The 570,008-nt window shown below is 40.0% G+C and overlaps 1 protein-coding gene and 1 pseudogene across 1 annotated transcript; one reads left to right on the top strand and one right to left on the bottom strand.

Moving 5' to 3' along the window:
* Nucleotides 1–7,451: 7,451 nt before the first annotated feature.
* thsd7aa (thrombospondin, type I, domain containing 7Aa) lies at nt 7,452–422,109 on the bottom strand. Its single transcript, XM_069913740.1, has 28 exons — nt 421,520–422,109; nt 238,192–238,990; nt 204,918–205,166; nt 179,869–180,050; nt 173,840–173,995; nt 171,521–171,724; nt 124,261–124,452; nt 121,576–121,810; nt 109,762–109,877; nt 103,175–103,307; nt 80,942–81,045; nt 70,753–70,947; nt 68,572–68,835; nt 63,775–63,953; nt 58,555–58,560; nt 54,170–54,303; nt 53,008–53,161; nt 52,487–52,628; nt 50,429–50,544; nt 45,137–45,254; nt 42,267–42,412; nt 37,791–37,965; nt 32,166–32,339; nt 18,099–18,194; nt 16,937–17,019; nt 16,557–16,770; nt 12,642–12,729; nt 7,452–10,039 (listed from the first exon to the last, which is right to left on the bottom strand). Exons 1-28 carry the CDS (start codon nt 421,671–421,673, stop codon nt 9,955–9,957), a joined length of 4,893 nt encoding a protein of 1,630 aa, XP_069769841.1. The 5' UTR covers nt 421,674–422,109; the 3' UTR covers nt 7,452–9,954.
* LOC138754188 (type III intermediate filament-like) lies at nt 267,832–295,483 on the top strand (annotated as a pseudogene).
* Nucleotides 422,110–570,008: the final 147,899 nt, after the last annotated feature.

Here is a 570,008-nt window from a genome sequence, read left to right on the forward strand (position 1 = left end):
ATGGTAACAAAGGTTCAGAAGTAACAATAGCGTGGCTAAGTACTATAATGTGGAGAGATTCCAAATAGTACTGTGAGAGAAATTCTGTCTCCAAAGTATCATGAGATCCAGAAATTTAAAAAAAATGAATAACTAAAATATGGAGATAGCATAATTTCACAGGAGTTTCCCAGTTGATCTAGATTTTAGATCCTATTGTATTCTTCGACTACCTCCTTTGCTCTCTATTATACCACAATTTTTAGTGTGAATTGCAGACTAAATAATCCTACATTCTCATCCAAATAGTTAATTATATCTCAAACAAGTGAGGACCCAGCACCAATCCTTGTGGCTCGTTACTGGTCACAGGTATCCAATTCAACAGTCTATCCACCAAGCTGAGTTTGTATCTAATTGGCTTGTTCCTCCTGTATCTCATGAGAACCAACCTTCTGCACTAGCCTACCATGCAGGACTGTGGTAAAAATAGTAAAAACTAGTGTATGATGACCATTTAAAACCAAGCTGAATTTAAAACTGCTGATCCTAGTTGAGAGTGGTCTTGAGTGATAAGTGTTGTGCCAAGGGTCTCTGGGAACTATTAACCATTGCAGCAGTTTTGAGTATCCTATGGGCATGGACCCCAAGATCTTTCAGTTCATCCACAGTACTCAGAATTCTCCCATTAATATTTTATTTTGCTTTCAAATTTTCCCCACTGAAATTAGCCACCCCACTTAAACTCCATCTGCCACTTCTCAGCCCAGCTCTGCAACCCATCAATGTCCCTTTGTTGCCTTTGCCAACCCTCCAAACTATCCACAACACTATCTACTTTCATGTCATCTGCAAAATTACTAACCCACCCTTCCACTTCCTCATCCAGGTTACTTATAAAAATCAGAAAGGAGAGGTGTCCCAGAAAATTACCTTGAGTTCAACTCAAAAAAAGAATAGTAGTTTTTATTTCATTGACGGCCAGACAAGCAATTTTGATAAGATGGAAAGACAGTGTAGCACCAACTAGTACGCAATGGTTAGAGGATGTTATTTCTTGCTTGAGTTTGGAGAAAATCAGAAATAATGTTCAAGAATTTGACAAGATAAGGGGGTCATTCATAGACTATTATCATAAATTGATAACTTAGGCAGGGGTGCTCTGCAGATTTTGATGTCGATGTCCGAGAGCTGATACTCAATTCTTTAAAATTTATTTTCTGGTGACCATGTTTAGTGGGAGGGGCTGTTTAGTATGTTTTTTTTCTTTTGTTCTTATTTTTGGTTTTTTTTTATAAATATAACTAGAAGTGATTGGTCTATTTAGATAATCACAATGTATACCTCAATATTAGAACATGTGGTGAAATTCTCATCAGTATATTTCACTTTTTTTTGAGAATTATATAAGACAATATATAATTGATATGTGACTCAAATTCTATTATATAAAAGTTATATAATTAATTAATATCTAAATGTTTACATGCAATATTTCTCTCTATCAAATTAATAAAGATTTTTTAGAAAGGAAAAAATATAAAATTTACATGGATTATGTTGCATTTAACAAACTAGAACAGAGGTACAGGGCAAGAAAGAATCAAAAAGTGCATACTTACCTTGTTAGTTAGTGTCCCAGGGTTCGTAGGCTGGGCATGGCTTTCATTATTCCTGTGCGCATGTGCAAGTCATTGGTTGGCGCATTTGGTGGGTACTCATATTGGAGTTCAATTGGCATTGCACGAGAGTTAAAGGTGCAAATTCAATATCTTTAGGGTAATTAACTCTCGTGCATGCATCAACTGAAGACTTATTCATGCGCACATGAATCAAAATGGTCACACTTAGGTTACAAACCCCAGGTTGCCAACCAACAAGATAAGCATGGACCAGAATATGGAAAGATTTGTCAAGGTTGAATGAAAAAAAATCAGGAAACTTTAAGTTGTTATTATCAAATCAACGATGAAAAAAAAAGAGTTGATTAAAAAATTTTCTTTAAGACTTCAGCACTCCACCCATGTGGGCAAAATTCTGACTTACATCCATTTTGAGATATGACCGATCCTTCAGTCCCAACTATGGTCAAAAGTTGGGGAGTACGGTATTAAGTGCAGTTTTGGTCACCTATCTACAGGAAAGACATCACAAAGATGGAGAGTGCAGAGAAGATTTACTAGGATGTTGCCTGGAGTTTAGGAATTGAGTTACAGGGAAAGGTTAAACAGGTTAGGACTTTATTCCCTGGAGCAAAGAAGAATGAGGGGAGATTTGATGGAAGTATTTAAAATTATGAGGGAGATAGAATAAATGCTTTTTCCATTGAGGGTAGGTGAGATACAAACCAGAGGACATGGGTTAAGGATAAAAAGTGAAAAGCTTAGGGGGAGCACGGGTGGGGGTGGGGGTTGGAAGGAACTTCTTCACACAGGGAGTAGTCCAAATTGGTGGTGTGGGAGCAGCCCCCAGTGGCCTCTTTGGATCTGGTGCTACTGTAACTCTTTAAGGAAGGCATTGTGGATGATTTGTAATTGGAAAGAGATGGACAGTAGAGCACCGTAAGACAATTGCTGCAATATGGAAATCTCCAAGCAACAAACCTTCGAGAAGAAGCTGCGAATGTTGTGTGGCCTCAACTGCTGTGAGATTGAGCCTTTGCTGTGGGGACCGAGCCTCCAGTTTTTGGCATCATTGTGCAGACCGAGCCTCTGCTGTGGGGATGAGGCCTCCAATCTTCAGCATCGCTTGTTGCCAGTAGCCGAGATGGGGACATCATGGAGCATTCTGAGGAAGGTGTGCCATGATGTCAGTAGCTGTAGTGTTGTGTGGTTGGTTCTGGGGTCCTGGAGGTTGTGCCGCCTTGGATCACGGAGCCCTGTATTGGAGGATGTTGAGCCTTTTGTGCTCTTATGGATTGTGAGCTGTGTGGCAGTTTCTTCATTAAGCTATCAGACTTTTAAAATCTAGAGTCTAGTAGGATTCCTGCAAGCTCGGTCCAAGATGGCAGCATGGCAGCATCCCGCTGTGGCCTCTTCGGTCCTGGTGGCTGTTTCTTTTATTCAAGTTAACAGACTTTTAATATCCTGAGCTATTGTATTGTAGATTGTTTCTACTCTGCCCATGGTCTAGTTTTCTTGTTAATTACTGTATTGTTGGACTGTTTTTATTATTCACATTATGTAACTTTGCTTTGGATTCAAATAGTGTTATTTTGTGTTGTCTAATGTTGTTTTGTGTCGTTTTGTTTAAATGTAGTACCGTGGTATTTGGAGGAATGTCATCTTGTTTTTTAACTGCAGTTTTAAAATGACAAATAAAGGTGAACTTGATTTGGTGGGATTGTGCAACGAGCTTTTAGCTGAAGCGGTAAATGCAGGCTCATTTTTAACATTTAAGAAGAATTTGGACAGATACATGGATGAGAGAGGCTATGGGCTGGGTGCAGGTCAGTAGGACTAGAAAAAAAAAATGGCTCGCCACAGACGAGAGGGACCGAGGTGCCTGTTTCTGTGCTGTGATTGTTCTATGGTTCTATATTAAAAGTGTTTCTGTGGTAATTATCTGCAGTGAGTTTTATTAATTTTAACAGCTGAAGTACCCAATTTATTGAAACTGCAAAGGAGCTTTCTGCAAATTTTATTTTTTATATAATGCTGTCACAACTCATTTCAGTTTCACACCAGAAATTGCTAGGTTCTCCATACAAGTAGGAATGACACACACACAATAATTTGATTTTTATTTCCCAGAATGATTTTGTTTGTTTTCCTAATCCATCATTTTAACAGTTTAATGAGTTAAATATTCTGTGATTTCTTTTGAGAAAACTGCTCAAACATGTCCATAAAGTCTATTGTGAGGGAAAAAAGTTCCTTTTGTGTTCATGGAATGTTGCCCTAGCCTCTCATACCTCTCCCTCTTGTATTCATCTCTCATTCCCTCATTCCCTGGTGGGTGTAGCACAGGCTGGATTAGCAAAATGCTAATTAAGTATTGTCAGACGAGCTGCATCAGAATCACCATTTGTTGCCTGAACTCAATGGAAATACTTTGATTTAAGTATTTTAATATAAAGTTGAAATGATTATTTTCTTGACCTTTTTTAAAAAAAAATCCCATTTTGATTTTCATCATTTTCTACTTAAAAATATAATTTTGCTCAGGTTTCTGGTACTTTTTTTACATGCTGTTTGGTTGTGTGATCGGTTACAACAATTTTGGAAAGATATTCAATCTGTATTTAATAATCTATATAATCTTCATATTGTATTAGACCCTGATATATTTTTATTAGGGAATATGCAACCATTGATTGATTTAGAATTAGATAATTACCAGATCTCTTTTATTTACTTAGCGCTGGCAGTGGCCAAAAAATGTGTAGCGATTACTTGGAAGAATAGAAATGTATTGTCTTTAGATAGGTGGTATTCAGAGATGAAGTTTTGTTTGGTTATGGAAAGAATATCTTTTTCTATACAAGATAAGATGTCTTCTTATGAGTTAAAGTGGACCCCATTTATTGATTATATACAATTTAAATAAGTTTGAATTAATCATTTTTTTATTATATATTTTTTCTATATATGTTTTCTTTTTTTTTCTTTCTTTTTTTAAGTTTTTTTATTAGTTGGTTTTTTTCATTTAAGTTCTTTTTGTTTTTTCATATTTTTATATAATAAAATTTTTTTGGATTAATAATTAATACTTAATTAATATTTTTTTTGTTTTTTATATATATCGATTTTTTAAAGATATATATTTTTAAATTTTTAAAATTATAATAATAGTATTAATTCTTCACTCTTTATCATGGGGGTGGGGAGGGGGGGCTTAGGGGTTAAAAATAGTTACTTTTTAGTCTTAGTTTTTAGTTGTTAGGGGGAGATGCCGAGATTAGTATTGTATTAACTATGTTACTTTGTACTTGCATTACTTTATTTTGTATTTTTTCTGTACGTGAATTACTTACTTTCTTCATATCTTAAAATTAATAAATAAAGTTTCGAAAAAAAAAAAAAAAAATTTTGCTGCTTTGAACAGGATTGAGTGAAAATTGAACCGTTAAGGAACAGGCTATTCAGCTCATGATGATATTGCTGATCTTAATGCCAATTTAAGATAATCCCACTGCCTGCATCTTCACATGGTCTACGTTCCACATCTCTACCTGTTCACATTCCTAAATGCTTCAGAAATGTTGTCACTGTAACAGCCTCGACTGCCTTCCTTCGCACCACTTTCCAGGCAGCTACCATGTAAAATAACTTGCTTCATTAATCTCCTTTAAGCCCTGCCTTACTTTGATACCCTCTAGTATATGACATTTCCACCCTGGGGAAAAGAAATTACCCACCTATGCCCCACATAACTTTACAATGTTTTAACAGGTTGCATCTCAGCTTCTGACACTTAGAGAAAACAATCCAAGTTTATCCAGCATCTTGTATCTCAATACTCTAAACCAGGCAATATCCTGGTGAAGACAAGAGACTGCAGAAAGACCATAGACGCATTATCGTTCCATCCTCTTCATGTTTATGTGTCCATCTGCAAACCTCTTAAATGCTGCTATACTATTTTCTTCCTCCACTATGCCTGGCAACTCATTCCAGGCGCTGTTAGGTCTGCTTTGTTCATGAATGAGTGAGACAAACACCAGGCTGAGTCGAAATCAGGGTTCTTTGTTCTTTATTACCGGATTGTAACACTTGCGACCAACCATGTTAGTCGGAGAATGCATTCTGCCGTTATCAGCAAAATGGTGATTTTTTATACCCTTGGATATGTGCTTAGAACATCATCATATCATTACTTGTCCAATGACTAAAACTGTTGCTATCCTTTCCCTGCTAGCTTCCTGCCTCTCAATCCATCAATGTCTCTCTTATCTTGTAAGTACAAGGATGCATTCACATCTTGTTACAGCCCTGTACATTCCCATCTCATGATGTTTTACCTAACAGGAGTACAAGGACACCTCCCCTTCTTGTTACAGCTCTGTACAGGGTAACTCCCTACACATTCCCATCTCATGATGTTTTACCTTACAGCGCCCACCACTCACCATGTAAAATATTGGCCCAGCACATCTCCCTTAAATGCCTCTCCTTCATCTTAACCAAATGTCCTCTAGTGTGTGATGATTTTGCTCTGGGGTGAAGATTCTGACTGTCCACCCTAACAATGTTTCTGAATATTTCATACACCTCTCTCAGATTACCCTCAGCCTCCTATGCTCCAGAGAAAATTATACAAATTTGCCGAATCTCTCCAAAGCAGGCAACATCCTGGTAAACCTTTTCTGTGCCCTTTCCAAATTCTCTATGTCCTTCCTGTAATAGGACAACCAGAATTTCATATAGTATTCCAAATGTGGGCAACCAAAATTTTACACAGCTGCAACTCGAACACTGCACTTTTATTAATAATTCCCCACCCAATAAATTCAAGCATGCCATACCCTAATCCATAGGCATGACCTCTTTCAATGAACAATGGATCTGGATCACCAGTCTCTCCAGACATTAATACTTTCAAGGGCCCTATCATTAACTGTATACATTCCCCCTTTGACTTTTCAAGGTGCAACACGTCATGTATCTGGATTGAATTCCATTGGCCATGTCTCTGCTCTGACATGTAACTGATCTTACTAGTCCCTATTTCACTCCTATCATTATCACCTTTACTTTAGCAGTTTTCCTTCTTCACTGTCAACCGTGATGCAGGGTCTTGACCCAAAACATCATCATTCCTGAGTTCCTCCATCAGTTAGTATTTATTCTTTTACAGCCACTCCATCTCCTTTGTATGCTGTGGTGGCCAGAATAGTACGCAATTGGCTGAACAAAGGTTTTATGCAGTTGGAATGTGACTTCCCAAATGTTATGCCCACTGAAGAACATAAACAAGCCGTATGCCTTTTTAAATCAGTCAATGATTTACCACTTTCAGAGATCTATGGACTTGCATTCCAAGATCCATCTGTACATCTAACAGGCAAGCCAATTTTGAATCCAATCTCCGAAGTATCCATGCATCTACTGTGGCTTAATCTTCTGGAACAACTTAGACTTGACTTCCATTTGGCAGATGTATTAAAAAATGCTATCTACCAAACTTCTTTTGAAGACTTCCAAATGATCTGACGTTTTAACTCCTAAATTAGTACCTTGCTCTCTAATTCTCATGAATTCATTAGTAGTTCTGTCAGTGACACACGGTAATGCCTAATGATCAATAAAAGAATATAATACTGAGAAATTTTCTCAAATATTCTGTAGATATACCAGGAAAATAGGTTCGTAGGTTATTTAGCCCGGTTCTTTGAAGCTTCTAATAGTTTTGCTGCGAGATCCTAAAATTCAGGAGATTTTGAATTGATGACGTCTGTCCTGTGGTAAGACATTTTGATTTTTTTTAAAAATTAACATTTTGGATAGAATAAATGTTATCAGACACTAACCTCCAATAAAGCACGTGCCACACTTTTATTTTAAATAGAGTTGTTACTCAATAAAATTTGGGCTATATTTTCCTCCACAAAGTTTTGGAGCATTTACATAAACATTGCCCTCATATTTGTTAAAAAAAGAAAGTGTACATCATTTTTTTTCCAAAAAAAAAGGCATATCTTCAAATAAACAGGCAACACAATGGAATGAAAGAGAAGTACCTTTTTTAGTAGCTGCTCCCTTCAGTCAGAACATGCAAATAAACAAATAATCTGTGGTAATTTCCCTGACTTCCAATTTTGAAAAAAAGCTGAGAGATGTCAACTACCTACTTGTAAAATACATCTTTAGTTTTGCCCTTTGTAACAGAACTCGTGCTCCTTTGAACTTAACATTTGTAAACATTAAGTCAATCGATCCACACCCATATACCATGATTTAATAGTAGCTTAAAATAAATGCAAAATGCCATTATTTTTGTTGTTATCTTGGTAATTCAATTTATCAGTTTCTCAGCAAAGTACACTTTCTGATTTCTGTGAACAAGAATATTCAAGACATAATAAATATTGTGCATCTTGACATGATCAAATGTTCATAATTTCCTGTAGATAATGTTAAAAAAAACATCTGAAGACAGGAAATTGTCATGTTGTTCAGATCAATGATTTTTTAACTTTCTCCCATGCTTAATATTAATTCCTGTATTTCCTTCAGAAAAATGATTCCTGCTTAATTTGTTTTAGACTATCAAAATAAATTAGTTTCATACAAAGAGGAATGCTTATAAATTAATGGTAAATTTGTGTTTATTGCCTACAAATGTTTCAGTTTTCTAAAATAATTTAGGTGGAAAAAAAATTAAATTTTGTGGCAATTTTAATTTTGCTACAGGTTGGCTCTCTCTCTGGAATTTCAGATTTTTAGTTTGCTAACTGCAGTCTGTCTTCTTCCTCTCATTCAGTAATGATAGTAAAATAACCAAAACATGTTGCTCTTCAGCAAAGATGCAACAGCAAAACTGTATAAAGAAGATGACACGAGCAAAAGCAGGGGTGCAGTGCTGCCGGAGCTCACCGGAGCGTCACTCTGGCACGTCATGGGCACCTCCTTGTCGCCATGTTTGGTGAGCCCCAGCACCTGAAGAAACGAGCACTGAACCCCTGAGCAAAAGGGACTGTCGGCACAACATAACCACATGAGATCAGAACGATTACATATTTCAGAAAAATCAGCTAGCAATATCAATACTGCAACTATAATGACCACTGATACATTTTACAAACTAGCTGCTGTGACTTTAGACACACATTTATATATGTACACACACTGAACAAAATACTTTGATTTCATTTTGCCCAAGTTCGACTTTGTAAAGAAAGAGTAAACAACATTAGTTTGCTCCCTTTCAAACTATCCATTTAGTATTATGAATGTGAGACACTTCAAAGAAAGGAAACAGAGGCTAATTCTATAGGTAAGTGCATATCATGTAGCACTAATATAGTGCAAAAATGTGCCTCATTCTAACAAGTGTTGCAGAACATAGTCCATTTGCCATTTTAAGAGAGCATTTAATTAGTTGGAATATCCAGTGTTACTGTCAGGAACATTTATAGGTCCAAGCATTTTCAACAGCAATAATTACTGGTGTAACTGGTTAAATTGTTGGAATTACTGTATATAAGTGTGTGTGTGTGTGTGTGTGTGGTGTGTGTTTAAATATATAAGATTTTATATGTTAGAAAGAAAGGCTTTAAACTGTTAATATATGAGCAGTTGAATGCTTTAATTGTATACTATTATAATTTGCATTTTTGATGATCATGTGCAAAATCATTTCATAATTCATCTACTGCTTTCGCTTTAAATGTTAACCTGTTATCACGCACCTAAATATTATTCCGTGTTGCTGCATCTATAATCAATTGCAATAAGCAGTCGACAGGATGACAAATTTTCATTCTTTCAGTATGAACACCAGCAAGAAGAGATTTTGAAATTCTCTGGGGTTTGTTTTTAACTTCTCAATTCTTCCTAGCAAGTGTGCAACATGTCTGAACATGGGTCAGTTTTTCCAGTTGTTCCTTTTCATTTTTGTTGATCTATCTCGCACAGGCAGCATTTTTATATTTGATATATTGTTATTGAGCCAAAGGCAGTTTTGAAAATCCTTGTTTAATTTTCAGTTCTCGTGTAATTTGCATTCACTGTTGTTCAGGTAAAAGTAAGGTTTGTTTTTGGTGCAATGTTGGGCAGTTCTTTAGCATTGCACCAAAGATTTAATTTGTGATAAAGAGGCACCTGTATCATTTGATATCCTGAATTATACTGAGATTGACAACTTGCACCACATTTTTCTAACCCCCTTCCAGTAAAACTGTCACAGTGCAATAGAATCTGGCACACAGCACAGAATTCTGTAAAGGACTGTAGTCTGTACATACAGAATTGCATGTTACATCTTATATTAATGAGAAAGATCAGGAGAATGTTCATCAAGCAATAAGGGAGTTTACATGTCAGCATCTCCATCATAGGCCAAGGTCAAAGGTTTCAGCTTGTTATTTTGTTTTCTCTGAGGTTTCTTGGGCTTTTTGCTACAAAGAAGAGAGTGCAAAAACAAGTTACTGTTGTTATATGAATACATTTTGCAACTTATTTTAAAGCAATATTGCACACTAGAATTTATTATCTTTAATTCTGCTGATCACAACTGGTACAATGCTGGAGGTATTTTAAAAGGACTTACTTTCCCTGAGTTGGATTGGACAATAAATAACAAATGTTTACAGCTTCAGATTTATATACAAATATTCATGTCAACTTTGTGTGAGAGCACTGCCAAAGTTCACAATTTAAATTGACAAGAGTTATCAACGCTCTGAAAAATGGGGGTGTGATCTTCAGTCGGGGAAGAGTCAGCCTCTTCAGGTGTTGAAAGTTAAAGTTGAAAAGATATTGTTACAAAGATGCACAGCACACAGGATCTTCACCTGCCATTCCAATCAAAGGGCAAAGTCCAAACCAATCTCTATTTGTAATTTAAAGTGGCATGGCACATTGATATCTGCAGGATTTCCTTACAGCAGTCACATCAATTTGAATAAAATCTTGCTCTGAGAAGACACCGATGGTCATCATAAGGGTAGGGCAGTGGATGTGGTCTATATGGATTTTAGCAAGGCATTTAACAAGGTCCCCTATGAGAGACTTGTTCAGAAAGTCAAGGCATGGGATCCATGGAACCTTGGTTGCATGGATTAAAAAAAAGGCTTGCAGGTAGAAAACAGAGAATAGTAGTGGAAGGAAAGTATTCTGCTTCGAGGTCAGTGATTAGTGGAGTACCACAAGGATCTGTTCTAGGACCCATGCTATTTGTGATTTTTATAATTGAATGGGATGAAGAGATGGAAGGATGGGTCAGTAAGTTTGCAGATGATACAAAGGTTGGAGAAGTTATGGATGGAGCTGAAGGGTACAAGAGGATATAGATAGGATGCAGAGTTGGACAGAAAAAATGGCAGATAGCATTCAATCCAGATAAGTGTGAGGTGATTGATGCACTTTTGAAGGACAAACCAGAAGCCTGAGAACAGGGTTAATGATCGGCTACTTGAGTGTGGATGAACAGAGGGACCTTGGGGTTCAAATCCATACCTCCCTCAAGGACACCACACAGGTTGATAGGATAGTTAAGAAGGCCCATGGGATGCTATTCATTAATAGGGCGATTAAGTTCAAGAGAGGTCTTGTTGCAACTCTACAAATTTCTTGTGAGATCACATTTAGAGTATTGTGTTCAGTTTCAGTCACCTCATTATAGGAAGGATGTGGAAGCTATGGAGAGGGTGCAGAGGAGACTTACCAGGATGTTGCCTTAATGGGAAAATAATTCATAAGAGGCAAGATTAGCAGAGTTGGGACTTTTCTCTTTGGAGTGCTGAAGGATGAGAGGAGACTTAATAGGGGTATACAAGATTATGAGAGGCATAGATAGGGTGGGCAGCCAGCACCTGTTCCCAAGGGTATGAAAAGCAAACACCAGAGGACATATGTTCAAAGTGAAAGGAGGAAAGTTTATGGGAGATATAAGGGATAAATTTAAAAAAAAAACACAGACAGTTGTGGGTGCCTGGAATGTTTTGGCAGGGTTAGTGGTGGAGGCTGAAACATTACAGGCATTAAAGAGACTCAGACAGGCACATGGATGGAAGAAAAATAGAGGGTTATGGGGTAGGGATGGTTTAGTACATTTTTAAAGGAATATATGGGTTGGCACAACATTGAGGGATGAAGGGCCTGTACTATGCTGTAGTGTTCTTTGTTCTATGTTCTAAATACTAATACTACCCAAGAAGCATTGGCACCTATTCAGTAAGAAGAATAAGATTCTTACTGTGCAAAATTTAGGATCTTAATTTGACCAGATCCATTCTTGGCTTGATGTGTTCAAAAACAGATCAGTGAAGAAGATATTTTGATCATTCTATGCTTACCATGTGAACAGATTTAAAAAGTCTACACTGAAAGGTGGAATTTGGAATTGGAATTCACATCAGTTCTTGTGCTATGGAACTATAATATTGATGCTTGTCCAAACAACGATGAGTTCAATTTGCAATTAAAACTGAGCTCTGCCTTAATGTCAGTCAGAAATTAGTGAAAGTCATGTTAATTAGGTATTAACACATGCAAATGAACAAAGATTAAGGAAATTATATCATATCTGCCTGGAGCTAATTTCTGAAGCTCTTTTTGATTGAAGTACAATTAAGCCACATTCCTTGCAGCACAACAAGAATGTACAATCTTTGCCTGGATTACTGTGTGTGTGTGTGTGTGTGTGTGTGTGTGTGTGTGTGTGTGTGTGTGTGTGTGTGTGTGTGTGTGTGTGTGTGTGTGGGCATGAGCACACATGGTCATAATTGTGTGAACAGAGTTACAAATATAGATAAAGTGCATGGAAAGCTTTTGCATTTTTATTAATAACTCCATATTATGAAATATTTACTTTGCAGACTACCCTTCATCTGCAAGTTTCAGATGATTTTCAAATAAGGAAAGCTTCTTTGAATAGAATGCAAACATTTCTGTTGCGCGCGCACACACATCGCATACAGACTCAACTTTTCTTACTTCTACAGCATAATTTCTCTATCTGTATTATTTCTAGTTCATGGGACATCACCACAAACTTACCAGGCTAGATAGATCATCGAGGCAATGAAGATTATTAAGACAAAACCTCCTGCTGCCACACCATAAACCCATGTTTTCAGCTTCCCATCTATAAAGCAAAGATACCTTGTTAACTCTTTAACAATGATGGAGACATGCTCTAATCGACTACTAAGTGTGGGCCGTAACCTGGACAGGTAAAATGACCTTGAAGCAATTTATTTTCGCAATGAGATACCACCTTTGTATTATTCGTTTTTTTTGTTGCCATAACTCCTGCCTTATTTTACACTACTTCAAAGAAGAAACTGAGGTGTCCAAATATTTGATGACATCATAAACAAACCGCTGAAGGAATTCAGCAGGTCAAACAGCATCTATTGAGTTAAACAAACACTAGACATTTTTGGGTCAAGACTCTGCTTTAACCAAAATGTTGACTTTTTATTTCTCTCCAGTGATGCAGGCTGACCCACTGATTCCAGGATCCAAATTCCAGCATCCATAGCCTCCTGTGTCTCCACCTGTCAGTCTGTTCTTTGATGGACTATTACTAATGTTTTAAAGAATACATGGTTTGAGCATTGCCTCTTCAACACCGCAATATTTCACTTGGTACAAAATCCGTTTTGTGATACTGTACAACTAGTAAATTTACTTTTTCATATTAGGAATACTTCCATAATACAAACATTGTGTGATGTATTAACATTAATTAGTGTTCTAAATGCCTATTTTAGGGTCGGAGCACTAATAAAGTAGTACTTTATTACTATCTATAAACTAAATTCTAAATATATAATCAATGAAATGAGTTAGTCTGAAAAAGCTTTTAAACTTTCATAAGTAACATGAATGAACTTACTAGCGATTGAATTTTCCTCTAACCTATTAATTTTCCTTCTGGGTGTACAATAGCATCTAACAATGCCTTGGGTAGCTAATTTTCTTCCAGTACATTTTAATTCTTGCATATTTGTTTTTCTTTCAGAAATAGCTGATCAAAATATGTTAAAATTTGCTTAACGGATTATAGTTTTGTACCTGATGCAAATCAAAATCATTTGCTAATTATAATCAAACATGGCCTTTAAGACAATAAAAGCATCAAAATTTAATTAAGATTATAAACAACTTTTACTGCATGAGATTTGTTTCGATTCTGATTTTATTACAGACTATAATCTCTCACTAATTTAAAGTGGCGTCATTGAATAGCACTTACTTTTAATCACTAAAAATTAACGATGAAGCTTATATGTCCGAGTTTTTGTAACAAGAAAGCAATTATCAATGGATATAGCAAAGATAAATATGCAGTGAAATATCAGTGAGAGAAATTGTTTGAGAAATATCAATAGCCATTTCATCACTGATTGTGGGTACCTGTAGCAAATCAATGCTTACATTTGTTTAAGTTGTCACGGTTGCTTAAGCAGGGGATTCAAATGGGCAGGATAAAGGAACAGAGTGTTAAATCCATTCTAACTTTCAACAGATTGCAATAAACCTGAAAAATAAGCACGTTTCTGGGACTGGCAGAAAAGTTAGGGGATGGGTCCTGGTTGACAGTATCCATTATCTTATAACTCAGAGCTTGAATAAAAAGAGCATTTATTGATGCTCTGCATTAGAATATTAAAAATATCACTTATTTGCTTATAAATTATGAAAATTATAAACAATAGTTCCAAAGTTTCTTGAAGAAACTCTTGAAATCCTGTATTCTAATATGAAATATTTCCATTCAAGGATTGCCATCTTACATTTTTGAATACAATTGTAGAGATATGTTCTATGACACAAAATGGCAGATAATTGAACGTTCAGGCACATATTTTGAAAATAAATATGTTGATACTTATAGCAATGATAGATTGTTTCTAATTTTTAAGTTTATATAAATCACCAAAATCTTAATTGTTTTCCATTAACCTGGATTTTCAAGTTGTAATGTCAGTCATAATTACACCACACCCTGAAATTGCATAAACTACATGTAAGGTTTTAATGGACCCTCACTCCATTATCGCTGTTTAAAACATTAACTGGTCTAAAAAGCATAATTTTATAAATTATTATAATTCAAAATTTTATACTTCTCGTATTTCAAAAATATTGCTTAAATTAATGAAGATGTATTTAAGAATTCATGAAATATTAACTTTTCTTACTATTAATTGTAGAAAGGAAATACATTTTCCTGTTCTATGTGAAATCAAGGTCAGTTAAGTGTGAAATATCCTAGAATTAAACAAATGACTAGGCTCACATTTAAAATGGCTAAGATATGACAGAGAGGATTTTATTCATAGAACCACATGACACCATGAGCCGAGAGGAGTAAAACATGAAAGTCCGTAGACACAGTGATTGAAGTAAAAAGACAATGCTGGAGAAATTTCGCAGGTCAAACAGTGCCCTTTATAGTGCAAAGATAAAGATACATAAACAAAGATTTGGGCTTGAGCCATTCATCAAGGTATCATACTTTAAAGAAGGGTTCAAGCCCAAGTGGTTGATTATGCATATTTATCTTTGCTATATTAAGTACACTGTGACCTGCTGAGTTTCTCCGGCATTGTGTTTTTACTTACACCATGAGTCAATACTCTTAAATGCATCTGGAAGCAAAGAAAAGAAATTGGATTGTTCGAATGGAAAAAAAAATGGAAATACTTTATGTGGACTCTCTCAATCATCAATTCATCTCCTTCATTTGATGTGGGTACCTCAAGTACAGAGTGTGTAGAATAAGAATACATTAAACTCTAATTTCCCATAGTTCTAACTGCAATATAAGCAATGCACTTACTAATGGGATATGAATTGAATATGTGCCATACACCCAGTTAGTAACTGCAGACCTCTGTTAACGATAAAATCACTTGTATTCACATTGTCATGCATACCCACACACCACAGATACACAAATAAGCAGGCAGATACGAGACAAATGTAATGGCATGTATGATTTGAAAATTATGCACTTACATGCAAACACACAGCACCCACTGACAAACATTCAAGTGGCACTGCAGTCTTTTATGCAACCTGTAGACAAACTACAGCCCATGCTTAAAAAGTTACTCTGTATAGATAAATCAATAATAAGTATAAAAATACAGAGATAAACAAGAATTTTTTTCCATTAACGTATTAAGTATTAACTCTACAAAGCAAAAGATTTCAGTTGTAAAAGCAGTAGTGCAGGAAATACTCAGCAGTCCAACATCTATGAAAAGAGAATTAGAGTTAATATTTCAGATCAAGGCTGTTCATGAGAACAAGGAAAGGCTAGAAATCAAAGAGAATAAAATTTCAGAGAAGGTAAAGAATTGGAGAGAACAAAGGAATGTCTATGATAGGGTAAACACACAAGGGACGAGCTGACACTATTGGTAGTGGTGTTTGAGAGAGGTGGGGAAGTCTTAATTCTCATAGAAATTGCGTCTGCAGGAGATTTGAGTAAGAAATTTCATAACTGTCCTTTCTTATGGAGTACTGTTGTTCCCTAATTCTATGTTGATAACCATGAATTCCATCAACATTTGACAAATTATTTTTAGCAGAAAAGGGCAGTTAATATTCCAAAAGCTGATGAGTTTAGCATTCTGCACTATAAAGAAAACATTAATCATAGTGTTAGTAGTGGGATGAGAATATATGTTCTTGTTAAGAGAGCATTTAAAAGATTCTTGTTTAATATGTAGTAGTTTTATTATTCCTTAGCATTTCTATTCTTCAATTCAGTTTGCAGAGTGAAAAAGTAACTCTGAGTCACATAGAAAATGCAGAGTAATATTTACTTTAAAAAAAAAAGTAATACTGTACCATACTCTGAATAATGATTAATGTTCTACATTAGTCTCTTAGGCTCAAGTAGAAAGATTTATTTAAATTATCTATGAAATTGACTCTGGATTTTTGCCTGACCTGCTTCAAAAGGTTGCAAGAACCATGTGTGTCCTGAGTGTCCTTGTTTACCATCAGTCGTTTGGGTTGGGTTGGTGGCTCGGCTTGTCTTCACATCTGCATTTTTCTCCTCCACTGAAGGGATCTCCAGTACTGGGATCATAGTACATTGATCCAGCAAATTGTCTGATGTCACCACCTCTGTGTAACCTTCTTCACAAGCGCACACTGCAGACTAAATGGGATATATTAATGTTTTGCCTTTTGGACATTCAAACCAGGTGAAAATATTACTTTAGTTATCCAATGTTGCACAGGAATTACTGACATTCTAATGTTGGCAATGATAGAGGAGCCGTTAAGATCAGGGATTCTTTACAGCTGTAGCAACGAACACTTACCTCAGTGCAGTATGTGTGAGGTTTAGTGCATGGTGGATTACAGGATCTGTCAGCATATGGTTGATTTAATGCAGAGCAGCCACCTGCACACAAACAGTTATATTAGTAACATTAAATAATAAGCTTGAAAGGTTATTCTCTTATTTTGGTTCCCACACAATGCCTACATACTTGATCATACAGTCAAAGAGCATCATATTCATAGTTGACCTAAAAATTATGTAATTATGCATAATTAGCACCCAGTTACAACAGCCTGATTTAAAAAAAAAGAATATTGGAATGGTGGATTTTTGATGCAGGAATTTAGTTTACAGAACCTTGAAGCAAGGATTTAGGTCTTCATCATTTATAAAACTATTCTGGTTGTCAACCCTAAATATTGTTGATTATCAACTAAACAGCTAAGGTTCAAGATTGCAGGTAAAAGAGATTTTTGAATTGACTGAAATTAAAAATGAAAATAGTTCAGAATGCTTATAAAAAGTTATTTTATAGTGATAAGCAGAAAATATTGCATGTACATTTAATAGCTATATGGAATGGCAATGAAAATTGATTACACTACTGGATGTTTAGATTGAATTTATTCAAAAAATGATTACCTTATGTTCCCTGTAGTAATTTTTCATTCTACAATTTACCTTTACCAGGGCAGTATGGTTAGTGAAGCAGTTAGTGTAGCGGTTAGTGAAGCTCTATTACAACACCAGCTATTTGTGGGGAGTTTGTATGTTCTTCCTGTGTCTGCGTAGGTTTCTTCCAGATGCCCCAGCTACCTCCCACTCTTCAAGACATACAGGAGTTGTAGGTTAATTGGTATATTTGGGGGGCATGGGCTCGTGAGCAGGAAGAGCCTGTTACTGTGGTCTATGTCTAAATAAATAAATCAGATTGCATAACTAATCATTATTATTCTAGTTGTAAAAATCTCAGGATGCTTTCTTCTGGATTGTTTTTGCTTCTGCTTTTCTTTCTGAAAAGAACCTTCTCCATGGCTCTAAAATTGCTTGTATCACTTAATCTCCATGCATGCCACTGAGTATGGAAAATGCAGGTCAGAAAATGAAAGGAAATAATTCACAGAAATTCTTCAGAAAGGTATTGATAACCATATCCATGTATTAATTGTGCGGAAAATTTTTTAAAATGCTTTCGGTACCTGTGACATTTATTCCATCAGACCTCTGACACCACACCTCTCGGTATGATCCAGTCCAAACACCAGCAAACCAAATGTATTCATAACAGTGACCCCCTGTAAGAAACAATTGAAAGGAATAAACTGAGTATATTACATCTCTGAGGGCAGTGAATGGCACAGAATGATTACAGCGGAGTCTCCTTTTGAAATTAGTAGGTCAGTTTGTCTTCCAGCCACTGAAGGTCACTGAAAGATTTTCTGTAGGAACACATCCTAATCATGTTCTTGTTTTCTGTCATAACTATAGGCTCAATATCATTCACACTACCTCAAGTCTGTTTGCTCCAGTTCAATCACACTTCTGAAGCTTTCAGAAGCACCAAGATCTGTGCCAAGAGGAGGTATGGTGAGAGAATGTGTTTACTTAGTTTTATAAAGTTCATCAGCAATTATTAAGGAATTTTAAAGCATAAATATAACAAACCAATGGCATCATGAAGAAAGCCTCTACTTCCTCAGGAGTTTGCGGAGGAGCTAGTGGAGTTGTTCAAGTGAACCGGTACGGACTTGAAGGGCCGACATGGCCTGTTTCCGTGCTGTAAATGGTTATATGGTTAAATGGAAACAACTATTCAAAATTCAAGAAGGAATAGCTATGTTCCAAATAGGACTAGAAATTTATTTTTTTCTTGTTGTAGTCCTGTTTTCCAATTTTGTTAATGTGAATATTATTTTGCTTCTTTATATCATCAATGTGGAGGGAAATAGTCCAACCAAGATATTAACTAACACAATTTTCCATTTGCTTGACACTTAAAGCAGCTATGTCATCAGTACTTGATAGAACACATCATAAGAATATAAGGGAAGTGCAGGAGAAATCACGAGGGCACGCTCCACAATCTTTTAATTTTCTTTATCTGTGAAAGTGGAATCAGAGAACTTACAAGCTGAAATTTGCTCTCTTGTTCAAGAGAAGGAGTTAACAATAAGCTTAGGCAATTACAGGCCAGTGAGTGAATAGTGATGATCCGTAATGATCAGAGTTGGCGTCTTTCCTTTCTGATCCATATGGGACGCAATCTACAATTTCTAAATTTGTGGATGACAGAAAATTTGGCAGAATGTTGACATGAATGGAGGATAGCCAATGTGATAGAACAGAATACTATCACCAATGGAGGACAGAAGAACAGACTACTGGAATGGACAGATGCATAATGAGTGAAGTTTAATGTGGAAAAATGTGAGATGATGATTTTAGTGAGAAGGCGAGGAGAATAATGGATATTGTTCTAAAAGGGATGAAAAGCACAAGGCACTGGAAGTGCACATGGGGAAGTGGAAGTAGGTTTCTGAGCATTATTAAGAGAAGCATAGAATATGATATCGGGGAAGTTATGCTGGACTTTATAAAACACTAGTCTGTCCTCAATTACAGAAGTGTGTTCATTTCCATTCCACTTATTAAAGGAAAGATGGTAAAGGCATTGGAAAGGGTCCAGAAAAGTACATAAAATCATGAGAGTGAAAGGCCATGTGTATAAATTGGAATTAATATTGACCTGACAAATTATGTGTTGGAATCTGGAAGCATTGTCTGCAAATGTGGGAAAAGCTGGTTGCATCATGGCCTGCAAGAAAGTATTGAGTAAAAATATGGTGAGAAAAAGAAGATTACAGTGCAATAGAAAAGGGATTGGCTGATTAACTTGTGGAAAGGCATTTGTATGGACACTTCCTGTGCTGCAACCATTCTAATATTCAATGAAACTACTAAACTAGTTTTAACTACCAAGAAATTAAGCATGGAAAAATATACTGCAAGTTCACCTCAATGAGTGGACCTTGATTCTGAGATAATTCATATTCATGCAGCATTTAAAAAACAAGCTTACAGCATTCAATACAGAGAAAGACACTGGCCTTAAGAGGAGGAAAGATTAAAACAAGAGGAGATGAGTTAAGAATTAAGGGGCAGAGGTTTAGAGGTAACATGAGGGGGAACTTCTTTACTCAGAGAGTGGTAGCTGTGTGGAATCATCTTCCGGGAGAAATAGTGGCGGCGGAGTCAATTGTATTATTTAAGAAAAGGTTGGACAGGTATATGGATGAGAAGAAGATGGAGGGTTATGGGCATTGTGCAGGGAGGTGGGACTAGAAAGGGGTGTTTGGTTCGGTGCGGACTAGAAGGGCCTAATGGCCTGTTTCCGTGCTGTAATTGTTATGTTATGTTTATGTTATTAACAAAGCTTTATGAAATACTGCTAAACGTGTATGCTCCAAAGCTAGCACTAGCTTTTACAAAGTTGTTTCAATACAATTATGTAGTTTGCATCTACTAGACCAGGAGAAAGTTATCAATTTTCTCCCATTTAGCCTTCTCTTTATATATATTGAATTAGTCAGTTGTCATCATCTCGTCTGCAACTTGTACAGAATGCTGCAGCCAGGCTCCTGACAAAAACCAAGAAGATGGACCATATCACTCCTGTTCTTGCCTCCTTTCCCTGGCTGCCAGTATGACTCAGAATAGATTTTAAAGTTTGTTTACAAAGCCATTAATGGACTAGCACCCTCTTCCATCACCAATCTTCTAAAACCTTACTCAACTTCAAGATCCCTCAGATTGGCCAATTCAGGATGCTTGATTGTTCCACGCTGAAATTATAAACTTCGCTATTTCAGCACTTCCTCCATCAAATCAATCCCTTCTTTTAAATCCAGGTTGAAGTTGTATTTTTACTCACGTATTTTGAGGTGATTGTCGATTACTACCATGTTGTTATTGTGACGGATTATGTTATATTTTATATTGCATATAGATATGTTTAAAAAGAGATAAATTGTGGCAGGTTTTAAGTGTTAGGTCACATACAAACACTTCAAAACAGATCTCATTTAAAATGCCAGAGCTCCGCTCAAGCCAGACAGTCCAGGCTCCGAGTGCCTTGGCACAAACTTTGAAGGATGCCTGAAAGGACTTCATTAAGTAGGTGTTAATTGGACATGCTGTGGAGTAATGGATTATCATTTTGAAAAGCAACAGATGATCAAACTCAGAAGATTAGGTCTGGAGCCACATTCTCTCTGAGTGCAGTTGGCTGTTCTAAGAGGATTATGTGGTTTTCTTTGAGAGGGAGAGAGGGAGAGAGGGAGAGAGGGAGAGAGGGAGAGAGGGAGAGAGGGAGAGAGGGAGAGAGGGAGAGAGGGAGAGAGGGAGAGAGGGAGAGAGGGAGAGAGGGAGAGAGGGAGAGAGGGAGAGAGAATGAATGAATTCATTTCTACAGGTCAGCAGCAGCTGCTGGGACTGGAACATGACAAGCTGGCAAACTTGTGGAAAAACCCCATTTTGAAGACAGGTTGTGAGTTCTTAGTTCAGCCTGGTTAAATCCCTTGTGGTTCATACAAGAGGAGAGGATTGGCTGCATAATGTTTCACTTAAAATAAGGGAAACTGAAAAGGAACTCTGCGGTGACCTGAAAGAAAGAGGTTATCATCTGGAAAACTCTGATGGAGCAAGTTTTTTCGACAAGACATTGAAGAGGCTGATCTAAAGTAATTAGTTGTGGTGTACAATGAGCAACAAATCTCTCTTTGAAAATCAACAAGAACCTTCCTGAGGAGTAACCATTTATCTTTCAAGCACCAAAACCTGGAGGACTTTATAAATGTTAAATTCTGTGCACAAGAATTGCCTGAAACCAGTGAACTGGGAGGAGTGAGAAGTGAGATTGGACTGTGAATCAAAGTATTTTTTTGAACTTTACATACACGTGAGCTTAGAATTAGAAGGGGGTTAAGTTAATAGTAATAAGTTAAAGTTTGATCCTGTTTTGATGTTTAAAGATAATTAAAAGCAACTTTTATTTAAGTCATCATTTGTCTTTGTGAATTTGTTGCTCTTGGGTTTTAGGGTCCTCTGGGCTTGTAACATTATGCATAATTCTGAACCTCAAGTACTCGTTTTATACTGCACTTTAAACAGCTGCTTAAGTTAAGATGTAATTTATGATCTGTATAGCACTTTGGTCAACATGAGTTGTTTTAAATATGCTATAGAAATAAAGTAAACTAAACTTGACAAAGTGAAAAATTCTCAAGACATATTTCAAACACAAAAAAGCCAGACAAATCCAATTTAGGCAATTCTTGCCCCGTGATCTGTATACAATTATGATGGGAAGTGTCACTGTAAGTTGAATCAAGAAGCACTTGCTCAGCAAAGCTCAATTTGTGATCTGCCAGGAACACTCAACTTCAAACCAAATTACATTCTTGGTTCATAAGTTAATTTCTGGAGACAAAATGAGAAATAAGGGGAAAATACGACTCACTCTCGTGAAAAGGAAATTTAATGCAATTGCATTCGATGGAAATCATGAAACCAGCAAGAAAGTAGAATCATCCAATGTAAAGTAGTTGTACATTACCTTGACTTGCAGTATATCACTGTTGCATTGTCACTGGATCAAATCCTGAAACCTATTTAAATTACCGTGAGAAAACATTCATGACAATGACAGGAGCTATTTGAAAAAGGCACTCATACGTATTATGGATGAGCACCGAGTAAGGCTTGAAAATTATCAGATGTTTAATTCACACAATGCAAATGTTAAATATTTTTCCCATGATTAATTAAACTGATGATTAGATATTAAGTTCAGTAATTTTACCCAGTAAGTAGCTGAATAATATGGTATGAATGTCTTGACTTTCTAATTTAACAAAAAAAAATTAAATGTAGACATATGTAAGAGACTCATCAGGTCCATGAGTCTGTGCCACCCAAATACCCTCCAACCCCCGTCCATTTTAAAGGGTGGGAAGAAACCAAAGCACCAAGAGGAAAGCGACGCAGACACGAAGAGAACATACAAACTCCTTAAAGACAGCCCCAGATACGAACACTGGTCATTGGCGCTCTAATATAATTGGCTAACCGCTATGCTAATTGCTAATCCCTAGTTTTATAAGAATTTAGTTGATTGCGTAGTTCAGCCACTAATGAAGGATTTCTATGTATAGACTTCAAGATTTCACAATATTGACCCCACACCCAACTCTATTATCAAAGGACAGAATGGTGTAAGTCATTTCGAAATAGAGGGACAGAGTTAATGTTTCAAGTTCATGATTTTTCATCGGAACTAAGCTATATGATCAATTGAATATAATGCACAGAAATTGACAATTAATTCCAGATAGACTCTGCTGTGGTTTATTTTCCACACAACTTTCCTCCTTTCTGACTTCAAGTAACTCCATCAGATTATCACTCTTCTTTTCATACTCATATTTATCCGAAGGAAAAATCATACAGTAATTTTTTGAAGAGATCACATGTATGATAGTCAGGGGAGATGCAGTGGATATTGTGTATTTCGACTTCGACAAGGTGCCACACATGAGGCTGCTTAACAAGATGAGAGCCCATGGAATTACAGGAAGGATACTAGCATGGGTATAGCATTGACTGATAGGCAAGAAATAAAGGGAAGAGCAGGGGTTAGTGTTGGGGCCGCTTCTTTATACATTGTACGTAAATGATTTGGATTACGGAATAGATAGCTTTGTGGCTAAATTTGCAGATGACATCAAAATAGTTGGTAGTGCGGGTGATTCTGAGGATACAGAAAGGCTGCAGAGAGACTTGGGTAGATTAGGAGAATGGGCAGATGAGGCAGATGAAATACAATGTTGGAAAATGTCCAGTCGTACACTTTGGTAGAAGAAGTAGATGGGCAGACTACTATTTCAATGGGGAGAAAATTCAAAATTTGGAGGTGCAAAGGAACTTGGGAGCAGGTACCCTAAAGTTGAGTTGGTGGTGAAGAAGGTGAATGTAATACTGGTATTCATTTCCAGAAGTATAGCATAAAAGAGCAGAGGGCATTGGTGAGAGCTCACTTGGAGTACTGTATACAGTTTGGGGTGTCTTATTTGAGAAAGGATGTGCTGGAATTGGAGAAGGTTCAGAGAAAAAGTACTAGAATGAAAGGATTATCATATGAGGAACATTTGTCGGATCTTGGATTGTACTCATTGAAGTACAGAAAGATGAAGTGCTACCACATAGAAGCATTTTGAATGATGAAAGGCCTGCATTTATGCTTATATGTTAAACATAATAAAAATATTTTAAAAAGAAAGAAAAATAAGTCTTGTAACTTTATGAGAGGGAAGTTGACCAAAATATTTGAAAATCAAAGGAGTATTGATTTAAGTTGTGAGGAAGGAATTTTAATGAGGATCTAAGGGGAATGTTTTTTTTTGCACAGAATAGTTGATATCAGTAATACCCTGGGAGAAGACATGGTAGAATCAGATGTAATGTTTAACAGCATTTAGACAGACACTTACATTGCAAAGGCATAGCATGACAATGTGGGAAAATAGGATTGATATAAATTGGCAAATACAATATAGCCATCATGGAGCCATTAGACCAATGGGCCTTTCATCTTGCTGTACTACTTTATTAATCTATGACTCTTGTCTTGCAAAATATTATCAGACTGCTGAAGGATTTAATCGAACAAAAATGTGGTGCTAAATCCATAGGAAGATACAAATTGATTTGCGATACTTCATGAACAACAATAAAAGAAAAAAACATCTGAGTAAGAGCTCCAAATTATAGAATTCATATTGCAACTGCCATCAGCAGTTACATTATCGATGATGATAAATGCACCAGTACCTGTGGCAGCCACACATGACCAGGCCATACACACCCACCACCATGTTTCACACGTGAGGAGGTATGCTTTGGATCTTGGGAAGTTCCTTAAGATCTCCACACTTTGCATTCGCCATCACTCTGATACAGGTTAATCATGATCTCATCTATCCACAAGACCCTTTTCCAGAATTCTGCGGGCTCTTTTAAATACTTCTAATCTGGCCATCCTGTTTCTGTGGCTGACTAGTGGCTTGCATCTTGCAGTGTAGCTTCCGTATTTCTGTTCATGAAGTCTTTTGCAGACAGTTGTCATTGACAACTGAAGAGTGTTTCTGATCTGGCGGACAAGCATTTGGGGATTTTTCTTCATTATGATGAGAATTCTTTTGTCATCAGCGATGGAGGTTTGGCCAACCAGTCTCTTTGCGACTACTGAACTCACTAGTACCCTCTTTATTCTTATTGATGTTCAAAACAGTTGATTTTGGTAATCATAAAGTTTGGGTGTGATGCTGTAATGGGGGTGGGCATATTATACTGCCTACTTGCTATTGGCTATGGCTGAGGAGATACTCTACCCTACTGGCTAGTTTTGTGGTGGTCATAAACTGTTAATAAAAGCCCAGTATTAATATAACACTTGTCTGGTCCATATCTATGTCTCTGACAGTTTTACTCTTGTTTTTTTCAGCCTCATAATGGTTTCTTTGACTTTCATTGGGCACAACTCTGGTCCTCGTGTTGAAAAGTGGCAACTACACACTCCAAAGATATAATTCTTCAGATATATTTAATTGCATCATTGGTGCAGGTGTAAGAGAGTTAGGCTTGCTTCTAAGTGTTTGATCTAACACCTATGAAGCCAAATGTCCCAAACATTATGGTGCCCTGAAATGGAGGAACTATGTATGAAAAGTGCCGTACTTTCTACATGGTCAAAACAAAATGTATACAAATAACCTTAAATAAAATCTGAAATGTGCAATTTAATCACATGTGAATTGCTTGATTACAAATGTAAAACTGTGGAGTACAGGGGAAAAGTTAGGAAAAAAAAAATGTCTGTCACAAACATGGAGGGTACTGTATGTAGAGCATGTATAAAAATATACACACACAAAAACACAATATTTTAAAGCTTGGCTTACAAAAAGCTGGCTCTTCAGACCATTGCCATTAGAAAAATGTGAATAGCATTCATTGTTTTTTTGCTGTCAACATTCCATGGAGATGAAATATATTCATGTACTTCCACATACAACCAGGAGATGGGAGTGTTTCTTCACAAACTGCAGCAGTGAAATCAAGGTAGACACGGTGGAAAGCAGGGCAGGATTGGCTATTCAACATTTCAGGGTCTAGAATCCTCAGCGATGATTGGGGTGTGGGATTGCCGGGAATGTCAAGGTGATTGCAATATTGATGTCGAATCAATTATTCCACACATGAGAAAAGATATCCTTAGAATGCTCTCAAATTAAATAACGTGGATAGTCTTTCTTTTTTCTCTTTGGCTTGGCTTCGCGGACGAAGATTTATGGAGGGGATTTATGGACGTGGATAGTACTTAGGAACAAAAAGCGTGCAGTCATTTTGCTGAGGATTTATGACAGTGAGCAGGAGAAAGAGGGACAGATGTGTAGAAAGAGTTATAGTGGAACAGTAGGAGAGGATTTCAATTTCCCCAGAATTCACTGGGATCATTTTAGAGTGAAAGGCATCAAGGGTGTGGAAATTTTAAAGTGAGCCAGCACCTCAATTATCCACTGGGATTCCCTGATCTTAGAGAATGTAGTTAAACAGGGTGGTTGAAGTGTGTTGGGAGAGCATTTTGGAGGAAGTGACTAACTCAGAAAGTTTCAAGGTAGCAATGAAAGGAGGTAAAGATAGTCCAGAAATTAAGGTCGATAGGATCAATAATTAGATAAGATAAATTAAGGCACAAGATGGTGACGGTAAACTGATGGAGAATGACACAGACTTGGCTCCTGCAGCAGGCCTGTGGCATCGCTCAGCTCTCCCACTGTGGCTATCTTGGGGACACTAATAGAGAGGGAGGTGGTTACATTGGGAGTAGTTCACCAGAAAAGTAATCAGGAGAAAGCAACCATGACAGAGGCAGAGCCAGAATAGGTTCATTCAGGGAGGCAGTCATGGCTACAGTGAGGAGAGGAGGGAAGGCCCCAGAGGTCAGTGGAGGTGATCTACAGAAATCACCACTATCTTGTGCTCAGCAGTCTACAAACTAAAGGTAAAGGTTCCATTAATGTTACATAACACTACGTTTAGAATGTAACATACATGAAATTCTTCAACTTTTTCTCCCGTAAGGAAGACAGAGAGTCACTACTTTATCCAGCATGCCTCACAGAAATGAGGTCCCAGCAAGGAACAAGCTTGTGACCCCTAGCTTACAAGGCTAGTACTCTAACCATTGAGTTATCCAACCTTCGCTACAGATGCCAATGGCTTTCAACGTCTTTGGAGAATTGGGACCGGGGGCTCAAGCATGGAATAAAGAGGGTGTGGATGACAGTGAAGGGGTGGGATGATCTCCAGCCACTTGAATTTCTGAAGAGACTTTCTTCCTTATATTTGCAAAACAATACCAGAGCATGCTGATTCTTTGCTAGGCTTTGCAGGTGCAAAAGCTATTACTGTACCTCGGTACATGTTACGATATTAAATAGATCTAATCTAATAAAGGTTAATCTAATATGGTAAAGAAGGCATGCAAGACACTTGCCTTCATCAACTTGGGCATAAAAGGATAGGGAGATTATTTTGTGAATTTATAAAGCATTGGTTTGTCAGGTCACTTGGCATAGTTCTGGCTTCCAGAATATGATGTGATTGCGCAGAAGAGGGCACTGAAAAGGGTCAAATTGGAAAATAAGCCAAATAACTTTTTGAAAATTTTTAAAATATTTAAAATTTGAAGGAACATCACTTAAAAGTGTTAGTAAAGCTGCTTTGCTGTAATTATCATTTGCTGGAGTGAAATTGACAAGTGCTGTCATTTAGTGGTGAGCTTAGCACACAGCTATCGAACAAATACAGTACTTCACCCCATTTAACATATCTGAAAGGGGAGGTAAATTCCGAAAAGCCATTTTTGCACATTATACAGATTACATCTAAAATAGCAATTTTTTTTTCTTTATTTGGGTACATCAATTCTCCTTAAATTGGTGATAGTCTCATTTTTTATCATTGCAGTAAATTCTGGGTCCAGAAAATTTAATGTTAAACTTTTAATTCATGTGGAGGGTAAGGGAGAGTAATACATATCTGGTCTTGATTTGTTACTACAACAATGTAAAAGGAACATGTTCAAAAGGAATTTGGGCATAGCATTGTTGGGTAAGCAGATGGAGGCTGGAAGGGGAATAGTGAAAAGAACTCAAGGTTGCTGTGTTTCATAATATGCCTTCTCTGAAATATTCTCGTTCCGGAGGTTTTACGATTCGATAGTCCGAAAAAATTGCAACAAAATTTCCCTCTATGCAATTCTAGAAACATTAACTAATTTATTTGAATGTTATGTAAGCATTTTTATTAACATAGTGGAGAGGAATTTGCAAGTCATCTAATTCCTCAAATGTTTAATAAAACTCCAAAATATCCATGATAATAACGTTCTATTATGTATATTGAAGTTACAACTGAATTGAACTGCAGCTTAATGCTGAAATGAGAACTGAGATTGAATAAGAAATGGGGAAAATGATTTGCTTGCTACATAGAACAATACAGCACAGTACAGGCCCTTTGGCCCATGATATTGTGCCAACCCATATCTTCTTTGGCTTGGCTTCGCGGACGAAGATTTATGGAGGGGGTAAAAAGTCCACGTCAGCTGCAGGCTCGTTTGTGGCTGACAAGTCCGATGCGGGACAGGCAGACACGATTGCAGCGGTTGCAGGGGAAAATTGGTTGGTTGGGGTTGGGTGTTGGGTTTTTCCTCCTTTGCCTTTTGTCAGTGAGGTTGGCTCTGCGGTCTTCTTCAAAGGAGGTTGCTGCCCGCCAAACTGTGAGGCGCCAAGATGCACGGTTTGAGGCGTTATCAGCCCACTGGCGGTGGTCAATGTGGCAGGCACCAAGAGATTTCTTTAGGCAGTCCTTGTACCTTTTCTTTGGTGCACCTCTGTCACGGTGGCCAGTGGAGAGCTCGCCATATAACACGATCTTGGGAAGGCGATGGTCCTCCATTCTGGAGACGTGACCCATCCAGCGCAGCTGGATCTTCAGCAGCGTGGACTCGATGCTGTCGACCTCTGCCATCTCGAGTACTTCGACGTTAGGGATGTAAGCGCTCCAATGGATGTTGAGGATGGAGCGGAGACAACGCTGGTGGAAGCGTTCTAGGAGCCGTAGGTGGTGCCGGTAGAGGACCCATGATTCGGAGCCGAACAGGAGTGTGGGTATGACAACGGCTCTGTATACGCTTATCTTTGTGAGGTTTTTCAGTTGGTTGTTTTTCCAGACTCTTTTGTGTAGTCTTCCAAAGGCGCTATTTGCCTTGGCGAGTCTGTTGTCTATCTCATTGTCGATCCTTGCATCTGATGAAATGGTGCAGCCGAGATAGGTAAACTGGTTGACCGTTTTGAGTTTTGTGTGCCCGATGGAGATGTGGGGGGGCTGGTAGTCATGGTGGGGAGCTGGCTGATGGAGGACCAACCCATATATTCCTTCCTAAAATAGCACTAAACCCTCCCTACCCCATAACCCTCTATTTTTCTTTTATCCATGTGTCTGTCTAAGAGTCTCTTAAATGCTCCAGATATTTCAGCTTCTTCCACCATCCCCAGCAAGGCATTTCATGCACCCACAAAACTTGGTGTAAAAAAAAACTTACCTGTAATGTCTCCCATAAACTTCCTTCCCTTCACTTTGTACATATGTCCTCTGGTGTTTGCTGACCCTGCCCTGGGAAACAGATGCTGGCTGTCCACCCTATCCTATCTATTCCTCTCATAATCTTGTAGACCTCAATCAAGTCTCCTCTCATCCTTCTATGCTCTAAAGAGGAAAGTCCCAGCTCTGCTAACCTTGACTTAGTTCCCAATCCAGACAACATCCTGGAAAATGTCCTCTGCACCTTCTCTATAGATTTCACACCCTTCCTATAACATGGTGACCAGAAATGAACACAATAAGTGTGGTGTTATCTGAGATTTGTAGAGTTGCAATACTCCTGAACTCAATCCCCCTATTAATGAAGACCAGCATCCCAATGGCCTTCTTAACTATCCTATCAATCTGTGCAGTGAAGGATGTATGAATTTGCACTGCAAGATCACTCTGTTCATCCACACTCTTAATTAACTGACCATTAACCCTATACTCCGCCTTCTGGTTAGTCCTTCCAATGTGCATCACCTCACATTTATCCAGATTGAAATCCATCTGCCGCTTTTCTGCCCAACTCTGCATCCTGTCTATATCCTCTTGTAACCTTTGACAACCTTCAGCTCATCCGCAACCTTACTGACCCATTCTTCCACCTCTTCATCCAGGTCATTTATAAAAATCACAAAGACCAGGGGTCCCAGAACAGATAATGTGGTACTCCACTAGTTAACGACCTCCGGGCAGAAAAATTCCTTCCACTACTATTCTCTGTTTTCTTCCTACAAGCCAATTATTTTATCTTCATATTCAAGGTTCCACTTATCCCGTGTCTCATGAGTTTCTGGATGAGTCTCTCGTGGGGGATTTCATCAAATGCCTTGCTAATATCCATGTAGATCACATCTACCACCCTACCCTCATCAATTTCTTTTGTTACCTCCTCAAAAATAACAATTAGACTTGTGAGACATGACCTTCCCTTTACAAAGCCATGTTGACTTTCCTTGAGTAGACTGTACTTCTCCAAATCCTCATAGATCCTATCCTTAGGAATCCTCTCTCTATTACTTTATTTAAACAAGGGGACTACATTTGCCATTCTCCAATCCTCCAGCACCTCTCCTTCCAACCAAAGAGGATTCAAAGATCATCGTCTCGGTCCCAGCTATCTCTTCTCTCATTTCCCACAGCAGCCTGGGGGACTTAACAATCTTGATGTCTTTAAGAAGATCCACCACTTCCACTTCCACTTCCTTAATTGCCACATTGTCCAGCACACAGGCCTGTTCAATTTCAACCTCACTGTTATAAAGGTCCTTTTCTTTTGTGAATACGGACACAAAGTATTTATTTAGGACCTCACCAACCTCCACTGCCTCCAGGCACATATTGCCTCCTTTATCATTCAGTGGCTCCCCCTTCATTCTCGTCATCCTTCTGTTCTTCACATACACATAGAACACCTTGGGGTTCTCTTTAATTCTACATGCCAAGGCATTCTCATGCCCTCTGAGCTCTCCTAAGCCCTTTCTGGCTACAGATACTTCTCACAAGCCCTTCCTGTTTCCTGCTTCCTATATATAACACATATTTCCTTCTTCCTCTTGACTATTTTCCTCACCTGTTTCATCAGCCATGGTTCTCTTTTCCCCCATCTTTTTTTTAATCCCAATGGGACAAACCTATCTTGAACCCTGCACAAGTGGTCCCTAAACTTCCTCCACATTAGTTCTGTGTTTTCACCCTTAAATATCTGCTTCCAATTTATTCTCACTGGTTCGTGTCTCTTTCCTTCACAATTAACCCTTCACAGTTAAGCTCTCTCCCATTTTATCTGTTTTTATCCTTTTCCATAGCTATGTTAAAGCTAAGGGAGTTGTGGTCACTCTCACCAAAATGTTCCCTCACCAAGAGGTCTGCCACTTGACCCAGATCTAGTATGGCCTCTCCTTTAATTAGCCAGTCCATATACTGTGTCAGGAATCTTTCTTGTGCACACCTGACAAATTCAGCCCCATCTATCCCTTTTGTAGTCAGTAGGTGCCAGTCAATGTTAGGAAAGTTGAAATCGCCTTGTATTTTCTGCACCATTCCAAAATCAGTCTGCTTCTCTGCTCCTCGGTATCCAAAGGGCTATTTGGGGGCCAATAGATTACTCCCAGCACCGTGACAGCTCCCTTCCGATTTCTGACTTCCTCCCACACCAACTCAGTTGACACTCCCTTTACGGTGTCCTCCCTCTCTAGAGAGGTGATATTATCTCTACTAATCATACTGCACAAAATGCAATTAGATGAAATTTGCTTTGATAAAAATTAGCATAATTTTAGTTTGGGAATGAAATGCTTCAATGGAGGCCCAGAGGAGGTGATAATGAACCATCTACCAGGTGCATACCCAGATTGTCTTTTCATACTCATCCGTTTTCTTTCAGATCCATAGATTTGGAATCAGTGGCAACTGTGTTCAGAAAAATTCACTGCCAGCATCAATAGTGAATTTGTTTGTCTTCATCAGTCGCATGGTGAAACAATTATACTCACCTGAACATGAACGAGTTTCCAACATCTGCTCTGGGCACAGGTGTTCATTTTCCATTGCTTGGATGATCACTGCCTTAGTCCGGACCTGTACACCACCATAACCGAGATCTTGGTTATTCACACAGGTTAATTGACAAGAACTCCACACAGACCATTCTGTCAGGTAACAGTCACCTGAAAAAGAATTAAGCAAAATGCTTCAATCAACAGGAACCTGTATTTTATGTAGCAGATACCATGCATGGAATATTGTACTATAAAGTATATCATTACAAATCCAAACTAAATACATCACAGGATATCATGGCAGCCCCAAGAATGTTGCATGACAAGATGGTTACATGCTGCTATTAAGAACATGATTTAATCCCCACCCAACTGGATTTATGGACCTACTCAATTGTGCACACCAAGAGGATTCTATAAAAAGAAGAAATTTAAAAAAATCTTCTATTAGGTATATTAATTAAGAAATTCAGTTAAATTGAACATATTAGTGCTAAATGATTGAAAATGCATCTTTTGTGAAATGAAATGTGAAGAACTATCATTTTGGAGTTGCTCTGCATTAGTCTTGATATTCATCTGGTAACTGGTCACTTGTTGGATCAAGAATATTGCTGGGACATTAATTGACATTACTCTGCAGCAACCATTGTCTTTCCATTGCACAATGTCTACAAGGGACCCCGTGGTATTAAATTCCTAATTTTCCTTCTGCCCTTTGGTACTGTCTACCCACATCCCATAAATAGACCGTGTTTTGACCAACTGATCCCCTTAGGTTTGGAATGCTTCACTAAATTGACTCTCCTGTCCTTCAATGGTTCACCCACCTCTGATAGTGTCCATCTTTTTATTTGACCCATACCACCACCTACCTCCATTCTGATTACTTATGCAACATATCACTTCCCCTGGCTAACCTCACCCCCATCCCTGACTGGATTTGAAATAGACCTCTTTTGACCAGCCTTCTCTTCCCGCAGGTTTGGACCTAGATATATATTTCCTCTTCTTCTGCGATGACAAAGTTTGTAGTGGTAAGCCATGATTATTGGCATCTGAACCAATTGTACATTCAACTGCGCATCACAATATCCAGATATTCTTCTGAGAAGCTATCAATCTATCGAGACCTCTGATGTACTTTTTTCCTCTTAAAATTTCTTTTTGATAATCTGAGAATGATCTCGTAATCCACAAGCTCTGACTTGCTCCATGTGGCTGCAGAAATCCTGCTGTGATCCTGGCTTGGACCATAATAGCCCAAAAACAAAAGTGTGTTAGGAATGATACAGAGTAGGAATGATGGATGGATTCTGAAGTGAGGTCACTTATTATTCTTTAAAGCACGGAACTTTATTTATTTTGAATCACTACACAAAAATAACTTGTAAGAAAGCAACCAAGTGATCATCAGGGTTTTGTGCAATTTTTAATTTTTTTTTGCAACACAGTAGAAGCTGCTTCTGGTCATTGCGACCCATGCTGCTTAATTACACCCAATTAACCTACAGCCACATATGTTTTTTGGACGGTTGGTGAAAATCGGAGAACTCAGAGAAACCCATTCAGGTCGCAGGGAATGTACAAACTCTTCACAGAGGTGGATTCAAAGCGGAGCTTCTGGCACTGTTATTAGTATCGTGCTGACCATTAAGCAAACCGTGTTGTAATATACAATGGGCAGCAGGTTACATGAAAATAGTTTTCGTCACCTACTATTAATTTAATTGAGAGTGAAGGAAATAAATTTGTAAAGGACTAAACAATTCAATTCCAATAACTAGGAAATGCTCTCATCACATCCTGATTAAGTTGTTATATAAATAGACTACAGTGTACAACAATAAAACATTTGGCTTCTCACTTCTAAACACAAAAAAATGGCAAACTGAAATTCAGAATATTCAAATTTTCTCCTTATCAAAGTGTGGCATAGTGTGCAGATCTGCCAACAGGGTATGATTAAGACTGACTGCTTGGGTTTATGTATGGACAACACTTTGCTCTATTCTCACTCCTTAAATCTACCTGCAGTGAGAGAAAAGCAGCAGTAGCCAGAAAGTATGATGTAAGACATCGTTGCCATGAATGCAAGCATGAATTAGCCTTCAAACTGTTCAATGTAACAAACAGTCATTGGTCTTGAATTTGCAAAGTCACCCGCATAAGCAGACACAGCACTGGCTGTGTCGAGCGCAGGTTCCGAGTTCACAATTGGAAGTCACTTAAACCTTTTGGTTTGAAAACTAAAGTGACCACTGCACGTTCTTGGATGCACTGGCCAATTGTACAGACAATAGATTCTGTGCAATGGCTTACATCAAACCAGACATCAGACATCCACTTGCAACGGAGATCAAGGAAGGTTTCAGATGTTTACTTCGCCACCTAATGGACTCAAACATGATCATAAACATGTGTGTTTAAGCAATCAATTCTTTGGCTGTTTTGTACTCAGAGTTATAGTGTGATTAAATAAGTATATTTTAAGTGTTTGACATGCTTATCCTCAGAAGCTTTTAGAACATTGATATGAATAACTGCCTTAAATTAATTGGTCTAGTCAGTTAAGATATGCCCCCATTTCAAATATGTAATTCTCTGCAACTATTGGTCCATGCTCTAACTATTGGAATAGTTAGAGTAGTTACATTAAATCACCTACTGCTATCGTTGATTTTTTAAAAAATCCATATACTTTGAATTCAAGGAGGTTTTATACATGAGTCCCCCACCAGTTATGTCCGTTAGTGCTGACTGGGGATCTAGGCATCTCCTGCTCTGTTTTCTGTACAGCATATTCACAACTCTTACCACCTGCAATACCCACTTGCTTGTCATCCCTGACCTCCTGTACCTAACATTAATAAGTTCTTCAAATACATTTATTTGATTAAAAAAAAGTGAATTATTTTTAAAATAGAAAAAATAAATTTCATTATAGGTGTTGCATTAACAAAAAAAATTAAAAATGTTCAAATCAATGTGATTTTCATTTGTATGTTAGTCCCTGTAATAGAGTAGAGGGATGAATGTTATGTACATCCAGACTATCTCTTCAGGATGTCACTGTTCAGCTTTTGAACTCTTTAGGTGAGTCCAGAAATCTGACCTTCAGCCCTTGGGAATTTTTTTCTCTTTTCACCTTGATTGAATTGAAGTCCTGGATGTGTTGAGGTTTGAATGGCTGGTAGCCTGTTACTCCCTTTTGAATGGATAACGATTGGTCAACATGATTTGGATCATTATTGTAATACTTTAACAGTAATTAAGAGTTAAAAGACTGGCAGTCAAGATCAAGAAATTGCATTTTCTCCATTTGTGAATATTTAACTCACAGTTGAATATTATCTGAACCACACTCTCTAGCCATCAGAAAAATAGTCATGCATATTTGTATCAATATGGTGTCACAAGGGATCATAAAAACAGTGCAATATCTGAACAGAAAATAGCACAAATATACACTTTGAATGCAGTAATATGTATACATAATAAATATTTAACTTTGGTTCTACCAACAAGTAAAGCATTGTACACTAAAGAGACATAAAAATACATTGTACATGACTTCAATAAAGAATCAATGAAACTCGAATCAAAGCACTGTGACATTTGAACAGTTTCTACTCAGAGCAAAAAATGAAATTAAACTGCTTGTGGTTTCTCTTTCTTTCACGTGTGCTTATTTTCTTTTCAACAAGATTTGAAAAATTATGCTTTGCATCATCTATTTAATAAGGTTCCACATTCAAATACTGAATGGTCCAATACAACACGAGAGCTGCTTAACTTCATTACCAAGTGTTTAACATTCCCTGTCTACTTCTGGGTACACTAGCTAATGAACATGTATTGAGTTTCAGTTTGTTCTACATTAACAAAATACCCATGTGTGAAACTATTTAAAAATAACTATTAATGATTGAATTTTAAAAGTTTTGTTGACCAAAGTTTAATACAAAGCAAAAATCAATTAACTGGAGGGAAAAAAGGAGGTATTTGATGAAGGGTTATGACCTGAAATTCCAACCATTCTTTTTCTCCTACTGATGTTGCAGACCCACTGAATTCCTCCAGAAGATTGTTTTATTGCTCCAGGTTTTAGCAACCGCAAATCTCTCACGTCTCTAAAATGCTAGGGGAACTCAACAGATCAGGCTCCATCTGTGGAGACGGAGCGATGGTCAACTTTTCAGGTTAAAACCCTGCTTCAGGACTGCATTAATATCAATGAGACACAAAGGACCTAAGGAGCTGGAATCTGGAGTGTAAAAAAAAAACCCAGAACAGATGGAAACAATGAGTCAAGCAGCATCAGTGGAGACAAAACGATGGTTGCTATTTCAGTTCAGGACTGATGCTGACCAGTAGTTGATTTTTTTTTTGTTTTATATATGTGAATTAGTTAGTGAATTAACAATAGAATGGAGAAAATTAAAACCCCAAACACATTCCAGTATTGCCGACATTATGTGATGTTACACAAAGCCAAACTTGATAATAAAAAGACTCAATAGTTTTATTCCACTCCCTCTGTGTCTCCTGCATCCACTCCTCCCTTCCCACCAATTGCCCCCATGTCACCAACCCCTGTGACCACAGGAGGTGTTATACTTGTGCCCACAGCTCCTCCCTCATCACCATTCAGATCCTGAATAGTCCTTCCAAGTGAAGCAACACTTCACGTGAATCTACTGCATTCAGTGCTCCTCAATATCAGAAAGACTGGATACAGACTAGGGATCACTTCATTCAGCACTTCGGCTTTGTCCGCCACACTACCAGGGATCTCCCAGCGGCCACCCATTTTAATGCCCCACCCCCATTCTGTTGCCGACATACATGTCATACATTGCCAGAATGAGACCACCTGCAAATTGAAGGAACAACACCTCAAATTCAGTCTGGGCACCATCCAGCTAGATGGCATAACGTTAGCCACCTACTCACCAACCCCTCAGCCGCCCTGTAGCTCTGCCACTCTCTTTCCCTCTGTCTCCTTTACCACAGCTCTGCATTAACAGAGCCAAACCACACAACCCCCCCCCCCCAACATTTTCAATTATCTTTCCTTTCTCTTGGCCTCTTCTCCAGATCCAATTTTCAATTTTTGCCTGTTGGTCTGTACTCCTCCTCCTGCCATCTCTTTTATTCTGGCATTGCCTCCTTTTTCTCATCCCTTGAAGAGGGGTTAGGCCTGAAATGTTGATAATATATCTTTGCTTTCTATGAATGCTGCAAGACCTGCTGAGTTCCTCCAACATTTCTATGATTTTACTACAATCACAGTGTCCGCAGACTTTTGCAATCTGGAATAAAAAAAATAAATTCAACTGTGGATAAATGATATTTGTCCTGAAGTGTGATCATTATATGAGTATTGGGTACTCCCTGATAAGGGTGAATAAACTGCTTTGTGTCTCAGAATGTAAAGAAGATTTTAAATAGTTCCACTCTCAGCAAATTTGAGAATTTTGGGCACATAAATACACTCCCAACCAATGAATCTTTCAGCCAGCGATGCAAGTTACACCATGTACTTCCACTTTTCTAACTTTCAGCATTTTATCATTTTTGTCAGGGGTATAAAAGCAGTTTCAGAAGTTACAGTACCTGGGCATGGAACTGCACAGGATGTTTGCAGAATGATTTGTTTGTCTCCATTCACTACAGGTTCCAGGTCACCACATAATTCGTCATCCACAAGCTTGACAGTATCTTCACTGGATCCATCAAACACAATGCATGACACGTTTCGAAATTTCATCCCATTTCCACACTGAGCATCCTTTAACAAATAAGTAAATGATTGTAATGTTACTGAAAGTTAGTGACAAAATCTGGCTATTCATTACTTTATGAAGGTTATTTTTAATTCATTTAAATGAAGAGTATGTAAAGTACATAAACATTGGCTGGTAAAACCTACAAGGGCAAAGATATTCTTGAGAATCTGAGGAAACTGGCACTGAAATCAGTCAGAGTGCAAGCTAACATTTTTGATGCAGTATAGTGGGGAGACAGTCAACTGGCTTTTCAGCAAGAGGCAGACCTAACTCCAGATTTCCCATATTGTCAGGGAGAAGTGAACTATTTGCAAATATGGGTACCCCTGAGTTCTATCTGCCAGCTTCCAAAGTGAAGATTGTGTTGGAATTTCAGCCAACATTTCTGATCTTAATTTCCAAGGGTGGATTTTAAACATGGAAACTCTGCTCTTAAAATGAGGGTGGTACCACTTGATGGATTTAAAAAAATGCAAGAGAAGGAAGAGATAGGATCATCAATAAATATACCTTTTTTTGTTTGGAATGAATCTTTGAAGCTGCTTGTAAGCATAGGCAACAATCCCTTTCTCATTTCTGGAAAGGACAAGCTTCCATCTAAATTATTCCGCATCTCCCTAAAATGAACACCAGTGCTTCTCATTATACTCCAAATCCATCATAGTGCACTCCTCATCCTGACGTACAGAATGGTTCAACTACATATGTGCATAATTACAGGAACAGCTGCTACCCCTCCACTATCAGACTCCTCAACAGCAACTCGATCAGGGACTCATTTAAGGACTCTTACTTAAGCACTTTATTGAATTTTTTTCTCTCTGTATTGCAGTTTGTATAAATTTTTTGATTTGTTTACACGTGTACATTGAGAACAGTTTTCTTTTTGCACTACCAAGAAGTGGTAATTCTACCTCACTTGCAGGAAAAAGAATCTCAAGGTTGGGTGTGATGTTATGTAGTTACTTTGACAATAAATCTGAAATCTGAATCTGAATTTATTACTCATACCCGTCATTATTGTGCACTGTTTTAACAGATATTTTTTTTTCCTCTGTAACTTGATGCCATGAACTTTTTATTTTTATTTTTGTAAACAACGAAGCACAAAAATCTGCAGACACTGAGGTAAAAACACAATGCTGGAGAATCTCAGCAGGTCAAAGATATCACAAAGATAAAGAAACATAAGCAATGTTTCAGACTTGAGTCCTTCATATGGAAAAATGTCAGCAGGCATCTGAACGAAAAGGTAATGGGGGGGAGGAGCACAGTCTCAAAGGCAGGAGGAAATAGGTGGAGAAGGGAGGGAGGGCACAGCAGCAAGCAGGGGAGGAGGGATGACTCTGTGAATAGAGAGGGAAATGTGTATAGAGCTGAGGGAAAGAAGACCAGGGGAAGGGAAGGAAGGGAGAATGGAGAGTAGGTTAACAGAAACCAGAGAAGTCAGCTGGAAAATCAAGTGCAATTCCTCCAATTTATGGGTGGTCTTGGTAGGAGAGTACGAGGCCATGGACAGACATGTGCATATGGGAGTGGGAAGCAGAACTGAAATGGTTGGCCACTGGGAGATCCCTGTCACTGATGTGGACATATTGAATTTGCTTAGCAAAGTAATCTCCCGGTCTGCCCCCAGTCTCTCTGATGTAGAGAAGGCCACAAAAGGAGCACCGGATGCAGTAGATCACTCCTGCGGATAGACAGTGAAGGGTTGCTTCACTTGAAAGGCTTATTTGGGTCTAAAAAGTGTAGTGAAGGAGGAGGTGTGGGTGCAAGAGTTGCACTTTCTGTGGCCACAGAAAGGTGCCAGAGGGGCTATTGGTGGAGAGGGATAAGTGCACAAGGGTGTCACAGAGGGAGTGGTCCCTATGGGAGGCAGAGAGAGGAAGATGTGTTTGGTTGTGGGATCACGTTCTAAGTGCCGGAAATTACGGAGGATAATGTTTTGTATGCAGAGGCTGGTGGGGTGGAGGGAGGGACAAGGGGAATTTTGTGTTTGTTGCATCTGGGGGGGGAAGAAGGGGAACAGGGAAGATTTGCAGGAAATGGAGGACATGTGAGTGAGGGCTGAGTTGATGGTGGTGGAGGGGAATATGATGTTTCTTTTATTGCAATAAAAAAATAAGTTCTTTTATAACAACTATACTTCATTTCCTAAGTACTCACTCATGATCTCTTGGACACATCCATTTTGAATCTGCTCCTAGCAGACCAACTCATCTGTGACTCCCTCTAGTGGCCAGGATTATCACTAGCACTCTATCATTACATTCCCTTTTCTTGATATGTTTAATCTAACAACATGACACACTAATACAATATTAATTTCAATTTAAAGTTCAACATAAACATCAGCAGCACAAACTTTTTAAATGTGCAGTTCTTTTTCTTTTAGAGATTCAGTCTGTCAGGTGCTTTTAAAACAATTGTGGATCTTGCTAACACAATTGCTTGTGTCAGCTCTGCTGGTCCACTACTGACTAGCATTAGTGATGTTTCCTCTGTTTCTGTGCAGGTTAGATCCTCTGCTTTTGTCTGTTCCTGCATTGTCTCATGTGTTTTCAGCAGGCTCTTTTGATTCCTCCTCAGTATTTGACCATCCTTTGTTTTGACAGTGTAGGAACTTGGATTAACTTTCTCCAGAACAGTAGACATTTTGTCCCAAGTGTTGAAATTTCTGAGTCTCGCTGTGTCATGTGTGCCAGTGGCCCTAAGCTTCTTGCTGATTTGTCATAGTTTGCTTTTGTTCTGTTTGACATCTCTAATTTTGTTTCGGTCTGCAGAGTAGGGAAATGTGGGGCATAGATTACGTTCCATCAGAAGCTCAGTGGGTGACATGCCATGTATAAATGGTGAAGGTCCGTAATTCAATGGAAGGATCTTAGCCACTGTCCTATGCTTTCTTGAGCAACTGTTTAACTATGTGAACTCCTTTCCCTGCTTTAATATTTGACTGTGGATGCAGAGGATTTGAAGTCACATGCAAAAATTATACTCTTCTGCAAAGTTCTGGAATTCTCTACACCTGTAGCATAGTCCATTGTCACTGTAGATAATTTGAGGAATTCCAGGTCATGCGAACACATTAGGAAGCAGCCCAATCTCTGGATAGTTCAACAGATAGTCAATAACTACCAAGTAATTATTTCCATCCATGTGAAACAGTTCAATCCCAACTTTCTCCCATGGTTTTTCTGGTAAGTCAGTTGCGATTATAGGTTATTTTGTTTGCTTTGTGTGATGTTTCAAATAGATCTCACAGCTTGAAAGCATTCTGTTGATGTCAGCATTTATCTCTGGCCAATAAACAGCATTTATGACCCTCCCCTTACATTTCTCCATTCAAAGGTGCCCTCATGCACCCTTTTCAGCATCTCTTGTTGCAGTGATTCTGCTCTGTCTGAGTAGAAGGCCATTGACTAACACTCAGCTCAGCTCTGATGTCATAGTATGGCTGACATTCACCTCTAGGCCATCCTTTCATTCAGATTTTTGATGACCTGTGCCCTTTTCTGTTTCTGCTGTGATCTGCTTGGATTTCATGACATATACAGGAAGAGATTCAGTGATCAGGTTCATGTGGAGATTCATATCTGTTTCTGTGGAACTCTCATTGTGTGCTTCACTCTGTGTTGTTGCCCTGGATAATGCATTAGCTAACTCAATAATTTTTCCTGGTGTGTACACCAATTCAAAGTCATAATGTTGCAGCTTCATCATCAGTCTTTTGATTCACGACAACATTTCACTGAGATTTTTTTGATTATTGCTAAAAATGGCTTGTCTGTGCCATGAATGTTGGTAGGCCATACATTTAACAGTGGAATTTCTTGAATCCATAGACCAAACCTAGACACTCTTCATTGATCTGTGCATATCAACATTCAGATGTTGTCGTTGTCCTTGATGTTTATGCTACTGGCCTCAAATCTTCCCCATTCTTTCTCAACCCCCATTCATAACTAAAGATTCACACTGTGGTGCTCAATTATCCCATATAATTTCTAATTCCACCTTTCAAGATGTAAGAAGAATGAAAACAGCAGAAAGCTACAGTGCATAGTCAGGTTTATAGAGCAGAAAAATCAAAGGGAAGAGTGAAAATAAAATGGAAGTACTGACCATAACTCCAGTAAGAAGAGGATAGATTATTCCAACTTCTTCAACCATCACAAAAATGAGGGATGAGTTCATCCAAAAACAACAATAATTATGTTTATTTATCCCAGAAAACAGGAAACAAAAGCCATTTACAAAGATTGGCTTGATTGAGATAAGACTGTGTAGATCTGGCTAATAATACCTCCACTGTACATTGGCTCCATTCACTGTACTGCCAGCGGTAGCAAGGCCGGATTAGGCATGGTTTGGACTGTTCCAACTGCATTATGCATGGCCTCCCATCTCCCTGGAATGGCTGAATCAATGTCCTCTTTCGTATCATTATCCCTAAATAACGAAGATACAGATATCACACTTTCTTGATTTTAGGAACTTACTTTTCTTCTTCTTCTTCTTCTTCTTCATATTTCTATTAAACATGCAGTTAAAAGGATGAAATAAAATTAAATTCTTAACTATATTTCAGCAACATTGATTCTTCTCTGTAATAAATAATGATTTAAATATATGGATTTTTAGCTACTATATATATCACAATGTTCTTGTTCCATTTTACATTTAAAGAATTTCTTCCTTAGCACAGACATAAGTATCTGGAAGCAATGAACAGAATGCACTTTTCAACTATTTAATTGTGTAAGCAATGTTTGTCAAATTATAAGCATGGATCCCTTATGAATAAATTAAGTCCTTAAAATCACTTCAGAATATTTGCAATGTATACTTTTTCTTAAATTTACAGCACAGTAGAAGCTGATTCTAGCCATTTAGAATGCCACCCAATTGCACCCCATAGGTTTTGGAGCACAAGAGAAAAATCCACGCAGGCACTGGGACAATGAACAAACCCCTCACAGACAGTGCCGGATTCAAACCCAGGTCACTGGCACTGTAATAGCATCGTTCTCACCACTACACTAACCATGCTGCCAATATATGATTAAAATATATATTTATGTGTATGCACATATAATGCAAATAAATGTACCAGATATATAATCACACCTTTACATTATAAATATGTAAGGGCACTAGAATCTCCTGGATTTATCTTACTGCATGGAAAAATCCTCTAGGGCTTGTAAAGATGTGGATTGTATGTACTCATTGGCCGGTAAAGGCTCGGGCTGGCTGACCCCCTGATGACACTCTCCCCTGGACTCCTCCCTTGGGACCTAGGCCATAAAGTTCGGGCCACCTCTCCCTTCCCTGCACTTCCCTAGCTTGGATCCAGGCCAACTCAAGTCTATGTACAATAAAGCCTATCGTTCCCATCAGTCTTTGTCCTTGTGATTATTGGGGAAAATGGTAGACCCCAACAGGGCTGAAGATGGCTCTCTGAACCCCTAAATAAGAGCCATCTTGGAGACAAAGGTGGGAATTTGATTTAGGTATCAAAATTGATCCATTTTGCTGGTCCGTCAGCATGATTAACACATGTCGCAATGACGCTGATTGACCTATAACATTAGGTTTATCACTTACTAAAAGTCCGCATTATAAACACACGCTATGAGAAGAGGAAACTTTTATTCACTTTAATATTGGCCCCACTTCTTGGCAATCTCCAATTAGAATTTAGGTTATAAATGTTTATCCTCTTCGTATTCTCTGTTTCTTTTCTTTTTATTCTCCCTTTCTATTTTTTTTTTCTCTATTTCTTTTTTCTTTCACAAGGGTTTTGGTAGGGGGAGGGGAGGGAGGTGGAGGGGTTAGGTAGAGGGGATTTTCTTTTTTCTTTTTATATATACAAATTTCAAATTTATATAATGCAATTCATATTGTCATTTAAAATGTATAAAATCTTCAGAAAAAAAGGTTTGAGATCTTGCAGATCTCTACTTCTTCAGAGAAGAGGAAGTAAAAAAAAAAAACTTGAGTTACCACTTTGACTCAATGACCTGCAGTGGCAGCTTACATTGATGACCAGTGCAATCGCACAAGGATACATGGTGTGCAGTTGTCCCATCAGGATGATGCTGGCCAGAATTTTCTCAACGCAAGAATATACACCAAGGGACAAAATGAAGCTATGAGGAGAGACCACTGTATGGGTCTTCCCATACTGGACACTGTGGGGTAGGGTCCTGTTTAGAAATGAAACACAATTGATATGACACAATGTAAATGTTGCAGGCAAATATATTGAACTGAATGGTAAAGTGAGTGAAGATAATCCCATGTCCTCATTGTCTAACTATATATTTTATGTAAAGCATATTTTTTGGAAAGAAAATGGTTGTGTGTTTGCCAGGGAGATGCATCTATGCAATACAGGCCTTTTGTCTTCCAGGCACGTTCCTAGGAATTCATACTTAGACAAATGTTGTCCTGAAAGATTATCAACTTGTTGAAAAATACACTTTGGTCTACCTGAAATTTGTTGGTCTTCCAGTGCAAGCAGCTCTCCACAACCGAATGTCACTGACTGATAGATTCTAAGGTGCAGGACTACATGCTGAGGGACACACCGAGGGACTCAACATTACTTGCTGAGTTTCTCCAACATATTTGTGGATTATGGAAGGAATCTGAAACTCTTTTTATGCTGGTGACAAATGATGCTTGGTTAATTATTAACTTTAAATTGAAGATTGATAGATTTTTGATGTGCCAGATGTATGGATCAACACAATTTCATTGAATGGAGAAACAGGTCCAAAGGACATAACTGGCCTACTCCTATTCTTAAGTTTCTCAGGAGTTCAGTTTTCTCTTCTTCTGCAGCTACTGCTGTTTGGCTGATTATGAACGTTGGAATATATCATGCATTATTGATAAAATGTGAATTTAAATTCTTACAGAAAAGAAACAAAATGCTAGAAACATTCAGCAGGTCGGACATCATCTGGAAAGAGACAGAATTCATTGACCCAAATGCAAATTCAGTTTTTTTTTTTAAAAATCCCATAAATGCTTCCTGATGAGCAGAATGCTTCCTGTGTTTTTTGCTTTTATTTCAGATATTTGTTTCCAAATTATTTTTGTATTTTCATTTCTTGAACACTTCTGTGCTGAGTTGAAGTGAATTACTTTAATATCAATACATACCTCCAAGCCCACATGACTGAGAACAATCAGACCAGGGTGACCAGTCAGAAAAAAGACAATTCACTGGACATTCCACAGTACATGATGCATTCATCTGCCATAACTTTTCCAAACCCAGCTGTCAACGGAAGCAAACGATACTTTCAATTAGTAATTGTTATTCGGCTGTTGTGAATCTTAGGACTGATAAAAATACACCATAACAGGAGAATAAGATTTTTGAATTTTTTTGAAATTTCCATACCAGAACTGTACTTTGTATTTGCAAAATGATCACCAAGGCAAAACTAACCTCACAAATCTGGTCAGGTTACAAAGTTAACCAAACTAGTTTTATATTCTTATTGATAAAATTAGGCAAGTTCTTTTTAAGGCTGGTTCTTCCACCTGCCTGAATTTACACTGTTTACAATTGCCCTCACATTCTGTTAATAAGCATGGCACATGCCAAGAAGCAATGATGGAGTGCAAGTCATTGCCTTGAACTTAGCTTTTCACCAAATGGGAGAATTCCTGCTGGCAGTTTACATGCTTCATTGAGCAGCATTTTAGCACAGGAAGTCCACAATACAAAAAAAGTACTCTGATCTTTTAGAAATAATTATTCAGTCTTAATTCACAAATTTATCTTTACCACTCTGCATCATAAGAAAACAATGAATTTGTACCATTAATTGTAACATTAACCTTTTACTGACAAGGATTCAGATTGAAAACTTGGGAGCATAAGTTAGTATGAGTGAAACATGCAAGTCTTCAGACACTATGACTGTAGTAAAAACATACCAAAATTCTGGAGGAACTCAGCCAGTCTTTTCAGTGTCTAGAGAAGACAATGTTTATTTCTTGAAGAAGGGCTCAGGCCTGAAATGTTGGCAATATATCTTTGTCTCCTATTGACGCTGAAAAGACCGGCTGAGTTCCTGCAGCATTTCTGTGTTTTTATTAGCGGAAGTTAGTATTCCCTGTGAGATATTTTTATGAATTAAACTGGATGCATTTGTTTGCTGGAGAATGTTACTCAAACCATCATAAAAAGACATAGAAGTAATGAAAGCAATGTAGATAAATTTTAGTGGTGATGGACAAGCAACATCTGAATATCTGAACTACTGGGTGTTATTAATATTCCAATTATCCTTTACTCAGAAAGTCACTTATTAAGTGAAACAACTTTTGGTGCAATGCAATTAGTCTGAGGGAAAGGTATTTGCAATCTCATAAGTATATCTTTTAGTGGCAGGTTAAAGAGCAGAATTGGCAAGGTATTTGGGCTAACTATTGTCAAAACTCATGCTTAGGGATTGAGAAAATGCCACATGAATGTACAAATAGAAAAACAAACAAAGCAATTTTCATCTTGTTATTTCAAATAGTGTGTGGGAATAGGAAAATTAAACCAATTCCTTCAACAGCTGTTAAAGGTAGTAAATTACAATCATCAAAATCCATCCTGCAATAGCTTTCGATTAACAGCACCAAGAAAAGACATTGAAGGGTTGACATTTGTCACTTTGTGTATCTATCGATTGGTTTCTTTTCACAACTGTTTAGTGGAGTGAATGCAGGGAAAGTGGAGATATCATAAAGCTTGATCAGTAAAGCTGATGACATTTGTTGTGTGAGTGCAGAGATTAGGGCAGAAGTACAAAAGCATGATGCCATGTGCTCTGAGTTGGTGAGGAAGGACAGGTCGGGGGCAAAACATAAATGTAGCCAGTTAGAGAGGTTGAATTGTGTCTATTTCAACATTAGGAGTTTTAGGATTAAAGGGAAAACTTAGAATATAGATCAGTACGTGGAACTACAATGTTGTGGCTGTTACAGAAAAGTGGCTGGAGGAAGGGCAGAATTGGCTGATGCAGGGTTTAGGGGTTTTAAAAGGAATAGAATGGGAGGTGGGGGGGTAGCATTACTGATCAGGGCTAGTATCACGTGTATAGAAAGGGAGGATGCTGCAGAGGGAGTGTCCATTGAGTAAGTGTGGGTGGAAATCAGAAATAGAATGGGAACTATCACTGTGGTGGAAGTAGTCAAGAGGCCCCCAGATAGCCCTCACAACACTGAAGAGCAAAAAAGCAGGCAGATTTTGGATGGTACAGGAAATACAGGGTTGTAGTTATGGGTGATTTCAACTTCCCTAATATTGACTAGCACCTCCTTACTACAAGAGTGATGGATAGGGCTGAAGTTGTCAGCTGTGTTCAAGAAGGATTCCTGATGCAGTATGTGGACTGGCCGATGAGAGAAGAGGCCAGACTGGATACAGTTCTGGATCAATCTGGTCAGGTGGCAGACCTCTTGTTGGGGAAGCATTTTGGTGAGAGTGATCACAACTCCCTTAACTTCAGTGTAGCTATGGAAAAAGATAGAAACAGACAAAATGGGAAAGTGCTTAATTGGAGAAGGGCTAATTATGAAGGGATGAGGCAGAAACTAGCAAGAGTAATCTGGAAACAGATGTTCAAGGATGAAACCACGAAGTAATGTGGAGGAAGTATAGGGACCACTTGTGATGGGTTCAAGATAGGTTTGTCCCAGTGGGGCAAGGAAAGGATGGCTGGAAAAGGGAACCATGGTTGATGAAGAAAGAGGTGAGGCAGCTAGTCAAAAGAAAGAAGGAAGCAAAGGTTAGAGATAGGAAGCAGGAAGGGTTCATGAGAAGTATATAGTAGCTAAGAAGGAGCTTAAGAAATTACTTAGGAGAGCACGAAGGGAGCATGAAAAGCCCTTGGCCTGTAGAATTAAGGAGAACACCAAGGCATTCTATGCATATGTGAAGAAAAGAAGGATGAGAAGAATGAAGGTGGGGCCGCTAAAGGAAGAGGTTGGGGAGGCCTATGGGATGCTGGGCTTCATCAATAGGGGAATTGAGTTCAAGAGTAGAGAGGTCATGTTGCAATTCTACAAATCTCTGGTGAGACCACATTTAGATCAATGTGTTCAGTTCTGGTCACCTCATTATAGAAAGGATGTGGAAGCTTTGGAGAGGTTGCAGAGGAAATTTACCAGGCTGTTTTACCTGGATTAGTAGAGCTGAGACTTTTCTCTTTGGAGTGTAGAAGGATGAGAAGAGACTTGCTGGAGGTCTACAAGATTATGAGGAGGCATAGATAGAATGGACAGCCAGTCTCTGTTTCCCAGGGGAGGTATAGCAGAGGACATGTGTACAAAGTGAAGGAAGGAAAATTTAGGGAAGACATTAGGAGTATGTTTTTATTTATTTATTATTATTTTTTTTTAATGCAGAGAGTTGTGAGTTGCCGGGAATGCCTTGCCAGGGATGGTGATGGAGGCTGAAACATTAGGGGCATTAAAGAGGTTCTTGGATTGGCACATGGATGGAAGTTGAAGGGTTATAAAGTAGGGAGGGTTTAGTATATTTTTTTTTAGGAATATATGGGTAAGCACAACATTGAGGGCTGAAGGGCCTGTACTGTTCTATGTTATTTAAGAGTTAATTCAAATTCTGTGATTCTTAATGTTAACTAATCATATTTCTTCAAAATAGTATTCAACAATATGAATATAAAAACGTCAAAGTTGGAATATTCACAAACCAATTGAAAAGTGTGTGTCCTCCACTATATCTCCAGATTAAACCAGGAAAAACTCAATTCATCTTTTTTTAAATTGCCAAATGAATGCTATTAGTGTCCTTGAAGAATGAAATGTTAAGAATATTCTATATCATGTTTAACAGCTTAACAAGATCAGAATTTGTTATTCAAAATTTTAAAACATGCCTATCTTTTCTTTACATTGAAGTTTCAAATGATTTCTATTCAGTCAAGTTCTGCACATCTAATCTCCAATTTATATTTTACATTGGCCTGCATTAAGCATTAAGCAATCTGGACTGTTTCTTTTATATGATGATCAAAGAATACATTGGTGTTCTCATAGGCATGCAGATAATAAGTGGCAAGGGGAATAGGGTTGGTGAAGGTACGTAGAATAATATTAACACACACATTCACTCGATAGTCAATATAAGAAATATATTTCATTCTGTTGATGGCTTTCTCAGTATTTTATATAACTGCCACCCCCACCCTATCCCACATTGAAGCGATTGCTATTAACTACATAATGTTAGTCAATCTTCATTTTTAGAGACAAATGAGCAGGTGGTAGTATAGCAATCTGACAAGCACTGATCCACTGTTACTTCAAGCCATCCTAGGAATCAATTTTCATTTCATTCACTTCATAGATGAAAACCTGAGTGAGATGTTGAATGCAAGTTCATTTAGCTCCAAATTTGATCCTCCACCACACGAATTATTGACCCTTCACCTGAGAAGATCTCTATGTACTTCTTGTTATTAGAAAGGCATGCACAGAGGATTTTGTCTATGGCACATTTAATCAGTAGCTTAAGCTTTTCTTTGGAACAGCCTAATTTTCATTTTTAATTGCACTCTCTATCACTCCATCTCATCCAATCCCTGGATTTGCTCATTTTCTTTGAAGATACTGCTTATATCTTGAGCTCAACATACAGCAGCTGGGAAACCAGCAGCACAAGAAATGTTTAAGCCATACCATTTTCTGAAAATGATTTAAATATTCTCACTGTTCTCTGGCTGGAGGCCAGTCTGATTGAGAGGGCATTGTGCAGAAAGGCCACAGGTTATATTCTGTGGAGATTGAGAGAAAAATGTTGGGTTTGGAGAGTTAAGGCATTGTGGATCGGGCTGGATGCATTTGCAGAAGTGACATTTGGGGGAGTTGGAAGGGATGAGGTGGATCAGGGAAATACGAGAACCATTGAAGCACAGGAATAGGCCCTTTGGCCTTTCTAGTCTGTGCTGAACTATTTCTCATGTCTAACAAGCTTTTCCCATTTCCTTTCACAACATGACTTTTGAATCTTGAGAAACTCAGCCTATAGCTGCTAAATTAAAATATTACAGAGTCTCTTAACAATGCAAATAACATGTTCCGATTGAACCTGCACATTCCCACCCTTCTTTACTGATCAAAATCTCATTCAGATATATCATTTGTTTGAGACAAGTAGCATGCAAACTGAGTTTTAGGATACCCTTCCCATTCAGTATGAACAATTGACATTTTCTTCTATCTCTGCATTAGTAAGAAAGGCAAATCAAATGATATAAAGTCACAAGAGATTGACTGGAGCTTGATAAAAGTAATTTTTAATAGCTGGGAAATGATTGGGAAAAAAGCAACAGGGTTAGGTGAGTTAATGAAGCATGACGCTGAACAAAGCAATTAGCTTGCAGCTTTCTCTGGTGGCACCACTTATACCATAGACATACATACCTCTTCACAATACTTGAGATCAACTGACTTGCCATCACTGCGAACACAGTCCAGCATTCTTGTTTTAATTCCATTCCCACAAACTGCCTTTTCACTCAACTGACAAGTGCTCCAATCTGGAAAATGGAAGGTAATTAACAGCTTTACAAAGTATGTTTAACATATCTTTCTTTGGCTTGGCTTCGCGGACGAAGATTTATGGAGGGGTAATGTCCACGTCAGCTGCAGGCTCGTTTGTGGCTGACAAGTCCGATGCGGGACAGGCAGACACGGTTGCAGCGGTTGCAAGGGAAAATTGGTTGGTTGGGGTTGGGTGTTGGGTTTTTCCTCCTTTGCCTTTTGTCAGTGAGGTGGGCTCTGCGGTCTTCTTCAAAGGAGGTTGCTGCCCGCCGAACTGTGAGGCGCCAAGATGCACGGTTTGAGGCGATATCAGCCCACTGGCGGTGGTCAATGTGGCAGGCACAGCATCGAGTCCACGTTTAACATATAAAGCAAAATAAAAGCACTTTATCCTGCTGCCGAAACCACTTAAGCAGTTTTAACACTTTCATGCATGTAGATTTGTCTCGGGAAGAAATTTATTGTAAAAGGCGAATGAGATATCTCTCTTGAGGATTCATCATGTTCATTACCGTTATCAGGAAATTAACATAGAACAGTGCAGCATATGTCAGACCTATTGGCTCACGCTGTTATGCTAACCTATATAAATCTCATCAATTCTATCCTCCCATATCACAGCCATAACTCTCCATTATTCTTGTGTTGTAATAAGAAGAGAGATTCAGCAGAATGGGACTAAACTATCTTAAGTTTAAAAGATAGTGAGAGGACCTCATTGAAATATATTTTATGGGCTTAAATACAGTGGTTGCAAGGCTAAAATTTATAAAAATGCTGGAAGAAGTCAGCTGACCATGTAGTACCTGTGGGGCAAAGGTAGGGTCAGGGTCTTGGGTGAAGTGCCCTGATGCAGGTTTACTTTTTCCTCCAGATTCCAACATAAGCAGTCCTTTGTATCTCTGACTACAGGAGAGATGTTTATCCTGGCTGAAGTGCCTTGAACCAGAGGTCAGCGTCACACAATAAGGTGTTGGTTATTCAGGACAGTGAAGAAAGGACATTTCTTCATTCCGATGAGAGTCAATCTTTTGAATATCCCTACACATCAGGGCTAAGGATAAAGTGTATTCAAGGCAGAGATACACAGTAGGATAGTAAGGGATATGAGATTAGCGAAGGAAAGTGGTATGTATTCATGTGAAAAGTCTGCAATTAATTTAATGAACGGTGAAGCAGGCACAAGGGGCCAAAAGCTTTACTCTTGCTTCAACTTCAAATGTTGTTGTTCCTACTGTTTCCTCCTGGTAGGTTGAAGACATTGCTGGCAAAGTTAGCATTTATTGTCCATCCCAAATTGCTTTATCTGAGGGGATAAATGTCAACCACATTAATCATCTTTAGGTCAGATCTTAGAAGCTTGGCAAACTTCAGATTAACTTCTATAATCATCCAAGGGTTTCATGATTTTTGTTTCTAATTCCAGATTGATAAAATGATTTAAATTTGAAGCTGCCTTGAACTCAAGTCATTTGATACCTTTTCAGGAAGGCAGCCTCTACCTATGCAGACAACCAACTTTTTAACCATAACCAGCCTTAGCCTTTAGCTCAGTACAAGGTTGTGAAAATTCCTTTTGGTCCATTGGAGCAAATAGTGTGCATTGAATGTAGCAGCCCTAAAGCTTGTCCAGTCAGTTCTCAAACCACATTAGCACATGGTAAGTGAGTTGAGGCAATAAATTGTCCCACAAAGATAAGGTTGTGCTGGTAGCTTCCTCGCAGAGTACTGTGAAAGAGTATCTGAACCAAGATCTATCCAAAACAAGGAAAGGGCAGGAACAGAAAAAAAATCACTTCTACTGATTCATTTCCACTGATTACCTAAAGATTAACAAAAGTGATTGTGAAAATGATTTAGGGGGTTAAATTTAAATGATGGTCATTTTAACAACATTAATTGGTTTAGGGGAAAAAAGATACAGAAAGTTACAATTACCTGTAACATTGTATATGTAGTGAAAGCAGTTCTTGTTCAGATGACATGGCTCAGTCTCTGTTTCAGCTAGACAGGGTTTTCCTTCCCCGGGCTGCCTTAATGAAAAAGCAGACCGCTCTCGAGTGGTGCTACTGTTACAAGGCTGAAATACAATACATACTTTTTTTTTGCACAATGAATGATGAGATCTACTTGTATCAAACTTGAGTGTCCTCTGTTGCAGTATGTGAATGGAATTTATACATTACATCAATAGAAAAAGGAGGGATGACATTTTTGTTTTGCATTAGCTAATTTACAAAATTGTATACAGTTATACTTTCCCTTTAATCAAGGTAAACCACAGAAAGACTCCAATTATGGTTTTTAGTTAAAGAGGGATCCTCAAGGATCTTATCATGCTGTGTTATTACAGAAATTAATTATAATGTATTGTTTGCTATTGATAATAATTAAGAAAACCAAGTTAGTGCATCTATTGTTAATACAATATTCACTGCAACCTGCCACTATGTGCTTACCAGAAAACATCTGCTCCATGAAGTCCATTCAGACATAACACAGTCATCAGGGCATGGCAACTTGCACTGCCTGGAACCTAATGGCATTTCTTCTGGGTCACAGAGGTAGTCTTCAACAAATTCAATGGGACCATCCACTGTATTCTGCATACATCTATTTTCAGAATAAGTTGTTTTATTTAATATCTGCATTTGAATAGAAGAATATTCTCCTTTGTTTCACACAAACTCTGATCATTACAATCCAAAACATGAAATGAGGTTATACGATAACTCAACTGGAAAATGATTCTGAAATACACAAACAAGCTGGAGAACCTCAGCAGGTTATACAGCACAGGAGAAACTCAGCATGTCACAAGCATGTTTGTGTACTGCACTTAACCCCAGCATTCGCAGTCTTTCTTGTTTAAGTAGAAAATTATTCTGTTACTTAGAAATTCCACTGCTTGTTTACATTTTATCAACAAATTCAAAAATGTTACCTCGACTTATCCTCGAGAAGTTTTTTTTGGGACTTCTCATCTTCATAACAGAACATCCACATTTATCCCCTTTGAACCTCAGTGCTAACATGTTCAATTGTACCAAGATCAATCATCACTTATTCTACTGAAGTACAAATTCTCTTGACAAATATGTTATTGTGGATATGAAGAACAATTCTCCTTAAATGCTGTGATAAAATAACAGATAAAGATCTGAAACAAGATGCTAACTGAGATCCCAGTGGCATCCCATGGTGCAGTTGGTACAGTAGCACCCTTGCTATAGCCAGAGGGGCTTGCATTTGTGATGTATTTCAGATATTTAAACAATAATGATAGCAAAATACAAAAGATAGGGAATCATTAAAAAAAACACACAAGATACCCAGAGGCCCAATCAAGTACAGCTGTTTAGCAAGAGAGAAGGAAAGGGACTGGAGCAGAAACTTTGGATGTGTTTTCCCTTCCCAAATCCAGGAGTAATGAAAACCACTGTGTGTTCTAAACATGGATCTAGCTGGGATCAGCTACAAAAGGGAAGAACAATTATTAGAATTGGGCCTTTGATCTAATTTACCTCTTAAACTATGAAGGCTGCAGATTTTTTTTTCTATATGTGAATGAATATCACATTATATTTTTAAACTTAACATTTAAAAAAAGATAAAACTTACCTCACTTTACGAGTCTGTACCCCTTCACCACAGTCATCATTTAGGTTCACAGTGCTCACTTTGCATACACTCCATGGCTCTGCTATCCACACGTACTGACTGCAGTCACTGTGGCAGGGAACCACTTCGTACACCTATGATAATAATGCACTTCATATTGATTTCAATATATATTAATTGATTCACATATCAAACCTTGGATTCTTCCTTCATGCTAAGCATAACTAGAACTGCATTGGTATTCCAATAATTGCTGTCTCAATGTGTTTTTTTTTTGTAATTGCAGAATGGATTCACAGCCAAAGGATGACATTCAATGTCCCTTTACTCCTTCTGGCAACTTGATGGATGGGATCATTGTTGCAGCATTGCAGGATTTGATATGAGAGGCCTGCCTTTAGTTAAAGCCCAAGAGGAATACCAAAGATCAAAGGTGAGATAAAATAGAGGATGACCTTGATGGATAGACTGAGACATCTGGCTACAATTATTGTCATAAAGAAAAAAATAATGGCAGTTCAAGTCCCAGAATTAATGACAGTCTTGACTGAAAACAATACTGTGCAAAACCAAAGTAATCTCTGGCACATTGAATGTAATGGAATCACACATATGGATTGGAGAGGGTGGTGGTGGTGGGGTGGTAAGCTCAATCAGCAATAGAATAGCCGGCTGGCACCCTTGCATGTATCTCACAAGATGAAAGTATTTTCCTCAAAGTTAAATAACAGGCTTTTAAATAGATGTGGTGCAAATAATTGAAGCAATTTGTCATTTATTTTCAAGAACATTGAACAAAATTTTCTCTGTGAAAAAATGAATTATTCGTTTCAGCAAAGCATTTGTTGCAAATAATAGAAACGAATATAGCTGAGTATATATTGCAACTATTTGTCTCTGTGCAATATACAATCCAGCTGCACACTATTATTTACTACTATTTTACACCAGTGGTTCTCTCTCCAAGATGCTGCCTGACCTGCTGAGTATTTCCAGTACTTTATGTTTCTATTTCCTATTAGCACGACTAGGCTCCTATAGGATTAGAACATCATCTTCCGGTTAGGATTAATTTTCCCACAATTATTGACTCAGACATCTGCTGAGATTGTTTTCCAGAAGTTAAAATTTACATACTTTAAAAAAAATTGAAGAAGGCTTAATTTAATTTTCAGTAAATAAAATTAGTGCCAAGCTCTAGTTAAATTCCATATTCAAAATGTTCAAAGCTTGAGTCTAATAGAAAATAGTGATGATTTTCTTTTCCTCATTTTAGTAATTAATGAATTGATGAGTCATTTTTAAATGCAAATCTGTAGGGATATAATGTGGAGAGTCATGTGGGACTGTGGATTGTGAGAATAATGTGGCCTCTCTATCTGGAATCTGGTGGGAATGTGGATTGTGAAGAGTCAGGTGACCTCTCTGGCTGGAGCCAAGTCGGAAATCATCTCACCTGCCAATCAAGAGCTAGATCTGCCCACAGGTGAGGGTGATTTATGATTAGTTCTTGCAGGCCATGTGGACAGGTCTTGCATTGAAAAAGTTGAGGATATGTAGTCTCTGCTTTCTCTTTGTTTGCTGCTGCTACTACATGGAGACTATCATTGAACTCCAGGCTGCAGGCCACAGGGAGTTCCAAAGGGCTGAATGCAATGGGCTGGTCCTGGATCCCAAGCTGTGGGCAATACTGGAGACCAGGTTCATTTGATATACTTGTGAATTGTAATTAATTTACTGTTTGTTAGGATGCTGTACCTGCTCTAGGTAGAGAGGGTTGATGGTATTGTGTTTAACCCTTGTGTTTCTATTTGAGAGTTGAGAATGTTTAGCAGTGATTGATTTGGATCTGATGTATAGTCATTTGTGGCTGTGAGCCATGGGTAGCACCTGAGGGCTGATTCTGGATTCTGAGCAGTGGTGACACTGGAGATCAGATTCACATGTATATATTTAGTAGTTACACGGTATACCATGCCTTTAGGGGGTGGGTATTGAAGCACCTGAGGGCTGGATTCTGAGCAGTGGTGACACTGGAGATCAGATTCACATGTATATATTTAGTAGTTACACGGTATACCATGCCTTTAGGGGGTGGGTATTGAAGATGTTAAATCTTTGGTTCTGGGTATACTGTGGGTGGTGGGTGCTGAAGAAAAAAAATCCTCAATTCCCAGTATACTGTGTGTTGTGTACATTGGTCTGTGTGAGTGTGTGTCCTTTTGTGAATTCCTCTGTGAGTATATTATTACAGGGACTCACTGGATTGCAAATAAGCCAACATGGAAATCTAGTTGTGCATCCCCCCCATCCATTTTTAAAGAGTTTTTCAAGATGATAATATTATTAATGTTTCACGGTGGTCAATAAAGACTGGATACAATATGTATTCCACTAGTTTAATTATCAGTAGTGTAAGGATTAATATTCAATGAAATGGAAGAATAAAAACAAGTGTGTGTAGGAGTCATGATAAATAACAGACTTCTCAGAGAGAAATCCACTTTTGACAATTCTCAGGAGGAGAATCTTTTCTTAACCCCAGTGGCTGCTTTTTATCTGTACAAATCCCTTGTAATTAGTAATATTATTTTTTCACAATGTGTTTTTTTTTCTTTTGATGGGGAGGAATGAAAACCAGTAAGAGTTGATAACTGAAAATGAAAATCCTGTTTATGCTGGAAATCTCCAAAGCAGAAAATGCTGATTATAACCAGCAGGTCAAGCAATGTAGAAAGAAACAGAGTTGATGTTTTGGGTCAATAACAATCAAAACAGATGAAGATCATTAACCCAAAACATTAGCTCTCCACATATGTATCCCCACTTGCTGATTATTGGATAATCTGCTGGTCTGGAATTGTGATCTGTTATGGAGGTGTCAATGTTAGTATTCTTAATTATTGTACCATGCAACAGAATGGACAACACAACCACAGTTAATTATGGAATCTCAGGCATCGCCAATATGTGCTGCTGCAGCCTGGAATCGGATTTAGGTGCCCTTATTACATAGAGCTAAAGAAAAAAAGATTTATTTTCCTTGGAATTTAGAAAAATGATGACTGATCTGATGGAAAGAGATAAGATCCAAGGAGGATAGGACAGGGGACATAGAAGATTAAGATCAGTAATTTTAAAACTGCAGTGCATAGGAACTAGAATTCTCTACACTGAAGATTTGTGAAAATGAGAATGTTAGATGTATTTTAAGGGGAGGCCAAATTTATTTTATTTTTTTTTGGTAAAGAACTGGAAATTGAGGGATGTGAGGGAACTGGCACAAAAGTGATGAAGAAGATCCACCATGATTATAATGAACGGCAGATAAGTCTTGATGGACTGAGTAATACATTTCTGCTCCTATTTCCTCTGTATTTGTGGAAATCACCCAATGCATTAGAATGATATTATCACATACAAACTTGTCTAACTGTTAAGTTTTGTTTTGTGCTATTACATACAAGTGAATGTTTAATGCTTGAATAATATTTGAATATTTGCTGGATAGTAATCAAGTCTTTCAAGTAATTTAAAGCTGCAAAGAATGTTTTTATTTGTAACATTTCAGCTTTTACCAAATCTTATATCCTACTGCATCTGAATTTTTGTAAAATAATAAAAAAACTTAATTAAAAAAGCCAATTTACATTTTGATCTGTTCTCAATGAGAAATTTTCAAACAATGGGCAGTTCAGATAATTCAGACATTATAATCATCTTAAATCACTGTTGCCCTCAAACTGACTCTGGAAAGGGGATAAACAAGCCATTTGATATTGGTAATTATTTGCGAGAAATTATTTTGATGGTGGTAGTGAACAACATCACCTTGCTATTGACCACAGAATCTTGAAGGAGTCGGCTAACACTAAAGTAGCTTATTTTTCTAATATTTGCTTTGTAAGGTTCAGAACCTCTGCTTTAATGAATATCACAGTTATATCAACTGAATAAGAGAATATTTCAGTGGGCCAATCACCATCTGAGCATGGAAAAGATGAAAGTTGATGGTTCAGATCAAACCAAATCCAGAAAATGGTTTCCCTTAACAAATGGGTGTATTAAAATGCGATTACTATACTGTAATGCTATAACATTTATCAGGTAACATAGTTATTCATGTCAGCTTCAGGTTAATAATGCATACCAACTTATGTACAAACATAGTTCCTGTCAACTGCAGCTAAATAGATTTACATTTTCAATTACAACAATATCAAACATCTTATTAATCAAAGATAGTTACATGAAAATCACACACACACTTACTTTAATTCAAACAAGAGACATTGATAATGTGAATACATAATTAAACATGAAGGTAGACAAATTGGAAAGTTGAATGATTACACAAGACTTTATAATGGATCATTGAGGCTTACCTGAGCCTGGTTTGAGTGTGCAAGTTGTCAAAGAAGTGGCACAAAAAAGATATAAAGAAATATCATTATTCAGTTTAGTGATTCATTCTTCCAAGTGAAATAGCAGAAACCATCATTTCTAATACATTTTTAAAAAATCCAATGTATCTTTGTGTTGTTACATCATGGAATTTTTAGCCCTGTAATTCAAATATGATCAATTTTAATATCTTGATTTCTGCCAACTATGATTAATATCAAAGTCAAAATTCTATAACCCTTCCACAGCAACTGCAGTTCTGGGTGCAACAGAGCAGCTAGGACTTAAAGCAAAATGGAGCCAGTTCTATTGGCATTGGCTAAAATATGCATTGTGCTTGTGTTGTCTCTAATCGGCCATTACAAGGTGAAAGGTGCAGAATCAGTGTCAGGAACACCCTAGGTTAATTGCTGTAACAGCAGCACTGTCACTGATGTGGACCAGGGAGAGCGAGGAGCAGAAACACAGCGCTGCTCCACAGGGTCCTACAGCCCAGTTATGATTCTGACAGCTCAGCATAGGTTTTAAACAACTTGTTAAAAGAGCCAACAATGTTTTAAATTAAAATCCTGTAACTCTGTAGGTCTGTGCCCAGGATGGGCACAAGGGACTGTAGAATCCAGGGGAGCAGTGGAAATGGGGAAAACACCCCCACCCTTCTTCAAGAAGGGAGACAACTCTACAGGACAATAGCCATGTGGTGGACCAGCAGCTGAAGGTCCCACAAAGCCTTTGGGTGGTTGCTGACTTGCGCTCCCTCGCAGGAACCATACAGGCTGTGGGCTGCTGGAGATTGGCTCATGGCAACCAGGTAGTAGAATTGCAATTCAAGGGGGTGCTGAGGGCAAGACAGGCCTCAGGTACTAAAGGCTTCCTGACTGTCTCAGAGGTATGGAACTGGAACAGTTGCTGATGGATAGAATGGGGGGATTAGTGCAGCTGCAGAGGCTGTGGGAGTGCCAGAAGTGAATCCACTGACAATGCTTCGGAAGAGACTCTTTTGCTTCTCTTCCTCTCTCACTGTAAGAGGCACAGGATAATACTAATGGTGACTCTTTGTCTACCCTATGGGAGGCAGAAGGTAATTTTGTGTAATATTACTTGTTCAATACAATTACATGACAATAAAGTGATTTTGAAAATAAATAAAACAAGATTTTCTAAATCACATTCTTTATTTAATAAACTGCATTTTACCCCCCATTAAGTAAAGCTCCTTTTGTTTTGTTTTTTTAAACTTTATTTATTTGTTCAAAAAACAAATAATATATGACATATACAACAATTAACCATAAACATGAATGTTATTTTTTATATTAAAAAAAAGAGAAAAGAAAAGAACCCCCCCCCCCAACTTCAGCCAACTCTCCTAAGGAGAGCCAATAAAGCTCCTTTTGGAGGTGTTCACCCTTAAAGGATGGTAAACTGTTCACCTAATGTTAATTTATTTGGGCATTCCATTGAAGGGTTATGATGAATCTATTTCAGACCATTGGAACTGTGTAATTCACTTCCTGTTCCACTGCCTTCTTTCTTTATTGGACTAACAATTAAGGATTATTCAGAAGTCATGGTATTCTGTGGATAACGGGTTTTATTATAAATGACTACCAGTCTTTGATAAAACTGTTCACAAATTTAATTTTCACTGATACTTGAAACCAATGATGGGATGTGGGACATTCTGTACTATTGTAACTATGCAGGGGAAGATGATAATAAATGATCATTTTAATTAGTCCTCATTAAAACACTCACGATGAGATCAGTGAAGGCATTAAGTTACTTGCTCATACCATGAGCACCTCATTAAAGACCTACCTTTGCCATTTAATGCAAGGTTCAGGGCACTTCTACTTTATCATTTGATATTCTGCTTGTTTGTATATCCATGAAGTCATCCCTCGATATAACACAATTAGTATATTTTGGAGAAAATCAGCGGGTCAGGCAGCATCCACGGGTAGAAATGGTCAGTCAACATTTTGGTTTGGATGCTTTATTCTCCAATAGCTCATTGTTTGCTCAAGATTGCATCATTTGCAGTATTTGTGTTTCTCCAGTATATTTTGGGCATCTGGTGTTTTGTGCTCAGAACACTTGGATCTACCACCAGTATTTGAAATTTCAAAGGACTGTGCTCCCACTGTACATACGTAATTATGCAAATATTGTTTATAATCAAAATATTGAAGCTAAGTGGGTAATTCTCACCACTGAAAGAGTTGTTAATCATTTATTGTTGTCTTTGTTTTAAAAAAAGTACAACACATTTCATTTATTATTACATTACATTTTGGAAAGGCAAATCTAAATAGGTCATATGCATTAAATGGTAGGCTATTGAGATGTACAGAGCAACAAAGGGATTTAGGAGTACCCTAAATAGTACCCTGAAGGCTGATATTCAGGTAAATGGTATGGTGAAGAAGGCATTTGGAATGTTGGCCTTCATAAATCGGAGTATTGAATTCAAGAGTAGGGAGGTTATGATGAAATTGTACAAGGCATTGGTGAGGCCAAATTTGGAGTACTGTATACAGTTTTGGTCACCAAATTATAGGAAAGATATAAACAAAATAGAGAGAGTGCAGAGAAGGTTCATGAGAATGTTGACTGGATTTCAAGGTTTGAGTTACAGGGAAAGGTTGTGCAGACTGGGGCTTTTTTCTCTGGAGCGTAGAAGATTGAGGGGGGACTTGATAGAGGTGTTTAAGATTTTACAAGGGGCAGACAGTAAATGTGGATAGCCTTTTTCAATTAAGAGTGGGGGAGATTCAAACTAGAGGGCATGGTTTAAGATTGAAGGGGGAAAATTACAAGGGGAAATTTCTTTACACAAAGGGTGGTAGGGATGTGGAATGAGCTTCCGGCAGATGTGGTCGAGGCGGAATCATTGGTTACATTTAAGGAAAGACTGGATAGTTACATGGAGAGGAGAGGACTGGAGGGGTACGGACCAGGTGCTGGTCAGTGGGACTAGGAGGGTGGGGATTTGTTACGGCATGGACAAGTAGGGCCGAATTGGCCTGTTCTGTGCTGTAAGTGGTTCTATGGTTATATACATTGCTGTAGTGTTGAGTGTCAGAAAGGTGAAACAGATTATCCAGAAAAATGCTCATGGTAATAAAGACCTTTAATATCTATCATCTTCACATCCCCCTTAACTCAGTCACAACATGAACTGGCTTTTCCCACTCAGATCAGCAGTTGAAATATTTAAGTCTGAATTTTTGATTGAGACTTCGTATTGGACTCTCATCAGAAATCCAGTGAACACTTTTTTTGTGTCCTTTGGAAAGAAATTATGTTGTTTTATTTTTTTGCCAACTGCTTTAATAAAAATGAATTTGTTTGCATTGTTTGAAAGTTTTTCTTTTAAAACTAAGGCAATATTTGGCAGTTTTACTTAAATTAGCAGATGACAGTTTTTGTTACATTGAACTCTCCACATGACAAATATCTTAGTAACTATTTTAAAACTGCTATTTCATGGTTTGCCTATTACAAAATATGGAATAAAATAATTTAACCTCTTAACTTTCATAATATCTGTACCTACTTAAAAAAATAAAATAAAGATGTGTAAATGTTCTAGAGAATTGAAATAGCATGTTTTGGTGGGGAAGAAAAGTGCGTATTTTATATTTTGTTTCTATCTCTTTGTGTGAATTTACTATTTGATGCTTAAATCCAGAAGACTTGTCACAGGTTGACAATTTCAGATTTATTTTTTCTCCCAGTGTCAACTCAGACAGGAAATCAGCCTGTTCTCTTTTTTTTCCCCCATTGCTCCTAATATTTGTTTCCCAGCTGCCTATTTTCATACGAGGCTTGGTCAAACACATTGTCTAATGAGTCTCCAAGGGACAAAACTAGATTAGACTAAGGAGAGAGGTTGGTCTGACTTCATAGAAAAAATCCCACACCATGCAGTCTTTTATTGTTTTTTCGCTCTACTGACGCATGGCCTTTGAATGGAAAAACAAATTGACATCAAATCCCTGGTGAAGTATGTTTTAACTGACTGGTTTCATTGATTTTTCTGATAGTCACACACACCATATAACCATATAACAATTGCAGCATGGAAACAGGCCAATTTGGCCCTTCTAGTCTGCACTGATCCAAGTACCCTCCTCTAATCCCACTTCCAAGCACTCTGCCCCTTATCCCTCCATCCCCCTCCCATCCATATTCTTATCTACCTATTTCTTAAATGACAAAATTGACCCTGCCTCCACCACCTTTCCTGGAAGCCCATTCCACACAGTAACCACTCTCTGTTTAAAGAAGTTCCCCCTCATGTTACTCCTAAACCTTTACCCATCAACTCTCTACCCGTGACTCTTGTATCCAACTCTCAATGAGAAAAGCCTTTCCACATCAACTCTATCTTAAACACCTCTATCAAATCCCCTCTCAGCCTTCTACGTTCCAAGGAATAAATACCTAATTTGCTCAATCTCTCTTTGTATTCCAGATGCTGAAACCCAGGCAACATTTTTGTAAATCTTCCCTGCACTCTCTCTATCTTGTTAATATCCTTCCTATAAATCTGTGATCAGAACTGCACACAGTACTCTAAACTTGGCAGTCTTGATCCGTCTGCAGCCAATTGAGTGATCAGCACATTGGCCATTAATGGAATCAAAATCAAAACTGGAATATTAAACAAAATGGAAATTTGAATTTATGAACATTCTGGGATATTTGGATACAATTCTTTACCTCTGTCTGTATACTTTATATTCATCAGTGCAAGGTGGATGATGGGGAAAAAGGAGGGATGCAGAGCCTGCTTCCAACTTAACACCACAACTTCCTTGAATTACCTTCCATAAAGCACAAGGGAATGCTTATCCTTGGTAATTAAGTGTCCCTTTTCAATGAAGTTTTAACTGGAAGGAGGATCGAGTGAGTGTTGCATTTAAATATCTTCCCAAGCCCTGCTCCTACCACTAAGTTACATTGCGGGGTTAAACTTATTCTGAACTTGGCTTTTGAGTCAGGTGTAGAGTGAAATTTCTGATCTGATTAAGTTGCACTGCCATATCTATGATATTAGGAAATGTTTAGCTATTGATGCAACAGTTGTTGTGGGTCACAAAAAAAAACTTGTCATTTCAAGAGTTAAATCAATCAAAGGTTTGACAAATAATTCAACAAAATATAAATTCAAGAATTCTGCTTATAATTACCTGGTTGGTATGATCAAGCTTTGGACAAGGTCGTCCCCCATTGTATGGCTTCTCACGTAACCACTTGGATCTGACCTTCACTCCACTGCCGCATGATTTGCTACAGCGAGACCAATTAGACCACTCACTAAGCTTGCAGTCTGAAGGACAAGGGATGACACAGGCTTCTTCTATATATGCTGATATCAGAGAAAATAATTGAGGCAATTATAAATGTCTGATAGTGACACATATGGTAATTACATTCCCATGAAACAGCTCAGTTAATACGTATATGCATAATGTAAGTGACAGCTTATTATAAAAGGAGAATACAAAGGATAATAAAGGTACCCTCTACTCTGTCACACAATACAGGAGTCAAGGTTAGATATTACACTATGTAACCTGCTGTTCCATTTACTGAGGCTCTTTACTTTAGAAGGTGCTCTCCAAAGGCACAAGGCACATTTTCAATAGAGTTAGGAATATTGGGCAGAGTTGTCTATTATTACATGACAATGAAAGACACCTTAGATGCAGATGCTGGGCCTCTACCTTGCATCACACCATGAAATAAACATTGTGTTATTTTGTATTGATAATCAAATATAATTGATAGTTGGTACAATCTCCCTTTGGACTGTTAAAATATTTTCAGTTTCCAAGTGTTATCTTGAGAGATTCAGTTCAACAATATTGAACTGAATCTTATACCTGTATATGGAGATGAAGAGGGTAACATAATTCCTATCATGTCATCAGACACATCAGAACTCTATCACCCTCTATCTCTTTTCTCTCCATCTGTTTCAAACAAGATGCAAATATTGGAGGTTCTGTAATAACTGCAATATTTAAACTTATTTCATTATTATTCTTAAATAAAATAGCTGAAGTAAAGACAGCTTCATAGAATATCTATGACGTTTATTTTTATGCCAGATACATTTACCTAGCAAGTAATCAAATAATTGTTATATTTAAGCCTGACACAGAGTTTATGGAACATAGAATTAATTAGTAAGAAACAATCAGCCTATCTATTTTACTAATGTTACAGGATACCAAACAAATCAAAAATGGAGGGAGTCAATAGAAATAACTTATCCATGAAAATTGAATCAAACAGGGAAATCTAGGTATGGAAATTATTTTTAACTGATTAACTGAAATGAATGGAGATCCATTGAACTGAGATACTAATGGTTAATATAATTAGGGAAAACAATATCCAAAAATGTCAGTTAAAAGGTTTGAGCTAAGCAAATTTTAGAAGGTTTGACCTTCTCCTACAATTCTCCTACAATATTTGTGATCATTTGTGTGGTGCGCTGTTAGACAGAATCAGACACACACAAGGTAAAGACTGTACAACGCTTTAATCCACAAATACTTCCACAGAGTCAAGCTGGCTGTGGCTGCAGCAACTCTGTGTGAGGCCTCGGGAGGCCGGTATAGGCTCATATCCCGGAGGGTGATTGACACCTGACCGGGTGGGGCTTGATCCAATCAGGTTGACTGATTGACAGCCGGCCAGGTGTTGTCCTGTCCCCTTGCACTCCTGCAGGTACAGAGGTTTCCCCTTGCAGTAGGCTGGTGGTGTACCACCACAATCTGCACCAACTAATCCTGGAGAAAAATATGAATACAGAATTCATGAAAAAAAAATTGAAGAAAAATTTCCTTTATATGAACAGAATTTTGCAGAAAATTATACATTTGAAAAATTAGTCCTATTTTCTTGCGTGGCATTTAATTTCATTAGTATTTCTGGAGACTTCAAATGAAGCTGGGGGTGGGATAAAAATTTTTGAAGGAGAGGCTTTGCCAAAAGCAAGCTTAAGCCTATAACATAAATGCAATATGGAGAAAGAAAATTATTTCTGGATTACTGTCTGATATTTCTAGGAATGGGAGTGGAAAAAATAATATTTAGCATGCTATGTGCGATACATGATATGTCTGATTTGTTACAGATAATGTTAGGTTTCCTGAGTATTGTGAGACAAGCTGAATATTCCAAAATGTTCCTCACTTCTGCTTTGTAGATTGTGGAAAATTGTTGTGGTGTCAAACAAGGAGTCATTTGCTCTAGGATCCTGGTCCAGTTGAGACAATTGGGGGACTTGGCAATGGATTTGATATTTAATGTTAAAGTGGGCCTTGTCTGTTAATGGATATACTCAATGTCTACTCTTTGTAGCACAAATGCTCTCTTTAGTCCTTGTGTGAATGTTGTCTATAAGTTTTACTGCTTGCATTTGCTGAAGAATTGTTAATGAAATTGTACTTTCCTGTGTGAAGTCTAGAAACAATTTTGTCTTAAGAATAAAGGATTGTATGGAAGATTGTTATGAAGGAAGAAACTTAATGTAATTTGAACAATTAAAAAATAAATATGGGATACAAAATAATACAGGTTTTTGTTATTATTAATTATGGGCTTATTTAAGAGATAAATTGGGTCCAACAATGCTGTTACCAAAACATCATGATATAGAAATATTGATATGCAGTAGATACCTCAAGAAATTTATTTCAGCTATGTATTGTGACAGAATATAGATATGTTTTGGAAGATAAATTAGGGCAGTTTTTTTTTAGTGTAGGTCACATACAAACACTTTAAAACAGTTCTTATTTAAAATACTGGAGCTGTGCACCAAGAGCCTTTGCAAAAGGTTTGGAGAATTCCCAAGAGACATCACTAATGGATTGTTGTTTACAGATAGGCAACAGATAAAAGAACTCATCAGAGCCATAGGCTGTCTGGAGTGGAACTTATTATTCTAAGAGGGTCATGTGGTTTTGAAAGCAGAGAGAGTAAAACAGGCTTTCTCTCAGAGTGAGAGAGAGAGAGAAAAAAATATCAGTTCTGCAGTTTTACAATTTGTAGCAGCAGCTTTGACTGGATCAGGACAAGCTGGAAAGCTTGTGGAAAACCCCATTTGAAAGACTGGTTGTGACTGCTTAGTTCAGCCTGGTCAAAGACCTTGTTGTTTATGCAAGAGGAGAGGACTGGCTACCTAATGTTTCACTTGAAATAAGGGAAACAAAAAAGAACTCTGTGGTGACCTGAAAGAAAGAGGTTATCACCTGGAAAACCCTGATTGGACAAGTTTCTTTGGCAAGACACTGAAGTGGCTGGTTATAAGGAATCAGTTGTGGTGTCCAGCGAACAACAAATCTCTCTCTGAAAACTGACAAGAACCTTCCTGAGCGGTAACCATTTACCTTTCAAGCACCAAAGCCTGGTGAACTTTATAATTGTTAAATTCTGTGCACAGTTTAAGAATTGTCTGCATCCAGTAAACTTGGAGGAATGAGAAGTGAGGTCGGACTGTGAATCAAAGAACTTCTCTAAACTTACACACACATTACATTCACGTGTGCTTAGAATTAGGAGTTAAGTTAGTTAAGTTAATAGTAATAAGTTAAAGTTTGATCCTGTTCTCATGTTAAAAGATAATTAAAAGCAACTTTTGTTTAAGTCACCATTTGTCTTGGTGAATATCTATTTCTGCTGGGTTTTGGGGTCCTCTGGGCTCGTAATAGTATGCAAAAGGGGATGTTTAATCAGGGGATACACATCCAGATAACACTGGGAAACAGATCTAAAATATTAATATTTTTGAGATAAATTGTTCAAATCTGTGCCGAGATAGTATGACAAATACTATAAATGTTATATATAGATTAGTTCAACATATTTTTACATCATTTATACCTTACATCACAGAAGTTAAATAAATTGAAGTCCGATCAATCAGATGTGGACAAGAGATAGTGACTTTTATTTACATTCTACTTGGTCTTGCCAAAATGAAATCTTTTTGGTCAGATTTGGCGATTTATTTAGAATGGGCTCTAGAAATTATGTTTCCACAAAATCCAGTGTTATTTTTATTAGGTAATATTGAAGGGATAAGACCCAAATAGAAATTATCTATATATCAAAAAGAATTTCTAAAGATTGCCTTAGCAGTAGCAAGAAAATGTATAGCAGTAACATGGAAATCAGTCACCCACCTGGGTATGGAGTAATGGAACATGGAGATGTATCACTGTGTTCCTTTGGAGAAATTTACTTATAATCTGAGAAATAAGTATGATGTAGTTTTGAAAAATTGGCACCCGTATTTACAAATTGAGGGAATTGATTTATAGACCTTTTCCTTAAGCTTAAACCTCGTTAACCTCCTTGGACATATTAAAATATACAAATGACTAATGTCATGTGATGAGAGGGACCCTCCAGCCACAGGTCTCTATTCTTGTTTCCTACTTTTCTTTCCTCTATTATTTTTCTATGCTTTTTCTTGATTCAATTCTTTTTTCCTCTTTCACTCTTGGGGTTTGTTTAGGGGGAGGGAGATTGGGGTTTACATCATCATGTAATGAATCTGACATTAATATTTGATTATTATATTTTATATTTGGCTATGATTCCATGTATGGAAAACTTAAAAAAAAAAATCAGTCAAGGACTCGAGTGACATATCTTTGTTCAGAGGATTATAAATCTATGTCACTAATTGTTGAAGATTCAGTATATTGATGTTGATAAATAAAACGGTGTGATCAACACATTGTTTTGGCACTGAGGCGTTTTTTAGTAATAAGACAGCAAAATGTAGTCAATGTTAAGGATAAACTATTATTTAGTTGAATCATGTCAGACTTGAAGGAATGTGAAATTGAAGGTTTTACAATTGGAATATTTTTTTCTTTAGAGAAATAGCATTCTGGTAAATAATCTTTTCAATGTTATACACTAAGATAAAAAAAAACATCCATAAGTACTGTTCTGCTAACCGTGTCTGTTGCATCGTCCTGATTCCACAAGTCTATCAGTCTGATCTCGACAGGCTAACGCCTGATAGCGATACCCCCGTCCACACTCCTTAATATCTCCTTGGACTTTCATGCCAGACATGGTCTCCATCTTTCCTTCAGGCAGAATGCAGTCCGACCAGTTGCCAAGGGGCTGGGCTGTGTATTTGTTGCAGGGACAGAACTGGGTTTCTATTAGAGGGAAAAGTTGAGTGTTCCTGCACCGTTCTCTCTTCTTGCTCTTACCTAGATGTAATAATGAAATATATGCATCAATCAAGGAAGGTATTAGAATACATCCAACTCTTAAATGTCAACAAAAATATTGCAGTATTTCGCCAAAGCAGGACAATCTGGAAGGAATCTTTGCATCTTCAGTTCTTATGTTGATTTACTTCAATGTATTACATTTAGAGTCCCATTTAGATGACTTTCAGGTACTCCTGCAATATTATATTAGGCCATGTTACCATTAGATCCAGATATAATATAAACTTTACAAAGTTCCTAATCTTAGGCATGTAATAAAGTGCTTTAGGAAAACCAAACACAACACGAAAAGTATTATCTAGTAGTTTTGCTTGCTTTGAGAGAAATAAAATTAATTTTGGGGAATTACATTGTGGATGTCTGCCTGACTACTTTATTAATAGTCTCTGCTTTAGGATTGAGGGAGCAATTTTCCTCTTCAATATCATGCCAACCATCCTTCGTTCACAATGAATATTCATCAATGATTTTACCATCTCTAAACCCAATTATTCCACCACTTATTTCTTGATTTCCCATTCTCTACACTCCATAAACTGAAGAATCTGCAGTTATAAAGTGAGAAAACTATTCAAAGAAACATGTCACTAAAGCAGGCATTGTAGATTAAAAGAAAATTCACTCATGGAAATAAAACCAATATTATTAAAACAGATCTTTAATATGATGAAAATATTTGCAGGGTATATTTTTGCTGAAGCTTTCATTTCTGAATCTACCTGGATGTCGAGATTAAGCATTTTATTTTCAACCATATTCTGATTAATTTAGAGAAAGTATTTTGAGAGAAATTCATCTCAAAGGTTCTGGTCAGTACATTTTTTTTAAGACAGATTTCTTCAAACCATGAATTGTTCCTTGATAAAAGCACATAATTTAATTATAAGTTGATAAGTACCTTCAAAATGATGCATCACAGTATTAGTGTTGCTAAGAGTGAAAACCAGTAGTCAAACAGATCGAAGAATATTTGAACATTAATATTAGAGCAGGGTGATGAGGCTAATTTGAGAAAGGTGTGGGGTGGGGTTGGTGCCATTTAAAAACACTCTGCTTGAAGTTATCTACCTTTGGGCTGTTAGTTGCAAAGAAAAAAATCTGACCAACCAGACTTCGAGAGAAGGAGCCAGTGAAAATGGCTGAGAGTTGAAAGGTTGAAGGACCTGTTTTGCATTTTTTTTTAAAAGTTGCTTTGAAGTTGGAGTGTTCAATTTAATGCTTAGCTGGAAAAGATGGCTCAGAAATGGTAGAACCCTTAAAGAGCAACTAGAAGTCTCTTCCCAGATACTAAAGGAACATTACAATTAAATGTAACAAATTGAGATGAATAACCCTTGAAAGAAACAAATCCTTAATTCTTTGTCTATCAAAATATAACTAAAGAATCCACTATCAATCAAAAAATAACTAGTTATAGATCCTTACAATAAATATTCAGTACCTTCATAGTCAATTCATATTTTAGCTGAATATAATTTCATTAAATATATACAGTGATATTAAAAGGGATGTGATGGCACAGATTCCTATAAAACTATTTAGTAATACAGATTTCATAAAAGTTTTGCCTGTAATATTGCTTTTGTTGTGTATTGTAGTCATGAAATGACTGAAAACGTATCAAGAACAGCAACATTTTCTACACAATGTGTTGCGATAATCCACGATTAAAATTATCACCTTAAGAAATGGGGAAAAAATAAAAATGAGTTTATTTTTACATTATGAAATCCTGTCATAAACAACTGTCAATTTTATATTAATATTAATTGTCTTATTCTGAGTCATGAAAGAATATTTAAATATATGAACAGAATGGAACATATCAGATCATGCACCTTTACTTTGTGGCATTACTTTAAGATGGGCTGGTCATACAGTAAAGTTACCTACCAGCAATTGTTCTTCTTCTGGTTTGTACTGTACCACAGTCACCAGTACAGGAAGAAAACTTAGACCAGCTGGTGAACTGGCAGTCATTCTGGCATGGCAACTGACAATGTTGAGTCAACGCTGGCATTGCACCTGCCCACTTCAGGCAATTGCTCATGTCCACTTGAGCACCATCTTGTTTGCGACATGATAATGCTAAAAGAAAAGAAAGACTTGGAGCGATGGAGCAATTTTCACACCTCAAGAATTTTAATTTATAGCAATGATTAAAAGTATACTTATTTTAGAGTTGTAGATGTAGAACATTTGCTTGATCTGTTATGATTGTTTTGAGGCCAAAGCCAAGGTCTTTGAGGGGAAAGTAGATTAGAAGGGTGAAATGTTCCACTCTTACACCAATTTTAAAGCTTCTGTGACATTTAAATCAACACAGACTTTGCACAAGCATTGAGAGAGCAGGCATGCATCAAAAGGCCCACATTGGCGATGGAGAAATACAATAGTTGAACTGCATAGTGGCAAGGGATTCAAATTGAACCTGTGGAAAAACTGTGAAGAAATGAATCTTAGTTGAAATTATCCACAAGATGGATGCAAATTAATGGAGAAGCAGAAAATCTTTAACCTTGCAATTCCTTTCCTAGTAGGTGGACTATAGGTGTCTGTGAAATGTTCAATTTTTTTCCTTGCTAAAATAGTGATTATGTACTTTGAGGCAATTGTGTCAAGAACTTGCTTGATATTCAAGTGGCTTAGTAATAGTAACCTTCAGCGCAAGGATAAAAATAGGATTGAGTAAGATTTGGAATAGCCATCCTTCTTCAAGGCCGAGGTTGAAAGAAAATAGATTTATGAGGTTATTTAGAGGGAAAGGATTATGTAAGTGAAGTTTTAGCTGTAATTGCCATTCTGCATAGATACAGAAATAATCAGGGCTTCTCATCAAATGGTGACAGGAGGAGGATGTCTGCTTTTCACAAGAATGTTGGTATTGTATGCCAAGCATGAACTTGAGAGATAAAGCCATCTGTTCAGTTATCAAATATTTTTTTCCTTTTAGTCTTTTTCAGCAGTAAACAATTTTAATTTTTTACTGCTCAGGATAGCTTTCACTATTTAAACACTTTTTTATAAGGTTCCTCATTTGTCACAACTATAAGAATTAAAAGCAACCACAGAAAGGAGTTACAGTGAGACTGAACCAATGAGGGCCACAAAAAGGGATTTGCTTATCCAGGTACATTGATCATGTCACATCATGCCTTAGTGCCTAAGCCTCTGTCTTTGGCACATGTAAACCTTAGATTTTTGTTTCTCAAATCAAATGAAGCAAAAGAAAATCTGTCAACAAATCACACTTCCAACAATGTATGGCTCTGCACTGGAGTATTAGCATAGAGTTTGAAATGAACTCACTGGACACAGTCCCTATGCTAGAACACTATCTGAAGTTGAATCAGGCCATTCCTCTTCATGAGGTGATAAAATGGTGAGTTTTTAAATCAAATACCTGGATCTGTTGTGTCGATAAAACTATGTTCCCTGGTGCATAACATTGTTCAGTCCCCATTTATGCCTGTAACTCTTGACGATAATTTTTTTTTAAACTGTCTGTTTTCAAGATTTTCAGTCCTGTACAAACTGATGCACATGCATAACTCTGTCCCATGGTCTCACTCACTTTAAGACTGCACATGCAGACGTATACATTATCAGTTCCTGCTTTGATTGTCACAATTTAAAAAATTAAAAACCTTTTTTAAGAATCACTGAAACATTCAGTCTGTCCAACACTGCAACATTTTCCAGACTTGCAATGTTTCTGAACCTCTATGGAGGTATTTTACTATATTACTGCTTCCATACAAATGCAAACTTTTTTTGCAATTCAAATTAAAAAAAATTATTTAATCAATGTTTACAAGACCAAATAATTGACAATAATATAGCAAAATAATAAAAGAATGTTAACAAATATATGTTGAAAGTATATACAAGAAAAAAAATGAAAATCTAAAAACTTTAAATAAAAACTACCTACTACAAATAAAAACTAAAACCCCTATTGACCCACCCTCTCCCCTAAACCTATTCTAATCCCAAACTAAAACAGACAATTTTTCATTATAAAATGATTACAATTGATTAATCCGGATTGCATCAGTTGACACTCAGAGACCTCAAAGACATCATAAAATAATTATTCTTTCAGGGAAAACTTCACTGATCAGGAAAAATAAAGAAAAATCGTATAATTTTAATTTCATATTCTAGCACATGGATCCCAAATTTGCAATGCAATTCAAATTTGTGGAATGAGACTTAAACTCACAATGTTTTGGTTCATAAATGAAATTGCAGAGGAAATAAATTGCATAAAATTATGTAGTCTGTTTAAAATATGAATCTTGGATGAAAAATTTCCATTTGTACTCTAATATAGCTATTCTCTCCCAGGGGAGGCAAAATTAGCATATAGATTATCGCAACAGTGACCTGGGTTAGAATCCGGTGCTGTCTGCAAGGAGTTTTCATGTTCTTCCTGTTACCCGTGTGGGATTTCACTGGATGCCCTGGTTTCTTTTCACCTTTCAAAAATGAATGAGTTTGGTAGGTTAATTGGATGTAACTGGGCCACACAGGTTTCGTGGGGCAGGAGGGCCTTCTCTTATTTTGTATTGTTAAAATTAATTTATAATTAAATTAAAAATAACAGTTGTGCAAATACAAAATAGTATATGGAACTGAAGGAAAGAAATAGATATCATTTGAGAGATGGTATGAATGTGGGAAAAGTTTAGAGTTTTCTACAACAGGAACAGATGTTTGAATTTGTAACCTATACATTGCATTTCATTGCTGCAAACTCAAACCGTTTTCTCAGTGGAATTAGTCATGACTGCCATAGGAAAAACATGATTAAAGGTTGTTCTGGATGAGAGAACCCCAAGAACTATGAGAATCTAAAATATAAATCATAGGAAAGCAGAAATGTCACAAAGGTGTGGATGATTTAACTGTTGAAGGAGATGTCTAATTTGAAACAATTATGAATGGCATTTGCTCTCTTGCTATGCCGAATAGGTCAGCCAAGATCAATTTTACACTTTTCAGATCCAGAATAGCTGGGTCAATGCTGAATCCTTGGTCAATGCTGAACTATAAGAAGGGTGATGCAGAGGGGGAAAAAACCAGAAGAGAGTGAAATGGGATTGACAGGGATTTGAAGGCGAGAAAACCAAAATTATGGCGGCATATTGTGATTTCAGATAAGCTCCTGGTCATACATTTTTCATTGCAACTACCCTTTTTCTTTTCATAACAGTGTGACTGATATTAGAAGCACATAGATAATGGAATACATCATATTTTTCATTAATATTTTGTGTGGAAATTGATCGATATAAATATTTTTTCCAAAATAGACTTCACCTTTGAATTCTGGCTCCTGATGATGAAGAATTTCTCTGGAAGATGAATAGCCTTATCAAATGCTTTAATTTCACTCATTATTTCTCCAAAGCACAACGAAACATTACAGGAAAATTTAAATTACTGATTTTGACTGTCAGAATTCCCTTTGGACACTATTCTGAATTGTATTTTTTAAAAAAATAATGGTATGCATATTTTTTTTCTCTTTGCAATTCAATTAAGACATTAAAAACAGCAGAAGAAAGCCATAAAGCCACAACCTCAGTCTAAAAAAAAAAGTAATCTATAAACAGTCTGGCTTTAATAATTCTTGCAATGGTGTTAAAAGCATTTGCCATGTAACAGATTCTTGAGAATCCAAAAGCTTGAGAGTATAGGAAGTTTAATGGTAAATCCATCCTGTGTGTAACTAACCAGGAACTACACATTTTTGGGAGATGCATTAATTCTCAGATAAATTGCTCCTTAGCAATCCTAGAGAATGCAGTTGCTTAGAAAATAGCTTCCCATTTCGTGCATAATGACAGACACATTTTAAAGCTTTAAAATGTTTCTCTTTGCTTCAGATTTCTCATGAGAAATATGATTTTTATGTCTATCTGCTTTGATGTGTTAAATCAAACTAACTTTATTTTTTCCTTTCCAATTTTCTTCTTTCTTTCCTTGGTTTGATGTTCCACAGATATTTTTATGTTTAGAAGATTAGCTGACTTGTAGAAGGCCAAGGATGGGAATAAAGGGGTCATTTTCTGGAAGGCTCCCGGGGACTAGAGGTGTTTACAGGGTCTGCTGCTTTTACATTACATGTTAATGATTTGAATGGAAGAATTGATGGTCTTGAGCTGAATTTGTTGATGATACAAAAATAGACGAGAGGCAAGTAGTGTTTAGGAAGCACTGAGCTTCAAGAATGACATGGACAAGTTGGGGAAAATGGTAAATAAGAGGCAGATTCGATACAGCATAGGCAAGTGTATGATTATGCACTTTGGTAGAAGGAATAAAGAGATTAGGCATCCTAGTACAGGATTCCCTAAAGGTTAGCATGCAGATTGAATGAGTCAACAGTGAGAAAAGCAAATATGTAATATTATTTTTGCATTTTATTCAATAATGTTATATTTCTAGAATCAATAAATTAATTATTTAAGTCATCTGCATAACAAAGAAACCTTATGAGTTACTCCATCTCTGACAATCCCTTGAACCTTATGAGAGTTCTAAGGTCTATTGCAGAGGTTCTAAATCTAGATCAAATAGCAAGGGGCTATGGAGATATCCATATAACCAAATAACCATTTACGGAGCGGAAACAGGCCATGTTGGCCTTTCAAGTCCGCACCGGTTCACTGATTTTGTGCGCCCCTGTCTAGTTCCACTGAACAACCTAAGTGAGGAGGATTGGCTATTATTAGTTGCCACCATATACCTAAGGGGATACTATGGATCAATTTAATCCATGATATTAAGCCCATACTAAAATTAAATCTCCTTAATGTTTCAAATAAAGAGTTCCACTCCACTCTGTCAAAAGCCTTTCAGCATTTGTATCTAAATGGGAATAAATAACATTTATTAATCTACAGATGTTAAAATGTAGATAGCAAATTTTAATAAATCCAGTCTGATCTTTAGATATAAGAGGGAAGAATATATTCCAACCTGCCAGCTAGAATCTTAGAAAGAACTTTAAAATCTACATTTAGCAAATAAATTGGACTATAAGTACAGTTTAATGGCATTCTTAGTCATTCAAATATCCAAGATTTGCACACTCCCCACATCATGTGACCCTCAGAAATGACATGGCTCCCAGAAGCCTTAGCGTCATTAGTCCCTGGGAAACTCTCGGGCCCATGGAGACCCATGATTCTCAAGCTCAGGTGAGGTAAGTAGTGGTGTAGTCTGCCACATGATTTCCCCCCCTCCCCCCCTCAAGAACTGGAACGAAGAGATGATGCCTCAATCCTGTTATCATGAATAGCATTTGTTGGTGGGCACCCCCTGCGCTGGGGGAATGCCACCTGTAGTGGCTGATCTAAGTCCATATGTGCTGGCTTAAGGCAATCTACTGAAAGTTTGTTGCCTGCCACCAATGTCTATAACAAATGTGGAGCTGTCATTCCATAGCACCTTGAAAGGACCTTTATTTGGCCATTGCAAAGGCATCCTATGCATATCCCTGTGCAGGAATACATAAAGGCAGTCCTTGAGTTCAGGCAGAATGTATGAAGTCATAGATCCATGCTGGGAGGTTAGGGTAGACATCAGTGTACCTACCTTCTCCCTGAAATGTATGAGTACCAAAGGGGGAGATTCCTGTTGCCCATGTACTGCTGGAATGAAATTTCCTGGGACCATTAGGGGGGCTCCGTACACCAATTCTGTGGAGGACATAGCCAGATCCTCCTTTGGCATGGTATGGATACTTAAAAGTATTCAAGGCAGTTCATCTATCTAATTTGGTCCCTTAAGTCATGCCATGAGAGCCATTTTCATATGACAGTGAAAACATTCCACTAACCCTTTGGACTAGGGATGACAGGCCATCGACTGAGGCAGCTGCGTGACCAGCAACTGTGCGATTGTGGACTATAACCCGGATGTAAACTGAGGAGGAGATATGTATGCATAGTCCAAAACACACTATCCAATTGGCGATGAGGGCTCTCGAACAAGCTGAGGCAGAGATGTCGGAGAGTGGGACAACTTCTGACCATCTTGTGAATCTTTCTACTACCATGAAGAGGTAAGTAGCCCCCCAGACGGGGGTAACAGGCTGATGCTATCCATGTGGATGTGATCAACCCTGCACTGTGTGGCGCTTTGGTGTGGTGCTGAACTTTCGAGGTCTGGCATTGGATGCATGTCCTTGCAAAAGCACCAACTTGCTTGCGCAGGCCGTGCCACATGAATTTGTCCGCCACGAGTCTTGTTGTCGTGCTAATCAAAGGGTGAGCCAAACTATGTATGGTGTCGAACACCCAACGTTGCCACACAGCAGGTACAATGGGCTTTGATTGGTCAGTGGCTATGTCACAAAGTAGGGAGGAATTTGCTGGACCAAAACATATATCATCCAATTTCAGTCCTGAGATGGCAGTGAGATACACGACCATCTCCTCATCTTCCTACTGAGCTGCTGCCAAAGCCGTGTCGTCTATTCCAGGAGCAGATGAATGGAGGGAAGTACAGGATAGTGCATTGGTGACAAGATTGCTCTTCCCCGTAATGTGCTTTCGAGAGTTGTCATTGTTGTCATGTCACCCATGGATCTGACTTCTTGGTGAAGGTGAAAGTTGATGGCTTTGATCCATATAGTCTATGAACTCTCTATCCTCTAGGAAACAGACAAAAAGCCGTATGGCACTGTACTGTTGCCCCAGTGATGCCAGGGATTTCCAGGTGCTGTTGATAAGCTGCTCCAGGACCCCACCTACTGCAGTGCCTGACACTTCCACCATCAGGGTCATTGCCACATTTACCACGGGTGCTCGAGTGGTTTTCACTAGTGCTCCTTTGGGAGTCTCGAATGCGGCCATGGCCTTGTCATCCTATTTCAGTTCCTTGGGATGACCGGACAAGAGTTTGAAAAGTGCCTGCAACTTTGGCTGTAGCTGGCACGAATGGCCAGGTTGATCACTAACCTGTGGTCATCTTGCCGCTGACATAGTTGACGGAGATGGGCCCGGTGCTGCTGCCATGAGTGACTGGTGATAAAGACGTCGGCCAAACGAATATAAAATCCAGGCCTTAGTCATTGTGTCTATTAGCCATTGAAATGTCTGAGTCGTGCTTTTTAAACCAAAGGGCGTAAGGAGGAATTCAAAAAGCCCAAAAGGTATAATTAAGGCAGTCTTAGGAATCTCATCCAGGTGAACTGAAATCTGATGGGACTAGGTTGATTTTAGAGAAAATCCTAGTGCCGTGAAAGATGGCAGAGAAATCCTGTATATGGGGAACTTGGAAGCGATCTCCTGTAGTGATGTTGTTTAGATGCCATTAGTCCCCACAAGGTCTCCACCCCCCAGAAGCCTTGGGTACCATATGCAGCGACGATGTCCAAGGGCTGTTGGAGCAGCAAACAATCCCCATTTCCTCCATACGTCAGAATTCATCTTTAGCCAAATGCAGTTTGTCTGGAGGCAGCCTGCGCGCTCATGAATGCAGGGGTCTTCCACCAGTCAGAATGTGATGCTATACTCCATGTTTTGGTTAGGCCGCCGGAACTGTGGAATAATAATGCTGGGGAGTTCTGCTAGGATTCTGGTGTATTCGTTGTCCGAGAGCATCACCAAATTGAGGTGATGTGCGGGCAATGCTGCGGGTTTAGGGTGAGGGACTCTAAAGTCTTTAAATTAAATAGTTGGCAACCTTTGAGATTTACTGAAAGTCAGTGTGCTCACAAAAAAATAGGCTCCCAGGAATGGCCGTGATACATCAGCAATGGTTAAGGACCAGCTCAACCACGACAAGCTAAAATTGAGTGGAATTGTCCATGACCCATATGTTTCGGATGCTGCTGTTGTTGGCGGCTGCGAGGAGAGGGCCCCTCTTTCCTGAACGTGTATCTGGGTTGGGGGGAGGCACACTAACCTCCATGCCAGTGTCAACCAAGAAGTGACGGCCTGAGTGCTGATCCCAGAGGGGAAGGAGGTTGTCCTTGTGCTGGCTGTCGTGGTCACTACCATTGGCCAGCCTTGGTGATTCCTAAATGTTTACAGGGGGAATGGCAGCAGTGGGTGGCAGCTCCCCATCTTTGATAGCAATAGCACCACTGTTCTCTGTCTGTGCTGTGTACGGCCGAGTCTGACGCCGCACCACTATCCCGAGTGGGTAAGATTTGGGCTTTTTGCCGAGGCATCACTACGAGCTCAACCCAAAGTCCTCCAAGCTATTTAACATGCCACAACTAATCAGCACGGTTGCTAGACAACGGGGGTTGTTAAAGTCATTGTCTACAAACAGATGTCTTCTGACATTTGGTCAAAAAAAAAAAGCTGCTCGAAAAGCAGACAGGGCCTGTGTCCATCCATGTGCTTCAGGCTCTCGTTCATTAGTTCAGAAGGAGTGTGGTCACCCAGGTACATTTAGAGAAGTCGTGCTGCCCTGTTACATCAAGAAAGTCCAAAAGTTTGTATGAGCAGGTCTTTGATGGCTTCATACCTGTCATTGGCTGGAGGCCAGTACACCCCATGGTATCTTAGTCCAGCAATGGAATGGCATAGTAGTATTTTGTTGAGTCAATGGTAATCTGGCCTCCACCTGCTCAAACCAGACCTGTGGCTGTGAGGTCCAAAATACTGGAAGTTTGAATGCAACGGCATTCTATGCATCTGTAGTGAGGTCCAAAATATCATTTAGACCATCAGGGTCACCAATGTAGCAGGCCACCACTGTAGAAAATGGTGAAGCAACAAAGAACACAAGAGATGCTATGAGTTGGTGAGCTGACCAGTTTAATGGTGTTCTTACAGTCGGTAAATTATCTGATATTCATGTGCTTCCTGTGTTAAGCAAATCCTGGAAATGATGCAGCTCCCAGAAGCCCTAGCGTCATTTGCTCCAGGGAAATCCCGGGCCTGCAGAGACCCGTGACGCCGAAGCTGCGGTGAGGTTAGTCGTGTAGCAGTCTGCCACAATACACAAATTCAAATGTGATCACATTGTTAAATGATTAAGATTCAAAATTGATATCTCTTTCTCATATGGAGTCAAGAAGATGATAGAATCTTGTTTGATAATTTGGAATAGTTTACTAAAGCCTCAAGTATGCTTGGAAAAGTAGTCTGACTGGAATAAATTCAAATTGGCATGGATCTGCCTTGATATAACTTCACAAAAACACAGTCAGTTCAACAATTTATAAAACCCAGATAAATATGCAAGAAATGTACCTGTGAATATTACCAGAACAAACTTGTTAGAAAATAGATTCTGTTTAACAGGAAAATTACAAAAAACAATTTAGTGTGACTTCCTTAATGGAAAAAAAATGAAAGTTTTAAACTACAGTATGTTTCAAATTTGTTGATGCTTGGACTCATTTCAATGTTTAAAATGCACATGATGGGATTGAATACTAATATAAAAAGCATTTTTGATTATTTATTCTGTGATTGTGTTGTTGGATTTATAAATTGTAAATGCTCTTGTCAGTCTCGTGTATGTACGCCTACAGGTTTGGTGATCTGGCACAATTGTAATAGTTTTGAGAAATGTGCTTTGCATGAAATTTCTCCACATGGGCATTTTTCCATTATTGAGTGTAACTTTGCCATGAACTAACACGAATGGGTAAGCCTTTAAAATGATAAATATGCAAGCTCTATTAATCTTGGTAAAAACACATCACAAAAAAATCACATTTTTTGTCAGTCTCTAATTCCACATCTATTTTAAGTGACAGAAAATGACTTTCTAAATATCATAATGATTTATTGGTTGTAGTTTTAGTAGGCTAGAGATCAATTCTTAGTAAATTAATTAACAAAATATTGGTGTTATTGCATCAAACAAAACACTTTGAGGAAAACTATCAAGGCCTGGAAAGTGGGGGCAATTTACATTACTGAAAACAGAAACTACATTGTCCTAGGTGCATTGGTCAGTGCTAACTTCTGGCACAACTGAACTTCATTTTGTTCTTAGCCTTTTGCAGAGGTTATGTCAAATTTAGATAAACAGGAAAATTGTGGAAATTCCTTTCTACTATATTTAATGTGATATGATGGCCATAGACAAGGAAACTAACCTCTGGTTTGAAGTCCTGGACCGCAGGTTTCATGTGCTCCAGGGCTGTCTTGACGGACATACCAAGGTACCAACTGACAGCGTCGCCATTTGTGTGTTTTCCACCTATTAGAAAGAATACAGCATTAAGATATTCCACAGAAGTGTACTTAATTCCACATGGAGCGTGTGAGTAAGAGCTGCAATTGACCCAAGGAGGTGAAACATTTCCCGATTGCGGATCTCTAACTCACTCCAGTCCTTTCCTTTAACACCAGAGTCTCAAATCTGCAGATACTGGAATTTTGATTAAAAGTAATCAGCTTCTGGAAGCACTTGATGGGACAGACAATATCCATGCATAGTCATGGTCAGTCAACATTTTGGGACAGGACTCTTAATCGAGACTAAAGCAAAAAAGGAGTGATAATTACAGATATGTAGGAGGAAAGAAGCCAGGGACAAGAAAGAGCCAATAGAAGGTGTGAAATTTGCAGACATAGAGGAAGAATGGGGGGGGGGGGGGAAGAGTTAGAGTGTAGGGAAAGTTGAGATGGAAACCTTGGGAGGTGAGGGTTATCTTAAAAGAAAAAAAACTAATATTCATGCCATTAAATTTAAGGCTGTCCTGGAGGAATGCAATATATGGTTCCTCAAGTTGATATTTAGCCTTATCCTGAAAATGGATGAGTTAAAGGACACATATTTGTATAGGAGAGGTACGGGAAGTTGAAATGGCTAACTACAGAAAGTTCAAGATTAGACCCATAGACCAAGCGTTGGATTCAATAAATCAGTCACCCAAACTGTCTTTAGTCTTACCAATGTCGAGGAGAGCGCACCAAGAGCAGTATATTAAGTGGGAAGTTGTTCATGTATAGCTCTGCCTCACCTGGAAGGGTTTTTTTGTGGTGCTGGATGGAGGTGGCGATGTAGGGTTAAGAAAGTCCAAACACTTGTTGAGTATGTTAAAGAAGTATTTGGCAATGCGCAGATATACAGTACAGTAATGGAATTAGTTTGCAGCTTTGCAGGGCAATCGTATTAAGGATCATCACTGATAAGCTGTCACCTTTGCCTGTGGTCTACAGGACAAGATAACAAGATCCATTGGCAGAAGATGAATAAGGTGCTGGGAATGGTTAACATTAACAACTTAAAATTATGTTTAGCACATTAATGGAAAAAATGCTAATGTCAGTGTGGAATGATTTGTCAGCCATTGCATATCTGTAATTGGAATAAGAGGTAGGGATGGGTTTCTATGGACATCATATTTATGAACTTGGTAAACCACACTGAGCATACTTGGTACTGAACTCTGAAATCAAAATAAGGTGGTTTCATAACTTTTGGTAAAGTCATTCTATAAATATAAATGATCCTCTTAACTACCACAAATATTGTTAATTATAATTATTAGAATCACAGAGATGTATAACACGTAAAAAGCTCTGTAGTGACAATTTTCACTTATAATCATTTGGAGGATATTATAATTTTTGTTTTCTTTAACTCATTCAAACAAATCTGTATTAAAGTTGAGTTTTAGAGTCTTATTAAACATTGTTAACATTATTAACAGTTGCCTATTGTTACTACAAACCATTAAAACTTTGTTAAATGGTCAATAAAATTGTCGGAACAAAACTAATTCCATTTCGTAAAATAAGGAAACTAAACTATGTAATCTCTAACAAACCACAAGACCTTGGCTCAAAGATTCAAAAGAACATGTAAACAATTGCTTGCAACTTGTAATTCATTTTCATGTCTAAGAAAATAATAATTACCAATACAAAGAAAAAAAAATCAAACACGTAATACACAGTAGTATATATCGGTTAAATTTTAAAAGAAATTGGAAGTCTATTATCAAAGCTTTCTGCTTCTTATAAAAGACAGATTTTTGTAATTGGTTTGTTCAGAAAGCCACTTTTAGTCTTGATCCGAACTTGACATACAAGTCCTCTATTATCCTGGACAGTATCAATAATCTTCCCAATTACCCAGGAATTTTGATGCGCTGAATGGTCCATAATGATCATGATATCCTCAGCTGTGAAATTGCGTCTGATCTTAAATCATTTCTGTCACTCTTGCAACAGTAGAAGATATTCTTTCATCTGTAGTGTGTGCACCCTACACCAAGTGTGGACTAAGACCAATACACACATAGTCGAGTTGAGATAGAAGACTGATTTATTGCTCTGCCAGCTCTATTTATATTCACTCCCTGTCTCTGATGACAGGAGTGATGTCATTGCAGTGCTGGCCTCCATCTGGCCAGCGTTCCCGCCATTGTCCACTGTTTTCCACCATTCAGGACCCTTTGGGCCCTCGCAATCACTACGTTCATTGGCCATTTTGTTAGCTGGGTCATGATTTGGTTCGCAGGCCAATCACCCCCCCCCCCCCTGCAGAACCGGCGATCGGAATGTCCATTGCAACTTTGCAGAAGAGCATCTGGTTGCCGGGGTGATGATGACATCCTCCAGCCCCAGCCCAGAAAGTGCCGTCCTGTACACCAGGATCTTGCGGTTGTTATGTTGTGCCCTACCTAGGGATAAATAGTCTATGCCTTGGGATAGGGCATGGACAGATTCAATGGTAGGATGGGAGAGTGCATTGGCCACCACGTTGCTCTTGCCATGGTGAATGCAGACACATAGGAAAGGTGCCTCTGCTGCCTGGCCAAGCACGGGTCAGACACTTTGTGGAAGGCAAAATTCAGTGGCTTGTGGTCTGTGAAGACCTTGAATTGTCTTCCATCCAGAAAATATCAAAAGTGCCTGATCACCAGGTACAGTGCCAATAACGTCTGGTCAAGTGTGCTATATTCAACTTCAGGTGGCTGGAGGTACCCATTTAAAAAAGGCCATGGGTTGCCATTGCCCATTGATTAGCTGTTCAAAGGCCCCTCTGACTGCTGTGCTTGAGGCATCCATCATGAGGGTGGTCAGCACCTCTGGCCTGGGGCGAACCAGAAGGATGGCATTGGCCAGAATGTCTTTTGCCTTCTGGAATGCCTCCGAAGCCTCCCCATCCTAGGCATTGTCTTTATTTTACCCCGCCATGAGCATGAAAAGGGGGTGCATTGATCTGAGCTGCTGCCAGTATGAATCGGTGGTGTAAGTTAATCATAGTGACAAACTCTTAGAGCCCCTTCATGGTGCAAGGTTTTGTGAACTACCCAACAGCCTCCAACTTCTCAGGCAGTGGTTTCACCCTGTACCTATCGGTGTGATGCTCCAGGAAGTCAAATGTGTCCTGCCTGAAATGACACTTGGCAGAGTTGTCTGAGGTGGACCATGTGCTTTGAATGGTTGAGCTGGCAATAAGGTAGATGAAGGTGAATATATGTCCAGGCCCACCGCATCCATCAGCCGCTGTAAAGTCTGAGCAGTGTTCTTATGAACTTGAACAGGCCGAAGGAGGTGATTATGGAAGTTTTAGGTATGTCCTTGAGGTGCACTGTGATTTGATGATAACCACTGATTAAATTGATTCAACTAAACACCCATGCACCTTGTAAGTTGGCGGTAAAGTCTTGAATATGGGGCACGGGATATCTGTCCAGTGTGTTGGCTTTGTTTAGACATTGGTAATCACCACACAGCCTCCACCCTCCTGCTGCCTCCATGTCTAGGGGGGAAGACCCAGGGGCTGTCCGACTGCTGCTGTCCAACTCCTCCATTTTCTTAAATTCCTCTTTGGCGAGGGCAAGTTTTTTTTGGGGGGAAGGTAGTGTGCCCTGGAGTGGGGCAGGGACCCTTGGTGAGGATGTGGTTCCTTACTCCATGTTTTGATTCTGCGGAGAAGAATTGTGATGTCATGATTGCAGGTAAATTGCCAGGATGTATGTGTACATTGTCAGACAGTGTGACGGAGTCGAGGTGGGGGGGCCAAAGGTTTTGCTTCCCCCAGGGGCATTGTTTGAAAAGTTCTGGCTTGCACCAAATGCTGACCTTTTTTAGTCTACCTGCAGGCTGTGGGTGCGCAGGAAATCTGCTCCCAGGAGCAGTTGCGGCACTGCCACTACAGTAAAAGTTCACTTAAATTGGTGCCCAGTAAATCATAGGGGGATGGTGCAGATGCCGTAAGTTTATAAGGTGGTGCTGTTCAATGCCCTCAGTGCCAGGCCCGGCATGGTGTTCCGGGTGTTGTAGGCCATGGGGGGGGAAAAGACACTTATTTCACCACTGGTGTCCATGACGAACCACCTTCCCGACTGAAAGTCCCATATTGGCCAACCACTGCAGCAATTAAGGGTGGTTGGCCATGGCAATTCCTGGAAACACGCAGGGTGTGCAAATCGATGGGCCACGGCACCCTATCATTGATGATAATAGCAATATGCTTGGGTAGGGGGGTGTCCACTTACCTCTCCATCTGCTGTGGCCTTTTTTCCCATCTGTTGACAATCTGTTCCATTGAAGCACTGCTTTCCTTCTTTGCTCTCCAGAGCATGTCCGCCCAGCCTGCGACTTTCCTCTGGTCACTGAAGCCTTGGTTGGTGAGCAAGAGTCAGATATCCATGGGCAGCTGCTCCAAGAAAATATGCTCAAAGAGTAGGCAAGGCTTGTGCCCCTTGGCAAGTGCGAGCATCTCGCTCATGAGGGGAGATGGGGCCATGTCCCCCAAACCGTCCAAACGCAGGAAATGGGTGGAGCGCTCATGCCGTGACCGCCTGAAAGTGTAGGTTTGTAGCTCTTTGAGAGCATTGTATTTGCCTTGCTCTGGAGGCTACTGTAGATCGATGACCCTCGCTGCTGTGTCCTGGTCGAGCGAGATCACTATGTAATAATAGTGGGTGTCATCGGCGGTGATCTTTCAAAGGTGGAACTGCGCCTTGGGCTGTTTGAATCACACGTGTGGCTATGATGCCCATAATATTGGCAGCTTTACAGAGACTGCATGGAGAGCTGCTTTGTCCATCATCTTCAGGTCCAACTGCCAGTTGGATCTGTCAGGGTCACCAATGTAACATGTGTGCTTTGCAAAGTGGAGAGTAAGAACAGCACACACACAGTCAAGTCAAGGTTAAAGACTGATTTATTGCTTGGCCAGCTCTGTTTATATTCACTCCTTGCTTCTGACAATAGGAGTAACATAATTGCAGTGCTGGCTGTCATTCCTGCTGTTGCCCAGTGTTTCCCGCCATGCAGGAGGTCACACAGGATGACAGCTGTTGGTCCCTGCAGGACCCTCAAGATTACCAGCCATTTTGTTACCCTGGTCATGACTCGGTTCGCGGGCCGCTGCACATCCATAATTTCCAGAACAAATCCAATATAAATTGCACCTGCTTCCATATATGTCTACCTTATGTAACTATCCTGGTGACAACAAAGTTTACCTTTAGCATATTAATTCTTTTTTTCAGACTTGAAATTTCATCTGCAAATCTCTTCCTCTGGCAAAAGCAGATGACCTCCAATTCAGCATTAATGAATTCTTTATCTGTGAGAACTCTCCTTTTTCTTGAGTCTTAAGATCACCTGTGTTTTTTGTGTGGTAGATCTCCTTGCAGGATGTTATCCAATTAAAATTGAGCAGGAACATCGCTTGTTTTTTTTGTTCTTTCTGCTGAGATTCAGAAACCATCTTTTAAATCTGATCATCAATGCTGTTGCCTTTTCAAACGATTCCAGGTAGTAATGAATTAAGCGAGTGTAGAGCACGTTGAAAGTATCAAAGGCTTGTTGATCCAAACCAAGGCTTTTATTAACTAGAAGACCGGAGCGTATTACATGTAGATCGACCAGTCCAGAATGACCTGGTCTGGCTAGGAGCAACCCTTTAAGACCTGCCAGTAGGCGTGGCTATGCTCTCAGCCAATCATAGTCATCCGACACTACAATCTGTACATATACACATTGGTGATAGAATCTGTATTATCACAGTGGGTAACTGTATCAGACATGATCTGAACAGCATTTGCAGTTCGTTTTCCTGATTTCAAGGTCCTCTGGTAAAACTTCTTTTCATTTATCAGGATTTTGAGGCCACTCCTTTTGAGGCTGTAGAAGAAATCGAGGCCTAAACACTCACATTTCTTTCAGTCTGACTTGTATTTCAATCTGCAGGAAGCCAGAGTGGCAGGATTGTTAACTGCGTTAACATATCTCCACTCTATTAGATGCGAGACTTTGTCAATTTCTGTAATTCTATTAGCCACAAAAGTTCAAAACCTTGTAGTTTTATTGCTGTCGTATTTTGAGCACAGAAGTGCTATCAGTCCCAAATATAGAATTTATTAGTTTCATCTGCAACTTTCTTCTCAACATTGTGTCCTTCCTGCTTGCCATGGTAGCAGCCGTCAACTCCATTTATAGGATTGTGAATGATTTCAATGCCTTTCCCATTGCAAATCCACAATGTAGCTGATCCTTGTTATCATGCAGTAACAGGTAACTAACAAGTTCCATAAACATCTTCACATGTATCAGCAAAATGATGCAAATGAGTAGATGTCACAGTTCCAAAATTTTTGTGTTTGAAGCATCTGTCAATTTTGAAGTCTTCCAGCTTATGATAAACCTGTATCCACATGTCCTTTGTTGTACATTGGATTCTGATTTCTCATCATCCCAATCAATCTTTTTTCCTATACAAAGCTTGCAGGATCCTCTCGGCAGTCAGGAAAACTGGTGCTAATATTCCTAGAGGATCGTATATTGAACTGACTATTGATAGAAGCCCCCTTATTGAGAGAGGTCGGTCTTTCAAAATGATTTTGAACTTAAAATCGTCACACTAAATCACCATTATACACTTCACACCCTCTCCACAGGAAGGTTGTCGTGGTCTAAGTCCAAATTCTTCATTAATTTTGCCCTCTCTCTTTCAGGTAAGGCAGCCAATACCTGGTGACTATTACTTGTCCATTTGGTAAGAAGAAAACCTCCTTTGTTGGAGATATCTCTGGACTCATGATAAAGAGCAATTGCTTTGTTTACTGTAGCTGCAGAAGTGAGACAGTCATCCAAATAGAAGTTATTCCTGATGGTTCTTATAGCTTGAGAGCTAAATTGTTCCATATTGTCCTCAGCACACTTCCTAAGTCTCTCCAATTGGAGGCCTTGTCATTCTGTATTCTACCATGTTATGACCATAGTCTCCATCAGGTCACAGTCTTCATTTGGTACATTCATCTGATGGAACATTGCTTGTAATAGTGACAGGATCTTTACAGAATCTAGTTAAGACTCCTATTAATGAACTGAACAAATCTGGACCCTGTAAGAGTTGAGAATTTAGTGAAGCCCCCCCAAACGGTCGCTCCACTATCAAACATCACTCGAAGATTTGTCTTCTTTGGATGCAAAAGCCCATGGTGCGGTGAGTCCTATTTTTTTTGCCATCACCAAGTTCCAAGGTATTATTTGGTACTTTCCCTGCATAACCTTTAAATATCATGTCAGACACATTTGATATAGTCTGAATGAAAGGAAAAATTCTTGAATCTTCTCTTTAAATTCAGTGTATGTTGCTCAATAACACCAATTATCAGGCATGCCTATTTCACTTTTCTTTAAAGGTAATCCAATGCAATAATGATCATTATCCAGCTTCGCAGATTTTGATACTGATTCCAAGAACTGCTGGTCTTCCTGTGAAGGGTCTTGGTTGTCTCTGAGACACACAGGAGAGTCAATCTTGAACTGTTGCTCCCACAGCCTATCAAGGTTAACAATCGATATCTTGTTGACACTTATAGCTGTCTGCTTTTGAACCTAATTTCTTCCTCCTAATATCCAACCAAGCATAGTTTTAACAGTGTAAAGTCCATCTCCCACATTACTTGACATATCTAGTTGTTCCAGAGCTTTTGGTTCATCTGAACCAATCAGCAACTCAATCTCAGAGTTGATTTTGCGTAAACAAACATTTTTCCAAATATATCCATGGTTCAATGTCGTTTTGATGTGGGATGTTTCCTTTACGCACAGGTCTTCTGAGTGTATACGCCTGCGAGTTCACAAAAATTGTTACTATCCAGTCCAGCGATATCTCAGCCTAAAACAACATTGGGTTCAATATGTTTAATTCTCAATAGAATTTTTGATCTTTTTCCTTGAAGATTGAATTTATTCATTAGCCCCACGGTGCAAAATGACGCAATAATTTCTGGGTCAAGAAACTATTGCACTTCCTCTATTGGCCTAGACTTATACAGGTACTATTAAAAGTTTGCAGATGTTCTCACCGGCCCTGGTAAGACAACTTGTCAATACCCGAGGCTTCAGCACTGTTTCATTTGCTTCTTTTCTTGTCATTTGTTCCTTTTCTGTATCCTATTCCTGGAAGATGTGTACCATTTTAGGATGCTTTTGGCTACACATGTCACAGCTGAGTCACTTTTTGCAGATTTTGTGGATGTGTCCTTTGCGCCAACAATCAAAATGAGCTCCCATTTTCCTTTTTAAAAAAAAAAGTGATTTTCTCACTTTTCATCTTCTTTTCCATCTATACACGCTTTTCCAAAGCTTGCTTGTCATTATAGAACAAACATTTGTTGACAACAGGCAAACATTTATTTTCCTTAATTTCTTTGTCCAGCACTGCCAGCGAGATGGCAAATGTACTTTTTAAAATTTTGCTTGAGGATATGTTTTGGACCTCTTAACGTCTACTTACCGATTGAGTGCCTTTGATATTTCCATGCACTGGATCTGTGACAACGTCCACTTGTCCTTCAATGAACTTCATCAAATCCTTAAGTAGCCATTTTATTGCATCTTTTCTGGTATTCAACAACTGAACCTCTCCATAGTTCTCTCATCCGGTAGGGTAATTTATTTAAAATGATTATCTAATTGGTATATATTGCAAGCTCTCGTAGATGGCCAATCTCTGTCATGACATTGCAACATCCTCTTGGAAAGAGGGCATAACTCTGTAAAGCCTTTGTGTCATCCAGTTTTATTGATGACCCCAAAAGAGCCTTAAGTTACAGCAATTTTATATTTGTTGCCAAAATGCTTCTTTAGTAAAAATTTAGTCTTTTTGAATCCTTCGTTCAGAGCCATATGATGACAACTCTTTACAAATTCATGTGGCTGTCCACTCGTGAAGGGTTTCAAATAATATAGACAATCCTCTGAGCTTTGGGTCTTAATTTCAATCCTCTGTTCCAAGTTTTTCGTAAATGCTTGGAATTGAAGTGGATCACCATCAAAAACTGGAATCTTTCCTTTGGGCAGAGAAGAGAGAGGTTGTAACTGAATTAACAATGCAGCCATTTCATTTTTCCTTCTCATTCCTGGGCATAAGTTACTTTGTTCACATGGATTTCTGTTACCTGTTGGGACTGGGTAGTATTCAGCTTCATAAGATGTTATTAGGCTCGGATCTCTATTCATAGGGTTCGTTATTGGGGTTTGAGATTTGGCACCACTCTCCAGGACAAAACATTTCTCATGACCATGGCACTGGCTCAGCCTTGATTTTAATTTTTTTTTCTCTGTTGTCCTTCCTCAAAACATTAGACGGTTTAGATAATTTACTTCAAGCACCAGATACCTCAGAGCCTTCTCACACCCTCGCCTTTGACTCATTAACAGCTATTTTTTTTCTCCGTTCCAGTTGCTCCTTTTGCCTCCTTAGCTATTCCTCTTTCTTTCTTTGCTGTTCCTGTTCCATATAAACCAAATAACATATAACAATTTATTGGCATAAAAACAGGCCATCTCAGCCCTTTAAGTCCATGCCAGTTCACTCAAACAACTCCACTAGATTCCACCCCCCCGCCTATTCTCCGTCCTTAACCCTCCAACCCCCTCCTATCCATGTATATATTCAGCCTCCTCTTAAATGAAAGAATTAACTCTGCCTCAATTATATCCTCCAGAAGATTATTCCATTCAGCCACCACTCTCTCAGTGAAGAAGTATCCTCTAATGTTTCTCCTAAAATTTTGCCCTCTTACCTTCAACTTGTGTCCTCTTGTTTCAACCTCCCCTGATCTCAGGGGGAAGAGTCTACTTGCATCTAGTCTATCTATTCCCTTCATAATTTTAAACACCTCTATCAAATCCCCTCTCGACCATCTACATTCCAATGAATAAAGTCCTAACCTCTTCAATCTTTCTCTGTACTCTAGGTATTTTAAGCCACGCAACATCCTTGCAAATTTTCTCTGCACCCTCTCCACCTTATCTATATCCTACCTATAATTTGGAGACCAGAACTGAACACAATACTCCAAACCTGGCCTCACCAATGCTTTAAACAGTCACAGCATCACTTCCCAGCTCCTATACTCTATGCTATAATTTATAAAGGCTAATATACCAAATGCCTCCTTAACCACTGTCAACATGGGAATCCACCTTCATGGAACACTGCACCATAACTCCAAGATCTCTTTGTTCTTGTGCATTCCCCAATGTCCTCCCCTTTACGACATATGTCCTATTTTGATTATTTTTTCCGAAATGAAGCAGCTCACACTTCTCTACATTAATTCCATTTCTCATCTTTCAGCCCAATTTTCCAGACAAACCAAATTCTTCTGTAATCCCTGAAAACCTTCCTCGCTATCCACCACTCCCTCTATTTTCATATCGTCTGTGTATTTACTTACCTAGTTAACCACCCCATCATCCAAATCATTAATATTAATTATGAACAACAGGGGACCTAGCACCGATCCTGGAGGCACACCGCTCATCGCAGGCTTCCATCCTGACAGACAGTTGTCCACCATGACCCCAATCCTGCAGCACCACACCCTTCTCCAGTGATTGTTGAAAAATCACTGACCTCCCTTTGTAGCTGTTCCTTCTGCTCTTCCGTTAGTTCTCCTAAGGCATATTCATCCTTGAGCCATTCTTGTTCTGTTTCAAGAGCGGCCTTTTCAGTCTTAACTTTGACACACGTAGGTGCAGTACTTGAAACACTGGAGTTTGTGCTAGACCTCCACTTGCTTTTTCTGATTCCAGTATTTGACACACTATTTTCTTGTCACACATCATCCTGTATGTCAGATATTGTCTTAATATCTGACTTTAGTCTCACTTTTGGATTGTCCATCCTCCACACCACCATCTTGTGGCATACCTTCAAATACTTCTAAATGGCTGATCATAGATTCTGTAAATGGTTTTTGCCTTACTTCTGTGGGATTTATATTCCCAGCAGCAGAAACCTTCTCTCTTTCTATTGCCCCATTCAATCTTGCTTGAAGAATAGTTTTATTTCCACTTGTATCTAATCGTCACTTTTGCAATTCTTCTTTAAGATCTGTGACCTTCATCTTCTCAACAGGTAGCTCCTCAGATGCTGCAGCTTCAGAGCCAGCTGCTATATTATCCATTCAGATGCACTCATACATCAAACATGCACAATAATAGCTCCAAAACAAAAACAATCCTCAAACGACAAGTGGCACTTTCTTCAAACTGTGTTCTAACATACAATAAACACACGGAAAGAATCCTTTAGTAAGGCTTATACTTCTTCAATAGCCTTAGTGATGCTGTTGACGATCGTACCTCCTGGTTTTAAAAGACTCTAAACAGAGTCCAGTCAATCCCGTTTGAATTTCATATCCAATTTCAAACATTCTATTGTCTTAAATTCCATTTTTTATTGACTATTTTCCTTTATAATTGCTTGGAGGATATTAGAATGTTGTGGTTGTCTATGACTCATTCAAACAAATCCACACTAAAGTTGAGTTTTTCAGAGATAATGAAATATTGTTGATGTTATTATCAGTTGCTAACTGTTGTTACAAGCCATTTAAAAATTGTTATACAGTGCTAAAATTTGTTAAACAATCAATAAATTGTTGGAACAAAACTAATTCCTATTTCATAGAACAAAGTTTATTTAACTAATATGTGTAACCCCTAACGAACTATAAGACCTTGGCTTGAAGACGTTGCTAGCTGTCACTCAAAAGAACATGTAAACAATCACTACTCACAGACTGCTTGCAACTTTCAATTCACTTTAACCATTACAGGGCCCTTTCAATCTAGCTCCATGCCAAACATGATGACTATCCCATTTGGCTGCATCAGACCCACATCCCTATGTCCCTTTCCTATCTAAGTTCTTGCCTTTTAAATGATGTAAACTTTTCTGCACCTACCACCTCCTCTGGCATCTCATTCCATACAACTAGCACAATCTGTGTGAAAAACCTACCCCTCAGATCTGCTTTGAATTTCTCCACTCTCATCTAAACCTATGCCCTTCTAAACTCTCCTGCATTAGGAGAAAGACAGACGACCCATCCTATCTACACTCCTCATAATCTTATAAACCTCTGCAATGTCACAACTCGGCTTCCCACATTTCAATGAGAATAAAACCAATCTCTTTTTAAAACTGGCATTCCAAGCAACATCCTGATGAATCTCTTTTACACTCACTCTATTGCAAATACATAGAGAGGAGACCAAAACTGTACTTGATTCTCCAAGTGAGAAAGAACCAATGTTTTATACAGCTACAACGTGATGTTATAACTCAGTTCCAATGTCTTGGCCTTTGAAGACAAGCTGAAAATCTTCTTGACCCAACAATCTGTATCACTACTTTCAGTAAACCTTTCATGTGGAACCCGAGACCCTTTTGTATATCAACATTCCTAAATGTACTGCCATTTACTGTATACATTCCACCAAAATTTGACTCCCCAAAGTATTGGTGCACATTTGTGTGCATTAAATTCCATCAGGGGTCCTGCCTGATGTTGTCCATGGGAAATTGTAGCTCACAAATCAGATTGAGTTTTTGAAGGTGACCAAGGTGGTAATGAGGGAGGGCAATTGGGATGATCTACATGGCCTTTGATGAGGTCCTCCATGGTTAGATTGTCTGGAAGCTTGGACCAAAGGGATCCAAAATTAGTTAGCCAATGCGTGACTGGAAAGTCTGCAGATCACAGTAAAATTGGCACCAGGCGGATATCAAGGAAAGTTATCTAAAGTTACAATAGGATCTAGATCAACTAGGAATGTGGGTAAAGTGAAGTAATGCAGTTTAGAAAATTAAACCAAGACCAGATCTGTATAGTAAGCAGCTGAACCCTTGAAGCATTGATGAACAGAGAGATCGAGGGATACAATTTCATAGTTCCCTGAATATGATGGACAGTAGACAAGGTAGTAAAGAAGGTGTATGGCATGGTTTTCTTCATTGGTGGTGGTGCTGAATACAAGAATTAAGCCATCATATTATAGCTTTTAGGTGACCGTATATTGCAAGAAAGATACAATTAAATGAGAGGGTGCAGAAAAGATTTATAAAGATGGTACCAGGACTGGAGAATTTGAGTTACAAGGAGAAACTGGATGAATGAGGACTGTTTTTCCTGCCAATATGTTTCCAAAATCATAAGGGGTTGAGGTAAGGTGAACTGTCACATCCTTTTTTCCAGGGTGGGGAAGTGAAACTAAAAGGCATAGCTTAAGTGAGAGGGGAAATATTTAAAGGGGACCTGTGAGACAACCTTTTCTAACAGTGGTGGTGGGTAGAAGGAATGAGCTACCAGAGGAAGTGGTATATGACAACATGTAAAAGATATTTGGATAGATATATTAATTCTCAACAGTGATTCTCAAACTTTTTCATTCCATTCACATGCCACTTTAAGTATTCCCCATGCCATAGGTGGTCTGTGAATAGTAAGGGATTGCTTAAGGTGGTATGTGGGTGGAAAGAAAAACTTTGAAAACCATAGTTTTTAATCGTACCCAATTGATTCGTTATGTGCACGGTTTCATAACTCCAAAGGAAATGGGCCAATGACAATTTTTCTCAAGCAAAATATTTCAGTAACAATTGGGTCTAGAGCAGTGGTTCTCAACCCTCCCTTCCCACTCACCTACCACCTTATGCAATCTCTTACTAATCACAGAGCACTGATGGCATAGGGATTACTTAAGCCCCTTTCACACTTGCCAGTGATCCCAGGAATGGAACACCAATCAGCCTTTAAAGTGGCAAGTGTGAAAGCAAAATCTGCTCAATGCCGGCATCAGATTATGTTATCTCACGCCAGAGATTGCTGGACCCCTAGTACAATCCCCGGCATTTGCAGATGCTGGTGTTGAGATCATACAATTGTGAAACAGGCACTTCCTATTAAAGGTAGAACAGACCAAACACTGGGGATAATCTTTCCAAGTGTGAAAGCGTTCAGTGTCCCAGTTAGGAGTGGTCTAGTGTGAAAGGCCAAACTTTCATTCCTATCCTGGGACACTGAATAGCCAATTTACTCCATTGCATGTGTGAAAGGGGCTTTAAAGTGGAATGTGAGTGGAAAGAAAAAGATTGAGAACAACTGGTTTAGAGGGAAATGGGCCAAATACAGGCAAATGTGACTCTCTCGGGTAGACCCCCTGGTCAGCACAGACTCGTGGGGCTAAAAGGTTGTTCCATGCCATTTCACTCTCTGACCTCTGAATTGCCTTTTACAGAATAATCCCCTATTCACTGAATGTGAATACCAGTTAAATATTGAAGACTAAAAGTTGAAGTGTAAAAGATGAAGAGAGTTTATTTTGGCCTGAATCAAGCTAACTAGACTTTCCCCTCATTCTCTTCCTAAAATTAAAACAACTACTTAAAAGACTTGTTCCACATATCATTTGAGCCTTGAGTTTTTGCCCTCCTCCATGATGGTCACCAAATACCTCACACAAATCATACATTTTTCATGCCTGCATTCAGGTAGCCCTATCCTGACTTCTTCTGACTGCCACAGTCATTTTGAAGACAATAACCACATAACTGGAAATGAACTTCTAAGGGGAGATTTTAATCCTGGACAAACATTTTAGGATATCTGTTTGTGCTCTAACAGTTGAAACTGCCTTGGCAGATATTTAATCCTACCAATACACTCTCATTTGTATGTTTAGGTTATTGTTTTTTAATTATTTTTTTAGTGCTGTACTATTGCACAAAAATAGGGAGAGATGAGCTCATATGGCTTATATTCTTTGCTGGCTGAATGTCGAGATTAGTTTTTGAGGAAGGTTGGCTCCCTTTCTTAGAACCTTGATTTTTAACCCAACCTCCTCAGTAATAGTTTTACATGAAATATTGCTGTAGCAAACTGACAAGGATTAAGTCACTTGGTGATTTTTACACTTACATTTGTAAAATTCTCAAATGGTGTAAGATCTGCTGTGAGCATAGCAAAACCCATCTCTTTTCAGGTGTTACAGTACCGATGGTTTCAGTGCCTTCATGAAAACAGCAAGTTTTGTAGTGGGATAAGTTTTATCTGTGTAATAATGTAAATTTAAATTTACATTTCATTGAGATATTCAAAAGTGAAAGTGATATCAATTGCCCATTTGCTATCCTTTGATTCGCAAGCCCTTAACAACCTTTCTGTTTATTGAACATGGTAATAAATCTAACCCCAGTGAGATTTCATTGCTGTCACCATCCTGCAGCCCAGCAAGATCATTGTGATCAATCAAAAAGAAAAATATTTCACTAATCCAATGTAAGATTATTATTAATACAGAATTTTTTTTCTCTATTAATGGCCTAGATTCCCTGTGATCTGGATGTCATTTATTAATAATTTTCAAAGAATTAAATCAAAATCTGTAATTTGCATAATAGATATGTCTTGACATTTCTGATCAAACTCTTTTGTAATCAAAGTGTTATAGATCATTTCAGTGTAAAATGTGGCCATTTTGGCCTATTGTAAATGTAATTTTCTTTGGAAAAAAACTTATCAATCCCTTTGCCCTATCCTTTTGCATCAATTTTGTGATTTGTTTTCTTTTTGAGAACTTTCTTAATTCTATTTTGAAGTTGGATTTGCTATTGTTATGACTTAACCAGCAGCAATAGAAATTCAACAAGACAATGGTATCTTCAAAACAATAATTTTCATCAACACCGATTAAATAATATAAAATCTTACTTAACTCTAAACATAACCCCACTATGCGCAAACTTGTATTATATGTGTGTGTGGCAAAACCCAAACTGTTATAGTTCAGGTAAATTTCTGAAGAGATTATTTTAAAGTTCAGTCTCAGAAAGCTTTTGTGTTGAAACTTAGTCTTTAAAACTGCCGTTTGAAACTTCTCAAACTCACAAATTCCTGTAGTTTTGTTTCCGAGAAATGTTTATTCATATGAATTATTTTCCACAAATTCCCTTCTCTTGCATGGAGGCTCTGGAATCTGTTTCACATGAAGATTTCACAAAACCAGCAAGGGTTAAATGAAGTGACCATTACAAAGGGACATGGTAGAACTGCTCTCTTTTGGCAAAAAAGACAGTGAAGGGCTCTTCTTCATTGCCACTGATTTTGTGCATCCCACACACAATAGGACCTCTCTCAGGCTTCAGATGAAGCGGATACAATATCAAATGTGTCCCCTTGAAGTGTCTTTAAACACACGACATGACATCACTACTGATTTTGTTTGAAGTCTCATCCCTTCCAGAAGTATGAGCTGATGGATCTGATTTGTTTGCTCAGGTCATAAGCAGATAGATTTGTGTGTACACAAATCATTGAAGCAAAAGCCAGCTTGTTTGAACAGATGCTGTCTCTCAACAAACACCACTGTCTTCAGTTTCCATGAAGAATCACTTCAGTTTTATGACTGTTTTTGCACCTTCAACCAAACAATGGATTAACTGACCTTTCAACTTCCAAAATTTTGTCTGTGTCTGTCTGTCTAACCCACAAAATAACTTCACTAAAATAACATTTTGACTTTTCCTAAAGATTAATAAAAGCACAATTCTATCACACTATCATTTCATGTTATACATTCGGTGGTGGTACACCACCGGCCTACTGCAGGGGGCAACCTCTGTACCTGCAGGAGTGTAAGGGGACAGGACAACACCTGGCCGGCTGTCAATCACCCTCCAGGATGTAAGCCTGCACCGGCCTCCCGAATCTCATTCAGGGTTACTTCAGCTACAGCCAACCTGGCTCTATGGAAGTCTTTGTGGATTAAAGCCTGTTGAACCGTCTTTACCTTGTGTCTGATTCTGGCTAACAGCGCACCACACATTCCTAATGACAATAACACACTGGATCAAAAAATCTTTCTTTGCTCTGCCACTCACTTTGAATCTGTGACTTCTATTTACCAAGCCTATCAAATCTATCTCCCCTCATTTTTCTCCCCTCCAGAGAGTAAAATCCTAATTAGCAAGCCCATGCAGTTAAACTTCTTGTTCTCTATCTACTGTCATAAAAGCTACTTGTCATTTTGAACAACTTCATCCAAATACTTCACCATGCTAAGGACATTTTTCCATCTAATTGAATTTCCTCATTCCTGGCATTGTAGAAAAGCTCATATTTACACTCTTCAAGGTACTGGTCCCCTAAATAAAGTTTGGTGCCTCAAACTGAAGTCACTATTCCAGCTTTGGCGGAATCACTGACTTATAAATGTTTGGTACAAAAACAAGTATGATGTAATTACTCATCTACGTAGGTAAGTTTCAAATGCTTATTATTTTTCTGATTCATTTGCTCAGTTACTTTCAAAAATTTGTTCACATACAGTCATGTGTGTCTCTTTTTATTTCCTTAAAATATGATAGATTATAATGATTTATAGTTTGTGTGCGTGTGCCTACCATCAGGAAAGAGGTATAGGTGCCACAAGACTAGCACTACCATGTACAGGAAGAGCTACTACCCCTCCCCCATCAGACTCCACAACATCAAACTCACTCAGAGACTCATTTAAAGACTTTTGCACTTTTTCTCTCTCTCTGTATTGCACAGGTTTTTTTTACATTTCTTTATTTGTTGAGCTGTGTAGTTCTGGTGCACCACCAATAAAACAATTCGAATTTGATTGGGAATATGTTGCAGATGTGAACAAAATCTGCATGTTGAACAGATTCGGGCAGCACGATTCATGCAGCAGTAATTGCAATGACAGTACCAATGACGAGGGTTTGAACCCGGCGCTGTCTGTAAGCAGCGTATACGTTTTTCTCGTGACCTGCGTTAATTTTTTCCAGGTGCTCTGGTTCCTTCTCACCCTCCAAAACATACAGGTTAATTGGGTGTAATTGCTCAGCATAGATTTCATGTGCCCCAAGGGTTTTCTACTGTGCTGTATTGTTAAAGTTACAAATATTACATCATAAATTTATTAGACTCTGAAGCATATCTTGAGATAAATGCTAGATATAAACAATTCAATTAGATTCATCTTGTGCAACTACCAGTACCATATTTAAGATCTGGTACATGAGATTATGAGGGTCTTGGATAGGGTGGATAGCCAACACAATTTTCTTGGGACAAAAATAGCAAATACCGGAGGCCATCTATTTAAAGTGAGTGGAGGAAAGTTTAGGGGAGATATCCAAGGTAATTTTATACTCCGAGAGAGGTGGCTGCTGGAATGTATTGCTGGGGGTGGTGAGGGAGACTGGTACAATAAGGTAATTCAAAAGACTCTCAGATAGGCACGTAGATGTAAGAAAAATGGAAGGTTGCGTGTGAGGTAGAGAAAAATTAGAGAGTAATGAAGTATGTTTACATAGGTCGGCAAAATATCAAGGGCTGAAGGCCCTGAACAGTGTTATAATTTTACATATTCTATTTCTGCTCCATGTATATTTAATTATCCCTTAGACAACCAACTGAAAAACCTCACAAAGATAAGCGTATACAGAGCCGTTGTCATACCCACACTCCTGTTCGGCTCCGAATCATGGGTCCTCTACCGGCACCACCTACGGCTCCTAGAACGCTTCCACCAGCGTTGTCTCCGCTCCATCCTCAACATCCATTGGAGCGCTCACACCCCTAACGTCGAGGTACTCGAGATGGCAGAGGTCGACAGCATCGAGTCCACGCTGCTGAAGATCCAGCTGCGCTGGATGGGTCACGTCTCCAGAATGGAAGACCATCGCCTTCCCAAGATCGTATTATATGGCGAGCTCTCCACTGGCCACCGTGACAGAGGTGCACCAAAGAAAAGGTACAAGGACTGCCTAAAGAAATCTCTTGGTGCCTGCCACATTGACCACCGCCAGTGGGCTGATAACGCCTCAAACCGTGCATCTTGGCGCCTCACAGTTTGGCGGGCAGCAGCCTCCTTTGAAGAAGACCGCAGAGCCCACCTCACTGACAAAAGGCAAAGGAGGAAAAACCCAACACCCAACCCCAACCAACCAATTTTCCCTTGCAACCGCTGCAATCGTGTCTGCCTGTCCCGCATCGGACTGGTCAGCCACAAACGAGCCTGCAGCTGACGTGGACTTTTTACCCCCTCCATAAATCTTCGTCCGCGAAGCCAAGCCAAAGAAAAAGAAGTCAGGAAATAGAATAGATTTTTCATTTGGTTAAGTAACTTAATTCAAAAAAAAATCTCTGGTTCATCATCTACGTGATCATTTTCATTCCACAAACAAGGCAAATGGATTTGTGTTTGTACAGGAAATCACCAAGGTGATTTGTCTTTTTTGTGGTACATATATTTAAATGATATGGATTTGTGTTCTACAAACTGAAACAGAATTGAAAGTCAAATGAGGTGCTGAGCTTAAACTAATGAATATACATGGATTCATTCATCATTGCAGGAGGGTGGGGGGGCTAAATCCTTTAGTCATATATTAGTCAGACCACAGTGCCCCAGCTATCTCAAGCAGATGGAATTAAAAGTGGCCAGTCTTTCTACAAATGATTGGTAGCTTGATTACTGAAAGTTTCTGCTAACAACTTGCCAATGTATTCACAGATATCTTCAACATCTCACTTTGGCAATTCGTGGTATCCAGTTGTTTCAAAAAGGCCTCAATCCTAGTAGTCCCCAAGAAGCCTGCCTAAATGACTACAAGCCAGTGGCACTCATATCCACAGGGATGAAATGTTTTGAGAGACTGGTGTTGAAGATTATCACCTCCTGCCTGAGCAGTGACATGGACCCATTACAATTTGCTAGTGCGGATGTCATCTGATTGGATCTATACAAAATCCTAGAACACCTGGATAGCAAAGCCAAATACATCAGGATGTTCTTTATCAGCTACAGTTCAGCATTCAACATCACCATCCTCTCAAAAGTGATAAGTAAACTCCAAGACCTGGGCATCAATACTCAACTGTGTAATTGGATCCTGGATTTCCTCACCTCTAGACCCCAATCAATGAGGATTGGTAAGAAGATCTCCTCCACAATCTCCATTAGTACTGCAGCACCACAGGTACTGAGCCCCCTGTTCAACACACTTTGCATCTATGACTGTGTGGCTCAGTACGAAATCAACATCTACAAATTTGCTGATGATGTCACAGCAATGGGTTGTTAAAAAAGGGCAATGCACCAGCATCCACAAGAGAGATTGAAAGCATTGCTGAATGATTACTAACAACAAACTTGCTCTCAATGTCACCAAAACCAAAGAGCTAATTGTAGACTTTAGGAAGAGAAAACCAGAGGTGTACGATCCAGTGATCATTGGGGGATCAGAGGTGGAGAGGGTAAGCAAATTTAAATTCCTGGGAGTCACTATCTCAGAGGATCTTTCTTGGACCAACACAACTAATGTCATCGTGAAGAAACCACATCAGTGCCTCTACTTCCTCAGGAGTTTGCGGATGTTCACTATGTCAATGAAAACTTCTACAGATGTGCAGTGGAAAGGGTGCTGACCAACGGCATCATGGCCTGGTATGGGGCACCTATACCTTTTGAGCGGAAAACCCTGCAAAGGTAATGGTCACAGTCCAGTACTTCACACGCAATATGCTCTACACCATCAAGAGAAGAGAACACTGCCATCAATCATCAAAGACACCACCCAGGACATGCTCTGTTCTCGCTGATGCCTTCAGGAAAGAGGTACACAAAGCTCGTACCACCAAGTTCAGGAACTGTTGCTACCTCACCACCATCAGTCTCTGAGACAACAAACTCAGTCAGAGATTTATTTAAGGACTTTGACTAATTGCAGTCAGGTTGTTTACTTTTCTTTCTTTGTTTACATTTCACTCATTTGGATACCTCTCTTTTGTGGAGTACAGTTCATTGCACTACTGATATGTAGAAATTCTACCTGGCCCAGAGGAAAAACTCTCAGGGTTGCATGTGATGTCATGTACTATATGCTCTCTGACAATAAACCTGAACTTTGAACTTTAACCTCTCATCTTGTTCACAGTGCTAATTCAGAATATTAACTCTGTGCTTTTTCATAAAATTCTGATGCACAAGTCCCACTGTCTGTTTTAAGAGATTGAAGTGATAGAGCTGGAAGTAGTTTTCATTCACTATCCATTTATAAACATCTTTCAGGAAAGCTTTTAACACATGACTGTAATCAAGAAGCAGACAGCAGGTCGAGTGAGAGGGAACATGACGATTGGCAGAGAGACTATAGTTTTTGTGCAGATGGGGCGGGCAGATGGTCACTCAAGAGGAATGATCGCGGAGAAGAGCAGCAAGAAAGGAACTGTAGTGGTGGATGGGACCAGAGCTTGTTGATAGAATGGCCTGCTGGAAGCAGATGGCCTTTGTTTCAACAGATGGAAATGTTGTATTCTTCTTGACCCACATCAGTGCAATAAATGCATTCATTGTGTGTCTTCTTATCCTTCATTACCTGCTCTTGTATGGTTCCAGCCTGAAAGTAATACCATTCAAGCCAGAACATTGTACAACCGATCTTTAACTTCAAGAATACCAATATGTTTGTCCTCTGACAGAAATCAATATATTTTCAACTGGAAGATGTTATCATGATCAACTTCATTTGAAGGACCAAATTGATTGTATGGATTTATTTTTGAAATTAAGCTAACACTCTTGAACTGGGCATATAATATATCCATGCAGCTACCAGCTTTACAGTGAATATAGCTTTGGCACCCAAATGACAATTTAAGTGGTTCAAGGGTTACAAATTCACCATAATGCAGGCTATAAAATTCTGTCAAACTATTTTGTCAAACAGCAGAGTTCAAAATATTCCCAATTCTATATTATGTAAGAAAAAAACAATTGCAATGAGAAATCAAAAACCTTGCCATGTGTTCCCCTGCTATATTTCTGAGCAAGTAATGGCTGTCTGCTTCAGCTGAGGTCAGCTGACTTGAAGACTATAAGCTGAAAACAAGGCACTTTTTATTATTTAGTACCTTTTTAACATAAAGAATGAAGATGCTTGGAACATTTGTAAAATATTAACTATATAACAATTTGTATAAATTCAGCACAAGTTGAATTTGACGTCAGATAATATTCCACCTGATGAAAATTGTTACCTGTAGTTATTGCAGATATGAGAGGATTCACAGTCCTTCTCTTCAAAGAGTGTATCAGGACAATCATGACCTCCATTTGATGGTAATTGAATGATGATGCGATGGCGAGATTGTTTTGCTATAGTATCATCTCCTGTGAATAATGAAATATCACAATGGTTCATGAATGAGGCTTAGATTCTTTGCAGTGTTCAAAGTTTAATGAAAAATTTAACTTGGAGATTGCCACCTTCTACCTACAGTTCAGGAATCAATACTTTTGTTCCAATCCAATGTTCAATAAGAGCTCATGTGCACAGTTTTGATTAAGTAGATAAGGAAATATTGTTTTCGTTGGTCAATAATCAAAGAAAAAAGGTTGAAGCAGGTCAGGTGACTGTCCTTGCATCTGAACAGACCATTCTGACAAAGCTGGTAAACAGGTTGTGGAATTCAAAAGTGAGTCCAAATGCCTAGAAGGACATTATAGTGCTGTTTTTGAGTTTGCACTGTTTCTTAAGAACATTGGAGGAGACCAACAGCAGATGGGTCAGAGTGGGAGTGGATGTAGAATGAATATGACTGACTGGAAACTTTGCACTGCTTTTATGGCCTGATCATGTTTTTTTTTAAATGAAGTTTTTTTTGTGAATATTTTATTTAAATTTTTGTACATGTATTAATATCCAAATACACAAATATTCAAATCAGTTGTACATGCTACAAATTATACCCCAATAAACCACACCAACCTCCTCCCCCAAATTATAATCCCCAAAAGAGGAAAAAAATGGAAAGAAAAAAGATAGAAACTAAAGAACAGAATAGTTAGAAAAATTAAGAAAAAAAAATCCTGGTTACCAAAATATCTCACCATTCACACAACTTTGCCTTCTCAATATCATCATTTATTTATCCCAAGGAGATAGCAAGGTTTCATGATGTTCAGGGAAAGCTCTTTATAAATTCATACCTACTGCAAGTATGAGCATCAAATTATCAGAAAGATATATTTATTCCTTAAATTATATATAATTTTCTCGAGGTATATAATTGTATATTTCTGCATCCCATCTTTGCATTCCGAAAAGGGAATCTGATTTATATGTCACTGCTATACATTTTCTTATTTTTTTATGAAGTTGTCTGTAAATCTACATTGGGTTTCTCTGATGTAGCAAGACAACACTGTATAGAATACATGAGATTGAAAGAACACATTTATTTCAGATTCTGACTTGCTGAATGTTTCCAGCATTTAAAGTTTAATTTAATGTCAGCCATCTTAACTCTCTCTTTCTCCCTACATATGCTTAATTTTTTTTCTCTTTTGCTTTGTATTTTCAGCAATTTCTGTGCTCTACCTCTCTTTATTCCAGCATGCTCTTTTAGTTTTTATTAACTACAAATTGATCTCATTTGATTATACAACTTTGGTTTCCCTCATCACAGACATTCCCTCTTTTTTCTCTGCTGTTCTTCTCTGCAATTAAAAATAAAATGTTTTCTTACTTCTGTAGTTCTAATGAAGGGTTATTAATGTGAAATATTAACTATTTCTCTCTCCACAGAATGCAGCCTGATGTGTTGAATATTTCCATTATTTCTGGTGTTTTTTTTTTTAAATCAGCTTTAGTCTTTGCTTCTGCTTTGATTTTAAAAAGTTGAAATTTTTAATGGATCTTTTAAATAGCAAGCTGTTAGGAAATTATACTGTGGTAGCAATGATATTCAGCAAGTGGTTGAATATTAATGCAAGTATTGCAGTAGGCAAATGCAACACTAAAATGTAGTGCATAATAATATTCCTTTTCAAAAGCCACATAAGAAAAACCCAGATTTTTTTATGGTGGTACCTGATGAATGGACAATTGGATATGATTCATTAAAGAGAACAATATCTGGATTTATGAATCTGATCTTGCTGACAAATATATTTAGATTTATATGTACAGGATGATAATGCCCTTCTGGCCAACGAGCCTGTGCTGCCCAGTTACATCCAAATAACCTACAACCTCAGTACGTTTTGAAGGGTCGGAGGAAACGGAGACACCCAGAGAAAACCCACGGGAACACAGGGAAAATGTACAAACTCCTTATGGACAATGCGGGATTAGAATTCCTGTCCATGGTACTGTAACAGTGGTGCATCAACTGAATCGTGAACCACGCCATCCCCAATCTCTGCTAGGACTCATAGTTTTCTTATTTGTTTCTTAATTCTTTTGTAATCAATCTTTATGAATTTCACCTCTATGAACTCTGGTTCAATTAATATTATTCTCAGTTTTGATTCTGTAATTTGTCAGTTCAAGTCCCACTCCAAGAATGTCACGTTGTCACCAATAAAACACTGCTCTGTCACATTCACTGCTCTACAAGCTAAAGAGTATTTTATTCTGACAGAATGTGTTCAGCCAGTGAATGAAATTTCATTTGGGCTTGCTTTAATTTTTATTTCTGAAAAATGTATTGCCACATTTTGACATATGTAATTTGTGCTTTCCATTTGAATGGGACATGACCACACCATTACACAGCTGCATCTAGATACGCAAAACATTCGCCACTCTTGTGACATTCAGTCAAGCATGTGCAGTTGGTGGATAGTGTAAACCATGAGTACAGAAGCAGGCCTTCTCAGTGAATGTGAGGCTGAGACCTAACGAGCCTGATTAGGCACATAATCGTGGAGTCAGGCACTTGACATGAGCTGCAGATTGACCCTTCAGATTTTTAAGCATCAACTCCTAGCCAGGTGCTCAGATTCCTCATCTCCATTGCTTAGCCTTGATTTCACCAGTAGCTTATGATCTCACCTACCTCCCTACTAATCCATTGATTTCATTCTTGACATTTTGACCTTCTTCTCTGCCCTTGCAAAGCTAGATGATATGGAATTATATGAGAAAAGGACTTCATGCACATACAGACAGGAATCACCTTGGGTCTCATATGCAGGCCCATTAATAAACCACATGCTAGGCTACCATACATTATATATCCAGCTTGGAAAAACTGCTTGCCCCTAAAATCTTTAATATATGTAAGAAAGAAATACAGATGAGTTTAAAAACCATTGATCCCAGTGGAGAAAAGCTCTAAAGGAAGAGCATCTTGCAATATCTTGAGATGCATCCCATGATATCTGCCTATAATTTAATAATATTAATGGAAGGAAAATCATGGCTGCCAGTTTGTGATTTCCCAACAGACATTCCTTCCAGGCATCATATTATTGAATTACCGCAAATGTAACTTGATTCTTTTCATCACAATCCAAATAATCTGTGCACTTAACCCACCTTTGGATTTTCTGATGATTTTTTATTACCACTAGAGGGTCATCTCTGATGAAAATCTGTGTTTGTTTTTGGGAAAACTGGTCTCTAGGATTGTGCTTAACTCACACTTGTTTCTAATTTTGGGAGTGGGGGGGGCGAAGCATGTGTACGTGTGCCACGTAGATGCCACATAAACTGAAAAAGGAAATATCGCTGCTGAAAAACAAAAACTCAATGGGTTAGCTCTCTAATTCTTTTCTTCCCCCTATGAGACTAAATCTTGCTTAGCCCTCTGTCTCTTCCTTCTTTTGCCTCATATCCTCTTAGTATTTATTCCATTCCACCCCCCACATCACCTGTATTCACTTATCACTTGCGAACCTGTGCTCCTCCACACCCTTTTCATTCAGGTGCCTGCCCGTTTCTTGCTATTCCTCATCAAGGATTTTGGGCCGAAACATTTACTTTCTACTGGCTTCTGTGGACGCTGCCTGACCTGCTGATTTTCTCCAGAATTTTGTGTTTTACTAGGTAGATGCTGATCACTTTCTCTTGATACAATTTGATTCCCCAATTCTACTGTAATTAATGGAATGAAAGTCAGAGGAATTTAAAAACTGGATCTACTCACCCATTTTTCCAGCCAGGTAGTAAATACATTTGTTCTGGGACATGGAAACAGAGTGTGTATAATTTGAGTCCATTACAACAGGGTCCCAAAATTGGTGTTCAGACCAAATTTGTTCAATTTGAGCTTAGGTTTGTGAGATATTTTCAAATATAAATGTATGTGTGGCAAAGGTTGAGAGCAAGTTGTGGATGTAATGGGATGTGGAATGGTGTCAAAGCGTATTCTTGATGCTCTTGGTTTCACAACAGTGATTTTGGATGAATAAAGCATAAACCCATTAAAAAGCCTAAGTTAACCTAGAATTTTTTTTTAATTGTCATTTAACAAAAGGGGCCCATGTTTGAGTAGATGGCTGCTAATAATGCCAGAAAAATTCAGTCCATGCCTGATATAGTTATCTGGGCTGGCTGTTGGTTGGTTACACACTTTTTACACTATTAAAGCAGAATCAAACAAGACCAAGGTTTTCCAAATGTTTGAAATATTATCAGGTAAATACAATTAAAATGGATAGAAAAAAAAAATGGGATGGCAAAAGTACTGCATGAAAGAATGGTCAAGATGAGGATGCTATCCAATTTGAAAAATGTGAGCATCAAATCACCTTGTGTTATATAGTCAGGATAATGTGAACTATTTTTTAACCATGTAAGAATACACACTTCTCCCTGTAGTAACACTAGTGCACCACTGTGGGGAATATGTATATGAGAGTGTGTGAACAGTTTCCTGAGATGGTGGAAGACATCAGTAAGTAAAGTCTCTACTGTTTTTTGAATTTTGCATCTCTCAGTTATTTAAGAAGCCTCCAAAGTAACACGGAGACATAACACCTTTCTGCTTTTGGAAGATGATTTTGTTGCTGAAGCCTTTCATGATAAAGTTAGAAATGATTTGTGATTCATCGAGCATCAGCTTTCAATTGTAAATTTGATCACGTACTGTTTGCAAAATATGTGGAACGTGTATGATGTTTGTACCAAATGGACTCAAAACCAGCTTAGTTAAATTTGCAGCTGAAACTAAAATGATTTATTGGAATTATGCCTTGATTATAGAGTCAGGCAGCTTGGAACTGGCCATTTGATCCAACACATACATACTGACCAAGTTGGCATTTTGAGTTAGTCCCATTTCCCTGTATTTGGTCTTTTTCAACCCTTCTGATCAATACACTGATTCAATGTAATCCATACAAGTCTCACCAACACCTTGTATAACTGTATCATGGGATCCCAACATTGTCCTCAATATCTCACCCAATAAAGGCAATCATGACAAATGCTTCCTTCTCCACCTGTGAGACTAAGAGAATTATGTTCCTACACTCCTAGATTTCCTTTCTACAATGCTCTCCAAGTCTTGCTCTCTCACATTTATTACTCCTTGGCCATTTATTACTCCTTGGCCTACCCACCCAACTAAATTTAGGTATCCTTTTTCACTGTCCACTACACCATCAGAAGCTCGTGGAGAAGCTGCTATCACTGGGATTCAACATTTCTCTCTGTAACTGGATTCTGGACTTTCAAACAGAAAGAGCAGTCTGTCTGGGTTGGCAGCAGGACATTGAACACCATCACTATGCTAAGCACTGGTGCACCTTAGGGCTTCTCCTGTTAGTACAGCTGACCAATGACTGCAACATCAGATCCAGCTCCAACAGCGTCATCAAGTTTGCAGATGACACAACAGTAGTTGGCCTCATCAGCAACAACGAGGAGTTGCACTACAGAGAAGAGGTGGAAAATCTCATAAAGTGGTGTGAGAATAACAGCCCGAGTCTCAATGTGGACAAGACAAAGAGGATGACTGTTGACTACAGGGGAACCTGAAATGACTATATTCCACAAAACATTAATAGATTGATAGTGGAAATAATGTTTAGAACCAAGTTCCTCTGTCTATTTAAAAAATGACCTATCCTGGACACATATCCTCACTTGTTAGGAAGGCACAATGGCAACTGCTCTTACTTAGAAGGATGAAGCAGGCAAGGTTACTGGCCACCATTCTGATAACTTTCCACAGGAGCTCTATTGAGAGAGTCCTGGCCAGCTGCATCATTTTGTGCTATGGTTGCTGTAGTGTAAAACATCAATTCACAGGACCATATAAATGGCAGAGAAGATAACTGGGGTCTCCTTTCCCCACCATTGATGTGATTTAAGAGGTTCATTATTTAAAGAGAGCTCACAAAATCGGTGAGGACCCCAACCACCCCGCACACATCATCCAGCTTTTCCCTTCAGGAAAGAAAAGTATTAAAGCCGGAACCACCAGGCTGAGTGAGGAACAGCTTCTCCTCATTGGGAATTGAGACTGCTGAATGACTGCTAAACTGCTACAACACCCCATGACTCTATTATTTATTGATAATATTTATTTTTAAAATATATGTATTTAGGACATGTTTATGGGTTCAGTGTATCTGTGTGTATGTCATGTTTGTCTTTATATGTGTTATGTCTGTCTGTGTGTTTGTGTGGTTTTGCACCATGGACCAGAGAACATTGTTCAATCAGTTTGTCTTGTTCCAATTGGATGATAAATACACTTGAACTTTAAGCTGTCATGGTCTCTTTCTCATGTACACAAAGTTGATATCTGTCCTCTATTTTACAAATTGGTGATACATTTTCTTTCTCCATCACAGTTAAACTTGTAATTTAACAAACATAATTACTCACCATCTTTGCATGATAATGGACAAGGTGTCCAATCGCTGTAAGATGTAACAATGCAGTCCTTTCTACAGGGTAGAAGACATGGTCTTACTGTGTCTGGTCGTAGACTCTCAGGGCATCTGAGACAAACAGCAGATCTTTCATTATTTCCTCATTGGTGGCAAAATATGCAAGTTATTTTGTACAGTTTAGCATCATACATTTTCACACCTTTTTAATTGTAACACCAGAGTTAAATGGAGATTGATTGGTTGTTTCTGAAGGAGGTGTTTAAAAAAATCATAACTTAAGTTCAAAAGGTCCATTAGTTACAAATGGAAAATCCAAGCCTTATCTCCAACCACTTCTGACCGCAAACTGAAAGTTTCTACTCTCATGAACAGATTCACAGAAAGGTTGCTTTCAGTTTGGGAAGTAAAATTAGGAGAATTAGCATTGACAACCAAATCCCCTGTGTTTGGTGTAGATTAAATTGGTTCCATTAATTTTATGAATACCCTTACATAGTTTTACTGTAATCAGGCTGCAGATGAATGTACAAGGTAATAGATCAGTATTTTATTTGAAAAAAAGCTTTTTGCCATACAAAATTAATTTGGGAGGAAATGTAATTCCTTCAACCAAAATAAAACAAATAATAATTATGTGAATTGTTTGGATTCTACAAAGAGGTAGATTAGGAAAGGTGAACAAATAGTTCAAATGAAGTGCTTTGCTCATGTGACAAGCTCATTGTAATCTTATCAATTGCAGAGAAAAACCTTTGAGCTGCAAAAGAAGTTTTGATTTATTAGGTCAGATCTCATTTGATTGTTTCCTTGGAGAACCTGTACAAAATTAACATTTATTTTGAAGGTTCCTGCTTGTTCATAAATCAATTAGGCATTTTACTTGACCTTTCCGTTGTTCGAAAGGTTTAAATTCTGTTACAATAGTGAAAAAAGACATCAGGCAAAAACATAACACTCTCATCAGTTTTGCATTCTTCATATGAAATCAGACACAACGTAACCGTAATTAGATTCAGTACAATGTCATATTTATTTTGTAATTACTTTTGTAAATCACATACTGCATTCAGCCAATAAATGTAGGCTGACTAATTTTATAAAGTAAACATTAAAGGTGATATTTGCCCTTCAGGATCGTTAAGGCAATCCTTGATCTGTTGCAATCTTTGTTTCACAATTGAAATTGTATATTTTTCTAAGAATTAAATATTTATCATTAAATTGACAGGATTTGTCAATGTTGCATTTTCATATAATATTCATCTATTTTGTTTTGATAAATAAGGGTAATGTCTCAAAATGCTCCCAGGTAATTTCCCTGTGAAGTATGTAGAAATGTTGCTGATTCTCCATTGATACAAGCAGCATAAATTGTATGTAGCTATGTGTTTGGTTTGAGCTCTCTGATTTTCTAAGGTATTATTTTTAGGCCCTTTTGGCCCATGAGCCCGTGCCACTCAATTACACCCAATTAATTTACAGCCCCTGGAAGATTTTGAATGGTGGGAGGAAACCAGAGATCCCAGGGAAAACCACGCCACCACCAATCACCAACATCTCCCCACTGAGGTCCTTGCTGCCGCCGGCAGGCCGATCACCCCGGTTGGTTTGACTCCAAAAAACTTTTGGATAAATGAGGATTTCCGATTTGTTTTGGATATCCTCATTTATCCAATTTTTTAAAATGAGGATTTCGGAGTATCTGATTTCAGATAATGGAGTTGTACTGTACTGAGCATATGTTACATGAAATGCCTTCTGCCTGCCGTAAGGCAGTTAGTGTCATCCAATGCCCCTTACAGTAAGAGAGAAGCAAAAGAGACTCCCTTCAGAGTCACTGAGTGTTGATTTGCTTCCAGTGTTTCTGCAGCCTCTGCAGCTGCATAGACATCTGTTCAATCCATCGGCAACCCAAGCTCCAAATCCAAACTTTTGACACAATCAGGATGCTTTCAGCTCCATTCTTGCACTCAGCACCCTCCTCAAATCCTGGCTCTGATATCTAGTTCCCATGAGCCAGTCTACAGCCTGTGTGGGCACCCCGAATGCAAGTTGCCAGCAACCCACTGTCCCTCAGCCACTGAGCTCCTTTCTGGTCCGCCACCATGATCATCACCCTGTAGAGTCATCTCCTCTGCTTCTTTTTAATGGGGGCACGTGTTCTCCCCCTTTCTGGTGCCCTGCACCAGTCCGCTGCTCCCGGGAGAATGCAACGCAATGTGGTCGCTACCTGACACAGATGCCACCATCTGGGTCACAGACCCTTGGTTGCAGGATTTTAGTTTACATTGGCTCCTCTAACTGGAGCTACCACCATTAGGAATGAACAATGGAACCTTTCAGAAGAGTGCTTTTGTCTCCACACCAATAGCAGCTATGCTATTATAACTGCTCTGGCAACACAGCCAATCTTTTTTTAGAGGTGAATAAAAACACAGATGATACAACCTCTTCCTAAATCCAGCTCTCTAATCCTGGCAATATCCTAGTAAATCTCTGACCTCCTTCCAATATATTGCTGAGCTTCGTATAGCTGGGCAACCAGAAGAGCACAATGTAATCTAAGCGTAGTCTCACCAAATGAATCTACAGCTGTATTATGAGATCCCAACTTTTGTACTCAATGCCCTGTCCAATGATTGTAAATTGAGAGTCTTTAAGCTTCAGTGACATAATTTCACTGAAATAAGAATGAGAAATTCTGTCAGGATATGGGAAAAAAACATGATATCTAAAAAGGGGACCCATTGATAGAAGCTAACAGAGGAAGTCTTCAAATAATAGACCGTGGAGATTTGAGATTTACTCCTCACCAATTCCTGCTGGCCGAGATCAGATAAAATTTGGATCTACTCTCCTTTTCAGGATGAACTTGAATGTGAATGATTTTGATGAAGGGAAGATACCAACTGCTTATTCTCTGTATTTCCTTAAAAGTTTCCTTTTCCTAACTCAAATCCTACAACAAAATCTGAAACTACTTATTACTAAATTGGAAACATCCAACTTAGCAACTAGCACTTGCAGATGCCAAACAGAAACTTCCCTCCAGATTTATTTTTTTCTGAAACTTGAATTTCATCACTTTCTAACCACTATTTAATCTTCCACCATACCTTCTGTAGGCAGTCACTGCTATTAGCTGTCCTACTCCCATTGCAATCGCACTGTAGCCTCCGTACCTACAAGGATGCACTGTGCAGGTACTGCGAGGTCATTAGAGTGGAGTACTGTGAAGAGAACAGACTCCAAGCTGCAGGCTTTCTCTCCTTGTCATGTTAATATGTTTGATTTATTCTTAGTAAAGTTCATTGTTTGGTTCACTGTACCGATCATTGTCATGAACATGGTGTCAGAAGTGAAGCCTCACAACTGAAGAACTACTACAGTGAGTAATTAAAACCACATTTGTGAAACTTCAAAATGACCGACGTGTTCAGACAGCCCAACCCCATGGCGTTCAAAGGAAACGTGGCAGAGAACTGGCACGTGTTCAAACAGGAGTATGACATTTTTATAGTGGCTGCACACAGCAATAAGCCTGCCCGTGTCAGAGTGTACTTTCTGTTGAATTTGGTGGGCTCGGAAGCTATTGAGAGAGGTCATTCATTTAAACAGGCGAGGTGCGTGAGGGGAATTTTGTGACTCATCCAGCCTCAATGAGGGAGGACCCCGAGTGCCTAAAATGCAAGTTTAGAGAAACGTGCAACTGCCAGAGAAATGTGAGAGTTTAATAGGAGGGACCAAAAGCCTGGCGAGTTCATGCACTCCTATGTGAGCGATTTGAAAATTAAAGCCAAAACCTGTTACTTTGGTACGCTTTGTGATAAGTTAATCAAAGACTGGATGGTCTGCGGAATTTGTGATGATTACATGAGAAAAGCGCTCCTGCGAAATGGTGAGTTAACTTTGGAAGAGACCATCACCATTTACCATCAGTAAAAGACTGGCTGCTCCCCAACAGCTGACCGCAAGTATTGATACAGTACAGGCGGAACTGGCAAGTGAACAATGACCGGAGGACCAGAGAAGATACCCGCCTCCCCAAACACTCTACCCAGGATGGAGTACGGCAACTGCGGAAGGGACCACATTCCGAGGCAAGAGATATGCCCAGGATATGGCCAGCAATGCCAGAGCTGCAGAAGACAGAACCATTGCAGCAGGTCCAGACTGCAGACCTTGACATGGACTGGACTCAGGAAAGACATCAATTACCTGGAACCGGAGCATAGATGGAGTGACCCGGACGACGAATACCATGTCAATGGAAAACCTACAGGAGGAACAGAAGGCACATCCTCCCTGTAAAATAACCTTCCCCATCGCAAAACCCAGACATTCTTTGACAAGCCCAGAAACACTAAGAACCTAGCCACAGCACAAGAGGAAGATATGAGCGTCACCAACAGTGACCCTAACCCCTCCAAAGAGGGCTTCTACAAAATGCGTGTTGGGCGTCAATGCAAGCCAAACCCAAAGTATCGGGGCTGAACTGGGTTGATGTATATGTTTTGTATATTTGTTATTGGAAAAGTAAATGAAGGTACTTAATGTGATGTGTGAGAGCATTGGCTGAAGAAAGGGGATGTAGACAGCCACTGCTATCAGCTGTCCTGCTGCAATCGTGCTGCAGCCTCTGTACCTATAAGGTTGCACTGCACATGTGCAGGTACTATGAGGTCATTAGAGTGGAGTACCGTGAAGAGAGCAGGCGCCAAGCTGCAGGCTCTCTCTCCCTGCTATGTAAATGTGTTTGATTTAAACTTAGTAAATTAATTGTTTGGTTCATTGCACCTGGTGGCTCCAGTCATTATTTCAGACACAATAATGAACTCCTTCTTCAAAGCAATCTTGCATATAACACCTTGACCTCAGATCCACCATATCTGTTTTTTCTGATTTTGAACATTTTTTTCTTGTAATTAAATATCTTTCGTTGGTGGCTGTGTATCTTAATACCAAGGGTCAAGTTTTTTTTTTTTAATTTCCACATTTGAACTCACATAAATTCTATACCATTATCTGTGGAAATGTCAGAAGCTAAATTGTCAGTATTGAGTTCTGATTGTTACACATTACAATTATGCTTTGATTTGTTTAGTTTTGATCCCTGTATTGGAAGAGTCATCTATATTTTCTTCTTGAGTAGTCCCTTTGCCCTGATATGTCAGTTCTAAGGGGCCTCAGTGAGGAAGGACAATGTGGGATCTGCAAACTCCAGCATAGATTATTAGGAGGTGTTTGATGTGAACAGTTGGATGGATAGTTTTGGAGGTGGTGAGCGCTATTCACCATTTACGCTGGGCTTAAGGATTCAAAGTGCTTAATGTCACCCTTATAGTTCCTTCTGAATAAATGTGGTCCAGGTATGCCCATGAGTCAGTGTGAATGTGACCACTTCTCAGGGAATGCAGACATGGATGAAGAAGTTCATTATATCCTTCTGTGCATGAGTGCAACCATTGAGTTGGTTTAATGGACAGTGAAGCTTTCTTGAATGCTTAACAGGCATATATAACCTACAGGAGCCATAGCAAAATGCCAGAGATATGTATATCACCAATGTCATCTCTTCAAAGTTCTTCAAATATTCTTTGGCTTGGCTTCGCGGACGAAGATTTATGGAGGGGTAATGTCCACATCAGCTGCAGGCTCGTTTGTAGCTGACAAGTCCGATGCGGGACAGGCAGACACGGTTGCAGGGGTTGCAAGGGAAAATTGGTTGATTGGGGTTGGGTGTTGGGTTTTTCCTCCTTTGTCTTTTGACAGTGAGGTGGGCTCTGCAGTCTTCTTCAAAGGAGGTCACTGCCCGCTGAACAGTGAGGCGCCAAGATGCACGGTTTGAAGCGATATCAGCCCACTGGCGGTGGTCAATATGGCAGGCACCAAGAGATTTCTTTAGGCAGTCCTTGTACCTTTTCTTTGGTGCACCTCTGTCTTAGTGGCCAGTGGAGAGCTCTCCATATGACACGATCTTGGGAAGGCGATGGTCCTTCATTCTGGAGACGTGACCTACCCAGCGCAGTTTGATCTTCAGCAGCGTGGATTCGATGTTGTCGGCCTCTGCCATCTCGAGTACTTCAATGTTGGAGATGAAGTCGCTCCAATGAATGTTGAGGATGGAGCGGAGACAATGCTGGTGGAAGCGTTCTAGGAGCCATAGGTGATGCCGGTAAAGGACCCATGATTCAGAGCTGAACAGGAGTGTGGGTATGACAACGGCTCTGTATACGCTAATCTTTGTGAGGTTTTTCAGTTGGTTGTTTTTCCAGACTCTTTTGTGTAGTCTTCCAAAGGCGCTATTTGCCTTGGCGAGTCTGTTGTCTATCTCTTTGTCGATCCTTACATCCGATGAAATTGTGCAGCCAAGATAGGTAAACTGGTTGACCATCTTGAGTTTTGTGTGCCCGATGGAGATGTGGGGGGGCTGGTAGTCATGGTGGGGAGCTGGCTGATGGAGGACCTCAGTTTTCTTCAGGCCGACTTCCAGGCCAAACATTTTGGCAGTTTCCGCAAATCAGGACGTCAAGCGCTGACGAGCTGGCTCTGAATGGGCAACTAAAGTGGCATCGTCTGCAAAGAGTAGTTCACGGACAAGTTGCTCTTGTGTCTTGGTGTGAGCTTGCAGGCGCCTCAGATTTAAGAGGCTGCCATCCGTGCGGTACCGGATGTAAACAGCGTCTTCATTGTTGAGGTCTTTCATGGCTTGTTTCAGCATCATGCTGAAGAAGATTGAAAAGAGGGTTGGTGCGAGAATGCAGCCTTGCTTCACGCCATTGTTAATGGAGAAGGGTTTAGAGAGCTCATTGCTGTATCTGACCCGACCTTGTTGGTTTTTGTGCAGTTGGATAACCGTGCTGAGGAACTTTGGGGGGCATCCAAGGCACTCTAGTATTTGCCAAAGCCCTTTCCTGCTCACGGTGTCGAAGGCTTTGGTGAGGTCAACAAAGGTGATGTAGAGTCCTTTGTTTTGTTCTCTGCACTTTTCTTGGAGCTGTCTGAGGGCAAAGACCGTGTCAGTAGTTCCTCTGATTGCGCGAATGCCGCACTGTGATTCTGGGAGAACATTCTCGGCGACACTAGGTATTATTCTATTTAGGAGAATCCTAGCGAAGATTTTGCCTGCAATGGAGAGCAGCTTGATTCCCCTGTAGTTTGAGCAGTCTGATTTCTCGCCTTTGTTTTTGTACATGGTGATGATGATGGCATCAAAGGTCCTGAGTCAGCTTTCCTTGGTCCCAGCAGAGCATGAAAAACTCATGCAGTTTGGCATGCAGAGTTTTGCTGCCAGCCTTCCAGACCTCTGGGGGGGATTCCATCCATACCTGCTGCTTTGCCACTTTTTAGTTGTTCAATTGCCTTATACGTCTCTTCCCGGGTGAGGACCTCATCCAGCTCTAGCCTTAAGGGCTGTTGAGGGAGCTGGAGCAGGGCAGGTTCTTGGACTGAGCGGTTGGCACTGAAAAGAGATTGGAAGTGTTCTGACCATCACTTGTTGCTGAGGAGGATTTTGCCGTCTGAGCTGCGCAGCAGGCTTTGGACTTGAGGTGAGGGGCCGTACACAGCCTTTAGAGCCTCGTAAAAACCCCTGAAGTCGCCAATGTCCGCGCTGAGCTGGGTTCGTTTGGCGAGGCTAGTCCACCACTCATTTTGGATCTCCCGGATTTTGCGCTGAAGATGGCTGCATGTGCGACGGAAGGCTTGTTTCTTCTCTGGCCAGGACGGCTTTGCAAGGTGAGCCTGGTGGGCAGCTCGCTTCTTTGCCAGCAGCTCCTGGATTTTCTGGTTTTTATCGTCGAACCAGTCCTTGTTTTTCCTGGAGGAGAAGCCCAGTACCTCTTCAGTGGATTGCAGTATGGCAATATACACTGGCAGGAAAAGCAAACAAATGATGTCATCCTCTCTATGAAGGCATCAAAGACCCAATTGTCTTCAGGCAGTTCCAATGGACAGGCCATGTCACTTGCTTGCCCAGCGTCCAAGAATATCAAAAGAAACAAAGGGTTCAGTAGAGAATTTAGCAACTTTTAATTACAGTAAAACCACTTTATCTGGAATCAAGCAACTGACAGCCTCAAGCAACCACCAAAAAAAGCACAGAAAATAAAAAAGGTAAAAAACACAGAAGATTAAAATTGGCGCACCTTGCTGTTTGTTCGCCAATCACGCAGCATAAAATCTCAAGCAACCAGAAATTTCAATTATCCGGCATCCACTAATCTTCATAGGTGCCTGATACCAAGGATTTTACTGTATATGAATGTTAATGGTGCAAACAATAGATGCAATGCAAAGCAAGCTGCAGATTCATGAGGGCAATTTTTTGATCTTCCAGCAGTATTGTTCTCATTTTTTTTTGCACTTATTGTCACACGTATCAAGGTATAGTGAAATTGTTTGTTTAGCATTCTCTCCAGCAAGTCATTTCACGCAACAAATAAAATCTAGAACACTGTGCAGATTGTTACAGGTTAACAGTACCAAGAAGAAAATCTTGCCATAATTCAATGTCTGTGATTCAATGATGTTTAAAATGAAGCCCTTTTCCCAAGTTTTTAGACAGTGCTTCAAATATATGTGAAACAAGAAAGTCAGCAGATGTGATTGTAGTTAATGCACAAAAGTGCTGGAGAAACTCAGCAGCTCCCACAGCATCCATATGAGGGGAAAACAAATAACCAATGTTTCGGGCCTGAGGCAGGTGAAAGCAGGCAGGTGCCTGAATAAAAAGGCGGGAAGCGGAGAAGAAAGAAGGGGCTGTGGTGATACAACCACGACACTGGCCACACTCCTACCAGCCTACTGTAGGGGACAGCCACTGTAGCTGCAGGTTGACAACCTGGGAGGCTGGCCCCATCAGCCTGCTGTCAATCGCTGGCCCGTTCAAAGACTCAAACCGGCCCCTTTGGGGAACAGTCAGACACAGAGCCAGGAATATACAGAGACCTGGTGTGTAGAAGTTTAAGCAAATTAAAGCCTGTTGTACAGTCTGTGGACTTAGTGTCAGAATTATTCATGCAGCAGCGCTCACAGGGGCAGATGGAGGAGCACAGGCTACATTGACTACTATATTGGTGGTGCCTCATGCATCCATGATCAGCTTATCAAATGTATCCATTTGCTGCCAATTTTGACCTTAACCACAAATTTACTTGGTCCAACTCTAGAAACCCTCTCCCCTTTCTCTACTCTGTCTTCATCTCAGACAAATTCCCAACAGACATTTTTTATGAACCAATGATTAATTACAATGCAAAATCCTTAACCAAGTCTTGTGACTAAAATCACAAGAGAAAGAATCAATGTAAAATTCTTCACTTTCAACACTGATTAAATTTGTGCATGACTGTACTTCAAAAGCCAAAGGTATAGTTCACTTCCATAGTTATCTCGACTGTATCTCTTCTCACTCAGTCCCCAGAAAGGATTCTATTCCTTTCTCACAATTCCACCATGTCCATCGCATCTGCTCCGAGGACAAGGGTTTCTATTGTGAGATGAGGGATGTCCCCCTTCTTCAAATAAAATGTGGCTTTCACTTTAATAACATTAACTTGGCCTTCCCAAACACATATTCTCCATTTCCCACACATCTGCTCTGGCCCCCCCTGCCCCCAGATGGAACAAGGACAGGATTCCCTTGTCCTCACCAACCTCTCCACCAGCTTCCACATCCTCCACAATTTTGGCCACCTACAATGTGATCCCACCATGAGACACATCTTCACTTCTCCTCCCAATTCCACCTTCTGCAGAGTCTACACCCTCTGTGATTCCCTCATCCATTCCACTCCCCACCAATCGCCCCCTTGGTACCTACCCTGTGACCAAAAGAAATGCTACACGTGACCACACCTCCTCCCTGAACATCATTTTGGGCCATAAACAGTCCTTCTAATTGAAGCAACACTTCACTTGTGAATCAACTGCACACTGCAGTGATCTCCTCTACTTCAGATGGTAGAGCGTGGAACGAACTTCCAGCTGAAGTGGTAAAAGTGGACTCATTCTTAACATGAAGAAGAATTTGGAAAGGTTCATGGATGGGAGAGGTATGGAGGACTATGGGCTGGGTGCAGGTCAGTAGAATGAGGAAAAAAAAATAGTTTGGGACAGACGAGGGAGGTGAGGTGGCCGGTTTCTGTGCTGTAATTGTTCTATGATTCTATAGAGAGGCTGGATACAGATTGGGAGATTATTTTGTTGAACACCAGCCCTGTCTACTGTAATATCAGGGACCTACCAGTGGCAATCCATTTAATTTCCCCACCCCATTCCCATGCTAGCTTGTCTGTCCATGGTCTCATGTACTGCAAGCAGTTGCAAATTGGAGGAACAATACTTCAAATTTCATCTAGGCACTTTCCAGCCAGGTAGCATTAACTACGGAGTCTTCAGTGTCCATCAACCCCCCACCCTGTCTCTCTCTCTCCTCTCTTTCTCTCTCTCTCTCTCTCTCTCCCTATTCCTTTATCTTTCCTGTGGCTCTACATACACAGAGCTAACCCCTCCCTCGATCAATTCTCAGCTTTTCTCTTCTGCCCTCCTATCCATGTCCAGCTATTCCTCTTGTTTGTACCTTGATGAAAGGCTCAGGCCAAAAACTTTGGTTATATATCTTTGCCTCCCATGGACACTAGAGGACCTGTTGAGTTTCTTCCAGTATTTTTGTGTATTTGCTTCAAATATGTCCTTTGGTCTAGTTTTCATTTGTGAGATGCAAGGAAACACTTGCATTTAGGTGCTATGTTGCACTTCCCTTTCAGGATGCATCAAAGGGTTTTATAGCGAGTAAACAATTTTTGAACTATCTTCACAGTTAAGGCCAAATTGTACATTAGAAGTTGCTGTAAGCAGCAGTGATCAACTATCTCTTTTTGTCACATTAGTTGGGAGATAAATATTGGCCTGTACACCATGGAAAACACCTTTCATCTTTTTAAAAAAAATTGTATTAAGCAACCTTTTAATTTACCCGAGAGAGCTTACAAGGCCTCAGTTTAACGATTTATCAAACACTGCAGCACTGCTCTCAAATTCATTTGAGATGTTAGTTTTGAGGTTTGCAATGAATTCTCTGGAAAAAAATGTGAAAATGTTACAGAGCTGATATTAATCATGACCAGCCTTTACTGTGGATATTAATGCATAATATTGATTTGTCTGCCCAAATCCTGACAGCAATTGATTGGGATTAGGCCAACTTAAATTTAAGGAAAGGCTTAGATTTATATAGTACCATTCACTACTTACCAAAGCGTACAGGGTTGGTAGGTTAATTAGGTATAATTGGGCTGCACAGGTTTTATGGTCTGGAAGGGCCTTCTACTGTGGAGCAATGTTAAAATAATAACTTTGCAGACATCAAATTATACGAATGCTACACAATGAACTAGATTTCCACAATTATAATTATAATTTTATTTATCTATTTATCTACCCTTTTATATTTGTTATCTGATTTTCCATGTCATGGCATATTGTAGTGATATAATTTGTATTCTTGTTGTGATCTTTCTTTTGGCTGTCCCAAGTAAGAAATTTGGTGTATTTGGACATTGTACTTATGTATATGACAATAAAACTTCATACTCATGCTTATATCAATGGGAGAAGAAATTTATAGTCCAACCATGTGGTCCATCCAGACTTCTAAATTAGTAAGGATCTCATGGATTTATATTACATTTAGCCTTGCAAATACTTTAGTTTGTGGAGTTGAAGAACACATTACTTTAAATAGCTAACTTTCAAACAAAGCAAACATTACAACAGTTTTAATAAGGATTCATGATGATTTTACTTTTTTGGTCCAACTTGTCCCACGTTGACTCTCACACAAATAACCTTTCTGGTTTGCATCCCCACAGCACAGGCTGCCTCGCCACTCCAGCTGGTGCTTGAATTAAGACCAGCAACAGACGCATCTTCAATACAGGAGCCCCATGGGCCAGTCTGCCAGTGATGTATAACACAAGGATTCTCATTACAGCTGCGTACTTCCTGCAAGGCACTACTGTTTGGGCACTGTGCTACTCCTATTGAAAAACAGAATAGATTAAAAACAGTTTTTGTCTTTAAAAAAACATTGTTAAAAGTCATCGCAATAAAATATGTTTTTGCTTTTTTAAAAATAATTCTGGGTGCAGTTTGAAGCTAGATCTCATTCAATAAAGCAGCTAATAGATTAAAAAACGCAATGCTGAAGAAACTTAGCAGGTCCAACAGCATACTTTACATAAAGATAAAAATACATAACCAACATTTCAGGCTTAAACATTATTAAGATATGAGCAAGGTGTAGAGAGGCACCAGAACAAAATGGTGGTGGAAAGGGCAGGGGGAGGAGAACAGTCCTACAGGCAGGAAGAGGAGAAGGGAGGGAGGGCACACCAGTAAACAGGGAGAAGGCTCTGTGAATGGAGAGGTATGATCAGGTAAGATAGGTTTGGTGGGCTGGAAGGGCCTTCTACCGTGGTGCCTCATTAACATGTAAAGAAGTTACTTATTGCAGAGATCAATTAATCCTATCCGATATAATGAACTGGATTTCACACAATTATATTTATAATTTATTATTTATCTACCTATCTGCCCTTTTACAATTATTATCTCATTTCCTGTGTCATGGCACATTGATGTTATATTGTTGTAGGTGTTTTTTTTAATCTTTTACAAGGCATGGGTGCTCTCATTATAATTGTATGTGAATATTTTAATATCTTTAATTTCTAATCCATTTTTTGTAAAATAACATATCATTTCATTGAGTTCAATTTTTTTTTAATTGAGAAAACAGTGCAAACAAATTCTATTTAGACAATTTAATTTTATTAATTCAAGAGATGTGGACTTTGTAGGCTGATCCAGAAATTATTTGCCAATCCCGAACTGACCTGCAGAAGATGGTATACCCAGAATACAGTTAAGGGAGGGAGTTTCAGGATTTTTGAGCCAACGATATTGAAGGGATGATGATCTATTTCTAAATCAGGATGGAAGGCAACTTCCAGGTGGTGGCCACCCCAATGCTTTTGCTGTCCTTGTCCTTCTGGCTTGTAGAGGTGATGTCTAAGGAGCCTTGGTGAGTTGCTGAAAGCTCTTGTGTTTAATGGTCGACTTTCAATCAACTCAGTGTTTCTTGGTTTTATGGCTGAAAGTAGTGGAACCTAATTTACTCATAACTTGTCCCAAGTTATCACACATCTAACAGGAAACAGCTATACACTGTAGTAGGCCTGGAACAAAATATCAATCCACTATTTTAGATAAGCATGGTATGGAATCATCAGCTTTCACATTAAATGGTTCATGAACTAGGGGTCAATGATATAAGGCAATGAAATCATAATATGCTTTGGATAATAAATGTAAATTAACAAATTTGAAAATTAAAGGAAAATATCACCTACGAGACATTGAGTTAAAAAGATAACAGTGCAGAAAAAATAATCACCAGCCACTCTCAGGGAGGTAATTATTTATAATCACATGTATATAAGCTGAAGGATTCTCATATAACCATATACAGCACAGAACAGGCCAGTTTGGCCCTACTAGTCCATGTCAAAACAAATCCCCATCCTCCTAGACCCACTGACCAGCACCTGGTCCATACCCCTCCAATCCTCTCCCCTCCATGTAATTATCCAGTCTTTCCTTAAATGTAAATAACGTCCTTGCTTCAACCACCTCTGCCAGAAGCTTATTCCACATCCCAACCACCCTTTGCGTGAAGAAATTTCCCCTCATGTTTCCCTTATAATTTTCCCCCTGCCATCTCAAACCATGGCCTCTGGTTTAAATACCCCCCATTCTTAATTGAAAAAGCCTATCCACGTTGAATCTCTCTGTCCCTTTTAAAATCTTGAACACCTCCATCAATTCCCCCCTCAATCTTCTACGCTCCAGAGAAAAAAGCCCCAGGCTGCTCAACCTTTCTCTGTAACTCAAACCCTGACACCTGTCAACATGATTAAACTGAACAAAAAAAAAAACACATTTGGTGAAGTATACATTTGTATAGTTAACATAGTGGTTAGTGCAATTCTACTACAGTGCCAGCAAAACCGGTTTGAATCTGGCACTCTCTGTACAGAGTTTGTATGCTCTCCCGATTTCTATGTGGGTTTCCTCTGGATGCTCCGCTTTTTTCCCACCCTCCAAAAACATATGGGGTTTGGTGTATACGGGTAGCCCAGGCGCATGGGCTGAAATCATCAGTTACAGTGCTGTACCTTCAAATTAAATTTTAAAAAGTTAAACATTAATTTGGTAATTGCACAAATCTCTGATCTTTTCCTTATTAAAAATAGCTATGCACCCATTCAACAAACTGAATTCCATCAATTTGTAAATTTAATAATATAACAAGTTGATTGAATATAAACAGATAATGCTGGTTATTAAGCGTTGTGAAATCCATTAATTATTTTTTGCCTTTTTTCTATTAAAGAGAGCTCTTTGTTTTAATGGATGAAAATCCTACCTTCATCTGCATATGCCAGAATTGAACGTGCACGCATCTGTTTACCCTCTGTAGTTTTTCCAGAGCAGGTATAGGAGCAGGATGACCACCCTGACCATTTACTAAGGACGCAGCCTCGTGGGCATGGTATGTCACATGGGAATGTTACAGGATAGGTCGCTTCTCTGCACAAATTTCTGTCTACAACTTCTCCTGGAAAAAATAAATCAACAAAAATAAATGATCAATCCAGATTGAAAGAAAAGAAATCATCATTCACGTGATCAAAAACGTAAACATTCAGGGAAAGTAAAAGATTAATACATTAATAACTAGCTTATTTTATTGTACTATTTCAATTGAGAATATTTGTTTCATTCAATGAATAACACTTTTTGCATTCCAAATCAAATACCATATACACTTAAAATCCCAAAAGTTAACTGAAGTCGAATTTTTTCTCATATAAGTTGTTAGAGTTGTGACGATGAAGGGATATGCAACATTAAAATCTTAGTTAATATTGCAAGCATCTTTATTACGATAAAACTGCCTGATAAGGAAAGAAAATGCAATTAGAGAACACATAGCAGAGATATCAAAACAGTTTTTAATGAATGTAACTTCAATTTTGGGAAACACTGCAGGATGTTACACAGAATGGCAGGACGGTTGGTATAGCAGTTAACGCAATGCCTTTACAGCACCACCAATTGGGACTAGACCTGGGTTTGAATTCCACACTGTTTGTAAGAAGTTTGCATGTTCTCCCCGTGTCTGAATGGGTTTTCTCCGGGGGCTCCAGTTTCCTCCCACCATTCAAAACATACTAGTGGTGTAGTTTAATTGGGTGGGTAAATTGGGTAATGTGAACTCGTGGGCCAAAATGGCCTGCTATTGTGCTGAATATCTAATTTTTTATTAAATAAAAAAAAAATAAAGGTGACAAAATCAATGTAATAAAGATGATCTTTTTACAGTGATATTGGTTAAGATATATTTTGCCCAAGATAACTGGAATAGCACCCCTATTCTGCTTCAATATTGTTGCTCAAATGAGGGGGAAGATAAGACTGTAGTTTAAGGTCTCCTCCCAAAAACATCTACCACTGTGGAATACTTCCTGAGCATTGAAGGAAAGTGTTTGTTTGCATTTTGTGCTGAATTCTCTGAAGTGAAACCTTAAGTCAAGGTATTTTTTTTTAATTTACTTTTGGTACATATTGTGTGCACCATCTATAAAATAAAATGCAGTTACTCACAGAACACTATCCAAACCTAAAGCCTTGATCACCAAGAAGGATAAATCCAGTGCAATAGCCTATGTTCCCCTCCAAATCACATATTTCCCTGATTCAAAAGCATATCACCAGTCTTTCATCATCACAGAGTCTAAATCCAAGAACTCCGTGCCCAACAGCATTGTGTCATTTACCTATCTGTGAAGGACATAGCAATTCAAGAAAATTACATGACAAAAATAAGTTGTCCATTTCAAACAACGTGTCCCCTTTTTTAGTCCAACTTGTCTCTATCCCTCCAATTCATGTAATTATCTGTGTTTTTTAAAAATTGCTCACATACCTGCCTCTATTTCTTTGTCTTCCAGCTCGTTCGATATGCTCACTACCCTCTGAATAAGGAGCTGTCACCTTATGACCCTTCAGAATCCTACCCATCTTACGTCTTAGATACTGTGACTCCATGAAAGAGACTGCCCATTATTCACCTTATCAATGCCCCTCATGATTAATAAACTTTCTACAAGATCTTCTCTCAATCATCTACACTCTAAGGAAAAAAGGCCAAGTTTTCCCAGTCTTTCACGATAACTCAGCTTGCTTAATCCCAGCAACAACTTCATAAGCTTCTTATGTAGCTTTCAAACAACATAATATCCTTCCTTTATCAAGCTAATCAAAACTGTACCTAATATTCCATGTGTGACCTTTACCAATGTCTTGCCTGATTTTAACTTGATGTTGCAATATTTGTTTTATCAAATGTAATAAGGGATGGCTCATAAATGCTGATCTTGCCATTGATGTCCAGATATTTATAAATAACATTTATCAATACAGTTAATATGAACTATAATTACAGAGTTGTAGAACAGGCCCTTCAGCCCAACTTGTCCATGCTAAACAAATAGGCATTCTGGGCTCATCGTAATTGCTTGCATTTGGCCCGTATCCTTTTAAGTCCTTCCTATCAATATATCTATCCAAATGCCTTTTCAACACGATAATAACTTGTAGATGAAAGTGGTAGAAGTTAGGGCAATTGAAAATACATTTAGGCAGAGGAAAGTTTCAGAGGGGATATGAGCCAAACGCAAGCAAACGAGAGTAGCTTTGTCAGTGTGGACAAATTTCAATGCTGGACAACTCTATGACCAATTAATTCAAATTAATTTAGATCCCTGAGAGACAGAGGCAAAAATATTGCTACTCATTAGTAGCAGTCATGGTTATTTTCTGCCCCACACCCTTGCCATACTTGCCTCAGCATCAATGTTCTGGATCTAAAATTCTCTGGGATATTCTAAGCCCAAAGAAATTTGACGTAGAGCACTGCAGCATAAAAATCCCTTTCAGCCCTTCTAGACTATGCCAACCTTCATTCTGCTAGTCCAATTGACCTGCTCCCACTCCATAACCCTTCAGATCTCTCCCATTCATGCATTTATCCAATTTATTATTAAAACTGCATTCACCACATCAGATGGCAACTCAATCCAGACTCCCACCACTCTGAGTGAGGAAGTTCCCCCTTATGCTCCCCCTAAACCTTTCCCCTTTCAGCTTAAAACTGAAGAGGTGCTCAGCAAAGATTATGATTTCCTTGCAAATTGGAGTTAAAATCAAAAGCACTAGGCATAGGTTCCTGGCTCATTCTCATGTCAAATCTTCAGTCATGAGATGTGAAGACGTGAAACTTTAGTATGAATGGATTCATTTTTATTCGACCTAAAATTGAAAACATTCTTTAAATAATAAAGAATTTTGAATAATGTAAAAGAAACGAAAGCATATTATTTAGTATGGAGGAATTTACACCATCAGTATTTATAGTTATTGTGTCAAACAGTGTGAACACTGACCCTACCTCCCATCTTGCCTACATTGACTAAAATGCTCCATCCACACTAGCCCCGCCTGCTTGCATTTGACTCATATCCTACTAAACCTATACAAACCTCATATCCATCCAAATGTTTTAGCATTGCTCTAGTACCTGCCTCAACCACCTCCTCCGGCATTCACCCTCTGTGTTAAAAAAAAAAGTTACCCCTTGGGTTCCTATTAAGTTTTACATTAAACCTATATCCTCTTGTTCCCGATTCCCCTACTCTGGACAAATGGTTCTGTGTGTCCACCCGATCTATTCCTCTCATGATTTTGTACATCTCCCCTCATCCTCCTATGCTCTCCAAAAATAAAGCCCTAGCCTTCTCAGTCTCTCACTAAAGCTCAAGACCCGTAAGTCCTGGCAACATCCTCATAAATCTTCTCGGCGCAATATCCAGCTTGATATCTGTAAGGAGTTTGTATGTTCTCCCCAAGTCTGCATGGGTTTTCCCTGGGGGCTTTGGTTTCCTCCCACCATTCAAAAACAAAAGTACCGGGGATGTAAGTTGGGTGGCATGGCATAATGGCCTGTTACTGTGCTGAATGTCTAAATTTAAATTTAAGCTTTCCAATAGCACAGTGACCAAAAGTGAGCACAATACACCAAATATGGCCTCAGCAATGTGGTATACATCTGCAACACTACTTCCTAACCTCTATACTCAATAGTCTGGGTCTGATTAAGGCCAATGTGCTGAAAAACATTTTGACCATCCTATCCACCTGTGATGCCACTTTCAAGGGATTATGTACCTGTTGACCAAGATCCTGCTGCTCCACAACACTTCCCAGAACATTACCCATTCACAGTGTAGGTCCTACCCATGTTAGACTTTCTAAAATGAATGAAATGTTGTAATGTTCAGATACATAGCTATAAACCCTTGCACCAATATCGGTCAAACAAGTGCACTTTATTTCAAGACTAAATGGAAGAAATCATATTTTAATAATTAGTGGGCTGCCTAATGTTTATCCCAATTACTCTTTCTCAAAGTATTTTCAAAAATAAAACTTTACAGAGGTGTGGAGGAAAGTGTGCTGACTGGCTAAATCACATTCTGGTATGGGAACACCAATATCACTGAGCATAAAGCCTTCAAAAAGGTAGTGGACACAGCCCAGTGCATCACAGGCAAAACCCTCCCCACCACTGAGTGCATCTACAGGGAACACTACTGTCGGAGAGCAGCAGCAATTATCAAAGACTCACACCACCCAGCACATGCTCTTTTCTCGTTGCTGCCATCAGGAAAGAAGTATAGGTGCCACAAGACTCACACCACCAGGCTCAGTTACAGCTGCTACCCCCTCCACCATTTGACTTCTCAACAACAAACTCAGAGGCTCATTTAAGCACTCTTACTTGTGTACTTTATTGATTTTTATTTTTGTCCTCTCTATATTGCACAGTTACTTTACATTCATTATCTGTTCACAGATATTTGTTTGTTTACATGTTTTATGCTGTGAACAGTTAATTTTTTAAACTACCAATTAGTGGCAATTCTGCCATGTCCGCAAGAAAAAGGAATCTCTGGGTTATATGTAGTGCCATGTATGTACTCTGACAATAAATCTGAAATATGAACCTGAAATCCAGAAATCAAATTTAGGAATGTAAATTGCAATAAGTTCCCCAAAATAATGAGAAATATGAATGAGAACAATAGCAATGGTTGAAATAGTATATTATCATTAAATATGAAGTAAGATGTTAAAAGCCTTATTTACTATTATAAAATATTAACAAATGAGGACATAAATGAACTTCCATTAAATTGATTGCCATGCACTCAAACTTGATTAAAGCCCTTGAACTACAAATGTTAATGATAAGAAGGTGTGGCTGAAGCTGAAAGCAACATGGATAAGGAAATGAGTGAAACACGAAAGTCTGCAGATGCTGTGATTGTAGTAAAAACACACCAAAAAACTGGAGGAGCTCAGTCGGTCTTTTCAGAGTCCACATGAGAGAAAGATATATCGCCGACATTTTGGACCCGAGTCCTTGTTCAAGGAATAAGCAAAATAAGCCAGAAGCAGGAAATCTCAGAAAGTCTAGAATTCAGGCAATGGGGGAAACTAACAAAAGGTGTTTGCTGGAAATGATAAGGGATGAGGTAAGTGTTTCATCTTGTATTTGTATGTATGAGTTCTTAAGACAACACATGGATGAAGGAAAGGTTCTTTACTTTAAAGTTGGATTGAAGAGCACAGGAGGCTGCAAGTCTCCATTACAGCTCTGAATACTGTGTATCTCCTGCTCTGTGTCAGCCCCTGGTGGCAGTCATGTATAATCAAACAGTAAGGCATTGCTAGTTGCCTTGCAACCACGATCACTATCATTACAGTAAGAATTTATCATGTTTGTGTAAAAGGAGACTGAATGGAGGGACAGACAAAGAGAAAGGCAACAGGGGAAGGGGGGAGGGGTTTAAATGAAAGCCGGAGAAATTGATGTTAATGCCATTCAGATGGAGGGTGCACAGTCAGAAGATGAGGTGTTGTTTCTCCAATTTACCAGTTTGGTAGTGTATAAGACTATTGGCAGACATGTCAGCAAGGGAATGGCATGGAGAATTGAAATGGATGGCCACTGGAGATCCACGCGACTGGGGTGGATAGAGCCAAGCAGATCAAGAAAGCAATCTCCAGTCTGTGTCCAGTGTCTTTGAAGTCGAGGAGACCACAGTAGGAGCAACGGATGCAGTAGAAGACCCCTGCAGAGTCTCAAGTGAAATGTTGTTTCACTTGGAAGGACTGTTTGGGGCCCTGAACGGTGTTGAGGGAGGAGGTGTGGACACAAGAGGAGGACTGGACAAGGGAGTCACAGTGGGGGGAGAAGTCCTTGCGGAAGGCAGAGGGAGGGGGGGAGGAGAGGGGAATATGTGTCTATTGGTGGGATTATGTAGTTGGTGGCAGAAATGGAAGAAGAGGATGTGTTGGATGTGGAGGTTGCTGAGGTGGTAGGTGAGGACAAGAGGAATCCTGTCCTTGGTGTGTGTGGGATTGAAGGGAGCTAGGCCAAATATGCAGGTAATGTAGAATAGGTGGGTGAGTTCCGAAAGCCATATTGTTTATAAAAGAAGGACATCTCTGATGATCTTGCATGGAAGTCCTCACCCTGAGTGCAGATGCGAAGGAGGCAGAGGAATTGAGAGAATGGAATGGAATTCTTACAGAGGACAGGGTGGGAAGAGGTGTAGTCGAGGTAGCTGTGGGATTTGATGGGTTTTTAGTCTGTCGAGAGTTTGTATCCTGAAATGGAGTCAGAGAGAGCGAGCAAAGGGAAAGTGCGGTTAGAGATGGACCAAGTGAATTTGAGGTCGGGGTAGAAGTTGACAACAAAGTGGATGAAGTCAACGAGCTCAACATAGGTATATGAGACAACACCAAAGTAGTCATCAATGTAGAAGAAGAGTTGAGGGTCCTCACCTCCATAAAAATGGTTAAGGAAATAGCTTGCTTTTGAATTTAAGCCAGTGAAAAACATTTATGTTTTTATCTTTGATTGAAAGCAATAGGAACTACAGCTGTGCAAGCATGATGTTCCAACAGCAATAACAGCAGAACTGACCCAGGTCACAGGTTTCCCTTGACAGGAACAGGAAATTCGTACTGATCAGATTACAGTGATGACAGAGTTCACAATATCTTATTGAGCACTGAGAAGCCCTGGATTTTTGAAGAAATCACAGAAGGTCTCAAGGTTTGTCCTTGTCCTTACATGTTCAATGACATATCATGAGTCAGAACAAGGAAGCTTGTAAAAGCCAGGTAACTAAATTTTATCAATTTTTGACCTTGTGAACATCCAATATGTTTAATGCCCATTTAAACCCCTACAAAAAGCATGACAAATTGCTAAAACAACACGATTAATAACCATAATAATGCTTTAAAATGGGATGACATTCAATTTTACGCAATTGCTGGAAACATGCTGTTCACAATTGAAGAATGCCATGAGCTCTTAAAGGCACGCTCACCCAGACAGCTAAACAGCAGCAAAATACATTCTGGCTGTCATGGGAGGCAGAAGAACATGAGGGAGAAGGAAACATCTCCCACGTTCATTCAGAATCATATAGGTCCTGGTTCAATAAATAGATGCCAGGACGGTGCCTCTGTTTGACTGCCAACACTACCAGAAGAATATCCCAGCTGGAGGAGGCTGGAATATTGCAAATCTCTAAAGTGTAGAACAGTGCTCATCAAAATTTTGCACTCTTACCAAAAATGTTTAAGTGAGGCCAGGGCCAACACAAATACTCACAATGTTTCATTATGAGTACACTACCACCTTTCTACAGTAAATAGTCCATTACCATTTGTGTTGTTATATCACCCTAATTGGATCTCGGTTTTGAAGTATTTCTACCCTCTGCCTTGTTCTCAGTATATCTGGAGAAGACCCTGTCATGATAATGAATATGTATGAGATGTACCGGAAGTCACGTGGTATGAGAGAGAGATATAAGAACACAAGCAGGAGAACAAAGGAAACGGAAAATAAAGCCACTGAGAAGTTTACCTGATAAAACTTGTGTTTAATGTTTTATTAACTTCACATTTCGGGCCACAAATGTGACATTGGCGACGAGGATGAAAGAAGCTTGAAGAAAATTAAAGACTAAACAAGATTACAGAGGATTACAGAAAACTTCACGGTGATAAGAATTTTCTATTTGACTCAGTACTTTTGGGGCTGGAATATTTTCTCATGGCTGGTGCAGACGGTGACTTTCTAACACATCGTGGAATTGCTCATTTTGACCCAACGGGTGATGCAAGTACTGTAAGTGTGAAGTGGAAAGCATGGCTGGAAGAATTTGAATCCTACGCAGACAGTCTTGGCCTATTTCTAGATACCGGTACAGTTGAACAAAAAAAGCAGAGGAGGGCGTTACTTCTTTTCACTGCTGGACCTGCAGTTCTGGAAACATTTAGGACACTTTTGAATACTGGAAGAAAGGATGAGTACCGGAAAGCGGTAGATGCATTAAATGCACACTATGTAGTGACACCAAATGCTACATTTCAACGCCATTTGTTTCGGAGAATGAGTCAAGAAGATGGCCAGACAATTGCTCAGTACGTGACGAGACTACGCCAGCTAGCTGTTGGATGCAATTACATGCCAGCTGATTTTGACAACCAATTATTGGATCAAGTCGTACACCACTGCAGATCAGATAAACTCAGAAGACGTCTACTGGAAAGAGGGAGTGAGTTGGAACTCACTGATGCTTTAACCATTGCTGCTGCATTAGAGGCTGTTGAAGGGCAATTTCATACCATGACCCTGAAAGACAACTCAAGCCAGCAAATTAAGAGGCTCTTACATCGCCATAATCAGCCAAGATATACGCCGACACAGGACATAGAGTGTAATCGATGTGGAAACCGAGGTCACTTTGGAAAAGACCCATATTGCCCGGCCAAAGGCAAAGTTTGCAGAAAGTGTGGAGGTAAGGACCACTTTGCAAAGAAGTGCAAAAGCAAGTCCAATGCAGACCAGAAGGGGAAGAGTACAACTTCCAAAGGCAAAGCCTGGGGGAAAGGAAAGTATCCTGGAAAGAAAGATACCATTCGCCAGATAGATGGTGATGATGATGATACCCAAGAGGAACAGAGTTGTTACCAATTTACGTTGAATGATGTACCTCATGAGAAGGTCCCAGTGATCATTGGTGGAGTGACAGTGCAGGTCATTGTAGACTCAGGCAGTGACAGTAATGTGATTGATCGACATTTATGGGAGAAGTTGAAAAGGAAAAAGATCATCTGTACCTCAAAGAAGTGTTCCAAGAAACTGTATCCATACACAGCAACCAAGCCATTGCAGACCATTGGATGTTTTACTGCAACTGTTGAAGCTGGAGATAAGTACACCGAAGGAGAGTTTATGGTCAAGAAGAGAGGGGAGAACCATTGCTGAGTAGAAGCACAGCGCAAGACCTGGCAATATTTCATATTGGAACTTGTGTCAATTCAATTCTGTCATACGAGGATATGAAGTAAGAATTCCCTGCAGTCTTCCAAGGAGTAGGAAAGCTGAAAGGTCGACAATTGAAGCTAGCGGTAGATGAAACAGTCAAACCCAAGGCACAACCAATGCGCCGAACTCCGTTTGGACTTCGTGGGAAAGTTGAAGCCAAAATTAAAGAATTGATCGAACAAGACATTATTGAACCGGTGGAACATTCAACACAATGGGTCAGCCCAGTAGTGATTGTGCCCAAACCAAAGGGTGACATAAGACTATGTGTTGACATGAGAATGGCCAATGAAGCTATAATTAGAGAACGACACCCTATACCAACAGTGGAGGAAATACTTCAAGAACTAACTACCAGCAAGGTATTCTCAAAAATTGATCTGAAATGGGGCTATCATCAATTAGAGCTGGATCCGGGTTCCTGAGATGTAACTGCATTTGTGACTCACTGTGGATTGTATCGTTACAAGAGACTATCATTTGGAATTAATGCAGCTTCGGAGATCTACCAGTATGAAATCCATCGAGTGATTCAAGGCATTCCTGGAGTTGCCAACATTTCTGACGACACCATAGTCCATGCACCAACGAAGGAAGAGCATGACAAACGGTTGAGGCGTGTACTATCTAGTCTACAGGAGGCAGGCCTTACCATGAATGGAAACAAGTGCCAGTTCGGTGTGTCAGAAATGGACTTCAAGGGACACAGACTTACAAGGGAAGGACTAAACCCTGCAGAGGCCAAGGTGAAAGCTATTGCAGAGGCACGTGCACCTCAGAACGCAACAGAGGTGAGGAGTTTCCTGGGATTGGTCAATTTTTGTGCAAAGTTCATTCCTAATTTCGCTACAGTGGCAGAACCACTAAGGAAACTAACCAGGAAAGGTGTACCATTTCATTTTGGATCTGAGCAGAAGAAAGCGTTCACAGCGCTGAAGCAAAGCCTGACAGATGCAAAAACTCTTGGATATTACGATCCGGCGGCATCAACCAAAGTCATAGCGGATGCCAGCCCAGTTGGTTTAGGAGCTGTGTTGGTCCAGATGCATGATGGAGGACCAAGAATCATTGCCTATGCCAGCAGATCGTTATCAGATGTGGAAAGAAGATACTCTCAGACAGAGAAAGAAGCACTCGGACTTGTATGGGCCTGTGAGAGGTTCCATGCATATTTATACGGCATTGAATTTGAACTCATCACAGATCATAAGCCATTAGAGGTGATCTATGCACCTAGATCCAAACCATGTGCCAGAATAGAGAGATGGGTACTCAGACTACAACCCTACAAATATAAAGTAATCCACATTGCAGGGAAAACAAACATTGCAGATCCGCTGTCCAGATTGGTGAAGGATGGAGGTCCACAATCCAAGTCAGAAATGGGAACAGAAACAGAGAGCTTTGTACGCTTTGTAGCTATTCAGGCGACACCGAAAGCTGTGACTACGAAGGAGGTCGAGAGAGAATCCGAACGTGATCCAGAACTCATGGAAGTAAGAGAATGTATACAGAGTGGACAATGGGACAAGTGTACTCACAAGGCTTACATTCCCATCAGAGACGAACTTTGTTGCATCGGACAACAGTGTGTATTAAGAGGTTGCAGATTGGTGATACCGCAAAGATTGAGACCGAAGATCGTATTCTTAGCGCATGAAGGACACCTAGGTATTGTTGGTACCAAGCAAAACCTCAGGACCAAGGTTTGGTGGCCAGGTTGTGATAAAGACACAGAGAAATTTGTTGAAACTTGTCACGGATGTCAAATCACAAGTAGGAGTAATCTGCCAGAACTGATCCGGAGTACGCAACTCCCGACAGGACCATGGATCGATGTAGCTGTTGATTTTCTTGGACCTTTACCGACGGGTGAATCAATTATGGTAGTGATAGATTACTACAGCAGATACTATGAGTACGTGGTGTTGAAGTCCACAACCACTGAAAAAACAATACAAGCATTAGCAGAGATATTCGCAAGATATGGATTACCTGTCACATTATACTCTGATAATGGTCCACAATTCATTTCAGAGACATTTGCGGAATACATGAGGACCACAGGTATCCACCATCATAAAGTAACTCCGAAATGGCCGCAAGCCAATGGAGAAGTAGAGAGACAAAATCAGTTCATTGAAAAACGATTGATGATTGCACACGCAGAAGGACAAAATTGGCGAGAAGCATTGCTATCTTATGTGGCTGTCTATCGGGCAACGCCTCATGCAACCACTGGAAAAAGTCCTGCAGAAGCATTTTTTGGGAGAAAAATCCGCCCAAAAATGCCAGAAATAAAGGAAATCCGAGACGACCAGGAGATGAGGGACCACGATGCTGAAAAGAAAGGTGCAGCAAAGTTGTACACAGATTCGAAATGTGGAGCCGAGTACTCAGACATCATGCCAGGAGATAATGTTCTCGTGAGGCATGAAACTGGTGGTAAGCTAGACACACCTTATTACCATCAACCCTATACTGTCATATCCAGAAGTGGCAGTATGGTGACAGTCAAGTCTCCGACTGGAGTCCTGTATAAGAGAAATGTATCAAGTGTAAAAAGGTACCAGTCCAGAGATACATCGAGCGAAGAGGTTGAAAGGCCAATACGAGATGCTGAAACTGAGAGACCTGATGATGTTCCAGAGGCAGTTACCAGCACTCCTGATGAAGTGACTAGAGCGCCAGAAACACTCGAAGCCGCGGCGAGCAGTATGTCCGACGCTGAGAGTGAACAACCGAGAAGCGACGACAATATCGCAGGCAGGCCGAAACGAAACTGGAAAGTGCCCAAACGATACGAAGACTTTGTGCCATAGCTTTAATAAGAACTTTGGGACAGTATTTAATCTTATATCATAAAGTGCATGTATGAGTGCTGTAGGAAGTAAATTTTATGTAGTTGAGTTATAGTATTACCATTAGTTACGATGTTTGTATGTCTCCAAGGGATATTGATAAGTGAAGGTAAAGTTTATTTCTGATTAAAGGAGGGATGTCATGATAATGAATATGTATGAGATGTACCGGAAGTCACGTGGTATGAGAGAGAGAGATAAGAACACAAGCAGGAGAACAAAGGAAACGGGAAAATAAAATAAAGCCACTGAGAAGTTTACCTGATAAAACTTGTGTTTAATGTTTTATTAACTTCACATTTCGGGCCACAAATGTGACAGACCCTTGCTTCCTCCTCACCAGAAAATGAAAATGTATTGAAAGAGGAAAGTGAAAAATAAGGAGGAGCTTGAAAAGTAAAAGGAGAACCAGGAGAAGAGGGCAATGGTGGTCACAATTAAAAGTCCATTGCCCTACCAATACACCGTACCAACAATTTATGGTGCAAGTGATGAGCAGTTTAGGTGAGAAATGTCACTTGACGGATTTCCAAGGACTAGTTGGCTTTGTTCTGAGGCATGATGTCAGTCCAATGGATTGGGTCATTGGCAAAGTATCCAAATAGCTGTTCTGTTTTGGAGGATTTAAATGAGATTCAGAAATAAAATGAATGAATGGTTCATCGTCACATAAAAATAAGTTCAGTGTATAAGTGCAATTAAAGTCTTAGTTGCAGCAGCTTCCCAGGGTACATAAAACACACACGCACACATGTTTCAATATTGCGGACAAATCTTTAGCGGTCTTGAAGTAGTACTATGGTTCTGGTAGTGTAGGGAGATTCACCAGCCTGAATGCTTTTGGAAAAAAATGTTGATATACCTAGAGTGAGATGAGAGCATGATCAGGGTATAAAGGTATTTTATGATGCTGGCAGCCATTTATGATGATGTAACGCCTCACATCAATGCCTCCAATGTCCAGGAGGTCATCAGAATGATTTTGTAAACTGATATAGAGACCTAACACAAGCTTGCTTCACAAAATTCAAGAGATTATATGCAGCATGCATGAGCTAGGAGGCTACGACTTCCACTCTCAAGGTTATGCACACCTCTCTGGGGTTTGGAAATAGCCCCATTTCACAGTACCTCCTAGTGCAGCGACAGTTGCTGTGGAGGCACAGAAGAAAAAAATCCACTCTAATTCCTTCTGGTTCTCTGCACTTTAGGCATCCCCAGGTAAAGGTCAGCTTTCTCCCAGACAGAGTGGCTTAAACGTCCAAAGGAACAGAGAGAAATACCATCAGGCAACAGCTTGATGTCCTTATTAAGCAGCAAAGTGCCATCTGTGAGAAGGTTATTGTTTTTATTTGACATGGGTATGTAAAAAAAAAAACAGCTTGCAGTTCCCTCGGAGAAAATAGCTGCTCCATGTGATCATAAAGCTTCTCTGGATGAAGAGAGAGGTTCCGACGTCTGAGCATTTGAAAGTATCATATAGCAAGGCAGTTATGGATTTTGGAAACTCTCCCCTCTACAAGAGCAAAGACATTTCCCCTGTACACATACTCCTTTTCATTGTGAGCACAAATCCAATCAATTTGGACAGAGAGTTAAAACTAAAATCATAATTGTCCTTTTACCAAAGTGACACTTTCAAGTTTATTGTCACTTGATTCTACAAGTACAACCTGACGAAACAGCAATCTCGGATCCTCCGTGCAAAAGTAAAGCAAACATACAACCAGGTGTCACACAAACAATACACGTAAGGGGCAAATATTTCATCTATACAAATAAAAGTTGTTTCGTGATATGAGAGTCTCGGACAGTTAGTGTGAGCAGTTCCTTCACCAGGGTATGGATAGGATAGATGTAGGAAGGTTTTTTGAGCTGGCCGGAGAAACTAAAACGAGAGGACACAGTCTCAAGATTCAAGGGGAGTAGATTTAGGACAGAGATGAGGAAAAATAGTTTTTCCCCCAGAGAGTAGTGAATGTTTGGAATTCTCTAACCAGGGAAGTGTTTGCGGCTGCCTCATTAAACATATTTAAAATTCGGTTAGATAAATTTTTACATGATAGAGGAATTAGGGGATATGGGGAGAAGGCAGGTAGGTGGAGTTAGGTCGTAAATTAGATCAGCCATGATTGTATTGAATGGCGGAGCAGGCTCGATGGGCCATTTTTGGCCTACTCCTGTTCCTACTTCCTATGTTCCTATGTTCTCTCGTTCAGCATTCTCACTGCCCATGGGAAGAAGCTGTTCCTCAGCCTGGTGGTGCTGGCTCTGATACTCCTGTATCTCTTATCTGTTGAAAGCAGTTGAAAGATGCTGTGTGCAGGGTGGAAGGGGTCCTCAATGATTTTGTGTGCCCTTTTCAGACAACGATCCCCGTAGATCACGTCAATTGGCATCGTGTGCTAACTGCTCTGCTAACCGCATTGCCCAAGCAGGACAGACTGTGGTCTTTCCATAAGCAAGTCCAGAATCCAGATACAGAGAGGGCTGCTGAATCCCAGTAAAGACAGCTTCTCCTGCAGTACGTGGAGAATGATCGTATGAAACGCCGAGCTCAAGTCAATTAACAGCAGCCTGGCGCACGAGGCATCGTTTTCCAGATGCATCAGGACAAAGTGAAGTGATGTCAATAGCACGGTTTGTGGAAATATTTCTTCTGCAGGTGAAATGAAATGGGCCCAGCATCTCAAGGAGGTGCGCTTTGATGCATTCCATCACCAGGTTCCTTGTACTTATCTCTTACCTTTTGATTCCCTGAACATCTAAACGTCACACAGGAATGCAAAATCTAGCCATGTCTATCATAGGTACTGACTCCTATCATTTGAAGACACCTGTGTGAGGTACTTTCTCAAGAGGGCAACCAAAATTATAAAGGATCCTTAGCACCTTAGCCACAATCTCTTCTTACTTCTACCTTCAGCAGAAGTCCAACACATATCAAGTTCAAGTATGTTTTTTTTTACCCCCAGCAGCTAACAGGCTTCTGAATGTCCTCAAACCATAAATTACTCCAGGATCACCAAAGGATCTGCCTGCATATTGAAACATCATTTTTAAAAAATCAACTTTTAAAAAATTGTGAAAATGTAATTATTTATTATTTTACATTTGTTATCTCTCTGTCTCATGGTGCATTATGGTAATTTAATTTATACTATTGCTTTTGGTGTATGGCAGAGGTGTTTTTTTTAAATTATGTGGGGGTTGATGGGGCGTCAGAGGAAGAGATGTTAATGCTACTGCTAGGTCAGCTGGGGGAAATCGCCCGTACTCCATTATACAGGATGCCAAGTCCTATCAAGAAAGAATTTTGGTGCATTTATATATCACACTAATGTAAAAAAAAACAAACTCTCATCATATGATGTTATATCATAATCTATCATTCTGTTTGTAAAATATTAAAGGCAAATGGGTGTTATATATGCATTCTGCAACTACATAATGTTTTCAAGGATAGATTCAATGGGTTCAAAGAGAATCAAGGTTGGACACATGTTATCAATAAACTTTGGGCTATATTTACGCACAGCAGAATTCATAAAAGGGCACACACTAACAAAGATGAACCCGGAATGACACACAAAATTCTACACATCGGCTGCAAATAAATCACTGCTAAACATTCTGAACTCCCGTTTGGGAATGGAAGGGTTATGTGGTGATATGCTATTACACCACTAGGTCCCCAGGGACCACCACCTGACGACCTTGTATATCTAAGCCGATCGGAGCTTAAGCTCCTCCATTCTGACCTAGGCTTGCACAGAGGCAAGACCTAGCTGTATATATTAGTCTATTAAAACTAGCGTTTAACTTACCCTCTGTCTTGTGTGATTGATGCTAGTCACCATCAATTTAATAGATTAATATATAACCAGGATGGAAGCTACCTCTGCCCTCGCCCATTCTCCTGACTCCATTTAAACCCTATTTAAGGACCTGGAAACGGAGATGGCTCCCTCGCATGTGCAACTGAGTACGGACCAGACAGAGAGCTGCGGGACCGAAATTGCGGGGGAGAGAGGGACTCACCCAGCATCCATGGACTATGAGAGGGACAGAGGTATCCCAGAGCAGGTAAAGAGCGGCAAAGAGCCCCACCTGTTAGTTAATTCACCGGAACCGGGACCGGCCATGCAACCCCCCTGGGTTCCTGATTTATAATCAAGGATGATGACAAGCGCGGGCAGAAGGCGTACAGCAAGTCGCCTTCCCAATCACGATCTACTGCCAGGACTGCGTGGTCGGGTTGCTACCCCTGAGACACCCCCAGCTAACCCCGATTTCCCCAGAGGGGGCACACACTTCCGCAGGACCAAGTGGCCTCATGGGGATGGGATCAGGCTCGGTATGTGCCCCCCCAGCCACTGAATCAGAGGCTTAGGTTCAGCCAAGTGCTGAGGCCGGACAGGTTAGAACTGGATCCCAGAACCCCTGGAGCAAGCACACACTTTGGTTGGTGGCAGAGGTGTTTTTTTTTAAATTATGTGGGGGTTGATGGGGCATCAGAGGAAGAGATGTTAATGCTACTGCTTGGTCAGCTGGGGGGAAATCGCCCATACTCCCTTATACAGGATGCCAAGCCCTATCAAGAGGCTATGAGCACCTTACAGAGACATTATAATAAAGGGCACAGCGAGCTCCACTCCAGACACAGGCTCATGACCAGGTCACACCAAGCAGGAGAGTCTGTTAGAGATTTCATCCTCACCCTGAAAGAGCGTGTACTTTTAAAGCAGTTTCAGTCCAAGAGTATGTGATGACCGCGTAAGGGACAGGATTGTAGCAGGCATCAGATCTCCAGAAATCAGACAAAGGCTGCTGGAAAAAGGGATAGTCAGGCTGGAAGAGGCAGAGACTATTGCGGAGGCTCTGGAGGACTCTAAGAGAGAACTGGAAGAGTATACACTGCTGGACTCGTTAGCCTCTCACAAGGAGAAGAATACGAGTGCTCAAGGGCAGCACATACCAGCAGCAGCCCCACTGAAGTGCTCCAAGTGCCTTTTTTGTTGACAGTGCAAGCATCCCAGAGCTCTCTGCCCAGCTAAAGAAAAGGACCCTTCAAAATGTGGAAAGAGAGGACATTGTGCAAAAGCCTGAAGAAGCCCCAAGGCTCCAACTGAAGCCCTTTCTCATGCAAATGAGAGGTGGGAAAGCTCTTCTTCTTCCTCCTCAGGTAGACAGAAACAGAGTGCCATGTGCAGTCGGCCATTTTGGACAAAAGATGCCAGACAGAGGACACCACCATCGGGGGATGAATACGATACAGAGTACTAGTACGACCAGGATGCCGAATACTACCAGAATGGAGGACATGTCATGCTGGCCTTTCTGCGTTTGAATCAGGCGAGTCCACACAATTTATCAGATGCTACTAATAGTATTAAAATTAACTGGTCACAAGTAAATTGCTTGATGGATAATAGGAGTTCTGAAAGTTTCATAGACCAGGGGCTGGTAGAACGCCTTGCTCTATAAACATACCCGAGTGACCACCAGATTATGTTAGCGTCTAGCAGACACACAGCTGAAGTAAAACATTTCTGCAGGGTCATACTGGAAATACAGGGCACAGAAGAATTTAAGTTGCTAGTTCTCCCAAGCCTCGGTGCCCCCGTCCTGCTGGGGCTGGACTTTCAGTGCCAATTGAAAAGCATCACGATAGGACACAATGGGCCCCTTCCCCCACTGCTCCTTAAGAACAGGCAACACTGTAGCCGGACAGCCTTGAACATAGAACCACCCCCCCCCCCCCCCCACCCACTATTCATGCACCTCTCTCCCAACTGAACCCCAGTAGCCAACAAGATCAGGGAGTACAGCCCGAGGGATAGAAGACAGAGATTTCATTAGAGCAGAAGTCCACAGACTCCTACAGGAGGGCATTATAGAGAAGAGCTCCAGCCCCTGGAGAACACAAGTTATTGTCGTGAAGTCAGGGAAGAAGCAGCGAATGGTTGTTGATTATAGTCAACAGGTTTATGCAGCTGGATGCCTACCCACTACCACGTATTGCAGATATGATAAATAGCATTGCTCAGTATAAAATGTTCTCCACTTTAAGGCACCTCAAGGCAACGTATCATCAGTTGCCTATAAGAGAGAGCGACCGCGTATAAACAGCGTTCGAGGCAGATGGCAGGCTGTATCAGTTTCTCCGTCTCCCCTTCAGCATCACCAATGGGGTGTCCCTGTTCCAGTGGGAAATGGACCGCATAGTAGATGAGTACTAACTCCAGGCTGTGTTCCCATACAATGACAATGTTATGATTTGCGGCCACTCGCAAGTTGACCATGACAATAACCTTCAACGTTATTTTCAGGCAGCAGAGGAACGCAATCTAACATATAATAGGGATAAATGCGTCTTCAGCACTAGGAAACTGGCCATCCCGGGATATGTGGTACAGAATGGGGAAATCAGTCTGGACCCCGCCCGCATGCGCCCACTTCTAGACCTCCTAATCCCACACACACAGAAAACCTTAAAAGAGATGTTTGGGACTTTTCGCATATTATGGACAGTGGGTCGCCAACTATGCCGACAGGGCTTGCCCATTCATAAAGGCCTCAGCTTTCCCCTTCTGCCCAACAGCTATCAAAGCCTTCACAGATATTAGGGACCTGATTGCAAAAACAACCCTGCGGTACATAGATGAGACGATCCCGTTCCAAGTGGAGACCGATGCCTCAAATGTAGCGCTAGCTGCCACAATGAACCAGGAGGGGCGACTCCTACAGGTGTCCAAGGTAAGTGGAGAAGGAGGCTCAAGCCAATGTGGAAGCAGTAAGGCACTGGAGACATTATCTGGCATGTAAACGCTTCACCCTCGTTACGGACCAACGATCCATGGCTTTTATGTTCGACAACCAGAACAGGGGGAAGGTAAAAAAAACGATAAAATCTTGTGCTGGAGGATAGAATTGTCTACATATAATTATGACATTCTATACCATCTCGGGAAGCTCAATGAGCCCTCAGATGCATTGTCTAGGGGCACCTTTGCGGGTCTCAACCACATGTCCCAACTGCAGAGCTTGCACAATGAGCTGGCCACCCGGGAGTCACGACACTGTTCCACTTCATAAGGACTCAAAATCTCCCATTCTCGGTAGAGGAAGTAAGGACAGTAAACAAGGGCTTTCCCATCTGTGTGGAATGCAAACTGCAGTTTTACCGACTGGATAAAGCCACACTGATAAAAGCTACTAGATCTTTCGAGTGCCTCAGTGTCGACTTTAAAGCCCCACTCCCTTCCTATGACAGGAACATTTATTTCCTTAATGCCATAGACGAATACTCACGCTTCCCTTTTGAAATCCCGTTCCCCAACGTATCGGCAGCCATGGTAATAAAGTGCCTGCAATCCATTTTCAGCATGTGTGGATATCCCAGCTATATACACACAGACAGAGGTGCCACCTTTATGAGTGCCGAAGTCCAGCAGTACCTATGGGATAGAGGCGTTGCCACCTGCCGCACCACAAGCTACAATCCCAGGGGTAATGGGCAAGTAGAAAAGGAAAATGCCACTATCTGGAAAACCATCCTGTTCACCTTAAAGACAAAAGACCTACCCGTGGCAAGATGTGTTACCAGAGGCTTTACATTCTATACTCTCGCTGCTGTGTACCGCCACTAACATGACACCACATGATCGTATGTTTTCTTTTTCAAGGAAAGCAATGATGGGTACAGTGCTGCCTAGATGGTTGATGACACCGGGACTGGCGCTCCTCCGAAAACACTGCAGGCCCCACAAAACAGACCCACTGGTGGAGCCAGTGGAATTGAGGCACATGACCCCCACTACGCATTCATCGCATTCAGGGACGGATGGGAAGACTCGGTGGCCACCAGGGACCTCACACTGGCTGGAATTGTGGACAACGCAGGAGAGTCACAGATCCCTACAGATCTGCACAAAGGGATCATGGATGGCACGGGAGAGTCGCAGACCCCTATGGATCAGCACGAAGGGATTGTGAATGACACGGGAGAGTCGCAGACCCCTAAGGATCAGCACAAAGGATAACAGACACCAGAACCGCCGACCATCACTTCACCCCAAAGGGCTCCGCCGAACAATACATCCCCAACAACCAGTACTCATACGGAAAGCTCTACATCCACTCAGCATACTCCCACCTTGCAACCGATGGGAAGCCCTACACCTCCTCACCATTCTCCCAACCAATGTCAGGACCCTCTGCCCTCAATGCCCTCCACTCCCCTGCCTCAGTACCCCAAAGGTCCAGGAGAAAAAGGAAAGCCCATCAGATACTGGACTTATGAATGTATGGAGGGGGGGTGGGGGGTCAAAATTCTTTAAGGGGGGGGGATAATGCTATTACACCACTAGGTCACCGGGGCCACCACCTGACGACCTTATATATATAAGCCGATCGGAGCTCATGCTCCTCCATTTTGACCTAGGCTTGTACAGAAGGAAGACCTAGCTGTATATTAGTCTATTAAAACTAACGTTTAACTTGCACTCTGTCTCGTGTGATTGATGCTGGTCACCATCAGGTTAAACACACAATATCCACAGATACAGCAACACAATGAACAGTAAATTAATTACAACTAACAAGTATGTCAAATGAACCTGGTTTCTAGCATCAACCACAGCACAGGATCCAGGATGGGTCCATTGCAGTCAGCCCTCCGGTGCCTGCCCATGGTCGACATCTTGGATTTCAGTGCTGGTCTCGAAGCAGCAGCAAAAAAAGGATCAAACAGGCTCCACACATGGCTTCTCAATGCAGGACCTATTCACATGACCATCACAGACCAATTGCATGTCAGCCTCACCTGTGGGCAGATTTAACAATTGATTGACACCCAGAGGGCCAATCACCCATCAGCCTCACAGGTGGGCAAATCCAACTCTTGATTGGCAGGTGAGGCCACTTCCAATCTCAAGCTCACTGGACTGGTCACATGACCCTCCAAAAACCACACTACATATGCACCACAAAGTTTGTATCTGCAGTGAACTGAAGTTCACTGGTGGTGTGTTATACTGATGGCTGGCCCTGCCCCTATCTACTCATATATAACCCTGGTTTCCCATCTAAACCCTGAGATCCTTTGAAGACCACTGTAAGAACCTATCCTCAGTTATAAGCTAATAAAAGCGTATGCTCTCCCTCCAGTCGTGAAAGCTTTATTCATGCTACAATTTTGTTAGCTTATTCCCTAAATGATGGAAGCGCTACTCAAGCCAGGTATGCTTCTGATAGACCCTCTGTCCCCCGACATGACTGAGGAGCTCACATACTGGCTAGACTGCTTCCAGACCTACCTGAATGTGACCAGAGACATCTTCCACACTGATGATCTCTGGAGGTCTGCGCTCGTTTTGAGGGTAGGAACAAAAGGGTATGGTCATCAGGGACTGCACTACATATGATGCTGCCATCAAGGCTTTGAAGGCTCAGTACCTAAAGTCACAAAACAAGGTCCTAGTGAGGCAACGACTCGCTCTACATCATCAACGGCCAGGAGAAACCATCAATGACTACCTGCTGGATCTGTGGCCACTTGCCAAGAAGTGCAGGTATGAAGAGGCTAGGGGTTGCATTCGTGAAGAAGAACAGATCCAGGACACTCTAGTTGCAGGGGTCCGCTCGAGGTACATGAGGCAGCCATTGCTTGAGTCAGGTAAGGAGGACCTGGCCAATCCTTGGAACAGGCCAAGCTCAAGAATCATGACCTCGAAGCTAGTGAGCTCACTCACCCAGGTGACTCCTTCCAAGTTCTGGTTGCTCCCACTACCCCAATACTAATGGCTGCAGCTTCCCATGCTAGGGAGTGCTCCCGCACTAGGGAGAGCTGTTTCTGCAGCAAGAGCCAGCACCCCCGATCGTGTTGCCAGGATAAAGACTCCGTGTGTTCCAGCAGTGGCAAGAAAGAACATGAGGTGAGGGTTTACCGTACGAGGGGAAGCCTGGGAGAGTCCGCAGCCTGCACTGCTCCCGGATCCAACTCCAGCCCCAAGCTGTCTACCACCTGAACCCATTCACAGCACTACATGCTGACGGAGGGTGGCAGTGAGGAAATGGAGCGAAAAGGTTCAGCAGCCATCTTGCCGTGACTCAAATTCAAACTCGGCACCATCATTGCAGAGGAGGAAGGAGGGTGGCCATCTTGCCGTGCCATGAGGACAATACCATCTTATCCATGGGCAACCCAGGATGGTGGGGCCATGAGTGAGGATCATGGAGTTCCAGGGTCCTAGCCTCAATGGTTCTAGATCAGGACAGACTTCACCAGCTCAGCAACTTCATATGGCCTTAAAGGTTAAATTCAATGTGGTCATGACATTCAGCATCAAATGTTACAATTATAGTAAATAGTAATGCAAAGTCAGTGCAAGTAAATATTTAATAAACAGTAATGCAAGTCAGAGTAAGCTGGTCAAAAAACACTTTTAAACTTCATAAGACCTAAAGTTAAATTCAATGAAATTCAATGTGGTCCTGACATTCAGCATCAAATGTTACCCCTACTCTACATCCTTGGACATTCCTAGAGAGTTTCATATTTATTTGCATGGAGAACAGACAGAGAAACAAATAGACATACATGCACAACTATATATTAGATTACAATTTAAAAAAAACCCACATTTGGTCAATTATATTGATAGGAAGGGCTAAGAAGAATATTGACCAAATGAGACTAGCCAGAATGTCAAATTGGTTAATATGAATGAGTTAGGCTGACTGGTTTGTTCTATGCTGACTATATCATATATATTTTTTTAAACTTCCATTTTACTGCATGGATCATGATGAAGGATTGAGAATTGTAAAGATTGAAAGTTACTTCCATTAAGATTGAAGTTGCAGATTGCAAAGCTTCGCTCCCAGAGGAACTCATTGCCTTGTTTGCCCGATTTGATGACAGTAACAGTGAAGAACCACCCCTCTACACCTTCATGTCCCCTGCTGATTCCATCCTCCATCCTGTCCATATCTGAGTATGACATGCGTGGTGTCTTCAGGAGAGTGAATCTAAGAAAAGTATCCAGCCCAGAGGACCTGACCAAATATCAAAAATCTGTGCTGAGGAACTTACCAACGTATTCTCAGATCTCTTAAAAATCTCACTCCATTGGAGTGTGCTACCCACTTGTTTCAAACAGAGGTGCCCAAGAAGAACACAGTAACCTGCCTTAATGACTGTTGGCCAGTAGCACTTACATCAGCAGGGATGATGTGTTTTGAAAGGATGTATTTGAAGCATGTCAGCTTCTGTCTGAGTGGTGACATGGATACCTTTTAGTTTGCCTATTGTAGCAACAGGTCTACGGCAGATGCCATCTCACAAGCTCTACACATACCCCTGGAACACCTGGACAGCAAAGATGCATTCATCAGTATGCTCTTTATTGGTTAGACTTCAGCATTTAACAACATCATCCACTCAAAACTGATCAGCAACTCTAAGACCTGGGACTCAACACTCCACTGTGTAATTGGATCATGGATTTCCTCACCTCCAGATGACAATCAGTGAGGATTGGGAAGAATATCTTCTCCACAATCTCCACCGGTACTTTACACCAATGACTATGTGGCTCGTGTATGACAATAACACTATCTACAAATGTACTGACAATACCAGAGTAGTGGGTTGTATAAAGAAAGGTGTTGAGACAGCAAATAGAATAGAGATTGAAAACATGGCACCAACAACAACCTTTGCACTCAATGGCACCAAAACTAAGGAGCTGATTGTTGAATTCAGGAAGGAAAAGCCAGAGGTATACAATCCAGTGATCATTGGGGGATCAGAGGTAGAGTGGGTGAGCAAATTTAAGTTCTTGGGTGTTACTATCTCAGAGGATCTTTCCTGAACAGAACATACTAAAGGCATTCTGAAGAAAGCACGTCAGTGCCCCTACTTCCATAGAAGTTTGTGAAGGTTTGGTATGACACCAGAAACTCTGGCAAATTTCTACAGATCTGTGGTGGGAAGTGTGCTGACTGGCTGCATCATGGTCTGGTATGGGGACACCAGTACCCTGTGTAAAGTCCTGTAAAAGGTAGTGGACACAGCCTAGGCCCTAAGACATCACAGGCAAAACATTCTCCACTAGCAAGAACATCTACAGGAAACCCTGCCGTCTGAGAGCAGCAGCAATCATCAAGAATCCGCATCACCCCACACACACTCTGTTCTCGGTTCTGCAATTAGAAAAAGACTTGAACCATCAGGTTCAGGAACAGCTGCTAGCCCCCCACCATCAGACTCCTCAGTAACTAACTCAAGCAGGGACTGATTTAAGGACTCTTATGCATTTCATTGATTGTTTTAAATTCCCTTTATATTGAATAGTCAGTTTGTTTATGCTCATTATCTTTTTACAGTTCTTTATTTGTTTACATATTTTAAGCTGTGTACAGTTTTTTTTTTGCATTACCAAAAGGTGGTAATTCTGCCTCAAAAGAAAAACAAAGGAATCTAAGGGTTTTATGTGATGTCATGGATAAATTTGAAAATCTGAGAAAATAAACCATTCTAAAACGATCATGTAGGATTACAATATTGGTCATAACTGCTAATCTCTTTAAATACTCAGAAGAAATAGATCATCTCTGCATGACAGGAGATCGTGAAGGAAGCCAATTTAGAAAGTAAATACTATTACGAGTCTCCGGTTCATGTTCATTTTCAAGTTTAAAATCGTTTACAGTATCATGTACACATGGATACAAATTGATACCCTTGTTAAAGCGTATAATATTAGGCTGCACAAATGTATGTTATTATATATTTTTTTAATGTCCAAGTTCATTGCCACACATCCCAAGGTAAAATGGACAGTTTTTTTTAATGTGCTTTCTACTGAAGTTGATCAGGTAGTGCAATATAATACAACAAAATGCAAGATATATTGTTAATCTGACAAAGTGCAGGATTTAGAGAGAAGTACAGTTAAATAATGCAGGGATATCGTCTTAAGGTCCATTCAGGAGTCTTCTACCAGCAGAAAAGAAAGTGAATGCACTTTCTATTATATTTTACCAACTCGTCTTGTTTTAAGTTTCCCATAATAAGTGGAACACAATGCAGATGACTTAGGGATGGGGGGAAAAAAAGTTCATTCTATTTATTCTTGCATATCATCATACAGGAGTCATTGAATCAATCCACCTCCCAACAAAGCAATGCCACCATACTATGACTCCTTTCCTTATCCTCTCACGGCTTTGTAGCTTATTCCCTCTCGACCTTACTTTTTGAACATTTTTTTTGTCATTTACCTGCAGGAAAGGATAATTTCCAGTCACCAATTAATCTAACACACTTCTTTAGTAAGTAGGAGGAAACTAAAGCAAGGAGAATGTGAAACTCAACTCACAAAGCAAGAATCCATATCCCTACAACTGTGAAAGAGTAATATCCTTTTTCCCATTGTGTAAAAAATGTTTTTCTTTTGTCAGACATCAGGAATTATTTTTAACAAAGCTATTTTTGGATGTTTTGTTCTGCTATTTTATTAAAATCCTTGACCACCTTCCTGAAGCATCTCTCACAAAACCAATGACCTGCTTCTAAGTTCCTATTGAGGTTTTCTGGAGCTCATTTGCCAGGCATTGGCATTCTCTCTGATTAGTCTTTGTCCACTAACAAAAGTTAGTTTGTGCTCAGCACTGATAAGAGAATGTGTTTCAGCTGGAGTTTTCAACCTTCCTGTGTTAACTTTAAATGCCACTTTGATTTCCACAATAGAAAAATTTCAAAACATAATTCAAAAGTTAACTGTACTGCAGAATGGTAGAGAATTTCATCTGTTTACATAATTTTCTAAATTCTAAATGTTTCCAGACGAATAGTGAACATTTTGTGATAAAGAAGGATTCTTTGTATTTTATGTGACAAAAAAGACCTATACCAAGGGACAAAAGATTATTGATTAGCTGTAAAGAAATGCCTGCTTTAAAAAAGTCTGTTTAATCAAGTATCATCTTAGCACAAAAAAAAAGTGCATTTAATGACAAGTAAAAACTCCCACAGGGAGAAAAATCAATTTTCATTCCATGATCATGAAAGATCGACCAATGTGAACTAAAATTGAGTTTGGAGAGCGAGAGAGAGAGAGAGAGAGAGAGAGAGAGAGAGGAGGGTATTCAAAGCAGTTAAAGTATTGGAAGTATTCACATGCTACTATATATTTTAGAGTTGTTAAAGTAACAATTTCACAAGTGACTGAATAAAACAACATCAATAAAATAGCATTAGTCACTGATTCACATTGAATTTATATTAAACACATTTCTGGGAAGTATATCAATGTACCCTATTAAACTCACTACCATTATTTTTATGGATCACTAAAATGTATTAAGTTATACATATGTACTTAAATTATTATCCTACAGATTGCAGTATGTGTATTGATTTTGGTACCTTGTGTTTACCTGGGCATTATGATAATAATGAGCTTATGACAGTAATATTTTGACTTAATGCTTTGGGACATCCTGTGGATGGGAAAGGAGCTATATTATATGAAGAAGAATTGCCATTGTCTTGTGGGGAGGATAATACTGGTGAAGCTCCATTTCAGAAATAATTTTGAAGCTAATTGTCACTATGCCAATTCCATTGTAATTCTGTTTAAATTAAATGAAAACACAGAATTAAAATTCTCTTAAGGCATCTACGTTAAAGGTAATACTTTATCATGAAAATAATATATTGATGTTGCAGCTCCATAAAACTCTGGTTAGACCATATTTGGAATACTGTGTTCAGTTCTGTTCACCTCATAACAGGAAGGATGTGAAAGCTTTGGAGAGGGTGCAGAGGAGATTTACTAGGACTTTGCTTGGATTGGAGAACATGTCTTATGAGACAAGGATAACTGAGTTTGGGCTTTTCTCTAAGGAGCAAAGAAGGATGAGATGTGACTTAATAAAGATCTACAAGATTAAATGAGGCATATATAGGATGGATAGCCAGCATCTTTTTTTTTTCCTGGAGTGACAGTAGCAATACCAGAGGATATCTGTGTAAGAGGAAAGTTTAGGTGACACCTCAGGAGTAAGTGTTTTTACTTAGAAAGTAATGGGTGCCTGGAGTCCATTGCCAACAGTGGTGGTGGAGGCTGGTATAATAGGGACATTTAAAAGAGTCTTAGACAGGCACATGGAGGCAAGAAAAGTAAGTTATGGGTGTGAAGAAGGAAAGGTTTAGAGTGTTGAGTGCAGGGGTCAGCACAGAATCATGGGCAAACGGGCCTGTACTGTGCTGTAATGTTCTTTTTGAACACAGAAATAATTTTGTTTGTTTATTAGATGGAAAACATTTATGGACATTTATCGTTAGGATTATAGCTGAAATACTATATGGTTTCAGACATGACAATGCTAGCACATCCATGCAGCATTTGCACTTTCTTTCTCCTACTTTTGAGACTATGGAAAGCTATTTTTTTGGATCAGGGTAGGCAAAATGCTTGTTTTTTTTAACATAAAATGTTTTGAGAATGTGCCAGGAGGCATTGGACCAGAGTATGACTGATAAATATCCAGCACTATAATATTGAAACTTTGAATTGCTAGATTTCTAATTATTGATTCCTGAGCTAGGAAGTAAAACTGTTAGTAAGGCTAATGGCAGAGACATATGAACATTCTTGGGTTTTCTCAGGCCCATATTTAACTGATGTACCCACATCAGGGTACTGATGCAACTAAAGCAAAAACGCTTTTTTTTCCACCCTGGTTTCTCACAATACTTTATTCCACAAGGATAGTCTCAATTGAAAGGACTCTCATTCAATTAATGTACTAGTTCATTATATTGATTTTACCTAACCTCTTCGTCACAAGGTCAGGGATGCTGAGTGTACACAAATATCATGATGCCATAGTATATTCTTGTCAGGTGAAAAACCTACATAGCTCTGAGGCGTGGAAAATTGTCTAAGTTAAAAATTCCATGATGCATAAATGAAAAACGAATGTTCCAAGTATTTATGGGAAACATTAATACTGTCTTCTAAAAGTTCACCTCGGCCATGACACATTTCAGACAATGCATTTGTAGTGCTCAAGGGATACCATTACAAAATAATATATGCAACTAAAAAAACAATTTAATTGAAGATGACATGGACTAGGTGCATGTCAGTAAGAGAAGGCAGAAAATAGTCCAGCATAGTCTAGAAGGGCCAAAGAGCCTGTAATATTTGATACTTCTCTATATGTACATAATTGACAGCACAAATGTGATAATATAAAACAGGTAACTCTAAACAAACATATCATGAAGGCTCAAGAACTGAAATGGGTTAATTATTTTAATTCAAATTAAGGAGATACTGATGGTTCAGTTTGCTCTTTTGACTCTGAGGTGGAAGGCTAAGGGTTCAAATTGTACTCCAGAGAATTGAGCACACAGATTGATGTTTCATTGCAAAATTGAGAGAATAATAGGTGTTGCTGTCTTGAAGATGAGATATTTTTATCGGTTTCCAATGAGTCCAAGCCAATATTTATCTCATAACCAAATCAATAAAATAGACCGATCATCTTGTCACAGTAAATGGGATAATGCATGGAAAACAACTGCTGCATTTCCTATATTACAACATTCACCACATTTTAAAACTACCTTATTGGATGTAAATTGTTTTGGGACAGTCTGAGATTATGAAAGACATTGTATAACGTGATCTTTTCCTGACCATCAATTTAATGGCCTTTTTGACAACACAAAGAGTTTCAATTATTTTAATAGTATACTTATTATTCAGGAAATAACAGATTAAATTTCAGGAATATGTTCCACAAATAAAAATCTCAGTGTGTGTATCTCAATTTTAATTATTTCTTCAATTAAATTATATTCACTCACTAAAATAATATTGCATAAGAGAATATTATCTTAATCTAGTTATTATCAATTTGTCCTGTCACAACTGGCAGGCTAGTCATCTGAGGTAGTAGGCATCAAAAAGCTAGTGCAATAAATTGTATTGACGGTAATCTGGTGTCCCATATCAAAATTAAATCTTTATTGAGCTGTCAAGATACCATATCAGATTTACAACTGAATTATAAGTTGGTGCAATATCATGGGCGAAGGGCCTGTACTGCGTGGTAATGTTTTATGCTCTAATTCATGTACAATATATTTAGCCATTTGTATATTGTACAAAAAATAACATATCTCCATGTAGTCTAGAAAAGTCATAAAATGTTGATAACTGAAAATAATAACAACAGTAAATTACAAGTAAGTAGCTTGATAGTTGATTTTTTTAAAATCCATCAGATCTCTAGGTTTGTGATAATAAACTGTGGAAAAAAATTGGCTCACAATTAACACATTTATGTGAAAGGGTATTTCAGGCCATGCACTTTAGAAGGTGTTAATAATTTATTTTTTAATTTTGAAAAACTATCTTTTAAAGCTTCTGGTTGATGCAGGTAATTGCAAGTAAAATTTGAACATTTCAATTTTAATAAATAAAAATGAAATTGGAACTCTGAAGTCTCACCCTTTTTCAATAATAAAACATTAATGCAGGCAAAGTTTATATTTGCATTCACTTTGCTTTAAGACTATAAGTTAACGGATCCATTATTGTCACATAATACTACATTTACAATGTAACACTTATGAAATTCTTTAACTTTTATCTACCATAAAGCAGACAGAGTTGCCACTTTGTCCAGTGCCTCTCACAGAAACCTTCAGTATTGTACATTTTTCACTGCATGCAGTTAGACTAAAGTTGAATCTGCTTGTACTTTGAATACATTAAATAGCATAATAACGGTGAAAAAATAATAGATTAAAAATAAATGCAGGTATGGGTTAGAAAATAAAACTTGTTTTCTGTGATAGTACAGATTCTATCACCAATGTGTATATGTACATATGTACAGATGGTAGTGTAGGATGACTGTGATTGGCTGAGAGTGTAGCCACACCTATTGGCAGGTCTTAAAGGATTGCTCCCAGACAGACCAGGTCATTCTGGACTGGTCGACCTACTTGTGATATGCTCCAGTTTTTTAGTTAATAAAAGCCTTGGTTTGGATCAACAAGTCTTTGGTTCTTTCGACACGCATTACATTTTCTTCAAAAGAAATAAATTAAATTTTACAACAGGATATGGATCAATTGGAAAGGTGGGTCAGCAACAGCAAATAGAATTTAACTCTGTGAAGTAAGAGGTGTTGCACTTTTATAAATCAAACCAGAATAGGACTTGTACAGTAAATTTCAGGGCCCTCCAGTGTGTTGTAGAGCAGACAGACCTAGTGCTACCAATGTATATAGATCAACGAAAGTGGTGACTCATGTGACAAGGTTGTGAAGAAAGTCTTTGTCATCTTTGCTTTCATTGGGTAGTGTATAGAATACAACAGTTGGGAACTTATAATTCAGCTGTACAAAGTGTTGGTGAGACCATACTTAAAGTATTTTGTGTAGTTCTGATCATCCAGCCATTAGAAGGATAACAATAATAAAGGGTCGCAGAGAAGGTTCACCAAGATGTTGCTGGTACTTGAAGGCTTGAGTTATAGGGAGAGGTTGGGTAGGCTGTGTCTTTGTTCCCCAAAGAGTTGGAGGCTGTGGAGTGATCTTATAGAGATTTATAAAATTATCAAGGGTATAGGTAAAGTGAATACTCCCAGTCATTTTTTTTGAGGGGTGGGGTAAGTGATTCCAGAACTAGAGAGCGTAGGTTTAAGATGAGAGTGCAGAGATTTAGGAGGGACCTGAGAAGCAATTTTCACTCAGAGGGCAGTTAATTTCTGGAGCATGCTGCCAAAAAAAGCTATAGAAGTGGTTGCAATTACAATGTTCAAAAAACATTTGGATAAGAAGGGCTTAGAAGGATTTGGAACAAATGTGGGCAGATGGCACTAGTCAAGTATGCAATTTGGTCGGCATGAACAAGTTAGGCCAAAGGGCCTGTTCTGTGCTGTATGATTATAAACAATTTTTATAAGCCTGAAGTAGTTTATTGTTATTGTTGGATATAATAATAAAGTTTAGCACAATGCTGCTTTTAAAGAGATGAGAATTTTATCGATCAGCTGGCACTTCATGCATGGGAATTTAAGTACGTTTAATTTACAGTCTGCCAGGAAATGATTCTGAGGGGAAGTGATTAACTGGCGGATGAGATCACCCAGGGCCAGACTGCAGGAACACTGATGCCTACTCATTTCTGTCCATCCTACCAGGGTGCTGTGGTGGAAGGGGCAGACCCTCCTTCAGGTTTGGTGGCCATGGCCTCTGGCCAGACCACAGACCAGGGAGTGGAGACCAGGGCTTGAGGTGGTGGATGCAGGGGCTCTTACTCTGTGTCCACAGGCCCCTGCTGCTGGACAACCTATGGGATTAAGTGGAGGTGGTTGTGGCAGCTATGAGGACAGTGACAGTTAATAGAGTGATTAAGATGTGTGCTGTGCTGGCTTTCATTAGTTGGGGGCCTGAGTTCACAAGTCATGAGGTAATGTGGCAGGTCCATCGAACTCTGGTGATCCCATATTTGGAGTATTGCATTCAGTTCTAGTGGCCTGACAACTGGAGGATGGAGGTACTTTGGAGAGGATGCAGAGGAAATTTACCAGGATGTTTCCTGGATTGGAGAACATGAAACATGAAAAAGGTTGAAAGAGTTGGGCCTTTTCTTTTTGGAGTGATAAAGGATGAGAGATGACTTAATAGAGGTACATAAGCCTATGATAGGCATAAAAATGGTGGATAGTCAGCACCTTTTTCCTGGGGTGACAATACCTAATTCCTGAGGATACCCATTTAAGGTGAGTGGAGGAGAGTTTAGGGCAGTTGTCAGAGAGTTCTGGGAGCCGATGGCACCCATAGTCTGTAGACTGAACTGGGGTTTGAATAAGCATTTTGTGGTAAAATGTTTTAATTTATTTGCATATGATAGAAACTGAAAGAGATAGAAAATTAATACCTCTCATTTGAAGTTGGATTGAATATCTTCTTTGATCATTTATGGACTGTGCCATATTTACTGGGAGCTATAATTTGAAGAACAGGTTGCACCTTTCAATATCTGTATATTTATGTTTAGTTTTTACAGTCAGTATATTTCTAAAGATTTACTCAGGTGAACATTGGGTTTCTACTTGCAGATAGATTGGTTTATGCTGAATTGAAATGAACCACAGAACGTAGGTATTAGAAAGCAGTTGGTGGCAGCAGATTACAATTCATTTATTTCTCTCTCCCGTCGTCACAACCAATAACATTGGTAGAAAACCCTATCCTCTGAAATTCTAAGCTCCTTTTAAGAAATGGACTATTGTAACTCCAATTGCTAACAGGAACCAATTTCACCTACCTGTTTTCCTACAGGCTATTCCATGCTCGATTTAACCTTTCATCTGCACTCACTGTGAATATCATTCCCATGGCTGTATTTGCTTTTGTGGCCCTGAAGATTGGGCCATTCAAAGACTATCACAAGGCAGAGCAGAGATGTAGTTCTGGAAGCTGTACTGGAAGTCAGGATCCAAAGATTCTCCGTCAGACTCACCCCACGACCTTTTGATAGTTCAATGCCGTCAAAGATATTTGAATAATTTTTTGTATGCATTGATTGATCAAGTCATTTAACAAGTGCTGAAAAGTATTTAAAGAATTTTAAAACAAAATATTAAAAACTGTGCATTTACTTCACTGAGGAAAATTAAAAGCCTAAGAATAAAGTAGAATTTTTTAAAAAGGACATAGTCTTTTCATGAATGCACGTCTGCCTCATAAGCTCGGTACATTTGTGATCTGCAATTGGTTCAGCTCTCACGTCAGAGGTTAGAGTGCTGGTATCTGACTTGCTCCTGATTTCCACAGGCAGGGGGTGGAAGCAGGAACGTCCTGTCCAACGCAAAGCAGTTTATCAACTTTTCTCCGTGCAACTGCAGGGTACAAATGGCTCATTCCAGGCCTATGGAGAAAAACATTCACCATTTATCTCGAATGGCATTTAAATCATATATTTAATTTACCATTATTGAAACATCAGGGATTGTAATACCTGGTCCTATAAATCAACCAGTAACCTATTTTTTAAACTATCTGGATTGCCTTATTTCAGTGTTTTTGTTCCCAATGCATTGGAATCTAACTCTAATTAATTTCCTTTTGATGTAGTTTATTTTATATTCCTTTAGCTCTTCAGCAAACAGTGTAAAGTGGCACAACTGGAAATTACATTGATAGTTCATGTCCATTCAAGAAACAATGTTCTCTTTTTATCATTTACTCTGACAAATTTTCGAGCTAATGAGTTTAATTTTTCATTCATAATGACTATTTTAATGAATACTTTTAAAGTTTTGTTTTTGAAATATTTTAAGGAAGTCTAAATTAAAACCTATTTACTTTGTGACAATAGCTGTTGTCCCAATTAACTCTTACAAGAAATCCAATAAACTGATGAGGTATAACTGCTTACTTTGAATTCCTGTCGGACTCCAGCTGGTGACCTCAGTTCTATTTATATGAATATTGATAGCATTTTGTGAAACAAATGGACCCAGTGGACTATAGTACAAAGTGGACAAATATTGAACCTGAATGGCATTCCAGTTTATATTACAAATGTGTTTTGAGAAAATTATTTATTTCGTGCGCATTCTCATTCTCACGTGGCTAAAGGAGACGTGAAGAATTGGACCTCTGCAATCTAAGATTTCTTATCCTTTGGAACAGATGGTTACTGCAAGAGATGCTGAAGTGTAACTGGTACATATGAATCTGTAATCCTAGAGAAAGGGTGGCCAAGCTTGCTTAATGTAGAAGCCACATACAATAAACTTTAGATGTTTGAGAGCCACAAGACATGAAACAAAAATTACATACCCTTTTTTACTCTTACATGCATATTTTGTTACAAAAATTTTATGTAAATATTAAGAAATACCTGTACATGTACATAATAATTTTTATTTATGTATGTAGTTTTTTTTAAACTGCTAATTTGTATTAATACCAATAATCAAAATATACACATTTACTGTTCATGCCAAATAGTTTCAAAATCCTGACTGGAAATCTCTGCCCAAGGAAGCAGTAGACTCTAAGTCATTAAATATATTTAAGATTCAGTAAGATAGATTTTTGCATCATAGAGAAATTAAGGGTTATGGGGGAAAGGCAGTGCTGGGTCCACAGCCACATCAGCTATAATCTCACTGAATGTGGGAGCAGGCTCGATGGGCCGAATGGATGACTCCTGCTCCTGTTTCTGATGTGTTCTTTTTGGGAGCACTGCTGCCACTGCTCTCTGCAGATGCCTGCACTATTGTAGCATCCACAGCTGAGCTCGATGCAAGAGGTGACCTGATGCAAAGCTGCCTCCTGCAGCAGAGCAATGCCAGGGGACCACAGCTTTGCTCCTCCCCATCCTATCCTCTACTCCCTGGGGGGAGCGGCTGCTAGGAGTAGAGGCTGGGGTTTTGGTGTGGTCTAACCTCTATGCCGCCTGGTGCTGACTCTCCATCCCATGGCAACTGACAGGATCTTCACTGCTGCCTCCAGCTCCAGTTCTGTCCTGGCTTAGCGCATGGACGAGGTCCCTTTTAGGGCCTCCAGCCTCTCCTCTCCATTCCCCCCTTCCAGAGAGCCTGGACAGTCACCCTGCCTCTGGGGTATGCCTTTCCTCATCGGAGCTCTCCTGGCCCAGCCCCGGCTTCCCCTACCTCTACAGCCACTCCCTGCAGAGGACCTTCAGCTTTGCCAATCCCTTCTACTGCATACCTCATGTTGGTGGCACTCTGCTGTGGTGTGGCCCAGCCCAAGTGAGGAGAACCTGACTCCATGCTCCACTCCTCTGTGAGGACCTTTCCTCCAATGCCCACTCCCTCTTCCCTCTCCTTGTCACGCAGCCTGGCCTGTGACCATCCCAAGACCTCCTAGTCTGGCTACAAGGATTCAAAGTGTCCCAGTTTATTAAATGAATGTCCATTAACCATAGACAGACTACAGTGCCGACCATCGGGAAAAGGGTTTGAATGTCACGCTTTCTGTAAGGATTTTATAGGTTCTCCCTGAGTCTGGTGAGTTTTTTCCTGGGGGGCTCCACCAGGATTTCTCTGATACTTATTTGTTAAACCTACCAGATTGTAAGAGACCCCCGAACTGCACCTGAGCTAGTGGCAGTGCAGTCACTGGCCTGTCTTTGTCTGGTTGCTCCCGATGCCTGTCTGGTCTACATATGCGGTAGGGTGAGATGAGGGTTCAGAGTCTACATCAGGAGCTCCAGTGTCGGCCATGGGGAAGGTTCAGACTGAACGCCTCCAGGCAGCGGAACATCTCCTTGCCCAGCATGATGATGCAGCCATCAGAGAGCTCGTACTCTGCCATGTTGTTTTCTTTATGATTATTCTTCCTTTTGACTTCATGTTGATTGAAAATTCTCAAAATAAAATATTCCAAAAAAAAGAATTTTGAAGATTTTCCTGTTAGTGTTTCATGGATATTGTTTTTTTTTCACCCTCTTCGGGTGGGGCCAGTACTGCGCACACTGCACTCCACCTAAAAGCTCCTTTGCGCAGGCCCGAGGACATGTCCACGTCCTCCCCCTCCATGTCCTCCCCCTCAAAAGATGCTCACAAAAAACAAAAAAAATCATCATAATATTATTTCCACCTGATGCGCATAATCTATTGTATCTACCTCAGTTTAAATGATTGGTCCCTTATTTTGCAACTCATCTCCTTGTTGGTGATGATAGGCTTTGCCACCTCTCCATCATGTCTTTGAATTCTTCTTGGTTTTGTTGTTATACTGCTGGCTACGAAGAACTACATGTTTTTCAGTCAAACAGAAAGAGAGCTAAAATCTTTGACTTCAGTCCCATCATTAAATACTTAATGTGCATTCCTGACCTTCTCAACCAATCTATCCTCCAATATATCCCCAATACTTTCAAAGTGCTATGGCAGCTTTTGCTATTATCCAAGCAGCCCCCATTTTTGGAATCTCTTTTTAAAAACTAGATTTTGGAATCTTTTTCAAGCCCTTTCCTAAAACCGTAAACCTGCTTTTTAGTACAGTAGTTCTTCATAATAATTTCATTTTAGATTTGGCATCTATTTAAGATGTTATTCAAAGGTTCAAGTAATAAAATGGTTCCATTGTAAATAAAATAATTTAAAAGAAATTTGATATAATTGAAGAGGGCATTGGGCAGAGAAACCAAAATGGAGCAGATGAAAATAGCAGAAGACAAAATGCAAGAGCAAATACGTTCCAACTTGTAAATTATATCAATATATGAACATCTATGTAAAATAAACTAATCCAAAATGTCAACTCTGCTCAATGGTTATGCAGGATGTTGACGTTGACAGAGTTGACATTAAATGGCATTGCCATAATCAAGTGTGGGTGGTTCGATTCTCTGTGGTAGGAAATGGTTATTGCCTGGCACAAATGATATGTATCCTCGGTTACAATAATTTTATTGCAATTATGTTTATTAATCTTGATCATAGTCATAAGGAGTAATTTAAGAGAGATCACATGAGTGAGAAATCAAGATTGGAAAGATTTAAATCTGCATGGTTTATTCAGGCAAGTACAGCAGCTAAATTATTTCCACAGTTACGTGTACTTGAATTGCCATTTGTAAGGGCAATATCAATACGTCATCCAGAGATGGTTACAAAAGCTAATACTTTAATTTATTGAAACTTTCTGTTTTCAAATGAATAAAATGCTTAATTTTTAACTCTGTTCTGAAAGAGTTCAATGTTAAATATGTGCTGCATATTTCTGCAATTGGATTCAAACAACAGTCCAAACATACATTCCAGAACTACTTGCACCTCAAGCCACAGGTTACAGTTGCAGTTACAACACTGGTATCTATCTGTTCAGTAATGCGGAATGTTGCTAAGGTTTGTTTACAAAAAGCAAGAAAATCCAACCTGATTAATTGCTGGTGTAATAAAGTCTGTCCTTGACAATCAACAAAAGTCACCACATGAGTGCAATTAAAAGCAGAACTTATTCCCTATTCACTCCACTCCAGAACTTATGGCTCAGGCAGCACCATTCCAGTGAGAAGAGGTGAGATTCACTGCCCTTGTTTTAATTGCTCAGGCTTCTTTCTAAATTCGGAGTTGCAGGATTATCATAGATGTTACATCGTACCACTAATTTCAAATTGCAGAACGATCATGTCACCGTTATGAAAATTGGTTTCTATTTTTCAAATAATTTGCAAGAATCAAAACTGAAGGCCATAACAAGAAAAATCTTGGATGACTATTTTGATTCAGAGCTTAAAGTGTTCTGATTTTTACCATTTCTTTGCAGCGTTTGAAAAAGTCAAATTGCATAGCTCCAGGAGCTCCCATCTCAAATACAACAATGGATCTTAATTACTGTATGGATAAAGTATGACACAGAAACCAACAAAATCAAAATTGTACAATAGAGTGCACCACCCAAGGGAATAATATGAATTTTAATTTAATCTCCGTATTGGAGTCCTATAACTTTAAAACCAAATCTAACGTGAATTCCTTAAAAGCCTTTTTGTCGATACTTTATTGAAAGACAGGTTCCCATTTACATGGAGGCTCATCCACTCCAAAAATCAACAAATGAAAATTAAAAAAACACAGATAGCAAAATAAATTGCAGGCTATTTTTCATATTCCACTGGCTCTTGAACCTTTTGTGCATTTGAATGCAGTACCAGTCAGATCACCAGTCAGCCTGTGTTCTGATATTGGAATCCTTGATTGCTGTATGGACAAGTGCCTTGATTGTCTTGGCCACACTTGACAAGGAGCTCCCAATGGTAAAGCTAAATAAATAAGAAATTACATAAAGAAAGTACCCAGAATTTGCAGAACATAGGAACATAGGAACATAGGAAGTAGGAACAGGAGTAGGCCAAAAATGGGCCATCGAGCCTGCTCCGCCATTCAATACGATCATGGCTGATCTAATTTATGACCTAACTCCACCTACATGCCTTCTCCCCCATATCCTCTAATTCGTCTATCACGTAAAAATTTATCTAACCGAATTTTAAATATGTTTAATGAAGCAGCCTCAACCACTTCCTTGGATAGAGAATTCCACACATTCACTACTCTCTGGGAAAAAACTATTTTTCCTCATCTCTGTCCTAAATCTACTCCCCCGAATCTTGAGACTGTGTCCTCTCATTTTAGTTTCCCAGGCCAGCTCAAAAAACCTTCCTACATCTATCCTATCCATACCCTTCATAATCCTATATGGTTCTATAAGATCTCCTCTCATTCTTCTGAACTCAAGCGAATACAATCCTAGACAATTTAATCTTTCATCATAAGTCAACCCTTTCATCCCAGGGATAAACCTAGTAAACCTTCTCAGAACCGTCTCCAAAGCCAGCATATCCTTCCTCAAATATGGAGACCAGAACTGGACACAGTACTCCAGGTGCGGTCTCACCAGTACCTTATACAGTTGCAACATTACCTCCCTACTCCTGAATTCAATTCCTCGAGCGATGAAGGCCAACATTCCATTTGCCTTCTTAATAACCTGCTGCACCTGCAACCTAACTTTTTGCGATTCATGCACAAGCACTCCCAAGTCCCTCTGAAAAACAGCATGCTGTAGTTGTTCACCCTTTAAATAATATTCTGCTCTTTTATTTTTCTTGCCAAAGTGGATAACCTCACACTTACTAACATTGTACTCCATCTGTCACACCTTTGCCCACTCATCCAGCTTAACTATATCCCTCTGCAGACTCTCCACATCCTCATTACAATTTACTCTTCCACTCACTTTAGTGTCATCCGCAAACTTGCCTACACCACATTTTGTCCCCTCCTCCAAGTCATCAATGTAAATGATGAACAGTTATGAGCCTAACACCGACCCCTGCGGCACCCCACTTACCACTCTCTGCCAACCTGAAAAACTCCCACTTATCCTGACTCTCTGCCTCCTGTCAGACAACCAATTTTCAATCCAGGCCAATATACTTTCCCGGACTCCACTTTCCTGTAACTTACTGTTAAGTTTCTTGTGCGGCACCTTATCAAACGCTTTCTGGAAATCCAAATATACAACATCAACCTGTTCCCCTCTATCCACCGCACTCATTATATCCTCAAATAATCCTAACAATTTGTCAAACAAGTTCTTCCCTTTCTAGGTTCCGTTATTTAAAAAGGGTTCAAGGAGGAAGCCTGGCAATTATCGGCCTGTAAGTTTGACGTCTGTGGTAGGTAAATTAATGGAGAAAGTTCTTAGAGATAGTACTTATAAATATCTGGATAGACAGGGTCTGATCAGGAACACTCAACACGGATTTGTGGGCGGAAGGTCCTGTTTGACCAATCTGATTGAATTTTTTGAAGAGGTGACTAGGAATGTGGATGAGGGTAGCGCGGTGGATGTTGTCTATATGGACTTCAGTAAGGCCTTCGATAAGGTACCACATGGAAGGTTAGTTAGGAAGGTGCAGTCTTTAGGTATAAATTTTGAGATAGTCAAATGGATTGAACATTGGCTGAAAGGGAGAGGCCAGAGAGTGGTAGTGGAAAATTGTCTGTCAGGTTGGAGGCTGGTGACCAGTGGTGTGCCTCAGGGATCTGTATTGGGCCCATTGTTGTTCGTTATATACATTAATGATCTAGATGATGGGGTGGTGAATTGGATTAGTAAATATGCAGACGATACTAAGATAGGCGGAATAGTGGATAATGAAGAAGGTTTTCAAGGATTGCAGAGGGATTTGGGCTGCTTAGATAAGTGGGCTGAAAAATGGCAGATGGAATTTAATGCTGATAAGTGTGAGGTGCTTCATTTTGGTAAGAAGAATCAGAACAGGACATACATAATAAATGGGAGAGCATTGATGAATACAGAAGAGCAGAAGGATTTAGGAATAACAGTACATTGTTCCCTGAAGGTAGAAACTCATGTGAATAGGGTGGTGAAGAAGGCTTTTAGTATGCTGGCCTTTATCATTCATTGCATGGAATATAGGAGTTGGGAAGTGATGTTGAGATTGTATAAGGCGTTGGTGCAGCCTAATTTAGAATTCTGTGTGCAGTTCTGGTTGCCTAATTATAGGAAGGATATAAACAGAGTGGAGAGAGTGCAGAAAAGATTTACCAGAAATTGGACAGATTAGGTCTTTATTCTTTGGAGCGTAGAAGGTTGAGAGGGGATTTGATAGAGGTATTTAAGATTATGAAAGGGATAGACAGAGTGGATGTGGATAGACTATTTCCGTTAAGAGTAGGAGAGATTGAAACAAGAGGACATAAGTTAAGAGTTAAGGAGCAGAGGTTTAGAGGTAACATGAGGGGGACATTCTTTACTCAGAGAGTGGTAGCGGTGTGGAACGAGCTTCTGGGAGAAATAGTGACGGCAGAGTCAATTTTATTATTTAAAAAAAGCTGGACAGGTATATGGATGAGAAGAAGGTGGAGGGTTATGGTCATTGTGCAGGTAGGTGGGACTAGAGAGGAGTGTTTGGTTCGGTGCGGACTAGAAGGGCCTAATGGCCTGTATCCGTGCTGTAATTGTTATATGTTAAAACCATGCTGTGTCTGCCTGATTGAACCCTTACGTTCCAAAAGTTTCACTATTTCATCTTTAATGTCGGCTTCAAGTATTTTTCCAACTACAGACGTCAAGTTAATTGGCCGATAATTTCCAGTCTTCTGCCTACATCCCTTCTTAAAAAGTGGCGTGACATTTGCTGTCTTCCAGTCTCCCGGGACCTGCCCAGAATCCAAGGAATTTTGGTATATGACCACCAATGCATCAACTATAACTTCTGCCATTTCCTTCAGAACCCTTGGATGCATATCATCAGGACCAGGTGATTTGTCTGGCTTTAGTCCTATTAGTTTCTCCATCACTACTTCCTTTGTAACAACTATTTTATCAAGGCCCTCCCCAACATTCGCATCCTGAACTCCGCATTTGGGCATGCTGAACGTGTCTTCCACCATGAAGAGTGACACAAAATATTTGTTCAATGCCTTGGCCATTTCCTCATTTTTTGCAACCAGTTTTCCTTTCTCATCCTCCAAGGGTCCTATGTTAACTCTGACCACCCTCTTCCATTTTATATATTTATAAATTTTTTTGCTTTCTGTTTTTATATTTTGTGCCAATTTACTTTCATAATACTTTTTCCCATTTCTTATTACCTGCTTTGTAACCCCTTGTTGTCTCTTAAAGTTATCCTAATCTTACAGTTTCCCACTGCTCTTTGCAGCTTTGTACACCTGCGCCTTCAATTTTATACTCTCCTTTATTTCCTTTGTTAACCACGGTTGATTTTTCCCTCCCTTGTTGCCCTTTTTCCTGACCGGAATATATTTTTGTTGAGCATTACAAAATATTTCTTTGAAAATCTTCCACTGTTCCTCAACTGTTTCATCAGTTAGCCTGTGCTCCCAGTCCACTCTGCCCAATTCCTCCCTCATCCTATGGTAGTCACCCCTGTTTAAGCAAGCATAATATATTAGTTTTAGATCTAACTATTTCCCCTTCCATCTGAATGAGAAATTCAGTCATACTATGATCGCTATTTCCAGATGGTCTCTGACTATTACATCTACCTATCTCATTGCACAACACTAGATCCAGGAGAGCGTTTTCTCTTGTTGGTTCCTTAACATGCTGCTCAAGAAAGCTATCGCGGATGCATTCTATGAAGTCCTCTTCCAGACTCCCACAACCAACTTGATTTTCCCAATCTATGTTGAAGTTAAAGTCCCCCATGACTACTGCCATATCATTATTACATACCTCACTTATCTCTCTATTTATTTCCTGTGCCACTAAACTATTGTTATTTGGTGGGCGATAACACCCACCAATAATTTTTTCCCTTTGTTATTCTTTATCTTTATCTCTACCCAAATGGACTCAACATTATGCTCTTTAGATCTTATATGATCCCTCACTACTGCCTGGAGAAGAGTGTGGGGCTGGAGGAATTAAGCAAAGAGGGCGGATGAAGACCATTGAGGAATTTCAGAGAAGAATTATTTATTAGCATTAAATTTTCCATGTTTACCAGGATGCAAATCTATTTTATTCTCTGTGACTTCAGTTGTGTGAGTCCTCACTGGATAAAAAAAATTAATTAAAAAAGAAAATTTACATCTAATTTTTATGCATTTACTATGGGCAAAGCCATTAAAATATTTTTTTTAAAACAGCTTGCAATTTGCAATGGACCTTGTTAATTTCTTCTTACCTTTTTCTGGTAAGTTCTTGATTAAATTTAGCAGCTGGTTAGTATGTTGTTTGACAAGATTCATTTATTTAGGCATTAAATCTGTTCAAATAATCAACATGACATTTGTATAAATAATCAAAATGAGAAACTGCTTCCTCCAGTCTATAAAAATCACAGTTTCATCTTCACCATCGTTCTTTTTAATGAAACAACTGTGGGTATACCTTTTCTTCAATTCAATTAAAATTTCTGCATGCTTACATTGCAACGTTTATGCTGAACTATAATTGCTTATTGAAAATTTGCAAAACCATGGGGCAAAATTGTGGTCTTTTGGTTTTTTTGTTTAAATGTCATTTTGATGATGTTGTGGTTTATTTCTTTATTGCAGCAGCAAATCTTGCAACATCCATCCATTATCATATGTAAACAGCAAATAGTTTTAATCCTTTTGATTAAAAATCAACTGTAATCTTGTGTATTATTTATTTGCTTCAGTTAAGCAATTGGCCAGTTATTTTCTTTACTCCTCAAAATTTAAATTCATTGCCAACTAGCTGCTGGGCTGAATAGAATTGTATTTAAATTATTTGCATCATTGCTCTGACTATAACAGTCAGGATCCGACTTACACCACATGATTTCTAATTTAAATTCCACCCTTGGAGCCACCAGAGTTCCAATGCTAGGTCACTGCCCTGAATGACTTACACTGTTTTTCCTCCACAAAAGCTGCCTGAGTATTTCTGGAGTGTTTTTTTTTGCTTTTTGGAACATATTTGTTGGAAGTCAATTAACTTCTTTTGTCTCATTTGTGAGTTTAGATCAACCATTTTCAGGTGAGAATGCATTATCATCATTTCAAAGTTCAAAATGATTTTTTTTTGTTTGGATTTGGCACCAAAGCTCAAAGTTAATTTTTATCCGAAAATATTTTAAAATGCGAAATTCCTATCAATAATTGGTTTGAATTCGAACCAGTGCTTCAGCACTGAATTTTATTCACTATTCCACCTCTACCAGAGCAGAATCAATTATTAAATCCCTGCCTACTAAGCCATGCCTGCTTCCTGCCATGATCTCAGAGCAGCCACCTCCCACTTCAATCTGATTAAAGCCAATAATGACCAAAGAGCAAAGCCTTGTGATGCCTTTATTTTCTCTACTGAACTTATGAGTTTTCTCAGTCAGTTTTTTTTCTAAGTTTAGGGTGAGACCAAAAAGTTTTCCTCCAAGGATTTCCTCTCTCTCTGTCACAAAATTGATCTAAATGCCCTTTCACTGCAGATATTCCTGTTTGTGCTTCTATATTGTACCACAAATCAAGGCTAGGAGTTAGGAATAGATAGGTATTGGCAGAGTTCAATATGAGGAAAAATCCAATCATGTTTATCAAACTGCAGGTTGCCATTGCTGAAGAGAAAATGCATAAAATACTCAAGCAATTTTGTGGAAAGACAAACCAGTACATTTTAGATCCAGGATCCATTCATTTTCAGAAGTCCGATGAGAGAACTAAGATCTGAAATAAAGATCTCCAGATTGAATTAAGACCAAATGCTCAATGGTCCAATGTATAATATACACTGTTTTTCAATCCATTCAATTGAAGGATATTTTTCTGATCCATCCATGTGTGCAGAAAACTTTTGATTCTGCATGCTTTGTGGAAGTAAAGGAGAAGTTTGGTGTGGAGGACACACTAAGCAAATGTTTGGGCTAACTTATTTGTGAAATAAAAGATCAGGAATTATCTTACTGAATGGCTGAGCAGGTCTGAGGGGACTGAATAAACAATTTGTGCTTTTATTTCTTCTGTTTTTATTCTATTACAAAAGAGATTAGAGAATTACACAATATTATGGTCAACATATGTTACACCATCTGGAGGGAACATGCTAAATGCTTTAGCAAAAAACAAAAGAATAAGAAATTGGATTCCTGTAATGTCTTACACAGAATGTCTCAAGGAACTTTACAATGAACTGTTATATTATTGTCATTATTGAAATGCAAAAGATCTGGCATCTAGCTTATTCATTCCAAGGTCCCTGTACCACAAATTCCTCATTGACCTGATTACCTGTTTTAACAATGTTGATTTAATAATAAATATTCATAGCACTCCTGGAGAGTTCCCCTGTGAAATATGTGTGAATTTCTTTTGCCTCTGAGATAATTTGGTTGTGAACATAGAACGGAGGCTGAAATCAATGTGAAACGAATAAGTACTCAATTATGACATGATCTCATTTTCATGATCCATCACTTAACAATTATTCCTCTAAAAGACAAAACACAAGGGGAAATTCTTGCACCTACACAATAGGTTATGAACTGAATTCAGTAATCTATAGAAAAAAGACACAATCAACTTGCATGGTTTATCCAATGGTAACAATGGGTAGAAGGCAAGTGCCACAGTCACCATGAAACCCTACACAGCAATATGTACTGGGCCAAAACTAGCTGAATAAATTGTGACAATGCACTCTAATACGTCCAGCTGTCAAATCTATTCAAAATTTTAGAAATGTTTCAATTCTACTTGTTGAGAAATTTTTAAACATTTAAACATTCAAATGAACTCAGAAATTAAAATTGATGAAGAACTTCCTGAGCCAGCACTAATCTGGCTTAGGTTAGATCACAAAAAGTTGAATGGCATGTGCACAGAATGGAAAAGTGGATCTATTCCATTTTGCCTATCACAGCAACAGCTCTATAGCAAATGCCATTGCATTGGCTCTACGCCAAGGCCTGGAACACCTGGACAGCAAAGATGCAGACATCAGGATGATCTTTATTAACTACAGTTTGACATTCAACACAATCATCCCATCAAAGCTCCAAGACCTGGGCCTCAACACCCAACTGTGTAATTGGATCCTCAATTTCCTCACTTTCCGGCCCCAATCAGTGAGGATTGGGAAGGACATCACCTCCACAATCTCCATCAGTACCGGAACACCACAGGGCTGCATTCTTAGCCCATGCTCATAGGATGTCATAGGTGGTTTGTCGTGAGTAAGAGATTACTTAAGGTGGTATGTGAGTGGGAACATAAAAGGTAAAAACTACTGTTCTACACAGAGAATTTAGGGATTAGGTAGAAAGTTGAAGTTTGTGGTTGCCAACCATTTTAATTTCTTTCACAATTCCTATGCAGATCTATCTAACCTGAGCATCATCCAAAGTGAAACCAATCATAAACTTGTGTATCAACAGATCAAATTCTACTTGACTCACCCAAAACCCAATGGTACCAACAATTAATTTTTCATTTTCAGATAACCCGCCCCTCCCCCAATCTGGACAAACTTGCCAAATTACCTGCTGTCCCATACCTGCTCTCCCACTTGTTTTTTTTCTCTGAAAACTTACCCCAACTCCAAACCTCCACCCCTCAGTTGTAACTTTCCTTATTGTTGTTCCATCTTTCCCACCATTATTTGTCCAGCAGCCTTGGCCACTCTAGCCCTTCCCCAAACACTTTTATGTTTTAAACTTCCCCTTTCCACCCCATTCTCAGAAAAGGGCCTTGACTTGAAACATTGACTGCCCATTTTTGCTGAATGACCAATTGGGTCTCTCCATCTTCTCTTTTTTTGCTCAAGGTTCCAGCATCTGCAGTGCATATAGTTCTTCAGGAAGTTAAAATTGTTGTATATTAAGCAGATATTCTGCAACCCCCCAACTGCATTAATCTTCATACGTCCATTTTCTCATGGCTTTTGCTATATTTAATTCATGACCATACCAGGGGTTACTTTTGTCTACAAGAGGAATACTGATAATTGCTTAGAATTCCAGTTGTTTTTATCTTGTATCCTAATGTTAGCAAAAAGCCATGGGAGTCATTTTACAATTATTACGCTTTAGGATAATAAAAAGGCATACTCTAATGCAGACATGAGCATTTATGAAGAGCTGCATATTAAAGAGCCACTTGTTGAACAGGAGTTATGATCTGAGTTTACTGCTCTGAACTGTCCCGATAAGATGCCTCAGCTCCAACCTCAGGTTGGCATCCCCACCTCATGGTAATGCCTTCTATTTCCACTCCATTTGACATTGCCAATTTACTGCCATTGGAAGAACAGTTCAACTGCTTTGTTTTTCAGTTATTCTTCGTAACTGATGAGAGGCAACCTCAACTTCAACCACAGCCTGCTTAAAATCACCAGTCATAAATTGAAGCATTTATCCCATTGATATGGGACAATTCCAACAGCTGTAATAAGTTAGTGCAATTCTATTACAGCACCAATGACCCAGGTTAGAATCTGGTACTGTGTGTAAGGAATTCATACTTTCTCTCTGTGTCTGCATGGGTTGCAGGGGTTGTAGGTTAATTGGGGTATTTAGGTAGTAGGGGATTATGGGCTAGAAGGTCCTGTGACTGTGTTGTATCTAAAAAAAAGTAATAATTTAGACAGATAGCATGGTAACAGGCCAATTCAGGTCAAAAGCCCATGCCACCCAATTAATCTGCAGTCCCGGTTAGTTTTGAACAGTGGGAGGAAACTGGAGCTCCTGGGGAAAATCCATGCAGACACATGGAGAATGTACAAACTCTCTTACAGACAGCATGGAATTCAAACCCCAGTCGTGATCACTGGCATTGTAAAGGCATTGTGCTAACTGCTACACCAATTGTGCCACTCAAATATCCCAATTAATCTAAATGTCTAAATTTAAAATAAACTTTAAAAACCATGATTACCAGCAACCAATCCAGAGTAAGTAAAGTGCAAACACAGGAAGAATGAAATCAAATGTTAAACGCATATATCAGAAATAAAAATGTCGTCATGCATATAACAACTATTATTTATTTTAAATATCAAAGTTAATGAATCATAGACTGACACCCTGAATGTATGGTAGATATTGCCATGTAACACCAGCGACAGCAATAACTTAGTATTCGATGTAATCTTCCTACTAGATGAAAGCATTGTACTTCAACATTCAAGTGAAAGTAAAACTTCAAGATACTAATTTATAAAATAGATAAAAACAGTCTCTTACTATTGCTGTCAATACATTGAACTTCTGGTGTTTGGATGCCTGGTCCACATTCACTCCCATTGTCAGGTACACATTCTCCCAATTTTACAATCTGCCAGCTGTAACAGGATGGATCATCACAGAGGATTCCTTCAATTAAATGTGGGCAATTCCCAATACCTCCGGTAGGTTCATTGGTAATTTGGCGCTTCCGCAATTTAAATCCTAAGAAGGAACAATTGTACATTTTACTTTCCTGCTCAGGAAATATAACGTAGTAATGACTTAAAAAAATAAATAAATAAGCTGCTTTACTTTGTGAGGGGCGTTGGACAAAGTGGTGACACACTGTCTGCTTTACTGGGACTAAAGTTAAAGAACTTCATGTCTGTTACATTTTAAATGTAGTATTATGTGACAATAATGGAACCTTTACCTTTAACTAATTTAAACTCACAATCTCTGCATATGAAATTAAAAGTTACTTGATACATTTGCATATTTTACAATTTTATCAGTGCATCCATTACACTATATTAAAATGAGCATAAAAAACATCAGTGTCCTTTCAAAACAAGCTGAACAAAATAATACTTTAGTTGGAATCATTGTCCCTACCTCAAAAAATATTTGCTATACAGCTTTCAAAATAGAAGGTGATTTCCTTTGCAGCTGATAAATTTAAATATTCATTAAGAACACATGCATAACTTTACTACATTTGTCTCACAGAAATCTACCTTGAGATTGAAAAAAAATGAGATAACAATACAAAATGTCCTAAATATAGATAGCAATATCTCAGGTATCTGGAATTCAAGCAACCAGCAAAAAAAATCAAGAAAAATAAATATTTTTTAAAAAATAAAATAAATGAGAATAAATAAACATGAAATAAAAGTTTAAAATTGTAAAAATAAATGTTCTCTGAAGTAGCGCATAAACCTTTGGTGAAGATGGAAGCAAATATTCTTGTAAAGCATGTAAATGTTTTAAAGCAGAGATTAATTATTGATAATTATTGATAATCACCTACGGCTCCTAGAACGCTTCCACCAGCGTTGTCTCCGCTCCATCCTCAACATCCATTGGAGCGCTTTCATCCCTAACGTCGAAGTACTCGAGATGGCAGAGGTCGACAGCATCGAGTCCACGCTGCTGAAGATCCAGCTGCGCTGGGTGGGTCATGTCTCCAGAATGGAGGACCATCGCCTTCCCAAGATCGTGTTATATGGCGAGCTCTCCACTGGCCACCGTGACAGAGGTGCACCAAAGAAGAGGTACAAGGACTGCCTAAAGAAATCTCTTGGTGCCTGCCACATTGACCACCGCCAGTGGGCTGATATCGCCTCAAACCGTGCATCTTGGCGCCTCACAGTTTGGCGGGCAGCAACCTCCTTTGAAGAAGACCACAGAGCCCACCTCACTGACAAAAGGCAAAGGAGGAAAAACCCAACACCCAACCCCAACCAACCAATTTTCCCCTGCAGCCGCTGCAACCGTGTCTGCCTGACCCGCATCGGACTTGTCAGCCACAAACGAGCCTGCAGCTGACGTGGACTTTTACCCCCTCCATAAATCTTCGTCCGCGAAGCCAAGCCAAAGAATTATTGATAAGTATAATGTTATTGCTTTCTTCCTTAGTAATTTTTATGACTGTGTTATAGCATAGCAGCTCACAGCAGCTGTCTGAATAAAGTTTGAATATAGCTATGTTTGAATGAGATGTCATTCCCCAAGAGGAAGAGCTGGTTTGTATCGCTCGCCATTGGGGTGACTCTCTTCAAATGTCTCCTTATCTATGTTTAGTAAGCATCTTTATTTTTATTAGTATGGTATTAGCATATTAGGAGGGCTTTTTCTGTAAACTTGGGGGAGGGAGTATTAGTTATGAGGGCATCACAGTTAGTGTTGCGGTTAGCACTTTGCTGTTGCAGCACCAGCGACCAGGGTATGAATTTAAATTTAAATTTTGGAAGTTACAAGAATTACCTGATTAAAGTGAACTTTATATAATTAAAGAGTACAATTATGGCTTTTTTCATATTACTTTATATTTTGTACTGCCTTTTGTCTTTTAAAATTTTTTTTTCTTAATGCTGGTGTATTAGACATTATAAGAGTGAGTTTCAAGCAACCAGAAAAGTTACCTGGCATCCATCAATCCCCTTAGGTGCTAGATACCAGGGGCTTTACTGTATTTGAAAACTACCACTTAATGTCCAGTTTCCTAAGTTCACCCGAATACTTAGATTTCCAATCTTTATATTGTCCAATATGCAATTCAAATTATAATTAAATATATCTGATGTTCTTGTTATCATTATAGATTCAACTCACCTTTCTTTCCTTGTGGATCATTGCAATTTTCATAGGTACATGGTCCCCAAGCTGTCCAAGCTGATACTTCACATTCAATTGGACAGGTGATCTGACACATCTGTGTGGTGTTTGGTGAGGTTCCGGTGCACAACTTGTTGTCAACAGGTTTTGAAGCTGGCAAAATAAATAAAACTGCATGTTAGTTTACACTGAAGATTTATAAAAGTCTTATTTAATAACCTGAATTTATCAACATTGTCATTCTCAAAGACATTCCCTGAATGATGAGTCGTAAATTCTTGATCTTGTTCATGAGTGTGCTTAATAGTTTTTTAGAGCAATTGGTTTGCTAAATTCCCCTTTGAAGAACGTAATTGTCTATGGCCATTGTATTTTTCTTTGGAATACATAATGACTAAGAAGTAATGTCATCTTCTCCATTTGTAACTGTGCAATGCTATTTGTCCATCTGATCATTTAGTATCATTAAGTTTTAGTTATTCTTTAATGGTCAAGAATTGAAAGCTTTCTCCACAAACTTGCATATAAAAGTATTTCAGGTTTCCTGTAGGTGGGTGGGGAAGTGGTTGGTAAGTGCGGACAAGGGAGAAAGAGGTTTTATTAAATGATCTTCCACCACTTTTTCTCTTCACCCCATCATAGAATTCATTCAACAATTCCTTTAGTTCTAGCTTTGAAAAGTTTATAATAAGTTTTAATTTGCCTAATATATATTATAATAATGATTATTAATATCAGGCAAATATAATCTTAAGAAGGTTTATTTTAATTGATGTAAGCACTTCAACAATCATATCTATTTAAGCAAAAAACTTACCTGACCACAAATTTCATTGTAATAATTATCTCTTGGAAAAAAACACTTTAAGCTTAGTCATTAGAATGCACAGTGGCCATGTAGTGAACTCGGATTCACTGGTCGTGTGTTGTGCAGATGGCTGGCCCCGCCTCCCGGCTCCTCCCCCATCTGTTCACATATAACCTTGGCTTCCCACCTAAACCCAGAACCCTTCCGAAGACTACTGCGAAACCCTACCCATAGTTATAAACTAATAAAAGTGTTTGTTCTCATGCAGGGAAACATAGGATGGTGGGGCCACATGAGTGAGGAGTATGAAGTCTCTGGGGTCCTAGCCTTGATGGTCCTAGATAAAGACAGACTCTACCAGCTCAGCAACTCCATAGTGACTGTGAAGGTAAACAGATATCCCACTAAATGCCTAATTGACACAGGCTCTACTGAAAGCTTCATCGACTCACAGACTATGCAAGAGTACAACCTAAAGATGTATCCTTCTCGTTATCGCATATTCCTTGAATCTCATTCACATTCTACGCATATTCAACAAAACTGTATAGTACATCTGTCATTTGAAGGGGGGATTTCTGTAAATTTCACCCATATATACTTGATGAATTCTGTGCTCCGGTGTTGTTGGGTCTGGACTTCATGTGACACCTTAAAAGCGTGACCTTGGAGAATTCTGGTCCCCTCCCCCCTCTAACGGTTCAGAACGGAGGGCCCCTAAAATCAGAACCCACATGCAGCCTCTCCACACTGAATATCAAACCCCTCCTCTCTTCCCGAATCTGTCCTTGGACTGCAAACCTATCGCTACCAAGAGCAGGAGGTACAAAACAGCAGACCAAAATTTCATAAAGTCTGAGACACAACGTCTGCTCAACGAAGGTATCAACCAACCTAGCACTAGTCCATGGAGAGCACAAGTGGTATTGGTAAAAGCAAAACAAGTCCAGCTAGTAATTGACTATAGCCAAACTATTAATTGGTACACACTCCAGAATGCTTACCCCCCCCCCCCTTGAATTTTAGACACGGTGAATGATATTGCGCAGTATCGGATCTATTCAACCATTGACCTAAAAGCTGCTTATCATCAGCTGACAATCCATTCCAAGGACCATCCATATACAGCATTTGAGTCTAACGATCGTCTCTATCAATTCCAGAGGGTCCTTTTTGGTATCACTAACGGGGTTTCTTTCATCCAGAGGCAGATGGACAAAATGGTGGATGAGTATGGGCTACCTCAATAATGTCACCATCTGTGGTCATACCTTGGAAGCTCATGATGCCAACCTTCAGAGTTTTCTCCACACGTTGAAAGTCCTGAACCTCATTTATAACTCTGACAAGTGCTTATTCAGGACTAAACATCTGGCTATACTTGGCTACATGGCAGAGAATAGCATCATTGGCCTGACCCCAATAGGATGCGCCCCCGTTAGAGCTCTCCATTCCCAGGACCATGAAGCCTTTGAGAAGATGCCTGGGGTTTTTCTCATATTACGCCCAGGGGATCCTTCAATACGCTGATAAGGTTCATCCTCTCTTAAAAGTCACTAATTTCCCCCTCTCAGCTAAGCTCAAATGGATTTTAACTACCTCCGGAACCACATTGCGAAAGCCACCATGCACATGGTGGATGAGAATGTTCCTTTCAAAGTGGAAAGCGATGTTTCGGTCATAGCCCTGGCTGCTACCCTCAACCAGGCGGGCAGGCCAGTTGCATTTTTTTCTCGAACATTACAAGGCCACAAGCTCCATAACCCATCTGTGGAAAAGCAGACTCAAGCCACTGTAGAAGTCATGAGGCAATGGAGATTCTACCTGGCTGGTAGGAAATTTATGCTCCTCACTGACCAGCACTCTGTTGCATTCATGTCCAGGGGGAAAAATCAAGAATGGCAAGATTGCTAGGTGGAGGTTCGAGCTCTCCACCTACAATTATGACATTGTCTATCAGCCAGGAGCTCTTACTGACCCTCTAGATGCCTTATCCAGAGGAAGCTGTGCCTCTGCTCACACTGGCCAACTGCGAACGATGCATAATGAGCTCTGCCATCCAGGGGCTACCCTCATGACTCATTTTGTCAAGGCGAGCAATCTGCGCTACTCCATGGAAGACATCAGAGAAATGACCAAGTCTCACCAGGTCTGAACGGAGTGCAAGCCGTACTTTTACCCACCCCCCACAAAGGTGCACCTGATCAAGTCATCCAGGCCTGTCGAATGGCTCAGTGTTGATTTTAAGGGACCTCTCCCCTCCATGAATGGGAACACTTTCTTTCTCTCTATCATTGATGAGTACTCCTGCTTCCTGTTTGCCATCCCACGTCCAGACACGTCCATTTCGTCAGTCATAAAGACCCTAGATTCCATTTTCACCCTGTTCGGGTATCCCAGCTATATTCATAGTGACCAGAGCTCATCCTTTATGAGTGACGAGCTACGTCAGTACCTGCTGGCGATGGGCATCGCATCCAGCAGGACTATTAGCTACAACCCCTGGGAGAACGGGCAGGTTGAAAGGGAGAATTCCATGGTCTGGAAGGCTATCAAACTGGCCCTGATGTCAAAAGGCCTTCCAGACTCATGCTGGCAAGAAGTCCTCCCTATGGCACTCCATTCCATCTGGTCACTATTATGTACCATGACCAACGCTACTCCTCACGAGCTTCTATTCAATTTACAAAGAAGGTCAGCATCGGGAACTAAAATCCCAACTTCTGCTCCAGTCCTTCTCAGAAAGCATGCAAGGAGAAGCAAGGTTCAAAGGGTGAAACTGCTCCACGCCGATTCCACATATGCCTAAATGGAGTACCCGGATGCCAGGGAGGACACCGTCTCCATCAGGGACCTGGCACCCACCAGAACAGAGGATCCGTTGCCTCAAGTGCCCTGAGAGCCACGGAGCTCATTCTCACCAGCCAGAGACCTAACTCACCTCTCATCCCTCACAAGGGGACCAGGTGACCCAAGGAGATCAAGGCCCCCCAGCGCTAAGGTGCTCCACCCAGATCTCCAGAGCCCCGGACAGCCTAAATCTGTAAATTTGTAAATAACTGTATATTTTAAAACTTTTTTTCTGAACCCACATTCTCTGTCTTCATTCACAGTCCCTAAATTCTACAGTAAGGGGTGAAGGCAGTGAACTGGGATTCACTGGTAGGGTGTTGAGCTGATGGCTGGCCCCACCTCCTAGCTCCGCCTCCATCAGCTCACATATAACCCTAGTTTCCTGCCTAAACCCAGAACTCTTCTGAAGACCACTGTGAAACACTACCCTTAGTTATAAGCTAATAAAAGTGTTTGTTCTCCCTTCAGTCATGAGAACTTTTATTTACCCTACAGGCCATTAAACAAAAATCATGCACAAAGGTTGTTTTGAAGGAAGTAATCCCCTAGATCAGTGGTTTTCAAATCGCCCCACCCCCCAAACACACATACCACCTTAAGCAATCCCTTACTAATCAGAGAGCACTTATTTCATAGGGATTGCTTAAGGTGGAATGTGAGTTTGGGGGTTGGGGGGGGCAGTTTGCAAACCACTGCTAGACCACAATGACTATCAATCACCTATTTACAGCAACTACCATTTTTAAATCAGCCCTTTATACTCATCAACTTCCACAAGATTCACACACTCACCAACACATTTGGGGTCATTTATAACTGAACTAACCTTCAACCATCTCTAATGCTGTGAGGCAGTGGTTCTATTGCTTGTTTTGCTCATGTTGCAATGCAGAATCACCCATTTCTAATTGAACTATTGTCCAGTGACAAATTAAACTGGGCATTTATGAGGGTGAATCGCTTTGGCTGAGCTGGTATCCTTAGTGCACCTGATGATATTATTAACCTAAACAATATCCATCTCTGCATTACTGTTAGAAATTGAAGCAAAAAAAAATGCAACTTCTGACCTTAGTGACACAAACAAAACAAGGAAGAAACATAGACATTAGTTAAAGGATCTTAACAGGCAATGTTGTTGCTGGTTACATGTGACATAGTTTATTTGTGACATAGTTCCTTGTTTCATAATACAAATTGTGGACTTTTGAAATTATGCATAGTGTAGATATGCTCCAATCTCTGTCTAATAATGAAGCAGGGACACAGGACTCAATCTGTGAGATCAGCTACATTAGGATGTGGCCCCACCAACTCACTGAAAATTGATTTCTCCCGTCTTGCACTTCCCTCATCTTCCATCAACTATTATACTGCTGGAGATGGATATGACAAGCAAAGTTCCTTAGGGGTGCAACTCACTTCCAATATTTTCAAGTGGCAAAATTGAAGCAGTTGAGCTCTTTGCTGGTGGCTGGCAAAAGGAATCATTCACATTGATTACAGTAAATACAACATCTGTTCAGCAGATTAAATTGGGGTCAAGAGCAACATCAAGTCATTTGATATAGACAGTAAATAGATTTGATCCAGACAGTTGTATTTATTGATGTTATCCAACTGAAGTCTATTTTTTGATAACTGATTGCTTCATTTCAGCTACATTCTTGTCTGCTGTTCCAAAATAAAGTTTCAATTTATTTATTGGCTTATTTTAATATAGCGTGACAAGGTTTGGTACTTTGTTCTTTCAGCCTATTGATAATGCTGTAAGAGTTGGAGAACAGAAAACATCATTCCATCTTTCTCTAAATGGTACTTAGAACAGTGAGGGGAGCGAGTAGAAATGAAGTTCAAATGTGTGCAATATTGTGTAAAAAAATAGAGCTTTCCTGATTGTATACAGATTATCTCTTTATTGCAAGGAGAGGTTGAATTCTGAGAAAACTACTCATATTTCGATTTTCTGTAGCAAAAATCTAGGTAATCAACACACACATCAAGATATGCAAGTTGAAAAAATGTTTATGCATTTACTATTTTTCATATAAATTTTGTGAGAGCAAATTTGTATCCGCGATCACTTTAAGTATTGATTTGTGAATTCTGTAGTGCAGATTTCTGTTACCTGAACAGTCATAGCATAGAGGTTCCCTGTAATTACACTAATTTGGATTTAATTATTATTCATTCACAAAACTTGAGTGAAAATCTCAAGTAATTACACTAATTGATACAAATAACATTGTTTGGAAAAATTAAATCGGCTAAGTGGAAAGACTGCAGTGAACCAAACTGACATTTATCCCAGCCTGCAGGGGATAAATATGATGGGTCAAATTACCAATCAAACATGGGTCATTACCTTCCTTTTCCTTTAGTGTGTTCAGATGAGATAAGTGATTTTCATTAGCTTGCACACAATAGAATTCACAGGTTTGAATGCCCCCACCACAGAGTGCAGTTTGATTTCCACGTCTTCTGTCTTGCTGACTGAGTAATGAGTCAACACGACATTCACTCCATTCTGTTGTCCTCCACATATACCTGCAGCATACAAATGAACAAATATAAAATTATTTCATTTCATAATGAATAACCTCAAAATTCCACGCAGACTGCAGAGGGGAAAAAAAAGTTTGTTAACAATGTCTCAAAGGTGACTAGAGATGGGCATCAAATTAAAGATAACCAAATCTCAAATAAGAATTGAAAACAAGACAGCAAATATTTTAAAGAAATTAATGCAGAAGATTAATATTGACAAGGCTGTTTCTGTTTTACTGGACTTCAGTCACTCTTAAGGGATAATGGTACCATCGTTTTAAACTGTGCAATCTAATTTTTGTCCATTATGATTTTACAAGGGAGGGATTCGCTTGGGCACTTCATGGTACATAAATGTCACTGTAATTGTAACTGTTTGTTAAAAGAGCATTTTAGATTGATTTTCACTGTTAAAAGAGAAAGGAGATAGACCCAATTATAGCTCAGGATGTCCAACAGTATTTTATAGTCAATGAAACCCTAATGAAGTGTCACTGCTGTTGTAATGCATGAAACATGACAACAATTTGTGCTTAATGCTGATGGGCTAAATTCTGTCATTGATCTGCTATGTCTAAAGCAGGAGGCATATATTATCACCTATAAGAAATTCGAGTTGCATGTCCTCGGTTGCATATTTGAATATTGTACCGATATCATTTGCCACACCCTAAATAATGAATTTCATTAACAGAATGAATTCACATAAGACAATCAAACTTATTTTTCCACCAGTCATCATGAAAATGCTTGGTTGCAACGTGTTGCCAACAAGAGTACAAACTTAGAGATATAAGAGAGCTGGGTGAATAAAAGAAATATGCTAGTATTTAACAATACAGTAGTAAAAGCATGTTACAACTGTGGTTTCAATGAAGAAATCAAACATTGAGAGCAATCTCTTTGTTTCATCACTCAAATTGTTACCTATTGTGCTGGCATTTGTATCCAAGTTTGGAAGTAAGTATCCTAGCCAGCTGACAGTATAAAAATCTTTGATAAATTAGCAGAAAAACAGGCAATATGATGAAACAGGCAGCCCTAACTCCCTTAAAAACCTTGTACTCTACATCAAAATTCGCAATAACAATTAGCATCAATCATTTTGAAAATTTCATTTTGGCCGAGAGTGTTTGGATTTTTGCTTGGATTTGCACATTTTTTTTGAAATATTTCTGATCAAAATCATACAGGAATTTTTCAATTTATTTTTAAAGCATCTGGCCGTCCTAACACTTCAAAGGGAGTTCTACCCTTGTAGAGTAAATACATATAAAAGGGTGGGTGGGGGGGGGGGGAGCTTTTAAAGTAGGATTTAGATGTCCCTTGCTTAAAAATTTAATGATGCAGCTGGGCCATATTTCAGATATATTGTTTTTGAAGATATTGCTGTCAGAATTTCCATATTCATCTCAGAAAGGTATTTTATGAGGCAACAATGAGCAAAGCATTTCAAAATGATAAGCTGTGACTGCTACCTTGCTCTGTTGCTATTTAACAGACATAAAAATACTCACTGGTTAAAAAAAAATTTGGCTGGAAAAGTATTGAATGTGAAAACACAATTCAGTGAGCTCAGTGCTGTTTTTGAATTGGATGTGGGAGGTTGAAAAACATTTACTTCTTTGTGTCTTGTCAGCTTTAAAAATGCTGATGTTTGAAATGTAGGTGAAAACTAATCTCAGCAGGGAAATTAGGTAGAACACAGTATCTTGATTGCATACATCATGATAGGAAAGGGAAATTAGCCAAGATTGTTGCTTCCATATTTGATAATAAGAGAGTGTTTGTCAACAATGCAGGAAGATATAACTTGCCTATGATCAATTTCCAGAACTAAACAGCCCTTTGGCACTCCCTAACCAGGCATCCATGAGCCAGGTAATGAACATAACTGACAAATAAACTAACACATAATATAAAATGTTGTGAACTTGAATTTCCAAAAGACTTTTGATAAAATGCTGCATAAAAGACTAATTCAGAAAATTAGGATGCATAGAGTTGGGGGTAATGTATTAGGATGGACTAAGGATTGGTTAACTGACAGAAGGCAGAGAGTTGGGATAAACAGATGTTCCTTCAGTTGGTGATCAGCAGAGTGTTGCAGGAGTCAGTGTAGGGCCCACACTAGACACATTGATGATTTGAAATGGACATTGAGTGCTGAGTTTCTAAGTTCATTGATGACAGAAAATTGAGAAGGAAAAGAAAATTGTACAGAAGATGTAGAGAGTTTGCAGAGAGATCTAAATAGGTTAAGTGAATGGGTAGCAGTCTGACAGATGGAGGAAAATAGAAAATCAGATGATGACGTAAATGGGGAATGGGCGCAGCCTGCAGTTTATCCAGAGGGACTTGTGGATGAATGTGCAGGAATGACCAAAGATTGGTTTCCAGGCGCAACAGGATATCAAGAAGGCAAATTGAATGCTGGTTTTTATATTTGCTAGAGGGATTGAACTTAAGAACACAATGGTTCTGCCTTAACTGTACATGGTACTGATGAAGCCATCTCCTTACTTGTGGGCTGGAAACTATTCACCAGGTTCATCCAGAGATGAAGGAGATGGATTATGAGGAGAGATTGGATTACCTAGGATTACCTGCTAGAATTTAGAAGAATGAGAGGGAATCTTACAGAAACATATATTATGAAAGAAATAGATAAGATAGGCAGGGAAGTTGTTTCTACTACAAGTGAGATGCAAAATAAAAGAATTAAATTTGTAAGTCCTTAAAATTCAAACTGGTAGAATGGAGATGAGGAGGAATTGTTTTTTCCAGAGTGGTGAATCTGTGGAATTCTCTGGCCAGGGAAGCGATGGAAGCTACCTCACTGACTATATTTAAAACACAGACAGATAAATTTTGCAAAGTTGGGGAATTAAGGGTTATGGGGAAAAGGCAAGCATATGGACAATGTCCAGATCAGGGATGATCTTATTAAATGGTGGAACAGGTTTGATGGGCCAAATAGTCTGCTCTTGCTTCTAGTTCTTGTGTTCTTAGCAAAAGCTTATAGACCAACAGGAGTTATTGAATTTTGCAGAGGAAACCAAGGAGAAAGAAGGAGCAAAACAGACATCACTCACACTTCAGTGAATGTGAACTAATATAACCTTTATCCCTGATGTTCTGAGAAATGGATCTGTTGGAACAGAAAATATCATTATTGCATTGTTCAGAAGCTAAACCTCATGGCAAGGATTAGTAATCATGTGTCTTGTTGCTTCTGAAGGGTTGTTTTTCATACTTTAAAAAATAGGTGACAAATTAAACAAATTGTTTAAAAAGAAAGTATTGTGGAGGCACACCACCAGGCAGACGAACCGGCCCCGCTTATAATCCATGCGGCGGAGCAGGTGGCCAAAATGGCGCCATCAAAGAGATAAGATCTGAAGTAAACAACTTTTGGGTAATATAAGCCATGGTCCCACTGCTGAAGTTTGAGACTCTCCAAGAGGTGGCAACATCTCTCAGCAAGAAGAACTTCAAGATTCCAACCAACGTCCCGGTCTGGGGAGGTGGAGAAGCTGCTACTGGCACCTACATTCACGCTGGACATCAGCGGCAGGCAGGAACTGTTTACTGTAGACAGGCTGAAGCCAGCGCTCCTCAACCTCACTGAACCAGTGATTGTGGCCCAGCCCAAGAAGCGAGGCCGCCCAGCTAAAAAGGACATTGGCATCGGTTCTGGGGGGGCTGTGTGGCGGCACACCACTTGGAAGGCGAACCGGTCCCACTTGTAATCCACGCAGCAGGGCAGCCATCCAAAATGACGCCGTCGGGGGTTTCCCCTTCTTCTCAGCACAGGGCTCAGAAGCCCATGCTTGCGGACCACGTGACGCCCAGGTGACATCAGCGCCCCCCAGCGCGGTCTCAGCCAGGTCCGGGCTGGGAGTATAAGTCCAGCCCAGCAGCCTGCAATAAATCAGTTCTGCTCACTGAATTCAACCCGTCTGGTTGTGTGTTCTTTCAGTAGCAGTGTAGCTGCTGGTACAGTGTCTTAGAAAACCCCACAATAGCCATAGTTCCTCATGTGCACTTTTCAAATGGGCCTTTGAATTAGGAAAATGACAGCGACAGATGCAATTCAAATCAGAATCTGGTTATAGATTCCAGTTGGAACAGGCAATTTGTGAAGGCATTGGGCAGTTTAACAAACAGTGGAGACTGTATGAATCATCACCAAGGAAGTTATGGCTTTTAATGATGAGAAGATAATGTTGTAAAATAACATTGTCCTTACTCCATTCAGACTGATATTTCACTACAATATTACTTTCTGTACTGTTTTCTTATATTCTATTTATATATGGATAGACTTGCCTAATAGCATGTAAAACAAATTCAAGAACAGAAGATACAAGACCTGGAGTAGACCATTTGACCCTTTTAGCCTGCTCCACTATTAAATAAGATTATGACTGATTGACTGTGGCTTTAGGTCTACTTAGCCGTCTGTCCCCCTAACCTTTAATTTCCTAACTCTTAAAAATCTATCTATCTGTGTTCTATCTATGTAAAAACATTTAATGAGGAAGCCTCTTTTAGCATAGAATTCTGTAGGTTCATTACTCTTTGGTAGAAATAGTTCCTCTTCATTTCTGTCCCACAAATCTTGATGTTGTGTCTCCTCCAAGTTCCAGTCAAACCTGCCTGGAAACACCTTTCCTGCTTCTATTTTGTGCTCTTTTCTAGTGAAAAGGAGTTGGAGCAGGTGTGTGTGAGATCAGGTTTGTTTAAATAGTTGAGAGATATAAGCAGAGTGGTCATCGTGTGAATGGGCTATGTTTAGAGTGGGAAGTTGAGGCTTTGGCTCAAGATGCTTTGGCGAGAAGAAGCTGAGGTGGTGTGCAGGAGAGCTGAGGTAAGGAGAAGACTGTCAAGGAACAAAAATGGTTCAGCAAGAAGGCACAGATAAAGGCAGGTTTTTCTTCGATCTTTCCCTCAATTTTGTAGACAATGGGAATGACAAGCAGGGCAGGGACATGTTCCTCATGCAGAATGTAGATAGTCAGGGAAGCCAATAGTATCCCTAAGGACTTCATCTGTAAATAGTGCATCCAACTGTATCTCCATTCAAACCATGTTGATGGACCCCAGATCTAGGCTGAAGGGGTGATAGACACAAATGACAGGGATGCAATCACTCCTCGGAGGCAGAAGGAAGGTATCTAAATGACAGTCAGGAGAGGGAAAGGGAAAGGGAACAGGCATTCAGTGCAGGGGTGTCCTGTGGGCATTAGCCTCAATAACATGTATACTGCTTTGGAAACTGTGGAGGACAAGCTATGGCAGTGAGGTCTCTGGCATTGAGATTGGTATTGGTGGCTAAGATGGGATGGGAGGAGAAGAGGGATAGGGGATTCTATAGTCAGATGAACAGATAAAAGGTTCTATGGAAAAGATCAAGCTTCCCAGATGATATGTTGCCTCCCAGGTGGTGAGATCCGGGATGACTCAGATTGAGTTCACAGCATTCTCAAGAGGGAGGGTGAGCAGCCAGATGTTGTGGTCCATGTAGGGACCAATGACGTGGGTACAAAGGGTGATGACATCCCGCAAATAGAGTTCACCGAGTTTGGTGCTAGGTTAAAGGACAGGACCTCCAGGTTTGTGACGTCAGGATTGCTACCTGTGCTATGTGATAGTGAGGCTAGAAATAAGAGGATAAAACATCTTAACACATGGCTAATGAGATGGTGCAGGAGGAAGGGCTTCAGATTTCTGGATCATTGGGCTCACTTCCAGGGAAGGTGGGACATGCACAAGTGGAATGATTTGCATCGGAAGTGGAGGGAGACTAATATCCTCACAAAAAAAGGGATTTAAACTAATTTGGCATGGGGATGAGAACCAGTATGAGAGGGTAGAGCACAGAACAGATGGTGGAAAGATTAATGTAATGTATAGTGAGTTTCTGAGGAAGGACCAACCAGGGGAGTCACCATGAATGCAATAAGTTGAAAGGTTTGAAATGTGTTCATTTCAAAGTAAGAAGTATTAGGAATATGAGAGATTAACTTAGAGTGTGGATCAGTATGTAGAATTATGATGTTATGGCTGTAACAGAGACTTGCCTGATCCAAGGAAAGGATTGGGTAATGCAAGTGTCAGGCTTCAGATGTGTTTAAAAGGATAGAGTGCGAGGTATGCTAGTTGGGAGGTGGGGGGGGGGGGGGGGGTGGGAGTAGCATAACTAATCAGGGATAATACCACAGCTGTAGAAAGGGGGATATGTTGCAGAGGGATTGTCTACTGAGTCTGTGTGAGTAGATCAGAAACAGGAAGGAAGATCTCAGTGTATTGGAAGTAGTCCATAGGCCCACAAACATAGTGGATAAATAGGCAGATTTTGGAATGGCACAAAAATAATGGTGCTGTGCTAATGAGAGACTTCAACTTCCCAAATATCTATTACAACAAGGGGAATAGATAGGGAAGATTTTGTCAGGTGTGTCTAAGAAGAATTCTTGACACAGTATGTGGACCAGCTGACTGAGCAGAGGTCATACTGGTCAGGTGATAGATCTCTCGATGGGTGAGGATTTCAGTGAAAGTGACCATGACTCCCTGACCTTTAACACAGGACAAGGATAGAAATGGACAAAATGGTATGGAGTTTAACTGGGAAAGAGCTATTTACAATGGCAGGAGCTCAGGAGAGTAAATTGGGAGTAGACATTCTCAGGGAAAAGCATAGAAGTAATGTGGAGGATATTTAGGGACCACTTGCGCCTGGTCTGGATAGGTTTGTCCCACAAAGACAGGGAAACGTTATTAGCATAAGGGAACTGAGTTTGACAACAGAGGCAGGTCAGCTGGTTCATTGGAAGAAGGAAGCATACATAAGGTTTAGGAAGCAAAAGGACAGAAAGGGTTCATGAGAATTATATGTCAGCCAAGAACTCAGGAGAGCTAAAACCGGGCAGGAGTAGGCCTTACCAAGTAGGATTAAGGAAAACCTTAAGGCATTCTATGCATACGTGAAAAATAGAAGGATGACTCGAGTGAAAGTAAGGTCATTTAAGGATAAAGGAGATAACATGTGGTTGGAGGCAGAGGAGAGAGGAGAGGTACTAAATAAATACTTTGCTTCATTGTTCACCTGGGAAAAAACCTTGGTCAATGTGGTCAATATAGAATAAGCTTATGTGCTGGAGCATGTTGAGGATAAGAAAGAGGAAGTGCTGGATCTTCTTAAAAACATTAGGATTGATAAATCACCAGGATCAGACAAGATATATCCCAGGATGCGATAGGAAAGAAGTGAAGAGATCGCTGGAAGGTTGGAAATGATCTTTGTGCCTTTTGTAGCCACAGGAGAGGTAGTGGAGGATTGGAGAAGGGCAAATGTGGACAAAGGTAATAGGGAAAAATCAGGGAATTATAGACCAGAAAGTTTTATGTCAGTGGTGGGTAAATTATTGAAGGGTATTCTTAGGGACAGGATTTATAAGCATTTAGAGTACAGTATTCTCAGTGATAGTCAGCATGGTTTAGTGAGGGGTAGGTTGTGCCTCATGAGCCTAAATTAGTTTTTTGAGAAATTGATGATGGTAGGGCAGTAGATGTAGTTTATTTGGAGTTAACTAAGGCATTTGACAGGTCCTCCATATTAGACTCATTCAGAAAGTCATGAGGCTGAGGTTCCATGGAACCTTGTCTGTGTGGATTCAGAATTTGCTTGTCTACTGAAAGCTGAACGTAGTAGTAGATGGAACACATTCTGTTTGGAGGTCAGTGACTAGTAGAGTCCCGCTCTTTGTGATTTTTTTTAAATGTTCTGGATGAAGAAGTAGAGGGATGGGTCAATAAGTTTGTAGACGTCATGAAGATTGGAGGTGGTGTGAATAGTGCAGAAAGTTGTTGCAGTTTACCACAGGATACAGACAGGATGCAGATTTAGGTGAAAAAGTAGCAGGTGGAGTTAATCTGGATAAGTGTTAAATTATACATTTTGGAAGGTCAAACTTGAAGGCTGTCTGTAAGGACTTTGCATGTTTTCCCCATGTCTGTGACAGTTTCTTCCACATGTTATGATTTCTTCCCACCCTTCAAAGACATATGGGGATTGTTGGTTAATTAGAGTATTGGGGGGGGGGGTGCATGGACCCATGGGCTAGAAGGGCCTGTTACCATGCTCTATGTCTAAAGTTTGTTTGTTGTAAAGGCATACAAAGAGGTACCACTAGTCCAGCATCCCTACCAAGAAAAGAATGAGAAGCAAAAGAGAGTCCCTTCAGAGGCTCAAGTGTCCATGGATCCCACACTTTTTAAAATGTCACCGCCTCCTGCATTCCTGCAACTTCTGTAACCACACTGTTCCAGCAGTGAACCTGAGTTCCAGACCTCTTCATCTTTCTAAACTCCAATGAATATTGTTCCAGATCACTCATTCTTTCCTCATAAGCTAACCCCTTCTTTCCTGGAATCAACCTGGTGAATGTCCTCTGCATCATCTCCAAAACCAGTGTATCTTTTTTTCTACTGAGAGGAACCAGAGTTGGGACAGTACTTCAGGTGAAGCCTCACCAGTACTCTGTACAGGTGTGGCAGAACGTCATTACTCTTGCATTCAATCTCTCTAGTAATGAAGACTAACATTCCACTTGGCTTCTTAATTACCTGCTACATCTGCAGACTATTTTTTTGTATTTCACCCACAAGTACTCCCAGGTCTCTCTGCCCAACAGCATCTTGCAAATCTTCACCATTTAAACCATTTCTCTGTACCTCAGCACATGTGACTCTAAATTTAAATTTGAACCTTGAACTTGAAGGCATTCCCAGTCTTTTTTGGCTCTCGATACACTTTGCTTACTGTCAGATCGTTCAGTGCTACCATCATTCAATTTCCATCCTTCACACTGCAGTCAATTTCCCCGAGACTAACTAGGAGCATGTTATTGATAATGAGATGATGCAGCAAATGGCTGCCATCCAACCGTTCCACAGACTTCAAAGACCAGTGTTTGCATTTTAGTAAACTTGGGTATCCACATGGTGCATGCATTCTCACTGCAGTGAACTGAATTGGCTTTCAATAACTCTTTTCCTCAAAAAGAAAATGCTGAGCACATGAATAAAACCAATGAACAGTTTTAGAGAGTTACAAAATCAAATGTTGGAATCTTTCCACAACTGGACACATTCACTCAAATTCCCTACAGCTCTCAGAAGGTGGCTCAGCGGCATAGTAAGTGCACTGTGATGCCCTTAACCTTTTTATCTGCTTAACTGAGCTTGAAATTTCTGGAGGACATTTCTGGAGATGCAAAACCCAATTAAATTTAAAGTACTGTAATCAGTTCATGGGCAATCTGAACTCTGCAGGTATTTATTTGAAATTGTTTTGTTTACTATAACCTTTTGTGTACGTAATTTTGATATTTTCAAACAACACAAATCATTCCTATAATACAACAATCAAAACATCAGTTCTGCAAATCTTCTTAATATTTAACAAATTTTATATTTACTTTTCCCCTTATAGACTATTCCCTGCCTCTGGCCATACATAATATTCATGCACATGATCCCTTTAATTCTGACAACAATAAAGTGCCTTGAATGATTTACTGTTTTGCTGGTAATAATTACTTTTACCCCTCAGGATATGTTGAATGATTTTTGCAAGTACTTTTGTTACGTTGGCAGTCAGCATGGCCAATTTAAGCTTCAAAAAATGTTGATAATTTCTTAATGTCCATTTGATCGACTTGTTTTATCAGTTGGAAATCAATTGGGCAGAATTGCAGTGCAGGGTCCTTCATTTTAGATATTTGTAGCATTTTTCTGAATGGTCAAAAGTCCCACACAACTTCAGCATATCTTCGAGGGGTGGCCATTTTATTAGAAATAAGGTGCAAATGGTTTTTCTGCTTTCTTAAAAACTGATTTTTTGAAATATTGCAGAGTAAATTCAGTGCCAAATACATGAATCAAATCATGAAAATTTCTCCTCAAAGAAAGCTCTCAAAGCAGTGGTATCATTGAATATGCATATTATCTCTTTGGAAATAAAATTTTTCATCAGCTAGTTTTTGCTGCAGTTGAATCATTTCTTGGTCTTTCATGTGAAACCCCTTGTTCTTCAAAACACAATCTTTTTTATGATTACATTAAAAAAAAACCTTGCTTCAAGATATAAAAGTATCAACTGTTGACTTCAGCTCTGTGGTAATTACAAAACTCCAAAGTGATTAATGTACCACTTGACAATATGTTCAGTGTGCTTTTGCATTTTAAAGATTTCTCCAAAATTTTAATCTCTCTGGAACCTACTTATACGGTCAATGAAAAAAATTACTGGGGCAAATCTGCTCCTGTTACACCCAATGACCATTACGTGCAAACTCTGGAACCACAGGAACCTCGACTGGCTCATTAGCTCAGGTATCTTTAATTACTCAGCAGCATTCAAAGTTGTGATTTTCAGATTTCAGATTTATTGTCAGAGTATATACAAGACATCACATTGATTTGTTTTCCTGTGGGAGAGGCAGAATTATCACTTATTGGTAGTGCACTGGTGGTCAAAAAATAACAGTACTCAACATATACATGTAAACAAATAAAGAAATGTAAACAAACTGATTGTGTAATACAGAGATATTCTTTTTTAAAAGCAATCAATAAAGTCCTGAAATAAGTCCTTGATTGAGTTTGTGTTGAGGAGTCTGATGGTGGAGGGGTAGCTGCTGTTTCTGAACCTGGTGGCATGAGTCTTGTGGCACCTATACCTCTTTCCTGATGACAGCAGTGAGAACAGAGCATATGCTGGGGGATGTGGATCCTTGATTATTGCTGCTGCTCTCTGATGGTAATGTTCCCTATAGATGCTCACAATGGTGGAGATGGTTTTGTCTATGATGTCCTGCACTGCAGGGCTTTATGGTCATATAATGATGCACCTGGTCCGCATTGTTTACACCACACGTCTGTAGAAATTATCCAAGGTTTCTGATGCCATACCAAAGTTATGCCAACTCCTTAGCAAGCAGATGTGCTGACGTGCTTTCTTCATAATGATATTTGTGGGTTGGTCCATGAAAGATCCTCTGAGTTAGTGATTCCCAAGAACTTAAATTTGCTCCCTCTCTCCACCTCTGATTCCCCAATGATCATTGGATCATACACCTCTGGTTTTCTCTCCCTGAAGTCAACAATCAGCTCCTTGCATTTGGTGAGATTGAGTGCGAGGTTGTTGTTGGTGCACCATTCAGCCAAGTTTTCAATCTCACTCCTATACACTGCCTCATCACCCATTTTTATACAACCCATTACAGAGGTATTGTCAGCAAATTTGCAGAATGTGTTGCTGTCGTACCAAGCCACACAGTGGTGGATGTAGAATGAGGCTAAAGCCCAGCCATGTGGTGCTTCAGTAATGATGGAGATTGTGGAAGAGATGTTCTTACCAATCTTCACTTATTGGAAGTGAGGAAATCAAGGATCTAATTGCACACCTGGTTTATATAAATTTTAAGTGCTGATATTTTATGGCCACCTTTATTAACCTCTCACATAAATAGACGCCCTTGGTTTGTAAGTGCCGGTTAGGGATGGCACGATTCGCGCCACCCATTGGTACCAGGATTCGAATCTGGCACTGTTTGCAAGGAGTTTGTACTGTAAGTTCTCCCTCTGTCTGCATGGGGTTTTCCCGGGTCCTCCAGTTTCCTGCTACCATTCGAAATGTACAGGGGTTGTAGGTCGATTGGGTGTAAATGGGTGGCCTGGACTCATGGGCCAGAAGGGCCTGTTACTGTGCTGTAGGTCAAAATTTAATTCATTTAAAAAAATAATTTCTTGTGATTGGGCACAAAGAAAATCTTGTAATTTTTGTATCTATCGTCCATTATAAATTAGTGAGGTACTTATGAGGCTGCAGGTGAAACCTTATATCCTTTGGCATGAGAATAATGTGCCCGGAGGAAGAAAGGCTAGGAGAAAGAGGCACAATGCAGAAATGTAGCATTGTTATATCAAGGGTTGTATTTATTGATCGGTTGAATGCCAATATTAGAATATTTCCAGTTCAACATGATGCATAGTCTCAAACTAAGCGTCCAGGTAAAGGCATTAACTATTCCATAAGCATGGTGCAAGAAATGAATATTAAGTTAGTGAAGTCATACTCAATGAAGGCCATATATGCCCTCGCCCCCCCCCCCACCCAAAGGGGGGCAACAGCACATTTGAGGGTAGCCAAGGACTGAAATCTGGTTGATGTTGCGGTTAGTGCGAAACTGTTACAGTGCCAGTGATCGGAATCTGGTTTTGAATCCCTCACTATCTGTAAGGTGTTTGTACCCTGGGTCTGCATGAGTTTTCTCTGGGGGCTCCAGTTTTCTCTCACTGTTCAAAGCGTACTGGGGGTGCAGTTAATTGGGTGTAAATTGGGTGGCACAGACACATGGGCAAAACAACTTCTCACCGTGCTGTATGTCTAAATTTAAATTTAAAATGTTTATGTTTTCATATCTTTGAGTTTCAGAATCAGGACCATTGGCATGAACGTGTCACAAAATTTGTTGCATTGGGGCAGATGCAAAATTGTCAAAAATTACAGTTATATAAATATTATATTTAAAAATAAATAATGAGGGCATAAAGCGAAAAAAGAGTGAGATACTGTCTATAGGTTAATTGATCATTCAGATATCTGATGGCAGAGGGGAAGAAGCTATTTTTGTAACATTAGTTGTATGTCTTCAGGCTCCTGTATTCCTTTCCTGATAGAGCAGTGAGAAAAGGGCATAGCCTGGGTGGTGAAGGTCCTTGATGATAGGGGCTACTTTCTTGAGACATCGCTTCTTAAAGATATCCTTAATAGAGTGAAGACTAATGCCCATGATGGCGCTGGCCGAATTTACAACCCTCTGTAGTCTTTACCTGTCTTGTGCATTGGCACCTCCATATAAGACAGCGATGCAACCTGTCAGAATACTCTCCATGATACACCTGAAGAAATTTGCAAGTGTCTTTGGTGACAGACCAAAACCTGCTCAAACACCTAATGATATATAGCTGCTGGCAAACCTTCTTCTTGATTGCATCAACATGGAGGTCCCAGGATAGATCTTAAGAGATGTTGTCACACAGGAATTTGAACTTCAGTTACCTTCTCCACTGTTGATCCCTTGATGAAGACAGGTTTGTGTTCTCTTGGTCTCCCCTTCCTGAAGTCCTCAGTCAATTCTTCAGTTTTGTTAATGTTGTGTGCAAGGTTGTTGCTGTGACACCACTCAACCTTACTGATCTATCTCACTCTTGAACGCTTCCTCATTGCCGTCTGCGATGATGCCAACAATTGTGGTATCCACAGCAAATTTATAGATGGCACTTGACAATGAAGAGTCAAGGATCCAGCTGCAGAGGGAGGTGCAAAGGCCTAGGTTTTAAAGCTTGCTGACCAGTACTGAGGGGCTGATGGTGTTGCAAGCTGAGCTGTAAGCAATGAAAAGCAGCCTGATGGAAGTATTGCTGTTGTCCAGGTGATTCAGGGCTGCGAGGAGAGCCAGTGAGATTGCATCTGCTGTGGAATGATTATGGTGGTAGGCAAATTGCTGTGGTCTGTGTCTTTACTTAAGATAATTCTGGCCGTGACCAACCCCTTAAAGCATTTCATCACAATAGATGTGAGTGCTACTGGCCGATACTCATTGAGGCAGGTTACTCTGTTCTTCTTGTACATTATTACGACTGATGTTCTTTTGAAGCAGGTGGGAACCTCCGACTGCATCAGTGAGAAATTGAAAATGTCTTTGAACACTCCAGCTAGTTGGTTGGCACAGATATTCAGTAACCTGCCAAGTACACCATATTGCAAGGGTTCGACCTCCTGAAATATATTCTGACGTTGGCCTCTGCGACAGATATCACAGGGTCACCAGCTTTTTAGGCCTCTAAGGACTCATTGTGTACAAACCATTGCACTCTTAGAATTTTTTTTGTAATATATATGTTCACATTTTCTTCTGTCCTACATTTCCTAGAAATCACAAGTCACAGCTCAGAGTAAAAGCCTTGTTCTCTTTTCACCTCACGTACCATAAATATTTTTGATGATTTTTATTTAATCTGTGGGAGCGAAGTATGGTAGAATCCAATGAAATGTGACAATTATTTTTGTGCTGAATGACTGAATTAAGGTCTAAATGCAATTGAAAAAAAATGTGCTCAGGTTTATGAAAGAACAAACTGTCAATGGAGACAGAACACTAGGCTCAATCCTTGGATTATCTATTGTAAGCAATGATATAAATTAGATTTATAGACTTGGGAATTCAGAAGAATGAGGGGATGTTTTATTTATGGTTGTATGGTTCCTGGGGTTTGACTGAGTAAATGTTGAAATGTTTCCATGAAGTAGAGAATCTTGAATGATGGAGAAAAATTGCAAAATTTGGGGACAGTCTTTCAAAGCTGAAATGCACCATTTCATCTTCTTGTGGAGAGAGCAACAATCTTAGGAATTCTCTGTTTCAGAACGTAGTGAACTAGATCACTTGAGGTTTGTAAAGAGGAAGTTGGTACATTTTTGAAAGATCAGGGATTTGAGAGCTAAGAGGAACTGGCACAGAGGAGACCAGATGTGGGGAGCAGAATCAGCTTTGTTCATATAAAATGGAGTGAGAGGTTTGAGGGGCTGAGAAGCCCAATCCTATTCTCAGTTTCTTATGTTCATAATTTATATAAAGTGACCTTGGCACAGATTTTGCAAAGGCTAAACCATTTTTTCCCACCTAATTGACAGCAATTTGGACGGCAACTTTGGATATCAACAACTTGCTTGATTCACCCATGTAAAAAAGTTTGCAGAGTTAAAAACAAGTCCTGAACTTTCAAAAGATGCAATCACTGAGCTGCATGAACATATTCATGGTGAAATCTTTCAAAACTAGATCAATGCCAGATAATTGGTTCCTTCTACTCAGCCCTGAAACACACATAAAAAAAGAACTGCTGATACTGGAAACAAAGAGAAATTGAAGGGATTCAGCAGGTCAGGCAGCCATGGGAAGAAATCGTCAGTTGATGTTCCAGGGGTTGGGACCATTTCTTGAATTGAAGAGGGGAGGGGTGATATTGTATATCAAAGGGGAGGAATGGAGAAGCTGGGAAGGAGCTAACACCTGATAGGGTATTGGACACAAGGTGGGAGAGGAGGAGGGACAAGTAAAATGAAAGATTGCTCGGCTTGGGGAGAAGGTTAGAGTGAAAAGTAAGAATGGGAGTAAGAAAAAGAGATGCCTATAGAGTTCCAGAAGAGAGGCGATGCTTGCTCCCTGATCTGCATTAACTGAGCTTTAATTTGCTAGGTATAAACATCTCCAGTGACTTGTCTGTTCCATCCATGTCAATACAATGGCCAAGAAAGTGCATCAGCTCTCTACTTCCCTAGAAGTTTGAGGAAATCTGTTTCAGGTGATCTGCAACCCTTAATACCCTACAGGCACACCATTGAAAATATCTCATCAGGTGCAGGGACTGCTCCATTCAAAACTGCAAGAAACTACAGAGGGTTGACAACTCCGCTCAGGTCATCTGATATAGCCCCCTAACTTCCATGGACTCTGCCTATAATTCCCGCTGCCTTGGAAAAACAGCCAACTGATTGAAACATTCACTTCACACTAAAAAATCTCTAATTTCTCCCATCAGGAAGAAGATGCAAGGACACATTCTTTCTTGTGGTTCTGAGCAACATGAACAAACCTCAAAATAATAAAATTACATTGCCTTTGCACCATTCAAATTGGGGTTCATTCTGTAACACTGCACTTTTGTACTTTTAAATTGTGTCCTGCTTGTTGCATTAAGTACGAAATGCCTACTGGACTGCTCGCAAAAGAACCTCTAGATCTGGGGTAATAAACTTGAACTTGACTGTGTTTGCTCTGCCTGAAGGAGGTGGGGTGAGAGTGAGAGTACAATAGAGAAGCTGCAGAGAAGGGCTATATCTTTGAATCCGAAAGGTCAGTCAGACATTTCCTTATGAAATATTAATGAAGTGAATATCTTATTTCAGACAATCTGCTAGTTTTAAGTGCTATTTGAAATTTATTTCACTAATCACATTGAAGATGGAAACTGTTGTGAACTCACATCTCCAATGTAACATAGTTATTAGGTAACTGTACCACTCACAATGTATATTTATCTATCTTTGGTGGTACACCATTAGGCAGGTGAACCGGCCTCGCTTGTCACGCACATGGCGGGGCAGCCAGCCAAAATGGCGCCGTCGGGGTTTCCTCCCGAATTTGGCACCAGGCTTAGAAACCAGTGCTTGGCGACCCACATGATGCCCCGGTGAAGTCAGGGCCCCCCAGCACGGTTTTCACCAGGTCCGGACTGGGAGTATAAGACCAGCCAGGCAGCCTTCAATAAATCAGTTTTTGCTCACTGAACTCAACCCATCTGGTTGTGCGATCTTACAGTTAGCAGTGTACCCTCCACTACAATTGGTGACCCTGACAGGTTCAAACATTTTTGAACCCAACATGAACGACCCTTCAATCAACGCTACAGCCATCAAGCTTCCTGACTTCTGGGTTCAGGAGCCGGAGACCTGGTTCATCCAAGCAGAGGCTTAGTTTCACCTCCACCAGGTTTCATCGGAATCGACTAAGTTTTACCAAGTGGTCGCCGCCCTGGACCAGGCCACCGCCAAATGAGTGCTGCACCTCGTTCAGCACCCACCTGCGGAAGATAAGTATGGGACCATCAAGTGGGTGCTCACCGGCTCCCTCAGCCTCTCCAGGCACCAGCATGCTGCTCAGATCCTGCGCCTCGACTCCTTGGGGTACAGAACTCCAATCGAGTTGATGGACGAGATGCTTGTGCTCATGGGTGATCACACCAACTGCCCACTCTTCGAGTGTACCTTCCTCGACCATCTGCCTGAAGACATCCGGCCGTTACTGTCCCAGGAGAGCTTCGCTGACCCTAGGAAGGTCACTCAAAAGGTTCAGGAGCTATGGCTCGAACGATTCCTGGAGGGCTCAGCAGTCCAGCAGGCTACGAGTCACGGGCATGACCACACCAAGCCTTCCTGTAGCGCTGCAGTGGAACACCCAGCCCCTGCAGGGGTCTCAAAGAGCATAGCCAGAAGCAAGCCATCCACTTCAGTCCTCTGCTTCTTCCACCAGCGCTGGGGAGCCAAGGCTCGGAAGTATCGTCAGCCCTGCTCGTTCCAGGGAAATGAGCAGGCCGATCATTGTTAATGGATGCGGCGGCTGGCCAAGAACACAGCCTTCTCTACCTGTGGAATTCAGTCAGCTGCCGACGCTTTCTCATCGACACCGGGGTCCAGATCAGCGTCATTCTGGCCACAGCCATCGAGTCCAGGAACCGGCCTTGAGGACCTCCCCTCCATACAGCCAATTCAATGGAGATCCAAACGTATGGAGACAAGACTGTCCACCTCCAGATCAGGCAGCAAAAGTTCTCGTGGAGGTTCACCATTTCGTCCCTCCCAACCGCCAACCTGGTGTCGACTTCCTCCTCGCCCATGGACTTCAGGTCAACATTCGAGGTAGGTGACTGGTAGATGCCCATACCTTCCAATCCGTTTGCCTCAACGCCTCCCACACTGAGCAGCCGCAGATGACCATGGTCAGCACGCCCAAGGACGAGTTTCGGCGTATCCTGGACGAGTTCCCGTCCCTCCTCAAGCTGCAGTTCTCTGCCGCCTCACCACGCCACGGGGTGTTTCATTACATCCCCACCCAAGGCTCGCCGGTTTATGCCAAGGCATGCTGGCTCCCACCTGATAAGGTCCAGATAGCGAAGGAAGAGTTCTCACATCTGCAGGAGCTGGGGATCATTTGACGCTCTGACGGTCCTTGGGCTTCACCATTCCACCTGGTCCTGAAAGCCTCTGGCTGCAGGCACCCCTGTGGAGATTATCGATGGCTTAACAATGCAACAATACCTAACCATTACCCGATCCCTCACATCCAGGACTTTACAACCAACCTGCATGGTGCGAGGGTATACTCTAAGGTCGACATGGTGCGCGGGTATCACCAAATCCCAGTGCACCTCAAGGACATACCAAAAATGCCATCATCACCCAGTTCGGCTTTTTCGAGTTCCTACGCATCCTGTTCGGGCTCAAGCATGCCGCCCAGACCTTCCAGCATCTTATGGATATAGTGGGCAGGAATTTGAATTTTGCATTCATTTACCTGGGTGACATTCTTGTCGGCAGCAGAGACCGGGCACAACACAAGTTTCACCTGCACACACTTTTCTCCCGACTGGCCGACTTCGGCCTAATGATCAATCCGGCCAAATTCCAGTTCGGGAAAGAGTCCATGCAGTTCCTGGGCCATACCATCATGGCCGAAGGAGCTACACCTGCCACTACGAAGGTTGCTGCACTCAGGGAGTTCCCACACCTGGACAACCTCAAGGGGCTACAGGAGATGGCGGGTATGGTCAATTTCTATAACCACTTCATTCCAGGCACTGAGCGCATCATGAGAGCCTCATCATGGCCAAAGACAAGACACTCACCTGGACTCCAGAGGCCAGCAGGGCATTCGAAGCCATGAAATATGCCCTCGCAAAGGCTACCCTGCTCATCCACCCATGCACCGACCTGCATATGGCACTCTCCGTCAATGCCTCTGCCACAGCTATCGGCGCCATCCTGGAGCAGCAGGTGAACAGACAGTGGAAACCACTGACATTCTTTAGCCGACTTCTTCACCCGCCAGAGCGCAAGTATAGCGCTTTTGATCGTGAGTTGCTGGGCATGTACCTGGCGGTGCGTTATTTCTGCTATTTCTTGGAGGGCAGGCTTTTCACCATATTAACCGACCACACACCCCTCACTCAGGTGCTTGCTATGGCAAGAGATCCCTGGTCGGCCCGCCAACAGCATCACCTTTCCTTCGTGTTGGAATTCACCACCGACATTTGGCACAAGGCGGGGAAAGACAACGTGGTCGCCGACGCACTCTCATGACTGGCTATTTGCGTGCTGACACCCGGCCTCGACCTCGACCAGCTCGCCCGGGAAAAGAAGTCCAATGAGAAGACGTGGGCATTCAGGACTGCCATCATGGGCCTGCAGTTCCAGGACCTCCCGACTCCTCAAGGTGAGGGCACCATCCTGTGCGATATCTCCATGGGCACCCTGCGACCAGAGGTTCCCCAGCAGTGGTGCAGGCAAGTCTTCCACCCTATCCATGACCTTTCCCACCCTTCCATCAGGTCCACGGTCCATATGGTGGCAGAATGTTTCATCCGGCTTGGGCTTCGGAATTCGGAAGCAGATTGCGGACTGGGCCAGAACCTACACCCATTGCCAACTTTCCAAGGTACACCAGCACACCAGAGCGCCTGTACAAGATTTCAAACACGTCAGGGAATGGTTCAGCCACATACATGTGGACAACGTCGGACCCTTACCCGTTTGCCAAGGTAACCATTACCTTTTCACAGTGGTAGACCGCACCACTCATTGGCCTGAGGTGATCCCGATGCCAGATGCCTCCACGGACTCCTGTTCCCGAGCACTTTTGAACAGTTGGGTTGCCCAGTTCAGCATCCCGAACCAGCTCACTAGTGATCGGGGCACCCAGTTCACCTCTGTGCTCTGGGCACAGCTCGCCAACAGGCTGGGGATTGAGCTACATCACACCATGGCCTATCACCCACAGTCCAATGGACTAGTCGAGCGATTGCACTGCTACCTTAAATTGGCAATTATGGCCCACCTCACCAGCCCCGACTGGGTGGACAAGCTGCCTTGGGGGCTCCTGGGCATCCACTCGACACCCAAAGAAGACCTACAGGTGTCATCAGCTGGGCTGGTCTAGGGCTGAGCTAGCCCTACCCGGTAAGTTCGTCAACACCCCTCACAACCCCCAGCAGTCACCGCACCGTCTACTTCCCCATCTCCGGACCCAGTTGGACTCCTTCACACCCCCACCTCCGCCCAGACATGGCACAAGGGCCTCGTACGTCCCCAGCGAGTTGTACTCCGCAGAGTACGTTTTTATCAGGCAGGGCCTGTCCACAGCACCTCTACAAAGACATACAAAGGGCCGTACAAAGTCATCCAGCGTTCAGGATCCACTTTCACACTGGACATCGGGGGTAAGAGGGAACTATTTATGGTGAACTGGTTAAAGCCAGCCCACCTTGACCCCACTGAGCCAGTAGTTGTGGCCCAACCCAAGAAGTAAGGCCGCCCAGCAAAAAAGCACATTGGCATTGGCTCTGGGGGGGCTGTGTGGCGGTATGCCATTAGGCAGGTGAACCAACCCCGTTTGTCACGCACGCGGCGGGGCAGCCGGCCAAAATGGCGCCGTTGGGGGATTCCTCCCGACCTCAGCACTGGGCTCAGAAGCCCGTGCTTGGTGACCCACGTGATTCCCCGGTGACGTCAGGGCCACCCAGCACGGTTCTCAGCCAGGTCCGGGCTGGGAGTATAAGACTAGCCAGGCAGTCTGCAATAAATCAGTTTTTGCTCACTGAACTCAACCCGTCTGGTTGTGTGATCTTTCAGTTAGCAGTGTGGCCGCCACTACATATATATGTTTGTCTGTTGATCTATTTATCTATGTATTTTTGGATTTATTTATGTATTTATCTATTTATTTATGGGTCTAAAGGTTGTCATAATGGAAGGGTGGTAGTGGGGACAAGTTCCCATTGCTCTTCATGGCGTGCATCTCAAACAGCCTCTGACAACCAAGCCCAACCTCTGGCCTTCATGTGTGCCATCGTTCTTATGCCCATGGAGCTGTTCTCACTGACAGGAGAAGAGGCAAACGCAATATAACTGGCGCCTTGAAACCAGTTGCTCCGGGCAAATGGGGCTCACTAACCACGGAAGGTAACTCATCTAGGAGAGCGAAAACTCCAATTTCAAACCTCTATTGCCTTGTGGCCATACCCGCTTACAGGAAAGGCTTTGGAAGTAAACTCTGAAGAAAAATCCAAAGTCGGAATCCCGAAAGCCGCTGACTGCTGTACCCAGCACCAGCATGGCAACTCCTGCAATACTGCTGGCAAGAAGCTATATCGACTTTCATTATTCCTTTGGACTTGTCATTAGCATGGACTACCCATGGTCAATCACAACCGATGAGGCCACATCACACATCATATTTATTTATGTGTCTATTGATTTTTTTTTTCTATTTATACATCCACTTATGGATATCCAGAGCTGAAAAAAAAAACCTCTGCAGTAAAGTGAAACTTTATTGTAAATACATTATGGTGTAACTTATGCATTCTATTGAATATGCAAACAAAACCAAAGAATCAAGATATTAATATGCAAGACATGTTGAATTCATGAATAAAACAGTACATTCATGAGGAGTAATTATTCTCAATTTCTAAAACAGAAAACCATCTACTTCAAAGCGTGCTTCATGTTTAAATAAATATATTAGGAACTGCTTGATTTATGATTCATTTTGATTTCAAAAACTAACCCATATTCCACTCCACTCTTATTGGCCAGCAACACTAATACACTGCCTGTTTATTTTCATCATTCCTGTGAATATTTTAATTAATGATCAACTAATTACAGTGTTTTAAAACATTTTCTGACTTAACAAAATGTTCCAGATCTGTATTGCTCATAAAGAAAAACTCAACAAAAGCAGTTTGATGAAAATTATTGGAATAAAATAACATTTTTCTGTCATTACATATGGTGGCTGACTTGCTAACTCTTTCTAGAATTTTCTGTTTTTATTTCTGATTTCCATCATCCTGAACTGTGCTGATAAAATTACATCATAAACAGGATCAATTTATAGACATTTGGTTAATAATTATACAAGTGGACAATAAAATAGTGTCAAATATTGTTGGTCTCTGACAGTTTTTGTTTCCAGCTAATATTTCTGTTATAAATAGATAAAATCTACTACATTATTAATTCTATTGATATTGTTATGCATGAACAGCACAAAAAGTAGACAAATCCAATCTGGCTAATTACCATTAAATCTGCTTTTCATTATCAGCAGATTGATAAAAGGCAATATTGAGAGTTCCATTCAGTGGCACCTCTTCCCTAGTGACCCATTCACTTTTTTACTATTGCCTATAATGTGTTCTGTTCCTTACTTCAACCTTAGTCCAATCAGTGATCAATGGGCTGACTTTCAAAGGGGAAAATGAGTGACTATTCATAATGAGTCAGCATCTGCCTTTGTGCCATCAAGGACTTCTTGGAAAACTGAAGTCGACGGACATTAAAAGGAAAAAAAAAATTGATGGATGGAGTCATATCTCACTAAGGAAGATGGTTGTGGATGTTGGGACCTCAATACTGGAGTTTTTCAGTTGCCTCATCAATGCCCTTCCTTCCACCATGTAGTCAGAAGTGGGGTCACTGATGGTCACATAATATTTACTTGCATTCATAACAAATAAAGCAGCTTTTATGTAGCAAAGTCATTGAACATCCTCACTTCTGACTGCATGCTGGAAGGAAGGGCATTGATGAATGGATGGATGATGATGCTGTTAAATGTCAAGAGTAGCTGTTTCTTGTTCAAAATGGCTATTGTCTCGCAATCTATGTGGTCTGAATGTTATTTTAAGGTAATCATCTGAATCAGACATGCAAATATTACAGCTCCACAGCAGTTTGAGGACAAGGTATCCGGCAGCAAAATAATTCATTTCCTGATATCTGAATGTCTTTAATGATAGTGTACAAATCCCAAAACTATCTTATTTCATCCCAATTCTTCCCCAGTTATCTTTTTCTGTGGGCCCACATGTGCTTTCCAATTTAATTAATCTTAGGCCTCTTATTGTTCTGATATTTGTGACACATTAATTTTGTAACATTTGTCACATTCTCTTCTGGAACTGTATATAAGTGAATGTTAACTTTGGGACTGAATTAACCCAACAAAGATTCATCTAAACTGCCACATGACACAAATACTGGAAAAGCTTGGACTGCCCTAGATGAGCTAGCTTGTCATTTTGTTTGCAGGATGTGGGCATACAGTCGTTATTCCTTTGAAATGTTAAATTTGAAGAACACCATATCTTTTCCTCCATAAGACTATGTGTAATTATGAAAATACTCTTGGCTTAGCAGTAGGAGACAGAGGGTGGTCGTGGAAAGTGGCTTTTCAGAGTGGAACCTGTGACAAGTAGAGTGTCATAGGGAAAAATGTTAGGTTCACTGTTGTTCATCATTTATATCAACAATTGGATGACAGTAACATCGCTCGTATAGTGGATAATGAGTGAAGAAGGTTATGAGGACGTGTTTAAGATGAGCAGGGGAAATTTAAAGGAGATGTTTGGGTAAAATTTTCACACAGTAGTTGATTGGAACAGGCTGCCAGTGGTAGCGTTGAAAGCAGATACAATAGTTGCATTTAAGAGGCTTCTAGTCAGGCACATGATTTTGCAGAGCTTTATTTTAAGTTGGCCACTACTTTCAGCCAGACACGTGATCTGAAAGGTCTGTTCATATGGCATACTATTCTATGTTCTACATTATCGAAGATTACAATGGGATCTTGATCAACTGAGTTAATGGGTTGAGAAGTAGCAGATGAAGTTTAATTCAGCTAAGTATGAGGTGTTGGAACTTACTCAGTCAAGCCAGGGCAGGTCTTACACAGTAAGTGGAGATGCTGGAGAGATTTGCAAACAGAACTCAGGATTCTGTGAAAGTGACAACACTGGTAGATAGGGTGGTGAAGAAGGCATAAGCCACATTTTACTTCATTGGTCAGGGTGTTTAAAAGAGTTAGAACATATTTGGAAAGATGTGGGCAAGTTTTTGGAATAAATCATAAAAATACATTTACCATTAACACCTGAGCTTTTTCTTTTGGGAAATATGATTTGGAACTCCAAATGAAGTTGTCAAAATATTAATTTTTTTTAAAGTCACATTGGCAGTGGCCAGGTGATGTATAGCAATTACCTGGAAATCTGAATCCCATCTTAAAATTGATTGTTGGAAGAGGGAGATGCAAAATTGTATTCCTTTAGAAAAGGTAACTTATAATATTAGAAATTAGTATGGTACATACTTAAAAATATGGAAACCATATTTAGATATGACGGGTTTGGATATCTAATGTTTTCTCTTCTACACCCCACCACCATTTTTCTTTTTTTAATCTTATAGGTTGAACCTTATCATGCTGGTTTAATTCTACTATTTTATTAATATACAGTCTTTCTTTTTTTTTGTGTGGGGGGGTGGTAGTTATCACAGAAACTTTGCCCATATATCTGTATTGGTTTTTATTTTACACTTTTTTCTTTCTTTTCGCCTTTATGTACTGTACAACCATTTATTTCTTTTATTCTATTTTGATAATGATAAGCATCATTTGGATACAATTCTATATTATATTGCACTGTACACAAAACTATAAATATATTTTTTTAAAGAGTTAGAACATAATGTTTAACAGAAGTTAACAAGGTCACTTTTGGAATAGTGTACAATTCTGGTTGTTTTGCTGTCAAAGAATGCCATTAAATGAAAGACTATAAAATAAGATTAATGGGAATGTTACAAGGACTAAAAAAAAGGCTATAGTTCCAAAGAGAGGGTGGATAGGCCTAGTCTGGAGATGCAATGAATTAATAGATGGTCCTTGCACCCAATTATACATTCAACATGAACAAAAATAATATGTCTTCCATTTTTTTAACCAGCAAGCTTCTTATATGAAATATTTCAATAATTTAAAATCTGTTTTCATTGTACATCATCACCCTTAATGTGTCAAGTAAACTGTCACTTTTTTTATTCAAATGATCTCTTAACCTTACAGCCATTTTCATGATGGGAGGAATTAGCATGAACAAACTTACGTAGCACAAGGTGGCACGCCTTCTGCTTGCGGAGTGCATGGCTCTTGCTCCTCTAGGGATGAGCAGTCTTTTCCACCACCAACTGGAAACTGGATGATATTTGATGTTCTGGTACGAAATCCTTTCGGAGATGTTGCACTGTAGCAAGTCTTTGAACAAGGGCTCCACTCAGACCATTCTGAGGTTTGACAGTCCCTTGGCATCACACAAGACTGGAAAGTGATTGGCAACTTCTGTTGTGTGCAGAGGCTGATAAAAAAAAGTTTAATCAGTTTGTATATATATATAAATACAGCATACAGTGTGTGTGTGTGTGTGTGTGTGTGTGTGTGTGTGTGTGTGTGTGTGTGTGTGTGTGTGACATAATTTTCCATTCATCTTGCAACATAATTTCCAAAATTTCTGAAAAGTTCAAAGCTACTCATTACAGAACATCAACACATGCACGTTAATTAAGCGACTCGTTCACCATAATATCTTAACTCCTATACTCAATAATTTATGAAGGCCGGATGCAAATTCAATTCTCACCTCCCACACCCTTGAAAAGTTTCATCACCTTTGAAACCATAAACAAAATGATTGGCATGAATGAAACAGCTCCTTAAACTCTATAGCCTAACAGAATTCATGGGCATTTGTCATTTGTTAATTCTCAATTATTAGTGACATTAATGGACAATTGTTTCAAAGAAAAATCTGGCTCAAATTAGGCTGAACAGCTATTTTGAATCTACTTTGAAAAAATACTCAAAATTTCAAAATTTCTCTTTCTCCAACAGATGCAGCTCAACCAGCTGAATTCGTCCAGCAGATTGTAGCTATTGTGAGGCATTTTGTTAAAACTCCCTTTCCATTGTCTTTGGTAATTTGATTAGATGGAAGCCAGTTACAAGTACCAGTAGTCCATACAGCATGCTCTGTTAGTGCACAATGGGTATAACTTTAAAGAACCATTATATCACAGGACAGATACAGATCAGAATGAAACTGGTATCGGTGCTATTTCTCTTCTGGATTAACTCACTAGTTCCACTTCCGAGTCTCTTCCCTAGGGCATTGCAACTTTTCATCATGAAAATCTTTTGCAAGGTATCGCCACATTATTTCAGAATTAACAACTCGGATTCAAACTTGCTGCTGTCTACAAGGAGCACATTTTCCCCATGACCACGTGGTTTCCTCTGAATGCTCCAGTTTCCAACAACCCTCCAAAGCATATGGAGTTCGTAAGTTAATTGGGTGGAATTGGTGGCACAGATTTCATGGGCCAGAAGGGCCTTCTATCATACTCTATTGTTAAAATAATTTTTTTTTTAATAATTTGCTGGCAAGTCATTCCAGTTTATGCAGTTGGTCTGCATTAAAAAAAGTTTTCCTCATGCCATTATGAATTATCTTTCCCTTTATATTAGTCTTCTACTTTTCAACCACTTCTCCAATGGGAACAGCCTTCTACTCTGTCCACACGCTTCATCATTTTATCTACTTTTATCCCATATCCCCTCAGTTTTTACTTTAAGGAAAACAGACCTAGCCTCTCTTCTCTATCCTTGATTCCACATCCAAGGAACTATTTTCATAAATTTCCACTGGTCCCTCCCTAAGGACGTCACGTCCTTCAAATAATGAGATGACCAGAAATAAGTACAATAGGGTCCAGTACAGGTTGGACCATTTTTTTAAATATAAAGATTTAGTATATCTTACCTGCTTTTATGCTCCGTAATTGATTTTATTTTTTTAAGCACTTGTAATCTCTTTCTTTTTCAATCTTTTTATTAATCATATTATAGGTAAAAATACATGAGGAGTAAATAATGAAGAAGGGGGAAAAATTACTATATGACATCAGATGATGGAACATATTGCATTTCAAAACAGTTAATGAATATGTTCTCATCTCCTCAAACTGAAATCTTCAAAATAAAGGGAACATTTTATTACATAAAATCCCATGTAATGTAAAAAAAAATAAAACTGGGCATCCTATCCTGAGAATTTATTAATAAAATTAATTGCCTAGTTTTCACCATCAAAGAGAAAAGAAATAAAGTTAAATATAGTCCAGAAGGGAAAGTAGTTATACTAATTAAGTTATGTGGAAATCATTTATAAAAGGTCACCAAGCTTCTTCAAGTTTAATAGAAGTATCAAATATACAACTCCTAACTTTCTCTAAACTTAAACATGACATAATTTGAGAGAACCATTGAGTCAAAGTAGGTGGATTAGAATCTTTCCATTTAAATAAAATACTTTTTCTAGCTGACAAGGCTACAACCCAATGTGTGGAAGTGGGAATTCATCCCACTTCTGGAACTATCTTCTTCTTCTGTCTATCCATCCCATAAGATGATGATGTTTCCTTTCAGTCAATTTGTGGAGTTTGATATGAGAATACCCCACACCTCAGAAAGGAGCACCGTGTGTGTGAACGGATTTAGGTGAGTAGGGGGTTGAACAGGTCCAGATTGAGAAGACTGAGGCAGACAAGAGAAAACCAAAAAATGAGGGAGATGATTTAAACAAGGGAAAAGAGTGAGGGTGTGGTGTTGCAGGATCAACCAGCACCAAAGCCACCACACAGACCCCTGTCGCTGGGCACTCCACGAAGACTCCTGCAGCCTGCCAAGGCCTCACGGAAGTGACCGCCATCCTATGTAAACACTGTTGGGACTAACTGCCCCGGGGCATTGGCAAGTGAACCGGCGTGGACTTGAAGGGCCGACATGGCCTGTTTCCACACCGTAAACAGTTAATGGTTATATGGTTATATCCCCTCACAGATCCAGTGGCATGGTGAGGTCCAATATGGGTGGGAGAAGTTCTGTTGCAGTGAATGGCCAGACCAAGCTTTGATACAAGGGATGTCCTTTCTGTGCTTCACAGCACATGTTTGCTAGAGGGTTGTTAACCCTACAAGAAGGTTCATCTGTCCTTTTACAGGTTTTTTTTCATCCTGCAGGGTGTCTAGCCACCCTACTCACCAGGCAAGCCTAACCATGCAAAAGGCAGTACTGGGGTATAAGGTACCAGTAGCACTCAAACGAGTGACCTGACCAGGAACTATAGTTCCAAAAAAGAGCAGTCAATGTGATAGGATGCAAACTGATATCCAGTATAGACGACAAAGTCTTAAATCCAATACCTCTCCAACATAGGACATGGCCAAAACATACGAGTTAGAGAAGCCACTTTTGATTTACATCTATCAAAAATAGGTCTAACACTAGAAAAAAAATGGACCAATTTGTCTTTTGACGTATGAGTTCAATCTACCACTTTAAAATGAATCAAACAATGATGACCACATATTGAAAAGATATTAACCAATCCAAAAAATATGCTCCCATGATGTAACTGAAGTTCCTCTTCCCAAGCCCTTTTAATTTTGTCATTAGAATTTGATTACAATCTTAATAACTTATTATAATACCTATTAAACCCTGTGAGAAGGGTTCAAATGAAAAAAAAAAGTATCAACTAAATCTGATTGGTACAATGTTGAAAAGTTAGGCAGTAAGTATTCAGAACATTTCTAATTTGGAAGTATCTAAAAAATATTCGTTATGTATATTATACTTATTGGATAATTGTTTGAAAGACATTAAACTACCATCCATAAACAAATTTGAAAAATAAATGATTCCTTTAACTTTCCAAAAAGAGAAGGCTTGATCAATTATAGACAGTTGAAAAAAATAACTAAAAGAAATGGTACTAGATAAAATAAAATTTTTCAAGTCAAAGAACTTCCGAAATAGAAACTAAATCTGTAATGAATGTTTAAGTTTTGGGTTTAAGATATGTCAACTAATCTTAGAAAGTGTAAAAGGAAGAGCTGCTCCCAACAAAGAGGCTACAGAATCTTTCTGCATGGAATTCAATTCTAAATCTATCCAATAAGGGCATTCAAATGTATCAGAATAGTAGATCTAGAAAATAATACAACAGATGTTAACTGCCCAATAATAGAGTCAAAGAGTAATTAAAGCCATACCACCATCTTTCTTTAATTTCTGCAGATGGAATTTACTCAATCTGGCAATCTTTTTATTCCAAATATGAGAAGATAAGTTAGAGTCAATATTAGCAAAAAAAAATTTTGGAATAAAAACTAGGACTGCTTGAAATAAATACAAAACAATTAGGTATGATTATCATCTTAATAGCATTAATATGACCTATTAAAGATAAAGTCAATGGAGATCATTTAGAAGGAGATTGTTTCACATAATCTATCAGAGGAAGAAAGATAAATTAATATAGATATTTAAATATTTTGGTAATTTTAACCCCAAGATTGGTAAAATGGTTTTTAACCACTCTAAAATGTGTGTGATTGAAAACAGGTACATCCAGAGAAACTACCAGTTTGGGAAAGCAAAGACAACAGTGGAGGAATAGATTTCTCAAGATCTGAAATATATACTAAAAGATCATCTGCATATAAAGATACTTCGTGAATTTTATCTCCTCTATTAATTCCCCAAATGACACTGAAATCCCAAAGTGCTATTGCTAGAGTTCCAAAGCTAAATTAAATAATGAAGGGCAAAGAGGACATCTCTGCTTAGTTCCTTAAAATAAACTGAAAATTTAATATTTTTGATTATTCACAATTACAGCAGTGGCTGGAACTGATAACCAAGTTAATCCAAGAGATAAAACCAGGGCTGAAATAAAAAAATTTCAAAGCTTCAAACAGTTATTCCCATTTCACTCTGTCAAAAGCCTTTTCTGCATCTCATGGCATTACACATTCTGGAGTTTTCAGCAATGGGGGATAAATTATATTAATTAACCTATGGATATTAAAGTGTGAATATAAATTCTTTATAAATCCTGTTTGGTCTATAAAGATCATCCGAGGAAGAATATTTTCCAATCTATTAGCGAAAATTTTGTAAAGAATTTTAGAATCAACATTCATTAATGATATTGGTCTATAAGCACAATTAGGAGGGTCCATATCCTTTTTAGCAATTAGGAAAATTGATGCTTCATAAAATGTCTGTGGTAAGGTTCTAAATAGTTTAGAATCACTAAATACCTTACAAAATTGTGGAGTAAGTATATTAACCAAACATTTTAAAAATTCAGCGGTCAAACCATCTGGACCTGGCACTGTGCCAAACTGAAGGGAGGAAATTGATTTAACAATTTCCATCTCTGAAATGGGTCTTCCAATAAAAATTGATCATTAGGAGAAACTTTAGGGATGTTTAACTGTTGCAGGAATCTACCCAAAGAGAAAGATTTGTCGGGGAACTCAGATTTATATCAATCAGAATAGAATTCCTGAAATGTCTTCTTAATTTCAATATGGTCAAATACAATGCTACCATCTTTTGTTATGAATTTTAGTAATCTGTCTTTTGGCTATGACTGAATTTAATTGACCAACTAATAATTTGCCTAATTTATACTCATGTGCATAAAACTGACTTTTAAGTTTAAGAAGTTGGCTTTCAATAGGGTATGTTAAAATAAATCATGTTGCATTTGAAGTTCTACCCTTTCCTTATAAAGATCAGTATTAGATATCCTTGAATATGATCTATTGATTTCTCTAAGCCTGTTAATAATTCTTCTTTTGTACATTTTCTTAACACATCTGAATAGGAAATTATTTTCCCCGAATGTATGTCTTAAACATATCCCAGACAGTTAAACTTGAAATTTCCTCAGTTAAATTCATTAAGAAACAAATAAGAGGCTTGGCCCTTAATAAAGTTTACTAATTTTTCATCTTGAAGTAAGGTTGAATTAAACTGCCACTGCTGGGCTCCAGAAGTGACATCAGAGAAGGTAAAAGAGAGTTTCAAAGGTGCTTGATCAGAAACAGCAATTGCGTCATAGGCAAAATCCATTACCAAGGAAACTAATCAATTCACAACGAAAAAAAAAATCAATCCTGAAATATTAATAATTAACGTGAAAAAAAAAGAAAATCCTTTATCATTAGGGTGTAGAAAACACCATAAATCAACAAGTCCACAATCTAAACAGCATCGAATTTGAAGAGGATATGTCAATTAAAGGGATAAGGCAGCCGTTTTAGTTTCTGCCCATAAGGAGCATGTATTCATTCAAATTCAGCAGAGAAGCAAACACCTGCCTAAAAAAATTCTGGATCATCAACATTGAGAGCATACATATTAATCAGAGCAAATTTGTGTTAACATGGTGAACCAGTAACTATTAAAAACCTATGATTAGGATCAGTGATAGTATTAAAATGTACAAAGAGAACATTAGAGCAAATAAAAATTGATAGCCATCCAATTTTAGACTGAGATAAAGAGTGAAATTGCAAACCCTTGCAAAACTTATAAAATGATGTTTATCCTCTTTAGGAATGTGAGTCTCCTGTGCAAAAATAATATTGGCATGGAACATTTTAAACATTTCAAAAACCTTTTTACATTTAACTGGGTAATTCCAGCCATTAACATTAAAAAAGCAAATTATATGTCTTTCCATCTATATTTAAAATCATTTTAATAACTATAAAAGAACATATTTAATGTGTATGTGCAGACTACATTCAAAAGGAGACAGCAAACTGTGACTTAGACCAGAATATTGAAACAATGGTGCTGATAGCAATATTTTCTCAAGGCTTCCCATTGAAACTAAATCTCTAAATAGCACATCCCCCCTCCCCTAAGGCCAGGAAATAAGCTATCCTGGAGAAGGACATCATGCTACAGCTATTAACCCTTAACCTAAGTTTCCAACTGGCAGAACCAAGATTAAAATTAATGTTTGTTCCCACAGCAGTAAGACAAAATAATGGAATTGAAAAACAAGAAGACAGACTAGACTGTCTGGAAAACAAGATGATAAAAAAGCTTAAATTTTGAATTCATATAATAAACTTGAGTAAAAGAAACCATAATTCAACAAATTGATAAATATAAAAAAACTAAAATTTAATCAAAGTTTACTGCATTTAAATCAGGTTCAATAAAAAAAAACTAAACAAAGAAACAAAAGAAAACTAATAGCAAAGTTTGAAGAAAAAAAAACAAAGTAAACCTGTTAAATCATAAAAAAACTTCATTAACTAGACTAAATCCATATTTAAAAAAAAAGGAGGAAAAGAAAAATTACATATATTCAAGCAGTTCAAACCATTGTTCAAATCAAACTACATTCCAATCACTATATTTCAGCATGAGATTTCTTCAGCTGCATCAACCACACAGCCACGTTAAAATGTTCATGTTGATTGTAAAGTAGTTGAACAATCTTGCAGAAATTTCCATGCACCATCAGGAGAAGCAAACCACTTGGGGATTATCCTTCAGAAAGATCTTCAGAAGTGCTGAATAGTGAAGAGGAAGTCAATATTGCTTTCTATAAAACTCAGACATAACATCTCTGTAATTAGCTCTCTTGGCAAAAACCTCTTGAGCGTTATCTTCCATAAAACAAATTTTAGTTTCTTTGTCAAATAGTTTCTTTGCTTACGAGCTTCCCGAATACTTTCTACTTTAGTTTGAAAATAATGAAAACAAAGAATTACTGGACAAGGTCTAGCTACAGCTGAAGGTTTCCTGTTTAAAACTCAGTGTGATCAATCCAGAAGCAGGAGTTTCTTCAAAACACCTTGGAAGTTCTCAGCCAACATATTAGTAAAGAATTTGATTGAATCATCAGTTTCTATATTTTCAGGCAATCCAAAAATACGCAACTTCTGCTTTCCGAGTCAATAGTCAATAGAAAATATTTTTCTATTCCAGATGTAACTTCAATTAATTTCTTTGCAACATTGTTAAGCCGACGATCGTGAACACTAACTCCTCTTTCCAGATCGGCTAATCTTCCATCAAAGTGTTCAAAGTTCCTCTTAAGATCAGTGAGTTCATCAGAATTTCTTATTCTTGATACAATTCCTTCCAACTTCTGATTGGATTTTGTTACATTCCATCTTCATTTCCAGCCTAGACATAGCCTGGATAACAACTTCAAATACTATCTTCATCTTTCTTCACATTCTTCCCATTTTTACTTCCACAAAAGGTTTTCCATTTCTAATCCTCATCCTCAGAGGTCATAAAAACCATAAAGCAGAAAGATCCACTTTTGCTCAAAAATTAGAAGTATAACAGTTATTTAAAAGTGGGAATTTAAAAAAAAAATTGGACAGGGGCCTTCAGCAACCTACCCCATGTTGTGCCAGCTGGAGTCTCCCACTCGCAGTCTCTTTTGTCTCCAAATAATCTACTGAGACATTTTGATGATTCTGTCATGCTCATATATGACATGCTGAAATTACCATTCCCCCTGCAAACTCAACAGTAATCTTTTTAAAGAACATTGAGGTAAGGCTCCATTTCTTACCATTGATAGAGGATTTTTAAAAATCTGAGCGTTGGTTACTCTGTTCAGTAACGTCAAGGAAGAGAACTTTGCCTAACATTTTAGATTCAGAAATATTGGCATTGTTTAATTCTGCCTTTGTGTAACAAAAATGCAATTTTTTTTTCTCTGTCATATCTATTTCCAAGATGGGGGCTTCCATTCCAGTTCATCTGAATGTCCTCTTCCTTGATGTTCATTCTTTCAGGAGGGGTTTTGGCAATCTTTCTTTAAACTCTCTTCTGCATGCAAAATATGACTTAATCTGAATTAGGAAAATGAAGTGTTTATAGTATTAAATTAAATTATGGCAAGATAATGTGCTGCACAATATTGAAATATAGCATGGTGTGAGGATCATTTATGAGAGTCATTAGTACAGCAAAATCAGGTGGATTGCTCAGAGAAACCAGTAATAATTTTATATAGAATGTTGATGAATGGCTATTCAGTTTCATTAAATATTGCACAGCATGTCAAATACAGTACTTGCTTTTGTAAACTCTGCAGGACTTCTTTCCAGCCAATGACCATCCCAACACATCCCCCCACCCCCATCCTATCCCAATTATAGTTCAAAGGGTATGTCCAAATGTTAGACGGTAATTATGATTAACAGATGTTTTCAAATTCTTTGGGAGGTTAGACATTTTGTTTGTCTAGATTCCTTCCATGATGGACACTCAGCCAAAATATAATTTCACAACTTATCATTTGTGGTGTTTATAAAAGGAATAAGAGCAGCTAGAGTATCTCTACAATTTTGAGATGAGCAAAGGTTACATATATTGAAATTATTTAAACTGGATACAGCTTCAACCTCCTACTCACGCTCAATGGTTATGTGACGTTATGTCATGTTTAAATTTAGAAAAGATTCGATGCTCAATATCCAATTTGAATTTATATTTTCAAATACTTTCAAAATTTTGATTTGGTATTAATGCAGAGGTGTTGGCTAATAAGATAATTTATTACTGCAACAGGGATATTCTTCTCTCTCTCCACCAAACAGCTTCGGTTTTGGTAGTGGGGTTAGATTTTCTTTTTATTATAAATTATTACTATAATATGATTCGTTTGATTAAGAATGCAGGGTACTCTGGATGAAATTTTATGATTTGAGTGCAGTTTATTCTGTACTTTTCTATTTTTGACTTTTAATATATACAGCGCCTAATAATTTGAATATGCCTGAGATTGTCTGATCTCAGAAGCTAAGCAGACTCAGGATTGGTCAGTACTTGGAGGCGAGACTGTCTAGGAATACCAGGCGCTGTGAAGGGCACTAGACAAAGTGGCTTCCTTACTGTAGACAAAAGTTGAAGAATTTCATGTATGTTACATTCTAAATGTAGTATCACATAACAATAAAGGAACCGTTTCCTTTAATTCTTATGTACTCTGTATTTCGTTTGATGTGGTATTTCAATTTCAATAAAAATACTGAAAAGAAAAAGAAAAAAAATTCTTTGGAAAATAAAAAAAAATATTTATTGTCGCAAGATTCTGTGCATTTAGTTAAGGATATACTGTGATATAACTGATTTTGTAAGTGACATATAACATAACTGTTACTGCACAGCATTTTTAGTACATATGGCTGAAGATACTTCAACTCCAGTGTAGTTGACCACTCAAATTGAAACTTATGCAGATGTTGATAGCAGGGAAGGAGGAGGAAATCAGTGGGAGTGGTGCATTTGGATTTTCAAATGGCATTTGTAAAGTGTAATATGCATCCTTCTTAAATAAATTAAGGAGTCATAAACTTGGAGGATTTTTTTAAGCATTCATAAAGAATTAGTTAATGCACAGAAAACAAGATGGGAATAAATAGGTAATATAGAACCAGATAACCATAGAACATTGCAGCACAGAAAACAGGCCATTCACTCCTTCTAGTCTAGATTACTCATCTATATCCAGTCCATAGCCCTCCATACCTCTTCCATTCATATACCTGTCCAATTTTTTTTTCTAATATGTTAAAAATGAGCTTGCATTAACCTCTTCAGCTGGCAACTCATTCTACACTCCCACTTTTCTCTGTGTGAAGGAATTCCCCCTAATGTTCTCCTTAAACATTTCCTCTTTCACCTTTAACAAATGTTCTCTGGTTTGTATCTCACCTAACTTCAGTGGAAATAGCTTACTTTCATTTACTCTATTCATACTCCTCATAATTTTTGTAACATCAAATTTTGGACCATCAAATGACCTTTCTTTCTTCTATGCTCAAGGGAATAAAGTCCTAACCTGTTTAACTTTTCCATGTAACTCAGTTCCTCAAGTCCCAGCCACATCCTAGTAAATCTTCTCTGCACTCTTTCAATCTTGTTGATATCTTTCCTCTAGTTAGGTGATCAAAACTGCACACAATATTTCAAATTTGGCTTCACCAATGTCTGATACAACTTTATCATAACATCCGAACTTCTATATTCAATATTTTGATTTATTTTGATATATGTCTGTATTCCCAGATCCCTCTGTTCTACCGCCTCCTCGGTGTCCTACCATTGACTGTGTATAGCCTAGCTTCATATGTCATTCCAAAATGCAACACCTCACACTTGTCTGCTTTAAATTCCATCTGCCATTTTTCAGCCCATTTTTACAGATGGCCCAGATCAGCAAGCTTTTAAAGCCTTCTTCATAGCACAGTTAGCATAGCGGTTAACACAACCCTATTGTAAGGAATTTGCACATTCTGCCTATGTCTATATGTGTTTTGCCCTGGTGCTTCAGTTTCCTCCCACCCTTGAAACCTTATGGGACCTGTAGGTTAATTGGGCATTATTTGGCAGCACATGTTCATGGGCCAGAAGGAACTGTTTCTGTGCTGTATGCTTAAATTAACAAATTATAGTTTAACTGTATACAATGTAAGTTTTGTATTTAACACCAAAGTTCCATTAACCTTCTTAGTTTATTGCTTCACCGGCATGTTTTTTTTAATGCTTCATGTAGATCCAGGAATCTTAAAGATGAGGGATCTGGAGAATATATCAAATGGTATTTATAGGCATGGAGTGGACACATGGTCAGGCATTTTGAAACCATCCAATTGGACATAAATCTCTGCAACATTTCCCTGGAATGAGGCTAAGCAGATGCTTGTCTTTAAAAAAAAGTATTGAGACATGGTGTTAGGGTTTCAATGATGGAACCTAAGGAGATCATTGCGGACTTCAGACATGCTGGAAGTCACACTCATGTCCGTATTTACATCAATGGAGTTGTGGTGGAACATGTAGCAAGCTTTAAATTCCTTGGTGTCCACATTTCTGATGATCTCATCTGGTCCCTGAACTCCTCCATCCTGATCAAAAAGACACAAAAGCACCTTTATTTTCTGTGGAGTATGTAGAACGTTCACAATGACCCAGGATATTAATGGATTTTTACCACTGTGCTGTAAAGCACTTCAGAGGGTAGTGAAAACTGCCGAGCAGATTATTGGCTTCCAATTGCTCACTATTGAGAACATCTATCAGGAACACTGTCTGGGCAGAGCAAAGAGCATCATCAAGAATGCATCTATGGTGATCTGTAATTACACCACTAGGTTACCAGGGGTCATCCCAGTGACCTTGTATATAAAGCAGTCCAGAGCTACAGTCTAGCCTTCCAGGTTTGTCTTGCAGAGAGACAAGACCTCTTAGTGTACATATTAGTTTATTTAAGCTGTCTTATACTCGCATTGCTGTTGTGGTTATTGTCAGTACAATTTAATAAACTATTATGATAGCTACTAGGATGGAAGCTGCTTCTGCTCCAATGCACATTCTCGACTAGCTGGAGACTTTTCCTGAGGAATGGAATCCAGGGATGACTAGCACGCACGTGCTTCCGAATAGAAGGACAGAGACGGCAAGGAACCGCTGTACTGGAATCATAGTGGAATGAAGGGAAGACCACAGAAGTACAACAGGGCAGGTAAAGAATGGCCAAGAGCCCTGCCTGCCCATGGGTTCACCGGTACAGACGCTGCCAACCCTAAACCCCGGTCCGATCAGAAAGGGGCCACGACAAGTGCAGGTGGAAGGATCTCCACAAGTCGTGCTCCTGATCGCCACATATGTGCAGAATTCCCAACCACTCCAGAGCCAGGGAAAGCAGACACCACTACTGTAATTCCCCCAGCAGCAGTTTCCCCACTACCACGGAAATCTGACGCTAACGCTGGGATTCCTCCCCTAAGCCTGCGGCAAATGTCCCAAAGCCAGAGACTCAGCTAACAGCCCCAAGCACCCAGGTTACTCCTCCAGCAGACACAAACCCCACAGAGGCTCTACCAGCAGCTCCCAGAACTCCAGGGTCCACCCTTGCTACATCTAAGGGACCAGAGACTACGGCTTAGCCATGTCCTGCGACCAGACAGGCTGGAGCTCGACCCCAGAAATCCCAGAGCTGGCACACACTTTGGCCGCTGGCAGAGATGCTTTCTGAATTACATGGAGGGTGCTGAGGCATCGGATAGCTATTAATGCTACTGTTAGCCCAGCTGGGAGACCACCCTTACTCCTTTATACAGGATTCCAGGTCCTACCAAGAGGCAATGAACATTTTACAGAGGCATTACAGTAAGGGGCATAGTGAACTCCACTCTCGGTACAGACTCATGACCAGGTCACAACAGTAGGGGAGTCTGCCAGAGACTTTATACTCTCTCTGAAAGACCTGGCGAGAGGCTGCAACTTTAAAGCAGTATCAGCTCAGGAGTATGTGAAGGACCTTATTAGGGACAGAATTGTTGCGGGAATATGGTCCACTGAGACAAGACATCGATTGCTGGAGAAAGGAATAGTGGGGCGAGATGAGGCAGAGACCATTGCAGAAGCTTTAGAAAGCACCAGCACAGAATTGGAGGAGTACTCACAGGACCCTGGGGCTTAGACAAATGTCACACTGCTGGACTCTCTAGCCTCACGAAAAGAAAAATATGTTGCCTGACAGGAATTCACAGCAGCAGCAGCACATCTTGAGGGTCCCAAGTGCTTTTTCTGTGGACAAAGAAAGCACCCCAGAGCCCTCTGCCCTTCAAGAGAAAATGCTTGTTCCCACTGTGGAAAACGTGGGCATCATGCAAAAGTCTGCAGAAGCTCCAAGGCCACAACCAAGGCCCATTCTCATGCTAATGAGAGGCGGGAAAGCTCTTCTTGCTCCACAGACAAACAGAAGAAGAAGAATGCCATGTGCAGTCAGCCATCTTGGACAAATGCTACAAAGCAGAGGACACAGTCTTCAGGAGATGAAGACTACACATGAATCAGGCGAGTCCACACAATTTATCTGACGCCACTGTGTGCATCAAAATTAATGATGTGAGGGTAAATTGCTTAATAGATAGTGGAAGCGCTGGAAGTTTTATTAACCAGGGGTTAGTCAACCACCTTACCTTCCCCACATGCCCGAGTGAGCACCAGATCCTGTTAGCAGCCAGCAGCCTTGTGGCTGAGGTAAAACAGTTTTGCAGGGTTACTCTAGAAATCCAGGGCACAAAATATGAAGGGTTCAAATTACTAGTACTCCCTCACCTCTGTGCCCCGGTACTGTTCGATTTTCAGTGCCAGTTAGAAAGCATTACAATAGTGCACAACAGGCCTCACCCCCCACTACCCCTTACAAAGTACAGTACAGCAGTGCAGCCTGTCTGTCCTGAACATAGAACCCCCTCCGCTGTTCACACACCTGACCCCAGAATGCACACCAATAGCCACAAAGAGCAGGAGGTACAGCCCAAGGGATAGAGCCTTCATTAGGACAGAGGTCCGCAGGCAACTACAGGAGAGCCCAGGTGGTTGTAGTAAAGTCAGGAGAAAAACTGCGCAAGGTAGTGGATTACAGACAGACAATCAACAAATTTACACAATTAGATGCCTACCCCCTGCCACACATAGCAGATATGGTCAACAACATTGCACAATATAAGGTGTTCTCCACCATAGACCTGAAGGCAGCATACCACCAACTCCCCATTAGAAACAGCGATCGGGTTTACATGGCATTTGAGGCAGACGGCAGGCTGTATCAATTTCTTCGATGTCACCAATGGAGTGTCCCTGTTTCAGAGAGCAATGACCGAATAGTAGATGAGTTCCAACTGAAAGCGGTGTTCCCCTACTTAGACAACGTGACAATCTGTGGCCACACTCAGGAGGATCATGACATGAATTTAAAATGCTTCTTCCAGGCAGCCGAGGAAAAGAACCTAACGTACAACAGGGACAAATGCGTCTTTAGCGCCAGGAAGTTGCCAATCCTGGGCTACATTGTGCAGAATGGGGAAATCAGCCCAGACCCAGCCCGTATGCGCCCTCTCCTAGACCTCCCAGTGCCACACACACTGAAAGCACAAAAAAGGAGTTTGGGGCTGTTCACATACTATGCCCAATGGGTCCCCAACTATGCCAACAAGGCCCGCCCACTTATAAAAGCCTCAGTTTTCCCACTGTGCCCGGCAGCCACCAGAGCATTCAGGGACATTAGGGACCATATCGCTAAAGCGACCATACGGTCCATAGATGAGTCAGTCCCGTTTCAAGTAGAAACGGATGCATCTGATGTTGCTCTGGCAGCCACCCTAAACCAAGACGGACGACTGGTGGCCTTTTTCTCGCAAACTTTACAGGGGTCAGAAGTAAAACACTCAGCAGTAGAGAAGGAGGCCCTAGCCATTGTGGAAGCAGTAAAGCACTAGCGACATTATCTGGTGTGCAAACACTTCACCCTCATCACGGACCAACGGTCTATGGCTTTTATGTTTGATAACCAGAACAGGGGGAGAATTAAGGATGACAAAATCCTGCGCTGGCAGATAGAATTGTCTACATTTAACAAAAACATTTTATACTGCCCTGGGAGACTCAATGTCCCCCCAGCCGCGCTGTCCAGAGGCACTTGTGCCATCTTGAACCACATGTCCCAGTTGCAGAACTTGCACAATGAGTTGGGCCACCCAGGGGTCACTAGACTGTTTCACTTCATTAAAACCCAAAACCTCCCATTTTCAGTAGAGGAAGTGAGGTCAGTGAACAAGAGCTGCCCCATCTGTGTGGAATGCAAACCACAATTTTACCGGCCAGACAAAGCAACCCTGATAAAAGCTACTAAACCTTTTGAGTGCCTCAGCCTCGATCTTAAAGGCCCGCTCCCGTCCAGTAATAGAAATGTCATTTCCTAAATGTAATAGATGAATATTCCCATTTCCCTTTCGCAATCCCGTGTTCTGATGTATCAACAGCCACTGTTATAAAATGCCTCCAACCCATCTTCAGCATATTTGGGTACCCGAACTACATACACACAGAGAGGGGTGCAGCATTCATGAGCACAGAAGTACAGCAGTACCTGCATGAAAGAAGGATTGCTACCAGCCGCACTACAAGTTATAATCCCAGGGGCATGGACAAGTCAAAAGGGAAAATGGTTCTCTTGACTTTATAAGCAAAAGACCTGCCTGTTACTAGATGGCAAGAAGTGTTGCCAGAAGCCCTACACGCTATACATTCTTTGTTGTGTACTGCCACTAACATGACCCCACATGAACGTATCTGTGCCACGACGGGCACAGTGCTGCCTAAATGGGTGATAACACTGGGACCTGTTCTTCTCCGGAAGCACTGCAGACCCCACAAAGCAGACCCGCTGGTGGATCAAGTGGAGTTGAGACACACAAACCCTCGGTGGTCAGCAGGGATCTCGCGCCGGCTGGATGTGTGAACAATGCAGAGGAAATACAGATGTCTACGTATCAATAAGGAGCACAGCAGGAGTCTCTAGAACAGTCGTCCATCGAGTCACCCCAGAGAACTATACCACCCACCCCGGAAATCAGGACCCTGGGTACGCCCACCCCACAAAATATCACCACCCTAGACTTGATGGCAGGACCTAATCCCATACAAGAGGATCCCCAGCCCACACGGCCACATGACCAAACAGTACTTCCCACTCCCACACCTCCTCCAAGAAAGGCCGAAAGGCAGACCACACTCCCCACACCTATACCACTACCGAGAAGGTCCAGAAGGCAATGGAAGCCAAGAAAAATTTTGGACTTATGAACTTACAAACAAGGGGAGGGGGGGGAGATAACAATTTTTTTAAGGGGGGGTGAATGTGGTGATATGTAATTACACCACTAGGTCACCAGGGGTCATCCCGGTGACCTTGTATATAAAGCAGTTCAGAGCTACAGTCTAGCCTTCCAGGTTTGTCTTGCAGAGAGACAAGACCTCTTAGTGTACATATTAGTTTATTTAGCTATCTTATACTCTCACTGCTGTTGTGGTTATTGTCAGTACAGCATCACACCCAAACTATGGACTTTTTACTCTTCTCCCAACTGATAGATGCTACAGGAGCCTTCACTCTCAAACCAGCAGGCTCAAGAATAGCGTTTTTTCCAAGGCTGTGACCCTGCTGTATCTTAAATCACAGTGCGAAGTAATACTGCACCCTATTGTACTGTCAGTACTTTTATAATTGTTTGCTTGAAGAATGCACTTGTTTTTATTTGTACATAGTTATTTATATATAGCACTTTTTAAACTTCTGGTTGGATGCTAATTGTATTTCATTGGCTTAGTATTTTACTTGGTGCAATGAAAATAAAGTTTAATCTAATCTAATTTAATTTAAATTTGGAGGATATATTTTTTCTTTGACTTGGCTTCGCAGACAAAGATTTATGAAGGGGTATGTCCATGTCTGCTGCAGGCTCGTTGGTGACTGACAAGTCCGATGCGGGACAGGCAGACACGGTTGCAGCAGTTGCAGGGAAAAATTGGTTGGTTGGGGTTGGGTGTTGGGTTTTTCCTCCTTTGTCTTTTGTCAGTGAGGTGGGCTCTGCGGTCTTCTTCAAAGGAGGTTGCAGCCCGCCGAACTGTGAGGCGCCAAGATGCACGGTTGGAGGCAATATCAGCCCACTGGCAGTGGTCAATGCGGCAGGCACCAAGAGATTTCTTTAAGCAGTCCTTTTACCTCTTCTTTGCTGCACCTCTGTCTCGGTGGCCAGTGGAGAGCTCGCCATATAACACAATCTTGGGAAGGCGATGGTCCTCCATTCTAGAGATGTGACCCACCCAGCGCAGTTGGGTCTTCAGCAGCGTGGATTTGATGCTTGCGGATTCTGCCAGTTCAAGTACTTTGATGTTGGTAATGAAGTCATTCCAATGAATGTTGAGGATGGAGCGGAGACAACGCTGGTGGAAGCATTCTAGGAGCCGTCGGTGATGCCGGTAGAGGAACCATGATTCGGAGCTGAACAGGAGTGTGGGTATGACAACGGCTCTGTATACACTAATCTTTGTGAGGTTTTTCAGTTGGTTGTTTTTCCAGACTCTTTTGTGTAGTCTTCCAAAGGCGCTATTTGCCTTGGCGAGTCTGTTGTCTATCTCGTTGTTGATCCTTGCAGCTGAGATAGGTAAACTGGTTGACCGTTTTGAGTTTCAGAGCCAGCTCTTCAGCGCTTGACGTCCTGTTTTGCGGAAACTGCCAAAATGTTTGGCCTGGAAGTCAGTCTGAAGAAAACTGAGGTCCTCCATCAGCCAGCTCCCCACCATGGAGGATATCTTTGGCTTGGCTTCGCGGACGAAGATTTATGGAGGGGTAATGTCCACGTCAGCTGCAGGCTCGTTTGTGGCTGACAAGTCCAATGAGGAACAGGCAGACACGGTTGCAGTGGAAAATTGGTTGGTTGCGGTTGGGAGTTGGGTTTTTCCTCCTTTGTCTTTTGTCAGTGAGGTGGGTTCTGTGGTCTTCTTCAAAGGAGGTTGCTGCCCGCCGAACAGTGAGGCGTCAAGATGCACGGTTTGAGACGATGGTCAATGTGGCTGGCACCAAGAGATTTCTTTAGGCAGTCCTTGTACCTCTTCTTTGGTGCACCTCTGTCATGGTGGCCAATGGAGAGCTCGCCATATAACACGATCTTGGGAAGGCGATGGTCCTCCATTCTGGAGACGTGACCTACCCAGCGCAGTTGGATCTTCAGCAGCGTGGATTCGATGCTGTCGGCCTCTGCCATCTCGAGTACTTCGATGTTAGGGATGAAATCGCTCCAATGAATGTTGAGGATGGAGCGGAGACAATGCTGGTGGAAGCGTTCTAGGAGCCGTCGGTGATGCCGGTAGAGGAACCATGATTCGGAGCTGAACAGGAGTGTGGGTATGAAAACGGCTCTGTATACACTAATCTTTGTGAGGTTTTTCAGTTGGTTGTTTTTCCAGACTCTTTTGTGTAGTCTTCCAAAGGCGCTATTTGCCTTGGCGAGTCTGTTGTCTATCTCGTTGTCGATCCTTGCAGCTGAGATAGGTAAACTGGTTGACCGTTTTGAGTTTCAGAGCCAGCTCTTCAGCGCTTGATGTCCTGTTTTGCGGAAACTGCCAAAATGTTTGGCCTGGAAGTCAGTCTGAAGAAAACTGAGGTCCTCCATCAGCCAGCTCCCCACCATGACTACCAGCCCCCCACATCTCCATCGGGCATGCAAAACTCAAAACGGTCATGGAGGATATACAACTATGAATATTAACATAAAACTGATAAGTCCTTTGCTGTGCATGTACACGAACCAAAATGATTTTATTGCTGTCAGAAATACTGGCAGAATGCACGACTTCAGATTCTATAATGCTGCAGACTTTAAGTCCTACAACCATTGCACACCAAGAAACATTATTTTAGCTTTGTGGCCAGTTTTTCAAAGTAGGAAACATTCATGTGTATATATATCTATATATATATCTATATATAGATATATATATATCTATATATAGATATATATATATATAGATATATATATATGTACACACAAACACACACACACACACATATATATATCTCTATAGGAGCTTTCTATTTTAACTTAATTACATTTGCAGATCAGGTTCAAATTGGAGAAGTGAAAATTGCCCCTTAAGATCAAGTATCAGTGACAGTGAAACTGTTGAGTGAAATTCTCAACAGTTATTCACACAAAATAAAATGGCTCAGAAATTTATCAACATGCTACTGCTTCTTTTTTTTTTCAGTGACATGCACGTGGAAATGGACTACTTTCAGGGTAGAATACAAATTTGCAAGTTTAGTTGCAGTAATCTGGAAATTTGATTCAGCATTTCCTATCTCAAATCAGGTCATGCAACTACCCTCAGCTAAAAGCAAACTGCTTGAGGAACCCATTCCAGTATCTGCATTCTCTTCAGTCTCCCTTCAATTTCTAGTTTGGATATGCATGAAATAATGAAATTTCCATTACATTTTTTATTTGAGTGATCCCCTGGAAATCAGGTCACTTTGTTCCTACCTAAGTGTGTTATTAGGAGCTCTCAGAACAGGTACATTTTAATAATGCCTCCACTGCAGCAGGTGTCATATTGGCTTAGGAATCTAACTAAACTACTTTTCCACCTCAACTACTCCTCCAGGTCCCCATTTTGTCGTTAGACCTTCCATCCCTACCCTACTCCACCACTACCTACCAATCTCACCTCTGACCCTTTAATCATTCCCTAACTCTACACTTTGATTAGCTCCATGATTCTTCAATTAGCTCCAAACTCCAGCCTCAACCTTTGAATCCCGATCCCACTGATTATTTCCTCCATCTAACATTCCAACCACAGGCTCCCTCTTCTCCTTGATCATGTCCCTGTATCCTGACTGAGGTCCTATCCCTTGACCACAGGATCTTTTCTCTACTATTGGCCCCACATCAGGTACTAGTCTTGAACTTCCTTGGGAGTTCCTTTAACTCTGCAAAAAAATGTTGTCACAGAGGAAATTGTGCAAGGACCTTTATACTGCTGACCATAACATTAAGAAGTCCTGATGTTGTCAGCAAAGAAAGACTATACAGATAAGGTGAGTGGTGATATTCTCCTTCACACGTCAAGCAATAGGGTCTTCATTCCATTTAATGGGAGAAAGGAAACAAATCAATACTCTCTGGAGTTTCCTGTGTTTGGGTTACCTTCCTTCATTAGGGCCCAGTGCATTAATCAGGAGTCCAATATAATTGGTAAATTCTTAGCTTATTCTCAAATTGAGTGTAAATGAACACCTACCACATCTGGGGGAAACATACCATAATGCCCATCAATTTCCAAGCCCTTACTACTTACTTTCTATTATATTTAATGCAATGTTAAATTAATGCTACATTGGGTACAAAAAAAATGGGGCAGCCTGAAGGAAATCCAACTAAAATCTGTCAAATTCCTAGATTTCTTAAAGTCAAGAAAGAATTGAAGTTCATAATTTCAGTCCAGGTAAAGTGATATAATGTGTATCATATTGATTAGAGTAAATGATGCAGCTGTCATGTTCATGACAAGATACAACTTTAACCAGTGCTTATAAACATTGCTTGAAATATCATAAAAAATGCTGATATTCATTTTCATGAAACTAATTTTAACGTAAGAGTATAAGAAATAGGTGCAGGAGTACACCAGTCTGCAGCTTGTACCTGCTTCACCAATCAATTAAATCATGGCTGATGTTTTATCTCTGTTTCACTTTCCTGCACCAACCCCATAATTCCCTTGATATTTTAAAATGTAACATCTGTATGAAGACATTCAGCAATTGAACCTGCCACAGCCTTATTGCTTAGTGAATTCCAAAGATTCATTATTCTTTGGGTGAAGTCGCTCCTCATTATCTGTGTCCAAAATGACCAATCCCAAATTGTAAGACAGTGACTCCTGGCTCTGGACATTCCGACCAAAATATTCTGTTTTGTCAAGCCCCCTAAAAATTTCTTCAATTCAATGAGATCATCTCTCACTCTTCTAATCTCTTGCTTAATTTCTCATTGTGCAACAAATTTATCATTCCATGAATTAATCTCATTCACAGGAATTAATTTATTACTTTATTTTAAAGCAAGTGACTTGTTTCAAAATAATGGATCTTAAAGCACCCTTTTTATTTTTATTTTACCTAATGAGGTCAAGCATCTTGAAATATTCTAAAAGCTTTGAATTATGTTGGAAATAGTTGCTAAAAACTACCAACTAAAGCTCCTGGCTGAGTATAGAACATAAAGATATTCCAGGAGTAAAACACAAAAATCTGTAGACACTGTGATTGAAGCCATACACAATGTTGGAGAATAACCATTCAACAATTACAGCATAGAAACAGGCCAATTTGGCCTTTCTAGTCCATGCCAATCACTTACTCCCACCTCACCCCACTGACCTACACTCAACCCATACCCCTCCATTCCTTTCCCATCCATGTACATGGCCCAATCTCAGCAAATCAAATTGTGTACTTTATAATAGCAAAGATAAAGAATCATAACAAATGTTTGAGCACTTCATCAAGGTATGAGCAAGGTATGGATATGGATTAAGATATTCCAACAGAGCACACAAATTGCCATAATTATATGATTAAATGTCTCTAATTTATGTCAAAGTCATAATCTTCATAAAGTTCAGTAAATGCACCATTTGGCACTGGTTTCAAAAAGTTGGTTGTGCATCAATTATTTTGTATTATTTTAATTTATCCTGTTTATGTATTGAGGGCCTGAAATATTAATTAAGTAACTAATTACAATGGCTTGAATTTACCTCTGAAAATCTGATACTGCATGATCTAATGCTGATTCATTCTTAAAATGAAAGGCATCCAACTTGGTAACTGAGCGATCCAAACAATCATGATAATGTTTGATGCCTTGCCACTCACCATCATTTACAAACAATTATTAATGCATTTGATTCTTAGAGTCAAAGCATTAGCTGAATCATCAATATGAATAACAAGGTCAAATAAATTGCTAAGCAGCTACAGCATCTTGTATCTTTGATCTATTTGTTCCAATTTCTATCTTTGTTTGATTACAGTATGTCACAAAGCAACAAAATGGACAATAATTGGAACACTCAATCAAACACATCAGTGAAAATCTGGCCCCACTACTATTGAGCATCTAAACATAAATGAAGACTTAAACCTAAAGATCACATTCATTATATTAGATTTATATTATATTGGATTCACTCTATTTATGTGATTTTTACATGAGTTTGCACACTTATTAAAATAATGGGAAGAGAAATGTCAAACAAATATCCCAAACACATGCTTTTCAATAACTCTCACTAAGAAAGCACCAGAGTACCACATGGCTGCATTCGTAACACTTTAAACATATGAGTGTGAGGGATGGTACAACAACACTGTAATATAGTCAGGATAATGTGAACTATTTTGTAACCACATAAGAATACACCCTTCTCACTGTTGTAAATGTAGTGTACCACTGTGGAACGTATATATATATATAGATATATATATATCTATATACATATATATAGATATATATATTTTTATATATCTATATATATATATATATATATATAGTGTGTGTGTGTGTGTGTGTGTGTGTGTGTGTGTGTGTGTGTGTGTGCGTGTGCGTGCATGTGCGTGTTTACAGTTTCCTGAGATGGTGGAAGTCATCAGTAAGTAAAATCTCTTGATCACTGAGGTGAAACACGAAACTCTGTAGACATTGTGAATGCAGTAAAAGCACAGACCTGCTGAGTTCCTCTATCATTTTTGTGTTTCAATATTGATCATTGAGATGTCATTTAATTTCATTTATGAAATGGAAGAGCATTGGGACAGCATTTTAGGTGGCCATCCCTGCCCCCACCCCCAAGAGCTGACTATGTGGCTAGGTATCTTGGAGGGTTGCTCATAACTAGTTTGTTCTGGACTCTTGTTCAGGTTGTGCTCAATATCCCAGTCACATTAATTCTAAATTAATCACCTACACCTGCAGTGGCTCGGCCTAATCCTATTTGGAATCTCCTGCTGTTGTTTTAATTACACTAACATCAGTTTAAATTTGTCTAAATGCAGTCAATTACATTGGAGCAGAATGTACACCTGCAGATTTAATTAAGTGGTTGGTTACTGGTCATACAAAGGCAGATAAAAATGGAGTTATTCAATGTGATCGATTAATGCAAAATCCTTGCAAACAGTTGAAGAATTGAGATTGCATGTAACACACAAACTGCATCCTTCCCTTTCATCAAGAAGTTAATGGTCAGAAGGATTTCCTTTTACCCACATAGTTTGCTTCATCACACTGGATAAGCTCCAGAAAACCACAAAGACAGCACATCACTCACAATCCCTGTGGAACAGCACTCCAGCTCCTGGCATAATCACTAAAGAATAAGAACACTTCTTCCATCCATCTCAGAACAGAATTAGTGATTTATTCACTCAAGACAGCTCTTGTGCAACAAGATGACTGGAAACAGAGGTTCGCACGGGAAATCATGTACCTTTCTCAATCACTTCCAATCAGAAACCTCTGTCATTGACTCTGTTAGTACATCCCGTTAGGAAGTAGTTCTACAACATGCATATTATTGTTCATTTTTTGTGCCGCAGATCATACAAACACCTTTTCCACTACATTCAAAATAATGTCTCACTTTGTTTCAATGCAGTATTCCTCAACAACATCAAAAACTATCAATACAAGAAAATTTTATTGTGTTTTTTTATGATACCAGGATCCTGAATTACTTTATAGCCAATGACTTGGTGGTTTAAGTGTTATCTCTTTTTAATATAGCATGTAATTTGATTCCATCAATACCTCACAAAGCAATATAATAATGGCCTGATAATTTGTTTGTTGGATAAATATTGTTCAGTGTTATATTATGTTACTTAAGATCATATGGATGGTTGCAAAACAATAACTTGGTGAAATTAACAGAACTCTAATAAGATGCCAAACGAGTGCAGCACCAAATTTGAATGATCCCTTGTTCTGAAATGCTTCTATTGGCTTCTTACTTCTTTAGTTGCTTTGTCTTTCTCAATTTTATTTTCCCATCTAGTTTCTATCCTTTTCCTGTAGACAATCACTATCAGAGGGAATGAAGCTCAAAAGAGACATCAATCATGCTTTGGAATGAGCACATCAAAACTGGCTAACATAGAAGTATTATCATATTCATTTACAGTCAATCTCTCCTAATGTTCACATAAGCCAAAGAAGATAGTTATTGGATAAAAATAAAACAGTCCTCGTTGATTTTACCTTTACCCATAAACAGCAGGGAAGTCCCTACGTTCTCCTGCTTGACTTTTTCTAGCTTAGGGAAATAACTGATCAGCTATGGGTGGGTTTTGTCTTCTAGAAAATCACTGAGGATCACTGGTTTTTTTTTAAAGCCAGAATTTAGATCAATTTATGATGAGTTCAAAAACCTTCTTGGACAGTATAGGTTCAGCATCATACCTCTGAAATCTCTGCAGAACCTTTATTTTGGAGAAGGTATTGTTCACAGGGCTGGGTTAAATAGGGGGGAGGGGAGGTGAGGGCAAGAGTATAGGATGGAAAGTGCAATCAAATCAACAGAATTAGTAAGTGCATTATTAAAATTAAATAATACATTAACACCTTAAATTCTCATCTTGCAGCCAACAGGGTGATCAAACACAGACAAGACTTCAGAGGTGAAAGTTATCTAGTACAGAGTATCAGTCAGAATGGAGTAACTCATTCAGTGCAACAGGGAAAGTGCCAGTGTTCGCAGGGCTTGTAGCAGCAAGAAATTTAAAGTGTTTTCACTACATGGCCTCCAAAATATCTATGATTGTTTTAACACTTGTCAATTCCTCTTGATCACTGGCTAGAACTCCAAAACAATGAAAGATGTTCTTTCATAGCAAGTAGAGGCTGTTACACTCTTGGTGAAAGACTTCAGCTGTGTTGTGCTGTGTTTCAGGAAATTGCATCAGATAGCAAAATGGTACAAAAAAGGGGGCTTACAGCTACCAAACTTTAAGAATTATTATAGAGCAGCACAATTAAGATACCTATCAGATTTTTATCAAACAAGGGAAAAATCAGATTGGACCAGATTAGAGCTAGATAAAATAGGGGAGAAGGTACCTGAACATATACTATATAAGTGGGATGAAAAGCTGGTGCAACATGGGAATTCACCAGTACTGCACCATCTGCTCAACATTTGGAAGAAGATTCACGTAGAAAGGAATAAAACAAATTATCAACTACCAAAATTAATATTGACCCAAAATCAACTAATCCCTTTCACAATAGATAACCTTTCCTTTGGAGAATGGGAGAGAAAAGGGATCAAAAGAATAGAAAATTGTTTTTCGGGAAATAAATTATTATCTTTTGAACAAATGAAGGACAAATATGGTATAACTCACGGTACAATGTTTGCATACCACCAACTGAAAACCTACTTGAAGGACAAATTGGGAAGCAGGCTGAGGTTACCAGAAGGAAGCAATTTTGAATATGTGATTACAGACACAATGATAATTAAAAGATTTATAACAAACATGTACATCAAACTGCAAGAGAAAGAGAACAAGGAAACAAGCTGTAAACCCAAACAAAAATGGGAACAAGATTTAAACATAAAGATAAAGAATGAAACATGGGAAAAGCTATGCTCCAGAACTATGAGAAATACAATAAATACGGGGTTACACATGATACAATATAATTGGTTACACCATGCCCCAAAAGTTAAATAAATGGGACCCAACAGTATAAGACAGATGTTTTCACTGTAAGAAGGAAACGGGAACAACAGTACATGCAATTTGGGCATGTGAGAAAGTGGAAAAGTTTTGGGAAGATCTAAACCAGGTATTAAATAAAATCACAAAAAGCAACATACCAAAAAATCCAGAGATTTTTCTTCAAAGTAATATAAGAAGTAAAGAACTTGGACTCGATTTGGATGGAGCACAAAAAAGATTTATTATGATAGCCTTAGCTGTAGCAAAAAAATGTATTATGTCAACCTGGAAATTAGAAGATAGCCTGAGAATACAACAATGGTACGTAGAAATGAATAAATGTATTCCATTGGAAAAAAATAACATATAATTTAAAAATAACATCACAGTATTCGAATAAATTTGGGAACCATACATGGAACACAACAGAGAAGTCCTACCGTGGACCTCCACCGCCTAAAATGACAGAAGGAGAAGAAGATGAAATGAACTGACCCAGTATGTAAAAGTAGAAGACACAAATTTCTTGTTTATTTTCATTGTGTGATGAAATTGTTTAATGGGTTTAATGTATCATATATGTTAAACGTTAGAGTGGGTGGCGAGGGGGGTGAAGGAGGGAGGGAAGGGAGGGGGGGAAGGGGAGAAAATGACACTGTGTATATTCAAGAGGGAAATATTTGTATGTATTTTGGTCAGCCACAAACGAGCCACAAACGAGCCACAAACGAGCCTGCAGCTGACGTGGACTTTTTACCCCCTCCATAAATCTTCGTCCGCGAAGCCAAGCCAAAGAGAAGAAATTTTGGTCAGTATGGTTCAGTGTGAAAAATTTTTTAAAAATTTAAAAAAATAGCAAAACTCTCAATAGGCTTACAACAAAGTTGTGCTTTTGGTGTACATAATCATTATTTATTTTCCATTGTTTGAATTGTTGAAAACAACTGAATACATTTTATTTTCAGACAGTCAAAATGCTGGTGGTAGGTCAATTTGAAAATTAAAGTAAGGAATGTTGAGATTGTATAAGACGTTGGTGCGGCCTAATTTGGAGTTCTGTGTGCAGTTCTGGTCGCCTAATTATAGGAAGGATATAAACAGAGTGAAGAGAGTGCAGAGAAGGTTTACCAGAATGTTGCCTGGGTTTAAGCATCTGGAGTATGGGGAGAGATTGGACAGATTGGGTCTTTATTCTTTGGAGCACAGAAGGTTGAGAGGGGATTTGATAGAAGTATTTAAGATTATGAAAGGGATAGACAGAATGGATGTGGATAGACTATTTCTGTTAAGAGGAGGAAAGATCAAAACAAGAGGACATGAGTTAAGAATTAAGGGGCAGAGGTTTAGAGGTAACATGAGGGGGAATTTCTTTACTCAGAGAGTGGTAGCCGTGTGGAATGATCTTCCGGGAGAAATAGTGGCGGCGGAGTCAATTGTATTATTTAAGAAAAGGTTGGACAGGTATATGGATGAGAAGAAGATGGAGGGTTATGGGCATTGTGCAGGGAGGTGGGACTAGAAAGGGGTGTTTGGTTTGGTGCGGACTAGAAGGGCCTAATGGCCTGTTTCCGTGCTGTAATTGTTATGTTATGTTATGATTCTGAAACTCAAATGCAGCCAACCTGGAATCTCAATGTTTTGATCCAGGTGGGTTTTGGAATGGGGAAGGGAAGGAGTTTGAATGATAATTAACCAACTCAACTGAAGGCTGATCCCCCATTTCAATATGTCATTTTGTGTATGAGCCTCTATATTTCTTGATTCAAGTTGCAAAGCTGCCCAGAACAGTTTGCTGGGCCTTAGGAAAAACTGAAAATGTGCCATAAAGAACAGGAATATCTGATTACATCTCACTAAGGAAATATATTAACCTCCCAAAAAGTCAGATACATCCCTGCCACCCACAATTTCTGTACAATTTGATGTGGATTGTGTATCATCCATGGACATGTTCTTCTCCCTTATGTCCCCGATTACTTCAGACCTCATGTGAAAAATCCTCACAGAGAAACTATAAAGCAAAGTTTAAAGAATCAGATATGGAAATGTGTGAATACAACATATGCTTCAAGATATTTACCCACAGACTGTGGCTTCGTATTACTTTAATAACTCAATATGTATTATTATTTTGCCTTTTACTCCATTGAACATCATTTATTTCAAATTTTATGTCTTAGATAAATCCATCGGGCCTTCTTATATTCTTTGTACTTAATATATTTCCTATGTTCAGTTGTGACCCATAATTCTTAAAAGCAATTAGAATTTTATACATGATCATCAATATCATCTGCAAGTTCATGATTCAAAAAGCTGAAAGCTTGTACAAGCTAATTAGATGTCGGAGAATCCTGTTTGTATGATGACTTTAATTTTATGAACTCAGCTGGATGTTGGACATATTTTCGTGCTGGCTAATTTATAGTGTTCACATTCATGAGCAATATTACAGTTAACATCTGTTTGGTTTCCCGCTTGGTGTTGTATATCTTGAATATCATTCATCCTTATATCAATCCTAATACATTGATTTGTTTTTATAGACAGACGTAAGACCCTTAGCTGCTTACAAATAGTAGTTATATTTAAAATTGTGTATGAAATGAGAACTTGAATAAAAGAACAGTCCTGCCTTTGGATCTCTACAATTTCTAATTTACCTCAATATAAATATCAAAATATAGCAACTTTTTTTTTTCTGTTTTGTACCTTACAAGTCTTATTCAGCTTTGATGAAGGGAAAAGATTCCTGCAATCTACCCTGTCAATGTGCCTCAATCATGTAACGTCTTACCTTCCTTCACTCCAGGAACAAACAAACCTAGCCTCTACACTTTCTCCTCACAAATGAAATGTTCTATCCCGGGCAAGAAATGAACTGGAGTGCTCCATTTGAGGTCTGATCAATGTTTTATAAAGTTGGAAATAATCTCTGTGCTCTTCCATTCATGCCCTGACAATACGCACTTTTTTCTTCAGGATTTTGGCTCCTTTTCAATTCAGTCATTTTATTTGGTACAGGGGTCCAAATTTAAAACAAAAAAAATAGACCTTTAGATTTAAATTTAGATGCTAAACTGTTACACTTCAGGTAAATTGTGATACCCTTGAATGCCATTGCAACTTACTGCATTATGTTAAATGATAACATCCCAAAATTTGATATTAAAATCTACACTTAAAATAGGTAACTAAATGCAATTTTTTAAATTGCTTTGAATATTAGTCAGTTTTAATAAATATTTTAATATAACATAACATAACATAACAATATATTTCTAAATAAGAAGATTATTTTGTCAAGAACAAACATCCAGATACATCTGAAAAATCGTATGAACAATTTGTCAAAATCTGACGTGCTTTGATCAGCATACTTGAAACAGTTCTTCTGGAAAGTTCTTGTCATAACCCTGCCAGTTTTTTTTTAATCGTCTCCAGCTTAGTTGTACAGTCAGTGAAGCTCTTATGAGTCAAACTGTCTCATTGCAATGATCTTTTACAACACACAGAAGCGAAATAGAGAACCAACAGTGTTCTGAGCAATTTTGTTTCATGTTAGGTCTTCTATGTATTAAAAGTTAATAACTGGATGGTGTTAAGATTCTAAAAAACTGGATATGTATGGGGCATTAAACTCCTTGAGCTTATTTTTCTATTTAATAAGATTACAGTGATCCTGTTTTATCATCTATTTTTTTCCTTTGCTGACTAAAAATGTATCTTTCTCAGTTTTGAATATATTTGTGCTTTAACTGCCCATAGGTTTCTGGGACAAGAAAATCCAAACATTTATAAAATCTTGAGAGAATAATAAAATATAAAGAAAAGCTTTACAGATGACATAAAAATTGGTGGAGTTGTAGATAGTGAAGAATGTTGTCAAAGCATATGGCAGGATTTAGATGAGATGGAGATACGGGGAGAGAAATGACAGAGTTTAATCTGCATAATAAGACATCAAGTGTGAGGGGAAAATATACAGAAAATGACAGGACTCCAGAACATTAATGTATAGAAGGATCTTGGGTACAAATCCATAGCTTCCTGAAAGTGATAATACAAGTAGATAAGGTGTTAAATAAGGCACATTTTCACTTGACTTCATTCGTTGGGGCATTAATGATAAAATTTAGGAAATGATGTTGCAGCTTCATAATGGTTTGTATTGTGTGCATTTCTGGTCACTACAATACAAGGAGGATGTGGGGGCTTTGGAGATTCTGCAGGAGAGGACCACCAGGATGCTGCTTTGATTAGAGAGTATCAATTGCAAGGAGAGGTTTGACAAATTTGTTTTCTCTGGGAATGTCAGAGGCTGAGAACTGAAAGACGTTTATAAGATTATGAGAGGCATAGGTAAAGTAGATGGTCAATCTATCCTAGGGAAGGAATGAGAAATATTAGAAGGCATTATTTTAACATGAGAGGGGGGGTAAATTTAAAGGGTTGCAGGGCATGTTGTTTTATAAACATAGTGGTAGGTGTTTGGAATATTCTAATGAAGGGCAAGGGTTAGGAGAGGAAGGGGTGGTGAAAACATATAATAATGATGTTTAAGAGCTATTTTAATGGGCACATAAACATGCAGGAAATAAAGAGATATGGATCACAGCAGGAAGAGAGGATTCATTTCATTTCATATCAGGATTACACTAGACATCACAGGCCAAAGGGCTTATTCCTGAGCTATACCATCTGGTCCTAGACTCTCTCATGAGGGCAAACATCCATTGAACATGTATCCTATTCTCAAAATCTTGCATTTTAATTAGAATGTGTCTCATTCTTCTAAATTACAAGGAGTACAGACCCAACTGATTCAACTTCTCACCATAGTACAATCCTGCCATACCAATCTGAGTGAATCTTCTTGAAACTACCTACAAAGATAATAAATGAACCAAAACTATAAAAAAAATACTCTAAATACTCATGTCTTGTACAGATGTAGTAAGACTAATTTATTTGGCATTCTATCCCTTTCAAATAAAAAATGCAAACTATTAGCCTCCCCAAATACCTTTTGCAAGCTTCTGTGTTTCATGTACAACTTTCAAATCTCATTGTGGTACTGCTCTCTATAGTCGTTCTCAATTTAAATGGTATTTCATTATTCTTCCTCCTCAAATAAATATCTTCATATTCACCCACATTCTATTCATTTGTCCTACACTTTTTAAGCTATCAATATCTCTGTGTAGACTGCAACAGCCTTACAGCTTGCCTTACACACTCCTTTTTGACTTCATTGTTTTTGTTTTCTTCTTTAAATAGAAAATTTGGAGACTTATGGTCTGAGCACTGATCCATGAGGTACATCACAAGTTACAAGTTGCTTTCTGGCAGAGGCAGTGCAGAGAAGGTTCACCAGGTTGATTCTGGAGGTGAGAGGGTTAGCCTATGAGGAGAGATTGAGTTTTGAGTTGCCTGGGTCAACTTTGGAAGGATGAGAGGAGAAGTTCCAGGAACATAAAATTATGAAATGGTTAGATAAGATAGAGGAAGGAATGTTGATTCCATTTGTACTTATATGAGACAAGAACTGGGAAACATAAGATTCAGTGGGGTGGATTGAGGATGGAGATGAGAAGGAACGGCTTTTCCCAGAGAATCTGTGGAATTTTCATTAAAAATATTTAAGACATATGTATATATATATTTTTTAATATTCTTTCTTTTTTCTTTTTTTATGGCTCTCCTTAGGAGAGTTGGCTGAAGTGGGGGGGGGGGGTTCTTTTTTTTTTCTATAGAAAAAAAATGTTCATGTTCATGTTTAATTGCTGTATACATCATATGGCAGTCTCTTCAATCTGAGGCGCCTGCAAGCTCACACCAAGACACAAGAGAAACTTGTCCGTGAACTACTCTTTGCAGATGATGCCGCTTTAGTTGCCCATTCAGAGCCAGCTCTTCAGCGCTTGACGTCCTGCTTTGCGGAAACTGCCAAAATGTTTGGCCTGGAAGTCAGCCTGAAGAAAACTGAGGTCCTCCATCAGCCAGCTCCCCACCATGACTACCAGCCCCCCCACATCTCCATCGGGCACACAAAACTCAAAACGGTCAACCAGTTTACCTATCTCGGCTGCACCATTTCATCAGATGCAAGGATCGACAATGAGATAGACAACAGACTCGCCAAGGCAAATAGCGCCTTTGGAAGACTACACAAAAGAGTCTGGAAAAACAACCAACTGAAAAACCTCACAAAGATAAGCGTATACAGAGCCGTTGTCATACCCACACTCCTGTTCGGCTCCGAATCATGGGTCCTCTACCGGCACCACCTACGGCTCCTAGAACGCTTCCACCAGCGTTGTCTCCGCTCCATCCTCAACATCCATTGGAGCGCTCACACCCCTAACGTCGAGGTACTCGAGATGGCAGAGGTCGACAGCATCGAGTCCACGCTGCTGAAGATCCAGCTGCGCTGGATGGGTCACGTCTCCAGAATGGAGGACCATCGCCTTCCCAAGATCGTATTATATGGCGAGCTCTCCACTGGCCACCGTGACAGAGGTGCACCAAAGAAAAGGTACAAGGACTGCCTAAAGAAATCTCTTGGTGCCTGCCACATTGACCACCGCCAGTGGGCTGATAACGCCTCAAACCGTGCATCTTGGCGCCTCACAGTTTGGCGGGCAGCAGCCTCCTTTGAAGAAGACCGCAGAGCCCACCTCACTGACAAAAGGCAAAGGAGGAAAAACCCAACACCCAACCCCAACCAACCAATTTTCCCTTGCAACCGCTGCAATCGTGTCTGCCTGTCCCGCATCGGACTTGTCAGCCACAAACGAGCCTGCAGCTGACGTGGACTTTTTACCCCCTCCATAAATCTTCGTCCGCGAAGCCAAGCCAAAGAAAAAAAAAAAGACATCATATATTATTTGTTTTTTGAACAAATAAATAAAGGTTTTTTTTAAATAAATAAAAATATTTAAGACATAGTTAGATTTTTCAAAGTAGGGAAATTAAGTGTTGTGGAGAAAAGACGAGTAAATGGAGCTGTGATCATGACCAGATCAGCCATGATTTTACTGAACGGCAGAAAAGGCTTGACAGGATATAAGGTCCACTCCTGCTTATATTTCATATGATCTATTCCTGCTAATATCAAAATAATGCAGATATACTGAAAAAAATATACAACACTTGCTAATCTGGCTAATTTTCTTTACTAGGGAGCAAAATTAACAAACATATCCAGCACAAGTTATACTCAAGTTTTGGTTTGTTTGACCTCCCCTTTTCATGTTTACAGCCCCTTATTTTTGATGATTTGTCTCAGGCACAATAAAGTCAGGGTTAAAGTTTGTTTCATTAATTGTGGACTTCTTACCTCAGAGCAGCAGTCTTCCCAGTTTTGTGAGTGCACGTAACTTGTCGTGTTTGGTAACCAATCTGTATGTCAAAATACTTTGTTTCTTCACGGATTTGACGATTTCTGTTCCTCTTTTTCTTCATTAGTTCCCAGGCTTCTGGGTCTCTCACTCGGCTTCCCACTTGCCGAGTTTGCCGAGAATGCGGAGGAGAGCACTCACTCCAGGGACCAACTTTCAGACTGTACATACTTTCTTCTGCCAGGCAGGAATTGAAAGTGCAGGTCTGAAACTCAGTAAGCTTGGGGCAAGGCTCACCACCATAGAGCGGGGGTACCAGGATTTGACGAAGTCGGTGTTGTAATCCGACCCCACAGGATTTAGTACATTCAGACCAGGGAGTAAAATCTGTGACCACACAATTCTGTGGACATGGAATGAGACATGCTTGCTCGAGATGGGGCTTTCTCTCAAAATATTCACAGATAACATCTTCTGCTGCAGCTCCATTTCTTTTCTCGATGCAAGTTACGTTTCTTCTCTGGATTCCATCCTCACCTTTCAAGCACTCAGAAGCTTGCTTTGAGAAAGGGTTCCTGGAAGTAACAGGTGAACATTCACTCCATTCCCCCACACGCCATTCATATAGGTCTTTATGCCAGTCACAGACTCTGAAACAATTCTGCTGATTCTCCGGTCTTTCTGCTGGTTTACAGTTAGTAGGTAAAGTAGTCCATCCTTCCACATGGGCACACCATACTGACCTGGTCTGGATACCACCTGGGCCACACTTCTGTCCCATACATCTCCCCCAGGTGCCTGGAAGAGAGAGAATTGAAGATATTGTTATTAAGATAGAAGACTATGAGCATCTACAAAATCTTCAGCAAAATGTAGAAAACCCTTCAGCTATTAGAAGCCTGAAGTAAGAACAGAAAATGCTTTAAGTACAGAGTATCAGTAGAGAAACAAATGGAATCAATATTTTAGATCAGTATCCTTTAAGGTCTTGTGTACATTATCACTGTTTTGTTTAACAACAAATTTTAAGGCAGAATGACTAGACGGCACACATGTTTTTCCCTAGGTAGAGCCCTCTGCAACTGATATTCTGAGGTTACCTCTCCTCCAAACACTATGTTGCACAGAGTTGATTAAATTCTAAGATCATGTACTATCTCAGAACATGAACTAATTTTCAAGTACATCATATAATAAAATAAAATGGAGTTTCATCAACACCTTATAGAGTCCCTGCAAAAATGGCATCATGAGGGTCCTACCCAACTTGTACTATTTTCAGGTTTTCATTGTCCCATTCAGGCCAGCTTATCCAAATTAAATTTCAAACGACAGCACGAGATAACTTTTTGGTTGAATGTTATAACAAATACTGTGTCATATTTAGTTCGAGTTGTTCATAAATGATACCAATTATTTAGTTGAATCAATTGAATTAATTATGTATATCCACATTCTGATCAGCAGTGTGGGTGGCAAGAAGGATTCACAGAGATATAATGGAAAAGCAAAGGTTAAGTCTGGCCAAAGGCTGAGAATTGTCAAAATTCAGGGTTGTGTGCTGAGCCTGCTCCTGTTTATACCGCGGAACCACGACTTCATCACCAGATCCAGTTTCAACATTGTCATCTAGTTTTCAGATGGCACAACAGTAGATGGTCTCATCAGCAACAATGATGAGTTGCACTACAGAGAAGTGAAAATCGCATGAAATGGAGCGAGAGAAACAACCTGAGTCTCAATGTGGACAAGATGAAGGAGATGATTGTGGACTTTAGGAGGACCAGGAATGACCACCCACCACCACACATCAACAATTCTGTAGTAGAGAGAGTGGAGAGAACCAAGTTCCTTAAAGTTCATTACTAGTGACCTACTGTGGACACTCAACATCTCCTCACTTGACAGGAAGCCGCAATAGTGATTGCACTTCCTGAGAAAACTGAAGTGGACAAGGCTACCGGCCACCATTATGTCAATTTTCTATAGTAACTCTATCAAGATCGTCCTGGCCAGCTGCATTACAGTATATGGTTGCTGCAGAGAACTGGATCGGAGGTCAATCGACAGGAACATGAGTGGCAGAGAAGATTACTGGAGTCTGCCTCCACCCCTATTGATGTGATTTACCAGGATCGTTGTCTGAAGAGAGCGTGCAAAATCACTGATGAGTCCTTCCACCCTGCATGCAACATCTTTCAGCTGCTCCATTTAGGGAAGAGAATCAGGGGTGTTAGATCCAATACTACTCGGCAGAGGAGCAGCTTCTTCCCACGGGGAGTGAGAACTGCTCATACTAACCATCTGAGACTCTCGTATTCATGAAACAATATTTGTATGGATGAAATACTTGTTCTGCATATGCACCATTTGTCTGACATGTTTTATACCAAGGAGCGGAGAATGATGTTTCATTGGGTTGCACTTGTGCAATCAGATGACAATAAACTAGACTTGAAAAGTGAATTGTCATGGCAGATGGAATATAATGAAGAGAAATGTAAAGTTGTGTATTTGGCAGTAAAAATAGAAAGATGGAGAATGTTTTAACAGGTGAAGTGATTTAAAGAAGTTGATGTTCAAATAAACTTGGAAGTCCTTGTACAAGAATCACTAAATGTCAGGCACAGTAATCAATTAGGAAGTTAAATGATATGTTAGTCCTTTTCACACACAAAAAAGATGTGTGTATAAGAGTAGAGACAATTTATAGGATCCTATTGAAATTAGTCTGTTTCCTCCCTACCTAAGAAAGGATTTACCAGAATAATTCCTGGGATATTGATTTACCATCTGAAGAATAATTGAATAGACTGGACTTATCCTCTCCTTGGTTCAGATGAACATAGAAATAGGAGGAGAAGTAGGCCATTCTGCCTGTCAACCTTGCTCTGCATTCAATGTGATAATGGCTGATCTGATGAAAGGCTCATCTCCATCTACCTGTCTTTTCCCCATATCTCTTAACTTCCCTATGATGTAAAAATCTATCATACCTTATCTCAAATATCTTTACTGAGACAGCTTCCATTGCTTCAATGGGCAGCGAATTTTACAGATTCACCATCCTCTGGGAAATGCAGTTCCTCCTCATCTCCATCCTAAATTTACCTCCTTCAGTTTTGAGACTACGTCCCTAGTTTTGGTCTCCCCCACCTCTATCTTAACTATGCCTTTCATAATTTTAAATGTTTCTATAAGATCCCCTCTCATTTTCTAAATTCCAGCAAGTACAGTTCCAGACAACTCAATTTCTCCTCATAGGCTAATCCCTCATCTCTGGAAAAAGCCTGCTGAGCCTCATCTGCTCCACCTCCAAAGCCAGTACATCCTTCCTCGAGTAAGGAGACAAGAACTGTGCATATATAACCACAAAAGATTTACCTGTGACTCACCTGGGCCTTCTCACTGAAACCTCTCCGCTTGAGCTTTCCTTAGTTTTATTTGTTACTGCCCCTTAACTTAAACTGTCCTCCGCTTTTTTTAATAACTTACTTGAACATAGCCCTAGTGCCAACACTCTCTCATCACTGAGTTCTTGCACCACCTCTCTATGCAACAGTCCTGACACTTCCCAGTGAATGAATGAAAGGAATCTCATTGAAACCTCCAAAATTCTGAAGGGACTTGACATAGTGGACACAGAATTAATGTGCCCTTTGATAGGGTGTTTAAAACTAAGGATAACAGGCTCAAATAAGGCATTGGACATCCAACATTGAGAGGAAAAGAAATTCCTAGTCATTTTTAAAATGTTTCTGTGCAAAAGGGTTGAGGAATCCAATTGAATTTTAACTCTTAGAGGAACCCAAGTGACATGGAGATGGTGCAGGAGAGGGATGTTGACGTAAAATATCAGCTATTGAATGATAGAATGGTTGAGTTTAATGCAATTCAAAGAGTGGTACAGTGAGGGTGGCAGTTCATGTAATGCTGTTACAGCGGCAGCAATTGGAACAGGGTTCGATTGATGCTGTCTCTAAGGAGTTTGTCCGTTCTACCTGAGTCTGTGTGGGTTCTCCCTGGGGGCTCTGCTTTCTTCCCACTGTTCAAAACATACCGGGGATTGTTGGTCAATTGGGTGTAATTGGACGGCACGGGCTCGCGGGCCGAAAGGGCCTGTAATCGTACTGTATCCCTAAATTTAAAAATAAATTAAATTGGCATTTGTTGCTAAATGACTTACTCATACCACTATACTCTTTATTTGAGCAAAATCAAGCAAAATAAGAAATCATAACTGCAGACTGGATATCAGACATCTCCCTGCATAGTGTACTGCTATGATTACACGTCTGTCTGACACTGGGGAAATTCAGTATCTTTTGGTGAGTTTGTAGGGCAGTATCAACTCCTTGAGAGATGTGTGTAAGCGACAGCATTCCACACCAAACCTAATTCATCTTTCTCTACTTGAGGGTACCTGATGAACAAGAATGAAGTATGTTTGACTGTCATTGAATAAGGACTTCTTTGATACCACCACACAATTGTAGATGATGAACTACAAAGTACATGCAACTCGAACTTTATATGAATCATTTACATAATAGTTTACCGCAACAATAGACAATAGATGCAGGAGTAGACCATTTGGCCCTTTGAGCCAGCTCTGCCATTCACTTTGATCATGGCTGGTCATCCACAATCAGTACCCTGTTATCTAACTCTTTGTTGAAAGCATACAGAGAATTGACCTCCACTGCCTTCTGAGACAGAGCATTCCACAGATCCACAACCCTCTGGGTGAAAAAGTTTTTTCTCAACTCCTATAATAAATGGCCTACCCCTTAAACTGTGGCCACTGGTTCTGGGATCCCCCAACATCAGGAACACATTTCCTGGCTCGAGCATGTCCAATCCCTTAATAATCATCTGTTTCAATCAAATCCCTCTCATCCTTCTAAATTCTAGTGTATACAAGCCCAGTCACATCAATCTTTCATCTTTCAATGTATGACAGCCCTATCATCCAGGAATTAATCTTGTGAACCTATGCTGCACTCCCTCAATAGCAAGAATGCCTTTCCTCAAACTTGGAGATCAAAACTGCATGCAATACTCCAGGTGTGGTCTAACCACAGCACTGTACAAGGACCTCTTTGCTCCAATACTTAAACTCCCCTTGTTATGAAGGCCAACATGCCATTAACTTTCTTCAATGCCTGCTGTACCTGCTTACTTTCTTCTAGTGACTGATGAACAAGGTCATCTAGATCTTGTGGTACTTCCTCTTTTCCTTACTTGACACCATTCAGATAGTAATCTGCCTTCCTGTTCTTACCACCAAAGTGGATAACCTCATATTTATCCACATTAAACTGCATCTGCCATGCATCTGCCCGTTCATCCAAGTCACCCTGCATTCTCATAACATCCTCCTTACATTTTACACTGCCACCCAGCTTTGTGTCATCTGCAAATTTGCTGATGTTGCTTCTAATCCCTTCATCTAAATCATTACTATATATTGTAAATAGTTGCGATCCCTGCACTGAGTCTTGCAGTACCCCAATAGTCACTGCCTGCCATTCTGAAAGGGACCTGTTAATCCCTAAACTTTGTTTCAGTTTCCTCTCCATGTCAGTACTCTACCCGCAAAACCATGTGGTCTAATTTTTCTCACTAATTTCCGATGTTTGACATTATCAAAGGCTTTCTGAAGATCCAGGTACACTACATCTACCGCCACTCCCTTGCCAGTTTTAACAGTTACATCCTCAAAAAATTCCAGAAGATTAGTCAAGCACGATTTCCCCTTTGTAAATCCATGCTGACATGAACTGTTCCTTTTACTGCTAGCCAATTGTGCCACTATTTCATCTTTTATAATTGACTCCGGCATCTTCCCTACCACTAATGTCAGGCTAACTGGTTTATAATTCCCTGCTTCTCTCTCCCTCCTTTCTTAAAAAGTGGGATAACATTAGCTACCCTCCAATCCACAGGAACTGATCCTGAATCTATAGAACACTGGAAAATGATTACCAATGCAACAATGAATTCTAGAGCCACCTCCTTAAGTACCCTGGGACGCAGACCATTAGGCCCTGAGGATTTATCAGCCTTCAGTCCCATCAGTCTACCCAACACCATTTTCTGACTAATGTGACTTTCCTTCAGTTCATCCATTACCCTAGGTCCTCTGTCCACTATTACATCTGGGAGATTGTTTGCATCTTTCCTAGTGAAGACAGATCCTAAGTACCTGTTCAACTCATCTGCAATTTCCTTGTTCCCCATAATAATTTCACCCGTTTCGGTCTTCAAGGCCCGAACTTTGATCTTAACTTATTTTTTTCTTTTTTCACATACCGAAAGAGCTTTTAGTATCCTCTTTTATATTCTTGGCAAGTTTACCTTTTACCTCATCTTTTCTCCTCACATTGCCTTTTTAGTTATCTTCTGTTGCTCTTTGAATGTTTCTCTGGCATCTTCCCTTTTAATTTTATACTGTCCATGACTTCTCTTGTCAGCCACAGTCACCCCTTATAATCTTTCTTCCTCTTTGGAATGAACTGACCCTGTTTTCTTTGGCTTGGCTTCGCAGACGAAGATTTATGGAGGGGGTAAAAGTCCACGTCAGCTGCAGGCTCGTTTGTGGCTGACAAGTCCGATGCGGGACAGGCAGACACGGTTGCAGCGGCTGCAGGGGAAAATTGGTTGGTTGGGGTTGGGTGTTGGGTTTTTCCTCCTTTGCCTTTTGTCAGTGAGGTGGGCTCTGTGGTCTTCTTCAAAGGAGGTTGCTGCCCGCCAAACTGTGAGGCGCCAAGATGCACGGTTTGAGGCGATAGCAGCCCACTGGCGGTGGTCAATGTGGCAGGCACCAAGAGATTTCTTTAGGCAGTCCTTGTACCTTTTCTTTGGTGCACCTCTGTCACGGTGGCCAGTGGAGAGCTCGCCATATAACACGATCTTGGGAAGGCGATGGTCCTCCATTCTGGAGACGTGACCCACCCAGCGCAGATGGATCTTCAGCAGCATGGACTCGATGCTGTCGACCTCTGCCATCTCGAGTACTTCGACGTTAGGGATGAAAGCGCTCCAATGGATGTTGAGGATGGAGTGGAGACAACGCTGGTGGAAGCGTTCTAGGAGCCGTAGGTGATGCCGGTAGAGGACCCATGATTCAGAGCCGAACAGGAGTGTGGGTATGAAAACGGCTCTGTATACGCCTATCTTTGTGAGGTTTTTCAGTTGGTTGTTTTTCCAGACTCTTTTGTGTAGTCTTCCAAAGGCGTTATTTGCCTTGGCGAGTCTATTGTCTATCTCATTGTCGATCCTTGCATCTGATGAAATGGTGCAGCCGAGATAGGTAAACTGGTTGACCGTTTTGAGTTTTGTGTGCTCCAAGAAAAGTGCAGAGAACAAAACAAAGGACTCTACATCACCTTTGTTGACCTCACCAAAGCCTTCGACACCGTGAGCAGGAAAGGGCTTTGGCAAATACTAGAGCGCATCGGATGTCCCCCAAAGTTCCTCAACATGATTATCCAACTGCACGAAAACCAACAAGGTCGGGTCAGATACAGCAATGAGCTCTCTGAACCCTTCTCCATTAACAATGGCGTGAAGCAAGGCTGTGTTCTTGCACCAACCCTCTTTTCAATCTTCTTCAGCATGATGCTGAACCAAGCCATGAAAGACCCCAACAATGAAGACGCTGTTTACATCCGGTACCGCACGGATGGCAGACTCTTCAATCTGAGGCGCCTGCAAGCTCACACCAAGACACAAGAGAAACTTGTCCGTGAACTACTCTTTGCAGACGATGCCGCTTTAGTTGCCCATTCGGAGCCAGCTCTTCAGCGCTTGACGTCCTGCTTTGCGGAAACTGCCAAAGTGTTTGGCCTGGTAGTCAGCCTGAAGAAAACTGAGGTCCTCCATCAGCCAGCTCCCCACCATGACTACCACTGACCCTGTACCTTCTGTATTATTCTCAGGAATACCTGCCACTGTTGTTCCACTGTCATCCATGCTAAGGTATCTTTCCAGTCAACTTTGGCCAGGTCCTCCTTCATGGCTCCATAGTCCCCTTTATTCAACTGATGCTTCTGATTTTCCCTTCTCCCTCTCAAATTGTAGATTAAAACTTATAATATTATGATCACTATCTCCTAATGGCTCCTTGACCTCAAGCTTCCTATTCAAATCAGGTTCAATACACAACACTAAATCCAGAATTGCCTTCTCTCTATAGACTCTAGTACAAGCTGCTCTAAGAATCTATCTCAGCGGCACACCACAAACTCCCTTTCTTGGAGTTCAGTACCAACTTGGTTTTCCCAGTCTACCTGCAACAATGATATCCACAGCCACGGATACTGCAATCTTTCTCTAGCTCAAGAGGTGAAAGTGGCTACAGCAAGTGGTAGATTTCAATGATGGTGGTCTGACTGAAGAGCAGCTATTAGAGATTAATTTTGCTGAGGTTCAGAGAGCAAATAAATATTCTGAGCACTTGAAGAAACAAATAGTTTCAGTCTGAGAGCCCTTCTTATCTTCCATTTCCCACCTCCCTCTTGTCAGCTACAAATTAGTTGATAACAGGTCAGGGGATTATAGGTCCAAACCCGCTTCAGAGACACAAGCATAAAATAAATCAGAGCTGATGTGCTTGTGTAAGACTGTCGGAGCATGGCATTGCTAGAGATTATATCTTTTGGATGAAACACTAAACCAGGCCTTAAGTATAATCTCTATTTGATAAAAAAAACTGACTGCCACTTCAAAGAATTGCAAGGCAGTTATCTTGATGGTCTGGTTAATATGATTTCCTCAATCAACATTTGTTTTTTAAAAAACAACTTTCCAGGCATTATCATATTGATCACACAAACATGTGTCGTGGGAAAGCAGTTGAGTTTCCTACTTTGAAAGGGTACTTTCCTACTTTGCATTTCAAAGGCTTTCAAAATTGTGACATTTTCAGAAAAGATTAGACTAATGCAATATAATGTAAGTCTTTCATTCTTTTACTTTACTTCCAGTAGCTTGTGCTATTCTCTATACTCTCTATCCATCCTCTGGTCATGCTGTTTTTCAAGTAAGTTGCTTACCAATGAACAAAGGGGAAAAATATGCAAAGTTTCAGGTCTGCAAAATACCTGTCAACAGTCTCAAGGTTCAAGATTATTTTATTCTCATGTAATAAAACAGAAAATGTAAAATTTCCTTTCATCTACCATAAGGCAAAGATTTGCTACCAGCAAAAAAAATGTACCGTGCCCATTACAGCCAGAGAAAGAGAAGCAAAAGGAAGTTCCCCAGAGTTACTGAATATCCATGGCTTTGCCTTCAGCACTCCCACAGACTCCACAGCCACACAGTCTGAACTATCAGTAAACTGAGCTCCAGATGCACACTCCTCACATGATCAGGAAGCCTCCAACACCCTCTCATATGCCAATTCCAATACCTGGTACCCCTTCAGAAAGTCTCAAGCCAGTTTTCAGCAGTCTACAGCTTGGTGTGAGGCCCTTGGCCTATGTGGGTTCCTCACCTCGAGTCACCAACAGTCTGCCACCTGTATATTCTTCATTTGCAGAGCCCCTGAGTGATCCGCTGCCAAAGCCACTGTCCCATGGGTCATCTTCTCAAATGTGGGGGAAGGGGGGGAATCCTCTCTCCATTTTATGGTGCCCTGTGCCAGTCCTCCACAACCCCTCATGCTTCTGCTGATCATGGTTGCCGCCATCTTGGGTCCACGGTCATGAGATATTAAAGTAGACCTTTAACTGGCCACTTAAAGCCTACACAGAGCCGATGACAGCAGATTGGGCATTTGGACCTCACGGGGGAGCAGTGAGACTTCGCTCTCCGCGTGGTCCACACCAGCGGCAGCTCCGCCATTACAGCAACTCCAGCAGCACCAACTTTTTTCACAACATTATTTCAATTTGAAACAGCTGAGAAATACCTAAACACTTGAAGTTTTTTAGAAAGAGTCAGAAGAAATCAACTAATCTGCAACTGGTGCATGTTGTTACCCAGAACATAATTGGCTCTGTGATATGAATCCAATATTAAAGCTGAGGATTTGAGTTTAAAATGGCAGTATTTCATTTAATCAAAATTGTTTACTGACTGATGCCATGATCTGCTGCTTCCTAATCCACCTTTTGTGTTATCAGCCTCAAGGCCATTGTGCCTGGCAATGAGATGCAGGCAAGTTATTTTAATTCCAAGGTAGCACCAGAAATTAGAATTTCAGGGTCTGAGTTACAGGGAAAGGTTGTGCAGACTGGGGCTTTTTTTCTCTGGAGCGTAGAAGATTGAGAGGGGACTTGATAGAGGTGTTTAAGATTTAAAAGGGACAGACAGAGTAAATGTGGATAGGCTTTTTCAATTAAGAAAGGGGGAAATTCAAACTAGAAGACATGGTTTAAGATTAAAGGGGGAAAATTATAAGGGGAACATGAGGGGAAATTTCTTTACGCAGAGGGTGGTGGGGATGTGGAATGAGCTTCCGGCAGACATGGTCGAGGCGGGATCATTGGTTACATTTAAGGAAAGACTGGATCGTTACATGGATAGGAGGGGACTAGAGGGGTATGGACCGGGTGCTGGTCAGTGGGACTAGGAGGGTGGGGATTTGCTACGGCATGGACTAGTAGGGCCGAACTGGCCTGTTCTGTGCTGTAAGTGGTTATATGGTTATAAAAATATAAATCTAATGTATGAATCGGGTGCAGTGTGAAATGTATTCTTACAATTATAAGATAATGTATCTTTACGATTAAGTACTAATTTTAATATTTACTCGTACTTTCCGTCTACACAGAGTTTAATTATGGCAATTAAGTACCTCGACTTTTTGTTGAGAAATGAAATTGCTTGAAAAATTCTCTGTTATTTCAAGTACATTTAATTCATATTCTTTAAAATAAAAGTGATAAACTGCAGCAAAGTTGCATGAATAAGTTATTGAATCCAAGGAAAAAGCTACATTAAATATTAATTTTTAAATACAATGAGAAGCATGAGCAAAGCTTTGTGTTATAACTACGTAGATCATCTGAGCTACATTAGAGTAGCTATCAGAACAGAAGGAACAATTGCACCATTAAAGTCATCTTTATATATTTAAGAGAGACTTTCAATTTCCATTCATCTCCAATTCTAATCTTGCACTGGAGACACAAGAGACCACAGATGCTGGATGTTAGAATGATAAACTGCTGGAGGAACTGAGGCAGTATTCAGATCCTGCACTGTTTTGTAAAATCATTGAATTTGCAACAATCCTACATATTTGGGAGGCACAGCTAGCGTAGTGGGTGCAGCAATATTATTATAGCATGAGTGACCCAGGTTCAAATCCTGTACTGTCTATAAGGAATTTGTAAATTCTCCCTGTAACTGCGTTTGTTTCCTCTGGGTGTTCTGGTTTTCTCCCACCCTCTACCAATTACCCAACAAAACATTTGGGGTTTGTAGGTTATTTGGGGGTTTTGGGCAGAACAAACTTGTGGGCCAAAAGGGCCTGTTAATGTGCTGTATCTCTAATTAAATTACATTTTAAACCTTCAAAACACAATTTAGATGCAAGTATTTGAAAGTATCAGGTACATTTGCACTATAAGTGAAATATGGTGCCTTAAATGTGGCAGTACATAAATACATGAAATTTGATTTCACTGACATGCTGATTATTCACCAAGTGACGTGGACTTTTTACCCCCTCCATAAATCTTCGTCCGCGAAGCCAAGCCAAAGAAAGAAAGAGACATCAACAGGGTAGATAATATTCCATATATGTGGAGCTGGATTCTATAACTAATTTCAAATGTGAAGGAGATCCTGATGTTTTACTGCAAAGTGTTAAATCAGTCCAGGCATGAACTAAAAATATAATTAGTTTTAACAAAACATACAATGAATGACAAATGGGATTAAGTAGAGCACTGACAGCAATCAATGTGCAGGTTGTCAGTTAAAATCACAGAAGGAACATTTGTCAAATAACATTCAATTATTTTCTATCTGCAAGAGGAGAATAAAGTGGGTGGCCAAAGCAGTGGTGACTCAGTCATAACTGAACACACCTTGAAAGTCCAAAGTACTCCTAAAAATAGCCCTGTAAAATGGATTACCACAGATAATCAGAAGGAATAAAATAAGATATTTAACATCTACTGTAAACTACTGTAACATAGACAGAAACTGCACACATGTCACCCTTTTTTTAGGCATTGAACAGCAAGCAAAAAACCTTTAAAAAAAGCCACACCACAAAATATCCCTAACCCTCATTTACCAGTACTTGATTGATTTTAGGGACAGACATGGTATTTACTTCACACTGTGTAACGTGACTAAATGCATTCAGAGTCAAGGGGGGAGTACAATCACGCTTTTACTAGCTTACAATCAATAGCCAGAAGACACAATAGTCCTCCGGTGTATCTGAGATAAAACAGGAAAAACCAGGGTTTATATTGGGGCAGGTGAGGGTGGAGCCAGGGGAGGAGCCAGCCATCAGAATAATGCATAGACAGTGAATTCCAGTTCACTGCATTTACCCCTTCCTTCAGAATTGAACCTGTGGGTAAAAAAACGGAGACCATACATTCAAAAAAATTAATACTTCACAAATATCTACAAGTTATGTCAGTCAGGGGTCTGGTAATTCTGGTCGAGCACCACAGTACTGGAGGACTTTGGGCTTCCTGAACTTCCTGGACCCGGTGTGGTACAGGGTCAGTGGGTCTCGAGGGCTCCAGCTCAGGTCATGGGGTGGATTGGTCCACTGAGCAGTTTCCTGCGGGACCTTGAATGGGGTACTCGGTAGTTCCTGGCACATTTGAGGCATCAGACCCTCAGTTACAGCGGGTGCCAGGTCTCCAATCGAGACGTTGTCCTCCGTGCCATCAGGGTAGGTATACGTTAGGTTGGTGTGCAGCAGGTGCACCCTCTCGATCAGGGGATCTGTCTTGCTCCTCCTCGCGTGCTTTCACACCAGGACTGGCCCTGGTGTCATCAACCAAACCAGGAGAGTAGTCCCAGATGTGGATTTCCTCTGGAACGTAAACAAGCTCGTGAGGAGTTGCATTCGTCACTGTGCAGAGGAGTGACATTATGGAGTGGAGTGCTGTCGGTGGGACTACTTGCCATTGGAGAGCCAATTTCACAGCTGTCCATACATTCATGTCCTCTTTTTCAACTTGTATGTTCTCTTGGGGATTGCAGCTAGTCGTCCTGCTTGAGGCAATGCCCCTTACTAGCAGGTACTGGCATAGCTCTTCGCTCATAAATGATGAGGCCCGGTCATTATGTATAACACGCTTCCATTGGTAGAAGGGAGGGGACCTGTGAAATCGACGCTAAGTCATTCAAAGGGGCCAGATGCCTTTATCAGGTCCGATTTGTCAGGGCAGTAGAAGTGCAGCTTGCACTCCACGCAGACCTGGAGGACCTGGTCATTTCCCTGATGTCATCAATGGAGTAGGGCAGGTTGTGTGCCTTGACAAAATGAACCATGCAGGTGATGCCCGGGTGGCAAAGCTCATCATGCAGTGACCATGTCATAATTATAGGTGAAGAGTTTGATCTTATCATTCTTTATTTTGCCAATTTTTCCATTATTGAACATAAATGCTACCGATCACTGGTCAGTGCGTAGTGTAAATTTTCTACCAGCCAGGTAATGCCTCCAGTGCCTGATGGCCTCTACAATGGCTTGAGTCTCTTTCTCCACAGATGGGTTCCGAAGCTCATGGCCTTATAGAGTGCTGGAGAAAAAGGCAACCGGCCTTGCCGCCTGGTTAAGGGTAGCAGCCAGAGCTACATCAGAGGCATCGCTTTCCACCTGGAAGGGTGCATTCTCATTCACCGCATGTATGGTGGCCTTTGCAATGTAGCTCCGAATGTAGTTGAAAGCCGCCTGAGCTTCGGCCAACAATTGGAAAGAGATGGATTTTTAAGAGGGGACAAACCTTATCCACAAAGTGAGGGACCCAATAGGTGTAGAGGAGAAAAAGGCCAGGCACCTTCTTAAGGCTTTCATGGGAATGGGAGGTCTAATAGGGGGCACATTCAATCAGGGTCAGGGCCAGTGATGCCATTCTCCACAACATAGCCCAGGATTGCCAGATGTTTTATCCAGAACACGCACTTACTGGAGTTGTACCTGAGGTTCATGGCCTTGGCCATGTAGAGAAACCTCTGAAGGTTGGTGTCCATGGTCTTCCAGAGAGTGTCCACAAATGGTGACATTGTCGAGATAAGGGAAAGTGGCCTTCAATCTGTACTCATTGACCATTTTGTCCACCTGCCTCTGGAAAACCGAAATCCCATTAGTGATACCAAAAGGGACCCTCCAGGATACAGCCGTCCATCTGCCTCAAAAGCATTTGTAAGGGCAGTCCTTGGAACAGATTGGTAACTGATGGTATACATCTTTCAGGTCGATGATCGAATAGACCTGGTTCTGTGCAATTTCATTCACCATGTTTGAAATTCTAGGGAGGGGGTACATGTCCAGGAGTGTGAAATTATTATTTGTTTGGCTATAGTCAATCACTGAGAGAGTTGGTGCCTCACCAGCATATCATTCTGGGGCCTCATGTAGCAGGTCTTCAAGCCTTCCATGGCCGACTCATAGGTAGCACAGTCTCTGATGACAGCATACCCTTTGGGGCCGACTCGAACTGCCGATCTCCGGAGTCTATCCAAGTTTAAGACATCTTGTGTGGCCATCAGGTAGGACTGGATGCTCTCCAGCCAGTAGGCAAATTCCTCTGGGGCCTCAGAGTTGACCTGGAGCATGCCTGGTTTCAACAGGGCTTCCATCCCGTTTCAAAGTTAAGCTATTAAAATTATAACGTGACTGAATGAACTCAGGGACAAGGGAGGAGTACAAACAAGCTTTTAACAGCTTACACTCAATGGCCAGTAGACATAATAGTCCTCAGGTGAATCTGAGGTAATGTGGGAAAACCAGAATTTATATTGGGGTAGGTGAGGGTGGAGTCATGGAGGAACCAGCCATCTGAATAATACGTAGACAGTGAATTCCAGTTCACTGCCCACTGGAACAATCTTCCTGCATTTCCTTTGAATCCTTTATTTCTCTAAGACTTAGAGACTAAGTGTTTATCCAAATGGCTAAATATTTCAGTCATTGTCATTATAACTGATTTAAGAATGATCTCCACCATTTGGGCATTGAGTTCACTCCTGGAATCACAAGCCTCCCTGGTCAGCTGCCTGCTGGATGGAGCTACTACCTCTTTCCTTCATCCCCTTGTTCTTTCAGTTGCAAGCACTGAGAGTGACCCTCAAAGCGTGTCTCTGTGTGATGTTGCAATAGCATTGAGGCTGGCCTCTGGTTTGCTCCTCCCATCTGCTTTTTTGAATTAGGTTTGTAATGTGTAGTTGTAAATGGGAACAAAGAATTGCACACTCACACTCAGTCCAGAGTTGGTGCATGAGGATCATTGCCTCATGATTGACATCAGCTTCAGTGAGGATGCTAGCATTAGCAAAACAATCTTCAAAGAAAAGATTACAGTGACCATTCCAGACTGACCCAGGGCCCCCAAGATTTCATACAGAAATGTTGAGTTGACAACTGCATCAAAATGCTGGATCTCTGTACTGTTCCATAAGCCACAGCCAGTGATATTACATCAGCAGCCAATTAGATCCTGTGCTGAATCCTATAGTTTATTTTGACATTTTTGAGTGAGGTGGTAACCAAAGTAACGGAAATGCTATTCAGACTAGAATGTCTTTACATCTGCGTTTACTTGTTGCAGATCCAGGCAAAGCCTCGTGTAAGCTGACCAAACATCTTAAATTTTTTGGGTAATAATCCATTTAAGAGGATAAAGATTAGCATTATTCCTGTATAGAGAATAAGGCAATGACTCAGTAATTTTAACACCTTATCTTCTTTATGAAAGATCGAACAGTGTGTTTCTTGAGTCTTTTGGAATTATCTCATTACGTCAAGATTGACGAAAGAGCTCTCCAATCTTGTAGACTTAAGCTACATGAAATTAGGGGACTGCTTGATAGGGTGAAGTATTATAAGGTCTGATTCACCTCCAGTGTGACGTGAAGACCTGTCTTGAGCTTTTAATGTGTCAGCAAAATGGCAAAGTTGATAGTGGGCAGAGAATCCTTGGAACCTGACAGCTGTGAAAGTAGACAAAGGCAAAAGAAAATGTTTGGCTTGGATTTTTTTTTTCAAAAAACAGAAAATGCTGGAAATGTTCAGCAGACCAGACACCGTGTTTCAATTGATGGCATGCCTTCAGAACTTTCATACAACTCGTAACTCTGGGCTGACAGCTTCTGAGGCAGATTTCAACAGAATATTCAGGAAGGTAAATCCTTAAAAAGCATCTGGAGCAGACTGTGTACTTGCCCTGTCTCTAAATCCTGTGCAAACCAACTGGCTGGAGCTTTTGCAAACATTTTTAACCTTCGCTACAACAGTCAGATATCCCCACCTGTTAACAAAGGACATCCATTATTCCAGTGCCCATGAACAGCAAGGTGACCTGCCTCAATGACTATTGCCCAGTGGCACTTAAGCCCACCGTGACGAAGTGGTTAGAGAGGATAGTTATGGAGCATATTAATTCTTGCCTGAGGAAGGATCTGGATCCACTTCATTCTCCTATTGGCACAACCATCTCACTGGCCCTCCACTTTGCTTTCGATTATCTGCACCATTGATTACAGCTTAGTATTCAACACTATCATACCAGCAAAACCTATGACAAAATTTAAGGATCTAAGAGTCTGTTTGTCCCTCTGCAACTGGTTTCTTGACTTCCACATTGACAGACCCCAAAAATGCGAATTGACAATATCCCTTCTTCCCTGCTGGTCATCAACACAGGAGCACCACAAGGCTGCGTGCTTAATCCCCTAATCCATTCCCTATACACTCGTATCTGTTAGGTCGCAACTCAATCTGCAGGTTCCAACTTCCTATACATTGAAGGCATCTATGTGAGGTGCTGCCTGAAGAAGGCCGCTAACATCAAAGAAGATCCCCACCACTCTGGCCACAACCTCTTCTCATTACTACCTTTGGGTAGAATAGGAACATAGAACATATACACAAGTTTAAAGACCAGCACCTCTAGGTTCAAGAACATTTTATTTCCACCAGCTAAGAGGCTCTTGAACCTCCCCTTGTTACACTAATCATAGACTCCCCTGACACCTCAAAAAGGATTGTCCGTACTATTTTAACGTCACCTTATTTCCTTGAAGACATCTATGAATATTCTTTTGTAGTTATGATCTCTTTTTTTATTTTAATGTAGATCTTTTTTATGAAGTACCTTTTTGAATGCAGCAAGAATTTCAGTGCATATGTACATTGTACAATGTATATGACAATAACTGTATTATCATAATCAAAGCATTTAATTACTGTAGACATATTCTATGCCATGAAATGTTTATTTAACTTTTTTCTTCCAATTGTTAACTCTTATCCTCAACTTGTGCCTCTTAAGAATAGAAGGAACTGATTACTGTCTTACACGTTTTCAAATGTTGCTTCATACTTCATGGTACCATTTTATATATACTGCAACAGGTCAAGATTCTGCCTTGGTACAGCTTAGCTGCAGTAAATGAAATTGTACTGCAATGCTTAGAAACATTGATTTTAAGTATTTATATATAAAGTTCAAAAACCACATGGAAAATTTCTTCACAAAGCCACCTTCCACAGAGCACTGAAGTTTGAATCAGGTTCCTATTGATGGCTGGAACCATCTCAAGGAAGTTAGACAGCTGATGGCTGTGAGTGTCAAATGATGTGTTATATTGTTTCCAATAGTGATTCCTGGTAAGTGCACTGCCCTACGAATTACACGATTATGTGCATAGCCAAAACACACACAAAAAAATGGCTCTGGCAAGTAAATTCTAGTTTTTTAACGTGCCACTATTCAACTTGGAATTTGTTCACACTGTATTTTATTCTGGAAAACCTAACTTTTCCTGTATGTAGCATTGAAAAAGGCAGCACTGTATGATCAAATTATTGGGCATTCCTTTCTCCTACACATCTGTTAAAAAGGGACTAAGAGACATTTGATACAAGTTTTTGAATAATTCATCCAATTTGAGTCATAATTATTTCCACGCACTGTTGTTTTAATTTCTATACATCTTTGTCATTTGTTCAAAACAATTTTTTTCCCCTCCAGAGAATACAAGAGAAGGGTGCTTACTGCTGTGGTCAATGCTAATTCAACACACTCGTTTAAGCAAGTGGTGGAACTGTTTCCAGATGAGGCAGACATCTCCTCATTCAATGGCCCCAAAGGAACATACATATTAGAAATAGATACAGGTTACTCAACTCCGTTCTGTCATTTACTGGGATTTCTGTTCAGCTAATTCTATCCTCAATTCCACATTGTCAGCTACCCTATCTTTCACCCACTTTTTATCTAGAATTTACCCACTCTACCTTAAAAAAGATTCAAGATTCCTTTATTGTCATGTAATAAAGACAATGCAATATTACTCAGAATTTGGTTTCATCTGCTGTAAAGCAGACAGATTTGCCATCAGCAGAAATGGCTTGAAATGCCTCTTACAGTCAAAGAGAAGCAAAACATAGTTTTGCTCCCAAAGTCACACAGGGTCCAATCCAAACCATTAGCAGCCCAAGCTCCGTATATGATCCGTATATGATCGCAGTTCTAATATTTGGTATATGTTCAGCCTACCATCTGTGTGTTCTTCAGCCGTAGAACCCCTCACTGGTCTGCTACCATGGTTACCATCACATGGACCATCTCCTCTGCTTCTCCTTCTTAAATCGGGGTGAGGGGGTTCTCCCAATTTTCTGATGCCAGTCCTGGAGTTTGAAACCCCTTATGGCTGCTGCCAATCATAGATGCCACCATGTTGGCTTTAGACCCCCTGCATCACAGAATTTTTAAATAAAACCATCATTGGCTCCATTAAACAGAGCATTTAAAGCCTTTATGGAGCTGATGGTAGTTGGACTGGGTGGTTGGACCCTGCGGGAGCACTGAATCTTCACTCCCTGCTTTTCACAGGTCCACACCAGTGGCAGCACTACTGTTACAGCTGCACCACCTTTTTCCACTGTTATTCAAAGCCTCTTCTTTCATTGCTCTTTGAAAAATGCTTCAAAGACGTACCAGCTTTATGAAAGAAAACAGAACACATAATCTCTGCCTCAAATTAATGAGTCTTTTTTTTTAAGCACAGACCCTTGGTTCCATATGCTCCCTGGGAAGGCCACTTGGAATCTTGTGTTTCCAGAATCTTGTGAGGCATCTCTTATATTCTCCAGTGAATACAAGTGCTGCTTGTCCAATCTTTCCTCTTAAACCCATTCAACCCATTACAACCTTGTGAAATATTAACTACATTGGGTCCATTATTGTTTGTCAAATACATTAATGATCTGAATGATGGGGTAGTAAATTGGATTAGTAAGTATTCGGATGATACTAGGATTGATGGAGCTGTGGATAGTGAAGAAAGGTTTCAAAGCTTGCAGAGGGATTTAGGCCAATTAGAAAGATGGCAGATGGAACTTAATGCAGTTAAGTGTGAGGTGTTACATTTTGGTAGGGCTAATCAAAATAGGTCTTAAATGGTGAATGGTAGGGCATTGAATAGTGCAGTAGAACAGAGGGATCTAAAAATAATCGTACATCGTTTCCTGAAGGTGAAGTCACATGTGGATAGGGTAGTGAATAAAGGTTATGGTATGTTGGCTTTTATAAATCAGAGCATTGAGTATAGGAGCTGAGATGTTATGCTAAAATTGTACAAGGCATTGGTGAGGCCAAATTTGGATTATTGTGTACAGTTTTGGTCACCAAAGTATAGGAAAGATATCAAAAAAATTGGAGAGAGTTCAGAGAAGATTTACTAGAATTTTGCTGGGGTTACAGGGTCTAAGTTATAGGGAAAGGTTAAATAAGTTAGGCCTTTATTCTTTGGAGCATAGAAGGTTGAGAGTGGATTTGATTGAGGTATTTAAAATTATTAGGTATATACATGCAGAGTTGACATGGAAAGGCTTTTTCCTTTTACAAAGAGGGAGATACAAATGAGAGGACATGAGTTGAGAGTTAGGGGGCAAAACATGAGGGGGGATTTCTTTACTCAGAGAGTAGTGGGTGTGTAGAACGAGCTTCCAGACAAAGTGACAGAGGCAGGCTCGATATTGGCACTTAAGGTGAAGTTGGATATGCATATGGATGGGAAAGAAATGTACGGTTATGGATTGAGTGTAGGTCAGTGGGGTGAGGTGGGAGAAAGTGTTTGGCATGGACTAGAATGTTTCTATGCTGTAATTTTCATATGTTCTATGGTTATATTCCTTAAATAAGTTGATCCAGTATTCCAGAGATGATCTCACTGTTGCCCCTAAACAGTAACTTTTAACTTTTGTTTTTAATTCTCCTTGGAATAATCAATAACAATGTGTTAATCTTCCCAATTGTTTGTTGTCAGTACTGCCCACAGATTCATTCAAGCACACTTGGCCATGAAGTCTGAACATGCACAGTATGTATCCCCATACTTCTAATGAAGAAAATGCTGGGAAACTCATAACTTTCCTGAATGTTTTCACAATGAAAGGCAATCTCATTGTTGCATATGTTACTGAGCAAAGAGACTACCAGTGAGACTCACGTTGGGCAGGCAGGGCTCAAGGATACAGCATCTTCTCTCTCATTGGATATGATAGAAGCTGATATTTCCCCTCTCTTTTTCTGATGGCATAGCTCGCTTAAGTCCAAAGGTACCTCTATTATATGAAGTTTAACAGCCAGCAACTACAGTTGAGCTTCACTTGACCTCAGTCACTGACCTTTTATTGTTCTAATTATTTTAACATTATTTAAATCCCACTGAACTGTTTTAAAATGTCTCTGATCATCAAAAAGAGTTCAAGAGGCTTTAAGAGCAGTGAGTTATTATGGTAGTCGAAGATAGGACCTCATGAGATCTAGCCATTGCTCTTAAATCACTACTTTGTAGGATAAATGGGATATAAGTTTTGAGATCGATAGACAACAGAAAATTTGTAACCTTGTACAGTGGGCATTAGGTCATGTTATCACAGACAGAGTCTCAATGACCATTTTGGACACAGTTAGACAGGGTGGTGAAGAAGTCATTTGGCACACTTGCCTTCATCAGTCAAGGCATTAAGTATAGTTGCAGGGATGTCATGTTACAACTCTACAAGATATTAGGGAGACTGCACTTGAAATATTGTGTGCAATTCTGATCACTCAGCTTTTGAAAAGAGACTATTAAGCTGGAAAATGTGCAGAGAAGATTCAGAAGAATGGTACTGGGGCTGGTGGACTTGAGTTAAAAGTAGAAGCTGGATAGGCTAAGACTTTTCTCTCTGGAGTGAGAGATATACAGAAGCATGGGGGACATAGATAAGGTAAATAGTCCTCGTCTTTTTCCCAACGTAAAATCTAAACTATAATGCATAGATTTAAGATGAAAGGTGAAAAGATCAAAAGGGACCTGAGAGTCAATTTCTTTACATAGAGGGTAGTGGTTATATGGAGTGAACTGTCAGAAGTAGTAGTAGATGTGGGCACAGGAGAAAGATTAAATACGGACAAATGGAACTAGCTGGGGTAGACATCATGTTCAGTATGGACAAGATGGGCTGAATGGTCTGCTTCCAGGCTAATGAGTCTATAGTTGGAAAAGGTCGAGGGATATTTTGCTAGAAATATTTTCCACAGATCACCCTAGGTTTTGATTGCTTCGGCAAGGAGATCAAATAGTATTGAGCAGGATGGGAAACATATTGGTTGAGATATATTCATAATTGTGTCATTAGTGAGATACACAAGAGGATCTTTAACTCTAATGTTGCTTTTGTGTTTTATAGCACAAGTGATGCACACTATATATTAAAATGTTGCAGTGTGACGTGCTGTCTAAAATTTGTATGCATGTTAATAAGAATAAATAAATCCAAAATGATAAACTCTAAAACAGTGATCCTCAACCTTTTTATTTTCACTCACATACCACTTTAAGTAATCCCTATGCCGTCGGTGCTCTGAGATTAGTAAGGGATTGCTTATGGGTGGAAAGAAAAAGTTTGAAAACCACTGTTTTAATCGTACCTCATTGACTCATTATGTGCATCGTTTCATAACTCCAAAGGAAATGGACCAATGACATTTTTTCTCAAGCAAAATATTTCAGTAACAATTGGGTCTAGAGCAGTGATTCTCAACCTACCCTTCCCACTCACATATCACCTTAAGCAACCCCTTACTAATCACAGAGAACCAATGGCATAGGGATTACTTAAAGTGGTGTGTGAGTGGAAAGAAAAAGTTGGAGAACCACTGCTCTAAAAGGCAAGGATGGCAAAAGAAAATAGAAACAAGCAAGGAAAATTGAACAAAAAGGTTAGGTAAGGTAATGGGGACTACAGGGTTAAATAATCAAGGAAAATAATTTTAAAAATCTACTTATGTAAATCAAAGAAAATCACCAAACGCACAGCAAATTGAAAGATAATGTTGGAGAAATATTAAGTAGAAATTGCCTCAGCAAGCCTAAAATTGCTTCCAAATTTTAGAAGAAGAAATTTAAAAGATGTAACAACATTTGAGAATGGATATAGATAATTGATAATCTAATTAGATTTTGAAAATGTTAAACACATTGGCATTGATTAATTAAAAGAGACAGTAGAAACACTATAATTATACACACATAAAATAATTAGAAGTGCCAGAGGCCAGTAACAGTGATGGTGATTCTATCTTTGCAGACGATGCCGCTTTAGATGCCCATTCACCGCTTGACGTCCTGTTTTGCGGAAACTGCCAAAATGTTTGGCCTGGAAGTCAGCCTGAAGAAAACTGAGGTCCTCCATCAGCCAGCTCCCCACCATGACTACCAGCACCCCCCACATCTCCATCGGGCACACAAAACTCAAAACAGTCAACCAGTTTACCTATCTCGGCTGCACCATTTCATCAGATGCAAGGATCGACAACGAGATAGACAACAGACTCGCCAAGGCAAATAGCGCCTTTGGAAGACTACACAAAAGAGTCTGGAAAAACAACCAACTGAAAAACCTCACAAAGATAAGCGTATACAGAGCCATTGTCATACCCACACTCCTGTTCGGCTCCGAATCATGGGTCCTCTACCGGCATCACCTACGGCTCCTAGAACACTTCCACCAGCGTTGTCTCCGCTCCATCCTCAACATTCATTGGAGCGCCTTCATCCCTAACGTCGAAGTACTCGAGATGGCAGAGGCCGACAGCATCGAGTCCACGCTGCTGAAGATCCAGCTGCGCTGGGTGGGTCACGTCTCCAGAATGGAGGACCATCGCCTTCCCAAGATCGTGTTATATGGCGAGCTCTCCACTGGCCACCGTGACAGAAGTGCACCAAAGAAGAGGTACAAGGACTGCCTAAAGAAATCTCTTGGTGCCTGCCGCATTGACCCCCGCCAGTGGGCTGATATCGCCTCAAATCGTGCATCTTGGCGCCTCACAGTTCGGCGGGCAGCAACCTCCTTTGAAGAAGACCGCAGAGCCCACCTCACTGACAAAAGACAAAGGAGGAAAAACCCAACACCCAACCCCAACCAACCAATTTTCCCCTGCAACCGTGTCTGCCTGTCCTGCATCGGACTTGTCAGCCACAAATGAGCCTGCAGCTGACGTGGACATTTACCCCCTCCGTAAATCTTCGTCCGCGAAGCCAAGCCAAAGATTCTATATTGAAACAGAAAGATCAAACAAGTGTAGTAAAATATAAATAAGTGACTTAATGTGAATTGTAAGACAGAAATTTAATCTTTACTCAAAGATGCATTAAAGGTATTAGAATATAAATTCATAAAGAAGGGAACTGGGTGTGGATTTCAAATCAATACGCAACTAATATTTAATTATTTGAACAAATAGCAGAAAGAATTGCCAACGATAATGAATGGATGTTGTGGGGAGGGAGGAGGGTTAGCATCCAGGATCTAAGCTGCTTGTTCACCAAAGAAATTAACAGATGTGTCAGAATTCCCTTGAAGGAAACCATGCTTATTTTGGCCTCTCATCATGCGTTTTTATATAGCCCAAAACCTAAATAATAGACTCTAGTTGTTCACTCGTTAGGCTGACTGGCTGATAATTTCCAGCCTTTTGAAATATTAATTATGTATCAACAGATATACAGAGCACATAATAATAGACTTTTTTTAATATGGAAAGTTGATTAATTATGTTATAGCTATAATACTTTGTAATATAAAAAGAAATGGAGACAAACAAACCAAAATCCAAGGTGATGTGACTGGGATTTGTACCAAAATCCAATTTTAAAAATGGTATGCCCCTGTTGTTGTGTGCAACTCTCTCAATGCTGAGTTAATGATTTCAATAGCTCACATACAGCTGAACATATTCACCATATTATGGAGAAATAGTTCATGCAATGTTCTGTAGTCTTTTGTATTCTTAGCAACACAGGGATAACATAAATGAGGACACTTTGTACTTAGCGACCAATACAACATGCTAAGTGCAAATAGCTGGTTTTATATAATTCCCACAGGAGGTTAGGAAAAAAGGTGGAGGCATTAGGTATAAATAAGGAGGTAGTGAAATGGATTCAGCAATGGTTGGATGGGAGGTGTCAGAGAGTAGTGGTAGAAAATTGTTTGTCCAATTGGAGGCCGGTGACTAGTGGAGTTCCTCAGGGATCGGTCCTGGGTCCACTATTGTTTGTTATATATATTAACGATCTGGAAGTAGGGGTGGAGAATTGGATAAGCAAGTTTGTGGATGATACAAAGATTGGTGGTGTTGTGGACAATGAGGAAGATTACCGTAGATTAAAAGGTGATTTAGGAAGGCTGGAGGTGTGGGCTGAGAAATGGCTGATGGAAATTAATACAGATAAGTGTGAGGTGTTACATTTTGGAAAGGCAAATCTAAATAGGTCATATGCATTAAATGGTAGGCTATTGAGGGATTTAGGAGTGATGGTAAATAGTACCCTCAAGGCTGATACTCAGGTAGATGGTGTGGTGAAGAAGGCATTTGGAATGTTGGCCTTCATAAATCGGAGTATTGAATTCAAGAGTAGGGAGGTTATGATGAAATTGTACAAGGCATTGGTGGGGCCAAATTTGGAGTACTGTGTACAATTTTGGTCACCAAATTATAGGAAAGATATAAACAAAATAGAGAGAGTGCAGAGAAGGTTCACGAGAATGTTGACAGAATTTCAAGGTTTGAGTTACAGGGAAAGGTTGTGCAGACTAGGGCTTTTTTCTCTGGAGCGTAGAAGATTGAGGGGGGACTTGATAGAGGTGTTTAAGATTTTAAAATGGACAGACAGAGTAAATGTGGATAAGCTTTTTCAATTAAGAGTGGGGGAGATTCAAACTAAAGGGCATGGTTTAAGATTAAAGGGGGAAAATTATAAGGGAACATGAGGGGAAATTTCTTTACGCAAAGGGTGGTAGGGATGTAGAATGAGTTTCCGGCAGACGTAGTTGAGGCGGGATCATTGGTTACAATTAAGGATAGACTGGATAGTTACATGGAGAGGAGAGGACTGGAGGGGTATGGACCGGGTGCTGGTCAGTGGGACTAGGAGGGTGGGAATTTGTTACGGCATGGACTAGTAGGGCCGAACTAGCCTGTTCTGTGCTGTAAGTGGTTATATGGTTATATGGTTATATGGTTATATGACCTGAATGGCAGAAGATGAACTACATTAACTTTGGTCAGTTTTAACAAACTCCTCATTTCTCTTTTCACAGATTCTGCCCAAATATTTTCAGTATTCAGAATTCCAGCAACTGCAATGTTTTGCGCATCATTTTTTCAGTAACTTTTCTCTCCAGTGTTTCCATTAACCTTTTTCTATTGGTATTGTTTTCATCAGATCATTTGTGATCAACAGACTTCACCAGGCCCTCTCAGCTAGCACAACAATTATACATGCCATTCTATCTCTCTTGGTCACCACTCTATCACAGATTCTCCTTTGTTCTTTCTTCACCACAACCTTACTGCAACTTAAAAATTGTTTGAATTATAAATTCTCAATGCTCTAATGAAGGTCCTTTGACCAAAATTAACTGCTTCTTTCTCCACTGAGCTGTTCAGTACTGACAATAATTTTTCTTTTTAATTGTATCTATCTGCAAGGGCATTTGCATTTCTGCATGCATACATAACCATTTTCATGTTCTCAGGATAGCCTTAATGATAAGACGTTACAAACTTAACAGGAGCAGAAATAGTCTATTCAGCTCATTGAATCTTCCCCACCATTTAATCATGACCCAATTCAAAATAATTAACAATTGAAGCACTGTAAGATGCCTTCATGTTCACATAAATTGGTCTATTTCTGGTTTTTTATTCTTTCCAAGTTCCTGTGTACCATGCTTTGAGCCATTCAATATATAAAGGACACTGACCTGGGGAGTTTCTGCGGCATTGTGTTTTTACATTCATTTAATGCCTTGGGTTTTCACTTGAATTGGATACCAAAATAAGTATCTTTCAGACTGCAAGATTTTTCTGGACATGGGGGCAGGGGAATCAACAATTTGTAGAAATCTCTGCCAAAAGAACAAACAAACTGAGGACCCACTTTTTGTCTGAATGGCGGCATTGTAGAAAGCTCAAAAAATTGAATCAAATGTTGGCAGATATTAACAGAATATTGGAAGGAGACAGGTTGCATGCTGGATCTCAAGGCTGAGTTTTACTAGTGGCTGTCAAATTGTCACCATCTTCAACTTCTTTGTCTGCAATCCTTCCAGAGCTGTATTGGAAGCATATGTGGGATCTCCCAGTTGGCCACAGACAACTGTAGGAACAGGTGTTGATGCCCATTTTCTAGGATAGCCAATTATACCAATTTGGCCCCTTGCAGGTGCTTCGGTTTGTAGCTCTGACTGGCTTCCCATGGGTGCTGTGTGTTTTACACAATGCCTTTATATTGTGAAGCTCAAATTAATTTGTGTGTATTCTTATCACACTCATTCAACCTAATTGTTGGGACACTCCAAAAAAAGCAACTGCATTAACTGTGCTCCTGCTTTCAGGGACTACCAACAAGTACATATATTCCATGTCCCCATTTTCTGGGATTGGCTTTATACCCAACTACCAGTTGGCTCCTGCTGGTGTTCATACTGTTTTTTACCCATTGTCCCAGTCTGGAGTCCAAAGGGTTAAATTGGCACCAACGTACTCATCGTATAAAATTTTGTATCTGATGCCTGCTCTCATGAACCCAGAGGACCCATTAATCCAGCAGCAATAGATATACACCAAGACAAATGGTTACTTAAACAGAAGTTGCTTTTAATTATCTTTAAACATGAAAACAGAATCAAACTTTAAATTATCTCGATTGACTTACTTAATCTAACTTAACCCCTTTCTAATTCTAAGTGCACATGTGTGTAATGTGTGTGTAAGTTCAAAAAAGTTCTTTAGTTCACAGTCCAATCTCTCTTCTCATTCCTCCAAGTTCACTGGTTGCAGGCAATTCTTATAATGTGCACAGAATTTAACATTTATAAAGTTACCATAATATATCTCCCTGCAGGCTCAATAACTAAATTTTGTATTTTAACTGAAATATTTATTTATTAACATTGCTACTCCCTTTGATTTTGAATTTAATGAAGAAGCTGAGACAGATTGGTAATTATTAGGTGTTCCTCGGTCTAAGGAGAGAAAGTGTTAGGTGGTCGTGCCAGTGAATTTTAAGTATTTTAAAAACCTTTTTCTTTCCCCAGGGTTCTAGTGAACCAGTGCGGACTTGAAAGGCCAACATGGCTTGTTTCCACTCCGTAAATGGTTATATGGTTATATGGTTAAAGTTCACCAGGCTTTGATGCTTGAAAGGTAAATGATTACTGCTCAGGAAGGTTCTTGTCAGTTTTCAGAGAGAAATTTGTTGTTCCAGGACATCCATAACTAATATACTTCCATCAGCCACTCCAGTGTCTTGCTGACGAAACTTGCCCCTTCAGGGTTCTCCAGATGATAACCTCATTCTTTCAGGTCACCACAGAGTTCCTTCTTGTTTCACTTATTCCAAGTGAAACATTAGGCAGCCAATCCTCTCCTCTTGCATGAACCACAAGATCTTTGACCAGGCCATCTTCTAAATGGGCTTTCCAGCTTGTCCTGTTCCAGTCCCAGCTACTTCTGCTGGCTGTAACACTGTACAAACGATCTCTGTGTTTCTCTCTCTCTCTCTCTCTCTCTCTCTCTCTCTCTTTCTCTCTCTCCCTCTGAGAGAAAGTCTGTTTTACTCTCTCTGCTTGCAAAACCACATCACACTCTTACAACACCAAGCTCTCCTCCAGGCAGCAGTGGCTCCAACATGTTCTTTCATCTGTTGCCTTTTGTAAACAACAATCCACGAGTGAAGTCTCTTGAGCACTCTTCAAAGCTCTTGGAAAAGCTGCGTAGCCATTACATCTAGCATTGGGCAGAGCTCCAGTATATCAAATAAGATCTGTTTTAAAGTGGTTAAACCTGGTCTAACAAACCTTTCCCAATTTATCTCCCAAAAACATTTCTATATACTTTGTCTCTTTACCCACTCAGTATACAAAATTCAGAAGACAGAGAAGTTTGGATACATTTCATATAATATCACATTGTGTTTTGGTGAATAATTTCTGATTAAAAATCTTTGTGGAAGTAACTACTAATAACTGTATAAAAAAGCAAATAGAAGTTGTTTCATTTAGTTACACCTTTTAACCAATTAGCATTATCTTTTTAAATGGATTATATTTCATAGAATATGCAAACGGATTTTTTTTGTTTTTATGTTACATTATAACCCTTTAAAATTGCACGCACACGAATGGATTAAATTTTCATCAGCTATAATCATGAAAACTAATTTTAATCCACGGCAAAGCAGTGTTAATATTTATTCAGCTGATATAGTCAAATATTATAATTGAATATCTAAGAAAATGTAAATGCATTCATTTTTGGTGGGTGAAGATTAATTAAAATGATAAAGAATACATTAGACTGCTCTGCATGAATAAAAGAATGATATCATGGAAATGCTATCCTGACCAGAAGATCAAACTGCTTTGAAGAAGCTATCAATTATCCTTTGCAAGATTTTTCTCCAGAGTTGACCACTTGAGTATTGGAACAACATATTCAGAGCAGGTATTAATAAGGGCATATAATGGTGCTGAAAGTAATTTCACTTTTACAATTGGATTATTCCTCAACCAGTTTCCTTATTTGCCAATTCAGACTTTGAAATAACTTACTTATTTGGGAAAGTAAAATACAAATTTGTTTATCAAGCTGCAGTCAAACCATGAATGTATTTCTGTCATGATAAACCAACATTGAGTTTATACAGTCAAACAGCCTGACACAGGCCCATCAGCCCAATTCTTTTAAGATGGAATTCTGAGCTGGTTCCATTTGCCTTCAACACTGTCACCCAACAAGGCCAGTGGAGGATCAAGTCAAAGTTTGGCTGCCCCGCCAAATTCATTCAGATAGTATGCCAGTTCCATAATGGCATGATGGCCTAAGTGCTGCACAGCAGATAATCCAAGGCATTTCCAATCATCAATGACGTTTACTGCCATGCTGAATAGTGCCTTTCAGGACGGTGATGCTGGTATCAGCCTCAAGTACAGAATGGATGGGAAGCAGTTGAACCTGAGGAGACTTCAAGCTATTACTAAAGTGAAGGAGACTGTTCTGAGAGACTTCCTCGTTGTCGATGACTGCACTGTGCATGCTGGCTCAGAGCCAGAGATGCAAGTCAGTATGGACAACTTCTCCACTGCTTATGTCAACTTTGGACTTGCCATCAATATTAAAAAGACTGAAGTCATGCATCAGCCTGCACCTCATGCTTGTACACAGAACCCAAAATCACAATCAAAGGGCAGAAACTACAGGTAGTGGATCAGTTCACTTACCTTGGCAGCACCCTCTCCTGAGCATTGACTATTTATACAGAAGTTAACTGCAGAATAGCAAAGGCAAGTTCTGCTTTCAGAAGGCTGCGTTGCCCTGTAGAGCCACATTGAGGAATCAGTCCAGCAACAAAAATGAAGGTCTACAGAGCTGTGGTACTCACTACCCTCTTGTATGCCTGTGAAACATGGACTGTGTATTGAAGTACAAAGTACCAGACACAGATATTCTCTCTAGAGCAAGTCTACCATCAGTCTACATACTGTTGATGAGAGCACAGACCCAATGGGTAGGTGAGGTCATCTGTATGCCAACAAGTACATACCCAAGCAGCTCTTTTTTGGGGGACTCTCTGCTGGTTGATGCTCGCATGGTGGGCAAAAGAAACATTACAAAGACGCACTAAATGCCTCCCTGAAGTCATTTGACATAGTCGTGACCACCTGGGAAACACTGGCACAAAACCACCCTATCTGGCCATCTTACCCACATGGGTTGCCAAGCTTACAAAGCAAGGCACATAGCTGAAGCACAACATAAGCATGAGCAGCACAAGTCCAGAGCCACCAGCACAACAACTACAGTGCTTACACGTGTGCCCAAAATATGCCAGGACATTCCATGCCTGCATTGGCTTGACCAGGCATTTTCAGACATACCACATCCAATCTTAAAGTGACTAATGATGTCAAGGTCTTCATCGACAATGACGGATGAATGAAGAAGAAGAGATTTAGAGAGAAGATGGCCAGAGAGAATGATAAAAACATATTCACCGAGAATATTCGATATTTGAAGTATCTGATGCTGATTGAGAATCTGCATTCGAATTTAAACTCTAATTCTGAGATTGTAATTGAGAGAGTGGGAGGATCAAAATGTTAAATTAAGCCAGAACCACTAAACCAATCCGATACCCTGTTCTTGACATCTTATCAGTTTACCTTTCAGTCTCTTGCAATAAATGTTTCAGGATTATAGACAAGAGCTTGAATGATATAAGGTTGAAGACTATAGTGTTGGAAAATTAAATTAAGTCAAGATATTCAAGTCAAGAATCTGATTATACAAGTATGGTTAGTATGAACAGTTCTTCATTGTCTGTGGGAAGAAGCATATCCACAAGGGCAAGATTGGCCTTTTTCTGCAGTGTTTGACTTAATGATACAAAACAAATTCACAGAGAAGCAGTATTCCACATTGTATATTCATGTCCTAAACTTTCCGAAATATTCATGTTCGTTTAGTAGCTTTTCTAATGCTGATAAACCTCCAATTGTTTCTACTGAGTTAATGCCAGAGTTAGCTGCATTGAGGGTCAGAGTTAGAAATCAAAAGATGGGAATTGAAGTTATGGTTATAGTAGAGGATCCATAAACTTTTGGGTCTCGGGTTTTTGGAGTTAGGAGATCATGTCAGCACATAGTATTTAGTAATATTAATGTCATGCATTCCTCAATTGTTTCTTATGCTATTTATATTATCTGTCATGCTTGCGTTTGACCTCATTTGTTTAATTTGGTCAATTTTAATAGACTTGACAGAATTGTGGTTGGTGAAATTGTGCTCTGTGAATATTACCTAAATGAAAAGAAAACCCCACAGAATATGGAGTCTGACCTGAAACAATGGGGCCCAGAGACAGTCTCTTCTCTCTCCTCCATCAAGGAGAAGGCACAAGAATATAAAATTGCACATCAGGCTGAAATTCTACATCTTGCGTTGTGCTAATTGATTAAAGTAGGTATAGCAGTAGCATTTAAGAGACTCTAGAAAGACACATGAATATGAAGGGGATGGAAGAATATAATGTTTTGCAGTGATCCTGTTCCCATGTTGAATTGTTCTATGTTATTTAACTTACATCAATAATAGAAGCAGGAAAAGATTGTCGAGTCTGTTTACCATTCAAGAAGATGGTGTTGCATCTTCACTTTCACCACCACTGATTTCCTGATTCCTCTGTCAAAAATCTAATGCTCACATCCGATTGCATACGCAATGTCTGAATATCCATACCATTCTGAGGCAAGGAATTCCAAAGGCTCACAATACTCTGTGGAAGGAAAGTTCCCTTTTCAGTTTCAAATAACTGATCACTTACTTTGAGGCTACTTCCGAGTTTTAATATCTCAAATAAGATGAAACATCTTCCCAGCAATTACCCGTTACCCCTTTTCAGATTCTTCTGTCCCAATGAACTCACTTAAATTTCAGTTAGTACACATTAGTCTTGCTCAGTTTTTCAAATTAGATATCTCCAACATCCTTGGAAAGAAATTCACACATGGTGCTGCTGTACTTGCTCTCAAATTCTGAATATTTTCCATGAGAAAGGAGAGTTAAATTTAAATTGAGACAATAGCAGTCATATACAATATTAGTATAGCGGATACTCAGCCCTCTGTAAGGTTTGGGACAGACATTTTTTTTCCACTTTATTTGCCTCTGTTCTCCAGTTTTAAATTTGTAATCACACAATTCACATGTAATTAAAGTGAACAGATTTTATTGAAGGGTATTTGGATACATTTTGGTTAGAACATATAGAAATTATAGTACTTTTTATACATAGCCCCCTCATTTCAGGGCACCATAATATTTGGGACATAACAATGTTATGTTTATTAAAGTAGTCATTAAAGAACTTTGCTGCATATCCCTTGCAGGACTCATAGACATCACCAAGCGCTGAGCATCTTCTCTGGCGACGCTCCCCACAGCCACCTTCAGCTCCTGTTTGTTTTGGGGGGATTGTCCCCTTATGGTTTCTCTTCAGCATGTGGAAGGCATGCTCAAATTGATTTAGATTGAGTGACAGATTGAACATTCAAGAATTTTTTTTTCAGTTTTAGGACTGTAAAAATATTTTTGTTGCTTTACCAGTATATTTGGAATGTTACCTGAATACTCACAAACGTCTGTGAAGCTAAATTTCCCCAACATTATGGTGCGCCGAACTGCGGGAACTATGTACAAAAAGTGTTGTAGGATGAAGCAATGTCTAATGAGTTTGGAGGCATTTGCTCCATCTGGAGCAGATAAGATGTTTCAGCAAATCTCCGAATTAATTTTGCTACAGTCAACAGCAGTTTTCATGATGATAAATGCGCCGGTAGCTGTGGCAGCCAATACATGCCCAGGTTATAATACTCCCACCACCCTGTTTAATAGATGAGCTGGTATGCTCTGGATCTTGGGCAGTTCCATTACGCCTCCAGACATTGCTCTTTCTATCACTCCGACACAGCTTAATCTTGGTTTCATCTGTCCACAAAGCCTTTCTCCAGAATTCTGCACGATCTTTTAAACACTTCTTGGCAAACTGTAATCTGGCCATCCTGTTTCTGTGGCCAACTAGTGGTTTGCATTTTGCCATTCAGCCTCTCTATTTCTGTTCATGTAGTCTTAAGTGGACAGTAAATATTGGGACATCTATTCCTGCCTCCTGAAGGGTGTTTCTGATCTGTCGGACAGACGTTTGGGGATTTTTCTTCATTATATAACCATATAACCATTTACGGAGTGGAAACAGGCCATGTTGGCCTTTCGAGTCCGTACCGGTTCACTGATTTTGTGCGTCCCGTTCTTCTTCTTCTTAACCAGGGTCTCAATATCTCTTGAAAACCAATGGTGAGGATTCTTCTGTCTTCAGCAGTGGAGGTCTTCCTTGGCCCACCAGTCACTTTGTGATGACTGAGCTCACCAGTACGCTCTTTCTTCTGAACGTGTTCCAAACAGTTAATTTTGGGAATCCTATGGTTTGGGCGATATCTCTTTCTTTTTATTCTTGTTTTTCAGCCTCATAATGGCTTCTTTGACTTTCAATGGCACAACTTTGGACCTCACGTTGAAAAATGGCAACTACAGACTCCAAAGGTGATCAAAAGCTTAGAAGCAAGCCTAGCTCTATTATGCCTGCAATTAAACATATCTGAGTACTCAGAAACATCTGTGAATCCAAATATCCCAAATATCCTGAAGTGGGGGAACTATGTATAAAAAGTGCTGTAATTTCTACATGGTCAAACCAAAATGTGTCTAAATACCCTTTAATAAAATCTGGAATATGCACCTTAAACACGTGAATTGTTTGATTACAAATTTACAAATTCAGAACTGTGGAGCACAGGGGCAAATAAAGGAAAAAGGTGTCTTTGTCCCAGATATTATGGAGGGCACTCTATATCACAAAGCATTCCAGTTGTCAAAGTACAATTGTCATTGAGTTACATAAGGAGTTGCTAGAATAGATGAAAAAAAAATGCTCAATCAAAGATGAAGATTTTTCTACAAGTTTTAAAGTTGAGTAAGAGGTAGAGAAACAGAAAGGTTTGGGGAGTGTACTCCAGAGGTTAAAACTTAGAGGTGAAAGCAGCAGCCATCAGTGACAGAGTGATGTCCAAGAACACCTAGATTTTAAAACAAAGTGGATTTGTGCTAAGTAACTTATGAGATGAAGAGAGTAAACATTTTAAAATCATTTTAATGTTATTTCCCCTAAAAAACAATGGGTCAGTTTTTGAAATAAATGTACCTCTTACCTCCTGTTTATGTACTTCCATGAATTTGCAAGAGTTATGTGTTCAGGTTGTGAACAGAGAGATCAAACAAAGGCAGGGCGACTAAGAAAGGTTGGCAATCACATTTTATAACAGGAAGCTCTAAGGACGAGTGATTGCCAACCTCAGAAGGAGAATACAAGAGGGCTGTTATTTTTGGCTCTAAATCCTGTAACAATTTTAGAAGAAACATACACTTAAAGATTCCAAGTCAATCATTTTGGAGTGAAAGTGGGAAATCATAATACTGTGCTAATTTGTTTAACTCATTCGTAAAAAAATCATGACCATTTAATAGTACACTGGAAAATAAAACTTCAGTTCCCAAAGTTATATCAGCTTTAGAAAATATCACATGGACGATGAAACCATATCGAGCACCAATTATAAGAAAATACTATTTTTTATATTCATGACTTATGCTAATAAATGAAAAAAACCATTGGGCAGAGGCTATCCACTCATTGTAAAGGGCATTGAATGGCTCTGATAGTGAGACTGATGTTGCTGAGAAGGTGATTGACTTAGTCTTCCCCCCTCCCCCACCCCCAGGCTTTAATGTTACTTTAAATTAATTCGGAGATGTGCTGAAACATCTTATCTGCTCCAGATGGAGCAAATGCCTCCAAACTCATTAGACATTGCTTCATCCCACAACACTTTTTATACATAGTTCCCGCAGTTCGGCGCACCATAATGTTGGGGAAATTTAGCTTCACAGATGTTTGTGAGTACTCAGGTAACATTCCAAACATACTGGTAAAGCAATAAAAATATTTTTACAATCCTAAAACTGAAAAAAAAATTCTTGAATGTTCAATCTGTCACTCAATCTAAATCAATTGAGCATGCCTTCCACATGCTGAAGAGAAACCATAAGGGGACAATCCCCCAAAACAAACAGGAGCTGAAGGTGGCTGCGGTAGAGGCCTGACAGAGTCCTGGAAAGACTTGCCTTTTGCAAGACTGCAAAGCCCGTAATTAATGAATCTAAATTCAAAAGACATTTCAAGCTGATGACCCATATTTAAAATATTTTCATTACCATATTTGTATTTTGAGCTCTTATAAAATGATTTGCACCACTCCAAACCTTTTAAAATATGAATGGCCAAAGTAGTGGAAAATATTTTTTTTCCCCAAAATTACTAGGATGTTAGATGGACATTTCCAGCTACAGAAAATAGTTTAATGATTAAAAACTAAACATTGTTTTTATCTATTCAGAAACCACCCCCCAATGATGCAAATAAGAGCAATCAAAGTCGGATAATGTTTTGAAGATTGATTGGTATGTTAAGAGCCCAGAAAGAAGTATAGCATGCTGAACTCCAAAAAAAAGGTGCAGAATTAATTGAGAGAGAGAAAAAAACATATTCTTGTAGAAGTTTTAAGTTAGAAGCTTGAAACAAAAAAAAACTTAACTGATCTGAAAAACGACGTTTTGGTTTAACATTGTCTAAAAGTGCAGTAAAAGCCACTATCCGAGCCTTACACGAGTTGAGGGTATTCTCAATGTTACAATTCGTCAAGAGCAAAAAAAGATTTTGGCAGGAAAAGAAAACTGAATCTCTTGGAGACAAACAATTCAGTGGAGAAATAATGGAATTCTTTTTGGAATGGTATGAATTATAACACATAGATCAAGTTTTTATAGTGTCACTTAGATCTTGATTTATACGTATAAAAACAAGATTTAAAAAAAAATCTTTCAGTGCATGTAATACAATGTTGGCATTCTATCGCTTAGTTTTCTTGTGGTATTCTCCTTGTTTGATAGGAATGAATAAGAAATGTCACCCATGTATGTTAAGTATGTGACATGCAGTGAGGCACCTTAATTACACCTGAGTTGTGCATCTGTCACAAAACACTTTGGCACCTTCCCATCTGTCTTCCTAATAAACAGACTGTGTGTTATATGATTGCCATTAGCAGGCTGATGTCATTTTCCTTCACATTCTAAATACCATGGAATATTATAATGCAGAGAAGACAAATGATTCTGCTCAAATAGGTTAGTTTTTATCTTTTTATTCTGTTATATTGAAGAAACATACAATATTAACAATTGAATTAGCTGAGTGGAAAATACTTTTACTTTATATGTCCATGGCCAGCTAACAGTCAAAACAAAATAAAATTTATGTACCTAGTGAGACATAATCACTTGTAAAGACCATTAGCTGATTAATACTAAGATAAAAACTAACAGTCATATATTAAAATTCAAGAGAACCGATTATTTACACATCAATAATCTTACAATTCAGTCACCCAAATTATTATTTTATTGCGGGAAGCATCCTTTAACTATTTAATTTTAACTGGGGATAATGACATGACCCAAGTAGCTACATTGCAATTCAAGTAGACTTGTTTATTTCATATTATTTTCAGTTTTGAATTTTTATTTCTCAGAAGAATGTCAGAATATAAGTTGCCTTCTGAAATATTTTATCTGTAATTTTCTAAAAGAAGCAAGTTTTTACTCCAATGTGTGCAGAACCAAAACCTACTTGCAGTTTGCAAGAACTAAGTGCTTAAGAGACTTAAGCTTGTATTCATTTCCAGATATTCAGTGGCAGTTAAGCTAATAGAATTGAGCATGAGGCAGGGGGGGGGGGGTCAAGTACAGCCAACACTTTGTTATGCGTTCAGTATTAGAAAGCAGGAACAAATTCCATCTTCATGTGGTAGTCACCATCATCAGTTATATGCATTAAAATGGTGATTTTTAAAAGAGTAAAGCTGAAATGTTTCTCTTTACATTTATATTTTACATTACTGCCAAACATCATTGTCCATTTTCAAAAATACAAATGCTTTAAAAGGATAAGTTTTGAGGGTTCAAGAATAACCAATATATGGAAACAATTAAGGCTACTTTACAATGACTATCTTTTCTGCATACAAGGTCATATAAAAGTTGCCTTTTATTCCCAAGAGTGGCTCGTTACTGATAATGTCAAAGTCTGAAGAATTTCAACATGTCATATTTCTTTGATGTTCAAGGAGCTGATAAAATGATTCAGCAAAGCGATCTAGATATTTTACAAGTGAACTCTTCTGGGGTTTCAGAGTCATTATTGAAGCTTGTATGACTATTTTCAGCATGTTTCAATTGAAATAGTGCACCCTGGAGCATTGAATGGATCAACATAAGCAAAATTCTGCCTTTTATATGCAAAGAACACAATTCTTTCACAGATTGAGTACAGTAAATTTGTCAGGAATTAGGGTGTTTCAAAGAAGAAATGTCATATTCAGGGATAAAATGCATAACCTTTCTTTTTTTTAATATATTAATATATAATATATTATTATAATATGTTATATATTTTAAACATAATTCTTTTCTTTTTCTTTGGCTTGGCTTCGCGGACGAAGATTTATGGAGGGGGTAAAAGTCCACGTCAGCTGCAGGCTCGTTTGTAGCTGACAAGTCCGATGCGGGGCAGGCAGACACGGTTGCAGCGGCTGCAGGGGAAAATTGGTTGGTTGGGGTACGGTGTTGGGTTTTTCCTCCTTTGCCTTTTGTCAGTGAGGTGGGCTCTGCGGTCTTCTTCAAAGGAGGTTGCTGCCCGCCGAACTGTGAGGTGCCAAGATGCACGGTTTGAGGCGTTATCAGCCCACTGGCGGTGGTCAATGTGGCAGGCACCAAGCATACATAATAAATAGCAATTACATAATGAATCAATTGTATACAAGTAAATACATAGCAAAGGGAGAAAAAATGAGTAAGCAATAAAATATGCATATCTACATTAATAGTTACTCAATAACTTCATCTAGTAATAAACATAATGAATGCAACAATGTCAGACATTATTAGACTGTTATATCAAAATAATAAGGATTTTTAAAAAGAAAAAAAAAACTATAGAACTAATCTAATTCCCTCCTTCTAATCAAGGTTACCTTTTTTGAGAGAAAAAAAATTCAATAATGCTGTAGAATCACTGGTGACCCCTGGAGAACAGAGAAAGAATTGATTCTTCCAATCATAAAAAAAAATTCTAAGAATGGGTGCCATAACTTCATAAATTGAAACTTTTATCTTTAATATTATATCTGATTTTTTCTAAACTTAAACACGATATTACATTATATAACCACTGTGTATGAGTAGGGGATACATCTCCTTTCCATTTCAATAAAATAGCTCAACTGGCTATTAATGTAGTAAAATCTAAGACTTTTTCTTGCGATGCCAATAAATGTTCTTTTGAGACACAAGAAAAAAAGCAAACAGAGCAATTAATGGACAGGGTTCCAAGTCAATCTTAAAAATTATTGATAGAGTTTGAAAAATCTCCTTCCAAAATGTCTCTAAATTTGGACATTCCCAGAACATATGAATAAGAGAGGCTTCAAAAATGTTACATTTCCCACAAAAAGGATTAATGTCTGCATAAAAATGGGATAATTTAAGTTTAGATGCATCAGTTCTGTGCACCACCTCAAATTGTAATAAGCAATATCTTGCATAAAAGAAGGAATCATTAATCAAGATGAGAATAGATTACCAATCTTCATCTGAAAAAGGTATGTTTAAGTCTCTTTCCCAATATCTTTTGGGACTGAATTTAAGTCCATTAAATTATTATAAATACATGCTATTTATCCACCATGAAAATAAAAAAGGTACATTAAAAAGCAGATCAAGGCTCCTAGTATTAGAAATTTGTGGAAAATCTGAAAGCTTGGACTGAACAAATGTCTAATTTGTAAATAACTAAAGAAATTCCTATTGAAAAGATTAAATTTGGCTGATAATTATTTGAAAGATGCAAAATTATTTTGAATAAAAAGATCCTTGAAATTTTGAATTCCTTTTCTATGCCATTCCTTGCACCTGCATTTAACAAAGACATTTGAAGTAGAAGTTATCTGTGATTGGACTAGCCAGTGAAAAACCCTTAATTCCAAAGAATTTCCTAAGATGAGCCCAAATTCTCAATGTAGTTTTCATCAACAGATTATTTGTTAATTTGGAAAAGTTAAAAGGTAAGAAGGTTCCTAAAATTGCCAAAATAGAGGTCTTTTTAGTAAATTATAATCCCATTTTTACCCAGGAAGGGCAATTCACTGATCTATCCAAATGTAATAATAAAAGTAAATTACATATTAATCACCCAATGGTATAATCTAAAATATGAAAGTGATAATCTTCCATTTAATGTAGCTTTTTGAAGATAGGCTTTAATTATACCCAGTTTTTACACCTTGCCAAATATATGCAGAAATGGCCCAATCCAATGAGATGAAAAAGGATTTGGGGATAAATATTGGTAACTTTAAAAAAAAAATTACAAGCATGTCCCATCATTATAATAAATAAGGGAGGCCAACCCAATAATGATTGTTTAATCCTATCAAACAATACCCAGAAATTCTCTTTCAGTAAGCTTGTGAAAAAAAAATTGTAATCTAATTCCTAAATATTGAAAATGTTCTTTCACTACTTTACACAGAAAATTGGAATATATTTCAAAAGTACCTTTTGAGGGAAAAACTTCACTCTTTTGTAAATTTAACATAACCTGAAAACTAACTGAATTTATTAAAAAAAATAGTTAATATGGTTGGTATAGAAATTTCAGAGTTTGAAATAGAGAGCAATACAACATCTGCATAAAGTGATACTTGATGTTCAATACCTCCTCTAATTATCTCATTAAATTCCTTACACTGTCAAAGAGCAGCTGCTAATGGTTCTAATACTATATCAAGACAACCCTGCCTTGTTCCACTATTGAGATTAAACATAGTCAATGGCTGTAAATTACATCAGGCCAACACTTTGGGACTTGAATATAATAATTTAATCAATTTAATAACAATGCAGCAAATAAATACTCTCATTCAACTCAATCAAATACTTTTTCAGCATCTAATGATAGAACATATTAAATTGAGAGTAGAAGGCATATATAAAATATTCAGTAGTTGATGAATATAATAATAATAATAATAATGATAATTTTCTTATAAAACAAGCTTTGTCTGAATCTGTAATGGTTGGTACTTTTTTTCAGTCTTCTGATTGATGGCAATAAGTTGTGTTGGTCATGAACTCCATCTTATACTTAACTCTTTCCACTTCTAGAATTAACTTTTTTGACTAAAGTGTTCAAAGTTGGGAGAAATGGTTTGTTATTGAAGATTTTACTGCATCAAGAAAATGTCTCCAGAAATTCCTAAGAAAAAGGATATTACTGAATCTGAAGCAGAAGAGGAATCTAATCTTTTGGTAGTCGTTACGAGAATGATTAATGCACAACTTCAAGATGTTATGCAGAAATTAATGCAAGCTTTGAAAAAGCTGGAGGATAAACTTGACAGATCTATACCATCCTAGCTTATGTTTTTTAAACTTTATTTAAAATAAAACCACTTAGCAAACATTTTATAATATTTCAAACAATCCAAATACACGTGGTATTTTATAAAAAAGAAAAAGATTTAAAATATTAAAAAAAGAAAAACCTCCTATTAATACCCCCACCCCCCTACAAACTAAAAAATGAAGAAAAAGAAAGGTATTTAATTACAAGGACTATTAGGCTAGTTGAAGATTTATGCTCTGAAATGGTTGTGATGAGAAAGAAATTTCATCCATTCAAAGGGGGTCTCAAACCAGTTATGCAGTATCCGGCACATCTGAGAATTATTTGGAGTGATGACCAAAGAATGTATTTCAATTCTGTTAATCAGACCTGTGCAGCGATCCAAAATCTGGTTTCTGCCAGTTCTGGTTTCCCTTTGTCAGGAATAAGTTAACTTTGTTTTCTCTAGTTTTACAGAGCAGCTACCATTTCAGACTAGCAGGGGTTTGCTTTTAACTAATGGTATTTTTTTCTGTTTCAACTCAGAGCTTTGTTTTTTGATGATTAGAAAATTTTCTAATAGTATTGAATAGTTGAAACATGCTACATCCTGAATCCAGAAAGGAATGAGTGCAATCAATGCTTTTGTGTATAAACCATTTTAATGATCAAATGATGGCTCCAATTAACTTAGTTTCATGGAATGTTAAGGGTCTGAATGGGCATTAAGAGGTTAAGAGTTATGATTATTGTTAGGAATAAAGGAGTCTTCATTAAGCAGCTGACCAAATTAGGGTCGTCTAAGAAGATGAGGGCTTCATTTGGAGAACAATTGAAGAGATTAACAAGGAAAATTATTGGAGTGTCTGGAGGAGGTTGTATACTTCTGCCAAAATGAGCTTTTGAACTCTACGAAACAATTTCTTTCTTTCTTTGGCTTGGCTTCGCGGACGAAGTTTATGGAGGGGTAATGTCCACGTCAGCTGCAGGCTCGTTTGTGGCTGACAAGTCTGATGCGGGACAGGCAGACACGGTTGCAGCGGTTGCAGGGGAAAATTGGTTGGTTGCGGTTGGGTGTTGGGTTTTTCGTCCTTTTCCTTTTGTCAGTGAGGTGGGCTCTGCGGTCTTCTTCAAAGGAGGTTGCTGCCCGCCGAACTGTGAGGCGCCAAGATGCACGGTTTGAGGCGATATCAGCCCACTGGCAGTGGTCAATGTGGCAGGCACCAAGAGATTTCTTTAGGCAGTCCTTGTACCTCTTCTTTGGTGCACCTCTGTCACAGTGGCCAGTGGAGAGCTTGCCATATAACACGATCTTGGGAAGACGATGGTCCTCCATTCTGGAGACGTGACCTACCCAGCGCAGTTGGATCTTCAGCAGCATGGATTCGATGCTGTCGGCTTCTGCCATCTCGAGTACTTCGATGTTAGGGATGAAGTCTCTCCAATGAATGTTGAGGATGGAGCGGAGACAACGCTGGTGGAAGCGTTCTAGGAGCCGTAGGTGATGCCAGTAGAGGACCCATGATTCGGAGCCGAACAGGAGTGTGGGTATGACAACGGCTCTGTATACGCTAATCTTTATGAGGTTTTTCAGTTTTTTGTTTTTCCAGACTTGTGTATTGCAACATGGAGGACACAGGACAAAAAAATCTAGTAATAAACTACTGGTACAAACAGATCTGTCATTTTTAAAAATATATTTCCATTGTATTGTTGCCACTGCTTATGTAATTATGGCCCTGCTTGTTTCTAATTTTGGTTTTAATCTGAGCGCAAACAGCTAAAATAATAGCTACATTTTTACTGAAAAGCTTTTCATTCATTACGCCCTTCTTCTTGAACACAATTGTAATCCCATGTTAAAATGGGTTAATTTGAATTATTACTCTCCTTACAGTTTATTTCCTTATCAGCTCTAAATACTTGCCAAGAATTTTATCCCCGATTGTTCCATGTGATAACATATTCCATTTTACCTCCAATATTTTGTTCATTGACTTCAGTAAAATTGAATTACAAAGGGACAATCCATTGCACTATCAAGACTGAACTGCACATTTAACGCCACTGACTGCTGTTGCACCTCTCGTCAATTATGTTTAAATTTAATTTTATTCATGATTTAGTAACCTTTGCCACGACTAAATTAATATAATTCAATGTTTTCCATCATTTTGATTATTGATCTCTTTTTACTCAATTTATTGTTGTTTACTCCATCATTGATTGTAATCCATTTCAATTTCTGCTACTCTATTTGAAATTTAGTTACTCATGAAACTGAAAGGTTTCAGTGGAGCACAAAAAAATGAAGAATATGTTCATTCCTTTTCCCCCAACATATCATCAGAAAGCCAACAAACTTGAGGTAGCTGCTTCAAATATATATACTATAAAATCTTTTCTATACTGATTCTTCACTGTATTAATTAAAACATAATGAAGTTTCCAGCATTTATTGGTGAGAGTAGCTTTTATTGATTTACATTTTAATATGGATGGAACCTGATTACAGTTAATCAATGATTTAATTGCATTTACTTCAATAATTCAATTTGTCATACTGTTTACAAACAGATTAACAGCTGTTTCTTATTCTGATGAGGATGAAATTTATTTTTTCTCAGTTTTATCTGCTGGATAACTTGTCTGATTTTTCTTTCTAATCCTTTTGAAGTTTGGTTTAATCATTGCTTTGCTGTTGATTGAACATTATTCTTTTTTGGTCTAACAAACCGTCCTTTATTCATTTTGAAACTTTGCAGTTTGTACGGTTACTATGAGGAACACACTGGAAGAAGACAAATGGCTCCTTGACGTAGGTATTTAGTTTACTCGGCTTTGAATCAATTAGAAAAATCAGTCATAGAACCAGCTTTAATGGAGGGCTGATGCATGAGGAAAGGCTTCAGATTGGACGAGCTTAGGTGCAGGAGTACCTGGTCAAGAAGAAAACTTTACACCTGAATAGGGCTCTGATCAAGCTTCTCACAGAGATAGAGTTTAAACTAATTTAGCAGAGGAAGAGTAGAGAGATGAATCAGAGACAAGGAGAGGATTATATGTACATTAAAAGATGTTACAATATAACCTGATAGATTGATGAAAAAAATTGATAAGAGTGTCTGAAAGTAATCTGGATAAATACTTGAAAGGGAAGTATTACATGGCAATGGTAAGCAGCAGGGATACAGAAAAACTATTTTCAAAAGACCTGAACAGTAACAATGAGCTTACCAGCTTTCTTCTATCCTTAATGTACCATGAAATATTCTGTTTTAATGCATCACTTTATATCAGATCATTATTATTAAATTATAGAATAGTAGAGCACAGAAATCTCTCCTTATGCCATCTATTACCAGACCAACATTTTTGTTGATCTATACTAAATCCATTTAACAACATTAAGACCTTATCTTTCTTTGCCATAGCTTTTAAGGGTTCTGCCTAAAGGCCTCTTGAAAGTTGTAATTGTACCTGATTCCACCACCTTCTCTGGCAACATATTCCAGATATCATCCACTCTCTGTGTAGAAAACTTATCGTTAGATAACTTTTAAAACTCATTCCTTTCGCCTGAACTAATGCCCTCTCCTGTTATTTTTGATATACATAACATAGAAAATAGAATTTAATGTTAAATCCTATCCATGCCTCTTATAAAACTTGACAACAATTTTTTTTTCAGAAGGTTTTCTTCCTGAAAATAAAATTGGGGATTATGATAGATAACTTCAAGATGAACACAAATGATTTCAGTTTTGCTGAAATTAGGAAATGTAGGAAATTGGAGAAAAATTAAACTAACTTTTATTGAATTTAGTATTATCACCACAAATGTAACTCACTATGCTATTTCCTGAAGCACATTTGAGCATGTGTTCAATCTATATCAATGTAATATACAAGAGCTGCTTTTAAAGCCTGTCTGCATCTATCCTGACTAAGCATATGCTGTGCTCAGAATAGGTTTGACAGGTTCAAAGAGAATCAAGGCTGGACACGTGCTATTAACAAATAATGGTCTTTATTTACACTCAGGGGAATTCACAAAAGAGGGCACACAGACTAACATACACAGCACACAGGCAAGGTATACTGAGAAACGAGAGTTTAAGTTGTTCAGCAGGCACCACCCACAGGCACGGTACACCACATATCTAAATGAGTACATATCATGAACCTGATCTCCATTGTCGCCACTCCTCAGGATCTGGGATGGGCCCATGGCAGTTGGCCCTCTGGACCTGCCTGGAGTTCAGTGATGGTCTCCATGCAGCAGCAAGTTATAGTATATTTATATAGGAGAGAGAAAAAAAATGAACAAATGAACAAACAAACTCAACATTTTTAATGCAGGACCTGTCCACATGACCTGCAAGGACCAATCTTGCGAAGGCCTCACCTGTGGAGAGAACTAACCATTGATTGGCACCTGGAGGATCAATCACTCATCATCTGCCAGGGCCAATCATGAATCAGCCTCGTAGGTGGGCAGATCTAACCCTCAATTGGCAGGTGAGGTGAGTTCTGACTAGGTTCAAGCCGGAGAGATCACATAACCCTCCACATTGCAACCAGGTTCCAGATAGAGAGGCCACATGACCTTCCACAATCCACACAACAGCATGCCCAGGCCTAATAGAATATTTGAATTGTATCTGCACTGAGTGGATGTCCAGGCATGCTTGGTCTGACCAAAACAGCTTGGTTTGTTGGCAATATGCTAGTAGATTTAAAATATAACAAGAAATCACAAAAATTAGTTATATCTAAACATCAGTGCATGATGGGGAAAATTTTAAAGTGATTTTCGTGATCAGCTGCCCAAAGCCCAGAAAAAATACACCCTAAAGTGTTCGGGAATAAAAATCTTTGTTGTCCAATATAATCAGGTTGCAAATTAGCCTCCTCCGCTCTAGGGAAGATAAACCAAGCCTATCCAATCTCACCCCCATAACTAAAGTTCTTCAATCAAGGCAACATCCAAGTGAACCTCTCCTGCACTATTTCCAGTTCAATCACATTCTTTTCACATGCATGGTCAATTTATTAAGCAGATGAACAAAAGTCAAAGAATGCATGAAAATAATTGCATGCCTCCAATTACAAGATAATTTTGCTTTTTGCATTTCAGAGAATATTTTCTTATTAAGAATATTAGGTATAAAGGGTGACTCATTTAGCATAGTGGATAGCGCAAAGCTGTTACAACGGCAGTGATCTAGGTTCGAATCCAGTGCCATCTGTAAGAAGTTTGTACATTTTCCCCATGTCTAGGTGGATTTCCTCTAGTTTCCTCCCACCATTCAAAATGTATGGCAGTAATTGGTGTATTTGCGGGAGCAAAGGCTCATGGGCTGGAAGGGACTGTGACCGTGCTATATGTCAAAATTTAAATTTAATGCACAGAAACAGACTTGTAAGGCTGACAATACATAGAAGTGTTGGAGAAGCTCATCAGGTCATGCTGAACCAATAGGAAGAAAAGATTAACCAACATTTTGGGCCTGCGCCCTTTATCAGGTATAAGAAAATGCAGGCAGATGCTTGACCTCCTTAGTTTCTCCAGCATGTTTGTGTATTTCACTGGACTTCAGCATCTACCAACTTTCTTATAGAGCACACAAACAGGCTTTTTAGCCCACCATATCCATGCTTACTGTTAAATGCCAAGCTTTACATCCATTTACCAGCTCTTTGTCCATTGTAAGTCTTTTCAAATTCACTCTTAAATGTAAGGTTCTGCTTCCACTTTTACTGCAGGCAGCGCATTTCCAAATCTCATCCACCCTCAGAGCATACAAAACTTTTATTTATACACACACACACACACACACACACACACACACACACACACACACACACACACACACACACACACACACACAAATAGATAGGTACTTTTCAATGAGAGAAAGAGTGCAGTAATGAATCACAGGGATATCTTCAGAATTGGAGGGCTTGAGGCATAAGAAGAGATTGGATAGGCAAGGACCTTTTTTCCCTGGAGTGTAGGAGGTTGATGTGCATAAAATCATAAGGGATAAACTTAAGCAAAACAGTCATACAGAGGATGGTGAATCTGTGAAGGCTCAATTATTGACTTCACTTAAAGCAGAGATTTAGATTACAAAGGTCAAGGAAGTATAGCTGGAAAATGGTACTGATGAAATGAATCAGATATGATCTTATGAATGGTCGAGTAAATTTGAAAGGCTGGATGACCTACTCTTGTTCCAATTTCCCATGTCATCAGGAATACCTCAGTGCAATTGAATATAGTACATTATAGCACAGTATAAACCCTTTGCCCATCAATGTTGTGCTTAACTATATTCCTATTAAAAAACAAAACAAAACCATTCCTACCTCATAACCCTCTATGTTTCTTCCATCCATGTGCCTGTCAAGTAGTCTCTTAAATGCCCCTAATGTCCCAACCTCTACCACAACCTTTGATAAGGCATTCCAGGCAGCCACAACTCACTGTTTAAAAACAAAACGTGGCTGATGGCTCCCCCAAACTTCTCTCCCTTCAATTTGACCAGATGTCCTCTAGTGTTTCCTATCCCTCCACCAGAAAAAATAAGTGCTGGCTGTCTGCCTTATCTATCCCTCTCAGAATATTTTAGACCCCACCAAATCTCTTCTCATCCTTCTGTGTAGCAAAGAGGAAAGCCGACTAATCTTGCCTCATAAGACTTATTTTCCAATCCAGGCAACATCCTAGTAAATCTCCATAGTTTCCATATCTTTCCTATCATGAGGTGACCAGAAGTGAACACAATATTCTAAGTGAGATCTATCCAGAGATTTGTAGAATTGCAACATGGCCTCTTGACCTCATCCCTTGACTAATGAACCCCAGCATCCTATAGGCCTTCTTAACTATCCAATTATCCTGCCCAGAAACCTTGAGGGATGTATGGATTTGGACCCCAATGTCCCTCTGTTCATCCACACTCCTAAGTAACTGACCATTAACCCTGTACTCAACCTTCAGGTTTGTCTTTCCAAAATGCATCACCTCACACTTATCCAAATTGCCACTTCTCCACCCAAACCTGCATCATCCTGTCTATATCCTTTTGTAACCTATGACAAACTTCAACACTATCCACAACTCCTCCAACCTTTGTATCATTCCCAAACTTACTGACCCATCCTTCCACTCCTTCAATTGGGTCATTTATAAAAACCACAAATGGCAAGAATCCCAAAACAGATCCCTGCAGAACTTCACAAGTCACTCCAGGCAAAATATGTTCTGTCCACTACTACTCTCTCCTTTCTACAGGCAAGCCAATTCTGAATCCACACAGCCAAGATTTCATGGATCCCATGCCCCTGATTTCTGAATGAGTCTCTCATGAGACCTTATTAAATGCCTAAGTGAAATCCATATACACCACATTTACCACACTACCGTCATCAATTCCTTTGTCACCTCCTTGAGAGCCAGGTACTTTCCTTCACAAACCCATGCTGACTATTCCAGAGAAGTCTGTGCTTCTCCAAATACTCAGAAATCCTGTTTTTAAAAATACTCTCCAATAGTTTGAACACCATGACATAAGACTTACTGCCCTATAGTTCCCAGGATTCTCCCTATTACCTTTTCAGATTTCAGATTTATTGTCCGAGCACATACATACAACCCTGAGATTCCTTTCTCCTGTGGCCGTGGTAGAATTACCACTAATTGGTAGTGCAAAAAAATAAATTGTTTGCAGTGTAAACGTAAACAAATAAAGATAACAAATGTAAACAAACTGCAATACAGAGAGAACTAAGAAAATCAATGAAGTGCACAAGAGTCCTTAAATGAGACTCGGATTGACTTTGTCATTGAGGAATCTGATGGTGGAGGGGTAGCAGCTGTTCCTGAATCTGATGGTGCGAGTCTTGCGGCAACTATGATGGCAGCAGCGAGATCAGAGTGTGTGCTGGGCAGTGCAGGTCTTCAATGATTGTTGCTGCCCTCTGTCGTCAGTGTTCCCTGTAGATGTATGCAATAGAGGGGAAAGTTTTTCCTGTGATGTCCTGGGCTGTGTCCTCTACATTTGGAAGTCTTTACACTCAGGGGTATTGGCTTTTCCATATCAGAGCATCATGCAGCCAGTCAGCACACTTTCCATCACACTTCTGTAAAACTTTCTAGGGTTTCTGGTGTCATACAAACTCCTGAGGAAGAAGGGGTACTGATGTGCTTTCTTCACGATGCCATTGGTGTGTTGGGTCCAGGAAATATCCTCCAAGATGCCCTCTCCACTTCTGATGCCCCAATGATCACTGGATTGTCTACCTCTGGCTTTCCTTTCCTGAAGTCAACAATCAGTTCCTCAGTTTTAGTGACATTTTAACAGGTTGTTGTTGGTACAACTGTATGCTGATCATCCCCTTCTTTTATACAATCCACAATCATGGTGTCCTCAGCAAATTAGTAGATTGAGTTATTGTCATACTGAGCTACACAGTCATAGGTGTAAAGTGAGTAGAGCAAGGAGCTAAGAATGCAGCCCTGTGATGCTCCGGTACTGATGGAGATTGTGGAGGAGAAGTTCTGACCAGTCTTCCCTGATTGTGGTCTGGAGGTGAACAGATTTGTCATTCTCCAATCCTCTGACATATCCCCTGTGGCCAAGAAGATCATCCTAGCTATCTCTTTCCTCCCTGCCCACAGCAACCTAGAGGATATCTGTTCCAGCCAAGGGGACATCAATTTTAATGCTATTAAGAAGATCCACACTTCCCTTTTTCAAATCTCAACATGGTCTAGCACACAAGCTTGTTCTATTCTGACCTCACTTTGACCAAGGTCCTTTTCTCTGGTGAATACGGAAGCAAAATATTCATTTAGGACCTCTCACCATCCTCTGCCTCCAGGCAGATGTTGCAACTTTTATCCTTAAATAGTTCAACCTTCACTCTTGTTATCTGTTCTTCAAATATATAGACATAGAACACCTTGGGGTTTTCCTTAATCCTACTTGCCAAGACCTTCTCATGCCTCCTTTGAGCTCTCCTAAGTCCTTTCTCAAGTTCCTTCCTGGCTACCATGTAATTCTCATGAGCTCTTCCTGCTGACATGCTGGCCTTGCTTGATACTGATTAATTTTTTTTTCATTGTAACTCTATATTCTGTAAATTGTGCTCTTCTATTTTTTTTTAATGAATATTGGAACTTACCTATTAGACTTCATACTTCATTAAGTATAATGGTCTAAATAAACTTAAATGTAAACACCAAGAGTGAAAAGTCTTTTATTGCTTGGAAATCCTGTATTTAAGGTCATAAGTTGGTTTACTTTAGCTGAGCCCTATGAATATGGCCTCTCCTAATTTTGTTCAGTTTCAGCCTCAATAGTAAATAATAAACAATTAATAAATTAGGACATTTAACAAAAGAAAAAAAAATCAAGAGAGGAACTTGTTTTTGTTCCATCTGCTTCCTCAACTTACCCAGTGGCTCAATTTTTACCCTTCTTGACTCAAGCACTGAATGATACTGTACATCTACCAAGTCAATGATGTAGTGTCTTTGAATGGGAAAAAAACTTCATTGAGAAGGCAGATTAAACTAATTCCCTTCTGCTTGCACAGGAACCACATTACTCCATTCCTTGTACATTCATCTGACCACCAGGAGCCTGCTTCTTGGCAGGCTGTACTAAACACCGACCACTCTCTGTGTAAAAAAAAACTTGCCATGCACATCTCCATTAAACGTCCTTCCTCATCCACTACCCCCCCCCCCCACCCCACCCCATCCCATTTTAAATGCGTGTCCTCTAGTGCTTGACATTTTTACCCTGGGTAAAAGATTCTGATCATCTACCATATTAATTTTTTATATTTCAATCACGTCTATCTTTAGCGTCTGACATTCCAGAGAAAACAGTTAAGTTTGTCTAGCTTGAAGCTCATGCCCTCAAATTTTGGCAACGTTCTGGTAACTCTCTTCAGTACCCTTTCCAAGGCCTCTACTTCATTCGTGTTAAGGGATGACCAGAAATACACACAGTACTCCAAGTGGTGAAAAGAATTATGCTAATTTAGAATTTAAATCAATTAGAATGTAAATCATGCCTGATGTAAAATAATGATGGAAAGTAAATGCCATATTCCTGTGGTCAATTTATGCACATCTGCAATAATCCACTCCAAACAGCTAACCAACTTCAGCACTTTCTGTTATTAGAAATTCTTTTGCAAGTTGTTTTCGCTGACTGAATTTGACATCGTCATCACTCTTTGTACGGAGCACAATAGAATATTATGTTTGGAAAAAAACATTCACAAAGATAAATAGAATGAAATTTTATCAGTGGGTATGCTCTTATAATAACTGAATGTTATCTCATGAAACACACAATGCTTTATGTCGTAATGCTCATTTTTTAAGAAATTGTCACGAGAATAGAATGATTGGTCTGTTATTTCTGCAATCAAATACAACCATTTAAATGCACACGTGTAGTTTTATTGCTATTGTACAAATATAACAAGATAACATCTCCAAATAAATAAAATATTAAACAATTCACTAGCCAACTTCAAGTATGTGTTAGATTGAATTTGTTCAGCTGTCCAATTATTATGTAATTCTTGACATGCCAGGTATCATTTCTATTGAACGGCTGTTAGTGTTTATGAATGACTTATAATCTATTTGGCAGAAAATAAAGAATATTTCTGTGGTGCATCAGCTGTAACAAAATTCTACATTAAGATAAAAATGATTGAATTCTTCTCTGCCTAAGAGTTGATTTGGATTTTTACAATTGTCAGATGATCCATTGTTACCAGAATATTATGGGAAAAAAAAACACATTTATTCTGTGTTTGCAACTTTGGGACACTCAATGTATTAAGAAAAATTTATTCCTAAATATAATTTTGATGTAGAATGTTGAAAGTTATTACCAACTTAACAATCCAATAAAGATAAATTTCAAATCTAGTACAAAACCTAATGTCTCAAGCAACAAACAATCTGCTGAAGGAATTCAGTGGATCAAGCAGTATCAGTGCGAGTAAAAGAATTGTCTATGTTTCAATCATGATGGAGGGGTCTCAATGCTCAACACAATGAATTTCTCTAGCAAATTGTTTGTTGCTCCAGATTCCAGCATCTGCAACCTCCAGTGTGTCCCTAATATCTCAATGTCTGTTATCCAAAGTGTAATATGCACCTCACTGACAAAAGACAGAGGAAAAACACAACACCCAACCCCAACCAACCAATTTTCCCTTGCAACTCCTGCAACCGTGCCTGCCTGTCCCGCATCGGACTTGTCAGTCACCAACAAGCCAGATGTGGACATACCCCTCCATAAATCTTCGTCTGCGAAGCCAAGCCAAAGAAATATGCATAAAGTACTGTAGATACAAGATATTCATTATATATATGAGAAATGTATATTTGGTCACAGGCACTAATTGGGTGCAAGAGTGTGAGTCACATGTTCTAGTCGACGGAAGACATTTTCCCAGATTCTACAGAAAGCCTTCAAAAATCAGCCTTAATTTTCAGTTGTGACATATTACAAGAATTTTTACCATGTAAATCTATCAAATGTCATACAAATGCCCACAAAAAAATGTTGATTGAATAAGATTTCTACTCTGAAGGAATGGTCGATGTACAAAATTGATCCTTTTAAGATGCTGCTGGAGCCTCAGGAAAGGAAAATATTGATGGAGTTATGGATAGATTCAAAACTGATTAAAGTGAAATGCTGGAAAGAACAACAGTATTTTAAGGTGAAAAGATTACATGGTGCATTTGGGCTGCATCCTAGATTGGTGCAGAAAGTAAGTGGGGAATTGTGGAGATATCGCCCATGATCTTCCAAAAATTTGTATAAAAGAGGGTGGTCACTTAGGAATGGAAAATTGCAAGTGTTATACCATTGCTCAAAAACAGTTCAAAGATAAATCCAGCAACCATAAATAACCTCAGTAGCAAGGAAAGTTCAAGAAATAAAACAAGGGCAAAATTGGCAGGCATTTTGATGGGTGTTGTCAAATCCAGCATTGATTTGTTGTAAACAACTTGTGATTAATTAATATTAATTAACTCAAGCATCCATGCTGAAGAGTCCATTGTTAAGAAATGGTGGCAAGCAGCTGTCATAAAATATGAAACTACAGTTTGCATCTATATTAAGAAAATTGCTGCTATTCACACATGTATATATAAATCACATCTGAGCTGCTCATTGCAGCGTTGCATCACCTCTGCAACCAATGGCAGCTTTCTAGAGATAAACAGTAAAAAAATGACTCAGCTAGTAAAACAATATATCAGAAATAGTAAATATTTAAGAAGATATTTCATAAATCACAGCAAGGGTATATTCTGTATTGGAGGAACAACTCTGTAAGAGGGATGCATCACCCATAGTTCAATATTCTGTATTGGAGGAACAACTCTGTAAGAGGGATGCATCACCCGTAGTTCAATATTCTGTATTGGAGGAACAACTCTGTAAGAGGGATGCATCACCCGTAGTTCAATAAGATGCTATTAAATTGAATGAAGAGGCATTCAATGTCGTCAAGATTAGCGAATAGAATTTTTTAACACCAAAAGATTAAATTACAAACAAGTATAAAGTCTATCAGTTCAAGCCAGCAAATAATATAAAGCAGTGAAAGCTTTTACTGTAAAAAAAACATATTGAAGAAACAATTCTTCCATTTGATGGTGTGACTGGAAAATTAATAGGAAAAGGGAAAAGATTATAAATCTGATTTTGAAATGGTTTTGACTGTATCGCAAGACTAATAAACTATCTATAGGGAGGGAAGAGCATATCCTCAGAGATGAGGCTATACGAGCCAAGATGCTGCCTGATCACAACTCCAGCAACTTGGGCTCCAAACTTCCAGTGTGCAGTGAACTGGAATTCACTGTCTATGCATTATTCTGATGGCTGGCTCCACCCTCACCTGCCACAATGTAAACCCTGGTTTTTCCTGCTTTATCTCAGATTCATCTGAGGACTATTGAATCTACCAGCTATTGATTGTAGGCTATAAAAAGCATGTTTGTACTCCTCACTTGTCTCTGAGTTCATTCATTTTTGTTACAATTTTAATCACTTAACTTTGAAATAAGATGGAAGTCCTGCTGAAGCCAGGCCTGCTCCAGATCAATCCTCTGTCCCCTGAAGCCCCGGACAAATTTGCCTACTGGTGGGAATGCTTCCAGTTCTACTTGATGGCCACACAAGATGTCCAACTCGGATGGTCTCCAGAGATCAGCACTTCTCTCGAGTGGGGCCCAAAGGTACGCTGTCATCAGAGACTGTGCTACCTACAAGTCAGCCATAGAAGACTTGAAGTCCTGCTACCTAAGCCCACAGAATAATGAGTTGGTGAGGCACCGACTCTCTCAACGTCGGCATTTTCCTAGCTTCGCACTCGCACTCTGCGATGATCCAGGGTATTGTACAGTATATCTAACTGGAAAAGTTGGGTGGGGGGGGGGGGGGGAGATTTTGTAAGTTTCGATTGCATGCATGAGGGATTTATGTGCTCTGGCGTTACCACACCTGGACTTCCTATATCACCTTAAAAGCATGACCATGGAGTACTCTGGCCCACTCCCTCCAATCACAAAGAGTTTCTCTCCACAATGTCCCTCCATTGCAAATAATGAAAAATGAAGATTATGTGAACTGTGAGAATGGATCCGAACTGGTTTAGACGCAGCTGTGGAGATGATTGGGTGAAGAGGAATATGGCTGAGATGATCGTGGAGCAGGGCCTCTGTGGACCATCAATAGCAATGAGCATGAAGCGAGAACACAGAAATAGAAGAAAATGGCAATGAGACCTGACTCTTATCTAAAATTGTGGAAAGCTACAACCATCCTAAGATACATACAAAATCTGTGCCATCCAATTTCAGTCAGTAACAGCGAAATAAGCTTTGCATGCCTCTCTATGACCCTGAGCATGCCCAGTTACCTCCATGCCCATCAAATGCATGTTGGACCCACATCTAACCAGCACACAAAAACATTGTGCTGCATGAAACAAGTATTAGAATTTCTTTTCATTACCTTTGGTGACAAAATTACCTCTGCTGCTGACAACATCAATTCTACATTTCTGTCATATGTTCGCAATTATTTTATTTTCTTGCGACTGTGACAAAATCTCTGCTGAAGTGAAGGAGATAAAATGTTTTAATGGATGAATAACATAAATAATTAAGAAAAATTCTACTCTCCAGGCTGGTTTTAGAAGTCTGGAGTTAATCAAAATAAAGCTGTACAATCTTGAAAATTTCCTGACGACATGGAAGGAGGCCTTTGGCCATTGAGTCTGTGACAATCTTCAGAACAGTATCATAAATTTTTCTGCAAATTATGCTCTCTTACATACCTATTGACCTCATCACAACTGATTCTCCTATCATGCAAAAGACTAGGGTAATTTACGGTGATCAATTTACACACGACCAACACATCTTTCGGATATATAAGGAAACTGTTGACGCAGGAGGAGCCCACACATTCAAAGCAAGAATAGGTAAACTCCACACAGATGACACCAGATGTAAACATCAAATCTTGATAAATTGAAAACAAAAAAAATCTCAATTTTTTCAGGAATAATCTACAAATGATAAGCATGTCTGATGAGCAGAGAGTTTCTATTTTGGCCTCTCCTGTAGTGTGATCTAATGTAATAATTCTTTCCTCGTTATTCCTTATAATTTATAATTATTTTACATTTCTCATGATGGTGGCAAATTTCAATTTTTACGTGCCTCCTTTCCTTCTCAATAGGTATTGTTTGATATGGTGCTTCGTCTCCCTTGAACTTGCTCTGTTTAATTTGGTGGTGCAGATTAATTGTTTATTGTTCAGACAGCAGAAATATAAAAGAAGAAAAAATAGCCATATGCAAGATTTCAGGAAGATTTTGTGTGGAGGAATCTCATTAGGTAAAAATCTCTAATAACATACTTCTAATGTGTGCATGCATCCAAATGACATAAACTTTGAAATTAGTTTCCAAGTGACACATGACAATTTTCAAAATACTATCATATCAACACAACCATATTGTACATTTCTGTGACTTAACTGGCAGTTAATAGCTGAGTGTGACACTTTTATCCTTTTTATTGACATTTTATATTGTCCGCTGATAATTACATATTGGTATCTAAATAAAATATAACAAATGACCACAATCACATTTTAGATCCTGGTATAATTGAACAATAATACAGATTCCATTTCTTTTCATTCTCACTACACAGCTAAATAAGTATGTTTCTATTAATATGATTAAAACTAATACACTTTAGTAAATAATTAATAAGTAAATTCTTTATACACACACACTCACACTAAAAATCAGCAGTGCCTTGAACATTTGAAGAAGAGAGATTTTCTCATATGCTGCAGCCTTTGCACACACACCAGACCTGACCAGACCTGACCTGACTGCAGCACCTCAAGAAGTTCGTTCTCAGTTTGACAAACTTGCTTCCAAGAACATAGCTGGCTGATGTGACTGATTCTGCTTCTCGAAACAATGATGCTCTTCATTTGGCAAAACAAGAAAATAATGAGCATCGCAGGCAAATCCAGACACTGACCTGTGAAATAGATGCAATGAAGGGAACGAATGAATCCCTTGAGCGCCAGATGCAAGATATGGAAGACCGGTATAATATGGAAGCTAATAATGCCCAGGAATCCATTTCCCAACTCGAAGATGAAATCAGTTGTTTGAAGAATGAGATGACTCGCCATTTGCAAGAATATCAGGAGCTATTGACAGTTAAAATGGCTTTAGATGTTGAGATTCCAACTTACAGGAAATTACTGGAAGGTGAAGAAAACAGGATTTCTATGCCATTGACCTCATTTGGATTTCTGAACCTCTCTGATGCCATGTTTGAGCAGCAGCCATTTGAAAATCGAACATCAAAGAAGAAAATTGTCATTAAAACTGTTGAGACCAGCGGGGGAGATGTCATCAGTGAAACTACCCAGAAAATTGAAGACTAAACCTGGTGATCTGCCTAAAAATATGCATTGAAGCTGAAGTTCTTCCAAAATAAAGTGCTAGACAAAATTGTTGCTCCTCCTTTTAATCAAGAAGAATACTGGCTTTGAAGTGCCTTTCTGCGTCTAATTGAAGAGTGCCAGATTCAATAAAGTTTAGTTGTAAGCTTTATAGAAAAGTAAAAATATAGTAAATGGCTTCACTGAAGTTATACTACACTCTGTTTATGAAGACAGTCACTAGTTTACAATTGCACAGTGACAACTAGCAATACTTCACCAGTTCTGAATCTTTATTTACATTCAGAATCACAATTGTCTGTAAACAAGCTCTAATAAAAAGTTGACCAAAAAAAAACGTTTATCAAACTCTCAATTCAGTTTCTTTATGGCCCCAAAGCTTATTTCCATAAATAAATTTGGGTCCTTAAGTAATTAATCCAATGACATCAATAAACACAGAAACTTGACTGGCATTACTTATCTCCTTCCTCATTCATTCTCACCATCATTCCTCCCCCACCCACCAACTCATCCCTCAAGTTTACTTTTCTCCTCTTCCCATCCCACACCCAGTCTATATCTCAATCGACTAGCTATTTTATATCCTGGTGATCCCCATTATTCACAATGGGTGACTATTGGAGCATTTGGGGCATGCATTATTAATTTTTTTTTAATGTCATACACAAATTATATCAGGCTTGCTTCTCAATATTTTTATTTCAAGACACAGTGAAAGTATTTTTCTTCCAAACTTTCCAATTGACATAAACTCAGTTGATCCATCAAGTTACTTTAACTGATCATCTTCCATCAAAAGTAATTTTCATCCACTGCCGCTGAATGCTATAACACCAATCTCTTCCCCGACCGTGAGAAATATTCCAATAGTACCAGAATGATGATACACAATCAGAAATGATCATGTTAAAGTCCCATGTATCACAAAAATACTACCAAACTATTTTTTCAAAGCATAAAACATTATCTAATGTCAATTGAATAAATATATCTAAGCTTTTACCAACAATTCTCAGCAAAATGTTTTGTCCAAGGTAATATTTTCATCAAACTAGAACACGTTCAGCCATACAAGATTCCTATTCAATGGCTGAAGTTCATTAGTCACTTTTATAGACATCTCAAAATTATTTTGTTGTGAAATAAGGATTACCCTTGATTTTTTTTTAACTATCAATCTATTTTTGCTTCAGGCGAGCTAGAGGAGCAGATGCCAACTATTGATTAGTTTTGCCCTATTGATTCCTTACTCTCCCTTTCCTCAAAATTGTTCCAGTCTGACATTGATTGTAGTAAGGCTCAAAAGACATATTGCACACCACACATTCTGTCTAATTTAAAGGAAAGAATCATTATTCAAACTTGTCCAGATTTATTGGAGAACAGTTTGATAAGTTATGTGCCAAAGACAGACTGTGAAGGGCAAAAACTGAAAATGATTTGCAAGATTTTACTATCTTAGTTACCAATAGATTCTCTCTCTCTCTACCTCATTCTCATTTCTAATGGAAATCTCGCATTCAAATTTGTGGAAGTTGAAATTTCATTTGATAAAATTACCCCAAATGATATGAGTTTTGGAAAAATAGAACCGATACATTTTTTTTATGTTTCCTCCTAAATCTCTACTTAATTCTAGGATAATTTAAATACTATATTGCCCTGACACGAGAAGGAAAAATATTGTGAGTTTCCACAAAATTGGTACCCAGTGAGCCCAGAAAGAACTTAAAATGATATTTTTTATCTGAAGAAAATAATCTTTTCAAATTATGTCTTAAAATAGAATTTTAGGGTAATGTATGTTCTTCACTTACATCTTAATTTCCAACCTGAACTTTAGTTATGTCAGTACAATGTGGATGATACTATAAAACAATGCATGAATATCATGCAAAATGATCAGAGTTTCAGTGAGTGCTGAACACAGGTGGTGAAGCACAAGAACTCAAAGTGTACAATGATGGATAGGCTATGTAAATGGGGTACTCAGAATAGTCATCACTTGAATCAAGCTGAGACCAATATTCCAGCAAATTAATAAGTGCTAGAAATAAGCTTCAAACTAAATAGTGAGCAATGGGGTTCTGGTGAAGTGAACATAGAACACTGCAGCACAGTATTGGCCCTCAATATGTTCATTCAAAAAAAGTACTAAACCTTCCCTACCTAGTTACCCTCGATATTTTTTTCATGCATGTGCCCGTCTAAGAGTCTCATAAATGCCCCTGATGTTTCAGCCTCCACCACCATCCCTGGCAAGGTATTTCACCCACAACCCTCTGCATAAAATCTTACCCTGATGTCTTCCCTAAACTTCCTTCCCTTTAACTTGCTGAGTTTCTCCAGCATTTGTTTGTTTTTTTTTTCAAAAAGACAAAGTAAATCAGTGTCTGTGGTTCAGTGTTTATTCAGGAATCAGATGGCAGAGGGGACGAAGCTGTCCTTGTGCAGTTGAGTGCTCTTCTTCAGACTCTTCAGACCTGATGGTAGCAGAGTGAAGAGGGCATGGCCTGGATAGTGGGGGTCCTTGAGGATAGAGGCTGCTTTCTTAAGACACTGCCACTTACAGATGTCCTCGATGGAGTGAAGACTAGTGACAGTGATATTGCAGGCCAAGTTAACACCCTTTGGAGTTTTTCTAGTCCTGATTATTGCCACCTCCTTACCAGTGATGCAACCAACCTGAATGCTCACCTGTAGGTTTTCAAGAGTCTTCGGTGACATACTGAATCTCCTCAAACTCCTCACAAACTATAGGCACTGGTGAGCCTTCTTTATGACTGTATCAACATGGAGGCTCCAAGACAGATCCACGGAGATGTTGACTCCAGGAATTTGAAGCTCTCGACTCTCTTCACTTCTGACCTTTTGATGATGACTGGTTTGTGTTCTCCTCATTTCCTCCTGAAGTCCACAATTATCTCCTTGGTTTTGCTGATGTTGAGTGCAAGGTTGTTGTCATCGCTTCATTCAATGAGCTGATCTATCTCCCTCCTGTACTCTTCCTTGTTGCCGTTTGTGATTCTGCCGACAACTGTGGCATCATCAGCAAATTTGTAGATAGCATTTGAAATTGTCTAGCTAGACAGTCATGGATGTATAGTGAGTAGAGCAGTGAGCCAAACACACATCCTTGAGGTGTGCCGGTGGTAATCGTCAGCGAGGAGATGTGTTTCCATACTGACTGCGATCTTCTGATGAGGAAGTCTAAAATTGAGTTGCAAAGGTGGGTCCAGAGGCTTAGTGTTTGGAACTTGTTGACCAGCACTGAAAGAATAATGGCATTGAAGGCTGAGCTCTAGTCGATGAAGAGCAAACGTAGTATGATTTGCTGTTGTTTAGGTGATCTAGAGCTGAGCAAAGACCCAGTGATATTGTGTCTGCTGTGGAGTAATTGTGACTGTAGGCAAATTGCAGTGGGTCCAGTCCTTTAATTAGATATGTGTTAATTCTTGTCACAACCAACTTCTCAAAGCATTTCATCACAGAAGATGTGAGTGCTGCTGGGCAATAGTTATTGAGGCAGCTCACTCTATTCTTCTTGGGTATCCAGATAATTGATGCCCCTTTGAAGCAGGTGGGAGCCTTTGACTGCAGCAGGGAGAGATTTAAAGGATCGGAGATGATACATCAAGATGTGACTGCATTTGATGTCTTTAGTTGTGGGGAGAGATTGGCTGGTTTTCCTGGAGCAGAGGAGGCTGAGAGGTGACCTGATGATGGTATATAACATTATGAGAGACAAAGATAAGGGAGCTAGTCAGAATCTTCTTCTCATCATTGGGGTTTCAAACCCAAGAATCCATATGTTTAAGTGAGAGAAAGGAGTTTTAAAGGGTACATTTTTAACAAAAAAATGTGTAGTTGATATTTGGAATACATTGCCAGAGGAGGATGTGGAATCAAATACAATTACTTTTGAAGAGGTATTTAGATGGGCAATCAAATGAACAAGGCATAAAAGGATAAAGTTCTAATGTGGGTAAGTGGGATGAGTGTAGATGGTCAGCCATACAGTATAAAAATGGCGAGACAACTCTTTGACTCCAATCTCATGGAAATAGAAAAAAATGTTTTGTGACAGGCAGGAAATGGGAAATGAAATGATTTCCATGATGAATTGGAGAATAGGATGCAAGGAAATCATTTGCAAAATCAAACTTAAAAGTTGATTCTAAGTGCACATGCATGTAATGTGTGTGCAAGTTCGGAAAAGTTATTTGATTCACAGTCCAATCTCAATTCTCATTCCTCCAAGTTCAGTGGTTGCAAGCAATTCTTATACTGTGCACAGAATTTAACATTTATAAAGTTCATCAGGCTTGGGTGCTTGAAAGGTGAATGGTTACTGCTCAGGAAGGTTCTTGTCGATTTTCAGAGAGAGATTTGTAAATTTTGGATGGCAGCAGTGGTATGATAGGAAGACAGGATGCAAAATTATAAATGTAATGTACTAATTTTGGTCATGGATTTGAAATACAACTGTGGTTGGATACTTTAATTGTCTATCTGCTTTGGACTTCCTACACTTTATCAAAGAGGCACAATGTCAACTTGAGTCAAAAAGCTCATATTCTATCTGAACACTTTTCAGCTTTTAGGAGTCAATATTTTATTCTCCAACTTTAGGTAATTCACTCTTTGCCTTTTCCTACATCACAGTCCATCAACAATAGAATTTCACCAAAACAGTATTATTGTTTTTCTTTTAAAACTATATACACGTATAAATAACTACTTATAACACATTAGTTACATTAACCCCAACTTTGCACAAACGTGTGTGTGTGTGTGTGTGTGTATATTTTGGAAAGTCATTGCAAAATTCAGTCTTACAAATCCTGTGTTGAACCACAGACTTTTAAACGGATGCCAAGAAGTAATCGGAAAGGAGGTAGGAGAGACTGGGCTTTTGAAAACTCATGAATCCTTGTCAAGTTCCTTGGTGAGAAATATCCTTTCAGATAAACGGTTGTCATAACTCCCCTAATACTCGTGTAGGGGAAATGAAATATGTGACATCCACGATGCTTCCACAACCCAGTTACAGTTCAATCAAAATTATCATTATTTTGGTCACAATCCATGCAGCAATTCTTCTGCTTCCAAAACCCAGGGTTAGTCAAAGTGACCTTTCCTGTGGTTCAAAAATTCCCCTGACAGGAAGAATCAGCTGAATGGTCCATTTAACACAGAGTCACTCCACCTCAGTGTTCCATGAGATGGCTGGTGATCAATAATCAATGCTGTTTCCTTTAGTGTCCCATTTACATGATTCTCTCACCACCGTGTCCTGGATAAAGCAACAAATGTCCTTGCTCTTCCTGCAAAGTATCAACATTGGGTATAGACAGTACTAGTTGTGGCCACCCAATCTCTCCACAGCTGTGAATGGTTGCAACTAGTACAAGCCTTTAAAGTGATACTCACATGAAATGAAACTAGAGCATATAATAATGTATCACAACTGGATATTCCTGCCTGTCCTTTTTTTATTGAGAAGTAAAACATGAAAATCTGTAGACATTGTGGTTGAAGTAGAAACACAAAGCTGGAGGAACTCAGCAGGTCGAGCATTGTCCTTTATATAGCAAAGGTAAAAATTCATAACCAACATTTTGGGCTTGAGCACTTCATAAATGTGTGAAAAATGTCAGCAGGAGTGTGAACAAAAGAGTAGTAGGGGTAGGTGTAGTCACAAAGGCAGGAGGTGATTGGTGGAGAAGAGAGGGAGGAGACTGCAGCAATCAAGGGGAGAAGTGATGGCTCTAAAGGACTGATTTACTGCATCCGGTGCTCCCTTTGTGGCCTTCTCTTCATCAGAGAGACTGGGCGCAGAGTGGGAGATCGCTTTCCTGAGCACCTTTGCGTCTTCCGCACCAGTGACAGAGATCTCCCATTAGTCAACCATTTCTGGGTTGCACTCCCACTCACACGTCTGTCTGTACTAACTCAACAAGTCCACCCGCAAATTGGAGGAACACCATCTGATTTTCCATCTGGGCACTCTCCAGCCAGAAGGCATTTACCTCAAATTTTCTGGTTTCTTCTAACCTGCTCCCTCCTTCCCCCTCCCCTTTCCCTTCTCCTTTCCAGTTCTCTTCCGTCCCTTCCCCCTCTATTCACCTAGCTAGCCCTCATAGTTTTCCATCTAAGCTGTGTGCGCGGGCACACACACAAACAGTCTGCGTGTGCATGCCCTCACCTTAGAGGGAAGACTAATCCATCCTCCCCTTGAATGCTGCTATCCCCTCCCTCCCTCCATTTTCCACCCATCACCTTCTGCCTTTCCAACCATACTCCCACCACCATTCTTTTGTTCGGACACCTGCTGACATTTTTCCATACCTTGAAGGGCTCAAGCCCGAAGCATCGGTTATGTATTTTTACCTTTGCTTTATAAAAGACACTGCTTGACCTGCTGAGTTTCTCCAGCATTTTGTGCTTTTATCGTTTTTATTTAGTTTTTCTTTGCCTGTTCATACTGTCTGGGTTCCTGGGCTTGTCCCATAGTTTTAATGTACTCCTAACTAACTGCTATATTTACTCATTTAAGTCTTACCCTCTCAAAGATATTCCTTTCAGCCTCACCTTCTTGGTTATCATTGGTAGTAGAAATTCATGGATGACACAATTAACAAGGGTGTTATTAATACCCCAAAACCCAGCGTTTGATAAGGTGCCGCACAAGAGACTTATCAGTAAGTTACAGGAAAGTGGAGTCTGGGGAAGTATATTGGCCTGCATTGAAAATTGGTTGTCTGACAGGAGGCAGAGAATTGGGATAAATGGGAGTTTTTCAGGTTAGCAGAGAGTGGTAAGTGGGGTGCCGCAGGGGTCAGTGTTAGCCCCACAACTGTTCATCATTTATATTGATGACTTGGAGGAGGGAACAAAATGTGGTGTAGCCAAGTTTGCGGATGACACCAAATTGAGTGGAAGAGCAAATTGTAATGAGGATGTGGAGAGTCTGCAGAGGGATAGAGTTAAGCTGGATGAGTGGGCAAAGGTCTGACAGATGGAGTACAATGTTAGTAAGTGTGAGGTTATCCACTTTGGTAAGAAAAATAAAAGAGCTGAATATTATTTAAAAGGTGAAAAACTACAGGATGCTGTTGTGCAGGGGGACTTGGGAGTGCTTGTGCATGAATTGCAAAAAAGTTAGGTTGCAGGTGCAGCAGGTTATTAAGAAGGCAAATGGAATGTTGGCCTTCATCGCTAGAGGAATTGAATTCAGGAGTAGAGAGGTAATGTTGCAACTGTATAAGGTACTGGTGAGACCGCACCTGGAGTACTGTGTCCATTTCTGATCTCCATATTTGAGGAAGGATATACTGGTTTTGGAGACAGTCCAGAGGAGGTTTACTAGGTTGATCCCTGGGATGAAGGGGTTGACTTATGATGAAAGCTTAAATCGTCTAGGATTGTATTCGCTCGAGTTCAGAAGAATGAGAGGAGAACTTATAGAAACATATAGGATTATGAAGGGTATGGATAGAATAGATGTAGGAAGGTTTTTTGAGCTGGCCGGGGAAACTAAAATGAGAGGACACAGTCTCAAGATTCGGGGGAGTAGATTTAGGACAGAGATGAGGAAAAATAGTTTTTCCCAGAGAGTTGTGAATGTTTGGAATTCTCTAACCAGGGAAGTGGTTGAGGCTGCTTCATTAAACATATTTAAAATTTGGTTAGATAAATTTTTACATGATACTGGAATTAGGGGATATGGGGAGAAGGCAGGTAGGTGGAGTTAGGTCATAAATTAGATCAGCCATGATCGTATTGAATGGCGGAGCAGGCTCGATGGGCCATTTTTGGCCTACTCCTGTTCCTACTTCCTATGTTCCTATGTTCCTAGAAATAAATATTCACCAAAACAAATGGTTACTTAAACAAAAGTTGGTTTTAATTATCTTTAAACATGAAAACAGAATCACACTTTAATTTATCACTATTGACTTAACTAACCTAACTTAACCCCCTTCTAATTCTAAGTGCAAATGTATATAATGTGTGTGCAAGTTCAGAAAAGTTCTTTAGTTCACAGTTCAATCTCACTTCTCATTCCTCCAAGTTCACTGGTTGCAAGCAATTCTTATACTGTGCACAGGATTTAATATTTATAAAGTTCATCAGGCTTTGGTGCTTGAAAGGTGAATGGTTACTGCTCAGGAAGGTTCTTGTCAGTTTTCAGAGAGAGATTTGCTGTTCACTGGATGCACACAACTGATTTCTTTTTAATCAGCCACTTCAGTGTCTTGCCAAAGAAACTTTCCCCCTTAGAGTTCTCCAGATGATAACCTCTTTCTTTCAGGTCACCACAGAGTACCTTTTTGTTTCTCTTATTTCAAGTGAAACGTTAGACAACCAGTCCTCTTATCTTGCATGAACCACAAGGGCTTTGACCAGAATGAACTAAGCACTCACAACCCGTCTTCCAAATGGGGTTTACCACAAGCTTTCCAACTTGTCCTGTTTCAGTCCCAGCTCTGCTGCTGACTGTATAACTACAGAACTGAATTCCCTCTCTCTCCCTCTCTCGCATTAAGAAAACCTGTTTTACTCTCTCTGCTTGCAAAACCACTTGACCCTCTTAGAACAGCAAGTTCCACTCCAGGCACTCTGCAGATCCGACAAGTTCTTTCATATGTTGCCTTTTTGTAAACAACAATCCATTAGTGAAGTGACTTGGGCACTCTCCAAAGCTTTTGCAAAAGCTTTTGGCCCCGGCCTGTCTAGCATGAGCAGAGCTCCTGTATTTTAAATAAGATCTGTTTTAAAGTGTTTGTATGTGACCTACACTAAAAATTCTTCCCCAGTTTATCCCCAAAAACCCATCTATATACAATACAAACTCCACATAATCTGTCACAGAATAATAAACAAAGGAAGTTTTAATTGTTCAATTCTTCCCATAACTCCTGATAAAAACCTAAACAGTGAAGCACCTGATGTCTAGGACACTGCTTCTGATTAATTTTTATATTTGACTGAAGAAGAAGACAACTTTTTTTTAATCCATTATGCAAAATTTAACAAATTCAGGGCTCAGGCCCATAACATTGGTTATGTACCTTTATCTTTGCGACATCAAGAACAGTATTTGACCTGCTGAGTTTCTCCAGCTTTATGTGAATACTGCGAAAGCTAGGAACAGAATCTGCTGGCTAACATGCTTTGCATTATCTATTCATAATATAATTGATGTGAATAGTACGAAATCTTGTTTTCATAAAATCATTCATTTCCTTCATTTGGCCAAATTAGACCATTCCAAGGTGAAACATGAAAGTCTGTATGTACTGTGATTGTGGTAAAAACACACAGTAAATGCTGGAGAAACTCAGCCAGTCTTGAAGCATCTATAAGAGGTAAAGATGATCCCTTCTTCAAAGTACAAGCAAAAATCAGACAGGCTTCTGAATAGAGACTGGTAGAGAAAGGGGAAATGGGGTCCAAACCAACAGTTAAAAGAAGTTAATTGGATTTGATGAGGAAAGGTGAGAATTGAGAATTGATTTTGGCTCTGTGAAAGGAGACAGAGAAAAAAAGGAAAAGAGAGAGAGACAGGACTAGAGAAAAGGAGACAGGGACAAAGATGATGGCTTAAAGGAAACTGGAGGAGTCGATGTTAATGCCATCCAGTTGGAGAGTGCCCAGATGGAAGATGAGTTATTCCTCCAATTTGCAGGTGGTCTCAGGCTGGCAATGCATGAAACCATGGACAGACATGTCAGCAAGGGAATGGGACAGGTAATTGAAATGGGTGTCACTGCTACTGTGGTGGACAGAGCTGAGGTGCTCAACAAAGCAATCTCCCAGTCTACATCTCCATTGTAGAGGGGACCACTTCTCAGGCAATTATCATTTTTTGACTGACAATCATTATTCCAACCTCTATATTTGAAAAAGGGAGCATATTTTTGTACTTTTGCATGCAAATACGTATAAAAAGTTCATATCTTCTACAGTAAGAAATTCATAACTTACTGTCAAACTAAATTGCTATGACATTTTTGTCAAAGTTCTGCAACTAAATAGTATGCTGAAAAAAAATGTTCATTCACTGTTATTTGATATTAAAAGGCTCTCAGTAGGCATGGGTCTGACATTGGGTGGAATAGCCGGGATATTGAAGGTTCTCATTAAGAGGATTCCATGCTGTTTTTTCAGTCAGTGATTTATCTGCATTGTATCCAGTAGGAGGAGGTCAGGTGAAAAGGGGGAAGCAATTCATCTGAGATGGCATTTTCCTTTTTACAGCATTACCAGTTAGAAAATAGTAATTCATATCTAATTTGTTGCCTGTAATGGCTGTTTAAATAAATTCATGAGCTTCATGATAAAACTTGTTCTGTTATATATTTGACACAATTAACCATCAAAGAACAGTGAGTGTCACAGAATGAAGCAGCTTTTCAATGTATCTACTCATAAATCAACCTTGAGTGTCATTGCAGTGATGAGGGAGGGTTCCTGAATGATGGTTATTTTTCACTGATTGCATATGTTATGTATTCTTATTATATTTATCAAATATTTACTTAGAAGTTATTAATGTAAATCTAAACATACATTGCAATTTAAATTCGTTTTATAGCACAGTAACAGGCCCTTCCAGCCCACAAGCCTATCCCACCTAAGAAGAGGTACAAGGACTGCCTAAAGAAATCTCTTGGTGCCTGCCACATTGACCACCGCCAGTGGGCTGATATCGCCTCAAACCGTGCATCTTGGCGCCTCACAGTTCGGCGGGCAGCAACCTCCTTTGAAGTAGACCGCAGAGCCCACCTCACTGACAAAAGACAAAGGAGGAAAAACCCAACACCCAACCCCAACCAACCAATTTTCCCCTGCAACCGCTGCAACCGTGTCTGCCTGTCCCGCATCGGACTTGTCAGCCACAAACGAGCCTGCAACTGACGTGGACGTTTACCCCCTCCATAAATCTTTGTCCGCGAAGCCAAGCCAAAGAAGAAAACACCCAACTGACCTGAATTGCCAGCTAAAGAACTCAACCTTACATTTAACTAGGGCAACTGTGTGTTCAAAGCGGACCTGAACTTAAACATCCAGGAGTGCTGGAAGCCCGAAGGAAAGTAAAGGGCAAACTCCTGAAAATTCTGTCAAGTGACTTAATGATAGATGCTGACGAGACATCAGGACAGCGTATCGCAAAGGGAAATCTGGAATATTCATCAATTACAGTAAGGAAATATACATTTTTGTTGTTGCACAATGACTGTCCTGACATCACATTAATTTGCCAGTGAGTCGAGGGCCAGTGCATAGGCAGCATCACTTTCCCTGGGTTTCTGGCGTCTAGTCAGCAACTGGTGTCGAGCAAGCACCACATTCCATGGCACTGCATAGTAAGCAGTCAGACGTTCCCGGGCTATAGCCAGAGTGGTAGCTCCTTGTGTTACGGTGAAAGGGACCTCACCCAGCAGAGAGTTCAGGTGGCCCCACTGTATCGCCTCATCAACCACTTTGTTTCGAGCCATGTAGTAATCGAAACAAGCAATCCAGTGGTTGAAAATTTCTCTGGCTCTCAGGGCAGACTGGTCGATTATCAGCCGCTTTTGCTTGAGTGCTGCATCCATTTCTGCTAATATAATTGAAGTGCCAGTTGATGAAGTAGACCAAGACGATGTGGTCAAACAATAATCATGGCTTTTATTAACAGAAACTCATGGTACAATAATGAAAGACAATAGGTGCATACACAGTTATATCCAAGGGGAGTGTCCTTAACAGTAGAGATAATGCACAGCCAATGTTAGTAGAGCAAGGCTCGCCAGAGGTGGGGTGGTGATGGGGGGGAGACAGACATCTTGGCAGACATTCACCACAGTCTCAATCCTATTTTGCTTTTGAACTGCATTGTTTAACATCATTCAAAAGTTCTTTTTGAAAAAAGATACTATCAAGCCCAATGTTCTTTTTTCAGTATTTTGTGTGTGTGTGTGTGTGTGTGTGTGTGTGTGTGTGTGTGTGTGTGTACATGGGTACTATATAGCTAACAGTTACAAATTGCTGTAAACAACCTATGAGACAAAAACAAAATGTATATAAAGTAAAAACTACTCAAATAATCTAAACCTCTCTTGTGAAGTTATTATTAAACATACCATAAATATTCCATTAATGCATGAATGCAAGGATAACCAAACCATAAAATGAAATCCAATCATCTTATATATTCTGAAAATAATTATGAAAAGGACCTCATAAATTTAGAAAATTAAGATTCATTACAATAGTAGAGCATCATTTTTTTCCCCCAGAGTCAAGCATCAGATAACCATTGGGTACGTGCAGAAGGGCAGGTACGTCCTTCCATCCCGTAAGTATAGCTTTCTGGCAATAAGAAGAGCAAAGGCAACTACATGGGACTGGTAGCCCAGACACATTTAAATCAGCTGACTGATTGTTCCAAATAGGGCAAGAAAAGGATTAGGAGCCAAATTAACATGAAGAACTAAAGACGGGTACGGAAGATACTTTGCCAATAATTGGAAAGTGAGGAACATGACCAAACATATGAAATGATGAATGTTCTTCAGTCTTATATCTATCACATTTTGATGAGAAATTAGAATAAAATTTAGCCAATTGAACTTTGAAAAAGTAAGCTCCATGTATTACTTTAAATTGTAATAATGAATATTGGGTGCATAAAGAAGATGAATTAACCAATTTCAAAATAGAATTTCATGTAGCATCGGAAAATTCTTGTTAAAAATATTGCTCCAGTGTTCCTTGACAAAATATTTAATTATATTTTTATGGCTTCTCCATAATCTTTGATTCTTCTGATCTATCGATACTAATGTAATTTCCAACAGAAAAGATATAATCTACCCAGGTTTTTCTTGCCTTGCTTGTGATAACCAAGTTGGTCTTGCAGAAGTGATTGGTTTGCCTTCTTTTTAACGCTATTGGACACATTGGGCAGTGCCTTAAGAGAGAAAGCAGGTGGAAGTTCATTTGGGGAGATATCTATTGTGTACTGACAAATAGGAAAATACTGGTGCATATCTGAAGTAATTTTTTTGATTTTTTTTAAATTTTAGAAATACTTTTGCATTACCCTCTTACTTCTTTCTGGTGATGTGTGGAGAGGAAGCCAAGGAATATGTTCAAATGCTCAACTCTCATCAGGAATCCTGACCTTGTGCTCTGAGCCTTCATCACTGCAGTGTTCAGTACGTAACTTCCTTGGACTTCAGCAGCAAAGATTCATGAGGGACATTTTCTGGGATATAGCAAATGTGGATTTTGGCAGATAGTGTATGTGATAACTTCTACTTTGAAAAAGGACCACTCAACAACTTCCAATTCTAAAGAACAGCTTTATCTGGGACAGCAAAACTATATATCTATATCTCTCTATATATCTCTTGATATCTATATATAGATATAGATACACCTCACTTACTGCAGAATAAGCCTCACTTTCAAATCAGCTCATATTACAACACTTCTTGCTCTGTAAAATCCAGCATCCCCCAAATATAAAAGAACAATGGTATCAATAGCTTGCGTATTAAAACTTATAATAAACGTGTCAACAACAATTTAACAATACAAAAACATCCGATAAACATGGCAGATTCGATATTCAATCTACTAAATGTGGTGAATGTCTGCCACGCTGCCTGCCTCCCCTCTGGCGAGCCTTGCTGTACTAACATTGGCTGTGCATTATCTCTACTGTTAAGGACACACCCTTTGGGTATAATTGTGTACGCACTTATTGTCTTTCATTATTGTACCATGAGTTTCTGCTAATAAAAGCCATGATTATTGTTTGACCACATCGTCTTGGTCTACTTCATCAACTGGCACTTCACTAAAAAACTGTACAATCAAAGATTCAGTCTGTCAGGAAGTTTGCGAGCGTATTGTGATCTGCGCACTACCCCCGATGACTCAGCAGCCACTGCTGTCAAAGGTGTTTTGTGAAGATCTGGTGTTGGGGGCATTAGAGGGGTCTGTGAGTCAGTGTCGGAAGGTCCATCCTCTTCAGGGGGCCCAGACACCTCTGACAGCGACTTTTTCTCTGGGAAACTCACTGGGGAACACATTTCCACAAGTCTGTTGGACCATAGGAAAATCCATGGATCAGTCCGCCTCTGAGAATGTAACATGATTTAAGTGCACATGGTCCTGATGTCTGCAGAAAACATGTCTGTCAGTCAGCTTTACAATGTTGGAGACAGGCCACTATGCTTAAGAATAACCCCAGGTAGCCATTGCTGATTGTCATCTGGTTTTAACTGTCTTTCTCCTGCATGTTGTTTTTTCAAACTTTATTTAAAAGATAGTGAAAAAAAAACCCATTAAAACAGTATAGAAATAATCAAGAAAAGATTTTACAATAATACCCCTCCCACCCCTATAGCCAACTTAAGTGGAGCAACAACATAAAAATAGATTATATATATAAAAATTTAAAAATTATGAATATTAATAACATTTCAAAGTATATCTAAATGCATATATTTCAAATACAGACACCACTTACTAACAAAAGAAGAATTATCCTGTAAATTATAAGTAATTTTTTTCCATGACAATACATACATTGTCATGTTGTGCCAACATGATATATTAATCTCAGTATCATCTTTCCAAGTACTAGCAACACATTTACGCGCTACTGATATCACCAAATATACAAAAGCAATTTGAATTTTGTCCATTCCCATTCCCCTGAACGAATACAAATTTCCGAATCAAAAATATCGTTGGATCTAACAGTAATATAAAATTATATAATTTTCCCAAAACTACTTTGATTCCTTGCCAAAATTATTGAACTTTAATGCAAGTCCAAACGGCATGTATAAAAGTTCCAATACATGAATCACATCTAAAACAAGAATCCGAATTACTAAATTCATTTTTTAAGCTTTTCTGGGGTCAAATATAATTGATGTAAAAAATTATAATTAGTCAATTTAATTACATTGTCCTGACACATATTCGCCCAATTATCTTTGGGAATAATAAATAATAAATCACTCTCCCATTTAAGTTTAGATTTCTCCCAATCTGACTTATCCATACTATCTTGTAACAAATTATACATCACTGAAACATAACCCTTTTTCGGTATAGAGGAAATCAAAGATTCAAATCTCGACAAAGTAGGTAAAATCATCTCTCTACCATAATTATCTTTTATCAAAGCTCTAAGTTGATAATACACAAACAAAAAATTTATAAGTATATCAAATCTTTCTCTCAATTGATTAATAAAAGAAATTCCCCTCTACAAAACAATCTTGTATTGTCTTTATACCTTTAGAATCCCAAATCTTTAAATGATTATTAAACATTGAAAAAGGAATAAGCTGATTATTATATAATGGAGTTAAAATAGATAATTTATCTTTTGACCCTAACACCCTATTTTTTTTATCCAAATCTTTAGCAAATGTTTCAATATCGGCATATCATATTGCTGTAACAAAATCAAATTTCAACAAAATATAAATTCATGTATCTCAACCCTGGAAATATACACCATCTCCACTTTAGCCCAGCTAGGAGGCTGATCTAAATCCACCAATCTACTAACAAACTTTAACCGGGCCACTTCATAATAGTTTTGAAAATGTGGCAATGGTAATCCGCCCAATGCACACTTCCATGTAAGTCTATGCAACGCCACTCGAGCTAATTTACCTTTCCATAAAAACTCTCGCAATGCCTTATTCAAATCTTGAAAAAAGCCCTTAGAAAGTAAACAAGGTATTGACTGAAATGAATATTGAATTCGAGGAAAAATATTCATTTTAATACAATTAACCTGACCAATCAAAGTTAATGAAAGATCTTTCCACTTAATCAAATCTGCTTTAATCTATCTTAATATAGGTACATAATTTAATTGATATAATGATTGATAATTAATATCCATAAACACACCTAAATATTTAATTTTACTTGCCCACCTTCTTTTATCCCAATTAACTTTATATCCCGATAATTCTCCAAATTTCAACAAACACTCTTGCAATTGTTTCAACGACCATTCCGGTTCCGTCAAATATACCAACACATTGTCCGCAAATAAATTAATTTTATATTCTTCATTCTTAACCCTCATCCCTCTAATTTCTTAATTTTGTATAATAGCCTGAGCTAACAGTTCAATAACCAATGCAAATAAGGCTGGTGACAATGGGCAGCCCTGTCGAGTTGAACAAGTTAATTTAAATGGTGAAGAAATCTGTCCATTTGTCATCACCCTAGCAATTGGGTTTGTATATAAAGCCTTAACCCAACCAATAAAAAAAGGGCCGAATTTAAATTTCTCTAACACTCTAAATAAAAAATCCCACTCAACCCTATCAAAAGCTTTTTCTGCATCTAATGCAACCTGAAGGTAATTAATCGAAATATATTGTCTGATGCATTTCTATTCTTAATAAAACCTGTTTGATCAATGTGTACCAATTTGGGTAAATATCTAGCAAGTCTATTAGCTAATACTTTCGGAATAATTTTATAATCTAGATTTAATAAAGAAATAGGTCTATATGAAGTTACTTTTAATGGAACTATCTTTTTTTGGAATGACAGTTATTAAAGCATTTTAACATGATTCTAGTAACTTCTGATCTTCAGTAACTTGATTCAACACTTCTCCAAATTCATTAGAAAAATCATCATAAAAGAGTTCATAAAATTCCACAGGGAATCCATCATCCCCTGGGGACTTTCCATTAGGCATTTCCTGAATAGATTCTTTAATTTCAAAATATATAAATGGAGATTCCAATTCCTGAACATCATTTCCATCTAATACTGGTAATTTTAATTTAGATAAGTAAGAATCAATTATCCTGTTTCCCCTCAGAAGTATATAATTTTTGATAAAATGAATAAAACTGGTCATTAATTTCCTGAGGTTTGTAAGTAACTTTTTAATTCTTCTTAACAGCATTAATAGTTTGAGATGTCTGTTCAGTTTTCAATTGCCAAGCAAGTACCTTATGAGCTCTTTCCCGAACTCATAATAACGTAGTTTAGATCAATTAATTAAGTGCTCAAACTGATAAGTTTGTAAATTATTATAATGTAATTTCAACCTCGCTAATGCAACTTTTTTTAAATCTTCTGTTACACCTTTCTGAAAATCTTTCTCTAACTCAGCAATCTTATTTTTGAACTGTAACCTTTCTGCCATATATTGTTTCTTAACTTTTGTAGAATAATTAATAATCTTCCCCCTCAAATAAACTTTTAAAGCATCCCATATTACAAAATGACTATCCACAGAATTAACATTTTCATTGAAAAATAAAGAAATATTCTCTTTAACAAAAGTAACAAACTCTGTTTTTTTTCAATAACATTGCATTAAACCTCCATCTAAACGAACCTCCATCTCAGAACTTTTACAAGAAAAAAGTAATAATGAATGATCTGATATAACTCTATTTTTATATTCAGCTCATAATACTCTACCTTGTAAATGTGCTGATACCAAAAATAAATCAATTCTAGAAAACAAATCATGACTTGAAGAATAAAAAGAGAAATCTTTCTCTAAAGGATTAACTTTTCTCCAAATGTCAACCAAATTTAAATCTTTCATTAACTCATTAATTTGTGTTGCCATCTTTGATTTCCTTATACTTTTTGGATTTCTGGTCAATAAAGGGTCGAGAACACAATTAAAATCACCACAAACTAAAACATTTTCATTAGTTTGAGTTAACAGTAAAAAAGCTTCTGAAATAAACCGTTCTTCATCTATATTAGGGACATAAAGATTCAGCAAAAATTTTACAGTTCACTCTTAATACTCTGCCAGCATACCCCTCTGAAGATTCCAATTCAAATGGTATTTTTTTATGAATCAAAATCGCTACTCCTCTTGCCTTAGAATTAAAAGAAGAAGAAAAAATATGACCAACCCAATCTCTTTTCAATTTCAAATGTTCTTTTTCAGTCAAATGTGTTTCTTGTAAAAAAGCAATATCAATTTTATTTTTTTTAAATATAAGACAATATTCTCTTTCTCTTAATTGGATTATTTAATCCCTGTACATTAAAAGTTGCAAAATTCAATTTAGACATCTTTTTTAACTACTAATATATTTACACACTATAAAATAATGCTCCCCTCTATAATTCTTCGGAAAAAAAAACCCTCAAAAACAAAAAAAAACCCAAAGGTAGTAATACCCTAAAAATTTGGGTGTGGTAAACCCACTAGCGGCAGATGACTGTCAAAGTTCTCAGTGTCACCCACCCCCCAGCCAGATACATATTTATTATTTAATTAAACACAATAAAATATAGTCCATATATTCAGCCCAATGATTCCATGCCCAACGACTGCTCTGGATCTTCAACATCAAGAAGACTTAGTGTCAATTCTTCTTTCTTTCCATACCCATGTCCATTTCCATTTCCATTTACTCTCCTCTTAGGAGACAACGGAGAAGAATGCCCATTTCTTTGCAGTTCCAGCAAAGAATTAGCAAAAACCAAAGCATCATGATCATTCTCAAAGATTTGAGATTGAAAGTTTCCATAAAAAACATTCAAAATTGCAGGATAACCAAAAGCAAACTTATAGCCTTTTCGCCACAAAACATCTTTAGCCATATTAAATTCTCGTCATCTTGCAAACCTCTTGGCTCAAATCAGCATGAAAAAACACACTGTTATTTTGAACCATTAATGGAGATTGATTCTACTGTGCTTTCTGTACCACCATACGTAGAATCATTTCTCTATCTTGGTATTTTAAACAATGAACCAAAACTGCTCTCGGTGTTTGTCCTGGAAGTGATTTTCTTCTCAGAGCTCTATGAGTCCAATCCAATACCGAACCTTCAGGAAAAAACTCTTTACCCAGCACCTCTGGGATCCAATGCTTAAAAAATGTTATAGGATTGGAACCTTTAATGTCCTCTGGAAGACCAACTATTTTCACATTATTCCTTCAGCTTTGATTTTCCAATGAATCAATCTTCTTCAATAAATCTCTTCTTTGAATCCCCCAATCTACAAAAGAACCTTCCACTTTTTCCATTTTTTCTCTATTACGTTCCACCTGGTTTTGACACTCAGAAAAAGCTGTTTCAATTTTCTTAAAATTATCTTGCACAGTATCAACTGATTTTATATATCTATTAATATCACTATTAACTAGTCATTTCCTGTTTCACAGTTGACATTTCATCACACAGGTTATTCATTTTTATTTTCATCTCCATAAATCCTTGATTCACCTGGGTTGATATTTGTTTTGACATATTGTGCATTTGACAAGCAATCCCTTCCAAAATAGTAAACACTGAATCCATTCCAGATTCCACCTCCACTTTTTGAGGTCTACCTCCTTTAACTACAGGCTCCTCCTCCTGGAAAAATTCAAATAAGGCAAGTTGCTCTTCTTCCTCAGTCATCGTAGATCATTTAAGTGAACGGCTGCGGGTCTGAACACTCACCGCCGGCATCCCGACCTCATCGGGACACCGGCGTTTGGGCTCCCCCAGAGCCCATACTTTGTTGAGCAATTCTCGGACTCGGGATGCCCCATGCAAGCCAGGCAAAGCCGCCAGACACGCCGGAGCATCCTCCGATGCTACACTGCGGACCAGGCCGCCCAGCGAGATCACCAGTTCGTGGGTCCCCTTTTTGGCTGTGCTGCCCATGCACACTGCCTCACATGAATGTGGGACGGCAATAGCCGAGCTCACCAAAGAGCCGGCGCCATCTTGCGGAGTCAGGATCAGCGCCGAGGTCAAACTCGAACAGGCTGGAGTCCTCCTAGGCTTGGAGACTCCCAACAATGATTCCGTGGATTCCGCTATGCAGGTAGGCCTCAATTCTTCCGTACTTTTGTAAGGTAATTTTTTCTGAAGTTGAGGTTTAAATTTTTTTACATTTGATGCCATCATAAACCACTGTTATTTAAACAGCTATAAATATTATTTTTAACCACTTTTATACTTTTTAAAAACTGGGTATATAGTAATCCAGCTGGCGGACCAGGCTCGATGGGCCATTTTTGGCCTACTCCTGTTCCTACTTCCTATGTTCCTATGTTCCTTTCTTCTACGCCATCTTGCCACAGCTCCTTTCTCCCACATATTGATCATGTCCCTACTTCTGCTTTTCCTGCTTTCTCTCCACTCTTGTCTTCATGCAGCAGGTCCAATATCTGTCTACTGCTTCATCTTAGTCACCTTTACAGGTGTCTCTTGCCTACACCTCAGCAGCATCTTCGCTGAAGTGCATATAGTTGTAGTCTGTGGCATAAGGTGTTATTTAAACAAGACAAGTGAAAGCCTGATGCTGTCATCCTCTTTAGGCCGTCCTTCACTGTCAGAACAGGCCGCTCCGCCAAACCATTTGAGGCTGGGTGGAAATGGGCTGTCCAAATGTGATGAATGCCATTCTACTGCATGAACTCACTGAACAGCTCACTGGCAAATGTCGGGCCATTATCAGTGACCAGAGTGTCAGGCAATCCCTGGATCACAAACACTTGCCAGAGTTTGTCTATGGTTGAGTGGGCTGTAATGTTGCCTGGAAGTTTCCTCTCACTACGTCTGACTGCAAGTTTCCAACATTCAACCTCTTTCTGGGGCCACCATTGTTCTTGAACTTTGGCTTGAAGTGAAGGTTGAGCTTGCAGCGAACAAGCTGGTGGTCAGTGTGGCATTCCGCGCTAGGCATGACCCTGGTGTGGAGCACATCTCGTTTGTCTCTTCCTTGCACCAGAACGTAGTCCAGGAGGTGCCAGTGTTTGGATCGGGGATGCATCCAGGTAGTCTTCAGGCTGTCTCTCTGCTGGAAAAGGGTGTTAGTAATGACACCCCCTGCCATCTCCATGCCTTAGGCAATCTCTAGGGCTTTCTTTGACAGCAGTGGTTTTTCCCCCAACAAATGGTGTTGTATGGCATCATTATACCAATCTATCATGGAGCAAATCATCCAACGCTGCCTTTAAATCACAATCCTATGATAGCTTCCAAAGCTCGGCTACAAAATTGGCCACAGACTGACCTGGCTTCCAGAAAAGGCTGTGTAACTTAAACCGTTGGACTATCACAGAAGGTTTTGGGTTGTGGTGGTTTCCCACGAGGTTGACCAGTTCAGCAAATGGAATTTCCCCATTTCCATGGTAGGGCTAAGTTCCTTATCAACTTGTAAGTCTTTGCCCCACACACACTGAGGAGATTAGAGTGCTTTTTAGTCTCCTCAGAAATTCCATTAGCACAGAAAAAGTGTCCCACTCACTGATGGTGGACTTAAAATGGCACCCGTTGGTGAACACCACAATGTTCCAGACTTGGAAAAACCATATTATCTGCCTCGCACCTCGACAACGTGGAGTACTCGAACAACAAATCCCCAAACGTCTTGTGGAGTTTCTGGACATTGTCAGTCCCCAGTTTTCCACTGCCACACCCAAATATGATGATGCACACTACATCCTCACCCAAGAACCTCATCTACATGCCTAAGCCTGACACCTGCCATCCAACAAGTTGTGGCTTGCACCACAAGAGTTTCATAAAATGAAGGAACTTGGAATCATACACAGGCTAATAGCCCATGGGCATCCTCGCTACATGTGATTCCCAAAGCCACGGGAGTCAGAGAACTTGCGGGATTATAGGCATTACAACTACACTACCACTGCAGACCGCTACCCTGTGCTCCATATACAGGACTTTATAGCTAATCTTCATGGGGCCAGGATATTTTTAAAAATTGACTTAGTGCATAGAGGTGCACTGGGTCACCGTTACAGAAGCCCTACAAGGGCCCCTTCAGAGTGCTATGAAACAATCATACAACTTGTGCATGAGACGTTGGGAGGCATCTAGAGACATTTACGATTGACCGACCAAAGCCTGCTCATCTCGACCTTGATCAGCTCTTCCCGTGACCCCCAATGCGAAGGTGCGGATGACTGCCCCAAAGCGATGGTCAGTAATGGCACCAGAGCTTAGCGGTTCACAGGAGGCTTAATCAAACCAGCCAGGCGGTTCGGAATGACGTCATGACGTCACAATGCGATGACATCATTTGGAACGCGTGGGGTTTTAAAAAGCTGCATGTGACAGTTTAAGTAACGACTTTTAATGAATTGACTCGACTACATCAGATCATTTCCTTGTCCTTTATTTCGCACTGCAACACAGTTGCTACAATATCAACTTTAGAATCGTACCTATATTGATTAATTATCAGCGAAAATCTTTAATTCACATCAATGAAAAATTACATCAGAAATTTATACACATTTGAATCCTGCATAAAAATGTAATTCACACACATTTAGTAGAAAATAAAACAAATTAAGTGATTAAAAACACAATCTGCTGGAAGAACTCAGCAATTTGATGGTGTGAATCCAACTGAATTCCTCCAGCATTTTTCAGTGTGTTTCTGAACACAGAAATTTGAACAGCATCAATAGGAGATAAATAATTGTTGACCCACATTTATGCTGTTTGAAAATTATTATTTTGTCCCACATTAAATTGGCAAAACCATCTATTTTAGTATTATTTAAGAATGATAGCAACAGAAGGAATTCAGGCGTTTGTATCAAAATGGTGACCTAAAGCTGGGCCAGTTTGCATCAGATGTATATTTTCTTCAACACTCAGGAAAAACCTGCAGTAAATACTAATATCCTCATTTTGATATCTACATAAAGTTGCAAACAATGCAAGATTGTTTCTTCAGTTATTGTACTGAACAGCAACTGAATAATATCAGAGAGAAAGCTCGAACTGGGCTTCATTCCTAGCCACTACAGTTCTCTTTGTAGGCTGCTATTTTTATAGCAATCCATAGAATCCGAACAGTGAGCTCCTTTCAGACGTTAAGCACTTCAGAGTTACCAGCATGGTTTATGTTCGGACTTGTGAAAGAAAACCCATCAATTTCTGTCAAGATTAGAAAGCTTGTGCTATCTTACATCATATTTCAATGGAATACTCCAAGAAGCCCTTCAATTAAAGACTTAATCCATGGTTTGATGACAGGAACCAAATAGCACTGAGCAAGCCAGCTGGCAATTTACGAGGCCAAATTCGAATTACTTGAGAATTTAATATGGAAGGTCCGACTTTCAGTAATTTACACACATGCTAGATTCTAAAAGGGAAGTTATAAAACAAACAAGGAAAACACGGGAGACTAAGAAAAGCTCCCATTTATAGTTTGTGGTACAGCTGACATGTGATATGCTCATAAATTAAATAGAAGTCTGGATCTTCTTCACAACCAGGTTATTTTTGCACAAATAAAATATTAAACATAAACATGTAATTTACCATTAATCTTGTTACAATGTAAAACTGGACCCACCTCTCTGCTCCCTCACAAAAGCTCTGCAAATGCTTTTCTTTGATTGTATCTGACTCCTTTACAACCTCATACAGTTCATCCCAAACTACTAACCACTCATTGCTTAAAGATCTTTCTTTCCTCATACACTGTTTCTTTTGCCCATCAGCTTCATTTGTGTGCCTGGCTTCAGATCCTTACTCCAGGTTTGGCCCATATACTCTCTCGATATATTTCAAGGTTTTAAATTTCTCAATCAGATCCATGTTCTTAGGAGAAGTCAGATTATCTCGTCTATCTAAATAATAATAAAAGTGCATTAGCCCTTAAATGACTTTAAAGCCCTTCAATTTTTCTTAGCATGTTATATTCATAATGATATAATACTGCAATTGTTGGTTGAATCTATATTTAATGAATATTCTCCAAAAATTCTGGCACTTGAAGCCCAGGATCCTATGTACTTTATCAACCTTTTTTTCTAACTGTCCTACATAAGCTCAACAACCATGGACATACCCCTAGATCTCTCTTATATTGTTGCCTCTTATACTCTTATAACTGTGTCCTTTGGTTTAAATTGAATCTTCTCATTCTTATTGTTCCTACCAAAATGAAACACTTCACTTATCTCAGTTTTGAATTTTTACTGCTAACTATCCATCAGCCTGTCACTTTCTGAGTCTGTTACTATATTCCTCACAGTTGAAGCATTGTGTTATCTGAATATCTGAATGTTTTGCCCAACATAGCTAGGTCTACATTTCCCCATATCTGAAATTCCATTAACCAAACATTTCTATTAACCCATTTTTTTTTTTCAGTGCCAACATCACAAGTTGAAAAAATGTATCACCCAATTTTCCCATGTGTGACTCTGGTACTCTGTTGGCACCATTTTGAATCTAATAGTGCTCTCGTGTATTGAGATACAGTTGCAATGGCAAAAAGGTTTGCGAATAGCACTGTCGATATCAGTGAAAAGAAAAGGAGGATGCGTTTATATTTGTCTATAAAACAGAAAGTCAAGCTGCTAGTGAAATTGGACAGTGGTGAAAATGTGACATGTCTTACAGAAGAGTATGGTATTGGAACGACTGCAATTTGTGACCTGAAGAAACAGAAGAATAAATTGTTGAAGTTTTTCCTAAGAGTGATGAAAAGAAATTAATGAAAGATAGAAAAACACTGCTGTAAAGGTAAAAATGAAGAACTCTATTGTGTATTGATGGAGTGGATCCAATAGTATCACAGTGAACACATGCCACTTAATGGCTTGCTGATCATGAAACAAGCAAAACTCCATCATAATGATCTGAAATTTGAATGGAAAGGTAAATATTCAGCAGGCTGGTTGAGTAAATTTAAGAAAAGGCACGGCATTAAATTGTTAAAGATTAGTGGCAAAAAAGCATCTGCTGATCGTGGAGCAGTGGAGAAATTCATTGACGAGTTTGCGAAGATCATCGCTGATGAAAATCTGACATCAGAACAAGTCTATAATGCTGATGAAACATCACTGCTTTGTCGTTATTGCCCCAGAAGAAGACTGGCTACAGCTGATGAGAAAGCCCATACAGGAATTAAGAATGCCAAGTACAGAATAACTGTGCTGGGATGTACTAATGCAGCAGGCAAGCATAAGTGTAAACTTGCTGTGATAGGCAAAGCTTGTGTCCTCATTGTTTTAAAGGAGGGAATTTCTTACCAGTCCATTATTATGCAAACAGACAGGCATGGGTCACCAGGGACATCTTTTCTGATTGGTTTAACAAACATTTTGTGCCAGTGGGTCGTGCTCACTGCAGGGGAGCTAGATTGGATACTAACTGCAAGGTGTTTTTTTTTTCAATTTATGATGCTGCCAATGCTTGGAACAAAGTGACTCAAGACACAATCTCTGACCTGCAACTATGTTCCTTAATGGTGATGATTTGGAAGGATTTCCATGGGCAAGTGAGGAAAAAAAAATCTTGTGTGACCTCCTTACATACAATATGCAAAAAATAAACATTCAGAGTCCATCAGTCAGCTGGAAGAAGAAGATATTGAAGAAGTTTTATAACATCGATAATGAGGCTCCAGTTGTTCATTCTATTACATGTTTGTAGTTCACTTTAAATCGAATGAGACTGTTACCTTAAGAGAACAAATCAAGCTGCAAGTTTGGGAGTTTGACTGTGAGCTGGCAGGCTGAGGACAGCATGTACTAAATTGGACACATCTGAAGAGAGAGGAAGTGCAGATGCAGAGATTATGTGACCAATAGATTAAAGATAGTACTGAGTTTGCTCTGGGGCCATTTTAAGGAACCACTACTTGAGGAAGCATCTTTTGAAGGGATGCTGTGCTGAAGTGGTCTTGTGTAATAATAGACAATCTGTCTGATTTCCCCATGTTATCGGGGAATGAGTGTGGCCATTTTAAGGAGTCAATACTTGGAGAAGCATCCTTTGAATGGTTACTGTGCTGAATGCAGCCTCGTGTGATAATAGACATTTGTCTGATTTCTCAGTGTTATAGGGGAATTCTGGGACCAAAAGGTAGAGGTCATTTTGATCGGCTGACCCATGGAAAGGGTTCTACAAGCAGAGAAATACTGCGCTTGGGTTGCGACCATTGTGAGGGTCACATGGAACGGCTGACCCACAAAAGGGTTTCTGGAAGCTTTGTGAAGATCACTTGCTTGATATCTCCTATGCTAAAGAAGAGGGGAGTTTTGGTCGCCACTCATCTGAAAAGGACATTGGTCTGGAAGCACCTCGACAAGGATTTCATAAGTTAATAAACATTCTGTCACTTGGTCACTCCCACTTACTTTGTGATCATTTCTGCACCCATCTAAAGCCTGTGTGTCATATCCATCTAAAGCCTGCATATCACATTGATTCAAGACCCACGTGTCAACATTGGATGTTCTGAGACTGAACTGCCTCTCCAGAATTAGGCCTGAGTTGTAGTGGCATAGGCAAATAAGTAATTTACATATAGTTGGGAGTTAAGTATAGATAAGTTTAAATAAGTGTAGGTAAATTAGATGAGGTGTTATATTATTGTTAATTGTTGAAATATTACTTTAAACATAACACTGTCTGGCCTCATTTATATTGCTGCTGACTGGTACATAGCAATTCACTGACCGACGGTGAAATAGCTGAAATTGTTCTGCATCAAGGTGAGCACATGTTGACACTGCATAAAAATTGCCCATAGACGACATGGTGAAAATGTTGATGGGCTTATTGATGCACAAGAGCAGTGAGCATTCAGAACTGAACAAGAAATCATGTCAGTGCATAAAATCAAAAAGAGAGAACTGCTGACAAAAGCCATTGTTAATCAGGCAGACGACACTGGAGGAAATATTTGAAAAAGCTGTCGAGGTGAATTTCTAATGTTTGGTGTTGCATTTATCTTTGTTTTAAAGCAGAGATCACATTGTTTCTTGGTATGTATTAAAACATTATTTCATACTGGAAAAGCCTTCCATTTAAAAAAAAAACACTGATACAAGTATTTGTTGATATTAGATATTAGAACTGTCTGTATTTATGTACTGTATGGATTAGCCCGCCCCCTACACCTGTGACTCCTCCCCTCAGAATCCCCATGAAAGCTGTTACGCACAAACTCCTCCCTCTGTACCTGACTTGGAACCGGGCCAGCAACATGTGAGATGTGTTGATGTCTTATGGTGATTAAAGCCTATTAATCACAACTCTCAGTCTAATGTGGTTGATCAATTTAATCACCATAATTTTTGTGCCATAGTCAAGGCAATAGGGAGGGAATAAACTAGACACTGACCCTAAAGATCTGGAGGCTTCCTTCAAAGTTGATCAATGACAACCCCTTCATGAGACACAACGTGTAGAGTGAGGAATATAAACAAGACCACTCAGGTCAGCCATCATGTGTTATCAGATGATCGAGCACTGCAATACTTACTCAGCCACAATGGAACTCCTGTAAAGAGCATATAGGACTCTGACGAATGTCATCTATGCTAGGGACCTTCTGGGCAGTTGTAGACAACTGCCTGCTGAGTTCGTGGATGAATACATGTGGGTCCTGTGGGAGCTGGAGTGAACCTGCAACTGCAGAGATGTCTCTGCTGCTGTCCACTTAGAGGAACTGATACATGATGCATGTGTGGCTGGATACAAGTCTGATCACATCAGACGGACACTCCTAAAAAAGGGTGATCGGAGCCTGCAGAAAGTTGTTGACCTGGCAAAAACGCTTGAGACAGCACAGCTGCATCTGGAAGTTTTCTCCTCAGGAAACATGGCCGCCATGTGGGAGCCCTGTTGGAATGTGTGGCCCCAGGTCATGCCACCACCATCAAGTACCCAAAGGGCTACTTCCGCAGCCATGCTAAAAGGTGCCCATCCTGAAATGCCACATGTTCCACCTGCGGAAAGAAGGGCCACTACATAGGTCCCTTACCTCACCAGCACTGTGTATGGCCAGCAGCTACAGCCATCTTGGACCACGTCACTTCTGGCACCACTTCCAGTCACGGGGAATGGCTCGGCAGGACCATGGGGACAGCAAACCAGGACGGCTTCATTTCCAGTGTTACGTCTGGTGACGAGGAGCAGTACCACATGTGCAGCATGGGGCCAGGCATCTTGGGGGGCGCCTATGAACCAGTACTACAACAGTGATTCAGACAGTGACTTGACATTGCCCTCAATTAACCTGGACCAGGACAGGCCACAGTAACTTGCCAGGGCCACGATGGACATCGAGGTAAATGGTCATGTGACAAATTGTCTATTGATACCGGGAGCACAGAGAACTTCATTCACTCGGGCACAGTACAGCATTACTCCATCATGGTAACTCCAGCAAAGTATTGTAAAGTTGCCCTGGCTCCAAATCCAACTCAGCTTAGATCCACGGCAGCTGCATCATGTCTTTGACTGTGTGTGGCTCCTTATCACGCGCCGGTCATACTGAGACTGAACTTCAAGAGCCAGCTCAAGAGTATCCAAATGCAGTTTTATTTTTATATTCAACGAAGATATAGGTCTATATGATGCAACTTTTAGTGGATCTCTATCTTTCTTTGGTATAACCTTTATCAATGCCCTTGAAAATGACTCAGGAAGCTTGTTTAAGTACATCCATATACACAAGAAATAACAAATCATGAAATGTTTAATAAAATTCTGTCATAAAACCATCCTCTCCAGGCGATGTTCCACTTGGCATAGATTGTAATGCCTCCTTAAGTTCAAACTCCATAAAAGGACTAACATTTTTACATCTTTCTCATCCAATAAAGGTAACTTTAAATTAGATAAAAAAAGAATCAATCTGCTCCATATCTGCAGTCCCTTCAGATGCATACAAATCCCGGTTAAAAAAAAACACAAAATTCCTCATTAATCTCCTGTGGTTTATATGTAATTCCTGAATTTCCCCGAACTACATTAATTGTTCTAGAAACTTGTTAAGTCTTCAACTGCCACGCCAGTACCTTATGCGCCCTCTCCCCCAACTCATAATAATGCTGCTTGGATCTCAAAATCAGTCTATCATAGTAATAAGTTTGCTTTGTATTGTAACAAATTTTCAAATTAGATAACTGCATCTTATTCTCTTCTGTTGCATTGTTCTGAAATGTTTTTTCCAATTCTGCAATTTCTTTTTCTAACTCCAAAAGTTCCGCCCTATATTGCTTTTTCACTTTAACTGCATAACACATAATTTGACCTCGTAAATATGCTTTCAGAGCATCCCATATGTTAAAACTACTCTGGACAGATCCTTCATTCATCTCTAAAAAAAAAGCTTAATCTGATTTCTCAAATATAAAACAAACTCAGGCCTTTTTAACAACATCTCATTAAATCTCCAACGATAATTTATACCCACCTTCTCGGCAACCTCACAAGAAATCAACAACAATGAATGGTCTGACAAAATTCTACTCTTATATTCCGCATACTCAATCCTGCCTTGAAAATGAGCTGATACCAGAAAAAGGTCTATTCTTGAAAAGGACTCATGATGTGCAGAATAAAAAGAATAATCTTTCTCCGTTGGATGAATTTGTCACCATATTTCAACTAAATTTAAGTCCCCCATCAACTCAATTATCCTTTTCACCATCTTAACAATTTTTGAAGATTTATCCAATAGTGGATCTAAACAGCAGTTAAAATCTCCTCCAGCCATAATATTCTGATTTGATTTATTCAAATATAGAAAAGCATCTGTAACAAATTGTACATCATCTTCATTTGGTGCATACAAATTCAGTAAAGTCCAAGCTTCTGAGAACAGCTTACAATGAACCTTCAAAACTCTTCCAGCATTCTCAAAAAAAGATTCTAAAACAAAAAGCACCTTTTTATGAATCAAAATTGCTACTCCACTGGCTTTAGAGTTGAAAGAAGATGCCAAGACATGGCCAACCCAATCATGTTTAAATTTCAAATGTTCCTTTTCTGTCAAATGAGTCTCTTGTAAAAAGGCAATGTCCACCTTCATCTTAATATAATCCAGCACACATTTCCTCTTTATCGAATGATTCATCCCTTTAACATTAAATGTCGCAAAATTCAATTTACTAATTTTATTTTAGCAAGTGTCACCTCACACAACCAACCTATGTAATAATATAAGCTCTAAAAAAATAGCCCCCCTCTCTATAAATCTACCCGAAAAAAATTCCCCAATTCTTCCTAAAAAAACAAAGAAAAAAACCCACCGAAGTGGTAACCCCCCCCTCCACAAACCGGTTGTGGTCTAAACCACAAGCGGCAGATGACTTCAGAAGGCACATAGTCATCCCCCCCCCCCCAAGCTGACATTCATATATCTCAAAATGACACCCCTAAAAAACAGTAATACGTTCAGACCACAACCCCCATAGCTCCAGTCAGTTGATCCTCAACACCAACCAACACCAACAGATTGATCATCCTCTTTGCTCTAAGTCAAATGTTGTTCCACGACTTTCTTCCTGCTGTTACAATTCCCATTCCACTTCGGAGATCCCTGCAATTTCAGTTGTTTCTACAACTCAGAACTATAAGGATTATTTGGCAAAGAGTTAGCAAAAGACAAAGCTTCAGTTTCATCATCAAAAAACTGAGCCTGAAAATGACCATAAAACACCTTCAACACCACAGGGGATCTAAACACAAACCTGTAACCCTTCTTCCATAGCACAGCTTTAGCTGGGTTAAATTCTTTATGTCATCTGATCATTTCCTGACTTAAATCTGCATAAAAAAATACTCTGTTACCCTGAATCATCATAGGGTCCTGATTCTATCAGGCCTTCTGAACTGCCAAACGCAAAATCAACTCACGATCCTGATACCGCAAACAACAAATAAGAACCACTCATGGTGGTTGATCTGGAAAAGGTTTTTGCTGTATCACCCTATGTGCTCTATCCAGTTCCAATCCTTATGGAAAAACATCTTTTCCCAACACTTCTAGTATCCATTTCTGAAAAAATTTCACCGGATCTGTACCTTCAATATCTTCTGCCAAACCCACTATTATTACGTCTACTTTGATTTTTCCAATGAGTCAATCTTCTTCAAAACCTCCCACTTTTGAAGATTCCAGTCCATAAGACTATGTTCAAAATAATCAATTCTTTCAGTGTATCGATCCACAGTATCTGTACAATCACGAAACGCCCATTTAATATACTTAAATTCATCCTGCACCATATCCACTGCTCTCAAACATTTAGCAACAGCTTGTTTAATTGATGACACCTCTTAATTCAGTCAATTTAAGCTTATTTTCTTTAAACCCATGTAACCTGTGTTACCATATTATTCATCCGATGCATAAACTCCTCAGAGACAGACAATGTAGTGTCCTCCTCCACTTGTACAGTTTGAAAAGTTTGTAAAGTAGGTGATTTAGTTCTTGAACCTTTTTTTAATTTCTGAGGCCTGCCTTGAAGAATTCTGGCTGCCCGTGGAATTGCTGCAGTTTCTTCTTCTGTTTCTTCAATTAACTCTTCTTCCTCTTCAGACTCCAGAGCCACGACCTCGGCCTGCGCCACCCAACTCCGGGACTGCATCCCCTTCCAGGTAGGTCCAAATTTGTTCGGCCATCGAGGGGAGAGGCGACCCATCAGCCTGGGCCTGATCAGGGGTAATGTGCATGCGTGACTCTTCGCCCATGCTCAGATTGGGAAGGGCCTCGTAGCGCAGGCCCTGCGTTTCAGCAGTCAGACTCGGCATGTCAGTAGCTAATCCGATGTCCTCAGAACCACGATCAAGAACAGAGGCCTCACCTTCGTGAGGCCTCATGTCCCCAGGCACGCGATCAGAATCGCGAGCGGGCCCTCCCCTTCTCCAAATTGATGTACCGGCACCAATTTGCATCACAGGTGCAAGTAGGGTGCTGGTGTAATGCATACCTTTGCCTGAGTCATCTTCTGGATCTTCAGCTCCTCCAAAATTGACCTCTGAGGATCATTCGACGAGGTAGGCCTCAGTTCATCTGCACTTTCTGGTCGTTTAAACTGTGTCTTTTTTGAAGTTTGAGCTATCGTACTTCTCATTATGACTGATAGAACTGAAAAATTTATCAGAAATAATTTTAAAAACCTAACAATCATTAAATTTCGGGTATTAATTGTTCAGCTGGGGAGAGGTGGAATTACATGTCCACTTCCTACACCATCTTGCCATGCCCCACCCCAATGCAGTATGATGGGCTACACCACCACCACCCCCCACATAGTCCGCAACTACCAATTTTTAAACCACCCACCCTCCCTTCCAAACACGACCTGTGGTTTGTCCACCATCCGGGACCCACCTCCACCCCTGTTCAAGAACCTCACCCCTGATTATAAGCCTGTCACCACCAAGAACAGGCAAATCAGTCCCGGACACAGAGCCTTCATCAAAGCAGGTTAAATGACCTGGCTGAAGGGATCATAGAACCCAGCACTAGCCCCTGGAGGGCACAGGTAGTAGTAATTAAGAGCAGAGAGAAACACCGAATGGTCATCAACTATAGTCAAATCATAAACCGATTTGTCTAGCTGAACACCTATCCCCTCCCCCACATGGTGAACAAGATCACCCAGTACCAGGTCTTCTCATCTATCGATATCAAGTTGGTTTACCACCAACTTCCGATCCGCCTGGAGGACAGCTCATGCACTGCCTTCGAGGCAGATGGCCACCTCTATCCTTCCTTCAAGTCCCCTTCAGGGTCACCAGTGGAGTCTCTGTCTTCCAGAGGGAGATGGACCAGTTAGTGGATGACTGTGGCCATGATGCTAATCTACAGAAATTTCTCCAGACAAACAGAAGTCTCAACCTCGCGTACAACCAAAAGAAGTGCATGATTAGCACCATGTCTGGCCATCCTCGGGTGCATGGTGGAGAATGATGTAATTGGCCCTGACCGTATGCACCCCTTGCTGGTGTTCCCACTGCCCCACAACCTCAAGGCCCTGAAAAGGTGATTGGGGTTCTTTTCCTATTACGCTCAGTGGGTCCATAATTATGCAAAGCCCGGCTCTGCTGAAAAAAAACACCATCACCCCCCCCCCCCATCAGCAGAAGCCCAAGTGGCATTCACATGCACCAAGGGTGACATTGCCAGGTGGAGAGTGATGAGTCCGACTTTGCCCTGGGTGCCATGCTCAACCAATGGGCAGGCTCATGGCATTTATTTCTCTGGACCCTCCAAAGTCCAGAACTTCAGCATCCAGCCATCGAGAAGGAGGCTCAGGCCATAGTGGTAGCTGTGGACCACTAGAGGTACTATATGGCTGGCAAACCATTCACACTGCTGACTGACCAACGTGCAGTTGTCTTTATGTTCAATAACAAACAGTGGGGAAAAATTAAGAATGACAAGATCCTGAGGTGGAGAATTGAGCTATCCACCTACAACTACAAGATCTTGTACTGGCCGGGGAAGCTCAACAAGTTTCCTGATGCCCTTGTCCAGAGGGAAATGTGTCAAAGCACAGTTGAATTGCCTACAAGCCCTTCTGCCACCCTGGCATCACCAGACTCTACCACTTTGTTAGAACTCGCAACCTCCCTTATTCGGTTGAGGATATCAGGGAACTGACCCGGAGCTGCCCAGTCTGCACGAATACAAACCCCAGCTACCAGCCAAACAAAACTCATCTTATTAAAGCCACCCACCCTTTTGAATGCCTGAGAATGGATTTCAAGAGCCCCCTCCCCTCCACCAACAGGAACATATACTCTCTCCACATTATCGATGAATACTCACACTTCCCTTTCATCATCCCCTGCCCAGACATGACCATGGCTACAGTCATAAAGTCACTAACAACATATTCACTCTGCTTGGATACCCCTGCTACATTCATAGCGACCAGGGATTCTCCTTTATGAGTGAGAAGCTGCTCCAGTACCTGCTGGCCAAGGACATAGCCATGAGCAGGACCATGAGCTATAACCCTCAAGGGAACGGCCAGATAAAAAGGGAGAACACCACTGTGCTGAAGGCAATTCTCCTAGTCCTCAGGTTGAAAGGTCTGCCTATTTCCCAGTGGCAAGAGGTCCTCCCTGATGTGCTCCACACTACCAGGTCCCCCCTCTGTACTGCTACTAATGCGACACTGCATGAAAGACTCTTTTCCTTCCCCAGGAAGTCAGTGTTGCGTACCACACTACCGTCCTGGCTGACGGCCCCTAGGCCTGTCCTGTTCTGGAGACATACCAGGAGCCACAAGACTGACCCACTGATCGGGAATGTCCACCTCCACGCAACCCCCCAGTACACATACATGGAGTATCAGAATGGGTGGCAGGTCACGGTTTCCATCTAGTACCTGGTGCATGCAGGGGACCCCTCGACCAACCAATCTGCATCCCCTCCACCTACAACCACCGGTGGCGTAACAGGCCCCCGAGACCCACTAATTGCTCCCAGTGCCATACCCCAAACCCAGACCGAACAACCCCACAGTCCTATTAACCCCCCTCAGCCACTGGACACAGCTTATCATGCAAAACACCTCCCAAGAGCCAGCAGATGAGCCACTGCCACCCCTGTGATAGTCACAACAACAGTCGAAACCACCGGACAGGCTGAAACTGTAATGTTAATTGATTCACTTCACTCCACCAGACTCTGTTTTAAAAGGGTGAATGTGGTGGAACGACTGTATAGCTATAAGCACTGTATGGATGTACTATATAGGCTGGCCCACCCCCTGCACCTATGACTCCTCCCCTCAGAATCCCCATAAAGGATGTTACACCCAAACGTCTCCCTCAGTATCTGCCTTGGAACGGGTCAGCAACGTGAGATGTGCTGATGTCTTATGGTGATTAAAGCCTATTAAATCACAACTCTCAGTCTAATGTGGTTGTTCGATAGCGCTGCACCGCTTAAAACTAATACCTGAAAGATGTCCAATCCCAAGCTTCTCAAATATGGGGAAACCTACTGTATTTACATGGTGATACTAATCCCTGCAGACTCCACTGTGTACTTACCTCTCAACAGAAAATATAGCCTTTCATGACTAGTCCTCTTTTTTTTAAAATTCTATGACCTTCAATCTTGATGAAAAGGCTAGAATAGAAGTCTGTATAAAGCAAATCAGTTGCTTTTCTCCCACCAAGATTTCCTCTACAAAAAATTCTAACTTTTTTTTAACAAATTTGTGTGCAATTTGTTTCTAATCAAGGTATCCTTGTCCAAGTAATAGCTAATTTTAGGCCTGATTATTGTTCTTTAAACTTTCCCCACCACTGAAGTTCAATTGGTCTATTATTCAAGGTTCTCAACAAAACTGTCACATTTGCAATTTTCTGCTCAGCAGGCTCAACCCCTCCTTAAAATCTAAATGTTTGGAAGATTACAGTTAGAACCTTTGTGTTACCCCATTATTTCCTTCAGTAACTTCTCATCTTTAACAGGTCACATCCACTTTAAAGTACCTTTCATCAATTGTTAGTCCATCAAAAAACTAAACCATATCCGACCTTCCTAAGATTCCAGCAGCATCTCCATTTTTGGAAAATACCTCAGTAAAGTACTTATTCAGTGTGATTACTAGCCTCCACCACCCCCGATAGCTCTGCACTGAAATTGACCTGAAAAGAACAAAGAGGGTGAACCCTTGGAAAGCATCTGAGCCGAGATAGCGCACTGGGCTCTGTCCTCGAGGCCTGTGCAGACCAACTGGCTGAATGTTGTGCAGACAATTTTGACCTCTCTCTATAGTCTGAGGTCATCACCTGTTTCAAAAAGATATCTCTCATATCAGCAACCAAAAAGAGCAAGGTGGCTCACCGCATTATCTGCCAGTAGCAATTATGTCTACCATGATGAAATGATTTGAGAATGATTATGGAGCAAATTAACTCCCGTCTCAGGAAGGACATGGCCCATTTCAATTTGCTTTCCACCACAACAGGTCAACTGCAGATGCCGTCTTGCTAGCCCTCCACTTTGTGTTAAATCACTTGATTCTACAAAGGCGACAATATAACTGTTGTTCATTGACTACAGCTGCATTTAACATCATCATACCAGCAAAACTAATAACTCAAACTTATGGATCTGGGTCTCTGTTGATCGTTCTGCAATTGTATTCGAGTTGCTCATTAGCAGAACCCAATCAAAGTGAATTGGCAACATTGCTTCCTCCTTGCTAAACATCAACATGGAGCACCTCAAGGCTGAATGCTTAGTTCCCTGCTTTATTCCTTCTATACTCATGATCACACAGCTGAATTTAGCGCCAACTTTATCTATTATTTTTTCCAAAATGGCGGCACACAAGGTTGCAGTAGCCACTTCAGCTCCTGACAATGGTGAAATTCCCCCATCCCATTGTATCTATGATCTGGAAATTCTTGTCAATATACAAATCGCGAACCAGCTTTCAAATTAGTTGATTGGATCAGTAAGATTCTGTGTGAATTAAACCTACTGAAACAGGGAATACAGACCACTGCAAACAGCGGAGTAGATCACTGGACATGAGTGGGATACCATCGGAAGCACTGCTGGAGAAAGCAGAAGCATGGAAAACTGGTCAGCATCAGGATTAGAATGAGAGTTAAACCCTTAAGACCTGTCCTCCCGATGATCTTACTCTCAAATGTAAGATTACTGGAAACAAAATGGATGACATGAGTCTGCACCTGAACCAGAGATAACTGTACCCAAGAGGATGGCAATGACAGGCTTCAATGCCTACTGCCCTATGACACTGACCTCCACCATTATGAAATGCTTCGAATATCTGGTGGTGGAAGGCAATAAAGCACCCCTCCCAGAGATGCTGGAACCATTTCCATTTGCCTATAGAAGAAAATGTTCCACTGACAATGCTACAGCCTGTCGCTTCACTCCATTCTGGCCCACTTGGAAAACGACGTCTCGTACACCAGGCTGCTGTTCATTGACTTCAGCTCGGCCCTTAATACGAGAGGCTGGTGGAAAAGTTGTCCTCGCTGGAAGTCCACGCCCCTCTCTATGACTGAATTCTTGACTTCCTAACGGAAAGACCACAGTCTGTCTAGGTCAGTAGCTGAATATCTTGCTGACCCCTAACATACCTCAGGTCCTTGTGCTCATCCTGCTCCCGTTCATGCTACCGTCGCCAAATCCAGCTCCAACAATGTCATCAAGTCTGCAGGAATACACAACTCAATTTCAACTCCAATCTTCAGCGCAATTGAGATCACCTGATATATTGAGTGGAATGAATTTCAAACATGGCATCTTTCTAATCAGAGCAACTTCTCAATTCTGTCTGCAAATAAACACAAATAATGTCGCTTACTTTTGATATTCCTTTTCAAGTTCAAGATTATTGTCATCTGACTTTACCTCGATATCAAGTCAAGACAGTGCTTCTCCAGACCATGGTATTACGTGATCGATAGTACTCAGAGACTTGTGAGCAGCACAAATATGCTTTGATTTACAAATAACGGCCAGTATTTACAGAGATCTTCAGGTAAGTCTGGGGTAAGGCGGGTAAACGGGGTTTATATCGGGACCAATAGGGGTAGAACCAAGAGGAGGGGTCAGCCATCTACTTTACACACAGACAGTGAATTCCAGTTCACTGCATTCACCACTTCCTTTAGAAAAAAATCTGCAGGAGAAAACAGAGATCACATTCAGAGAGAAAAAAATAAATTACAGCTATTTACAAGTTGAGTCTGTCAGGAGACCTGGTTATTCTGGTTGAGCACCTTAATACTGTGGGCTTTGCTCTTCCGGAACTTTCTGTGCCTCCTGTGGTTCTTGGGTTGTGGGGCTCAGAGGGGCGCTCTGGGGTCCCAGGTCCAATGGTAGCTCCGTTGAAACCACGTCATCTGGAACCGTGCGTGGGGAGTTTGGAGGTTCCAGGCCGATTGAGGGCATCAGGACCTCAGTTCTTGAAGTTGCCAGATCTCTGATCGAGACTCTGTCCTCTCTGCCATCCAGGTATGGCACATAGGCATACATTAGATTAGCGTGCAGTAGGTGCACTCTCTTGACCAGCAGGTCAATTTTGCTTCTCCTCACATGCTTTTTCAGCAGGGCCGCTCCTGGTGTTTTTAGCCAGGCTGGAAGAGTGATCCCCATTATGGATTTCCTCAGGAATGCAAACATTAGTTCATGAGGAGTCGCATTGGTCACGGTGCAGAGAAGTGACTTTATGGAACAGAGCGCAGTGGGCTGCACCTCCTGCCAGCGTGAGTCTGGAAGGCCTTTAGACTGGAGGGTTAGCTTTACAGCCTTCCAGACAGTTGCGTTCTCCTTTTCAACGTGCCTGTTCCCCCAGGAGTTGTAGCGAGACGTCCTGCTTGAGGTGACGGCTCTTGCGAGCAGATACTGGTGTAGCTCTTCACTCATCAACAATGAGTCCCAGTCGCTATGAATATAACTGGGATACCCGAACATGGTGAAAACAGAGGGCAGAGATCTGATGACATATGGGGACAGAGCCAAGAGAAGGGGTCGGCCGTCTACTTTACACACAGTCAGTGAATTCCAGTTCACTGCACATGATGCACACACATACACAGTACACAATGATCACACACACGCACACTTATACTGAGCACTGGCACACCTCAGCCCACTCCTGTTCATGCGACTGATCCATGACTGCATCACAAGATCCATTTCCAACAGTGTCTTAAGTTTGCAGATGACACAACAGTAATTGGCCTTATTAGCAACAATGATGAGTCACACTATAGAGAAGAGGTGGAAAATCTCGTGAAATGGTGCAAGAGTAACAACCTGAGTAACAAGGTGGCCAAGATGAAGAAGGTGATCGTGTAATTCAGGAGGACCAGGATCAACCATCCTCCACTATACATGAACAACTCTGTGGTAGAGAGATTGGAGAGCAGCAAGTTCCTTGGAGTTGTCTTAACTAGTAACCTATCATGGATACTCAGCGTCTCCTTACTTGTCAGGTAGGTCCAAAAGCGACTGCACCTCCTGAGAAAATTAAAGTGGGCAAGGCTACTGGGAACCATTAGATCAACCTTCTGTCAGAGGACTATTGAAAGGATCTTGGCCAGCTCCATCACAGTGTGGTATGGTTGCTGCAGAGGAATGGATCAGAGATCAATCCACCAGACAGAGAGGAAGAGAGGATCACTGGAATCTCCCTCCTCCCCCCCCACCCCCACCACCCAATCAACGTAATCTTCCAGGATCATTGTCTGAAGAGGACATGCAAAATAATTGAGGACACCTTCCACCCTGCACACAGCATCTTTCAGTTGCTCCTGTTGGGGAAGAGATACAGGAGTATCAGAGCCAGCACCACCAGGATGAAGAACAGCTTCTTCCCACGGGCAGGGAGAATGCTGAATGACCAAAGGAACTGCTCACACAACCATCTGAGACTCTCATATGTACAAAGCAATATGCATTGTTTGCCTGTAAGGCTATTATTTCAGGTTGAGTGTCTGCATGTTTTGCTCCAAGCACTGAAGAATGCTGGTTCATTAGGTTGTATTCATACAATTAGGTGACAATAAACAAGATGATGTGACAGAGTATATAGAAATGTTTTTTGGAGATAAATTGGGAAAGGTTTGTTAGAGAAGGTCACATGCAAACACTTTAAAACAGATCTTATTTGAAATGCTGGAGGAATGCTCGACATAGTGGCTTCTCATATGTTTTTGCAAGAGCTTTGAAGAGTGCTCAAGAGACTTCACTAATGGATTGTTGTTTACCAAAGCAACAGGTGAAAGAGATTGTTGGAGCTACATATTGTCTGAAAGGAGAACTTGCTGTTGTAAGAGGGTCATGTGGTTTTACAAGCAGAGAGAGTCAAACAGGCTTTGTGTGTGTGTGTGTGAGAGAGAGAGAGAGAGAGAGAGAGAGAGAGAGAGAGAGAGAGAAAAGCAGAAATCACTTGACAGTACCAGCCAGCAAATATAGCTGGGACTGGAACAGAACAAGCTGGCAAGCCCGACTGGAAGACAGCCTGATCAAAGCCTTTGTAGTTTATGGAAGACCAGAGGACTGGCCGTCTAATGTTTCACTTGGAATAAATGAAACAAAAAGGACCTGAAAGAAAGAGGTTATTATCTAGAGAATCCTGATGGGGCAAGTTTCGTCAGCAAGACACTGAGGTGGCTGATGGAAGTACATCAGTTGTGGATGTCCTGGAACAACACATCTCTCTCTGAAAACCAACAAGAACCTTCCTGAGTGCTAACCATTTACCTTTCAAGCACCAAAGCCTGGTAAACTTTATAAATGTTAAATTCTGTGCACAGTATAAGAATTGCGTACAACCAATGAACATTGAGGAATGAGAAGAGAGATTGGACTGTGAACCAAATAACTTTTCTGAACGTACACACACATTACACACACGTGCGCTTAGAATTAGAAGGGGGTTAAGTTAAGTTAATAATAGATAAGTTAAAGTTTGATTCTGTTTTCATGTTTAAAGATAATTAAAAGCAACTTTTGTTTAAGTAAACATTTGTCGGTGAATATCTACTGCTGCTGGGATTATGGGTCCTCTGGGTTCATAACACTGACTATAAATTTTCTGACACACAACCATTATTGGCCTTGTAATGGGAGATGCAGAATCTGGTTCTCTGGTGCCAGAACAATGTCACAATGTCAGCAAGACCCAAGTTCTTTATATAACCCACAGTAGTGGGCTGTGTAAAGAAAGGTGATGAGTCAGCATGCAAGAGGGATATTGAAAACTTGGATCCACACCACCCCGCACCTACTCTGTTCTCGCTCCTGCCATCAGGAAAGAGGTATAGGTGCCACAAGACACACACCACCAGGTTCAGGAAGAGCTGCTACTGTCAGACTCCTCAAAACTAAACTCAATCAGGAACTCATTACTTGTGCACTTTGATTTTTTTAATTATCTCTGTATCACACAGTTTGTTTACATTCATTATCTGTTTACTTACAGTTTTTTGCACTATCGATAAATGGTAATTCTGCCTCATCCACAGAAAAAAATAATCTCATTCTTGTATGTGATATCATGTATGTACTGACAATAAATCTGAAATCTGGAGTTTATTTTGGACTTTAGGAAGTGGAGGCTGAGGGACCACTCACTTGTCTTCATTAGCAGGTTGATGATAAGATTAGAAGTTTCAAGTACCTGGGTAAGTACATATTGGAGGACCTCTCACGGACCCAGAATATCAAGGCAACCATGAAGAAGACACATCTCTACTTTCTAAGGTGAAGAAGAAGATTTGGTATGCCATCAAATACTCTGTTGATCTTTTATAGAGAGCATACCGACTAGATTAATCGTGGCCTTGTTTGGAAAGAAAAGTGCCAAGGAATGTAGAGGGATGCAGAAAATGACAAACCAATTACATGACAATCAGCCTCTGCTCCTTTTCCAAGTGACATGGCCATAGAATATTTTTTGGATAGATTTCAAATTTTTATGGTTCCTTTCCTTTCCTATTTCTCTTTCGATTCTCCCCTGAACATTTGGCAATCTGATTCTCACTTGTGTTGACAATTTGGTACTTTTTCTCTTTTTTTTAGTCTTCTCTGGAACTTTGCCTTTAATCTCTCTATCCTTCTCCCTTGTGTGAACATGTCCAGATTATAGCTGAATGACTTGAAAGTCCTCCCATTATTCAAGTACAATTTTGCCCACAAAGCTTCGATTCCAATGTTTTTTTTTGCCTTGGAGTGGTTCAAATCTTTGTTATCACTATTCTAACCATCATGAAATTATTATCACTCTTTCTTTTATAGTCTATTATTTGCTTAACTGGGGTTGGCTCATTTCCCAGAAGTTCAGTGTGGTTAGCTTCCATTTTGGGCCAGAAATATACTGGCCAAAGAAGATCTCCCCAACAGAAAATGCCCCAACCCCCCTACCTCCACCATGCCCACCTTTTTCCCCTGAAACTGATTATATTTAATTCCAAATATAGATAATTTAATTCCTTCTATTACATTTGAGCATCTCTGTAAATTTCCTTGCAACATTTCTGTGTAGTATCCTTTGAAATATTCCTCATGCTATAAATAGCACCTCTTGGCTGAAATGCTGTGCAAACTATTCCAATCTCTCCCACTTAACCACTAAGCCTTAATCCTGTTATTGTCATTTTCTTACACGTCTCTTGATTTTAGTACAGCATTCACAAATACATTGACAGTGGTGTTAGGAAGCAACAAATGTGTACAGGGCTGCTTAATGGGGATTATCTAATTAAATCAAAAATCTTACTCCAGCAGAACATAAGAAAATGACTAGATTCAAGGTATAAGATTGCATTTATGAGGTTATTTCAAATGCAATGGACTAATTTATTCTCCTGCAGAGGAAAGAAACAAGATTGAGCTACCCTTTTCCAATTCAATGGTAGACTTAGCAACTCAGAGAAGGGAAAGTAGAAGGAGCATCTGATGGCCCTGCATTTAGATGACAAAGAAAATTTTCAAACTGAAAATAGTAAGTGAAGCAAAGGATAATAATAAAATATTTTGAGTTACATTCAACGATGATGTAAATCAAAAGTGGAATAGTGCCATTGAAATGAATTCTGGTTAAAAAAGAAACAAAAATAATGTACTAATTATATTACAGAACCGTTAATTAAGTTAATTTGACTTCTGATTGTACCAGTACAATCCATGTGCAGAACTATGCAAAACATGCAGATAATAGAACATTACAGCACTGAATACAGACTCTTCAGCCCTTCTAGTGTGTGCCACTTATTCTGCCAAGTCCCATCAACTTACACCCAGTCTATCACCCTCCATACCCCTCACATCCATGAAATTGTCCAAATTTTTCTTAAATATGAAAATTGAGCCTGCATTCACCACTTCAGCTGATAGCTCATTCCACACTCCCACAAATCTCTGTGTGAAATTCCCCCAAAACCTATCCACTTTCACCCTTAACTCATGTCCTCTCATTTGTATCTCACCTAACTTCAATAAAAAAACTTGCTAGCATTTACTCAATCTATACCCCTCATAATTTTGTATATTCCCTAGAATGTAGGATGATGAGTTAAAGTCCTAACCCGTTTAGCCTTTCCAAGTAATTCAGTTCCTGAAGGCCCAGTAACGTCCCAGTAAATCCTCTGCATTTTTAAAAAAATTTAGACATACACACAGTAACAGGCCATTTCTGCCCACAAGTCTATGTTGGCTAATTTACACCCAATTAACCTACAACACCCAGTACATTTTGAAAGGTGGGAGGATAACACAGCACCCAGAGGAAACCCATGCAGACAAGGGGAGAACGTAGAAACTCCTTACTGCAGCGCAGTATTCAAATCCCAGTCGTGAATGCTGGTGCTATAAAGTGTTGCACTAACCATGACACCAACTGTGCCACACTTTTTAAATCCTATGGAAACTTTCCTATAGTTAGGTAACCAAAACTACACACAATACTCCAAGTTGGGCCTCACCAATATCTTATACAATGCCACTTTCAGGAAATTATGTATCTGTATTCCCAGATCACTCTGTTCTTCCACAGTCCTCAGTGCTCAACTATTTACCTTGTATGTTCTACCTTGCTTTATCCTTCCAAAATTCAACAACTCACACCTTTCTGCATCAAATTCCATCTGTTATTTTTCAGCCATTTTTATGCTGGTCCTAATCCCTCTGCATGTTTTGAAGATACTCCTCACTGTCTACAAGGCCTCCAATTATTGTGGACTCTCCAAATTTACCACATTGTCATATATATCAATGATCTGAATGATAAACAACAATAGTAGCAGCACCAAACCCAGAGGGATATCACTAGTCACAGGCCTCCAGTCTGAGAAGCAATCATCCACCACTACTCTCTGGTTTCTCCTGTATAGCCAGTGTTCAATCCAGTTTACTACCTCACCATAAATATCGAGCGTCTGAACCTTCCTGACTAACCTCCCATGAGGAACCTTGTTGAAGGATATACTGTTATCCAAGTAGACAACATCCATGGTCTTTCTTTCATCAACATTCTTGGTAACCTTTTCATAAAACTGTAAGATTGGTTAAACACAAATCCCTAATCAGTCCCTAGTTATCCAAATACTTTTATAGCAGATCTATTCCGACACCTTCCACCCACTACTGAAATCAGGCTCTCCAGCTTACAATTTCCAGGGTTACTTTTGGAGCTTTTTTTTTAGACCTCTCTCAAGGTCTAAGGGAATATCTTGTCAGGCCCTGCGGTTTTATCCACCCTTATTTGCTTTAAGACAGTAAGCACCTCCTCCTCCTCATATGCATAGGTTCCATGATGTCACTGCCTGTTGCCTTGCTTCGCGAGTCTCTGTACCAATTTCCTGAGTAAATTCAAATGCAAAATACTACTTAAGATCTCTCCTCTCTCTTCCAGCTCCATACATAGTTGACCACTCTGATCTTCAAGGGGACCAAAATTGTTCCTTACTATCCTTTTGCTCTTAAGATACTGGTAGAAACCTTTAGGATTTTCCTTCACATTATCTGCCAAAGCAACCTCAAGTCTTCTTTTTGCCTTCCTGATTTCTTTCTGGAGATTTTTCTTGCATTTTTATACTTCTCAAGACCTCATTTGCTCCATGTTGCCCATACCTGCTATACACTTTTCTCTCTTCTTCCAGACCAGATCTCTAATCTCCCTCAAAAACCAAGGTTCCCTATCCATTCTAATGTTGCCTTTGATCCTGACAGGAACATACAAACTCTGCAACTGAGAACATTTCCACCACGTCTAACCCTTTGATTTCTGACTTTAAATGCAGCCTTCACGTCATCTTTTTCCTCCTCCACTCCACTATCTGCTCTGGCACTCTGGTTCCCAACCCCCTGAAAATCTATATTAAACCCCCCTAGGGCAGCATTAGCAAACCCTCCCACAAGGATATTAGTTCCCCTCCAGTTAAATACAAACCATCCTATTGGAACAAGTCCCACCTTCCCTAGAAGAGAGCCTAGTAATCTAGAAACCTGAAGCCCTCACTACTGCACCATAGCTTTAGCCACGTGTTAAGATACATTGTCATACTATTTTCAATCTCACTAGCACATGGCACTCTTAGCAATCCTGAGATCACCACCCTGGAGGTCCTGTTCTTCAACCTAGGACTAAATCCCTGAACTCACTTTGCAGGACCTCGTCACACTTCCTACCCATGATATTGGTCCCTACATGGACCACGACATCTGGCCGCTCACCTTTGCTCCTGAGAATGGTGTTAACTCAATCTGAGATATCTTTGACCCTGATTCCAGGGAGACAATATATTTTTCAGGATTCTTGACTCTTCCACAAAACCAATTATCTATTCCCCTAACTATGGAATCCCCTATGACTAAAGATCATCTCTTCTCCTCCCTTCCCTTCTTAGCCACAAGACGAGGCTCTGTGGCAGAGACCTGACTGCCTTGGCTTGTCCCTGGAAGGTTGTTCACCCCCAACAGTATGCAAAATGATATACCTGTTATGGAGGAGAATGGCCACAGGGACAACTGATACATATACACAAGATGTTTTCTTCTTTGGCTTGGCTTCGCGGACGAAGATTTATGGAGGGGGTAAAAGTCCACGTCAGCTGCAGGCTCGATTGTGGCTGACAAGTCCGATGCAGGACAGGCAGACACAGTTGCAGTGGTTGCAGGGGAAAATTGGTTGGTTGGGGTTGGGTGTTGGGTTTTTCCTCCTTTGTCTTTTGTCAGTGAGGTGGGCTCTGCGGTCTTCTTCAAAGGAGGTTGCTGCCCGCCGAAATGTGAGGCGCCAAGATGCATGGTTTGAGGCGATATCAGCCCACTGGCGGTGGTCAATGTGGCAGGCACCAAGAAATTTCTTTAGGCAGTCCTTGTACCTCTTCTTTGGTGCACCTCTGTCACGGTGGCCAGTGGAGAGCTCGCCATATAACACGATCTTGGGAAGGTGACGGTCCTCCATTCAGGAGACACCCAGCAGCGTGGACTCGATGCTGTCGGCCTCTGCCATCTCGAGTACTTCGATGTTAGGGATGAAGTCGCTCCAATGAATTTTGAGGATGGAACGGAGACAAGCATTCTAGGAGCCATAGGTGATGCCAGTAGAGGACCTATGATTCGGAGCCGAACAGGAGTGTGGGTATGACAACGGCTCTGTATACGCTAATCTTTGTGAGGTTTTTCAGTTGGTTGTTTTTCCAGACTCTTTTGTGTAGTCTTCCAAAGGCGCTATTTGCCTTGGAGAGTCTGAAAAGTGGCAAAGCAGCAGGTATGGATGGAATCCCCCCAGAGGTCTGGAAGGCTGGCGGCAAAACTCTGCATGTCAAACTGCATGAGTTTTTCAAGCTTTGTTGGGACCAAGGAAAACTGCCTCAGGATCTTCGTGATGCCATCATCATCACCCTGTACAAAAACAAAGGTGAGAAATCAGACTGCACAAACTACAGGGGAATCACGCTGCTCTCCATTGCAGGCAAAATCTTCGCTAGGATTCTCCTAAATAGAATAATACCTAGTGTCGCCGAGAATATTCTCCCAGAATCACAGTGCGGCTTTCGCGCAAACAGAGGAACTACTGACATGGTCTTTGCCCTCAGACAGCTCCAAGAAAAGTGCAGAGAACAAAACAAAGGACTCTGCGTCACCTTTGTTGACCTCACCAAAGCCTTCGACACCGTGAGCAGGAAAGGGCTTTGGCAAATACTAGAGCGCATCGGATGCCCCCCAATGTTCCTCAACGTGGTTATCCAACTGCACGAAAACCAACAAGGTCAGGTCAGATACAGCAATGAGCTCTCTGAACCCTTCTCCATTAACAATGGCGTGAGGGAAGGCTGTGTTCTCGCACCAACCCTCTTTTCAATCTTCTTCAGCATGATGCTGAACCAAGCCATGAAAGACCTCAACAATGAAGACGCTGTTTACATCTGGTACCGCACGGATAGCAGTCTCTTCAATCTGAGGTGCCTGCAAGCTCACACCAAGACACAAGAGAAACTTGTCCGTGAATTACTCTTTGCAGACGATGCCGCTTTAGTTGCCCATTCAGAGCCAGCTCTTCAGCGCTTGACGTCCTGTTTTGCGGAAACTGCCAAAATGTTTGGCCTGGAAGTCAGCCTGAAGAAAACGGAGGTCCTCCATCAGCCAGCTCCCCACCATGACTACCAGCCCCCCCACATCTCCATCGGGCACACAAAACTCAAAACGGTCAACCAGTTTACCTATTTCGGCTGCACCATTTCATCAGACACAAGATGTATATTTAATAAATAATAGAGATTAAATGTTAATAAGATTTTCCCTCAGCTTTAACTAAGCAGCAGATCATTTCTTCAAGAAAAGCTTAGGGAATGTTGCAAATGGAATTTGTAATTCTATTTATATTATTATTAACATAAATGCTGAACTGTTATGCAAACATAAATTAATCTCATGGGCAACTTTAAATGCATCTGAAGCTCCTTAATCTTGATTTCAAAAGAGAGGGGAAAAAATGAAGATCTTTGGTGTAAACATCAGACACCCAGATCTGGGAGATAAGTGAGAATAGAGAATGGATAAAGTTTAACAGAGAATAAGCAGCTTGCTTTGTGGATAAAAATATCAAGATTGGTTAATTATTTAAAATGATAGAAAATAATATAAATGCAAATGAAAAAGGATTTGTAGACCTTGAAACATGTAACACAAGGCAAATTAAATGTGGAAATGCATTAGCAGGTTTATAATCGTGGGATAATCCTATTTTGTAAATAAAAGAGGCAATCACAATTAGTCAAATTAATGTACAAAAAAAAGATATTGCCACATTTAAGAGTATTTAGAAGGGAGTGACTAAAATAAATTGAGAAAAATACAGTTTATGTGGAACAATCTATTAGACAGGTCAAATTCCCAATGGAAAAGAGAAGGAAGCAAGATGAAAGAAATTATTCCGCTGAAGTTCTAAATAGATTGTACTTTGTAAATTAGATCAAGCACTTTCACTTTGAAAATAAATTGTATTTTCTTCTCTTGAAAAGAAATGCACACAAATCCTGTCTGTAGGGCAGCACAGTTAACATAGTGATTAATGCAATGCTTTTACAGTGCCGGCGACCTGGATTTGAATCCAGCACTGCCTGAAAGAGGTTTATATGTTCTCTCCATGCCTACAAGGGTTTTTTTTTTCTGAGTGCTCCAGTGTAATGCAACTGAATGCACTCAGAGACAAGTGAGGAATACAATCATGCTTTTAAAAGTTTACAATCAATGGCCAGTAGACACAATAGTCCTCAGGTGAATCTGAGACAAGGCAGATAAACCAGTGTCTATATTGGGGTAGGTGAGGGTGGAGCCCGGGGAGGAGCCAGCCATCGGAAGAATATATAGACAGTGAATTGCATTCACCCCTTCCTTCAGAACTGAGCCTGTGGGTGAAAAACACAGACAATTCATTAAAAAAATCTAATATTTTACAAATATTGACAAGTCTGTCAGGAGGTCTGGTAATTCGGGTCGAGTGCCACAGTACTGGAGGAATTTGGGTTTCCTGAACTTCCTGGACCCCCTGTGGTACAGAGTCAGTGGGTCTCGAGGTCACCGGCTCAGGTCGAAGAGTGGATTGGCCCATTACCTGAGCAGTGTCCTCCAGGACTATGAGTGGAGTATTTGGTACTTCCTGGCATACTTGAGGCATCAGATCCTCAGTTCTGGCAGATGCCAGGTCTCAGACTGAGACAAGTCCTCTCTGCCGTCAGGGTATGTCACATAGGCATACAGCGTGCAGCAGGTGCACCCTCTCGATCAGGGGGTCTGTCTTGCTTCTTCTCATTTGCTTTCTCAGCAGGACTGACCCTGGTGCCATCAACCAAGCCAGGAGAGTAGTCTCAGACGTGGATTTCCTCTAGAACACAAACATATGCTTGTGAGGATTGCTTTGGTCACTGTGCAGAGGAGCGACCTTATGGAGTGGCGCGCTATGGGTGGGACTTCTTGCCAGAGTGAGTCTGGAAGGCCTTTGGACTGGAGAGCCAATTTCACAGCCTTCCATACAGTCGTGTTCTCTTTTTCAACTTGTCCATTCCCCCAGTGATTGTAGCTAGTCGTCCTGCTAGAGGCAATGTCCCTTATTAGCAGGTACTGGTGTAGCTCTTCGCTCATAAATTATGAGCCCCGGTCGCTATGGATATAGCTAGGATACCCAAACAGGGTGAAAATAGAGTGTAAGGCCCTGATGACCACAGTGGTGATCACGTTCGTGCAGGGGATGGCAAATGGAAAACATGAATATACGAAGTTGATAAAGTACACATTTCTGTTTGTGGAAGGGAGGGGACCCTTGAAATCGATACTGAGTCGTACGAAGGGTCGGTTGGCCTTTATCAGGTGGGCTTTGTCAGGGTGGGAGAAGAGTGGTTTGCATTTCACACAGACCTAGTCATTTCCCTGATGTCCTCAATGAAGTAGGGCAAGTTGCATCCCTTGATGAAATGAGCCATGTGGATGATGCCTGGTGGCAAAGCTCATTGTGCAGTGACCACAACTGGCCAGTGTGTGCAGAGGCACAGCTTCCTCTTGACGGGCCATCTGAAGGCTCATTGAGATTACCACCTGATGATCTTATCATTCTTTATTTTGCCCCTTTTTGCATTATTAATCATAAATGCCACTGATAAACAGTGTAAATTTTCTGCTGGCCAGTTAATGCCTCCTGTGCCTATACAATGACTTGAGCCCCTTTCTCCACAGATGGGTTCTGAAGCTCATGGCCTTCGATAAAAATGGCCTGCCCATCTGATTATCCAAAGCTACATCAGAGGCATTCCTTTCCATCTGGAAGGGTGCTTTCTAGTCCACTGCATGCATGGTGGCCTTTGCGATGTAGCTCCAAATGTAGTCAAAAGCTGCCTGGGCTTCAGCTGACAACGGGAAAAAGGTGGACTTTAAGAGGGGGTGGACCATATCCGCGTAGTGAAAGATCAACTGGGCGCAGTAGGAGAAGAAGCCCAGTAACCTCCTTAAGGCTGTAATGGTCCTCTGGATCAGGAGGTCTAACAGGAGGCGCATTCAATTGGGGTCAGGGCCAATGATGCCATTCTCCACCATATAGCCCAGGATTGCCAGGCGCTTCATCCGGAACATGCACTTACAGAAGTTGTACATGAGGTTCAGGGCAGTGGCCATGTGAAGAAAACTCTGGAAGTTGGCGTCATGGTCTTCCAGAGAGTGTCCACAAATAGCGACGTTGTCGAGATAAGGGAAGGTGGTCTTCAATCCATACTCGTCGACCATTTTGTCCATCTACCGCTGGAAGACCAAGACCAGAATGGACCCTCCGAAACTGATAGACGTGTCCGTCTGTCTCAAATGCTGTGAAGGGGCTGTCTTCAGAATGGATCAGTAACTGATGGTATGCAGCTTTAAGGTCGATGATCAAATAGACCCGGTACAGTGCAACTTTGTTTATGTCTGAAATTCGAGGAAGGTGGTACATGGCCAGGAGTGTGAAACAATTAATTGTTTGGCTATAGTCAATAATTAGCCTGCACTTTTCCTCCCCTTGCATGGCTACCACCTGGACTCTCCATGGGCTGTTGCTGGGCTCAATTATGTTTTTTTTTGAGCACCACAGTATCTCTGCTTTGATAAATTCCAGATCACTGCACCGTGTCGCCTGCTCTTTGTGGCTATTGGTTTGCAATCGGGAGTCAGGTTTGGAAACAGTGGTGGCAGGATCAATATTTAGGGTGGAGAGACAGCATGTGGAGTCCAGCTTTTAGGACCTTCTATTCTGCACCATGATTGGAGGGAGTGGGCCAGAGTATTCCATGGTCATGCTTTTAAGGTGACACAGAAAGTCCAGGCCCAGCAACACAGGAGGACACAAATCCTTCAGTACATACAATCGGAACTTGCAATATTCACTTTCTTTTACCGTTAGATGCACTGTACAATACTCCTGGATCATCGCAGAGTGCAAGTGCGAAGCTAGGAAAATATGATAGTCCATCAGGTACACTCTTAATTTGTACCACAGAGCCATCACAGAGTTTATAAAGCTCTCTGTGGAACCAGTGTCTACTGAGCAATCTGTCAAATGTTTATCTACCCTCACCTCCATCGTCAAATTATTCAATTGGTGAGATATTGCCTGATCCAGGATGACCAAAGCCAGTGCTCCGGAAACCCCATCGGTCCCCATGCTGATGTCAACTCTCTCCTCTTGGCCAGTGGGCAAACAAGATTGCATCTACCGCAAGGTGCGGCAAGACGGCCGCCTTCCATCTTGAACCGACAAAGGACTAGGTGGCGCCAACCTTTAGGCTGGACAAGATGGCCACCATGGCTTCCCGTGATGCTTCACTTCCACTGGTGGGTCACACCATGCAGCTGGTGGCGAACAACGTGGAGAGAACTCAGGTACGGGTCGAGTGAAGATTCAGGGATTGCACACGGTCATCCACTTTGGGTTCCCTTTAGTCCAGCAGACCTTCACTCATCCTGTGTGCATGGAGTCCTTCGCAGTGTATCAGGCATGGGGGTGCTCTACCTGTCCAGTAGCATCCTTGGTCGCACATGGGCTGTGGGTGGTCACAGGAGCCTCAATGACCTGGTCCACTGAAAAGCCACTGCTTTCACCCGTGAAGTTGTCAGCTCCCAGTTGGGTCTGCTCATGTACTTTCGCCCAGGTCCAAGGTTCTGGTCAAGTCTTTCTTCCCCAGCTCCAGCAGTCATGTATCTCGACCTCACTCCTGCCAATGAGAGTGTCCTGGATTTGTTCCTCCTCTCTCACCCAAGCCATGGCCGCTTCGTAGTGGCATTTTCTGGTCTGGCCCACAGTTCAAGAATATAATCATCCAGCGACTCACCTGGACAGTGCCAAAGTTGAGAGAGTCGGTGCCTCTCCAGCTCATTATTCTGCGGCCTTCTATAGCCGATTCATGGGTAGCACAGTCTCTGATGACAGCGTACACTTCGAGAGAGAAGTGCCGATCTCTGGAGACCATCAGAGTTGAGATGACCTGTGTGGCCATCAGGTAGGACTGGAAGCACTCCAGCCTGTAGGCAAATTCCTCCGGGGCCTCAGGGGAGAGAGGATTGATCAGGAGCATGCCTGGCATCAACAGGGCTCCCATACCGTTTCAATTTAAGCTATTAAAATTGTCACACAAATGTATGCACTCAGAGAGCAAGAGAGGAGTATAAACACGCTTTTAATAGCTTACAATCAATGGCTGATAGACATAGTAGGTCTCAGGTGAATCAAAGGTAAGGCAGGAAAACCAGGGTTTATATTGGGGTAGGTTAGGGTGGAGCCAGCCATCTGAACAATATATAGACAGCGAATACCAGTTCATTGCATCCAGTTTTGTCCCACCTTCCAAAAACATATGGGGTTTGTATCTTAGTTGGCACATTTTGGCAGCACAGGCTTGTCCTGATGGAAGGGCCTGTTACTGTGCTCTATATCTAATTTTTAAAACAATAAATGTTGTGTTGTGCTAGTGGTTTTCAAACTTTTTCATTCCACTCACATACTACTTTAAGTAATCCCTATGCCATTGGTGCTCTGTGATTAATAAGGAATTACTTAAGGTGGTACATGAATGGAAAGAATAAAAGTTTGAAAACCATTGTTTTAATTGTACCTAATGGACTCGTTATGTGCACGGTTTCATAACTCCAAAGGAAATGAGTCAATGACAATTTTTCTCAAGCAAAATATTTCAATAATAATTGGGGATAGCGCAGAGGTTCTCAATTTTTTTTCTCATTCACATCCCACTTTAAGTAATCCTTTAATAATTACAGGGCACCTATGACATAGGGATTACTTAAAGTGGGATGTGAATGAGAGGAAAGAAAAATTTTGAAAACCACTGTTCTAGACAAAGGTAACATACTAAGTGGCAAGGCAAAACTACCATCTGTGCAAAAAAAAGCCATATAAAATAGGTTCCTTGCCTTACCCATATGGAAAAGCAATGGTGTTCATGACTGATGTTACAAGAGATGTTACACAAATTCTACAAATAAAATTCACCTGACAGGAAGGCAGGCATAGAATCCAATAATGAAAACTTTAGGGAGGCATGGGATCCAGTTAGGAATGGGGTATCAAGACTGAAAATTCTGATGAATTTCACAAAGATTACAGAAACAAATTTTTTATCCATAATTTTATATTTGCAATGAATTTATGCTTAATTTCATGGTCTTCCAAGTCATCATACTCCATTAAATGAAGACCCAATTTTCAGACTTCATACTTCAATTCAAAGGGGAGATGGTAGAAATAAACCACATTGTTTCTTTCAAAGATACATTTGGATCTTTAGTAATTCAAAGTTTGAGATACAGTAATATATACGGGAAGTAATCTGAGCCACACAATGTATTGATAGTTCCAAGTTTTAGATAAATGGTTGACTGTGAACCAATACACCCAAAACCTTGCTCTGCTGTTGAATATGTCCCACATGAGACACTGTGACAGAATAAATAATAGAAAATAATTATCGTCATTTATCATCAACTCGATTTCTCTTGTAATGACCAAAAGATAGATAAACTAAATGGCTCTATCTCCTTTAACAGCTCTATCTCCTTTAACACTTTGGTAGATCCCCAGATAAATAGCATTGCCTGACTTGATTCTTTTACAGTCCAACCCTTGACAGAAATTATTCCTACTAATACCTCTAATGCCATTTGAGTTTAATTTGTGTAGATTATTTCTTCTTGCGTTACATTTAAAACATCTTAATGAATTAAAAAATCTCTGAAAACTAGGCATATAAAGGCATCAGGACAGTTGGTTTTCTTTTAAAAATATTATTATTGATATTTTAAAATAAAAAGTTGAATGATACAATTATGAAATGTGCTACATATCTAGAAAAAAATAACAATAATGATCATTAGTACAAGTTCCAAATCACAATTACAATAATGAGAGAATAACAAAAGAAAATCAAAACCTCTTCCCCTAAACAAGGTTGAAGATTTGCATTCATAAATCCAAGTGGCACAATCTAGAAAAGGACAACACAATGCCAAGATTCCAGATTAACACTAAATCTTAAAGTTTTGTAGTAGTACAAGAATAAAATCCAATATCATTTGAAATTTAATATTTGAATTATTAACTGTATATCTAAGTTTTTTTTCCAAATTTAAACAAGCCATTATATATCCCTTCACCATTGCGCATTTGTAGGTGGGGTGTTATCTTTCCATTTAATCAAATTAGCACATCTGACCATCAACGGAGTAAACGATAAAATGTGGCATGGACTTGAAGTTAGTAAAGCATCATCTTCTTGGAATGATCCAAAAAGAGCAATTGAAAGGCAAGGTTCCAATTTTTAATTTAAAATCACTGATAATATTTTAAAAACTTCCTTCCAAAAATTTTATAAGCCAAAACAAGTCCAAAAGATATGAATTAAGGGATCATCACCTGTTTGGCAGTTGTTTAAACAATCATCATTTTGCAATTATGAACTAATTATTTGGGTGCAAACAGGTTAATTCAATTAAATTATATTGACATGTAGGTTTCCAGATAAATAATAGTATTATACACCTATTTTTGCCATTACATCTGTTCATCTTGTAGGATTGGAGGTCATGACCAGATTGGATCAAAGGCTGAAAAATGCTACATTTGAGTCATTATGGTTACAGGAATTAATATACATCGCTAAGACAGAATTAAAACATAAATAGAACATAACATGAGATTGGATACAGATATCAAAAGTTTTCAATGAAATAATAAAACAAACTGGAATCACTCAACGGGCCAGGCAGCATCTATGGAAAGAGGCACAGAGTCAATGCTTCAGGTCAGACCTTTCCTCAGAACTAAAAGGGATGAAAGGCAAGTTGTAGCAGGGAAGGTTGGGGAGGCAGGCAATGGTTAGAACAGAGGAAATATTTGCAACAGAGAGAAATAATGTAAGCAGGAAATGGACAGTTAAGCTCCTTTGTGTGGTGCTGTTAATGCTGTGAAACCTGAGTAATGATCTATAATCTAGCCTCCTGGGATTTTCCTTTTCTATTTGTACATTCTGGCCTGTTAGGCAATTTCTGGATCCAAATTTAGGTTCGCCAATAAAAAGATAAAAATTTGGTGGATTCTTTGAGAGGCACATATTCCACTCTGGATAACTTTTCAATATTTACTTTATTGTAAGATTAGGACATCTGTAACAAACCATAGTAGAGATCTTCCATCAAAGTGTTTATGCATTCAATAGTTTAGGATGAGTGTGGGAAAGGAGATTTTATAGAGGTAGTTGTAAGCAGCTTTCATTGTTTTTCTCCCACTGATCCTGCAAGACCTGTTGGGTTTCTCCATCAAATTGTTTATTGTTCCAGATTCTAGCAGATGTTTAGATGATTATTCTTAGTGAAACTCGAAAATCTGCAAACACTGTGATTTGTAATAAAAACACACAAATGTTGGAAAATTCAACTGGCCTTTCAATGCCCATTGGAGTCAAAAGGCACTTTCAGGTGGCTAAAATGCCCCGATGTAAAGCTGCATATTTGACCTGTATGCGGCTGTTGGGAGGCCACCTGAATGCACAGGAGGCACCTGCGAGGAGCACTTGGTAACCCTCCCCGGGTGCTCCTGCCCCCCCCCCCCCCCCCCCAGCGCAGGACGACAGGGCTGACCCCACACTGATCTGCTCTCTCCCCATAGCATCATGTCAGTCTCCACACTGATCTCACTGCCGCATATTCTCCCCACTGCCCTGTATCAGTCCCCACACGCTGGGGTGGGTGGGTGGGTGGGTGGGTGGGCGGGCTGTCCCCACACTGATCCCACTTCCCCACTCTCTCCCCACAGCCCCGTGTTGATCCCCACCCTGATCCCACTTCTCTGCTCTCTAACCACAACACCGTGTCGATCCCCACCCTGATCCCACTTCCCTGCTCTCTCCCCACAGCCCCATGTCAATCCCCAACCCGATCCCACTGCCCCGTTCTCTCCCCACAGCCCCGTGTCGGTCCCCACACTGATCCCACTGCCCTGCTCTCTCCCCACAGCCCCATGTCAGTCCCCGCACTGATCCCACTGTCCTATGCTCTCCCCACAGCCCTGTAACATCCCCACACTGTTGGACGGCTGGGAGAGAGCAGGCCAGTGGGTACAATGTGGGGACTGATACAGGGCTGGAGGAGAGCATGGGGGAGTGGGATCAGTGTGGGGATCGACATGGGACTGTGGAGAGAGAGCAGGAAAGTGGAATCAGCCCGCACCGGCCGCCCCAACACTGGCAGCCCGCTGCCCCAACCCTGGAAGCATGAAGGGACAGGAGCTGGAGTGCGCTCCTAGGCACCTCTCTTGCAGAGGTGAGAATTGATTTTTATTCATGATCAGTTCACTGTTCTTCAAGTAAAAGACAACCCATTCTGTGACACAATTTCATTCCCATACTGATCAACTCCAGATGCCAGGAACCATGAAAAGGTATGGTCACCCTAACCCACAACCAGGAATAAATATAAAAGTGATCTTGGGGTTGACAGACCAAGAAACCTGCTGAACTGACAGTTTTTTTTGCATTGGTTGTGTTTGTGTGACAATGTAGGATTACTTTGGAGGACAAATGAAAGACAGCATGATCAAATAACAGGAAACAGAGAGCAAGTCCCTTGAGGGAATTTTATAGAGTAAAATAAATGGATATTTAGAGAACTGCTCAATAAGAAATGTGTTCAGATATAAAAAGTAAGGGAACAATGAAAAATCTCTTGCAGTAGTGTAAGAGCTGAGGATATTATGTCAAGTCAAACAAATTGAAAGCTTGCACTAATGTAGTGAAAAATATAGAGAAAGCACTCATGAAAAAGAAACATAAGTAACATCCTGCAAAATGCCTTGATTACTGATTGAATGGTTGCTACCCTGCTGGGAACATTATTGCTCTGAATGTGTAAGGACCATATAGCAGCTTCTGAGGGGAGCAAAAATATTGTTTTGCCACAAAGAATTTTAGGCTTAACATTACCTTTCTTTATTGCCCAACATTAAAGCAGTTCTGCCACTGGATGCATTTCTTTATCTGGATTTTAATGTTCCTACAGTGATAAATGTCTAGGACTTAATAAGTAAGATGATAATGTTAAAGTTGATAAAACAGGAATAGTGAAAAATCAGTCTTAATTTATTCTATCAAGCAATGTGTCATTTTAAATTATGCTGCCTTGATAGTTTTGTTCAAAACCATTTTCTCTGACAATACATTTTTTTTAATCTGTACTTTATTTTTCAATGAACATAACCTGATTAAGGATGTCAAACAAAACATGGGTCACTGACTGGCCAAATCAGAATCTCACAATGGTTTGCAATTATGCAGTGGATCAATATATGGGCATGCATCTTCAGTGGCTCGCTCAATATGAACTTTCTAGTATTGGCATGAGGGACTTAGAAATAGTGTTTACCAAATCAAATCTGCTAACCAAGCTGTGGTGTTATACCCTTCAGGCAAACACTTCAGAACATCTCTTTAGAATTGACCTACATAGAAATTTTCCATTTGAATAAATCCCTTGCCATTATGATGCTGAATTATAAATGAGTGGCAATGATAAAAAAACATTTATATTTGGCCAGGTGTCTCACAACACTGGATAATTGTCCCTTGTCAATTATATGAACATTTTTGAAGATACGGAAATCTATATATTTCAACTGTCAAATTAAATATCTGATGAAAATAACAAAATGCAGCTGAAGTACACTAAAGGCAAATCTCGCCAAGAGTGAGTTGTTATAGTCATACAGCACGTAAACAGGCTAGTCAACCCACTTAGATCATGCTGACCAAAGAGTCATTTCCAATAGATTTTAGATTTATTATTGTCATGTGTGCTGAGATACAATGAAAAGTTTTCTTTGGCATGCCATGTAAACACTAACACACCACATTCTAGTGATGTGTTGCAATAAAAAGGAGAAAAAAGGAAACAACCCTTTCAGAGACAGCAAGTTTTACAGCACAGAAACCAATCCTCCAGCCCAAGATGTCCATGTGAAAATGTCAACTCAAGATTGTCCTATTTGTCTGGTTTCAGACCATATCCCTCCCACTTAATCACTTCTGCCAGCACCACTTGTTCCCATTGCTATGATGTGTCTTGAAGCAGAGGCCCTGTGGACCTCGGGCAGGATAGATTCTGTTCCTTGACGCTCTATATATTTCAAACCAGCCATTTTTTTTCATTGAATAAACAACAAACTTGAGTGCTGAATAGTTTACTCCTCTTTTAATGTTTCCAAGACATTTAAATTAACATGTAGCAACCACTTAAAAAGCAATTTCAATATTTTATAAGAGTAGCTGATCTACTCAAGGAATGGTCTTCAATCCAATGCTACTGCTCCTTTTAAAATTATCTGATAAAATTATACAAGCATTCTTTTATTGATTAATTGTGCAAGGTTTAAGAAATATTTAAAAAGGATTAACGGAATAAAATGCATATATAAGTCAATTATTATAGATAATTTAAAAATGTTCTTGACTTTGCTTTCCCAATTTGATAGCTTCTCTGGATATAAATTGAACCTTTTTAAGAAGTGATTATTCCCAGTAAACATGCTGTTTATAATCATATACCTTTTTAGAATGGTTAAAGACCACTTTACCTATCTTGGGGTTAAAATTACAAAAACATTTAAAGATCAATATGAATTTAACTTTCTTCCTTCGTTAAATTATGTGAAACAATCTCTTTCGAAATAACTTGATCTTTAATAGGTCATATTAATGCTATTAAGATGATAATCTTACCAAATTTTTTAATATTTATTTCAAGTAGTCCCACTTTTTTATTCCAAAATCCTTTTTTTGAAAATTTTATCTTCCATTTGCATCAAATATAAACATATATTTCATCTTGAATAATACATTATAATTTTTAAAAAATCCTTTTTTGCTAATATTAACTCTAAAATGTCCTCTTATATTTGGAATAAAAAGATCGCCAGATTGAGTAAATTCCATCTGCAGCAATTATAGAAAGAAAGAAAAAAATATTGGCCAGTTAATGGTCATTGTATTATTTTCTGGATCTACTATTCTGATACATTTGAATGCCTTTATTGAGTAGAATTTGGAATTGGATTCCATGCAGAAAGATTCTGTAGCCTCTTTGTTGGGAGCAGCTCTTCCTTTTACGCTTTCTAAGATTATTAGACAGATCTTAAACCCAATACTTAAACATACATTATGAATTTGGTTTCAATTTCAGAAGTTCTTTGACTTGAAAAAGTTTATTTCATCTGGTATCATTTCATTTCATTATTTTTTTCAACTGTCTATAATTGATCAAGCCTTCTCTTTTTGGAAAGTTAAAAGAAGTTTCTTTTTCACATTGATTTATAGATGGTAGTTTAATGTGTTTTGAACTATTATCAAATAAATATAATATACTTGTCATTTTTTTTAAGATACTTCCAAATTAGAAATTTTATGAATACTTTTTACTGCCTAACTTTCCAACAGACCATACTTTTTTTTCCCCCCCATTTGAACCTGCCTTGGATAAACTTATACCTCTCATTTTGTTCGTTTTAGATTGGTCACGGTGTTTGAGCTACCGAAAGAAAATAGACACACACACCGAGAGCAGTTCAGTTTATACAAATGTTTATTACAAATTCAAAAGCTGATTTCATACTACAATATGCAAGCCCTTCCCAACTATACTTATCAACACCTGGACTGGTCCCAACTGCCGAAGCGAGGCAACGACTGCACACTTGTAGTAGGTAGTCAGGGCGCCGGTATCAGCTTCTCCACCTCCCCCGACCAGGATGTTGGCTGGACTCTAGAAGTTCTTCTTCTTGCTGAGAGATGATGCCACCTCTTGGAGAGTCTCAAACTTCAGCAGTGGGACCATGGCTTATATTACCCAAAAACTGCTTACCCAAGCACCTATTCCCAGCACAGCAAGAAAGATAAGTGAGCAAGCTAGCATACTAGGCTTCTATCGAATAACATAATTTTCAGCGTATCACTTTGAATACAATGGTTTATGTTGCATCAAGGCTCTGCCTCTGACAGTCTGTGACCAAAACAAGCAAGAAGAATAAAATGTTCTTGGTACACAGATGCCTTTTCATCAGATAACTGCATCTCTGGCCCCTCGGTGGAATTTAGATTATGTCTGCTGATTCTAAAAAACAAGAAGGTTCTCAGCCTTGCAGAAGCAAAGGCTGCAAAAGTAAAAAAACACGGTTTAAATCTTCCATTACAGAACCCTTCTCATAAAGATTTAATAGCAATATTTATAATAAGTTATTCAGACTGCAATCAAATTCTAACGATAAAATTATAAGGGCTGGGAAGAGGAACTTAGCTTACATCTTCCAGAGGAATTATGGGAGAAGATTTTTGGATTGGTTAATACCTGTTCATTATGTGCTTGTCATTCTTTGATTCAGTTTAAAGTGGTACATCAAGCTCATATGTCAAAAGACAAATTGGCCTGTATTTTTTCTAATGTTAGTCCTATTGTTGATGGATATGAATCAGAAGTGGCTTGTCTAACTCGTGTTTTTATCATGTCCTATATTGGAGAAGTATTGAACACATATTTTTGAGAGTTTGTCGACTATACTGAAAGTCATTTTGCAACCTAACTCATTGACTGCTCTTTTTGGCATTATAGTTCCAGAAGTGGGATGAGTTCCTACTTCCACATTTAGGGTTGTAGCCTTTTGTACACTGCTTGCTAGAAGAGCTATCTTATTTAAAGGAAAGATTCTAATCCACCTACTTTGACTCAAAATTACTCTCAAATTATGTCATGCTTTAAGTTTAGTTAGGAATCATATATTTGATACTTCTGCTAAATTTGAACTTCTGCGTGACTTACTTAATATAATTATATTCCCTTCCAGACTATATTTTATTTATTTTCTCTTTGTTGAAGACCAGATAATTAATTTTTATTAATAAATTCTCAGAATAGGCTGTCCAGTCTTTTTTTAAAAAAGATTAGATGGGGTTTTATATAATTTTTTCCTTTTTTTGAAGATTAACATTTGTTAACTATGGTGTAATTAATATGTTATATCATATGATGTCATATAGTGATATTTTTCCCATTTTTGATTTCTATTCTGATGTATTATTTACCTATAATATGACTAAAAAGATTGAAAAATAAATACTTGTTAAATTACTTTTGATTTGTTAACAAAACAATTTTCATACATTATAAATCAGTAAGCATCAATTATTTTGTTCACAGTTCATTCTTCCATCCTCTGTTGCCATAATGAGGAATAGAGCTTGAAGAAAGGAGGTAGAAGCAGCGCATTCAGCATTTCAGATATAATTGTGAATTCTCAAAATAAGGATGTGGGAGGAACCACAGAAAGCAAAGGAGATCCACATAGCCACAACTCCCTGAAATGACCAACTCCAGATAGACAGTATCATAAGTAGGATTGAATCTACGTCACTGTAGCTATGAGACAGAAGCTCTCCTGTTGAGGTATTGTAATGACATTGTGGGGCAGACATTTACAACAATTTATAAATATCTGAGAATAGATTTTCCTCCATTTCAATCTTAAGTGGCAGATTCACTTTTCTGAAATAGTGCCCTCCCTACCTCAGTTCCAGATTCCTCTTACAGAACCCTTAGCAAGCAATTAGATGAGTAGAGATATAATGTTCCAATTATACAGTGATGTAGTGAGATGACATCTTTAATATTGTGCACAATTCTGGTCTCCTACCAATGGGTATACTGCATTCAGCCCCAGGGACTTAACAATCTTGATGTTTTAAAGAAGATCCACTTCCTTAATCTCCACATTGTCCAGCACACAGGCCTGTACAATTTTAACCTCACTGTGATCAAGGTCCTTTTCTCTTGTGAATACTGATGCAAAGTATTGATTTAGGATCTTCCCAACTTCCTCAGCCTCCAGACATATGTTTCCTCCTTTATCCTTTAGTGACCCCATCTTCATTCTCATCATCCTTCTGTTCTTCACATATGCATGGAACGCCTTGGGGTTCTCTTTAATTCTACATGCCAAGGACTTCTTATGTCCCTTAAAAGCTCTCCTGATTTTTTAAGCTCCTTCCTAGCTACCATACATTTCCCATGAGCCAATCCGGTTTCCTGCTTCCTATATCTAATGTAGGCTTCCTTCTTCCTCTTGACTTGTTGCTTGACCAGTTTCATCAGCTATGGATCCATTTCCTACCATCTTTTCTTTACCCAGTGGTTCAAACCTATCTTGAACCCTGCTCAAGTGGTGCCTAAATTTCCTCCACATTATCTCTGTGCTCTCACTCTTAAACATATGTTTCCAATTTATTCTCGCCTGTACCTCCCTTATCCCCTCATAATGATCTCTTCCCTAGTTAAGCACTTTCCGAGTTTGACTGTTTATACCCTTTTCCAAAACTATGTTGAAGCCAAGGAAGTTGTGGTCACTCTCACCAAAATGCTCCCCCACCGAGAGGTCCACCTCCTGACTAGGGTCATTCCCCAGAACCAGATCCAGTCTGGCCTCCCCTCTAGTTGGCTGGTCCACATTCTGTGTCATGAATCCTTTTTGTACACACCTGACAAATTCAGCCCCATCTATCCCTCTTGCAGTCAGTATTAGGGAAGTTGAAATCACCCGTAACTACAAACCTTTATTTCCCACACCATTCCAAAATCTGCCTGCTTATCTGCTCATTGGTGTTCCTTGGGCTATTTGGGGCCCTAGAGACTACTCCCAGCACAGTGATAGTTCCCTTCCTGTTTCTGACTTCTACCCACACTGACTCGCCAGACACTCACTCTGCAGCATCCTCCCTTTCTATAGCTGTGATACAATCCCTGACCAGTAATGCTACTCTGCCCACTTTCTACCTCCCATTCTATTCTTTTTAAAAACACCCAAACTCAGGTAGCTTACTCCAGCCAAGTTGCAGTAATGGCCACAATATTGTAGTTCCACATACTGATCGATGCTCTAGGTTCATCCCCTTTATTCCTAATACTCCTAGCATTGAAATAGATACATTTCAAACCCTCTAACTGGTTACATTTATGTTTTGTCCTTCCTCACCAACTCAGAGCATACAGCATCATGCTTTTGTCTTTCTACCGTAGTCTCTACCTTCACATTCTAATTCTCACCACCCCCCCCCCCCCACTTCCAAGCTAGTTTAAACCCACCCAAACTGCACTAGCAAACCTGCCTGCCAGAATATTGGTCCCCCTCTAGTTCATGTGCAACCCATCCTTTTTGTAGAGATCAGACCTTTCCCTGAAGAGATCCCAATGATCCAGAAATCTGAATACTTGCCCCTGCACCAACTCATCAGCTATATGTTCCTCTGCCACAACTTCTTATCCTCTCTGGCCCATGGAAATTACCATCCCTGAGATCCTGCTTTTTAACCTCCTTCCTAACTCCTTAAAAATCCCTCTTCAGGACCTCATCCCTATTCCTATCTGTGTCATTGGTCCCCATGTAGACCATGACATCTGGCTGTTCACCTTCCCTCTCCAGAATGCTAAGAACCCTGGCACCTGGGAGGCAACAAGCCATCCAGGAGCTTTGATCTTGCTTCACAGAACCTCCTGTCCACTTATCTAACCAATGAGTTCCCAACCAATGTCGTTCTCCTCTTCTTCCTCTTTGCATTCTGTGGAAGGGAACAGCCACAGGGGTACTCTGTATTGTCTGCCTTTTCCCCTCTCCTGTCAGTCACCTGTCTCCTGGCTTTTAGTGGTGACAGCCTCCCTAATATTGCTGTCTACAACTCCCTCCGCCTTCATTATGATCCGCAATTCATCCAACTCGAGCTCCAGTTCCTTAATTCGTATTGTCAGGAACTGCAGTTGGATGCACCTTCTGCAGGTGTAATCATCAAGATGGTTTCTGACATCCTACAACTGAACAGAATCGAGCATTAGAGACTAAATGGCCCATTCCTTGACTACTTGTGGTATATTCACCTAGCTTGCCTTGATACCATTTTATCAGCATTATGCTACTGAAAATTGATGATTTTCCAGAAAGAACTGCAATAGATATTTTGACATTACCCTGGAAATGTATTACATCGATCACTTTAGTGTGCTGTCATAATTTTGACTGTTCTTAGTCCTGGGGTACTCAAGGCTCAAACAATGAGAAAGATCATCCAGACAGCAACAAGATGAAGAGAGATCTCTTCATTCAGCAATTGCAAATCTTTGAATTCCGATCCAGGAGGACATTAACTGCTCATTAACTTTCTGGATTCAAATGTCATGAAAACATATAGGATTCGATCAGGAATGCAGCCACAATGCCCAGAATAAGCCATTGTCAGTTTTCCTCCAGAACCCAGAATATGACATGAGCAGGTAAGTTGAATTGTTGGCACCGTCCACCCGTACCGTTGTTTCAACTTTCCCTCCTCATCCTTTGATCACCAGGCAGGTCTGCCAACCTTGCAATTCCATCCTCAATGGAAATTTCAATCCCAGTTCTTTCAGACCCGAGAAGCTAAAAAGCATCTACTTCAGAACCTTATTGCAAAAATGTCCATCAACTCTGATTTTCCAAAGTAATTACATCAAAAGATTTGAAGACAGCTTCATCTACTCTATTGTTCTAGCTGCTAAAACTGCTAAGTTAAAAATTGGCTGGATTGTGCTTTGACTTAGCTCATTTTTCCTTTAGTTATGGTGACTAATGCTCAGGACCCCCTCGTTGTATTATGGTGATGTGACAGCTTTTATACATACCTAGACTTTAAAAATGTTTTAAAGCAAAAAAACAATCAAAATAATATTTACTTTTGATACCATAAATCTTCAAGCACTGAGAATATTACCTTTATAAATCAATCTTTCATCATTGCTTCCACTGTTTCCAGCATCTTTGTACACAACATGGCAACAATGATATTGAAGTGCATAAGTGATAAGAGTTGTATGGAACAGGAAGGGACCCTTCAGCTCACCATATTCCTGTTGGCCTTTGTGCCCATTTACACTAATCACATTTGCCTCCATTAGGTATATATCCTTCTATGTCTTTCCCATTTAAATGCTTGTCCAAATGTCTTTCAAATGTAATGATTATATCTGACTCCACTACTTTCCCTGGAATGAATTCCAAATATCCACCACTTTCAGTATTAAAAAAAAATTATCCACTCAAGTGCCCTGCTTCCTCTTGCCTTAACTTTAAGCCTGCTTGATTTTAATACCCCTGCCATGAGAAAAAGAGTGTAACCATCTATTCTGTCTGTGCATCTAATATTAAATCTCTGCGTCTGGTCACCCTTCAGACTCAACACACAAAGAAAGTACTGGAGGAACTCAACAGGTCAAGCAGCATCATGGATAGGGATAAGCAGTTGATGTTTTGGGCTGAAAACCCTTCATCAAGGACAGTAAGAAACAGGCATGCACCTGAAAGGAAACCTGGGAAGTGATAGGTGAATACAGGTGGGAGGGGGAAGAAAAGATAGCAGCTAAGAGGTGATGGGGAAACCTAATGATTCCCACAGTTACCTTGACTACACCTTTACCCACCCAGTCTCATGTAGGAATGTTATTCCTTTTTCTCAGTTCCTCCATCTTAACCTCATCTGCTCCCAGGTTGAGGCTTTCCATTCCAGAACATTTCCGATATCATCCTTTGTTAAATGTATCTTCACCTCTATTGCTTTCAATGCAGCCCTCACAGTCATCTCCTCCATTTCCCATACATCTGGCCTCAGTCCATCCATCCTATGACATAACGAGTATAAGGTTCCCCATTATCACCTACTATACCACTAGCCGCATCCAACATATTAATCTCCATAATTTCAGTCAGCTTCAACGGGATCCCACCAGATCACACATCTTCCCCTCACCTCCTCTCTCCACCTTCTGTAGCAATTGCTCTCTCTGCGACTCCCTTATACCCCTCTCACTAATCACCCCCTTGACATTTATCTTTATTAGACTTCCCCTTCAACACCATTCAGTGCCCTAAAGAGTCCTTCTAAATGAGACAACCCTTCTCTTGTAAATCTGTAAGGGTTGTTTACTGCATCAGGAGCTCCCAATGTAGCCTACTCTAAATCTGTAAAATTGAATGCAGATTAGGGGATTAATTCATCGAGTTCCTTTGCTCTGTTGGTTGCCACAGCAAGGACCTCCCAGTGGCTAACCATTTAAATTCCACAGACTATTCTTACACTGACATGATTATCCACACCAGGTTGAGGCCATATGTAAATTGGAAGAACAGCACCATATATTCCATCTTGGCAGTCTCCAACCAGAGGGCATCAATATGAATTTCTCCAATTTCTGGAAGCTCCCTTTTGTTCCCCCACCCTGGTTTCCCTTTTCTCTCTGACCCCATTGCTCTTTTATTTTCCTTCCATGTCCCTTCCCTCACCCCTGACTATCATCCACACCTTCTTTCTTCATTTCCACCTCTTCCCTTTCTTACTCTTATCAGGGTACATTTTTCTCAGCCCTCAACATTTCAGGTCTGATGGAGTTCAGAAGAAGGGTTTCTGATCTGAAACATTGACTGTCTCTCTTCCCACAGATGCAGACTGACCTGCTAAGAATTTCCATAATTTTCCCTTTTAATCTCAGGACCCTCCACATAATGTCTAATAAAGTTTTGTAGGTCCCATTTAACAAATTTTGCTCTATCTAAGCCTCTTGCATTTAGGCAGTCCCAATCAATACTGGGAAAGTTAAAATCCATTTCTATTAAAACTCTATTTGCATTTATTTTTGTACTTGATACTCAGTAGATGTCATTTACAGCCATTGAAACCCACGCTGTCCAATTAATTTAATTTTAAATTTAGAATGGTAACAGACCTGTACAGCCCACGAGCCAGACAACCTAAATACATCCAATTAACCAACCAAAGCTGTACATTTTTGAAGGGTGATTGTAAACCAGAGTGCCTGGGTAAACCCACGCAGGTCACAGAGAGAATATACAAACTCCTTATAGAATGTGCTAGATACAAACCTGGGTCAAAGACGTGGTAATAGTGTTGTCCTAACAGCTCCACTAATTGTCCTGCCGATGATTAATTGTTCTTGTACCTTTCCATGATTTGCTTACATAGCTGTTTCTTTCATTCCTGCTGACTATTTGGAGATCTATAGCATAACCCAAGCAAGATGATCACCCCTCCCTAATTTTTAAGATCTATCCATCTAGCTTCATTGACTGAGCCCTTCAGGATCTCCTCTCTAAGTACTTCTGACATTTTCTCCTTAATTAATAGTGCAACTATTCCAACTTTGTTTTGCATTCCCTCTGTAACACCAGAAACCTCAATGGCCTGGAACATTAAACTGCCAGTCTTGCCCTACTTCAATCATGTTTCTGTGATTGCAATAATATCCATTGTTCCAAGTGTGAACCTCCATGAGGTTCCTTGCATTGCAGTAAATGCATTTGAGTCTACAAGCTCTCTTATACTCCCTAAGCTGCCTCTATCTGCTCTGCCCATTGGACTTGATTGATTTATCCTCTGCATTTTATTTCCCCACTTGCTCTCCTGCTACTATGTTTTCTACACCTCTGACAAATTAGATTAAACCACCACCTCCTGAGTAGTGTATATAATGACAGTTATGTATGCAAGTCATAAAACCTATCACCTCTAATGAAAAATCATTTTGCAAGATGATGCACAATAATTTAAACACAAGTGTTATTCATCAAAATCGGCCCACTAAGTAATTACAGTACCACTTGGTTCCAAGCTGGTAAGCTGGGCTTCGTGCCATATAACGTGTAATTTTAAGTATCCATGTTCTTAATGTCATTCAGTTGCCAGGTTTACATGTAAAGTTAATGGGTGAGAATTTGTCTCAGTTTGACATAAATACGCAGGGTTTGATTTTGTAAATTTGTTTTGTCAATTTGGACTCTTGCCAAATGGGAGCAGAACAAGCGAATTCAAATGTGAAGGTCAAGTATTTTTCATCAAAACTTGTGAGTCTTTTGATCTGCATACCTGAGTTTTCCATGTGTGGCTCTGATGTGAACTCTCTATACTGGACAATTAAATTTATATATTCCAACCTTACATCATGCCAATTTTGCTTCTTGGGATTCACCTAGAGTCCTGAATTCTTATCAGATTTTCATGCAATGATTGACCAGGAAACATAAAGCTTCTGTGATTACAAATAAGGACCATCTGCTGCTGCTAGACCAATCCCTCAATCTCTCAAACTAATTATGAAACCTGCACAAAAAGCAGAAATTGAGAAAGAACCTTCCAATCTCTACCTATAACAAGGCAATTCACTTCCAGGAAAGGTTTATCACACAATTATGGTCCTTCACATGGTCTAAACAATGTAAGTGACTGCAGAAATCCAAATGTGCCTAAAAAAAATGAACAATTGTGGAATATTACATAGTTAAAGTGTTGCTTGTAATTGGAGAGCGAATGAACAATTTTCTGGAGCATTTTTCTCTCAGATAATAAAAACAATATACATGTAGGTCTTGGATAATAGCTGTCAGTGAACTACAAGGCAGTAATTCATTTTACCAGTTCTCAGGGCATCAGAAGCTATGAAAGTGAGACTTGAGTGTTTATTAATGTCAGTAGACCATCAAGGTTAAGTTATTGCCTTGCAATTCACTGCTGGACATTTGCCATCATTTATGGAGTACAAAGGCTTCTGTTTATTTTTCATTAAAACATTCCAATGTATCAATAAATACCTTTTCTATGACACTCGAAACTAAAGCGTAGATTCCAAAAGGAATTGTAGGATTTTTCTTTTTTAGTTTAGTTGTTTTGAGCTTCTTATGTTTAACTTATTTTTGCCCAAAATATTCAGACGTATCATTTTCCTCTGAATTCTGAAACCCTGCGGAAAAATTAAGTTGATTCATAAAATAGCTACAGCGTCTGGAAATAACTGTTCCTCCAGCTTGATGTCTTTCTCAAGGGTCATGCACATGATTGATCAGGGAGCACAAAATTCTACGTTTGAATTCAATTCTCTCGAATGTAGGGACTAGTTATTAAAAATCTACTTTTCATTCATATCAGTGAAAAATAATATTTTGTTCATCTTGAAGAAGGGCTCAGGTCCGAAACGTCAGTAATATATCTTTACCTCCAATGGATGCTGCAAGACCGGCTGAGATCCTGCAGCATTTCTGTATGGTTTTACTACAATTTCACTGTCTGCAGTCTTTCATGTTAAACATGATGAAGATCGTGCACATTACTGAACCAAAAAAAAATCACCAACAATCTCATCATGGTATCTCATACAATGGAGATCAAAGATTTACTGCCCCTATTCAATTTAATTTTAGAATGCCAGACTGCGAATATGTGAGATTAAGCCATTAATTCCTCGATTTTTGGAGGGCTTCAGTTTACATTTTTTATATAAAATGTAGATTATTGTGAAATAGATTGAGTTTTTCCATTGACAACTAAAACTATAATTGAGCCTAGAACTCAAATCGACACCTTTAAGGATTAATTTTTGAACATAAAACAAAAGGGAATAATAGATAGGCAGCATGCAATAAAATATTAAACTATTAAACTACTCCTATATCTCCCTTTGTTCAAATATTGGGTATAAATTACAGTTCCCTTAACCACCTACATAAAACCAAAATCAGAAGCAATTTCACTTTATTTACTTTCAAGTACACTCTTTTCACAGGCTCATTACAATATGAAGTTCAAACTGATTGTATGAGTCTCCTTTCTTTGGCTTGGCTTCGCGGACGAAGATTTATGGAGGGGGTAAAATGTCCACATCAGCTGCAGGCTCGTTTGTGGCTGACAAGTCCGATGCGGGTCAGGCAGACACGGTTGCAGCAGTTGCAGGGGAAAATTGGTTGGTTGGGGTTGGGTGTTGGGTTTTTCCTCCTTTTCCTTTTGTCAGTGAGGTGGGCTCTGCGGTCTTCTTCAAAGGAGGTTGCTGCCCGCCAAACTGTGAGGCGCCAAGATGCACGGTTTGAGGCGATATCAGCCTACTGATGGTGGTCAATGTGGCAGGCACCAAGAGATTTCTTTAGGCAGTCCTTGTACCTCTTCTTTGGTGCACCTCTGTCATGGTGGCCAGTTGAGAGCTCACCATATAACACGATCTTGGGAAGGCGATGGTCCTCCATTCTGGAAACGTGACCCACCCAGTGCAGCTGGATCTTCAGCAGCGTGGACTCGATGCTGTCGACCTCTGCCATCTCGAGTACTTCAACGTTAGGGTTGAAAGCGCTCCAATGAATGTTGAGGATGGAGCGGAGACAACGCTGGTGGAAGCATTCTAGGAGCCGTAGGTGATCCATGATTCGGAGCCGAACAGGAGTGTGGGTATGACAACGGCTCTGTATACGCTTATCTTTATGAGGTTTTTCAGTTGGTTGTTTTTCCAGACTCTTTTGTGTAGTCTTCCAAAGGCGCTATTTCCCTTGGCGAGTCTGTTGTCTATCTCGTTGTCAATCCTTGCATCTGATGAAATGGTGCAGCCGAGATAGGTAAACTGGTTGACCGTTTTGAGTTTTGTGTGCCCGATGGAGATGTGGGGGGGCTGGTAGTCATGGTGGGGAGCTGGCTGATGGAGGACCTCCGTTTTCTTCAGGCTGACTTCCAGGCCAAACATTTTGGCAGTTTCCGCAAAACAGGACATCAAGCGCTGAAGAGCTGGCTCTGAATGGGTAACTAAAGCGGCATCGTCTGCAAAGAGTAATTCACGGACAAGTTTCTCTTGTGTCTTGGTGTGAGCTTGCAGGCACCTCAGATTGAAGAGACTGCCATCCGTGCGGTACCGGATGTAAACAGCGTCATGCCAAACTGCATGAGTTTTTCAAGCTTTGTTGGGACCAAGGTAAACTGCCTCAGGATCTTCGTGATGCCACCATCATCACCCTGTACAAAAACAAAGGCGAGAAATCAGACTGCTCAAACTACAGGGGAATCACGTTGCTCTCCATTGCAGGCAAAATCTTCGCTAGGATTCTACTAAATAGAATAATACCTAGTGTCGCCGAGAATATTCTCCCAGAATCACAGTGCGGCTTTCGCGCAAACAGAGGAACCACTGACATGGTCTTTGCCCTCAGACAGCTCCAAGAAAAGTGCAGAGAACAAAACAAAGGACTCTACATCACCTTTGTTGACCTCACCAAAGCCTTCGACACCGTGAGCAGGAAAGGGCTTTGGCAAATACTAGAGCGCATCGGATGTCCCCCAAAGTTCCTCAACATGATTATCCAACTGCACGAAAACCAACAAGGTCGGGTCAGATACAGAAATGAGCTCTCTGAACCCTTCTCCATTAACAATGGCGTGAAGCAAGGCTGTGTTCTCGCACCAACCCTCTTTTCAATCTTCTTCAGCATGATGCTGAACCAAGCCATGAAAGACCCCAACAATGAAGACGCTATATATATATATATATATATATATATATACATACATACATACATATATATATATACATACATATATATACATACATACATACATATATATACATATATATATATAAATAAATAACACACACACATGACCAAACCGCTTGAAAAAAAGTTCCAACAGCTTTACCACATCTAAAACACAAATCTGATTAATGAAAACCATATTTTTTTAATGTTTCAGGTGTTAAGTATAATTGATGTAAAAAATTATAATTAATCATTGCATAACGTGCATTTATCAGTCTAGTTACACTATCATAACAAATATCTGACCAATCATCCTTGGAAAAAAATAAAACCAATATCAACTTCCCATTTTCCTTTTTATCCATACCATCCTGTAATATTTGATACATAACTGAAATATAACCCTTCTCTGGTACCTTCAAAAGAAAAGTCTCAAATTTAGTCAGTTCAGGTAAAATCAAAGATCAAATTTGATAATAAAGGAATAAGGAATTCTTATCAATACCATAACTGTCTCTCATCTGATCAAAAGATAAAAATGTACCTTCTTTAAAACAATCTCCCAAATTTTCCACACCTTTAAATCTCCAATGTAATAATCTTCGATTATGTATTGAAAAAGAAATAAGTTGATTATTATACAACAGAGTCAAGGCCGACAGTTTACCACTAGAACCTATCATTTTCTTTTTATTTGTCCATAACTTCATTAAATGTTTTAGTATAGACACATTATGTTGCTTTAACAAATTTACATTCCATCTAAACAAAAATTGATGTATTTCAAATTCAAAGATATTTGCCATTTCAATTTTAGCCCAGCTAGTGGGCCATTCCAAATCCTTCAATTAACTAATAAATTTAAGTTGGGCTGCTTCATAATAATTTTGAAAATGTGGTAAACGTAGTCCCCCCCAGGTCATATTTCCAAGTTAATTTATTCAAGGCTACTCTTGAAAATTTACCTCTCCATAAAAACTCCCTAACCATTTTATTCAAATCTCGAAAAAAAATATTATCAAGTATATACGGAATAGATTGAAATAAATATTGTATATGTGGAAAAATATTCATCTTAATTGCATTTATTCTACCCAATATATTAATAGGTAAATCTTTCCATTTAATCAAATCAGTTTCTTTGGGATTACTGTAATTAAAGCACTAGAACAAGACTCAGGCAATTCATAATGTTCTCCAACCTGATGTAGTACATCTCCAAATACTGTGGAGAGGTCATCATAAAAAAAATTATAAAATTCGACCGAAAATCCATCATCACCAGGCGATTTACCGTTTGGCATTTCCATCGTGTATAGCATTCTTTGTAGTTTCTGTAAAGTTACTGAATATAAATTCTTCAGTATTTCACATAAGATCTGTTTTAAAGTGTGTGTATGTAACCTACTCTAATTTTACCAATTTATTTCTCAAAAACATTCCCAAATATTCCATCAGAGTTCACAAGGTGGAACAGATACTTACAGTTCTTATTTAGCACTCGAAAGGTAACATTATGGACATTCGGGATTTGGGACAATGCAACTGCACCAGTTGGGAGCATAATGCACACAAGTGAATTGGGGAACAGCCTATCCCTAAATATGAGTTGTTCATAACTCTGACGTTCGTACTCCAGGGACTCCCTGCTGTTAAAAAAAAAAATCACTTACACCACAAAATAATTGCGTTATTGCAAAAACTTCTTTTGCACTAAGATCACTGTGAATATTTATTATCTAATTTATGTATTTATTGTCTCTTTTAATGTAATTCAATTAATGTAGCATCATACTTTTTCCAAGTCAAATTTATTGTCATCTGATTACACAAGTTTTCTCTGGTCCTCGGTGCAAAACACACAGACACACAACCAGACACACAACTAGACACAACACATATACAGACAAACAATGCACATACAGGACAAGTGTTCATATACACAAATAGATAAATATTGTTTCATGAATATGAGAGTCCCGGGTGGTTTGTGTAAGCAATTCCTTTGGTCATTCAGCATTCTCACTACCCGGGGGAAGAAGCTGCTCCTCAGCCTGATGAAGCTGGCTCTGATTCTCCTGCATCTTTTTCCCCCAATAGGAGCAGCTGAAACATGCAATGTGCAGGGTGGAAGGGATCCTCAAAGATTTTGCATGCCCTCTTCAGACAACAATACTAGTAAATCACATCAATGGTGGTGGGGGCAGAGTGGTAGGAAGACTCCAATGATCCTCTCTGCCACTTTTATGGTCCTATGGATTGATCTTTGATCCATTTTTTTCTGCATCAACTGTACATTGTTGTCGCTGATGAGGCCAACTAATGTTGTGTCATTTGCAAACTTGTTGACAGTGTTGGAGCAGCATCTGGGGATGCAGTCGTGGATCAGTTGTGTGAACAGTAGCAATTTTTTTCCTTTATTACTCTTTGTTCTTTCTGTAAATAAGAATTTTAGTCCATACATACATTGTACAATATGTATGACAATAAACCCATTTTTAATTTAATCGTACCTCATCTCATTGGACTTTATGGGATCTTGTGTGCCAATTGACTGTCTTGTTTATTTGCATTACAACAGCAAGTACAATAAAATTAATTAAGTGGTTGTGAAAGATATGGAGATATTCACAGCTGTTACAAGCGATGTACAGACATCCCTTGCTTTTTGTGGATCAATGTTTTTCTATTTATTAATTAACTGAATTCTGTGAGCATCCCTTCAACGAAAGAAATCAACATAGACTTTTTTTTTTAAAAAACACATCACTGGGCATATGACCTTGTGTCTCACACACAACCTCTATTTCCATGATTTCTCCAGGGTAAACAGCAACAGCTAATCAATCTTAAACTCATTAATCCTACCTAACACCATTTCCACATTTACTTTTAATGAATCAACTTTAGTTACCCATCAACCCTACGAAATCAGGATGTTTTCAAAAATGAAAAAAGTGACCCAAGCTCTCTAATTCATCAGCTATATGTACGCTTAGCTAAAACCTGACCTACCTGGATACATTTTTCCAAAGACCAATATTTTCTTTTATAATGCCATTCTTGTGGAAAAATCTGTAATTTCCCAGAATCTTTCTTATTCTAAAGTCCATTTTTTCATATTTTATTCATGTGAAAGGAACTAAGACATCAGCAGAAAACAAAGCTCAAATTAGTAATTGAAGCTCCAGGCAAACTCTTCAAATTAATCCACAGACAAAGGAGTTGTCCTCCAAAAAACAACGTTAAAGTGCAGTCAGTTCAGGCAGGCAAAAATAATCTCCTGTTTTGGTGGTGGGGGGCATAATTTTCATGTTAATATTTGTGACTTAAACAGCTGATTATTATGGAAACTCAAATTAAGCTCACAGTATCTGCATAATTTAATCAGATTCTCATTTTTGTTCCTTGTTCCTTGCCTTTTTCAGGTTACATCTTTTGAAATAAAAACAAGGTGTTAGTCATCTAATGCTTCTTTATTCTTCCTTTGTAATTATTTATTAAACAGCTGTTTATCTTTGTTACACTATAAATGTGATTTTATTGAAAATCCAATGGACAAAAACTAATTCAAGACCTTGATGTGAACTTCTTTGATGAACAACTTCTTTGTGTATTTTAAAGTAGAACAGCAATTTCACACTGAATGAATGCAAATATATTCAATTAAGATGCTCAGTTCATTGCCTACATTGTTAAAAAAAGATCAGGAATCAAATTCAGTGTAAATGTGGATTTTGCTTTAAAAGATTTCAAACAGTTGAACAAAAACACTCAGTCGGCCTTTTTATAGTGGGAAAAAAAGAGAATGTACAGGTAGATATTCATAATTTCACCTAGCTTCATAAAAGCTCTGAGGGCAGATTTAGCAGGCGAACTCCAATCTATCTAGGGTACAAATAGAAGTTGAGCAAAGTCACTCCAACATCTGCATAAATGATTGCCGCTGAAAATGGCTCCACACAGAAAGGTAAGATGATTGACATGGTGCTGACAGCCCCGTTGCTCCACTGCGCTGTCTCAGAGTGGCCAGTGGAACTGTCAGTCCGTGCACGCTCACACTGCCTCCTCGCACTGCCCTGCACCCTCACACCTTTTCCTCTTTGCCCTCTTTGAGGGGCTGAACAACCACTTCTCCGTCCATCCATCATCTCCAACCTCCACCTGACCGACGCGCTGGTCAAGAGCCTCCCATACAGCACATGCCGAACATCACATCAGGTATCGACCCACTGCTCGGTCCACTCGGCCCTTCCCTCCCCTCCTTCACTCAGCCTGGTCAGCACCCCTCCCACATTCAGTCTGGCCTACAAAATAGTCCAACACCAGCCTGCTCACCACGCTCTCACACACTGCCTGCTCCTGACGGGGCTGTCAGGCAGAGGCGTGAGGTGGGGCTGTCAGGCAGCGGGGCAGGGCTGTCACAGGGCAGCCGCTGCTATGCTACACATCTCTCCCCTTTTGTCATGAGAAGCAGAAGCGCTGCTCTGGGCTACATAAAAGGACCGCACGATTTGCCTTTTCAGCCTCTGCATAAAAAGTCAATTTGCATTTTTTTTTTAACTTGAGCAGGCAATAATGCAGCTGTTATGCATAAAAATCCCTTAATATTGTATAATTACCAAACTACCATATTTCAAGATGATGCCATTCTCTTTACTGAAAATTTTAATTGCTTAATGAATTGTAATCGATTATTCAACATAATGTTTTTATTCATTAAAGGACGAAATAAATCTATTCGAAAACACACTGAAGGATGAGCCAGAATAAATGTGATTGATGAGAATTAAATAGATATTTAAATATAAATGTAAATTTTACATTTAGATATACAGCATGGTAACAGGAGCCTGTGCAACCCAAATACTCCAAGTAACCTACAAACCCCTATAAGTTTTGAATTTTTAAATACGTAATATTAATTTTTTACTGTAACTGGAATTTAGTCACAATTTCTTGTATTATGAGGATCTTCGTAGAATATAGAGTGATAAATATGAAATGTAAGTGGTTTTCAGAACTCGTATTCTGTTAAAACAAAATAATTTTCAGTTGCAGATATTAGTTCCGAGGAATTATTAAGAATTAGTGAACTGATCGTACTAATTTCAACACTGATTAGTTTTAACTCAAAATTAATTTTAACTTTTGTACAGCATTTTTACCAAAATCTGAACTATGTGCTTTATTTGAGAAATTGTGCTTATATTCATTTTTATTTACACCATTGTTCAAAGGTTGTTTAGATTTTAAATATAAATACACAGAATCAAAATCTCCCCAGTAACAACAGATTACTCAAAAATCATCTTAGAATTAACTTGAACTTGAGCTTGGGGCTAGTGTGTATGTGATTTTCAAATTGTCCATTATTTTCCACTCTTAATTGACTAATACACACTTTCTGTTTGTTCCAAGTTGCCGATTTTATTATTCAAATGATCACCGTGTAATAATTGTCATATAATAGTTATGTCTAGATACTATTTTTTTTATACCATGAAACATTGTCAGTTAGAACTTTGACTTTAACACAAATTTGTCAGAACAAGATTTTAAAATCAGATTACGGCATGCATGTTTTGCGCATTTACTGAAGATAATCAAAGATAAATTTCTTTATCTTTTTGTAAACTGTGATAATTATCTTAATTTTTTGCCAAAAAAGTACAGAATTTCAATGGGTTCCAACCACAGGTCTTTGAGGCAAATTGCAGCAAATCCAAAATCGCCAAGCATCTCCATGCTACACCAACACATTAGAGTGGACTGACAAACACCCAAATAAATCCATGAAAACAAAATCTCAGATGCTGAAAATGTGAAATAAATCTAAAATTGCTTTAATCCAGAGCAGAGATGTCTTGTTGCCCATTGGAAAATTTAATCCCTAATTATCCACTGGGATTTTTTTAAATTGCTTTAAACAAGGCTCTTGTGAATCTTTTCTGCATCCACTCTAGTTTAATTCAATTCTTCATATAGTGTGGCAACCAGAACAGCATACAATACTCCAGATGCGGTCTCCCCCACTTCCTCTAGCAGCTCATTCCATGTATCCACCCCTCTCGGTTATGATACTATTTTTTAAAACATTCCCCCTTAAATCGATACCCTCTAATTTTGGATTCCCTTACCTGGGGGAAAAGATTATGTACCTTACCTGTGTGGCTCATGATTTTGTAAACCTCTAGGGAAAAAAAGTCCCAGCCAATCCAATTAAAGCCTGCCAGTCCTGGTAACATTCTTGTGATTTTTTTTCTTCACCCTTTCCAGCTGGGTGACCACAACCGTGCACAATTCTGTAAGTGTGGCCTCAACAACATCTTGTACAGTTGATGCCCCTCATAGATGAAGGCAAGCACAGGTAGTCCCCAACTTACAACTGTAATTAGGACCAAGGGGGCTAGTCATATTTCAGAATGAATACAAGTCAGAATTTTGCCCATAGACATGGAGAACCGAAGTCTTAAAGCAAAGTTTTCAATCTAAATCCTTTTTTCCATCATAGATTTTTATGTAATTGACAAAGTATAACAGGGATACAGGGCATGCAAGAGCCAAAATGTGTGCCACAGGCTGGGTGCAGCCAACTTGATTCCGGTGCGCATGCCTTTGGTTCAAGCATGCGCGGTGGATTCATGTATTGAAGTTCGGTTGGTGCAAGCGTGAGAGTTAAATGCCCTGACGATATTGAATTTGTGCCCTTAAATCTCGCCCATGCGCCAACCGAACTCCAATACGTGAACCCACCGCGCATGCTCGAACCAAAGGCATGCGCACAGGAATCAAAAGGGTCGTGCCCAGCCTATGAACCCCGGGATGCTGATGAACAAGGCATATTTTGGCTCTTGCATGCCCTGTATCCCTGAAAGTTTGTAAAATACAACATGAACTGCATAAATTTTCTTGTTTAAAAAAAAATCTCCAGTCGTACATCCAGGTGGACACAAGTTGAGTAGGTTGTAAATCAGGGAGTACCTGTATACCACATGTCTTCTTCATCACCCTATCAACCTCTTGCCACCACTTTCATAAAACAATGTATCTGCACCCTCAACTCTATTTATACAACATCCTCCAGGACTCTACCATTCACCATGTAAGTCTGCCCTAGTTTAACCTACCAAAGTGCAACACCTCTCACTTTTTCAGGTTAAATGCCATCTGCCTTTCCTTAGTCCACTTTCCCAGTTCATTTCAATCCTGTTGTAATCTTAGATTACCTTCACTGGTCATTGTGCCACTGATTTTGAAGTCATTTGGAAATTTACTCATCATGCCAACTACATTGTCATCCAAGTTGTTAATACTGGATCTCTGGGGCACACCATTGGCTAAAAACCTGTCTTCTGAATTACATCCATTCACTGCCCTCCTCTATCTCCAACCATAGAGCCAATTGTAAAACCAATTGTGCTTATCCTCTTTGGTCGTTGTCCTACAACACTCCCCAGGGTCCTCTCATTTACTGAGTAAGTCTTTCACTTTGCACTTGTATATGTTATTTTCCATCTGTCATTCTTTTGCCCATTTCCCAGTAACTCTAGATCAAGTCACAACTCTAAACAAACTTCTTCATTGTCCACCACACCACCAATTTTGTGTCATCAGCAAACATTGATCATGCCACCAACATTCCTATTAAATTCTTAATGTTTATAATAAACACCATTGGTACCAACCACACACCTTGCCTATTTTGTTAGCACTAATAACTGATCAATATCTCTGGTTGTTCAACCTTCCCTTTCAGAATGTTCTGTACCCGTTCTGAGAAATCCTTAACCCTGATACCAGAGAGAAAACACAGCATCCTGAAGTAACATTGCCACAGAAACACCTCTCCATTCCACCTTTGACTCTACTTTTCAAAAAAAAACAAAAAAAAGTAGGTTTGCAGGTGCAGAATCACAGGTGCAGTTATCAAGAAGGCAAATGGAATGTTGGTTTTCATTACTGGCAGGAATGAATTTAAGAGCAGGGAGGTTATGCTGCAATTGTACAAGGTTCTGATGAGACTGCATCTGGAGTTCTGGTCTCCTTACTTGAGGAAGGATATACTGGCTTTGGAGGCAGGGCAGAGGGGGTTCACCAGGCATAATGGGGTTGGCCTATGAGGAGAGATTGAGTCGTCTGGGACAGTACTCACTAGAATTTAGATGAGATGGGATCTTATAGAAACATAAAATTATGAAAGGTATAGATAAGACTGAGGTAGATATGTTGTTTACAATGGTAGGGAAGACCAGAACTAGGTGACATGCCCTCAAGATTCAAAGATGTAGCTGCTATTACTTTATTCATCCGCCCAATTATATTCTAAGCAGTATACTTGTTAGAGAGGGGAAAAGACTTTCCCTTCCTGATGGACACATCTGTTATTCAGCTCCTATTGATGATACCCTTTGCCTCCTGTATGCCGCTCACTGAGTCCAAATGTAGCCCCAATTCACCGATGCAGTCTGCAACGAGTTGCTTACAAAATGCTAGAGGAACTTAGGGGGAGAAGGAGTATTCATGGAAGGCAATAGATAGTTAATAATTTGGACATTCATCAAGATCAGCAAGAAATAGGCTGAAACCCAAATACAAGGGTGGGATGGGGGTGGGGGGTGGGGGACCACAGGCTGACAGGTGATGGGTGAATAAAGGAGGAAAGTAGGAAGAAGCTTAATGCTTTTGGTGGCGGCCCACTCAAGGGGTAAGTCGGAAGAGGTACTCTGCAAAGAGCAGCAGCTGGGCACACTTCCTGCAATCATAGTCATCAGGGACACTTGACCTTCTGATCTGCCACATCACACAGGAGAAACAGACCACTTCACCGACTACCATTACTAATCTTTTTAACTACTGATGTCAATCACAAGGAATGACCTTGCCTTATTTCGAGAGTATTTCTGTAATATGTGCTGAACCAGCAAAATAATGTAATCTTTCAGTGATTGCATGGGAAGTTTCTGACATACTGTCACTTTGGGAACAAAATTACATTACCCTGTACAGTTTCAAATTCTGGTGAATTGTTAGGCTCAACTGTTTTCTTTCAGACCATTCAAAATATTGATGTTGGTAAATGCGCTAATAAAGGTGCCATTAGTTTTCAAAGCATATTATGAATCAAACCTTTTTAAAATTGTTTAGCCACTGTAGAGGAAAAGTTTACCTTCCTATGTAATGTGGTATTAATGAATTGAATAAATGTGTTTATTCATACATAAAATGTAAATTTTATGTTGCCGTTAATTACTGCAACGTAGGCAAGCAAGTCTTTATGATTCTCACTCCAAAGTCAATGCATAGTTCTTTTCCAGACATAACTAAAGGAAATCTCTCAAGGTTACCTCCTCCCTTGGAAAAGGACACTAGTTGGGAAGATGGCAGAGCAACAATGGTGGAGTTTCTGCAATAAATGAAGGCGGCACATGATAAATAAACACCAATATCAGAGGAAATATTGGAATGGAAAATATTCACAGCTGTGGCTGAAAAGGGAAGTCAAAGCCAACGTGAAAACATAAGAATGGGCATATAAGGAAGCAAGACTTAGTGGGAAGATAGAGGTTGGGAAGTTTAAAAAAAAACTTGCAGAAGGTAACAAAAAAACTCATAAGGAAGGAAAAGATGAAGTATGAAGGTAGGTTAGCAAATAATATCAGAGGATACAAAAAGCTTCTTCAAGTATACAAAGAGTAAAAGAGAAATGAGAGTGGGTATTGGACCACTAGAAAATGAAGGAGGAGAAATAATCTTTGGCTTGGCTTCGCGGACGAAAATTTATGGAGGGGGTAAATGTCCACGTCAGCTGCAGGCTCGTTTGTGGCTGACAAGTCCGATGCGGGACAGGCAGACACGGTTGCAGCAGTTGCAGGGGAAAATTGGTTGGTTGGGGTTGGGTGTTGGGTTTTTCCTCCTTTGTCTTTTGTCAGTGAGGTGGGCTCTGCGGTCTTCTTCAAAGGAGGTTGCTGCCCGCCGAACTGTGAGGCGCCAAGATGCACAGTTTGAGGCGATATCAGCCCACTGGTGGTGGTCAATGTGGCAGGCACCAAGAGATTTCTTTAGGCAGTCCTTTTACCTCTTCTTTGGTGCACCTCTGTCACGGTGGCCGGTGGAGAGCTCGCCATATGACACGATCTTGGGAAGGCGATGGTCCTCCATTCTGGAGACGTGACCCACCCAGCGCAGCTGGATCTTCAGCAGCGTGGACTCGATGCTGTCGGCCTCTGCCATCTCGAGTACTTCGATGTTAGGGATGAAGGCACTCCAATGAATGTTGAGGATGGAGCGGAGTCAACGCTGGTGGAAGCGTTCTAGGAGCTGTAGGTGATGCCGGTAGAGGACCCATGATTCGGAGCCGAACAGGAGTGTGGGTATTACAATGGCTCTGTATACGCTTATCTTTGTGAGGTTTTTCAGTTGGTTGTTTTTCCAGACTCTTTTGTGTAATCTTCCAAAGACGCTATTTCCCTTGGCGAGTCTGTTGTCTATCTCGTTGTCGATCCTTGCATCTGATGAAATGGTGCAGCCGAGATAGGTAAACTGGTTAACTGTTTTGAGTTTTGTGTGCCCGATGGAGATGTGGGGGGGCTGGTAGTCAAGGTGGGGAGCTGGCTGATGGAGAACCCCCGTTTTCTTCAGGCTGACTTCCAGGCCAAACATTTTGGCAGTTTCCGCAAAACAGGACGTCAAGCGCTGAAGAGCTGGCTCTGAATGGGCAACTAAAGCGGCATCGTCTGTAAAGAGTAGTTCACGGACAAGTTTCTCTTGTGTCTTGGTGTGAGCTTGCAGACGCCTTAGATTGAAGAGACTGCCATCCGTGCGGTACCGGATGCAAACAGCGTCTTCATTGTTGAGGTCTTTCATGGCTTGGTTCAGCATCATGCTGAAGGAGATTGAAAAGAGGGTTGGTGCGAGAACACAGCCTTCCCTCACGCCATTGTTAATGGAGAAGGGTTCAGAGAGCTCATTGCTGTATCTGACCCGACCTTGTTGGTTTTCGTGCAGTTGGATAACCACGTTGAGGAACTTTGGGGGGCATCCGATGCGCTCTAGTATTTGCCAAAGCCCTTTCCTGCTCACGGTGTCGAAGGCTTTGGTGAGGTCAACAAAGGTGATGTAGAGTCCTTTGTTTTGTTCTCTGCACTTTTCTTGGAGCTGTCTGAGGGCAAAGACCATGTCAGTAGTTCCTCTGTTTGCGCGAAAGCCGCACTGTGATTCTGGGAGAATATTCTCGACGACACTAGGTATTATTCTATTTAGGAGAATCCTAGCGAAGATTTTGCCTGCAATGGAGAGCAGCGTGATTCCCCTTTAGTTTGAGCAGTCTGATTTCTCGCCTTTGTTTTTGTACAGGGTGATGATGATGGCATCACAAAGGTCCTGAGGCAGTTTTCCTTGGTCCCAACAAAGTTTGAAAAACTCATGCAGTTTGACATGCAGAGTTTTGCCGCCAGCCTTCCAGACCTCTGGGGGATTCCATCCATACCTGCTGCTTTGCCACTTTTCAGTTGTTCAGTTGCCTTATATGTCTCATCCCGGGTGAGGACCTCATCCAGCTCTAGCCTTAGGGGCTGTTGAGGGAGCTGGAGCAGGGCGGAATCTTGGACTGAGCGGTTGGCACTGAAAAGAGATTGGAAGTGTTCTGACCATCGGTTGAGGATGGAGATCTTGTCGCTGAGGAGGACTTTGCCGTCTGAGCTGCGCAGCAGGATTTGGACTTGGGGTGAGGGGCCGTACACAGCCTTTAGAGCCTCGTGGAAACCCCTGAAGTCGCCAATGTCCGCGCTGAGCTGGGTTCGCTTGGTGAGGCTAGTCCACCACTCATTTTGGATCTCCTGGAGTTTGCGCTGAAGATGGCTGCATGCGCGACGGAAGGCTTGTTTCTTCTCTGGACAGGACGACTTTGTAAGGTGAGCCTGGTGGGCAGCTCGCTTCTTTGCCAGCAGCTCCTGGATTTCCTGGCTGTTTTCGTCGAACCAGTCCTTGTTTTTCCTGGAGGAGAAGCCCAGTACCTCTTCAGTGGATTGCAGTATGGCAGTCTTCAGCTGATCCCAGAGGGTTTCAGGGGACGAGTCCGTGAGGCGGATTGCATCGTCGAGCTTTGCTTTGAGGTTTGCCTGGAAGTTTCCTCTCACTTCGTCTGACTGCAGGTTTCTAACATTGAACCTCTTTCTGGGGGCTTTACTGTTCCTGGGCTTTGGCTTGAAGTGAAGGTTGAGCTTGCAGCGAACCAGCTGGTGGTCAGTGTGGCATTCCATACTGGGCATGACCCTGGTGTGGAGCACATCTCGTTTGTCTCTTTCTCGCACCAGGATTTAGTCCAGGAGGTGCCAGTGTTTGGATCGGGGATGCATCCAGGTAGTCTGGATAATAATGACAAGACAAAAAGATGGCAAAGCAACAAAATGAGTATTTTGCACCAGTCTTAATTGTGGAAGACAGCAATGAGCTGGATGTCGAAGAGTATCAGGGGAAGGAAGCAAGTGCACTAACTATTTCAATGGAGAAGGGGCTCAGAAAGCTGTATGGTTTAAGTGTGGATGAGTCTCCCAGACCCAATGGATTGCACCCTCAGGGCCTGAAAGAGGTAGCGGTAGAGATTGTGGACACATTGGTAATGTTCTTTCAGGAATCAACAGAATCTGCCATGGTGCTGGAAGACTGGAACATCACAAATGTCACCCCACTATTCAAGATGGAAGGAGGCAACAGAAAGGAAGTTATAGACCAGTTGTTCTCATGTCAGTGATTGGGAAGATGTTGGAGCTGATTGTCTAGAATGTAGTTATGGAATATTTAAGAGGCACAGGTTTCCTTAAGGGAAAATTTTGCTTGACAAACCTATTGGAATTCTTCGAAGAAGTGACAACCAAGCTAGATGAAGGAGATGGAGTGGATAATGTGTATTTGGATCTTCATAAGGCCTTTGACAAGGTGCCACACATGAGACTACTTAACAAGAGCTCATGGTATAACACAAAGCACACTAGTGTGGGTAAATCAGCAGGAAACAGGGAGTCAGAATAGAGGGATCATGTTCTGGTTGGCTGCCAGTTGCTAGTGGTGTTCCTCAGGGGTCAGTGTTGGGCCTGTTTCCTTTAAAGTTGTACATCTGTATTAATGATTTTGATTGTGGAATTAAAATGGCTTTGTGACCAAGTTTGCAGATGATACAAAGGTAGGTGGAGGATGCATAGTTTTGAGGAAACAGGTAGCTGCAGAAGGACTTAAACAAATTCAAAGAATAAGCTAATGAAAAACAATGTTGGAAATTATACTGTCATGCACTCTGGTATAAGAAATAAATGGGGAGACTATTTTCTAAATGGGGAGAAAATTGAAAATCCCCAAATGCAAATGGACCAGGACGTCCTCATGCAGGATAGCCTGAAGGTAAACTTGCAATTGAGTTGATGGTGAAGAAGGCAAATGCAATGCTGGCATTCATTTCAAGAGGAATAGAACAGAAGAGCAAGGATGTGATTTTGAGCCTTAATAAGGAACTGGTTAGAACTCACTTCGCGTATTGTGAGCATTTATGGCTCCTCATTTAAGGAGGGATGTGTTGATATTGGAGAATGTTAAGAGGAGGTTCAGAGGAGGTGAATAAGTGTGAACATGGGGGAGTGTTTAACAGCTCTTGGCCTGTGAAACACGCAAGTCTATACATGGTGTGATTCTAGGTCAGGACTGAAACGACGGTAAAATACCTTTACCTCCTCTGGACACTGTGAGACCGTCTGAGGTCCTCAATCATTTACTGTGTTTTTAGCTCTTGGTCTATTCTCTTCAGAGTTTAGGAGAATGAGGGGGATCTCATTGTAACATTTTGAATGTTGAATGGCATGAAGAGAATATATGTAGAAAGGTTGTTTCCCATGATGGGATAGTCTAGGACAAGAGGGCACAACTTCAGGACTGAAGGGCATCCACTTAGAACATAAATGTGGAGACATTTCTTTAGCCAGAGGGTGATAAATCTGTGGAATTTGTTGCTGCAGGCAATAGAAGAGGCCAGGTCATTGGGTGCATTTAAGGCAGAGATTGATAGGTTCTTGATTAGCCACGGCATCAAAGGTTATGGAGAGAAGGCTGAGCAGAGGAGCTGTTAGAAAATGGATCAGCTCATGATTGAATGGCGAGGTAGCTAAATGGGCTGAATAGCCTATTTCTACTCCACTGTCTTATGTGTCCCCTTCCTTTCCCTTCTCCCCCTCCTCCTTCTGCTTGCTTAGCAAACATAATAGGTGCAGTGTGCATTAGATCAACACAAATCATAACTCGTGCAGTGTCAAAAACTTTTGAACTCCATAAGAGCAGTACAGCTAGCAGAAGTGTTGTTTCAGTAAATCAATTGTTTGCTCTTCCACATTTCTAAGTTACAAAAGAGCTTTAATAAAATCTAGGTCTTTCATGTTATTGAGAAACGTTTTGGACAACGAGTTGTAGGAAAGGCACTATGAACCTGGAAAAAGTGCAGAGAAAATTCACAAGGTTATGACCAGGACTGGAAGGGATAAATTATAAGGAGAGGGTGGATAGGCAGGAACCTTTCTCCATAGAACATAGGAGGTGAAGGGGAATCCCTACTGAGGTTTATAAAATCATTAGGGCCATAAATAAGGTAAATAGTCAAAGCCTTTTTTCTCCAGAGCACATGAATCTAAAATTAGAGTTTATATACTTGAGAGGGAAAGCATTCAAAATGTCCCTGAGGGGTACCTTCTTCACACAGTGAGAGGTGTATTTGTGGAATAAGATGTCAGAGGCAATGAGAGGAGCAGTGGCATTAGTAACGTATCAGTCTTGATGAACGTTTTGGACCCGAAGCGTTGACCATTCTTTATCTCCCACTGATGTTCTTTGACGCACTGAGTTTCTCCAGCAGATTTTTTAGCTCCATACCCAAGCATCCACAGTCTCTTGTGTGTCTCTAGCTTGCCTTGATTGTTTTAATGCAATTGACAGAGCAAACATGAGTAGGATAAAGACATCATGACTGTTGCCAGGATACTGGGAATTGATCCACATGATTTGTTCACACAACAGATGAATGTTGCACGAGTGGAATACCTTTTCGTTCCACTGAGAGCAGTGTTGGCATGTGGTACCTGTAAAGCAATCTGCATTCTACCTCTGGTATCCTGCACTACAGGGAAACCTGTCATCCTAACAAAGCTGTGTATTCTCTCCTCCTGCTGGTGTTTGGCCACAGAAAACAAAATGTTTAGTAATCCATTGCTGCAGCAAAGGATGGTCCTCTGTTTAGACACATGATCGGATCACAGACTGGCAAACATCTGCAGCGAGCTTAAGTTGGCTTCGGGCATTAGTAACGTATCAGTCTTGATGAACGTTTCGGACCCGAAACATTGACCATTCTTTATCTCCCACTGATGCTCTTTGAAGCACTGAGCTTCTCCAGCAGATTTTTTAGCTCTATATCCAACTAGAATAGTTAACTAGAAGAGTGAGACAATGCTCTTTGATAACAGACCTCACCAGTCAGCCATCCTCTTCACTGTCAGGTTCGACTACCTGAAAGCACTGCTGATCTGGTTAAGAGGGGTTGAATTGAGTGAGAAAACTGGTCAGAATGGATAGCATTGGTCCGCCAGAAATTGGGACTGTGGGAGTGGAGCTCTATCTCAACAGCAGAGAAGAATTTGGCCTTCAGGTGCATGGTTGTCTCGGAACTGTTAGCCTTGCTGTAGGTATGTCCCATACCTGTCACCCAAGCTGCTATCTGTTTCATCCATGTGGTATGAGTCTGACAGGTGGCCATGTGTAAGTTGCTTGAAAACAGGGGCAAATTACTACCCAACGAGTCCCTCATCTTGAGGACCACCTTTACGAGTGGCTACATCAGGTTGTGCATGGAACCAAGGTACAAAAGCTCTAAGTGCTTCTACAAACTGAGATTTTACTTGTCCTAGATGTTGAAAAGGTTGGCCCTGGCCTAATTTCCATGTTGGACATTACCGCACCACAGATCATTCATGGAAAGGATTTTCCAAGAAAACACCAACTATGTCTTGTGGTCATCACAGAATGTCCTGAAGATACTGAGGAACAAAGACTTGATGGATACTGTGGGGTGGTTCACGGAGCAATTTGTCCATATCATTGGACAGAATACCTCCGCATCAGAGCTCACCTGGTTGGCAGTGAGAGGAACCTTCCAAGTCAGATCCTTCTTGTACTGATGAAACATCATCCTCAATGGACATTTTCCCTCAAGACAACTGTGATGGGGAGGATACAGTCACCCACCTCTTTGCAGAACATGAATTTGCTAACAGTGTGTTTGGAGGGATGCAATGGTTCATCCCCAGCACCAACATGACAGAGGATTCCCTATTTATGGGGTATTTCCAGGTATGTATGCAGAGTCAAGCATCCAGAGCTACTGAAAGATCATAAACTCTGAGAAAGATATCCTTTGATCTGCCCAAAACTTGTTGGTCTTCCAGCACACTGTGATGTCAGTGAGGGAATGCTGCCAACTGGCACATTCCAGGCTGCAGGAGTTTATGCTGAGGGATGCACCGAGGCTTGGAGCAGCCAAAACAAGAGATCTGTGGGAAAGGAGCACAGTCTAGAATTCTTCCACTACTGGGCAATGAGGCACTGAGACCTGGTGGGGGGGGGGGGGTTAGGGGGAAAGAATACCCTCATGCAACAAAAGGGGGAGTAACCTGAGGGGTAGCAATGGTGCTGTAAATGGTTGATGCTACAACAGAAGGTACAAACAAAAATAACACTACAGATTTGAAAAGGCTGCTGTTCTCCTTTCACGTGCACATGAATATAACACTATGAATGTGAAAAGTCCTTTCATTCAAGATTTTACATATATATAGAATGAAATTTTAAAAAGACTAAGAGTGGAAAATAAATCTCCAGCTTCAGAGTGGATAAACCCTGTTGTAAGGTTCCAGTGTGGTGACAGAGTTCATTTTTAGTGAATATGAATTAATCTCACATTCTGTTTCCTGATGAGGTTCAGGTGTTCCCTGGACACCCTGGGAAGAACTCATCCCCATCTCTAATTACAAGCATTTCTGTGTGTCCTATGTCCTATCCTTCCAGCTGATATTGATCTTCAAGAGGAAATACTTACCAGCAGGAACTAGTTTCTGGAGAAGACTTGGAGGCATGAAACAGCCCTTCAAAATTCATCAAATCTCTCTTTTTAGACATTTACAACATGAAACAATCATATAAAACACTACACGTGTAGTGTGATACTTTTCAGTCAACTATATCCTAGCACATATATAATTGATACTCTTTGAACTAATTCTGATGGGACATCATTCCTTCTGTTTGTTTTGTTCAACTGTGTCAGGTTAAGACAGCAAAGCCAAAACACTGAGTTCCATTAGGGCAGGGCAGGTATCAAATTAACAATGTATATTGATTGACATAATACTCTGCCTGATCTAAATTCTTTCTGATGATGTTAGCAAGCTTGCTAATACTGTTTTAATGTAGCATAAAACAATGTTTTGCACATCGGTCAATATTTTGGTACTGAGCCCATTGCAAGCCCTATATTCATACCAAAGCACAAAATTGTTTTATGCAATTTAGCAACAATATAATTATATTTGATAAAATATTCATTTTCATTGTTTCAGATAATAAGATCATCTCAAGGACTGTTCAATGAGATTTAAAATATTCCATAAATGAATGTTTTTAAGCAATTTAGCACAAGTTTGAATGAAAAACTGGAGTCTTGGATGAATAAACAACCTTAGAACATTACGTTTGTTCAATTCAATCAGTGCCATCTAAAATTCATCAGAGTTTGAATTACAGAGCCCCTGTTCTTTGACTAAAGCTTATAGCTTCCACTTCTAAAAATGAAAACAATATCCAAGTCCTCGGTGAGTTTTACTTTGAGCAACTTGCACTGCAACATGAATCTGTGCTCTTCTTGCAAAGAAAGCAGTTAATACACTGAGAAGGAAATTAGATGGTGAGTCATCCACTAGTTCACAAAGACTGCCAGTCATTTTTGTTAATAGAAATCATATGAAGCCTCATGGAATCTTTTCTGGCTCCTGCCAACAATTGTTCCCAGTGTACAGTGCTTTATTTTTTTTTTAAAAAAGAACACTCCAGCAACTTGAAGAAATCAAATATCGACATTTTCCACGGTACTCGATTTATTGTCTCTTTTCCTTCAATTCAAATAGTTTGCTATTCTAGTTTTCTCTTCATAAGTTCGGAGACAGTTTGGGCATGTGAACATTGTACAATGTATATGACAATAAACTCATATTCACAAGATTTAAAACTCCATAGTGGTTTTTTTTTTAAAAATGATACACATAAAACTAAACCTTTCAAATGTACCTGAATCAACAAAAAAAAAGCTGTATCACTAAGGATTTGAAAGGTTGTTGGCCTTGGATTTTCAGAATGTGATGCTGTGTTCCATAACATAAAAATCTGTGCACTGTTTATTTCATTTTAACATGTTTACCAAACAATATTGACTAACTTTCCTCCTTGTTCTAAATAATTCACAGTAATGTTCTGCTAAATTTAAAAACACATTTTAGGTAAGATGATTGAATTGGAGAGATAAATGTCCAATTGAAATTCAAGGCCAGAATTAATGAACGTTGAAATCAATTAACAAAATTTAATTAAATATATTTAACATAGTAGTTACTGGAGAATGAGCCAGCCATTAACCTCTGCAAAAGATATAGCTAAGTTTCTTAAAGATGCATCACGAGCCTGGAACTTCAAGTCAAAAGACCAAGATGCACCATCATCCCCTCAAAACTGATCAGCAAATTCTAAGGCCTGGGAGTCAACTCCCCACTGTGTAATTGAATCATGGATTTTCTCACGTCCAGACCACAATCATTTAGAACATCTCCACAATCTCCATAAGTATCGGACCATCACAGGCCTGTGTTCTTAGTCCCCTCCTCTAGTCATTTTCCACCAACGACTGTGTAGCTCAGTACGACAATAACACTGAACATTTGTCAACATTGCATAACCCTAATCCTAATGTAGTGGGTTATATAAAAGAAAGGGATGAGTCAACATACAGAATGGAGATTGAAAACTTGGCTAAATGATGCACTAACAACAACCTTGCATTCAAAGTCACCAAAACTAAGCAGCTGACTGTTAAATTCAGGAAGGGAAAGCGAGAGGTATATAATCCAGTGAACATTGGGAGATCAGAAGTGGAGAGGGCGAGCAAATTTAAATTCTTGATAGTTACTATCTCAGAGGATCTTTCCTGAATCCAACACACCAATATTGTGAAGGAAGCACGCCAATATCTCTACTTCTTCATAGGATACCAGAAACCCTGGTGAATTTCTACTGAGGTGTGCTGGAAAGTGTGCTGACTGGCTGCATCATGGTTTGATTATGGGGACACCAATACCCAAGTGTAGAGTCCTCCAAAAGGTAGTGGACATAGCTCAGGACATCACAGGCAAAACCCTCCCCACTATTGAGTCCATCTACAGGGAACACTGCTGTTGGAGGATGGCAACAATCATCAAAGACCCACATCACCCAGCACATGCTCTGTTCTTTCTGCTGCCATCAGGAAAGAGGTGCCGGGGGGCGTGGCAAGATGGCGTAGGGAACAGACGTGCCTTCCAGACCTCTCCTGACTCTGATTTATTGTTTTGTCTTTAAGTGCCCGTTAAAGTTCTTTTAAAAGTTTATAAATAATAAGGTGTTGGATTAGAGCCTAATGGTTTATGTGCAAAAAAAGAGGTAAAAGAAAACATCAACAGACTGTTAAAAAACTACATTTTCCGAAATTGTCTGAGCCTACTTGTTTACAAGAAGCCAGGACATAGCGTAGAATGGATCCAGAGGAGGACGTGCAGAGTTCGGCATTGAAGCTCCGTTTTAAGCCGGTGAGGCTCTTTGAAGGTCGCATTCAACAGCTTTCGGACCAAGGAGCTTGACGGGTGCCAGTATTTCACACAACGGCCACTGTGAGTGCTGTTACTCAGTCTTTGACAGTTGAATCAGCTGGGGGCGCCACTAGCTGGAGAGTTAAAGAGCTGTCATTCGACTGCTACAGTGGTGGCGCTGCAAAATGCATCTTCAATTACAACGGTTTTTCCAGACATCGATTCAGAGAAGATGATTAAAGAGATTTGGCTCAAAGATAACTCTGATCTTCAGTCTCCTGGCATTGCTGGGGGGACTTTGCGAGGGATTTTTATATGAAGTCAAACTGCTAGAAAAGATACTAAATTAAGGGAAGGGACAGAAGATCCCGTGGTCTCTAAGAAACAGCAAGACCCCATTATGCCTGAATCTACTTCTGTTGAAATGTCTGTTAAGGATCTTGAAGATAAGATATATTCTGTATCGAGTCACTTAGCTAATTTTGTGAACCTGTTTATTTCCAAGATTAATGCGATGGCGGAAGTCATTAATGGAGCTTTTAAGCTTGAAACCATTGAAAGATTTGAAATGTGTGATCAAGGTTTAGTCGATGCACAGGATCAACTGCAAGATGAAAATAGAATAATTGAAACATTGCAGATCCAAAATAAAAATTTAGGAAAAAAGGTTGATTATTTGGCGAATCAATCTAGATGGAACAACGTGAAAATTGTTGGTTTGCCAGAAGGCATAGAAGGACCAATCCAAGAAAATTTTTTACTGAATGGATTCCACGAGTGTTAGGACAGGATAAATTCCATGAAGGTTTAATACTGGAACGTGCTTATAGAGTTTTAAGAAGAAAATCTTTTTCAGGACAGAATCCAAGATCTGTTTTGATCCGTTGTTTAAACTATTGTGACAGAGAGACAATTTTACGTACGGTTACTAGAAATGCCCAGCAAAATAGATCTCCTTTGATGGTTCAGAATAATCTTGTTTTCTTCTATCAAGATTTGAGTCAAGAAATTATGTTTCAACGACGCAAATTTAATTCTGTGAAAGAACGGTTGTGGAAAAAAAGACATAAGGCAACATTCAGGTATTCTGCGGTACTGAAGATTTTTTAGGATGAAAATTAGCCAAAGTTCTTTGACAATCCTAAAGAGATTATGGACTTTGCTCAGTCTCTACCAATCATGCAGTTTCAGGAACAATGTAGTCTTTCAAGGTCTCCAAAGAGAATAGAGATGTAAGGTGGGATCCAGATTTTTAAAAGAAATGGAAGCAATGGTGACCAAAGTGGTAACATTGATTTAAAAAAATAAATCTTTTATCTTTTTTTTTGAGAAGAGTTTAAATAGTTTAAATAACGATGATAGTTTAATGAAATGGGAGTTGGGAGAGGGAACTGGGTGGGCACTAGTTTCCAGAAGTCATCAGCTACCTGTGAGTTATCTCACACCCAATATTTTGGGGGAGTTACCACTTTGGGCGGTTTAAACAGGAGTAGGTAGTTGTGGCCTCCGACCTGTTTTTTTTTTCTTTTTAATTTTTGGGTTAAGAAGTGAAGGTTTTTTTTTATTATTTTTTTTTAATAAATATTTTTTTTAACTCTTTGTTTTCTGATTGTAATTGAGAGGGAATTAGGAGGTTTTTCTCTCTCTTTTTTGGGGTTTTTTTTTTCTCTTTTTTTCTTTCTTTTTTAAGAGGATGATGTCACAGAAGATAATAAGTCAAAAATTGAGGATGTTGAATTAGATGAAGAGGAAGATGAGGGGAAAGGTGATAAGAAGAAAAAGAAGAAAATTAAGTACAAATACATTGAGGGAGAAGAGTTTAATAAAATTAAGTTAATTTCAATAGAGAATTTTGAAGATGTTATAAATGAAGAATATGGAGAATTTTATAAGAGTTTGAACTTTTTTATTTTTTTATATAAGGGGAGGGGAAGGGAATAAAAAGTTTATCTGATTGTTTTTCGAAGGGATGTTTTTGTTCTCTCGATGAATTATAAAGGAAACTTGGTATTAATGGAAATTCGGTATTTATGTATTATTAATTATGATTTTTTGTATAACAGATATGTGGTTGATATATGATTTTAATATTTGAACTTAGTTTTAAAGTGGATTTCATTTGTTAAATACATGTATTATGTTTGATTTAAATATATGTTTAAGGGTATTATTTTAGTATTGATATTTTTTTTGTTGTTAGTAATTTTTTTGTTGTTAAGTTTTATCCTTTTTTTTGTAAGTGGGGTTTTTTCTATTTTATTTACAACATTGTTAATTAATTCTTCACTCTATTTTGGGGGGAGGGTTGGACTAATTTTAAATTAGATGATTAATGTTGTGTTATAATTATTGGGGGGGTTAATTTGTGTAGTTTAATGATGTAGTATTCTAATTTTTATTATCTTATTTTTTATTATTTCTTTAAATGTAATTTTTATTTTATTCATGTCATAAAATTTTAAATAAAGTTTAAAAAAAAAAGGAAAGAGGTGCCACAAGACTCGCACCACCAGATGCAGGAACAGCTGCTACCCCTCCACCATCAGACTCCTCAACAACAAACTCAATCAGAGACTCATTTAAGGATTTTTAAATGTCCAATTAGTGATAATTCTGCTGCACCCACAGGAAAAAAAGGAATCACAGGGTTGTATGTGATGTCATGTATGTACTCTGACAATAAATCTGAAGATGCATGTTCCAAATTGAGTGATTGATTATTATATTTGATTAACATGAAGAGAAATATTTAAAATGAGAGCACTGAGCATGGACTGAATAATTTGAAATAAAAAACTGAAAAAAAATCTTACTTCACATGAAAAGAAGATTTTGGAAACACTGCTCTCGCCAGCAATATAAGAATGTGACACATGCATGCTAATAATGAGATTTAAAGAACTAATAACTGCAATTGTGACTTAAATCTAGGAGCAAATACTGAAAACTATATTTCTATTTGCAATACCATCCATAAATATTTAATATACAGATTAAATCCACGACAGCTAGTAATAGAATGAATGCTACTAAATAAAAATATGCATATGTGTCACCACAGAATCAGAGCATCATAAAAATCAATGTGGGACCATAAGCGACTACAAGGTCTATGGAATCTGTGCTGGCATCTCATCGATCAATCATATCAATCTTATTGCCTGCACTTTCTCTGAAGCCAAGCAAATTCTTTTCCCACAAATGCCTATTTAATTCCTGTTGAAAACGGATTCATTCTGTTTCCACCATCTTAACAGGTTGTGCATTCAAGACTACAATCTGTGCAAGAAAAGTTGCGACCCTTGCATCGGTGTCCCTGTCATAATAAGAACAGCTTCTTTCAACTGACCTCATCTAAACCAATCTTGGTCCTGTATACCTCTCTCACATCCCTACATTGCATCAACAACAAAGAAGTGTTTTAGATTTTCACAGCGCAAGTATCAAAGGTATTCTGATCATACATTCTCACAGTTAAAAAAAATGCTTAAAGAGAGCATGATCCAGAGATAACACAGCCCTGTAGCTCTGGATCCCTGAAGCATGCTGTCTGTGCATATCTCTTCAAATAGAAAGAATGGATCAAAGAGTTAGGATTTTCTAACAAGCAACATTTTTGTTCGGAAACAGGAGTAGGTTTATTTTATAATCTGGTATTTTTAGAATTTCGGTTTCAAGGAATAATCAGGCAAATTTCCAGAGCAATCTGCAGTCCATGGGCTTTAATTTTGTAGAAGAGCTTGCACCTTGCACTCACCATGAAAAAAACCAAGGAGATTATTGTGGACTTCAGGAGGAAATCAGGAGAACATGAACTAGTCTTTATCAAAGGGCCAGCAGTGGAGAGGGTCAGGAAATTCAAATTCCTGGATGTCAACATCTCCAAGAAACTTTCCTGGAGTGTCCAAGTCTATGCAGTCATAAAGAAGGCTCACCAGCACCTATAGTTTGTGAGGAGTTTGAGGAGACACAGTATATCACCGAAGACTCTCAAAATTTCTGTTAGGTGTACCGTGGAGAGCATTCTGGCTGGTAACATCACTGTCTGACACAGAGGTGCCAATACTCAGGACAAGAAAAAAACTCCAAATCATTGTTAACTTGGCCTGCGACATCACAGTCATCAATCAGTCTTTATTCCATCGCAGACATCTATAAGAGGAGTGACTTAAGAAAGTAGCATCTACCACCCAGGCTATGCCCCCTTCACTCTACTACCATCAGCAAGAAAGTACAGGAGCCTGAAGATGAGCATTCAGCAAAACTAGGATAGCTTCTTCCCCTCTGCTATCAGATTGACTTTTTCTTTTTCTTGCAGTTTTTTTATTTATTTTTCAAGGTGATTGATGTAAATGTTTGCACTGTGATGTTGCCACAAAGCAAAGCATTTCGTGACTTTTTCTTGACAATAAATTCTGATTTTGAGCAACAAAGTCAATTGAAGTGTCATTTAAACAGTTTTTTTCCTATTTGGCTGCATTAAATCAGAACAGGAATTATATGGCTCTCACTGCAGATCAGCAGATCAAACAGAACCAGAGAACACATAAATGCAGAAACAGACCATAATATCCATACTAAACTATTATTCTGCCCAGTCCCATTGACTGGTCCATGGCCATCCATACCACTCCCATCCATGGACCTGTCCAAATGTTTCTTAAATGTCAAAATTAACTCCACATTCACCACTTCAGCTCATTCAACATTCTCACCACTCTGTGTGAAGACATCCCCCAAATGTTTCCCCTTAACCCATGTCCTCAATTCTTTTCTCACTTCACTTCAGCAAAAGACTGTCCCAGACAGTCCTTCCGAATGAAGTAACACTTGTCATCTACTGCAGGAGTCACCTACCACTTTGGGTGCTACCAAAGTGGCCTCCTTTACATCGGTGTTTCCAGGTCTCTCTGTTCTACGGCACTCCTCAGTACCCTACCATTTACCAACTATGTCCTACCTTGGTTAGTCAGTCAATATTTCAGGAAGGGCTGAAACCTTTATCAAGACTAAGACAGAATATATAAATAGGGAAAAATCTGGGGGAGGGGCTCAGATCTGATAGGGTATAGGACAGAAGGTGTGGGAACTGGAGAGACAGGTAGCGGGAGAAATCATTAGGAATGGGGGAGAAGAAATATGAGAGAGGGAATAAATAAATAAGTGCAGAAGTAGGTAAAAAGAAATGGAAACAGTGGAATCAGATAGGGTGGATCTAATGTAATATTAGAAAAAAAAATCTATGTACATGCAGTTTGGTTTCAGGCTGCCCATGAGGAATACGATGTGCTGCCTCAAGCTGACAATCGATGAGGCAAAGGACAGACACATCATGGTAGTGAAACACAAAAGTCTGCAGAGGCTGTGATTGTAGCAGGCACAAACTCTGAATGAGCTCAGTAGGTCTTGCAGTGTCTGTAGGAGGTAAAAATATATTACCGACATTTCAGGCCTGAGCCCTTCCTCAAGGTACGAGCAAAAAAAGTAGGCAGGGCATGTCATGGTAGAATAGTTGGTGAAATTAAAATGATTGGCTGAAGAAAGCTCAAGTTTACCTCAAAAACAAAGCACAGGTGTTCAGCAAAGTGTAGAACTTGAAATGGTTACTCAAAACTGAGGGTTAAATACAGAGTCAGTCAGAAACATTACCTGAAGGACAGACAGAAATGGAAACACCAAGGGATGTTATCCACCATGCACACATCAAGACAATTATTCAAAATAAGCATTGTTTTCATCACCAGACAGATGCAGGTGCCATGACCCTGAGCAGATGGCTTGAAAAAGAAATTGAGCTGAACTAGCTCAGTAGCTTTTAAATATATGCCATTTAATCAAATCTGTGGAGATGCTGTTCACTTCCTGACAGGAAAATTGTCAGGGGATGGTTATATTAAATTTAGAAAATTAAGACTTTCCATAGTAAAGATTGTTTACAGATCTTGTATAGCAGTTTCAACAGCAATGAGCAGAATTACAAAAATGTCAAGTTGTTATGGTGCAAGAGGCCATTTGGCCCATGACAGATTCCTGTGCAGCAATCGTCAGCATTCACCTGTTTCTTTGCTATAATCCTGAAAAATTATTTATTTTCAAATACCAATCCAATTTTCTTTTGAGAGCTGTGCCTGAATTTATTTCCACTTTTGTAATAGCCAGGAAGTCTAATATTACAATTATGCTCTATGTAATTTTCATTATTTTAAATCTGTTTCCTGGACCCTAAAATATCTACTGTAGGGAAAAGCCTCTCACTATTTACTCAACCTAAACCCCTCATGAAGCAACTTCCATTCTAACCTGTCCTCAGATTCCGATCCCATACCAACAAAAGTCAGCAAGTTCAAAGAACAGTATTTCATCTTCTCACTGCATTCAACAATTTTAGATGGCATTTCTAGCATTTTTATTATGCATGTCCAGTATTTCCAAAACTATTTTCCTTCTGGCAAATTTAACTAATTATTCTGCTTCTACTCTTTGTATTCCTTTAAGAGGTTTTTTTTTCTTATTCACTGTTGCCTTCATCCATTTCTTTCTCTTGAAATATTCCCCCTTTGTAATTTAATTTTCTCCTGAGATACGGAAGTCTGCAGATGCTTGATTGTCGCAATTTCTTCTATTTTTTTTTACCCTTTCACAGATCTCTCCTCCATTCTCAAAACTTGTTTTGCCTCTAGCATTTCCCAGTTTTGAAATAAGGTCTTCAAACTAAAGCAATAATATATTTCTCTCCATAAATGCTGCTTTGACTTGGTCATTGTTTCAGAATTTTATTTCTAATTTCACTGTCAAATTATCTTATATACCTCTGTAAATCTCATCAACCTTTGCTTCAGTGAGAAACACACAATCTTGAAACATCTCTTTTTTGGCAGCATTCTTGTAAATCTTCCTGTGCTCGCTATAATCCATTTACATCATTCCAAAAATATTGTAGTCCAGCAAGCACAGGAGGAGCTAAACACACTCTGCTGGAGAAAGTAAATGGGTCAAGCAGTATTAATGGCAGAAAAAGAATGGCTGATATTTTCAGCCAAACCGCGATATCAAGGTTGGGGAAATGCAGTAGAGAAGCCAGTGTAATGAGGGTATTGTTGGAGGTGTGGGAGGGAGTCCAAGATGGGATTGGTGAATTTGGTAACAGAATCAGAGGTGAAACATGACACACAGGCAGAAGAATAGCAGCTGTAAAGCAATTGGTGGGGGGGGGGGGGGTGGTGGTGAGGGGAAGAGAGAGAGAGATAACTAGCTAGAAAAAAAACATGGCATCATGGTGGAGTGAATGATTACCAGACAAAGGCTGCCAGTGCTGGGATTAGCTTCTCATTATAATCTCATAGCTTCTATTTCTTTGATCATATTGACATTTAGAATTTGTTTATCCATAACAAAATGATTATTTGGTTCGATTTGCAATAAATAAGAAAACAAGACAATCTTTCTTTAAGTTAAGAAAGATTTCAGACTTTCTGATTCAGTTGTCACACTTACATAATGTAACTTTTCTTTTGAAGAATAATCATTGTTATAAGTGAAAACTGTCTGAAAGAATCATTTTAAATCTAAAACCAAAGCTTCCAAAAGCAGCTCCGGGAACCATTTATATTGAAATGCAAAGCAATACAAACAGATATTATAAGTAGAATAAAGGTTGGGGGGGGGGGGGGGTGGAAGGAATAAGAAGGCATAGATTTCAAAAACCAATAATAGGTTCCATGACTGAGTCATCTTGAAGTGTGATTCTTTTTCTCTCTTTCTAGATATTAATTAATATTTAGAGATACAGCATACTAGCAGTCCCTTCCCACCCATGAGCCCATGCTGTCCAATTACATTCATGTGATCAATTAACCTATTAAACCCATACATTTTTAAAATGTGGGAGGAAACTGAAGCATCAAGAGGAAATCCATGGGTAGAACATACAAATTTCTTACAGACAGCATGGGATTCAAACACAGCAGGTGGTGCAGTAAAAGCATTGAGAAATTGATGGTAAAACTTCACTTTTCATAAGCATTCTCCTGCAGTTCGATAAGACAATTTCCTTTTAATGGCCACATCATTGAGCATGGTCACATGCTTGTCTCTGAAGCACATTTTTAAACTATATTATTTTTTCTTGTTTGTAAACCTAATTCAGAACACATGACTGATGGATTATCAACAATCTACTCTACTCTTTTGCCCACAAAGAACCGCACTCAGGTTGTTGCCATTTCTTGCTCCACAGTCATTCTTGCTCCAAACAAAAAAGACCAATTGGAATTAAAATTCCCCAGAGAAACACAAATTGCGAGATGCTGGAATCTTGAGAAGACAAAGAATTGCTGGAGAAACTCAGCAGGTGAGTCAACATCCTTGGGTAGAAATCCTTCATCAAGATCAAAATAATAAGGTGAAATTACATATATAAAGAAGGAAATAAGATGGGGGAGGGTCCAGTGGTGATAGGATAGGATATATAAGATGTGAAGAGACAGGTAGATGGAGAGAGTGAGAGAGCAGGAATGCAGAATTAAAGTTCCATGTTTAGTCATTTAAACAACTGCCTCCTGTACAAGAGCAAAGGCCTTTCAAAATAAGAATACTAATGTCTAAATATTAACACTCTTTTTTTTGGTATTTTATAAATAAATAAATTAGGATTATAGCTCAAAAGTGTCTCAATGTCTTTGACACTTGTTAAGAATCCCTGTTGTGCAATGTTACTAAGTAAACTAGTAATGTCAAGTGGCATTGATCTGTTTGACCTCATTCTGAATGCATTTAACTTCTATCCTTTTTGTCCCCACATGTCGTGCAACAATTCCTGGCAAAGAAGACAAAACAAGCCATCTGTTTCCATTCCCATGCCAACCATGCCCAAGAACTGTCTTGGTTGATCCCTCCTGCTGATTTTATTTCTGAAATTCTCTTGAAAGGCAAAAACTGGGGGCTTGAGGTTAACTTTCAACCACTGGAAAGTTGACATTTATTGGGAGAATGAGAAGAGTTGCCATGGTGACTGAAGCCAACGCTCGCAGGGAGAGTTACCAGACCAGGAGAGTTACTGCAGCCACAGAGGGACTACAACTGACAACACAAAATGACGGATCCCCATCCACCTGCTGAGGAGCAAACAGTTCCTGGATGTTGCATGCATTGGAGGATTGGACTGGCAAGGTTTACTTTTCCTGGAGTGGCAAAGGTTTGGATGTGACCTGATACAAGTATATAAATTTTTAGGTGGGTAATCAGATTCTTTCTCCCCATCATAGGTGTATTAGCAACAAGAGGGCATAGGTTAAAAGAGAGAATGGTTGATAATTGAAACTCACTGACAGAGGTGGTGGAGTCAGATATAATCATTGTGATTGAAAGACATTTAGTCAGGAACTGAAACAGGCATCATCTCAGTGGAAAAATGGGACTAGTGTAGATGGGCAAAAAAAAATTCTTCGTGAACAGGGCCCATTTTGGCGTTGTACAATTCTATAACTAGAACAAAAATATATGAACATCATTATTGAATGCAGAGTTAATAGCTTACCTTGCACCCACACTAATCTATACTGGGTCCAAAATTATGTAATATTACACTAATGATGTAATGATGTAAAGCTAAACAGGTATGTTTTCTCAACAGAGTATTGCACTGTAAAATGTTTCATTGAGCCACAGACTTGAGAAGAAGTGAAACATAACAGGTCCTTCCAGCATTGTAAAAACACAAAACTGCCAGTGGAACTCAGCACCGCAGCATCCATGGGAGGTATTGATATATAAATGTGGTGATACGTTTCCACCATTGTATATAGTTATCATTGTTGGTTTATATATACATGGAGCTGGCCTGCACATGAATTACTCATACCCTATGACTCCTTCCCCGTGGTCCTGGGCCATAAAGGTCGAGCCCTTGCCGCCATTTCTATCCTGGGATCAGGGCCAGCAAGGTTCTTCTGTTTCTGTGGTTACTGGTATGCCCTACAATAACCAACATTTTGGACCTGAACCGTTCTTCAATGCGTGAGGAAACAAAAAAGCAGGAAAGGCTGGGGAGGAGGGAAGAAAGAGCAAAGTGTGGAGTACAGACCAACAGGACATGGATTGGAGGTCAGGAGAGGAAAAGAGAAAATTGATTGGGGAAAGAGGGTGATTCTGTGAATGCAGAGCTGCATGAAAGGAAACAGAGATAGAGGAAATGAAATATATAGGGATGGGGGAGAGATTTTGGGGTTGGGGGAAGGGGGACTAACAGAAACCAGAGAAGGTGATGTTAATCCCATCTGGTTGGAAGGTGCCGAGGCAGAATATGAGGTTTTGTTCCTCCAATTTGCAGTCTGGCAGCTCATGAGACCATGGACAGACACAAAAGTGAAATAGATGGTCACTGGGAGCTCCCTACCATTGCAGCAAAGTAATCTCCCAGTCTGCTTCTAGCCTCTCTGATATAAAGGAGACCACAACGGGAGAAATGGTTGCAGTAGATGACACCTGCAGATTCACAAGTGAAGTGTTGTTTCATTTGGAAGGACTGTTGAGGGTCCTGAATGGTGGGGAGGGAGAAAGTACGGGTGCAAGTGCAGCACCTCTTGCAATCACAAGGATAGGTGCCAAGGGGGTGATTGATAAGAAGTGAGGAATGGACAAGAGAGCCACAGAAGGAGTCATCTCCATGAAAGGTTGAGAGAGGAGAAAGGAAGGTGTCTGGTGGGGAAACTACAAAGTAGGCAGCAGGAATGGTGGAGGAGGATATGATGGATGCAGAGGCTGGTGGGATTGTAGATGAAGACAACAGGAACGCTGTCGCCATTGTGCGTGGAGGTGGACAGGGTCTGGGCAGATAGGCGGGCAATAGTGGATGTGTGGGTGAGTGCCAAGTTAATGGCAGTAGAGGGGAAGCCATGTTTTTTGAAGGGTATTTTGGATGATCTTGCATGGAAGGCCTTGTCCTGGGAGCACATGCAATGGAGATGGAGGAATTGCAAGAAAGGAATGGAATCCCTACAGGAGATAGGGTGTGATGAAGTGTTGTCGAGGTACCTGTGGGAGATGGTGGGTTTGCAGAAAATGTCCGTCGAGAGTTTGTCTCCTGAAATGAAGTTCAGAAGAATCAAGGTTTGACTTGCTGCATCAGCCAATAGCAGCTGAAATAGCAATTAGTATACGTACTATAACATTTGTAATGTTGGATGGCAGGTTAAGATGGATAACTCAGCTGCAAAAGCAGCTGGTGCAAGGTGCTGAAGAATAAACATCAATTGAGTAAAAGAATGGTTAAAGGAGCTAAATGTGAAGAATGATGTATAGATAATGGTGGAGTCAGAGTATTAATGAAAATGTATTTTTAGTTGGAGCCAGTAGCCTAAAATTTCAATTCAGATAGTAGGAAGACTCTGGGAAATCGTGTCCTGCAGAATACCCAACTTCTACTCTGCCCTTTTAACATCGTTTATATGACAGATAATAAAAGGGTGGCACAGTTAGCATAGCGGTTAGTGAAAGCTGTTACTGTGCCAGCAATCGGGTCCAGGGTTCAAATCCCATGCAGTCTGTAAAGAGTTTACATGTCTCCCAGAGTCTGTGTGGGCTTTCCCAGGGCTCCGGTTTCCTTCCACCATTCAAAATGGGGGGGGGGGAGTGGTGGTTGGTTGTTAATTGGGTGTAATTGAGCAACATGGGCTCATCGGCCGAATGACCTATCACCATGCTGTATGTCTAAATTCAAAATTAAAAATAGAGGTGCAGTTGCTGGAATCTAGGACAAAAAGCAGGTCAAGCAGCGACTATGGAAACAAAACATGTACATGAACATTTCAGATCAAGGCTTTCCATCAGCATCAAGAGGGAAGTGAAACACTTGCCAGAAGATGGGTAGATTGAACCAAGTTGGGGAGGGGATAGGACTGTGGCTTGTGATTTGATTGGTCAAACGAGATGGGGACGGGATGCCAAAGAAATGAAACCAGATGGGGAGGGAGGTGGGATGAAGGCTTTTGGTCATAGGTGAGGTTAGATGTGGAGGAGATAGGGTAGATGGAATGTAATGGGGGAAGGGATTGGAGGGATGACCAAAATTGATGAAAATGAGGTGGCCAGGTGAGAGTGCAGGGGAAGAGAGTACTAGGATTGTGGGTTACATGAAACTAGAAAATTCAATTTTTTTCATTCATACCATTAAGCTGTAAGCCAGCCAAAGTGGCATTCAAGATATTGTTCTTCCAAATTGGGTTTGGCCTCCCTGGAACAATGGCAAAAGCTGAGTGTGGGAGTGAGGAGAGTTAAAATGACATGCAATCAAAAGCTCAGATGGCCATGCAGCGAGTGCACAGGCGCTTCACAAAATGTTCACCTCGTTTTCAGTTTGCTTTCACCAATGTACAACCACCTCAATTATACCTCCTCTCACTGACTCCTGTAAGCTTGCATCAAATTTTCTCTTTTTCTGACACACTTATTTTTAAGATGCAGCCTTCTGTTCATTTAAAACTTAGATGCATAGAATTTTCTTCATGCAGAGAGGGGCAATTCTCTGGAATTCTGTACCTCAGAGGATTATGGAGACGAGATCATATATATTGGTGATAATCACATTTTTGAAAGGTCATGGAATTAAGGGCAATGCAGAACTGGCAGGGAGGAGGATTTGAGGCCTTGGACAGATCAGCCATGATCATATTTAATGGTGGATCATGCCTTAAGGTTAGGTAGTCTATTCCTGCTCCTATTTCTTCGTCTTCTTCTGTGGCTGTATTGAGAAGCTGAGTGCATTTAAATTGATAATAAAGAAATAATGTCACTAATTACTTATTGTTATTCCTTCCAATACTTCAAGATTTCTTTATTATTTTACTATTAGTAACATCAACTATAAACCTGATACCCTAATATCTCACTGCCTCATATTTTACCCCAGCCTTTACAACTTAAAAAGAACAGTTTTTTTCTTTTTGTATGAGCAGATAGTCAGTCAATCAAACTGTCAGCAACAGCTGTTTCATGGCATGATCGAAACCAAACAGCTTGTGCCTGTGTCTGGTAAATTATATTAGCTTGTAGCAGTCACTGACAAGCCCATTACTGATCGTCAGATCACAGTTCACACTGCCAGTCCACTTAATGAAACAAATGAAGCATATTGTGGGTTTGCAACTGATAAAATGAGGATACACTTTGATGACAGAATAGCTGTTGTATAATTAAAAACTATATTTGTCTAAATTTTCAATTCTAATTGCATTATTTGAGTGATAACTACTGTTTCACTATCATACATTTTGATTTTTGTGCTCTATTACTTCATTGGCAGTGCTCTCAATTGGTGATTCTGGATCAGAAGGGCATAGGATGTGAATTGTGGTCTACAGCCCCCAATTTAACTGGCAATATATAGTCTAGAAAATGTACCAATGCAGCACTCTTGTTGGAGGTAATGTTGCTACATATGGCTGTGGAAGCAGACTTTTAGGTCCATTTAAAGCAGAGGTTGATAAGTTCTTAATTAGTAAGACCATCAAAGATTATGGGGAGAAGGCAGGAGAATGGGTTGAAAGGAAAAATACATTAGCCATGATTTGAGTGGCAGAGCAGACTCAATGGCCTAATTCTGTTTCTCAGTTTTATGGTCTTACCAATCTTAGTCATTCCATTTTCGTGGAACAATTGGATAATAAATACATCATGTCCCATTTCAAAAAAATCAAGGAGGTTTTATACCCAGTCAAAATTTTTCCCTCTATCGATGTCACCAAAAATTGATCACCGAATTTCACTCCATTTTGTGAATGCTGAATGTAATTAAAATATTGCCTACTTTCTTGCATTAGATATTGAAAGGCAATCCCCATGTTGTGAAATAGCAACTATTCCTGAGGAAAAATGGAATGTGCTAGCTGAAATGCTTTTTTTGGGGGTTTTTGTTCTGATGTCTCAATTATTAAGTAAAAACAATTCTGAATCAGAAGTTATTGTCAAGAACATGTCACGAAATTCATTGTTTTTTTTGGCAGCATCACAGTGTAAATTATGCATATAAACCACCTTACAAAATTAAATAAAAATAGTACACAAAAAAAATCAAAGAAAAGCAGTGTCTTTGGGTCATTGATCATGAAGTCCAATGGCAGCAGGGAAGAAGCTGACCTTGTGCTGCTGAGTGCTCATCTTCAGGCTACTGTACCTCCCCACCACCCCCCCCCCCACCCCACACCCCAAATGGTAGCATTGTGAAGATGACATTAACTGGGTGGTAGGGGGTCCTTGAGGATAGAGGCTGCTTTCTTAGTCACCACCTCCTGCAGATGTCCGTGATAGGGTGAAATCTGGTGTCCGTGATGCGGCAGGCTGAGTTAACAACCCTCAAGTTTTTTTTCCACCCTGAGTGTTAGCATTTCTGTACCAGACAGTGATGCCACCAGCCAGAAAGCTCTCCAAGGTAGAAGTCTGAGTGTCTTTGGTGATATACTGAGTCTCCTCAAACATCTCACAAAGTATAGCAGCTAACCAGCCTTCTTCATGATTACATCAACATGAAAGCTCTAGGATAGATAATCAGAGATGTTGACACTCAAGAATTTGAAGTTCTTGACCCTCTCCATTACTGAGCCCTCGATGAGGACTGATTTATGTTCTCCTGACTTCCTCCTGAAGTTTACAATCATCTTGGTTTTGCTAACTTTGAGCACAAGGTTGTTGATCCATCTCCCTCCTGTATGCATCCTTATTGCCATGTGATTCTGCCGACAACTCTATTGTCATCTGAAAATTGTAGATGGCATTAGAATTGTGCCTGGCTATAGTTATGGTTGTATAGTGATTAGAGCAGTGGGCTAAGCATGCATCCTTGAGATGCACTTGTGTTAATAGACAGAGAGAAGACATTTCCATTTCATACTAACTGTGGTCTTCCAATGAGGAAGTCAAGAATGGGGGGGGGGGGGGTGAGGTGCAGAGGTCTAGAGTTTGTGGCTTCTTGACCAGTATTGAGGGAATAATGGTGTTGAAGGGCAAGCTGTAGTCTATGAAAAGCAGCTGTATGTATGAGTTGATGTTTTCAAGGGGACACAGAGCCAGTGATCCAGTGATATTGCATCTGCAGTGGAGCAATTGTGACGATAGGAGAATTGCAGACCAACTTCTGAAAGCATTTCATCACAGCAGAGGTTAGTGATGCTGGGTGGTCGTCATTGAGGCAGCTCACTCTAGGCACCAGGAAGATTGATGCCCTTTTGAAGCAGATGGGAACCTCTGACTGCAGCAATGAAAATATCTGTGAACACTCTGGCCAGTTTCTTGGCAGATTTTCAGTATCCTGCCAGGAATGCCATCAGGGCTTGACACCTTACGAGGGTTCACCCTCTAATGATGTTCTGGTGTCACCCTCAGAGACAGATATTGCAGGTTCCGGAATCTTAATATTAACAGTAAGGGGGAATCTGTATTTTTTTTTTTTTAAAAGAGGACATTTTGGATGTCCTGGAGTGAAACCCTCATCCTGGAAATGCTGGAAGAATTGAAAGAAGGTGATGGTGTCCTTACAAGACAGGTTGAAAGGAGGTATAATCCAAGTAGCTACAAGTCAGTGAATTTGTAATAAATGTCTGCAGATAGTTTGTCCAGGAGATAGAAACAGAGAAGGGAATGGAAGGGAAGGTGTCAGAAGCAGTCCATTAAAATTTAAGAACCAGGAGGAAGTTGACTGTGAACTTACATAAGAGGTAACACCAATCCAGTGCTCAATTTCCTGCTATATTCCAGTGTTTACATCCTTCTGTCGTTAGTGGTGATATAGTGGGAATGCTTGCTTCAACAATTTCTTATAGGGAGCTCCTTTATTTCAACAGGAGTCATCTACACATACCTGACCTTGGACCTGACACACAGGTATGAATCGTTGATCAAATAGGACATTTTTACCACCAGAAGAAAATAAATGTTAACAATTCTTTACAAATAATGAAAACTTATCAAAAGGACACAATTCAATGCTCTTCAAGGTCAATATACCAATGAGGACTTGTATTGTGTGGATACCAGTATGAGACCACACAAGTTTTGCTGATGTTGAAAGAAGCATTCATCATTAATAATAGACTGAAAATGTTTTCATGTGTAATATAATGGCAAGCAACCTTATGCATGACAATCAGTATAATGGTACAATTGAGCTGGTGACCTTTCACCCAAATGGAATACAAAGTTGTTTTTGTAATCAAAAGCTGCAAATCTATGGATTCAACATTCATTTCCTATATGAATTATTAACTTGATGTGCTTTTACTCCTCGTCAGGGATGCAGTGCTGCCAGAGCTCACTGGAGTGCTGCTCCAGTACCTAAGGGGGCAACTCTGGCTCCTCATGGGGCCGCTCCAGGCACCTTTGTCGCTGTTTTTGGAGAGCTCCAGCACCTAAAAAATTAGCACTGCTCCTCACCATCAACAAGGTGACGGTCTTTCAATTTTCACCAATTCATCCTAACTCTGTCAATGCTTTTAAAATAAAACAAATAAACCATTATCTTCATTGTCTGTGTGTCTTTTGTAATTACTTTCAGTGAGGATTGGTAAAATGCCAACAATGCCATTACGCACTTGATATAATTTAATAAAATGACATAAGAGTGCTTCACAGTTTGGTATTATGTGATAATAAAATTCCAGTGTGCCAAAATAATTTTCCCTTTGGTTGACATTGAAGTTGGCATTGAATAAATTGACAAATTGGCAAGATGGAACAAAGCAAGTTTGATAAAGATGATCGTGGCCATCCCCAAAAGTTAAAACCTACCAGTGGATGGACAGGAGTAAACAACTGCTGAAGGAGAAAAAAAAATCAATTTGTTCAAGCTGTCGAGAGCAGAAAAGAACAAATAAAACTGCAGGAACAATTTATTTATAAAAGCAAATCCATAATTTAGGATTTTTTTATAACATATTGGTTTTTCTGATCCTCTCTGACCAATTTTACACAGTTTTATACAGACATTATTTTACTAATATTAAATAAATTTATCATTCCATTCACTGCTGCCATTGGACTTCATGATCAATGAAACCACTTTCTCTGTTGTGTATTCTCCAAGCAAAAAAAGATTTGCATAAGCTATAAACTACAGTTGTTGATGTCAGCTATGACCATGAAGCACGTTTATTCAATTTTTCAGTCCATACTGTAAAATGTTAATATAAAACTGCTGTAAAATAGCAGCAATCAAAAAAGTGTAACACAAACATATTAAGTTTACTTTTGCTAATATTAGTAATCATGGAACTTTTTTTTTACACTGGAAGCTGGAGGTAAAATTAAGGGAAGGATCATTGGACAGGGATAGTGTGTTGAATTTGAATTTCCTATATAATTGTTGAAACTAATTTATCCATTAAGTAACACCATTAAATCTGACTATCTTGACATTATCTTTGGCTTGGCTTCGCGGACGAAGATTTATGGAGGGGGTAAAAAGTCCACGTCAGCTGCAGGCTCGTTTGTGGCTGACAAGTCCGATGCGGGACAGGCAGACACGATTGCAGCGGTTGCAAGGGAAAATTGGTTGGTTGGGGTTGGGTGTTGGGTTTTTCCTCCTTTGCCTTTTGTCAGTGAGGTGGGCTCTGCGGTCTTCTTCAAAGGAGGTTGCTGCCCGCCAAACTGTGAGGCGCCAAGATGCACGGTTTGAGGCGTTATCAGCCCACTGGCGGTGGTCAATGTGGCAGGCACCAAGAGATTTCTTTAGGCAGTCCTTGTACCTTTTCTTTGGTGCACCTCTGTCACGGTGGCCAGTGGAGAGCTCGCCATATAATACGATCTTGGGAAGGCGATGGTCCTCCATTCTGGAGACGTGACCCATCCAGCGCAGCTGGATCTTCATAAGCGTGGACTCGATGCTGTCGACCTCTGCCATCTCGAGTACTTCGACGTTAGGGGTGTAAGCGCTCCAATGGATGTTGAGGATGGAGCGGAGACAACGCTGGTGGAAGCGTTCTAGGAGCCGTAGGTGGTGCCGGTAGAGGACCCATGATTCGGAGCCGAACAGGAGTGTGGGTATGACAACGGCTCTGTATACGCTTATCTTTGTGAGGTTTTTCAGTTGGTTGTTTTTCCAGACTCTTTTGTGTAGTCTTCCAAAGGCGCTATTTGCCTTGGCGAGTCTGTTGTCTATCTCATTGTCGATCCTTGCATCTGATGAAATGGTGCAGCCGAGATAGGTAAACTGGTTGACCGTTTTGAGTTTTGTGTGCCCGATGGAGATGTGGGGGGGCTGGTAGTCATGGTGGGGAGCTGGCTGATGGAGGACCTCAGTTTTCTTCAGGCTGACTTCCAGGCCAAACATTTTGGCAGTTTCCGCAAAGCAGGACGTCAAGCGCTGAAGAGCTGGCTCTGAATGGGCAACTAAAGCGGCATCATCTGCAAAGAGTAGTTCACGGACAAGTTTCTCTTGTGTCTTGGTGTGAGCTTGCAGGCGCCTCAGATTGAAGAGACTGCCATCCGTGCGGTACCGGATGTAAACAGCGTCTTTTCAATCTTCTTCAGCATGATGCTGAACCAAGCCATGAAAGACCCCAACATCTTGACATTACCATGTTGCTATTTGTATGAGCTTTTAACGTGACACAAGTGTTGATAATTTAACAATAACAAAAACAAAGAATGCCAAAGCCACTCAGCATCAGTAAAGAAAGATTCACTCTTTTAGATCAGATCATCGGATGAAACAAAATGCTAACATCATCTTTATCTCCTCTTCCTCACCCTGTAACTGCCAATTCATACATAAAAGCAATCAATTATATATTTTCTCCATTTCTGAGCCACCGACAGAGCTCGACCAAGATACAGAACCAAAACAAATAAAGGTGGAGATAATTATGACCACAATGTATTTAGAGAGCAGGTTACAATGGTTTGTCACAGCCTTATTTAAAACACAAAGTCTCCTCACATGTCCAACGGGTCAAGGAAGATTGTTCACTTTCTACAGATTAGGCATTGTGCACATCAGTTCTCAGCTAAATCCTGCTATTTTATGGTACTCAGATACAGAACTGGTACAGTTTCTTCTGCTTTTACTACTGTTATTGGTGCTGACATACCCGTAAATATTCAAGTATAATGCAAAAATTTTTTCCCCCTTTTTCCCTCCAAAAAAAGGGGAGAGGAAATAAAAAATAAATTGCATTATACATGAGAGTAAATTTTTAAATTTTTCTGCAACTCCCAGAGCGACTCAGGCGGGCGAGTGGTAAACGCCAGCGTGACTGGGCAGGTGAGCAGTAGATGCCAGTGTGACTCGGGCAGGCGAGGGTCGTGAAAGACGGCAGCGTGACACAGGCAGGCGAGGATCGTGAAAGACGCCAGCGTGACACGGGCAGATGAGGGTCATGAAAGACGCCAGCGTGACTCGGGCAGGCGAGGGGGGGTAGTCGGCAGCGCGACTCGGGTGGGCGAGCGAGGGGTAGACATCAGAGCGACTCGGGCGGGCGAGGGGAGGGGGTCGTGAGAGACTGCAGCGCGACTCGGGCGGGTAGCCGGAGAGACGGCAGCACAACTCAGGCGGGTGAAGGGTGGGGTTCGTATTATACATGGGGGTAAAAAAAATTCGCCCTTTTTCCCTCAAAAATGGGGGGGGGGGGGGTCGCATTATACACAAATATTTATGTTAGTTCTGCTTGCTACAGGAAGAGTTCCTGCCACTCCTTTGGCTCTTGTCCTCACCTAAATTTCAAAATAACAAATCTAAGCAGGGATAAGTAGAGGAATTTACATCTGTTCATTATTTCAAACAGATAAATATCAAATATGTAGGGATATTTGATATTTATTGTTTGATGATGCATTTTGCTTTAATTACTCTGTATAATCATGGTTGTTAAACTTTAAATAAAATATTAAACAAAATTTTATGGAGCCTTTTTTAAAAAAAAATTAGAAGAAAATCTACCAGCATGCAAATGTTCTCGAGTTGTATGTTGATCTGGTAAATCAGAATTGTAAAAACCAGATCAGACCTCCAAACTTTCGGATACACCTATAAAGTGTGCAAAGTAACCTTCAATGCAGAGAAAGTACCACTTAATCAGTGTATTATGAATAAACTCTTTCAAACAAAAAGGTAAGAAAGTGTACATTTTCTCCTGTCACGGCATCAGAATCCTCAGTTGTCAAAGAGCAGACATGTGAAATGTGGCTTTACGCGTAGACATCCTGACAGTGAGCCCAGCCTCATGAAGTATATTTCGGTAATTCGGGTGTGCCCACTTCCCTCTTGAAATAATTTCCTGTTCTTTAAAAGTAATGGAAAGTCTGTGCAACATCAGACCTGCCCCTACTTGTCCCACTACAATCAAATGAAAAGCTGGTGTTTGTTTAATTAGGATTGATTCAACTTTCATGGTGCATGGTCAAGATTACAAGATCGTCTAGATACATTTCTTCCAGCATAGATTTGATGGGCTGAGTTGATAATGACTTTATAATTCTAAGTAGTGGAACCTCATTTACATTCAATTAAATTGAAATTAATGTTGGCCTGAATCTAAAGAGATCTAAAGCAGCTCAAACATTACAACTTGAAATTCTAACTGGAGGATTGTATTGTAATAAAAGAATGTAGATACATTCTTTGCTGTTGTTCACTAATAATAGTGACTACACCCCTTTATTTTAGGTCATAACAACAAAGCCTTGGAATGTTGCTGAAAGATTAGGCTAATTTTCTAGACAATAGCTTTGATTTCCAGATTCCTTCGAGAGGAGATGATTTATGGTGTACTATTAAGTCACTTCAAAACATTAACAACAGTTTAAAAATAACCAAAAAAGATCAAACACAAACAAATAAAAAGATTTTTAAAATACATTTTCCATAAATTTTGTTTGGTAAAACCTTAATCTCTGAATACTCAATCCGGTTTACAAAAAAATACCTCTCGTCTTGTCTGTTCTCATCTTTGTTAAGTCCACTTAACAACACTCCTGAGATCTTTACACACTTACAGTTCTAGTTTCTCATGCACCCCCAGTTTAGAGCATTCCCCTTCTGCTGGGCATCCAGCAACAAGATCAAGAATTAAACCCCTTTGCCCATGACCCTCTGCCTCCTTACGACATTTCTTCAAGCCCATTTCTTTTGTGGAAAGAAGTACCTTGGGATATTTCACTACATTAGAGGTACTTGTATGATGAAAGGTGTTCTTAATATAGGCTTATATACAATATTCCAAGATAATATGAGATTCAACTTTATTGTCATTGACCAGATACAAAACCAAATGAAATGCAATTAGCATCTAACCAGAAATAAGAGAGAATAGTGCTACTTACAAGTAACTGAATAAAAGCCTGCTCTCCTGCAAACAAACAATTATAAAAGTATAATATGGGTGCAATACTGCTCAGTTCAGCAGGGTCACAGCCTCAAGAAAGAAGCTCTTCCAGAGTCTGCTGGTTTGGGAACAGAGGCTCTTGCAGCACCTATCAGATGGAAGGAGAGTTTAAAAAAAAATCCATAGTTAGGGCAAGATGTATTCTTGATAATGCTTTTTGCCCTGCCCAGGTAGCACTTCTGATAGATGTTCTCAATGGTGAGCAATTGTGGCTGATAATCTGCAGTTTCCAAAACACACTGAGATGCCATAAGTGAGTATGCTCTCAATGACACAAAAGTAAAAATCCATCAGTATCCTGGGATAGAGATGAGCTTTTTTGATGCTCCACAGGAAATAAAGGTGCTGATATGCCTTTTTAGTCAGGATGGAGGATTTCAGGGGGTCTAGGTGAGAAAATGTGGATACAGAGGAAATTGAAGCTTGATTCCACTACAGCTCCATTGATGATGATAGGGGCTTGAGTGTGGCTTCCAGCATGCCTGAAGTCCATAATAATCTCCTTGGTCTTTTGGGTGTTATTGTCGGCACACCAAATCAACATTCAAAGAATGCATGAAAAGAAGTAATCAATAGTTTGGACAAAATGGTGATTCCAAGAATGACATGATTTGTGGAAAGAAAAATGTGTGGTGGCTGGGAAGAACTCTGAGGATTAGAGCAGTATTTCCATTGTGTAAAGGTTAGACACTAGAAGGCATGCTGTAAAAAGTGAAGGGAGGAGATGAAGGACAGTCTAATCAATGTAATGACCAGCATTGGGCTTATAATAAAAGCCAAACACAAATTACTGCTATTATTTCACCAGAGAAACTCCAAAACTTGAATTCAAGCAAGAAATCATGGGTGTTGCATATCTCTAGATATAATCTCCAAAGAATTAACATGTGGATGAGAAATTAAAAGGTTACATTTTGAAATTTTATGAAGACTGATTTTGATGCAAATATACAATAGATGTTCATGCTGTCCTCAGATCAAAAGATGGAGAAACAATTCATAGATGTACACTGAGAAATAGCTGTCTAAGCAAATAAGCTACAGCAATAATTTGATAAAATTTCAATTAAGGACATTCTGCCGAGAAAGAAAAACTCTGCCAGACTACTGGGCCAATAATGTATAGTGGAAGGTGGTCGACCCTGATCCTCTTGAAGTCTACACTCATCTCCTTTGTCTTGTCAGGAAAATTGCTTTGATCTGATAGTGTATATATAAAAAGGTCTTAAAGCAATTGGTTGTAGACTTTATGAATGCATTGGTTGGAATCTCTCAAAATTCCTTGGATTCTAGAAGGTTGGAAAAATCAAACCATTGTACAAAAAAAAGAGTGAAACTGTAGTCCAATGAGCCAAACCAATTTCATTGGGAAAATGTTAAAATCAATTTCTGAGGCGATAATGGCAGGACATAAATCAACCACAATCAAATTATTTCATAATAGTATTTGACAAATTCATTGGAGTCAATAAAGAGGAACCAGTAAATGGAATGCATTTGTATGGAGGAGGACACCCAAGAGGTTGATTGGCCTACTCTTGTTTTTTAAAAATTTAAGAATATGACAAACAAGCCACCTTCCTGTTGATGTAGTTCCTATTGATGATGTTTATTAAGTAACATTAATCATTATAGTCCACAGTAAAACCTATGGGGATTGGTAGATGGAAGATGAGCAAGTTTTCTGCTTCCTTAAGACTGTGTGTTGCATGAAGGGAGAACTAATGCTGAGGCACGCCAATTTTTAACTCGTATTTTTTACCCATTTATTTTCCGTGATTTTTTTTTCTACTGATTGCTTGAGGTTGCCAGTTCCCTGAATTCGAGATACCAGGGATTTTACTGTAACTACTCAATACCTAAACCTCAGATGACTGTTAATCAAAGTATGCAATAATATACAAAAGTACAGACAAATCAAGCTGTAAATACATCTCCATATTTGGCAGCTCAAGTAGGTTATTTAGTGAGGGGGTGGAGGGGGGGGGAGAACAAGCTTGCAGGCGCCTCAGATTGAAGAGACTGCCATCCGTGCGGTACCGGATGTAAACAGCGTCTTCATTGTTGGGGTCTTTTATGGCTTGGTTCAGCATCATGCTGAAGAAGATTGAAAAGAGGGTTGGTGCGAGAACACAGCCTTGCTTCACGCCATTGTTAATGGAGAAGGGTTCAGAGAGCTCATTGCAGTATCTGACCCGACCTTGTTGGTTTTCGTGCAGTTGGATAATCATGTTGAGGAACTTTGGGTGACATCCGATGCGCTCTAGTATTTGCCAAAGCCCTTTCCTGCTCACGGTGTCGAAGGCTTTAGTGAGGTCAACAAAGGAGATGTAGAGTCCTTTGTTTTGTTCTCTGCACTTTTCTTGGAGCTGTCTGAGGGCAAAGACCATGTCAGTAGTTCCTCTGTTTGCGCGAAAGACGCACTGTGATTCTGGGAGAATATTCTCGGCGACACTAGGTATTATTCTATTTAGGAGAATCCTAGCGAAGATTTTGCCTGCAATGGAGAGCAGCGTGATTCCCCTGTAGTTTGAGCAGTCTGATTTCTCGTCTTTGTTTTCGTACAGGGTGATGATGGTGGCATCACGAAGATCCTGAGGCAAGCTCACACCAAGACACAAGAGAAACTTGTCCGTGAACTACTCTTTGCAGACAATGCCGCTTTAGTTGCCCATTCAGAGCCAGCTCTTCAGCGCTTGACGTCCTGCTTTGCGGAAACTGCCAAAATGTTTAGCCTGGAAGTCAGCCTGAAGAAAACTGAGGTCCTCCATCAGCCAGCTCCCCACCATGACTACCAGCCCCCCCACATCTCCATCGGGCACACAAAATTCAAAACGGTCAACCAGTTTACCTATCTCGGCTGCACCATTTCATCAGATGCAAGGATCGACAATGAGATAGATAACAGACTCGCCAAGGCAAATAGCGCCTTTGGAAGACTACACAAAAGAGTCTGGAAAAACAACCAACTGAAAAACCTCACAAAGATAAGCGTATACAGAGCCGTTGTCATACCCACACTCCTGTTCGGCTCCGAATCATGGGTCCTCTACCGGCATCACCTACGGCTCCTAGAACACTTCCACCAGCGTTGTCTCCGCTCCATCCTCAACATCCATTGGAGCGCTTTCATCCCTAACGTCGAAGTACTCGAGATGGCAGAGGTCGACAGCATCGAGTCCACGCTGCTGAAGATCCAGCTGCGCTGGATGGGTCACGTCTCCAGAATGGAGGACCATCGCCTTCCCAAGATCGTGTTATATGGCGAGCTCTCCACTGGCCACCATGACAGAGGTGCACCAAAGAAAAGGTACAAGGACTGCCTAAAGAAATCTCTTGGTGCCTGCCACATTGACCACCGCCAGTGGGCTGATAGCGCCTCAAACCGTGCATCTTGGCGCCTCACAGTTTGGCGGGCAGCAACCTCCTTTGAAGAAGACCGCAGAGCCCACCTCACTGACAAAAGGCAAAGGAGGAAAAACCCAACACCCAACCCCAACCAACCAATTTTCCCCTGCAGCCGCTGCAACCGTGTCTGCCTGTCCCGCATCGGACTTGTCAGCCACAAACGAGCCTGCAGCTGACGTGGACTTTTACCCCCTCCATAAATCTTCGTCCGCGAAGCCAAGCCAAAGAAGAAGGGTGGGGGGGGGGAAGAAAAGAAAAAATCAATCCTTACTTGACTTGTGAATGCTATAAAAATATTCTTAAGGCCTCAAAAAGCAACCTCTGTTCTTCAAAAAAATGCTTTCTGACCTGCTGGGCACATTCAGATTTTTAAAAATATATTTATTCTTGGATTTGCTACAATTTCAATTTTAGTTTTTTCTAAAACTCTATTAATGGTTTCATGAAATGAATTCCCCCATCCCCCTCCCTCCAGGCAATTCTAGATTTGGTGCTGTGCAATGAACCAGATTTGATTAGGGAGCTTAAGGTAAAGAATTCCTTAGAAGGCCGTGATCACAATATGCCAGAACTCAAATCTGCAGTTTGAGAGGGCGAAGCTAAAATCGGCTGCTACAGTATTACAGTTGATTAAGAGTAACTACAGAGGCATGAGAGAGGAGATGGACAACGTTGATTGGAAGGGGATCCCTGTAGGCACAGTGGGAAATCAGCAGTAACAGGACTTCCCAGATGCAATTTGGAAGGTGCAGCCTCATTTCATCCCAAAGATAAAGATTCATTCCTAAGGGAGAGTCAGGCCAGAGGAAGCATTCCAAAGGAAGGATGAAAGCAACTGTAGCTGACAAGGTGAGTCAAAGACAGCACCAAAGCAAAAGGAGGGCACACAGTATTGCAAAAATTAATGGGAAACTGATAGGTGAGGCAGCTTTTAAAAACCAACAGAAGGCAAATAGAAAAGCAATAAGAGAAGATGAAATGTGGTGAACTGCTGTATTTCTGATCACCTGGCTCCACCCCGTTCTGTGATTGTACCTGTAACTCCTCCCTCTTTGAATTTATATAAAGCCTTGGCTCTTCCCCATAAAGCGCAGGTAACAGCACAGGATGAGATCACTGTCCATTGTGAATAAAAGCCTGTAGATCAATGACTCGGTCTTGGCCTCTCGATTTATTGATACTTGCACATCAATTTTATTCACATTTTTTTTGTATTCATTGCCAACAATAGACCAACTCCTGAAATCTGACAAGCAGGAAATCGACCCACAGTTGCCTGAGGACTCAAACAGCTTTGAACTCTGGCTATGCTGCTTTGAGATTTTCCTGCAAAACTTCGTCTGCATCGTGGCCACTGATGCAAACAGACTGCATCTCTTCTTCTCCGGGGTCAGACCCCAATTGTTCCCAATGATCAGGGACACCACCACGTAAGTGGAAACAATGGATGCACTCAAAGGACAATACAGAGAGAAAGTTAATGAGGTATATGCCAGGCACTTGCTTGCCACCATAGACAGTGGCCAGGCAAATTGGGCAATGAATTCCTCCAAGCCCCGCGGGGACTCACATGGGTGTGCTACTTCTAGGCAGTATTGGCTGCCCAAAACACAGAAGACATGATCCAGGATGTCTATGTTGCAGGCATCAGGTCCAAATACATGCGGCAGAGGTTACTCAGGTACAGCAAGTTAGACTTAAAAGGGCGATCAATCTTTCAAAGTTGCTGGAGATCACCCTCCACAACATGGAAGCGTACTCTGTGAGCAGGCCGACATTGGGGATGCCATCCTGGGATGCAGATCTACAGGCCACCAGTCCACTACCACGCCCGATTAATGAACCTACTATAGCCACTGTCTCCCAAGAGCACCACGTGCTACTTCTGTAACCACCTCCCAAAAACGCTGCCCAGCGAGAGATGCGACATGCTCCAAGTGCAGGAATAAAGGCTACTACCCCTCCATCCCCAGTGCTGCCACATGTTTGGCATGACAGCTGATATCTTGAATGCCAGCATCTTCTGGGACAATCACACCACAACATGAGATCTTCCATCTTAAATGCCACCGACTTCCGGGGAGATCCACACCACCGCAAGGGCACCAGCACTATACCCCAGACAGCAAGTCAGCGTGGGTTGGACCACAGACTGACCCTGGCCTCCATGGTGCTGGATCAGAACAGCCCTTACCAACTCGCCCACTCCAATGATGGACATCTCCATCAACAACCAGATGACTACAGCTCTGTTGGGGCTAGACTTCCAGTGCCACTTAAAAGAGTGACACAATGCAATATGACAGCTCCTTTCCACCCCTCATGGTCAGAAACCCATAATTCCTCAACCTGCCACTCTGCCCCGTCCATCCCTTCACCTCCTCATTCCCTATCCTGTTGGCTCAACTGATGCGTGGTCTCTCTACCTTCCACATTGACCACTGCTGCTGTTCACCAACCACACCTCCAAATGTAAGCAAGATACAACAAAAAGCAGATGATACAGTGAAGAGGACAGGATAAATGTACGATGACTCCTGGATGTGGGGATTATTGAGGTCAGCACCAGCCCCTGGAGAGCCCAGGTAGTGGTGGTTGGAGGGGTGGGGGGGATAAACATAAAATAGTCAAACCATCAACCGCTACACACAGCTGGATGCATACCCAGTTCCTTGGATTGCGGATATGGTCAACCAAATCACCCAGTATCGTGTGTTCTCCATAAAAGACCTGAAATCCACCTACCACCAACTCCCCATCTGTCCTGAGGTTCATCAGTACACAGCTTTCAAGGTGGATGGTCACCTCTACCACTTCCTCAGGGTCTCCTTCGGTGTCACCAATGGCGTCTCCGTCCTCCAACTGGAGATGGACCGGATGGTAGACCAAAACAACCTGCATGTATCCTTCCCATATTTGAATAACGTCATGATCTGTGCCCATGATCTGCAAGACCATGACGTGAACCTCCAGAAATTCTTCACCATTGCCAAATGCCTGAACCTGACCTACAATAAGGATAAGTGTGTCTTCCACACTACCCGATAGGTGATCCTTGGCTGCTTAGTGGAGAATTAGGTCATTGGCCTTGACCCCACACGTATGTGGCCTCTGCTAAACCTCCCTTTTCCCCCACAGCCTCAAGGCCCTGAAAAAAAGCCTGGGGTTCTTTTCTCATTATACCCAGTGGGTTCCAAATTATGCAGATAAAACTCATTCCCTTATTAGGTCCACCTCATTCCCCTGCCTCATAAAGGAGGACATCGCAAAAGCCACAACATATGCGGTGGGTGAATCTGCCCCTTTCTAAACGGAGAGTGGTGCATCTGATTTTGCCCTGGCTGCCACTCTTCATCAAGCAGGCTGCCCCATTGCCTTCTTCTCCTGCACCCTCCAGGGCCCTGAAGTCTGGCACTCCTCTATAGAGAAGGTGGCTCAGGCGATAGTGTGGCACTGGAAGCACTACCTGACAGGCATTCAACAATAAATTATGGGGCAAGATAATAAACAATAAAATTTTGAGCTGGAGGATTAAGCTCTCCACCTACAATTATGATGTCCTGTACCAGCCGGGGAAGTTCAATGAGCCCTCAGATGCCCTGTCATGAGATACATGTACCAGCACACAGGTGGATCGCTTCAAATGACCTCTGCCACCCCGGTGTCATGAGATTTTTTTCACTTTATCAAATCTCGGAATCTGTCATGCTCCATTGGGGATTTCAGAGACTTCTACCAACCGGACAGGGTGCACCTGATAAAAGCCACATGCCCCTTCAAATGCCTGAGCATGGATTTCAAGGGCCTCCTTCCCTCCACCAACCACAACATATACTTCTCCACAATTTATGATGAGTGTTCGCAGTTCCCCTTTGCCATCCCCTGCCCGGACATGACCACTATCTCAGTCATTGGAGCCCTGCGCAACTTGTTCACCCTGTTCGGGTACTCGCAGCGATTGGATTTCCTCATTTATGAGTGACGAGCTCCACCAATTCCTGCTGGCCAAGGGTATTCCCACCAACAGGACCACGAGTCTTAACCCCTGGTAGAATGGTCAGGTAGAGAAAGAGAACGGCACCATGAGGAAGGCTATTCTCCTTGTTCTAAATTCCAGGGGGCTGCCTGACTCTCAGTGGCAGGAGGTCATTCCAGAGGAACTCCACACCATTTGATCATTGCTATGTACTGCCACTAATGCTACCCCTCATGAAAGAATTTTCTCCTTTGCCAGGAAGTCCGCATCAGGGACCACACTACTCTCCTAGCTGACGTCTCCAAGGCTTGTCCAGCTATGAAAACACGCCATAAAACTGACCACTTGGTTAAAAGCGTTCAGATCCTCCAGGTGTATGTGGCCTACCTGGATGGATATGAGGAAATGAACTCCATCCAGGGCCTCCCGCACATGGGGACCCACCCGAGGGGCATACTCACCAAGCAGTACCCCCCTGTCCTTCCATGGACACATAATACATACAATCGTTCCCACCCCCCACCCCAGTCACTACAGTTGAGCCATCACATTGCCACCAGGTCAACACAGCACTGGATGTCCAGGTTGAGACAGTGGCCCTGGCCACAACTCAATAACACAATGCTCCACTGGTCATTACGGAAGATAAAGTGATTGGACCGTCTTAACCTGTAAGACTTGGCACCACATGTCACCCTGCCAGACAATAAAAAAAAACAAGGGGTGAATGTGGTGAACTGCTGTATTCCTGATTACCTGGCTCCACCCAGTTCTGTGACTGTATCTGTGGCTCCTCCCTCTTTGACCTTGTATAAAGCCTCTGACACCTTGACCCTTCCCCAGAAAGCCCAGGTCACAGCACAAGCGACTTGGTCTCAGCCTCTTAAGTTATTTTTTGCATGTTAAAATATGAAGGTAAGCAAGTCAATAATATACAAGAGAGGAAAGAGTAGACATTGGACCTCTGGAGAAGTGCACTGTGAAGTACTAATGGGGACAAAAATGGCAGATGAACTGAGGTATTCAATGTGAAAATCACAATGACGTGCCAAAAACTCTAAAGAGGAAGGGGGAAAAAGTGAGAGGATGCTTGGGAAGTTGAAGGGGCAGAAGGTAGATGCCACTTTGTCAAAATTTTAAAAGAAGTAGCTGAGGGGATTGTGAATGCTTTAGTGGTGATCTTTCAGGAATCATTGCAGTCAGGAATGATTCCTGAGGACTGGAAAATTGAAAATTGCAACTGTCACTCCACTTTTGGAAGGGAGAGAGGCAAAAGGCAGGAAATTATAGGCCATTTTGCCTAACTTCAGTGGTTGCTAGGATTCTTGAATCCATTATTAAGGATTAAATCTTGGGCTACTTGAAAACATGATCAAATAAGCCAAAGTCAACATGGTGTCACACATGAGGCAGCTAATCAAGCTATCAAGCCCACAGTATGCCAGTGACTAGTGGTATTCTGCAGTGATTGCCTATTAATTCCACCAGCGTTGTCTCTGCTCCATCCTCAACATTCATTGGAGCGACTTCATCTCCAACATCGAAGTACTCGAGATGGCAGAGGCCGACAGCATCGAATCCACGCTGCTGAAGATCAAACTGCGCTGGGTAGGTCATGTCTTCAGAATGGAGGACCATCGCCTTCCCAAGATTGTGCTATATGGCGAACTCTCCACTGGCCACCGAGACAGAGGTGCACCAAAGAGGTACAAGGACTGCCTAAAGAAAGCTCTTGGTGCCTGCGACATTGACCATCGTCAGTGGGCTGATATTGCCTCAAACCGTGCATCTTGGCGCCTCACAGTTTGGCGGGCAGCAACCACCTTTGAAGAAGACTGCAGAGCCCACCTCACTGTCAAAAGGCAAAGGAGGAAAAACCGAACACCCAACCCCAACAAACCAATTTTCCCTTGCAACCGCTGCAACCGTGTTTGCCTGTCCCGCATCGGACTTGTCAGCCACAAACGAGCCTGCAGCTGACATGGACATTACCCCTCCATAAATCTTCGTCCACTAAGCCAAGCCAAAGACATTAATAGGAACATAAGAAATAGGAGCAGGAGTAGGCCATCCAGCTTATCAAGCCCGCTTCGCCATTCAATAAGATCATGGCTGATTTGATAATTGACTCAACTCCACCGACCTACCTTTTCCCCATATCCCTTAATTCCTTTTTTTTTAAAATGTAAAAATCTATCTAACTGAACCTTAAATATGTTTAATGAAATAGCCTCAACCTCTGGAAAAACAGTTTTTCTTCATCTCCTTCTTAAATATACTCCCTTGTATCTTGAGGCTATGTCCCCTAGTTCTGGTCTCACCAGCCAGTGAAAACAATTTTCCTGCCTCTATATTATCTATCCCTTTCATAATTTTATATGTTTCTATATGATCTCCTCTCATTCTTCTGAATTTGAGTGAGTATAATCCCAGGTGATTTAGTCTCTCTTTAGAGGCCAACCCCCTCTTCTCCAGGATCAAACTGGTGACCCTCCTCTGAATTTCCTCCAAGGCCTGTATATCCTTCCTCAACTATGTAGAACACAGTCCTCCAGGTACGGTCTCATTAATTCCTTGTACAGTTGTAGCATGACCTCCCTGCTCTTGAATTCAATTCCTCCAGCAATGAAAGCCAAAAGTCTATTTGTCTTCCTAATAACCTGTTGTACCTGCAACCCAACTTTTAGTGATTCATGCACAAGTTCTCCCAAGTCCTTCTGCACAACACCATTCTGCAGTTTTTCACCATTTAAACAATAATCTGCTCTTCTATTTATCCTACCAAAGTGGATGACCTCTTATTTACTAACATTGTACTCCATCTGCCAGACCTTTGCCCACTCGCCTAACTTAACTATATCCTTCTGCAGCCTCTCCACATCCTCTGTGCAATTTGCTTTTCCACTCAATTTAGTATCATCCACACACTTGGCTACACTACACTCTGTCCCCTCTTCCAAATCATCAATGTAAACAGTGAGCAGCTGGGGGTCCAGCACTGACCCCTGAGACACCCCACTTACCACTATCTGCCAATCAGAAAAAAAAACACCCATTTATCCCTACTCTCTGCCTTCAGTCAGTTAACCAATCCTCAATCCATGCCAATATACTTCCCCTGACTCCATTCATCTGAATCTTATTGATAAGTCTCTTGTGTGGCACCTTATCAAAAGCCTTCTGGAAATCCAAATATACAATATCAACCTGTTCCCCTCGACCTACTGCACCCATTATATCCTCAAAGAACTTCAGCAAGTTTGTCAAACAAGACCTGCCCTTTCTAAATTCACGCTGCACCTGCCTGATGGAAACCCTTTGTTCTAAATATCTCATTATTTCATCCTTAATGACAACTTCAAGCATCTTCCCCGACTACAGACATTAAGCTAACTAGCCGATAGTTACCCATCTTCTGCCTACATCCCTTTTTAAAAAGTGTTGTAACATTTGCTGTCTTCCAATCTGCCAGGACTTGCCCAGAATCCAGAGAACTTTGATAAATGACTACGAATGCATTGACTCTAACTCCCGCCATTTCCTACCCTTGGATGCTTCCCATCAGGACCAGGGGATTTGTCTGCCTTCAGTCCTATTAGCTTGCTAATCACTATCATTTTTGTAACAATTATTTTATCAAAGCCCTCACCTCCCTTCGCATCCCTAACGCCACTCTTTGGCATGCTGGACGTGTCTTCCACCGTGAATACCAACACAAAATATCTGTTCAATGCCTCGGCCATTTCCTCATTACTCAATATGAATTTCCCTTTCTCATCTTGCAAGGTGTTGACACTAACCACCCTCTTCCGTTTGACATATTTATAAAATTAATGATTAGCATAATGGAATTGCTGGCTTATGGTGTAATCCTTCACCCATTCTTTTTTCCAGCTTTAATACTGCATTAAAAAAAAAAATCATCTGCATTATCTGAAGCTTTCTGAAAAGTTGGATGTTACTCAAATGCACATATTTAAGTGGAATGATTATTGTGGGGAAAAACATGCTTGTATTTCTTTGGTGCATTTTACACCACCCTACTCTCCAAATGGATCTTTGACTTTCCAACAGACTGCAGTCAGAGAACACCAGTAACAACATCTCCTCCACAATCACACTTTCAAAACTGGCACTCCACAAAATGTGTATTCAGCCCTATGCTAATACCACCCCTTTCAATCACAACTGCACAGTCAAATAACATTGCAACTTCATTTTCAAACTTACTGACACCATCATTTTGGAGACAGAATTCAGATATGAGATCTAGTGGCATAGGGCTAAGATAACGACCTCCCTCTTAACATCAGAAAGACAAAAGAGCTGATCATAGACTTCAGTGGAGGGAATAGAGGCCACGCCCCTGCCCACATCAATGGCGCTGAAGTAGAGACTGAAGATAATCAATCTTGAATGAGTTCTGCACCCGCAAGAGTGCTGAATACTTCTTCCGTCACCTCCATTTCCATGCCTACTTCTTCAACAAGGATTCTCCATCCTTGTCCAAGGACCCTTTCTCCTGCCTTAGCCTTTTTTCCTCCTCTTGGTCACCTCATTCTGGCCTTCCACCCACTCTGCATTTTTTTTAAAAATAAGATATTCCTAATGAAGATCCTGGGGCAGCATGGTTAGCGTAGCGCTGTTACAGGACCAGCAATCAGGACCGGGGTTTGAATCCTGCACTAAGGAGTTTGTATGTTCTCCCCATGTCTCTGTGGGTTTTCCTCAGGTGCTCCAATTTCCTCCCACCATTCAAAACATAGAAGGTTGTTGGCCAACTGGGTGTAATTGAGTTGCATGGTTGAAAGTGCCTGTTACCCTACTGGATGTGTAAATTAAATTTTAATTTAAAAAAAAATAGAAGAATTCTATCCCGAAACATCCACTGTCTATTTCCATCAAAGGATATTACCTGACCCGCTGATTTAATCAAGCACATTTTTCCATTATCTGCAGACTTTTTGCTTACTCCAATGTTCAGGATGAGTTGCCATAGTAAATTCTGCCCTGGTCATCCATACTTGAGGTTTCCAAGTCACATGAAATTCTATATTCTAGACCTGCTATTTGCAGGCACTCCAAGAGAATATCCCTTGAATAAGAATATTTGCATCATCTAGCATGCAGAAAACCATTGGTCCTTTTAAAATTTGTGGTTTCCGAATTGGAAATGCACATTCCAACTAAAAAAAGACCATGGATTGAGCTTTGTTGACATCATACATCTGTTTTTGGTGAACTATTTACTGTATACTCCTGTAAAATTATTCTGCACCACTTCTGCAATGCAAAGGCCACCCACCCAGTTGAAACACATTAATGCCATTTTTGAGAAATGGGTTGCTTAGTCAATGCCATGTGGAATTTTTGTTCAGGGTTGAGGATAACAAAAGGTCAAAATGTTATTGAACTCCTGGCAAGATATAGTCTCTTTAAACATCCACATTATGAGAATAATTGTAAATTGATCAATGTACGCCAGCCACTACATGCAGCGGGAATTATTGTTCAACGTCTAAAACAGTCTCTAGTAAGTTCGTGCTCACCATCGACATGACAATTGTCAGCAAAGAAAATGTGCAGAAGTGACGCAACAAAATTCATTGATCTTGGTCTTGTCCAGAGCCTCAGCCAGAGCTAAAGCTGGAAAAAAATAGAGATCTTCTTTTTTAAATTGCCCTCCCCGGCCGCGTGGTATTCATGAATTTACCCTTAAAGTGCCATTCATTGTAGGATAGATCCTGCCGCTGGCAGACGCTAAGTCTGGAGAATCTTGGATTTGCAACATCAGTTGCCACTGAGTTCCCGCGACGTCACATTTCTCTACAAGTTCGACCACTATTATGCCATTTGACCAGTATTTCTGCAGAAGTTTCAGAAGACCTGGAGAATCCCACCCTTTGTCTTCAAAAGAAGAGTTTGCTGGGAAACACCTATCATTTCAGCCACATTCAACTCAAAGCAGAATGCAAAGTGAAATTAGCGATAACATTGATGATAAATTATTAATTTTGCCCAGACTGTGATCTTGCTAACCTTTTAGTGAACATCTCTCGCTCTATGGAGATCTTTGTTTTTGCAGGTGTTGGACAATCTAGATCCACATGACATCGCCGGTCAAGTGGGGAGTCCCAACGCGGATGTCCTGAGGACATTCTGACACTCCGATGTGCATGTTAATACTGCGGCTTGGGACGCTCCCTCTCAGCTCCAGAAATAGATTTCCTGCAGGGTCGTCACGAAATGGGCTTCCCGCGGAGAAAATCGGCGAATCTCAAAACATCCCACCCTCTTGATTGGAATGTCAGGCAAAACATCCAACTTAGCAGAAGAATGAAATAGAACTCATCTCAGCCCACGATAAAATTCTAACATACTTCATAGAGTATCCAAAAGGCCATCTATTCTACAACCCCGACATTTAAAGCATTACGGTGTAATCTAGTTCTGAAACGAAAAAGAACCTTTATAATGTCTGTCCTACCTGGTTTCCAAACATACACAGACTGAAACTCCTCTTCTGCCTTAACATTCCAGATCCCAAAGAGCAGGGTTAACATCACTCCAATGCACTGTGCTAAAGCAGCACAGTCCTCTAGACATCTGATTGAAGCGCTGTTCTCCTTTCTCAGTCTCATAGCTCCAGAATCACCAGCCTGCTTCAATGTGACTCCAGTTCGGGAGACAAAGGATATTGTAACCCTTGCCCTGTTCCTGATGTCGCTCTCTCTCTTAGCTTATCTCAGCTTATTTCTCTTGCCGGGAATCCGCCACGATTTGTTGATATAGGGTTTTTTTCCCCCTCTTTCCAGAACACTTGCTTGCCCGAATATTATCAATGAAAGGTGCCTTTCGTCCGAAAACAATCAGAACCTGAGCTGTAACCGGTTCCTTTCCTTCCAAGTGAGTGACTAACGGCAGGTTTCAATCAGCTCAGGGAAGCAGCTGTCCACGAGGGGCTCCGGCTGATACAGCGGGTCACTCGGGTCTTGGAGGCGGCAGCAAGTCATTCACACCAGCTGCACAGAAAGAAAGAAACAAACGCAGTAATGTCACTGCCTGGTAATGCTGCAGAACACTGGTGCCCACACTCATCTCTAACCATGTGCGGAAGCACATGCGTGTCTGCACCCGCAAGAAGAGAGTCAACGCAAATGCGATGGACGGAGGTGGGGAGTTCAAGAGCGGGTGTGAGAGAGGGGGGTGGGGAGAATTTATGTCCCCTCCCCGGGAGGCCTGTCATTTTGTTTCCTTTTTAAAAAAACCTTCCCAAAACCCATCCTTTACAAGTGTATTGGATTATAAAAACGTCAATCAAATAATTCCCACACAGTACAACATCGCCTATGTAAATATTCCGACACCACTGCAAATTAGCAAGGAGAGCGCTGCAAATCCCCTTTTGTTTATCCAGCACCCTTGGCCTCAATAAAAAATAAGATACAAGGTCTTAGAACTCTGGCAACGTTTGCCCCAGCTAAGAAAGTGTGGGGGATGACTTTCCCCCGACTGTCAGGGAACATGCAGCGCTCAAGAGATTGTCGTCCGATAGAGAAGACGAGTCAGGATTTCTGTTCACGCTGATTTTATAGACTCGGGTTCGAATGGGACAACAAAGCGAAAGAACCAGGAGTTTTTAGCAGCTGTTCAAAGCCGGAACCTGAACTCCGGACACCAGCACATTTTTATCAGAATCCATTGTGAAAGCATTTGTTTTTAAGGACAACGCGAATTACTTTCACAATTGCGTCTGTATTTAAATCATAAAACGTGTCAGATGATTAATTATGGCTGTAATAAATATTTGATCTCATCATTATGGTGGCGTCGGTCCAGTGTGCACTAAACGAAGGAATCTTTGTAAATTATACTGATACAATGGAGGAGGAGGACGGGGGGAGGAGGAGGAGGAGGACGGGGAGGAGGAGGTAAAAACTGATGATAAAAGTAAACAAACAAGAATGCGAAAAACAGGAAAAAACTTGAGGGCAGCTCTTTTTTTCAGTCTCTTTTTTCAAATGTCTCACAATGATCCTGCCTGGCAATATCATTTGATAGGGGTGTGGAACCTGCTGAGCTCGACTTTGTAAGATTTTTGCAGACAGACGTGACAGCTGATAAACGTTATTTAGTTGTAAAAGATTTAGATGATGTAGATGGGAGGAGTCAGAGAGGGGGAGTGTGAGAAGTGGAATTTCAAAAATATCTGATGATCACCATCGATATTCTTCCTACATTTGGAAGTTTTTTTTTTAACCCAGAGATATAGAGTTTGGTCACTTAACAGGTGATAATTTCTCAATTACTCAAATGATAAACTATGTAATAGGCAAATATTTTGCTGATTTTAAATTAAATGGACTGTCACATAAAGATTATTACAATACTCGGAGACAATTCTAAAGAAACACATTGAGAAAGAATTAAAAGTTCATTGTCTATCAAATATAAATTCTTATAAAATGCATGACTAATAATCCAGTATTCTAAGAGGTTCTGCTGCAATTTTACATTTAAAACATTACTTATTTTATGTCTAGATTTTGTTAATTACAATCTTACTAAATGACATGTTGTCAAAACTTATGTAGTTGGTAATATTTTGTGACTGAAATTTGGTGCCCTATATCCCATCCCCACCATTAACAGATCACGGAAACAGGCCTACAGGCACAGCTTGTCCATGACAAATAACGTGCCCTCTTGTTTTTGTCCTAATTGCCCCATTAGGCCTATACCCATTCAATCCCCTCCCATCCAAGTGTTTTTATAATGGATGATAATCTACCTGCTTCTCTCACTTTATTCGGCAGCTCATTCCATATGCCCACCACCTTCTAAATTAAAAACTGCCCTCTCATATTCCTTCTAAACCCACAATCTTCACCTCACATTTATGCTCTCTTGCCTTCGATTCTTCCCATTCTCGGCAACAGACGGTCTTATTCATCTTATCAATTGTCCTTATGATTTGATGTAACTCAATAAGATCCCCATTCAACCTGCAATGATCTAAAGAAAACAAGCCTAGTTTGTCCTGCCTTTCTCAATAACTCAACTCAACTCAATAAGATCCCCATTCAACCTGCAATGATCTAAAGAAAACAAGCCTAGTTTGTCCTGCCTTTCTCAATAACTCAACTCAATAAGATCCCCATTCAACCTGAAATGATCTAAAGAAAACAAGCCTAGTTTGTCCTTCCTTTCTCAATAACTCAACTCAACCTGGCAACAACTTTATAAATCTCATCCATATCCTCTCCAAATTTATAATATCCTTCCTACACTGAGGCAACCAAAACTCCACACAATATTCCAGTGTGGCCTCACCAACATCTTGTACTACCTCCAATATGGAATCCTAATGCTTGTATTTCATGCCTTGAACAATTCCCATCCCAAATGCACTTTTCACTGCTCTCTCTACATTTGCTGCAATTTTTAAAGAGCTATACACCTGCACTCAAGGTCCCTCTGCTCCATAATAGTCTTTAAGGCACTTTAACAGAGTGCCCAAGTAAAAATACAATGCTGGAGAAACTCAGCAGGTCAAACGGTGTACTTTATATAGCAAAGATAAAGATACATCACCAACATTTCAGGCTTAAGCCCTTCATCAAGGTACAAATCTGCTAAAGTTCAATTTACCCAAATGCAGTACCTCACACCTCCCTGAATCAAACTGCACTGCCATTCCCCATCTGGATTAGATTCCACTGCAAACCCAGGTATTGTTCTTCACTGTAATAGCATTGGTCTCTTCAATAGTCAGCTGAAGAGGAATCTGGCTCATTAAGACGTTATGCTACATTTTACATAAGCACATCAGGTTTTAAATTATCCTTAGAAATTACTAACAGTCTTATAGTGAAATACAGTAACTAGAGCCAACAGAAGCTTATGCAAGCCATCATACTGTGAACAAGTATATGACTAAAAGTTATCTCATAACATTTCTTTAAGTCATTAATATAAGATAAATTCTGTAGCTCTAAGATCTGATCTGGAATTCCTTTGCAGGAATCTACGTTGAAAAATATACAAAAATTAATTTAATTTTCTCTTGTGGACACGTTCAAACAAACACCACTAAATGGAATGGTTAGAAAGAAGCTTGGCGCAATAAATAGAGTAGCTCAGTCAAGTTAATTGATTAACCTTGTTTCACATGCATGAAAGACCTACGTCTTTCTATAGCATCTGGAACACTAGTGAATTATGAGCCTGTCACGTGAGGGAATCAGAGGTAAGATATCTTTTGTTTATTTAGTAAACCAGAGCCACATTATTATCATACGATATATTAATGGTCTGAAGTACAACATTTTTACTGACAAAGTTCTAGTAATTATAATGAATAATGATATATTAATTCAACCTTTCAGAAGAACAGTTTAAAAGATCAGTATTTGGAAAGGTGAATGTCAGATCATTCATCTGATGCTTAAATGTTTAATATGTCCAAAACTATCACAGATAATTACTTTTATTAAGTTCAGAGATATATATCAAATTTTATATTACTAAAATATACAATAAATAAAATACTTTATATATCTAAACTGCAATGTAATCACAGTCAGTCTGAGTTGGCAGCGTAATCTCACGTCCCATCAATGTGAGCGTTGGTGCACTACAGGGATGTGTGCTCAGCCTGCTGTTGTGCACACTGCTGGCTTAAGACTGCACTGCCAGATTCAGAATCAGAATCAAATTTTACTGTCATGAACAAGTCACAATTTTTTTTAGTTTTGAGGCAGCATCACATTAAATTAAAAAAAAAATAAAGTGCAAAAAATGTCAAAACAAGGCAGTGTCTTCGGTTCATTGATCATTCAGGAATCAGATGGCGGCAGGGAAGAAGCTGTCCTTGTGCTGCTGTATGTTCGTCTTTAGGCTCCTGTTCCTTTTTCCCCAATGGTCGCAGAGTGAAGAGGGGATGGCCTGGGTGGTGGGGGTCCTTAAGGGTAGAGGGTGCTTTCTTAAGATACCACCTCTTGTAGATGTCCTCGATGGAGTGAGGTCTGGTGCTGTAGTAATTAATATGCAGTTTGCTGATGTTTCAACTGTAGTTGGCCTTATCAGCAACAATGATGAGTTGGCTTTCAACGAGGAGGTTCATAGGCTCAGAAAATGGTGCAGGAACAACAATGTGGAAAAGGCAAAGTAAATTATTGTGGATTTTAAGAGGAGGAGCAAGGCCAGTCATTCTCCATTACACATCAATGGCTCCATCGTGGAGAATATTTCTTAGTATTCATAAAAGAGACTATTCTGGCTTCACAACACCTCCTTATTAGTCAGGAAGTGACACTTTCTAAGGAAGTTGAGGAGGGAAAGGCTAATGTCCCCATCTTGACAGCATTTTACAGGAGCACATTTAAGAATGCCCTGTCTGTTTGCATCATTTTGTGGAATGGCAGCTGCGGAGCATCAGACCAGAAGTCAGTACAGAGGATGATTAAAAGAAGATCACTGGGGACTCCCTTTCCTCTATTGTTGACAATCACCAAGAGTGTTATTTAAATAGGGCTCAGAGAATTATTGAGGATCCTTACCATCCATCACATGAGTATCTTTGGCCCACAACTATCAGGAAGGAGGTACCAAATTAGGGCTGCAAGTTTGGGAAATAGCTTCTTCCCACTGGTTGTGAGATAGATGAAGAGTATCCTGGTTGTTTTTATGAATGAAACAAGTCAATTATTCTGAAAAACATAAACATATTTATTCTAAATGTGATTATTACGTGCTGTGCATTGTTTGTACCATTGAAGGAGAAACACTGTTTTGATTGGATATATATATACACAGTTAGATGATGATAACCTTGAACTTGAAAAGGAACATTGAAAGTAAGCAACATTACTTTTGCTTATTTGAACACAGAGAATTGAGGAGATACGAAATATCCCATATTTAATTTTCTTTCTACTCAACATATCAGGTGATCTCAACTGGGCTGAAGAATGGGGTTAAAATTGAGTTGCATATTCCTGAACAAGAAAAAGAATATGTGTACAAATGTCTTCTTTATGTTTACTATTCGGTTTGAAATTATTAAGGACATTAAGCTACAACCTTTAATAGGACAATCTCAAGACTGAGTAGCATGTTGATATTTTATGTCAAATTACAAATCAATCACATGAGGCTGATTCATATCTCAAGGATGATTTTAGTTCTGCAAAGAATGACTATTTATAGCTTAATACCAAGAATGACACTGAGCCTTCTAATTCCATTAATATCTCAGAATTGGCATTCAGAATGAGAACAAATGTTAATTCTCATATAATGTATTGAGACCTGTGTCTGTTAATACTATATATCATATATGTCTGCAGAGTGTATTTTTTTCTGATACAGGCATGTGACTTTGAAAATCTGGAATTTCTTCTCCAAGATAAATAACGTTTAAAAATTGACCGGTTTGTAGATTATGCTTGGATTGAAAATATGAATCTTATAGTATTGCTGACCTTTCAACAGGATTATGCATCACAGTTGTACACAAAGATATGCTTCTATTTGGTTTAAACAAACAATGTGTTTCAACAATTTGAATACAGGTTACTATTTGTAGTTCAAATTGAACGTGAAACAGAACAGAAAATGGTCTAAACTTGAAACAATTCTTCCATTTGTCACTGCACTAAAGACTTTATTTAATCAGATATTTAATTACCTTTTTCTTGTTATAAATTGGGAAAATGAGATAACATAAAAACACTAAATAATTAAACTGATTTGCATTAATGAAGTGACTACATAATGGAAATTTTATAATCACAGAATGAGAGATAACAATTAAAAATGCAAATCTAATATAAATACATACTTTAAAATATTTAAATTATGTTTTACACACACTTTAATACAAAGATTTCAAAATAGTACACTGCAAAAAGTGTCAATGCTTTAGGAAAGTGTTGCGGTAATTTTGCCTCATGGAATTATAAAAACTTGTGTGTCAATGAGTTGGAAAGAATGGAAATGTTTGATTGATTTAACTCGACTGACAGAAATGAATCCATGATTAACCTTATCACATCTGAGTTAAGATATGCGACAAATATTCAGCACATGTTCCCACTTCTGATTGCTATCAGTAACTTGGAAAGGTATGCATGTGTGTCCATCATGAGGAATTTTCTGTGCTTGTTTGCCTGAAAAGTTAATTTGATTGCTGATATGCCGAAATTGATCTACTTGGTCATTAAAGTGTAAGTGGGGTGGAAGACAGAGGAACATTCAGCAAAGAGAATCACAAGCTAATATTAAACTCATGATGATTATCTGTTCATTTAAATTATTTGATTGGCTATCAGGCTGCCTTCCACTTTGTCCAACAACTTCCCTTAATGAGTTATATCCATTGAATATGTTAAATTCAAACTGCAGGAGTAGAAAATACAAAATACTGGAGAAGTTTAGCAGGTCAAACAGTGTCCTTTATGTAGCAAATGCAAAGATACATAACTGACATTTCGGACTCAAGTCCTTCATCAAAGTTGAAGAAAAATCCATCAAACGTCCGAGCAAAAGAGTAGGATGGGGGAAAAGGAGGGCAGGTAGCAAGGCAGACGATGATAGGTGGAGAAAGAAGGGAGGGTACAACAGCAATGAGGGGGAGGGGGAGGGAGGATGAAATAACTGGAAAAGGTTGGGTGGCAGGGAAATGTAAGCAGGTTTAATGAAAAGCAGTAAAGTCAATGTTCATGCCATGTGACTCGAGAGTGCCCAGATGGAAAATAAAGTGTTGTTCCTCCAATCTGTGGGTGGTCAGGATGGGACAGCACATAAGGCCATGGACAAACGTGAGCACGGGAGTGTGACCTGGTATTGAAGTGGTTGGCCACTGGGAAGTTGCTGTGGGTGCGAAGAGAGTGGAGGTGCTGAATGAAGAGATCTCCTTGTCTGCAACCAATCCCCTCCCTCCGCTCTCCATCTATCATTTCCTGCCTTGCCACCCCCACTCTTTTGTTCGGATGCTTGCTAGCATTTTCTCATACATTGATGAAGGGCTCAAGCCCGAAACGTAAGTTACATATCTTTGCCTTTGCTACATAAGGGACCCTGTTTGACCTGCTGAGCTTCTCCAGCATTTCGTGTTTTTACTTCAACCATGGTGTCTACAGAATGTTGTGATTTACTTCAAACTGCAGAACAATTTTTCACTCATGATCTCAACTTTCATATAAAGAATGACTGATTATCCCAGTTTTTGCAGGTTGATAAATAATCAACAACTCATATTTTGAGAAGATTAGAGGAAAGATGTAGATTAAAATTTAGTAAAATTTGTAAAATGTGAGCATTAACTTTGAAAGCAGAAATTGGGAACTAATGATGGGATAGTGCCCTCTATATCACACTTTCTCACTTTGGGTTTGATTTGAATCACGATTCAACTTCTTACTACTGGTGCATTACAATGAAATCAGACTATTAAAGGAAAATAATTGAAGATGGTCACATCTGAGGCTCTGACCTTGCAAAATCCTTGAAGGTAATCTATTTGACAATGAAATTATCAAATTTAAATATTCTAATAAGCCATAGATTACTATTGATGACATAAGATGCTCACTAATATATCCCTGCATGTTGCATTCAGTTTTCCAGAGTCTCGACAATATTTTCAGATTATACAATTAAGTTAAATTAATATTCAATTATTGCAAAATATAAAATGAGCTCTGTGCTGATCACTAGAGGGTGCTGGAGACTGAATATCCCATCTTGGGTAGATACACAAAATGGCTGCCCCACGAGGCCATGAGTTGTTAATAAAATATAATTAATACAAAAGAACCCAAGTTTCTTTATTGCAGTAGAAGAAGCATCACATGGTATGAGGAGCACAAGACATCAAAAGTATAAAGCCACCAAACGCTGTGAAGTGTACTGGGAAGGTTGACCATGAGTGACAGTTGTTCAAACAATGATTCAGGCTGTATCTGCAAGCCATTGGACTCGATAGAAAAGCCAAATGCATGGAAGATTGCACTGCTACTTACCATGGCGGGACTTCAGCATTAGTGGTTTTTAACTCTTTGTTTTTGCTGAGGCAGATGTGTGGTGCACTGAGGTAGCAGCAAGCAAGCACAAACTTAAAAGACTGTACAACAGGCTTTATTCCTGTAAAAGTCTGAACACCAGTTCAAGTCTTGGTGGCTCCTCATGTGATTGGCTCAGGAAGGGCCGGCTCAGCTTTATATTCAGGTCGGCTGATTGACAGCCAGCCAGATGGAGTCTGCCCCTAAGGTGGTTTTCCTCCAGGTACAGAGATCGCCCCCTTCAGTAGACTGGTTGTTGTATCACCACAAGATGATCAGGGGAAGTTCAACAAGGTTGATAACTTTGTTTGATGAACACTGCTCATCAAAGAAAAATTAAACATTTGAGTGGTACGTGTTTTGTTTGCACACACAGCTGCAAACAGATAGCTTTGATACTCTCTTAATGGACTTGAAATTGAAAGCAAGAACATACAATTTTGGAATGCTGCAAGATTCAGTGATCCGTGATCAAATTGTGTTTGGAATTATTGAGAAGAAAGTGAGAGAGAGAGGTTACTATGAGAGATGAAGCTTACTTTAGCTGGAGTGGTGAAGATATGCCGTACCACTGCAGCACACAAAAAAGTTCAGTGAGAGTGCAAGGGCCTGTGAAAATGAAGAAACAGCCATAGCCACAGTGTCTAGATGCACAAATAAACAGAGAATGAGACATAGGAAAACAACAAAAAGATGGAGAGACATTCAATTGTAAATGATGAGGCACTCAACATGCACCATAACAATGCCCAACCTATGGAAAAGTTTGTAACAAGTGCAAAGGACAGTATCACTATGCAAGGCAATGCTTTCCAAAGGGAAACAAAACAGAAGTGAAAAAGCGCATACTATAGATAAATCTTCCCTCAGTGATACATTCTTCGTGGGTGTGGTAGTGCAGGAAGGTTTCAAACCAACAGACACTGAATGGCCAAGTACGAACAGCATTGAGCAGGACAAGTGGATGGTGCCATTGCATGCAAATGGAGTAGATATTCCTTTCAAGCTGGACACAGGGGCAAAGGCCAATTTGATCTGTGAGTACAACAGCAGGACAATGAAGATAAAGCCACACATCCATCCAAATTCTGTTTCAGCTCAAGGTCTACAACGGACAGTGTAATGAAACAAAAGCCACATGTGTACTCAGATAAAAGTAAAAGGTAAAGAGCACTACCTCATGTTTGCACTAGTCCCAGATGGACATGAGTTACTGCTTGGTAACAAAGCATGTGAAAACTTAGGCCTAATCAAGAGGATGTACCACATTAACAGCACCAATGCACAGAACAGAGTAGAGGTAATACTGGATCAGTTTCCAGACATCTTCAAGGGGTTTGGAGTTCTACCATTCACCTATAAGATACAGTTAAAGAAGGATGCACAGCCAGTAGTGCATGCCCCAAGGCAGGTTCCAGCGCCACTAGCAGAAAAGCTCAAGCAAGAACTCGACTGAATGACATCACTAGGGGTCATAAAGAAAGTGGGGGTGAATTCAATAGTGTGTGTCAAAAAGAACAAGTGACCTACGTGCATGAATGGACCCAAAAGACTTGAATGCCATATAAAGATGGAACATTATCAGATTCCAACCTGGGATAAAATTACAAGTGAGACGGCTGGTGAAAACTTTTTCACCAAATTGGATGTATCCCAAGGCTTCTGGCAATTAAAACTGCATGAAGATAGCACAAAATACTATATATTCAATACACCGTACAGCTGATACTCCTGTTTAATGATGCATTTTGGAATTTCCTCAGCTCTGGAAGTGAGCACATCGTAAAAGGCATAAATGGGGTACGCATGTTCATGGAAGGGATGAGTCTATGGGGACCCACACAGGACCAACACAATGAGAGGTTCATCAAAGTGCTATAATGCATCCAGAAATATGGATGAAAGTTGAACAGAGCAAAATATTAATTTGGTGTGAAGGAAATCACCTTTCTGGGAAACAAGCTGTCAGAGGCAGTTGTGGAGCCAGACAAGAGCAAGGTGAAAACAATTCTAGAGATGCCCAGATCCACAGACAAAGAGGAAATTTTGAGCATGCTGGGAATGATCAATTGTATTGGTAAATTCATACCAAACCTGTCTTCCAAAACAATATACCTGAGGAAGTTGTTACATGACAAATGTGAATTCAAGTGGACAGCCAACCACAAGGAAGAATGTGGACGACTGAAGACAATTCTAACTACAGAACTGGTGCTTTTGACATTCTTTGACCCATCCAGAAGAATGAAAATATTTCAAATCAGTTAAAATATAGTACTGCATTTTTTAAAATAGGAATAACAATAACAAAATATCCTTGCAGCTCAGCAAGAAGGTGCTCACCCAGGATCAAATAATAACAACGTAGTGATGAAATATTAATCTATCCAGATGTGTACTAATGTATTTTCAGAAAATTGTGGAGGCCTATTTGCTAAGTGGCTCCCCCTAATGTTGACATTCTAAGTTGCATTAGATGAAGTTCAGAAATGTTGGCCATATTTATTATTTAACATTCCTAATTCAAAGCTAATCTTCAAAGACCTTGCATTTAGACAGATAAATAAGGTTGAAAGCAAAATTGATTATATTTTCAAACCAAATACCAGAAATCAATAGTATAAAGTTATATCTCACCCTAAATTTCATTTTTTTTTGTGGTCTTTCTCTGATTTCAGATTTACTGTCAGAGTACATATATGACATCACGTACAACCCTGAGATTATTTTTTCCTGTGGGCACAGCAGAATTACTATTAATTGGTAGTGCAAAAAATAAACTCTACACAGCATAAATCATGTAGATAAACATGATTTAAATAACAAATGTAAACAATGTGCAATACAGAGAGAACAAAAAGAAAATCAAGTAAGAGTCCTTAAATGTGTCTCTAAGTTTGTCTTTGAGAAGTCGGATGGTGGATGTGTAGCAGCTGTTCATGAACCTGGTGCTGCGCGTCTTGCGGCACCTATACCTCTTTCCTGATGGCGGCAGCGAGAACAGAGTGTGTGCTGGGTGGTGAGGGTCTTTAATCATTGCGACTACCCTCCAATGGCAGCGTTCCCTGTAGATGTACACAATAGTGGGGAGAGTTTTGCCAGTGATGTCCTGGGCTGTGTCCACTACCTTTTGGAGGGCTTCACACTCAGGGGTATTGGTACTTCCCATACCAGACCATGATACAGTTGCTCAGCACTCTTTCCACTACACCTCTGTAGAAATTTGCCAGGTTTTCTGATGTCATAGCAATCCTCCGCAATTGAGGAAGTTGAGGCACTGACATGTTTTTATCATGATGTCATTGATGTGTTGGGTCCAGCAAAGATTCTCTGAGAAAGTGACTCCCAAGAACCTAAATTTGCTCACCCTCTCCATCTCTGATCTCCCAATGATCATTGGATTGTACACCTCTGGCTTTCCTTTCCTGAAGTCAACACTCAGCTCCTTAGTTTTGGTGACATTGACTGGTTGTTATTGGTGCATCATTCAGCCAAGTTTTCAATCTCCACTCCTGTATGTTGACTCATCCCCTTCTTTTATATAACCGACTACCGTGGTATTGTCAACAAATTTGTAGATCATGTTATTGTTATACTGAGCCTCACAGTCATAGGTGTAAAGCAAGTAGAGGAGGGGAACTAAGAACTAATGGAAATTGTGGAGGAGAAGTTCTTACCAATCTTCACCGATTGTGGCCTGGAGGTGAGGAAATCCATGATCCAATTACACAGTGGGGTGTTGAGTCCCAGGATTTGGAGTTTGCTAATCAGTTTTGAGGGGATGATGGAGTTAAATGGCTAACTGTTGTCGATAAAGAGCATTGTGATGTACGTGCATGCATCTTTGCTATTCAGATGTTCCAGGGCTTTGTGTAGAGCCAGTGAGATGAAATCTGCTGTAGACCTGTTACTGCATTAGCTGAACTGGAATGTATCCATGTCACTGCTCAGACAGGAGCTGATATGCTTTATCACCTGTATGACAGATTGTTACATTTTATATTGTATATAGATATATTTTAAAAGGAGAAAAGTTGTGGTGGGATTTTTAGTGTAGGTCACAATCAAACACTTCAAAACAGATCTCATTTAAAATGCTGGAGCTCTGCTCAAGCCAGACAGTTCAGGTTCCGAGTGCCTTTGCACAAACTTTGAAGAATGCTTATAAGGACTTTACAAGTCGGTGTTAATTGGACATGCTGTGGAGTAATGGATTATTGTTTTGAAAAGCAACAGATGAACAAATTCAGAAGACTAGGTATGGAGCTGCAGTCTGTTTGAGTGCAGTTTGCTGTTCTAAGAGGGTCAAGTGGTTTTCTCAAGGGAGAGAGAGAGAGGGAGAATTCAGTTCTACAGTTCAGCTGCTGGGATTGGAACATGACAAGCTGGAAAGCTTGTGGAGAAACTTCACTTTGAAAACTGGTTGTGAGTTCTTAGTTCAGCCTGGTCAAAGCCTTTGTGGTCCATACAAGAGGAGAGGACTGGCTGCATAATGTTTCACTTGAAATAAGGGAAACAAAAAGGAACTCAGTGATGACCTGAAGGAAAGAGGTTATCATCTGGAAAACTCTGAGGGGGAAAGTTTCTTCAGCAAGACACTGAAGTGGCTGATCGAAAGGGATCAGTTGTGGGTGTCCAACGAGCAACAAATCTCTCTCTGAAAACCGAATAGAACCTTCCGGAGTGGTAACCATTTACCTTTCAAGCACCAAAGCCTGGTGAAATTCATATATGTTAAATTCTGTGCACAGTATAAGAATTGCCTGATAGCAGTGAACTTGGAGGAGTGAGAAGTGAGATTGGACTGTGAATCAAAGAACTTTTTTTGAACTTGTATACACATTACATACACGTGCGTTTAGAAATAGAAGGGAGTGAGTAAGTTAAGTGAGTCAATAGAGATAAGTTAAAGTTTCATCCTGTTTTCATGTTCAAAGATAATTAAAAGCAGCTTTTGTTTAAGTAACCATTTGTCTTGGTGAATATCTATTGCTGCTGGGTTTTGGGGTCCTCTGCGCTCATAACACCAGCCTTTCAAAACACTTCTTCATTGTTGATGTAAGTGCTACCAGTCAATAGTCATTAGATAGGTTTCCAGACGCTTCTGGGGCACTGGTATGATTGACGCCAATTTGAAACAGGTGGGAACCACGCCCTGCCAGAGTGAGATATTGAAGATATCTGTGAATACTTTGGTAAGTTGGTCAGCATAGATTTTTAATACTTGGCCAGGTACTCTATCCAGCCCAGATGCTTTCCTCCAATTCGCTTTCCTCCGATTCACTTTCTTGAAGGCAACACAAACTTAATCCATAACTCTAATCCACAACTCACCCTTTTCCGTAATTAACCTGTTTTTTCTAAGTCATCTTAGGTTGTGTGTTGTTGACACTATACTCTTCCAGTCTTCTGTACTTCTGGTTTTGAGATGTCAGTAGGTGAGTCATTCACCAGCATCTAATAAATCAGGATCATTAAGATGCTTTATGATGGAGGTTTATGCAATGCTATTGAATAGCTTCTGTGCTGTTGGACATATTTCAAATAAAAGGTCACTCTTCTTAAACATTGATGTTTTCTTCACAAGTGATACCTGATCTTTTGAATATTTTCCTTTTTTTAAACTTTATTTCAGATTTCCAGCATGCACAGTATTTTGAATTTAGAATAATTATTTGCTGGTATGCATTTTATTGCTGTTTGTCTACCTGAGCTGGAATATACTTGACATCTTGCTGTACATTGATCTGGACTACTTCATTGTCTGATGAATAATGAATCAAATTGTATGCTGCACAATTATCAGTGACTATCGGTATTCCCAGCCTAATGAGGCAATAGAACATGGTCCAGGCACTGAGGAAGAGTGGAACTAAATCACTGTTCTAGGAAATCCTTGCAGCAGGACCCAATGGAAATGGAGATTGCTTTTCAAAAAGTACATTCATTTCCTTTGGCTTGAGTTTAATTCCAGCTAGGAAATTTATCTTTATATAGCCATCAACTTCAATTTTAATGATAGCACACTCAAGATTTACAGGGTAGTTGTGAAAAACCTGTTTACCTTGTCAGTAGAACACAAAATCAGAAAGCAAAATAATAATAAGAATCAAGCGTTAAGATTTTTTTAAAATTCAGACTTGAAAATCTTTGGAAAACAAAATCCTAGAAGGTTTTAGTTGTTCATCCTGCAAGTATATTAAAGCAGGTGATTAATGAGATTTTGGGGACTAAAAGAAAAGAATGGAGAGAAGATAGAAATATGGAGTTTGTGTGTAAAATGATCTGTGATCTTCTGAGTTAAAGAGCTATACAGTAAGAACAGCCTTTAAATAACACCATTCATGGCCTTATAATCTCACAAAATGATTTATATTGAATGGTACTTTTGAAATATAATATGCATAGCAAGCTTCCACAAATTACAATAAAATCATGATCGTAAAGTTGTTTTCAGGGTAGATATTTACTCAAATAATGGGGAGAGCTCCTTTGCTCTTCAAAATAGTGTCAAAAGGTTCTCTTACATTCATTTGATTTATTGTATCAGGCAATAGAGAAAACCTTTGCAATGCAGAACTCCATATTATTTTTGTGCTTTCTGTTCCTGGAAAGGAACTTTGCCTACCAAATCAGAAATGAAAACACTATCTATTGAGCAACAGTAGTTCACTTCTGCTCTTATTTCCTATTCTTTTGTATCTTTATATTGGATAAGTTCTTGAACTTCAAAGGTTGAAACTCACATATTTCCATTTCATATATCCTGTTTAGCTATCAGTATTTTTTCAGTTTGAAATATCTGTGCTGTTTTTAATATTCATCAACCTGAATAATGTTCAATTGCACATGCTTAATCCTGTAAGTAGATTGCACCGAGTAGGGTTTTGTTAATCCTTGCTTCATGAACTTCTGGTAAGAGTAAAATGATGAAAAGGTTTAGCTTCAGGATCATGATAAACAAGGCCTGTTCACAAAAAAAAACATTGATGGCATGGAAAATATATCATGGCTAATGTGATTTATGGTGTGAAAAATAAAAAAATTAAAATAAAAAAAAAAGAAATAAAATTTGTACTGGTAGTGGAAGTCCTGTTGCATCAGAGTTGGGTAGGCAGAGGGTATTGTATGTGGCTCAAGGAGAACACAAGACTGTGCAACCTGATAACTTCAAAAAGTCACATAACTATTGCCATCCAATGAGTGGATCCCCATATCAGGATGATGGTCAGGAGACCATTTAGAAGTAGCCATTTCACCTTTTTTTATCTCCAATAATGAGCAATGATAGCTTTTGTTCTAACAACTTCAATGTTGCTTTGGAAGCTTACTCGAATACAGTTTTGCTGTTTTTGCCCTATATAACATCACAGCAAACCTCTTCATGTTGACAGCCAAAAAATTGCCATGATACCATAGCTCAAAGTGTTATCCATTGTTTTATTTCAAGATGACAGATGTTTTTACTCTCAGTCAGCTATTCATCTAATGCCCATGTTAGTGCCACACAGCTGGAAAACTCTGGTCCATGATGAAATGCTCTCCTCTGCAGTTGCATGCTCTAGACCAGGGGTGTCAAACTCAAATTCACGGAGGGCCAAAATTAAAAACTTGGACTAAGTCGAGGGCCGAACTAAATATTTATTGAAAATTTTCAACAACATCTGCATGTTTTCTCTTCTTTCAACATATGTAATGTTAAACTTTTTCTTATTAAAATAAATGTTTAATAATAATTTTGGATAAACTCTTTCCAGAAGCATTAACAAATGAGAAATAAAATATTCAATAAATAATATTTCTCTATAGAGGATTTGTCAAATGTTGCTAGTGTGCTGTCGAATAGTAAAATCTGAGGGCTATTGAGAATGTGGGAGAATAACATGATTCCTGAAACAATCAAATGGGTGACTGATTGTGGGCATGAACTCTAGCAGGGTTATTTGCCATGCCATTTTTCCATTGGTACAGATATCCTTTGATTTACATACTTTTCAAGTTTTATGCCTAATGAGCTTGTATCCAGGTGCAGGACCATTTTTAACCAGGAATATATTTATCACTGTGACATGAAACTATTGGAAGATCATTTTATCCTGAGATTAAAGTTCATAATCCTTACTCAGGCCTGTGTGCGGGAGGGCGGGGTTTGCGGGCGATCAGGTTGGACAACGACAGTGCGGGGGCATCGGCTCTCGCTGCAGGGCGGCATCTCGGCGGATCAGCGGCCCCGTCACCATGAGTCGCGGGTCGGCCTGCAGCAGGGAGGGGGAGTGGGCAACGGTCCTGGCGAGGTCAGGCTCGACGCCTCCGGTTCCAAGCACTGGGAAGCGGCCTTGGCTTCCCCTGACACCGGCCAGGCCCCAAAACCAGAGTCCACTGTGAGACCCTGCAACGTAAACAGAGGAGGTGGGGGCGATTAGTGGGCTGACGCCAATGCATTCTGGGATTTATAGTATTAGCTGTGCATGCGCTATACTGGCGCGGCGGCCAGCAGGCCACCTCTAATACATTTTTGAAATGATCTTGCGGGCCAAATATAATTATATTGCAGGCCAAATTTGACCCTCGGGCCAGAGTTTGACATGTGTGCTCTAGATAGACAGATGCTTACAGTTGTCTTTGAGGCTATCAGAAATATCCTCAATGGAAATTGTGATATACCAGTTCAGAAGCTATGGATACTGAGAAATATGCAAGTCATTAACAAATGACACAAAAAGTAATTTTCATCACATCTCTTTATGATGATTAAGAGAAATAAAGATATGAATGAGTTGATCAGAAAGTTCAAGTTTATTTGTTACAAAATACCTAGTATAATAAAAGAGGGTTCTTCTGCAAATGGTCTAACAATTTATCTCTAACATTACATATAGCCATGTGATAAGGAAGATCAATTAGCCCTAAGCGAGGGCAGCATGAGAGCGCTGTTAGGGATTTTTTTTCAGGACCCTGATGGCATTAAGAAACTGTCTTTAAACCTGTTGGTGTGTGTATTCACACTCTTAAGCCTTCTCCCTGATGGGAGAAAGGAGAAGTGGGTTGGCTAGGGTATGATGGGTCTCACAATGTTGGCTGCCTTTGCTAGGGAACATGATTTGTCAATGGAGACCAAGGAGGGGAAGAGCATTTTCATTATGTTCTCAGTTGCATTCATTATCTCTGTAGCTTCTTCCAATCTTGAGCAGATCAGTTCCATACCAAGCTCTGATGCATCCAGGTGATGCGCCTGTAGAATTTATTGAAGGATAGGGAGTACATGCCAAACTTCCTTAGTCTTTCAAGAAATTAGAGGCATTGGTGCACTTTCTTAACCATTGTGTTACTGTGCTTGTCCCATGTCATTGTCACTGGAGATGCACTGTATTTATTCCGAACAATTAGAAACTATCTACTTTATCCACCAGCAACTATAATGCTCCCTCTCCTAAAGTCAATGATCATCTTCTTCATCTTCACCTTGAGAGAGAGGTTATTATCGTGTCCCCATGGCATTAGACGTTCATCACTTTCTTGCCTTCTGATTCATTGCTATTTGATACCTGACCTACTACTATGGCGTGATCGGCAAATTTGAAGGAGTTAGAACTGTATTTGTCTGTGCGATTATGGTTGAAGAGGAAGTATAGTAGGGGACCAAGTACACATTATTGAAAAGCACTAGAATTAAGTGTGGTGATGACTAGGTATTATTACCCGTATTCACAGATTACGGTTTGTTAGACAGGAAGTCAAGGATACAGTTGCAGAGGAGGACACTGAGGCTTAGATCCTGACGTCTTGGAATGAATTTGCTAGGGCTATGGTACTGAAGGCAGAACTGTAGTCTATGAACTGTATAGGTGTCCTTGGCATTCTGGCATTCCAGGCAGGGAGGAGAGCCAGAGAGTCGCTGTCTGCTATGAATCATTTTGGTTGATAACCAAATTTAAGTGGGTCAAGGCTGGCTGATAAACTATAGTTGATGTGACCCATGACCAACCTCTCAAAGCAATATATGATGGTAGATGTCAAAACCACCAGTCTGTAGTCATTTAAGCCCATTATATTGCTTTGCTTCAGTATTGGTATGATGGTGGACATCGTGAAGCAAATGAGGAGTTTGGCCTGTTGTTTAGAGAGATTAAAGATGACTTGTATGCAGCATGAAACAAGAAATATTGTCTGATCTTGTTTATTTTTGTCACAAGATCCAGCACTGCCAGAGCTGCTGTAATGGAAGTGAGAAGTTAAAAACCTTCAACCACGGTGTCTGAGCCCAAGATTGCAGTGCCTATGATTGGCAGCAGCCATGAGGGGTTGCAGACTCCGGGGAAGCAGAGGACTGGTGCAGTGTACCAGAGAATGAGGGATTCCCCCCCCCCCCACCCCCAACCCACCATCTGAGAAGGAGAAGCAGAAGAGATGACCCACAGGACGATGACCATGGTGGCAAACCACTGATGGTGTTCTGTGACTGAAAGACCCACGCATGCAGTGGGCTGCTAGCAACTCAAGGCGAGGAACCCACTGAGGCTATGGGCTGCTGGAGACTGCTGTCGGAGGACTCGCACCGGGCTGTGGACTGCTGTAGGCTAGTTCGGAACTGGATGAAGGAGTACAAGGTATCGGAACTAGGATGCAAGAGGGTGCCGAAGGTGATAAAGGGTTTCTGATCATGTTGGAGGTTCAGATCTGGAGCTTGGACTGGACTCTGTGTGCCTGCAGAAGTGCTGGAGGTGAATCCACGGACATTCGGTGACTCTGGAGGAGGGCTCTCTTTTGCTTCTCTTTCTCTGACTGCAATTTCTGTTGATGATGAAAATGTTTGCCTTACAGCAGGCAAAAGCAATTTTGTGTAATATGACACTGTTTTATTACAATGACTTTCTGCTTTCAGCCCAGTGTGCTGTGATACTGCATAGGGTATGTGCACCTGTTCCAGTCATAGTATTGCATTCAGATCTATTTCACTGGGATTTTTTTTTTGGTTCTTATGTTTTAATATCAGATTTACTTTAAAATTCTGAAAAACAATGTGGTATAAGTTTCACAAATCCTGGAAGTAAAATATCATCCTCTTTTCTCTTAAATGGTCATGTATTTACTCTGAGCTCCATGCACCCACATTCCAGATTCTCCACAAGGGAAAACATCCAATTACCTCTAACTCCAAGGATCCTCAAGATCTTACATTCTTCAATGAGATCATCTTTCATCCTTCTGAACTCCAGATCATATAACCTTCTCAATTGTTATTCATCAGACAACCAATTTAACCCAGGAATCAATCAAATGGTACCAAGCATAACTTTCTTACAAAGTTGTTTGCAGTAATTCAAATGTGATCTCCCAACATCCAAATCAGTTAGAGCAAGAATTCACTCGTCATTTTATTTGCCTTCCTAATTATGTGCGGTACATATAACCATATATAACCATATAACCATTTACGGAGCGGAAACAGGCCATGTTGGCCTTTCGAGTCCGCACCGGTTCACTGATTTTGTGCGCCCTCTTCAGGCATTGGTCCCGGTAGATCTTCATTCAATAACGAGGGACGAATTCACTGCAGGTGGAATCAGTCGTAGAAATGTTTGTGAAACGTGCAGTTCAATACTTCATAGCTATTCTTCGAAAATTGAATCTTCTGGTCTTTCCCCCATTTCACCCGCCACCTGGCCCCCCAACCCTGACATACCTCTAGAAGTCTGCATCCTCTTACACCCATCATTCATTTTAAGGAGAGACCGAGGAAAATCCAGATGATTCTTATTTTGTGTTTATAGGGCTTTTGGATTCCCTACTTGGGACTCAATGGGATTAATGAACCCCCGTATTGTAATAATTCCATACCTATTAACACCACCAAGTGTCTGGCAATATATTATTTATTTGTTGATGAAAAGCTTGCTACATAATAAATAGTACTTCATTACTGTATGACACACCATTTGTTATTAAAATTTAATTTAGTTATTCAAGGGAAACACCAATTCAATTCCAGAATTTATTTTCAAAGTCAAACTTTCTTAATGACCAAGGAAGATGATAATAAATATAATAGAACATCTTGCATTATCTTCATAACTGCGTCATCAGTTGTAAAGTAGAACACTCCTTTAAATAAGTTCATTATCTCAGGTTATCGAATCTTCATTTCTGTAAGCTCCGATCAGGTCAGTTTTTTGCAGTTTTTCTTTTATGCTGACAATAATAAACTTAAAGGAGAAAAAGACAAATGGCAGTTGATATGCAGAACTGGAGAGTGGGTTAGCCAGTGCTGTGTTCACACACTTCATAGCTTTCAACTGTACTTTTTTTGTATCGTAAGAAAAATATGTTTTAAAGCGAGTAATAACATCATGAAGGTAGTTCAACAGAAACACACAATTACGGTATACTGCAAGGAGCCATCTAGCATTGTTTTGTTTCACTCTTCAATTAACACCAAACAAAAGGCTCTTGATTAATAATCTACCATGATGCTCGAAATGTGCTATTCTCAATGAATACTTTTATTCTGAGACCGATTATGTGATGGTCCCAAAGGGCTCTAATGAGTATTTTAATAATGCTTCTCCCATCCTTGTGTTAGTGACAAGAACGATCTTTTATTGGTGATGATCTAATTTGACATGTGCCATACACTATTGGAAAAAAAGCCAAAGGAAAAACATAAAATGTTCTGAGTAGAGCAAAGTAGAAGTGTCAAGTTGAAAAAAAATTTGATTTATTGCTAGCAAGGCTATTGAATTAGGAAAGCGTATAATTTGTGTGTGTAATTTCTACAATATTACTGCAGTTTTTTTCTATTCTATGTGGGCAAAATCATTTAATCGGATAAACGAAACATTGGAAGTGCACTGCAACCACATTTACAACTTAACCCTGTTTAGATGACAGTGTTTTCAGCTCATGTGTGCAGACGCTCTAACAAACAGTCCCCAGTCTAAACTGGGGAAACTAATTTGTAAGTTATTAAGCATTGAATGAGTAATCAATATTCAAAATAAAACCACACAAAATGAGACAAAATTATGTTTAGTCACGATTTCAAACTGAAAAATGTAGATATCATAAAGTAGTCTTGTTAGCGAGAAAGATTATTGAAACTAAATCCCCAAGTCAATAAAATTAAAACAAATTTTCTATAAGCTATAGTATCAAACAACAGTTCTTTTAGAGATCATTCCAACAGTTTATAATGGGGTAAGCATGGTCTCTAAAACTGCCTTTGAATGGAAATGGAAATCGAGAGTCAATCAGTGAAAGAAGGTAATTTAATCATGTAGGGCCTTTCATGTCCCTTTCAGGATATGACATGCAGTCACTGTTATTTTTTAAGAAAAACATCAATTTATGCACAGAAAACTCATCCCAAACTTTAGGATCTAGGTGTCAGTGCCCCTAACCCCAACCCAATAATAGAAGATTCTTGGCTTCATGTCTAACTGACTGTCTTTTTTTGGCTTGGCTTCGCGGACGAAGATTTATGGAGGGGATAAAAGTCCACGTCAGCTGCAGGCTCGTTTGTGGCTGACAAGTCCGATGTGGGACAGGCAGACACGATTGCAGCGGCTGCAGGGGAAAATTGGTTGGTTGGGGTTGGGTGTTGGGTTTTTCCTCCTTTGCCTTTTGTCAGTGAGGTGGGCTCTACGGTCTTCTTCAAAGGAGGTTGCTGCCCGCCAAACTGTGAGGCGCCAAGATGCACGGTTTGAGGCGATATCAGCCCACTGGCGGTGGTCAATGTGGCAGGCACCAAGAGATTTCTTTAGGCAGTCCTTGTACCTTTTCTTTGGTGCACCTCTGTCACAGTGGCCAGTGGAGAGCTCGCCATATAACACGATCTTGGGAAGGCGATGGTCCTCCATTCTGGAGACGTGACCCATCCAGCGCAGCTGGATCTTCAGCAGCGTGGACTCGATGCTGTCGACCTCTGCCATCTCGAGTACTTCGACGTTAGGGATGAAAGCGCTCCAATGGATGTTGTCTCCGCTCCATCCTAACTGACTGTAATCAGTGAGTATAGGTAGCAACATCTGCTCCACAGTTCCTATCACCTACATTCCTCAAGGATAGGTACTCAGATATCTACAATGCTCCTAATAGAGCCAAATGTCATTCCCTCTCCATTTTCATTTGTAGGCTGGCTATCAAACAATGGTGAGAAAGAATACAGGAACAAGCTAACAACATTTCTCAACATTAATAAAATGAGACAGGGGCGTGGCAAGATGGCGTAGAGTCTAGATGTGTAATCTTGACCTCTCTGGCTGGACTTTCTTTGTTCGGCTGGGGAGGGAGAGATTGGCTCTAGGTTCTATTAGTCATCAGCCAATCGTGGGTGATCCACACCCAGGTTTTGTTTAGGGGTTACTACCTTTTGGTAGTTTTTTTGGGGGATTTTTTGGATTATTTTTTTAAATTATTTTTTTTTAATTTTCACTTTAATTTGTGGTTTTTCTTTCTCCTATTGGAGGGCCTATTTACATTGCTTTGAGTTTTTATATAACGATATTATTAGTTTTTAGTAATATCAGTAGATATGTTAAAGTTGAGGTTTGCTACTTTTAATGTTCGAGGTTTAAACAGTCCGATTAAGCATAAGCGCATCTTGGCGTATATTAAGAAAATAAAAATTGATGTTGCTTTTTTACAAGAAACACATTTGAATGTCAAAGAAAGTATGAAATTGAAGAGGGACTGATAAATGCACGCTATGCAATGATTAATTATAATCTTTTACACATTAGATTTGTGTTTTAGATGTGGTAACTGTTGGAACTTTTTTTCATGCGGTCTTTTATATATATATATGTATGTATATATATATATATATATATATATATATATATATATAATCTTTTTGGAAGAAAGTTCAATTGTTTCTAGAATACTTGCATAAGATTAAAATACTTTTAGATCCGACAGTATTTTTATTGGGTAGTTTGCAACCTCTGAAAGGTTTGGGATAAGATAAGTTTCAACTTGCTTTTGTATATTTAGCTTTATCTGTAGCAAAGATGCAAATATGATTGATATTAATAGATGGCATAATGAGATGAAATATTGTTTAATAATGGAAAAAATTACATATGTGTCGCGTAATAACTATAGTTTCTTTATAATAGGTGGTTGCTATATTCAGAATATTTACATTTTGATTTACATTGATTAGATCTTAATTTCTATGCTTAATTTTTTTTCCTTTATGGCTCTCCTTAGGAGAGTTGGCTGAAGGGGGGGGGTTCTTTTTTTTTCTTTTTCTTTTCTTTTTTATATATATAAAATACTAAGTTCATGTTTATGATTTATTGTTATATATGTTACTTATTATCTGCACTTTGAATGAATAAATAAAGTTAAAAAAAAATAATAAAATGAAGGAAATTATCATTGACTTCATTGACTCCAGAAAAGGAATCAGAGACCACACCCCTGTCCACATCAATAGTGCTGAAGTGGAAAAGGGAGAGAGCTTCAAGTTCTTTGGAATAAACTGACCTAGATCAACCATATTGACACAATGGTCAAGAAAGCACACCCATGCCCCTAATTTATTTGAAGATGAGGTTGAGCATGACTGCCATGTCACTCAACAACTTCTATGCATGTAGCATTGAAAACATACTTAAAGAATGCATCACAGTGTGGTGTGTGCGCTGCTCTACTCATGATTGAACAAACCTGCTCAAGGTCATGAATGTACCTCAGTATACAATGCGAAATTCCACCCTCTCCATGGTCTCCTTCTACATCTCTCACTGCTTAGGAATGATAGCCAACATACTGAAGGACTTTGCACAAACTGGACACAATCTCTTATCCTTCCTCCCACCAGGAAGAAAGCTCAAGTGTATGAATTTGTACAACAGTGTGAAAGACATTTTCTTCATCATGGCCACCAGGCTGCTGAATGAAATCCATACAGTGCTCTCTTGTTGCCATTGCTTTGAAGTAATTGATCTCTTTTCTTCCAAATGTACCTCTTTAATAGTGCTCTTTCCTTTCACCTATAGATTGCTGTTTCTATATAAGAGCTGACCTGTTAGATTGCTCATGGAAGAACGATTCTCACGGTAACAGGTACAATGAAGTGGAGTACCTTTGCAGAGAGGAGTGTGTGCCCTTTCAAGCTGAGATGATGGAAAAAAAAGTAATATGGAATTAAAAGCAGATGGTGGGGGGTGTTGAAGCAATGCAGGTGATGGTAGCACCATTTTCGCCTTTCCTACTTTTCTTAGGTTATTAGGCTCACCAAAGCCTTCGACACCGTGAGCAGGAAAGGGCTTTGGCAAATACTAGAGCGCATCGGATGTCCCCCAAAGTTCCTCAACATGATTATCCAACTGCACGAAAACCAACAAGGTCGGGTCAGATACAGCAATGAGCTCTCTGAACCCTTCTCCATTAACAATGGCGTGAAGCAAGGCTGTGTTCTCGCACCAACCCTCTTTTCAATCTTCTTCAGCATGATGCTGAACCAAGCCATGAAAGACCCCAACAATGAAGACGCTGTTTACATCCGGTACCGCACGGATGGCAGTCTCTTCAATCTGAGGCGCCTGCAAGCTCACACCAAGACACAAGAGAAACTTGTCCGTGAACTACTCTTTGCAGATGATGCCGCTTTAGTTGCCCATTCAGAGCCAGCTCTTCAGCGCTTGACGTCCTGCTTTGCGGAAACTGCCAAAATGTTTGGCCTGGAAGTCAGCCTGAAGAAAACTGAGGTCCTCCATCAGCCAGCTCCCCACCATGACTACCAGCCCCCCCACATCTCCATCGGGCACACAAAACTCAAAACGGTCAACCAGTTTACCTATCTCGGCTGCACCATTTCATCAGATGCAAGGATCGACAATGAGATAGACAACAGACTCGCCAAGGCAAATAGCGCCTTTGGAAGACTACACAAAAGAGTCTGGAAAAACAACCAACTGAAAAACCTCACAAAGATAAGCGTATACAGAGCCGTTGTCATACCCACACTCCTGTTCGGCTCCGAATCATGGGTCCTCTACCGGCACCACCTACGGCTCCTAGAACGCTTCCACCAGCGTTGTCTCCGCTCCATCCTCAACATCCATTGGAGCGCTCACACCCCTAACGTCGAGGTACTCGAGATGGCAGAGGTCGACAGCATCGAGTCCACGCTGCTGAAGATCCAGCTGCGCTGGACGGGTCACGTCTCCAGAATGGAGGACCATCGCCTTCCCAAGATCGTATTATATGGCGAGCTCTCCACTGGCCACCGTGACAGAGGTGCACCAAAGAAAAGGTACAAGGACTGCCTAAAGAAATCTCTTGGTGCCTGCCACATTGACCACCGCCAGTGGGCTGATAACGCCTCAAACCGTGCATCTTGGCGCCTCACAGTTTGGCGGGCAGCAGCCTCCTTTGAAGAAGACCGCAGAGCCCACCTCACTGACAAAAGGCAAAGGAGGAAAAACCCAACACCCAACCCCAACCAACCAATTTTCCCTTGCAACCGCTGCAATCGTGTCTGCCTGTCCCGCATCGGACTGGTCAGCCACAAACGAGCCTGCAGCTGACGTGGACTTTTTACCCCCTCCATAAATCTTTGTCCGCGAGCCAAGCCAAAGAAGAGAAGAAGAAGAAGGCCACGACAGTATAAAATCTAGGACTATTGCAATAATTTCTTAACCCATGTGGAGCTTTCACCTTGCTTTCTTGGTTTTACTGAATAGTTTCTTCCTTCTGCTAGAAAGGGACAGAACATTCCCTTACAATTCCCAATAATTATCGATACTCCCACCAAATCTAATTTCTTCAAACACGTCTTCCGATTCATTACTCCTGATGTGGCCATACCAATCAGATTTGAGCACTGGTTCCCACTCATCAGCCTCCTATCCCCACCTATCATCCACCTGTCCCTATCTTTCCTCTTCTATCTGGCTTCATCTGCCAATCATTCTTCAGTCTTCCTCAGTCCATGAATCACTCACCTATCTCATCCCCTTCATTACTTTATACTGCCTTGCTTCCCTTACCTATCTGAGTCCTGTTGCAGGGTACAATTCCTCTCTTTCCTCCTTTCCTCCCTCCTGCAAATGCTAGATCCTCCTGAAGTTTATTTGTTTCTCCATGCCTTTCACCCAGAAGGCTGCCCATAGCTACATCCTCTGTGTGGGAGAAATGAGTAGAGTTAAAGAAGAGAGCCATCTATCTGTATTCACTGCCCAAACTGCCAGGTAACTCTAGCCTTTTCTGTTTTTACCTTGGAGTTAAAAGAGAACATGTTCAACATGTGAATAAAGTCAACTGGGCAAAAGACAAGAATGGTGGAGGACTACACTTAGGATCTTTGCTCAAGGAAGAAGAAAAGGGCCCCGAGGGTGTACTGAAGTGAGATGAAGGAGTAGGTGCTTTGAAAATAATGGTGAAAATAAAGCACTTGACTAGGCAACTGGGAATTGATGTAGAGAAGAAAGGAGGAAAGTGTTAGGGATGCAGCAAGAAAATTCCAGATCTGATGGGTGAAGCATCTTTATACTTTGAAGAAATCTCAGGCCCAAACGTTGGTGATATATCTTTACCTCCTATGGATGCTGCAAGACCAGCTGAGTTCCTGCAGTATTTCCAGGTGTTTTTATTTTGAGCATCTGAAAGGCTCAGCTGCTGTAAACTGTCACCAGAAAACCTTTGATATATGTGTTTAATTAGACAAACTCATGATTGCATAACCTAGAACAATAGCTGTTTCTTTTATTATCACATTCAAGGTAAGGGTATACTCAAAAGTATACACAGTTTTAAAGATGACATGCATACTACTTATAAATTGAAATGTGCAAACATAGCATAATCACAACACAACAATTGTTAAAGATAATCTATAGAAAATCAGGAACAAAATAAATGTTAGAATTGGAGGAACCAGAGATTTAGAGGTTCAATGTATTGAACAAGATTATAGAGATAGAGAAGGACAAGGTCACAAAGGGATCTGAAATAAGGATGAATATTTTAACACTATGGCATTACCAAGCTGGCAGTTAATACAAAAAGCAATGAATGGGAAGTGTCTGGATGATTAAAACTTGATGGGAATCATGAGGTGAGCAACAGAATCATAAATGTGATCAGGTTTATGGATGACCCAAAAAGATCGTCTTGTGATTGTGATTTTCGCATTAATTACAATTACTGGAATACTTTTGTGGTTTAGTTCTGACAGCACTGCAGGTTGTACAGCTGTCAGGCAGTTCCACAGATCCAAATTCAACTTGGACTTCCAATGCCAACTCTGGAACTGTGTTGTGTGCAATTCTCCAGCTGCTCTGGTTTAATTCCACATCCCAAAGACCAGCTGCTAGTTCGACTACTATAAATATATTTTAGTAAAGTTGGCTGATGGGAACTCAGAGAGATACTTATGGGTTTGTGTGCAAAGCAAGGTTAGAAAAAAAAATGGCTCTAGGGATTGATATGATTGTTTTTTCAGCAAATCAACTTCTTAGCAAGAATTAACTTTTCTGTTGCATGGAAATATAATACAAAACAAGAAATAAATCTATGTAATGTGGGGAGTTTGGCAAGCTCTAACAAAAAAACATTATGGCAATCACCATATAATCTGTTGGTTGACAGATAAATATGGGCCAATTCAGTGCACCTGCTTTTTCAATTATGTTGTGGGTGCTTTCTAACCACATAAGAAGGTTGACGAAGAGCCTGGGTAGAACAGCATTAAGTACTTAATGTTGGCGGTAACAAAGAAAAAGGATGAGTATTCCTGCATGGAATTGCATCATAAGAGAAAATGACAGAAGGAGATCGGTGCAGGGTTATACAAGATGATCAGAAATAACAACAGGAGTAGATTATTCAGCCCATTGAGATTGCTATGTCATTCAACAAGATCAGGACTGATGAGGGGGGTGTGGCAAGATGGCGTAGAGTCTAGACGTGCAATCTCGACCTCTCTGGCCAGACTTTTAAATGCCCGTTTTTTAACCCTTTGTTCTCAAGTTTAAACTTTTTAAATTTTAGTTTAAAGTATTAAGGAATTATTATGGCCACTAATGGTAAATAGACTAAACCTCAAGTTTAAAAAAAGTTACATTTTCGAAGTGCTGAAGATTTGGGGCCTAGATGACTTGATACAGCCCCAGGCTCAATCTCTTCATTGCCTAAATCCCAAAGATCACCTATGGGGGCTAAAAAAAATACCTATTGCTCACCAAATGAAGGATGACACTGGAATTACCCGTTCTCCGGAAGAAGGTATTTGTTCCCATGAAGTGGACCCCGATTTGGAAAGCCTTTCGATTTCAATGGAGGGAGAATGCAGGAAGACGATTCCATTGTTGGAAATGCATCAGGTAGCATTTCAATCTGAAGAAATAATTTTTCTTTACGAATTGATGAGAGAACAACGAGATACGAGGGGAGACCAGTGGCGACCCCCTGAGGAAGTCGGGGTGCCGTCGCTGGGAGTCCAGATGCGCAGTAAAACTTTTAAAATGCCTTCTGTTGAGTTGCAACAGGAGCTGCAGTTACCTTGTTCTGCCACTATGACAGAAAGAGCAGAGCTGAGATTTACCGATTCACAGTGTATGCAATTAAATGTAGTTATTCAAGCTGTTATAAAACTTTGTTGACATCTCAAATGAATGAAATGGTTCAAATGAATGCTGGTATAAGTTCAAAATTAAATATGGTTAAGACACGTGTGGATGCATCTTTTGAAGAATTTAAAAAAAACCTCAGACTGCTTTTTTGGACTGTGAACAACAAGTGACTTCTAACACAGAAAAAGTGTTGAAGGTGGAAAAATCAGTCATAGAATTGGGAGATCGTGAGAAGGAGCTAGAAAGAAAAATAAATTATTCGAAAATCAAAGCAGAAGGAATAATGTGAAAATTGTTGGTTTGCCAGAAGGTATAGAAGGACAAGATCCTCTTCGTTTTTTTAAAGACTGGATTCCGCAAATATTAGGGCAAGAATTTTTCTCGGGGGGGATTGGCACTGGAAAGAGCACATACAGCTTTAAGAAGAATACCCTCAGCTGGTCAACCTCCGAGACCGGTAATAATTCGATGTCTGAGTTATTTGGATAGAGAAGCAATACTTCGACTTGCAGTACAAAATGAGAGACAACAACAAACCCCATTATTGATTCAGAATAGCAGAGTCTTTTTTTATCTTGATCTGAGTCAAGATGTCATTCAACGTCGACATCGATTCAATCCAGCTAAAGAAGTTTTGTGGCGTAAAGGTTATAAGTCTACTTTTCGTTACCCTGCAGTATTGAAGGTGTTTTACGGAAACTATAAATTTCGGTTTTTTGAGACTGATCGTGAAGCAATGATTTTTGTTGATTCATTGCCAGATATAAGAGGACAAAGATGTAGCCCACCATTATCTCCTAAAGAAAAATTTGGTAGCTCTGGAAACGAAAGAAATGGCAGAAATGGGAAAAACAGGAATGGAAAGAGCCTACCTCCTTCCGAAATGGGATCTTTGAGATTGGAATCTTCTGGATGAAAAGAAGAATTTTCTTATTCTATTTTTTCTTTTGTTATTATGATATTTTGATGTTATTGACTGTTTGGCTGGAGAGGGAGAGATTTGCTCTAAGTTCTTTACTCGTCATCAGCCACTGGTGGGTGACCCACACCCAATTTTTGTTTAGGGGATAACTACCTTTTGGTAGTTTTTTTTGGGGGGGGGGGAATTTTCTTTTTTTTCTTTTTCTTTTTAAAATTTTTTTTAGTTTTTAATATGTGATTTTTTTTTATTGGAGGGCCTATATACATTGATTTGAGTATTTATATAAAGATATTATTGGTATTTAGTAATAATAGTAGATATGTCAAAGTTGAAGTTTGCTACTTTTAATGTTCGAGGATTAAATAGTAAGATTAAACGTAAGCGAGTCTTGGTGTATATTAAGGAAATGAAAATTAATATTGCCTTTTTACAAGAAACACATTTGAATGTGAAGGAAAGCGTGAAATTAAAAAGGGACTGGGTTGGGCATGTATATTATTCTTCATTTAATTCTAGAGCTAAAGGTGTAGCAATTTTGAAACATAAAAATTTATCTTTTGAATTACTATCAATAGAGGAAAAGGCAGAATGTATTCTTAAATTGAATTGTAAGATTTTTAGTGAATTTTGGACTTTACTTAATATTTATGCTCCAAATGCAGATGATGAAGTATTTATTTTGGATGCATTTTTATGTTTGGGTCAAGCTAATGATAATATTTTAGTTGGTGGTGATTTTAATTTTGTTTTGGAACCTTTATTAGATAAATTTCCTAAGAAAGTTACAAAATCCAAGATAGCAATCCAGGTCCAAGCGTTGATGAAAGATCTTAATTTAGTAGATATTTGGAGATGTCTTAATTCGACAGAGAAAGATTTTTCCTTTTATTCATCTAGATATGAATCGTTTTCAAGGATTGACTTCTTTTTAGTATCAGCACACTTACAAGGGAAAATACAACAAGCAGAATATAAAAGTAGGGTGATTTCAGATAATTCTCTGTTATATTTTACATATGAAACTTCTGAGAAAATTCAAATAGCTTATCATTGGAGATTTAATACAATGTTTTTAAAAATATGGAATTTATTGATTTTTTGAAAAAGAATTAATTTTTTTTGAAAGAAAATTCTAATTCTGTTCAAAGTAAGTTTGTATTATGGGTTGCTATGAAAGCCTATTTGAGAGGACAAATAATTAGTTATACTTCTAAAATAAAAAAAAAAGAATCGATTAAATCAGAGTTTTGAATTAGAGAAACAGATCGATGAGTTAGAAAAGGAATTTCAGAAAGATGCTACAGAAGATCAGAAAATAGAATTATCTAGGCTGAAATTGAAATATAATACTTTGCAATCTTATCAATTTGAATGTGTGATTAATAGGACTAAACAACGGTATTACGAATGGGGGGAGATAGCAAATAAGGTATTGGCGTGGCAATTAAAGAAAGAACAGATATCGAAGACTATTAATGCTGTTAGACAGAATTCCCTTATTACTTCTGAACCTCATGAGATTAATGATGATTTTTATTCATTTTATAAAAAGTTATATAAATCTGAAGGAAAACAGGAAACTGGATCGATTGATTTTTTTAATCACAGTTGAATTTACCGATATTAGAGGATGCAGATATACAGGAGTTAAATGAACCATTTACAGATTCAGAAATTAAAATGGCTATGCTGGAAATGCTGAACGGTAAATCGCCTGGTGTTGATGGATTTTAGGTTGAATTTTATAAATTTTTTAATGATGATTTATCTACAGTGTTTGGGGATGTATTACATCAAGTCGGAGAACATTATGATTTACCTGAGTCTTGTTCTAGTGCTTTAATTACAGTAATTCCTAAAATATATAGAGATCCTTTGAAAGTGTCTTCATATAGACCAATTTCGTTGTTAAATGTAGATTATAAAATAATAGCTAAAATATTAGCGAATAGATTGGCTAATTTTTACCAAAGTTGATTCATATTGATCAAACAGGTTTTATAAAGAATAGATATGCTTCAGATAACATTTTGCGCGTGATTAGTTTGATTAATAGATTTCGACAATCTTTAGATCATCCAATAGTGATATCCTTAAATGCAGAAAAAGCATTTGATAGAGTTGAATGGAATTTTTTGTTTAAAGTTCTGAAAAAAATTAAATTTGGTCCTTTTAGTGGTTGGATTAGGGCTCTATATAGTAAACCGGTTGCCAGAGTATTGACAGATGGTTTGATTTCAGAATCTTTTAAGTTAACTCAATCAACTCGTCAAGGTTGTCCTTTATCACCAGCTTTGTTTGCGTTAGTGATTGAACCTTTAGCACAGTTGATAAGACAAAATACACAAATACAAGGTATGAAAGTTTTAGATGAGGAGTATAAAATTAATTTATTTGCTGATGACGTATTGGTGTATTTAATAAACCCAGCTCAGTCACTTCTGCATTTGAAGAAATGTTTAATACAATATGGATGTCTTTCTGGATATACAGTTAATTGGGAAAAAAAGTGAAATATTATCGGTAAGTGAAGGAGATTATTCAGTTTATAAGAATATTATTAATTTGAAGTAGACTGATCAAATTAAATATCTGGGTATAAATTTGAATGTTAATTATCAATCTTTATATAAATTAAATTATGCTCTGTTAATGAAAAAAATTAGAACTGATTTGATTAAATGGAAAGATTTACCTATTAATTTAATGGGAAAGATAAATATAATTAAGATGAATATCGTTCCGCATATACAATTTTTGTTTCAATCTATTCCATATTTACTTGAAAAATATTTTTTTTCGAGATTTAAATAAAATGGTTAGGGAGTTTTTATGGAGAGATAAATTTTCGAGAATAGCTTTGAATAAATTAACTTGGAAATATGAGTTAGGGGGATTACGTTTTTTACATTTTCAAAATTATTATGAGGCAGCCCAACTTAAATTTATTAGTTCATTGTTGGATTTGGTACGGCCTCCTAGTTGGGCTAAAATTGAGATGGCAAGTATTTCTGAATTTGAAATATATCAATTTTTGTTTAGGTGGCATATAAATTTGTTACTACAATATAATGTGCCTATACTAAAGCATTTAATGAAGTTATGGATAAAGAAAAATAAAATGATAGGTTCTAGGGGTAAATTATTGGTTTTGACTCCGTTGTATAATAATTAACTTATTTATTTTTCAATACATAATCAAAGTTTATTGCATTGGAGATTTAAAGGTGTGAAAAATTTGGGAGATTGTTTAAAAGAGGGTAACTTTTTATCTTTTAATCAGATGAGGGAAGATTTTGGTATTGATAAGAATTCTTTATTTCTTTATTATCAAATTCGATCTTTGGTAAAATGTATGTTTGGTAGAGATATGATTTTACCTAAAATGACTAAATTTGAGACTTTTCTTATGAAGGTAGCAGAGAAGGGTTATATTTCATATAAAAAGGGTTGGGATAGATCTAAAATTAAATGGGAAGCGGATATTGGTTTTACTTTTTCTGAAGACGATTGGTTAGATATCTGTTATGATAGTGTAACTAGATTGATAAATGCACATTATGCAATGATTAATTACAATTTTTTACATCAATTATATTTGACACCTGAAAAATTTTTTAAAAATGGTTTTAATGAATCAGATTTGTGTTTTAGATGTGGTGATACGGTTGGAACTTTTTTTCATGCTGTTTGGTCATGTTTACATATACAATCTTTTTGGAAGAAAATTCAATTGTTTTTAGAATATCTGTATAAGATTAAAATAGTTTTAGATCCAACAGTATTTTTATTGGGTAGTTTGCAACCTCTAAAAGGCTTGGCATTAGATAAGTTTCAGCTTGCTTTTGTATATTTAGCTTTATTTATAGCAAAAAAATGCATTGCTAGTACGTGGAAAGATACAAATATGATTGATATTAATAGATGGCATAATGAGATGAAATATTGTTGAATAATGGAAAAAATTATGTAAGTTTTGCATGATAATTATAATTTTTTTATTAATAAGTGGCTGTTATACTCAGAATATTTACATTTCAATTTATATTGATTAGATTTTAATATGTATATTTAACTTTTTTTAATATTCTTTCTTTTTTCTTTTTTTATGGCTCTCCTTAGGAGAGTTGGCTGAAGGGGGGGTCTTTTCTTTTCTTTTTTTTTCTATATATATTTTAAAAAATGTTCATGTTCATGTTTAATTGCTGTATATGTCATATATTGTTTGTTTTTTGAATGAATAAATAAAGTTTAAAAAAAAAGCAAGATCATGGTCTCAACTCCACCTGACTACCATTCCTATAGCCCTTAGTTCCCTGACTATTCAAAATTCTATTTAACTCTGTCAAATATATTTCATAAGATATCCTCCACTGCTTCCTTGAGCAGATAAATCCACTGATTCTTTACCCTCTGGGAAAAGCAGTTCCTCATCTCTATCCTAAATCTACTCCCCTGAATCTTGAGGCTATGTCCCCTAGTTCTAGTCTCATCTATCTTCCTCAATCTTATCTATCCCTTTCATAATTTTATATGGTTCTTTCAAATCGCCTGATATTCTATGGAATTTCAGTGATTATTGTTTCAGGCAACAATCTCTATTAATAGGCTAACTACCTCATTTCTGGAATCAAACAGGTAAACATCCTGTGGTTTGCCTCCAATGCCAGTATATTCTTTTTCAAGTCAGGACACTCTAACTGTATGATAACCCTGGAACTGCAGCCTCCCTACTCTTAATTTCAATCACTCTTGCAATGAAGGCCAACATTCCAGTAGTCTTCTTGATTCCCTATTATACCTAAAAACCCCTCTCTATAATTGGAACCTGGACTTCCTAAAGCAGGGGTTCCCAACCTGGGGTACGTGTATCCCCAATGGTACATTTGCAATTTTCAGGGGGGTACATTGGGTCTCAGAGAATAACCACTACTGTATAATACATAGTATTGTAATCTGCAGTCGGATTGCACAATGTCGTGTTTTTTTTAATCCTTATTTTTTAGGGATACATGCGAACATATAAAAATGCCCATGGGGTACAGAGGGATGAAAAAATTGGGAACCCATGTCCTAAAGGAAAGACTACAGTCTATCCGGGTCAGTAGTAAAATGTCGAGCTCTGTCATGCTGAGTACTGAAACACCTCAGGGCAGAGTGTTCAGCCCATACCAGTTCATGCTACTGACCCACAACTGCATCGCCAGATCCAGCTCTAACAGTGTCATCCAGTTTGCAGATGATATGTCAATAGTTTGCCTCATCAGCAATAACGATGAGTTGCATTACAGAGAAGAGGTGGAAAATCTTGTGAAATAGTGTGAGAGTAATAACCTGAGTCTCAACTGGAGAAGATAAAGGAGATGATCGTGAATTTCAGGAGGACCAGGAGCAACCACCCTCCACTACACATTAACAACTATTTAATAGACAGAGTGGCGAGCACCAAGTTCTTTAGAACTCATAACTAATGACCTATCATAGACACTCTGAAGTGCCAGTTGATGAAGTAGACAAAGATGATATGGTCAAACAATAATCATGGCTTTTATTAGTAGAAACTCATGGTACAATAATGAAAGACAATAGATGCATATACAGTTTTATCCAAGGGGAGTGTACTTAACAGTAGAGACAATGCACAGCCAATGTTAGTACAGCAAGGCTCGCTAGAGGAGGGAGACAGGCAGCTTGGCATACATTCACCACTGTCTCCCCTGGCAGAAAAAGCGTTAAAATCAAACGGACAGCTGCTAGGAAAGAGTGAAGCAAGCTATACATGGATACAATGTTTGGCATTGAGAATACTCTTAACAGCTAAAATACGCCAGTATCTAGCAAGCAATCGAAATATAATGAGATGTTTTATGAATATGTCAGTCTATCAGGTTGTTTATGAATTCTGGTGCTTCTTCTCAAAACAGGTGGCTCCTTTGCAACCTTGGGAACTGGTACAGTTCCTGGGTCTGTAGTGTGGGAAGGACTGACTTCTGGACCCGCTCCAGAATCACCAGCGTGAGGCTCACTCTGAGTAGGGGTGTGAGGAAGGGGAAACCAGGCAAGGCCAGATCTCTTAGGGGTACAGTGTCAGTACTCCCGTCTGGGAAGTTAACATGAGCGTAGTTGGTGTTGATATGCAGTAGCTGAACTGGTTAGACTAGGGGGTCTGTTTTACGTGCCCAAGCATGGCTGTTCAGCAGCACAGTTCCAGGCTCAGATAAACAGGCTGGCCAGTCCATCACAGTTCCTGATTTCCTAGGAAAAGCAAACATACGTTCATGAGGTGTTTAATTTGTTGCAGTACACAATAATGACTGAATAGAATGTAGCGCCTCAGGCAGCACCTCCTGTCACCGGGTAACAGGGTAACCATGTTTTTTTAAAGCAAGATTAACAGTCTTCCAGACTATAGCATTAGCCCTTTCGACCTGCCCATTGCCCTGCGGGTTGTAGCTCATGATACGGCTGGTGGCAATCCCCTTCCGTAGCAGGGCTCGCCGCAGTTCAGAGCTCATGAATATTGATCCCCTATCAGTATGAATGTAATTGGGAAAACCAAAAATGCTGAAAATTCTGTCAAGTGACTTAATGACAGACGCTGAAGAGACGTCAGGGCAGGGTATCGCAAAGGGAAACCTGGAATATTTGTCAATTACAGTAAGGAAATATACATTTTTGTTGTTGGAAGGTAACAGACATTTAAAATCTAAGCTAATCCTCTAAAAAGGTCGGGTTGCCTTGATGAGAGTGGCCCCTGGAGCTTTGAAGTATTGCGATTTGCATTCTGCGCAAACGGGACAGCTTTTAGTCAGTTTCCTGACTTCTTCCAGAGAGTAAGGAAGATTGTTAGGCCTTATGTAGTGGAAAAACCTCGTGACTCCTGGGTGGCACAGTCTCCTATGGATCTCTTTTAGCCCCTCCAGCTGAGCACCAGCAACAGATGGTGACAATGTGTCAGAGGGATCATTTAACCTGCCCGGTCTGTACTGGATCTCATAATTATAAGTTGAGAGTTCTATTCACCAGCGTGCCATCTTATCGTTCTTGATTTTACTTTTGTGTTTAATACTGAACATGTAGGCTACAGATTTCTGATCAGTGACAAGAGTACAGTAATGAACAGCTTCAATAATAGCCTGGGCTTTTTTTTTTCAATGGCAGGATGTTTAAGTTCAGGTCTGTGTAACGTGCGGGAGAAGAATGCCACAGGTCTGCCCTTTTTATTAAGGGTTCCTGCCATGGCACAATCTGAGGCATCAGTTTCCACTTGGAATGGGACATCCTCGTCAATGGACGAGAGTGCAGCTTTGGCAATATCAGCTTTAATTCTCTCGAAAGCCTTCAAGGCCATTGGAGAGAGAGGAAAAGATTTAGTGTCAAACAGAGGGCGTGCCTTCGTGGCGTAGTCCCGAACCCATTTGTAGTAGTAGGAAAAGAATCCCATACACCTTTTAAGGGATTTTGCTGAGTCTGGGGGTGGTAACTTCTTAAGGGGGCCATTCTTTCTGGGTTAGGGCGGATTTCACCCTTGCGGACAATGTAGCCCAGAATGGGTTACATTTTGCCCTCGTTAAATATAAGGTTGAGTTCTTTAGCTGTTGCTAAAAATTTCTTTATGTTGTTGTCATGCTCAGCCTGTGTTTTCCCACAGATAGTGACATTATCCACATAGGGAAACGTACCCTGCAACTCATACATCCTAACAATCTTATCCATTTCCCTCTGAAACACGGACACACCATTAGTGACCCCAAAAGGTACCCTTTTAAACTGGTATAACCCCCCATCAGCCTCAAAAGTTGAATAGGGCCGTTCCCTTTTCTTAATGGGGATTTGGTGATAAGCTGCTTTGAGGTTGATAGTGGAGTACACTTTGTATTGCGCTATCTGATTAATTGATCATTGATGCATGGCAAGGGGTAGGCATCCAGGTTAGTGTAACGGTTGATTGTCTGGCTGTAGTCAATAGCCAGTCGTCTCTTAGTGTGATTTTTTATGACTACCACTTGGGCCCACCACGGACACTTACTAGGTTCAATTACTCCCTCTTTAAGCAATCTCTGGCTCTCTGCTTTGATAAACTCACGATCCTCTTTGCTGTAAGAATGGCTTTTAGTGGCAATTGGCTGACACTCAGGGGATAAATCACTGAAAAGGGAAGGAGCTTTGATCTTTAATGTGGACAGACCGCACTAACTAGTGCAGGGGATGGTAAGTGTGGGTAGTGGCCCATCGAAATTTAACACTACACCATTCATCTGAGATTGAATATCTAACCTTAGTAACACAGGGGCACAGAGCTCCGGCATAATAAAGAGCCACACATCATGCAAATTTAAAGTAACTTTACACTTCGCTGGATGTCTCCGCAAATTCTCGTGGATGTAGCTGTCAGTACTCCCTGAGTCTATTAGAAAATCAAGAGTCTCACCTTTCACCTCACGTTCATAGTCGACCGTTCCAGTCCATAACATCCCCTAAGCTTTACAGTCAATTGAGCTATCACAGGTGATCTCACCTCGCCATCACTTGAAGTCGATTCAGCCTTCTCATCTGAAGATTCCACCTTTTCACAGTTGTCTTCCATTCCTGTAGCTCCAGGATGCATTTTCTTGGTGCTTTTCTTCTTCTTTTTCTTATCAGTGGGAGTATTTTTCGCCTTACACGCTTTAGCGAAGTGGCCGAGTTTCCCGCAATAGCTGCAGGTATAGCAAATTGAGCTGGGCACTTCTGTCCGGGGTACCAGCTCTTATCACAGAAGTAGCATTTTTCAGGAGTTCACCCTTTTCTTTCCTTTGGGGCTCCAGCACTCCTGGATGGTTCCTTTTTGGTTTCTAGCATTTCACTGGATTGCATGGCACTTCTCAGTGTTTTGGCTAGAGTGACTGCCCAGTTGTACGTCAAGGGCTCCGTCTCCAGCAGCCTCTATTGGATGTAACTGGAGTCAATCTGTTGACAAAAGCATCCAGCTTCAAGGCATTGTGGTGTTGTTGCACATTGACTGCCCTGATATCAGTCGTTTGCCAGTGAGTCGAGGGCCAGTGCATAGGCAGCTTCACTTTCTCTGGGTTTCTGGCATCTAGTCAGCAACTGGTGTTGAGCAAGCACCACATTCCGTGGCACTGCTTAATAAGTAGTCAGACGTTCCCAGGCTATAGCCAGAGTAGTAGCTCCTTGCATTACGGCGAAAGGGACCTCACCCAGCAGAGAGTTCAGGTGGCTCCACTGTATTGCCTCATCGACCACGTTGTTTCAAGCCATGTAGTAATCGAAACAAGCAATCCAGTGGTTGAAAATTTCTCTGACCCTCGGGGCAGACAGGTCGATTATCAGCCACTCTGGCTTGAGTGTTACATCCATTTCTGCTAATAAAATTGAAGTGCCAGTTGATGAAGTAGACAAAGATGATGTGGTCAAACAATAATCATGGCTTTTATTAGCAGAAACTCATGGTACAATAATGAAAGACAATAAGTGCATACACAGTTATACCCAAGGGGAGTGTCCTTAACAGTAGAGATAATGCATAGCCAATGTTAGTACAGCAAGGCTTGCCAGAGGGGAGACAGGCAGCTTGGCAGACATTCACCACACACCCAACATCTCCTCACTTGACAGGAAGGTGTAGCAGTGACTGCACTTCCTGAGAAGACTGATGCTGGCAAGGCTACTGGCCACCATTCTTCAATTTTCTACAGGAACTCTATCAAGTACATCCTGGCTGTCTGCATCACTGTGTAATATGGTTGCTGCAGAGAAATGGATTGGACAATAAGAGTGGTAGAGAAGATCACTGGAACCTCATCATCGATACGATCTATTGGGATCATTGTCTGAAAAGGGCATGCAAAATCATTGAGAACTCCTTCCACCCTCCACACAATGATCTTTCAGCTGCTCCCATCGGAGGAAGATAAACAGGATTCTCAGAGCCAGCACCTCCTGTCTGAGGAACAGGCAGTGAGAATGGTGAACGACCAAAGGATCTGTTCACACTAACCATCCGAGACTCTCATATTCATGCAACAATATTTATATTTTTGTATGGATAAAATACTTGTTCTCCATTTGCATTGTTTGTCTGCATGTGTGTTATGTCTGGCTGTGTGTTTGAATGTTTTGTACCGAGGACTGGAAAATACTTGTACAATCAGATGACAATAACCTTGACTTGAAATTAACTTTTTGTTAAAGTTAATTTTGTGAAAGTTAATTTTGTTTAAGCTTGTGAATGGTTATCAATAACTTGTATAAAGTATAAAAAGTTGAGCGAATATATTTTTATTGTGGTGTATGTACACTGTAATACTTCTCATGCAGAAAGCACTCTTTTCACCCATTATTAAAATAATAATTTTATGTGAGCAAGATTTATAATTTAAGATTTAAGATTTAAGAATTATAATTTTATGTGAGCAAGAAAATAATGCTTTATTATCTTCTAACCCACAGTTTATGTAAATAATAGATAGAATTTAATTTGTACAAATGTGAGACCTTGCACTTGAGTGGGCTAAACAAAGCAGGACATGCACAGTAAATAGTATGGTCTTGGAGAATGTTGTCACCAAGGGCAACAGGTAATTTGATGGAGGTGGCACCATGAGTAGACAGGGTGGTGGTGTGGTGAATGTCTGCCAAGCTGCCTGTCTCCACCACTCCCCCCCCCCCCGTGAGCCTTGCTGTACTAATATTGGCTGTGCATTATCTCTTACTGTTAAGGACATTTCCCTTGGATATAACTGTATATGCATCTATTGTCTTTCATTATTGTACCATGAGTTTCTGCTAATAAAAGCCATGAGTATTGTTTGACCACATTGTCTTTGTCTACTTCATCAACTGGCACTTCAGGTGGAAAAGGCATTTGGCATGCTTACCTTCATCAGTCAGGGCACTGAGTACAGGAATGGGGATGTCATGTAACAATTCTACAAGATGTTGGTGAGACCACATTTGGAATATTGTGTGCAGGTTTGGTCACCCAGCTATAGGAAAGTTGTCACTAATCTGCATTGAGTGCAGAAAATATTCATAAGAACTCAACAGTTACTGAGTCGGATGAGCCTGAGTAACAAGGAGAGGCTGGTAGGCTGGATTTTTCCTCATTGGAGACCAGGAGACTGAGTTGGGGAGCTTATAGAGCTAGATAAAATCATGAGAAGATATATAAATTAGACTTAGTCATTTTTTTTGCAGGAGTAGGAGAGTCAAAAAATATTGAGCATGGAGGTTAGACACTGCATGATTTGCTCATCAAGTCAAGTTGATTGTCATCTGATAGTACAAGTACAGCCTTCACAGACAAACAACACATACGCAGGACAAGTATTTAATTGATACAAATAAGTATTGTTTCATGAATATGAAAGTCCCGGATGGTTAGTGTGAGCAGTTCCTTTGGTCGTTCAGCATGTTCATTTGCTAAGTTTCTTTAGTATTTTTTGTGTACTAAACTAGTGATATATTACTTTATTGTTTCCTGCAGCTGTGAGAGTATAGTAACTTCCCATCATATCATCAAGCAGCCTAATCTCTTGAATCCATGATTCTATTGCAGACACATATGTCAGATTCTGGCACAGTAATCTTTGTGGAGACTCATCACCTCAGTCTCCTCCAACATGCATCCACCCGCTCTTCAATCTGTAGTCCTATTTTGCTGACTCAAACATTTCAATGGAATGAGCTGGACAGTGGGATTTCCTCGACCGCTCCAGTGTGAAGGTGTCATCCCCAAAAACATTCCTAAAACTCTGAAAGCCAGCAAAGCCATGCCCAGATCATTAACAGATTTTTTTAAGAGCCTCTGACACTCGGGGGGGGGGGGAAAAAGCATCTGAAATTTGAAATAAAAGTTAAAATATAAGTTCAATTTTTAAATAATAAAAGTGAAGTTGATTAAAACTCTTAAAAACATTGAAAAGGAACCTTTATAGAGTCTGGTAGGTGCCAAGATCATGCTATCATTGGTGATGGAAGCACATATGTTTTTTTAATTTTTTTTTTATTTTTCACACTATGAACCATATTAACCAAAATACACACAAACATTTCCCTCTTGAATATACACAGTGTCATTTCCCCCCCTTTATCCCCCCATCCCTTCCCTCCCCCCTCCAAACCCATTAAACATTCAACATATACAATACAATAAACCCATTAAACAATGTCATCACATAATAAAAATAAACAAAAAAATTGTGTCATCTACTTTTACATACTGGGTCAGTTCATTTCGTCTTCTTCTCATTCTGTCATTTTAGGTGGTGGAGGTCCACGGTAGGCCCTCTCTGTTTTGTTCCATGTACGGTTCCCAAATTTGTTCGAATACTGTGATGTTATTTCTCAAATTATATGTTATTTTTTTCCAATGGAATACATTTATTCATTTCTATGTACCACTGCTGTACTCTCAGGCTCTCTTCTGATTTCCAGGTTGACATTATACATTTTTTTGCTACAGCTAAGGCTATCATAATAAATATTTTTTGTGCTTCATCCAAATTGAGGCCTAGTTCTTTATTTCTTATATTACTTAGAAGAAAGATCTCTGGATTTTTTGGTATGTTGCTTTTTGTGATTTTATTTAATACCTGATTTAGATCTTCCCAAAACTTTTCCACTTTCTCACATGCCCATATTGCATGTACTGTTGTTCTTGTTTCCTTCTTACAGCGGAAACATCTATCTGATACTGTTGGGTCCCATTTATTTCACTTTTGGGGCATGGTATATAGCCTGTGTAACCAATTATATTGTATCATGCATAACCTCGTGTGTATTTTATTTCTTATAGTTCCGGAGCATAGCTTTTCCCATTTTTCATTTTTTATCTTTATGTTTAGATCTTTTTCCCACTTTTGTTTGGGTTTACAGCTTATTTCATCGTTCTCTTTCTCTTGCAGCTTGATGTACATGTTTGTTATAAATCTTTTAATTATCATTGTGTCTGTAATCACATATTCAAAGCTGCTTCCTTTTGGTAACCTCAGCCTGTTTCCCAATTTGTCCTTCAAGTAGGTTTTCAGTTGGTGGTTTGCAAATATTGTACCGTGAGTTATACCATATTTGTACTTCATTTGTTCAAAAGATAATAAATTATTTCCCAAAAAAACAATTTTCTATTCTTTTGATCTCTTTTCTCTCCCATTCTCTAAAGGAAAGGTTATCTATTGTGAAAGGGATTAGTTGATTTTGCATCAATAATAATTTTGGTAGTTGGTAATTTGTTTTTTTACTTTCTACATGAATCTTCTTCCAAATGTTGAGCAGATGATGCAGTACTGGTGAACTTCTATGTTGCACTAGCTTTTCATCCCACTTATAAAATATATGTTCTGGTACCTTCTCCCCTATTTTATTTAGCTCTAACCTGGTCCAATCTGGTTTTTCCCTCGTTTGATAAAAATCTGATAAATTGTGCTGATCTATAATAATTCTTTTTTTTTTAATTTTTTTTATTTTTCACACCATAAATCACATTAGCCATGATATACACTATTTCTTTTTCACACATATACAGTGACTTTTTCTCCCCCCCCCCCTTTCCTCCCAAACCACCCCCCACCCCCCCTCTCGTCCATTTTAGGTATACAATCTAGGTTGCATTAAGCCAGTCAGACAATGTTGTCATTCAACAAAATTACACCAGAAATTCTACTGAGTCCATTCTTTTCTTTCCTTCTCCTTCCATCAACTTAGGTAATGTTTGTCCCCGGTAGGTTTTCGCCATTGTATTTAATGTAAGGCTTCTATACTTGTTCGAATATTTCAATATTATTTCTTAACCTATATGTTATTTTTTCTAATGGAATACATTTATTCATTTAAATTTAGTAGTTTCTTCCTTTTAATTTGGTTATGTATTCCATTAATATTTAAAGACATATAGTTCAGCGTAGCCCTTTTATATTTTGTTTATCTTCTCTTTCCGTTTTTCCATCATTACCTTTCCTCCTTTTCCATTTCTGTTTTCTTATTTTCAACTCTTTATAAGACAACATTCCTACAACATCCAACATTTTCCTTATTCTCCTATTTCTATCTTATTTATCCCCAATCTCCCCTTCACCTCCTGAGTTGTCCTTTATCCCTTGTCGGACAACCACATCTCCCCTCTCCATTTGGATTTGCGAATCCACTAGCAAGCGTCAACTGATTTTGCAGTGACTGCTATTTCCCCCCACCCCGCCTCCCCCAGAAAAGATTTCACTTTTCATATGTCACAAAGGTCACTCTTTTAATTCCCTCCTTATTCTCTCTATTCCATTACCTTCCCTTATTAATTCTTGTCTATACTATCTATATTTTCCTCTAAGTACAGATACATTCATGTATGCTCATTGTCTCTATTCACTCTTATATCTCTTTACCCGCATACATATCAATCGTGATCATTTTTACTCTCATTACCCGTCTTCATCCCTCAGTCTATTTTTGTAATTGTTCTGAAAATTTTCGTGCTTCTTCTGGATCCGAGAATAGTCTGTTTTGTTGTCCTGGAATAAATATTTTCAATACCGCTGGATGCTTTAGTATAAATTTATACCCTTTCTTCCATAAAATCGCCTTTGCTGTATTGAACTCTTTTCTCTTCTTTAGGAGTTCAAAACTTATATCTGGATAAATGAAGATTTTTTGCCCTTTATACTCCAGTGGTTTGTTGCCCTCTCTTACTTTTTCCATTGTCTTCTCCAGTACCTTTTCTCTTGTAGTATATCTTAGGAATTTTACTACAATAGATCTTGGTTTTTGTTGTGGTTGTGGTTTAGAGGCCAATACTCTATGTGCCCTTTCTATTTCCATTTCTTGCTGTAGTTCTGGACATCCTAGGGTCTTAGGGATCCACTCTTTTATAAACTCCCTCATATTCTTGCCTTCTTCATCTTCCTTAAGGCCCACTATCTTTATGTTATTTCTTCTGTTATGGTTTTCCATTGTATCTATTTTTTGAGCTAGTAGTTCTTGTGTCTCTTTAGTTTTTTTATTAGATTTCTCCAATTTCTTTTTTAAGTCTTCTACCTCCATTTCTGCTGCTACTGCCCGCTCTTCCATCTTGTCCATTTTCTTTCCCATCTCTGTTAAGGTCATCTCCATTTTATTTATTTTCTCTTCTGTGTTGTTTATTCTTTTTCTTAAATCCTTAAATTCCTGCGTTTGCCATTCTTTAAATGACTCCATGTATCCTTTAATAAGAGCAAGTATATCCTTTACCTTGCCTTTCTTTTCTTCTTCTATTTCACTGTACTCTTCCTCTTCCTCTTCTTCTTCCTCTGGGTTGACCATCTGTTGTTTCTTTGGTGCCCTTTCCTCCTCTTCTTTCTTGTTTCTATTGTCTTCTGTGGTCTCTTCTTGCTGCAGGTGTTCTGCAGCTGTCGTTGCCGGCTGTGGAGATCGACTCCCCAGCTGGTCCCCCCTCCCGTCGGTGTGTCTTTTTTCATTCGCATCGTGCATGCGCGATACTTCGCACATGCGCGGTTGCGCACTTTTACTCGGCTCTGCGAGCCATTTTTGTAGTCCATTATTTACCGACCTGAGGGAGCGGGTTTCTCTCTCCGCAGCGGGCCTCTTCGGACAGGTAAGGCCTTCACCTTTTTCCTCCTTTGTCTTCTCTTCCTCTCTTCTTACCGTTGCTTTCGATTTTTCTTTTTTTGTCGCCATCTTCTTTCCACCTTTATACTCACTTTTCTGTAACTTTTATTTCTGTGCCTTTGTGTTTTCCTTTGTTTTTCCTGACTTTTCTGGAGAGGGCTGGAGTTCACCGTCCGGCCACTACTCCATCACGTGACTCCTGATCTATAATAATTCTTAAAGTTACACTCCCTTGTGTTATCCCCCTTGTTTGTACCATTCTGTTAACTTATCTAGCGCTATCCTCAGTTTCCCCCTTTCCATAAGAATTTGATGGAAGCATATATGTTTAGTGACACTCAAGAGGCATTTCAACAGGCACAAAAACCATGCAGGGAATGGAGGGATATGGATCACATGCAGGCAGATGGGATTAGTTTAATTTGGCATCATGGTTGGGATGGACATGTAGGCTTCTTTTGCGTATTATATGTTTCAGTTAAATATATTAAATTAGCATGAGTTAATTGATTTTTAAAAAATCAATTTCCTTTCTGCTTTGCTTCTTAATCCACAGCCCTACAATTCCCACTGAAAGAAAAATTGGAGTCATTAAATCCTGTACCTTCTTGGTGCAGGATCAGAGAATGTTGCTCATATAAATGTGGAGGAACCTTAGCAACTGGACTCCATATGAACAAGGCAAATTGATAGATTGGCATTCCGTATTTGACAGGGCACACACACAAAAATCAAGATTTACTGATGTTTAAACCACTAAATATTGACTAATCCATTTATAACCTCCAACATTAACTAATTAAATTCAACCTGATTCACAAAGTTTGGTAAAATAGCAACAAATAGTTATTAAAAATTGAAGAGGAAATTTCCTTTTTTTTAATGTTTAAATCAGAAAAAATACACAAAGAAGAAAAATTCGTTGTTATATTTTAGGAATGAGATCTTAACTATGTGTTTTTTTTTGCTCACCATCCACTCAATTATTTATCATCCAGAGCAAAAGGGGTACGTCACTTCATATTTTTAATAGTTTATCCATTTTATTAAATTAAATGTAAGAGGATATTTATTGCTGCAACAGAATCTTTTTACACAAGTGAATTAGTCTCCAGCTGTTCTGATGAGTTGGGAAAGATTTTTATTTCATCTAACCTCCATTCCATTCCAGGCAACAGGTCAATAGGGGAAACCTATTCAAGCTGATCTGATTAAGATATGCAAATATTATTCAGAACACTTGAGAGGAATATTATAGAACTGAGCAATTCACAATTGAAGCTTTGGAAACTAATAAACTTAATCTAGAAAAAACATACATTAATTGTTAGTAATTTTCTCATGTTCAATTAACATTAAATCAGATAGATTTTGGTAACAATAATTACATAATTGAAAGGGTATAATAAATGCAGTTTCTCCAAGCAATAGAATGTAAAAATGTAGGTTGTCTCTAATCTCAGGCACTCACTCACTTCAAGGATTCAAAGAAACAATGGAACAACACGACTCTGAAGTAGAGTTGAGTATAGGGAATATGTGTTTCTCTGAGGAGATGAAACCCATTAGCTGCACAGCTAGTTTTGTCTATTACTAATACACATTTAAGGAAACTGCCAATGGTTGCCCTTTCAAATTTGCAAGAATGAATCAAGAATTACTATCCAGCAATGAATGCTGCTGAGTAATTTATGTCGTCTCCAAGTTATCAAGCAGCACCACATTTCTAAAATGATTTACAAGCAATTATTTAAAATGTCTAACTTTAATATGTTTAAAGTATTTGAATTTCCTTCAATTTTGTTAAGAATTTAGAATGTGACCTTTAGATTCTTGAAAGTGGAAGAAAATAAATATAACAGAACTGTTAATATTTAGACTGACCATAAAATTAAAGTGAAATTATTATTTTAGTGTACAATTTGTTGCTGTTATTTTGAAAGCTTATTTTCTGTGTAAATGATACCACATGAAGAATTATTCTCAGGACGCAGATATATATCAGAAAATATTTCAGTTTTCAGAAATATTAATTATATACAGAGAAAAGAAAACATTAATGTAATAGTTATTTGTGTCTATGTAACTGTTTCAAACCCGGTTTTGGTGGTGTACATAGCTTTATTCCAGTCTGCAGAATGAATGGTTCATATTTTACCAGAGGAATTAAATCCATAGCCATTACTCACAAAAAAAATATGGTAACCTTTAACAACATTATTATGCATTTCTGATGCAGCCTGGAATGCACTCCAAGGAACCTACAGCATTAATAACTGGCTCTGAATTCACAGGATGTGCACAAAGGGGCTTGGAATAAATGTGGTAGAAAGCACCCTGGTTGATAATGCATAGGAAACCAGCTACAACATGACATGCTTGGCAGTGAAACTGAGTGTAACGGCCTGCAGGCAAGCAACCATCTCAGAAGAGACAGCCTGCCAATTTCAGTGTACTAGTTATTCAATTAGAGAAGTAATAATAAGGTTGGCAATGTAATTGAGTGCCCACAGGTTTCCTCAGGTTCTTGGGACTCGTCAATGAAAGCAAGAAAAGTGCACAACGACAATGGAAGCAAATCTGTCAATAAGTACCATAATATTTCTGGAAACAAAATAATGCAGGTGCTGAAAAAACATGAAAGGTCTTTACACAGAAAATCAAATCCTTGTGAAGGGAGTGTAACGACTCATCCGGATAACCCAGACAACACCTATTTTTGTGTTTTCAATTCTAAATTATTTACACTATTCCATAATACCTCATGATGTAGGGGTATAACTAGGCCATTCAGCCCATTGAGTCTACACCAGTATTTGAATCATTACTGATGCATCTTCCCTCTAAATCCCATTCTCTTGCATTCTCCTCATAACCTTTAACACACTAACTAATCAAGATTGTTTCAATCTCTGCTTTAAATATACTGTGGCAACAAATTTCATAGATTCATCACCCTCTCCTAATCTCTGTTCTAAAGGAGTGCCCATTTATTCTCAGGCTTTTCCCTCTGAATCTTGACTCTGCCACCAGTGGAATCATCCTCTCCACATCCAGTCTACCCAGCCATTTCAAGATTTTATATGTTTCAATGAGACCCCCCCTCCCCCCATTCTTCCAAATTCCAGTGAGTACAGGGAAGAACCATCAAATGCTCCTCACATGTTAACTCTCTCATCCCCAGGATCATTCTTACAAACCTCCTTTTGACCCTCTCCAAAACCAACACACTCTTCCTTTGATATGGGCCCAAAGCTGCTCACAATACTCCAAATATGATTTGACAGTGCCCTACAAAATTAGATCCTTATTTTTCAATTGTGAAATTAATGCAAAACTTGCTTTCTTCCTTCCAACTGATTCAACCTGCAAGTGAAGCTTTAGGAAATCCTGCATGAGGCCCTTTGGACCTCTGTTTTCTGAATTCTCTCTCCATTTAGAAAATAGCCTATATCTCTATTCCTTCTACCAAAATGCATGTCCATACATTTCCCTCCATGGTATTTTATTTGCCACATCTTCACCCATTCGTCAAATCTGCCCAACTCCATCTGCAGACCTCCTGCTTCCTCCACACTATTTCTCCTCCTCATACCTCTGTCTCGTTCACAAATGTGGTAACAAAGCCATCGATTCTGACATCCAAATTATTAACATGTGACATGAAATGTAGCAGTCTCCACACCAACAGCCACCCAGAAAAAACCTTCTTTATTCCTCCTCTTTGAATATTGTCTGTTAGCCATATTCATAGCTTTTGAGTAATTCCACAGATTGCTTTCTTGTTTAGTAGCCTCATGTGTGGCAGCTTGTCAAAGGCCTTCTCAAAATCCAAGTGAACAACATCTACTGACTCTCCTTTGTCTGACCTGCTTGTTACGTCCTCAAACAATTCCAACGTATTTGTCAGGCAAGATCTCCCCTGAAGGAAATCATGTTGACTTCCTCTTATCTCATCATGCCCTTTCAAATACTCTTAAAACCTCATTCTGAAAAATTGATATAGAATCTTACCAAACTTTGAATTCAGGCTAACCAGTTCATAATTTCCTGTTTTATGCCTCTCTCCCTTGTTAAAGAGTGGAGAGACATTTGCCATTTTCCAGTCCTCTGGAACTATTCCTGACTTGAGTGATTCTTGAAAGATCACTGCTAGTGGGCTCACAATCTCTTCAGCTACCTCTTTCAGAACCCTGCAGTGTAGTCCATCTGGTCCAAGTGACTTATCTACCCATGGGCTCATCAGTTTCCCAAGCAGCTTCTCTTCAGAATTGGTGAATACACTCAGTTTTTCCTCCTGACTCCCTTGAATTTCTGGCATATTGCTGGTGACCTCACAGTGAAGACTGACACAAAATACTGATTCAATTTATCCACCATTTTTTATTCCCTATTATCACTTCTCCAGCATAATTTTCCTGCTGCCCAATCCTCTCTATTACCTCTCTTTTACTCTTTATATATCTGATAAAACTTTTGGCATATTTATATCATTGGTAAGATCAGCTATTTTCAATGACATATACAGCACAGAGGTAGCTGAGGACATTTGTGCATGCATGAGTAGTGATCTTTTATTGGTTCCAGAGGATTGGAAAATTGTAAATCTTTCTCCATTTCTAAGATGGCAAAGTGGCATAAAACTAAAATTATAATTTTTTTTGTCTTTTTTTATGTTGTCAACAGGAGAGAAATACAGAGAAACCAATTAAATGACTGATTCACAGGGAAGGGGGCCCATAGGCAAAAAAGGGTGAAGAATGGCTAGATTAGATTACTGTCATTGTCTCCCCTTATTGCTTTTCAGTTGCCTTCTGTCGGCTTTGAAAAACTACTCAATCCTTCAGCTACCCAATCAAATGGCTTCTCACTGATTTTTGCAAGACTCTATGTCCTCTCTTTTGCTTTGTGATGGCTTTGACTTCTCTTGTCAGCCATAGTTGCCTTCCCTCTCTTGAGAATGCTTCATCATCTTTTGAATTAAATGATGTCACGTATCCCTGGAAATTCATGCTACTGGTGTTCTTCTAGCTAGGGCCACCCTCTAAACAAATTTGGCCAGCATCTCTTTCATGCCTCTGTAGTTACCTTTAATCAACTGTTATACTGATGTTAGTTTCTCCCTCTCAAATTGCAGAGTGAGTTCTATCATGTTGCTTCATGAGGGTTCCTTCAGCTTAAACTCCCCAATCAAATCTGGTTCATTCCACAGAACCAAATCCAGAAGATTCCAGGAAAAGTTTTTTACTTTTTGATTCATCTGTGAAAAAAAAATGATATTAAGATGCACAATTGGAATCCAGTAAGTGTCATGGATGATTATCCAGGATACAAAATTATTTTAATGGTAGGAGAGGAAGCCTGCAGGTTCAGTGTTCTTTGTCATCTATATTAATGATAGCTTCTTCCCACAGTATCTACTGATTTTTGTGTTTTATTTCATTTCTTGCAGTCTTTGGTTGATTTACTTTCAAATTATGAATTTGGAAAGAATGTTAATTTCATAATGGGAATCCTGTGATCATCTATTTTTCATTTATGCATTTAAACTATTGCTAACATATCCCTGCCTCTTACAATACTAAAATCTGTAAGCATGTGATGTTATAACGTCATTGGAATAAAACTTTGAGACAGTACAAATGTGACAATGGAGCTTGTTCATTAATATTGCCTGGGGATAAATTTACAGCTTGGCATATTGCTGTTTTATTCCTGTCCATGCTTCACAATAGTTTGACTACATTTTCTTTTGCAGGGATTTATTCTATTGTCAAACTGGAATTTTAAGATGCTTGAATAGAATACAAAATATAGTTTTGTCACTTGTTTCGATCTATTTGAACCATTATTGGCAATACAGGTATTTGGAGCAAGAAGGTTCTCAGCATAAACATTTGCAAATATTGCAACAATGGTTCAGTGCATGTAAAAAAGAGTTTCAAATAACATGGATGTACTAAAATATTACAAGAAAGCTTTAAATATCATCATTTGGCTTCAAGAAAGTTTTTGATTATTTTTCAAATGATCAGACCATAGTTACAGCTGAGTCTACTGACTCAGTATTTTTTGATTTATTCCTGAGAATATTGTTTTGATATTCCTTATATATTATTGTTTTTTCCCCTCTTCTTATGTGTTAATATGTGTTGCACCTTTCATATATGTGGGAAGCTGTAGCAAATAACAGTATCAATGTACATTGTACTTTTGTGTATGACAATAAACTTCACTCATTCACTCATTCAGCCAGAACTCAAGCAGCTATAGTAATATAGGGTCTTATCAGAAATGAAATGCCAAGGTGCAATTAGCACAAAGAAAATTGACAATATTAGGGGAAAGGTATTAGAGGAATGGGCTTTGTGGAAAGAAGTGAGGAAGGGGTCAAGATCTTCACAACTGCATTTTTGGACAATCAATGGCTAAGATATACTTTATGAATAAGATGGCAGCTAAATGAATAGCAGATGCCACAAAATTGATAGTATAGCCATATAACCATGTAACAATTACAGCAAGGAAACAGGCCATCTTGGCCCTTCTAGTCCACACTGAACTAAGTACTCTCCTCTAGACCCACTTACCTGCATCCTGCCTATAATCCTTCATTCCCATCCCATCCATATACCCATCCTATTTTTCCTTAAATGACAAAGTTGACCCTGCCACCACTACTTCTCCTGGAAGTACATTCCACACAGTCACCACTCTCTGAGCAAAAAAGTTCCTCCTCATGTTACTTCTAAACTTTTGCCCCTTAACTCTTAACTCATGACCTTTGTTTCAATCTTTCCTACTCTCAATGGAAAAAAGCCTATCCACATCAACTCCATCTATCCCTCTCATAATCTTAAATACCTCTATCAAATCCCCTCTCAACCTTCTATGCTCCAAAGAATAAAGACCTAATTTGCTCAATCTTTCTTTGAAACACAGGTAAAATTTTTATAAATCTTCTCTGCACTCTGTTGATATCCTTCCTATAATTCAGTGACCAGAACTGCACACAGTACTCCAAATTTATCCTCACTAATGCCTTGAACAGTCTCAACATCGCTTCCCAACTCCTGTATTCTATGCATTGATTTATAAAGGCCAGCATACTAAAAGCCTTCTTCACCACCCTATCCACATGAGTCTCTACCTTCAGGGAATGATGCACTGTTATTCCTAGATCTTTCTGCTCCACTGCATTCCTCAATGACCTCCTATTTACTACTTATGTCCTGTTTTGATTATTCCTACCAAAATGAAGCACTTCACACATCAGCACTAAACTCTATCTGCCATCTTTCAGCCCACTCTTCTGAGCAGTCCAAATCCTCTGCAATCTTTGAAAACCTTATTCATTACCCACAATTCCACTTATTTTAGTATCATCTGCATATTTACTAATACAATTTACCAACCCATCAACAAGATCATTAATGTACATGACAAACAGCAAGGGACCCAATACAGATCCCTGAGGCACACCGCTTGTCACTTGCCTCCAGCCTGACAAACAGTTATCCACTACGACTCAATGGCATTTCCCTTCCAACCACTGTTGAATCCATTTGACTATCTCAAAATTAATACCTAATGACTGAACCTTCCTAACTAACCTTGCATGCAGAACCTTATTGAAGGCCTTACTGAAGTCCATATAGACAACATCCACTGCTCTATCCTCATCAACATTCCTAGCCACTTCTTCAAAACATTCAACAAGATTGGTCAAATATGATCTTCCACACTTAAATTCGTGTTGTGTGTTACTGATCATTCTATCTCTAAGAACCCTTTGCACTATTTTACCTACCACAGATCTCAAATGTATAGGACAATAATTGCTAGGCTTGCTCCTCAAACCCTTTTTAAACAAAGGAACCACATTAGCAATACACCAATCCTCCAACACTCTACCCATCTCTAATGACATTTGAAAAATCACAGTCAGAGTTTCTGCTATTTCCTCACTAACTTCTTTTAAGGTCTTGGGGAAAATCCCATCTGGACCTGTCGACTTATCCACCTTTATATGCTTCAAAAGCTCCAGTACTTCCTCTTTCTTAATCACTATAGTTTTCATAATTACTTTCTTTGCTTCCTTTACCCTGCCAAATTCAATATCCTTCTCCTTAGTAAATACCGAAGAACATAAATTGTACAAGATCTCGCCACTTCTTTTGGCACCACACACAGTTGTCTGCTCTGATTCTCAAAGGGACCAATTTTATCCCTCACTCTCCTTTTGCTATTAACATATTTGTAGAAACCTTTTGGATGTATTTTCACCCTGCTTGCTGTAGCTACCTTGTACCTTCTTTTAGCCTTTCTAATTTTTTTCTTAAGATTCTTTATACATTCAATGTATTCTCCGAACATCTCTTTTCTTTCCTTGTTTCTTATATTTATTGTAGGTCTCCCTCTTTTTTCAAACCAAATTTCCATTATCCCTTGAAAACCATGGCTCTTCAAACTTTTTATCCTAACAGGAACATAAAGAATTTGTACCCTCAAAATCTCACCTTTAAAAGACCTCCATTTCTCTACTATCTCCTGCCCAGAAAGCAAATTGTTCCAATCCATTCCTTGTAAATCCTTTTGCATCTCCTTTTGCTTTTCCCCAATCAAAAACCTCAACCCTTGGCCCTGACCTATCTATTTGCATAATTACATTGAATCTAATGGTACTATGATCACTGGACCCAAAGTGCTCCCCAAAAGATACCTCTGTCACCTGACCTATCTAATTTCCCAACAGTAGATCCAACTCTGCCCATTCTCTAGTTGGGTACCTTTACCTATTGCTGTAAAAAACTATCCTGCACACATTTTACAAATTTCAATCAATCCAGCCCTTTCACAGAATGGGTTTCCCAATACATATTTGGAAAATTAAAATCTCCTACAATCACAACTCTATGCTTATTATAAATATCTGCTATCTTCCTACAAATTTGCTCCTCTAGTTCCAATTCCCCATTAGGTGGTCTATAATGTACTCCTATAAGTCTAACTACCCCTTTCCCATTCCTCAATTCCACCCAAACAGCCTCCTTGGCCGAGCCCTCTAATCTATCCTGCCTAACCACCGCTGTAATATATTCTCTGATAAGCAATGCACACCACCCCCTCTTGCTCCTCTGATTCTATTACACCTAAAGCAATGAAATCCAAGAATAGTTAGCTGCCAATCACATCCCTCCTGCAACTATGTTTCACTAATCGCTACCACGTTATACTGCCAAGTGTCAATCCATATTCTCAGCTCATCCACCTTCCTTACAATGCTCCTAGCATTAAAATATAAGCATTTCAGAGATTTCCCACTTCTTACTCTCTGTTTGCCTCTATCTTTACAAACAACTCTATTTTGTTCTTTTTCCATCATCTCCCCTCCATCTTTGTACAGAGCATCTCCCTTTTCTATCACCTGCCTTTCCACCCTCAAACACTGTCTACAAGCTTACTCTGTTTGCAATTTAATCTTGTTGCTGTTCTCTTCCATTTGGTTTCCTCCCCCCAACTATTCTAGTTTAAAGTCTCCAGAGTGGCCTGAGCAAATGTCCCCGCCAGAATCCTGGTTCCCCTGGGATTCATGTGCAACCCATCCTTTCTGTACAGGTCACACCTTCCCCCAAAAAGTTCACAGTGATCCAGAAACTTGAATCCCTGCACCTTGCTCCATCCCTTCAGCCACATTTTTATCCTCCACCTCATTCTATTCCTGTTCTCACTGTTGCGTGGCATAGGCAGTGACCCTGAGATTACTCCCCTGCAGCCCTTCTTTTCAACTCCCTACCTAACTCCCTGTACTCACTTTTCAGGACCTCTTCTCTATAGCACTGGATGTTTCTTGTTAAATCACAGCAAATGTGACATTCAGCCCATGAGTTAAGTATGCTTTCTACACCAGAAACACATTGCCCATACAACCCTTCCTTTGGAAAATTCCCAGAAAATTTGGACTAAATTGTACTGTCGTAGTGGGCCCTAGCATTGCATGAATGTAATCCCACAATATTCATTTCAGACTACTGCACTTCCTGATTCCCACTTCTCCCAATTTTGGTCCTGAACGTGAATCAATGGTTTATTGTCATAGACAGAAGTGCAATGTAGAGATGCAACGAAACTCTTACTTGCTACGCTCTTCAGGTATGTAAAATTACAACGCATAAATGAAAAAATATATATATCATGGAAAAGTAACATATAATATTCATAGTTGGGATTAAATCATAGTCCAAACAAAAAATAATGAGTCAGTAGTGTTGGTGGCATTGAAGTAGTGTTATGATAAGAGCAGAGCAGTGATCTTCAGGAGCCTTGGAAATAAACAGTTTTTTGAGCTAGAGGTTCATGACTTCAGACTGCTAAACATTCTGCCTGAAAGAAGCAGTGAGGAGAGAGCATGGCTAGGATGAGAGGGGACACTTATGATATTGTCAGCATCCTTGAGGGAGCACCTCATGTCTTTGTCTAGAGTCCAAGAGGTCCATGATGGTCATAGCCATCTCTTCCACTTTCTGCAGGCTTCTGCATTTCTGGCTTTCAAGATTCCAAATTAGGTTGCAATGCAAACACTAAGTATACTTTCAATAGTACGAGTGCTATACATGAGATGACATTTGAGATATTTTCAAAGTCCTTAAAAAATAAAGGCATTGTTATGTCTTCTTAATGGTTGTCTTAATGAACTGACGACAAGAGTGGTCCTCTGATATGTAGAATAACATTACGCCATGAGAATGAGGTGACATAAGACCAGAAAATATAGAATCAATGTGGGTTGAGTTAAGAAATGGGAATGGTGGATATGAGTAATTTTGATCAGCTGGAAAGGTGCTGTCCCGCTAACTCAATAATCATTGGTTATGTGATATCATGTCATATTTAACTTTGGAGAAAATATGATGTTCAACAAGTGTTTTATATTTAATGTTTTCTAATCTTTGGGACTCCTTTTTGAATTCCTTTCGTAACCTTTAATAGGAATAATAATTATGGAATTTGCGGTTCTCGTGGATTTGCGTTTCTTCTTATTTTTACTAGTAGTGTACTCTTTCTTTATATTGCCATGCAACTTTGAAATGCTTTAGTGTTTGGATAATATATAATCATATTTTTTAATTTTTTTTCTCTCTTCTTGTTTTCTTTTTTAATATATCCTTGAATCAATAATGTTGCATAAAATATAAAAAACTTCTGTTGAGTTTTCTTATATCAGAGTTGTGCATCAATATTTTTTCTGCATGTATGTGTGTATATATATCAAAACTTACAAAAAATATTGAGAAAACAAAGATAGCAATGGTAAAAAGGATATTGTAGGCAGTTATACACAGACATTCAAACTGTAGCTGGGATGTGGACACTACTATAGCTACAAAGGCTTGATAGAAGGCCACTGTTATGGATGTCGTAAGGATTTTAACATGCCACTACAGTGCGAAAATTGGGTTGGGACTGGATCTCAAGAGAGAGAATTTGTAGAATGCCTATGTGATGGCTTCATAGAGCAGCTTGTTGATGAGCCCACTAAGGGATCAGCTGTACTCGATAGGGTGCTGTGTAATGCACCAGAGATTATTAGAGAGCTTAAAACATTTGGGACCAGTGATTAGTGGCTGACAATGGAAGTCACAGTCAACTTAAAAGCAAAAGAGAGAGAATTCAAGGAAGTTAAAATTAGTAGGAAGATAGAGAAATGTTTTTTTTTAATGCAGAAGGCAACTAAACAACATAGTAAAGAAAATATGTAAAGTAGGCTAGCAAATAATATCAAAGATGATACAAAAGGCTTCTTCAAATATATAGAGAGTAAAATAGAGGCGAGAGTAGATAAAGGACTACTAAAAAATGATGCTGAAGAAATAATAATGGAAGACAAGGAGAAGGCAGAGGAACTAAATGACTATTTTCTCTGTGGTAGACATGAGCAATGTGCTGGGTATCCAAGAGTATCAAGGAAGAGAAGTGAGTACAGTCATTATCGCAAGAGAGAAGGTTCTCAAACAGTTGAATAATCCATGGATAGATGTAGGATTGTATATAATAGACTGCCAATAGTCAGCGAGAATTGGAGGAGAAAATCTGTAGAGAGATAGCAGACAGCTGCAGGAAACATAAAATTGTGAGAGATTTGAACTTTCCACATATTGATTGGGACTCCCATACTGTAAAAAATCTGGATGGCTTGGAGTTTGACAAATGTGTTCAGGGAAGTTTTCTAAATCAATATACAGGCAGCCCCTGGGTTAAATACAAGTTACATTACCTAGGTTTGTTTTTAATTTAGTTTGTATTTAGGTCAGAACAAGTATATAGCATCCTTATTTAGTGTCAGTTAGGCAAATGTTTATCTTATTATATAGCATATTGAGTATATATTTTATCTTTCAATGCATGTAAAATACTTCCCAACACTAAAACATCTAAAACATAATAATGCAGTACTGTACATAACCAAATATAAGATTGATCTCTAATCAAAACAGATTAGAATTCTATAGCCGGTCTTTGATGATCATATCAGTGTCATAAAGTTAAAATTAAAAATCACATCAGTTTTATTGGCAATTCAGCACCCACTTTATATGTTATGAAGTGCTGGAAGCTACTGTATAAAGGATTACTAGTAGCAGAAGAAAACAAAGAGGAAAACATTTCAAATTCAAGACCCATCATCAAATGCTATCATTTTGAGTTTTAACAATGCTAGTTTGAAGTACAAGTGTTCATGCTAGCTACAAAAATTAGCAGATAAGAGTTTTATTTGGGTGATTTACAACATGGAAAACTGAAGCCAATTTTTCTATCTAATTCAGAAATTATCAAATCCAGTGGGGGGGGGAGAGGGGGGAAACAGCGCCGGAGGGACCACAGGGGGAACCACATCAGAGCGGATGGGAATGGACCACTTTTGAGCAAGTAGAGGGGGTCCATTTTGGAGAAAGTGGGGGAGGGGGACCATGTTGGAGCGAGTGGGATGGCGGCTGCGTCAGAGTGAGCGAGAGGAGAAATCATATTGGTGCAAGCAGGATGGGCGGCCGCATTGGAGCGAGTGGTGGAAACGTGTCAGAGTTAGTGGGGGATCAAGTCAGAGCAAGCAGGATAGCGGCCATGTCAGAGTGAGCAGAGGGAGTGGAACCACATCAGGGCGAGCAGGTTGGGTGGGCAGGGGGTGACTGCATCAGAGAAAATGAGAGTTACTGCGTCACAGGAGGGACCACATCAGTGCAAGCAGGGGAGGGAGCACATTGGAGTGAGCGGGCGAGGTGGACCGCATAAGAGCGAGCGGGGGAGGGACCACGTCAGAGTGTGCTGGGGAGGGACAGTGTCGGACCGGGCACAGGTGGCACCTGCGATGGAGCGAGCAGTGGGGGCTCTGCGTCTACTTCTGGTCAACTTACTGGTTTGTAACTTGGGGTTGTTCATAAATCAGATGTCTTCATCCCAGGGACTGCCTTATAGAGGAACCAACTAGAAAGAGTGCAATATTGGATCTCCTATTAGAGAATGAGACAGGACAGGTGACAGAAGTATGTGCAGGGGAACATTTTGAGTCCAGTGATCATAATGCCATTAATTTCAAATTAATTATGGAGAAGGATAGGTCTGGGCCTTGGGTAGACATTCTAAATTGGAGAAAGGGCAATTATGAGGAAATGAGAAAAGATCTAGAATGTGTGGATTGGGATGTTATTTTGGGGCAAGGATGTGTGAGGTAAATGGAACACCTTCAAAGGTGAAATTTGAGAGTACAATGTTTGTATGTTCCTGTCAGGTTTAAAGCAAGATTAGCAGGCAGAGGGAACCTTAGTTCTTGAGGGAAGTTGGTTATTTGTTTTGGAAGAAGAGAGAGGTGTATAACAGGTATAGGCAACATGGAGCAAATGAGGTTCTTGAGGAGTTAAAAAAAATGCAAGAAAAACCTCAAGAAAGAAATCAGGAAGGGGAAAAAAAAACATGAGGCTACTTTGGCCAACAATGTGAAGGAAAACCCTAAGGGTTTCTTCAGGTATATTAAGAGCAAAAGGATAGTAAGGGACAAAACTGAACCCTTTGAAGATCAGAAAGGTTGTCTATGTGTGGAGCCAAAAGGAATGGGGAAGATCTTAAATGTTTTTTTTGCATCATAATCTGGAAGAGAGTCGTAGGAAGTAAAGAAAACAAGCAGTGAGGTCATGGGACCGATACAGATTAAAGAGGGGGAAGTGCTTGCTGTCTTAAAGCAAATAAGGGGCTGAAAAGATATTCTCTTGGACCTTGAGGGAGGCTAGGGTAGAAATTGTAGGGGCTCTGGCAGAAATATTTAAAATATCCTTAGTCTCATTTGTGGTGCCAGAGGATGGGAGGGTATCTCACATTTTTCAGTTTAAAAAAGGCTCCAAAAGTAATCCTGGAAATTATAGGTCAGTGAGCCTGACTTCAGTAGTAGGTAAGTTGTTGGAAGGGATTCTAAGAGACCAGATTTAAAATTATTTGGATAGCCAGAGACTGATGGTAGGGGATGTTGGGTGGTAGGGGATGCCAGAACTGCTGTAGTGGCAGCACTGCCACTGGTCCGGACCCACGGGGAGTGAAGGAGTAGAGATGCTGCACTCCCGTAGGGTCCAGCCACCTAATCAACTGCCACTGGCTCCACAAAGGCTTTGAACAGGCCATTTTATTTGAAATCCCACGACCAAGGGTCTTTGCCAAAACACTGTACAAGGGGCTGCAGACCCCAGGGAAGCAGAAGACTTGAGCAAGGCACCAGAAGATGGGAAGACCCCCCCCTTGAAAAGGAGAAGCAGAGATGATTGGCAGGGATAGTGACCATGGTGGCAGATCAGTGAGGGGGCTCTGTAGCTGAGAGACCAGTGCATGTGGTGGGCTGCTTGCAACTCGAAGCGAGGAAATCACAAAAACTGTGGGCTGCTGTCGGAAGACTCACACCAAGCTCCAAACTGCTGGAGACTTGCTTAAACTGGCTGGAGGGGTATCAGGTATTGGAATCGGGATTTGAGGATGTACTGAGGGCGCTGAAGGGTTCCTGACCATGTTGGAGGTTTGGATCTGAAGCTCTGGTTGCTAATGGTTTGGACTTTGTGGCTGCAGGGGTTGCAGAAGTGCTGGAGGTGAATCTACGGACACTTGGTGACCCCGGGGGAGTCCTTTTGCTTCTCTCTCTCTTTGTAAGTGTGACTGTAAGAGGTGCTTAGGCAATTCCTGTCTGCCTTTCAGCAGGCAAAAAGAAATTTCATATAAAATGACACTGTTTTGTTCCATGATAATAAATTTAATTTTGAATCTTGATTAGGATTAGTCAGCATGGCTTTGTGAGTGGTAAGTCTTGTTTAACTAATCTAATAGAGTTTTTGAGGAGGTTACCAGGAAAGTTGATGAAGGAAAGGCTGTAGATGTTGTCTACGTGGACTTTAACATGGTACCACATGGAAAGGTTTGGATGCTAGGTATTCATGTGGAGTCAGTTAAATGAATTCAAATATTGGCTACATGGGAGAAGCCAGAGAGTGGTAATGGATGATTGCTTCTAAGACTGAAGGCCTATGACTAGTGATGTGCTTTAGGGACCATTGCTTTTTGTCATTGATATCAATGATCTAGCTGATAATGTGATCAATTGGATCTGCAAATTAGTAGACAACTCAAAGATTGGATGTGTTGTGGACAGCAAGGAGGACTTTCTAAGCTTGAAGAGGGATCTGAACCAGCTGGGAAAATGGGCTGAAAAATGGCAGATGGAATTTAATGCAGACAAGTGTGAGGTGTTGCATTTTGGAAGGATAAATTAAGGTAGGACATATAGGGTAAATTGTAGAACACTGAAGAGTGTGGTAGAATAGAGGGAGGTGGGAATACAGATACATAATTCTCATCACATGTAGATAGGGTTGTAAAGAGAGCTTTTGGCAAATTGGCCTTCATTAATCAAAGTAATTGAGTAAAGGAGTTGGGGTATTATGATAAAATTATACAAGGTATTGTTGAGGCCACCAAATTTGGAGTATGGTGTGCATTTTTGATCTCATAATTACAGGATTGTAAGAGTGCAGAGAAGATTTATTTGGATATTGCCCAGACTTCAGGAACTGAGTTACAGGGAAAGGCTAAACAGGTTAGGACTTTATTCATTGGAGTGTAAGAGAATGAGAGGGGGGGGGGGGTGAAATTTGATAGAGGTATTTAACATTATGAGGGATTTAGACAGTGTAAATTTAGGTAGACTTTTTCCACTGAGGTTAGGTGAGATACAAACCAGAGCACATTGGTTAAGGGTGGAAGTGGAAAGGTTTACCGGGAACTTTTGGGAGAACTTCTTCACACAGAGAATGGTGGGAGTGTTGAATGAGCTGCAGTTTAAATGATGAATGTGGGCTCAATTTTAATTTTTAAGAAGAATTTAAACAGGTACATGGATTGGAGGTGTATGGAGGGCTATGTTTGGGGCGCATGTCAGTGGGACCAGAGAGAATAGTAGTTTGGCACAGACAAGAAGAGCCGAAGCAACGATTTCTGTGCTGTATTGTTCTATGGTTCTAAGTCCCCCGGACCAGATGTATTGCACCCTTGGGTTTTGAAAGAACTACTGAGGTGATTATTGAGGTACTGGTAATGATCTTTCAAGAATAGATTCTGGCACAGTTTCCAGATAACTGGAACATCACAAATGCCTCTCCTCTATTCAATAAGGGAGGGAGGCAGCAGAAAGTAAATTATAGACCAGTTAGCCTGATATTAGTTGTTAGAAATATTTTGGAGTTGATTGCAAATGATAGGATTTGGGGGTACTTGGAGACACATAACAAGATAGGCCAAACCCAGGAGAGATTCCTTAAGGAAATATCTTACTTGACAAACTAATTAGAAAAGATATACATTAACGATCTGATTTTTTATGTGAAAAGCTTGATTAATAATATAGATGAATTTGTCATTGTTCTTAATTTGTCAGAAGGTACAAGGCAAGAATATTAGAGTTCAGACCAACTTTGGAAAGCCATATTGTTGCATTGTTGAGCAGTCTCAGCAATTAAACAAGCAAATGTGTAGAAGTGTATATCTCAAAAATAATCCTTCAAACATTTCTGAAATTTAATGATTTATTCCTTTCTTAAAAGATTTGCAAGTAATTCTTTATTTAATTTTAATTGTTTCATTTATTTTTAAATTATGCAAAAAAAATCACATATGTTTGTATATCACTAGCCACATTTAAAGGACCCTTTGAAAAACAAACTTTGAATATACCCAAAGCCTTTATCTAAACCTTACTTCTAACATTACTTTGTCTCTGTAGCATTTTCAAAAAATGAATAGGGGAATGATTTCCTAAATAAATATCACTATTTTTTATTCTCTGACCATAAACTGAGGACATTCTTTTACTTAAACCTATGCCACATACAATTTAAAAGACTTGCTGTTAGATGCTATTGAAGTGATGTACTTTAAACCTGCTATACCAAGGTATTTAATGGCACTCTCCCCCTGTCTGGGTGCTGCCAGACCATGCATTAAAGAAGTGCTTCACTAACATCTTTGACAGATGGGCCAGATTATCCTCTTTGTAAATATGAACTTCATACTGCCAAGAGTGATGTTTTGGCTGAAATCTTTGATGAAATAACAACATATTTTTCAATATACATGTTCCCATTTTGGTTTCAAAGTCATCGATAATCCATAAAGGTGTGTGCTCCTAAGTGAAATTCAGGACAGCGAGAGAATGAGAAGATGAGGCTTCCTATTTATTTTTTGTCATCAAGCACATGTATTTTCTCTAGAGAGCTCAAATGAAAAGCCAAGCCATCCTGCCAGTGCTTTGAGTGAAATTTATGTGAAAGAACAGATAAAACCAAAAGCAGCCCTGGATATAAGGGATCCTGTTTAAGGGTGCACCATGAGGATTAGGCAAGATTATTGGTTTTCATTTTAATTAATAAACCTTGACACTGATATTCCCAGGCATGCCCTCTATTGCAGCCATTGTAATAATATATATTCATGCACAATTCCTAAAGACAAACCTATTTTTTTGCAGATGTTTCAGGAGACTGCCAGCTGCTAATCAGACTACTGCCTTCTAGGGGTGTAGAGGCACAGCTGTCAAAATCTGAAGCTTAATGCATATTATATTCTGGTGATTTATTACCAAAGCAGAATGCATACTGTATCCTTATGAGCCATTGGTGATTTCATAACAAAGGTAATATCTTATTTCTAATTTATCGTATCTTATTACTTGTGACATTTTGGATATCCGTGACATTTCACTATTTCCACATATAAATCTGGTACATATTTATCAAATTTAAGAAGGCATATTTTAAAGAGAGTTGGTGGGCATTTCTTTATACTAAATGAACCTTTTAAATCAATCAATATTGATTAAAATCCCAGAAAATGTATTCTGGTTATATTGAGTTCTATGGGCCCATTCTTCAGCATCAGTTCTTCATTCCTTCCAATCAAAAACGTGATGCTTCAGTGAAAAATATATATTTGGATTAAACTGTAGAGTAGATTATCACGTCACGCAGTACTGGCCCCACCCTTTACACCCATGGTTCGTGTGCCGTGGCCAAGCAAGCTGGGACGTGGCAGCGAGGTCCTTGGGTCGTAGGTTTTATATCGGAGTGGCCTTCTCCTATGCAGGTTTCTTACCCGGGCTGGAGGGGCCTGCCTCCCCTCCTAGGTCGGTCCATACTGCCCGGACCGGGGCCGAGGCCGCCGCAGTTCACCCTGTGCCTGGACTGGGGCCACCGCCTCCCACTCCCTGCCCGGACCGGGGCCTCCGCCTGCCTCACTCGACCGAGGCCGGGGCCGCCGTCTCCCCCTTGCTCCTGCCCGTATCGGGGCCGCCGCCGTCTACCCTTCGCCCGGACCGGGGCCGGGGCCGCTGCTGCTCTCCCTGTGCCCGGACTGGGGCCGCCGTCTCCCCCTTGCTCCTGCCCGTATCGGGGCCGCCGCCGTCTACCCTTCGCCCGGACCGGGGCCGGGGCCGCTGCTGCTCTCCCTGTGCCCGGACTGGGGCCGCCGTCTCCCCCTTGCTCCTGCCCGTATCGGGGCCGCCGCCGTCTACCCTTCGCCCGGACCGGGGCCGGGGCCGCTGCTGCTCTCCCTGTGCCTGGACTGGGGCCGCCGTCTCCCCCTTGCTCCTGCCCGTATCGGGGCCGCCGCCGTCTACCCTTCGCCCGGACCGGGGCCGGGGCCGCTGCTGCTCTCCCTGTGCCTGGACTGGGGCCGCCGCCTCCCACTCCCTGTCCGGACCGGGGCCTCCGCCTGCCTCACTCGACCGAGGCCGGGGCCGCCGTCTCCCCCTTGCTCCTGCCCGTATCGGGGCCGCCGCCGTTTACCCTTCGCCCGGACTGGGGCCGGGGCCGCTGCTGCTCTCCCTGTGCTCGGACTGGGGCCGCCGTCTCCCCCTTGCTCCTGCCCGGATCGGGGCCGCCGCCGTCTACCCTTCGCCCGGACCGGGGCCAGGGCCGCTGCTGCTCTCCCTGTGCCCGGACTGCACTCCACCTAAAAGCTCCTTTGCGCAGGCCCGAGGACAGGTCCACGTCCTCCCCCTCAACGTCCTCCCCCTCCACGTCCTCCCCCTCCACGTCCTCCCCCTCCACGTCCTCCCACTCCACGTCCTCCCCCTCAAAAGATGCTCACAAACTCAAGCTAGCATGCTGGAACATCAGAACCATGCTAGACAAGACTGACAGCCACCGACCTGAACGTCGGTCTGCCCTCATTGCACATGAACTCCTCAGACTTGACATCGACATAGCCGCTCTCAGTGAAGTCCGCCTGGCAGATGTAGGCAGCCTCCAAGAACGCGGCGCGGGCTACACACTCTACTGGTCTGGCAAGCCTTCGGATGAACGACGCCTATCTGGTGTAGGCTTCATGGTCAAGAGCTTCATTGCCTCCAAACTCGAAAACCTTCCGACAGGCCTCTCGGACCGAATCATGTCCATGCGACTCCCACTTCAAAACAAGCGTCACATCACCCTCATCAGTGTCTATGCTCCAACCCTCCAGGCGGAACCAGCAGAAAAGAACAAGTTCTACACCGACCTGCGCAACCTCATCCAACGTACCCCTACAGCCGACAAGGTTGTCATCCTGGGCGACTTCAACGCTCGTGTCGGCAAAGACTCAGAAACCTGGCCAGGAATCCTGGGCAAGCATGGCGTCGGCAAGTGCAACGACAATGGGCGCCTCCTGTTGGAGCTCTGCGCAGAACAGCGGCTTGTCATTACAAACACCCTTTTTCAGCAGAGGGACAGCCTTAAGACCACCTGGATGCATCCCCGATCCAAACACTGGCACCTCCTGGACTACATCCTGGTGCGAGAAAGTGACAAACAAGATGTGCTCCACACCAGGGTCATGCCTAGCGCGGAATGCCACACTGACCACCGGCTGGTTCGCTGCAAGCTCAACCTTCACTTCAAGCCAAAGCCCAGGAACAATAAAGCCCCCAGAAAGAGGTTCAATGTTGGAAAACTGCAGTCAGACGAAGCGAGAGGAAACTTCCAGGCAAACCTCAAAGCAAAGCTCGACGTTGCAACCCGCCTCACGGACCCGTCCCCTGAAACCCTCTGGGATCAGTTGAAGGCTACCATACTGCAATCCACTGAAGAGGTACTGGGCTTCTCCTCCAGGAAAAACAAGGACTGGTTTGACGAAAACAGCCAGGAAATCCAGGAGCTGCTGGCAAAGAAGCGAGCTGCCCACCAGGCTCACCTTACAAAGCCGTCCTGTCCAGAGAAGAAACAAGCCTTCCGTCGCGCATGCAGCCATCTTCAGCGCAAACTCCGGGAGATCCAAAATGAGTGGTGGACTAGCCTCGCCAAACGAACACAGCTCAGCGCGGACATTGGCGACTTCAGGGGTTTCTACGAGGCTCTAAAGGCTGTGTACGGCCCCTCACCCCAAGTCCAAAGCCCGCTGCGCAGCTCAGACGGCAAAGTCCTCCTCAGCGACAAGATCTCCATCCTCAACCGATGGTCAGAACACTTCCAATCTCTTTTCAGTACCAACCGCTCAGTCCAAGATTCCGCCCTGCTCCAGCTCCCTCAACAGCCCCTAAGGCTAGAGCTGGATGAGGTTCCCACCCTGGATGAGACATATAAGGCAATCGAACAACTGAAAAGTGGCAAAGCAGCAGGTATGGATGGAATCCCCCCAGAAGTCTGGAAGGCTGGCGGCAAAACTCTGCATGCCAAACTGCATGAGTTTTTCAAGCTTTGTTGGGACCAAGGTAAACTGCCTCAGGATCTTCGTGATGCCACCATCATCACCCTGTACAAAAACAAAGGCGAGAAATCAGACTGCTCAAACTACAGGGGAATCACGTTGCTCTCCATTGCAGGCAAAATCTTCGCTAGGATTCTACTAAATAGAATAATACCTAGTGTCGCCGAGAATATTCTCCCAGAATCACAGTGCGGCTTTCGCGCAAACAGAGGAACCACTGACATGGTCTTTGCCCTCAGACAGCTCCAAGAAAAGTGCAGAGAACAAAACAAAGGACTCTACATCACCTTTGTTGACCTCACCAAAGCCTTCGACACCGTGAGCAGGAAAGGGCTTTGGCAAATACTAGAGCGCATCGGATGTCCCCCAAAGTTCCTCAACATGATTATCCAACTGCACGAAAACCAACAAGGTCGGGTCAGATACAGCAATGAGCTCTCTGAACCCTTCTCCATTAACAATGGCGTGAAGCAAGGCTGTGTTCTCGCACCAACCCTCTTTTCAATCTTCTTCAGCATGATGCTGAACCAAGCCATGAAAGACCCCAACAATGAAGTCGCTGTTTACATCCGGTACCGCACGGATGGCAGTCTCTTCAATCTGAGGCGCCTGCAAGCTCACACCAAGACACAAGAGAAACTTGTCCGTGAACTACTCTTTGCAGATGATGCCGCTTTAGTTGCCCATTCAGAGCCAGCTCTTCAGCGCTTGACGTCCTGCTTTGCGGAAACTGCCAAAATGTTTGGCCTGGAAGTCAGCCTGAAGAAAACTGAGGTCCTCCATCAGCCAGCTCCCCACCATGACTACCAGCCCCCCCACATCTCCATCGGGCACACAAAACTCAAAACGGTCAACCAGTTTACCTATCTCGGCTGCACCATTTCATCAGATGCAAGGATCGACAATGAGATAGACAACAGACTCGCCAAGGCAAATAGCGCCTTTGGAAGACTACACAAAAGAGTCTGGAAAAACAACCAACTGAAAAACCTCACAAAGATAAGCGTATACAGAGCCGTTGTCATACCCACACTCCTGTTCGGCTCCGAATCATGGGTCCTCTACCGGCACCACCTACGGCTCCTAGAACGCTTCCACCAGCGTTGTCTCCGCTCCATCCTCAACATCCATTGGAGCGCTCACACCCCTAACGTCGAGGTACTCGAGATGGCAGAGGTCGACAGCATCGAGTCCACGCTGCTGAAGATCCAGCTGCGCTGGATGGGTCACGTCTCCAGAATGGAGGACCATCGCCTTCCCAAGATCGTATTATATGGCGAGCTCTCCACTGGCCACCGTGACAGAGGTGCACCAAAGAAAAGGTACAAGGACTGCCTAAAGAAATCTCTTGGTGCCTGCCACATTGACCACCGCCAGTGGGCTGATAACGCCTCAAACCGTGCATCTTGGCGCCTCACAGTTTGGCGGGCAGCAGCCTCCTTTGAAGAAGACCGCAGAGCCCACCTCACTGACAAAAGGCAAAGGAGGAAAAACCCAACACCCAACCCCAACCAACCAATTTTCCCTTGCAACCGCTGCAATCGTGTCTGCCTGTCCCGCATCGGACTGGTCAGCCACAAACGAGCCTGCAGCTGACGTGGACTTTTTACCCCCTCCATAAATCTTCGTCCGCGAAGCCAAGCCAAAGAAAAAGAAAAAGATTATCACGTGCAAAGGAAATCATTACACTATTGTTGATATAATGTCCTGTACAAGGCTTTTCAACATACCTCTGATAAGGTTCAGATCAAGATATTTCAGGCTAAATTTATGATGACTGAAGACGGAAGAATTCTTGTGACAAAATAATATTTTGGTTGAGTATTGAGTCTGAGAGCATCTGGTAACAGACATGGAAAATCCAGTACAACATAACCTAGCACAGGTTGATCACTTGAAACATTTCTCTCTTAACAATTCTTGCGCCAGCACTGCTGTCACTAGGAGGTGCAGGGGGTGCGAACCACTCCGGGTGACCCTGTCAGAGGGGGTGACACCAAAATAACTGTCTATAAAATTTTTCAGCGTGGTTTTTTTAATAAAAAATATCCTGGTAGATAGTTATAACAACAAAAAACATTTTTTTACAAACCCATCTTACATGTATCAATAAAACTACAAGGCTAAAATTCTATGGTCATTTACTTTTTGGACTTTCGAATGTGCTCTGGTCAGAGCCTTCCACACTTGCACGCTCACCACAGCCGCCACCCCATACATACAAGGAACACAACCTGTTTCTTCTATGCTTTGTAGACTCGTACACTCCATCCACTCGATTCACGGTGGGGGGTGGGGTCATGGAGGTACACCATATTACCGAACTAAGTGACACCAACCCTAGTGATACCACTGTGCCTGATCTCAGCTGTATTTCCAGAATTTTCTGTTTTTATTTCAAATTTTCAGCATCCAAAGTATGTTATTATTAATGAATTGATTGAAATGAGTTTTCAAATCCATTTAGCCTGCTGGGGATGAATTTCTGAGAATTGTGATGTGATTTTCATGGTTTTCAGTCCATCAGAATTATGATTGAAAAGCATCGATGTGTAACAAAATTATACAGCTCACCAGTAATTTCAACATCTATCCTCAGTAATCATGTTCCAGCCAGGAATGTTATTCAAGAGCAAGCCATATCTTCTTTCTTTGGCTTGGCTTCGCGGACGAAGATTTATAGAGGGGGTAAATGTCCACGTCAGCTGCAGGCTCGTTTATGGCTGACAAGTCCGATGCGGGACAGGCAGACACGGTTGCAGCGGTTGCAGGGGAAAATTGGTTGGTTGGAAACAGGCCATCTGGCCCTTCTAGTCCGCATCGAACTAGTGTCTTTCCAATGTCCACTCTCGACCATGCTAACCTCATTATGACCACGACCTCTGCATTGAAGATAGGATTGGCTTCTTTCCCCCAGTCAACAGGAGCAATTTGACAAGGTTTGTTGTGAAGTAGCATATTGGCAAATCATTCTGAGGTTTAAAGGATAATATTTATATTTACTTTCCTGTTGTTGAGTTCTAAATTATAATTTCTTTATCTCTCCTTTTCTGATATGAAGCCAGATATAGACAAAGAAAAGCCAGAGAGACTTCATGGTTTCTCAAAAGTTATTTGAGAAGAAAATTTCTGACTGGAAATCCTATATATGATATATATTATATGTGTGTGTGTGTATATATGTGTGTGGGTGTGGGTGTGTCTGATTTACATTGTTTTTAGCACAACCAAAGCAAATGGCATTTCTCAATCTCTCAGGTAGTGAGATACATGTCTGCAGCTGTGATATGATTACACTATAAGCTGCTAATGCTCATTTATCTATCTACAACATGTTTGATATATTTTCCAGTGTAATTTAATCTTTATAGTTAAAGAAAAGTTGCAAGGTGAAATTAAAAATTAAATTAGGAAGCTAAAGAAGGTGGATGAGAAATTATTGTCAGGAAAAACAAAAAAAATCATAAGATGTTTTTAAAATATATGAAGGTTAGGCCAACCAGAGACAACTTTATGGTTGTGGAGATTATATTAGCATGTTTCTCAAGAAATATTTTTGCACCTGTCTGTGCAAAAACAGAGGCTGATGCAGACATTGAAGTTAGGGAGGAGGAATCCAAACAGTTCAGTATGACAAATATAATTGTTAAATACATGATCAAAAATAATATATGACAAAAATATAAGGGGTCCAGCAATTTTAATTTGACAAAAATATTGGCAAAGTTAGATTAAAAACATCTTTCTTATCTTTTTTAGGCAAAACTTTGTGGTAAAGGATAACTTGTTTCCTTTATAGTTTTGTAGTTTTGAGGTAGCTTCCCTGTTATTTCCCCATTTTAAGTTGTCTCAAATCAAAGATTCCGACAAATTTGTGGGGATACTGTATTACAGACTCCAAACGAGGCACTATGAACAATCTTAAATAGTTTTCTGTGGTATTCCCTTCATTCAAAACTGCACCCAGTACCTCAAATGTATCCTTATTAAAGTGATATACAGCTGTAACATGATGTCCTAACTTGTGTATTCAATGCCTTGACAGATGAAAGGAAGCTTGTCAAAATGTTTCCTCACTACCTGCCTACCTGTATTTCAGCTCACTATCCCAGTTAATCAAAATCCCATTGTAGTCTTAAATAACATTATCCCACCAATTTTAGTGTCATCAGCAAACTTTCTAACTGTGCCATTTTCATTCTCATCCAAATACTGAATGTAAATGATGAACAATGTGGACCCAAATGCTTGCAGCATGCCACATGTCACTAGTTACCATCCTGAAAAACAGTTCTCCACTCCATTTTCTGGCCCACACTGCCAAGCTAATTTTGCATCCATTTAGCTAGCTTGCTCTGAATCCCATGTGATCTAACCTTCTGGAGCAGCCTACTGTCAAGGGCCTTACAAAAACCATGAAGAAATCATCCAGTTCCCTGCTCTCCTCAATCTTCTTGGTTAGCTTCAAAAACCCCACATTTTGAAACAGATTTCTTGAGCACAAAGCTCTGATGAATATCCCTAATCAGTCCCTTCCTTTCGAAATGCATACAGATGCTGTCTTTCAGAATCCCCTCCAGTAATTTATGCAGCACTTATGATAGGCTCACCAAGCTATCGTTCCAGGCTTGTCCTTGCAGCCTTTCTTAAATAAAGGAATAATATTAGCCAGTTAAGCAGGAAACTGTGCAGATGCTATGATCATAATGCAATAAACAAAAGAGCTGGAGAAAGTCAGCACATCACACAGCATTTATAGAAAATAAAGTTTAACCAATATCCTGCTGTGGCCTCCTGTACGTCGCAGAGATTGGACACAGACTGAGAGATGATTTTGTTGAGAATCATTGCTCTTTCCACTGTAATAACAAGGACATCCCAGTGACTAACCAATTTAATTCCACATACCATTCCCATACCGACATTTCTATCTACAGCCTCATGCACTGCCAAACAGAGGCTACCCACAAATTGGAGGAACAACTTTTAGATTTCATCTTGGCACTGTCGAACCAGATGACATTAACATCAACTTCTTCACTTTCTGATAAAGTCCTCCCCTGAGGGCTTGTCTCTCCTTATGCCTCTGTCTCCTTTCGTTCAATTTCCCCATCCCCTTCCCTTCCCTTTTCATTCAAAAGGTTATCCCCTCTCCCATCACTTTTCAGCTTTTTTTCTCTTCTACTTTCCCACCTATATCCACTATGACCTTTTATCTGTTAGCCTGTTTTTGTACTCTTGCCTCTTCCTCCCACCTCTTCCCTCCTCCTCCCATTTTTATTCAGATGCCTGCCTGCTTTTTGCTCATATCTTGATGAAGGGCTCAGGCCCAAACATTGATTAATTCATCTAAATGCTGCATGACCTTCTAGGTTTCTCCAGCACTTTCATAACATTACCCACCAGTCTTCCAGCATCTCACCTATGGCTAATGATGTTACAAATATATTGCCAGGGCCTCCAAAATTCCTTTCCTAACTTCTCACTAAATCCTAGGATACACTTGACCACAGTCCAGGAATTATCTACCTTTATGCTTTTTTAAGATCATCACCACCTCCTCTTGTGTAATGTGGATTCTCTTCAAGGCATCACCAGTTACTTCCCTAAGTTTCCTAGCATCCAAATCTTTCTCCATGTGAAATACAGATGAGCAGCACTCATTTAGGACCTCGCTCCACACAAAAGATGACCACATTGATCTTTAAAGGGCCATATTCACTCCTTTGTTGTCTTTTGATCTTAATATACTTCTAGAATCTAAAACGTTTTTCCCTTACCTTATTTACCAGAGCTATCTTGTATCTACTTTTTGTCCTTATGATTCCTCTTTTGAGTATACTCCTGTATCATTCATATTCTTCTTGAGATTTATTTGAAACCACCTGCCTAGAGCTGATAAATGCCTCCGTCTTTTCCTTGATCAGAACTTCAATATCTCAATATCCAGCAAACCCTTGTTATGGGCCCAGAGGACCCCAAAACCCAGTAGCAATAGAAGTTCACCAAGACAAATGGTTATTTAAACAAAAGTTACTTTTAATTTTCGTTAAAAATAAAAACAGGATCAAACTTTATCTTATTACTATTAACTTAACCTAATTTAACCCCCTTCTAATTCAAGCGCATGAGTATGCAAGTTCAGAAAAGTCCAATCTCACTTCTCACTCCTCCAAGTTCACTGGTATCAGGCACAGAATTTAACATTTATGTATCTTCACCAGGCTTTGGTGCTTGAAAGGTAAATGGTTACCACTCAGGAAGGTTCTTGTTGGTTTTCAGAGAGAGATTTGTTGCTCATTAGACATACACAAACTGATTCCTTCCGATCAGCCACTTCAGTGTCTTGCCGAAGTAACTTGCCCCATCAGGGTTTTCCAGATGATAACCTCTTTCTTTCAGGTCACCACAAAGTTACTTTTGTGTTTCCCTTATCTCAGGCAAAACATACAGCCAGCCATCTCCTCTTGTATGGACCACAAGGGTTTTGAACAGGCTGAACGCAGAACTCACAACCCATCTTCAAAATGAGGTTTCAAACAAGCTTCCAAAAGCCACTGCAGAAAACCAGCAGTCTCTCTCTCTCTTTCTCTATCTCTCTCTGTCACACTTAGAAAAAAAACCCATTTGACTCTCTCTGCTTGCAAAACCACATGACCTTCCTAAAACCACACACTCCACAAAAACAACTTGCTGACTCCCAAAATCAATTCATGAGAGATCTTATCAGTTTCCTGAGATGGGCTCTTCTATATGCACATCGTTGTGAAAATCTTCAACACAGGTGTCCATTGTCTTTGCAGACTTGTCGGCATCACCTGATGCATAACTCTTGCATTTTAATATGAGATTTGTTCTGAAGTGTTTGTATCTGATCATGACCTAACTGGAAGGTGTTGTGGAACAGAGATGCAGGTGCACATTTCATGAAAGTGGTGACTTGGGTGTGTAACAAGTGAAAATGAAACCCTAAACCTTACTTTAATTAAATCAACCCCATGTCTCATGGCTGTGTCCAACCCTTGTCCTGCCTTATTTTACACCTGGAACTCAACAAGTTGGAGTTAGCCTGGGGGCTGATTGAAATTTTGTGAATATTTTTTATTGCACTTAGCCTTATCCCCCCTGGTTTTTAAACTTTTAAATCTTCCTGATTGCCATGAAAAGCTTCTTCATTCCCATCTGACTGAATGGTTTCTAAAATTCAAAGAAGCCTTTTGCACTGATTCTTTGGGTTCTGCCAAAGCAGAGTGAAAATTAGTTTATTTCATATTGATATGTAGGAAATATTGGCCAAATAATTTTCCAATGTTGTCATCATATGTAGAATTTAATGTACTCAAATAAGATTCAAGATTCTTCTATTGTCATGTCTCTTTCTTTGGCTTGGCTTCGCGGACGAAGATTTATGGAGGGGGTAAAAAGTCCACGTCAGCTGCAGGCTCGTTTGTGGCTGACAAGTCCGATGCGGGACAGGCAGACACGATTGCAGCGGTTGCAAGGGAAAATTTGTTGGTTGGGGTTGGGTGTTGGGTTTTTCCTCCTTTGCCTTTTGTCAGTGAGGTGGGCTCTGCGGACTTCTTCAAAGGAGGTTGCTGCCCGCCAAACTGTGAGGCGCCAAGATGCACGGTTTGAGGCGTTATCAGCCCACTGGCGGTGGTCAATGTGGCAGGCACCAAGAGATTTCTTTAGGCAGTCCTTGTACCTTTTCTTTGGTGCACCTCTGTCACGGTGGCCAGTGGAGAGCTCGCCATATAACACGATATTGGGAAGGCGATGGTCCTCCATTCTGGAGACGTGACCCATCCAGCGCAGCTGGATCTTCAGCAGCGTGGACTCGATGCTGTCGACCTCTGCCATCTCGAGTACTTCGACGTTAGGGGTGTAAGCGCTCCAATGGATGTTGAGGATGGAGCGGAGTCAACGCTGGTGGAAGCGTTCTAGGAGCCGTAGGTGGTGCCGGTAGAGGACCCATGATTCGGAGCCGAACAGGAGTGTGGGTATGACAATGGCTCTGTATACGCTTATCTTTGTGAGGTTTTTCAGTTGGTTGTTTTTCCAGACTCTTTTGTGTAGTCTTCCAAAGGCGCTATTTGCCTTGGCGAGTCTGTTGTCTATCTCATTGTCGATCCTTGCATCTGATGAAATGGTGCAGTCGAGATAGGTAAACTGGTTGACCGTTTTGAGTTTTGTGTGCCCGATGGAGATGTGGGGGGGCTGGTAGTCATGGTGGGGAGCTGGCTGATGGAGGACCTCAGTTTTCTTCAGGCTGACTTCCAGGCCAAACATTTTGGCAGTTTCCGCAAAGCAGGACGTCAAGCGCTGAAGAGCTGGCTCTGAATGGGCAACTAAAGCGGCATCATCTGCAAAGAGTAGTTCACGGACAAGTTTCTCTTGTGTCTTGGTGTGAGCTTGCAGGCGCCTCAGATTGAAGAGACTGCCATCCGTGCGGTACCGGATGTAAATCATTGTTGGGGTCTTTCATGGCTTGGTTCAGCATCATGCTGAAGAAGATTGAAAAGAGGGTTGGTGCGAGAACACAGCCTTGCTTCACGCCATTGTTAATGGAGAAGGGTTCAGAGAGCTCATTGCTGTATCTGACCCGACCTTGTTGGTTTTCGTGCAGTTGGATAATCATGTTGAGGAACTTTGGGGGACATCCGATGCGCTCTAGTATTTGCCAAAGCCCTTTCCTGCTCACGGTGTCGAAGGCTTTGGTGAGGTCAACAAAGGTGATGTAGAGTCCTTTGTTTTGTTCTCTGCACTTTTCTTGGAGCTGTCTGAGGGCAAAGACCATGTCAGTGGTTCCTCTGTTTGCGCGAAAGCCGCACTGTGATTCTGGGAGAATATTCTCGGCGACACTAGGTATTATTCTATTTAGTAGAATCCTAGCGAAGATTTTGCCTGCAATGGAGAGCAACGTGATTCCCCTGTAGTTTGAGCAGTCTGATTTCTCGCCTTTGTTTTTGTACAGGGTGATGATGGTGGCATCACGAAGATCCTGAGGCAGTTTACCTTGGTCCCAACAAAGCTTGAAAAACTCATGCAGTTTGGCATGCAGAGTTTTGCCGCCAGCCTTCCAGACTTCTGGGGGGATTCCATCCATACCTGCTGCTTTGCCACTTTTCAGTTGTTCGATTGCCTTATATGTCTCATCCAGGGTGGGAACCTCATCCAGCTCTAGCCTTAGGGGCTGTTGAGGGAGCTGGAGCAGGGCGGAATCTTGGACTGAGCGGTTGGCACTGAAAAGAGATTGGAAGTGTTCTGACCATCGGTTGAGGATGGAGATCTTGTCGCTGAGGAGGACTTTGCCTTCTGAGCTGCGCAGCGGGCTTTGGACTTGGGGTGAGGGACCGTACACAGCCTTTAGAGCCTCGTAGAAACCCCTGAAGTCGCCAATGTCCGCGCTGAGCTGTGTTCGTTTGGCGAGGCTAGTCCACCACTCATTTTGGATCTCCCGGAGTTTGCGCTGAAGATGGCTGCATGCGCGACGGAAGGCTTGTTTCTTCTCTGGACAGGACGGCTTTGTAAGGTGAGCCTGGTGGGCAGCTCGCTTCTTTGCCAGCAGCTCCTGGATTTCCTGGCTGTTTTCGTCAAACCAGTCCTTGTTTTTCCTGGAGGAGAAGCCCAGTACCTCTTCAGTGGATTGCAGTATGGTAGTCTTCAACTGATCCCAGAGGGTTTCAGGGGAGGGGTCCGTGAGGCGGGTTGCATCGTCGAGCTTTGCTTTGAGGTTTGCCTGGAAGTTTCCTCTCGCTTCGTCTGACTGCAGGTTTCCAACATTGAACCTCTTTCTGGGGGCTTTATTGTTCCTGGGCTTTGGTTTGAAGTGAAGGTTGAGCTTGCAGCGAACCAGCCGGTGGTCAGTGTGGCATTCCGCGCTAGGCATGACCCTGGTGTGGAGCACATCTCGTTTGTCACTTTCTCGCACCAGGATGTAGTCCAGGAGGTGCCAGTGTTTGGATCGGGGATGCATCCAGGTGGTCTTAAGACTGTCCCTCTGCTGAAAAAGGGTGTTTGTAATGACAAGCCGCTGTTCTGCGCAGAGCTCCAACAGGAGGCGCCCATTGTCGTTGCACTTGCCGACGCCATGCTTGCCCAGGATTCCTGGCCAGGTTTCTGAGTCTTTGCCGACACGAGCGTTGAAGTCGCCCAGGATGACAACCTTGTCGGCTGTAGGGGTACGTTGGATGAGGTTGCGCAGGTCGGTGTAGAACTTGTTCTTTTCTGCTGGTTCCGCCTGGAGGGTTGGAGCATAGACACTGATGAGGGTGATGTGACGCTTGTTTTGAAGTGGGAGTCGCATGGACATGATTCGGTCCGAGAGGCCTGTCGGAAGGTTTTCGAGTTTGGAGGCAATGAAGCTCTTGACCATGAAGCCTACACCAGATAGGCGTCGTTCATCCGAAGGCTTGCCAGACCAGTAGAGTGTGTAGCCCGCGCCGCGTTCTTGGAGGCTGCCTACATCTGCCAGGCGGACTTCACTGAGAGCGGCTATGTCGATGTCAAGTCTGAGGAGTTCATGTGCAATGAGTGCAGACCGACGTTCAGGTCGGTGGCTGTCAGCCTTGTCTAGCATGGTTCTGATGTTCCAGCATGCTAGCTTGAGTTTGTGAGCATCTTTTGAGGGGGAGGACGTGGAGGGGGAGGACGTGGAGGGGGAGGACGTGGAGGGGGAGGACGTGGACCTGTCCTCGGGCCTGCGCAAAGGAGCTTTTAGGTGGAGTGCAGTGCGCGCAGTACTGGTCCCACCCTTTACACCCATGGTTCGTGTGCCGTGGCCAAGCAAGCTGGGACGTGGCAGCGAGGTCCTTGGGTCGTAGGTTTTATATTGTCATGTATATTACTTGAAATTGCCTTTTGCCAACAAAGAATTGTCGTTTGTATCGCCTGGCACCCCTCAGAGTATGAGAGAAGAGACACAAAAGTGAGTAATGCAGTAATATGACTATATCCAAAAAATATGTTCATGAAATATGGAAATAGGAAAATATGATGAATGAATAACTAACTGGTGGTTCTTTGCTTGCAGAGCTTGACCAAATATCATTCTTTTCATTTCCTATGCATCAAGAAAATAGCCGTAACTCACCTTTGCACTTGCTATAAATAGCTGCCTTCAAAAGTAAGATTTATGCTTCATTCTGTAATGCAAAATAAAGATCAACAATGTTTCATTGTTTTCAATTCCTGAGCAGCTGGAATGTGGCAGTATTTTACAATAATATTGTCTGTATAGAGCTTGTCTCTAAAGATTTATGATTTGCTCACTAACATAAAATTTCAAACAACATTTTAAATTTTCGACTTTCCTCTTTTTACATTTGCTGTTTTTGATTCATGGAAGAATGTGGGTGGGTCAAGTATGATAGAGAATAGATTACAGGGAGATAAATGCGGAATGGTTTGACAGATTGTTCTAAGAGATAATTTAATCCACTGTTCAAAGACTGAAAGAGTCAAATGGTCTCCTTCTGTGTTTCTATCCAGAGAATAGGGGGTTAACGCATGAGGAGAAACCAAGTTGCCTGGGATTGTACTCATTAGAATTCAAAAGAATGAGAAGGGATTTCATAGAAAAGTTTAAAATAATGGAAGGGATAGATTAAAAAAAAAGGAGGCAGGGAACTGTTTTCTCTGGTAGTTGAGATTAGAACTAGGGGGACACAGATTTGGGGGATTAGATTTAGGATGGAGATCAGGAGGAACTGCTGTTCCCAGAGAGTGGTGAATTTATCGAATTCTCTGCAATAGGATGCAGTAGAGGATCCCTTATTAACTATACTTAAAAAGCATTCAGACTGATTTTTGCCTCGATGGGGTATTAAGGTTTATGGGGAAATGGCAGGTCGGTGGAGGTGAGTCCGTAGCCAAATTAGCCATGATGGCCTGCTCCTTTTTATGGTCTTATAATAATATTCTTAAATTGGATGATATTCATAATTTGCCCCTTCTGAATGAAAACAATGGAAGGGAAAAATCAGCTGGTACACAAAGGAGACCACGAGTCTGATACGCCTAATTTCAATCATTGCCAACAATTAAAATTACCCCTAAAATATAGATAAAAATGTAGTCGATAAAGAAGCTACTTAAAACATATTTGGTAAATACAACACTGAAAATTTATTAATAACAAAAGGCAAAAATTTTTTTTAAATCTCTAATTACATCCTCCTTATTTGTTTGTGAGAATAGAAATGAAAGGAAATGGTTTCTTGATCTCTGGTTAAGATACATGTCTATAAATGTAATCACATAACATAATTTTTCCTGAAATAAAATGTAGCAGTAACTTTTTAGGCCACTCCAGAAATATGAGCAGGGTCTTCAAATCATGAGTCCTTGAATCATAAAGTCATGCAGCAGGAAACAAGCCATTGGTCCATTCATTCCTGAACTGACCACACTAATCACATTTTGGTATTCTTCCCATATTATCATCAACTTCCACCAAATTCCATCATTTACCTGTACACTAGAAGCAATTTATTCTGGCAAATCAATCCACCAACCCGCATGCCTAGTATGTGGGAGGAGATATCTGGATAAAACAAACAGGAGAAAAATGTACAAACTTCAGAAGGTTAGGATGGAGCCTTGATCATGGATTTGTGAGGCAGAAACTCCACAATTTGCGCAATGGTGCCACCCTTGAATCAATTTCAACATCAGAGGTGCACAGAATTCTATCAGTCCTAGGGCATGTTCCTTATGGAGCATTGTAGAAACATGATCATGACTGTGTTCATCTCAGGGTATTCACGCTCAACACATTTTGTTGGAGGAACACAGTGGGTCAAACACATTAATGGGAGAAAAAGAATGGCTAATGTTTTGAGCTGAAGCCCTTTATCATGACTTTCTTCCACCTCAAAAGGTTGACCACTCTTTTTCTCCCACTGATGCTGTTTGATCCAGTCAGTTCCTTCTTCAGCATGTGTTTAGTTTCAGATTCCAGCATATGCAGTCTCCTGTGTGTCTGCAGAGTACTCAAGGTCTTCCTGACTCCAAGTTCGTAAAGTCCTTAGAACCAATGCCGAATCCTCCAAAGAGGAGAACATCAACTCTCTGTTAGTTATTACCATACATCCATCATTATAATTGATCTTCCTGATTCACAAACTGAATAATGAAACCTCTTGATACTCCCCTTTTCCCCATGGTACATTCAATTTTCCTCTTCATTCTGAACACGGCAAAAACCACCAATGACTCAAAGCACAATCTTCAAACTTAATACATCCCTCTCTACTCAGAGCACAGATTTCCAATGCTGTCTCCTGAACTATAGCCGAGAGGTCTCACAAGCACATGTCTCCAAGAACTTATACACTGCAACTGGCTGGCCTTTGATATGTGCGTTCATTTAAACAAATTCACAATTGTAAATTTAGCACAAAGCCTACCTTTTTTTTGCCACACCCAAGATAGTTGGCAGGCTCAGAAACATGCACACAAATGTACATGCAACCCACTAACATCAAAGATTACTTGTTTCCACTCTAGTTCTGTTGGTTTTCAACTGCTAATGAGGCCAAAATGGAAACTGCAAATCTTTAACAGATGGGGCAGGTGCAGAAGTTGTCTAAAAACTTGCAATCCTTCCTCCATTTACATAGGACTTCTGTGTGCTCCTGATGCATGAAGCAACAGGGTCAGATGGAGAAAATTATCCCATATGTTCCTTCCATACTTTCAGCAGTCATGAGACAGGAATTTCCATTAGTTTGTGGAGATATTTCATTTTCTTAGGGATGCTTTGAATCTATTCTATGTCTAACTGTTAATTGTTTCACACTATAGTTCTCAAAATAGACTGTTAGTTTATATGGAGTCTGGTATTAGGCATAGTATCAATGTAGCCTACCAAATAGTGCACAATGTGTATACCTCTACAGCTGTTAGCCTAGAAAATTATCTTGATGTTGGTTTGCTTGAACTTCCAGTGAATTTGGAGAATTTTGGAAAGAAACCACCAGTGGTATCTTTTCAATGCCTTGAGGTGCCTGTTTCAGGAATGAGAAGAACAAGTGAAGTCAAGGATTAATGTTGTTGAGAGGACTTTCAGCTAAGACTTAGATCTTGATCTTCAAACATTCTTTACTTCAATCAATCAAAGGCCATGCTGAAGGCAATTTTAAATTCAGGCATTGATATTCACCTTTGACAGGAGATGGCTCAACAATGGCGAGTAAACCATGTTCTGAACCAATAGGTCTATTCAAGCTATGTCACTACTAATAGGGCTACAACACAACCTCTATCAGTGAAGCCCAGTTTCAAGAAAAGCTGCATCATTGCTCTGACATTTTACTTCAAGGATTTTGAACCTTTACCATTGAAGGGCAGCAATAAAAGTGTGGCAGATTGGTAGAGAACCTTTGATGGAAGGTCTTGTGTGCAGGCCCACCTTCTCATATATTTAATGAATAAGTTGACTGTGGTACAAATTTCAGCCTGTTAGCAAGTGCAAATACACTGCATTATCTGCATGTTGTAGCTTGGGTTCATGTGATTCAGATTCTGCATGTGGTTTCTAAAGACTAAACAATTAACCATTAGTTATAAAAGTTGGTTTTATTCCCAAAGGAATTTTTTATGGAGATGAGATGCAACATTTTAGCAAGAAAGATTGAGTAAAATGTCAGAGCAATGATGCAGCTTTTCTTGAAACTGGCTTTCACTGATAGAGGTTCTGTTGTAGCCCTATTGGTAGTGACATAGCTTGAATAGACCTATTGGTTCAGAACATGGTTTACACGCCATTGTTGAGCAAATGTAAATTTCCCGGGACAGCCAAACTTGAGCTATAGACCCTCCCAATGGACAAAGTCAATGGCTTTAATGAGTTTAGAGTGCCATGCACAATTGTCAGTACCATTACCTGCATTTCTCATTGAGGTGTTACCCAGTGAACTTCATCTTCACTATGCCTCTAGTTGGTCAGAATCCACAGTTAATATGGAGAACAGCTCATTAATCAACTGAGAACCTTAGGAATAAATTTCACTGCAATGAAGAGCAGGAATTTTCCTCCATAGTTACCACAATCAGATTTCAGATCTCACAGAGTCTCTTTTGAAGACTTCCTCATCAATGTTAAAGCTCTGAATTGCATATCACATAGCTATTTAATACTTAATACTAAGTATTAAGAGTTTAACTAGGCTAGTTAACAGTTAGTATCGCTATAGGCTTGATGCTATACAGCGCCAGTGGCCCAGTTTGAATCTGGTACTGCCTGTAATGAGTTTGTACATTCAGCCTATGTCTGTGTGAGTTTCCTCTGGGTGCTCCGGTTTCCTCCCACCCTCCAAAACATAGGGATTGGTAAGTTAGTTTGAATATCATTGGGCAGTAGGGTTTAAATGTCTGAAATCTGAATCTACTGTTTTTTAAATGTATAATTTTAAAAATTTATATCTGACAAAAAAAAACAATAAGGCCTCAGGAGGATATTCCAAAGGATCTCCAAGATGCCATAATCTTGAGCATCTTCATAAAATCTGACTGGATTAACTCACTAGTTATTGTAAATTCAACAGCACCAGGTCACTATCAAGTTTTGAAATGAGAGTTTTTACAGAGATGGAACTGACAGTTTCAATAGCAGTGGATCTACTATTGTCAACAACAATCACAATAGATGATCACTAAAATACAGATTTGCAAAATCATCACTTGCATTTACCTTTGGTTAACATTTTTATCAGTTACGATTTGATGTCCTGATTGCTAGACAAGCTGAACATTTGTTGATTTTCTCTTTGATCTATTCCTAGGAACCATATTTTCTTCCTTTATCCATTGTCCCTTTGTCACTAATATTGATGGCTCTTGTGAGCAATGTTGATAATATAATTTGTTAGAAGCTGCAAGATTACAATGTGATTACCTTCTGGATCGGATACGAGTACAATTGGAAGCTCATTATACCATTTGTGCAAATTTTCGAGAGTAATTCCAGTATCACTAGAGGGTGCATTTTCACAACATGATTTCATTTTTGTGATTCAATTGCTGTTAGGCACCAAGATAGAACAACTTCCTACTTTGCTGAAGCTTTAATTTCATATAATCTTGAGTTGTGTTTATCATCACAGAATTAATATACTGTCCTGTGACTTCGTTCCAAGTACAGCAAAACCTCTGTTATCCGGAATTAAAGCAACTGGCAGCATCAAGCAAAAATTGTGAAAATAAATAGATTAAAAATTTGGGTTTAAAATTGGCGCACCTTGCTGTCAGTTCGCCAATCACGCAACACACAATCTCAAGCAACCAGAAAATTAATTCATCTGACATTTACCAGTCCCCATAGGTGCTGGATACCGGGGGCTACACTGTGTGTTTCAGAACTAAAAAGTGTATCATCACCATCTGTGATTTCATAGAACGTAATGTTAACAACCTAAAGCTTGAAAGTTATTTTGATGAAAACATTCTCAGAGCTATCAAAAAATCAAGATTCAAGGTTTCATTTTTGTCATGTACATAATACACAAAATTTGTTAACTTATGTTTGCTCTAATGGTGCACAAAGAGGCACTGAAAGAAAAAGATACTGGGATTTCCTCACAGAGAAAAAGTGACAGTGAAAATAGTTGAATGTTTTTTAATTCAACAGTTTGAAAGGTTAACCTGCATTAACCAGACCCAACAGTATCAGATAGATGTTTTCGCTGTAAGAAGGAAACAGGAACAACAGTACATGCAATTTGGGCATGTGAGAAAGTGGAAAAGTTTTGGGAAGATCTAAATCACATATTAAATAAAATCACAAAAAGCAACATACCAAACAATCCAGAGATCATTCTTCTAAGTAATATAAGAAATAAAGAACTAGGCCTCAATTTGGATGAAGCACAAAAAATATTTATTATGATAGCCTTAGCTGTAGCAAAAAAATGTATAATGTCAACATGGAAATCAGAAGAGAGCCTGAGAGTACAGCAGTAGTACATAGAAATGAATAAATGTATTCCATTGGAAATAAATAACATATAATTTGAGAAATAACATCACAGTATTCGAACAAATTTGGGAATCATACATGGAACCCAACAGTGAAGTCCTCCACCATCTAAAATGACAAAATGAGAAGAAGACAAAATGAACTGACCCAGTGTGTAAAAGTAGATGACACAATTTTCTTATTTATTTTCATTGTGTGATGACATTGTTTAATGGGTTTAATGTATCGTATATGTTGAACATTTAGTGGGTGGTCAGGGGGGGTGGGAAGGAGGGAGGGAAGGGAAGGGGAAAAAGGGGAGAAAATGACACTGTGTATATTCAAGAGGGAAATGTTTATGTGTATTTTGGTCAATATGGTTCATAGTGTGAAATTTTTTTTTAAAAATTAAGAAACCAGTACAGTACACTGATTCAAAAGTCAAAAAGGGTTCACTTCTGTCTATGGCTAGGTGCGGTAATAGGCATGGTGAATAACAAATGCACCCTCAGTAACATCATGTTTCTCCACAAATGTATTGAATGTTTTCCTCTGTGCAATTCTTCCAAACCCTGGTATGGCTGTGAAATCTGATGATGTTACAAATGTATATAGGAAAGAAAGTTTTTGATGTTGCCAGAGAAAGCTATAGAAGCAGATACAGATATATGGGGATGAAGGACTCAGAAGGAATGGACCAAATGCAGGCAAATGAGACTGGTCCAGAAAGGCACTTTGTCAAATTCTGCGACTGGTAAACTCTTCTTCTCTGTGCAAAACATTCACTAATACAGTTTAAAGTTGTTCATAGAGCTCATATGTCTAAAGATAAACTCCATCGCTTTTATTCTCATATCGATCCTATATGTGATAAATGTCAATTGGAAATAGCTTCCCTTACACATATGTTTTGGTCCTGTCCCTCTTTACAGAATTATTGGAAGGAAATTTTTTCCATTATATCTACTGTTTTGAATATTGATTTACAACCACATCCCATTACTGCAATTTTTGGATTACCTATGATAGATTTGACTTATTTATCTCTTCCTGCGGATCGTATGATTGCTTTTCTTACACTAATGGCTAGAAGATCTATACTATTAAATTGGAAAGAGGTAAATCCTCCCACTGTTTTCCAATGGTTTACCCAAACTATACTATGTTTAAATTTAGAGAAAATTAGAAACTCTGTCTATGAATCCCCTTCTAAGTTTGAGTTAACCTGGCGACCATTTATTCAATATTTTCATTTGTGGTGAGTTGATCTGGCTCTGTTTTCTTTCTATGATTATGTATGATAATTGGGCTGTAAGATGAGATCGGAGTGATCGGCGTGGTTTAGCTATATCTGTAGGTTTTTTTTAAAGTTTTTTTTTAAAGTTTTTTTTAATTCAGATTTGTTCTTTCTTCTTTTTGGGGTTTTTTTTCTCTTTTTTCATATATTGTTATTAATTATATCTTTTTTTTTTAGAGATAGTTCACACCCTAAACTGATCAAAAAAAAATTTTTTTATGATATATTTTTATTCTGTAATATTATTGTTTAATATCTCTGTATTAATTCATTACTTACTATGTATTTTTTTATATCTCTTTGAACAGTATGTGTTTATAAATTATAATAATAATAAAAAGATTGAAAAAGAAAGAAAGGCACTTTGTCAACATTGATAAGTTGGGCTGAAGGGCCTGTTTTATGCTGTATGACTCAATGAAATAAGGAGTTTATAGTGAATTAAGTTGGTCAAAGGAGTGGGAAAACATCTTGAAAATGGGGTACAAGTTTGGAAAATATAAAATTGTCCATGTTAACTCGAAAAATCAAACTAAATCATGTAAATGTAAGCGATCAGGGAGCTTTGAGCTGCAGGAGTGTCTGAGTCTCTTAAAGGACAATATGCAAATATAATAAATAATTAGAACATTAACCAAAATAAAATCTATTGGTTAGAGCTGAGGGGAATAGTGGACCAAACCAGGAAGGTTATGTTTTATATGCTTAGGGCATTGATAAGACCACATCTGGAGTATGTTCTATAGTATTTCATATTTCGGGAAGGATGTAAATGCACTAGACCCAGTTAAGTGTAGATTATCTGGATTAATACTTGATTAATACTTAGTTTGGTTGTTTTATAAAGAAAGTTTGCACAGATTAGGCTGGTATTCATTTTTTCATAAAGGTTGACAGATGTCTTAATTGAAACATAAGCATTTGAATGTGAATGGTGACTGGAAAGAAGGAAAGTGTAGAGGATGTTTAAATCACCTGTAATATCCAGAGCTTTCATTCAGTGTTTTAAAATAATGCATTGCTCATTTGGGATAAAGTTCCCACTGATTTCAAGACAGCCACCATCATCCCAGTGACAGTAAAAAGCCTCATTGACCATCCCATCTCCTTCCAGGAGACACTGGACCCATTTCAATTCACTTATTGAAGAAACCATTCGACTGATGATGCTATAGCCTTGTCCCATCATTCCATCTTGACCCACCTGGAGAACAATGCCTCATGTGTCAAGTTGATATTTATCAACTTCAAATTGGCATTTAATATGATCATTCCCCAGAGGAGAAGCTGTCCTTGTTGGGACTCAACGCCCCTCTCTAAAACTGGATTTTGCACTTCCCAACGGAAAGACCACAAGTTGTCTGGCTCAGTAGCAAAAGATGAACACCATCGCGTACCTTAGGGGTGTGTGCTCAGCTCACTCCTGTTGGCACTACTGACCCTTGACTGCAACTCCAGCTCCAACAGAGTCTTCAAGTTTGTAGATGACACAACAGTCGTCGGCCTCATCAGCAACAACAATGAGTTGCACTACAGAAAAGAGGTGGAAAATTTCTTGACATGGTGCAAGAATAACAACCTGAGCCTCAACTTGGACTAGGCCAAGTAGATGATCGGGGACTTCAAGAGGTCTAAGATTGACCATTGTCCACTACACATTAATAACATGGTAGTGGAGACAGTAGAGAGCACCAATTTCCTTGGAGCCAACTTAATAAATGACCTAGAATGGACACACAATATCTCCTCACTTGTCAGGAAGGCTCAACAGCAACTGCACTTTGTGAGAAGATGGAAGCAGGAAAGGCTACCAGCCCTATCTACAGGAGTCCAAACAAGAGTGTCAAGGCTGCATCACTGTGTGGTATGATTGCTGTAGAAAAATGGATTGGAGGTCAATCCATAGATCTAGGAGGTACGGTTAAAAAGCAGCGGGAGCGGTAGGTGCTCATTTAAATCTCATTAGGGACTGCAAGCACGATAATGTGAATGAGAGGAGGAGCAGTTAAAAAGCAGCAGGGGTAGTCAGTGCTTTTTAAAATTTCTCCATTATCAATAAAAGGAAGGTAAGGTCAAATGGAGTGGCCATTGAGCGAGAGGCTCAGTGTAGGAGTGGGACTTTGAGGCTTTGATTTGAGAGGCTTCAGGAGCAGAGGTGAGGTGGAGGTGCAAGGGTTGAGGCAAGGTAAGGACAGATTTTTTTTCTAACTCTTTCTTCTTTAATAGACAATGAGAATGGCAGCGAGGGCAGGTTCCTACTCATCCTGCAGAATGTCAGGAAAGCCAACAGTATCCTTGATGACTTCATCTGCGAGAAGTGCATCTGAGTGTAGCTCCTTTAAGACCGTGTTAGGGAATTTGAGTTGGAGAGGGATAAACTTGGGATCATCCGTGAGGCTGAGGGGGTGATAGATAGGAGTCACAGGACACAATCACACCTAAGAGGCAGGAAGAAGGTAACTGGATGGCAGTTAGGAGAGGGAAAGGGAATAGGCAGGCAGTAATGGGTACCTTCGTGGCCTTTCCCCTCAGCAAATAAGTAAACCCCTTTGGATACTGTTGGGGATGATGACCTACCTGAACCAGGCAGTAGCCAGATGAATAGTGCTATAGTTGGCTGTGAGGCTCAGAAAGGAAGAGTGAAGACATGTAGAGCAATAATCATAAGCGACTCGATAGGCAGGGGAACAGCTAGGAGATTCTTCAGCCACAGAAGAGAGTCCAGGATAGTGTTTTGCCTCCCAGGTGCTCGGGTCCAGGATGTCTCTGAGCAGGAGCAGAATATTCTTAAGGGGATGGATGATCAGCCAGAGGTTGTCGTCCTTGTTGGTACCAATGTCATATTCAGGTGTGGGGTAGAGGTCCTGCAAAGTAAGTTTAGGGAGTTAGGAAAGAGGGTGAAGAGCAGAATCTCCAAGGTAGTAATCTCTAAGTTAGTCCTGGTCTCGTGAAATTGGAAAGGTTAGAACAGGAAGATAGTGCAGACTAACGTGTGGCTGAAAAAATAATTCGGGAAGCAGGGTTTCAAGTTCTTAGATTATTGGAATGTTATCTGGGGAAGGGGTCACCTGTACAAGTGGGAGGGGTTGTACCTGAACTCAAGGGGAACCAATATCTTAGCAGGGAGGTTTGCTAATGCTGTTAGTGGGGGGAGGGGGGTTAATCTAGGTCCATAAGGGGATGGGAACCAAAGTAAGGATGCAGAGTAAGATGCAGTTAGTGCACAAGCAAGAACAGCTGATAGGGAGCTTGTGTGGAAGGTCAGGCAAAGTGGGCAAAATTGCAGCCAGTGGGATTAGTTATCATGCAATAGGGACAAAAATGTAGCAATTACAGGGCTAAAGGTTTTTGCAGTTAAATGCATGCAGCAAAAGAAATAAAACAAGCCACAACACAACATCATCATGATCTCTTGAACTTATCTCAGACCACACTAAAAATTATAGCTATTGTGAATTGGAGAGCTTTAGATATCATGGACACTGGGATAAGAGTGACTTATTAAATATGTATGACTGTACCTCAATAGGAAACATTAACTCATATCATGTATCTGGCAGGAAACTGGAAGCCAAGAATTTGCATTAGGAGAAGCTCAGTGTATAAAAGGCTGGGTAGATGATTAAAATTATAAATCCCATAGAAGTCAGTTGGATCATAAATTAGGTTTGTATGCCTATGAATATATGATTAATGAGATACAAGCACATTTTTTTCTTCGTAGATGGTCTCTCAAGTTCAAAGATGGCATGCTTCCAATCTAAGGTTTTAGGAAAAATAAAAAGTCCTGTGCACTATCTGAAGACATATTGGTAGGGTTGGAATGGGTCATCTAGGGTATTGTTCCCTCTTTCCACTATTTGTATTTGAGCTTCTCATATTCCCATTCTGGGTATATGCAGTGCTCTGCACCTTTTAATTAAGTGTTTTTGTCACATTGCATGGTTATAGGCCAGGGATTTCCATGAGTTCAGGTTAAGATTCAGGTTCTTTTATTAATATGTTTATAAATACACAAAATTTGCTAACATTTGTTTACCTGTAAAGGCACACAAAGAACTACGTTCAGAGCCTCCACCAAGAAGAGAAATAGAAGCAAGAGTCCCTTCAGAGACATCCAATGTCCAATGAGCCACTACCCACTCCAATGCTAGTGCCTCTTAAGCTTCTATAACTTCCATAGTCACACAGCCTCCCTGCCTGTTCCAGCAGTGAAGGAGCTCCAGGCATCCAAGTCGCAGAAGATGCTACATTTTTTCAAGGAGTCTTTGAAAATGACCTTCAAATGTTTCCTCTGTCTTCCTGGGAATCTCTAAATCAGAGATCAGCATTTTGTGCATGTTTCAAATGTCTGATATCAGTGATGTGGATGGTGTGGCCCATTTGCTGAAGCAGATTGAATGTAATAAGAGCCTCAACCCTTGGGTTATTAACTTGGTGCAAACTGTCTCTCATGTAAATCTGACCCTCCTTGAAGAGAGCAATGATCGATCTACTTGAAGCTCTCCCATTTTGAGCTTGGATGTGTATGGTGAGAATAAATCATTGGTTTTCTTTGTTTGTATTTGTGGTATATATGAAAAGACAAACCTTTCAATTATTGTTCCATATATTACTACACAAAGAAGTAATATATTTGTAAAAACATACTTTACCTGTTCAAAAGGTATTTAAAATTATGATAAGTTATTTAATATTGTAATTTTGTCCAATTTGGTATCAAATGTATGAGCATGTTAAATATTTGAATGACAGAATATTATTCTTTAATTGATAAAGCTATTATTTTTTTTAAAAATTAACACCTTAAATTTCTTTAGGAGTTTTTCCAATCATCCAAGTAACAACTGCCAAAACCTTAGAGAAGTAGCAAGCTATTTCTTTTGAGTTTTCATTGATCTGGAATTAAATCTTTTGTGGGAAATTATTGAAACTCTTTGGAAATCAATCATTAAAGTATTAAACAGACTTGGCTCCTCATTAATGCACAATTTAAGTGTAAGGCAAGTATACTATTTGTTCTGAGTGATATGTGCTCACAACTACCAATTATCTATTTAACTTCTTTGCACTGATTGTCTCGCTTGATTGATTTTCATGGATAAAAGAAATGGTGTGTGGAAAAATTAAGTTAAAAGCCTATATTTTCTGGAGTTTGGAAGGATGAGATGGTTGGTCATTTAGGACCAACAATGTTTTTAACTCATAGGTTGAGAATATTTAACTTCCCTAATTGAAAGTTTAGTTGGGAAATATTTTAAATTCAAATGTTGATGCACTTTTAGATACAAAGGTAATTAAGGGAACTTACAGATTGAAAAGTTTTACTGAGTTGTTGAACTCTTTAACTAGGTTAGACCCTATCCTTGCTTTGGAATTTCATTTTCTTATGTCCATTGGTGTGAAACTATTTTTCTCTTTTTGGAAAACATATTGAAACATTCCTTTAAAATATAATAATGATTTATTCCACAGCCTTGTTTACACATGCTCAGAATTTAAGTATTGTATATTGCTTTAATATATTTAGAAGACAACATACCCCAATCAATTGTCATAAGTAATACTGTAAACAAAGGAAGAGTGAATTCTGATTGAGCATGAACTGCCAGAACATAATTGCACCCAATAGTTTTCCTAGTGTGCTTAAGAAAATTATGGATATCTCTGCTATTATTTACTTTACAGTTGGCAAACTACAAGAATGTATTGACTTGTTTAAGCAGGCTGCCAACATAAAGCAAGAAGGCATCAAGATCTTTTGGAAATACTTGTGACACTAAGTATAATCTAAAAAATGACATGCACTTTATATTAAAAAAAAATCACATCACTCAATACTGTTGTAATAAATACCTTAATTATAAATCAGTAATCTTTTCACCACCTGTTACAGTGTCAAGCATGAAACCACTAACAGCCAGGGAATTGATCATTAACTTTCTAGAAATTCCCCACTATTTAGTATGAATATTTTTACTTGTGTTTTGTAGAACCATTTTCTTAGCTATTTAGTTAGTTATGGTTCAGGGAAGTAGTTTGGATATCAATTTAAATTCCCTATATTTATATTGGGTTTATGTCTTGTGCAAATATCTCAGAGGGATACTTTCAACAATTCTTGCCCAACTTGCTGAAATAAAGTATTTTAAATGTTGAATATGCTCAATGTCAGATGAAAGAAAGTTGTGCGGATCCATCTTACCAGACAAAATGGCATGTCTAATCAACCGGTCATGGAGCAATGTAAATGTTTGCTGCAGCATTCTTCATGATACAAATAGTCTTTTCTGATTTGTAAGAGGAGAATGTATTAAAAGAAATACTGTAGCATTGAACTGTCTGGATCTAATATGAAACAAGAACATTAAATACATCACAAAACATTTCTTTGAATACCTAATTAAGGACTATCCATGCTGACAATATTATATGGTGCAAAGTTGTTTCTTGTCTCCAAAGGGACATTTTCCATAACCTTTAATGCCAGCTGCCAACGCAGCTGGGTAGCCGAATGTTTGAGAGGAATGGCAGGCAATATTACTGATTACAGCTGTCACTGGCTCTACATTCTATAGAGTCGACTGATCTTTGATAGCACAAAACCCAAACCTGACAGTCAAAATGAATTTGAATACAAAGGGAACAACATTATTTCAGGCAACAGTGCAGTTATGTAGATGTATTCATGGTTTTGCTGTTTTCCAGAAGTTTATTTGCAAAGATTTATGAATTGATAAGTATCAGGTGATCGATTTATGTAATGTGAAGTAAGACCATGACTTATCTTTTGTTTTCAGTGAAATTGAATCTGGTATTTTTATTTTTGCTACTGATAGGCATTTCTTCATAAAACTGAGTAAAAAAAAATGCATCTTTAAAGATTATCAAAATTAATTTATCAAAGCTGTATTCAAACTTTTTTTGTTTTAACCCAAATCAATGTTGCTTATTCTGAGTCTGAATTACAAAAGAAAATGTGTCTGACCCTGAGCTCTGGCCATATTATTAATTTTCTGCCTCATAGCAGGGTACTTTACCACTCAATCTTGGCAGTTTTGAGAAAATGTAATAATACCAGGCATAATTGAAATTTGTTTTAGGTCATGTAAATTTAAATGGTTTCAAAACATTTACTGTCTGATGTACCAGAACTAAGTTTATGTAAATATCATGGAGATATTTCAGTTTCTTTATGGAATTTCCAGTGTTTGCTGAACAATGGCTAGACACAAGAAAGGATAGAGTTGAGCAGTTTCCAGTACTAGCTAATGAGTTAGTTTCCCCTTCTTCACTGAAATGAACAGAAAAGTTTTTATTTCTCATCTTTCAACTTTGGAGTTTGAATAATTTTAAGTCATGCAAACTATTCATCCTTGACTTTCCAGTTAGACTTTTAAAGATGATTTCTTAATTTGGTGGTTTTGAGAACATCTTAATAGATTATTTCAAAGATGCTGTTAATGCCTTAATGTACTGACTCATTTGCTTGAGTTTCTGATTAATTTCTCAAGCATCTGAACTTGTCTGTAAAAACAAGTCTGATTCAATAACTTTCATTTAAACCCAATACCCTCTGAAATAAAATATAAGCATCTATCATTTTGTCTCCAAACTAAATCTCCAACTATCAGTGCAAATTGAGGTAAGACAGACAGTCATAAATTCATCCTCATCTAACGCAGAAACAAGCCCTTCGACCATCAAGCACCATCCACATTATCCCTACACTAACCTCGTGTTTCATTTTACATTCCCATTAATGTCAACAACTCTCTAGCCCTATTTCTCAAACAATCCACTGATACTTGGGGCCATTTACATTGATAATCTGAACTACCATGTATTTGACATTTAGGTAGAAACTGGAACACCTGACAAAAACCTAGACAGACACAAAGAGAATGTACAAATTTCACATAGATACCCAGTAAAGTAAGGATTAAACAAAATTCTTTTGAGTGATGAGTTCCAGAATTAATTTAATCCTAAGGTGCTTTCAAAGAATTCTCACTCAACCGAGTCAGCTATTAATCAAGGATGTGACTGCTTCCAATTGTCCAGAATATAATCTATTAAGAAAAATTCAACTTAGGTAACTTGTGTGATGATGAATTTATTGCCATAAACATTGTTTCAATACCCATATGCATCAAAATTCTTAGTTGCTACAGTTGAATGGGTACTTTTAAAGTAAAACCATAATCGTAAATTAATAGGATTAAATTAAAAGAGACAATAAATAAAGATCAATATAGATATTCATAATAGCCCTTGTGCAAAAAAAAATGACTTGCAATAGTCTATTCATTATTTTTGTGCTGTTGGAACAGTCCAGGATTAGTGTAATGAGGGGAGGTTCAAGAGTTTGATAACTGTTGGAAACTATTTTCAGGTAGGTTCTGCCCAAAGGTAGCAGTGAGAGTAGGTTTTGACCAGGATGATGGGGGTCTTTTATTTCTTGAGGCAGCACTTCAGATAGATGTCATGGATGGGAGGTCAGAGCATCTGATAGACCTGGCTATGTTTACTGCCTCCTTCAGCCTTCAACATTCCTGAGCAGTCAAATTGATGCAACAAGTCAGTATACTTTCTACAGTGCATTTGTAGAAGTCTGATAGAGTATCTAGCGACATGCTGAATCTCATCAGATTCCTTAGAAAATAGAGGGGTTAGTGTACCCTCTTCACAGTTGTCTTGATGTGCTGGTTCCCAGAAAGGTCATCAGAAATATGAACTTCCAGGAACTTGGAGGTCTGACTCTATCGACCCCCTTCTCATCAATGCAGACAAGGGTATTGTCCCTTGGCCTTCCTGACATCAACAATGCTGATATGGAGAGCAAAATTGTTGTTCTGGCACCACCCAACCTGATTCTTGATTTCCATCCAGTATTCTGCCTCATCATTCTCACTTTTTCAGACAATAATGGTGATGTCATCAGTAAATTTGTAGATTGAGTTGGAGCCGATCTTGACTTCATAGACATGTGTATACAAGGAATAGAGTTGGGGGTCAAAGCATGGAGCCTTGGGGTGCTTGTGTATTCATGGTCAGAGAGGAGGAGGTGAACATACAAATTAAGAGCAGGAGTAGGTGATTCAGCTCCACTATTAGATCCACTAATTAATAAGATCATGGTTGAACTAATAATAGCCTCAAATTCACATTCCTACCTACATCAGACCATTTGAGCTACCATGTAGCTTGAAGTAAGATCTTTTTACCTGTACCCATTTAGGAGTGGAAAGGTCCTGTTCTGGAACCTGTCATTTGACTGGAAGACAGTGTCAGGGCAATATGATTTATGACCAGGCAATCAGTTAGTTTGTTTAATTCAATGATGTTAGGAATTTGGCTCATTTTACAACATTCAATGCCATCAGTCAATTATTGACATTTAGTATGGAATGCCATAGATTGATCAGGTGAAAATATCATAATGCTTAGAAACAGTGGTAAATGCATTTTATTTCTTGATTAGACACCCAATTCCTATTAGAATTTGGAATAAGTATATTTTATAATATCCTGCTGTTCCAGATCTTAAGGAGAGGTCATGTGCTAATTGTGCATTTTAATTGATGATAGATTTAGAACAAAATATGCTGCAAGCTGAGATGCACTTAACCCTAAGAAACTGCAATAACCCCTTTCATCTAATTGCCTGATTTTTATTTAGCAAAGGTCATGGGAGAATAGTTAAACAGCAAACTCTTTTCTTTTTAAAATATTTTTATTGAGTTTAATAAAAAAAACATACACACATATAAATCCAATACATAGGCTGGACTATATAAAAATAAAAACCAGATAATTTGTACTTTTCAAATAAAACTTTGATCATACATAGTGAAAATTGTGTGCACCCTTTCCAATCAGACCCACTATATCAAAATATTAAAAAAGAAAAAAAATCATATTAATCAAACCCCTCCTGTCACATTTGTGGCCCGAAATGTGAAGTTAATAAAACATTAAACACAAGTTTTATCAGGTAAACTTCTCAGTGGCTTTTTATTTTCCCGTTTCCTTTGTTCTCCTGCTTGTGTTCTTATCTCTCTCTCATACCATGTGACTTCCGGTACATCTCATACATATTCATTATCATGACATCTCCCTCTAAACAAGGCTAACTTGCATATCTAATATACATAGGAAACCAAATAATGCAGTTCAGGAACACCCAAACACCCTAATTCTTTAAATTACTCCAAGAATCGGCCCCATGACTTATAAAAGTTAACCTTTACATCTTTAACATTATAAATATATAACAATTACAGCACAGGAAGAGGCTGCTTGGCCCCCCATCTAGTCCATGCCAAACACTTTCTCCCACCTAACCCCACTGACCTACTCTCAACCCGTAACTCTCCATTCCCTTCCCGTCCAAATACATATCCAACTTCTTCTTAAATGCTAAAATCGAGCCTGGCTCTGCCACTTCACCCAGAAGCTCGTTCTACACACCCCCCACACGTATCTTCTAAACTTTTTCCCCCTAACTCTCAACTCGTGTCCTCTCATTTGTATCTTAAAGGAAAAAGCCTCTCCACATCAACTCTATTTATTTATACCCCTAATAATTTTAAATACCTCCATCAAATTCCCTCTCAACCTTCTAAGCTCCAAAGAATAATGACCTAACTTTATTTAACCTTTCCCTATAACTTAGACACTGTAACCCTGGAAACATTCTAGTAAATCTTCTCTGCACTCTCTCCAAATTGTTGATATCTTTCCTATACTTTGATGACCAAAACTATACACAATACTCCAAATTTGGCCTCACCAATGCCTTGTACAATTTTAACATAACATTCCAGCTCCTCTACTCACTGCTCTGATTTATAAGATGATGTCTAATCTTTTCTAAACTTAGGAAGGATATAACTTCCTGTCACCATTGAGTATGAGGAGGTAGAGTGCTGTCTTTCCATTTCATCAGAATTGCCTGTCTAGCTATCAATGAGGTTGTAATGCGTGTCGAAAGAACCAAAGACTTGTTGATCCAAACCAAGGCTTTTATTAACTAAAAGACTGGAGCATATCACAGAATAGTATTTCTTCTTCTTGAGAAAAACCAAATAAAGCAATAAAGGGGCATGGTTCTAACTTGACCCTAAAAAAAAGACTGATAAAATTTGGAAATTTTGTTTTCTAAACTAGGACAAGCCCAAAACATGTGTATCAATGAAGTCTCAAAAATTTTACATTTATCATATAGTGGGTCAATATCAGAATAAAAGCGAGATAGTTTGGCTTTTGAAATATGTGGTCTATGCACCATTTTGAATTGCAACAAACAAATGTCGTGCACAGAAAAGGGATTCATTAATCAAATTTAGAATGATATCCCAGTCCTTAACTGTAAGTGATAAATCCAGGTCATGTTCCCAATCATTCTTGATCTTAACTAATGAACCTATTCTCACGTCCATCAAATTGCTATAAATAATTGAAATTGAACGTCAAGAAATAAATCAAGAATATTTATTTCTGAAATCTGTAGAAAATCAGAAAGTTTGGACTTAACAAAATGTCTCACTTGTAGATATCTGAAAAAAATGACTCATGGGTAACTTACATTTTGCCCTCAGTTGTTCCAAAGAAGCAAAAGTACGTCAAATGAAAAGATCTTTAAAATTTTTGATACCCAGTCTATACCACTCCCTAAAACCTGTATCTGACAAAGAAGGTTTAAAAAAATATGATTAGCTATAATAGGACTGTCAAGAGAAAAACTGATTCCAAAAAAATTTTCTAAATTGTGCCCATATTGTCAGACTATGCCCCATTAATCGATTACTTGTTAATTTAGAAAAAGTAAAATGTAAAAAGGACTCTACGATTGCCAACATGGATGTTTTTTGTAGAGAAATTCAATTCCATTCCCACACAAGAAGGTCGGTCAACTAATTTATCAAATTATTAATTTATGAAACTCTAACTTACACTAAAATAGAAATTAAAAATTACCATATTCTCAACAATCCAGCAGCATCTATGGAAACAAAAACTGAGTTAATGTTTCAGTTCTGATAATAGATCATCATACTGAAATGTCAACCCCTTCTCTCTCTGAAAATCCTGCCTGACCTACAGAGTATTTGAGCATATTTTGCTTTTAGTTCAGATTTCCACCATTTGTATTTCTTTTCATTTTACCCTGAAATTCTTTTGAAAAATCTAACCCAGAATAAACTAAAATGCCCTTTGGTATCTCACCTGGTCTTTAAATACCCTTGTACTGGTCTGAAGCCAATTTCCCATTCTGAACCACAACACAAACTATGGTCTTTTTAAGTGCAGTAGAGACATGGCTTCAAATGGCCTTGAATTAACCTTTAAGGAAACTGCACATATTAAAAGAATATTCTTCACTGCTTGTTCTTTGAACCTCTGTTGAAAATTCAAATAAATTTCACAGTGCTGTGGTTTCATTGTGGTTAAGCAGTCAGTATCCAACAGGGTAAAGAGTAGAACAGCAGATTTCATAAGCCTGGCATAAGTCTCCTGATCACTGCCAGAGGACACCAGTGAACAATGACAATATGAAACATTCTCAACTTGTGAGAACCCACAGCCCATATCTACACAGAATGGAGAAAGAGCAGCCACAATTAGCATGGAGAACTTTCAGTTTTGTTATTAGGACCATGAAGAAGCCCAGTGATAATTGGCAGAACATGTGAATGGTTAATATTCCAAAGAGATTTTTAACATGCTTTTGAATGATAGTTCTTTCTATGGAGAAATCATATTGACGACTGTTCTTTTACTCAAACATTTATTTATTGCAATAGACATCTGTAGGATGATTGGTTTGAATAAATGGCTATATCACATGCAATGATTAGCAAATGCAAAGTTGTAAATTATATAGTAATTAAGACCTCAACAATGAAGACGCTGTTTACATCCGGTACCGCATGGATGGCAGTCTCTTCAATCTGAGGCGCCTGCAAGCTCACACCAAGACACAAGAGCAACTTGTCCGTGAACTACTCTTTGTAGACGATGCTGCTTTAGTTGCCCATTCAGAGCCAGCTCTTCAGCGCTTGACGTCCTGTTTTGCGGAAACTGCCAAAATGTTTGGCCTGGAAGTTAGCCTGAAGAAAACTGAGGTCCTCCATCAGCCAACTCCCCACCATGACTACCAGCCCCACCACATCTCCATCGGGCACACAAAACTCAAAACGGTCAACCAGCTTACCTATCTTGGCTGCACGATTTCATTGGATGCAAGGATCGACAACGAGATAGACAACAGACTCGTGAAGGCAAATAGCGCCTTTGGAAGACTACACAAAAGAGTCTGGAAAAACAACCAACTGAAAAAACTCACAAAGATTAGAGTATACAGAATGTTGTCATACCCACACTCCTGTTCGGCTCCGAATCATGGGTCCTCTACTGGCATCACCTACAGCTCCTAGAACGCTTCCACCAGCGTTGTCTCCACTCCATCCTCAACATTCATTGGAGCGACTTCATCCCTAACATCGAAGTACTCGAGATGGCAGAGGCCGACAGCATTGAATCCACGCTGCTGAAGATCCAACTGCGCTGGGTAGGTCATGTCTCCAGAATGGAGGACCATCGCCTTCCCAAGATCGTGCACAGAGGTGCACCAAAGAAGAGGTACAAGGACTGCCTAAAGAAATCTCTTGGTGCCTGCCACATTGACCACCGCCAGTGGGCTGATATCGCCTCAAACCGTGCATCTTGGCGCCTCACAGTTCGGCGGGTAGCAACCTCCTTTGAAAAAGACTGCAGAGCCCATCTCACTGACAAAAGACAAAGGAGGAAAAACCCAACACCCAACCCCAACCAACCAATTTTCCCCTGCAACCGCTGCAACCGTGTCTGCCTGTCCCGCATCGGACTTGTCAGCCACAAACGAGCCTGCAGCTGACATGGACATTTACCCCTCCATAAATCTTCATCTGCGAAGCCAAGCCAAAGAGAGAAGAGAATATAGTATTATATTTATATCATCTTAATTGCTTCCCTACCCATCGAATGTCTACATTCTCACCTTGTCAGCATTGCTGCTGGGGTAATCATTTCTTGCTCTTCAAGAGATGATGGTGAGTTTTCATGAACTGCTGTGGGTCATATGGAGATTATTCAGCCATTTCTGAGGGTATTTAAGAATCATCTATTATTTATGGATATGGAGTCTTAGATATATATATATATTTACACTGGATCAGATGACAGATTTCCTCCCTGATAGAAAATAGTTATCAGGATGGGGTATTTTCACAATCTGGGAGATTGTGGACATCATGAAATAAACAATTTTTTGTGTGTTTAATTCTGGATTATTAATTTGCACTTCAATTGCCCAACTACTATGATGAAATTCTGAACTCACATTTCTCATTGGATAATCCATTTGTTAATCTCTCATTTACTAATCCCACAATTTAATGATATATCACAACTGTACATCCTAGTTTCATACAGAATTGTGTCTGCCTGAAAGCCCACATCGTTAAAGGAGTTATCTAATTTACGGAGACATTTGCATTCTTTAAGAGCTAAGAAGACAACTAGTTTGGCATTTATTGGAACATTTTAGATGTTTTAATTGCACTTGAACAAACTCAACCTCATGCAAACTGAGACGTGTACTTTCGGCATTGTTGCCAATTTGGAAGTCGGGGTGCATCATGTAAATGGAATAAAGAAAGTGTTATGTTTGTCCTTGAAGAAGAACAACCTTCCTGGTTTTAACGCTTAAACAACTTTATTTTTCACATTTGAACTCCAGGCTTCAGGACTGAGAGGCTTTTCGCACTCTTATCATGATACGGTTTCTGTTTTACTTTCTCTTCCACTTTATCCTGTATGACCTTGTGTGCTCTTTTAGGTGTTAACAGATTTTCATGCATCAGAAGGTTAGTCCATATGCATCAAGCCATCAGCATTTAGGCAGGAGAAAGGACATTCTGTAGTGGCACAATTCTGTGAATCATTAGACTTCTGTGGAAATCCTTTCGTCCATCATGCGCTTTCTTCATGAGGCTCTTAATCACCTTGACAGAACTCTCTTCTAGGCCATTAGACTTTGGGTGATGTGGGCTTGGTTATATGTCGAAACCACCCAAGTATTGGCAAAGGACTCGCATTCATTGTTCGAAAATTGTGGACCTGTTAGTACTGTCTAATATGAATGTATTGTATGGGCTGACCCACTCCTGTACCAGTGACTCCTCCCCTCAAAATTCCCACAAAGGCAGACATGCCCAAACCCCTCCCTCAGTAACTGCCTTAGAACTGGGCCAGCAACATGCTTTCAGTTTATGGTGATTAAAGCCAATTAATCATGACTTTTGGTCTGATGTGAATTATTGATAGCATATCAATTTAATCACCATATTTTCATGCCATGAACATGGCAATAGGGGCGTGTAAACTGGACATCAATCCTAAAACTCTTGAGGCCTCTTTAAAATTCAACCAGTGGCTGCACTGCTTCAAAGCCTTCATGAGACAAAATGATAGGCAGAGCAAAAAAGATAAATGGGACCTGCTCTTTGCACCGGTTGACCACCGCATTTTTCAAATGATCAGAGACTGCAGAACTTACACAGCTGCTATGGAGCTCCCACATAAACAGTACCAGACCCCAATGAATGTCATCTATGCCAGGTATCATCTGGGACATCGCATTCATTTTTACACAGAGTTATGGGCAGGGTCATCCATCTACTTAGTTCCTCCTTGATCTTTCTCAGCAAGGAGGTATAATTTAATTCGTACAAGTTATTTAGGTCTTTATCTATTTTGACCCCTAGGTAGTTAATCCCATTTTGGGGCCACTTTAGGTAACTTGTTTTTACATTGACTGTAGTCCCCTTCTGTAAGTGGCATAATCTCACTTTTTCCAATTTATCTTGTACCCGGAGAACTCCCCCAGAGTCCTCCAGGGTAGAGCACAGCTTGGGCAACAAGCTTACTGGGTCTGTCAAATATATCAGTACATCATCAGCAAATAAACTGGTCTTGTGTTCTTTCTGGCCTTCTTGAAACCCTTTAATGCCTGGATCCTGACGAATGGCCTCAGCCAATGGTTCCATTGCCAGTATGAACAGAACTGGAGATAGCAGGCATCCCTGTCTGCTTGATCTTTTGAGTGGGAAGGCTGAAGAAATCTTCCCGTTGGTCACAAATTTTGTCTTGGGTGTGTGATTATACCACCCTTATCCAATTAATAAACATTGGACTTAGCCCTATTTTCTCCAGAACATTAATCTACCAAATGTTTTTTCTGCATCTAGATCCACAATGAGACCTCTCTAATTTCTAGTTTGTGCCAGGTGCATTATGCTTATTAGTCTGTCCAAGATTTCTGCTGCCTGCCTTTTTGGTACAAAGCCCACTTGATCTTTGTTAATTAGTTTTGGCAAATGCTTCACCAATCTATTTGCCAAGGCTTTGGCTATTAACTTATAGTCCATATTTAACAGCAAAATAATTCTATAAGAGGATAGCTTTAACGGGTCCTTATTTTTTTTTCAAAATCATCATGATTGCTGTCGAAAAAGATTCCACTAAGCTAAGAGGGGTTGTGTGCACGGAAGAGGGGGTCAGGAAGCTCCAGTGTGATTTGGATTAATTGAGGGACTGGGCAGATACATGGCAAATGCACTACAATGTGGATAAATGTGAGGTTATCCACTTTGGTAATACAAACCGGAGGGCAGATTACTATTTGAATGTCAATAGATTAAGAGATGGGGAAGTGCAGAGAGATCTAGGGGTACTTGTACACCAGTCTCTGAAGGCGAGCATGCAGGTACAGCAGGCAGTTAAAAAGGCAAATGGTATGTTGGCCTTCATATCAAGAGGGTTTGAGTATAGGAACAAGGATACCTTACTGCAGCTGTACAGGGCCTTGGTGAGACCCCACCTGGAGTATTGTGTGCAGTTTTGGTCACCTTATCTATGGAAGGATGTTCTTGCAATGGAGGGAGTGCAGAGGCGATTCACCAGGCTGATACCTGGAATGGCAGGAATGACTTATGAGGAAAGATTGCGCAAATTGGGATTGTACTCGCTGGAGTTTAGAAGATTGAGAGGGGATCTCATAGAGACATATAAAATTCTGGCAGGACTGGACAGAATGGATGCAGATGGGATGTTTCCAATGATGGGAAAATCCAGAACCCGGGGCCATGGTTTGAGGATAGTAGGCAAACCATTTAGGACTGAGATGAGGAGGAATCTCTTTACCCAGAGGGTGGTGAATCTGTGGAATTCATTGCCTCAGAGGGCAGTAGAGGCAGGTTCATTAATATATATTTAAGAGGGAATTAGATATATTTCTTCAGTATAAGGGTATTAAAGATTATGGAGAGAAGGCGGGGACGGGGTACTGAACTTTAAGATCAGCCATGATCTCGTTGAATGGCGGAGCAGGCTCGAATGGTCAAATGACCTACTCCTGCTCCTATCTTCTATGTTTCTATGAATCACATTGTAGCGGTGCTATAAATAGACAACAACTAGCAGAAGTCTAGTGACCCAGCCCGGGTCATCATAAGGTCATGATGTGACATGCATGGTTTGATGTTTTAAAAAAATACACACATGGCTTGAATAAACCAGTTCTGATTTACCTGCAACTGTGTGTGTCGTTATTTCGCATTCATCAGCCACCACTGCATTTTGAGTGGCTACAATTGGTTACCTCTCTGAGTCCAAAATGAGCTTTTGGACCAAATAGATACTGCAGCTGTTGCTGTTAAGCTACCGCTCTTCTGGATGGTGGAACCAGAGCTGTGGTTTTGACAGTCTGAGGCACAATTTCACCTCAGGAAGATCGAGGTGGACAAGACTCGCTATTATCACCTCACTAAGGCACTGCCAAGTGAGTCGGTGACATCCTGCATGATCCACTAGAAACTGGAGAGCGCAAGTATAATACTCTAAAAGCACTCCTGCTGCAAATTTATGGCATGTCCCAGAGAGAGAGGGCTGCCAGACTGTTACACATGGAGAAGTTGGGTGACCATACCCTGTCCGAACTATTGGACAACATGCTGTGCCTGGCATCTGGCCAATGGCTAGATATGTTTGTTATAAGAGAAGGTTCACATGGGTCCCACCAGTTAAGAACCAGAGCAAGATCAAGGTTGAAAGTACAAGTTTATTCTCAAGAGATGCAGAGGAAACAACGGAATCTAAAGGCTAAATTAACTTAAACGCACAGTTCACAAGGAGATGAATATGCACTGCAAATAACAAGGGAAAACTGACAAAACTTAGAAATGGAACAAACACACATACAGTAAACAATCAGATCAACGTCATGCTACATGCACCAACCCCTTAACCTGTACAGACACAGCTCTAATTAACAGGTCTCAGGACTCACCACAGCCCAATACAGAAGGTGATACTCATGAGTCATGAAGAGTCAGAGAGCCAAGGAAACCATGTTCTTTATAATCCTGCAGTAGGTATTGGGAGGCCATCACTTGGGGGCAGGCTGGGCCCTGATGGCTGCCATGACCAATGGCTCAAAGCCAAGTGCAGGGACTCGGCAGAGGTCAGCCGAGGTGATTTACCTGTGTCCAATTAGGTGAAGGCCAGGGCTAAGTCCAAGCAGACTGCCTGGAGTCCAGTACCTGATAATTTGAATGGGAAAATCACGAGGGTCACCTTGACAGTTTGGGGAAAGTCCAGCCTTGATTGGCATATGATGTATCCTCCAAATAGGAGCCCGGCAATGCAACCATGTGGTGGCCACAATATCTCTATTACAATGTTATTCGAACAGCTCTTTCTGGAGAAGATGCCAGAAGGCATTAGACTCTTATTATCACAGAGTTCTTTTGAAGACCCCAGGCCAGTAGCTGCAGAGGCAGACATCCTGTGGATGGCAACAAAAAAAAACATGCCAAAAGGTATTTGGACGATGTCACTGTGTCACACCTGTCTGCACCCAGCATCTCCATTGTTGACACAACTTCCCAAGTCAACACTCTCAACACATCAGTTCCTATAACGAGGAAATGTCTCAAGTCAGGCAGACAGCCTGTCGATATTTCAACCTGGTGTTTTTACCACTGGCATTGGGGAGTCAATGCATGTAGGTGCCTGCCACCCTGTGGGTTCTCAGGAAATGCCTTGGCTGACTGTTGTTAATGGCTGCGACCATTGGCTGAAAATCTTTGAGCCTTCTATATGTTCAAGATCAGCTATCCCAATGTCCCAATGTAAATTTTTGGTGGACAGAGTGTTATACAGTCAGGATAATGTGAACTATTTTGTAACCATGTAAGAATACACCTTTCAAGAATACACCTTTCTCACAGAAGTAACTGTAGGGCACCACTGTGGGGCATATGTATATGTATGGGAGTGTGTGAACAGTTTCCTGAGATGGTGGAAGGCAGCAGTAAGTAAACTCTCTATTGTTATTTGGATTTTATATCTCTAAGTTATTTAAGAAGTCTCCCAAGTAAAACAGAGACATAACATGGTGGCAGTGGTATAAGAGAACAGGATTAAAGCCATACAATTAATTGTAAGTCACTGAAGTATGAAAGGAAAGAAGAGAAAAAAAAAATTACAGAAAAAACGGCTGGAGCAACAGCAGTTCACCCAGTGATGGACTGGGAGGTTGAAGACATCGTTGAATCATTTAAAAAGTTTCAGCAGAAGTGCAATTTAGCATTCAAAAGCTATTTTAAAAATGCAACAACAGAGGAGAAGGTCAGTTATATACTTCTCTGGACAGGGGAGCGAGGCCTTGACTTACTTAATAGCTGGGAGCTTACAGAGATGGAGAAAAACGATCCAGAGCAGATATTTGCAAAGTTTGCTTCTCACCTTGAACCTAGGTCTAATCATAGAATTAAATGCTATGAATTTCAAGGCTTAATGCAAGAGACCATATAACCATATAACCACTTACAGCACAGAACAGGCCAGTTCGGCCCTACTAGTCCATTCCGTAGCAAATCCCCACCCTCCTAGTCCCACTGACCAGCACCCAGTCCATACCCCTCTAGTCCCCTCCTATCCATGTAACGATCCAGTCTTTCCTTAAATGTAACCAATGATCCCGCCTCGACCACGTCTGCCGGAAGATCATTCCACATCCCCACCACCCTCTGCGTAAAGAAATTTCCCCTCATGTTCCCCTTATAATTTTTCCCCTTCAATCTTAAACCATGTCCTCTAGTTTGAATCTCCCCCTTTCTTAATTGAAAAAGCCTATCCACATTTACTCTGTCTGTCCCTTTTAAAATCTTAAACACCTCTATTAAGTCCCCTCTCAATCTTCTATGCTCCAGAGAAAAAAGCCCCAGTCTGCACAACCTTTCCCTGTAACTCAGACCCTGAAATCCTGTCAACATTCTCGTGAACCTTCTCTGCACTCTCTCTATTTTGTTTATATCTTTCCTATAATTTGGTGACCAAAACTGTACACAGTACTCCAAATTTGGCCTCACCAATGCCTTGTACAATTTCATCATAACCTTTCTACTCTTGAATTCAATACTCCAATTTATAAAGGCCAACATTCCAAATGCCTTCTTCACCACACCATCTACCTGAGTATCAGCCTTGAGGGTACTATTTACCATAATTCCTAAATCCCTTTGTTGCTCTGCACTCCTCAATTGTCTACCATTCAATGTATATGACCTATTTACATTTGCCTTTCCAAAATGTAGCACCTCATATTTATCTGTATTAAATTCCATCAGCCATTTCTCAGCCCACACGTCCAGCCTTCCTAAATCACCTTTTAATCTACGGTAATCTACCTCACTGTCCACAACACCACCAATCTTTGTGTCATCCGCAAACTTGCTTATCCAATTCTCCACCCCTACATCCAGATCGTTAATATATATAACAAATAATAGTGGACCCAGGACCGAACCCTGAGGAACTCCACTAGTCACTGGCCTCCAATTGGACAAACAATTTTCTACCACTACTCTCTGACACCTCCCATCCAACCACTGCTGAATTCATTTCACTACCTCTTTATTTATACCTAATGCCTCCACCTTTTTTCCTAACCTCCTGTGGGGAACTTTGTCAAAAGCTTTACTAAAGTCCAAATAGACAACATCCACAGCTTTCCCTTCATCAACCTTTTTTGTAACCCCCTCGATGAACTCAACCAGGTTTGTCAAGCATGATCTACCCCTGACAAAACCATGCTGATTACTCCCTATCAATCCCTGTACCTCCAAAAATTTGTAAATAGCATCCCTCAGAACACATTCCATCAACTTGCCCACCACAGACGTCAGACTTATAGGCCTATAATTCCCAGGTTTGCATTTGGACCCTTTCTTAAACAGAGGAACATACATGCGCCACCCTCCAATCTTTTGGCACCACCCCTGTGGCCAGTGACATCCTAAATATCTCTGTTAATGGCCCCACTAACTGTCCACTAGCGTCCCTGAGTGTCCTAGGTAATATTTTGTCCGGTCCGGGAGATTTATCTACCTTTATCTTTTTTAACACAGCCATCACTACCTCCTCGGTTATTCTTATATGCTTCATGACCTCCCCACTATTTTTCTTTACTTCAACTGGTTCAACATTTTTTTCCCTAGTGAATACCGAGGCAAAGAAATCATTCAAAATTTCCCCCATTTCCTCAGACCTCACTCAGCCTACAAGGGGTCCAATTTTATCTCTCACTAATCTTTTACTTTTACTTTTACTTTTAATGTACTTATAGAAACCCTTTGGATTTATTTTTTACTCTGTCAGCCAAAGCCTCTTCATGCCGTTTTTTGGCCTTTCTAATTTCTTTCTTAAGATTCCTTCTACACTCCTTGTAGTCCTCCTTCAACTTCTCAGCTCCCTGCTCTTTATACCTCTTGTACACCTCCCTTTTTCTCCTAACCAAATTTCCAATATTCCTCGAAAACCAAGCCTTCCTATGACTTCCAGCCTTTCCTTTGATCCACACTGGGACATAACTACTCTGTACCCTCAAAATTTCTTTTTTGAATATCCTCCATTTTTCATTAACATCCTTACCTGAAAATATCCTTTCCCACTCAATACTCCCCAAATCCCTTCTTATTCCTTTGAAATTTGCTTTTTTCCAATCCAGAACCTCAACTTTAGGCCTCTCCTTGCTCTTCTCTAAAACTACCCTAAAACTAACAGAATTATGATCACTAGACCCAATTGGTTCTCCAACATTAATGTCCGCTACCTGACCTAGCTCGTTCCCTAACGGGAGATCCAGTATTACACCGTCCCGAGTCGGTTCTTCTACTAACTGATTTAGAAAACAATCCTGAGCACATTTAACGAACTCCAGCCCATCTAGCCCTCTAACCGTATGGGTATCCCAATCAATGTGTGGGATGTTAAAATCTCCCATGATCACAACCTTATGATTTTCACACATATACGTTATCTCCCTACAAATTTGTTTCTCTAATTTTCTTGGCCCATTTGGTGGTCTGTAATACACCCCTATTAGCACTCTCTTGCCTCCTCCACCCCTCAATTCCACCCAAACAGCCTCACTGGTCGATTCCTCCATACCATCCTGCCACCTCACAGCAGTAATGTCCTCCTTAACAAGCAGAGCAACTCCTCCTCCTTTTTCACCCCCTGATCTATCACATCTAAAACAAATGTATCCTGGAATATTAAGTTGCCAGTCCTGCCCCTCCTGTAGCCAGGTCTCACTAATTGCCACAATATCGTGACCCCAAGTATCTATCCATGCTCTCAGCTCATCTACCTTGTTCACTATGCTTCTTGCATTAAAATATATGCATCTCAGAGAATGACCCTCACATATATTCTCTTTTTTACCTTCTACCCTAATCTCCATCCTACCTTTGTTATCTTTTTTTATTCCTATCTAGGTGGCCATACTCCCTGGACACTGCTCTCACACTCTGTTCCCCACCCCCCTGCCAAACTAGTTTAAACCTTCCCCCACAGCTCTAGCAAATCTGCTTGCCAGCACATTGGTCCCCCTCCAGTTCAAGTGTACAGGTCCGACCTTCCCCAGAAGAGATCCCAATGATCCAGAAATCTTATCCCTTGCCCCCTGCACCATCTCTTTAGCCACACATTCATCCTCCACATCCTCCTATTTCTACCCTCACTAGCTCGTGGCACGGGCAGCAATCCAGAGATTACTACCTTGGAGGTCCTGTTTTTTAACTTCCTACCTAATTCTACATAATCCTGTTTCAGGACCTCATCCCCACTTCTAACTAAATCATTGGTCCCCACATGGACCACGACTTCTGGCTGTTCTCCTTCCCCTTGCAGAATGCTATGTACTCGATCAGAGATATCCCTGACTGACGAAACTGTTGATCACTTCCTCACTGGACTAAAAATTGTTGCTGCAAAATACAGATTTAAGGATATAGAGAAAAGATTATTTGATCAACTAATATGGGGAGTGCGCATCCCAAAGTCTTATAGGGAAGGATAGCTTGAAGCTTGCTGAAGCTATAGAACATTTGAAGCCACGAGGACGCAAATGAAATCCCTGTCTATGCAGACCCACCCACAGCAAAGAGAAGGAAGGGTTGATGCTATAAAGAACACAGTCAGAAAAGTGCAAATCCCCAAGACCTGCAAGAAGTGCGATGGACAACACCCCTTTGATGGCCAAAACAAATGTCCTGCATACGGTTCTGAATGTAGAGCCTGTGGTAAAGCAAACCACTGGGCGAAGATGTGCAAGTCTGGTATGAAGAAAACAGTAATACCAGTGAATAAAATAGACAAAATCACAGAATGTTAGGTGAGATGAAAGAAGGAAGGAAGTTGTACACAAGGATCTAAATACAGAGGACAATCCAGAACAAGCCTACAATATTTAACTCAAAGGGGAAGCCGGATACTGGATGACAAAACAACATCTTTCCACTCAGACTCTACCACCTGATGTACCCAGAGAATATAATAAAAGGTATCCAATAGCAAATGTCACATTAACGGCCTATGGTGGTCTCATGATCAAGCAGCTAGGGAGAGCTAAGGCTGCCATAAAGGAAAAAAAAAAATATCCTCTGTACATTCTAGGTGGTAGATGCAGATGGACCAGCAATTCTAGGTCTAGACAGCTGCCAGGAGTTGCAGATGACCTCTGTCAATTATGAGATCCAGACAAAGAAGGTTTCCAAAAGCATCAATGGAAACGTACAACAAAAGGAGGAAATGATTTCCACAGAAGTTCCTGCCAGGCCACGGCACACAGTGGGGGCAGTCTTGTTCACTGAGAATCAAGAGTGGCATTTAATAGTAGCCTGTTATTCTCGGAAAGGGTGAAAGACCTGAGAGTATCAACTATCACCTCAGAAATGAGAGCGCTCCTTGCTGAACAAGGAATACTCGAGCAAGTAATATGTGACAATGGAACACAGTTCACGTCACAAGAATTCAGAACACTGGCTGCAGAGTATGGGTTTTGTTATCACTACATCATCCCCATACTACCCCAAAGGTCATGGGTAGTTAAGTGTCGCAAAACAAAAGAAGACCCATGCCTTGCTTTTCTATCATTATAAGCAACACCTTTAAGGGCTGACATGAAGTCCCTGTTAAAAATTCTAAACGGCAGGAGATATAAAACAACTCTGCCAAGCAAAATACACCCTCCAGAACACCAGGAGGAAACCAGAGGACTGGCTGACATGCAAGAATAAGGATGCCAGCATTATACAAACATGCACAAACATTGCCAGACACTTCAGAGGGCAGCATGTGCACATTCAAGAACCGATGTTGAAAACTTGGTCCCGAGAAAAGGTTATCAGAGAAGATGAGACAGCAAGATCATACATTGTCGAGACAGACTCTGGCAATCAGCTGGGGAGGAACAGAATTCACATCCAGCCGACATAAGATGTGATGAAGCAGAAAGTTTAATACCAGCAAAGCCTGTAACACCAATATCAAGTGAGGTATCAAGTGAAGAGACTACAACTACTAATACCGAAACATTGACACAGCAGATGTCAGGTAGAGCACAACAAGTTACATCACCTACATGTGAACCAGCAACGCAGAGCCCAATGGTCACAGCCAAATCCACATGGTGGTGAAGGAACGTACTGGCACCAGTGCGATTTCGATAAGAACTATTTAAAAATAGTTGTGTAAATAAATTAGTGTACAAGTTCAGTTACTTAAATTGCACTGGAAAGAAAGTGATAAAGAACACTTTTTTTTATCTTGAGAAGAAGGGATGTTATATAGTCAGGATAATGTGAACTATTTTGTAACTGCATAAGAGTATTGGAAGGCATCAGTGAGTAAACTGTCTTCTATTATTTGAATCTTGCATCTCTGACTTATTCAAGAAGCCTCCTAAGTAACACAGAGACATCACACACAGGATTGGAGGTTAGTGTTTTTCCACCAACTGGTTTCAATACACGTTATCGTACCCCAAACTTCCAACTCACAGCAGTCAATAGTTCCAATATGCCTACACATGGCACCAAAAAAATTAACGTTCAGTTTGAGGGGAACATTTACACATGGCCTTTTATTATAGCGGCAGTGTCACAACCACTACTCGGGGTCCATTTCCTTTGGATTTAAAAGGGTGTAGGCTGTTGGATAGTACCACCTTTCAAGCTATTCACCTGGCAGAATTGCATGTTCCTGCACTATGCCTTCAAGCACTGCGTAAGACTGTTGATAAGTTCTCCAGACTTGTAGAAGATTTTCTCGAAATTACAATTCTGCAATTTTCAATCCTCATCGCAAAACATGGGGTAACTCACCATATTTCTACCAAGGGTCCTCCCATTCATGCTATGGCATGTCACTTGCCTCCAGAGAAACTGCAATTAGCTAAACAAGAATTGCAAAAATTGGAAGAGATGGGGTGAATTTGTAGGTCCGGCAGCCCATCTGCATCTCCATTACATTTAATCCAAAAGCACACCGGAGGGTGAAGACTCTGTGGTGATTAGAGATTGCTCAATGATGCCACTATACTGGATCGTTACATTACTCCCCATATTCAAGATTTTTCAGTGAAGCTGCATGGAGCAAAAATCTTTTCAAAAGTGGATTTGGTGTGTGTGGAACCAGATGACGTCCTAAAAACGGCAATAATTACCTCTTTCGGATTGTTCAAATTTTTACGTGTGCTTTTTGGGTTAAAAAATGCAGCTCATACCTTTCAGTGAGTTATAGATGCTGTAAGGCATGGCATGGCCAATGCCTTAATTTATCTAAATGACATATTAGTCCAAAAAAATAAAATATGAAACACTACAAACATACAAGGTGGAGAAGAACATAATGAAGACAAAACAGAAGTATTATGAGCTAGGAGAAAAAATGCACAAAATACTAGCTTGGCAGCTTAAAACAGAACAATCTAAAAGAACGGTATTGGCATCAAGGAAAAAGGACAAACAAATTACATATAACTCAATGGAGATCAATGAAAACTTCAAAGAATTCTACGAGCAATTATATCAAACTGAGAACAAAGGGAAAGAAGACAAAATAGATGAGTTTCTAGCTAAAATTGAACTACCTAAATTGCAAGGAGGAGCAAAATAAATTAATAAAATCATTTGAAATAGAGGAAATACAGGATATATTAAACAAAACTACCGAACAATAAAACGCCGGGAGAGGATGGACTCCCAATAAAATTCTATAAAACCTTTAAAGACTTATTAATTCCTCCTCTCCTGGAAGTAATGAATCAGAATGAAAAAAAAAACAAAACATGCCAGATTCATGCAAAACAACAATAATTACAGTAATACCAAAGACAGGGAAAGATCCACTAATACCAGCATCGTATAGACCAATATCTCTACTCAACACAGATTATAAGATAATAGCTAAACTATTAGCAAACAGATTGTACCAAAAATAGTAAAACTAGATCAAACTGGATTTATTAAGAAAAGACAAACAACGGACAATATCTGTAAGTTCATTAACTTAATCCATGCAGTACAAGGAAACAAGACGCCAACAGTGACGATTGCCTTAGACACAGAGAAAGCCTTTGACAGAGTAGAATGGAAGTATTTATTCAAAGTACTAAAGAGGTTCAACCTACCAGAGAAATATATTAAATGGCTTAAAGCATTATACAAGGGACCATTGGCGAAGGTGACAGTAAATGGATATATGTCAAACCAATTTAAATTAAGCAGGTCAACTAGGCAGGGATGTCCACTATCTCCCTCACTGTTCACGTGAGCTATAGAACCACTGGCAGAACTGATAAGAACAGAAAATAAAATGAGGGACAAAAATAAAAGAGAAGGAATATAAAATCAGTCTAATTGCAGATGATGTCATAGTATACTTAACAGAACCAGAAATATCAATAAAAGAATAACATAAGAAATTGAAAGAATATGGAGAAGTATCGGGGTACAAGATCAACGCAAATAAAAGTGAAGCAATGCCAATTAATAATGTGGATTTCACAAAGTTTAAGAAAGAATCACCATTTAGATGGCAAACACAAGCAATCCGATACCTAGGTATTCAACTAGATAATAATCTAGGCCATCTATACAAACCAAATTATCAGCCATTAATGAAGAAATTACAAGATGACTTAGAACATTGGAAATATTTACCACTAACACTGAGAGGAAGGGTAAATTGCATTAAAATGAATATCTTTCCAAGGATACAATACCTATTCCAATCGTTACCAATTCACCTAACAGAAAATTTTCAAGGAGCTAAAGAAAATAAAAAGGAAATTCTTATGGAAAGGGAGAAACCAAGGATAGCACTAGATAAATTAACAGAATGGCACAAATAAGGGGGCCTACAGCTACCAAACTTTAAGAATTATTATAGAGCAGCGCAATTAAGATACCTATCAGATTTTTATCAAACAAGGGAAAAATCAGATTGGACCAGATTAGAGCTAGATAAAATAGTGGAGAAGATACCTGAACATATACTATATAAGTGGGATGAAAAGCTGGTGCAATATGGGAATTCACCAGTATTGCACCATCTGCTCAACATTTGGAAGAATATTCACGTAGAAAGGAAAAAAAAACAAATTATCAACTACCAAAATTAATATTGACGCAAAATCAAATAATCCCGTTCACAATACATAACCTTTCCTTTAGAGAATGGGAGAGAAAAGGGATCAAAAGAATAGAAAACTGTTTTTCGGGAAATAAATTATTATCTTTTGAACAAATTAAATGCAAATATGGTATAACTCATGGTACAATGTTTGCATACTATCAACTGAAAACCTACTTGAAGGACAAATTGGGAAGCAGGCTGAGGTTACCAGAAGAAGCAATTTTGAATATGTGATTACAGACACAATGATAATTAAAAGATTTATAAAAAACATGTACATCAAACTGCAAGAGAAAGAGAATGATGAAACAAGCTGTAAACCCAAACAAAAATGGGAACAAGATCTAAACATAAAGATAATGAATGAAACTTGGGAAAAGCTATGCTCCGGAACTATGAGAAATACAATACACATGAGGTTATGCTTGATACAATATAATTGGTTACACAGGCTATATACCATTCCCCAAAAGTTAAATAAATGCGACCCAACAGTATCAGACAGATATTTTCGCTGTAAGAAGGAAAAGGGAACAACAGTACATGCAATTTGGGCATGTGAGAAAGTGGAAAAGTTTTGGGAAGATCTAAATCAGGTATTAAATAAAATTACAAAAAGCAACATACCAAAAAATCCAGAGATCTTTCTTCTAAATAATATAAGAAATAAAGAACTTGGACTCGATTTGGATGAAGCACAAAAAAGATTTATTATGATAGCCTTAGCTGTAGCAAAAAAATGTATTATGTCAACCTGGAAATTAGAAGATAGCCTGAGAATACAGCAATGGTACATAGAAATGAATAAATGTATTCCATTGGAAAAAATAACATAGTATTCGAACAAATTTGGGAACCGTATATGGAACACAACAGAGAAGACATACAGTGGACCTCCACCACCTAAAATGACAGAAGGAGAAGAAGACGAAATGAACTGTTCCAGCATGTAAAAGTAGATGACACAATTTTCTTGTTTATTTTCATTGTGTGATGACATTGTTTAATGGGTTTAATGTATCATATATGTTGAACGTTGAGTGGGTAGGGGGGGGGGGTGAAGGAGGGAGGGAAGGGAGAGGGAAAAGGGAAGAAAATGACACTGTGTATATTCAAGAGGGAAATGTTTGTGTGTATTTTGGTCAGTATGGTTCATAGTGTGAAAAATGTTTTTCTTTAAATGACATATTAGTCACCAGCTAAACTAAAAAAGAGCACATGGAACATCTGCATACTCTTTAGACGTTTGTAAGAATTTAGACTGACCATCGATCCATATAAATTCTTTTCCATAGAATTCCTGAGGTATACAGTCAAGGGTGTGGTTCCGCTTCCTTCCAAGGTCGACACCTTTACTGAATATTCCAGACCAACTACTGTCAAAGGTCTACAAAAGTTATTGGGCATGGTTAATTTTTATCGTCGATTCCTTCCAACAGCAGCTGATGTTGTGAAGCCTCTGTTCAATCTTCTTGTTTGGTAGTGCCAAATCTAATCAGTGAACAGATGAAAATCAAATCCTTTCATAAAGACAATGGAACTATTAGCTCATGCAACCATGCTCAGTTATCCAATCCTAAATGTAGCCACTGCCCTTCCAACAGACACATCTGATATGGCCATAGGGGGCGCTCTGCAGCATTATCTCGATGGACAAGGGAAGCCATTGGCATTCCTTAGCCGCCACCTCCGTGAGGCCAAGCAAAAATATAGTACCTTTGATCCATTATTAGATAAATCTCCAAAAATAGTGACTAAATCCAAAATGGCAAAACAAATTTTAGAATTAATGAAGGAAATGAATTTAGATATTTGGAGAAGGTTGAATCCTAAGGAAAAAGATTTTTTGTTTTATTCATCCCAATATGATTTTTATTCTTGAATAGTGTTTTTATTATTATTGGCTCATTTGCAAGGATGTGTAATATCCACTGAATATAAAAGTAAAATATTGTCAGATCATTTGCTTTTATTATTAACATGTACAGCTTCATAAAAAATAGAAACTACATATAGATGGAGATTTAATTATTTATTATTAAGAAATGTAGAGTTTTGTAATTTTATGAGATCAAATACAACAATATTTACAAACACATACACATTCAGTTAACAGTAAATTTGTTTTGTGGGATGCTTTAAAAGCATATTTAAGAGGGCAAATGATTAGCTTTTCGACTAAAGTTAAGAAACAGTATTCTAGCAAAGTGGATAAATTACAAAAGGAGATAGAAAATTTAGAAAAAAGATTTACAGCATAATTAAATGGAGGCTAAAAAGATACAATTGTTAAATAAAAAACTGCAATATTACAGATTTATAAAATGGAGAAATTATTACAAAGAACTAGACAAAAATATTATGAATTAGGGAAGAGAGTCAATAAAGTATTGGCATGGCAATTAAAGACAGAACAAACTTCTAGAACAATTAACGCCATTGGAAAGATTAAAAAATTACACATAAATCCCAAGATATGAATGATGCTTTTAAGAAATTTTATATGAAATTATATATATCTGATTCTGAAAAAGATGAGGTGAAAATTGATAAAATTTTAGCTGACTTTCAGTTACCTTTTTTAAGTATTCCTTTAGATTATCCCTTTACTTAGAGAAGTTATAGAAGCACTTAAATGAATGCCTAATTGGAAATCCCCTGGTGAAGATAGATTTACATCTGAATTTTAATAAAAAATTCAAGACTTATTAATGCCTCTATTAATGGATGTATTGAAACAAGTAATGGAGGTTCATTCTTTACCAGATTCTTTTTTCTCAGGCAACAATTATAACTGTAATTCTTAAGAAAGACAGAGATCCTTTAAATACTGGATCATGTAGGCCTATCTCTTTATTAAATGTTGATTATAAAAATGTAACTAAATTTCTCGCAAATAGATTATCGAATTACTTACCAGGTTTAATTCATTTAGATCAAGCTGGATTTATTTTAAAAAGTCATTATTCTTCAGATAATATTGCAAAATCAATTAGTTTATTTCATATTTTTCGGGAGGAATCCAACTTACCAATGTTATCATTAGATGCCAAAAAGGCATTCGATGGGGTACAGTGGAATTTTTTTATTTAAATGAAAAAAATTAGGTTTGGACCAATGTTTATTAGTTAGATTGAATCTTTATATAGAAACCCTTCTGCCAGAGTGGTGACGAATGACCATATGTCATCATTTTTTTTATTAGAAAGATCTACTAGATAAGGTTTCCTTTTGTCTCTGGCACTGTTTGCATTAGCTATTGAACCTTTGGCACAATTGATAAGAGAAGATAACAATACCAAAGGTATTAAAGTGAAATCTGAGGAGTACAAGATCAATTTATTTGCTGATGATGTTTTGATTTATTTAATAGAACCCCAAAATTCTTTGAAATGCTATATGAAAGATTGAAACAATATGGTGCAATATCAGGTTATAAAATTGATTGGGAGAAAAGTGAGATTTTGTCATTAACTGATGTGGATTACACTGATTGTAAGCAGATAGCCCAATTTAAATGGACATCAAATTAAATATTAAAAAAGAGCTCCTAGCCATATATTTGTCCATTCTTCACTTCAGTTACTTCTTGGAAGGCAGACACTTCACCATGTTCACAGACCATAAACCCTTGACCTTTGTGTTTTTGAAAGTGTCGGAGTCCTGGTCAGCTCGATAACAGCAGCAGTTATCCTTCATTTTGGAATTCTCTACCAGAACAATGCACAATTCTGGAAAAGACACTTTAGTGGCTGATGCACTTTACTGCTCAGTTGTGCTCGAGTTATCAGCAATGGACCACGTTATTGACAACACGGTTCTTGCAATTGCCTAAGCACAAGATGATGAGATGGAGCCATATCACACCTTGATAACCAACTTACAATGGAAGGATGTGCAAATTGATGCCAACGACAAGCTGCTCTTTTGCAAAGTGTCTACAGGACATCCATGGCCAGTGGTTTCAGCTTCATGGAGGTGTCACATTTTTAATTCTATCCATGGTCTTTCTCATCCATTCATCAGATTGACCGTTCAGACAGATTAGTTTTGCACAGTCTGAAGAAAGACATCAGGCAAATCACCAGATCTTGTGTAGCTTGTCAAAAAGTCAAAATCCATTGGCATATGAAAGCACTGCTACAACCCTCCATGTCAACCATGTCCATTTGGACATCGTGGGGCTGTAATGATAGTGATCATGGTTGCAAATCAACTAGCAATGCCTTACTGTTTGATTATACTTGGCTGCCACCAGGGGCTGACACAGAGCAGGAGACTATGGCTTACAGTCTCATGGCCTACCTCATGGTGTTGTTTACATCAACTTTAAAGTAAAGAACTTTTTTCTTCATCCATGTCTTGTCTAATAACTCACAAGATGAAACATGGTGTCAGAAGTGGGATGAAGGAAATTAGAAGGAAAATCTAAAAATCTAAAATCTAAAATCAGAAACTGATCAGTGAAGGGAAGCTAACAAAGTGAAAAATTGAAGGAGTACACCCACCAGTGAAACTTCAGCTCACAGGTAATGTGGCTGAAAATTGAAACAGATTTAAACAGCATTTTGAATTGTATTTAGTGGCAGTTGGAGCTGATGAGAAAAGTGATAAAGTGAAAGCGTCAGTTTTATTACATGCCATGGGTGATGAAGTCCTGGAGTTGTATAATAACTTCAAATTTGCTGCTGAAGGAGACAAAATTAAATTGGAAAACATAATGGAACAGTTTGAGGCATACTGCATACTTAAATGTAACATGACATTCGAGATGCTTAGGTTTTTCACATGTTCACAAAAAAATTGAAGTATTGATTAGTATGTGACTGAATTGAGAAACAAAAGCAAAACATATGAATTTTGTGGAGTGACTGACTCGCTGATAAAAGAACCATGAGAATGGAGCATGATGAGAGACTAAGGAAAGTGATGGAAGGAACAAGGAAAGCAAACTTGAAGATGAATAGAGAGAAATTCCAGCTCGTGGTGACAGAACTAACATTTTTACGAGATTTTATTGGCAGTGAGAGTATCAGACCAGATCCCAGAAAGGTGTCCGTCATTGGGAACATGCCAAGGCCGCAATGCAAAAAGGATGAACAGAGGTTTAATGGAATGGTCAACTATATGGGTAAATTCATATCCAACCTCTCAGAAAAGACGGCTCCATTGAGAAGATGAACAGAAAAGAACATTGAATGGGAGTGGGATCATGGGCATGAAAAGTCGTGGAGGGAACTAAAGAGAGGAACCTCACAGAGGAATCAGTTCTGAGGTTTTACGATCCACCAAGACCCATCAAGATATCACCAGATGCATCACATAGTGGGCTCGGTGCAGTTCTTCTGCAAAAATATGATGACTGGAAACCTATTGCGTATGCATCACGCTCAATGACAGACACAAAGACACGATTCGCTCAAATTGAGAAGGAGCTGCTCAGCATCACATATGCCTGTGAAAGATTTCATCAGTTTGTGTCAGGACAAGCAATCAGTGTGGAGACTGACATAAGCCCTTGATTGAATTGTTCCAAAAGCCATTATATGAATGTCCACTGAGAATACGAAGAATGATGATTAGGTTGCAACGCTATACACTGAATGTAGCCTACACTCCGGGTAAGCTAATGTACACAGCAGACACGTTGTCTAGAGCTGTTGCCATGAGAAAGCCCGCAAACACCAAAATGGATGAAGATGTGAACGCCTTTGTGGACATGATCACAAGTGCACTGCCCATATCAGATGCAAAAATGGAGCTCATAAAGTCAGAGACAAACAAAGATGAAACACCTGAGAAAAAACATCTTGGATGGATGGCCCAGCATGAAGCAGGATTGCTCACCTAATGTTTCAGATAACTGGAACTGCAGGGTGGAACTATCAGTGGTTGAAGACATCATCTGCAAAGGAAGTAAAATCCTTATTTCAAATAATCTGAGAACAGAGATGCTAAATAGGATCCATGGAGGATATCTTGAATTTGAAAACTGTACGAAAAGAGCATGAGAGGTAATGTACTGGCCAAGAATCAACAATGATATAACAAATGAAGTGTCAAACTGTACAATATGCTGGAAATATCAAGCAAGCAATCCTGCAGAACCACTAAAGCCACTCCCAGCACCATACAGACCTTACCAGAAGGTAGGCGCTGACCTATTTGAATCTCAAGGGAAAGACTATATTGTAGTCACAGACTATTACTCTCTGTATCCAGAGGTGTATAAACTGAACACCACCATTGCAGATGCTGTAATAGCAGTTATGAAAGCCATATTATCCAGACATGGCGTGGCAAGCGAGGTCTTCACAGACAATGGACCCCAGTTTTGCAATTTAAAGTTCTGACAGTTTGCCAGAGTGGATTACAGACAGTGAAAAGACTGATGAACAAGGCAAAAGACAGAGGAATGGACTTCTATCAGAGCATGCTAGTATACCGCACAACGCTGCTCGAGTGTGGTATATCACTAGCACAACTCCTTATGGGACGAAGAATAAAATCAAACCTACCCATTCAGGAGAACCTCCTAAAAACAAAAGAGGGGGAGAAAGTGAGAAAGTTCAAAGAACAACAGAAAGAAAAGCAAAAGTTGTAGCAGCGCACTCGCTCAGGGCGATCTGGCGCCACTTGTAACACCATGTGGTGGGGCAGCCCTGGGAAGATGGCGCCGTCGGAGGTTTCTTCAGCCAAACTTTCCGCGCGGCATGCTCCCCAGGCAGCATGGTGACGTCATCACGCACATAGTGACCGAACCAACACTGCCCTTAAAGGGCAAATAAAACAGTCATTTACGACCCTCAACATGGTGGCTGTGCTTCTTACACTGCTCACACCTGACGAGCCCAGGCGTTTAACTGTACTCAAGTAACATGGATTTGGCAGAGGTTAACGCCGTCTCCATCAAGCTTCCCCCTTTTGGACCCACTGCCTGAGAACATGGTTCAGGCAAGCGGAAGTGTGATTCCAGCTTCGCAACATCTCCGCAGACACCACAATGTTTTACCTCGTCGTAAGCCCGCTAGACCAAGACACGGCAGCGAGGGTGGACGACCTCATCCACCACGCACCAGCTGTGGGCAAGAACCCCAGCCTCTCAAGGATCTGCTGCAGGGAACTTTTGGGCTCACTCCTCAGCAACAGGCTTCCAGGCTGCTACACCTGGATGGGCTTGGGGACTGTAGTCTCTTGGCGCTGATGGATGAGATGCTGGCCCTGGCAGAACACCACAAGCTGATTTTTCTCTTTTGCCAGATATTCCTGGAGCAAATGCTGGGGGATATCCGACTGCACCTTACAGATGAGGACTTCTCAGACCTGTGAAAACCAGCAGCCCGCGCGGATGACCTCTGGTGAACGAAGAGGGAGAACGAGGCATCCCTCAACCAGGTAATATGACCGGGATCCAGCCACCCGCAGACCGCCCCCAAGACCAAGCTGGTGGAGAGCCAGTCAACCTTGTGTTTCTACCACCAGCATTGGGGAGCACAAGCCCGTAAGTGCTGGCACCCTGTAGGTTTCAGGGAAACGGCCAGGCCAGCAACTGTTGATGGCTGCGATGGTTGGCCATGTGATCAGTCTCCTTCATGTTACAGACAGATCCACCAGCCGCCACTTCCTGGTGGACACAGGGGCTGAGTTGAGCATCCTCTCCCACGCAGCCTTAGAGACTTGCACCTGATCTTGCAATCCAACCCTGCTGACAGTCAACAGCTCCACCATCAGGAGCTATGACTCCTGCAGGGCACAGATCCAGATTGGGAAGGAGAAATTCCACTGGAGGTTCGTACTGGCGTTCGTGGGCACAGCGCTATTGGGGGCTGACTTCCTGTGGGCTCACGGTCTCTGGGTCGACATGAAGAGCAAGAGGCTGGTCAATGCCTGCACGTTCCACTCCATACGGTTGGACACAGAAGATGCCTGCAGGCCTGAAATCGCCACCATAGGCGCCGCTAGAGATGAGTTATCCGACATCCTCCACGAGTTCCCCGCCATCTTGGAGTCACGCTTCAAAGCCTCCCTGCCCCAGCATGTGGTCTTCCACCATATCACCACTCAAGGACCCCCGCTGCACGCTAGGCCCAGATGGCTGCCACCCAAAAATCTCCAGCAAGCAGTGGCTGGGAATAGTCCGGTGCTTGGACAGCATCTGGGCATCTCCGCTCCACATGGTCCTGAAATCATCTGGGGGATGAAGTCCCTGTGTTGAAAGATGCAACCACTCCCGACAGATACCTGGTGCCCCACATACAGGACTTCTCCACCAACCTGCACGGTGAATGGGTTTTTTCCAAAGTGGACCTTGTGCGAGGATACCATCAGATTTCGGTGCATCCAGATGACGTGGGTAAGACGGCCATCATCAACATCTTTGGCCTCTTCGAGTTCCTCCGCATGCCCTTCAGTCTAAAGAATGCGGCCAAAACATTCCAACCCTCATGGACGTGGTGGGAAAGGATTTGGACTTTGTGTTCATCTATTTGGATGATATACTGATTGCCAGTCACAACCGTGAAGAGCACAAAGGCCACCTCTGCATCCTCTTTGCCCGACTGGCAGATTTCATCGTTACAGTCAATGCGGCTAAATGGCAGTTCAGCAGAGAGTCCCTCCAGTTCTTGGGGCACACCATTTCAGCAGCTGGGGCCATCCCGGTGCCGGAGAAGGTGGCGGTCATCCAAGACTTCCCCAAACCCTCACCCTGAAAGGCCTGCAGGAGTTCGTGGAGATGGTGAACTTTTACCATCGGTTCATCCCTGGGGCTGCTCGCACCATGCGCCCATTTTTCACGCTCATGGCCACCAAAGAAAAAACCCTGGCCTGGCCAGAAGAGGCAGACAATGCATTTGTGGCAACAAAGGAAGCTCTGGCCAGCGTAATGCTGCTGGTATATCCACAATCAGAGGCGCACACGGCACTCCCTGTGGTCACCTCAGCTACAGCAGTGGGGGGGGAGGTCCTGGAACAGTGGTTTGATGGACATTGGTGCCCGCTGGCCTTTTTCAGCAAACAGCTGTGCCCGCCAGAGCTCAAATATAGTGCCTTCGACCAGGAGCTCTTGGCACTGTACCTGGCCATCTGCCATTTTCGCTACTTTCTGGAGGGCAGGCCATTCACAGTTTTCATGGATCACAAGCCCCTCACCCAGGCACTGGTGATGGCCAAAGACCCATGGTCTGCCAGACAATAGCGCCACCTCTTGAATGTGTCGGAGTTCACTACCGACATTCGGCACAGGGCCAACAAGGACAATGTGATGGCGGATGCACTCTCACACCTAGCCATCAATACTTTTACCCCCAACCTGGACTAAGCTCAACTGGCTCAGGCCCAGAGAAATGATGTAGAAACACAATCCCTGCGGACCGTCATCTCAGGCCTCGAACTCAAAGACGCCAAAGTGCCCAACAGCCCGGACACGCTGCTCTGTGACATTTTGACAGGTATGCCGCATCTGATAATCCCGCTGCACTGGAGAGGGAGAGTCTTCAGCATGATCCACAACCTCGCTCACCCAGCATGAAGATGACAGTGCGGATGGTCGCGGAGCATTTCGTATGGCACAGACTAAAGAAAGAGGTGGCGGAGTTGGCCAGGAACTGCACCAGGTTCCAGACCTCCAAAGTCAACCAACACATGCAGGCCCCCATCTAATATTTCAACTTGGCGGCTCGCAGGTTCCAGCATATCCACGTCGATGTCGTTGGACCCTTGCCGGTATCCAGGGAGGCGCGTTAACTTCTCACGGTGGTTGACCACACCACGAGATGGCCCAAGGCTATTCCAATCAAGGAGGCCTCTGCAGAGATATGCGCCGGGGCTCTGGTCAGCCAGTGGATCATCCGATTCGGAGCCCCGGCACACATCACCAGCGACAGGGGCGCACAGTTCACGTCCGCCCTGTGGACACAGATGGTGAAACTACGGGGGGGATCAAGCTGTACCACACCATGGCATACCACCCGCAGTCCAACGGGCTGGTGGAGAGGTTCCACAGGCACTTGAAGGCTTTGCTCATAGCCAGACACGCCGGCCCCGACTGGGTGGACAAACTACCCTGGGTCCTTCTCAGGATCAGGACGGCATCCCAGGAGGACCTGCAAGCCTGGTTGGCGGAGATGGTATATGGCGCACCACTCTCCCTGCCTGGTGAGTTCTTTGACCCTAAACCTGACACTGCGACCACAGACACAAACTTGCTGGTGGACCTCCGCAGGAGACAAGCCTCCCTGACTCCCCCATCTCCATCCCGCCATGGCACCCAGCCAGTCCACCTCCCCAAGGAGCTCAACTCTGCCCAATTTGTTTTCTTGCAGAGGGGACCACCAGGGGCACCGCTGAAGCACCCGTATGAGGGGCCGTACAAGGTCTTGCCCTGGTCCAGCGGAACCTTCATCCTAGATGTTGGGGGCAGGGAGGAATTGTTTACGGTGGACTGCCTGAAGGCGGCCCATCTGGACTTATCACAGCCGGTGCAGACAGTCAGGCACATGTGAAGGGGCCGCCCGCCCAAGCGATGGGACGCATAGCCGGTTCTGGGGGGGTTGTGTGGTGGTGCACTCACTCAGGGCGAACCGGCCCGACTTGTAATGCCACGTGGCAAGTCAGCCCTCAGAAGATGGCGCCATCAGGGGTTTCTTCCTCAGTCAAACCTCCCAAGCGGCACGCACCCCAGGCAGCATGGTAACTGAACCAACACTGCCCTTAAAGGGGCACGTGCCAGATTCAAATAAAACAGTAGTTAACGACCCTCAACATGGTGGCTGTGCTGCTTACACTGCTCCCACCGCCACAAAGTATTACTTTGACAGAGGAACAAAAAAAAACTACCAGAACTCCACACTGGTGACCAAGTAAGGCTAAAGGACAAAACAAACTTATGGACTCAGAAGAGAACTGTCTTTAGTGAGGTCTAATCAAGATCATACTCCATTCAGACAGATGCAGGTGCTGTCCTGTGAAGAAATAATCGAGACCCTCAAATGGTACCAGTCACAGTAGAAGGAAAGGTGGATACTATTGAACAACCTGAATACACAGCTGAGAAGACATCATCTGAGGCAACATCTCAGATTCAAGGATAATCAATCAGGAGATCGTCAAGACACATGAATCCTCCTAAGAGGCTCAATGAGCAAATTTAAAGGTTCCTATTATAGAATGAAGTAGTGCTATCTTATTCGCTCTTCAAGTTTTAGTGTACGTAAATGTGAACACACAAAACAAGTTTAAAAAATGTTAACAATGTTGATAATAATGAAAATGTAAGTTCCTGATGTTAAAGTTAAAATTGCTGAGTTATACAAAGAAAATATGTTAATTAAAAGTAAGCTACTTTTGTTTTTAGGAAGGGACGTGTAATGATAGTGATCATGGTTGCAAATCAACTAGCAATCCCTTCCTGTTTGATTATACTTGGCTGCCACCAGGGGCTTATACAGAGCAGGAGACTATGGTGTGCAGTATCTGTAATGGAGGGTTGCAGCCTCATGTTTACATAAACAAAAGTAAAGAACCTTTTCCTTCATCCATGTGTTGTTTAAGAACTCACACATATGAATACAAGATGAAATAGGGACCAATTCCAGTTTCATGAAGCTACCGCTAACTCTTCTCGGTGATCGATAGGTTTACAAGATGGCTTGGGCAGTCTCCATGGTGGATGCCTCTATGGACTCTTGTACACGAGCATACCTTAATTCTTGGGTAGCTCATTTTGACCTACTGGCGTATATCACTTCAGACAGAAGTCCTCAAATTACATCTTTGTTATGGACGGTCTTATCTCGGCTGCTCGGCTCTCGGCTTCATCATACAAGCGCCTATCACCCACAGTCCAACGGGATGGTTGAATGATTCCATCGTCACCTTAAATCAGCCTTAATGGCCCGTTTGGATGGTTGCAACTGGCAGACAAATTACTATGAGTGTTGCTCGGCATTAGGACAACTCCAAAAGAGGATCTCCACACTTCATCTGCGGAACTTGTATACGGCACACCTTTGGCAATCCCAGAGGAATTTGTTCCACATGGATCCAGTAAAGATGAAGATCCACAAGAGCTGCTGAGCAGACTAAGGGACTGTGCCACTATCATTACATGCCAAACTTGTTTCTTTTGTCCCACAAAAACTGAAGAACTGTGAACACATGTTCATACATAGAGGAACACATGGATAGCCCTTGCAGATGAGGGGACCATACAGGGTGATAAGGTGAATGAGGTCAATATGCATCTTGGACATTGCCGGGCAGCCTCTGTCATTCACAAATGACAGGCTAAAATCTGCCAATGTTGACAAAACTGCCCCTGTTCAATAACCAGCAGTCCAATACAGGAGTGGACCTCTCAAAAATCTACCAGGTTATTGTGCTAATTCTGGATTGGGGAGGGGGTGGGTGGGGAGTGGTAGAGTGTTACAGCGCTATTGTGTTGCTACCACTATGTGTATAGATGTATGTATGTGCTGTATGCCCCCTGAGCCTGTGACTCCTCCCTCCCAGATATCCCCATAAAGGCTGTTATGTCCATACCCCTCCCTCTGTACCTGCCTTGGAACCGAGCCAGCAACATGCAAGCTGTGCTGACAATTTAAGGTGATTAAAGCTTATTAATCACAATTCTCTGTTTGTTTGCAGTTGAATGGTAGTACAGCTATTGATAGACGACAACTCCCAGAAATCCAGCGAACCGGCCTGGGAAGTCATAACATCATAACGTGGCGCGCATGGTTCAGTGTTTTAAAACAACATGCGTGTGACTCGAGTAAATGAGTTCTGATTTACTTGCAACTGTGTGTGTCATTATTTTGTGTTCATTAGCCTCCACAGCATTTTCAGTGCCTACAACATCATTGTCACATTTGTGGCCCGAAATGTGAAGTTAATAAAACATTAAACACAAGTTTTATCAGGTAAACTTCTCAGTGGCTTTATTTTCCCGTTTCCTTTGTTCTCCTGCTTGTGTTCTTATCTCTCTCTCATACCACGTGACTTCCGGTACATCTCATACATATTCATTATCATGACATCCCTCCTTTAATCAGAAATAAACTTTACCTTCACTTACCAATATCCCTCGGAAACATACAAACATCGTAACTAATGGTAATACTATAACTCAACTACATAAAATTTACTTCTTACAGCACTCATACATGCACTTTATGATATAAGATTAAATACTGTCCCAAAGTTCTTATTAAAACTATGGCACAAAGTCTTCGTATCGTTTGGGCGGTTTCCGGTTTCGTTTCGGCCTGCCTGCGATATTGTCGTCGCTTCTTGGTTGTTCACTCTCGGCGTCGGAAATACTGCTCGCCACGGCTTCGGGTGTTTCTGGCGCTCTTGTCACTTCATCAGGAGTGCTGGTAACTGCGTCTGGAACATCATCAGGTCTCTCAGTTTCAGCATCTCGTATTGGACTTTCAACCTCTTCACTCGATATATCTCTGGACTGGTACCTTTTTACACCTGATACATTTCTCTTATACAGGACTCCAGTCGGAGACTTGACTGTCACCATACTGCCACTTCTGGATACGATAGTATAGGGTTGATGGTAATAAGGTGTGTCTAGCTTACCACCAGTTTCATGCCTCACTAGAACATTATCTCCTGGCATGATGTCTGAGTACTTGGCTCCACGTTTCGAATCTGTGTACAGCTTTGCTACACCTTTCTTTTCAGCATCGTGGTCTCTCATCTCCTGGTCGTCTCGGATTTCCTTTATTTTTGGCATTTTTATACGGATTTTTCTCCCAAAAAATGCTTCTGCAGGACTTTTTCCAGTGGTTGCATGAGGCATTGCTCGATAGACAGCCACATAAGATAGCAATGCTTCTCGCCAATTTTGTCCTTCAGCGTGTGCAATCCTCAATCGTTTTTCAATGGACTGATTTTGTCTCTCTACTTCTCCATTGGCTTGCGGCCATTTCGGAGTTACTTTACGATGGTGGATACCTGTGGACCATTGTCAGAGTATAATGTAACAGGTAATCCATATCTTGCGAATATTTCTGCTAATGCTTGTATTGTTTTTTCAGTGGTTGTGGACTTCAACACCACGTACTCATAGTATCTGCTGTAGTAATCTATCACTACCATAATTGATTCACCCGTCGGTAAAGGTCCAAGAAAATCAACAGCTACGTCGATCCATGGTCCTGTCGGAAGTTGCGTACTCTGGATCGGTTCTGGCGGATTACTCCTACTTGTGATTTGACATCCGTGACAAGTTTTAACAAATTTCTCGGTGACTTTATCACAACCTGGCCACCATACCTTGGTCCTGAGGTTTTGCTTGGTACCAACAATGCCTAGGTGTCCTTCATGCGCTAAGGATATGATCTTCAGTCTCAATCTTTGCGGTATCACCAATCTGCAACCTCTTAATACACACTGTCCGATGCAACAAAGTTCGTCTCTAATGGGAATGTAAGCCTTGTGAGTACACTTGTCCCATTGTCCACTCTGTATGCATTCTCTTACTTCCATGAGTTCTGGATCACTTTCGGATTCTCTCTCGACTTCCTTCGTAGTCACAGCTTTCGGTGTCGACTGAATAGCTAGGAAGCGTACAAAGCTCTCTGTTTCTGTTCCCAATTCTGACTTGGATTGTGGACCACCATCCTTCACCAATCTGGACGGCGGATCTGCAATGTTTGTTTTCCCTGCAATGTGGATTACTTTATATTTGTAGGGTTGTAGTCTGAGTACCCATCTTTCTATTCTGGCACATGGTTTGGATCTAGGTGCATAGATCACCTCTAATGGCTTATGATCTGTGATTACTTCAAATTCAATGCCGTATAAATATGCATGGAACCTCTCACAAGCCCATACAAGTCCGAGTGCTTCTTTCTCTGTCTGAGCGTATCTTCTTTCCACATCTGATAACGATCTGCTGGCATAGGCAATGATTCTTGGTCCTCCATCATGCATCTGGACCAACACGGCTCCTAAACCAACTGGGCTGGCATCCGCTATGACTTTGGTTGATGCCGCCGGATCGTAATATCCAAGAGTTTTTGCATTTGTCAGGCTTTGCTTCAGTGCTGTGAATGCTTTCTTCTGCTCAGATCCAAAATGAAAAGGTACACCTTTCCTGGTTAGTTTCCTTAGTGGTTCTGCCACTGTAGCAAAATTAGGAATGAACTTTGCACAAAAATTGACCAATCCCAGGAAACTCCTCACCTCTGTTGCGTTCTGAGGTGCACGTGCCTCTTCAATAGCTTTCACCTTGGCCTCTGCAGGGTTTAGTCCTTCCCGTGTAAGTCTGTGTCCCATGAAGTCCATTTCTGACACACCGAACTGGCACTTGTTTCCATTCACGGTAAGACCTGCCTCCTGTAGTCTAGATAGTACATGACTCAACCGTTTGTCATGCTCTTCCTTTGTTGGTGCATGGACTATGATGTCGTCAGAAATGTTGGCAACTCCAGGAATGCCTTGAATCACTCGATGGATTTCATACTGGTAGATCTCCGAAGCTGCATAAATTCCAAATGATGGTCTCTTGTAACGATACAATCCACAGTGAGTCACAAATGTTGTCACATCTCGGGAACCTGGATCCAGCTCTAATTGATGATAGCTCCATTTCAGATCAATTTTTGAGAATACCTTGCTGGTAGTTAGTTCTTGAAGTATTTCCTCCACTGTTGGTATAGGGTGTCGTTCTCTAATTATAGCTTCATTGGCCATTCTCATGTCAACACATAGTCTTATGTCACCCTTTGGTTTGGGCACAATCACTACGGGACTGACCCATTGTGTCGAATGTTCCACAGGTTCAATAATGCCTTGTTCGATCAATTCTTTAATTTTGGCTTCAACTTTCCCACGAAGTCCAAACGGAGTTCGGCACATTGGTTGTGCCTTGGGTTTGACCGTTTCATCTATCGCTAGCTTCAATTGTCGACCTTTCAGCTTTCCTACTCCTTGGAAGACTGCGGGGAATTCTTGCTTCATATCCTCGTATGACTGAATTGAATTGACACAAGCTCCAATATGAAGTATTGCCAGGTCTTGCGCTGTGCTTCTACTCAGCAATGGTTCTCCCCTCTCTTCTATGACCATAAACTCTGCTTCGGTGTACTTATCTCCAGCTTCAACAGTTGCTGTAAAACTTCCAATGGTCTGCAATGGCTTGGTTGCTGTGTATGAATACAGTTTGTTGGAACACTTCTTTGAGGTACAGATGATCTTTTTCCTTTTCAACTTCTCCCATAAATGTCGATCAATCACATTACTGTCACTTCCTGAGTCTACAATGACCTGCACTGTCACTCCACCAATGATCACTGGGACCTTCTCATGATGTATCTCATTCAACGTAAATTGGTAACAACTCTGTTCCTCCTGGGTATCATCATCGTCACCGTCTATCTGGCGAATGGTTTCTTTCCAACTCACTCCCTCTTTCCAGTAGACGTCTTCTGAGTTTATCTGATCTGCAGTGCTGTACGACTTGATCCAATAATTGGTTGTCCAAATCAGCTGGCATGTAATTGCATCCAACAGCTAGCTGGAGTAGTCTCGTCACGTACTGAGCAATTGTCTGGCCATCTTCTTGTCTCGTTCTCCGAAATAAATGGCGTTGAAATGTAGCATTCGGTGTCACTACATAGTGTGCATTTAATGCATCTACCGCTTTCCGGTACTCATTCTTTCTTCCAGTATTTAAAAGTGTCTTAAATGTTTCCCGAACTGCGGGTCCAGCCGTGAAAAGAAGTAACGCCCTTCTCTGCGCTTTTTGTTCAACTGTACCGGTATCTAAAAATAGGCCACGACTGTCGGCGTAGGATTCAAATTCTTCCAGCCATGCCTTCCACTTCACACTTACAGTGCTTGCATCACCAGTCAGGTCAAAATGAGCAATTCCACTATGTGTTAGAAAGTCACCGTCTGCCCCAGCCATGAGGAAATATTCCAGCCCCAAAAGTACTGAGACAAAGAGAAACTTCTTATCACCTTGAAGTTGTCTGTAATCCTCTGTAATCTTGTTTAGTCTTTAATTTTCTTCAAGCTTCTTTCATCCTCGTCGCCATTGTCACATTTGTGGCCGGAAATGTGAAGTTAATGAAACATTAAACACAAGTTTTATCAGGTAAACTTCTCAGTGGCTTTATTTTCCCGTTTCCTTTGTTCTCCTGCTTGTGTTCTTATCTCTCTCTCATACCACATGACTTCCGGTACATCTCATACATATTCATTATCATGACAATCATATTTCTGCAGCCTTTTCAACATGCGCTGTACTGTCATTGGACAGTCATTCAGTGGTTTGGACATAATTGAACCGTGTTTTATGGCCTGTCTTCACTTCAAGAGCTTGTCCACAAATGTATTGATGGAACCTTTCTCATGCTTAAGTGCTGACGAGAAGCTCTTTCTCTATTTGTGCATGTTTGCCTTCTGCATTTATTAAACCCCTTGATGCATAGGCCACAGGTAACCATGTGTCCTCATGCTGCTGCAGTAGTACTGCTCCAAGGCCACGTCAGGATGCATCAGCCTAGATCCTGGTGCACCTATCCGGATCATAAAAAAATAATACAGGCTCTTCAGTTAAGTCTTTTTTGAGTGTCTGGAAACACTCTTCTTTGCCACCAGATCCACTCATTTTTCTGCTCAAGGAGTGACCTACTTGGTGCTGACACAGTCGACAGATGAAGGATGAACTTAGCCACGTAAGTCTCCATCCCCAAGAAACATCTCACCTCCTCTTTGTTATGGGGCCTCACAAAATTCTCAGTGGCTGATGTCTTTCTTGGATCAGGCTTCACTCCCTGTTCAGATATGACATCTCCTATGAAGGTCAGTATTTTTACGCCAAACTCACATTTCTCTTATTCAATTTCAAATTGACATTCCATGTCATGTCAAGCATTTAGTCATGTATCATGTTGATTTTTGTGGATTTTTTCATGTTATCAATCATGGTCTCAACTACAGGTATACTTTCAAAGATCATGTAGATGGTTTTATGGAAACTTCTGTTGCGGACAAGATCCCATATGGTAATCGAAGACAGCAGTATCTTCCTTGTGGAGTATTGAAAATGCATAGTCTTGAACTTGCCACATCAAGTTTTATCTGCCAAAATCCCAATGACACGTCAAGCTTGCTGATCCATTTGGCACCTGCAAACCAGAACATGATTTCTTCCTGTGTTGGCAATTTAAAATGATGGCTTTATTGAGATCTCTTGGATCCAGACATATACATAATGCTCCATTTTCCTTTTGCACGATGACCAGTGAGCTTACCAAATCTGTAGGTTCTTCAATTTTCTGTACGACTTTTATCCATTCCATATGTGCTAGTTCTTGATTAAATTTGTCTCCAAGTGGAAATGGAACTTTCCTACATGCATGGTCAACAGGAGTCACGTGGATCTTGTGAACATCAGGTAAACATCCAAGCCCCTCAAAGACATCTGCATACTCTTCCATGAGTGTTGTGTGCTCATTTTCAGTCAGTGAATCCATTATGAAAACTCTTTTCACAAGGATGAACTCTTTACATCCTCTCAGACCTAATATTGGTTGTACTCTCTTTTCTACAATCAGTAGGTGTGACTTTAGATGTCGCCCTTTGTGTTTGTAGATCACTCCTTTTACTGGAACATTCTCTCCAGTGTCGCCTACCTCTTTTTATTTCACGGGATAAAATCTTGCTCTTTATGGTGAGAGTCTTGTAATCGTCAATAGATAATAGATTTCCCTGGGGCTCTGGTGTTGAGCTTAAATGGAATTACTATCTAATTTCCAGTCACTGGAAGGATCCATTCCATTTTTACCAGCAGCAACAGTCTATAGTGAATCCACGAAGAATTCCCCCATTTCTTCATCCATTGTGTGCACCTTTCTCTTGGTACCCCCTGCTTTGCAGCACTTTGCAAAATGATTCTTCTTCTTCTCACATTTATTGCAGGACTTTCCATAAGCAGGTCATATACGTCTATCTCCACACCTGCTGCATTTGCTGTTTGAGCCTAACTCTTTGCTTTGCTGTAGCTTTGGGAAACTCCTAGTGCTCTGCTTATCTGTTTTAATCGCACGCACTGTAATTTCTATTCTGTGCAGCTCCTTTGCATGAGCTCGTGTGGTCTCTGCTGTGCTACACATATTCACAGCCTTTTCCAGTGTCAAATATTTTTCACACAACAATCTTTCTCTAAATCCATTATCTGGGATTCCACAAACAATTCTGCCTCTAATGAGCGAGTTTTTCAAATCTACATATTCACAGGACTTGATCAGTGGGTGAAGCTCAGCTAAGTATTAGTCGAAGATCACAGGAGAAAAAATTGAATCTCTCAAACTTGACTTTTTAAATTGGAACAAAATACTCCTCAAATTTTGTCATCAGTGTCCAACGTGTCTCTCCTGCTCCACCAGCCTCAAAATAAATGTTGAATCACTGTTTGAAGCATTTCCAATTATCAGTTAGATTGCCAGTAAACTGCATCAGTGTGGGAGGACTTAACTTATCCATTACAGGAACTATTGTCTTTTCTTACTTACTCACACAATTCTGACTCCATGCTATGTTTAGTCCTTGAAGAAGAACAACCTTGCATGGTTTTAACACTTAGACAACTTTATTTTTTGAGCTGTTTGAACCAACAGTGCATTCGACTTCTGTCGTAGTCTACTTTTGTTCCAGCACCAACTGTGCACATTGTCTACTGTGAAATGTAGTTCTTTATTATGCACACATAATAACACTGAATATGTTTCCATTTGTGTTACACCCTTCATAAACTCATCCAAAATTTTCACATTTTGAAGAGCACAATCCTATACTCTCAACACAACTATTTAAATTTAAATTCATTGAAAAAAATTTAAACATACAGCATCATAACAGCCCATTTTGGCCCACGAGTCTGTGCCACCCAATTTACAGCCCATTAACCTACAACCGCGGTACATTTTGATCAGTGGGAGGAAACCGAAGCCCCAGAGAAAACCCACACAGATATGGGGAGAATGTACAAACTCCTTGCAAACAATGCGGGATTTGAACCCTGATCCAGTCCCAATTGCTGGCGCTGTAAAGGTGATGCACTAACCGCTACGCCAACCGTGCCAACTGTATTGTTTGGCCTTAAATGTTGTATCATGTAGATCAGTGCCTAGCATCCTCACAACAGTCACTGTGCCTTCACTCTACTTTAGTCTGCTGTTCCAGCTCTACGTCAGCAATCATTTCTGTGCATAGGGCGGCTCCTGGCCAACAAAGTCTCTCCATTGATGAAACACTTCAAGATACTGATTCATGGTTCACAAAAGCGTACATATAAAAAGAATGGGCTGTCATATGGAATATGATAGATAAGACTATTTGGACTGCTGAACCTGTCCTGCCCACCCAGAGGAACCCCACAGCACTGTTCAAGACAGTGTGCTTTGCAGCTCTGTGATTATAATAGAACAGATCTTGTTACAATCTGTCAGGTCAAAAGTAGGACATTGGTACATAATAAGAGAAGGGGGTGGAGGTGGAAGATTTAGTAGAGGAGAGGAAAGGGCAGGAGGAATGGAAACAACTTGTGCTGTTCTTGAAGAATTACCTTCTGCAGCCCGTAAGTCAGAAGGATTGTGTGATGAAGGCCAAGGGGGGGGGGGGGGGGGATTAGATATGGGAATTGTTTCATTATGAATAAATTCAGCTCAATTATAACCCTCCAACAATGATAAGTATGCCTCCATCATGAAGGTCAAAAAATGTGGGTATGTTTCTCCTCCTCTGCATTGCCCATGATGCCGCCAGCTTGCAAAAGAAAAAGGCAAATATTTGAGTGATGTTCCTATGATAGTTGAACAGATGTCGAGACTGGATGACGGTGAATGGTTGTTGAGCTGGATCCAGCAAGTTCTGGCCCAATAGATTTGGCTACATGCAGAGATCACAATAATGAGCCGACAGTACATAGAAGTCATGCTGGCTGCTTTACGTTGATGCAGCACCTGGTGATCAAGTATCACTATTCCCACATGTATTTCTAAGCAACTGTTGATTTAATTCCAGCCTTTCAGATATTTATAACATGACATCCTCTATTACACTCTATGAAGAAGGAACAGTAAAAATAAACCTGGTAAATGTTTATTCTTCAACCAGCATCACCAAATTAAATGATATGGCCATTTATGTTACTGTAAATATGACCTTCCCATGTACATTTCACTGTTAAGGTTACCTATAGTAAATGGACTATACTAATTTGTTTTACAAGTCATATAGGTATCATTTTTGACCATGTAATGGTCTAAAATAGGATTTAATGATATTAAATCACTTAACAGCTTCTGATTTTAGTCGAGCTCTCTCGCACTTGTATACAAGTATTCTGCTGTGACAATCCTATTTTTGCAAGTGGAAGAATACTGATGTGTACTTTGCAACTCAAAAATATGATATTTATTTCTGGGCCAGGTGCATCAATTAAGTAGTACTGGTTTCAGATGGTAGCAAATTTCAAGGTGCGCAATGAAGAATGATTATCATGTGGCTGGAGGGGAAGCAGAACCATCTAGAGGGAGATAGAATTTTATTCTGCTTTCTCAAATGAGATTCACACAGACACAAGAGGCTGAGTAGACAACATTGTATACACTGCCATTACTGACACTGTAATTTACATATCATTAGGAATTCACTGCAGACCTAGAACGTAATTTACTTAATGTAATGTATGATAATTAATTCTAATGATATTGAAATGAACCCCATTTTCTTGTACCCTTTCAAAAAAAACTGTAGTTGGAAAAATATAAAAAATAATCAGCATTCCAAGTGTTTGGACCATTGCTGTAGTCGCATTCAGTGATTCTTTAAACTCATTGGTACAAAATATTTATAGAGAGGAAAAGTTTGCAATTAATCCATCACACTATTTCAGAAACAAATGGCTGAGCATTTTGCTCCTTTTGTGCCTAGCACAGCAGAAGATAAAACCAATAACCTTACAGAGAAAGCACTCCTTGTGCAGCAGGTCATGTTTTGTGTGGACTTTAAAGAGATTTGTAAAGCAAATTGTCAATAGGTATATAGATAATACAATAAATGAAAATGTATTTTAACTCTCCAATGGTACATTAAAACAATCAAAACACGGAAAAGAGCTTGTCATTAAATAAACTGAATAAATAGATAAATGTTCTATTTCTAGCTTTTGAAATATTGGGTTAAAAAAGCTGCATAGATCTATTGTACCACTTGAAAATGCACATCAATGTCAAAGTGAAAATAATGAGAAGCTTTTCCATTTGCTAATATTTTGGTGAAATATAAATAGATCCTTGGAAGAAAATAAAGCTCAGCAAGAAATGAATGACAGCTGCTTTAAAAGTGATAAGAGCCATTTTTCTATTGACCTACATAATCTGATTTTCGCATTGCAAAAATGTACTAAAATAATTTCAGAAAAAGGTACAAAAATAATTTCAGATTTCAGTGGACCGTACAATGATTGGTACACCTGAGACCTTTGAAAATCTCTGTGCAATGCAGTCATTCTGAGTTTGAAAATACTGTCATACTGCAATGATGTTAATGGACATTGAATAATATCCAAAGAGATAAATTATATTTTGTGATTCTCACATATAAAAATGTCACTAAAAAATAAACTGGCTTAAACATGTAATTAGGTCCATTTTGTTATAATATGGACATGTAGCTTCATTAGTCATTTAGAAATGGGTTATGATAAGGTTTACTGAAGCAGATAACCATGTGGTTTTTATATCATGGTAGAAAGGATTTTAGCAAGTGGTGCAGTGCTTAAATTACTAAACTAATAATCCCAAGGCCTGAACTAACAATCCTGAGAAATCAAATCCAAAACAACAGCTGGGTCATTTAAATTTAAATGATTAAATAATCTCAATTTTCTTGAAAAAAGAAACCATTCTGTACTGATTATCATGGAATTACAGAATTGCACCAAAATTAATCTCTACCAATAGTCAAGACCAAATCAAACCAAAAAAAAATCCCCTCTCTTTTTACTACTATCAATCTAGATCAACCTTGGTTTACTAATGAGTGTTGAAATGTATATATGGAGCAGTAGAGGTGTACCTGAAAATGAAGTGATTCAATAGCAAAATTATTCATGAAATGTAGCAACTGGGGTCATGATGACTTTTTTTAAAACATATTTTGAAGCTGAGTGCAGCACAGAGAATTCAGACAAACACTTACTGCCTAAGTTCTGATCACAGCAGGACTTTGAACTTGCCTCTATGTGGTCCATGACAAAAGACAAAACCAGCTCTTTTGTCAGCCATTTCACTGTGTACCTACTGGCTCCTCCAAAAAAAAGTTTTCTTGGATTTAACACTATTCTTGTACTTCTAACCTCCCTCTAGGCAGAACAAGGACAGAGTCCCCCTCGTCCTCGCATTCCATCCATCAGTCTCTGTATCTAACAAATTATTCTCCAACACTTCTGCCAACTTCAACATGATCCCATCTCTCCATTCCCATCTGCTTTTCACAGGGCTAAGTCTCTCTGAGACTCCCGAGATCAGTCTTTCCTCTCCATCTAACCACTTAGGCACTTAACACTGTAACTGCAGAAAGTGCAGAATACATCTCGACATCTCTCCCCTTCACCTCCATCTAGGGCCACCAACAGATGTTCCAAGTGAGGAAGGCCACATTTGCCCTCATCCATTAGCAGAATGAGAAATTACGTGGAAACAACACATCTTATTCCTCCTCAACAGCCTTAAAGCTACATGAATATTGATTTTTTTTTTCTCATTTTAGGTAACTCCCACCTCCATCTGATTCCACTTTATATTTCTTTACCTATTTTTGTACTTCACTCTCTCTCTCTCTCTCTCTCTCTCTCACCTCCCTTTCCCCAGCCCCTTCCTAATAGTTTCACCCTCTACCTGTCTCTCCACCTCTAACATATTCTGTCCTATTCTCCATCACCTCTGGGTTTCCCCTTTATAAATGTAATTTCACTTGTTCTATCTTAGACTTGACGAAAGGTTTCAACTCAGAACATTGACTATTTCCCAATGGATACTGTCTGACCTGCTGAGTTCCTCCAGCAATTAATTCTTTGTCTGCAAGATTCCAGCATCTGCTGCTTCTGTTGTTCTCAAATATTGAAGCTGTTGAAAATATTGAACAGGAATTCCTTTTTCAGACCTGTGAGAATAAAGTGTGGTGTTGTTGAAAATAGACTTAACAAGGAGAAGACAATTATTACACTCACTCCTGGGTTTTTTTCCTGTCAAGCAGAAAACTTGACACTTGATATCTCACAAGAGATGTTTCCAATGTAAATCTCTCCCAAATGTCATCAACAATTGTGCATGTTGTAAGGTAAAACATCATGAGATGGGAATGTGTAGGGAGTTACCCTGTACAGGGCAGTAACAAGAAGGGGAGGTGTCCTTGTACTCCTGTTAGGTAAAACATCATGAGATGGGACCGGAGAAGGAGTCACCCAGTACTAAGGAGTAACAGAATGCATCCTTGTACTTACAAGATAAGAGAGACATTGATGGATTGAGAGGCAGGAAGCTAGCAGGGAAAGGATAGCAACAGTTTTAGTCATTGGACAAGTAATGATATGATGATGTTCTAAGCATGTATCCAAGGGTATAAAAAATCACCATTTTGCTGATAACGGCAGAATGCATTCTCCGACTAACTTTGTTAGTCGCAAGTGTTACAATCCGGTAATAAAGAACAAAGAACCCTGATTTCGACTCAGCCTGGTGTTTGTCTCACTCATTCATGAACAAAGCAGACCTAACAATTTGGTGACCCCGACGTGATGGGTGAGTGAACACTGGACGACGGTTTCTGTTTTTTCTGACAATCATCTCAGCCGGCTGATAAAAAGGTCCAGAGAAGCCTGTTTTAACAAAATTCTCTTTTTTTTTTTAAATCTTTATGATTGTCAGTAAGAACTGGAGATCGGACAAATTAGACGACCACAATTGAAGGTCGCATGCCAGGATTGTAACACGTAAGTGATTACAGACAAGATAAAAGTCCTTAAGGTGTTTGAATGACATTTATTAAGTGCTTCGCAAGAAACTACTAGAGTTTAAAAGTCTTTATTGTGTCGTTGCAAAGTCCAATAGAGTGAGAAGGTGGTCTATAAACAATTGAGGACCTGAGTTTTCTGCCCTAAACTGGTTATTAAGAGGAGAAATCTCCCACGTGAAGGTTGGGCTTTGAAAGAAAACAAAGGTTCAGGCTTATTGGCCTCAATTGTATCTGAGAGACTGACTTATAAATGTCCGGTAGGTATGATAATGTCTGTACACTTGAGAAGTTAAGAATTTATTTCCCCAATTCGCCGTGGTGGAATACCACAGCAGACACTAGAGACCTTGAGACAACAAAAAAAGTACTCAGGGACGCCTGCCTGGTGAACAAGAACGACGACAGAAGGCTGCGACAGCTGTGTCCGGATCAGGTAGGAGATATTAATGAAAAAGTTGACAAACTCCTAAGAGACACCCAGTTTATTCGAAATACTTTTGATAAGTTAAATGAGGGTATTCCCAACATCACCAAGGAGATAAAGTTACGTAAATTCATAGATTGGTACAGGGAAACAGGACAAAAGTATAGCCCAAATATTTGGTTTTCTAGTTGTAATTTAACTTTCAGACCCCTTTGGGAAAACAGAGAGTGGAAAACGAGCAATCAGAGTATACAGGACAGTCTGAAGTCAATTGGAGGACAAGACTTCGAGACTGTTCTTTTAAAAGATATTAGTCATCCAGCTTGCAAGGGGACATTTTTAAAAGCAATTTTCGTTGACATAGATCCCCTAAACAGACAAAAACCTAAATTAAAACAGGCATTAAAAAGCAGTCCCGCAGCTATGGCTGTACAGTTGCCTGCTATTTTGACCAAGTTATTAAGGAAATTAATCAGGAATTAGAGGAGCGAAATACCAGTAATGCGGCATTGGAAAAACAAAAAATGCTCCGAAAATGTGTAGACCGCTGGAGGAAGAGGGATTGGTTACCCGGGGGCACTGAGATGTTCCTGACAGGTGAGAGAAAAAAAAAAATTTTAAAACGTAGTGTCTTAGATAAGCTGGAAGAAACAAAACACAGAAGGGAAAGGAAAAGTGCCTGTTTCCAGTTTCCAGCCACGAAGTGTCCGGGTTTGCTCTCTCCCTCCCTCCTTTCACCCTCCCCCCTCTCTCTTCTCTCCCCCTCTCTCTCTTCTCCCCCCCCTCCTCTCTCACCCACTCCCCCTCCCAATCCCAATCTGTGGCGGTGCTGCCCTGAAATCCCCAGGTTGGGCAGGGCAGAGAAATACAATTTGGTTTTAATTTTGTGCCCACAATTCCAGCTCCGCATCAAATGGGATCCTGTTTTATCCTCTCTCCCTCCCTTTTTCCCGCACCCCCACCATTGCGGGATCAGGGCAGACATTGTGGGCTGACGTGTAGCTCACTCGAGGTGGGAGGGAAGGAAGGAGTGATAGTTCCCAGTGGTGGGAGACCCAATCTGATCCAGACCAGTGATCACAGGATGAGAACCTTTTAAAACCTTTGAAACGAAAGTGTTAATCTGAAGACTTTTCTCCCAGTGGGGCCAGTGCAAGGCATTTTCTCTCTCTATCTCTTGTGCTCTGTGTATCTGCCTCTCTATCTCTTTCTCTCGCTATGCTCTCTCTCTCTCTCTCTCTCTCTCTCTCTCTCTCTCTCTCTCTGGCACCCCAGATGGGACACTGGAGTCACGTCCCTTATATTCAGATATTGAGACACTGGGGTGTGACAAGAACCACGGGAATAGGGACACATCAGACGAGGTACAGGCCCCTTTAATAAAAATAGAAGGGGGAGTAATAGATGTAGAGACCCCTCTGGAGTCCAAGAAAATAGAAAAGGAGTTAGAGATACAGAAATGGAACATGAAAAAGGTTCAGGATAACATTAAAAACTTAAACAGAGATATTAATGTGCTGGGGCAGATCAGTGAGGATCAAAAAGAATTAATGGTAGGTGTATTTAAGGAAGTGGAAAAGATAACTACAACACTGTCAGGAGAAATTAAAGCTGAAGGAATGGTAATAGGAGTAAAGGACGAAAAGTGTAGTACAGATGAGGAAACGAGATACGATCCACCATGGGAGGAAAGTAAAAGGAAAAGACTCGGGAGGGAGAAAAATAGACATGCCTACCTGGACATAGTTAGAACAAAAGAGAAAGATGTGAAACAACTAAACTATGGCCGAAAAGATTATCTTAGAGATGAACGTGACCAATATACCTTTGACCCTGAGACATTGGAAGCTGATAGGGACAGTGACAGTGACGAAGAAGAGTCAGAACAAGGTGGGATAAATAAATGCATGCCAAGAGTAAAGAAGGAGCAGAAATCCCCAAAATTGAGATATCAATGCCCATTACTGATCACGGGACGGGGAACTCAAAAATATGTACCCTGGTCACGAATGGACTTAGAGAGTTTAATGAAAAAACTACCTCCGTTGAGTAATGGGGCTAGTCCATGGATTTCTTGTTTTGAGCGAGAAACCTGCCAAGAACAATTAGCACTCGCAGATGTCAGAACTATCATGATAAAATTAAAGGCAGAAGGGGCCCTGAAGCAAATAGAGAGAATTGTAAGAAGCAGTAAATTGGGGGATGAAATAGAATTTAACCCACTTCGGAATAAATTTTGGGAAGCACTTAGAGAAACATTTCCTACACCCTATAGTTTGGATGCCTTGGTAACCCTTCAACTAAAGGAAGGAGAGACTGCACACGAGTATTTCACTCGAGCATGGGACTTATGGGAAACAGGGACTGGAGAAAGACCCGACCACAGCCCCTTAGGAAGGGCTCACTTTCGTAATGGGATAATAAACGGACTACCTGCTACGGTTCAAGCAAAATTAAGGGACATTGTGGGATTAGAGACAATGTCAGAGGATTTGTGGAAAAGACACCTGACACATGCAATCAAACGACATCGTCAATCAGAGCATGCTAAGTCAGAAAGTGCTTCCCAGAAGGAGGTGGACAAAACAACCGATAAATTGGTGAGAGCCATAGAACATATAGGGGTTAAATTAGCGACCCAACAGATAGTCCCACAGATCATGGGGCCAGTGATAAATCCGGGACCCCAAGTAAGAAATGGTTGGGAAAGACAGCTAGGTACAATGTATAGAGGGGAACATGCAGTATGCTGGTACTGCCAAAATCCTGGACACTACCAGCGGAACTGTCCGGAGGCTGGGAGAGCAAGGGGAAAAAGATTACCCTCTATTAGAGGCTATCGGGGAAGAGGAGGAAACTTAAGAGGACAAGCAAGGGGTAGGGGTGGACATATTGATGGGCCCCAGAGAATCGGGGGGTGGCAGAGTGATCAACAAGTCCTGGCACCTCAGTGTAATGACTATATTGAGGAAAGTGCTGAATTTGATTATTGAAGGTGCCCTGGAGAATCAAAAATCACGCCTCCCTGGGAGCCACCAAAAATTTGGGGGACGGTAAATGGAGAAAAAATTGAATTTATGGTTGACACAGGGGCAGCAGTTACGACAGTGATTAAAAAACCCCCAGGGAGCACATTTTCGGGCAAAACATTATCTACAATAGGATTCTCCGGAATAAGGGAAACACAGCCCTATACAGATAACATCGACATGACATTTGGACGACAAAGGGTTAAAACGCCTGTCCTGGTTGTGCCAAGTTGCCCCATTAATTTATTAGCAAGGGACATTCTTACCAAACTAGGAATAACCATACAATGTTCTGAGAAGGGCCTTCGGTTAACATACCCAGGGGATACAATAAGAAGGGGAGGACAGTTTATAGTAATGACCCCATCTAACGCTTCAGAAGTATTTTCTGGAGTCGGCTACTGTATGATGAACCAGGCCCAGGGCTGATTAAACAGTTTTTTGAGTGGAGGGCCAGTATTCCTCGGTATGGGGATTACCATTATCCACTAGATCCTATGCATGTTACATTAAACTACACCATCCACCCGGACCAGGAATATGAGGAGAGGTGGGACTCTCTAAAAGAAGGGAAGACAGAAACGATACATTGTCCATTTATCTTTGTAGGTAAGGAGGGAATAGCTGCTATGGTTGTCATGACAGAAGAACAAATGGAGTGGTTCTGCTTAGGAGTAGAAAGTGTGCCTCATGTGACCTTGGGTATTGACAAAGATCATCACGCTCGACAGCTGGGTCCGATGGTAAAGGAAGCGATAGGGTGTGAATACAGGCAGACAGAAATCCCGGGATATTCCACCTCGGAGGGAGGAAAATTTGTCAGACTGAATATTGAAGCATGGGACCAGGTAGTGAATGAGAAAGTAGAAAGAGACCGAGCCATAGAAGGAGAAAATATTGATCACAGAGACTCAGACAAATATCTTTCTAATCTGAGTCCACATATATGGACAACGGGGCCCTATGATGTGGGAGTAATAAAAGGAGAGGTATTTCTAGAATTGGCCAACCCCGGGCAGAAACCAATATGGAGAAAACAATACCGCTTGTCGCCCAGTCAGGAGGAGGGTATTAAAGGAACGATAGAAGGGTTAATGGAGTCAGGGGTTTTAAGGGCGGCACCTGACAGTATGTGGTACACGCCCATCATGCCTGTTCCCAAACCGGGTAGAAAAGACTGGAGGATGGTACACGACCTCCGGGAGATTAACTTGGCTACCAAGACCATCGGGAGACCAGTCCCAGACCCATATGTAGCACTTAGGGCTCTGAGTCCGGAGCACGAATACTATACTGTCATTGATCTGGCAAACGCATTCTTCTGCTTGAATTTAGCTGAGGAATGGCAAGACTGGTTAACTTTCACTTACCAAGCACATCGGTACACATACACTAGATTACCTCAGGGTTATAAGGACAGTCCAGGACTGTTCAATCAGGCCCTTAGCGAAATCCTAATGAAATTAAAGCTCCCGGAAGATGTTACACTGATTCAGTATGTAGACGACCTACTATTAGCAGGGAAAACGCCACATGGGTGCCTGACAGGGCAGCCAAACAGGTTACTGGTTATCATGAACATATACAGGGGATGATTTTGAGGTCCCATAACAAAAAAAATGAATCTGAAACTAAGGAGACTTGTAGCAGATTGAATGACTACACAGATGAGTTTTGTGGAGGAAGAGTGCTGTACAACTGGCTCCCCGCTAACTGGGATGGTCGGTGTGCTCTAGTAACCCTTAATGCGCCAGTGCTGATTGTCAAAATGCAGGAGGGAGACGAGGATTCCCTAGAATTGCGCCACACAGAGAGTTGGCTGTGGAGAAAAAGGAGGAGTGTTGGACTCTTGGGGCCGGGAGGAAGGAACCCTGATGGGGTATGGATTGATGCCATTGGACAAGCCCGGAATATTCCGGACGAATTTAAATTAGCCGATGAGATTGCAGCTGGGTTTGAAAGCTTTCCTGTTTTTAGTGCAATATTTCCCATCACTGTAAATAAGAATGTTAATAGAATCAACCTTATTCACTATAATGTCCAGCGCCTTGCAAATTTGACCAGGGACGTTGTTGAGGCAATACATCAACAACTGTCAGAAACTTCCCTTATGACACTTCAGAATAGGATAGCGATTGATATGGTCCTGGCAGAGAAAGGTGGAGTGTGTGCTATGTTTGGAGATCTATGCTGCACTTCTATCTCTAATAACACAGGGCCAGATGGATCACTCACTAAGGGGTTAACGAAACTTAGGGCATTGGCGAAAGAATTAAAAGCCCAGTCTGGAGTCTCCAATCCTGTTTTATCCTGGTTACAGGGAGTGTTTGGGAGATGGAGCACATTGTTAGGACAACTTTTGCTGGGTTTGTTCATTTCTGTATCAATTTTTATCACTTGTGGCTGTTGTTGTATTCCATGCATTCGAACGCTGGTCACGAGGACCATAGAGAAAGCCTTTGCTGACGGTGATGAACTGCCTCCGAAATATCAAGCTGTGCAGGCTGTGGAGCAAGACTATCTCACATTACAGGAGGCGGAGAAAGTTGCTGAGATCGATCTGGAGTCTGAAGGAGAATGTGATGGGAAGGAGGGATTGTGAATTAGATTGTTACACATATAATTTTAACCTTGCTTGTAACCCAAATATTATAACATTGATTGTAACACAAACATTATTAATCAGATTGTAGAACAAGTATTATGAATTAGATTGTAGACCATATGTTAACTTGGGAATTTACTAATGTACGGGGGGTTAGCTAGTTTTTTGCTTGGGGGCAAATGGGATGAAACTTGTAAACGGGCAATGGGATCGGGGTGACGGATGGGGGGTGTACGCAAAGGAGGGTTGGGGGAGCCCTCGCCCACCAGCCGAACTGCCCTGTGAACAGAACCCGTATAGAGCTTGGCAATAATAGGCAAACTAATGTAACGCGGTGGTAGCATAGTCAGGGCGAGATTGTCCTCTAAAGAGGACAAAGGAGGGATTGTAAGGTAAAACATCATGAGATGGGAATGTGTAGGGAGTTACCCTGTACAGGGCAGTAACAAGAAGGGGAGGTGTCCTTGTACTCCTGTTAGGTAAAACATCATGAGATGGGACCGGAGAAGGAGTCACCCAGTACTAAGGAGTAACAGAATGCATCCTTGTACTTACAAGATAAGAGAGACATTGATGGATTGAGAGGCAGGAAGCTAGCAGGGAAAGGATAGCAACAGTTTTAGTCATTGGACAAGTAATGATATGATGATGTTCTAAGCATGTATCCAAGGGTATAAAAAATCACCATTTTGCTGATAACGGCAGAATGCATTCTCCGACTAACTTTGTTAGTCGCAAGTGTTACAATCCGGTAATAAAGAACAAAGAACCCTGATTTCGACTCAGCCTGGTGTTTGTCTCACTCATTCATGAACAAAGCAGACCTAACAATGTCCTAAAGTTCATCCCCATCATCAATTTAATATAATAGCTCTGGTGAATGGTAGTTTAACTTCATTTCCTCTGGAATCAATGTTATTCAACTGGCCAAAGTTCGAACTGATCTTTTTTCCACTGTATTCTGTGACCTCCTAGAACCTCAAATACTAACTTACATATGTACCTTGACTACTCTGTCAAGAATGATGGTCCCTTCCAGCTTCTCCATTTTTGAATTATTAGAGGTTTCTGATATTGATCGCTGTGAGTAATCATTGTTTCAGCTGAAAAATCATAGGAGTTCATCATTCTCTTACAGAAAACAGTTATGGGATGATGTCTTCCCAATTCTGGTAAGTGAAACTACACTGTACATACATCATTTCTACTTTATATAGGGTGTGTATTTATCATATCATTCCCACTTTTACTATATGTTAGTGTTATTTTAGGATTTTATGTTACTTGTTATGATTTGGTCAGTTATTTTTTGGGGTCTGGGAAGGCTCAAAACATTTTCCCATAAAAAGCAAAGGTAATTGCTTCTTCACTTTACGCCATTCCGGCTTATGAAACGATCCATAGAAATGCTCTAGTTCGTAAATCAGGGTATATCTATACTATATTCACCCTAGATTCACAGCAGCAATTACAGACTGCCCTTTCATTTTGTTGTGGGCATTAGTCAGAAACTGGTTCCATTAGGTCAAGAGGTTCTTGTGGGTCTTTAAGCCTAACTCTTTATGCTTCAACTGATAAGGAGCAATCTTCCAGGTGGCAGACTGCTGTCAGGCAGGGAACACTGCAACATCGTGTCAGAACTGTAAACCCACATACAAGGCCACAAATCGCTAGGATCACTAGGTCATTTCAAGTTCAAGTCAGATTCAAATTTGTTGCCAGAGTACATACATGGCATCACATTCAGCTCTGAGATTATTTTTTTCCCTGCGGGCCAGGCAGATTTTCTACCTATCAGTGATGTAAACTGTACTCAAAAAGAAAGATATATAGAAAAGAAGGAAATGCAAAGAAAGAAAAATGTAAACAAACTACAAATACAGAAAAAAATAATCAGTAATAAATAATATACAAAGTAATAGTTCTTCTATTGAGTCAGCTGTTTAGGAGTCTGATGGTGGAGGGGGTAGCAATTATTATTAAGATACATTGTATATCTTTTTCTCACTTAAATTCATGTGGTATTTTTATAATTTAACATACCAGATCTCAACATAAAACTAAATATTTTTTTGTGATTGCAAATGCCATCAGCTGGATGTATCTCCAGGGATGATATAGATAAGAGTGAAAGAATGCAGAGAAGATTTACTGGGATGTTGTTGAGTCTTAAGGAGTTGAGTTACAGTGAAAGATTAAACAGGTTAAGACTTTTTCCTTGGAACGAAGAAGATTGAGGGGAGATTTGATAGAGGTTTACAAGATTATGAGAGGTATAGACAGAGTGGATACGAGTAGTCTTTTCCACTTAGATTGGGGGGTGGGGATTAAAACAATATCCTCTTGAGAAATGTTTAGGGGGAACCTTAGGGGAAAGTTCTTCACTCAGAAAGTGGTGGGAGTGTAGAATGAGCTGCTGTCTGTCGTGGTGAATGCAGACTTGATCTTGAGTTTTACTAATAAATTGTATGGATACGTGGATGGGAGAAGTCTGGAGGGTAATGGAATGAGAGCAGGTCAATAGGATTTGTGAAATAATGGTTGGCACAGACTAGAAGGGCCAAATGGCTTGTTTTCTGTGCTGTAGCATTCTATCATTCTAACTGAACATATTGTTGCACATGTTGGCAGAATTCTGCAGTCTGATGTCCCTCACCTAGAAAGTTTGTTAAATGGATCTATGCCATGAAACAGTGTTTCAGGCAATCCCCTTTTGAATAATACTTTACCATTCAGAGTATACGTTAAATGGCATGCACTGCCTTCATTCTGAAAGTTGTCCACACAGGAGTTGGGAGGTGATGTTGAGACTGTTCAAGGCCAAATTTGGAATACTCTGTGCAATTCTGGTCACCGAATTATAGGAAGGATATCAGCAAGGTAGAGAAGATTTACAAAAATGTAACCTGGGTTTCAGAATCTAGATTACAAAGAAAGATTGAGCAGATTAGGTCTTTATTCTTTGGAGTATAGAAGGTTCAGGGGGGATTTGATAGAGGTATTTAAGATTATATGAGGGATAGATAGAGTTGATGTGGATAGGCTTTTTCCATTGAGGGTAGGAGAGATTGAAACAAGAGGTCATGAGTTAAGAGTTAAAGGGAAAAAGTTTAGAAATAATATGAGGGGAAACTTTTTCACTCAGAGACTGAATGACCTTCCTGGAGAAGTAGTGGCAACAGGCTCCATTTTGTCATTTAAGAAAAAATTGGATAGGTATATTGTTGGGAGGGGAATGGAAGGTTATGGGCAGGGTGCAGGAGGGTGGAACTAGAGGAGAGTACTTGGTTTGCTGAGGACTAGAAGGATCGAGATGGCCTGTTTCCATGCTGCAATTGTTATATGATTATATGGTTATATGTTGGCTTGCCAGGTTATTTTCATCCTATTAATTCAATCAAGCCTTACTGTTCTGTACTCACTCTCATTATCATAGCCATTTATCAGGCAAGAACTCTGGCTGAAGACAGAAAAATATGAGGGAGGTTGCTAGCAGAGATCTGAGTGTTTCTTCATTGTGTTCCTTCAATTGTGGAATCCTGACAAGAAGGAATTGAATGGATATTCTCATGAGAAGTATTAAATTGTGCAGGGAAAAGATGTAGCACATTGATAGATCATTTTGTTGACAGCTGTGCAAAACAAACTGCTTCCAATAATCACATTTAACAATTGGATGCCTTTCCCCCAGAACACTCAAAACAAGAGCCATTTATACAGTGGATTCAGATAATCTTCAATGGAATCTCAATGTAAACTGTGCCTTTGCAAAGAACATCTGGACGAGGACGGATGGGTCCTTGTTGAGGCTTGTCCAGAGCAGCTAGCAGCTACATAACAGAGAACTCTTTAACCTACTGTGATGATATACCACTAGCCTACTGCAGGGGGCAATCTCTGTACCTACAGGAAAATCACCGGAGGACAGACCACACCTGGCCGGCTGTCAATCAGCCGACCTGAATAGACCTAACTCCACCCAACCGGTTGTCAATCAACCACCTGGGATTAAAATCCTGAGCTGCCCCCTCCCGAGCCATCAGTACAGCTACCACTGTAGCAGAGACTTTTAATTGAATGATACCTGTTGTGCAGTCTTTCTCGAGT

Source organism: Narcine bancroftii, chromosome 1 (assembly GCF_036971445.1).
Source record: "Narcine bancroftii isolate sNarBan1 chromosome 1, sNarBan1.hap1, whole genome shotgun sequence".
NCBI classification, from domain to species: Eukaryota; Metazoa; Chordata; class Chondrichthyes; order Torpediniformes; family Narcinidae; genus Narcine; species Narcine bancroftii.

Bases quoted from the DNA above. Each gene is read 5' to 3' on its own strand.
- thsd7aa (XM_069913740.1), bottom strand. From the start codon at position 421,673: ATGAGACTGAGAAAGGAGAACAGCGCTTCAATCAGATGTCTAGAGGAC. The intron at 121,811-124,260 runs GTAGGATTTTCA...GTTTTTCAATAG, and splicing joins TCTGGCATATGCAGATGAAG to GAGTAGCACAGTGCCCAAAC. The intron at 63,954-68,571 runs GTTAGCAGAACA...CTCTGATATCAG, and splicing joins AGGACGATGCAACAGACACG to CATATATAGAAGAAGCCTGT.